The sequence below is a fragment of the Tachyglossus aculeatus genome, chromosome 1 (genome assembly GCF_015852505.1).
Source record: "Tachyglossus aculeatus isolate mTacAcu1 chromosome 1, mTacAcu1.pri, whole genome shotgun sequence".
Classification (NCBI taxonomy): domain Eukaryota; kingdom Metazoa; phylum Chordata; class Mammalia; order Monotremata; family Tachyglossidae; genus Tachyglossus; species Tachyglossus aculeatus.
The window spans coordinates 60,218,042-60,794,757 of record NC_052066.1 but is presented as its reverse complement, the minus strand read 5'-3'; the positions used below and the strand labels follow the sequence as shown (position 1 = coordinate 60,794,757).

The window sequence follows — 576,716 nt, the reverse complement described above, 5'->3', positions numbered from 1 at the left end:
ATGCCAAATACTGTTCTAAGAGCTGGGATAGATTAACACAGTCTTTGTCTGACATGGGGCCCCCTTATATTCCCTATTACTCCCCTTATCTGTAGTTTATTCAAGAGTCTGTCTCCCCTGCTAGACTGTAAGCTCCTTGAGTGCAACGATTGTGTCTTCTAACTCAGTAGGTGCTCAATATATACTATTGCAGTTAATCAATTGGCATTTAATAAGCATTTACTCTCTGTAGAGCACTGTGCTAGTTGATCAAGTTGGTCAGATAATGATACTACTACTACTACTACTACTAGTAGTAGTAGTAGCAGTAGTAGTAGTAGTAGTAGTAGTAGTAGTAGTAGTAGTAGTAGTAGTAATAATAATAATAACATACCTAGGTTCCCCATTCAAGAGAAGCAACCAGCAGAAAAGGACACAGGTTTTGTTGTTTGGCTCAGCCAACAGTTATTTGAGTGCTCTGAGATCCATTCTTGACTGAATCTCCAACACAGCACGTTATCCCAGTGAACAAACTTTCTATTGCACTGAGGTGTTTCCTGGAACTGTAATGAACAGTCTGTATTGACCATCTCTTCTATCCAAATGTTTGGTTTGGAGGGGAGAATCTTGGAGATTGGAGTTATGTGAGGTGGCCTGTGTCCAGTTCTGTAGGTCAGGCAGCTGGGGAAGCAACGTGGCTTAGCAGTCCGGGGACCTAGTTTCTAAACCCAGCCCTGCCACAGCAGTGTGGCCTCGAGCAAGTCATTTATCTATTTTTGCCTCAGTTTCTATCTGTGCTGAATCTATCTATTCACAATCTGTGCTCCCTCCTTCTTAGACTGTGTGCCCCATGTGGGACAGGGACTGTGTCTGACCTAGTTATTTTGTTTCTCCCTCAGCACTTAGTATAATGCCTGACACACTATAAGAGCTTAACAAATAAAGCATCATGACTTAGTGGATAGAGCAGGGGCTTGGGAGTAAGAAGGACCTTGGTTCTAGCCCTAGCTTCTCCACATTCATTCATTCATTCAGTTGTATTTATTGAGCACTTACTGAGAGACCTTTACTGTTGGAAAGTACAGTACAGCTAAAAAGAGAGACAATCCCTGCCCATGATGTCTGCTATGTGACCTTGGGCAAGTCACTTAACTTCTCTGGACCTCAGTTACTTCATCTATAAAATGGAGATTGAGAGTGTGATCCCATGTGGGACAGGGACTGTGTCCAACGTGATTAACTTGTGTCTACCGCAGTGCTTAGAACAGTGCTTGGCACATAGCAAGCACTTAACAAGTACCATAATTATTGCTGTTGTTATTATTATCACTATTGTTATTATTGTTGTTGCCATTATTATTATTATGGCTCTAGCCATAATGGCTAAGAGAATCGGCTCATCCAAGTAAGCTTGTCTCTAGACCCTAAGCTCTCTTACACCATAAGAGAATGTGTTTGTTTATTGTTGTAGTGTACTCTCCCAAGTGCTTAGTACAATGCTCTGCACAAAGTAAGAGCTCGATAAATATGATCGACTGATTGAAAGCACTTGGAGAGAAAGGCTGAACAAACCCAAACTACGTTTACTATTATTTCTCACACCTTCAGTAAAGTGAGGGAAACTTAAAGCAGCAAGAGCAACAGGAACGCTGTCTGCTTCTCAAGTGTTTATGATGCAATAGTGAGCAGTTTAGAAAGTTCCCTAATTATCAATAGTGGAGAGCCACTGCAATAGAGTTCATTTGCTTGTAGATGTATTTCCTCTAAAGTGGAATATGTCTTCTCACAACCTGGTGCAGGTACAATAGGCCTGGACAACCCCGCACTTTATTTGCCTACCCAGGATTTCCCGTAAAGAAGAAACTCAAGCTTTGAACATGTCAAGCAATGTGTAATTTTCACATTGCCAAGAAGATTTCATCATTATTAAACTTTCCAAAAGTCTGAATGGACTAGAGGTCATCTATGTTTATTTTGCGAAGTTTGGTCTACCAGGAAATGTGTGGGTGCAGGAGAGAGTCTATGCACCTGGGACACTAACTCATTTAGACATTTACCCAGCCTCCAATACTGTGGATGTAGCATATAATTAGACTTTGGGAGAGACAGGCGACCCATAAAGAGAGTTAGTCTTGGGTTTAGATTAACGTGCTCTGGTTTTCATACTGCGGTTTGAAGAATTAAGGAATTTTGTCCCACGTCCTTCTCATTGCTCCAGCAATGTGACTGGACTCTTTTCCTTTTCTTTAACTCCCTTCTGCATTGCCTTGACTTGTTCCCTTTATTTATTCCCTCTTCCAGCCCCACCGCACTTCTGTACATAACTGTCATTTATTTATTTATTTATATTAATGTCTGTCTCCCCCTCTAGACTGTAAGCTCATTGTGGGCAGAGAATATGTCTGCTATATCTTACTCCCCCAAGGAAACAGTACAGTGCTCTACACACAGTAAGCAATCAATAATATGATCAACTGACTGAATGACTATAACAGTTGTGGCAATTGAGTACCAAACCTTTTATGCATTCAATCGTATTTATTGAGAGCTTACTGTGTGCACAGCACTGTACTAAGCACTTGGGAGAGTATAATCTAACAATAAACAGACACTTTCTCTGCCCTCAGTGAGCTTACAGTCTAGAAGGGGAGACAGATATTAATATAAATAAAATAAATACATTACACTAAATTATAGATCTGTACATAAATGCTGAGGGACTGGGAGAGGTGGTGAATAAAGGGAGGTGAAGGGAATAGAAGTCCAGAGCAAACATGGTTATGTTATGAAAATTGTCAACTACCTCTTTGATACCGAACTGGTGGGTTAGCCCTGGAATAGGAGAACATGACTTTAATTCATGCTTCCTACAGAAGCAGGTCAATAGATGGTTCTGTGATTGCCGGACCATGTCAACCAATTGATACCCATGACTACAGTGGTCCTAATTACCGACTGAGGGCCCAGACAAAAGATACCGATTAAATTTCCATAGTGACGAGGCAGTACTTTTCCCACTAAAACTGCCCACTCTACAACTGTTCCTTTTCACCTCCTCACTGCCTGTTTGGCTTTCATCAGCATGGTCTAATGGAAAGAGCCTGGGCCTCAGAGTCAGAGGGCCGGGGTTCTAATCCTGCTGTGAGATCTTAGGCAAATCACTTTTCTGTGCCTCAGCTTCCTCATCTGTAAAATGTGGATTCAATACCTGCTCTCCTTTCTACTTAGACTGTGAGCCCCACGTGGAACAGAGACTGTGTCTGGTCTTATTGACTTGTACCAATCCCAGTGCTTAACTGTTTTTTTTTTTTTTTCATTTTTTGAAGCATGATGGGTGCTGGAAGCCAGCGTCTATAGCCTCCTGTGTCCAACGATGATTTTATAGAGATGATTTGTCAGGATTCTGTAGGATATATGCCACTAACTAGCATTGTTTTGTACATATTTTCTCTCCATATCATAATCACAATTCATCTTTGGAGTAACATTGGCAAACTTACAAGATTGTACAGGCTCATCACTGGTAACCCTCTTTAAGAGCAGAAAATAAACTTGGATCCAAAAGAAGAACCCACCAGGCCTAAAAAACTGCTCTTTTGTGGGAAATTACAGCAACCAAAAACTGTGGGATTCCACTAGACTGTAATCTCCTTGAGGACAGGGATGGCATCTACCAGCTCTATTGTTCTGGCCTGTGCACACAGTTAGTGCTCAGTAAATACCACTGATTGAGTGTTTATTGTTTCTCAGGCTAAGGGTTGAAAAGGTTACAGAATCCTTGGAGAATTCCATGAGTTGTAAATGACAGAGCTGGAGAACTCCAAATAATTATTTGCTATACTGAACTCCACTCTGGTCATGTGACTGGAGTAAATCATCTGCCAAGAGCAACTCTGCACTTTTCCAGGCTGCAGGTACAGAGTTTTTCAGGTTAGAGGAAGAGGGGAAGATTTCTGTAGAAAAAAATGAGTCAGGGTGGCAGAATGAAGTATGGACTGGAGTGGGGAGAGACAAGTGGCAGAGAGGTCAGTGAAGAGGCTGATGCAGTAATCAAAGTGGGAAAGGATAAGTGTTTGGATTAATGTGATAACAGTTCAGATGGAGAGGAAAGGGTGGATTTCAGGGATGTTGGGAAAGTTGAACCGACAGGATTTGGTGACGGATTATACATGTGGGTTCAATGAGAGAGATGAGTTGAGGATAATGCCAAGGTTACTCTAGCTTGTGAGATGGGGAGGATGGTGGTGCCATCTACAGTGGAAGGCAGGGGAAGGATGGGGTTTGGGTGGAAACCTTGGTGTCATCCTCAACTCCGCTCTCTCGTTCACCCCACGTATCAAATCCATCACCAAAACCTGTCGGTCTCACCTCCACAACATCACCAAGATACGCCCTTTCGTCTCCATCCAAACCGCTACCTTGCTGGTTCAATCTCTCATCCTATCCCGACTGGATTACTGCATCAGCCTCCTCTCTGATCTCCCATCCTCCTGTCTCTCCCCATTTCAATCTATACTTCACGCTGCTGCCCGGATCATCTTTGTGCAGAAACGGTCTGCGCATGTCACTCCCCTCCTCAAAAATCTCCAATGGCTACCAATCAACCTATACATCAGGCAAAAACTCTTCACTCTCAGCTTCAAGGCTCTCCATCACCTCGCCCCCTCCTACCTTACCTCCCTTCTTTCCTTCTACAACCCAGCCCGCACCCTCTGCTCCTCGGCCGCTAATCTCCTCACTGTGCCTCGTTCTCACCTGTCCCACCATCGACCCCTGGCCCACGTCCTCCCCCTGACCTGGAATGCCCTTCCTCTGCACATCCGCCAAGATAGCTCTCTTCCTCCCTTCAAATCTCTACTGAGAACTCACCTCCTTCAGGAGGCCTTCCCAGACTGAGCCCCCTTTTTCCTCTCCTCCTCCCCATCCCCCCTGCCCTACCACTTTCCCCTCCCCATAGCACTAGTATATATATATATATATATATATAAATATATATATTTATACAGATTTATTACTCTATTTTACTTGTACATATTTACTATTCTATTTACTTTGTTAATGATGTGCATATAGCTTTAATTCTATTCGTTCTGATGATTTTGATACCTGTCTACATGTTTTGTTCTGTTCTCTGTCTCCCCCTTCTAGACTGTGAGCCCATTGTTGGGTAGGGATAGTCTCTATTTGTTGCCGACTTGTACTTCCCAAGCGCTTAGTACAGTGCTCTGCACACAGTAAGCACTCAATAAATACGATTGAATGAATGAATGAATGAATGAATGAATGAATGATGAGTTCTGCTTTGGACATGTTAAGCCTGAGGTCTTGGCAGAACATCCAAGTGGAGATGACCTAAAGGCAGGAGGAAATGCGAGACTGCAGAGGAGAGAGATCAGTGGAGATATAGATTTGAGAGTCATCTGCATAGAGATGATACTTGAAGCGATGGGAGTGAAGGAGTTCTCCAAGAGCATAGGTGTAGATGGAGTATAGAAGGGGACCCAGAACTGAGTCTTGAGGGACTCCCACAGTTAGAGGGTGAGAGACAGAGGAGAAGTCTGCAAAAGAGACCGACAGTGAGAAGCCAGAGAGATAGAAGGAGAACCAAGAGAGGAGAATGACAGTGAAGCCCAGGTTGGATACTATTTCCAGGAGAAGTGGGGTGGCCGACAATGTAGAAGCAGCTCAGAGATTTAGGAGGTTTAGGATGGAATAGAGGCCATTGGATTTGGCAAGATGGAGATCACTCATTGCTTTTGAGAAGAAAGTTTTGGTGGAATGAAGAGGGCAGAAGCCAGATTAGAAACCAGGTCAAGAAGAGAATTAGAGATGAGGAAGTGGAGACAGCAGGGGTAGACAACTTGCTAAAGGAGTTTGGAGAAGAATGAAAGTAATCAATCAATCAATCAATCGTATCTATTGAGCGCTTACTTTGTGCAGAGCACTGTACTAAGCGCTTGGGAAGTACAAGTTGGCAACATATAGAGACAGTCTCTACCCAACTGTGGGCTCACAGTCTAGATGGGGGAGACAGAGAACAAAACCAAACATATTAACAAAATAAAATAAATAGAATAGATATGTACAAGTAAAATAAATAAATAAATAAATAAATAGAGTAATAAATATGTACAAACATATATACATATATACAGGTGCTGTGGGGAAGGGAAGGAGATAAGACCAGGGGGATGGAGAGGAGGACAAGGGGGAGAGGAAGGAGGGGGTTCAGTCTGGGAAGGCCTCCTGGAGGAGGTGAGCTCTCAGTAGGGCGTTGAAGGGAGGAAGAGAGCTAGCTTGGCGGATGTGTGGAGGGAGGGCATTACAGGCCAGGGGGATGACATGGGCCAGGGGTTGATGGCGGGACAGGTGAGAATGAGGCACGGTGAGGAGATTAGCGGCAGAGGAGTGGAGGGTGTGGGCTGGGCTGTAGAAGGAGAGAAGGGAGGTGAGGTAGGAGGGGGCAAGGTGATGGACAGCCTTGAAGCCGAGGGTGAGGAGTTTCTGCCTGATGTGCAGATTGATTGGTAGCCACTGGAGATTTTTGAGGAAGGGAGTAACATGCCCAGAGCATTTCTGGACAAAGAAAATCCGGGCAGCAGCATGAAGTATGGATTGAAGTGGGGAGAGACACGAGGATGGGAGATCGGAGAGGAGGCTGACGCAGTAGTCCAGACGGGATAGGATGAGAGCTTGAACCAGCAGGGTAGTGGTTTGGATGGAGAGGAAAGGGTAGATCTTGGCAATGTTGTGGAGCTGAGACCGGCAGGTTTTGGTGATGGCTTGGATGTGAGGGGTGAATGAGAGCAGAGTCGAGGATGACACCAAGGTTGCGGGCTTGTGAGACGGGAAGGATGGTAGTGCCATCAACAGCGATGGGAAAGTCAGGGGAGAGGGCAGGGTTTGGGAGGGAAGACAAGGAGTTCAGTCCTGGACATGTTGAGTTTTAGGTGGCGGGCAAACATCCAGATGGAGATATCCTGAAGGTAGGAGGAGATGCGAGCCTGGAGGGAGGGGGAGAGAGCAGGGGCAGAGATGTAGATTTGGGTGTCATCAGCGTAAGGAGATGGATGATAACTAGAAGGAGCCAAGGAGTCAAAGGAGGGTTTTTTTTAGGTTAGGGCAGACATGAGCATGTTTTAAAGCCGTGAGGAAGAAACCACTGGAGAGTGAATGGTTGAAGGTAGTGGTTAGGGAAGGAAGAGGCGATGGGGCAAGCGTTTTGATAAGGTGCGAAGAGATGGGGTCAGAAGTGCAGGTAGAGGGTTGGATTTTGAGAGATGGTTGGAGATCTCTTAAAATGCTGCTGGGAAAGATGGGAGCTTTGAAGGAGGAGCAGGAGGAGGGAGGGACTTGAGAGGATCAGGGGAGATTTTAGGGAGATCATGCTTGATGGTTTCAATTTTCTCAATAAAGTACATGGCCTAGTCATTAGGTGCAAGACATGGCAGAGGCAAGGCAACCCGAGATTTGAGGAGGGAGTTAAATGTCTGAATCCCCTGGTGAAGGCATTGGGCATGGGAGTTAGTAAGGATGGAGAAATAATTTTGCCTGCCAAAAGAGAGGGCAGAGTTAAAGCAGACAAGGATAGGGTTGAGGTGGTCAGGCTTGACGTGGTATTTGGATTTCCTCCAGAAGTTCTCTGGGGCTCATGCTCAGGAGCAAAGCAAGAAGAATGTGGAGGTGATCTAAAGTTGTGGGTTAATGGTATAGGATCAGGGAAGGGATAGCGTTGAGGGTGTCAATTTGGTCGTTAAGGGGAGGTAGTTTTACTGTGGAGACTAAATAGGGCACGATGAGTTGAGAAAATTGGAGGGGGTCTAAAAGGTAGAGATCTCTATGAGGGGACAAGACAGATTTTTAGGGAAGGGGTATGTAGGAGAGAAGGTAGGTGAGGAGTTTGTGGTTGGAAGGATTTCAGAGTTGGTGAGGGTAGAGATTCTACAGTGAGTAGAGATGATGAGATTGAATGTTTGTCCAAGTTGGTGAGTGGGTGAGCTGAGGTGGAGCAGGAGGTCAGTCGTGTTAAGTCATACCCGACAGACTATCACTCCCCTCACGTTCAATAATAATAATGATAATGGTGGTATTTGTTAAGCGCTCACTATGTGCAAAACACTGTTCTAAGTGCTGGGGGGATACAAGGTGATCAGGATGTACCACATGGGACTCACAGTCTTAATTCCCATTTTACAGATGAGGTAACTGAGGCACAGAGAAGTTAAGTGGCTTGCCCAAGGTCACACAGCTGACAAGTGGCTGAGCTGGGATTTGAACCCATGATGTCTGACTCCCAAGCCCGGGCTCTTTCCACTGAGCCACGGTGCCTCCTCTGATCAAAGCTTTGTTAAAAACACATCTCCTCCAAGAGTTCTTCCCTGACTAATCCCTCATTTCCTCTTCTCCCACTGCCTTCTGTGTTGCCCTTGAACTGCATCGGCATGCTTTATTCACCCCTCTCTCAGCCCCAAAGCACTTATCTACATAGTAATTTATTTATTTATAGTAATGTCTGTCTCCTGCTCAAGACTGTAAGCTAACTGTGGGCAGGGGATGTGTCTATCAACTCTTATATTGTACTCTCCCAAGCACTTAGTACAGTGCTCTACACAGTGCAAGCAGTCAATAAATACAGTTGATTGGCTTAGTGGAAAGAGCCCGGGCTTGGGAGTCAGAGGTCATGGATTCTAATCCCTGCCCTGCCACTTATCAACTGTGTGACCCTGGGCAAGTTATTTCACTTCTCTGTGCCTCAGTGGCCTCATCTGTAAAATGGAGATTAAGACAACCTGGTCACCTTGTATCGCCCCCAGGGCTTAGAACAGTGCTTCGCACATAGTAAGCACTTAACAAATACCATCATTACTATTATTACAGGCTTGGTGACCCTGAAAAATGGAGATGTGCTTTTTTTTGGTCTGTCTCCCCCTTCTAGACTGTGAGCCCATTGTTGGATAGGGACTGTCTCTATATGTTGCCAATTTGTACTTCTCAAGCGCTTAGTACAGTGCTCTGCACACAGTAAGCGTTCAATAAATACAATTGAATGAATGAATGGACAGGTTCAGTACTCCTCTTCTTCCTACCGAAACCCCGCCTTATTCCTGACTTTCCCATCACTGTAGACAGCACTACCATCCTCCATCTCACAAATCCATAACTTTGGTATTATGTTGCCAACTTGTACTACCCAAGCGCTTAGTACAGTGCTCTGCACACAGTAAGCACTCCATGAATACGATTGAATGAATTAATGAATGAATTCAACCTTTGCATCAAGGCTATCACTAAATTCTATTGGTTCAACTGTCACAACCTTGCTAAAATCCACCCTTTCATCTCCATCCAAACCGCTACTGCGCTGATCCAAGCACTTATCCTATCCCACCTAGACTAATGCATCACCTAGGCTCGCTGACCTCCCTGACTCCTGTTCCTTCCCGCTCCAGTACATAGTATTACAGTGCTCTGCACACAGTAAGTGCTCAATAAATATGATTGAATGAATGAATATTTCACTCTGCTGCCCAGATCATTTTTCTAAAAAAAAAAAAAAAGCATTCAGTCCACGTTTCCCCACTCCTCAAGAACTTCCAGCAGTTACCCATCCACCTCCACATCAAACAGAAACACCTAATTATTAGATTTAAAGCGCTCAATCAGCTCCCCCGCTTCTATCTTGAATCACTGATTTCCTACCCCATCCAAGAACATGGCACTTACCTCGCTAACACCAACCTACTCACTGTAACTCAGTCTCTTCTGTCTCACCACCAGTCCCTTGCTCACATCCTCCCTCTGGCCTGAAACTCCCTCCCACTTCGTATAAGACAGACCACCACTCTCCTCATCTTCAAAACCTTATTGAAATCATATCTCCTCCAAGAGGCCTTCCGTGACTAAGCCTTCATTTCCCCAACTCCCTCTTCCTTATGCTTTGTCTTTGCTCCCAGAGCACTGTAGAGCAGATGACCCATTGTTCCCAGAGCACTATGGAACAAAGATCCATTGCTTCCAGAGCACTACGGAGTGAAGATCCATTGCTCCCAGAATACTGTGGAGCAGATGACTCACGTGGAGCAATACTGTGGAGCAGATGACCAGAGCACTGTGTAGTGAAGATCCTCATTCCCACCTGTCCCACCATTGACCCCCAGCCCACGTCCTCCCCCTGGCCTGGAATGCCCTCTCTCCGCACATCTGCCAAGCTAGCTCTCTTCCTCCCTTCGAAGCCCTACTGAGAGCTCACCTCCTCCAGGAGGCCTTCCCAGACTGAGTCCCTTTTTTCCTCTCCTCCTCCACATCCCCCCCGCCCTACCTCCTTCCCCTCCCCACAGCACTTGCATACATTTGTACAGATTTATTACTCTATTTATTTTACTTGTACATATTTACTATTCTATTTATTTTGGTAATGATGTGCATATAGCTATTATTCTATTTGTTCTGACGATTTTGCCACCTGTCTACATGTTTTGGTTGTCTGTCTCCCCCTTCTAGACTGTGAGCCTGTTGTTGGGTAGGGACCCTCCCTATATGTTGCTGACTTGTCCTTTCCAAGCATTTAGTACAGTGCTCTGCACACAGTAAGAGCTCAATCAATACAATTGAAGGAATAAATGAATTGCTCCCAGAGCACTGTGGATCAGATGACCCATTGCTCTGAGAGTACTTTGGAGCAGATGACTCATTACCCCCAGGACACAGTGGAGCAGATGATGGATTACTGCCAGAGCACTGTGGAGCAGATGACTCATTGTCCTGTGTGAGCCTTCTGATCTGCTCCAACCCTGGGTCAGCAGCTACTACAGTTTGTAACCATAGACTTTGCCTGAAGTCCTGGTCAATGTAAGGCCTTCTCCCTCTGTGTTTAGCTCCTTCGTTTAACATTGTTATCTTGAACTGTGAGATTATTTTTTATTATTGTTGTGTATTTCATTGTAGTTGTTTTCTCTGTTTCCCCTCATTTAGATTGTGAGCCCTGTGTGGGACAGACTTTGTCTGTTCTGTTTCCCATGAAGCAGCATGGCCTAATGGATAGAGCCCGGGCTTGAAAGTCAGAAGAATCTGGTTCTAATTCTGGCTCCGCCACTTACCTGTTGCATGGCCTTGGGCAAGTCACTTAATTTCTCTGTGCCTCAGTCATCTCATCTGTAAATTGGGGATTAAGATTTTGAGCCCCATGTGAAACAGGAACAGTGTCCAACCCGATTAGTTTGTATCTACCCCAATGCTTAGTACAGTGCCTGGTACATAGTAAGTACTTAACAAATACCATCATTATTAATAGTAGTGTCATTAATATTTACCTTGAAATTACCACAGCTTTCACCTGAGTGCTTCTCACCTAGTAAATTCTTAATAAATACCACTGATGCTACTGCTGCTTCTAATAATAACAATTATGGTATTTGTTAAGTGCTTACTATGTGCCAAGCACTGTTCTAAGTGCTGGGGTAGATACAGGGTAATCAGATTGTCCCAGGTGGGGCTCACAGTCTTAATCCCCATTTTACAAATGAGGTAACCGAGGCACAGAGAAGTTAAGTGACTTGCCCAAAGTCACACAGTGGCAGAGCCGGGATTAGAACCCACAACCTCTGACTCCTAAACCCGTGCTCTTTCTACTAAGCCACGCTGCTTCTACTATTAATAACAATAATAACTGTGGTATTTGTTAAGCACTTACTACATACCAGGCACTGTACTAAGCTCTGGGGTGGATATAAGCAATCAGGTTGGACACAATCCCTGTTCCATGTGGGACTCCCAATCTCAATCCCCATTTTACAGATGAGATAACTGAGGCACAGGGAAGTGAATTGACTTGCCCGAGACCACACAGCAGAGAAGTGGTGAAGCTGAGATTAGAACCCTGGACCTTCTGACTCCCAAGCCCAAGCTCTATCCACTATGACATACTGATTCCCACTACTGCTACTACTAATAATAATAATGATAGCATTTATTAAGCGCTTACTATGTGCAAAGCACTGTTCTAAGCGCTGGGGAGGCTACAAGGTGATCAGGTTGTCCCACGGGGGGCTCACAGTCTTAATCCCCATTTTACAGATGAGGTAACTGAGGCCCAGAGAAGTTAAGTGACTTGCCCAAAGTCACACAGCTGGCTATTGGCAGAGCCGGGATTTGAACCCACAACCTCTGACTCCAAAGCCCAGGCTCTTTCCACTGAGCCACACAGTACTACTACTACTGCTACTGTTGCTGCTGCTCCTATTCCTCTACTGCACCTACTATTATTACTATTGCTACTACTTCTATTACTATGACTATTACTTTTAATACTGTTGATATAAATACTATTTCTATTATGGTATTTGTTAAACACTTACTATATGCCAGGCACAGTACTAAAAGCCGGGGTAGATAAAAGTTAATCAGGTTGGACACAGTCCATGTCCCACATGGAGCTCATGGTCTTAAACCCCATTTTACAGAAGAAGGAACAGAGGCACAGAGAAGTGAAGTGACTTGACAAAGGTCACACAGCAGAAAGGACATGGTAGGATGTGGGCCAGGGGTTGGTGGCAAGACAGGAGAGATTGAGGCACATTGAGAAGGTTAGCACTACAGGAGCCAAGTATGTAGGAGAGAAGTGAGGTGAGGTAGGAGGGGGCAAAGTGAAGGAGAGGTTTCAAGCCAATAGTGAGGAGTTTTTGCTTGATACGGAGGTTGATAGGCAACCACTGGATATTTTTGATATCAATCAGGGATATTTATTGAAAGCCTACTGTGAGCAGAGCACTGTTCTAAGCACATAGGAAAATATGATAGAATTAACAGAAACATTCCCTGTCTATAATGAGTTTAAAGTCTAGAGGAGTGGTGGAGTTAGGATTAGAACCCAGGTCTTTCTGAATTCCAGGCCCATGCTCTATCCACTGGGCCATGCTGCTTCTCACGCTGCTTCTCTCTACTTCTACAGCTACTACTAGTACTTCCACTACTACTCTACAATGACTATTACTCTACTATTCTACTGCTCTGACTTTTATTATTACTATGACTACTAGTACTACCAGGGTCAATGATGGTGCTTGGCAGTAGTCAGTCAGTCAATCATATTTATTGAGCACTTACTGTGTGCAAAGACTGTACTAAGCACTTGGGAGAGTACAGTACAATATCAAAGACACATTCCCTGCCCACAATAAGCTTACACTCTAGTGGGAGAGACAGACATTAATATTATTTAATAAATGGCAGTTGTGTACATAGGTGCTGTGGAGCTGGGATAGGGGATGAGTAAAGGGAGCAAATCAGAACGAAGCAGAAGGGAGTGGGAGAAGAGGAAAAGAGGGCTTAGTCAGGGAAGGCCTCTTGGAGGAAGTGCGCATTCAATAAGGCTTTGAAGTAGGGGAATAAGGTTTTGAAGGGGGGACAGGGGAAGAGACATTCATGACCTCACACGTTTGATGCGGTCATGCCCCGTAATGGACTAGTGTAACAGGTGCCAGTTTTGCAGAAGTACACCAAATGGGTGTTATTCTGCAGTGTTTCTCCTGCGGTGCCTGGTACCTCATTTGAGCCCCTGAACTAGGCAGCAGTAGCAGCAATGGAGGAAAGCTTGGATCAGAAACACAATTTTAATGGACATAAAAAAGACTAGCTGCAAACCAACTGTTGGAAAACTGGACAGCTGGTCAGGTGAACTACTGCTACTACTGTAGATGTCATCATTGATTCATTCAGTCATATTTATTGAGCACTTACTGTGTTCAAAACACTGTTCTAAGCACATGGAAGAGTACAACAGAATTAGCAGAAATGTTCCCTGCCCTTAATGAGCTTAAAATCTAGAGGAGTGGTGGAGTCAGGATTAGAACCCAGGGAAAGTACAATACAGTAATAGAGACAATCCCTGCCCACAATGAGCTCACAGTCTAGATGGGGGGAGACAGACATCAACACAAGTAAACCGGCATCAATATAAATAAATAAAATGACAGATATATACATAAATGCTGTTGGATGGGGAGAAGGGGGAAGAGCAAAGGGAGCAACTCAGGGCAACACAGAAAGGAGTGGGAGATGAGGAAAAGTGGGGTTTAGTCAGGGAAGGCCTCTTGGAGGAGATGGGCCTTCAGTAAGGCTTTGGAGAGGGGATTGTCTAGCAGATTTGAGGAGGTAGGGGTTCCAGGCCAGAGGTAGGACGTGGGCTAGGGGTCGGCAGTGAGACAGGAGAGATTGAGGCACAGTGAGAAAGTTAGCACTAGAGGAGCCAAGTATGTAGGAGAGAAGTGAGGTGAGGTAGGAGGGGGCAAAGTGAAGGAAGGGTTTGAAGCCAATAGTGAGGAGTTTTTGTTTGATAAGGAGGTTGATAGGCAACCATTGGAGATATTTGAGGAGGAAGGCGACGTGCCCTGAACGTTTCTGTAGAAAGATGGTTTGGGCAGTGGAGTAAAGTACAGACTGGAGTGAGGAAAGGCAGGAGGTTGGGGAGTCAGAAAGGAGTCTGATGCAGTAATCTAGGCAGGATAGGATGAGTGATTGTACTAACATTGTGGCAGTTTGGATGGAGAGGAAAGGGCAGATTTTAGCAATGATTCAGCGCAGGGCACTTTGGAATATTCAACTGCAAACAAGAGTTTTGGCAACCCTCTTCTTGCCCATCAAATTTATGAAAGGGCTAATGCTAACCTGCCAATCTTTGGTTTTAAACGGGTCAGTTTTTAAAAATGGCATGGCTCTGAGTTTTCAACTGGCACCAATCCAGGCTGGACTAGACCACAAAATAGTGAGCTAGACTGAGACTAAAGGTGTCCATTCATCCAGTTTTATTCTGGGAAGCCTGGCTTTCAGCCGTACAGTACTGACACTTGATTGAATTCTTTAAGAATTAAAGCGAAACTCAGGATTACTTGGCAAACTTGCATCTGCGACATCATCATGTGATTCTGCGTGACTGGCATAACACGCATGATGTCTCCCATGCATCCTTGTCCACATCTCAGGAGGTTCCTTAGTAGCTACTGTCCTGGGGCCTGACCTTACACGTTGTACATTTCATACAAGCAGAATGGCCTAGTCCGTCAGTCAGTCAGTCAGTCATATTTATTGAGTGCCCCCTGCACAGAGCAATCAATCAATCAATCATATTTATTGAGCACTTACTGTGTGCAGAGCACTGTACTAAGCACTTGGGAAGTACAAGTTGGCAACATATAGAGACGGTGCCTACCCAACAATGGGTTCACAGTCTAGAAGGGGAAGACAGAGAACAAAACAATCAATCAATCAATCAATCGTATTTATTGAGCGCTTACTATGTGCAGAGCACTGTACTAAGTGCTTGGGAAGTACAAATTGGCAACACATAGAGACAGTCCGTCCCCAACAGTGGGCTCACAGTTTAAAAGGGGGAGACAGAGAACAGAACCAAACATACCAACAAAATAAAATAAATAGGATAGAAATGTACAAGTAAAATAAATAAATAAATAAATAGAGTAATAAATATGTACAACCATATATACATATATACAGGTGCTGTGGGGAAGGGAAGGAGGTAAGATGGGGGGATGGAGAGGGGGACGAGGGGGAGAGGAAGGAAGGGGCTCAGTCTGGGAAGGCCTCCTGGAGGAGGTGAGCTCTCAGCAGGGCCTTGAAGGGAGGAAGAGAGCTAGCTTGGTGGAGGGGCAGAGGGAGGGCATTCCAGGCCCGGGGGATGACGTGGGCCGGGGATCGACGGCTGGACAGGCGAGAACGAGGTACGGTGAGGAGATTAGCGGTGGAGGAGCGGAGGTTGCGGGCTGGGCAGTAGAAGGAGAGAAGGGAGGTGAGGTAGGAGGGGGCGAGGTGATGGAGAGCCTTGAAGCCCAGGGTGAGGAGTTTCTGCCTGATGCGCAGATTGATTGGAAGCCACTGGAGATTTTTGAGGAGGGGAGTAATATGCCCAGAGCATTTCTGGACAAAGATAATCCGGGCAGCAGCATGAAGTATGCTCCAAAACATATTAACAAAATAAAATAAATAGAATAGATATGTACAAGTAAAAAAAATAGAGTAATAAATACGTACAAACATATATACATATATACAGGTGCTGTGGGGAAGGGAAGGAGGTAAGGCGGGGGGATGGAGAGGGGGAGGAGGGGGAGAGGAAGGAGGGGGCTCAGTCTGGGAAGGCCTCCTGGAGGAGATAAGCTCTCAGTAGGGCCTTGAAGGTAAGAGAGCACTGTACTAAGCTCTCAGGAGAGCACAATACAACAATAAATGGACACATTCCCTGCCCACAACGAGCTTAGACAGTCTAGAGAGGGAGACAGTCTAGAGGGGGAGACAGATATTAATAAAAATAAATAAATTACAGATATGGACATAAGTGCTGTGGGGCTGGGAGGGGGTATAAATAAAGGGAGCAAGTCAGGGCAATGCAGAAGGGAGTGGGAGAAGAAAAAAGGAGGGCTTAATCAGGAAAGGCCTCTTGGAAGTGATGTGCCTTCAAGATGTGCCTTTAATAAGGCCTAGTGGAAAGAGCACAGGCCTGGGAGTCTGAGGACCTAGGTCTTAATCCCTACTTTAACCATAATAACAATAACAATAACAGTGGCATTTGTTAAGCACTTACTATGTGCCAGGCACTCTACTAAGCACTGGAGTCGATTCAAGCAAATCGGGTTGGACACAGCCCCGGTCCCACGTGGGGCTCATTGTCTCAATCCCCATTTTACAGATGAGGGAACTAAGGCCCAGAGAAGTGATTTGCCCAAAGTCACCCAGCAGACAAGTGGCAGAGCTGGGATTAGAACTCATGACCTTCTGACTGCCGGGCCCATACTCTATCCACTATGCCATGCTGCTCTGCCACTCACCTTCAGTGTGGCCTTAGACAAGTCACTTAATCAATCAGTTGTATTTATTGAATGCTTACTCTGTGCAGAGCACTATACTAAGTACTTGGGAGTGTTATATAACAGAGTTGGTAGACACATTCCCTGCCCACAATGAGCTTACAGTCTAGTCTACAGCCTAGTCTTATTTAACTTCTTTGGGTCTGTTACCTTATCTACAAAATGCAAATTCAATACCTTTTCTCTCTCCTAATTACGCTGAGAGCCCCCTGTGGGACTAGAACTGTGTCCAACCTGTTTATATTCTATCAATTAATCAACTGTATTTACTGAATCATCATCATCATCATCATCAATCGTATTTATTGAGCGCTTACTATGTGCAGAGCACTGTACTAAGCGCTTGGGAAGTACAAATTGGCAACATATAGAGACAGTCCCTACCCAACAGTGGGCTCACAGTCTAAAAGGGGGAGACAGAGAACAAAACCAAACATACTAACAAAATAAAATAAATAGAATAGATATGTACAAGTAAAATAAATAAATAAGTAGAGTAATAAATATGTGCAAACATATATACATATATACAGGTGCTGTGGGGAAGGGAAGGAGGTAAGATGGGGGGGATGGAGAGGGGGACGAGGGGGAGAGGAAGGAAGGGTCTCAGTCTGGATGCTTACTATGTGCACAGCACTCTACTAAGCGCTTGGGAGAGTACAACAGAACTAGCACACATGCTCCCTGCTTATGATGAGCTCACAGTCTAGAGGGGGAGACCGGCATTAACATAAATAATTTATAATATATGAATTAAACATATAAGTGCTGTGGGGTTGAGGGTGGGGTGAATATCAAATATCTACCCCAGTGCTTAGAACCGTGCTTGGCAGATAGTAAGCACTTAACAAAGGCCACAATTATTATTATATACTTTATATTGTCATCTACAGCTTCATCAAACGAGTCAATCCCTGCATTGCTACGATGATAGGAAACTGAGACTGAGAGTTTGTTATGATAAGTGGAACTCTTCCATGAAAGACTTCCTACAATAGACCTTTAATACTATTTTCTAGCTTAATACTATTTTGAAGATACAAAGTTACGAAATGCAACAAGGACCTTTATCTTCTCTGCAGGCACATGACACAGAGGAGGAGAATTTGATGGGAAGTTTCCAATAATAAAATTCCTTAACTCTTTTCTCCACTCCGTGTCCACTTCTACATCTAGATTTAAAAGCTTCTAATGATTGTGTGTGCTACTGATGGCTTAAATCAATCTACACAAAGATTTAGATTTAGATTTTTCATGGAAAAATCTGAAATTTCAGCTATCAGTCATTTCGTAAGTGCCTCTTACATCAGACTTTAATCATGCTTCTTCCACTCCAGAGGGATGAGCTTTAACCACACAGATGAAAATAGTTTGGATCATTTTATGACTGCAGGTTTGTTTTTGACCAAAAATAAAAACAGAGGGGGAAAAGCTTAGACCTTACATAATAGTTGTAAATTCTGACTATTTTGCTAGCTCTGTGTTGATTAATCAATCAATGATTCATATTTAATTTAGAGTGTACTGAGTGCTTAGTACTGTGCCCCAGCGCTTAGTACAACGCCCCAGAGCTTAGCACATTGCCTGGCACATAGTAAGCGCTTAAAAAATACCATCATTATTATTATTATTATTAGTCAATATACTAAGTGCCTGAGAGTTTACAACAGCAGCAACTTACAAGTCATCAGCCAATAAGGAGCTTCCAATCTAATGAGAGACAAGCAAAAGATAATTATAGAGTGGATAATGCTTAATAGTATGATGATATGAATTAATTGCAATTAATACCATTGTACACTGATTCATTCATTCAGTCATATTTATTGAGCAGTTACTGTGTGCAGAGCACTGTACTAAGCACTTAGAAAGTACAATTCAGCAATAAAGATGACAAATCATCACCAATATATATTGAGCACCCTAGTGGATGCTCAATCCACTCAATCCAACGTTTCTGTAGAAAGATGGTTTGGGCAGTGGAGTAAAGTACAGACTGGAGTGGGGAAAGGCAGGAGGTTGGGGAGTCAGAAAGGAGTCTGATGCAGTAATCTAGGCAGGATAGGATGAGTGATTGTACTAACATTGTGGCAGTATGGATGGAGAGGAAAGGGCAGATTTTAGCAATGACTCAGTGCAGGGCACTTTGGAATATTCAATTGCAAACAAGAGTTTTGGCAACCCTCTTCTTGCCCATCAAATTTATGAAAGGGCTAATGCTAACCTGCTAAGTACCTATCTGTAATTTATTTATTTATATTTATGTCTACCTACCCCTCTAGACTGTGAGCTCCTTGTGGGCAAGGAATGTGTCTACCAACTCTGTTATATTGTATTCCCAAAAGTCCTTAGTATAGTGCTCTGCACACAAATAATCACTCAATAAATGCCAATGATTGATCGATTGTTTAAACAGTTAGGTCACATGGGCATAATAGTTCCCAGTTTGCATGGTTTAATGTTACCCTTATAAATTGTAGTGAACAAGAAAAATCAACCATCATCCATCCTTTCTATTGTTCTTTTCTGCCATTAAAAGACTCACCCAGTTTACAGTTCTGTCCTTCGGTCTTCTCTCAAAGAACAAAATGGCAATTTGAACTATTTGTATATGAGCACCAAGTTCTTTTCTACGGTAAATAAGGCTGTAAATTATTTCTCCCGAGTGACACAGCTTCACAGGTGGACATTCCGAGAACCAGAAACATCTGGGAGAAAGACAGCTGAAATGTTCTTAATTTTTCAAAACTCTTTTTTCAAATACCAAAATGTGGAAAAGAGTCAGGAACGGCCAAAACTTTTAACAAAAGAACCCCCTTGTGGAATGATGAAAATGTTTGGAAGAGATTCTTTCCTGGGGCTGAAAGTGTTGCTGGAATCCAGGATTGTCTGAAGTGACATGGCTCTAGCTGTGCTTCCTAGCTCATCAAATGCTTACCCTCCAGCAGCACAAAGCCTGTATTTTCCCGTTTCTGGAAAAACCTGGAATTAAATATACAGCTAATTTGAAGCAAAAATAAAAAGGATTTGTGCTAAGACTATAAAATGACTAGATTTTTGCATTTAAGTCAAAAGCTCAGTACATGTTAGAGTTAACCTATATTTTTCAGAATTCTATTAAGCCACAAATGGAGGTATGGGAATTGAAGGTATTGAGAGAAGCAGCCTGGCCTAGTGCATAGAGAAGTGGCCTGAAAGTTAGAACGACTTGGCTTCCAATCCCAGCTCTGCTACATGTCTGCTGTGTGACCTTGGACAACTCACTTCACTTCTCTGTGCCTCAGTTACCTCATCTGTAAATTGAGGATTAAGACTGTGAGCCACATGTGGTACATGGACTGTGTCCAACCTGATGAGTTTGTATCTCCCCCTGCACTTAGTACAGTGCCTGGCACATAGTAAGCACTTAACAAATACAATAAAAAGGTAGCTGCATACTATTTCTTCATTCTCTTCAGTCAGTAAAAAGGATATAGACTTCTGTAGAACAAGATTTATAAATGATTGATAAATAGTGACAAATTACAAGATTGATTTCAAAGCCAGTTATTAGGTTATCAGCTGGTATGTTCTCCTGTCATATATGAATATATGAGTGTGTTATATTCATTCATTCATTAATTCATTCAATCATATTTATTGAGCGCTTACTGTGTGCAGAGCACCGTACTAAGCGCTTGGGAAGTACAAGTTGGCAACATATAGAGACGGTCCCTACCCAACAACGGGCTCACAGTCTAGAAAGGGGAGACAGACAACAAAACAAAACATATTAACAAAATAAAATAAATAGAACAGTAAATATGTACAAGTAAAATAAATAGAGTAATAAATCTGTACAAACATATATACAGGTGTTGTGGGGAGGGGAAGGAGGTAGGGTGGGGGGGGATGGGGAGGGGGAGAGGAAGGAGGGGGCTCAGCCTGTATATATGTTTAAAACTGTGTATATGTATATGTATATTTGTACTTTCAATCATTTAATGAACGGAGAGTACATTATAATAGAGTTGGTAGACATGTTCCCTGCTCACAAGGAGTTTATAGACTAGAGCTTACAGTCTACTCTGCCAAGCAGTTAGTGCAATAATCAGCACGTAGTAATCTCCCAATAAATACCTCTGATTAATTGACTGATTGATTTGATTATTGATAGAGATTAGTAGTCTTTATCACTGATGCTGCAGGACCCTGAACAAAAAACTGTGACCAAGTTCTTCATCTTTAAATTAGGGTAACAAATGAGTCATTTTCTTGCCATTGTCTAATGTATCCCCACTAAATATTGAACTTTTTACCAGGAAGTGACACACGGACCGGAGAGAATCGAGTTGCACCTAATTTCCCATAGGTTTTATGAGAATTGTTGCTGTAACTGGGAGATGTTTTGAGATTGTTCAATTTAAACGTCTCTGGGTATGCCAAGGATTGTGTTCATAATGGGTCAGGAATTCAACCTGGGCTTCAAAATTGCCTCATTACCCACAAACTTGCCATGTATTTCTGCATTTGCAAATTATTTGGTCAATAATTTAAAATGTAGGTTGGATTTCATTTTTAAATGAAGTGTTATCAAGAATAAAACTGTGTTTCTTACTCCCCTTTACATTTACCTATGACTGAAAGTAAAGTACAATAGAAAATCTTAGGAGACATTTGGGAATAATTGCTAAATACGCATCAGATATCCATTTTATTAACATTTATCTGGTATTTAGTGGTAGAAGTAGTAGTATAGTATTAGTAGTGATAGTAGTAGTACTATCAGTACTGGTAGTAGTAGTTGTTGTTGTAGTAGTAATAGTAGTAACAACAGTGGTAATAGCAGATGTAGTAAGAAACAGCACAGCCTAGTGGGTGGAGCATTAGCCTGGGAGTCAGAAGGTCATGGATTCTAATCCTGACTCTGCCACTTGTTTGCTGTGTGACCTTGGGCAAGTCACTTAACTTCCCTATGCTTCAGTTACCTCTTCTGTAAAATGGGGATCAAGACTGTGAGCTCCAAGTGGGACAGGGACTGTGTCCAACCTGATTTGCTTGTATCCACCCCAGTGCTTAGTACAGTGCCTTGCAAATAGTAAACATTTAACAAATATCTTAATTATTATTAGTAGTAGTAGCAGCGATAGTAGTAGTCCTCTAGACTGTAAGCTCATTGTGGGTAGGGAATTTGTCTATTTGTTGTGAGTAACTACAACTGACTGTCTGACTAGTAGTAGTATCATCATCATCATCAATCGTATTTATTGAGCGCTTACTGTGTGCAGAGCACTGTACTAAGTGCTTGGGAAGTACAAGTTGGCAACATATAGAGACAGTCCCTACCCAACAGTGGGCTCACAGTCTAAAAGGGGGAGACAGAGAACAAAACCAAACATACTAACAAAATAAAATAAATAGAATAGATATGTACAAGTAAAATAAATAAATAAATAAATAGAGTAACAAATACGTACAAACATATATACATATATACAGGTGCTGTGGGGAAGGGAAGGAGGTAAGATGGGGGGATGGAGAGGGGGATGAGGGGGAGAGGAAGGAAGGGGCTCAGTCTGGGAAGGCCTCCTGGAGGAGGTGAGCTCTCAGTAGGGCCTTGAAGGGAGGAAGAGAACTAGCTTGGCAGATGGGCAGAGGGAGGGCATTCCAGGCCCGGGGGATGACGTGGGATGGGGGTCGATGGCGGGACAGGCGAGAACGAGGTACGGTGAGGTTCTTCTACTGTAGTAGTAGAAATAGTGGTGGTAGTAGTAGAAGTAGCAGGTATGGAACACCAACTTGGAGCAGGGCACTGTATTAGGCACTTAGGAAGTACAAAATAATGATGTGACGTATTTCCTGACCACAAGGAAGTTATGTGCTAAAGGAAGAGACAAATTTAAAATATATACAACTAGAGAGGTCAAAATATCTAAATAATGTGGGCATATTCATTTAATCATATTTATTAAATGCTTACTGGGTGCAGAGCAGTGAGCGCTTTCCCAAAGCGCTTGGGAAAATACAAAACAACAATAAGGTGTGACAATCCCTGCCCATAACTAGCTCACAGTCTAGACTCGGGGACATATATACCGGAGTGTTAAGGAAGGTGAAATATATTACGCCTTTGTAATTATTTACATCATAGTCATATATTTTAAATGTATACATATTATTGAAAGTAAATAGTAAGTAAAGATTTCTGTCCCTGGGTTAAGATTTGTAGAGATCAACAAATACAAGTAGTTTAAGGTTCAAATTATTCTGAGTTCAAAATTGTTTGGGGTCAGTGTTTTAATAAGCATATTACCACGGTAGAGTCATGTTAATTTTAGAATATTGTTTACACTGAGGGTAAATATAGGCATTCTTTAATGATTTCAGAATGTGTTTGGGGATTCATTCATTTCTGGCATGACAATTGCCTTATTTAATAAAAATATTTGTGTCTTCCCAGCAACATCTTTAACAATAACGCCATTGAAAGATCTAGCTACAACTCATGAGAGGACTTCAAGCCCTTTCATGGAGATGCTTTGGGAAGCATTATCTGCTTCAGATGATGAGATTTGATCTTGATTTTTTTTTTAATTGGAAGAGAGTATTTGATTTTCAAAGAAACAACGGCATAACCTTGAATATCATGTCAGAGCGACATGTCCTTCGTTTCTAGGATACAGGTTTCCAGTGAAACCTGTAACCAGGAGAATACAATGCCTTTATGGGCCCAATGTTATTTTGTAGGCCTTTGGTTAAAACTTCAACTGCTATGGGCAATTCTACTTTTCCTGTGAAGAGCCAAACCTAATACCTTTGCTTTCCAGTGTGTTAAAAAGATTTAGAGGATATTGTTGTTGTTTTCCTAATTGATCTGGCTAAATAGGGACCTCCTCCCTCATACACACACAGACACACACAGACACACACACACACGAACACCTTGAACTTGGGCAAAATCCATTTGTACCCACCTTTTCTGCTGGAATTAGTTTTGTTTCCTCCTGGAATCATTCCAGTAATTGACAACCACTTAAAAAGATATAGTGAAATTAAATCAAGTTGCAAATTTATTCTTCATTTATTATTGCATTTCTAATAATCATTAGTTTTTAGGACAGAAACCTGCCCACTTCATTTTGCAGAACTGAATGATGAAAGCTTCCAAACTCTGATTTTCAGTTTAATTTGCTTCAATAAAGTATGTAGGATTTTTCTTTCGGTTTTTTATTCATTTTCTTTACTTCTTTTCCTATAAAGTACTTCAATATGTACCAACTAGTGGGACAGTTTTATTTGGAAAGGATGAGTGTGTGTAAACATGCATGATATATAGTCATTAAGTGGGAATTCCAGAATCATAAGCAGTTATCAATGACAAACTACAAATTTTCATGAAATTGATGAATTAACTCATTTTTCTCCCTAATAATAATAATAATAATAATGGTATTTGTTAAGCACTTACTATGCACCAAGCACTGTTCCAAGCACTGGGGTAGATACAAGGTAATCAGGTTGTCCCACATGGAGTTCAAAGTCTTAATCTCCATTATGCAGATGAGGTAACTGAGGCACAGAGAAGTTAAATGATTTGCCCAAGGTCACACAGCAGACAAGGGGCAGAACCAGGATTAGAACCCATGTCCACTGACTCCCAAGCCCGTGCTCTTTCCACTAAGCCACGCTGCTTCTCCTTCACTAAGGAACACTCATGGAAATTGATGATAGCTAACAATCCATTTCCCATAAAGTCTAAATCAGGCTTAAAAACTACTTGATCCCAAGTAGAGTGGGAAAATGGTCAATTCGGGGACTCTTTTGGTAGTCCAGGTATAGAGCTTAGATTGGGAGCCCATCCCAAGGCACAGGGACCATTTCTAATTCCCACTCATGTATTCTGTCCCAACATTTAGTACAGTACTGTTCATCCAGGAAGCCCTTAATAAATATTCATTCATTCATTTATTCAATCAATCATATTTATTGAGCGCTTACTGAATGCAGAGCACTGTACTAAGCGCTTGGGAAGTACAAGTTGGCAACATATAGAGATGGTCCCTACCCAACAGTGGGCTCACAGTCTAGAAGGGGGAACTCATATTACTGCTAATTGTTTTTGAGCTGAAAGTCCAGGGTTCTGACTCAAAGTAGGATTCCATAGCTTCTAGCTTCGAAAATTTCCTGGGTTTTCCAGGTCTCAGATTCTGGTCTCCTTTTGCCCCAGAAAGTTTCCTAATTCTTCTTATTTCAGGATCTTGCTTCCCACAGTCATGTTTCTTCCCTCCCCATCGCCTTGGCCCATTTATTCTATTTCTTTCCCCCCAGCTTGGTTGGCCATTTTGATGACTTTTCGGGCAACTGATTACAGTAGTTTTCCCTCAGCTCAACCTAAGATGCTAGATCCTTAGTGGAATGAGAACGGGCTTGGGAGTCAGAGGTCATGGGTTCTAATCCCAGTTCCACCACTTGTCAGCTGTGTGACTTTGGGCAAGTTATTTAACTTCTCTGTGCCTCAGTTACCTCATCTGTAAAATGGGGATTAAGACTGTGAGCTCCACGTGGGGCAACCTGATTACCTTGTGTCTATTCCAGTGCTTAGAACAGTGCTAGTCACATAGTAAGCACTTAAAAAATACTACTATTATTATTATTATTATTATTATTATTATTATTATTCTTTAGAGTTATCCTTCACATTTGAAGGCACACCACTGATGAGGTAAATTCACCTTTGAGTGTGTGTGTAGTTGAAAAGGGCAATCCAGTCCACACTGTACACAACAAAAGGCAGTCCCTTGTGTTGTATTTAACACTTACAGAATTGGGAGCTGTTTTCTCTTTTACCTCCTTCTCTCTTCTTCCTTATGAAGGTTTTCCTCCTTTCTTAATAGCAGTATGCTATAAGAATAATAACAATCATGGTACTTGTTAAGCATTTATTATGTGTCATGCACTGAGATAGATTCAAGTTAATCAGCTTGAACACAGTCAAAGTAAGAGGGAGAACCAGTATTTAGTTCCCATTTTACAGGTAAGAAAACTAAGGCATAGGGAAATTATGTGTCTTTCCCAAGCTCCCACAGCAGACAAGTGGCAGAGTCAGGATTAGAACCCAGGTCCTCTGACTACTATGCCTGTGCTCTTTCCACTGGGCCATGCTGCATCTATCCTTGACAGTTGACTCCCAGTTTTCAACTGGAAGCAGCATTGTCTGAGACTTTGTGTTACTATGTTCCTATAACAGCTCCTCTGCCCTCCTTGCCTTTAGTTTCCCAAATCCTTTGGTTTCGTCCTTTATTCATCCCTCCCTCAACCCCACAGCACTTAGGTACATATCCATAATTTTTTATTTATATTAATGTCTCCCCCTTGAGACTCTACGCTCAATGTGGGCCAGGAATGTGTCTACTAATTATGTTGTATTCTCTCCCAACCACTTAGTGCTCTGAACATGGAAAGCACTCAATAAATATGATTGATTGATTGATCACTGACTGACTAAGTCCTCCTTTCTCTTCTCCCAATCCCTTCTGTGTCACCCTGACTTGCTCCTTTCAATCGTCCCCCTCAGCCCCACAGCACTTACGGGCATATCTGTAATTTATTTGTTAGTGTGTGTCTCCCCCTCTAGACTGTGAGCTCATTGTGGGCAGGGACTGTGTCAGTTTGTTGTTTTAGCATACTCTCCCAAGCACTTAGTACAGTGCTTTGCACACAGTAAGTGCTCAATAAATACAATTGAATGAATGAATAAACAGGATTGTCTGACTGACTGACTGAAATCCAACTCTCCACATAGCAGTTGTTTGGGTATCCTGCTGTCTCTCATTCTCCTCCTCTGTCCCAGAAAGTATAGCTGGGTTAAAGTGAGTAGGACTCCCAGCATGCTGTTGCCTAGTCTGTTGCAAATTTGTGATCAGCCAAGAGGAGCAGAATTTCCACCGAGTGGGCTGCCCTTCAGACTGTCATTACTAATCATCTAGCTTTGCTGTGCTAAGCTGAGTTCACAAGAAATGCTAATTAACTCGTAGTCACTAGATAGTAATTTAGCCCTTAGCTGGAAGAAGTACCAAAATCATACTCCCCCTGCTACTTTGGCAAAAGATGTACTGGCTTTCTTGATGCCATTTAACGATTCCAAGGAAATAGCATGATCCAGTGAATGAAGAATGGACCTGGCAGTCAGATGTTCTGACTGCTCTTTACCTTATTTCACTTTGGTAAGTCTTTTTCAGATCCCCTTTAAAGCCAATTAACTACTCTTGGTAAATAAACCTGCCAATCCAGAAAATACCAATGTGTCTTCCTTTTCTGAGTTTAGGGGTAAAGAGTCACAAAATTCCTTGGGTGCAACAAGGGAAAATTCTTTACATTTGTTATTGCCAAAAATGAAGCCAATTACTATTCCATCCAGAGCCAAACACTTGGATTCCTAAAGAAGTGAAAGTGCACATGCATTTCAGGGTTCAAAGACATCTGAGTAGAATGGAGAACTCCTTTTCGAATTCCTTTTTGTACAACTATTTCTCTCTGATCTCGTTAGCTACGTTGGCATACTTCTACAATCCTCTAGACTGTAAGCTCATTGTGGGCAGGGAATGTGTCTGTTTATTGTTATATTGTACTCTCCCAAACCCCTCTCAGGATGTCACCTGGAGAGTTTCCAGTACTTCCCTGTGCTGGGCAGCAGCAGCATGGGAGAAGGTCGAGGGCAGGGACTCAGGTTTACTGTGCAGAAGGTGGAACTGGTAAGCCACTTCTGGATTTTTACCAAGAAAACTCTCTGGATCCACTACCAGGACGATTACAGGTGGAGGTGGGACATTCTGGGAGAGCTGTGTCCATGGAGTCACTATGGGTCGGAGACGACTTGACACCACAAGACAAAGACTCTCCCAAGCTCTTAGTACAGTGCTTTGAAAAGAGTGAACACTCAATAAATATGATTGACTATTTCCCCTTCCTCCCTAGGATTCTTGCATCGCTCCACTTCTCTCTGAGGATGACACAAATCTGAATCATTTTTTTTTCTACTGTTCAATTCCATTTCTTTTTCTGCAGCAATGATGCACAGTGGTCTTCTTGGTGTGCTTACACTGAAGTTGAGTCACTGCTTTGACTACAAAGCAGTAGATTCATTTATTCATTCACTCATTTGTATTTATTGAGTGCTTAATGTGTGCAGAGCACTGTACTAAGTGCTTGGGAAGTACAAATCAACTGTACTAAGTGCTTGGGAAGTACAAATCAGCAACTTATAGAGATGGTCCCTACCCAACAATGGGCTAGGAGTCTAGAAGGGGGAGACAGACCACAGAACAGAAGTAGACAGATTTGACTATTCACCTCCCTAACTCTAGCCAAAAGAGAGTTGTGTGTGGAGCTGGAGGTACAGTTTGACTGATTTCGAGGACATGTTCTAACTAAACCACAGGGACTTTCAATTCTGTCTCGACTGGTTCTGCCTTTGCAGAGTCTGTGTCTATTCCAGGGTTTAGAACAGTGGTTGGCACATAGTAAGCACTTGACAAACCCCATTATTATTATTCCCTGCTCCCTCATTTCCCAGGGAGACTGACATAAAGTACCACATCTGAGGCCCAGCAAAGCCCCAAAGGGCCCCAGGTTAAATCAGTCCTCAAGACCTACCAAGTCAATAATAAATATATAAATAAATAGTATTTATTGAGTGCTTGCTACTTGCAGAGCACTGTACTATAACATGCCTGCATGCTCCGTCTTAGCAAATAATAATGAAAATAATTGTGAAATTTGTTGAGCACTTAAACTGTGTGTCAAGCACTAAAATTAGCAATGGGGTAGATACAGGATAATCAGGTCTGACACCACCCCCTTCCATATGAGAGTCACAGTCTATGTAGTAGAGGGAATCGGTATTTAATCTCCAGATGACGAAACTGAGGTACAGATAAGGTATGTGACCTGAGAAGCAGTGTGGCTCAATGGAAGAGCACGGTAGTCAGAGGTTCAAATCCTGGCTCTGCCGCTTGTCAGCTGTGTGACTTTGGGCAAGTCACTTAACTTCCCTGTGCCTCAGTTACCTCAACTGGAAAATGGGGATTAAGACTGTGAGCCCCACGTGGGACAACCTGATCACCTTGTATCCTCCCCAGTTCTTAGAGCAGTGCTTTGTACATAGTAAAAGCTTAACAAATGCCATTATTATAATTATTATTATTATTATTATTGTCCAAGGACACACAGCAGGCAAGTGGCAGAGCTGGGATTCAATCCTCTGACTCCCAGATCAAAGCTCTTTCCTCTAGGCCAAAGTGTTTCCCAGGTGCCCCTAAAATTTGGACTGTCTAGGGTCTGAGAAATTTGGGTTGTCCTGGGCCTACTGTGTGCCCGTTGTTGGGTAGGGATTGTCTCCATCTGTTGCCGAATCGTACTTTCCAAGCGCTTAGTACAGTGTTCTGCACACAGTAAGCACTCAGTAAATATGACTGAATGAATGAATGAACCCCCTTAGAATTCCAGCCAGGGGCAGAGGCTGTATCATTCCGCCACCTGGCCTTATCAGTTGGAATGGTCTAGAGGCTAGATCCAAACTCGCAGGGTTCGGCCTGGCCTGCACTAGATTCAAGCAGGAGGAATGGTTAGACTTGCCACTTTCTCTTCCTTTAGATCTGCCCTTCAGTGCTTAGTGGAAAGAGTTGCGATTAACAGTCTAGTAGAAAAAGCACAGGTGTTGGAGTCAGAGGACCTGGGTTCTAATCCTAGCTCTGTCATTTGCCTGCGGTTTGATGACCTTGGGCAAGTCGCTTAACTTCTCCGTACCTCAGTTTTCTCATCTGTAAAATGGGGATTCAATTCCTGTTCTCCCTCTCATGTAGACTGTGACCTGATCTTGTATTCACTCCAGCTCTTAGTACAGGGCTTGCCACAGAGTAAATTATTAACAAATACCACAATTATTATTATTTTATTATTTTTATCAGAAGTATTCCTCCTTGTTTTTCATGTGAGTCTCTTCTAGGCCACTAATTAATTTTTGGATAATAACAATGGTATTTTTATTATTGTTATCAGCAGTATTTCTCCTTTTTTTCATTTGAGTCTCTTCTAGGCCACTAATTAATTTTTGGATAATAATAATTATTATGGTATTTGTTAAGTACTGACTATGTGCCAGGCACTGTACTAAGCACTAGGGTGGATACAAGCAAATTGGGTTAGACACATCCCTAACACCACTCATGTGCCCACAAAACTAAATGAGCTGGCATACAAAATAAATGGCTGATTACCACTAGGAATGCATGTTTTCAAAAATCCAGAATGTTGGAGGAGAAGTTCATCTAGAGCATGGAAAGAGCAAAGGCTTGGGAGTCAGAGGTCATGAGTTCTAATCCTGACTCCACCACTTGTCAGCTGTGTGACTTTGGTCAAGTCACTTAAGTTCTCTGGGCCTCAGTTCCCTCATCTGTAAAATGATGAAGACTGTGAGCCCCACGTGGGACAACCTGATTACCTTGTATCTACTCCAGTGCTTAGAACAGTGCTTGGCACATAGTAAGTGCTTAACAAATACCAACATTATTATTATGATTATTACTTTCTCCAAAAGATGAGGAGTGTAGGGTTCAATTCCTTCACTGACTGCACTTGAAAGTCACTTAAGAAAAACAGTGCTTTCTAGAAAGGCAGGGAAATGTGTAGTCACATTACATGAGGTGTGCTGTAAGTGATGACTCCTCTAAATCCAGACCACTATCCTGCTCATTCAAGCTCTCATCCTATCCCATCTGGACTACTGCATCAGCCTTCTCTCTGATCTCCCATCCTCGTGTCTCTCCCCACTTCAATCCATACTTCATGCTGCTGCCCAGATTGTCTTTGTCCAGAAACGCTCTGGGCATGTTAATCCCCTCCTCAAAAATCTCCAGTGGCTACCAATCAATCTGCTCATCAGGCAGAAACTCCTCACCCTGGGCTTCAAGGCTGTCCATCACCTCGCCCCCTCCTACCTCACCTCCCTTCTCTCCTTCTACAGCCCGCCCCGCACCCTCCGCTCCTCTGCTGCTAATCTCCTCACCGTACCTTGTTCTCGCCTGTCCCGCCATCGATCCCTGGCCCACATCATCCCCCGGGCCTGGAATGCCCTCCCTCTGCCCATCCGCCAAGCTAGCTCTCTTCCTCCCTTCAAGGCCCTACTGAGAGCTCACCTCCTCCAGGAGGCCTTCCCAGACTGAGCCCCTTCCTTCCTCTCCCCCTCGTCCTCCTCTCCATCCCCCTCATCTTACCTCCTTCTCTTCCCCACAGCACCTGTGTATATGTATATATGTCTGCCCATATTTATTACTCTATTTATTTATTTATTTTACTTGTACATATCTATTCTATTTATTTTATTTTGTTAGTATGTTTGGTTTTGTTCTCTGTCTCCCCCTTCTAGACTGTGAGCCCACTGTTGGGTAGGGACTGTCTCTTTATGTTGTCAACTTGTACTTCTCAAGTGCTTAGTACAGTGCTCTGCACACAGTAAGCGCTCAATAAATACGATTGATTGATTGATTGATTGATGACCCCAGAGTCCCTGTAAAGACATGGACCTGCAATGGTTTGAGCCATTTGTTAAATAATCAGAATGATAATTATAGTATTTATTAAGAGCTTACTATGTGCCAGGCGCTGTACTAAGCCCTGGCAGGGGGATTCCTGGCAGGGATACCTCCTCACTGTACCTCGCTCTCACCTGTCCCGCCGTCGACCCCCCCGGCTGATGTCCTTCCCCTGGCCTGGAATGCCCTCCCTCCACACATCCACCAAGTTAGCTCTCTTCCTCCCTTCAAAGCCCTACTGAGCGCTCACCTCCTCCAAGAGGCCTTCCCAGACTGAGCCCCCTTTTTCCTCTCCTCCTCCCCATCCCCCCAACCCTACCTTCTTCCCCTCCCCACAGCACTTGTATATATATTTGTACAGATTTTTTACTCTATTTACTTTACTCGTACATATTTACTATTCTATTTATTTTGTTAATGATGTGCATGTAGCTTTAATTATATTTGTTCTGACAACTTTGACACCCGTCTACATGGTTTGTTGTCTGTCTCCCCTTTCTAGATTGTGAGCCCATTGTTGCGTAGGGACCGTCTCTGTATGTTGCCAAATTGTACTTCCCAAGGGCTTAGTACAGTGCTCTGCACATAGTAAGTGCTCAATAAATATGATTGAATGAATGAATGATTCAAACAAATAGGGTTGGACACAGTCCCTATCCCACACTGGGCTCAAGGATGAGGTAACTGAGGCCTAGAGAAGTAAAAAGAATTGCCCAAGGTCACACATCAGACAAATGACAGAGCTGAGAATAGAACCCAGGAACTTCTGACTCCCAGCCCTGTGCTCTGTTAGGCCAAGCTGCTTTTCTAGAAGAATTTCAAAGAATTTCTCTTTCCCCATGTGTTCCTTTAGGTCTGTCTGTATCACCTGAATGAGAAACAACTGTAAGTAAAGGCAGATGTGTCAATAGAGAATCAATCAGGGATATTTATTGAACATTTACTGTGTGCAGAGCACTATACTAAAAACTTACAGGTGGTAGACATGATCTCTGCTTTCAAGGAATTAAGAGTCTAACAGAAAAGTTAGACTGCAGGCTTTAGAAATTATACTCTTTTTCAATTTAATAGAGAAAAGCTTTCTGGTAAACCAGCAGTTCCCCTCAGGCCCTTTTCCCCAGGAAACTGCATGTTTGGTGAAATTGTTGATCATGGGCTGCTCCTAAGGAGATAGGGGGAAATGGTGAAGGTTTATGTTAGGAAATGGTGAAGGTTTATGTTATAAGCTAGGTTTCAGACAAAGCCATGAAGCAGCTTGGAGTTGTGGAAAGAGCTCGGGCTCGGGAGTCAGAGGACCTGAGTTCTAATCTCAGCTTCACCACTTGTCTGCTGTGTGACCTTAGGCAAGTCACTTTACTTCTCCGGGCTTCAGTTTCCTCACCTGAAAAATGGGGATTCAGTACTTGTTCTTCCTCCTATTTAGAATGTGAGCCCTATGAGGGACCTGATTTTCTTGTAGCTGCCCCAGCAGTTAATACAGTGCCATGCATATAGTAAGCACTTAAAAAATACTACATTTATTATTGGGAAGCAGCATGGCATAGTGGATAAAGCATGGGCCTGGCTCACATCCTACCTCTGGCCTGGAACGCCCTCCCTCCACACATCCACCGAGCTAGCTCTCTTTCTCCCTTCAAAGCCCTACTGAGAGCTCACCTCCTCTAGGAGGCCTTCCCAGACTGAGCCCCCCCTTTTCCTCTCCTCCTCCTCCTCCCCTCCCCATTGCTCCCCTCACCCTACCCCCTTCCCCTACCCACAGCACTTGTTTATATTTGTACATATTTATTACTCTATTTTATTACTGATGTATATGTAGCTATAATTCTGTTTATTCTGATGGTATTGACACTTGTCTACTTGTTTTGTTTTGTTGTCTGTCTCCCCCTTCTAGACAGTGAGCCTGTTGTTGGGTAGGGACTGACTCTATATGTTACTGATTTGTACTTCCCAAGTGCTTAGTACAGTGCTCTGCACACAGTAAACACTGAATAAATATGATTGAATGAATGAAGGAAGGAAGGAATGGGTTATAAACCTTGTTCCGCCACTTGCCTGCTGTGTGGCCTTGGGCAAGTCACTTAATGTCTATCTCCACCTCTAGACTCTATTTATTTATTTATTTATTTTACTTGTACATATCTATTTTATTTATTTTATTTTGTTAGTATGTTTGGTTTTGTTCTCTGTCTCCCCCTTTTAGACTGTGAGCCCACTGTTGGGTAGGGACTGTCTCTATATGTTGCCAACTTCCCAAGTGCTTAGTACAGTGCTCTGCACACAGTAAGCTCTCAATAAATATGATTGATTGATTCACTTTTCTATGCCTCAGTTACCTCATCTGTAAAATAAGGATTAAGACTGAGAGCCCCATGTAGGACAGGGACTGTGTCCAACTCTTGCTTAGTATTGTGCTTGGCACATAGTAAACACTTAACAAATACCATTATTATTATTATTATTTAACCCCCCCTTAAAGGAATCCTGCTTGAATGCTCGTGAGAGAACTACAGAGAAGGAAAGTGGAAGAGCTTCATGTATTAGAGTGTAATGGAATTGATTGGCCAAACTTCCCAGGAGCCATTGGAATGTTCTAGAAGTTTGCTTTCTCTGCCATAGGGAAAATGCTCCTTCTCAATCTGGGCAGAACTAAGGCGGAGTTGGGGGTTACTCAGTGATTGTCCCAGGAAGATGTTCAGTTGTTGTGCTGCTTTAGCCCCTACTGCCCCGACCAGGAACCCTGATCTTAGAAGTTTTCCATGTGCTGAGGTAATTTCTCCATTTAACCAATACCCAGGGGATAGGATTGGTCAATTTGGGATTTCTTCAGTTTAAACATTTTCCACTCTTTCCCCAAGGAAAAACCTGAGGCCCAGAGCATCCGTGTGGCCCAAAGTATGGTGAGTGACTTTTATAATTAGGCAATCAAGCTTTGCGTTTGCAACTTTAAACTACAGTAGATTTAAATATAATTCTGTAAACTGCATTCTTGTATGCTTTTGTAGGTGTTTTGTCCAATGTGTAAAGGAGCCTTGAGGTACTTTCACAGTTAGGAGGGTGGAAGGGAGAGGAGGAGCCTGTGAAGACAGTGAGACTGAGCTGCTAGAGAGACTGGAGAACCAGAAGAGGACAGTGTCAATGAAGCCAAGGTTGGATAATGTTACCAGGAGAAGAGGGGTGGTCCGCACTGTGAAAGGTAGCAGGAGGTCAAGGTGCCTGGTCACCTTAGCCCAAAATATATGTTGATCTTCATAATAAAATCTAAAATATAATGCAATCTAGTTTACTAGCAATGTATACATATAGCCCACAAAGCTTGTAGGACATGATGCATCTTTTATCAAAGACGTAAGGGTACAGAAAAAAACAACTTATTTTTGCTTTCAAGGCTCATTTGCATTTCCAATTATTTTTATTATTAGTATTGATAATAATAATAACAATGGTACTTGTTAAGTGTTTACTATGTGCCAAGTACTGTTCTAAGCATTAGGTTAGATACAAGTTAATCAGGGTGTACTGTCTCTGTCCTACATGGGGTGCATACTCTTAATTCCCATTTTACAGATGAGGTAACTGAGACCCAGAGAAGTGAAATGACTTGCCCAAGGTCACACAGCAGACATGTGGCAGAGCAGGATTAGAACCCAGGTCCTTCTGACTCCCAGGCCCATGCTCTATCCACTAAGCCACGCCGCTTTTCATTGTTATTGTTATCCTTTGGGTCTGATCATATATCTGCAGTTGCCTTTGCCCCTGATGGTTTCTCCACTACAGGAAAGTTGTTCAGTATTATCTTTCCACCCAGCCCCTGCCCTCTCCCTGACTTTCCCATAACTGTAGACAACACCACCATCCTTCCTGTCTCACAAGCCCAAAACCTTGGCATTATCCTGGACTCATCTCTCTCATTCAACCCACATATTCAATTTACCACTAAATCCTCTAGGTTCAACCTTCACTACATCACTAAAATCTGCCCTTTTCTCTCCATTTAAACTGTTACCCCATTAAGCCAAGCACTGATCCTATCCTACCTTAATTACTGTATCAGCTTTCTTGCTGACCTCTGTGCCTTCAATCTCTCCCCATTCCAGTCCATACTACTGCCCAGATCATTTTTCCACAAAAACTTTCATTCCATGTTTCCCCTCTCCTCAAGAACCTCCAGTGGTTGCCCATCCACCTCCACATCAAACAGGGTCCCTTTCCCATCCTACCTCGCCTCACTGCTCTCTTAATATAACCCAGCCCGCACACTTCACTCCTTTAATGCCAGGCTATTCACTGGACCTCGATTTCAACTATCTTGCCACTGACCTCTCGCCCACATCCTGCCTCTGGCCTGGAATGCCTTCCCTCATCATATCTGGCAGATAATCACTCTTCCCACCTTCAAAGCCTTATTGAAGGCATATTTCCTCCAAGGGGCCTTCCATGACTAAGCTCTCATTTCCTCTCTCTCATTCTCTTCTTGCATAACCCTTGCAATTAGATTTGCTCCCTTTATTCACCCCTCCCACAGCCCCACAGCACTTGTGTACATATCCATAATTACATTAACATCTGTCTCACCCTCTAGACTGCAAGTTTGTTGTGGGCAGAGAATGGGTCTGCCAATTCTCCCAAGCACTTACTGCAGTATTCTGCACACAGTAAGCACTCAATAAATACAACTGACTGATTGATTGCCTACTGGATGGCTTGTACTGGATGACTTGGTATTCACTGAGCATATGTGCAGAGCACTGTACTAAGCATTTGGGAAAGTAAAATTCAATAGAGTTGGTAGACATGATCCTTGCCTGCAAGAAGGTTAAACTGAAGCTACCTGGACATGCAAGTTATTCCCAGAGAATGATCGGTAGGCTAAGCTATTTTCAAGAGTGTCTGGGTAGGTACCAGACCACAAAAAATTTCCTGCCTGTATTTCTGGGCAGTTAGACTAAGGAGAGCGTCTGAATTCTGTATTATGATAATAATCACATGTGAACTTGCATCTTTCTTCTATGTGCCCAGTGCTTTAGAAGTACTGGGTAATTTATCTCCATTTCTCCCCTATCAGCTAATAATTCACTTTAGAAATGGTAAATCAGGGCTGGGAGCAGTTGACTTTCCGTGCGGCTTCAGTGCAGAATTGGGGCCAGAGCCTTGCGCCTTCTTCGGTATTGCATTCAGTCAGACTGACAAGCCCTCACTAACTCCACAACCGTAGCATATTATTTATTACAACAACATGATTCCTGAACAGATATTCTTTCAACATTGTTGCATAAATTTGGCATTTGAAACACGGGAGTTTATTTTCTTCAGTGATTCCTTGCCTCTCTTCCTGTGAAAATACTTTATCCCTATGCCACACTCTTCCAGGAAGCTCAAAATGTTTTTTACAGACATTACCTCATTAAGCTCCACAATCCCACAGTGCAAGAAACTGAAAAGGAGAGTTGGGCAACACAGTATCTGACTTATTCAGGGGAAAATATAAATTTCCTCTCTATTTTTCTGGGCAAATAAGACCGAAGCTGAGGGATTTGTTTGCTTGTTTTCTTTTGCTTGGGTGGTTGCCCTCCTGCAGATCTGGTTTTCTGTAAAGAGGACAATCTTTGTTGCTGTCCCTAAGGCTTTTCTGAGAAGCTTCTTGAGTTGCAGTAACATGTCTTCAAGAGCTTCCTAGGGCAGCACAGACTTATTTGTGCCACTCTCTCTTCTCTGCTCTAGCAAGCTTAAGCCTGCTTCGAGTTGCAGATGGCTATCAGTGAAAGAAGTATCCAGGGCTGTGTATTGGCCCCTAATAGTGCGGTGAACTCAGAAATGCACAGGCCTGGTGATTCCAGGGGGTTTTGTTTTTATTGTTGCTTATATTCTTTGTTAAGTGCTTACTATATGCCAGACACTGTACTAAGTGCTGGGGTAGGTCCCAGCTTCACTTGTCTGCTGTGTGACCTTGTGCAAGTCACTTCACTTCTCTATGCCTCAGTTACCTCATATGTAAAATGAGGATTGAGACTGTGAGCCCCACATGGGACAGGGACTGTGTCCTACCTTATTTGCTTATATCCACCCTAGTGCTTAGTACAGTGCCTGGTGCCTGGCACGTAGTAAGTGCTTAACAAACACCACAATTATTATTACTATTGCAAGCTAATCAGGTTGGACACAGCCCATGTCCTACATGGGGCTCTTAACCCCTATTTTCCAGATGAGGGAACTGAGGCACAGAAAAGTGAAGTGACTTGTCCAAGGTCACACAGCAGGCAAGTGGAGGAGGCAGGATTAGAACCCAGGTCCTTCTGACTGCCAGGCCATGCTCTATCCACTTAGCCATGCTGCTTCTCACTTGAACCTATGTGGCTGAGGAACAGTCAGCCTTGAAAAGCTTACTGAGGAAGCAGGTCCAGGATGGGGAAGTTCCTCTGCTGGGAACCCTCTCCCCCTAAACCTACTTTTACAGGAGAAATTTGAAGCAGGTAGCTGAGGCGGTTTTCTGGACAATTCTGGTATCAAATGAGACTGGACTTTCCTCATTTCTCTGCTTCACTTCACAAGGAGTTTACAATCCAGTAGACTGTAAGATCCTCATGCACAGAAAGCAGTGTCTACCAACTCTGTTGCATTTTATTACATCATCATTATTATTATTCTTTATTTGTTAAGTGCTTACTCTGTGTCAGGCACTGGTCTAACTGTTGGGGTAGATACAAATTAATCAGTTGGACACAGTCCCCTTCCCAAGTGGGGCTCAGAGTCTAAACGGGTGGGAGAACAGGGATACAATTCCCATTTTACAGATGAGGAAACTGATTAATCAATCAATCAATTGTATTTATTGAGTGCTTACTATGTGCAGAGTACTGTACAAAGCACTTGGGAGAGTACAATATTACAGAGTTGGTAGACATGTTCCCTGCCTGCAATGGGCTTGTAGTCTAGAGAGGAGACAGACATTAATATAAATAAATAAATCACAGATGCGTACATTAATGCTGAGGGGAGCTAGAGGCCTAGAGAATAAGTGATTTGCCCAAGGACACACAGCAGTCAAATGGGCTGGGGTGGGGTCCCCAGCGTCCCAGGCCTCTCCTCTCCTCTCTCCACTGGACTATACTACTTCACTTCCCAGAAAGTGGCTCTAGTGATGTTGAGGGTTGAAAATTTCAGCTTTAGAGCTTCTTGACTCACTTGGCCTTGTTAGGCAAGACTTGTCATGTCCCAAACAGATCTCCTAATCCTTCCACACAAATCCTGTTCTCCTTATTTTCCCATCACTGTAGACAGCAACACCTTCCTTCCTATCTCACAGGCCGTACCTAACCTTAGCATTATCCTCGAGTCATCGCTCTCATTTTTTATTTTTTTATAGTATTTGTTAAGCACTTACTATGTGCCAGGCACTGTTCTAAGAGCAGTGGTAGATATAAGGTAATCAGGTTCATTCATTCAGTCATTATTGAGGGCTTACTGTGTGCAGAGCACTGCAGTAAGCGCTTGGAAAGTACAATTCAGCAACAAATAGAGACAGTCCCTGCCCACAACGGGCTCACAATCTAGAAGGGAGGAGACAAACATCAAAACAAGTAAACAGGCATCAATAGCATCAATATCAATAAATAGAATTATAGATATATACACATCATTAATAAAATAAATAGAATTATAAATATGTACATATATACACACAAGTGCTGTAGGGCGGGGAAGGGGGTACAGCAGAGAGAGCGAGTGGAGGTGATGGGGAGGGGAGGGGGAGCAGAGGAAAAGGGGGGTTTAGTCCGGGAAGGCCTCCTGGAGGAGGTGCGCTTTCCATAGGGCTTTGAAGGGGGGAAGTGTGCTAGTTTGGTGGATGTGAGGAGGGAGGGCATTCCAGGTCAGAGGCAGGACGTGGGTCAGGGGTCGACGGTGGGACAGGCGAGAACGAGGCACAGAGAGGAGGTTAGCAGAAGTGGAGCGGAGTGTGCAGGCTGGGTTGTAGAAGGAGAGAAGGGAGGTGAGGTAGGAAGGAGAGAGGTGATGGAGAGCTTTGAAGCCAATAGTGAGGAGTTTTTGCTTGATTCGGAGGTTGTTAGGCAACCACTGGAGATTTTTGAGGAGGGGAGTGACATGCCCAGAATGTCTCTGTAGAAAGATAATCCAGGTAGCAGAGCGAAATATAGATTGAAGTGGGGAGAGACAGGACATGGGGAGTTCAGAAAGGAGGCTGATGCAGTAATCCAGGAGGGATATGATGAATGATTGTATTAACATGCTAGCCGTTTGGATGGAGAGGAAAGGGCCGATCTTGGCAATTTTATGAAGGTGAGACTGGCAGGTTTTGGTTATGTTGGGTGAATGAGAGAGGGAAGTCAGCACGGACCCTATCCCACGTGGGGCTCACAGTCTTGATCCCCATTTTACAGATGAGATAGCTGAAGATCAGAGGATTGAAGTGACTTACCCAAGGTCTCACAGCTGACAAATTGCAGAGCCGGGATTAGAACACCAGTCCTTCTGACTCCCAGGTCCATGATCTATCCACTAGGCCATGCTTCTTCTCAACTGTATATATGTATATATGTTTGTACATATATTTTACTCTATTTATTTATTGTACTTGTACATATTTATTCTATTTATTTTATTTTGTTAATATGTTTTGTTTTGTTGTCTGTCTCCCCCTTCTAGACTGTGAACTCACTATTGGGTAGGGACCGTCTCTATATGTTGCCAACTTGTACTTCCCAAGCACTTAGTACAGTGCTCTGCACACAGTAAACGCTCAATAAATACGATTGAATGAATGAATTAGTGTCTGCCTCCCTTTCTAGACTTTAAGCAGTGGGCAGGGAATGTATCTACCAATTCAGTTATATTGTAGTCAGTCAATCATATTTACTGAGCACTAACTGTGTACAGAGCACTGTGCTAATCACTTGGGAAAGTACAATATAACAATATAACAGATACACACTGTGCTAATCACTTGGGAAAGTACAATATAACAATATAACAGATACGTACTGTGCTAACCTCTTGGAAAAGTACAAGATAACAATATAGCAGATATATTCCCTGCTCACAATGAGTTTACAGACTAGAGGGGGAGACAGACATTAATATTCAGACATTGTTTTAATTAATACTCAGGCATTGTACTCAGCATAACCTAGTGGATAATAATAATAATTATGGTACTTGTTAAGCACCTACTATGTGCCGAGCACAGGCCTGAGAGTCAGAAGATCATGGGCTCTAATCCCGGCTCTGCCACCTGCCTGCTGTGTGGGCTTGGGCAAGTCACTTCACTTCTCTGTGCCTCAGTTACCTCATCTTTAAAATTGGGATTAAGACTGTGAGTCCCTTGCGGGAAAGAGGCTGTGTCCAACCTGATTTGCTTATATCCAACCCAGCGCTTAGTACATAGTAAGCACTTAATAAATACCACAGTTATTATTATTATTATTATTACTCTCCCAAGAACTTAGTACAGTGCTCGACACACAGAAAGTGCTCAATAAACATGACAATGTTCGATTGACCTGGGAATCTTGAGCTCATTCGTTCCCACAGCTTCAAGTATCATCTCTATGCTGATTACACCCAAATCTACATCTCTGCCCCTGCTCTCTCTCCCTCCCTTCAGGCTCGGGTCTCCTCCTACCTTCAGGACATCTCCATCTGGATGTCTGCCCGCCATCTAAAACTCAATATGTCCAAGACTGAACTCTTTGTCTTTCCTCCCAAACCCTGCCCTCTCCCTGACGTTCCCTTCACTGTAGACGGCACTACCATCCTTCCCATCTCACAAGCCCGCAAACTTGGTTCATCCTCGACTCTGCCGTCTCGTTCACCCCTCACATCCAATCCATCACCAAAACCTGCCGGTCTCGCCTCCACAACATCACCAATATCCGCCCTTTCCTCTCCATCCAAACCGCTACCTTGCTGGTTCAATCTCTCATCCTATCCCGACTGGATTACTGCATCAGCCTTCACTCTGATCTCCCATCCTCCTGTCTCTCCCCACTTCAGTCTACACTTCATGCTGCCCGGATCATCTTTGTGCAGAAATGCTCTGGGCATGTTACTCCCCTCCTCAAAAATCTCCAGTGGCTACCAGTCAACCTACGCATCAGGCAAACACTCCTCACTCTCGGCTTCAAGGCTGTCCATCACCTCGCCCCCTCCTACCTCACCTCCCTTCTCTCCTTCTACAGCCCAGCCTGCACCCTCTGCTCCTCTGCCACTAACCTCCTCACTGTGCCTTGTTCTCGCCTGTCCTGCCATTGACCCCCGGCCCACGTCCTCCCCCTGGCCTGGAATGCCCTCCCTCTGCCCATCCGCCAAACTAGCTCTCTTCCTCCTTTCAAAGCCCTACTGAGAGCTCACCTCCTCCAGGAGGCTTTCCCAGCCTGAGCCCCCTTTTTCCTCTCCTCCTCCCCATCCCACCAGCCCTACGGCCTTCCCCTCCCCACAGCACCTGTATATATGTTTGTACAGATTTATTACTCTATTTATTTTACTTGTACATATTTACTGTTCTATTTATTTTGTCAATAATGTGCATCTAGCTTTACTTCTATTTATTCTGATGACTTGACACCTGACCACATGTTTTGTTTTGTTGTCTGTCTCCCCCTTCTAGACTGTGAGCCCATTGTTGGGTAGGGACCATCTGTATATGTTGCCAACTTGTACTTCCCAAGCACTTAGTACAGTGCTCTGCATACAGTAAGTGCTCAATAAATATGATTGATTGAATGAATGAATGAAATGAATCTTCTTTGTGATTGGGAAATTGAGGCTTTAATGGGAAAAACGACCATGTTACCATATGCTGCCAAAACATTTGAGTGAGAAATTTTGCATTCATATAGGCCCTCCAACCACATATCCCATTTTATACGCAATACTGGGCTATCCACCAGATCACTGGATAATGCTGCAAAAAAAGTCATCTTATGATGTCTTTTCCCATAAAGGAACTTTGAAAATTAGCACTTATTCCTCTACTGAGACTTATTTTGGCATTTGGTTAATGAGTTTCAAAGATCTGGCAAAATGCTATCTTGATTTTTTAAAAAGTAAAAGGGTGATGATTGAAAAGCACAGTTTAGCCCCAGGCAGCTGAGCACCCAGACGGGGAAAGGTTGTTGAGACACTCCTTCCACAACACAGAAAAATTACGGAGCCATTTTAAATCACTTGGTGTCTGGAGAAATGAGAAGTTTTTTGAGGGCCATAGAGATAAATTTTGTGCCATCCTGGCTAAATCTCAATTCCAAGTCCTCCCTGTTAGCTATTTTTATTTCTTTTTTTGAATGAAAAGAAAAAAAAAACTAATTGAAAGTTGTAAAGAATGCTGCAGGGGAAACCCTTGGAGATTGCCACCTAATTATGAATTTCCTGAATGACAAACATGACCAAAGGGGACTGGATGAGATTCATTCAGTTGGAGTCGTCTCCAACTGTGCAGGAATACAAATCTGTTGAGCAGTCCAAAGAACATTTTCCTTTCTACCTGTTCAGGATTTAATGATGCAGAGTGTAGAATTGTGCTCTGCAGCAGATTATCTGAATAGAAATGAAAGCTTTGCAGGCAACAAACCAATCCAAAAATCATAAGGATTATATTAATTAGCAATCAATCAATTGATATCTATTGAGTGTAATACTAATAATAGCATTTATTAAGCACTTACTATGTGCAAAGCACTGTTCTAAGTGCTGGGGAGGTTACAAGGTAATCAGGTTGTCCCACAGGGGTTCACAGTCTTAATCCCCATTTTACAGATGAGGTCACTGAGGCACAAAGAAGTTAAGTGACTTGCCCAAAGTCACACAGCTGACAATTGGTGGAGCCAGGATTTGAACCTATGACCTCCATCTCCAAAGCCTGTGCTCTTTCCACTGAGCCACGCTGCTTCTCCTGTGTACTGGAGAAGTGTACTGTGTGCAGCCTCTCCAAATAGCACCTGAAGAGTTTCCAGTACTCTACCAATATTGACTAGATGAGGGAGAGTCAAGCAGAGGCCTACCCATTCCATTCCTAGCTTGGGCAGTGGCTAGCAGGTGGAAGACAATCTGCTACAAATCAACTCTTTATGCTGGCCAGCAGCATCTTGGGAAAGAGTCGAAGGCAGAGACTCGAGCTTACTGCGTGGAAAACGGCAATGGTAAACCACTTCTGTGTTTTTTACCAAGAAAACTCTATGGATACGCTCCCAGCACGATTTCAGATGGAGGTGGGGCATTCTGGGAGAGATGTGTCCTTGCCATCGCTATGGGTCAGAGATGACTCAACAGCATAAGACAAGACTGTGTGCAGAGCACTGTGCTAATCACTTGGGAGCGTACAATATAACGGAGTTAGTAGACATGTTCTCGGCCCACAGTGAGCTTACAGTCAATCAATCTATCAGTGATATTTATTCAACACTTACTATGTGCAGAATACTGCACTAAGTGCCTGGGAAAGTACAGTACAACAGAATTAGCCCTGCCCATAATGATCTTCCAGTCTGGAGGGGGAGACAGACATTAATAGGAATAAATAAGTAATTTATAATATAGACTTTAAAGATATGTATAAAAGTGCTGTGGGGTTGGGGGTGGAGAGAATATCAAGTGTCCAAAGGTCAGAGATTGAAGTGCATAGATGACACAGAAGGGAGAGGGAGCGGGGAAAAGAGGGTTTAATTGGGGAAGGCCTCTTGGAGGATATGTGACCTTAGTTATGCTTTAAAGTTGGAGAGAGTGGTGGAGGGGGAGGGAGTTCCAAGCTATGGGGAGTATGTGGGAAAGAGGTCAGTGGTGAGATGGATGAGATCTGGGCACAGTGAGTAAACTGGTGCTAGATGAATGGAGTGTGTGGGCTGCATTGTAATAGGAGATTAGTTAGGTGAGGTAGGGTATGGATAACTGATTGAGTGCTTTAAAGTCAAAGGTAAGGACTTTCTTTTTGATGCGGAGTTGGATTGGCAGCCATTGGAGGTTCTTGAGGAGTAGGGAGACATGAACTGAATATTTTTGTTGATAAACGCAGCAGAGTTTATAGATTGGAGTGGGAAGACAGGAGGCCGGGAGGTCAGCGAGGAGGGAGATGCAGTAGTCAAGGTAGGATAGGATAATTGCTTGCATCAGCATGGTAGCAGTTTGAATGGAGAGGAAAGGGTGGATTTTAGCAATGTCATGCAGGTAGAACCAACAGGATTTGGTGACAGATTGAATATGTGGGTGAAATGAGAGAGATGAGAAAAGTACTATGCCAAGGTTACAGGCTTGTGTGGTAGGGAAGATAGCGGTGTTATCTACAGTGATGGCAAAGACGGGAGGAGGACAGATTTTGGTGGGAAGATAAGAAGTTCAGTTTTGGATATGTTTAATTTGAGGAGTCAGCAGGACATTCAAGTACTTTTGTCTAGAAGGCAGGAGGAAATGCTAAAGGGGGAGACAGGCTTTGATATAAATAAATAAATTATGGATATGTACATAAATGCTGTGGGGGTTAATAGAGGTTTACATGCTTTAAAATGCTTAGGAAAATTAAAATTGCAACTAGCTATTGGTAAAGGCCGTACAAGTCAGTAGAGATGTAGGCTTGAGAGACCAACTGTGAGATCAAATTTCATTTTGGCAAAATAGTCCAAATTACTGTTTTGTGTGAGTAGTCCTTAAGTAATCCTTAGGGTAAGTTTCATTGACTGAGAGAATGTCAGTGTTCTTTGTAAAGACTTGACAAATATGAACCATTTATGTATGTGGAATGAAACAGTTTAAAAAAAATGTATTGTCCGGTTTTCCAAATTGGGTCCCAACATGAGACCACACGATTTTTGATTAAAGCAAAGAACTGCAGAGAAAAATGGCAAATATTGCCTTCTGTGATGTCTAATGAAATTTGAAGAAACAATTAGCAGAATATCCTCGCTCTTCAGTCAGTCAATTGTATTTTTTGAGTGACCACTGTATGCGGGGCACTGTACTAAGCCCTTGGGAGAAGACAATACAGTAAAAAGACACATTCCCTGCCCACATCGAGCTTACAGTCTAGAGGGGGAGACAGACATTAATATAAATAAATAAATTGTGGATATATACATAAGTGCAGTGAGGTTGGGAGGAGGGATGAATAAAAGGAGCAAGTCAGGGTAACACAGAAGGGAGTGGGAGAAGAGGAAAGGAGGACTTAATCATATTTATTGAGCACTTACTGCATGCAGAGCTCTTGTACTAAGCAGTTGGGAATATATAATATAATAATACAATAGAACAATATAATAGACACATTCTCTGCCCACAATGAGGTTACAGTCAAAATGGGGAGAAGCAGACATTAATATTTATATTTATGTAATTTATGAATAAATTTCAGTTATGTACAAAAGTGCTTTGGGGCTGGGAAGGGTTGATGAAGAAAGGGAGCAAGTCAGGGAGATGCAGAAGGAAATGGAAGAAAAGGAAAAGAGGGCTTAGTTAGGAAAGGCCTCTTGGAGGAGATGTGCCTTCAATAAGGCTTTGAAGAGGTAGAGAGTCATTGTTTGTCAGATATGAGGAGGGAGAGGCAGGATGTGGGCAGTGAGATAGATGAGATTGAGGTAGAGTGAAAAGGTTAGCATTAGAGGAGCGAAGTGTGCGGGCTGGGTTGTAGTAGGAGAGTAGTGAGGTGAAGTAAGCAGAGGACAAGGTGATTGAGTGTTTTGAAGCCAATGGTGAGGAGTTTCTGCCTGATGCAGAAATGGATGGGCAACCACTGGAGTTTCTTGAGGAGTGGGAGTGGGAAAACATGGACTGAATGTTTTTGTAGAAAAATGATCCAGTCAGCAGAGTGAAGTAGAGTGAAGTATGGACTGGAGTGAGGAGAGACAGAAGGCTGGGAGGTCAGCAAGAAGGCCGATACAGAAATCAAGGTGGGATAAGAGATTGGATTATCATGGAAGTGGTCTGGATAGAGAGGAAAGGAAGGATTTTAGCGATGTTGTAAAGGTCGAATTGACAGGATTTAGTGATGGATAGAATACATGGGTTGAATGAGAGAAAAGGAGTCAAGGATAATGTCAAAGGATCACTTACCTGCTAGAGATTTAGAACCACAAGTACCAAAGGAAGCAGGAAGGCCTCGTGGACAGAGCATGGCCCTGGGAGTCAGAGAAGGACCTGGGTTCTAATCCTGTCTCCACCACTTGTCTGTTGTGTGACCTTGGGCTAGTCACTTCACTTCTCTGTGCCTCAGTTACCTCATCTGTAAAATGGGGTTTGAGACTGTGAGTAATGTCCACATGGGACAGGGACTGTGTCCAACCTGATTTGCTTGTATCCACCCCAGCACTGACTACAGTGCCTGGCACATAGTAACTGCTTAACAAATACCACCTTAGACAAGTCACTTCACTTCTCTGTGCCTCAGTTACCTCATCTGTAAAATGGGGTTTGAGACTGTGAGTAATGTCCACATGGGACAGGGACTGTGTCCAACCTGATTTGCTTGTATCCACCCCAGCACTGACTACAGTGCCTGGCACATAGTAACTGCTTAACAAATACCACCTTAGACAAGTCACTTCACTTCTCTGTGCCTCAGTTACCTCATCTGTAAAATGGGGATTCAGACTGTCCCATGTAGAAAATGGACTATGTCCAACTTGATTATCTTGTATCTGCCCCTACCCAGCACACAGGAAGTGCTTAACAAATACCATAAAAAAGGGAAACCTTTATGCTAACTTTTGGCACTGTTCACAAATTTACTACTCTGTGCCTCAGTTACCTCATCAGCTAAATGGGGATTGAGACTGTGAGTCCCACGTGGGACAGGGACTATGTCCAACCTGATTTGCTTGTATCCACCCCAGTGCTTAGTAGAGTGACTGGCACATACTAAGCATTTAACAAACAGTATTATTATCACTATTATATTTGCCATTTTTAGAATTGTAGCAATGTTTCTAGAACTGCAATTCCCTCAGCTCCTATAGGTAGGGAAGTGCATGGCCTTAGTGACACAGCAATCCTTAAAATTCTACCAAATGCTTGGATGAGTAGAATAGAATAAGTAGACATGATCCCTGCCTTCAAGGAGCTTACAATCTCCAAAGGCTCAAGATAAAGAAGATCCTTTTATAAAAGACACTCTGAAGTACTCTAATGAGCACAGATATTAACTAATGAAAACCATCTTACGAAAATCTAGACAGTTTTCTTACCTCTGGCATCCTTTGTGTGTGTGTGAATTGTAACTGGCAACTTGAATAATGAAAAAAATACTTGGGAGTTCTACCTTGACCAGCAAATGCAATTAATATAGATATTTGAGTAAGAAAAGCAGTAATACAATATTAACAGGCTAGATTTACAAATAGTACATATGACTTTGTTGTATGTACTCTCCCAAGTGGTTAGTACAGTGTTCTTCACTTAATAAAGCGTTCAATAAATACCACTGATTGATGCCTGTATAATTAATGTGAAATAAACTAATTAAAGCAAAGACACAAATTAGAGCTAACTCACCTAATTGCATTTTCCTTGTAATTATTAAAAGAGTATTTGTACACTGAGCCACTCAAAATGAAATTAATCATATGGTGATTTATTGTTCTAATTCATGAGGAACTCACAGGTGCTAATAATGCTTCTGAAGGCTTGCCTTGGACAAGAACTCATAACCTTTAATGACTAAACGCAGTTGCATTTAGGCTAGGAAGATTTTACCTTTTTTCAATTATCTGAGTTCAAAAACACCCAGGGTGTCTAACCAAATAATTTTCTCCTTAATAACAAATTGTTTCAAAACTGTAAGTGAAACTGAATCCATATGCTATTGATTAAATTAAATTTGAACTATCAAAATATAGTATTTCTAAAAACTATCTGATGCACCAAAACCTTTGATCCTTTGTAAGCTTCAACTTTGAGGTGCTTTTTTTTTTCTCCTAGAGGAGTTTATGTTTGGAATTCTATCTTTAAGACCGAAAGGTTAGCTATAGTCTGACGGAGTGAGGTCATGAGACAAAAAAAACAACAACAACCAGCCAAAGGAAAAGTAGAGAAAATAATTTGCAACCTAGGAGAGAAACAGGCATTTATTAAGATTCTAAAGAGATTTGGTCTAAACATAAAAAAGAATAAGATAATATAATAGGAATGAGAAATGGGTCTGGGCATTGCAGAGTATAGACCAAGATTTGAGCAGCAGGCTTTTAAAATTTTGGAGGAGAGTGATAGGCTGTGCATTTGTGGGTGGGCTATGGGAGGGAAGAAAAGGGCAGAGAGATTGAGAAGCCGCATGGCCTAGTGGCTAGAGCACCTGTCTGGGAGATAGAAGGACCTGGGTTCTAATCCTGACTGTCATGTGCCTGTTGTGGACTTTGGGTTCAGTGCCTTAGTTCCCTCATCTGTAAAACAGGATTAAAACAGTAAACCCTTTGTGGGACAGGGACTGTGCCCAACAGGATTAGCTTGTATCTACTCCAGCGCTTAGCCTGGCATATAGTAAGTGCTTAGCAAATACCATTAAAAAATAACAATTCACACCAACCATCCTCTACCAGCTAACCACTCCCTCCCCCTGCATCCCCTCCATATCTATGCTCCTGGTGTGCATGCATCTCACATCCTCCTAATCTCAGTCAACCAATCAATCAATGGTATTTATTGAGCACTTACTATGTACAGAGCACTGTACTAAGCACTTAGGAAAGTACAATACAACAGAATTAACAGACATGTTCCCTGACCATAACAAGATATGATTCTATTGTACCTGCTACAGTATCTGCCACATAGTAAATACTTAACAAATAACACAGGTAGTACTTTCATAATTTTCTCACTCATGATGGGGTGAGTGAAGAGAGGGGGCAGAGAATGAAGAGAAGCATAGAGAGGAAGAGGAGGGGGAAAAGGAAGTTGAAAAAAGAAATCTTAAAGTGCTTTCACACCAATTAACTCATTTTAACCTTGAAATTCCCAAGCAGTAGGAATATTGCACATGATTGCAATCGATGGTATTTATTGAGTGCTTCCTATGTGCAGAACACTGTACTGAGAGCTTGGGAGAGCACAATACAATAGCGTTCATTCATTCATTCATTTAATCGTATTTATTGAGCGCTTACTGTGTGCAGAGCACTGTACTAAGTGCTTGGGAAGTACAAGTTGGCAACATATAAAGATGGTCCCTACCCATGTTTATTGAGCACTTACTCTGTGCAGAGCACCATACTAAGCGCTTGGAAAATACAATTCAGCAATGAAGAGAGGCAATCCCTGTCCACACTGGGCTTACAGTCTAGAAGTTAGCAAACATGTTCCCTGCCTATGAGCTTACAGTCTAGAGACAGACATTAATATGAATAAATTATTTATAATATCTAATTTAAAGATGTGTACATAAGTGCTGTGGGGTTGAGGGCAGGGCGAAAATCAAATATTCAAAGGTCACATATCTCAGGGCAAGGATGACACAGAAGGGAGAAGAGCTGGGGAAAAGAGGGTTTAATCAAGGAAGGTCTTTTGGAGGAGACAGGACCTTAATAATGCACTGAAGGTGGACAGAGTGGTGTTCCGGCATACATGGAGAGGAAGAGAGTTTCAAACTAGGAGAGGACATGGGAAAGGGGTAGGCAGAGAAATAGAAGTCTCTGCTCTGTACACAGTAAGCGCTTAATAAATACGATTGAATGAATTAATATATGTCATTGTTACACATGAACAGGGCTAGGCACACATATGGGAAGAGCATTGAACTGACTTCAGGAAAACGTGATCAATCAATCAATCAATCATACTTATTGAGCGCTTACTGTGTGCAGAGCACTGTACTAAGTGCTTGGGAAGTACAAGTTGGCAACATATAGAGACAGTCCCTACCCAACAGTGGGCTCACAGTCTAAAAGGGAGAGACAGAGAACAAAACCAAACATACTAACAAAATAAAATAAATAGAATATGTACAAGTAAAATAAATAAATAAATAAATACAGTAATAATATGTACAAACATATATACATATATACAGGTGCCGTGGGGAAGGGAAGGAGGTAAGATGAGGGGGGTGGAGAGGGACGAGGGGGAGAGGAAGGAAGGGGCTCAGTGTGGAAAGGCCTCCTGGAGGAGGTAAGCCCGAGTGTGGGAATAGTGGCATTTTTTTATTGGAATTGCTGGGAAAGGAGGTAGACTAAATGTGAACTAGTTATACTTGCCAAGCTGCAAATCAATCATTTGTATTTATTTGACACTTACTTTGTACAGAACACTGTACTAAGTGCTTGGAATAGTACTATATAATGCAGTTGGTAGACATGTTCCCTGCATACAACAAACTTACAGTCTGGAAACATGATTTTAGGAACAAAATGACATCTTTTTTCATCGATCAATCAGTGGTATTTTGTGAAGTACCATGACCTAATGGATAGAGCATGGGCCAATGAGTCAGAAGGACCTGAGTTCTAATTCCAGCTCTGCCATGTGCCTGCTGTGTGACCTTGGTCAAGTCACTTACCTTCTCTGTGCCTCGGTTACCTCATCTATTAAATGGATATTAAGACTTTGAGCCACCCCTGTGGGACATGGACTGTGTCCATTCTGATTAGCTTGCATCTAAAGGGAAAGACAGATACAAAATAATTTACAACTAGAAGAAAAGAAAGGAAAAATGGACTATATTATTAGTATTAGTATTATTAATGACTACTACTTACTACTACTATGATAATAATATGATTATTACTACCACTACTAATATAATAATAATAATAATATAATAATAGCAGTAGTGGTCTTTTTTTGCTTATGCTGTCAAGTTATCTCCTACCTATAGTGATGCCATGGACACATCTCACCCCACCTCCATCTGCAATCGTTTTGGTAGTGTATCCATAGAGTTTTCTTGGTAAAAATACAGAAAAGGTTTACCATTGCCTCCTTCCATGCCGTAAACTTGAGTCTCCACCCTTGACTCTCTCCCAAGCTGCTGCTGCCCAGCACAGGTGAGTCTTGACTCGTAGCAGATTGCCTTCCACTCACCAGCCACTGCCCAAGCTAGGACTGGGATGGATAGACCGTTGCTTGACTCTCCCTCCCATAGTCAAGACTGGTAGACTACTGGAAATTCTCCAGGTGCCACCCTGAGAGGGGAGTAGTAGTCGTAGTAGTTGTAGTAGTAGTAGTAGTAGTAGTAGTAGTAGTAGTACTTGTTAAGTACTTGCTATAGGCCAAAGAGGGTTCTAAGGACTGAGATATATCTTAGTTAATCAGGTTGGATACAGTCCAAGTAGGAGGGAGTAGGAGTAGATGAGTAGGAGCTCAACTAGGTGTGTATGTAAGCCACTAGAAGTTGATAGAAGTGCTATGAGTGAATATTAGTGCCTAAGTGTGAGTGGCCAGAAAGGCCATAGATGTAACTGGGGGAGAAGCTGTGGTCTGTTGGATATGAAACAGGGAAAGAGGTCCAGGCAGGGAAGAGGGTGTAAGCAAAGAGGTCAGTGGTGACAGAGATGAGAATGAGGTACAGTGCCTCATTGAGTTGGTAGTCATGACAGAAACAGGGTATATGAGCTGGAATGCAGTGTGACAGGAGAGTAGGGAAGAGGGAAAAGTTATTGAATGTCTTGAAGGCAGGAGTCGGGAGTTTCTGCTTGATGCAGAGAGGAATGGATAACCACTGGATGGTTTTTCAGGAAAGATGACATTTTTGCCATATGACATTTTAGAAAAATGATCTGAGCCCCCAAATTAAGTAGCTGAGAAGTCAGAAGACCTGGGTTCTCTAACCTCGGCTCTGCCATGTGTCTGTTTGGTGACTTTGGGCAAGTCACTGAACTTTATTTATTTATTTATATTAACGTCTGTTTCCCCCTCTAGACTGTTAGCTCATTGTGGGCAGGGAATGTGCCTGTCTGTTGTTGTACTGCACTCTCCCAAGTGCTTAATACAGTGCTTTGCACACAGTAAGCACTCAATAAATGATTGAATGAATGAATGAAGAAGGAGTTTGGATAGAAATGACAGAAGAGAGATGGAACAATCACTGGAGGGAACCATGAAGTGAAGAGAGGGTTGTTTTAGTTTTAGGGTAGAGGATACCTGTGCATGTTCGAAAGCAGTGGGGGAAAAGCAGTTGGAAAGTGAATGGTTGAAGATGGTGGTTAGCGAAGGAAGAAAGGAAGCAGTCAAGTGCTTTGATAAGGTACGAAGGGATGGGGTCGGAGGTGCAGGTGGAGTGGATGGATTTTGAGATGAGATGGAAGACTCTCGTCTTCAAAGCCTGCTGGGAAGTATGGGAGAACCTTAAACCCTCTTTATCCACTTATTCTTATGGGTTTATTTTTCTTATGAGTACTCAAATCATCAAATATTTTGTAGCATTTAACTTTCCTCTAGTCAGTCAGTCTGTTAGTTGTGTTTAGTGAGCTCTTATTGTGTGCAGAGCACTGTACTAAGCGCTTGAGAGATTATGATATAACAGAGTTCGTTGACAAGATCCCTGCCCTCAAGGAGCTTATGGTCTACAGAGGAAGACAGACATTAATATAAATAAATAAAATTGCAGATAATCAATTGTAATTATGGAGCACTTCCTGTGTGCAGACCACTGTACTAAGTGCTTGGGAAGTACAATGTATGTAAGTGCTGTGGGGCTGGGGGGGGGGGGGATGAATAAAGGGAGCAAGTCAGGGAGATGCAGTAGGGAGTGAAAGTAAAGGAAAAGAGGGTTTGGTCAGGGAAGGCCTCTCAGAGGAGATGTGCCTTGAATAAAGCATTGAAGGGTTGGGGGGGTAGAGTAATCGCCTCCAAACCTGGAAATATTATTTCTCTGTCTCTCTTTCTGACTCTCTATCACAAATACACACATGCACACACACGCACACAGACACAGACACACAGACACCCATGCCCATGACACACAGCTGAGAGAATCCTATGGAAACCAGCTTCCTTCCCATCACGACTCCCAGGGCCCATGCTCCCAGAATGCTGTATTGCGCATCATGCCAAGGTGAGTAAATCTGCTGCAGTGTGACCCCAGCTTCTCCCTCCATCAGGCCAGCCAGCAGATCCTCCTTAGCTGGCACCTTCCTACCTTGGCATCCATGACTGTCGGCATACTAGCCCATCGGACTGCCACGCTACTAGCCCAGGATCCCCGGTGGGCTCCCTTCCATTTTTGTTACCAACCAACCACCACCCCGACCTGATTTCCACCACCCGGTGGAGCCGAGAGAAGCAGCGTCAGCCTGGAGCCACTCCCACCAAACCTCGGGAAGACTGTGGGGGCTGCTGCTCTTGCACTCCCCATGGCTGCAGTTGTAACCGTGGGCACTGAGCCACGAGGAGCCTGAAATTCTGCTCCTCCTGCCACAGCCCCCTACCGATCTGTGTTGTTGTCTTTATGTTGCCTTAGTGATTTGTTTCCTCTCTCTTTGTGGTCAGTCCCTGTTCCCCCTTTTTATTTTTAGATTGGAAGCCCCCCTAGGGACAAGGACCAGATCTAATTTCCACCTGTGAATTTTTTCCCAGCCCTCAGTACATTGCTCTGCACACATTACCCTATTAATATATACTACTATTTAAAAAATGCTACTACTTCTGCTATTACTGTAAGTATGATTTAATGAATAATACTACTACTACTAACAATAATAATGATAATAATAATTGTGGTATTTGTTAAGCACTTACTACATGCCAGACACTGTTCTAAGCACTTAGGTAGACACAAGTCTATGTCCCACTTCTTAAACCCCATTTTACAGATGAGGTAACTGAGGCCCAGAGAAGTGAAGTGACTTGCCCAAGATCACTCAGCAGACATGTGGCAGAGGCGGAATTAGAATCCAGGTCATTATGAGTACCAGGCCTATTAACCTCTGTATCAAGCAAAAACTCCTCACTATTGGCTTCAAAGTTCTCCATCACCTTGCTCCTTCTAACCTCACCTCCCTTCTCTCCTTCTAAATCCCAGCCCACACACTCTGCTCCTCTGGTACTAGTCTTCTCACTGCACCTCCTTCTTGCATATCCCGCTGTTGACCCCTGGCCCATGTCAAACCTCTGGCCTGGAATACCTACCCTCCTCACATCTGCCAAACAATCACACTTCCCCTCTTCAAAGCCCTACTGAAAGCTCACCTCCTCCAGAAGGCCTTTGCAGACTATGGCTCCCTTTTCCTCTGCTTCCCCTCACCTTCCTATCGCCCTGACTCCCTCCCTCTGCTCTGCCCCCCCAACCCCAGAGCACTTGTGTATAGATGTAGTCATTTATTATTCTATTCACTTCTTAATGATGTGTATATATCTACAATTCTATTTATTTATATTGATGCTGTTGATGCTCGTTTACTTGTTTTGTTGCCTGTCTCCCCACTTCTAGACTGTGAGCCCGTTGTTTGGTAGGGATTGTCTCTATTTATTGCCAAATTGTACTTTCCAAGTGGTTAGTACACAGTAAGCACTCAATAAATATGATTGAATGAATGAATGAATGAATGAACAAATACCATAATAATAATAATTATTATTGTTATTATTACACCCCAGCCAGCACATTTTGCTCCTATAATGCCAACTTTCTACGTGCACCTTGATCTTCCCTATCCTGCCGCCGTCCTCTCTCCCATGCCCTGCCTCTGCCCTGAAATGCCCTCCGTCCTCATATCCAATGGACAATTACTCTCCCCGCTTCAGAGGCTCACTGAATGCACATCTCCTCCAAGAAACCTTCCCTGACTAAACCCTCTTTACCTTTTCTTCCACTTCTTTCCTCCACTTCTGCCCATCTGTGGTCATCCTGGCTTGCTCCCTTTATTCATCCCCCTCCCAGCCCCACAGAATTTATCATCATCAATCGTATTTATTGAGCACTTACTGTGTGCAGAGCACTGTACTAAGCGCTTGGGAAGTACAAGTTGGCAACATATAGAGACAGTCCCTACCCAATAGTGGGCTCACAGTCTAAAAGGGGGAGACAGAGAACAAAACCAAACATACTAACAAAATAAAATAAATAGAATAGATATGTACAAGTAAAATAAATAAATAAATAAATAAATAGAGTAATAAATATGTACAAACATATATATATATATATATATACAGGAGCTGTGGGGAAGGGAAGGAGGTAAGATGGGGGTGATGGAGAGGGGGACGAGGGGGAGAGGAAGGAAGGGGCTCAGTCTGGGAAGGCCTCCTGAAGGAGGTGAGCTCTCAGTAGGGCCTTGAAGGGAGGAAGAGAGCTAGCTTGGCGGATGGGCAGAGGGACGGCATTCCAGGCCTGGGGGATGACGTGGGCCGGGGGTTGATGGCGGGACAGGCGAGAACGAGGTACGGTGAGGAGATTAGCAGCAGAGGAGCGGAGGGTGCGGGGTGGGCTGTAGAAGAAGAGAAGGGAGGTGAGGTAGGACGGGGGCAAGGTGATGGACAGCCTTGAAGCCCAGGGTGAGGAGTTTCTGCCTGATGCACAGACTGATTGGTAGCCATTGGAGATTTTTGAGGAGGGGAGTAACATGCCCAGAGCGTTTCTGGACAAAGGCAATCTGGGCAGCAGCATGAAGTATGGATTGAAGTGGGGAGAGACACGAGGATGGGAGATCAGAGAGAAGGCTGATGCAGTAGTCCAGATGGGATAGGATGAGAGCTTGAATGAGCAGGGTAGCGGTATGGATGGATAGGAAAGGGCGGATCTTGGCAATGTTGCGGAGCTGTGACTGGCAGGTTTTGGTGACGGCTTGGATGTGAGGGGTGAATGAGAGAGCGGAGTCAAGGATGACACCAAGGTTGCGGGCTTGTGAGACGGGAAGGATGGTAGTGCTGTCAACAGAGATGGGAAAGTCAGGGAGAGGGCAGGGTTTGGGAGGGAAGACAAGGAGTTCAGTCTTGCACATGTTGAGTTTTAGGTGGCGGGCAGACATCCAGATGGAGGGCGAGGCGGAATGGGGAGAGAGCAGGGGCAGAGATGTAGATCTGGGTGTCATCAGCGTAGAGATGATAGTTGAAGCTGTGGGAGTGAATGAGGTCACCAAGGGAGTAAGTGTAGATCGAGAACAGAAAGGGACCAAGCACTGAACCTTGGGGAACCCTCACAGTAAGGGGATGGGAGGGGGAGGAGGAGCCTGCAAAAGAGACTGAGAATGAACGACTGGAGAGATAAGAGGAGAACCAGGAGAGGACGGAGTCTGTGAAGCCAACGTCGGATAGCGTGTTGAGGAGAAGGGGGTGGTCCACAGTGTCGAAGGCAGCTGAGAGGTCGAGGAGGATTAGGACACAGTATGAGCCGTTGGATTTGGAAAGCAGGAGGTCATTGGTGACCTTTGAGAGGGCAGTTTCCGTGGAATGTAGGGGACGGAAGCCAGACTGGAGGGGGTCGAGGAGAGAGTGTATGTATCTGTCATTTATTTATTTATATAAATGTCTGTCTCCCTCTCTAAACTCTCAGCTGGTTGTGGGCAGGGAATGTGTCTGTTACGTTGTTAGTTTGTACTCTCCCAAGTGCATAGTCCAGTGCCCTGCACACAGTAAGCACTCAATAAAAGACAGTGAGGCCCGGATATGTTAGGGACTGTGTCCGACCTGTGTAACTTGTATCTACCCAAGGGCTTAGAACAGTGCTTGACCCATAACAGGTACAATAAAATAAAACTAAGAGCCCCCTCCTAAGTCATCTCACTTCTCTCCTTCTACAACCCAGCCCGCACACTTTGCTCCTCTGGTGCTAACCTTCTCACTGTGCCTCCATCTCGCCTGTCTCGCCACCGACCCCTCGCCCACATCCTTCCTCTGGCCTGGAACTTCATTCATTCATTCAATTGTATTTATTGATCACTTACTGTGTGCAGAGCACTGTACTAAGTGCTTGGGAAGTACAATTCGGCAACAAATAGAGACGATCCCTGCCCACAGTAGACTCACAGTCTAGAAGGGGAGAGACAGACATCAAAACAGGTAAACAGGCATCAGAAACATCATTATAAATAAATAGAATTATAGATATATGTGCATCATTAATAAAAATAAGGGGAATTATATTTATAAATATGTACATATATACACAAGTGCTGTGGGTCAGGGAGGGGGGTAGAGCAGAGGGAGTGAGTGGGGGTGATGGGGAGGGGAGGGGGAGCAGAGGAAAAGGGGGGTTTAGTCACCCTGGAGGAGGTGAACTTTCAATAGGGCTTTGAAGGGGGAAGTGTGCTAGTTTGGCGGATGTGAGGAGGGAGGGAATTCCAGGCCAGAGATAGGATGTGGGCTAGGGGTTGACGGAGGGACAGCTGAGAACGAGGCCTAGTGAGGAGGTTAGTGGCAGAGAAGTGGAGTGTGCGGACTGGATGTAGAAGGAGAGAAGGGAGGTGAGGTAAGAAGGAGCAAGGCGATGGAGATCTTTGAAGCCAATAGTGAGGAATTTTCTTGATATGGAGTTTGATAGGCAACTACTGGAGATTTCTGAGGAGAGGGGTGACATGCCTAGAGCATTTCTGTACGAAGATAACCTGGGTAGCAGAGTGAAGTATAGATGGAAGTGGGGAGAGACAGGAGGTTGGGAGATCAGAAAGGGGGCTGATGCAGTAATCCAGTCAGGATAGGATGAATGACAGTACTAACGTGATAGCAGTTTAAATGGAGAGGAAAGGGTGGATCTTGGAGATGTTGTGAAGGTGAGACCGGCAGGTTTCACCCTCCCTTCTCAAATCCACCAAGCAACTACTCTCCCCTGCTTCAAAGCCTTACTGAAGGCACATCTCCTCCACAAGGCTTTCCCAGACTACACCCCACTTTTCCTCATCTCCCACTTACTTCTGCGTTGCCCTGTCTGTTTCCTTTGCTCTTCCCCCCTCCCAGCCCCACAGCACTTATGTCCATACCTGTAATTTTATTTATTTGTATTGATGTCTCTCCCCACCTCTAGACTGTAAGATGGTTGTGGGCAGGGATTGTCACTATATATTGTTGTATTGTATTTTCCCAAGTGCTTAGTGCAGTGCTCTGCACACAGTACGCGTTAAATAAATACGGTTGAATGAGTGAATGAAAGTTAGCCCACTCTGCTGCTGGTCTTACTGCCCCACGACCACCTTCCTATTGAGAGCCCTCTATAGCTTGTCTCCAACTCCTCTTCCACAACCCCACACCAGCTACTGCATCTTTTCCATCCCATGTGACATTCAACCCTGTCCCTGTCATCTTAGAGAGAGATAGAGGGACCAATCTACCAATCCATCGCTGGTATTTATTGAACACTTATGTTTGAGCAGCACACTAAGTGAGATGGAGACCCAATAAGTAGGTTGTTTAAGAGGAGTGAAGTGGGTGAGCTGGTTTATAGTGGGAGATGAACAAAGTTAGGAAGGATAGAGCTGATTAAGTGCCTTAAAGTTGACTATGAAAAGTTACTGTTTGATGTGGAGATGCAAGGGTGATGTTTGGAGGTTCTAAGGAGGGGGAATTCTTTGGAGCAGATGTAACTAAACATCCCTTCTAGACTTTAAGCTCGTTATGGGAAGGGAATGTGGCTGCTAATTCTGTTGCATTGTACTCTCCCAAGTGCTTAGTACAGTGTTTAGTAAGTGTTCAATATATAACATTGATTGATGGATTGACCCCACCCCCACCCCCGCCACAGACTGTAAACTCCTTGTCGGCAGGGAATATGTCTACCAACTCTGTTATACTGTACCCCCCACCCCAGCTCTGCACAAAGTAAGCACTCCATAAATACTAACGACTGATTCAAAGCCTTATTAAAATCAAATCTCCTTTAAGAGGCCTTCACTGACAAGCCCTAACTTAGACTGTGAGCCCCATGTGGAGCAGGGACCTGATTCTCTTATGTCTACCTCAGCACTTGGTGCAATGCTTGGTAAATAGTGCACACTTAATAAATACCACAAAGAAGCACTCATTTCCCCCTATTCGCTCTCCCTGCTTTGTCACCTACGCCCTTGGATCAGTATCCAGCATGGCCTAGTGGCAAGAGAAGAGGTTTGGTAATCAGAGGATGTGGGTTCTAATCCTGGCTCCTCCACTTGTCTGCTGTGTGACCTTGGGCAAGTCACTTAACTTCTCTGTGCCTCAGTTACCTCGGCTACAAAATGTGGATTAAGACTGTGAGCCCCCTGTGGGACAGAGACAAGGGTTATTTAAGTGGGGAGAGGGGGCTCAGTCTGGGAAGGCCTCCTGGAGGAGGTGAGCTCTCAGTAGGGCCTTGAAGGGAGGAAGAGAGCTAGCTTGGCGGATGTGCGGAGGGAGGGCATTCCAGGCCCGGGGGATGACGTGGGCCGGGGGTCGACGGCGGGACAGGCGAGAACGAGGCATGGTGAGGAGATTAGCGGCAGAGGAGCGGAGGGTGCGGGCTGGGCTGGAGAAGGAGTGAAGGGAGGTGAGGTAGGAGGGGGCGAGGGGATGGACAGCCTTGAAGCTGAGGGTGAGGAGTTTTTACCTGATGCGTAGGTTGATTGGTAGCCACTGGAGATTTTTAAGGAGGGGATCAATCAATCAATCAATCAATCGTATTTATTGAGTGCATACTATGTGCAGAGCACTGTACTAAGCACTTGGGAAGTACAAATTGGCAACACATAGAGACAGTCCCTACCCAACAGTGGGCTCACAGTCTAAAAGGGGGAGACAGAGAACAGAACCAAACATACCAACAAAATAAAATAAATAGGATAGAAATGTACAAGTAAAATAAATAAATAAATAAATAAATAAATAGAGTAATAAATATGTACAACCATATATACATATATACAGGTGCTGTGGGGAAGGGAAGGAGGTAAGATGGGGGGATGGAGAGGGGGACAAGAGGGAGAGGGGAGTAACATGCCCAGAGCATTTCTGGACAAAGACAATCCAGGCAGCAGCGTGAAGTAAGGATTGAAGTGGGGAGAGACAGGACGATGGGAGATCGGAGAGGAGGCTGATACAGTAATCCAGACGGGATAGGATGAGAGCTTGAACGAGCAGGGTAGCGGTTTGGATGGAGAGGAAAGTGCGGATCTTGGCAATGTTGCAGAGGTGAGACCATCAGGTTTTGGTGACGGCTTGGATGTGAGGGGTGAATGAGAGAGCGGAGTCGAGGATGACACCAAGGTTGCGGGCTTGTGAGACGGGAAAGATGGTAGTGCCGTCAACAGTGATGGGAAAGTCAGGGAGAGGGCAGGGTTTGGGAGGGAAGACAAGGAGTTCAGTCTTGGACATGTTGAGTTGGCCTAGTGCTTTGCACCTAGTAAGCACTTAATAAATGCCATTATTATTATTATTAGTGGAAAGACCACAGACCTGGGAGTCAAAGGGCTTTGGTTCTAGTCCCAGATCAGCCCCTTTCCTGCTGTGTGACCTTGGGCAAGTCACATAAGTTCTCTGTGTAGCAGCTTGCTCATCTGTAAAATGGGGACTCAATAGCATTTACCTTCCATCTTAGGCTGTCCCATATCCCTATGACTGTGTCCAAAGTGATCTATGCCAATGCTACACTAATACAATGCTTGATATTATACAGTACAGTGCCAATACAGTACTTGGCACAAAGTCATCACTTAACAAATACCACAGTTATTATAGAGATTAAGGGCAGAATTTCCTTTGAGTGGAAAAAGTGTGGCCTCCCTACCAATGCTCTAGTTGCCCTGTACCTAGAAACACTACTAACTAGCATGAATCATTTGTATTGCGTACTTCACCAAGTAAAATAACTGTTCTGAAAACATTTATGCAAAGCTTGCTACTAGTAATCAAATCAAGCAGAGTACTGTGGCCTTCTGGCAAGTCCTTACAAGCTCACAGGAAAACATGAACTGGTTGCTCTCTAGAGGAAAAAACAATGCCCAGGGGAAATTTTTTTTCTTGATTCCTTTCATGGAAAAACTTTCTAAGTAACAGTAATCCTCCTACTGCTGGCAGGTGGGCAGGGAATGTGTCTACCAACTCTGTTGCATTGTGCCTCTCCCCAGTGCTTAATACAGTGCTCTGCACACAGTAAGTACTCAGTAAATACCATTGATGATGGTGTTGATGATAATGACTGAATGGTATGCTGAATTACTGATACTGTAATCTAGCCGGAATATAAGTGCCTAGCCCAGGGTAATACCCGTTTTGATTGAAAGTAAGGGGTCAGTCAGTCAAAATCATATTTATTGAGCACTTACTGTGTGCAGAGCCCTGTACTAAGCACTTGAGAGAGTACAATATAGCAATATAACAGATACATTCCCTGCCCACAACAAGTTTACAGTCTGGAGAACTGAAAGGGGTAGATCTGAGATTGTTACAGAGGAAAAAGCAGCAGGATTTAAGACAGACCGAATGAGACATTTGAAAGAAAACAAGCAGTCAATAGTAATCCCACACACTTCGATTAATAATTTTCACAGGAAGCTGACAAGGAAGCCCAAAATATCAATCGATCAATGATGTTCATTGAATACTTATTATCTACACAACCCTGAACTAAACGACTGGGGGAATTTGATTCAGTAGAGTTGGTAGACATGAACCCTGCCCTTATGGAGCTTATCAACTGGTAGGGAAGACAGACATTAAAATCATTTTTAGGTAGGCGAGGTGGCAAGAGTGTAAAGATATAGACATAAGTGCTGCAGGCAAGGTTATTTATTTATGTTGTTGTCTGTCTCGCCCTCTAGACTGTAAGCTCATCGTGGGAGGGAAATATGTCTGCTTATTGTTATATTGTACTCACCCAGGTGCTTAGTACAGTCCTCTGCACACAGTAAGCGCTCAATAAATATGATTGAATAATAATAATAATAATAATAATAATGGCATTTATTAAGTGCTTACTATGTGCAAAGCACTGTTCTAAGCGCTGGGGAGGTTACAAGGTGATCAGGTTGTCCCACGGGGGGTTCACAGTCTTCATCCCCATTTTACAGATGAGGGAACTGAGGCCCAGAGAAGTTAAGTGACTTGCCCAAAGTCACACAGCTGACAATTGGCGGAGCTGGGATTTGAACTCAATGGATGATTGATTGAATAAATGAGTTGAAGTAGGGACTGGATAAGAATTCCCAGATGGATAAGTAGAAATTATACCTTTAGCCACATACTTGGATTTCAAGGAAGGTAATCTTAACCATCAATCTCTTGCTCGCATCCTCCCTTCTCTTTTGAACTCCCTTTACTTTCAGATCTGACTGACTACCACCTTCCCCAACTCCAACATCCAATTAAAATCATATCTCCTCCAGGAAGCTTTCCTTAACTAATCTCTCATCGCCTCATCTTATTTTCCCTTCCTACTATGTCACCCATGCATTTGAGTCCATACCCCCTAAACACTAACATTCTCACCCCTCCACTCTGTCTTCAGCGGTAATACAATCATATTTATTGAGCATTTACAGTGTGCAAAGCACTGTACAAAGCAGCGTGGCCTAGTGGATAGAGCACGGGCCTGGGAGCCAGAAGGACTTGAGTTCTATTCCTAGCTCTGCCACTTGTCTGCTTTGTGACCTTGGACAAGTCACTTCACTTCTCTGTGCCTCAGTTATCCCATCTGTAAAATGGGGATTAAGACTGTAAACCCCATGTGAGTCAGGGACTGTGTCCAACCTGATTAACTATTATCTATCCCAGTAATAATAATGAAGGTATTTGTTAAGCACTTACTATGTGCAAAACACTGTTCTAAGTGCTGGGGGAATACAAGCTGATCAGGTTGTCCCACCCGGGGCTCACAATCTTAATCCCCATTTTACAGATGAGGTAACTGAGGCACAGAGAAGTGAAGTGACTTGCCCAAAGTTCACAGAGCTGATAAATGGTGGAGCCGGGATTAGAACCCATGACCTCTGACTCCCAAGCCCGTGCTCTTTCCACTGAGCCACACTGCAGTACTTAGTACAGTGCCAGACACATAGAAAACACTTAACAAATACCATAAAAAAAGAAAAAAAATACTTGGGAGAGTATCATAGAATTGGCAGACACATTCCATTCCCTGCCCACAATGAGCTTACAGTCTAGGGGAACATACCTTTATATTAGGCTGTTTACTACAACTAATCAAGCAGTCAACCAACCAATCAATGGCATTTATTGAGCACTTATTGTGTACTGAGCGGTATCAGTATGGAGTAGTGGATAGAACACGGGCCCGGGAGTCAGAAGGTCATGGGTTCTAATCTAGGCTCTGCCACACATCTGCTGTGTGACCTTGGGTAAGTTACTTCTTGGCCTCAGTTACCTCATCTGTAAAATGGGGATAGAGATTGTGAGCCCCATGTGGGATAGGGACTGTGTCCAACCCAATTTGCTTATAGCCACCCCAGTGCTTAGTACAGCGCTTGGCACATAATGAGCACTTAACAAATACCACAATTATTTTACCAGGCACTTGAGAAAGTACGGCACACTAGAGCTGGTAAACACAATCCCTGTCCATAAAGAGTTTAGAGACTCCTTGATGATATCTAAGTTGCCACAGCCTCACCATGACCAGAGATATCACTATTCTTGGTTTGAAACATGGCTTGCACTCTAGAGAGGGAGACAGACATTAAAATAAGTTGTAGATAGGGGAAATGGCAGAGTATAAGGATACATGAGAATGAGGGAGAGGCAAATATAAAGTGCTTAAGGGGTACCGATCCAGTGCATAAGTGTTGCAGAAAGGAGGGTAGGGTGGGGGGAATATGGATTTAGGAAGGAGGAGACACGATTTTAGGAGAGTTTTGAAGGCACGGAGAGTGGTAGTCTGTCTGCTATGAAAGGGGAGGGAGTTCCGATCCAGAGGGAGAACTTGGGCAAGCGATCAGCAGTGAGGTAGACGAGATTGAAATACAAGAGTAGGTTGGTTTTAGAGGAGCCAAGTGTGTTGGGCTGGTTTGCAGTGGGAGTTGAGGAAAGTAAGGTAGGAAGGGGAGCACTGATTCAGTGTTTTAAAGCCGAAGTGTGATGGTGAGGTGGATGGGCAACCACTGGAGGTTTTTGCGGAGTGAGGAGAAATGGACCGAATGTATTTTAGAAAAATGATCCAAGCAGCAGAATGAAGCATGGACTGGAGAGTGGAAAGGCGAGAGAAAATTTTAATGTCTGTCTTCCTCACTAGATTGTAAATTCTTTAAGGATAGGCACTGTGTCTATTTATTATACACTCCCAAGGGCACAGTACCGTGCTATGTATTGCGTTAGTACTCAATAAATATTTTTGAGTCACTGATAACACTGTTCCTCTTCCAGCCATTCCTTGGTATCACTGACAGACAAAATATTGAGCTGGATGGACAACTGATCTGATTTAATATGTTCTTTTTCTAAGATTATTAGTAGAACATTGATCAGTCAAAGATAATAATAATAATGGCATTTATTAAGCACTTACTATGTGCAAAGCACTGTTCTAAGCACTGGGGAGGTTACAAGGTGATCAGGTTGTCCCCCGGGGGGCCCACAGTCTTAATCCCCATTTTACAGATGAGGTCACTGGGGCACAGAGAAGTTAAGTGACTTGCCCAAAGTCATACATCTCACGATTGGCAGAGCCGGGATTTGAACCCATGACCTTTGGCTCCACAGCCTGTGCTCATTCCACTGAGCCATGCTGCTTCTCGTTGAGATACAGAGGAGGATCAGGATGGTGTGAAGAATGTTGTTGGTGATGTTCGACAGCGCAGTATCTGTGGAGCTAAGGGCGCAAAACCAGATTGGAGGGGGCTGAGGAGAGAATTGGATGAGAGATAGTGTCAACAGTAGGTGTAGACAACTCTCTCAAGGTGTTTAGAGAAGAATGGTAGGAGGTACATGGGGTGGTAACTGGAGGGAGTCAGGAAGTCAAGGGAGGGTTTGAAAGTTATGGGGATGGATCAATCAATCGTATTTATTGAGCACTTACTGTGTGTAGAGCACTGTACTAAGCGCTTGGGAAGTACAAGTTGGCAACATATAGAGACAGTCCCTACCCAACAGTGGGCTCACAGTCTAGAAGGGGGAGACAAAGAACAAAACCAAACATATTAACAAAATAAAATAAATAGAATAGATATGTACAAGTAAAATAAATAAATAAATAAATAGAGTAATAAATATGTACAAACATATATACATATATACAGGTGCTGTGGGGAAGGGAAGGAGGTAAGATGGGGGGATGGAGAGGGGGAGGAGGGGGAGAGGAAGGAGGGGGCTAAGTCTGGGAAGGCCTCCTGGAGGAGGTGAGCTCTCAGTAGGGCCTTGAATGCTGGAGAGGTAACCGTGAGGTACAATTAGAAGGTTAGCTTGAGAGAAAAGAAGAGAGTGAGCTAGGGAGTAGTGGATAGAGTTCCTTGTGGGTAGGGAATGTGTCTGTTTACTGTTATATTGTACTCTTCTGAGCACTTAGTACAGTGTTCTGCAAACAGTAAGCACTTAGTAAATACAATTGAATGGGTGGATGAAAGCAGATGTGTAAAACGGGACAAAGCGGTTGAGAGCTTTGAAGTAGAGAGTGAGGAGTATGCTGAGTTCTGACAGAAATCTAACCCTTTTTAAAATGTATGCTGTTTTCTCAAAAATGTGAGTTCTTTATGGCATGGACCAGGGTTTTTTGTTTTACTGAATTTGGATAATGCCTGGCAGCACAGTGTATAGGAATATTCTGTAATGGCTCTCATCCTGATACAAGTTTAAGGAGAGCTACTTCTTAATTAGCAAAGCCATGAAAATCATAATAATGTCTCAGGAATGGAAGCTGAATTAAATTGACCAGATCATCATAGATCAGATCAAGAATGATAAATTTCATATGCTTACCAAACACTGTGTGAAGAAATATTTCCTCTTGTTCCTTTTGAATTCACCATTCAAATTTCAATGGGTGTTATCTTTGTGTTGGGGGATTTGGTGAAAACATTCATGTTCATCCTGTCCACCTATAGAGTTCTCCATAGGTACCTTATTTAGTTACTTGTATTCATTCATTCAATCATATTTATTGAGCGCTTACTGTGTGCAGAGCACTGTACTAAGTGCTTGGGTATATTTTTTTAGATGCTCATTAAGCACTTACTTGATGCCAAGCACTGTTATTAAGCAGTGGGGTATTCATTCAGTCATATTTATTGAGCACTTACTGTGTGCAGAGCATTGTACTAAGCACCTGGAAAGTACAATTCAGCAACAGATAGAGACAATCCCTACCCAACAATGGGCTCACAGTCTAGAAGGCACAAAATAATCAGGCTTGACACAATTCCTATCCCACATGGGGCTCACAGTGTAAGTAGCAGGGAGTGGGATTTAATCCCCATTTTCAGATGAGCAAACTGAGGCCCAGAGAAGTTAAGTGGCTTCCCCAAGATCACACAGCAGACACGTAGTAGAGCCGGGGTTAAAACCCAAGTCCTCTGACTACTGGTCCCGTGCTCTTTTCATTAGGTTATGCTGTTTCTCCATGTTACACATCTGCCAGTCACCCACCCACGTGCTTCATATGATCAAAACAATCTCCTTACCCAACCTGGAAAACCAATTTTCTGCCAATAAAACTGGGGTAATTGCTAAGCTGTTACTATGTGCTCAGCACTCTACTAAGTGCTGGGGTGGATACAATATAAGCAGATCAGACATAGTCTCTGCCCCATATAGGGGTCACAGTCCAAGGGGGAAGGAGAACAGGAATTTTATTCTCATTTTTGCAGATGAAGGAACCAAGGCACAGAGAAGCAAAGTGACATGCCCAGTGTCACATAGCAGGCAAGTAGCCAAGCCAGGATTAGAACCCCAACCTCCCGACTCCCAGGCCTGGACTCATCCCGCAAGGCCACACTGCTTCTTGATATCAGTAAGACAGTTTGGGCCGGCACATAGCAAGAGCTTATCAAATACAGTAATAATAATAATAATGATAATAATAAGGAGTGTTGTAGATTTGGGAACTGGGGCAAACTGTGGTCTGAAGTTGCAGGCTGCTGTTTGGGTGCTGATTAGTGTACATGAGCAGGGTTCTAGTTTCTTCAGCAGGGAAGCCATTTTGTACGGACAGAAAGACACATAGGAATGCCACCCTGTCTTAGCTGCCCACTCTACTGTGCTGTCCTGCCCTCCTTCCATTTATTTATTCATTCATTCAATCGTATTTATTGAGTGCTTACTGTGTGCAGAGCACTGTACTAAGTGCTTGGGAGAGTACAATACACCAATACACAGTGACATTCCCTGCCCACAATGAGCTCACAGTCTAGAGTGGGGGAGACAGACATCAACACCAATAAATAAAATTACAGATATGTTCATAAGTGCTTTGGGGGTGGGAGGGGGAAGAGGGGTGGGTACTGTAGGGAGTGGGGGAAGGGGCAAAAAGGAGAGTCACTGTGTCCCTGAAGTGAACCTAGTGGAGGAAGCATGGGTTTGGGAGTCAGAAGGACCCGGATTCTAATCCCAGTTCTGCCATTCCTCTGCTGTGTGACCTTGGTCAAGGCACTTCATTACTCCCTGGGCCTCAGTTACCTCATCTGTAAAGTGGGGTTTGAGATTGTGAGCCTCATGTGGGACATGGATTGGGTCCAACCCGATTTGCTTGTAACCACCCCAGTGCATAGTGCAGTGCGTGACACATAGTAAATGCTTAACAAATGCCACGATTATTATTGTGACTCCAGAGAGTTGTGGAGGTAGCTAGAGTGACATTTTTGGCCATTTGATTCTTCAGTGTAGTGCCCACCAATCTAATCTGCATGCAGTTCAGATGCACCTCCTGACAACACTTAACCAATCTGAGAGTCTGGCCCAGTCTAACTGTGGGTGCCCAGGTCTCCTGTCTGCACCCTTCTTTATTTTGTAGGCTTTAATTATGTTCCCTCTCAGTCCACCTCATTAAGAAGTTTTTCCACTATTTTATATGCATTTGTTTGACTTGTAGAAAAATGGAAAAAAAATATAATTCACAGTATAATATAATTTACAGTTGCTCTTTCCTCCTGAGGCTTACCGCCCCTGGATGTATACACTATAATAATAATAATAATAATAATAATAATAATGGCATTTGTTAAGTGCTTACTATGTGTGAAGCACTGTTTTAAGCGCTGGCGGGGATACAAGGTGATCAGGTTGTCCCACGTGGGGCTCACAGTCTTAATCCACATTTTACAGTTCAGGTAACTGAGGCCCAGAGAAGTTAAGTGACTTACCCAAAGTCACACAGCTGACAAATGGCAGAGGCAGGATTAGAACCCATCACCTCTGGCTCCCAAGCTCGTGCTCTTTCCACTGAGCCACACTGCTTCACTCTAGGGCTGGTGAGAGAAGAATGGGAAGGCCTGTGACAACTTTTGTGGGCAAATCTACCTAGAATCTACCTATATAGAAGGGTCATTATCAATCAATGGCATTTATTGAGTACTTACTATGTGCAGAGCACTGTACTAAGCACTTGGGAGAGTACAGAGTTGGAAGACAAGTTCCCCATCCACCGTGAGTTTACAGTCTAGAAATGCTTACATAAAAACCCACTTCTTTCTTCCATACAGTGCCTGGCACATGGTAAGTACTTAATAAATACCATAATCATTATTATTCACCCAGGAAAGATGGGAGAGTCAAAGAAGGGGCAGGAGGAGGGAAGGACTGGAGAGGAGCAGAGAAGATCTTAAGGAGATCGAGCCTGATCATTTCAATTTTTTCAATAAAGTACGTGGCCAAGTCATTGGGGCAAGAGATGTGAGGGAAAGAAGGAGGGGGGAAGGGTGCTTAAGGAGGGAGTTATATGCCTGAAACACCTGGTGAGGGCATTGGACATGGGAGTCAATAAGGATTGAGAAATAATGTTTCCGGGAGGAGGAGGGAGCAGAGTTAAAGCACGTAAGGATGAAATTACGAGGGACAAAGTCAGCCTATCTAGATTTCCACCAGCAGCACACTGTGGCTCGTGCACAGGAGCAAAGAGAAAGAGAACTGTGGACGTGATCCAGGGCTGCAGATTAGTGGTACGAGATTGGCGAAGGGGCAGGAGAGCGAGTGAGGGTGTCAATTTGGTTGCCAAGGAAAGGTAATTTGTCCTCAATTACCCCCAACTGCTTCTTCAGCACTTTTTCATCACCTAAGAACTTTGGAGACTCAAACGCCTACCTCTTTGAACTTACGTGACTATCTTTATATTCTATTACTTCCTCCTACTTGCAATTTATTTTAGTGTTTATCTTACTGGCTAGAACACAAGCTTCTTGAGGACAGACATGATGTCTACTCTGTTGTACTCTCCCAAATTTGTGGTACAGAGATCTGCACAGAGTGAGCACTCAGTAAATATTATGGATTGATAGATTTGTATTGGTTTTAATAAGTCAAATGGCCTGAAAAATCAGCCTGGGTTAGGGGGTTTGGGAGGGAGGGAAGAGGCATGGACAAAAAGGAACTTTAGAAGAGGGGGGAAAAAAGCCTTAATATTACTATGTATCGTGAAGATCAACAGTGAGCCCGTTGTTGGGTAGGGACCATCTCTATATGTTGCCGATTAGTACTTCCCAAGCCATTAGTACAGTGCTCTGCACACTGAAAGCGCTCAATAAATACGATTGAACCAACAGACCTAGACTGTGTTGAACCATGTGAAGGAGGACCAATTTGGGGGCATGTTGCCACTAGTTACTGTCAGCTAACTGTACCGTATCCTAATTGCTGCAGGGGGATAATTACGGTAAGAGAAGAGCGCTCTCCAAAGTCACAGGGTACACACAGTTTCATTAACAGTTTAAAATCAACATGATGAAGAATAAGGGAACGTTCTCCCCACAGTAAATCAATGGTATTTACTGAGTACTTACTGTGTGCAGAGCCTGTACTTTTAAGCACTTGAGAGAGTACAGTAGGAGAGAGTTCATAAACGCATTTCCTGCCCAAAAAAAGCTGGCACTCCAGAGGGGAAGACTATCAATAAAGTATCCATCTGTTCTGGGGTAACATGATCCACAAATTAGTTGAAGGTAGATTCACTGTAGGAAGAAACTTTGGTGCGCTCTCAATGTGACAACGGTAGTAGTATGTTTACTGTTATATTGTACTCTCCCAAGCTCTAAGTACAGTGCTCTGCACACAGTAATCACTCAATAAATATGATTGAATGAATGAATAAATAGTAGTAACCATAAATTCCATAAAAGTCTTTATCTAGTGCCCAGTAGGTGCCCTGCATGGTACACAAAAAGAGTTATTCCTGCTCACAAGGAGCTTACATTTAAACTGAGGAGAGGGACATGGCCATTTTTATAAACTGAGTAATCAGACCAAATAGCAGAGTGTACAGCTGATGATGCTCACAAGCATAGCTGAAGAAGAATATAGATGAATCAGTTGGTTAAGAAGTGATGATACTACTCTTATCAGTCTTTATCTCAGTCCATCAATAAGACTTTGTATTTCTTTATGACTGCTAACAAGTGAGAATAATAACAAAAATAACTATGGTATTTGTTAAGTGCTTACTCTATGCCAAGTGCTGTACTAAGTGCTGGGGTAAATACGATCAAATCGACATAGCAATAATATGGGAATTTTTTTTCCAAAACACTTTAGCCATCATGATATTTTTGAACCCAACATTCATTCATTCAATCATATTTATTGAGTGCTTACTCTGTGCTGAGCTCTGTACTAAGTACTTGGAAAGTATCATACAGCAATTAAGAGAGACAACCCCTGCCCGCAATAGGCTTACAGTCTACAGATGGGGAGACAGAAATCAATACAAGTAAACAGACATCAATATAAATAAACAGAATTATAGATATACACATATATACATAGGTGCTGTGGAATGCGGAGCCGAGGAAGAGCAAAGGGAGCGAGTTGAGGTGATGAGGAAGGGAGGGAGCTGAGGAAAAGGGGGCTTAGTATGGGAAGGCCTCTTGGAGGAAGTGTGCCTTCAGTAGGGCTTCGAAGGGAGGAAGAGTGATTGTTGGGCAGATTTGAGGAGGGAGGGCGTTCCAGGCCAAAGGTAGGATGTGGGCCAGGGGTCAGGCAGTGAGACAGGCGAGATGGAAGCACAGTGAGAAGGTTAGCACCAGAAGAGCTGAGTGTGCAGGCTGGGATGTAGAAGGAGAGAAGGGAGGTGAGGTGGGAAGGGGCAAGGTGATGGAGAGCTTTAGAGCTAATTGTGAGGAGTTTTTATTTGATACAGAGGTGGATAGGCAACCCCTGAAGATTTCTGAGGGGGGTGACACGCCCTGAACATTTCTGTTCAATTAATTGACCCCCATAACTTATTAATTCCCAGTGAATCAATAGGCATTCATTCATTCAATCATATTTATTAAGTGCTTACTGAGTGCAGAGCACTGTACTAAGTGCTTAGGAAAGTACAATACAACAATAAACAGTGACAATCCCTGCCCACAATGAGCTTACAGTGTATGGTGGAGGGGGAGACAGATATCAAGACAAATAAACACACATCAATACAAATTAATAAAATTACAGGTATATAGATAATTGCTGTGGAGCCAGGAGGGGGTGAAGAGCATAAGGAGCAGGTCACGGTTGACGCAGAAGGGAATGGCAGATGAGGAAAAGTGGGGCTTAGTCTGGGAAGGCCTCTTGGAGGAGATGTGCCTTCAATAAGGCTTTGAAGCGGGGGGGAAGAGTAATTGTCTGATGGATTAGAGGAGGGAGGACATTCCAGGCCAGAGGCAGGATGTAGGCCAGGGGTCGATGGCAAGAGGCAAGATTGAAGCACAGCAAGAAGGTTAATGTCAGAGGAGCAAAGTAGGCAGGCTGGGTTGTAGAAGGAGAGAAGCCAGGTGAGGAAGCAGGGGCAAGGTGATGGGGTGCTTTAAAGTGAATGGTGATGAGTTTTTGTTTGATATGGAGGTGGACAGGCAACTCCAGTGGTTGTTGAGGAGGGGGAGGTGACATGTCCTGAACGTTTCTGTAGAAAGATGATCTGGGCAGCGGAGTGAAGTATGGACAGGAGTGGGGAGAGGCAGGTGGTTGGGAAGTCAGCAAGGAGGCTGAGGCAGTAATCTAGGAGTGATAAGATGAGTGACTGTATTAACATGGTAGTAGATTGGTCGGAGAAGAAAGGGTGAAATTTTAGCGATGTCGTGAAGGAGGGACCAACTGGATTTGGTAACGGATTGAATATGTGGGTTGAATGAGAGAGAGGAGTCAAGGATAATGCCAAGGTAACAGGCTTGTGAGATGGGAAGGATGGTGGTGTCTACAGTGATGGGGAAGTCAAGTAGAGGACAGGGGTTGGGTGGAAAGATGAGCTCTGTTCTGGACATGCTAAGGTTGAGGTGATGAGGGGATATCCAAGTAGAGATGTTTCAAAGGCAGGAGGAGATGTGAGCCTGGAGAGAAAGAGAGAGATCAGGGGAGGAGATGTAGATTTGGGGATCATCTGCATAGGGATGGTAGTTTAAGCCATGGGAGCGAAGTGGTTCTCCAAGGGAGTGAATGTAGATGGAGAAAAGAAGAGGACCCATAACTGAACCTTGCGGGACCCCTACATTTAGGGGGTGGCAGGCAGAGGAGAAGCCCGTGAAGAAGACTGAGAATGAATGGTCAGAGAGATAAGAAGAGAACCAGGAGAGGGCAGAGTCAGTGAAGCCAAGGTTGAATAACATTTCCAGGTGAAGGGGATGGTCCACAGTGTTGAAGGCAGCTGAGAAGTCGAGGAGGATTAGGATGGAATAGAAGCCATTGGATTTGGCAAGAAGATCACTGGTGACCTTTGAGGACAGTTTCTGTGGAGTCAAGGGGACGGAAGCCTGACTGGAGGGGTCCAAGAGAGAAATGGAGGAAAGGAATTTGAGACAGCGGGTGTAGAGGACTCACTCAAGGAGTTTGGAAAGGAATGGCAGGAGGGAGATGAGATGGGGTGATAATAAAACGTTCCCTTAGCCTGAAGATCTTTGAGAACAAAACCCATCATTATAAGAGAATCTCCTTAATTTGCTACTTAAGGATTGACAGATTTAAAATAGCACCATAGCCATGTCACAGTCTACAGCAGCGTGGCCTAGTGGATAGAGCACAGGCCTGGAAGTCAGAAGGTCATGGGTTCTAATCCCAGCCCCACCACTTGTATGCTGTGTGACCCTGGGCAAGTCACTTCACTTCTCTTAACTTCCCTTATCTGTAAAAAATGGGAATTAAAAGTGTGAGCCCAATTTGGGACAGGGTCCAACCAGATTAACTTGTTTCTACCCCAGCGCTTAGAACAGTGCTTGGCACATAGTAAGCGCTTAACAAGTACCATAATTATTTGTATTAATAATTATTATCAATCAATCATATCTATTGAGAGCTTACTATGTGCAGAGCACTGAACTAAGAGCTTGGGAGAGTACAATACATCAGAATTAGCAGACATTCATTCATTCATTCAATCATATTTATTGAGTGCTTACTGTGTGCAGAGCACTGTACTAAGCACTTGGGAAATGCAAGTTGGCAACATATAGAGACGGTCCCTACCAAACAACGGGCTTGCAGTCTAGAAGGGGGAGACAGACAATAAAACAAAACATGTGGACAGGTGTCGTCATGTTCCCTGCCCACTCAGGGAACTTGTTCCAATAAGCTTACAGTCTACGAGGAAGACAGACATTAATATGAATTATTAAGTAATTTATGTTATATAAATTAAAGATATGTACATAAGTGCTTTTGAGTTTGGGGTGGAGAGAATATCAAGTGTCCAAAAGTCACAGTTCGAGGCGCATAGGTGACACAGAAGGGAGAGTGACCTGGGGAAAAGAGGGTTGAATCGGGGAAGGCCTCTTGGAGGAGATATGACCCTAATAATGCTTTGAAGGTGTAGAGAGTGGTGGTCTGGTGTATAGAGAGGGGCAGGGAGTTCCAGAGTAGGTGGAGGACAGGGGGAAAGGGTTGGCGGTGAGATAGACGAGATCAGGGTAAAGTGAGCAAATTGGTGCTAGAGGACTGGAGTATGTGTGCTGAGCTGTAGTAGGAGATTGGTGAGGTGAGGTAGGATGGGTCCAGCTGATTGCCTGCTTTAAAGCCAAAAAGGAGCTTCTGTTTGATGCAGAGGTGGATGGGCAGCACTTGGGAGGTTCTTGAGGAGTGGGAAGACATGAACTGAACATTTTATGGGTAAATGATTTGCGCATCAGAGTGAAATATGGACTGAAGTGAGGACAGACAGGAGGCCGGAAGGTCAGCGAGGAGGCAGATGCAGTGGTCAAGTCGAGACGAGGTATAAGTGAGTGCTTGGATCAGGATGATAGCTGTTTAGATGGTGAGGAAAGGGACAATTTTAGCAATGTTGTGAAGGTAGGACTGGTAACAGATTAAATATGTGGGTGGAATAAGAGATGAGTTGAGGACAACGTCAAGGTTATGGGCTTGTGAGGTAGGGAACATAGTGGTGTTGTCTATAGTGATGGGAAAGACAAGGGGAGGACAGGGTTTTGGTGGGAAGATAGGGAGTTCAAGTTTGTACATGTTTAATTTGAGGTGTCAGCGGGCCAGCCAAGTAGATATGTCTTAAAGACAGGGAGAAATGCGAGTTTGTGGTGAAAGAGAGAGTGGTCAGGGCTGGAGACATAGATTTGGGAATCATCTCTGTTCCACTAGGCCACACTGCTTCTTTGAGAGCTGCGATCATGTCCTCTAGCCCTACTGCAGCTCCCCGAAGTGCTCAGTGCATTACTCTGCACACAGTAGAAGCTCAATAAATACTATTGATTAATGATTGACTGATGAAGTGATTGATCTTCTGCCACAGCATTAGAGACTTTGGAGAAATTTAGAAAACATGGAGAAGATAGACCATGGGCCAGGGCATCAGAAGGACCTGGGTTCTAATTCTAGTTCCGCCACATGTCTGCCGTGTGACCTTGGGTAAGTCACTTCATTTCTCTGTGCTTCAGTTACCTGATTTGTGCATTCACTCAACCAGTTGTATTTACTGAGCACTTACTGTGTGCAGAGCACTGTACTAAGCTCTTGGGAGAGTACAATACACCAATAAACAGACACATTCCCTGCCCATAACGAGTTTACAATCTAGAGGTAAAATGGGGATTAAGACTGTAGGACTGTGAGTCCAATGTGGGCCATAGACTGTGTCCATCTACCCCAGTGCTTAATATAGTGTCTGGCACATGGCAAGCACTTAATACATATGAGAGAGAGAGAGAGAGAGAGAGAGAGAGAGAGAGAGAGAGAGGGAAAGAGAGGAGAGAGAAAGAGAGGAGATAGATAAAGAAGAGAGAGAGATAAAGAAAGAAAAATAAAAGAGAAGGAAAGGGGAGCGAGATAAGAAAGAGAGGAGGGATAAGAAAAGAAAGGAGAGAAAAAGAAAGAGAGAGGAGAGAGATAAAGAGAGGAGAGAGAAAGGAGATACAGAGATAAAGAGAGAGGAGAGAAGGACATAAAGAAGGAAAGGGGAGAGAGAAAGAGAAAGGAGAGAGAGAAAAAGAGAGATAAAGAAAGGAGAAAGAGAAAGGAGAGAGAGAAAGAGAGAGAGATAAAGAAAGGAGAAAGAGAAAGGAGAGAGAGAAAAAGAGAGAGATAAAGAAAGGAGAAAGAGAAAGGACAGAGAGAAAAAGAGAGAGATAAAGAAAGGAGAAAGAGGAGATAAAGAGAAAAAGAGAGGAGAGAGAAAAAGAAAGGAGAGAGGAGATAGAGAGATAAAAAGAGGAGAGAGGGACATAAAGAAGGAAAGGGGAGAGAAAAAGAGAAAGGAGAGAGAGGAGGGAGAGAAAAAGAGACAGAGATAAAGGAGAGAGAAAGAGGAGATAAAGAGAAAAAGAAAGGAGAGAGGATAGAGAGATAAAGAGGAAGAGAGGAGAGAGATAAAGGAGGGAGAAAGAGAGGAGATAGAGAGATAAAGAGAGGAGAGAGGAAGAGAGGAGAGAGATAAAGAAAGGAGAGAGAAGATAGAGATAAAGAGGAGAGAAAGGGAGGAGATAAAGAGGAGGGTGAGATAAAGGAAAGAGAGAAGATAGAGAGATAGAGGAGAGAGAGGAGATAGAGAGATAAAGAGAGGAGAGAGAGATAAAGAAAGGAGAGAGAAAGAGAGGAGATGGAGAGATAGAGAGGAGAGAGATAAAGAAAGTAGAGAGAAAGAGAGGAGATAGAGGAGAGGGAAAGAGAAGAGATAGAGAGATAAAGAGAGAGGAGAGAGATAATGGAGAGAGAAAGAGGAGATAGAGGAGAGAGAAAGAGAGGAGATAGAGAGATAAAGAGAGAGAGGAGAGAGAGATAAAGAAAGAGAGAGACGAGAGAAAGGGAGAAAGCGAAGCTCCTGTTGCCCTCTAATAACCCATCCAAGGCTAACCTCTTTTTTGCCCTCCCCGTGCGACCTTTGTCCTCGGGGTCCGTGGCCCCGCGGCCGAGGCGGCGGGCCGGGGGGCGGCTTTGGCGAGGCGGTGCTAGTCCAGGCTGTACGGTAGGCCGGGCCGGGCCGGGACCGCCCGCCCGCCCGCCCGCCCCATGTGGGCCCCGCATCACCGGTATGGCGGAGAGGGGCAGGCAATCCTCCTCCCCTTCCTCCTCCCCCTTCTCCTCCTCCTCCTCCTCCTGCTCATAGCTACTGAGCGGCGGCGGGAGAGGCAGCAGCAGCAGCAACAGGAGGAGGAGGAGGAGAGCAGCCGGCGGCGGTACGTAGTAGTAGGAGTGGTGGTGGTGGTGCCGCCGGTGGGAGCAGAGCAACCTCAGCTGTACCAGCCCGGCTTTGTCGGGGGTTTTGGGCCGTCCGGGGGAGGCGCCCCATCGCTTTGCCCCCCCCCCCCCCCGCCCCATCTCGGTTTTAGAGCCAACCAAGCGGGAAAGGAAAGAAAGGGCTGGAAGAGACGGGGCGAACCCCGGAGAGAGCCGCCGCGGGGGCCGGGGTTCGGGGCCGGGGGCTCCCCCGAAAAGTTGGGTGGGGGCGAGGGGCGGGGAGAGTTCAGGGCCGACGCGGGGGAGGGGCAGGGCCGGGCCCGGCCGGGGAGGGGTGTCTCCCCCGCTCCCCCAAGGGGGGGGGGGAGCCCAAGTCGCCCCCCTGCCCGCCCGACGCCCTTCTCTATCGGTTGCCGATTTCTACTTCCCGAGCGTTGAGCACAGCGCTCTGCACACAGTCAGCGCTCAGTAAATTCGCCGGAATGAATGAATGGATGCCGGAAGCCCCATTCATTCATTCCATCGTATTTATTGAGCGCTGACTGTGCGCGGAGCGCTGGACTAAGCGCTTGGGAAAGGGCAAGTCGGCAACAGATAGGGACGGTCCCTACCCATTCATCCATTCATTCAATCGTCTTTATTGAGCGGTGACTGTGTGCAGAGCACTGGACTAAGCGCTTGGGAAAGGGCAAGTCGGCGACAGATAGGGACGGTCCCTACCCATTCACTCATTCATTCAATCAATCGTGTTTATTGAGCTCTGACTGTGCGCAGAGCACTGGACTAAGCGCTTGGGAAAGGGAAAGTCGGCAACAGAGACGGGCCCTACCCATTCATTCAATCGTGTTTATTGCCAGCTTGTACTTCCCAAGCGCTTAGTACAGTGCTCTGCACACAGTAAGCGCTCAATAAATACGATTGATTGATTGGGCGCTTACTGTGTGCAGAGCACTGCACGAAGCGCTTGGGAAAGTGCAAGCCGGCAACGTGTAGAGACGGCCCCTATCCATTCATTCAGTTGTATTTATTGAGCTCCTATTGTGTGCAGAGCACTGGACTGAGCGCTTGGGAAGGAGAAGGCAACGTGTAGAGACGGTCCCTATCCATTCATTCATTCCATCGTATTTATTGAGCGCTTACCGTGTGCAGAGCACTGGACTGAGCGCTTGGGAAAGTGCAGGCCGGCGACAGAGACACAATCTCTACCCGTTCATTCATTCACTTCATCGTATTTATTGAGCGCTTACCGTGTACTAAGCGCTTGGGAAAGTGCAAGTCGGCAACAGATAGACAGTCCCTACCCATTCATTCAATCGTATTGAGCGTTTACCGTGTGCAGAGCACTGCACGAAGCGCTTGGGAAAGTGCAGGCGGGATTATCCCTCCCTCTTGTTGAACTCTACTTTCCAAGCGCTCAGCACAGTGCTCCGCGCCCGGCCAGCGCTCAGGAAATACGATGGAATTTATATCGATGCCTGTTTAATAATAATGTTGGTATTTGTTAAGCGCTTACTATGGGCCGAGCACTGTTCTACTTCTTTTTTGTATCAGTCCCCCTCCCCTCCCCACCACAGACTGTAAACCCGCCCAGGGCCGGGATTGTCTCTCTTTATTGCTGTATTGTACTTCCCAAACGCTTAGTACAGTGCTCTGCACACAGTAAACGCTCAATAAATACGATTGAATGAACGATTACGATTGAACGAATGAATAAATGGCACCGTCCCGCTGCGGTTGGAGGGCCGCTTAGTACAGTGCTCTGCATTCATTCAATCAATCGTATTTATTGAGCGCTTACTGTGCGGAGCGCTGAACTGAGCGCTTGGGAAGTAAAAGTTGGCAACATATAGAGACGGTCCTTACCCAGTAGCAGGCCCACAGTCTAGAAGGGGGAGACAGACAACAAAACATATAAACCAAATAAAATAAATAGAATAAATATGTACAAGTAAAATAAACAGAGTAATAAATATGTACAAGCATATATACATCCACACAGTAAGTGCTCAGTAAATACGAATGAATGAATGAGGGCCGGGTTGGGAACCGGGGACACCAGGGCCCTTTTGGGAGGGGTCGCCACCGAGGGACGGGGGTCATTCATTCATTCAATTGTATTTATTGAGCGCTTACTGTGTGCAGAGCACTGTACTAAGCGCTTGGGAAGTACATGTTGTTTTTCCCGGTCCCAGCCTCCATTGGTGCCTTTTTTTTTTTTTTTGGAAGGGGTGGACGAGTTGGGAGGGAAGCCGGAGGGCGGCTCGGAGGAGGTGGCATTCAGGTGGACAAGCGGGGGGCCCGCCCAACTCCGTCTCTGCCAACTCTGCTCCTTTCCAAAATGTCTGGATGGCAGGGAGCGGCGGGAACACTTCTGCTCCGGCTCTTCCCTGGAAAAGAAACACCCCACCAAGGGCTGGAAAACTGCTGAGTTTTTTTTCAAATCCCGTCTCCCCCTCCTTCCCTAAGCAAAACCAACCTCAACGGGACTCCTTTTTTTTTTTTCCATCCTTTTGCCCTCCCGTCCCAGACACTATTTGTTTTTAAACCTGGCGTTTGACCAGGACTTAGTTTTTTCAGACCCTCCCGAAGATCAACTCTCTTTCTCTATTTTTTTTTTTTCCTCATTTTCACTCAAGCCCTGCTTTTCTTTAGGATCTGGATTTGGGGCCAAGTACACTGATGCTCAGAGGCGAAATCAGGAAAGATTTCACTCTCTCCGCGCTGATTTTGAGTCTCTTCTATCCGAGGCTCAATCATACTTTGCAAATAACTGGGACGTTGGCTTGCCCGTTATTTTTTTTTTTAAATCTACAGTTATTTTCATTTGAATGCCCTCCTAGTTTCCAACACCCTGCTGAGGGATATTGGGTGGGAGGAGCGGGAAGTGGGAGAGGGTGATTAACCCACAGTTTTTCAGCCACTTGGAGAGAACTCTTTTCCCTACAAACGAGACCTTGTACAGCAGGAGTGAGCATCTGTCCCACTTCCACCACCCTAGATGGCTGCCAAGTGGAAAAATATTTTGGGACCACTTCAGGACATTTTGGGGGGGGCCCACTGGAAAAAGGGGAGAGGACTTGGAAGTCTAAGCAAGGTTGAATCCAGGGATGAGGACGGGTGGACGGTTGGGATATGATTCTTGGATGTCACTTTGGTTTTACATCAGATGTTAGCAACGTGACCCCGCCTCTTTCTTCCTAGCCTGACCTGCTTGCTACTTAGGAAGAAGGGATTTGAACCTCTGGTGAAATAAATCCTATTGTAAATGCTCAATGCTTTTCAAAGGGAGAAGTTTGAAAAATAATACAGTTGGGAATACAGTGACCGTGCAGTTGGGAATGCCCTCCAACAGTCCATTGATCAGCTTCACTTTTGAGTGCCTATTGTCCCTGGTTTCTGCTAGACTGGAAGCACCTCGAGGCCAGGGATCAAGTCTACATACTCTGCTCTCCCAGGTGCTTGGTACAGTTCTCTGATCAGTGCATCGTAATCAGTACATACCATTGATTGATTGACTAATAACCTAGACCACTTTGGCAATGTCGAACCTCCCGCAGCTGATCTGTTTCAAATATGGTTCCTGTTCGGCTACCACAAGTCCCATTTGGGCCAATTTTTTTCCCCCTTCCTAAGTAAAGCTAAGCTCACAGGTTCTGTTATTTCATTTGCCCCGTTCACCCAAATGTCCACTTTGACCAACGTCCCAAAATATACCACACGTAATTCATTCCTGCTTGGCACGGTTGGGGAAGGTTTTTTTTTTTTTGAAGATATAGCCTAGGGCTGCCTAGTTTTAGAAGCTGAATCATTTCCCAGTTTTGACGAGGGTGGAATCATCTGGTTTGATTTGGGGTCATTCCCAGGCCATTGGTGGGAAATTGACTGTCTTGTACTGGCCACAAGCTTTCCAATTCTGAGTGATCTAGGCTGGCTTTAGAGATAGTCTTGTTGTTTAAGTAAAGTTCCTCTTTTGATCGTGAATAATAATGACTTAATACTGTGGAGAAGAAATTGTGATCACTAATGAGCAGGATGTTCTGAAACGTCTTTCCAGAAACTCCATTTGCATTTTCCACATTTTAGTCTCCTTAGTCAAGTGGCTGATGTTTTTATTAAGCCATTTTTTAATAAACCACACTGTCTTCAAATGGACACATTAATAGTAGTGAATACCAAAAAAGCCTGTAAGGGGGAAGAGGACAAATCTTCTAGATTTTTGAAATAATTTCAGTAAGCTCACTCTCTAAATGTTATATTTTTTCTGGAAATCTTTAGTTCAGAAGGCTTTGACACAATAAGCTGACAGAAAATGGTTAGAGACAATTTTACCACCATGCAAAATTACTTTAAAAATAATTGTATTATGCTTAATAGACAAGGTATTGTGGAGGTACAGCTTTGGAAACAGCACAGATTCCTTTTTGACAAGCGTATCAGAAGTAGAGTAGTTTATGGTGCAGGTTTAGTGTCACTGTGTGATCCGTCCCTGGAGACAGAAGGTATTTGGGAAGCGGGGGAAGTTTTTCAAACTAAAGTGGAAATCAGAGACGGTAGATACACAATGGTGACCTGCCATCTACAGGCGGGAATGTTTTAAATTTGAAATGGATAAATCCTCAACATTTTTTCCAGTTGAGATGCGCTGGTTAGCATTTTATAAATCAGTCCGAAATGTGGTCTCCATATAAACAGGGAAAAAAAATTTGTTGGTAGGTGTCAGGGCATGCGTGGTGGAAAAAAAGAATCTAGCTCATTTTTTGCTACAAGATACTTTAGCAGCCTGGACAAATTAGCCTGCTTTCAGTATTTACTTCAATATGTATTTGATGTGTATTATTTGACTTGATTTTTGAACTCCTGTGTGCACTTAGATCACGCTGACCTGTCCCTTTCAAATGAAAGAAAAAAAGGGTTTTTTAGATTGCCTAGCTGAAAGTTAATGGGACATTTTAGGTGATTCTTGCAAGTGGCACATTTAGTAATTAAACTTTAATTTTAACTTTTGGAATACTTGTTGAAGAGCCCTTTTGGGGAAGTGTTAGGCTTTGGGTTAGATATTTTTATGTAATGGGTAAAGAAATTCACAATTATAATTGGGTAGTATTTTATACCGGGCATATTTGACAAAAATTAGTCTACCACCCCGTAAAAGGTATAGAAAGGAAAGCTTAGATATGGGAATTAGGCAAGAAGGCAAAGCAGAACAAAAACAAGAGGTGAAAACAAAACTAAACCCAATAGAGTAGGTAAAGCTGAAGCTCAAGGTAATTCTGATTTTAAAAATTCACTTTGATATTCAGAGTCTGCTCCATTTGCTGGTGATTGTTAGAAAAATGTGAGAACTGGAACTCTTGAACAGTTTGGCAGAAAAGCCCTTGAAAAAAGCTCCCCTCTACTTTTCTTTTTCTAGTTGGTGTGTTTACTCCTCTGCAGCTGAATGTTGACACTTATTAAGCACCTATTGTGTGTGTTTAATTTCCCCTGGTAGTTAAGAGCTGTGGGAACGTCTTCCCTATGGGAAAAAAATAAAAAGTTCTGGTAACTAGCTGTGTAAGTGATTTTTTTATTCTTTCTTTTTTTTTTTTGGATTAATGCAGATTGCCTAGTCTTCCTCTCTCTGTAGGAGTTCAGTTGTAGGGTCTTAACTGCAGAAGCTTCCCGGAGTGCCTTAACCAATAGAGCGAAAGGCAGTCAGTAAACTATTGTAGGATGTTTAGTTCATTTTCTTATATCCACCTGACAAAGTTGATTAGGCTGGAGGAGGGGAAGAAAGCCCCGTAAGTAGCGTATTTCTAACGAATGTCATTTTTAAAAAGCAAATAGATGTAAGGTAGATGTGGTTAAATGTTATATTTTTAAGGAATCATTGACAGTTTGTACTTCTCGATTTTTCTGATAGTGTTTTATGAAGTTTAAGATATTCATTTACGATTCCGATCCACCTTCAAACACTCGATACTTAATTACAGTGCAAAAGCGGCCAGCTTCTCAAAGGGTTTGGGAGAGTGAAATTTAAATCAACATTCACAACCTAAATTCAAAATTTATTTAAGCAACCTATAGCTCCCCTGTAAACTCTGTTCTCTTTGGGCAGGAATCGGTTCTACCAACTCTTTTATACCGTTCTTTCCTAAAAGCTTAGTTCAGTGTTCTGCCCTCTGGACATGCTCCTCAATAAATACCATTGATGGATTAATCATGTATATTATTGCATGACCAAAAAGTTACCTGCCAGCAAAGAACAAAGAAAGAACACTATCTCTTTCCTGTTGTTCTGTATAGTTCGTCCTGCACTCTGGTACAGCATGCAAAGAGGGGAACGGGAAAGCCAGTGACTAGGAATTGGAGAAGGCTGGGTTGATGTTGCCAAATCAGAAACCCAAACAACCACGCCCTGCTGGCCTAGAAAGAGAAGTATGAGTCTGGAAATCAGAGAACCGGGGTTCTGATCTGGGCACAATCATGTGGCTGCTGTGTGACCCTGGGCAAGTTACTTGATTTCTCTGTGCCTCAGTTCCTCATCTGTAAAATAGGGATTCAATTCTGCTCCCTCCAACTGGAAACCCACTGTGGGACAGGGACTGTCCAACCTGACAATATTGTATCTACCCCCGGTGCTTGGCACATAGTTAGCGCTTAACATGTACCAGAGAAGCAGCGTGACTTAGTGGAAAGAGCCTGGGCTTAGGAGTCAGAGGTCATGGGTTCTAATCCCGGCTTTGCTGCTTGTCAACTGTGTGACTTTGGGCAAGTCACTTCACTTCTCTGGGCCTCAGTTCCCTCATCTGTAAAATGGGGATTAAGACTGTGAGCCCCACGTTGGACAACCTGATTACCTTGTATTCCCCCCCAGAGCTTAGAAACAGTGCTTGACACATAGTAAGCGCCATTATTATTATTATCATAATTACTTAACATGTACCAAAATTTAATTGTAGAACTAAAATAGGGTTGATGATACCTTGCAGGTATACCTTTTTGTGAGGTAGGACTTTCAGGCTGCCAAATATGATTGCTAGAAAAGTCAAACAAGGTATTCATCTTCATAAATGTTTATCGCAAAGCTTCTCCCGCCCATATTTTTTTTTAACATCTGCTCCACAGTGGCAGTTGTACACTTCAATATGTGCTCCTCATTTTGCTTACAATGGCAGGGATATATTCCTCCCCCTCCCCCAGCACTTATTTATATATGTATAGAGCTATAATTGTATTTATTTATCTTGATGCCTGTTTATTTGTATTGATGTCTGTCTCCACCCCCTCTAGACTGTGAGCCAGCCCATGGTGGGCAGAGATTGTCTCTTTATTGCTGTATTGTACTTTCCAAGTGCTTAGTACAATGCTCTGCCCATAGTAAGTGCTCAATGAATATGATTGAATGAATGCTTCCATTTAGAGAAGATTGTTAAACAAAAGCAGTTATATTTATAATTATGGTATTCGTTAAGCACTAACTATGTGCCAGGCACTCTACTAAGTGCTGGGGTAGATACAAGATAATTAGGTTGGATTCAGTCCCTGTTCCACGTGGGGCTCACAGTCTCACACTCCCCATTTTACAGATGAAGGAACTGAGGCACTGAGAAGTGAAGTGACTTGCTCAAGATCACACATCAGACAAGTAGTGAAGCCAGCCCATGCCCTGTCCACTAGGCTATGCTTGAGTCCTGCCATATCACAAGATATAAGAATCAGTTTAGTTGATCTGAAGTTCTATACCTTTTTCTATGACCTCTCCTTTGCTTAAAGATTTGGAAAGAGTTTGTTCGAAACTTAGATCCATTTTTCTTAAAAATGGAGGTCATATTCGTACCCAACCCTTGGTTAGGATTCTTATGTGGTATTTGTTGTTAAGGGCTTACTACATGCTGAGGACTTTACTAAGCCCCGGGGTAGATTAGATACAAGATCATCAGGCCCCACATGGGACTCACAGTCTAAGTAGGAGGGAGGGCAGGTAATGAATCCCCATTTTGCAGATGAGGGAACTGAGGCACAGAGAAATTAAATGACTTGCCCAAGGTCACACAACAGGTATGTGGCAGAGCTGGAATTAGAACCCAGGGCCTCTGACTCCCAAGCCTGTGCTCTTTCCACTAGACCATGCTGCTTCCCAGCCTGAGCACAGACTGTTTCTTCTGACTCAGAGGTGTCCTGTACCCAAAGGCTCGTGTTGTTTGGAGAACATCCCTTAACTTCTTAGCAGTGCTGTAGTCCAAATGAGTAGTGAAAGCATGTGTTCTGGCAGAACTGGGGGAATTGTATCATGTTGTTGCTCAGTTTTCCATTATGTGATTTCTCCTATTAGGAAGAAAATGTTTCTTATTTCAAAATATCTCCTTTTATTTATTTTAGCCTTTAATTGAAAGCTTACTATCAAAAGTACAGAGCAGGCTTCTACTAATTATCACAATAATCATTGTGGGATTTCTGTAATTAATTTATATTAATGTCCGCCTCCCCTTCCAGACTGTAAACTTGTTGTGGACAGGGAATGTGTCTGTTTATTGTTATATTGTGCTCTCCCAAGTGCTCAATGCAGTGCTTTGCCCACAGTAAGCACTCAGTAAATATGATTGAATGAATTAATTTTTAAGCAGTTACTATGTGTCAAGCTCTGTTCTAAGCTCTGAGATAGGTAAGGTTCAATCAGGTGCAGTCTCTGTCCGCCTGGGGCCAACAGCCTGTATTCTGACCTCTTGTTTCTGAATTTGAAGTGACTTATTCTTCATTAGAGGGGCTGGACTACAAGTGGTTGTTGATTATTGTGATGTTTTGTTTTTCCTACTGCTTTTCTCTAGGGCCAATCAGAGGGGTAGTCACAAGAACCATGTGGCTCAAGCCTACCCAGTGCTAATGATGTTGGCAGCACATGCCAAACTACGCTTGGCATTTTTGTCAAGTCAGTGGATCTCAGTTTTTAGATAAATCTTTTTTGTTGTTGCTTTGAGATTGGTAGAGAAGCAGCACGGTGTAGTGGATAGCACACAGGCCTGGGGGTCAGAAGGTCATGGGTTCTAATCCCAGCTCTGCCACTTGTCTGCTGTGTGATCTTGGGCAAGTCACTTAACTTCTCCGAGCCTCAGTTACCTCATCTGCAAAATGGGGATTGAGACTGTGAGCCCCATGTGGGACAGGGACTGTGTCCAACCTGATTTTCTTGTATCCACCCCAGCGCTTAGAAGAGTGCACGTAGTAAGCACTATGTGCACTAGGCACATAGTAAGCGCTTAAGAGATACCATTATCATTATTATCCTCTCCCCGCCTTCTAGACCGTGAGCCCATTGTTGGGTAGGGACCGTCTCTATATGTTGCCGATTTGTACTTCCCAAGCACTTAGTATGGTGCTCTGCACACAGTAAGCGCTCAGTAAATATGAATGAATGAATAAAATACCACAATCATTATTGTTATCATCAGTAACCTTACAGTAGGAGGCTTACCTGTTTTCAGGTGTATTCTAAGTTTTTATTGTGACTGGAGGACCACAAGATATGGCAGAGGCCTTAGCATCTTTTAACCTCTACTGGTAAGGTATGTTTCATTCATTTTATGCAAAGCAAAAATAATATTTGGGAGTTTTAGAGTTTTCTACACAGAGGTCAGAGTTCAGGACCATATTTGCCCAAAGTATGAGACCACCTTCCTATCAAAATGAGAGAGAAACCTGAAAATCAAAACATTTAAAATTTCCCTACATGGGATTGCCAACTGGAAATCTCTCTCTGGATGCTAAAGCAGTTCTTCAATCCATGTCCCCTTCAGTCCAATTCAGTCCACTGCACATAGGGAGTTTTTCCATGGTAGGAATTTCCAATTGTGAAACTCTCACAATCCTTTCTCTGCTCATAGAGAGAGACTCCTGAAGTTAGAGTTGCTGTATAGAGGGTGATTCCTCCAAGCTGTTTTTCTGCCTTTGGAAGAAAGGGTTGTTTAACTGATGAGTAATGTAAAGCAATTAAACTGGAAGAGGGAAGTCCCATTTTGAATTTAGTTCAGTAGGGTAGTTCATTGTATTGAGCTCACTTAAGGTTAGAGAGAAGAAGTGACTCATCCCAGAGCACCAAGTGATTCATCTGCAGAGCTGGGAATAAAATCAAATTCCTAATTTATATGCTGATTACTTACTAAGTGTTTCTCTCTGTTTAAAACGTAATTTCTGGTTTGAGGATAGCTACTTATTTTACCCTTCTTTTCCCCTTGGAGAAAGTAAGCATCAAAGGTTATAAGTATGCTAAGTTCTTCCATAAAGTGTATTTTCTCTGTGCATTTTGGAGAGATCTCAGGAGATGCAAACCCACCCTATAGGAGAACTGTCGATACTGATATTTGATTTGCTGTTAAGCTTGTAGTTTGTAGAATCCATTAGATTCATTCATTCATCTGATCGTATTTATTGAGCGCTTAGTGTGAGTGAAGCATGGTACTAAGCGCTTGGGAGAATACAGTACAACAATAAACAGTCACATTCCCTGCCCCAAATGACCTTATAGTCTAGAGGAAGAGTTTACAGTCTAGACACAGACTGTTGACAATTCCTGAATCAAGGAAATGATCAAGTTCGCTTATTACACAATATTCCCTTAAAACAAAATTATAAAATTATGGTCCTATGTGAAGCTCAGCCATAACTTTTGAAACCCATGTCTTCCAAGAGCCCATATTTTCCAGCAAACTATACCTTTTTTATTATCCTTTTGCTTTGTGTTATATAGCTCAACTTTGCCAGGGAATTGGGAAGCGTCATTCTGACACCGTGAGTCTGTTTGGGTTCAAGATGCCATGGGCTGAAGTGAAACTTGGCTTCTCAGTGGGCACATGCCCTTGGCATCAGACATTCCCAGTAAACACTACAGCTTGGTGTTTTGAGAGACAGTGCAACTCCCACGTAGTAGGAGAATGGGTTCGATTTCCATGAGTTAGTAAATGCTTTTTTGCAGAGTACAAATTTTATCCAATACTCATAGATTCATAGAGCAGTGAAAGCCTCATAGAAATACCTTTCTCCTCACTCTTACTGACCCCAAATTGAGGGAGTGAGTAAAAATTGTAAGCCAGGAAAGTATCATGAGTGAAATAGCCCTTGCCCATCATGCACGTTTCCCAATTTTTGATCTTTTAACAGAGTTCCCTGCATGCCTGGAAACTCAAATAGTATTTGTGGGGAATGCTGACCTCAAATTATGTAATTAAGCCTCATTTTAGAACAATATTTATATTTTTGATACAGTGTACCCTGATGATTCCTAAACTAGGGGAGGAATCATTGACACTTTAAGTTAATTTTTTCCATATATTAAAATGTGTGCCCTTATGTGTTTGTTTTCCTAATCCTATAAAATATTTGCCTTTTTTGTGATTGTTAATAGTGCAGGCATATAACTTCTGATAAGAAAGAACTACTCTTGTGTATATAGGTTTAGAATGATCATTTATTGTGAGCCCCACATGGGACAACCTGATCATCTTGTAACCTCCCCAGCGCTTAGAACAGTGCTTTGCACATAGTAAGCGCTTAATAAATGCCATCATCATTATTGTTATCAACTTTAGGTTTATTGCAAGGTCAGTTTGATTCTCTTAGGTAAATAGCAGAGAAATTAATTGTTCTTACTGTCTTCTGAAATGTGTAACAGAAAAAACCTTGACTTTCAAAGCTTGAGTTTTCTCTATTTCAACTAGTGATATGATGTTTTATTAAATGTCCACTGCAACTCCAGCTAATTCAGCACTAGGGAAGAAATGCTTTCTTTCATTTCCAGATTTAATTGTGTATTATCTATTTGTCAGTGTAAATCACCTCACTTGATAGCATTTAGAGCCTTTAAAAAAGTAGTTAAAGTGTTCACTAATGCAAACTCTGTTACTTGGAATTAGAGTTAACTTTGACAGGGAAGTTCAGGTCAAGTCACTTTGTATTTTTAATCAAAAAAGTTTTGTTTTTTGGTTCTTGTGAATGATTCCAATGCTATTATCTCTGAGAATTATTGGAAACCAAAATATATTTCTGAATATTTGTCTCTGGCTGTTGAGTAGTTTTGAGAAACTTTGAGTCCTGAACATGTAAACATTTTTTGCTTAGTGTGCTGGGTGAAGTGACTTTTTTTCCTTAAGAAAAGTAGGGCTATTGATCCCAAAGCCCTTTCACGTTACCTCAGTCCGTCTACCCCCACTCTTCAAGAACCTCCACTGGTTTCCCACCCACCTCTGCAACAAATAAAAACTCCTTACCATTGGCTTTAAAATATTGAGTCAGCTTGATCCCTCCTACCTCACCTCCCTGATTTCCTACTACAGCCCAGCCCACACACTTTTTTCTTCTCCAGCTCTAGTCACTGTGCCCTGATCTCTCCTAGTTACCTGCTGAGCCCTTTCCCACAACCTTCTGGCCCAGAACTCCCTTCCCCTTCCCAAACTGCTTTCCCCACCTTAAAGCCTTATTAAGGTCACGTCTCCTCCAAGAGTCCTTCTCCAATCAAGCCCTCTTATCATTCATTCATTGTCAGTCATATTTATTGAGCGCTTACTGTGTGCCGAGCACCATACTGAGTGCTTGGAAAGTGCAATTCAGTAACAGAGTCCCTGGCTCCCTTTCCTTTCTGTGTCATCTATGCACCTGGATTTGTGCCTTCTGGGCATTTAAGTATTCAACCGCCCTCAGCCTCACAGCACTTACACATACATACCTATAAATTACGTAGTTTTATTAATGTCTGTCTCCCTCTCTAGATTGTAAACTTGTTGTAGGCAGGGAATGTCTGCCAACTCTGTTGTACTGTCCCTAGTGCTCAGTACAGTACTCTGCACATAAGGGCCCAATAAATACCACTGATTGATTAACTCACTTTTTGTTCTCCAAGTATCCCTGAAAGGGAGGGAAAGGCAGATATGTCCCATTTTACAGATGAAGACACTGAGGCATAAACAGGTTAAGTGTCTTGCTGAAGGTCGTACAGTGGCCCATGGCCAGAGCTGAGACTAGAACTTTGGTCCTCCAGTTCCAAAACCTATGCTTTTTCTACTACTTCAAACTACCTCTGATGGAGGGAGGCTATTGTGCCGATGAAGGTGAGTGAGCTTGTTCCTATTAAATTTCCCATGGGCTGTCAAGTTTTCTAAAAGTCAAATTTTCACCGAGTCATCACTTGAGATATGTCAAGTGGCATTGCTAGACTGTAAGCTTGTAGGCAGGGAATGTGTCTGTCGTTATATTGTATTCTCCCAAATGCTGGTACAGTGCTCTGCACACAGTAAGCACTCAATAAATACAATTGAATGAATCCTGCTGTCACATATTCTATTTTGTCAGATTGAGAGCCTATAAAATTCCTCATCAGAACTGTATATTCCTACTGCATATTTTTATTATATATGGTATCTCTAGAAATGATTTTTTCAACTTCTTAAATATTGAAGCAAAAGTGCTAATTTAAAAGAAGCAAGTTTTGTAATGAGTACTCTTTTGTAAATAGTTATTTTGTCCCTTGGTTTCAGGTAATACGAGTCCTCTCGTATGGATCTGATAGCTGTGCATAGTTCTTGGGAGCATAGAAGAATCATGAAAAAGTCGTCTTATTAAATATAATTACCTAACAATATGTATGGACTTGAGTGTTGGATATGCTTCTTAAACGAGTGCTCCTACTTTAACTTCTGTTCGTGCTTTTTATTGATTTGGCCACTTCCTTTTTACCATCCTACGGATTATTTTTCTATTTTAAAGCAAATTTATGACACTTGTGTTTCATGTGAGATCAAAGAAAAACTCTGGAGTTTCTTCTCAGCATATTCCCCTTTAGTGTAGTGTGGGTGTGCTGTTTTCAATATCTTTGCAGAAATCAGACCCTAACTGAGGGGCTCCATGGGAAAGAGCCTTTTAACTCTAGGTTGATGCGTCAGATAATGGTAATGGTATTTATTTGGTACGTACTATGTGCAGAGCACTATACTAAGCCCTGGGAAAAAGTATACAAGTGAGAATAAGACATGGACCTGGTCCCTCAAAGAGTAATCAGTCCAAGGCTTAGTTTCAAAATTAAACCAAAAAAATGGCCGTCTCCTGGTTGTGTTTTTTGTGTAATATCCTGATACCTTGCTGTAGGTGAACAATGTTTCCATAACTCATTACAGTTGATTCTCTTGGAGTTTTTCTGAAAGCTTAAGTGGTATTTTGGCAGAAGGATAGTAGAACTAGTCACGTCCTAGTTTTTTTTTCTCCCCCACCCCCACCCCCATTGTATTAAGTGCTTACTCTGTGCCAAGCACTGTTCTAAGTGCTGGGGTAAATATAAGTTAATCAGGTTGAATACAGTCCATGTCCCACATGGGGCTCACAGTCTTAATCTCCATTTTACAGATGAGGTAACTGAGGCACAAGAGGAGGTGAAATGACTTTCCCAAGGTCACACAGTGGGCAAGTGACAGAGCAGGGATTAGAAACCCAGGTTCTTCTAACCCCCGTGCCCTATCCAATAGTCCACCGTTTTCTCTTCTTGTCTAGTTGCTCAACTCAAGTGGATGGAAAGGGGAAGAAATCCAAGAAGTGGCTTTATAAAGGCCTTAGGAAAGAGAAACTTACTAGCCTGAAGGAAGCACTTTATTAGTAATTTATATTAATGTCTGTCTCCCCCTATAGACTGTGAGCTTGTTGTGGGCATGGAATGTGCTTATGTACTATTATATTGTACTCTACCAAGTGCTTAATACAGTGCTTTGTGCACAGTAAGCGCTCAATAAATATGATTAAATGAAAGAATGAATGAGAAACCTACTCGTTAGTGGAAGCTCAAGGTGATGGAAAGAATAGCAAAAGGTGAAATCTCCGTAGCTGCTCGGGAATCAACTTGAGATCAAGATGAACATCAACATCAAGATGATGTTCGTCCTGATGTAGTGCTTTACTTGTCAGGACCTGACTTTAGAAAGAGGGAGTAAAATTACCTTTTTACCATTCTCAGTACAAGTGGGCCAAATGTCAGTACATTCTACGCCCCCCCCCCCCCCCCCACCCTTTGTATATTGCCTTAGAATGTATTGTATAATAGAAGTTCCATTATTCCCTTCTGGTAGTCAGGAAACGCTCTCTTGAGTGGCCCTTGGCTAAGCACAGAGAAAACTTAATTTTGCGATTTAGTAGGAGGGGGGAAAAAGGTATAATTTCATACAGGTTGATTCTTCTTGGTCTCCAGTTGTAGCAGTCAAGTTCACTGTGCCCAGACTTCTTGATCTAGATTAGAGACGGTTTAGCCAGTATCAATTATCGCTGAATTAGACTCTACCACAGAGATGGCTCAGTGGAAAGAGCATGGGTTTTGGAGCCAGAGATCATGGGTTCTAATCCCGGATCCGCCACTTGTCAGCTGGGTGACTTTGGGCAAGTCACGTAACTTCTCTGTGCCTCAGTTACCTCATCTGTAAAATGGGGATGAAGACTGTGAGCCCCACGTGGGACAACTTGATCACCTTGTATCCCCCCCAGCGGTTAGAACAGTGCTTTGCACATAGTAGGTGCTTAACAAATGCCATCATCATCATTATTATTATATTATGAACGGATATGTGCAGTGCAATTTTGTGGATACCCTTGCTAAACACTGTCAGACGATTTCTACCTAGGCTGTACACATCAAGCTGAATAGCCGTTAACATGTTAGCTACTCTTCCCGCCCCTCCTCCGCACCATCGTTGGGCCTTTTTCATGAGTAGAACAGAAAAATATATTCTTTTCCAGATTTATTGAAAAAGATAACTTTGCTTTACAAAAACAAAGATCTGCTTCTAAGCATCCATTTCTTTTCTTTAATATTACCAATTGTAGTTTAATTTGGAAGGGAATGTCATGTGGAGCTGCTGGGTTCCTTATCGTGACTGGATTCTGAAAATTTTATAGACCTGTTGACATTTTATGTTATTTAAGAATCAGAAATACTGCTTTCTTACAACCCTAGGCACTATTTTCTTATACCTTGGGGTTTATGTAAATAGTTTTAGCAGTATGTGCAGAAACGCGTCAGGTGTTGTACATATTTACTATTCTATTTATTTTATTTTGTTAATATGTTTTGTTGTCTGTCTCCCCCTTCTAGACTGTGAGCCCGCTGTTGGGTAGGGTCCATCTCTATATGTTGCCAACTTGTACTTCCCAAGCGCTTAGTACAGTGCTCTGCACACAGCGCTCAATAAATACGATTGAATGAATGAATGAATGTCGGGGTTTTTTTGTTTTTTTGTTTTTTCCCCTTTCCCCCTTAGCCTAGTAGAGAGAGCACAGTCCTGAGAGTCAGAGGATCTGGGTTCTAATCCTGACTTTATAAGTTTCCTGCTGTTTGACCTTGGGCATGTTACTTAACTTCTCTACCTCAGTTTCCTCAGCAGTAAAATGGAGAGCCAGTCATATGGAGTCAATACCTGTTCTCCCTTTTACTTGGACGGTGAGCCCCATGTGGGGCAGGGACTGTGTCCAACCTGAATAACTTGTGTCTACCTCAGCTCTTAACCATAATGATGGTGATTACTATTATTATCATCTTGCTTAAAGAATTACATTTCTTGGATATGAGGGGCCATTAGGCTTCACTGCTGTATCAGCCATCTCACTAATTTCCCTCCTTCCAGTCTCTCTCCTCCAGTCTTTACTTCACTCTACTCCTCGGATCATTTTTCTAAAGTTTCTTTCTGTCTCCCCATTCCTCAAAAGCCTCTCATGGTTGCTCACTACTCTCCACATCAAACAGAAACTCCTGAACTTTGGCTTTAAAACACGCAATCAGCTCTAACTTTGGCTTTAAAGCACACAATCAGCTCTCTCCCACCTACATACCTACTCTGTTCTTCCACCATTCCTGAGTTTGCTCTCCTTATTTCTTATTGCTACTCACTGCACCATGGCCTCATCTCTTGCACTGTCGACCTCTTGTTCATGTCTTTCCTCTTGCCTGGAATGCCATCTGGCTTCAAATCTGGAAGCTCTTCCTGTCTTCAAAACTTTGCTTTAATCACATATCCTAAAAGAGGCTTTCCCTGATCTAATATTTAATTTCCCCAAGTTATATTGCCTCCCTCTCCCCCCACCCCCAACACACTTCTGTGCCACCTCACCATTAGTGTATTGTGAACCTTCTGTAACATTTACGATATTGATTGAGCGCTTATTCTTTGAAAGGAAAGTGCTTGGGAAAGTACATTAGTGGGTAGGCCCGATCTCTGACTGCAGGAAGTTTAAAATCTTGTAGGGAAGACAGATATCAAAATAAAATATAGGTAGCGTAAGTAAGAAACAGAGTATAAAGTGTGTAAGGGGTAAGGATTCAGTGCATCAGAGACATAGTAGGTTGGGAAGATGTCATAGAAGGTTTCCTGGAGGAGTTGTGATTTTATTAGGGGTGTGATGATTGGGAGAGTAGTGACTTGCTGCATATGAAGGAAGGAGTTTCAGGCAGGAGGACAGGTGCGAGCAAAAGATAGGTTGTGAGAGAGGTGAAAACAAGGTGTTGGGAATAAATTGGCACTGGAGGAGCGAAGTGTGTGTGTTGGGTGGTTAAGGAGAGCGAGAGCTGATTAAATACTTCCAAGCCAATGATGAGTGATGTGGAGGTGGTTGGGCAACTATTGGAGGTTTCTGAGGAGTGGGAAGATGTATATAGAATGAATTTTTTAATTTTTTTAAAAAATTAGCCGAAGTGGAGGGAAGCAGCATGGCAGAGTGGAAGGAGCACACAGCCCTGTGACCCAGAGGATCTAGGTTCTAATTCCGTGTATGATACCTGCTCTGTGACCTTGGACACGTCATTTGACTTCTGTGCCATAGTTCCCTCATCTGCAAAATGAGAATTCAGTATACTTTTCTCCCTCCTGCTTAGATTGTGGGCAGGGAATGTGCCTGTTGTATTGTACTCTCCCAAGCACATAGTACAGTGCTCTGTACACAGTGAGCTCTTAATAAATACTGTTGCCTGACTGACTGATTATCTTGTATCTAACCCAGCACTTAGTACGGTGCTTGGCACATAGTAAGCGCTTAATAAATGCCACAAATATTATAATTATTGGCAGTCAACAAGAAGGCTGATGCAGTAGTCAAGAAAAAAAGTGTGTAGCCTAGCCTGGTAGCCATTTGGATAGAAAAGGTTGATTCTGTAGATGGTAGAATAGATAGAACCAACAGCATTTAACGCCTGGGTTTACTGGGTGAAGGAGAGAGCTGAGCCAAGGATAATAATAATAACAATAATAATTGTGGTATTTAAGTGCTTACTACGTGCTAAGCACTGTTCTAAGCACTGGAGTAGATACAAGGAATTCAGGTTGTCCCACGTGAGGCTCACACTTTTTAATCCCCATTTTACAGATGAAGTAACTGAGGCACAGTGAAGTTAAGTGACTTGCCCAAGGTCACACATCAGACATGTGGCAGAGCCAGGATTAGAACCCAGGTCCTCTGACTCCCAATCCCGGGCTCTTTCCACTGAGCCATGCTCCTTCCACTAGCCATGTTCCTTCTACTAGCCACGCTCTGATAATGCCAAGTTTGTGGGCTCATGAGACTAGGAGAATGGTGGTGTCATCATCAGTGATTGGAAAGTTGTGGGGAGAAGAGGGTTTGGGTGGGAAGCTGAGTTCTGTTTTGGATATGTTGAATGTGAGATGTTAGTGGGACAACCAAACAGAGATGTCCTGGAAGCAGGAGGAAGGTGGAAGAGGAGAGCGGTTGGGCTTGAGAAGTAGATTTCGGAGTCATCTGTGTACAACTGGGAAGCATTGTGGCCTAGTGGAAAGAGCATGGGCCTGGGAATCAGAGGACCTGGGTTCTGATCCTGGTTCCACCACTTGCCTGCTGTAACCTTGGTCAAGTTACTTAACTTCTCTGTGCCTGTTTCCTCAACTGTAAAATGGGGATCCAATACCTGTTCTCCTTTGTGGGACAGGGACTGTGTCTGAGTCGATTGACTGGTGTCTACTTCAGTGCTTAGAGTAGTGCTTGCCACATAGTGAGCAAAAAATAAATACCATTAAAAAGGTGGTAGTTGAAGCTGTGGAAACAGGTAAGCTCCCTACATGAATGTAGATTGAGAATATGAAGGACCCCAGAATTGTGCCTTCAGGGACCCTTTTCTCTCCTTGCCTCTCCTGCCCCCTGCCCCCATTGTGGAGAAGGGGAGGCAGGAAGAACCAGCAAAAAACAGGAGTAATAATAATAATTTTGGAATTCAAGTGCTTACTATGTGCAAAGCACTGTTCTAAGCACTGGAGAGGATACAAGGTAATCAGGTTGTACCATGTGGGGCTCACAGTCTTAATCCCCATTATACAGATGAGGTAATTGAGGTGCATAGAAGTTAAGTGACTTGCCCCAAGTCACATAGCTGACAAGCGGCGGAGCTGGGATTTGCATCCATGTCCTCTGACTCCCAAGCCACGCTGCTTGAGTAGCTCAAGAAGTAACAGAAGAACCAGGAGAAGGCTAGTGCCAGAGAAACCAAGGTTAGATCATGTTTCCAGGAGATTGGATGGTCCACAGTGTCAAAAAAAAGGGTGCGGTCCAGGAGGATTAAGATGAAATAGAGGCCATTTAATTTGGTGAAGCGGAGGTCGTTGGAGAGAGCAGTTTCAGTGGAGTGGCAAGAGGTAGAATGCAGGAAGACTAGCAAGGAAATAGATACAATAGTCTTATCCTATGACAAGAGCTTGGACATGGTATTGGAAGTCAGGGTGGAGAGGAAGGTGCAGATCCAGTAAATATGGAAGGAAGAACTGGCAGGATTTAGCAGTGGATTGAATATGAGTGCTGAAAGACACTGACTGGGATATCTGTGTTGATTAGTTTTGTGGCAGTTTCAATAAGATTTAAAGGGGAAGTGTATTATCTTGGTTCCAGTTGTCTGAGATTTGTTCAGAAGAAAATAACTTTCAGGGTATGTCATTTCCTCTCCTTTTCTGAGAAGAGGAGATAAACTATGTTATAGGTGGGACTGACCATTCAGAAAAATAATTATTTTTCTCCCTATTGGCTTTCTCTTTTAAAATGGAATTAGACTCTGGCTAGCTAAGTTACTTCTCCTAGATGATTCTCTGGAGCAGTACCCAGTACATTAACTCCCTTTGAACAATGGACAGGAAACAGTTATGCGTATGTCTAAATTTATTCAAAGGGAAAAGAACATTTGGGTAAAATAATCAGAGTTGGGTGATGTAATTTTTTTTAATTCTTTTCTAGAAAAGGGTACTCCAGGGCTGTGTGGTAGCGCAAGCTGTATCAATCAGTCAGTGGTATATATTGATTGATATGAGTCGAGACACTTCTGCAAACATCACCTATTTAACGTGTGGCAGAGGCTGCAAAGCTTAGGGATGGTCAGTCAGTGGTATTTATTGAGCGCTCACTTTGTGCAGAGCACTGTACTAAGCACTTGGGAAAGTAAAGTACAGCAGAGTTGGTTGACACATTTCCTGCCCACGAGGAGCTTACAGTCTAGAGAGGTTATTGAGTTTCATCTGCTCCAAAAACGTACACTGATGTGTAGTGCTAGGAGGTGGTCTGTGTTGTTTTACTTCCTTTTACTAGTTTCTTTTACTTGCAATAAAGGAGATGTCCTGAGGCTCTAGCACTGCTGGCTAACTGTTAAGTTGTCAGTCACACAGTTTGCAGGCTTCATTGTATTTTTTTATTTTTCAGGGGTTGGCAGACTCCCTCTTTCTTCCTACCCTCCTTTTTGTTTGTTTACTCTCTGGCCTGTTTTGGTTTACTCTTTAGTGCCTATATTACTCTTCTTCCTTCCTGAAAGTGTTTGGGCTTCTCTACCCACCTAGAGATGGTTCCTGCTCTAAGTATATTTAAAGCGTGAGCTTGTTTCCGGTATTCTGAACACTTTAAAAGTCCTAGTGAGCCTTAGAAAAGCTGTTCATTCTAATGGGAGGGGAACACAGAAATGAAGAATGGCAAGGAAGTGTGAAAACCGAAGAGTTGTGTGACTAATGGAAGCAGAAGAAAAAAGGAAGTGTTTGCTTGAAATGGGAGTAAACCATCTGTGGGACAAATGCACATTGGGAATCCATTGCTAACACGCTGATCCAAGTATTTATCTTATCCTGCTTTGACAACTGCATCAGCATCCTTGTTGACCACCCTGCCTCCCATCTCTCCCCTTTCCAGTCAATCAGTTGGTCGGTGGTACTTACTGAGCACTTACTGTGTACAGAGCACTGTACTAAGTGCTTTGGAAAGTACAGTACAACAAAGTTGGTAGATGCGATCCCTGCTTACAGTCTACAGCTGGGGGCAGGCATTCAAGGAGAGTAGGAGTAGGGGAAGTAGTAGTAATAATAATCATGATGATGGTATCTGTTAAACGCTTACTATGTGCCAAGCACTATTCTAAGCGCTGGGGTAGATACAGAGTAGTCAGGTTGCCCCACGTGGGGCTCACAGTCTTAATCCCCATTTTACAGATGAGGTAACTGAGGAACAGAGAAGTGAAATGTCTTGCCCAAGGTCACACGGCAGGTGAGTTTCGGAGCCGGGATTAGAACCCACGTCCTCTGGCTCCCAAGCCCGTGCTCTTTCTGCTTAGCCACACTGCTTCTCTACTTATAGAACTTACAGTAGACTATAATAATTCTTTTTTGGATGGTATTTGTTAAGCGTTTATTATGTGCCAGGCATAGTACTAAGCACTGAGATAGATACAAGATCATCAGATTGGACAGTCCCCATCACACAATGGGCTCACAGTCTTAATCCCCATTTTACAGATGAGGTAATTGAGGCACAGAGTAGTTAACTTGCCCTAAATCGCACAGCAGACAGTTGGCAGAGTCAAGATTAGAACCCAGGTCCTCCGACTCCCAGGCCTGTGCTTTTTCTACTAGGTTTCGCTGCTTCTCATATTTATGTAAGTATTGTGTCTGTACTTAACTCTGCTGCCTGGCTCACTTTTCTAAAGTCAGTTGTCATCATCCCACTCGTCAGAAACCTTCAATCGTTGCTCACCCATCTCCAGATTAAACAGAAACTCCTCACCATCAGCTTTAAGACACTCAATCAATTCTCCCTCCTCCTAGCTAACCTCAGTGATCACCTACTACAACGCAGCCCACAGACCTTGCTCTAACACCCACCTACTCTTTGTACCTCGATCGTGTTTATCTTGCCCCAGACCTCTTTCCCACGTCCTCCCTTTGGCCTGGAACTCCCTTTCCCAATCTTCCCCTACAACTCTGCTGCATTGTACTTTCCCAGGCGCTTGTCAAGCTGGGTGCTCTCAAAAGTAACCAATGAGAGAAAAGACAGGTTGAGGACAAATTAGGAGTTATGCCTAACTAGACTGCATTTGAGGTGGATGTGCAATATGGCTTGGAGAGAAAACTGATTGAACACCTACTGTGTGTAGAGCACTATACTCAACACTTGAGGAAGTACATGAAATTAGAAGTCACAATACCTACTCTCAAGGAGCTTATAGTTTAGCAGGGGGTACAAACACAAAATAATTTAGAAAAAGAAAAGAAAGGAAAAATGGATGTATATGCGAGTGAGTGCATAGAGTGTATGTGTAAGTGCTGTGGGTTACAGCAATTGGCACAGAATTGCTGGTAGTTTTGGGGAAAATGACTTTGTAAAGAAAAATGATTATGGAAGATCTCCTGGAGCATAGGCAGGCAGTCCCTGTAGGGGTTGTGACTTGATGAAGGGCCTTGAAGTTGAGGAGGGCTAGCTTCACATTCAGTAGGTGCTCAGTTGAGTGATTGAAGGTAATACTATCCAAATGATGAAATGGATGGGCTAGTCACTTTTTTGAAGAAAGGTGTATTTTTACATGGCACATATTTTGACCAGGAAATCCCTATTTCTTGCCTCTTAACCACAAAAATAATGATTTAAGGGCAAAATATTCTTTTGAAAATTAGAATAAAATAATTTAATTTTTCATAATTGTACCTGCTATAGCTACCTTTGACCATTATTTTATGCACTATTTAATGCAACACGAGGTCCAACAAAAATGCAACCCCTGTGTTAAGGGGGAGCTGAAGGTATTCTTCTGTAGTTTGTGTTCCACTTTATATTTTTTAACCAAATCTTCTTGACTTCCTTTGTTCCACAGGGGAAAAAACCCCCCTGCTTCTCCCGTTTTCCTTCATTTTACACTTTTTTACCCCTTCTTTTTAACGACTCTCCTTCTTCTCTTGACTGTGAACCTCTCTCACCTAAGGACTCTTTTTCTCTAACACCTCTGGGAAATCTCTTCCTTTTTCACGGCTTGAGTACCTTTGACAACTGAGGATTCTCAAGTATACTTTTTGCTTTGAATACAAAGGTTTTCCAAATCTTATTCAGCTTTTCTCTCCAAGCCACATCATACATCCACTTCAAATGCAGTCTAGTTAGGTGTAACTCCCAGTTTGTCCTCAACCTATCTGTTCTCTTGTTGGTTACTTTTGAGGGCACCGTTTTGACAAGCTCCCACTCTGGGGTCATCACTGACTCTTCCCACTTCAGCTTTCCTCCATGCAAATATCCCATTTTGTTTGCAAAGGCACCTTGATGAAGAATCCCTGCCCTGCCCCTTGTCTGCTGTGTGACCTTGGGCAAGTCACATCACTTCTCTGTGACTCAACTACCTCATCTGTAAAATGGGGCTTGAGATTGTGAGCCCCACATGGGACAGGGACTGTCCAACCTAATTTGCTTGTATCCTCCCCAATGCTTAGTACAGTGTCTCACACATAGTAAGTACTTAACAAATACCGTTATTATTATTATCATTATTTTTATTAGTAACCTAAGGAGCTGAACAATCTGGTGTGCTTCCAGACACCATGCCTTTTTGGAGGCTACTAATGCCAACTCACAAATAACCGCCCTCACCGGCTTCATTCTACCTTGGAGGTGGCTATTCCCCCACAAGCAGTGATCTTCGAGGAGTTCAGTGTCCCAGCTCGTGAAATAGGATCATAGTCAATAAACCTGTTTCATCTATGACTACTCTTGGCTGTGTTCACAACTGACCTGATCAGTATTCTTGCACAGGCTAGATTTAGTTGGAAACACTTTGTTTTTACTGCATCTGTAAAACTCCAGGGAGCTCTGAAGAGGATACGAGCTGCTCCCTTTTGGCTGTGAGCGTTAGCAACGTGGCAGGTACTTTTTTGAAAAAGAATTACAAACTTTTGGCCTAGTGCCTGGAACAGCTCCAGATGGTCAGAAAGGAGTTCTGCACTGGAGGCAGAACTGTCTTGCGATGACAGAACTAGGACAGTCCTATTTTTGTTGAAGTATGAGCTGCCTCATCTGTCCCTCTGTGTTCATATTTTCTTTTCACAGAAGGGAAAAAAATAATAATAATTGTGGTATTTAAGTGCTTACCATGTGCCAGGCACTGTACTAAGCACTGAGTACTGTACTAAAGAAAACAATACCTTGGTCCATCACTCTCAGACATCAAGCAGAGTCTCAATGGCCATGGGAGGGATTTCAACAGGTAGTCAGTATGTTGCGTAAAACACTTAAACGTGGAGGCAGTTGCTATATTTATGCTCTAGCCTGAAGACCAAAGGGTTCTGCAGTTCCTGGAGCTCAAAATTCCCTTCTCTCCTATGACCCTGGGCAGATGGCTAAACCCCAGGTGCAGCTTGTTTCAGCTGTAATTACAGTGCCTTAAAAAACTTGCAGCGAGCCTTGGCTAGTACTCTCCTTCCCTCCTCTTGCTTTCCCAACATCATGTCTCTTTAAGACCTGCACCCAGGATGTAGCATGGAATCTCTCTCTAAAGGTATCTAGTGGGTAGGGTTGGAGGGCAAGAAACCAAAAGATCGGGAGGGCTGATAGCATGAAAGTCAGTTAGCATGCCTAACTGGATAGCACAAAATTTTTTCACCTGGAGGGGGACAACAGGTCCACCCGGTTTACAGTATTTAGGGAGGCGGAATCATGGATTGCCCGACTTGGAAATGGAATGGTCACGAGTCAGCAACTTCAATTCGAGGTAACTTGAAATCGAGTCAGTTCAGCAGTGTGGGAATGATACTGAGCAAGCAATAAGGTCACCAGAAGTCCTGATTTGGCCAAGACTTCTTGGAGTTCTGTTCCACCCTTCTTTGGGCCCAAGGAAGAACTCTGTAAGGACTGTAATAGTTGTGGGCAAGGAATATGTCTGTTATATCGTACTTTCCAAAGAGCTTATTACAGTGCTATGCACAGTAAGTGCTCAATAAATACAGTTGACTAAGTGATTGACAAAACTCATTAGTCGTGGAGGTGGTGGTGACTGCTCTTAGTTGCCAGTGAAGATGAGGAGAAAGATAAGTTTCTTCCTACTGCCAACCATACTCTCTTCTCCTTTTGTGTCGTGTCAGCTTCCATCTCTAGACAGGCTTGAAAGCCCCAAATTCTGGTCACCTTTTGTAATCTTAAAAATGGGAGTGTGTCCAAAGGATCCCTGACAAGCCATTTGGTTTTGAGGTTGATGAAGGGATTCAGGTTCACACTCTATATCATATTGAGTCTGCTGTCTGGGGTTTTTTGGATTTTTGTTTTTTTTTTGAGGGCTTTGTTCCTTGTACTTTCCAAGCACTTAATACAGTGCTGTGCACACAAGTGCTCAATAAATACGACTGAATGAATGAATGAATGAACCACCCCAGTTGTGACTCTCTGCGCTGGAATTCAGTGTGATTGATCTGGACTAGGGCAAACCTGTTCTTGCATTGGGTTGTGAGGACAAAGGGTCTAGGGGGAGATGTGGGGGCAAGGCTATATCAACAGTATTCGGCACCTGTTGTGGGCTGAACACCATACTAGATGTTTGAATACGGATCTGACTGTTGGGATTTGGATTCGAATCCTGATTCTGCCACTTGGATGCTGTGTGGCCATGGGCAAGTCCCAACTCAATGCCTCAGTTTCTTATCAGTAAAAGTGGGGATTCAGTACCAGTTCTCCCCCCTTCTTGGACTGTGCGACCTATGCAGGGACAGTCACCGTATCCAACAGATTATTTTGTGTCTTCCCCAGCATTTAGTGCAGTGCAAGGAATATAACCTTCTCTATATGTTGCCGACTTGTACTTCCCAAGTGCTTAGTACAGTGCTCTGCACACAGCAAGTGCTCAATAAATACGATTAAATGAATAACCAGTAGCACTATTACTACATATAAACCACTCCCCCAAGGAGCTGGATCTTTGCAGCAAAAGTAGTCGATGTCATCCTGGTATTTATTGAGTGCCTCCTGAGGCAATGCACGGTCATGGCTTTGTGGATATAACACAGGCCCGGGAGTCAGGAGAACATGGGTTCTAATCCCAGTTCTGCGACGTGTCTGCTGTGTGACCTTGGGTGAATCTCTTCACTTCTCTGGGCTTCAGTTCCCTCATCTGTAAAATGGGGATAAGAGTGTGAGCCCCATGTGAGACAGGGACTGTGTCCAACTTGATTAACTTGTGTCTACACCCCAGTGCTTAGAACAGTGCTTGGCATGTAGTAAGCACTTCCCAAATACCACAAGTATTATTATTATTACATGCAACAGAAATAACAGTTGGGGTCACCGGCTCAAAGACCTCATGCTTGGTGGCAGGGTTAATGCCCGTAGAGTCACTTGGCTGGCTCTTGGCACCCCCAGTTTCTTGTCCCTCTCGGTGATCAAAATTCCCATCAGGTGCACTTGTGTCGGGAAGCAGAAGTGAGGAGCGTGAGGGATTCAGATGGATGACTTTCCATCCTCCCCTTGTTATGGCAAGAGACGGCAGACATCTTATGTGGGGAGGCCCCCAAGGCTTAGTGGGTAACTCATCATTCAGTGGTATTTGATTACTTACTGTGTGCAGAGCACTGTATGAAGCACTTGGGAGAGTTCAGTACAACAGAGTTGTTAATGGCATTTGTTAAGGACTTACTATGTGCAAAGCACTGTTCTAAGTGCTGGGGAGGATACAAAGTGATCAGATTGTTCCACATGGGGCTCACAGTCTTCATCTCCATTTTACAGATGAGTTAACTGAGGCACAGAGAAGTTAAGTGACTTGACCAAAGTCACAGAGTTGACAATTGGCGGTGCCAGGACTTGAACCCATGACCTCTGACTCCCAAGCCCATGCTGTTTCCATTGATCCACGCTGCTTCTCTGACACTGTTCTCTGACACACTGACTCTGACACAGTATAGACACTGTTCTCTGCCCATGTGATACCAAAACCTGTTTTACACCTGTTCTTGAGGTCTTGGACGGCAGGAATATGTAAGCGTCTAAATTTAGGAGGAAGCATTGCACTAGAAATTATTTCAAAAAATTATGTCAGGTAAATTTTAAGTCTCTTGAGAAAGTTAATAAAATTCTGTTTTTATTTCCACTTAATCCTTTCTTTTACCCCAAGTCGGTGGTGGGGTAGGGAGGAGGTAGGGAAGTGGGGAGAGAATTTTGGATAATAAACATATTTTTTTTTACTGTCTTTGGGAACTATTGCAAGCACAAATCATTTTCCCTTGGGAAAACTTTGAACCGGTCAAAATTAAGCATTTAATGTGGTCACAAGGTTCAGATGAAGTCTGGACTTAAATAGTGAATGTTTGCTAACTCCTTTCAATTACAATCATTATTGAGAAGCTTTGTTAATGTTTTTCCAAATTTCCCAAGTTTTTATGTTTTCATAGAAAATGTTGTGCCTTGGGAAAATGACATGACAATCCACATCATAAAAAAGCTATTTTTATTAATCTATGTAAGTTTTTTGGCTTGTGATACTAAGCAGAAACCATTAAAAAAAATCACTAATTCTTGTAAGAAAAGTTATAGGTTTGCATTTTTGTCACACAGGTGCTATATGAATTTTCAAAACACTATCACTGACGAACATGAAGTTTTCTGTAAATAGTTGGGCGTGGGTTGCCATTTTGGTTAAGCTTGTCCTATGTTTGCAGAGAAAAATGCATTCTCAAGAGGGAATTCTTTCTAATAGAAAAATGGGGAAATGTAATACTGGTTGAGTAATAATGTTAATTTTCTTATCTAGAGGGGACTGAAATACTGCAGAGTTGATACCACCGTTTTTGAAGGTGGGAGGGTCTGAGAGTTGTATACATGGTTGTTTTAAAAGCAAGGGAAAAATTTACTTTCACGTTGAATGTGATTCTTGTTACTCAGGATTGTGGTGATTGTATTCCTTTAATCTTTTGGGTTGCAAATAACAAAAAATAAAAAAAAAATGGCTTTCCCATAATGATAGCTTTCCTAAGGTTTTCCTGGAAATAGCAACGTGAACTCTGTTGTTGTTTTTATTTATTATTATTACTATTATTATTATTATTATTATTACTACTACTACTACTACTACTACTATTATTATTATTATGGTACATGCACTTGGAAATAGCAAAAAAGCAAAAACAGCTTTTTTTTTCTTTCTTTCTGCAGGAAGCACCAGAATTCTATGCTGGTTTTTCTGTAACTGGGGAAGGTGGAAAAACCCAGAAGGTACTTTATGACGTCACCTCTGCTCAGGGAAACTAGGAACTTGGATTAGGGACTGATAAATTGGAGGGAGGATTAAAAAACCCCTTTCGCCACAGAACACCATTTTCAGAGCCTTCCCATCTCTAGACCTGGAACCACCATTATTGAGGAATCCTCTAGACTGTAAGCTCGTTGTGGGCAGGGAACACAACTCTGTTGTATGGTACTCTTCCACGCACTTGGTACAGAGCTCTGCACACTGTAAGCACTCATTAAATACCATTGATGATAATCCTAACTACTGGGCTTGGGCATAGAAGTTGAGATTCATTCCATTCCCCCTCCCCACCCCACAAACCTATAAAAAGGTACTGAGAACTCATTTGTTGTTATTATTATTATTATTATTATTATTATATATAATAATAATATTATTTGTTAAGCGCTTTTCTAAGCGCTTGGGTAGATACAGGTTAATCAAACCTGGACACAGCCCTTGTCCCACATGGGGCTCCCAGTTTCAATCCCCATTTTATAGATGAGGTAATGGAGGCCCACAGAAGTTATGTAACATGCCCAAGGTCACACAGCAGACAGATGGAGCCAGGATTAGAACCCATGACCTCTAACTCCCAAGCCTGTGCTCTTGCCGCTAGGCCATGCTGCTTCACCAAATTCATTGCCAAATTTGGGATTGTTCTAAGTGATTATTCTAGATTGAAATTTAAGAATTTTACACAATGATTGCCCAGAGGAGGGAAACTAAGCTCTACCTCTAGCTGGGTATATCTTTCTTTAGTTCCTGTAGCGCATTGCCAGAGGCCACCAGGAGATTTTTGTTCCTGGTCTCAGCGTCTTATTCTCCTTTAGGCTAGTGTGTCCTCTCTGAGCTTCCTCTACATGGAAGTTCAACTGGCCCTTTTCCCACCCAAAGGGAGAGCTCCCCCTTCTTCCTAGGTTCCCCTGCCCATAAAGAAGGGTAGAATCAAAATGATCACTTTACTGTATTTGCTTCACAGCAAATATTATTCTGTATTTTTAATATGGAAATAAACAAGGGATGGCATTGTCACATTTCTTACAAAATTCAAATTAAAAATGACAAAGCAGTGGAATTTTCCATGTTTTTTTGGGTGACACTTGTATAGGAAATATGTTTAATTTGTTGTAGTGTTGAGGTCAAAATATTTCAAACTCAGAATTAACTTCAAGAGTAAAACATGCTGCTTCTGAAAGACTAGGTCGTTGCTGCTTATGTGTTTTGTTATTTTGTTACTTATTAAATATGAAGCTGAAACATGCCACCAGAAACACAGGGTCCTGTTGTGACTTCCTGAGGTCAGGTCAATGTGCGTAAAGGCTCTGATGCTGGGTCCACTAAATTTTCCACTTGATTCCCAATTTGTCCAATGTATTTATTTTTTAACAAAATAAAACAGAACTGCATTTTCTCAGATGATTTATACGCACAAAATAAACAGCCTGCCACCATGAATCATGAAGTTAAAATTCCATCAGGGGTTTCATAAAACATGAAAGAGAACAATCTTCAGTGCATTTTATGTGGCCATTATAGCCACTCAGTGTAGTGGAATGATGCCCTCATCCATGAAGAAGTTCCTTTCAAAAATCTATTCATTGGGCAACCAGGGTTTGGGGGTTGTGCATGCTATCTTTTCAAATGAATTAGGAATGAAGCATCATAGTCTAAGTCCCACCAGATCCGTGGGATACTTGGGACCTTCATCTCTTTTCCCTATTCCCTTTAACTATTTCTTCTTCTTTCCATTCTGAATACACGGAACATGGAAGATTTGCCTTTTCTTTATTAATTTGGGCAGAAATTCTATTTGGTAGGTTTGGGTACCAGAAACTGTTTTCGCTGGGACACTGAAGTGGTTCTGTGCTGGGCTCCTCTCACTTACTACCTGAGGGGACTTTCTCTGTGGAAAGCATTGGTCAAAATGAGTGGAAAATGACACAGAAGGGAACCAGCAGGTTAGTGAATTTGGGCTCCTTGCGGGTAGAAAACATGTCTGCCAATGCTGGTGTATTGTATTCTCTCAAGTGCTTTGTACAGTGCTCTGCCCACAGTAAATGCTCAATAAATACAATCAGTTAAGTCTCTGTGGTGGAAATGCAGAGGAAGTAGTAATCTAGAAATGTATTTTGGCATCTGTAGATGGTAAGATCCTCAAGGGCAGGGTTGCTGGCCACTTAGTCTATCATATCCTCCCAAGTGCTTAATACAGCGCTTTGTATAGAGTAAGCACTCAATAAATACAGTTGAATTGAATCCCAAGTGCCTACTACAGTGCTCTCCATGAATACCATAGATTAACCTCCACGATGGAGGGTGTTTTCAGTGAATGTGGGTGCTGTGTACAAATTCCGTAGCACTCTCGATTCTTACTGCTTTCAGAAGTTGGTTATGTGGTATCAGTATTCTCTGGTCACACCAAAGGCCATTGCTGAGGGACTGGCCTTTTTCATCTGCAGCAAGGTCCTTTCACCCCACCCTCCAGAGTAGGGATGCACCTTTGGCGGGGGTGGTGAGGGGGCAGGATTGGCCTGCTCTGGCCCTGCCTCAGTCATGCCCCGAGAATTGGTGGCACTGAAGCTGAGAGCAGGGAGCAAAGTCGTTAATAGGAAACAGTTGTGTGGTACCCTTAATGAGGATAGTAACTGGAATGCCACTATTGAATTGATTTCTAAACTCTGCAGAAGTGCCTTTCAGTAAAGCAATTGCCCCATGAAGCAGCTATCACACGAGTCTTCTTTCCGTCATTGTGAGTTCAGTGTTTCAGTTTGAGCACCCTTTGGATCAATGCAAGGTGGCTTATAAAAAAAACTTTGCATTCCATGAGCAGTGTGGCCTAGTGGAAAGAGTGTGGGCCTGGGAGTCTGAGTACCTGAGTTCTAATCCTGGCTCTGCTTTGCCTGCAATGTGACCTTGGGCAAGTCACTTAACCACTCTGTGCCTCAGTTTCCTCAACTGTAAAATGGGAAGTCAATACTCCTTTCTCTTCCTACTTAGACTGTGAGCTCCATCTGGGACAAGGACTGTGTCTGACCTGATTGATATGACTCTACCTCAGCTCTTAGAACAGTCCTTGACACATAGTAAGTGCTTAACTAGCACAAAAAAGGTGCATTATATATTTGGGACTGTTTTATAATAGAGAAGTTTCTCTACTTAATTGGAAGACAGCTTCTAAAATTACAAAGACCTATTCATTTTAACACCTACATTCTATTATGTAAACTCTCAATGAATACCATTGGTGATGACTGATGATTTGTATGGCAAGTTATGTCATATTTTAACAACTGTTTCCTCCCCTCCAAAAAATGGGAAAAGAGGAAAGAAGCATTAGCTGAAACCAGGCATTCTTAGGAGCTTTGAGTAAATAATTGGACCAGACAACTGGATTCAGCCCTTTTGAAAAGACAGTCTAAAAGATAAATTCTTAAAAACCTCATATGAATCGTGATAAATATATTCCTCATTCTTTTTGTAAAGGTTGAGTAATTTGTTGATTCATATTGTGAAATCACTGAAGTGAGGAACAACCCAAGTCACAAGGAAGCACTAACATCATTTCTGTGAGTTAAGTGAGTAATCTAGCAAGTACTGTACTCTCATGAAGTTGAAGAAAAATCACACAAAACTCTGGATTTGTGGTCATTGGCTACAGAATTGTTTTATGCCTATTGACTAATAAGTATCATTTTGCCCTTTGTTTAAAACTGGCTCATACTCGCCAGTGTTCTTTGTAGGAGATAATTTACAACTTTTTCTTTAAAAAGTCTTTCCAGTTGAAATCACTAAACTTTTATATTAGTCAGCATTATGCAATCTGCTAATCAGCACTTTTAAGTTAACCACATCTTGGCTTCTAAGATTTGAAAATCTAGCTAGATGGGTACTTGGAAAACAAGTTTTATCATCCTTCACATTAACCACAGAAATAAAATGTTGCTGCCTCTTTGAAATTACAGAAGTGAGCAGTTAATATTTCTGTGTGATGCCTCAAATAGATTGAATACATTCTTGCAGTCTGGTGTATTCCCAATTTTCCAACCAGTTCCAAAGTGTCTGGAATATTGTGTGTAGTTAAGCATACGTACATATTTCTAGATATAGACTCTATGTAAAAGTGCCTAGTACAGTGCTCTGCACACAGTAAACACTCAGTAAATGTGATTGATATGCGTATATGGCCCTATATATTTATCTTAGGGTTAGCATACTAATCTGAGTACACAAAACAATTTCCATCTGCTTGGTTTTTCACTCACTTGGTATATGTTCTGCTCTAGAGAGTTTGTGTTCTGGCAAAAGATCACTGATGGGCTTTTAGGTTAAATAATATGATAGTTCTGTGTTTTTGTGTGCTAAGAAATCGCCAGGAAAGAGATCCTAATGCAGTTCTTTCCACTGGTTTTTTTTGCAACACACACGAAAAGTCCCTTGTTCCTAGAGCTTTTATTCCTGAAAGGAATAAAAGGACAATTCATTAATTTAAAAAGAAGCCTGGCTTCATTATTAGTCCACATGTGTTAGAGCAAACCATTGCCACTGAGAATAATAATTGTGACAGTTGTTAAGCACTTATCACATGCTGAGCACTGTACTAAGCACTGGGATAGATACAAGATAATCAAGTCAGTTAAAATCTCAGTCCCCCAAGGGGCTCATGGTCTAAGGGGACTCTGTCGGATGATGCTCCAGCCCAGTAAGGGAGAAGAAACTCCTGGAGCTTGAGCCCGATACGTAACTCTGGCCTCCTAACATCAGAATACTGTCAGGGCCTGCAGGGAGGCTTCTCAATGCCTCCCATCAGCCTCTACTCTAACCAGGTTGAGGGAGGAAGCACCTGCAGTCCTGAGGCCATCTCATTGTGGGGAATGTTGGAAAGCTCATGGCTGTAGGGGCTGCTGGAATGAGCTGTGAGGAGCTTGGATTTCTATAATAATAGCTATAATTGTGGTACTTGTTCCCCCCGGACTTTATTCCAAGCCCTGTCCTAAGCGCTGGGGTAAATACAAACTAATCAGATTGGACACAGTCCCTGTCCCACATGGGGCTCAAAGTCTTAATCCCTATTTTGCAGGTGAGGTAACTGAGGCACAGAGAAGTGAAGTGGCTTGCCCAAGGTCACACAGCAAACGTATGGTGGAGCTGGTATCAGAACCCAGTCCTTCTGACTCCTAGGCCCATGCTGTATCCACTATGTCACACTGCTTCTATAGTAGTATAAACATTTATCGAGTGATCACTTGATTCATTCATTCAATTGTATTTATTGAGCGCTTACTGTGTGCAGAGCACTGTACTAAGCGCTTGGGAAGTACAAGTCAGCAGCATTTAGAGATGGTCCCTACCCAACAACGGGCTCACAGTCTAGAAGGGGAAGAAAAAACAAAACTTGATGCGGTGCATAGTACTAGCTTCTTGGGAGATAGAATATCAACCACTCTAGTTGTAAACATTTTTATGTTTGTTGTCCCCTGTTAGAGTGTAAGCTCTTTGTGGGAACAGTGTCCTTACTTCTCTGGTATTCTTGTTGTTCTCTCACATTTTTGTGTTTCGTAGCTTTGTCTTATGTGATTGTTGCCACCCTCCCTATTGCATCCTTAGTTTGTGAGCTCCTTTGGCAGCAGGGTCTATGTCTAATTGTGCAGGATTTTAGTTCCCAATACAGTGCTTTCCACACAATAAATGCTCAATAAATAAAACTATTACCGCTGCTATAGTTTAGTGCTTAGTGCTTACACATAGTAAGCAAAGTAAACATGTCCATGACAGAACATGGCATAGTGGATAGAGCACGGACCTGGGCGTCAGAAGGGTTCTAATTTCCGGATCTGCCATTGTCTGCTGTGTGACCTTGGGCAAGTCACTTCACTTCTCTAGGCCTTAGTTACCTCTCTGTAAAATGGGGGTTGAGACTGTGAGTCCTCCATGGGACAGGAACTGTGCTCAACCTGATTTTCTCATATCCCCCCCCGTGCTTAGTACAGTGCCTGGCACACAGTAAGTGCTTAACAAATACCACAACTATTATTGTTTTTACTGTCACCACCACCCAAGTCCTGTCCTCCCTGTCTTTCCATCACTGTAGACAGCACCATTCCTATCTCACAAGCTCATAACCATGGCATTATCCTCGACTCTTCTCTCTCATTCCATCTGTCACTAAATCCTGTCAGTTCTACCTCCACAGTGTAACAAAAACCCACCCTTTCTGCTCTATACAAACTATTACTCTACTGATCCAAGCCCATATCATATCCTGCCTTGACTTCTGCATCAGCCTCCTCGCTGACCTCTCACCTCCTCCTTCCCCACTCCAGTCTGACATAGTTTCACCTGGATGCCTGGATCACTTTAAAAAAAAAAAAATTCACTACGCATCCAGGTGTCCATCTCATGTCAGTATTCTACCCTCTTGGCAATTAATCATCTCTAACTTGGCAATTAATCATCTCTTTAACTTCCCACTCCTTCAGAACCTTCACATCAAATGGAAACTTATTCATAATTTATTTTAAGGTCTGTCTCCCCCCAGACTGTATTCTTATAGGCAGGAATGTTTTTATCAACTCTGTTTTGTTGTACTCTCCCAAGTGCTTAGTACAGTGCTCTACACACAGTGTTTAGTGAATACCATTGATTATAAATAAAGGATGGGTTTCTGAACCAAGGCAATTTTTTTTAACCAAATTTACGTGGATGGGCATATTTCTAGATGAGTTGGATTGTGACAATGCGTTTATGTTGACCCGAAGAGGTTACACAGTTAGTCAGTTTTTACTTAATTAGAAGTAAAGTTGATATGGTGACTCTACCTGGTGATTAAACAACTTCTTCCACACCCCGTCTCCGTTACTTCATGCCACTGCCTTCTTTAAATTCCAGTCCTTCATTGTAGCTTTTTAATTTGTTTCCCCATTTCCCTGAGGCACCCTCCTTCTCCCACCTTCATCCCTTGAGCTCATGCCCAGAAGGAGGCTAGTGCTGTTTTGTCAAAATCATTGTGTTGTAAAGCTGGGACCGAGTGTAAATGTAGAAACCTGAGGACCGTCTGTCATTACTCAGAACATTGAGGACTGCCTGTTATGCACCTTAAGAATTCTTAGATGGAAACGTTCTTTACAAAGAAGCCTAAAATCAGAACACCAAAATATTTGGTTTTTCCAACTTCGTAATTGCATTTTTTTAAAAAAAGTAGTGCAATTAGCACTTTTAAGAAGGTCAGTTATTAAACCTAAAGAGGTGATGAATCGCCAAGAGGCTAGAATACTGGCAGAAGATTGAGACTTGGATTCTTTTCTTTGTTATATGATCTCCCAAGGCTTGACATTGCCCGACATGCTAAATATGGCTGAGGCTTGCCTTTTATGGGAGGTTGGACAGATAAAGTACCTCAACGTCTTAAAAAGAAAGTGACACTATGTAAAAGACACCACCAAATCATAGGGATTATCATTTATCCACGTAAAGGTGTTCCTGACAGTGACATTTTCCCCCAGTGGCCTGGCCAGTATACTTTCAGAATTATTGAATAGTGATTTATTTTTGCCCCTTTCTTGTACTGCTGAAAACTCAGTGAACCAGGGAGCCAAACCAGGGCTGGTAACATTTGTTATAGGGAAGTCTGAACACTAGATATTGGATCTGTAGCACTGATTTTTTTTTGGTCAGCCTTCAGGCCTTCCCCATAGACGGTGAACCCCACTGTGTCTTTTCTGAATTTACTCCAATCACCACAGCACTCAGTATAGTGCTTGGTATATAGTAAATGCTCAAAAAATACCATTAGCAGCATGGCATAGTGGATAGAGCATGGGCCTGGGAGTCAGAAGGTCATGGGTTTTAATCCTGGCCCTGCCACTTGTATGCTGTGACCTTGGGCAAGTCATTTCACTTCCCTGTGCCTCAGTTACCTCACCTGTAAAATGGGGATTGGGACTGAGCACCCCAGATGGGGACAGGGACTCTGCTCAACCCAATTTGCTTGTATCCACCCCAGCACTTAGAACAGTGCTTGGCACATAGTAAGCGCTTAACAAGTACCATAATTATGGATGAATGAATATTATTATTATTATTAGTAGTAGTAATAGTAGCAGTAGTAGACTTGCCCATCAGGCACAGAAAATGGGATTTTGCCGGCTTGTTTCCCAATCAGGGTTTCCCCAATTAAGCCCTCCTTTTTCATTCATTCATTGAATCGTGTCTATTGAGTGCTTACTGTGTGCAGAGCAGTGTACTAAGTGCTTGGAAAGTACAGTTCAGCAAGAGAGACAATCCCTACCCAACAACGGGCTCAGTCTACCTTTTTCGTTGCCTGTGCAGTTGGATCTGTACCCTTTAAGTACCTGATATTCATTGCACCCTCAGCCTCACAACCCGTATGTACATAGTTGTAATTTATCATTTATATTAATGTTTGTCTTCACCTCTAGACTATAAACTGCTTTGTGGGCAGGGAACATGTCTTCCAACTCTGTTGTACTTTCCCAAGCACTCAGTACAATGGCTCTCAATACAGTTGAGAAGCAGCTTGGCTCAGGGGAAAGAGCCTGGGTTTGGGAGTCATTGCTCATGGGCTCTAATCCCAGGTCCGCCACTTGTCAGCTGTGTGACTTTGGGCAAATCACTTAACTTCTTTGGGCCTCAGTTCCCTCATCTATAAAACGGGGATGAAGACTGTGAGCCCCACGTGTGACAACCTGATTACCTTTTATCCCCTCCGAGCGCTTAGAACAGTGCTGGGTCCATAGTAAGTGCTTAACAAATACCATCATTATTATTATTATTACAATGCTCTACACTCCGTAAGCACTCAGTAAATACCACTGATTGCCCCCCACCTACAAATTTGTGGTATTATTGTTTGCACGAATTGTTTGAATGAAAAACATTTCTAAAGATGTTTTAATTTCACACCCTTGCATACGTGTAACTTAGCTCGCAATAAGTGAAGCTTACTGTTTGTGACCGGACTCATAGAGAAACCAAGAAAAAGCATCCTTGGTGGAATTTTGCTGGACGTACTTAGTTACTGAGCTTGTCCTGGGTGGATCCCTGATTCCATTGCTCCTGAAGTCTTGTATCCATTTCCCCTGCCGCCCCCTCTCCCAAGCCTTGAAACTCAAATGCTGCTTTTGCATCATGGAAGAGCTTAGAACAGTGCTTTGCTTAATGAATGCCATAAAAAAGGGATGGTGGACGATGATCTGAAGTGAACTTTAAATTACCCAAGAGCTCTCCCATCATGTCAGGAACAGGAAAAGAATACATCGCATTTCAGCCTATTGGAAAACATATCCCACAAGACACCCACATTTCCAGGAAAATATTAAGGTGGAATCCTACACTTCATACCCCTAGCCTTCTCTTTTCTAGTCTAGATCATTCATTTCCTTTTGTGATCATCTTTGTCTCTATGGGCCCTTGCCAGTTCCTTTGACATGCATTTTAAAGTGGGGTGATCAAAATCGGCCACAATGTTGTCATGACTGGCTGGTAGCAGAAAATACAAGCTCCAGACTGTGAGCTCATTGTGGCAGGGATTGTCTCTCTTTTGCTGTATTGTACTTTCCCAAGTGCTTAGTACAGTGCTCTGCACACAGTAAGCACTCAATAAATACGATTGAATGAGTGAATGGAAGATTTCTTATCTGGTTGCCACATGGTCCAGATAAATCATGGCCTAACATTGCCAAATCATGTTCAGGCTGTGGTTCACGACAACTCCCAGATCTTTTTCTCCTTTTCTTAAAATTGTTTCCCCATCGTGTGATTATGTGGGCTTCCCTTTGCCTATACCCTTATTGAATTCCATTCTGTGTAGTAGGGGTATTTTTCCAACTTGCTAAGTCGGTTTGAATTCTCTTCCTTTTTTCCCCAACAGTTAGCACCTGGCTCAATTTAGTGTTGATAAGGTGGTTTTATCAAAACAAGTTATTAGTTCTGGTGCCAGTAGTAACCAGAGCTTAGAACAGTGTTCAGCACTTAAAATAGTGCTTGGCACATAGTAAGCACTTAACAAATACCATCATTATTATTATTATTATTAACCCTTTTCAGGAAGTAATTGATAAATAGACTCGCTGGGTTGAAATTGAGCCATTGATGACTTCTTTTGGAGGGCAACACTCATACGACACGGGCAAAAGCTAACAATATTGTGGACAACCTAGCTGTTGTGCGACTGTTAACTGGTTAACAAAAACCGTACTAGCTAGGTTATATCAAATTGCTCCTTTTGGCTTTTTTTCCCCCCTTATACAAGGTCTGCCACTAACTTGGAAGGAAGCCAGTTGTTTCTTTCTAAAGAACCTTCCTAGTATCTTTTGCTCTTCTAGTCAGCTGCAAATTGTTTTTTAAATACTGTGTCCTGAAGTACTGATGATACCATACTGCCTGGATTTTTTAGGATCTGTCTTTGAAGATGGGTATGGCTTTGGCCCTTTTTCAGTTTTTGGGGACTGTTCCTTGTGACCTTGCAGTAACATCCATTATAGTCTTTCCAGTTTGCTTAGTTGATTGTAAGGTTTAAATATCTAGTTTTTTTTAAAAATACCCATGCATTGGTTTTTTTCCCCTTTCAAGTTTGGCTTTTCAAAGAGGACCTGGCCTCAGTCACTTTTAATCTTCTTTGTTTTTTTAAAAAATTGAATGTTAAAAGACTCTGATCATCTGTTATCAGTTAATCCTTTATGCTATCCTGCCTTGCTTAATATCATTGAATAATTTTGTTGTCACATTTTATGTCTTTTGCTAGTTGCATCCTCCCCTCCTAACCCCTCCCAATTTTCATTCATTTTTCATCCTGTCTCTCCATAGTTGTGGTATTTCAGTGTTTTTTAATGGTCTGGTCTAATTTCTACCTTTTTGTAACCTTTCCCACATTCCCTTTTAAGTCCCTGAAAAGCGCTGGGTTCAAACAGCTGACATCGTGTTTCCCTTTGTAGTCATTCCAGTGAGTTGATCTGGCTGGTTCCTGGGCTGCACAACTTCTTCGACTTGAAGAAAGCTGGCTGTTCAATTACCTGTTTTGTTGGTTTTTTTTTCTTCCCCATTGGATTCTTCCCAATTTCTTAAAACTGTTATCATTTGCTCTTCTCAAGGTCATTTTCCTCTATCTTGCTGAATAATAGCATAGATAAAATAGAGACCAGGAGTAAGCAATTTTATAGTCAGATTAAAATAATGGTAAATAGCTGTCCTTTGTATCTGAAGAAGACCTGTCACAGATGGTGAGGTTCATGTATTAGTGCATGACTGACTGAAAGGCCAGTGTGAGACCCAGAGTCCTGGCCAGGTTGTGTACCCAAAAAGGCCTCCACGTTTGTGTTACGGTGTTTAATATTAGTGTGCTGTACCTGATGTTGTTTTTTCTTTTGCCTCCTTGTGTCTCCTTCTTCACAAGGCTTTTTCTCAAAAAGCCATTCCCTTGATAGCAATCCCCCCCATACAGGTTTATCTTTAGCAGTTAACTCCCAGTTTTCAGCTGGGATAAAGCATGGTCTGAGGATTTGTTTTACTCTTGTCCCTAAAATATTCTCTAAGCTCTTCTTACTTTCAGTTTTGCAGTTTTAGCTTCCCATGCAGCAGTGTGACTTAGTGGAAAGAGCACAGGCCTGGGAGGCAGAATTCATTCAGTTGTATTTATTGAGCGCTTACTGTGTGCAGAGAAAGTGCAATTCGGCAACAGAGACAATCCCTACTCAACAACGGGCTCACAGTCTAGAAGAAATAATCAGGTTGTCCCACGTGGGGCTCACAGTCTTAATCCCCATTTTACAGATGAGGTAACTGAGGCACAGAGAAGTTAAGTGACTTGCCCAACATCACACAGCTGACAAGTGGTGGAGTGGGGATTAGAACCCATGACCTCTGACTCCCAAGCCCGTGCTCTTTCCACTAAGCAAAAACCTGACTTCTAATCCCATCTCCACTTTTTGCCTGCTGGAAGACCTTGGGCCTGTCACTTCACTTGTTAATGCCTTGGTTTCCTTGTGGGGACTCAGTTTCCATTCTCTGCCCTTTTTAGACCGAGATCCCCTTGAGGGTCAGGGACTGTGTCCTTTCTGATGATCTTCTAGACTGTGAGCCCACTGTTGGGTAGGGACCATCTCTATATGTTGCCAACTTGTACTTCTCAAGTGCTTAGTACAGTGCTCTGCACACAGTAAGCGCTCAATAAATATGATTGAATGAATGAATGAATCTTATATTTACCCAGGGCTGCTTATAGTGCTTGGCACATGGCAACCACTTAACAAATCCTGCAGTTGTTATCATTACCCTGCTGTCATTCCCTTTCTGTGTTCCACCCCGCATAGCTGTGATAAGGTGAACATATCTCTGATAGTTGGAGACTGACCACTTTCCAGAATTTCATGGTTTGTGATCTTGTCTTGCCTGGCATAGTGGATAGACCACGGGCGTGGGAGTCAGAGGTCATCTGTTCTAATCCCGGCTCTGTCACTTGTCTGCTGTGTGACCTTGGGCAAGTCACTTAACTTCCCTGTGCCTGTTACCTCATCTGTAAAATCAGAATCGATACTGTGTGACAGGGACTGTGTCCAACCCGTTTGGTTGTATCCACCCCAGTGTTTAGTACAGTACCTGGCACGTAGTAAATGCTTAACAAATACTATAATAATAATAATTTGATCTCGTGTGCCCTGTAAATAACACTGAAGGAACTACTTGAGGAGCTGATTGTGGTCCAGGCCTTCCAGCTGAAGGATAGGTTGGACACCACCACAGTCCTGTACACCTTTAGTTGCATCTGAAGTCTGATGCCATTTGCTGCCACCATACTCCTTTTGATAATTTCCCAAAGCAGCCAGACCTTCTCGATTCTATTTTCAAATTCCTCGTCCTGTCATCATGTTGTCTAGCTAACAGAATGCGATTGCATCTTTCACTGTATTGCCAATAGGAATTTTTGGTTGTCAGTACAGTGCTCTGCACAGAGTAAGCGCTCGATAAATAGGATTGATTACATGACTTCCCTGGGCAGGCTGATTCATTCATTCAGTCGTATTTATTGAGTGCTTACCTTGTGCAGAGCACTGCACTGAGTGCTTGGGGTTATAGGACCTAAGCTTTCTGATGACTAAATCATCAGCTCAATAAATGCAATTGACAATGGAACCAGGGGAGAGAAGAGTAGGAGACTTTTTATTTTTTAAAGAGGTGAAAAGAAGATAGCAAAGCTTGAGAATTTAGGTGAAAAAATCTCTTGCAAGATAGCTGGGTTGGGTAAAGATGGCCTCTAGGTAGGTTGAGCATAGATTCTATCTTATCAAGAGACTTATCAGGGTCTTCAGGGGTTAGAGAGGGAGGAGCTGAAAAGGCTGCAGACTTTTGGGGGAAGGTAAAGATCTTGAAAAATTGGAGTGTAAGGTCCTTCGGGGTAGGGATTGGGTCTCTTGTTATACTCTTAAATGTGCATAGTGCAGCAATGCCCTACACACTATCGGCACTCCAAAAATGCTGATTGCCTGGTGAAGAAACAAATGAGGATCAACCAGTGATAAATGATGGTATATGTTAAACATTTACTGTGTGTTGGGCACTGTGTGCAAAGCACTTACTAAATGCTTGTAAAATTACAATTCAATAGAGTTAGTAGACACATTCCCAAGGATGGAATAGAATTGTTGATGTGCAGAAAAAAGAATTATTGAGCACCCACTGTGTGCAGAGAATCTCTCCAAACCCATGGGAGAGTATAATAAAAGACATGATCTCTGCCCACAGGTAGCTCACAGTTTAGTGGAAGCATATTTAAGAGCAGAGTTGTTATAACAGTAATAATAGTAATAATAATAATGGTGTTATTTAAGTGCTTACTTTGTCACAGTCACTGTATTTAGCATAGGTTAGGTTGGACACAGTTCCTGTCCCATGTGGAGTTCATAGTCTTCATCCCCATTTTCCAGATGAGGTAACTGAAGCCCAGTGAAATGACTTGCCCAGGGACACAGAGCAGACAAGTGGGGATTAGAACCCTTGCCCCTGCTCTATCTACTAGGATGTGCTGCTTCTCATCTAGCTTATAGCATGAGAGGGTAACTTTGGGCAGAGTGCAGCATGTTTTTTTGGATTTCCACCTAGACTACTTCACCAAGTCTGCTCTGCTCACCCATTTTACTTTTAAAAGTAGTTTAAAATACGAAATGTACTTGAATTAACCACACTATATTTTTAAAATTTTTTCATTAAATTTTTTTATGCGTTGTGCTATGCATACATTTTTATAATTTCTAATGTTTTCTCACTGTCTCATGTATTGAATCATTTTTTTTAAAGTGGGTAACAGTGAATCTCTTTGTAAAGGATTATTCACTCTTTGCTACATCATGGTTTCTGTCATAGGTCTAAGTGGATGTTAAAATGGAAGCAAAAAGGAGGTGGAATGAGTTGCCCAGGGTCAGTCATTCCATCTGGGATCGAGCTAAAATTAGTCAGTTGTATTTATTGAGCATTTACTGTGTGCAGAGCACTTCACTAAGCTCTTGGGAGAGTAAAAGGTAACGGATAGATTTCCTTCCCACAAGGAGCTTACAGACATTAATATAAATAAATTACAGAAAAGTACATAAGTGCTGGGGGAATGAATAAAGGGAGATCAGTTTGCCACATCTCCATCTGGAAACAAGATCATTCACTCATTCAGTCGTATTTATTGAGTGCTTACTGTGTGCAGAGCACTGTTAAGCACTTGGGAAGTACAAGTTGGCAACATATAGAGATGGTCCCTACCCAACAATGGGCTCGCAGTCTAGAAGGGGGAGACAGACAACAAAACATGTAGACAGGTTTCAAACTAGTCAGAACAAATAGAATTGTAGCTATATGCACATCATTAACAAAATAAATAGAATAGTAAATATGTACAAGTAAAATAAATAGAGTAATAAATCTGTAAAAATATATACAAGGCTGTCGGGAGGGGAAGGAGTTAGGGCAGGGGGAATGGGGAGGAGGAGAGGAAAAAGGGGGCTCAGTCTGGGAAGGCCTCCTGGAGGAGATCATCATCATCAATCGTATTTATTGAGCGCTTACTGTGTGCAGAGCACTGTACTAAGCACTTGGGAAGTACAAGTTGGCAACATATAGAGACAGTCCCTACCCAACAGTGGGCTCACAGTCTAAAAGGGGGAGACAGAGAACAAAACCAAACATACTAACAAAATAAAATAAATAGAATAGATATGTACAAGTAAAATAAATAGAGTAACAAATATGTACAATCATATATACATATATACAGGTGCTGTGGGGAAGGGAAGGAGGTAAGATGGGGGGGATGGAGAGGGGGATGAGGGGGAGAGGAAGGAAGGGGCTCAGTCTGGGAAGGCCTCCTGGAGGAGGTGAGCTCTCAGGGCTTTGAAGGGAAGAAGAGAGCTAGCTTGGTGGATGTGTGGAGGGAGGGCATTCCAGGCTAGAGGAAGGACGTGGGCCTGGGGTCAATGGCGGGACAGGTGAGAACGAGGCACAGTGAGGAGGTAAGTGGCAGAGGAGTGGCGGGTGCGGACTGGGCTGTAGAAGGAGAGAAGGGAGGTGAGGTAGGAGGGGGCGAGGTGATGGAGAGCCCTGAAGCCGAGAGTGAGGAGTTTTTGCTTGATCCGTAGGTTGACAGGCAGCCATTGGAGATTTTTGAGGAGGGGAGTAACGTGCCCAGAGTGTTTTTGTACAAAGATGATCTGGGCAGCAGAGTGAAGTATAGACTGAAGTGGGGACAGACAGGAGGCTGGGAGATCAGAGAGGAGGCTGATGCAGTAGTCCATTCGGGATAGGCTGAGAGATTGAACCAGCAAGGTAGCGGTTTGGATGGAGAGGAAAGGGTGGATCTTGGCGATGTTGTGGAATTGAGACCGGCAGGTTTTGGTGATGGATTTGATGTGTGAGGTGAACGAGAGAGCGGAGTCAAGGATGACACCAAGGTTTTTTATGTTATTTAAAATTATTTAATTTTATTTAATGTTATTTAAATTATTTTAAAAATAATTGTTATTTAATGGCACATATTAAGAGCCTACTATGTGCCAAGCAGTGTGCTAAAGTCTATTCTCTTTTGTCTTTAAGGTGCTTCCCCAGTAGTAGGCAAGGGTGTTTGAGAAGTGTATTGTCAGTGGGCCACCTGACCCCAGTGATTATGGGATCCATCCAGAGACCTCAGGGAGACTCTTAAACTCTTTAGTTCCTGTAGAATTCCAGGCATTGTGGGAACTCTTGTGGCCCTGGAGCATTTCCAGCATTTCAGTCACCTTGCTCCCTTCTACCTCTACTCACCTATGTGCTCCAGCACCTCAGCATACTCACTCTGCTCCTCTAATTCCAATGTACTTACTGTTCTTGATCTCATCTGTCTCACCACTGACCCCTCACCCATGAGGCATAAGGCCTTAAATGCCCTCCCCCCCACTTCATATCTGCCAGATAATTACTCTCCCCACCTTCAAACCCTTAACACAAATCTCCAAGAGGCCTTCCCTGCTTCAGTGTTGCCTTTACACTTGGATTTGTACCCTTTATTCAGCCCATCCTCAGCTCCACAGCAGTGATGATGATGATGATGATGGCATTTATTAAGTGCTTACTATGTACAAAGCACTGTTCTAAGCGCTGGGGGGATACAAAGTGATGAGGTTGTCCCACGTGGGGCTCACAGTCTTCATCCCCATTTTACGGACGAGGGAACTGAGGCCCAGAGAAGTGAAGTGACTTGCCCAAAGTCACACAGCTGACAAGTGGCGGGGCCGGGATTTGAACCCATGACCTCTGCCTCCAAAGCCCGTGCTCTTTCCCAATGAGCCACACTGCTTCTCTAATCTAATCTGATCTGCAAAATGCTGAAAGTTCTAATTCTGGTTTCAATACCTGGTGGAATAATCCCTGGGCAACTCATTCTACCTTCCTTTGCTTCAATTTTAACATCATCTCGGACCTACGATAGCTAACAGTCAATAATCTTTTACACAGAGATTCACTGTTACCCACTATTTAAAAAAAATGATTCAGGCATAGGGAACAGTGCAGAAACATTTCAAATTATGAACTCTGTGTAGTATAGGTATGAAAAAAAATGATTTACTGAAACATTTAAAAAAATACAGAGTGTGGTTAATTAGATGTCTCTCTCCCTCTGAACTGTAAGCTCCTTATGAGCAGGGAACATGTCTACAAATCTGTTAAACCAATTGTTTAGTACAAAGTTCTTCATACAGTAAGCAATGTTGCCCAGTGGAAAGAGCACAGGTCTGGGAGTCAGAGAACTTGGGTTCTAATCCTGGCTCTACCCTTGCCTTCTCTGTGATCTTGGGCAAGTCATTTAACTTCTTTCTGCCTCAGTTCCCTCATCTGCAGAATGGGGATTCAATACCTGTTCTCCCTCCTACTTAGACTGTGAGGCCCATTTGGCAACTGATTATCTTGTTTCTACCCCAGTGCTTAATACATTGTTTGGCACTTAATAAGTACTTAAGGTACAGTTAGTAAGCACTCAATAAATGTAATCTATTGGTAGGATTGGGTTTTAAGGGAACATGAGCATTGGGATCCAGGGTATTGCTCAGGCCCCCTGTCATAGAACTATGTGCCCCAAGATGAATATATTCAGACCTGGCAATTTTGTGACATCAGCACAATAGGAGATGGGAAAGCCCAAAACTAAATTCTGCTACAGAGTTCGTGGTTGGTGCATTCACAATTTAAGTCGAGACCTGGTTCTCTCATGATCTGAAGGAGTTAATGTATTGCCCTAAGTTCACTGAATACTGGGGAGTGACTTTAAGTATGAGGAAGAATCTAGCTTGGTGTATCTGACTTGATAAGTTTGAACAAGTCTGCTGGAATATAAATGTGGTTTGGTGGGCGCTGGGTTATCCAAGCTTGGTGTTCTGATCATATTAAAGGTGTTTTTTCCAAAATAATTTGGCTGCAAGATCCCAGAATAAGACACTTTAAAAGATCTGATTAAATCGCTGATGTCGGCTTTTGAAAAATGATTAAACCAGGCCTCCCTATGTAGATGTGTGTGTTTAAAAAATTGGAAGCTCGACTCATGCAGTGAAAAACAAGGAAAGCAAATCTTAGAAATGACATTATTCAGGAAAAATGGGTTTGATCTAGGATGTGGAAATCATTATAGCATTCAGCTTTAACACAAGGCCTCTTTCTCTACTTTATTCAGAACTACATAAACACCAGTTAAAGCATTCTAGTCGGTTAACAGATGGTGATTTATGGTAGAGTTATAAACAAAGCCCCAGAACATTACTACACCTAATTGATGAATGCTCTCTCCTCTCCCCAAACAAAGATTTTGGCCACCAATGTGGTTGCCTAAGAGAGAATTAATGAATGCTTTTTTGTGATCTAATGCAAGGCTACAATATAGGAGTTGTCTTTTTTGCTTGCCGAGTTCCTTAAAAAAATTGCACTAATGGGATAGGAAGTTAATGAAACAATTAGAGCTTCAGCGATCTGACTAAAATACACATTGTTGGTTTAATGTGAGAGAGTAGCCGAAGAAATAAATAGGCTAGAAAAATATGGCCAAAAATGTCTATGTATTTCATTAATTGGTCGTGAGTAAGATTAAACTGAGTGCTCTACTTTGAATTTCTACTAATCACTTTTCTAGATGAGAAAAAGGTGATACAGACTGATACTGTGTTTTGTTCATTTAGATGGTGGTGTGAGCTCTTTTCCTTTTCTGCCGTTCATCATCCAAATGTTTTTATGCAAAGTTTTAAGACAAGTCAAAGAAAAGGAAGCTAATTGAAATAGCACATCACAATACATGGCTGGCCCATTTGAAAGCTCTTTTGCTCTTTCAGTTTATGAACTCTGTCAACTCTCCTTCCTTAGAAATGAGCTGAAGTCACTTGGGATAGACTTTTTAGAGATGAGAACACTTTTAGGATAATGCAAAAGAGGATGGGAACAGTTACGTGAAGACTACCCGGAACTCCTTTGCCTTGTAGAAAGCTTACCGCCAACTCAGCAACTGCTGTTTTTGTTGGCTGTGCCTTAAAACTGGAGACTATCCCTGAAAAGGCAACAGAGGATGCTGGGGGGAACACTTTGATTGGTTATTCCCCATTACATCCATTCTTACAGTTAGGGATGCAACCTTTACCACCCCCAACTTTTCCCTCCTACTAACCTTTTGTGGACCTCTGGCCCCTGAATCTTTATACATTTGTTTTTCAGCCTCCTGACATTTCCCAGTTTCATTCAATTTAGACCTCTCACCTGTGATTGCTTATCCAAACATTTCAGGAGCCAATCTGTATTTCCTTCCTGAACTACCTCCTGTGGTAACAAATTTCATTTTTTGAACACTTACTTTGTAAAAGGGTTTTCTTAAGTTCGGTTTAAACCTCTCCCTATTATTTTTCATTTATGACTGTGGTAGTTTATTTACGCATGTGATCCAAAACAATACACTATTGAGTCTTTCATTCTACCTCTTTTTGCTTCCCCATTGTCCTGTTCCTCCCCTGAGCCAGCAGTTTCCCACCACTTTTCTTGTTACTCCTGTTTCATCAGCTCCGACCTTTGCGTGGGGATAGGGATGATTTGGTGAGTTTTCTTTCTCAGAGTGTTTGAAGTGCAAAATCATTGCATTTGGTCTATTCTATTTTGTAGAACTGGCAAGCTTTTGAAAAGTCCTAGGAATATATACTGTAAGTTTAAACACAGATATTGTATATTGTGTCTTGCCCCAAGTCACACAGCTGTCAAGTGGCAGAGCCTGGATTGGAACCCCAGTCCTCTGATTCCTGAGCCGTGCTCTTTCCACTATGGTGGGATCAAAAGAAGTGTTAGTTTTCCTCTGGGTAGAAAGTGAAAAGGTCATCTATTTTGTAACATTCTTGTTTTGTCTTATGCTGTTGAGTTGTCTCCGACCCATAGCGATGCCATGGACACATCTCTCCCAGAACGCCCCATCTCCATTTGCAATCCTTCTGGTAGTGTATCCTTAGAGTTTTCTTAGTAAAAATATGGAAATGATTTACCATTGCTACCTTCTGTCCCATGCTGCTCCTGTCCAGCTCAGGTGAGTTTTGACTTGAAGCAGATTGCCTTCCACTCGCTAGCCACTGCCCAAACTAGGAATGGAATGTGTATGCCTCTGCTTGACTCTCCCTCCCATAGTCGAGACTGGTAGAGAACTGGAATTCTCCAGGTGCAACCCGAGAGGGGATTGTGTAACATTAGGGAAGCTAATTTAGAGTGAGGTCTATGTAGACCGTAAGTCCCATGGGAGACAGGGGCTGGGTCCAACCTGATTATCTTGTGCCTGTTCTAGAGCTCAGTATAGTACTTGGTACATAGTAAATACTTGACAAGTACCACTATTATTTTTCTTAATAATAAGTCTGGAACATAGCAATGATGCATTCTGGCAATTAATGGGCCAAGTATAGTGTTTAAATATTTCTGGGATGCAAATTGATTGACTGATCATTTACTGTGTCTTAAAATAATATTTTTTACACTGTCTGGCACAATTGCTTGGTGAAATTTACTTGAAACACGTTTCTTTCGTGAGTATTTGAATACAGTGTGCATTGTACATTGGACATTTTGATGCTTTGTTTTGGTGTATGTTCATAGATCCATAGGACATATACAAGTTTAAAGCTTTACAAAACTACTTTTTATGCTGCTTTCTTTGCAGTAAACGTGTTACTAGCTTCCAACAGCTGTAAAATTTGATAAGGATATTGAAAAAATAATGAATTAAATTCATGTTTGCAAACAAGTACAAAAAGTTACCAGCCTCTTTCCCCAGGAAATACACAGAAAATTAATGATACCAAAATTCTTTACTACTATTCCGCCAAAAAATGTTATTTGTCTTCAGGAAGTAGCGTTTTCCCTGGTAAAACCCCTCTGTTTAGGGATTTAGAAGTAGTAGTAGCGGAGCATTTCTTTATTCATTCAATCATATTTATTGAGCACTTACTGTGTACAAAGCACAGAACTCAACTCTTGGGTGAGTATAACAACAGATGCATTCGTGCCAACAACGAGCTCACAGTCCAGTGACTTTATGAAGCACCTCTTATACTAAATCCTAGGAATAAATACACAGTGAGAATTAGATGTGGTCCCTGGCTCCGAAGGAGTTCAGCAATGTATGAATAAGCAGGGCGAAAGGGAGTTGGTGAGACAAATATATAGAAAGATGAAATTATGTTGCCAACTTGTACTTCCCAAGCGCTCAATAAATACGATTGAATGAATAATACCAAGGTGCCATAAAAGACCAGGGCAAAGATAACCGTTCCTCATTGCTCAGAGTCTAACAATCACAGTAGTCATAGCTGCAGCTCTTGCCAAGGCCTTCTCAACATTCTCTACTGATTTCTCATTCATCCTTGTGGGCGCAGGGGCTTTATGGGAAGGCCTGGTGAAGTGGGGGCGGGACACCTTTTCTTCTCATGCCATAGATGTCCAGTTCCATGGTGAGGGAGTGGCTGGGACCTAATTCAATCAATCAATCAATCAATCAATCGTATTTATTGAGCGCTTACTATGTGCAGAGCACTGTACTAAGCGCTTGGGAAGTACAAATTGGCAACACATAGAGACAGTCCCTACCCAACAGTGGGCTCACAGTCTAAAAGGGGGAGACAGAGAACAGAACCAAACATACCAACAAAATAAAATAAATAGGATAGAAATGTACAAGTAAAATAAATAAATAAATAGAGTAATAAATATGTACAACCATATATACATATATACAGGTGCTGTGGGGAAGGGAAGGAGGTAAGATGGGGGGATGGAGAGGGGGACGAGGGGGAGAGGAAGGAAGGGGCTCAGTCTGGGAAGGCCTCCTGGAGGAGGTGAGCTCTCAGCAGGGCCTTGAAGGGAGGAAGAGAGCTAGCTTGGCGGAGGGGCAGAGGGAGGGCATTCCAGGCCCGGGGGATGACGTGGGCCGGGGGTCGACGGCGGGACAGGCGAGAACGAGGTACAGTGAGGAGATTAGCGGTGGAGGAGCGGAGGTTGCGGGCTGGGCAGTAGAAGGAGAGAAGGGAGGTGAGGTAGGAGGGGGCGAGGTGATGGAGAGCCTTGAAGCCCAGGGTGAGGAGTTTCTGCCTGATGCGCAGATTGATTGGTAGCCACTGGAGATTTTTGAGGAGGGGAGTAATATGCCCAGAGTGTTTCTGGACAAAGATAATCCGGGCAGCAGCATGAAGTATGGATTGAAGTGGAGAGAGACACGAGGATGGGAGATCAGAGAGAAGGCTGGTGCAGTAGTCCAGACGGGATAGGATGAGAGCTTGAATGAGCAGGGTAGCAGTTTGGATGGAGAGGAAAGGGCGGATCTTGGCAATGTTGCGGAGCTGAGATCGGCAGGTTTTGGTGATGGCTTGGATGTGATTCTGCTGCCAAAGGTCTGTGAAGATTTGTTTGTTTTACTAGCAACATGACATTGTGCAAAGAGTGCTGGACTGGGAATCCAGAGACCTGAGTTCCAATCCCTGTTCTGCCACGTTCCTGCTTTGTGACCTATGACAAGCCACCTAACTTCTGTGTGCCTCATGGTGTTGAAACATCTGGTCTCCTCCCTCTTAGACTGAGCCTAGTGTGGGACAGGGATTGTTTCTGATCTGTTTTTCATGTATCGTACTCCAGTGGTTAGTACAATGCTTGACCCCCTAGGTATTATCATTAGTAGTATTATTATTTTACACAAAAGTCACACTTAATGATATTTAAATGTTCACTGTGTACCAGACACTGTTCTACGCACAGGTGTAGATACAAGCTAATCAGGTTGGACACAGTCCCTGTCCCACATGGGGCTCACAATCTTAATCCCCATTTTTCAGAGAAGGTAACTGAGACACAGAGAAGTGAAGCTCATTGTGGGCAGGGAATGTGTCTGTTTATTGTTATCACTGTACCAAGTGCTTAGTACAGTGCTTTGCACATAGTAAGTGCTCAGTAAATACAATTGAATGAATTGAATGTGAAGGTCACACACAGCAGACAAGTGGCGGAACCAGGACTAGAATCCAGGTTATTCTGACTCTCAGGCCTGTGCTCTATCCACTAGGCCATGGTGCTTCTCAGTTACCTTGTCTCGTTTTATGCCATTGAACCGTCTTCGGCCCATATTGATGCTATGGACACATCTCTCCCAGAACGCCCAACTTCCATATGCAATCGTCCTGGTAGTGTATACATGGAGTTTTCTTGGTCAAAATATGGAAATGGTTTACCATTGCCTCCTTCCACATAGTAAACTTGAGTCTCCGCCCTCTACTCTCTCCCATGCTGCTGCTGCCCGGCACAGGGGAGTTTTGACTTGTTGCAGATTGCCTTCCACCCGCTAGCCACTGCCCAAGCTAGGAATGGAATGGATAGGCCTCTGCTTGACTCTCCGTCCTGTAGCCGAGACTGGTAGAGTATTGGGAACTCTCTCGGTGTGATCCTGAGAGGGGTTCCAGTTACCTACAGATAGTAAATTCTAGATCCAGCCATGTAGGAGGAGCCAATGGGGCAGGCTGGAGTAGGGTGTCTGGTGTCCAGTTTTGGGTTCCTGCTTGTGCTGGCTCCCCAGTCTTTGGGGACAGACTAAGAGGATAGAGGTGGTAAGGCCAGTGTGTAGCACAGTGCCTGGCACATAGTGTGCACTGAACAAATACCACTTAAAGAAAAAAAACACAAAACAAACGGGAAAAAACGGGTTGATGCAGTAACCTCCATCTCATCTATCTTGCCACTGACTCTGCCCATTTCGTGCCTCTGGCCTGGAACAGCCTCCCACCTCATATCCAACAGACAATTATTGTTACTCCCTTTAAAGCCTTATTGGAGGCACATCCCTTGCAAGAGGGCTGCCCTGATTAAGCCCTTTTTTCCTCTTCTCCCACTCCCTTTTGAATAACCCTGTCTCCTTTTTATTCATCTCCCCACACCCAACCCCACAGCGCTTAAATACATATCTGTAATTTATTTATATTAATGTCAGCCCCCCCCCCCCCCACTGTAAGCTTGTTGTGGGCAGGAAATGTGTCTGTTTATTGTTGTACTCTCCCAAGCGCTTAGCACAGTGCTCTGCATACAATAAGTGCTCAGTAAATACAGTTTATTGACTGTGGCAACTGGGTGGGGGGGAGTGGGACCAGAAAAAGACCCCTCTTTGGGAGCACTTCTGGGCTGCAACTACAGAGAAGCAGCGTGGCTCAGTGGAAAGAGCATGGACTTGGGAGTCAGAAGTCATGGGTTCGAATCCAGGCTCCACCACTTGTCAGCTCTGTGATCTTGGGCAAGCCATTTAACTTCTCTGTGCCTCAGGTACCTCACCTGTAAAATGGGGATTAAGACTGTGAGCTCCATGTGGGACAGCCTGATCACCTTATATCCCCCCAGCGCTTAGAACAGTGCTTTGCACATAGTAAGCGCTTAGCAAATACCAGCATTATTATTATTATAGTTCTGGCGATTGTTAAGCGCTTACTATGTGCCAAGCACCATACTAAGTGCTGGGATAGATTCAAGATCATTAGTTGCCACATGGGACTGACAGTCTGAGTAGGAGGGAGCGCAGGTACTGAATCCCCATTAAGCAGATGAGGAAACTGAGGCTCAGAGAAGTAAAGTTACTGGCCCAAGGTCACACAGCAGACAGTTGGCAAAGATGGGTTGAGAATCCAGTTCCTCTGACTCACAGGCTGGTGTTATGCTGTGTGTGCGACTCCAGGACCATAGGCCCAGGTCTGTCCAGCCCAGCCCCCTTTGCCCCACAGGGATTGATGAACCTGAGTCCCCTCAAACCCACTTCCAAATGGTGGTGAGCTCTTAGCCCTGGACCCGGCCAGCATTGGCTGTTGGCAAAGAGTGCCGCATTTTCCCTTCTAAGACAGTGGGTATGGGGAGCCATTTTTCCCAGACCCTTTGAGCGGAGAATTAATGTATTGGAAGCAAATCTTTCCAGGACAATTCCGAGTACTTATTTTTTTTTTTTCCTTTCTGTTTCTGTTTCTGGTGAGATACTACCGTAATTTGCAAATTTATCTTTCTCTAAGTGTATGACTAAGTAATCTTTCTTTGGAAAGATAAGCAGTTTCCATTAAAGGCCCATTATGAACTCACTGGAAAATTAAAGACATTGAGAGGACCCAGATTTTTACCCGCCCTCCGTCAAAACTGAACTCCACCCAGAACTGAAGAGGCTGAGGGATTTCCCTTACATGGATTTAACTCTCTTTAGTGCATTTAGTCAGATAGGTGGATGGGATGGGTGGAAAGGTAGGAATCCAGACCAGATGACAGGGAAACTGTTGTTTTTTTTTAACTCTCTAGTTATAAAAGAGTTTTTCTTTATTTAGAAATCAGAAATCTGTTTTTCATCTAAATAGGGTAATTTAATGCCTTTGCTAAGTATTACCGACTGCTCTCTTGTTGAAATGCTTGGTGTTAGGTGCTTGGGAAGCATATGGTAAATAAATGACATGTTTCCTGCCCACAAGGAACGTACACTTGAGTTGGGGAGATAAGCCAAAATGTCACTTAGCTTGTGCCTCAGTTTCCGTACCTGGAAAATGGGAATTTAAATACCTATTTTCCTCTTCCTTAAACTGTGAGCCCCTTGTGAGACTGTAACTTGTATTTACCTCAGTTCTTAGAATGGTGTTTGACTTGTAGTAAGCGCTTAAATGCTGTTTTATTATTATTGTTGTTAACACTGTTATTGCCTAGTCACTGTCTCTTTCTTTTCTTGGCTTATATGTTTCTTTTAGTTGGCTATTTTTTTCTTAAAACTGCTATACTTACTGCCTTTACCCATTTATTAGTTCCAGATAGGATTTAAAAGGTCGCCTTCTCCGTCATTTCATGTTTTTCACTGGTCACTGAGAGTAGACCAGTATATTTATGATCCCTGATGAACAGTGATATTTTATTACATAACATGAAAGCAAAAGAAATTTGATTCTGGGACTATCCTTATTAGGAATGTAATGAAAATTCAGAGGGAAGCACATACAGTAGAAAGTGTTTTGGGGAATAGATTATTTCAGACCCAACAACCAGTTGTTTGTTAGGCCATGTAAATAAGCTCACCCTAGATGATAAAATCATATTTGTAATTATCAATAATCATAGAACACAGTACATATTCTTCTACTGACTTTATTTTTTCCCCCTGCCTTTCAAATTACATTTAAATAAGCTGGTAGTTGAAAGCCAATTAAAACTAGATTGGTGACAAGTTAATGTATCAGAATAAATTTGGTATTGGTTAATAGTCTTCTCAAGAGTAAGTAGCCAGATCAAGACATAGGGTGGTGGGAATGATTACTGAGATGATTGGGTATTTTTTTAGTTTTTGGGGGGCGTGCTACCTGGGTGTACACACCCTTTATCCAGTTCTGATACTGTTGAAAACTACTACAGTTGCCCTACTCCAGATGCCCTAATCTCACTTCAGTAGACTTCCTTACAACACCTGTCCTTCTCAGGAGGCCACTTGAAGACAGGAGGGTAACTAACGGGTGGTGTGCCAAGGGAGACAATATGGATGCCCTGGATGCTGTCACTCAGTGATTCAATCAATGATACTTATTGAGCGTTTACTGCGTGCAGAGCACAGTACTGAGTGCTTGGGAAAGTACAGTGCAGTAGAGTTAGTAGACAAGTTCCCTGCCATCAAGGAGCTTATGTCTGGGACAGGGTGGGAGATAGGGAAAGAGTTTGTAGCCTAGAGAGAGAAGTGGGAGGTTTTCCTTCCTGTATTTTCTAATCTGCAAGCTTGTGGGCAGGGAATGCCACCACCATGGCTGTTGTATTCCACACAGAAAGCCCTCAATAAATATAGTTGATTGATTTATCAGATGAGAAGCTGATGAGCAGAGAGAACAGAGTGACCAGTGATGAGCAGAAAATGTATGTTATCTTTAGTGCCTTAGAGTTGGAAATTTGGGAAGAACTTCTGAAGAATTGGAAATCAGGTTTTTTTCTCTTCCTTTCCTTCCCATCCCACCCTGCCTTCCCACAGTGACTCTGTGTCTGATAGTTCCATGAAGAAAAGTGGAGGGAGGAGGGAAGGAAGGAAGGGAGGAAGGGAAAAGTAGGGAGGGAGGAAGTGAATAGATTTGGCATTGTTTGAACATTTGAAAATCACAGTTCTTTCCTGACTCTTTCCCTGACTGGAAATTGCTTGAAGGCCCCTGATAATTGTAAATAGCTGGCATATGGCAGTTGAAAACTTGTAGTGGTTATCATTTTGAGTTTGTTGCTCTTTGATGTGACTAGAATTTCCTCCGTGTGTGTGTGTGTGTGTGTGTGTGTGTGTGTGTGTGTGAGAGAGAGAGAGAGAGAGAGAGAGAGATGCAGGGTACAAAGGGAATGGAGAGGCAAAGAAATGTGTTGTAATTCTTTTTAAATTTTAATAGTACTTGTTAAGTGCTTACTATGTGCTGTAGTAAGTACTGGGGTAGAAACAAGATAATCAGGTAGGACACAGCTCCTGTCCCTCATGGGACTCACAACCTAAGTAGGAGGGAAAGGATTTAATCCCCATTTTAAAGATAACTGAAGCACAGAGAAGTGATTTGCTGGGGGTCACAGAGCAGAAAAGTGGCAGAGCTGGGATTAGAACCCAGGTCTTCAGAATCCCAAACCTGTGCTCTTTCCACCAGGCCATGCTGTTTTCACCTGTCATCATGATAATGGTAGTTTGCATTGAGGGGGTAGCAATTTCCAAGAATCTTTGAACTGATAGTGTCTTATGGAGCTTAATCAGAAGAAATTTTCCTTAGGTCATGGCTAAGAAATCTTTCCTGTTGAAAGTTTTAAGGCAGATACAAGGAGGTCCTGCAGCATTATAAACTTGACCTGATCTTTGAATATTCAAAAGCATATTTTGAACAATAATCTGGAGACCTGAATGTTAAAAATGTGCCCAGTTGGATTTGTCCAAGACATAGTATTCATTCATTCATTCAATCGTATTTTGTGAGCATTTACTGGGTGCAGAGCACTGTACTAAGTGCTTGGGAAAGTACAGTACAACAATAAACAGTGACATTCCTTGCACATAGTGAGCTTACAGTTTAATTCACTTACTGAAGTTTACTCACATTATAGTTGCATACTTCTGGAGTCAGTGCCTGAGGTGTGTCCATGAAGTAGTTGAAACTTGCTGTAATGGACATAGTTTATGAATCATGTGTTTCCCTACCTAACATGAAACAAACCTGAATTTTAGGTGGTCTTATGTCTGTTGAGAAAAAACACATTTCTAGCTAAGGTTCATTTCCCATAGCAAATTCCAATAGCAGATTTTAATTGTATTCATTTGACTTTATCTTATCAACTGAATTTCAGAAGGAGAGCCAACCATATCCATGGCCTAGCGTTATTGTGCATTATTTAAATATTTTTGCCTAGCCTGAAACTCAGTGGAACCAAGTTAATGTCGTTTCAAGATACTTAAGAAATGGTCAGTAATTAATACATCATGTTTCCCTTTCTACTATCCAGTTTATTATAAAAATGTAGATCTTTTTAAAAGTGAGTTTACAAGTAAGCTGCTTAGTACAGGGCAAAGAAACTTCAGCAGTTAATTTTATTTGTTCCTCTATGAAAAATGTTTTTTAACTTACAATGCTGAAGTTGCGCTGTTAAATCTGTGTAGGTTGTAACATGCTAAGAGAAAAATCCAATATTGATGGAAACGTTAATGCTGATGTGAAAATATGATTTGGAATCTTTGGTATTTGCCAGGGGCTAGAGGAGTTGAATCCTTCTGTACATTTGGTCTTCAGTTACAGCACGAATGACTTTGGAACTCTTTGCCACACTTTGTTTAAAGCCTAGCCCAGCTGTACTTGAGGGAAAAATTTCAGTTTTAATAAAAACTTCTTAACCACTGCAAACCTCTAAAGATATCCAAGCACTTTACATGAAACAGTTAATATTAATTTCGCCTTTCAGCAAAATGGGCACAGCAGTGTTAGAACCAAGGGTTTTTTTTTTTTGCCAACTCTAATCCCCTCCAAAGAACACTGTCAGCAGCTTTTTGCTGTTTTAGCAATTCCTATCATGTATCCCACTACTATAAAGTGATGAGAATGAAATTTGGCACATCTGGAGCTTTACTGAAGTCTGATTAGCTTGAGGAAATTACTTTTCTGGTAAACAGTTAAGCAACCAAGGGTCACCATGACAGTGCCAATTCCAAATTAAACAAATCTACTTTGCTACAGAATAATGTCCTGCTTTACCAACTCCCATTTTTTTAAAAAGTCACAAAGTCTGGATTCTGAAATGTAGTATATAGTGAAATAACCTTTTATTAGGAAACCGGAAAAGAAACTGTTATAGGAATGAATACTGTACTATTATTGCTTGTCTAATTTTTTTCAAGAAATGTGGTGACCTAAAAGTCTTAATATGCTTAGAATTGAAAACAGGAAAGTAAGCTTTTTTTTTTTTTAAGAGCAGGAATTTAAGTTCATCAATGGCATTTGAATGCTTACTGTATGCTGAGCACTGTACTTAGTGCTAGGGAGAGTACAATACAACAATTAGTAAGCAAGTTCCTTGCCCACAAGGAGTTTACAGTGTATTCAATCCATCAATCAGTCATACAGTGCACTATACTAAGCGCTTGGGAGTACAGTACAACAGAATTAGCAGACATGTTCCCTTCTCATAAGGGACCGGCTCTATATGTCGCTGACTTGTACTTCCCAAGCACTTAGTACAGTACTCTGCACACAGTAAGCACTCAATAAATACGATTGAATGAATGCATGGTTAAATACAATGTAGGATTCTATTTTGAATGATAGAGAAAACAACTGTTTTCTTCACAGTGCACTCTGCGGGAAAAAAGTTAGTTGCCCAGGCATTGAGTTTCACTTTTCTTCATAGTGCTTTGTGGGGGAAAAAGTTGGTTGCCGTGGCACTGAATTTCTATGGCATAAATAGGATTTTTCAATGTGTTAGATGCTTTAAAGTTAGTGAACAAGGCAGTGCTTTGGAAAGGCTTGCAGAATTTAGTGAACTGAACAAATCAGCTTAGAAGTATTGCTGTATTGATAAAATATTCTTGTCTGAAAATATTAGGATAAGAAAGTAAGTAGTGGCATTTAGGACATACATTACTGGATTTTGATTAAAGGGCTGTTGGGAGCATAATGGTCAATTTAGATGTAAAACTTTTAACCACAGGGATTTTCTCAGGCTGTAGAAAAGAAGTCTGAATTCATTAGAGATGAGGGAATTTCCTTAGTGAACATTATGAGCAGGGTGAGCTGCCCTATAGCTTCCTGCAGAGGTTTGGAGGGTTTCCCTGGAACCCAAGGCAATTTTTGTAGTCATCAGTTGACTTGTAAAGGGGGGAAAAAAAGGTAGCTACAGGATAGGATGCAGAAAAGCTGCTTTTTGTCTACTCGACAAATAGGAAAAATTAATTTCTATGTTAGGACCTCTGAATTGAACTCTCTAGGGCAGTTATTGAACGTCTACTGCCTGTAAAACCCCGTACTTAATCTAAGTTCTTGACTTGCTTAACATGAAACAGCGATACCTGGTGAATAATAATAATGATGGCATTTAAGCGCTTACTATGTACAAAGCACTGTTCTAAGCGCTGGGGGGATACCAGGTGATCAGGTTGTCCCACTTGGAGCTCACAGTCTTAATCGCCATTTTACAGATGAGTTAACTAAGGCTCAGAGAAGTTAAGTGACCTGCCCAAGGTCACACAGCAGACGTGGCAGAGCCACGCTGCTTCTCACCCATGCTGCTTCTCAGCACCAATTGCTAATTGGTGAAGCAATCAAATAGCGAACATTATATTCATATTTGTAATAAATGTTTTTCATTTTAATATGTGTCTATGTTTGATTCCCGTTAGGTTGTGAGAACCTTGAGGGCAGGGATCATATCTGTCAATTTCTTGTATTCATTGAGCGCTTACTGTGTACTGAGCATTAAGCACTTGGGAGAGTATAAGAAGTCCTCTAGACTGTAAGCTCACCGTGGGCAGGGAATGTGTCTGTTTTTATATCGTACTCTCGTAAGCGCTTAGTACATTGCTGTGCACACAGTAAGCCTAAACTGCGCACACAGTAAATACAACTCACTGACTACAATATGAGCTGGCAGACATGTTCCCTGCCCACGAGTTCTACTAAATCTTGCATTCTCCAAAGTGTTATCCTCTGTTCTGTACATTGGTCATTAATAAGTGCTGTTGATTGACCTTTCTTATACTAATCCAAATGAATTCTGCGAATAAGTTGAGACAGTGCAAGCTTTCATTTCACCTGTACTTCACTCCCCTGCCATTCCAAGGTCTTCTGAAACATCAGCTGCTTTGGGAGTCTTCCTTGACGAAGAGGAAATATAGTAGCAATTCCCTTCTTCCATAACAGTTGAACACAGGAGGCGTATTTTGTGCATAATGCAAGTATTCTTTAAGTTATTCATATAGAATAAGTTTGTGCCAAGGGATGCCTGTTTTGATGGCTGTCTGTTTTGAAGGTAAGCATGTCAATCAGTGGTATTTGTTGGGTACTTACTGCAAGGCACTGAACTAAGTGTTTGGGAGAGTAACAGAATTGGTAGTCATGTTCCCTGCCCGCAGCAAGCTTATATTATACAGCATTAATATAAATAAATAGTTTATAGATATGAACATAAGTGCGGTGGAACTGAGGGTTGGATGAATAGCAAAAGTCAAAGGGAACAGATCCAAGTGCATAGATAGTGCAGAAGGGAGAGGAAGTCCTCCAAAAAGAGGACTTAATGAGGGAAGGCCTTTTGGAGGAGATGAGTCAACGGTATTGAGTGTTTACTGTGTGCTGAATATTGTATTAAGCGCTTGGGAGAGTACAGTACAACAGGGTTGGTAGGTATGTTCCCTGTCCTCAAGGAGTTTATGGTCTACAGCGGGAGAGTCAGAGGTTGGGAGGCAGAGGAGGAGCCTGTGAAAGAGATTGGGGCAGGAGCAGTCAGAGAGGAGGAGAATCAAGGGATGACAGTGTCATTGAAGGCAAGGTTGGATAAATTTCCAAGAGAAGGGGTTGCTCCACAGTGACTAAGACAGCTGAGAGGTCGAAGATGGTTAGGGTGGAGTAGAGGCTGTTGGATTTGGCAAGGTCATTGGTTACTTTAGAGAGGGCTGTTTCCATGGAGTGAAGGGGGCTGAATCCAGATTGGAGAGGATTGAGGAGACGGAGTGCAAGCAGTGGGTGTAAACAACTCCCTCAGGTTTAGAGAGGAATGGTAGGAAGGAGGTGGGGCAATAACTGGAGGGGGAACCATGGGGTCGAGGGAGAGCATAGAAGGGAAGGTCCATTTCTCCTTAACGTCCTTGGTATAGTGCCAGTTGAGAACATAAGCTTAGATGCCCGTCCTTGTTGATTCTCCAGATAAACTATGACTTGCCACCTTAAGCACCCTGCTACTCCAAAACCAACCTACCCTAGCCCTAATTAAATTGAAGTACCTCGATGTTGTCCGTCCTTTCACCGACCCCTTGCCCACATCCTCCCTTGGGCCTGGAATTCCTTCCCCCTTCATATCCAACAGACAATCACTCTCCCCAAAACCCTCCTGAAATCGTATTTCCACTGAGAGGCCTTCCTGACTAAGCTTTCATTTCCCCTATCTACCCTCCCCTCTGCATTGATTGTATACTTGGCTTTATAAGCACTTTGATATGCACTGTTCCCCATTGCATGTATATGTCTACTATCCGAATCTATTTTAATGGCCCTTTCCCATGTAGACTGTAAACTCCTTGCGGGCAAGTAGTGTGTCTATCAACTCTGTTCATTCATTCAATCATATTTATTGAGCGCTTACTGTGTGCTCACAAGTACCTAGTACAGTGCTCTGCGCAAATAAGCGTTCAATAAATACCATTAGTCAGAAGGTCGTGGGTTCTAATCCCCACTCTGCTACTTGTCTGCTTTGTGACCTTGGGCAAGTCACTTCACTTAGCTGGGCCTCAGTTCCCTCATCTGTAGAATGCGGATTGAAACTCTGAGCTCCGTGTGGGACATGGGCCGTGTCCCACCTGATAAGCTTGTTTCTACCAGCAGCATGTTGAAGCAGCGGAAAGAGCACGGGCTTTGGAGTCAGAGGTCGTGGGTTCAAATCCTGGCTCCACCAGTTGTCAGCTGTGTGACTTTGGGCAATCACTTAACTTCTCTAGGCCTCAGTTCCCTCATCTGTAAAATGGGGATTGACTGTGAGCCCCCCGTGGGACAACCTGATCACCTTGTAACCTCTGCAGCGTTTAGAATAGTGCTTTGTACATAGTAAGCACTTAATAAATGCTATCATTATTATTGTTACCCCTGCATTTAGTACAGTGTCTGGCACATAGAAAGCACTTAACAAATAACACAATTATTATTATTCATTTTTTATGCCCATCTCCAACATTTTTGCGTGTGTATTCAATTGAACAATAGTAGAAACAGTACTTTTTGAGCTCCTATTGGGTACAGCACGGGCATGCACTGCCCACAGAGAGTTTACACCAAAGCTGGTAGTTATTTGTTCTGAGTACTTTATTTGTGAGTATTTTTGTACATCAGATTCCCTTTCGTAGTGCAACTGTTTTGTGAACAGGGAGCCTGTTTTGTATTTCTGCTATATTTTTAGTTCTGTTTTAAAATTTCTATAGATAACTCTTTAAAATGTTAGATGTGCTGTGGATTTAGAGCCACCTTAATGTTTGTCTACTAAAGTACTTGTTTTCAAATTATTAAAGGTTGACCAAAGTGGTGTTATTTTTTCCCTCATTTCAATCTGTTATGATGTTAATATTTGCATTAGTTGGTGGAAATATGAGGGGTGTGAACCTCGCTCTAGGGAGTGGATGCAACAATTATCAGCCAGTGCAGGCAATTTGAAATTGATTAGCAGGAAATATCTCAGGATAATAAGATAATAGCATACATTTTTATGTGTAACATGCTTTCTATATTCATCTGATAAAATTGGTCCCTAAAGGGCTGTTTTTTGAAGTCGTATATTGGGTGGAGCCACCAAAATGATGTCAGCACTTTGAGATTACACTGCTTAATAATTAGCTTGGCAAACACACAGAAAAACCACCAGCCTTCCCATCACAGCTCTTTTTTTTTTTTTCCATCCATTGCCTCCAGGGTTATATGCAGGTGGTTAAAGAAATGAAATCAACATTATTTGCTCTTTAACTGGCTTGGTCTGTGGAAGGAGCATTGGCCCGCTAGTCAGAGGACTTGGTTTCTAATTCCAAATATGCCACTTGGCTATGTGACGTTAGTCAAGTCACTCAACTTAATAATGATAATTAATAATTATGGTAATTGTTAAATGCTTACTATGTGCCAGTCACTGTACTAAGCACTGGAACACAAAGAAGCAAATCGGGTTGGACACAGTCCCTGCCCCACATGCGGCTCACAGTCTCGATACCCATTTTATAGATGAGGGAACTGAGGCACAGAGAAGTAAAGTGACTTGCCCCAGGTCACATAGGAGACAAGTGGTGGAGCTGGGATTAGAACCCATGACCTTCTGACTCCTAGGCCCATGCTCTTTCCACTGTGCCATGCTGCTTCTCTAGGTTCCTTAGATTCTGTATCTGTAAAAGGAGGATTAAATACTCTTTGTCCCTACTACAACTGAGCCCTATGTGAGACAGGGACTCTGGCTGACCTGAGGATTGTTTTATCCACCCCAGCCTTTAGTAGTGCTTGGCACATAGTGAGCACAAAAGAAATAACACAGTTATTTTAGAACACTCCTTGAGCCAGGTGTCTTGGTAAGAGCAAGTTGCATAGCTGATTTTTTGCAGAAACCAATTCGCTATTGTGCGCATTCAAGGCGAATGTGCTGTCAGTGTATCAATGCTCAGACATGTTGTGGGACCTTCAGACCCACGTTAGCCAGAGGCCAGAGGATGGACCATGGTGGAGTCCTGGCCTGATTTAATAATAATAATTATTATTATTAGTTGTGGTATTTAAGTGTTTACTTAACTTGAGGAGCCGCGTGGCTTAGTGGAAAGAGCCTGGGCTTCGGAGTCAGAGGTCGTGGGTTCTGATTCGGCTCTGCCACTTGTCTGACCTTGGGCAAGTCACTTCACTTCTCTGTGCCTCAGTTTTCTCATCTGTAAAATGGGGATTAAGATTGTGAGCCCCATGTGGGACAACCTGATAACCTTGTATCTACCCCAGTGCTTAGAACAGTGCTTGGCACATAGTAAGCAGCTTAACAGATATCATCATTATCATTATTTAATATGTGCCAAACAACTGTACTGAGTCCTGGGGTAGATACAAGATAATCAGGTTGGACACATAGGGGCCACAGTCTCAATCCTCATTTTACATATTTGGGAATTGAGGCACAGAGAAGCAAGTCAACTTTCCCTGGGTCACAGAACAGAGAAATGGCAGAGCTAGGATTAGAACCAAGGTCTCTGACACACAGGCCTATGCTCTATCCACTGGGCCACACTGCTTCAGGCACCCCAAAAGGGGTGGATGGGGTGGTGGCGGTGGCAGCTCTCTCGTCCTTCCATTCCTCACCTCTCCAGCTGAACTCCTCCACATCTGACCCGAGCCCACATCCGCTCCCTTTCTGGTTGGACTCACCATCATGTTGCGGCCTCCATGCTCTGGTCAGGTCAAAAATATGTGCTCCTTCCTACTTATTTGGTAAGGCTGATGTAGGACAGGAACTGTGTACAAACAGATTATCTTGCATCTGTGCTCAGTACAGTTCTTGGTCCATAGAAGCAGCATGGCTCAGTGGAAAGAGCCCGGGCTATGGAGGCACAGGTCATGGGTTCTAACTCCGGCTCTGCCAGTTGTCAGCTGTGTGACTTTGGGCAAGTCACTTTTCTTCTCTGTGGCTCAGTTACTGCATCTGTAAAATGGGGATTGACTGTGAGCCCCCTGTGGGTCAACCTGATCACCTTGTAACCTCCCCAGCGCTTAGAACCGTGCTTTGCACATAGTGCTTAATAAATGCCATTATTATTATTCATTCATTCATTCAGTCATTTTACTGAGCACTTACTATGTGCAGAGGACTGTACTAAGCGCTTGGGAAGTACAAGTTGGCAACATATAGAGACGGTCCCTACCCAACAGCGGGTTCACAGTCTAGAAGGGGGAGACAAACAACAAAACAAAACATATTAACAAAATAAAATAAATAGAATAAATATGTACAAGTAAATAAACAGAGTAATAAATATGTACAAACATATACATATATACAGGTGCTGTGGGGAGGGGAAGGAGGTAAGGCGGGGGAAGGGGGAGGAGGGGGAGAGGATGGAGGGGGCTCAGTCTGGGAAGGCCTCCTGGAGGGGGTGAGCTCTCTGTAGGGCTTTGAAGGGAGGAAGAGAGCTAGCTTGGCGCATGTGGGGAGGGAGGGCATTCCACGTCAGGGGGAGGATGTGGGCCGGGGGTCGATGGCGGGACAGGCGAGAACAAGGCACAGTGAGAAGGTTAGTGGCCGAGGAGCGGAGGGTGCGGGCTGGGCTGTAGAAGGAAAGAAGGGAGGTGGGGTAGGAGGGGGCGAGGTGATGGACAGCCTTGAAGCCCAGGGTGAGGAGTTTTTGCCTTATGTGTAGGTTGATTGGTAGCCATTGGAGATTGTCCCCATCTCCATCCCCCCCATCTTACCTCCTTCCCTTCCCCACAGCACCTGTATATATGTATATATGTTTATACATATTTATTACTCTATTTATTTTACTTGTACATATCTATTCTATTTATTTTATTTTGTTAGTATGTTAGGTTTTGTTCTCTGTCTCCCCCTTTTAGACTGTGAGCCCACTATTGGGTAGGGGCTGTCTCTATATGTTGCCAACTTGTACTTCCCAAGCGCTTAGTACAGTGCTCTGCACACAGTAAGCGCTCAATAAATACAATTGATTGATGATGATGATTTTTGAGGAGGGGAGTGACATGCCCAGAGTGTTTCTACACAAAGATGATCCGGGCAGCAGCGTGAAGTATGGATTGAAATGGGGAGAGACAGGAGGATGGGAGATCAGAGAGGAGGCTGATGCAGTAATCCAGTCGGGATAGGATGAGAGATTGAACCAGCAGGGTAGCAGTTTGGATGGAAAGGAAAGGGCGGATCTTGGTTATGTTGCGGAGGTGAGACCAGCAGGTTTTGGTGATGGATTGGATGTGAGGGGTGAACGAGAGAGCAGAGTCAAGGATGACACCAAGGTTGTGGGCTTGTGAGGCGGGAAGGATGGTAGTGCTGTCAACAGTGATGGGAAAGTCAGGGAGAGGGCAGGGTTTGGGAGGGAAGATGAGTTCAATCTTGGACATATTGAGTTTTAGATGGCAGGCAGACATCTATTATTATTATTATTATTAATAGTAGTAGTAGTAGTAGTAGTAGTAAGTGCTTAAAAAACACCCTCTAGATCAGTCTATCAATCAATGGTATTTATTGGGAGCTTCCTATAGGCAGGACACTGTACTAAGGACTTGGGAGAGTACAATGCAGCAGAATTAGCAGACATGTTTCCTGTAACTAGCATACAGTCTTGAAGGAGACAGACATATATTATAAACAAGTGATTTATAATATATAATTTAAATACAATTTATTTAAATATTTTATGGTTAAAGATGTATAGAAGTGCTGTGATCGTAAGATCACTAGAAGAAAATGTAGAGGGTTGCTCTTAATTGATGTTACATTTATGATTTCAGAATTGCAAATCTGCATCCTTCAGTGAATTTTCAAGCCTGCTAGTACACTTTTTTGGTCAAATATATATAGTGATAGATCTTTTTGTTTCTTATGTTTTGTTTTTTTACCCTTGTGATTGGAAGTTTTCTTGAAGAGCAACAGAATTAGATCTGCCAAGTTTGGTGCTGTAATTGCATAAATGACTTTACTAATAACCAAAAGAATAAGGCTTGCAATGAATAACCAAAGAAAATAATCCATTCTTTCCTGGAAGTCCTTTAAAATGAAATAATTGTCATAATTTGGAGATGTTGAAATTGGGTACTTTGACTACTGTCCAGGTACTGGATGAACTCTAAATTTTTCAGCCTCATGATAAATGATGTTAGCTGTCCTACAAGTGAAAACAGATCACTTGGTTTCCTGTCCACCTGCAGGAGGATGTTGAAAATAGAAGAAGAAACACCCCATCCTTCTCTTGTGTAAATTTTGAAATATATGGATCCTGCAGCAAGCCTCAACTTGTGTCCCTCAACTGAGCCATGCGAGCAATGTATTTCGTGTACGAGGAAGAAGACTTTGGCATGCTTATCAGTTAACACTTCCTCCCTTTTGCTAGATGCAGCAGTATTGCTTTGAAAATCCAAACGTGAATTTTGTACAGTGCTTCAACGATTAACCTGATTAAGCATTTTCTAAAACTTGAAGTTAAAAGAATAACAAGAGTGTGGAGTTTTTTCCTGATGTGTAGGTTGATTGGTAGCCATTGGAGATTTTTGAGGAGGGGAGTGACATGCCCAGAGCATTTCTATTTATTCATGTTGTCATGGTCATTGTACTTAGCTTAATTCAGGGCACTTTGTGATTGATCTTAAAATTGCCAGAAACAGTTCCATTGACTGTTTTCTTGTCTCAGTGTCTCCATCTAAATCATAGGGATCCACCTACCTATAGAATCATTTCTAAAAGAACCACAAGAAATATTTCATAATAATAATAATAATTATAACTATTGTATTTGTTAAACACTTAGGATGGGCCAGGCACTATACTAAGCTCTGGGGTGGATATAAGTGAATAATAATGATGGTATTTGTTAAGTGCTTACTATGTGCCAAGCACTGTTCTAAGTACTGGGGTAGATACAGAGTAATCAGGTTATCCCACATGGGGCTCACAGTTTTAATCCCCATTTTACAGATGAGGTAACTGAGGCACAGAGAAGTTTAGTGACTTGCCCAAGGTCACACAGCCAATAAGTGGCAGAGGTAGGATTAGTAGTGCTTAATAAATGGCATTATTATTATTATCAGAACACATGACGTCTGACTCCCAAGCCTGTGCTCTTTCCACTGAGCCATACTGCTTCTTGATAATAATAATGGCATTTATTAAGTGCTTACTACATGCAAAGCACTGTTCTAAGCACTGGGGAGGTTACAAGGTGATCAGGTTGACCCATGGGGGCTCACAGTCTTAATCCCCATTTTACAGGTGAGGTAAATGAAGCACAGAGAAGTTAAGTGACTTGCCCAAAGTCACACAGCTGACAGTTGGCGGAGCCGGAATTTGAACCCATGACCTCTGAATCCAAAGCCCGGGCTCTTTCCACTGAGCCACGCACAGTCCCTGTCCAACAAAGGAACACACAGTCCCAATCCCCATTTTACCATGAGGCGACTAAGGCACCGAGAAGTGAAGTGACTTGCCCAAGGTCACACAGCTGACAAATGGCGGAGCTGGAATTTGAACCTCTGACCTTCCTACTCCCAGGCCCGTACTCTGTCCGCTACACCATGCTGCTTCTCTAAACACTCTTTAGAAGCAGCATGGCTCAATGGAAAGAGCACGGTCTTTAAAGTCAGAGGCCATAGGTTCAAATCCAGGCTCTGCCAATTGTCAGCTGTGTGACTTTGGGCAAGTCACTTAACTTCTCTGTGCCTGTTACCTCTTCTATAAAATGGGGATTAAAACTGTGAGCCCCCCGTGGAACGTCATTACCTTGTAACCTCCCCAGTGCTTAGAACAGTGCTTTGCACATAGTAAGCACTTAACAAATACCATCATTATCATTATTATTATGTAAAAGTACTGAGTCTTAATATACGTGCACACTAATCATACTCATGAGTTACAATAGGTCATGCTATATGTATACATTTTAAACTCCCCAATCATTATTTTAATTTAGTTTAATGTCTTTTATCTTAAAGGCTCAGCCGGTAAGCCATTTTTATGTGAAGTGGCTTTTAACTTGATTGCTCATGCATACGTTCTCCCTACAGGATAGATTTTCAAAGCTGTGAGGAAAATAATGCTGCTCCAGTGACTTGAATCCCAAGAATGTGAGCATTGACCCTTGGTTTTTTAACCTTGGCAGGCGATAGAGTGAGCAGTTCAGACCAGGTTTCACCTTTAAGAACACCAGTGATACAAACAGTTTAGTGCTTTTGTTATTTCATTCGTTCATTCAATCACATTTATTGAGTGCTTACTGTGTGCAGAGCACTGTACTAAGTGCTTGGGAAGTCCAAGTTGGCAACATATAGAGACGGTCCCTACCCAACAGCGGGCTCACAGTCTAAGCTTGTTTCCCGGAGAGCTATTAAGTCTGACTGCCAAATGGTGATCATAGCAAAAATGGGTAAAAGGAAATGTTGATGTTCATTCATTCATTCAGTTGTATTTGAGTGCTTCCATGTGCAGAGCACTGTATTAAGCACTTGGGATAGTACAGTACAACGATAAACAGACACATTCTATCAATTGTTATCTATCAATACACTTAGTCTGGGCAACCTATGTGATAGAGGGATTGTGTCCAATCTGATTTTCTAGACTGTGAGAGCCCACTGTTGGGTAGGGACCGTCTCTGTGTTGCCAACTTGTGCTTCCCAAGCGCTTAGTACAGTGCTCTGCACACAGTAAGCGCTCAATAAATACGACTGATTGATTACTTGATTATCTTGTATCTACCCCAGAATTAGAACCCAAGTCCTCTGACTCCCGGGCCCATTCTCTTTCCATTAGGCTACGCTGCTTCTCATGTATTACCGATACCTTCCCTATATTAGAGATGGTATTTTCTGTTCATATGCTGACAATTGCAGTGGGAAAGGTATCTGTTCCCTCTGGCTTTTAGCCACTTAGTTCCTGTATCGAAAGGGTTGTAGCATTTTGGTTTGCTTCTTTGAAGTTTAGTGTGCTAAAGTTGGTTTCCAATTGAGTATTCAAACATGCCAAAAAGGGAGGAAAAAAAACTGATCAGAAGAATGATCCAATTTCACAATAAAGGGTGAAGGATCAAAGCAAACAGCATATGAGCCACATGGGGAGCAGGGGCTGCCTGACCTGATTATCTGGTATCCATACCAACGCTTAGTACAGTGCTTGACAAATAGTAAGTGCTTAACAAATCCCTTGAATCATCCAGTTATTCTTTGATTAGAACTCCGGTGAATAGCCTGGTTATTCATTCATTCATTGGATTGTATTTATTAAGTGCTTACTGTGTGCCAAGCACTGTACTAAGATCTTGGGAAAGTACAGTACAACAGTAAACAATAAACAGTGACATTCCCTGCCCATAACGAGTTCAAAAGCCTCTCTTGAAGCTGAACTTTGCCGGTGAGTTGGTCTAGCAGCCTTTGCCCGACATGGTATTTTTCTCCCCTTTACAAGCCATATTAGTTTACCTGTGTTAATCCATTGATTGACAGTGAGTAACTCCACCTGTAGGCCGTGATTTATTTTGGCCACAGGGAAGGAGTGGGTGGCAAGTTTTCCTATGAGTCAGTGTATCTTGTGAGTTGGTTGGAGTTGTGTCTCTTGGATTCATAGCCTCCGGCCTGGAGTTTTACAGACAGGCATGGCTTAGTGGAGCTAGAGCTACTGCGGTTACAGCAAAACCCTGTCGTCTTTGCAGGGATTGTGGGGAATCACCTTTGCGTGATTGCAGATAAGTGGGTTGCAGTTAATTTAGAATGATAAGCAGTGTGGTATGATGGATAGAGCATGAGCGTCAGGATAATGATAATAATAATAATAATAATGATGGCATTTGTCAAGCGCTTACTATGTGCAAAGCACTGTTCTAAGTGCTGGGGGGTGTAGAAGGTGATCAGGTTGTCCAATGTGAGGCTCACAGTCTTAATCCCTATTTTTACAGATGAGGTAGCTGAGGCACAGAGAAGTTGAGTGACTTGCCCAAAGTCACACAACTGACAAGTGGCGGAGCCGAGATTAGAACCCATGACCTCTGGCTCTCAAGCCCATGCTCTTTCCACTGAGCCATGCTGCTTCTCTGAGCCACGCTTCTTCCTGTGGCATTTAAGCACTATGTGCCAAGCACTTTTCTGGGGTATATACAGGGTAATCAGGTTGCCCCACGTGGAGCTCACACTCTTAATCCCCATTTTACAGATGAGGTAATTGAGGCCCAGAGAAGTTAAGTGACTTGCCCAAAGTCACACAGCAGACAAGCAGTGGAGCTGGGATTAGAACCCACGTCCTCCGACTCCCAAACCCGGGCTCTTTCCACTAAGCCATGCTGCTTCTCTAGGACCTGGTTCTAATCCTAGCTTTGCCACTTGTCGGCTGAGTGACTTTAGGCCTCAGTTACCTCATCTGTAAAATGGGGAATAAGGCTGTGAGCCCCATGTGAGACACGGACTGTGTCCAACCTGATAAGCTTGTACCTACCCCAACACTTAGTACAGTGCTTGGCACTTAGTAAGTGCTCCTTTTTTTGGTTTACTGCACTTGAAGCTAACTGCTTAAATATATGCATATAATAATAATTGCGGTGTTTAAGTGCTAAGCACTGAACTAAGCACTGGGGTAGGTACAGGATAATCAGGTCCCATATGGGGCTCAGAGTCTATGTGGGAGAACAGGTTTAGAATCCACATTTTGCAGATGAGGGAACTGAGGCACAGAAAAATTAAGTGACATGCCCAAGGTCACACAGTCGGTAAATGGCAAAAAAGGGATTAGAATCCAGGTCCTCATACTCCCAAGCCTAAACTCTTTCCACTAGGACTTGCTGCTTCCCAGAATTTATTGTAATGTCTGTTTGTGCCTCAGGATTGTAAGCCTTTGGTGGGCAGGGATTGTGTCTGTCAACTCTATGTTGCAGTGTCCCCAAAACATAATAATTTACTCTGCGCAGAGTGCTCAATAAATACTATTTATTGATTGATAATAATAATAATGGTATTTGTTAAGTGCTTACTATGTGTAAAGCACTGTTCTAAGCACTGGGGGGATACAAGGTGATCAGATTGTCTCACTTGGGGCTCACAATCTTAATCCCCATTTTACAGATGAGGTAACTAAGGCACAGAGAAGTGACTTGCCCAAAGTCACACAGCCGACAAGTGGCGGAGCTGGGATTAGAACCCATGACCTCTGACTCCCAAGCCCATGCTCTTTCCACCGAGCCATGGATATGTACATATTTATTATTCTATTTATTTTATTAATAATTTGTATTGATCTATAATTATATTTATATTGATGCTATTGATGCCCATTTACTTGTTTTGTTTCATTGTCTCCCCCCTTCTAGACTGTAAGCCCTTTGTTAGGTAGGGATTGATATGCATATAATAGTTGTCCTTTTCACTGGAAGAGGACATCACAGATGGTAAATTCACCTTTTGATGGTAAATTCACTTTTATATGCACATTTGTGTGAAAAGACCATTGTCCTAGTAATAAATCTGTTTTTGTTTTATTATAGTATTTGTTAAGTGCTTATTATGTGCCAAGCACTATAAGTGCTTGGGGAGATGCAAGGTTATCAGGTTGTCCCGGGTGCTCACAGTCTTAATCCCCATTTTGCAGATGAGGTAACTGAGGCAGAGAGAAGTTAAATGACTTGCCCCAAATCACACAGCAGACAAGTGGCAGAGCCAGGATTAAAACCCACGACCTCTGATTCCCAAGCCCTTGCTCTTTCCACTGAGCCACAATGTTTCTAAGTGCTTGTATTTAAGCACTTAGTTTGTGTCAAGCACCATACCCAGTGAATGGGATACTTAAAAGATAATCAGATCAGACACAGGCCCTGTCTCATACTGGTCCCTCATTCTAAGAGGGAGGGAAGGCAGGTATTGAATTCCTACTTTATGGCTGAGGAAACTGAGACAATGAGAAGTTAAGTGATTTGCCCTCAAATTGCCCAGGCCACCAAGAGGTGGATCTGGAATCAGAATCCAGGTTTCCTGACTGCTAGACTGCACTAGGTACACTGCTACTTCCTAAGCCGTGCAGCTGTACACTGGCCGCATTGAGTATATTGTGCTTAACTGTATTTTCCTGACTCCTACATCTCTGGAAGCTTGAGTTACATTCTACTCACTAGGTGTTAATGCTTGTACTTAAAATGAATAATAACACTTGTGATTTTCCAGTCATGTAGGAAAAAAAAAAACGGCCTCCTTTTCAAGACCCAGTTTTTAAAGAATAAAGTTTTTTAATGGTCAGATAACAGAACTGGCTTGCCATGGTATCCAACATATGTTTATGATTTTTAATTGTTTTGAAAAAAACCCCACACCACTCCAGGTTCTTGTTTTAAAATTTTCTCCAGGAATTAATTATATCTCTTGTGAGGGAACCGCTGTAGTTTTAAGCACAGTGGTACTTAAGGAAACAGTTCAGAAAGTTAAGCCCCCTGTTAGACCGTTCTCTTCACTTGTATCGAGCTAGGGAAGCATGAAGTGTGTATCAAGAAGCAGCATGGCTCAGTGGAAAGAGCATGGGCTTTGGAATCAGAGGTCATGGGTTCAAATTCCAGCTCCGCCAATTGTCAGCTGTGTGACTTTGGGCAAGTCACTTCACTTATATGGGCCTCAGTTACCTCATCTGTAAAATGGGGATTAAGACTGTGAGCCCCCTGTGGGACAACCTGATCACCTTGTAACCTCCCCAGTGCTTAGAACAGTGCTTTGCACATAGTAAGTGCTTAATAAATGCCATCATTACTATGAAGGGGGTTTCTAGCCTGTTCACAGTGACATTTCACACTTTTTCCATCTTGAAGTTAGGGCAGTTGGAGTCTATGAACATGGCATTTACTGGTGTTCAACATCTCCACTGTGTCAGAAATTCCTTAGCTGAAGCTATTCTTGGGCTGATTGCTTCCATCTTGAATACCTATTGTAGGGTGAATGGGAGATGTTGGAATGTGGTTTCCCACAATGTAGGGCTCTAACAACTGTCAATACGGTTCTAACCTGGAGGTCAGGTTCACAGTAAATGGCTAAAGTCTTGGGGCATAAAAGTGAGTTGAAGCCAAACTATTAATGGAGCAGATCCTATTTACTTCTAACAGCTGCTGGGAAACAAATATGATTAGATTTAACTTTCAGAAGTCAAGTGAAATTCCCTGCAGATGTGCCTGGTTACCACCGCAAATGAGCTCAGTGTGGCAAAAATCTGCTTTTTCCTTGGGACTAATTACAGAAATCTGTGATTGGGAAATCCAAATGAATCTCATAGATGATTGTGAGATACTCTGCCACCAAAGAAGAACTTAATGTTTCTCAGAACTTTTCCTGACTCCTAGGTCTCTGAAAGGCTGGGTTACAGGCTGCTGTCTAGGTATCAATCAATCAGTCAATCAATCGTATTTATTGAGCGCTTACTATGTGCAGAGCACTGTACTAAGCGCTTGGGAAGTACAAATTGGCATCACATAGAGACAGTCCCTACCCAACAGTGGGCTCACAGTCTAAAAGGGGGAGACAGAGAACAGAACCAAACATACCAACAAAATAAAATAAGTAGGATAGAAATGTACAAGTAAAATAAATAAATAAATAAATAAATAGAGTAATAAATATGTACAACCATATATACATATATACAGGTGCTGTGGGGAAGGGAAGGAGATAAGACGGGGGGATGGAGAGGGGGACGAGGGGGAGAGGAAAGAAGGGGCTCAGTCTGGGAAGGCCTCCTGGAGGAGGTGAGCTCTCAGCAGGGCCTTGAAGGGAGGAAGAGAGCTAGCTTGGCGGATGGGCAGAGGGAGGGCGTTCCAGGCCCGGGGGATGACGTGGGCCGGGGGTCGATGGCGGGACAGGCGAGAGCGAGGTACAGTGAGGAGATTAGTGGTGGAGGAGCGGAGGGTGCGGGCTGGGCAGTAGAAGGAGAGAAGGGAGGTGAGGTAGGAGGGGGCGAGGTGATGGAGAGCCTTGAAGCCCAGGGTGAGGAGTTTCTGCTTGATGCGCAGATTGATCGGTAGCCATTGGAGGTTTTTGAGGAGGGGAGTAATATGTCCAGAGCGTTTCTGGACAAAGATAATCCGGGCAGCAGCATGAAGTATGGATTGAAGTGGAGAGAGACACGAGGATGGGAGATCAGAGAGAAGGCTAGTGCAGTAGTCCAGACGGGATAGGATGAGAGCTTGAATTAGCAGGGTAGCGGTTTGGATGGAGAGGAAAGGGCGGATCTTGGCAATGTTGCGGAGCTGAGACCGGCAGGTTTTGGTCACGGCTTGGATGTGAGGGGTGAATGAGAGAGCAGAGTCGAGGATGACACCAAGGTTGCGGGCTTGTGAGACGGGAAGGATGGTAGTGCCGTCAACAGAGATGGGAAAGTCAGGGAGAGGACAAGGTTTGGGAGGGAAGACAAGGAGCTCAGTCTTTGACATGTTGAGCTTTAGGTGGCGGGCGGACATCCAGATGGAGATGTCCTGAAGGCAGGAGGAGATGCGAGCCTGGAGGGAGGGGGCCATCAGCCCATCTGCTCAGTGCTCTTTCTTAGAATTAATAGCAACACTTCTGATTTTGCAGCCTGGAATGGGGCAGTTTACCTGGTATTGCCACTGGTGGCTCCAAATGTGTGGGTATTTCCTGAGTAGCTAGAAGCTCACAGTTCTAGAAATTCATAAGCCTGAAATTCCTGTTTGGTGTTTATTTGTTTTATGGTACTTGTTAAGCATGTGTCAAACACTGTTCTAAGCACTGGGGTAGGTACAAGTCAATTAGGTCCCTGTCCCCCATAGGGCTCACAGTCTTAAATAGGAGGGAGAACAGGTATTTAATCCCCATATTTCAGTTGAGGAAACTGAGGTACAGAGTGGTTAACTGACTTGTTCAAGGTCACACAGCAAGCAATTGGCAGAGCTGGGATTAGAATCCAGGTCCTCTGACTCCTAGCCCCATGCTTTTTTCTCTAGGCCATGCTGGTGTCAGGATGGACCAGTTCAATGCCACAGGGCTGGTGGTAGCAATAATAATTGTGGTACTTGTTAAGCGCTTGCTATGTGCCAAGCACTGTTCTAAGCACTGAGGTAGGTACAAGGTAATCAGGTTGTCCCACGTAGGGCTCACAGTCTTAATCCCCATTTTACAGATGAGGTAACTGAGGCACAGAGAAGTTAAGTGATTTGCCCAAAGTTGCACAGTTGACAAGTCGCAGAGCTGGGATTAGAACCCACAACCTCTGACTCCCAAGCCTTTGCTCTTTCCACTAAGCCACACTATATCAGCTGTACCTGCCACCGAAGAAAAGGAAGATGAAGAGGCAGCTGGATACCTCCCTCTTTCTTCTCCTCTTTCCCTTCCTCCTTTCAGTACTCTTTGCTTCCCTCCCTGTTGCTACTGCCTTGCCACTATATCTGCAGTTGTAGAACCGTAATCCATCAGTGGTATTGAGCACTTAATATGTGCAGAGCACTGTATTAAGCATTTTGGGAGAGTACAATACAACAGAATTAGCTGGTATGTTCCCTACCGATAATTTAATGGAACTTATCTGAAACCTTGTGGTTGGTGGTTTGGAATCCTGAAAACTGAGTACCTAACCTGTTTCTTACGTCTGGTAACGTTAAATGGAAGTGATTCTTCATCCAGAAGACCATGAAGTCCAAAATATTGATATGTGGTAGAATTCTAGTTTTAATTTATTTCAAGTGCAGGGTTTGACAAATGGTGTCATAGATCAATCAATCAATAGTATTTATTGAGTGCTTACGGTGTGCAGTGCACTATACTAAGCGCTTGGGAGAGTACAATATAACAGAGTTGGTAGATACTTTCCTTCACCACAACGAGCTTACAGTCTTGATGGGGAGACAGTGTGGCTCAAAGGAAAGAGCATGGGCTTTGGAGTCCGGTCATGGGTTCAAATCCCAGCCCTGCCAATTGTCAGCTCTGTGACTTTGGGCAAGTCACTTAACTTCTCTGTGCCTGTTACTTCATCTGTAAAATGGGGATTAAGACTGTGAGCCCCCCATGGGACAAACTGATCACCTTGCAACCTCCCCAGTACTTAGAACAGTGCTTTGCACATAGTAAGTGCTTAAAAAATGCCATTATTATTATTATTATTATTATATTAATACAAATAAATAATGTCTATAATGTGAATACGATGGAAGTGCAATCTTCCCACTTCAACTTTGGTGAATGTTTGAAGTTTTTAACACCTCAGTCCTGTTGCCTTCCAAATTAAAAAAAAAAAATTGTACTGAAGCAGTTATCAGAGCACCCTCTGCTTTTCAGAGTACTCTTACACTTACCTTACCTCTTACCCAGCTTTCTGGAGCACAAGATGTGGCGTAGCCTTGTATCTGAGAATTTCAAATACGTTATTATCTTGGATGAAGCTTCTAATGGCTCCTTCCCTCTCCATCCTCAAAAGATATAAAGAAATGGTTTCTTAAACCTATTTCCTGAAGCCAGAGAGCTGGATTTCTCTTGACTCACAGTGGACTTTTCAGTTACCCTATTTTTGTTATGACAAAGTACGTGGCAAACTTAGCTTGGGTATGTGTGAGGTTAGTGTCTCATAACTCTGGAATGCTCGATTTTTATATGCCAGACTACCATCCTCCCGAGATGAAAGTCGCCTGTGTCTTACTTGATTTTCTGTTATGTTTTCATGCAAACAACTTGAATACTAGCCTCTGCTATCTTATCTATCAGGGTTTGAATGCTTATTTTGGGTCCATCTAAATAATAATATTAGGCCGAGTAGTAAAGTTTGCAAACTGCATTTTTTTACATTACGCCTTTTATCCCTTTTTAGTTAATCTTTGTAAAATAAGACTCATTATGTGAGGTTGTGGGAGAGGATTATTATTTTTTGGTTGGGGGGTGCGTGGGAGGGGTGGCGGTAATTATGGGGCAATAGTGCGTATCTATCTCACCCATGTATTTTCTCCTGTACTTAGTGTAGCCCTTTGCACAAAGTAAGAACTCTGTGGCCTAGTGGGTAGAACACGGGCCTGGGTGTCAGAAGGACCTGGGTTCTAATTCCAGCTCTGCCACTCGTCTGCTTTGTGACCTTGGGCAAGTAACTTCACTTCTCTGTGCCTGTTACCTCATCTGTAAAATGGGGATTGAGACTGTTAGCCTGATTTGGAACAAGGGACTGTGCCCAATCTGATTTGCTTGAATCTACCCCAGTGCTTAGTACAGTGTCTGGCACTTTGTAAGTGCTTAAATATTATTATTGTTGTTATTTAATGCTTAATGTTACTACTGCTGTCAGTCTGATTACCCTATGCATAGCCTTGGTCCTTGGCAGTAAGTTAGTGCTTAATAAGCACCATAACTCTCTAAGTGGAATTTGCTAGCTTTCAAGGTGGGTATGTCCTTTACATTTATATATTGTCTAGTTACTAGTGGTGTTTTCAACAAGAATTAGAATAAACATCTGAAATCTGATGTTTCTTTTCTGTGTTTCAGTTGCTCTGCATTATTTAGCAAAAATAGCACTGATTTAATAAAAACAATTTTTAATTCAGTTTTTTAAAAAATAACACTTTCCTAAACCTGGGTTAGTCAGTATTACTAACCTTGTTTTGGGGTTTCCAAATTAATTTTCCATGTTGGTTATTGGTCATAAGTAAAACTGTCCTCAAGGGTAAGAACTTTCAGACACTGTGATTTAGCTACCCTAATGAACACCTATCAGACAAGACAAATTCCAGACTTATTTGTGCTTTGACCAGCCAGCTGAGTACATACCTACAGGTACTGCTCATGTCTCAAGAGGCTTTTCTGCATGAACAATTATCACCACTCCTTTTCCATTTAAGTGGCAAGCCTTGGCAAGAGTTATTCGTGCATGCAGCTCTGTGGCACTCAGTTGCAAAGTTAAAAGTATACTAAGATAAAAAAAGAAATACATCCACATAGTCACTCGTCAGTTGTTTCATTTTATCAGTATTCAGTATTTTTCCATCTGCGTATGTTTTGGGGCTTTTCAGGAAAATGTGTGTGACCATATTTTGAAAATAGTTGTAGTATTAATATTTATTGAGCACCGACTGGATTCAGGGTACTGTGCTAGGAATTCAGAATCAAGTGACATGCTTACACTAACGGGAGAGACAGACATAATATTTACAACCAGACTAGTCAAATTAAATCTATTGTACAATTGGGAAGCAGTGTGTCCTAGTAGATAGAGCTGGGGCCTGGGATTCAGAAAGGCCAGGTTTCTAATCTTGGATCCACCTCTTGTCTGTTGTGAGGCCTTAGACAAGTCACTTCACTTCTCTGTGCCTCAGTTTCCTTACCTGAAAATGGGGATTCAGACCGTGAGCCCGATGTGGTACAGGGACTGTGTCCAACTCGATTAACTTGTGTCTACCCCAGCACTTAGTATAGTGCCTGGAACACAGGAAGTGCTTAATAAGTAGCATTAAAAAAATTGACTGTACAATATACAGTTCTCCCCCTGTAGATATAATAATAATAATAATGATGGTATTTGTTAAGCACTTACTACGTGCCAAGCACTGTTTTAAGTGCTGGGGTAGATACAATCAATCAATCAATCAATGAATCGTATTTATTGAGCGCTTACTATGTGCAGAGCACTGTACTAAGTGCTTGGGAAGTACAAATTGGCATCACATAGAGACAGTCCCTACCCAACAGTGGGCTCACAGTCTAAAAGGGGGAGACAGAGAACAGAACCAAACATACCAACAAAATAAAATAAGTAGGATAGAAATGTACAAGTAAAATAAATAAATAAATAAATAGAGTAATAAATATGTACAACCATATATACATATATACAGGTGCTGTGGGGAAGGGAAGGAGGTAAGACGGGGGGATGGAGAGGGGGACGAGGGGGAGAGGAAAGAAGGGGCTCAGTCTGGGAAGGCCTCCTGGAGGAGGTGAGCTCTCAGCAGGGCCTTGAAGGGAGGAAGAGAGCTAGCTTGGCGGATGGGCAGAGGGAGGGCATTCCAGGCCCGGGGGATGACGTGGCCCGGGGGTCGATGGTGGGACAGGCGAGAGCGAGGCACAGTGAGGAGATTAGTGGTGGAGGAGCGGAGTGTGCGGGCTGGGCAGTAGAAGGAGAGAAGGGAGGTGAGGTAGGAGGGGGCGAGGTGATGGACAGCCTTGAAGCCCAGGGTGAGGAGTTTCTGCCTGATGCGCAGATTGATCGGTAGCCATTGGAGGTTTTTGAGGAGGGGAGTAATATGTCCAGAGCGTTTCTGGACAAAGATAATCCGGGCAGCTGCATGAAGTATGGATTGAAGTGGAGAGAGACACGAGGATGGGAGATCAGAGAGAAGGCTAGTGCAGTAGTCCAGATGGGATAGGATGAGAGCTTGAATGAGCAGGGTAGCAGTTTGGATGGAGAGGAAAGGGCGGATCTTGGCAATGTTGCGGAGCTGAGACCGGCAGGTTTTGGTCACGGCTTGGATGTGAGGGGTGAATGAGAGAGCAGAGTCGAGGATGACACCAAGGTTGCGGGCTTGTGATCAGGTAATCAGGTTGCCCCACATGGGGCTCACAATTCTTAATCCCCATTTTACACATGAGGGAACTGAGGCACAGAGAAGTGAAGTGACCTGCCCAGGGTCACACAGCAGACAAGTGGCAGAGCCAGGATTAGAACCCCTGACTCCCAAGCCCGGGCTCTTTCCACTAAGCCATGCTGCTTCTCACAATAAGTTCCTTGTGGGCAGGGATCACATATATCAACTTTGTTGTACCTTCTCAATAATAATAATAATAATAATGATGGCATTTATTAAGCACTTACTATGTGCAAAACACTGTTCTAAGTGCTGGGGAAGTTACAAGGTGATCAGGTTGTCCCACAGAGGGCTCACAATCTTAATCCCCATTTTACAGATGAGGTAACTGAGGCCCAGAGAAGTTAAGTGAATTGCCCAAAGTCACACAGCTGACTATTGGCGGAGCTGGGATTTGAACCCATGATCAATCAATCAATCAATCAATCGTATTAGTGAGCATTTACTGTGTGCAGAGCACTGTACTAAGCACTTGGGAAGTACAAGTCGCCTTCTCAAGCAATTAGTACAGTACAGTTAGAGAAGCAGCATGGTTCAGTGGAAAGAGCACGGGCTTGGGAGTCAGAGGTCATAGGTTCTAATTCTGGCTCCACTGCTTGTCAGCTCTGTGACTTTGGGCAAGTCATTTAACTTCCCTGTGCCTCAGTTACCTCATCTGTAAAATGAGGATTAAAACTGTCAACCCCATGTGGGGCAACCTGATCACCTTGTAACGGTGCTTTGCACATAGTAAGCGCTTAACAAATACCATCATTATTACTCTGCACATAGTAAGCGCAATACTGTTGAAATACCATTGATTTAATTAAATACCTTTTATTTAAGTACCATTGATACCAAATGGTACATACCATTGATTTAATTAACCAAGTAAATATATGAGCAGTAAGGAAGGATAAAAATTCATTCATTCATTCAATCGTATTTATTGAGCTCTTAGTGTGCAGAGCACTGTACTAAGTGCTTGGGAAGTACAAATATGTTCAAAGTGCTAGAGATGGTTAATGGGTTCATATGGCTTGTGGTGCTGGGGAATAATTGGAGAAGGCATATGGAGGAGTGGATTTTAATGGGCTTTGAATGTGGGGATTGCTGAGAGTACCAAGTGTGGGGAAGGAGGGTGTTCAAAGCCGGGGCAAGCAGCATGAGGGAGAGGATGGAGATGGGAGAGTGCAGGGCTAGGTAAGGCAATGAGACTGGCTTGGGAGCAAGATAACAAGTTGGGGGGATTAACAGGTAAAGAGAGAAGAACCATGGCCTAGCGGAAAGAGCACTTGCCCCGGAGTCAGAAGGATCTGAGTTCTAATCCCTGTTCCCCCACTTGTCTTCTGTGTGACCTTGGACAAGTCGCTTCACTTCTCTATGCCTCATCTGTAAAATGGGGATTTAGACTCTGGCACACTGTAAGTGCTTAAATACCATTAAAAAAAAAGCATACAGGTGGGCCAGTTGGTGGGAAACATTGAAGTGGATTATGAGTTTTTGTTTGATGTGTAGAAACCGTGGAAGTCAATGGAGGGTTTTCTGGAGATGTGGGGTGAGCAGGGCTTCAGGAACCATGATCTGTGCAATAGTGTGTAGTATGGATGAAGTTCACTGAGGATGGGGAGTGTGTCTACCAACCCTGTATTGTACTCTCCCATGTACTTAGTACAGAGCTCTGCACACAGTAAGTGCTCAAAAAATACCATTGATTATTGATGACATGGAATTTGTGAGCTTTTGAGCCAGGGAGGTTAGGGGTGTCAATGATTGTGATATTTAAGGCTTATTATTTCTCAAGCACTGGGGTTGATACAATTAACAATCTTTGTCCCACATTGTGATCATGATGTAAAAGAGAGAGAGAGAGAGAACAGGTATTTTATCCCCATTCTGCAGAGCACGGAACCACCTCAGTCTGAGGTTGGGACTTTTCCAAGGTCACACAGCTGGCAAGTCACAGATCCAGGATTAAAACCCAGGCCTCTTGACTCCCAGGACTATGGTCTTTCTCCTAGGCTGGGTTGCTCTTTTGTTGGCTAAAATGAGGTTAGGAGGAGGAGTGTATTGAAGATGGAAAGATGAAGAGTTCTCTTTTTAGACAGGTTGAGCTGGAGGTGTTAGTGTGGCATCCAAGTGGGAGGTCCTGGATTCAAGGAGAGATACAGAAGGCTGTGGCTAGGGAGATAGATTTGAGATCTATCCATATAGTGGAGGTCATATGAGGGGTGAGCTCTCCCAGAGAGTGAATGGAGACCAGAAATAGAGTGTGTAGGACCCAGCCCAGGAGGATGAGAGGAGGAGGAGTCAGTGAATGAAATTGAGATGTAGTGATCGCCATCAGATGTAGGAAGTGAGGTCAGGCCCAAATCAGCAAGACCAGGGCCTGATGAAGCTGATGTTTCAACTAGGAGGAAGCTCAACTGTCAGAAGCAGTCGAGAGATCAAGGAGTATCAAGATGTTGAAGTTCAATATGAGGGGTAATAATAATAATAATGATTTGTTAACTGCTTACTCTAACTGGCATTTGTTAACTGCTTACTCTTCATTCATTCAGTCGTATTTATTGAGTGCTTACTGTGTGAGAGCACTGTGCTAAGCACTTGGGAAGTACAAGTTGGCAACATATAGAGACGGTCCCTACCCAACAACGGGTTCACAGTCTACTATGTGCCAAGCACTGTTCTAAGCGCTGGAATAGACACAAGGTAATCAGGGGGTCCCATGTGGGGCTCACAGTCTTAATCCCGATTTTACAGATGAGGTGACCGAGGCACAGAGAAGTTAAATGACTTGCCCAAAGCCACACAGCTGACAAGTGGTAGAGGCAGGATTAGAACCCACGACCCCTCTGAAGAACCCTCTGACTCCCAAGCCCATGCTCTTTCCGCTATTCCACACTGCTTCACTAGGAAGTGTAGAGTAGTGACCTTAGAGAGTACAGTCTCAGTAGAGTGATGGTGTTGAAAGCCAGGCTGTGGGTGGAGAAAAAGTTAAAGGCAGTGGGTGTATATGACCCATTTGGGGAGTTTTAATAACAACTGGGAGTGGGGAGATGGACCTGTAGCATGGAGGAGTTGTGGGGTGATGAGAGAGAGGGCTCTTTTAGAAAGCAGGAGATTTGAGCATGTTTGAAAGTACAGGGGAAGGAGAGGTTGAGGGTGATGGTGAGGGAGGGGAAGAGAGTAAGGGTAAGTACTTTTATGAGGTGTGAGAGTGTAGGTCAGGTGTGCAGGAAGCAGATCTCTGAAGTAGTCATTTGGAGTTTACTACTCTCAGTACTACTCTCATTTTATGTCTACCTGATGTACTTTAAGCATAATTCCTGTAAAAGGAAGTCTGACATCTCTTTTGGGTTGTATTCTTCCTGTTCAGAAGAAAGCACAATTGAATGAGAAGTGCTCCAGGATTTATTTGGTTTTCCCTTTGATTGCCCATTGTTCAAGGAATTACCATAGGATCACTTTTATCCAATGTGAGTCACCCACAGAGTTCCTAAATGGCCCAGGTGCTGATTCCCACTGTTGGGTAGGGACTGTCTGTATATATTGCCAACTTGTACTTCCTAAGCACTTAGTACAGTGCTCTGCACACAGTAAGCGCTCAATAAATACGATTGATTGATTCCATAACGTATGAAGAAGTGCCCTTGTTGCATGTCATAGTGAATAATAATTATGGTGTAATTGTGGTATATGTCAAGCTCTTAAATGTGCCATGCACAGTATTAAGAATTGGGGTAGATACGAACAAATCAGATTGGACACAGTCCGTGTCCCAAATGGGGCTCAAAATCTTAATTCCATTTTACAGGTGAGGTAATTAAGGGCCAGAGAAGTGAAATGACTTGCCATAAAGCTGAGAAGTAATGGAGCACGGATTAATCAATCATATTTATTGAGCGTTTACTGTGTGCAGAAACACTGTACTAAGCACGAGGGAGAGTACAATATAACAAACAGGTACATTCCCTGTCCAAAATGAGCTTACAGTCTAGAGGGGGAGACAGACATTAATAGAAATAAATTACAGATATGTACATAAGTGCTTTGGGGCTGGGGGGTGGTGGATCAAGGAAGCAAGTCAGGGTGATGCAGAAGGGCGTGGTAGAAGAGGAAAGGAGGGCTGTCAGGGGGCCTCTTGGAACTGATGTGCCTTCAGTAAGACTTTGAAGCTGGGGAGAGTAATTGCCAGATATGAGGAGGGAGGACAAGGTAGGGTTAGCCCACTGTTGGGTAGGGACTGTCTCTATATATTGCCAATTTGTACTTCCCAAGCGCTTAGTACAGTGCTCTGCACATAGTAAGCGCTCAGTAAATACGATTGATGATGATGATGATGATGATGATGACTTTCCAGGCCAAAGGCAGGATATGGGTGAGAGTTCAGCAGTGACAGACTGTCTCTAAATGTTGCCAACTTGTACTTCCCAAGCGCTTAGTACAGTGCTCTGCACACAGTAAGCGCTCAATAAATACGATTGATGATGATGATGATGATGATGATGATGATGATAAGATTGAGGTACAGTGAGGTTAGCATTGGAGGAGTGAAGTGTGTGGGCTGGGTTGCAGTAGGAGAGTAGTGAGGTGAGATAGGAGGGGACAAGGTTATTGAGTGAGAGCTTTAAAGCCAGTGGTGAGAAGTTTTTTGCTTGATGCGAAGGTGGATGGGCAACCACTGGAGTTTTCTTGAGGAGTGGGAAAACATGGCCCAGGTCCTCTGGCTCCCAGGCCCCGGGCGCTTTCCACTAGTCTGCTTCCTATGGAAATGGAAAGGAAAGTGACACTTTCTATGAGATAGTTGGCCAAAAGCAATCCTGATTCATCGTTGGGCTGTTTCTCCCGCTGTTTATGGAAGTGTATTGTCCTGTTTTATTCTAATTGTTACCCTCATTTTGGTATTTCAGTGGATATTATCAAAAGGCTATTTCTAGCATCACTGGGTGGGTCTGAAGTTGCAGCTGTTTTCAGAGTTTCCAGGTCTAAAAAGATGAGTCAAGAGGATTACCTTTAAGGGCCAATTCAAAGTTGGAAGGAAATCTTTTTTTTTTTGGAGAGGGGAAAATCAGATGTCATTTTGATATTTCTTTTTAGTGCAGCCTACACAATAGTCTTCTGTGCCCTTGCTAACAGTGCTCACTAGGAGAACGGCACAAGGTGGACCAAGATGGCAAACTTGGGAAAATGGAAGGTACTTTCAACTAATGGCATATAGTCACATAGGACATGTGATTCCAGCATTTCTGTATGGCCTCCTTACCAACTTTGGGGTTGTATGAGGGTGCACAGGAGATATGGGAAATTGAAAAATGATTTTTTAAAAGAGCAATGGGATGGGGAAGGGGGAAGAAACCTCAGAGAGGGAATGTTGTGGGGAAAGAAGATGAGTTGGACACAAGAAACCCAAAGATTCCCCAAAAGTATATTTGCTACAGGATTTTGTGGTTGTCAAACTTATTTGAGAGGAAATTATTTTTCATGTCTTTCACTTCTTCCACTATCTTTCCTTCACCCTCTTCTCCCTTCCCACCTCTCCCATCCCCCTCTCAATAAACCAGGCACATTAAGAAGTATAAATACTAAACCCTTTCTGAATGGTTTTATTTCAAAGATTTTTGTCAAAGCAAATTGAGGTCTGATTTGGTTTGTCATAAACATTTACTAGAGCCAAGGCAATCTAGCTAGCCCCATGTCTCAACTAATTCTGCTCTTCCAATTTGTTCTCCCAGGTAGTGAAAGCCTTGTTCTCTTAGGAGAGAGGGAAGTTAACAACAAATTCTCACATGGCATTTTCTTTGTTAACCAAAAGAATAGAACTGGCCAAGCATGAAGCCATCGTGGTTCACGGGGTTAAAGTGTGTAGTTACAGTCCTCTAGACTGTAAGCTCACTGTGAGCAGGGAACTTGTCTACCAAGTCTATATTTTATTCTCCCAAGTGCATAGTACAGTGTTTAAGCAGTCAATAAATACCATTGATTGGCTCAGTGGAAAGAGTACAGGCTTGGTCGTCAGAGGTCATGGGTTCTAATCCTGTCTCCACCATTCATTCATTCATGCCATCGTATTGAGCACTTACTGTGTGCTGAGCACTCTACTAAGCACTTGGGAAGTACAAGTTGGCAACATATAGAGACGGTCCCTACCCAACAATGGGCACACAGTCTGCTTTGTGACTTTGGGCAAGTTACTTAAATTCTCTGTGCCTCAGTTACCTCATCTGTAAAATGGGGATGAAGACAACCATGTATCCCCTCAGTGTGAGACAACCTTGTATCCCCCCAGTGCTTAGAACAGTGCTTTGCACATAGTAAGTGCTTAACAAATGCCATTATTATTATTAGTAGTAGTAGTAATATTATTATTGTTATTATTATTGATTATGAGGGAAAATAATATGAAACAGGTGATTGTTACAAACTTGGAAAGAACTTGTTCTTTTGAAATGGGAAACAGGTCTAAAATCCAAGAAGGGATGAAGATTGGTGTTGAAACTGAAGCTTAGCGCATCATGAGGGCTAAATAAATATTGTTAATATTGAATATTACTGTTAAATATTTTGTGTCCTGAGTTTACAGATACAGAGGCTGCAGAAGCTACTATAATCTGCTGAGTAGTTTAAATCACAGCCAAAGCTAGCATGTGAATGACTGATTAATCCTCCCACTGTACCTCTTAAACTTTTACAAGATTTGTATTTTCTTTTGAAGTTTATTGCTAATGCAGAGAAATGCCATCTTGCAGTGGAAGCATGCATCCCAGTGATTCTTGGGACATTTGAAGCTTGAAGCAAAATATGTAGTGGCATACAGTATTCTGAGGTGTTTTTTAGAGTAAATTATTTTGCCATATTGCGACAAGTGTTTTAGAATGGTATTTCCAGATTCAGATGATATCACCTATTAGCTATTTCTCAACACATTTATGATGGCTCTTGTCAATCTTGCAACTCCTTAAGTCTTGTCAGGGAAGTGCCATATGAGCCAGGAATGAATTGAGGACACGTGTGCTTTTTGTCTGGATTAACAGTCAAAGCCGAGAAGGCTCAGTTTAGGGAAGCTGTCATCTTTGAATGATTGATGAGCACACACGGAAAATGTTGCCTGAATTAACCTGCTTTTACTGTCAACAGTTTGGAAGTGTGTTATTCCAGTTTACAGTTTGAACAACCTACCTTCTGTTAGTGTAGAAAACCTCCTTTCTTCAACCAAGAAAACCTCCTCAACCTAATGGTGTAAAAAACCAAATTTATTATAAAAGTATCCATATATTCCTGATTAAAGGAAATAGACAATCCTTAGTGGGTTATATTGCAACTTCCAATTTGCCTCATAATCTTTAGTCAATAGATCAGTCAGTGGTACTTGAGTGCTTCTTTTGAGCAGAGTACTTTAAATGCTTGGAACACAGTTCCTGCCCTATTTACATTAATTTCTAGACTAAGCTCATTGTAAGCGGGGAATGTGTCTATTGTAGTCTCCCAAGTGCTTAGTACAGTGCTCTGCACACAGTAAGCACTCAATAAGTATGATTGAATAAAGGAGCTTACACCTTTCTTCCCCTTTCCAGCACCTAGTATGGTGTTTGGCACATTGTAAGAGGTTAAATATCACAATTTTTATAATGTTTTGGCAAGTTTGGCATTCGTGGAATAATAGGACCCCTTGGAGCCGACTGGACATTAATTCATTCAATAGTAGTTACTGAGCACATACTGTGTGCAGAGCACTGTACTAAGCACTTTGGGGAGTAGAGTATTCACTGGACTGTCCAGTGTGTTCCAACAATGTGAGAAATGTCATTTCCAGCAAAATGAAAGACTCAAATCCTTCCTTGTGATACAGAACACATTAATAGACATGCCTGGAAGTTTGGGGGCCTTTTTAAAAATTTGGACGAATTTGCCTTGCTGCTAATTAGGCTTTGGAAAACTTAATAAAACACCCTCAGCTTTGCGTAAAGCTATTGTATAAGGTAAGAGGGCTTAAAAAGTTCTTGATCATGAATAAATGGAATGCTCTTAATATACTTAACTCCGAATCTATTCTCTTAGCATTATTATTATAATATAGAATAGATATGCATTTTTCCAATCAAGAGTAACTTCTTAGTTAATATTCTATGGGTGGTTGAATTGTGAAATTAACAATAGTAGTGGTTTTTATGGTATTTGTTGAGTGCTTACAATACGCCAAGTATTGTACTAAGCATTGGGGTAGATATAAGATAATAAGGTCCTACCTGGGGCTTCTGGTCTAAGTAGGAGGAAGGACAGCTTTTGAATCCTCATTTTGCAAATGAGGAAACTCAAGCTCAGAGAAATTAAGAGACTTGACCAAGGTACAGCAGCAAGTGGCAGAACTGGGATTAGACCCAGCTTCTTAGACTTACTGGCTAATGCTCTTTCCACTAGGCCAGGCTGACTCCCTTTTTGCCTTTTGTGGGGAACATAATACGGGTGTGATTATTTTCAATCAATCAATCAATCAATCGTATTGAGTGCTTACTGTGTGCAGAGCACTGTACTAAGCGCTTGGGAAGTACAAGTTTGCAACATATAGAGACGGTCCCTACCCAACAGTGGGCTCACAGTCTAGAAGGGGGAGACAGAGAACAAAACAAAACATATTAACAAAATAAAATAAATAGAATAGATATGTACAAGTAAAATAAATAAATAGAGTAATAAATACGTACAAACATATATACATATATACAGGTGCTGTGGGGAAGGGAAGGAGGTAAGGTGGGGAGGATGGAGAGGGCGAGGAGGGGGAGAGGAAGGAGGGGGCTCAGTCTGGGAAGGCCTCCTGGAGGAGGTAAGCTCTCAGTAGGGCCTTGAAGGGAGGAAGAGAGCTAGCTTGGCGGATGTGGGGAGGGAGGGCATTCCAGGCCAGGGGGATGACGTGGGCCGGGGGTCGACGGTGGGACAGGCGAGAGCGAGGCATGGTGAGGAGATTAGCGGCAGAGGAGCAGAGGGTGCAGGCTGGGCTGTAGAAGGAGAGAAGGGAGGTGAGGTAGGAGAGGGTGTGGTGATGGAGAGCCTTGAAGCCGAGGTTGAGGAGTTTCTGCTTGATGTGTAGGTTGATTGGTAGCCACTGGAGATTTTTGAGGAGGGGAGTAACATGCCCATAGCGTTTCTGGACAGAGACAATCTGGGCAGCAGCGTGAAGTATGGATTGAAGTGGGGAGAGACAAGAGGATGGGAGATTGGAGAGGAGGCTGATACAGTAGTCCAGACGGGATAGGATAAGAGCTTGAACGAGCAGGGTAGCGGTTTGGATGGAGAGGAAAGGGCGGATCTTGGCAAGGGTTGCGGAGCTGAGACTGGCAGGTTTTGGTGATGGCTTGGATGTGAGGGGTGAACAAGAGAGTGGAGTCGAGGATGACACCAAGGTTGCGGGCTTGTGAGATGGGAAGGATGGTAGTGCCGTCAACAGTGATGGGAAAGTGAGGGAGAGGGCAGGGTTTGGGAGGGAAGACAAGGAGTTCAGTCTTGGACATGTTGAGTTTTAGGTGGCGGGCAGACATCCAGATCGAGATGTCCTGAAGGCATTAGGAGATGGGAGCCTGGAGGGAGGGGGAGAGAGCAGGCGCAGAGATGTAGATTTGGGTGTCATCAGCGTAGAGATGATAGATGAAGCCGTGGGAGCAAATGAGGTCACCAAGGGAGTGAGTGTAGATCGAGAACAGAAGGGGACCAAGCACTGAACCTTGGGGAACCCCCACAGTAAGGTGATGGGAGGGGGAGGAGGAGCCTGCAAAAGAGACTGAGAATGAACGACCGGAGAGATAAGAGGAGAACCAGGAGAGGACGGAGTCTGTGAAGCCAAGGTTGGATAGCGTGTTAAGGAGAAGGGGGTAGTCCACCGGGTTGAAGGCAGCTGAGAGGTCGAGGAGGATTAGGATAGAGTATGAGCCGTTGGATTTGGCAAGCAGGAGGTCATTGGTGACCTTATGAGAGGGCAGTTTCTGTGGAATGTAGGGGACGGAAGCCAGACTGGAGGGGGTCGAGGAGAGAGTTGGTGTTGAGGAATTCGAGGCAGCTCGTGTAGACGACTCGTTCAAGGAGTTTGGAAAGGAATGGTAGGAGGGAGATGGGGCGATAACTAGAAGGTGAGGTGGGGTCAAGAGAGGGTTTTTTTATGATGGGAGAGACGTGGGCATGTTTGAAGGCAGAGGGGAAGGAACCAGTGGAGAGTGAGCGGTTGAAGATGGAAGTTGAGGGGAGAAGGGACAGAGCGAGAGATTTCATGAGATGAGGGGGAATGGGGTCAGAAGCACAGGTGGCTGGAGCAACGTTTTCTCTTGTTGTTTGTTGTAATCAGTGAAGAACAATTAATAATTCAGCCATCTGGAAGATTCACACCATACCATTGTTCACAGGGATTTCATATCTAAAGGAAATAGGCCATGCCTCCCTAGGTACCAGAAAGGAACTAAACCCATTGCTTCTAGAGCCATTTTCTCTGAACTTGAAGAGCATTTCCACTATAAGCTGCAGAGCTCTATATGCAGTGATAGGCAAGTTTAGCCTGTCCCATGTGGTCATGAAAAGGGGAGAGGGCAGCATATGAATGTGGAAAGTCCTAAGTGGGGCTTCTATCTCAAGAGATAGAAGTGGAGAAATGGAAGTCAAGAGTAGAAAAATCATCTTGATAATGTTTCACCAACCAGTGGTGTGTTTAAAAACTAATTTTTAACTGAGAATGTGTTTCTTTCTCTGGGATAAGCTTATTAATCTTTGGGATTTTAGGTTTCCAATATTATTCATTAGGAAACTCCGTTATTGCTGCATAAAACAGCAGGATGATACAGTTAACAGTGAATTATAAGATTTGCTGTTACAGAATGTACTTACCCTAGTCATAAAAGACTTCCCTGTGTAGCACTTAAAATAATTAGCTTCCTAAAATGGGGATATAGTAAAGATAGTGTAAAAATTCTTAGTAAAGTACCCCCCCCCCTTCTTGTGGCCCATTTGGATTGTTCTTGGCTTTGCATCATCAAAAGGAGAGACCTAAAGCAACCTAACAATACTCTCAATTTCTAAATTCCCCTTTTCTGAAGAGCAAACCAAAACGGAATCATTTAAGAAACTTGAAACCATAGGTTGGTTATTCTAATTTAGATGTCATGGATAAAATTGCTTTCTAGTAGCCTTTGAGTGTCAAATTTAGCAGTTTCCATTGTAAATGGATTGTAAATTGGATTGTAAATGGATTCCATTGTAAACTGGAAGCAGCTGGCCTAGTAGAAAGATAATTGGCCTGGGAGTCAGAGGATGTGGATTCTCATTCCAGCTCTGCTGTGCAGATCATGTAACTTCTCTGTTCTTCAGTTACCCTATCTGTAAAATGGGGATTAAACACTGTGAGCTGCATGTGGGACAGGGGCTCTGTTCAACCTGATTACCTTGTATCTATCCCAGTGCTTAGATCTGTGCTTGGCACATAGTAAACACTTAACAAACACCACAGTTATTATTACAATCATTATTTTCATTATTATATAAATATGCAACCCTGCTTATTTCCTGAACAGCATTAGATGGTGGAGATGGCTGAGTGAGTTTAGGTAATAGTTGTAGTTGCATTTATTCAATATCCATTTGGTGCGGTACTCTAGCACCAAGAGTAGAAAAATCAGAATTAAGAAATGACACATTCCATGCCCACAACGAGCTTACTCTTTAATGGGGGGAGACAAACATAAAAAACATTGATAATGAAAGCGAGTATCATTGTGGTATGTCTGCTGTCCACATTGTTACTATTCGTGGGTTAACATACTTCCCTGACTGGGGATTTGAGAGAGAGAAATCTGAAATTTCTAATGGAAAGCTGACATTCTTTTCTGGATGGAGAAATGAAATATGTGCTTGAAATTTCTGGGGAAAATCATTGGTAAAGAAGACAGGATCTGCCTTGCACTGGACCTTTAGTGGAGCATTGGTTTGATACCCTCAAGTACTTGGGATACTCACCTCATCCCCACTCAACTTGGGGATACTACTATTTTCCCTTATCTGCATGGGTTGTGTCTGTTAACTCTTGTATTTTCCCAAATGCCTAGTCCTCTGCACACAGTAAATACTCAATAAACACATTGATTGGTATCCTGGGAGTACTAAATTGCTTGTTAAAACAGCTCACAAAGTCCTGTAAACTGACTGTGGCTTTTTTTTTTTTTGATCACTATGTGAAGGGATTAATATTCATGACTAAAAAGTTTTATTTCTAACCTGTGCTGTTAACATCAAGAATTCCATTCTTCAGGGAGATTAGTTTGTAGTTGGATTCCTTGAGGAAAAATAATCCCAGGGTGTCAGTAGTAATGATGTATTCTTGAATAAAACTACTTCCATTTCAGTTATCCTTTTAAACTGGGATCACTGGTACGTGCCACTGTGGGGGAATTGACGAACCTTGTATGATTTTTCTTTAATAAACAACCCACAGAACTAATTAAAGTCTTCTGTTTTACCTGTAGGAAGTCAGTTGAGGAAAATTCTCCATGAATGTACGTCACAATGATGATGACCGACCAAATTCCTCTGGAACTGCCACCGTTGCTGAATGGGGAGGTAGCCATGATGCCACATTTAGTGAATGGAGATGGATCGCAGCAGGTCAGTGAATGTTTTGAAAAGAAACATTTTTAATGGCAAGATTTGTATTGCTCAGTATCTTTCTAGCTGTGGAATGTTCTCCTGAGGGAGGAATACTAACTTGGTCATTTTCCATATAAAGATCCTTTGGCCATGTTGTGGACAAGTCACAATCCAAGTGTAAAAGATTTTAAAATCCAGATATCTAATTACGAAGATGCTGACTTGTGTTTCAGATTTTTTCATGCACAGTTTATAAAAGTGGTATGTATCAATGTTGTCCAAGCAACTGATGCTCTATTCTTTGAGAACACCCATATTTTTATTAAGTTGGGAGGCCACAAGGTGATCACTAAAAGATGAGTTTCCTCTCAGTCCTACTTCAGATCTGTCTTAGCCTCTTTATAGGTCAGTGAGAAAGGGAACTGACTGTCAATGTAGATGAGAGCCATTTCTGCCAGGCTTTCAAAGTGGCCTATATAGTCAAGATCCACTTTCCCATTTGTGCTGATTAATAGTAATAATAATAATGCTGATGATTAATAAGTATTGAGTCCACATTTTACAAATGAGGAAACTGGCACTGAGAAGGTAAGTGACTTGCCCAAGGTCATACAACAGGGAATGGCAAATCACTTCTCTTCTGTATGCCTCAATTTCCTCTCCTGTAAAATGGGGATTAAAACTGTGAGCCCCATGTGGAATAAGAAATGTGTCTATCCCGATTTGCTTGTATTCACCCCAGCGCTTAGTACAGTGCCTGGCACACAGTAGAGACTTAAATACCAAAATTATTATTATCATTATTATGTGTATTCCAGTGCTTAGAAGAGTACTTGGCACATAGTAAGTGCTTAACAAATATGATAAAAAAAATTTTGTCTGATCTGTCCTCTGGATCTGGGTGGGGGTCAATAGTAGAGACAAGTTGGTGGCTTTGTGTTTTGCCCTTTTTTGGTGGCCCTGGGAGGCCAGACGCCATACCCGAAGGGTTTTTGGTGTTCTCAAGCCAGCCTGGGGGCCATCTTATCCCTGACCCCACCAGGCTGCCTGGGGAGGGGTCAAGGTGAGGTGGAAATCTGAGCAGGGTGTTCGTTCTGGCTTGGGAATGGGGCTGCAGGGTACTGCAGAGCCAAAGTGCCCAATTGGCTCCAATTGCTTTACTTATTTGTCCTCCCTTTTGTGTACGGAAAAAGAACCCAAAACACCCACAGTGCTTCCCAGAGAATCCAATGAGTAAGTGGCAGAACTGTCATAGCAACTTGGACATCTTAGCTTCCAGTACTACACTTTGACTCAGTAAATTTGTGACTATTCTTCTGATATGAAATTTGCTTTGTATTTTAAGAAGCTTATTCCTTCTTTGTAAGATATTCAGATTTATTGGCTACCTAGTCCATATCCCTTTGCTTACTCAGTTGTCCTCCTCAGGACATGAGTCAGGTCTACATTGTCCAAAGGGAAGTGGGAATTAGGCAACTACTCAGTTTTTGTTCCAGCAGATGGTTATTCTGGATATTTTAGTTCCCCTAAATAGATTTTTTTTTCTGTGAATTAGTGAATTGGACTGTTTCCTTGGATCAAATCAATCAGATAAATGTCCATTACATTTAGGGGTAGTTGAAAATTGATTAAAAGGTCCTTCAATTTGTCCTCTTCCTTCTAGCAAGATTGCAGTTAAATAACCCTAGATGATATTTGTATACTCTTAAACTCTAGAACCCCTTTTTAGTGATGCTTTTTAGTTGGCTTGGTCAGATAATTTACTCTAGGGATTTCCATTAGCATCAGCCGACCCACATTTGGGCAGTTTTATTGCATATTTTCTATTCATAGTAGTTCTGAAATCTCTCATAGGGGAGTGTTAATCAGGTGCACAAATTCTATTTCTGACCATCAGTTGCATAAGCTATATTTCTTTCTTGACCTGCCTGAAAATGAGTATGACAGATAAGGATGGTGAAATGACATAGTGCGTGTTATATGACAGATAAGGATGGTGAAATGACGTAGTGCATATTGACAAAATTCTGAACCATAGTCACCCATCAAATATACAGACATTATGAAAAAGTAACTTCAGTTTTAAGAAAACCCTTGATGTCCAACATTTTGGTCTTCTCTTTTCTGTCTTGAATTCAAAACTCTTCTTGTTAAGGTGCTGTTATGGCTCTTAACCAAGAGGACCCCATTGAATTTTCCTCATCCAAAAATGTTGAATTTGCAGTTTCAAGCTTTAATTTTCAACAGTAACAAAATATAAAGGGTCAGGGGGAGGTGAGTGCATTATATTTGCCCCAGTTCTTAGCATATAGTTAGTGCTTATCAAATGCCATTGCCCTCACTATCACTTTAATGATTCCTATTTTTCATTTATGAACAAAGGTTATTTCTGTTTCTACAAGCACTGGACTTTAGTAGTATTTGGAGAGGCAAAACAAAGCCCTTAAGCCAAATCCTATGAGCTCTGCATTTTCTAGGCACTCAGTATTGGTTGTTCATTCATTCAGTTGTATTTATTGAGCGCTTACTATGTGCAGAGCACTTTACTAAGCCCTTGGAAAGTACAATTCAGTTTTTGAAGATGATGTATGGCATTTGTATGTACTTTTGTGTCATTCCCCAACAATTCATTCTTCCTGCCTGCTGACAAAAATCCTCCTTGGTTCCATGGGGTTTGTCTATTTTGGGGATGGTTTAATTATAAAGCGATTTACTAGTAATAGGCTATTGCTTGAATTTTTTTAAGATATGCCGCTTTCACTACACACTTATATTCCCAAGCATTCCTTCCTTTAAGATTCTAAATTAGTTGTTGGGGAACATAGAGGATCATGGGGTTAAAAGCAGAAGTTTTTCTCTAAAACAATGGAAAGAAGTTTTTGCTAGTACAGGGTTATGGGCCTGTTGACTGTAAATTGACTTGGGAGCACTTCCCATCTATCAGCTTCTCCACCTTCTCGCATCACACCTGTTGTGTGATATTTAGGATGCCCTACCAAGTTGTCATAGAAGTGTGGTTTTTTAAGTTTTGTTGGGGTTTATTAAATAAACTTTTTGTTTCTCCTGGATTTAGTTCATATAAAATTTTTTGTGAAGTTCACAAGTCAAGTAGGGGCCCTTGAATTGCAAAATATTCCAATTTTCTGTGTTCATATTATGATCACCAGCTGTATTTTTTTAAATGAAAATATCCCAACTGTAAGCCAGTGACTCGGCCTGTTAGAGTTGATGTCGTAATAACTTGTGGCATTTCATTTCCCTAATGGATTCCTTTCTGGAGTTCCAGATTTTATAACACAGTAGAGCACAGACTCAGTAATGCTAAACCTGTTTGTATTTTCCTATCTGTACATTGGTGGATTTATTTTAAATATTGTACAGCACCTCTCTGATGTTTTGAAGGGCTACCAGGAAGTAATTGGTACAATTTGGAAGGCTGACAGATGACAGAGCTGGGAATTGGTCATTTTTATTAAATAAAAATAATAACAATGAAACATCTAGAAGAAATAGGAGGAAAAGGGTTGGTGGTTAAAAGTTAAAGGAATTCAGATGCGTAAATGTACCCAGATGCAGTGAGTTCTGTATAACATGTATTCTCACCAAGTGTGTTGTGTAGAATGTGATGGTAGAATTAGGGACATCCTTTCAACCACACACAACTTTCTAGATACGGTGATGGTAGAAATGGTTGTGCTTTGGAGTCAGAGGTCATAGGTTCAAATCCCTGCTCCGCCAGTTGTCAGCTGTGTGACTTTGGGCAAGTCACTTAACTTCTCTGTGCCTCAATTACCTCATCTGTAAAATGGGGATTAAGACTGTGAGCCCCTTCGTGGGACAATGTGATCACCTTGTAACCTCCCCAGCACTTAGAACAGTGCTTTGCACGTAGTAAGCACTTAATAAATGCCATTATTATTATTATTATCATGCAGTGTTGGGCACAGGGGAATTGCATAATGCAAGATTTCTTTACTTTGGTGTTCTTTACACAGTAAAGTTCTGCGCAGAGTAAGTGCTCAATAAATATGATTGAATGAATGAACTAAAAGACCATGATGGCTGTCGTGGTCAGTGGAAGAACACTGGTCTGGAATAATAGTGTTGACAAAAATTGTTATTTTTTAAGTGCTTACTATGCAACAAGCACTGCTGTAAGCTCTGGGGTAGATACAAGTTAATCAGGTCGGACACAGTCCCTGTCCCAGAATGTGGCTCTTAGCCTCATTTTACAGATGAAGTAACTGTAGAAGTTAGAGAGTTACAGAGAAGTTAAGTGACTTGCTCTAGGTCACACAGCAAATATGCGATGGAGCTAGGATTAGAACCCAGGTCCTTTGACTCCCAGGCCTGTGTTCTATCCACTAAGCCACACTGTTTCTCTGGAAGCCAAAGGACCTGGGTTCGAGTGCGAGCTCTACAACCGGCTTGTTGGCAAGTCACTTGACTGCACTGTGCCTCAGTTTCCTCAGCTGCAAAATGGGGTTAATACTTGTCTTTCCAACTGGCTCATTTTTTTAAAAATGGTATTTGTTGAATGCTTACCATGTGCCAGATGCTGTTCTAAGTGCTGGGGTAGATACAAACTAGTCAGGATGGACACAGTCCATGTCCCACATGGGGCTCACAGTCTTAATCCCCATTTTACAGGTGAGGTAACTGAGGCACAGAGAAGTAAAATGACTTGCCGAAGGTCACACAGCAGATAAGTGGCAGAGCCAGGACTAGAACGCAGGTCCTTCTGACTCCCAGGCCCATGCTCTAGCCACTTGGCCACGCTGCTTCTCATTAGGTTGTGAGGTGGTGAAAATGATATAAGGAATGTGTGGAATGGGAATAAAAGTGTCATATTATTAGATGACACTAATACTATTATTTAGATGTATAAATGGCTGAAAATCCATACCCTCCCCTCTAGTCCTTTCCATATACGAACATGGAAGTATTTGACATCTGCCATCTGCAGCAATTCTTTGCAGGGTGCACCGTGGGTAGGGGCTCCGATCTTTTACTTTACAATACTTTGTAATACCTGTATTGGATTTGTTTGTCTCTTCACTTGCCCCATGTCAGGTTGGGTGATCTGCTACTGTTACATCTCAGTATTCAGGGTCTGTGCTTTTCTGTGAAATTCTTTAGCGAGTCTGGATATCCCATTTCTTTCAAATGCCTGCCCATAACTCTCGCACTTTTAGCTTACAGCACCATAGTTGATGAGTTGTTTAACCCATTACAGAAATTGTGTGTCGTATACAGAGTTGGCTGAAGTGTCTCAGAATAGAGGCAAGTATTTTAAATGGCTGCTGTTGAGTATGAAGCCCCAGAACATCTATAATTATGACTGAATGAATCTCAGCTGCCTAGGCTGAGAGTACTTCAGAACTTAATCCACTGAAGAAAGTCAGTCATAATCAAACACGGGTTGCAAAGTCAGAATCTTTCAAAGAGCAGGAATGCATTCAAATGCATAGAAAGGGAAAATAACCAAGTTTTTATTGGTAGACTTGATAATGGTTAGAATCCATAGCCATCTTGTGCTTCTGATGTTATACTTGTTTTCTTATCTCTTTTGGTTTTGATTGTTTCGTCTTAAGTGGGTGCTGTCTCTTTCATCTTGGAAATTGGACACCCTTGCACCCAGACTCCTACTAAATAGGGTTTCTTTTCCATTTGCATTTTTAATGGTGATAGATACAGAAAATTATTGTATATTCATGACAGTTACAGTTTTTTTTAGCTTTGTGAGGGTTTACTGCATACTCTCTTCCAAAAAGTCGCACACATTCAAGTGTCATTCATATTAAAAGCTTTTCATATTTAATAGAGTCCCAGATGAGAAGTCAGCTAAAATTGGTCTGGTTCAACCTGGGTTTCAGGAGGAGGAAGATAAGACCCAGCACTTAGAACAGTGCTTTGCACATAGTAAGCACTTAACAAATGCCATTATTATTATTATTATAAGTCAATTAGTTGTATTTACCAAATGCTTACCATGTGCAGAGTACTGTACTAAGTGCTTGGGGAGAGTACAGTACAACAGAGTTGGTAGACACTTAGCATGTCCACAATGAGCTCACAGTCTAGAGGGGGAGACAGACATTAATTTAAGTAAATAAATTATGGTTATGAACATAAGTGCTATGGGGATGAGGGTAGGGGTGAATGAAGGGTGATAATCCAAGTGCCAGAGTTACATGGTAAGAAGTGGGAGAAGAGGAAATAAGGGCTTCTTTGGGGAAGGCCTCTTGGATGAGATGTGCTTTTAATAAGGTTTTTCAGGTTGAGGATAGTGACCTCATATCTTCATAAGATATGAAGAATGAGGATGTTCCATGTCAGAGGCAGGATGTGGGTGAGAAGAGATACCTGCGCTATAGTTTTCATTGTAGAATTGGGGGTCCATTCCCTGTTTCATGCCTGGAATAGACTGGCACCTGGGCATCTTCTGTCTGCTAGTAATATATATTTTTTATGGTATATGTTAAGTGCTTACTATGTGCTGGGTGTCATACTAAGCACTGAGTAGATACAAGCTAATTGGGTTGGACATGGTCTATGGCCCACATAGGGCTCACAGTCTTATTACCCATTTTAAGGGTGAGGTAACTGAGGCACAGAGAAGTGAAGTGTCCAAGGTCACACAACAGACAAGTGACAGAGCTGGAATTAGAACCCAGGTTCATCCGACTCCCAGGCCTGCATTCTTTCCAGTAAGCCTCACTGCTTCCCAGAGTTAGGGACCCCAGTTGGAGAGAAGATAGTGCTTTTGTATTTGGGTGTGCTTATGTGTGTACATGTTCTGTCTCTCTCTCTCCCTCTCCCTCTCCCTCTCCCTCTCCCTCTCCCCCTCCCCCCCCCTTAGAGCTTGCCAAGGCGCAAGTTACTAGCTGAGGCTGACACCCATTCTCAGATCAAGGCACTGACTAGGTAATGCTCATTCCTGGCTCCAGGTCGGGGTCATCTTCCCTTAGGGTTGGCACCTTTGATTATAATTTGGGAGTGAAGCACGTTTTCAGGCTGGTAAAAGTTTTTAGAGATAAAGTGACTAATGTGGCTCCCTTAAAAAAATAGTCTGTTTTAAATGTAATTATCTTTTAAAATCTCATCTCTTCTAGATAGTGTCAATGAAGAAAGCAGAAACAATATTATTTTGGTTTCCAAAAGATGCTGAGACAAATTTTTATTATTATTTGGTGGCAATTATTAGATTATCATTCAGTAATAGTATTAAACGTTTACTGTGTGCAGAGCACTGTACTAATGTCTGGGAGAGAATACACAGGTGGGAATTTAACCCAGTCCCTGTTCCTTGGGGCGGGCAGTGGGCGGGGTGGTTCAGTGTTAAGCATATTTTTCAGTCTTATTGAGGGTAGACTTACATGTCAGATATTCAAAACCAGATGTTTAGTTTTTCTTTTAGGTATCCAAAATAGATGAATTGAATGTTACAAAATGTGCACACGTGCATCATGAATGTACCCCGAATAGGTGGCAACTTGTCATGTCCTCTTTATCTTTTCCAGCCATTTTCAGAGGTAGTCAGTTTTTTTTCTTGTTTTATAAGATAGGTTTTAGAGACTTGATTCAATTAATTGTATTTATTGAGTGCTTACCATGTGCAGGCTACTGTACTAAGCGCTCTGGAGAGTACAACACAACAATATGAAAGACACATTCCCTGTCCAAAACGAGCTTACAATCTAGAGGATTGATTGTATAAAATATATGAATACAAAATAGTACAAACTTGTCAGGAATGAGCCACCTTTATAAAATGAAAAAATGTGAAAAATAAAGTTGCTGTCAAGGAACAATTTGCTCGGATAGCATAGTGTCACCTAAAAGAGCTTTCAGTATTTTAGGATTAGACTTGGTTCAGAGAACATTGGCTTGCTCAGTGGTACGAATACTGGTCAAAAATAGCACTGCCTTATTATAATGAGTTCTTACGAACGTCCTGTACCTAAAACCGAAAATAGTGGGCAGAAGGGTGATGCAGGTTTATTATAAGCATTTCAGTGGTTGTCATTTCCCTCTCCTGCCCATTTCCCTCAGCCTCTCCTTTACAGGAGAACATCTGACCGTCTCTAGAGTGAAGAGGTTGTGATGGGATATCTGTGGAAAAGTTATGTGCTATTTGACCCTACTTATCCTCTCCAATTTCCCTATTTTCTGTTCCTGTAGACTAGGTATTGGACAGCCAGTTCCAGAAGATAATGCTGTCATTTGTGCTCTTTCCTGCTTAACAAATTGTCCAGTCAGCTAGCTGTCAAAGAGAGGAGGGTTATGGCTGGGGGGTGAAAGGAGGGAACATTTAGAACTCCAGCTGAAGCAGCTGACCAAATCATCTTAATAATTGTGGCACTGCACTTAATAAACACTGTCATGAGAGTGATGGAATCAGTAAAGGCTAAAATTCCCCTTGAGCCTGAAATCTGGCATAAGAAGAAAATGGATCGTGTCGCGTTATGTATATGTTCTGCTTAACTTTTCATTTTCACAGATATTTTGAAATGTTAATACATTGGCATACTTTTCCAGAGGTTGCAGTGCTGGTTTTGAATAAAGAAAATGAAATTGTATACATGCCGCATACGCTTTTTGTGGTGTCTTGCAGTTGGTAATCAAACTATTACAATGGAATCTCTAGTGCGGTGGCAGTACAAGGATAGATTGGGACTGTAGGGACACAAGGAAGGAGAATAAGGTGGTGGTGAGTCCATGGTAGGATGAATGAGAATATGGAGGGGTAAAATGAGTTTGGTGGGTTTCCAGGTGGTGTAGTGAGTGAGCTGAGTGAAGATGTAATTGGATGATACTTCTAAATGATATTTGTTAAGCACTTTCTATGTCCCAGGTACTGTACTAAGCTCTGAGGTAGATACAAGTGAGAAGCAGCGTGGCTTAGTGGAAAGAGCACGGACTTGGGAGTCAGAGGTCATGGGTTTTAATCCCGGCTCGGCCACTTGTCAGCTGTGTGACCTTGGGCAAGTCACTTAACTTCTCTGTGCCTCAGTTTCCTCATCTGTAAAATGGGGATTGAGACTGTGAGCCCCACGTGGGACAACCTGATTACCCTGTATCTACCCCAGTGCTTAGAACAGTGCTCGGCACATAGTAAACGCTTAACAAATACCAACATTATTATACAAGTTAATCAGGCCAGACACCATTCCTGTCCCACATGGGGCTTGCAGCCTAAGAGGGAGAACCCCCATTTTACAGTTGAGGGAACTGACGTGCAAAGAAGTTAAGTAACTTTCCCGAGGTCACACAGCAGGCAAGTGGAAGAACTGGGATTAGAACCCAGGCCCTGCTCTTTCCACTAGGCTGTGCTGCTTCTGGTTCTCCCGCTCAGTACTCCAGACAAACATCTGAATACAGGGCACCGATGTTATTGAAGGACCAGTATTTGCATAATGAGCTTTGAAAGAAAAATCCTTGCATGAGGGTGCCCTCCCCTTTTGCTAGGCAACATTGCAGTGTCTTCATTTTACATTGGTTGAGTGCCACTTGGATTTTGACCGCTGTACTTAGTTGTTAATTATAAGTTTCAAATTCATGTGCTCCATTAAGTCACATGTAGTCTTGGAAAGAATTGGAGGCGAGGAGAAGCTTCAGGGTACATAATAAGGGAGCCCTTGGGAAAGAAACCTTGGAGTAGTTCACCACCACCAAGATGTATTTAGTCACTGTATATAAACAAAAGAAGTCACAGTGTGCCTGGACATTATTTGTCCCAGATGGAGTTCTATACTTGGCTCATTATACTGCACTGATGTCATGGTGCAGAAATGGGCACTGAATTAAAGGCGTGCATAGAATCTGTGTGTGCTTGTGTGTGGTAAGGGGGTGAGAGGAGGAGGGGAAGCACTAGTTGGAAAATCTTTGTCAAGTTTTCCTTTGCTGTCTGCAGAGAATACTGTCAGTTCTGAAACTGAAAGAGGAGCAGAGATAGGGAAGAGTTGGAATGGTTTCTCCAGTGGATATTGGTAGCTTGAAAATCATTATCAGGTAAAAAGAACCAAGGGAGCACCATTAGATTGTAAGACACATGTCCTGTACTTTCATTGTGTGCTTCCAAGCACTTAGTATGGGGTTCTGAACATACAGCAGGTGCTCGGTAGATGGTGAGGGTAACATGCAGGTAGTAGGCATGTTAACAAGACGGGTACAGGCATGTCCCAGGTTCCAGCCACTTCATGATACAAGTCTCGGGTACAGCTGTTATCCCTTGTCCCGAGTTGCAGTCATCTCAGCCGTTCTTTGAGTCATTACCCCAAGCAAAAGCTCTAATGTTCCAGCCAAGCACGAATGCCAAGTAAAGCCCGCCTCACCTTTTCCTCACCTGACTCACCTGAGCTGAGTTTAAGTAATCAACAACGGCTTGATCTTGGAGGAGGCTCTGCCCACAGTTTATCATATTTTCGAGGCGTAGAAGAGACCCCCTGCCCCGATCAGATGACCAAAGGGATGTTGACCTGGGAGAGGTAGCTTTGTTCAGAAATGGATGATGGAAAAAATGTGTGAGTTGCATCTCCTTTGGAAGAATCATTGTCCAGTGGCTATCTCATTGAACTTTGACAACTAGTGGTATTTATGGCACACTTAACTGGGTACAGAGCACTGTACTAAGTACTTGGGAGAATACAATATAACTATAAGCAGATACATTCCCTGCCTTCAAGGAATTCTCAGTTCAGTGCCTCATTGCAAGAGATTGAAGCAGCAGTTACCGTCTTGCAACCACCAGTTAATATTTGGGGATTCAGAAGCCTTACTCAATCAGTTGTATTTATTGAACACTTAGGTGTGCAGAGCACTGTACTATACACTTGGGAGAGTACAGTACAATAGAGTTGGTAGACACATTCCCTTCCCAAAAAGAGTTTACAGTCTGGAAGGAGACAGGCATTAATATAAGTAAATTAAGGATAGGTACATAAGTGCTGTGGGGTTGAGGGAGGGGTGAATAAATTGACATCCATTTTCAAGAAAGTAGGTGAACGTATGTATGAAAGCTTTTGAGCGGAGTTCAGAGGTGCTAAGAAAGAGTTAATCTGAGAAGGTACTTTGTGAAGAAAAGAAGGTGGTTGGGTTTCAAGTAGTTGGAAAAGTTCATTCATTCATTCATTCAATCATATTTATTGAGTGTTTACTGTGTGCAGAGCACTGTACTAAGCACTTGGGAAGTACAAGTTGGCAACATATAGAGATGGTCCCTACCCAACAGCGGGCTCACAGTCTAGAAGGGGGAGTTCTTTGCTGAAGTTGAAAACCCACTTCCAGTCAGCACTGTGCAACCTCTTGCAAAGACTCGCCATCAGAGAACAGCTGCTCAGTTAATTAATGGCATGATGTTTGGCTCTGAATTACTTTAACCAAGATTAAACAGTAGTTTGGTGCTATTTAGAGTTACAGTATATATAGCATGTAAAAGAATTTCTGGATTGGGTCGTAACTTATAACATGTAAGTCTCTGGCAAAACATACCTCACGATCTAACCATTCATGATTCAGCCATGTTTTCAGGGCCCCTAAGCCCACTGACATTTGAAGGTATTCATTCATTCAGTTGTATTTATTTAACGCTACCATGCGCAGAGCACTGTACTAAGTGCTTGGAAAGTACAATTCAGCAACAGAGTTAATCCTTGCCTACAACAGGCTCACAGTCTAGATGCTTGGATTCATTGCTGGTAATGGTAAGGGCAGGATTTCCCTGGGTACAAAATTACTTTGGCTGCATTTTTGCGGTTATTTCATTTTTATAAAAGAACCCAGAAGTGGCATAATGGGCAATAGATGGAGGGAGTCGGCATAGGAGGGGAAGCCAGGGGCTGAAGAGGAGGGAGCCATTTTTGATTAAAGTGTTTTATACCCCCGTTCAGAGTATTGTTTAAAAATGAACCTAACTTGCTTAAGGAACCTGATCACTGAAGCATTTGAGTAATTCAGGGGGGTATGATGGCAACCCAGATGCCCAGAAAACATCCAAAGGTACCCTCTCTTGCACATAAATACCAGTAAAGGTTTAGAAGGATTTTGTTGACTTTAACTACTGATTTTAAGACTTGGAACCAAGTACCCCTTTGCTTGTTTTTTGGTGGAAGAAATCTAATTGAAGTTTTGGGATTGGGTGTTTATGGTTAGCCTGAAAAGCAGTTGTTGCCTCCCTGTGAAGATAATATATATTATGCTCAGCAATTTTTTTTCACTTAAAAGTTGAACTGTATTTCCATACTTAGTAGATGGCAGCTCTTCTTGTAATTTAATCTTTTTCAGTATATAATTTAGAGGGAAAAGTTGAACTTCACACACTTGGCTAATACATTTTACAAAGCACATAGGAGTTTTTTGTTTTGGATGTGTTTGTAAAACTCCTTTTTTCTGAAGTAATGGTGATTATTTGGATGTTTTATTAAATGGAGAGGTGGGGATGAGCTAAATGGCCCTGAGTGTATTATGTAAATTGGAGCTCCTTAATGAAGGACATTGAACATATTGTATATAATTTACAACTATAATAACTTAACCCTCCAGGATTTCCTGTTGCTAGGGGCAATCCCTCACCCCAGTTATTTAATATCTATACCATGTCCTAACTTGTGTATCTCAATCAGTAACACCACCACACTCCCAGTCCCAAGTGCATGTTATGTGCTCACCTCCTCCAAGAGGTCTTCCCAGACTGAGCCCCCTTTTCCCTCTTCTCCTTCCCATCCCCCTCGCCCTACATCCTTACCCTCCCCACAGCACCTATATATATGTTTGTACATATTTATTACTCTATTTTACTTGTACATATTTACTATTCTATTTATTTTGTTAATGATGTGCATATAGCTTTAATTCTATTTGTTCGGACTGTTCTGACACCTGTCTACATGTTTTGTTTTGTTGTATGTCTCCCCCTTCTAGACTGTGAGCTAGTTGGGTAGGGACTGTTTTTATATGTTGCCAACTTGTACTTCCCAAGTGCTTAGTACAGTGCTCTGCACACAGTAAGCACTCAGTAAATACTATTGAATGAATGAATTAATGTGGGACTATTCTCTGTCTTTCAGTTCTCACATTCAGCGCACTGCCACATGCAGCCAGCGTTTCCTACCCAACATTTCTCCGATCACTCATTTCGTACATACTGTGATACAAGCTCTAGACAATCATATTGGCCTCCTTGCTGATCTCCCTGGCTCCAGGGTCTCCCTATTCTATCACATGTATCTGCAAGATTCACCTTCCTGAAGCTCTGCTTGACAAGTATTTCTCCACTAGCTCCCCATGTCCCGCCGCATCAAGCAAAAAGTACACTCTCTTTTGATTGTAAGCTAGCTTTTTACCTGTAGCTTGCTCTCCTGTCTCCTATCACCATCTCCTCCCTCATACCCTACCTTGGTATGGAACTTCCTTCTCTTCTAATAGAACCAGTCAGAGTCCTCTCCTCATATTCAGAGCACTCCTGAGAGCTCACCTCCTCCATTCACCCTTCCACAACTAATTCTCAGCATCCCAAGTCATTTAGACTGATTAGTTGACTCTAGCATGTAGTGGTGGCATTTGTTAAGCACCTACCATGTGCAAGGCACTGTTCTGGGATAGATATAAGGCAGTCCGGTTGGACACAGTCAGTGTCCCACATCAGGCTCACAGTCTTAATCCCCATTTTGCAGATGAGGTAACTGAGGCCCAGGGAAGTGAAGTGACTTGCCCAAGGTCACACAGCAGACAAGTAGCGGAGCTGGGATTAGAACCCCCAACATATATTCTGTACATTCCATTATTTTGAATACTCAATAAATACCTTTATGTCCATCTCCCCATTAGATTGGTAGCGTCTTATGTCCTGTGATTGTCATTTCTCTGTTTTGTACTTTCCAAGTTCTTATGGTGCTCAATTGCTATGGCTGTTTGGTGAGGAGCAGTGTGGCCTAGTGGATAAAGCACGGGTCTGGGAGTCAGAAGGACCTGGGTTCTAATCCCGGCTCTGCCACTTGTCTACTGTGTGATCTTGGACACGTTGCTTCACTTCTCTGCGCCTCAGTTCCCTCATTCATTCATTCATTCATATATATTGAGTGCCAACTCTGTGCAAAGCACGGTACTAAACCCGTGGGAGAGTACAGTTTAACAACAGATACATTCTTGCCCACAACGAGCTCAAAGACTAGAGGGGGAGACAGACTTTAATATAAATATATACATAAATTACAGATATATGCATATGTGCTGTGGGGATGGGAAGGAGGATGAATGAAGGACCAAGTCAGAGTGACACAGGAGGGAGTGGGAGAAGAGGAGAGGAGGGCTTAATCAGGGAAGGCTTTTTGGAGATGTGCCTTCATCTGTAAAATGGAGATTAAGACTGTGAGCCTTATGTGGAGTAGAGACTGTGTCCAAACTGATTAGGTTGTATCTACCCCTGTGCTTGGAACAGTGCTTGGCACATAGTAAGAGCTTAACAAATACCACAGTTGTTACTATTATTATTAAGGAACAAAGATTTCTCATGCTTTTGCAGCTTGGATCACTTTGCTGTGACTCCTTATCGTTAATGGCAGCTGTCAGGCCAAGGCATTTCATCATTGGTCTAATGACAAGAGCATGGACTTGGGAGTCAGAGGACATGGGTTGTAATTCTGGCTCCCTCACTTGTCTGCTGTGTGACCTTGGGCAAGTCACTTCACTTCCTGGGGCCCCAGTTACCTCATCTGTAAAATGGGGATTAAGACTGTGAGCCCCATGTAGAACGGGGGGACTGACTACATCCAACCTGATTACCTTGTATCTTCCCCAGCACTTAAAACAGTGCTTGGTACATAGTAAGTGCAAAACAGTATCATAATAATTATTATTATCATTAGGTGGAAATGAATTAAGAGTCTAGGTAGGGATTAGAGGATATGTTGGCAAGGAATGGATGGGCCCCATGGATTTTTTGTTTTTCCCCTTAAATTCAAAGCTGATTAATGGTGACTTTTCTTAGGATCTACTTCCTCTGGAGAAGATCCTAAGATAAATTTAAAATTTAGGCCCTTTAGTCCTATCTTCTCTACCACTCCCCGGGTAAGGATTTGTCATGGAGCTGGCTGCGTGCTGGATTCCTAAGGCAGACACTAGGATTTGATCACAGATGGTGAACTTCCGGAAGGTGAGTACCTCCCCAGAGTTCACCAGTTCCTTTTTTTAAAAAAAAAAAACTTTGCCATGTCCTAATAAAAGGCCAGGGTTTTGCATGAAACGTGATGTATACAAGAGCAGCCTAGTCAGCTCCCAAATTCAGGGTTGGGTTTCAGTGGCTTTCATTGATGTTTAAAGTCTGTAAGAGAGTCTTAAAAAGTTGGCTGAGGATGAGAGGATAAACTTTGTTGGTTACCAGCTGCAGAAACCCAGTAAGAGGACTGATTGAGGAGGACCTGGTCTCCAGGCCTGGCCTTGCCTTTCATTCGCTTTGCGATTTTGAGTAATACACTTCATTTCTCTGAATCTTCATTTCTCCATCTTCAGGAAAGGGGAGATTCCTTGCCTCAGAGGGAAACTGAGCGGCCAACCAATTTTCTGTATAGGGAGGTAAGAGGGGGAGATCCTGATTGTTCAGACTTGAGAGGTCCCTTATCATTATCATCATCATCATTGATATTTATTGAGCATGTACTGTGTGCAGAGCACTATGCTAAACCCTCAGTGCTTAGAACAGTGCTTTGCACATAGTAAGCGCTTAACAAATACCATCATCATCATCATCACTTGGGACAACACAATACAACAGAGTTGGTAGACACATTTCTGCTCACAACAACTTGTCTGCTGTGTAACTTCGAGCAATCACCTCACTTCTCTCTGCCTCAGTTGCTTCCTCTGTTAAATGGGGATTAAGAATATGAGACCTATGTGGGACATGGACTGTGTTCCAACCTTGTATCAGTGCTTAGTACGGTGTCTGGCACATAGTAAGCACTTAACAAATACCATAAACAACCAACAAAAACCAAGCTTATATGATGAAGACTCTAGCAGTGTCTGGATTTAGGCCTAAGACTAGGCCTTGGAGATAGCTGGTGGTTCTGATGTAGAAATTGTAATTTTTTTATGGTATTAAGCACTTGCTGTGTGCCAGGCATTGTTCTAAGCACTGGGGTAGATACAAAGTATTCAGGTTGGACACAGTCCCTGCCCTGCACGGGGCTAACGGTCTTAACCCCCCATTTCACAGATGAGGTAACTGAGGTCCAGAGAAGTGAAGCAACTTGCTCAAGGTCACACGGTAGACAAGTGGCAGAGCTGGAATTAGAACCCAGCTCCTTCTGACTCCTGGGCCCATGTTCTGTCTACTAGGCCACACTCCTTCTGGGAGGTGAGAAAACTTCATTTCTGGAGTTTCCCTGAGGCCCATGCATCACTAGCTATGCTTCTGCTATTCAGGATCACATCGTGGAGAGGTCTTGATCGGGCCAGGACCTCTTGATTGGCATGCTAATGAGGGCCTATGATTTTGTACATGCCTGGACTGTCTGTTGCATGCTGCCTGTATTGTCCTTCTTGCTCCAGGGAATTATGGTCCAGTCAGCTAGTCCCTCGTGCTTGGCTGTGAGCATAGGCAAAGGGAAAGTACAGAAGATCTCTGGAGCAGTTCATGTAGCCATGGAGGGTGGGTTCCCAGTTGCAGTCCATTTGGAATTGGCTACATTTGCGTCCAGATCCTCTCTGGTGTATGATTTCTGTTGCCTCCAATCCATATGCCACAGTGAAAGAATAAAGTATTTGGTTTTTCTGGGAATGTCATGCAAAGTTTTCTGTTTGGGAAACTGAAAGCACGGACAGAGGAAATGTTTTCAAGTCCTTAGAGCGTGCTGCATCTCATCTGATTATGAAGAGTCAGTGGTTGCCTAGACTAGTATGGCGTGCCACTATCGAGAAATGAACAGGTTTTTTGGAGCAGAAGCCACTAAAGGATCGAGATGAGGATGCGAAAGAAAAACACCACCAGTGCTGCAAACATCAAACATGACAGCAGGATGGGCAGTCTCTATATGTCCTCCCTTTTATAGACTGTAAGCTCATTGTGGGCGTGGAATGTGTCCAAACAGTACAGTGCTCTGCACACAGTAAACTCTCAATACCATGCCATGAATGAATGTATGTTTATGAAACACGGCTGGGATTGTGACTCCCTAATTGACAGTTTTTAGACTGTGAGTGCACTGTTGGGTAGGGACTGTTTCTATATGTTGCCAACTTGTACTTCCCAAGCGCTTAGTACAGTGTTCTGCACACAGTAAGTGCTCAATAAATACGATTGATTGATTGATTGACCCACTCTGTTCCAAATGTACTCATAGGTAAAATTCATCACCATTGGCATCTTCAAGGACATAGGACAAGTATTTATTATCACAAGGTAGAACTATAGAATATATAGAGAGTGCATGTAAACCAGTACAGCTACAAGTGGGACCTGTTTTCATTTTAATGATTTTGAGTATTAGACCCATGACTTTATTAAACTCACTGACCAGGGTGATTCGAGTGTGGCATGCTATAACTCCTGTTTTTCACTTCAGTGCTTGAAATGAGCAGGTGCCATGCTTAAGTTATTTAGTGCTCCTTTTTTTGGGCTTTCTTTCTTGTGCTTTATCTGTCTGCTAATGAACTCCCTCTTTTTGCCACCTTTAGCTTCCTCTATACTGAAGGACAGGTGAGCAAACTTTCACTGCTGTTAAATGCCAGTAGAAAACATTTTCTGCTTTGTGTAGCAATGCCTCTTGTTTCTCCGCACCCTCCACCCCTTCCTGTTTCCTAGAGTGACTTGCCCAGGGCCACACAGCAGACAAGTGGCCAAGCAGGATTAGAACCCATGACCTTCTGACTCCCAAGCCTGTGCTCTATCCATTATGCCATGCTGCTTCCCAATATAGTCAGATCAGATCCAGTCGCTGTCTAGCATGGTCACGGCCCAGAATGAACATGTGCAGGTAAACCAGACTATGCAAAGGGACCCTCTTCTATAGAGGGAGCCAGATAATAAGTGGGCACAGGCAGCGACATAGCTGGGAAAATGGAGAAGGTAGAAGTAAGGGAAAGACATCTGGAGTTCTTAAAAGATGGAAAGCACTGTGAGCAATGATCCTCAGTTTTTTTGAAAATTAAATATCGACTAAGGAACCAAAGGGATTTCGATTTTTGATTCTACTAAATTTAATGTAGATTCTCCTCTTCAGCAGTACCCTACTGCTGAGTGTCAGTGTATATAGCCCCAGAATATAATAGCAATCCTAGACCTGGGCTTCACAAGTGCAAAGCTTAATGCTCTTCCTTTAAATGAAATCTCAATCAAAAACTAGGTTTCTTAAACCAAGATTTAATTGGTGACATTTATTGAGCATTTTCTGTGTTTACAGCACTGTACTACGTGCTTGGGAGAATACAATATGAAAGTCAGTAGACACGATCCCTACCCAAAGGTGCTTAAAGTCTGTCCGGGGAGGCAGACTTTAAAATAATTTTTGACCATAGGTTCATTCATCCACGTGGCCTGTTATGGCTGAGGTATCCATTCAGCACCAGTACATTTACACAGATTTCATAGAAAAATATGATTCCATCAGATCTTGGCTCTTGTGTCGGGGTGGGTATTTATTAAGCACTTACTATGTGCCAGGCATTGAACTAAGTGCTGGGGTAGGCATAAACTAATCAGGTTGGATACAGTCCCTGTATCAAATGGGACTCATAGTCTTAATCCCCATTTTATAGTTGAGGTAGTGGAGGCACAGAGAAGTGAAGTGATTTGCTCCAGATCACACATCAGACAACTGGCAGAGGCAGGATTAGAACTCAGGTCCTTCTGTCTCCCAGGCTTGTGCTCTATCCACTAGGCCATACTGCTCTGGAAATTAATAGGCAAATTTGGTTGTCCTGAAACGTTCATCCAGGTTCTGAAACTGCTACTTTGGCTGGCCTTGTGGGAGCTGAGGGTTGATCCATTTCCCATTGCCAGTGAAGTAAAATGGGATTTGAGGTGGGCCAGGTAGTGTTCAACTTATTCTCTGCAGCCCTGCTGGAAGAGATATGGATGGAATTGCTAGAATATGCTTCTGCACCTCTGGAAGACTGTTCCAACTGAACAGATTGTGTGTGTCATCTAAAGTCCTTGAAACAGTCATTCAAGCAGAATTTCATGCAGGTGACTGCGTTCTAGAGGCATGCACCCAAGAAGACATGCAAATGATTGTAAAATGCAAATGATTGTAAACCGCTTCACTGAATCAGCGAGGTTCGTGGGCTTATAATAAATGTGTAAGTGCCAGGGAGAATCTTTGGTGCTCAAAATCCCTTGGGTGGAAATGAATTGAATTTAGAGTGTGACTTGGATGGACATGTGATGTCAGGACATTGCATGGGTCGTGTGCACTCCAGTAAAGAGTTGTTGACTCCGCTGCTTAGCTGAAGAAGACACTCCTGATCCAAAAAAAGGCTTACAGCTGTGGGAGAATCCTCCAAAGAAGGTGTTTGCATGGCAACCGTAGTGGCTCAGAGCTAATAGGCACATTTCTACTTCACAACTTCCAGAAAAACATTGCTTCATGAACTGCCATCCCATTGCTGGTCACTCAGGCCCAAGTTGTGCTGTTGCTACTACCCATGCTTAGAAGCAGTGTGGCCTAGTGGAAAGAGCACAGGCTGGAAAGTGAGGGGACCTGAGTTCTCTCTGAGAGAGGACCTGCTCTGCTACAAGCAGCGTGGCTCAGTGGAAAGAGCACGAGTTTGGGAGTCTGAAGTCATGGGTTCTAGAGAAGCAGCGTGGTTTATGGAAACATAATGGGCTTAGGAGTCAGAGGTCGTGGGTTCTAATTCCAACTCCACCACTTGTCAGCTGTGTGACTTTGGGCAAGTCACTTAACTTCTCGGTGCCTCAGTTACCTCATCTGTAAAATGGGGATTGAGACTGTGAGCCCTATATGGGACAACCTGATTACCCTGGATCTATCCCAGTGCTTAGAACAGTGCTTGATACATAGTAAGCACTTAACAAATACCAACATTATTATTATTCTAATCCCGGCTCCGCCACTTATCAGCTGTGTGACTTTGGGCAAGTCACTTAACTTCCCTGTGCCTCAGTTACCTCATCTGTAAAATGGGGATTAAGATTGTGAGCCGCACGTGGGACATGATCACCTTGTATCCCCCAGTGCTCAGAACAGTGCTTTGCACATAGTAAGTATTTAACAAATACCATTGTTATTATTTATTTGTTATGTGTGCCCTGGGTAAATCCCTTCACTTCTCAGTAATTCAGTTCCCTCATCTGTAAAATGGTGATTCAATAACTGTTCTCCTTCCTACTCAGCTTTGTCTGCTGTGTGACTTTGGGCAAGTCACTTAACTTAGAAGCAGCATGGTATAGTGGATAGAACATGGGCCTGGGAGTCAGAAGGTCATGGGTTCTAATCTCGGCTCCACCACTTGTGTGGTGCGTGTCCGATAAGTCACTTAACTTCTTTGTGCCTCAGTTACCTCATCTGTAAAAAATGAGGATTAAGAATGTAAGCCCAATGGGGCAGGGACTGTGTCCAACCTGGTTGAATTGTATCTACCCCAGTGCTGAGAACAGTGATTGGCACATAGTAAGCACTTAACAAGTACCATAATTATTATTATTATTATTATTAACTTCTCTGTGCCTCAGTTCCCTCATCTCTAAAATGGGGAATAAGACTGTGAGTCTTATGTTGGACAGGTGCTGTGTCCAACCCAATTTGCTTGTATCGACCTCGACACTTAGAACAGTGCCTGACACATAATAAGTGCTTGACAAATACCACTATTATTATTATTATTGTTATTACTGTTATTATTCTTAGATTATGAGCCCCAGGTGGGACAGGGACTGTATTCCATCTGATTATCTCCTATCTACCCCAGCGGTTAGTATAGTGCCTGGCACAAAGTGATTAACAGCGCTCTTAAAAAAAACAACAACCCTCCCGGCCTCTGGGCTGGACTTTGGGGGCAGCACAGACGTCTTTCTCTGGTGTCCCAATGCCTCCTCAGACTCCCCAGTCTGGTGGAGGTCACTTGTGTGATGGAACCCGTAGCCTTTTCCACCCTTGCCTAAATGACCTCTGACGTTGGTTTGCTCAGTCGACTCTGAGAAGTTTTTGTTGGCTTTATGGTAGCCATGGTTTTTAATATGTTCGGAGGTTTATCTCTCTGTCCTTCCCGGATGCCAGTCTATAAATCTTTGGTTTCTGAGTAATTCCCGTAAATCCTAAGAGGGCCTAAAGTTAAAACTGTCATTTCCTTTTCATCAGCAAGTGCTTCCTTCCAAAAGGGTTATGTGTGACGTCTGTATGGCTGACAGGTAGGACTGTGATAGCTGATGCCAAGTTGTCATGATTCATCCATCCACAGTCAGTAAGACCGGTTATCTTCCTTTAATGGACTGGGGCAGTAGAAACGCTGCAGTTAATGAGACCAAAATGGAAGTAATGAAATTACAGCTTTCCTTTTCCTCCAAGGGTGACAGACCCTGGACTTTCATATTTAAGGAAAATGATTCACTCTCAAAACCCATCTGGATGGATAGACTATTATTAAAAAAATAAGTGCCCTTTGTCCTTCCATTTTTAATTCTCTGTATTTTCTTTTGCCTTTTTTCTTTGGCAGACTGATCATTAGTTTTGTTTTTATTTTGTCTTTGGATATGGTTATTGTTTTTATTACCAATATCCCAATACAGGCCTCTTAGTTCTTAGGTTCTAACAGGTTTGGGGTATAGATCAATACACCTTCCCAATGTGCTTGATCGCTTTGAGTTACACTTCTATGACTTGATTAGCCTGACATTTTCTTTTTTCTTTCCATTATCCTTTGGAACTGGAAAAAATGTGACAGTGACCCTTCTCTTTCTCTTTCAATAAATCTTTTTCCTCTAAATAAATACCTGGCTGGCAGTATGGAGAGAGGAGGAATGGTAGTGTCCACTCATGAAGTGAGCAAAAAGTTTTAGGATTTGGAAATTAGAAACTGTATTTATGTTTTTGTGTGTGTGTGTGTGTGTGTGTGTGTGTGTGTGTGAGAGAGAGAGAGAGAGAGAGAGAGAGAGAGAGAGAGAAAGAGAGAGAGAGAGAACTTTGAACATTCATTTCTGTTTGTAGACAAAAAAAGAAACAAACCCAGGGCTTCTGTGATACAAAAGGTTAAGTGCCACAGAGTCTGCCAGTGAGTGACTCACCAATTTCACCAAGTCTGTGTGATCTAAGACCTGTTTCTGTTTCATTCATGTCTGTTGTCAGGGAGAGTCATCAGTCTGCTGGGTCCTGTTTTGGATTTTGTGTTTGTTTCCTTTAAAGATTTAAATTGTGACCGAAGTTACAAGAAAGGAATCTTTCCCCAAGACAGTATGTTAAAGACATCTTGTTGATACCAAAATGTACCAGGCTCTTCTATAGGACTAATAAATTTTGTCATCATTGTTTAAGAAAGATTAAATATTAGGATTCAGAAGCTTGAATGGTATCTGAGGTAACTTAATAGACTACAATCTGGTTACTACAGCAACCCAGCAGCATTGAATAGCAGGGACTTAGAGCTTCAAATGAGCTATTGTATTGGAATGCTGAAAAGCATCTCATTCAGTCATTCATCTTCCTGAAGAATGGCAGCTAACTCTAGAGGACAGTCACCTGTAGACGTCTGGAATTCCAAGGGCTTCTCACTGAGAGAGTGGATCAGGCTTGCCTTTAATGATAGCTAAGGAAATTGTTGATCCTTGTCTTGTAATTTCATGGTAAGCTGGTTAATCTAAAATGAGGAGAAACACATGAACTCTAAAAGCCTCCTTTTTTTCTATAACGTGCCTTCATAGTGAAGCCCAGAGTATTACTTTAAGACTCATAGACTCTAAGTTCCTTGTGAGCAGGAATTGTGTCTACCAATTATTTTGTATTGTACTTTCCCAAGTGTCTGGGTTAGTGCTCTGCACACAATAAGTGTTCAATAAATACCATTCATTGATTGACATTGATAATTTTACTTGGAAAAACAAGTACATTAAGGGTAATAATGATAATGGTTTTTTGTTAAGCACTTACTATGTGCCAGGCCCCTACTGAGCGCTGGGGTGGTTACAAACAAATGTAGTTGGACACAGTCCCTATCCCTTATGGGGCTCACAGTCTCTTCCCATTTTACAGATGAGGTAACTGAGGCACAGAGAAGTGAAGTGGTAACACTCTAAGGTCGAAGGTCACACAGCAGACAAGGGGTGGAGCTGGGACCCAGGACCTTCTGATTCCCTGGCCTATGCTCTACCCACTACACCATGCTGCTTCTTGTGGCAGTAGCCAAGATTATTTTAAGTAATAGTAGTGATTATGGTATTTATTAAACACTTACTTTGTCCCAGGCACTGTACTAAGCACTGGGGTGGATACAAGCAAATCAGGTTGGACGCAGTCCCTGTCCCGCACAGGGCTCACAATGTTAGTCCCCATTTTACAGATGAGGTAACTGAGGCACAGAGAAGTGAAGTGACTTGCCCAAGGCCACACAGCAGACAAGTGGCGGAGCTGGGATTAAAACCCATGACCTTCTGATTCCCAGGCCCGTGCTTGCCCATAGGATGGTCTCCGTTGTCTGGATTCCATCCAGTCGCCGAAGTAGCTCAGGTTAGACTGTTAGCTGCTGGGGGTGGCCATAAGACAGCAGAAAAGAAAAGGCTTTCTCACTCTCTCCATTTCTTTCCTTTCTCTCCTTTTCCTGATTCCTTTTTTACTCCCTTTCTGTTCTGTGGTCATGACCATAGCTCCTGCCTAGCCTCCATCCTGTCCATATCAGAAATTTATTTATTGATATTAATGTCTGTCTCCCCCTCTGGACTCTAAGCTCGTTGTAGTCAGGGAATGTGTCTTTATTGTTATATTGAACTCTCCCAAGTGCATAGTACAGTGCTCTGCATACAGTGAGCACTCATTAAATGCGATTGACTGGCTGACTGGATAACTACTGTATTAAAGGCCCTGGTACAGGATAGCTGGTTTGCTTAGGTCATAGTGTGCTTTCATCACAGTTAGCCAGCACATCCTGTCCTGTTCCTTTTTCTCTGCTGCTTCTCCCTGATGACTCTTATTTTTCCCCTCTGCTGCACTCCCATCTAACCCCCTCCCCACATCCTCTAAACTCTCTAACCGTAATCTGAAATCTGGTCACTTTAATGGCCCTTTATTCGGGGTGTTATCAAGTGCTCTAGTCTTTATTTGGATAATAAATGTTCATCCAAGATTTCAATCTGATTCCATCTTTAAAAGGTTTTAGGAGAAGCAGCATGGCTTAGTGGATAGAGCACAGGCCTACGAGTCAGATGGACCTGGGTTCTAATCCTGCCATGTGTCTGCTGCATGATCTTGAGCAAGTCACTTTCCTTCCACAGATCTTTTAGTTGACTGACAGTAGTCTAGCGGAAAGAACACAGGGCTGGAATTTAGGAGACCTGGGTTCTAATCCCAGCTCTGCCACTTACCTAATGCGTGACTGTGCATCAGTTACTTGATCTGTAAAATAATAATGGTGGTATTTAATGCTTACTATGTGCCAGGCACTGTACCAAGAGCTGGGGTGGTTACAAGCAAATCAGGATGGAAACAGTCCGTGTCCCACATAGGGCTCACAGTCTCAATCCCCATTTTACAGATGAGGGACCTGGAGAAGTGAAGTGACTTGCCCTAGATCACACAGGGGATAGGCGAAGGAGTCAGAATTAGAACCCATAACCTTCTGACTCTCAGGGCCATCATGCTCTATCCACTGCACCTGTTCTCCCTTCCCCTTGGACTTCGAGCCCATTCCAGGACAAGGACTGAATCTGGTCTGATAGCCACTCAGTTCTTAGTACTGTGCTTGGCACCTAGTAAGCACTTAAGAAACACCTCAGTTAATATTATTACTATCACAGAGTCTTGAGATTCTGGTAATTCATGGTCTGGCACATGAGCGTTCTGGCGTGCTGCACCACTTCTGCATGAGCAATTGTTTCTAAATGTGGAAGTGACAGGAGAGAGACTCCCTTAGCTGCCCTGTCCTCCTGAGAGACACTAACTTCCCCTTTCACTTGCTGCCCGTTTTTTTAACACAATAATCTAGTGCATTCCACCCCATCTCCTCCTCTCCCAACTTCGTGAATTATTCATGAGGGAGAGATGTCAGTTTCTAGTCGTTTATGGCAGAAGTGAAAGATGGAATGGCTTTTATCTTGTTTTTTTTATCTCTTTAGACCCTCTTTGCAGTAAGTATGTAAGGAGGAAAATGGGATTTTTCTCCTCATTCTGGGAAACTAACATTGAAAAACTAAAATTATGGTTCTATATTTAAAATAATTTAACAAGTTGCATTTCAAACTTCACATGAGACAATGGGCTCCTGTTTTATCATTTTCAGAATCACATAGTAATCATTTTATGGCTTTGCAGACTTTTCTGGCCACTTGGCCAAAACTATGCCATTGCAGCTTGGATTGTGATCTTGAATTTTTTTCAAATATTAATAAAGTACCTATTCTTTTGAGATGTCTATGAATAGGAAGTTAAATACTATTTAACCTGTAATGTGTAATGTACCATCATATGGAAAATGGGATTCATTGAAGGTCAGAACTGTGAAGATGAGTTCTTTAGTGTTGTGACAGTTGGCCACGAGTATTTTTAATATGAGACATTAACCAGACAAATGTCAAGGCAATTTGGAAAATGCATCTTTAATTTGAATGTGTTAACTACGGCCTATTTATGGTATTATGGTGTTTAGTAAGTAGAAGCCTTATGAAAACTAGCTTCGTGGGGATTTAATTGGAGTGTTTAGAGTAGTATACATAAATATTTCTCACTTAGACCAATAAAACCCCAAAACACTTACATTGTTTTCTGTTGTTATTGTTGTAGCGATGGAATCCCATAAATTAGGTCAATAGAGTGCATATGAAAACAAAATTTAGAGTTGAGAGGCCTCCACATGTTTATTAGAGGGCTGCAAGACCAGCATGGTCTTTTCATTCAACATTTTCACTTCCCTTTTTAATGAAGAACTTTAATGAGCCCTCTCCAAAGAGCATAAATGGACTGTTCTTAGATTTGAAGTTTTGCCACTGTTTTGGCAGCCCTGAAGAATATATTTGTGCTAATTTAATGACTTAAAGTTTTTCATGTTTTTACGAATTATAGAACTCCATTAGTATGTAAACTTTATAGTAACCAAGCTACTTTTTGCTTACCTCATTCATTCATTCATTCAATCGTATTTATTGAGCACTTACTGTGCAGAGCACTGTACCAAGCGCTTGGGAAGTACAAGTTTGTAACATATAGAGGTGGTCCCTACGCAACAGCAGGCTCACAGGCTAGAAGGGGGAGACAGACCACAAAACAAAACATATAAACCAAATAAAATAAATAGAATAAACATGTAATAGTAAAATAAATAGAGTAATAAATATGTACAAACATATATACATATATACAGGTGCTGTGGGGAGGGGAAGGAGGTAAGGCAGGGGGATGGAGATGGGGAGTAGGGGGAGAGGAAGAAGGGGGCTCAGTCTGGGAAGGCCTCCTGGAGGAGGTGAGCTGTCTGGGGCATGTATTTCAGTATAATCAGACTTTTGAAATGGACAAACCAGATGTTTCAGCATTAAATTAAAATCAATGTGTTATTTTGGCAGGTCATTCTAGTTCAAGTTAATCCAGGTGAAACTTTTACAATAAGGGCTGAGGATGGCACTCTTCAATGCATTCAAGGTAAGGAAGATTTTTGCATTGTTTCAAGATTTCTAATGCATGGTTTATTCTCTTGAGGAATTGACATGTAGTCTGTGTTTGTGCTTTTATAGAAGTAAACTGCGTGAATGTGGGGGTTTGGCAAGTGGAGCCATCATAATTCCCTTGAGGGACCCTGACAGACTGTAGAAGGGAACGAGCTCATTAACTAACTCAGTAGCCATGGTTTGTGGGACTTGGTTTTCGTAGAGCGATTGTGACGGGAAATTCCAGCTTTGAAACCTCTGTCTCCATCCTGGATTTATCTTCAGGAATGTAGAGTGCTTGCTTAAACATTGCTGAAACAGCCCAAATTGCAGGGAATTCCATAAGACCTAACCGTAACAGTCTTGCAGAGTTCTGAAAGCGGGAGTAGATTTGTCCTAAATCTACTAAGATCCTAATTTCGGTTGTTTCATCTAAGATCCTGATTTCTCTATTAAGATGTTCTCATGTGGAATGAAACTGTCTCAGAATAGCTATTCTCACTCCACAGTGAACTCTGCAAAGAAAAACTAATTAGGACAACTCAACCCTGTAGTTAGTTTCTACATGCTGCTGTGCTGGAGGGTTGGCATTTCTTCAAGCTGTTTCTAGCAGCCTTCTAACTGTGGTGTAAATAAACTTGACCTGGGGCTGTATTAGTGCTGGAGTGTAGACTACCAGACTGCAGGCCACGTTTGACACCTGTGAATTAGCCCAACAATAAATAAATAATCTTGGGGAAATGTCCTCAATTTCTCATAATGAACTCAATAGAAATGCAGCTTCCTGAAACTTAGTGAACAATTAACAAACATGGTAGAAGTGTTCAATCCCACCAGTTCAATTGTATAGAAAAGTAGGAAAGAAACACTCATAGATTTTGTACTGAATGACCATTTCCCTAGAAGCAAGGGTGCCACCTCCATGGGGGGGTAAAGGGTAAAGGGATGTGGGGGCGGCACTGGTGGCTCTCCCCACTCCTAGACGAGGAGGTAGTGTGACTCCACACGCATTACTCCCGCCACGCAGGGCACCGTGATGACAGCATAGTGGCCATTTTGTGGAAGAATTTACAGCCTTGGAGGATTTTTAAGTCCTTCCACTGGCCCCCAAGCATTTTGCATCCCCTTCCTAGTTCCAGCTCTGTCAGAGCCATGGAACTCGGTGACAAGAACCTCACCACAAGGAAGCTTGGTGCCCCACAGTTATACAAACCCAAAACATCCACGATTCGAAGTGTCCGGTACCGTATTGGAACCAGATGGGGACAGGTCAGGTGAAAGGCAGACTGTCATCAGAAAAAAAGACAACTGGCCACCCTAACTTCAAGTAGGCAAATGTGGCCTTGGCCCCCATGGGATTTGCGTTGTTGGAGGCGGGTGACACTGGTGACTTTATTTCCACAGCTTTTTAGGCAGGGAAGGCAAATAAACCATAATAAGGTGGTCTGCCTCGTGGACCCACATGGGCACCTAAAAGTGGATCTGGGGGGTCGCTTCAGTAGATTGCACCTTTGACAGCTGATGATGGCTCCCTCACTTATCTGGGAACCCTGGGAGATTCCTCTGGGTTCCAAGGCTGGGTCAGTGTCCTTTTGACTGCACTGGGGCCTCTTCCTCTTTTTTACTTTCCTCCCTCTTTTCTGTTTCCTCTTTTGTCAGTCAGTCGTATTTATTGAGAGCTTACTGTGTGTGGAACACTGTACTAAGTGCTTGGGAGAATACAGAGAAGCAGCATCACAGTGGATGGAGCACAGGCCTGGGAGTCAGAAGGTCATGGGTTCTAATCCTGGCTCCACCACTTGTCCACTGTATGACCTTGGGCAAGTCACTTCACTTCTCTGGGCCTCAGTTACCTCATCTATAAAATGGGGATTGAGATTGTGAGCCCCACATGGGACAAGGGACTGTCCCTTGTTGCCAACTTGTACTTCCCAAGCACAGTAAGTGCTCAATAAATATGATTGATTGATTGATTGTGTCCAACCTGAATTGCTTGTATACATCCCAGGGCTTAGTATAGTGCCTGGCACATAAGCGCTTAACAAATACCATAATACTAGTAATTCCTGTTTATTGTTATTAATTATTAACAGTATAACAGAAACTTTACCTCTTTCTCAGACCATTTTCTTTTCTCACCTTTGTGAGGTTCTAGCCCACCTAAGGTGATGCTCAAAATCCCCCCCACCTTTTTTTAATTGTATGTTAAGCACTGTATGTTAAACACTGTTCTGAGTGTTGGGTTAGATACAAGTGAGTTAGGTTGGACACAGTCCTTTCCTGCATGGGGCTCACAGTCTAAGTAGGAGGGAGAACAGAAGAACTGAGGCACAGAGAAGTGAAGTGACTTGCCTAAAGTCACACAGCAAGCAGTTGGCAGAGCTGGGATTAGAACCCAGGTCTTCTGACTCCCAGGCCTGTACTCTTTCCTGTAGGCCAGGCTGCTTCTCCACAACGTTTGCATTTCATGCTTTGCCTAATGCAGATTGATTATGAAATCTGTCTGGAGTCAAACAGGTATTTTGATGACAACAGAAATTATTATTGCTTGACCATTCTCCCGACTATTCACAGTGCTCCTCTAACTGGATTATATTAAGAAAAAAGCCTTGCTCTTTGTTAATAAATAATATGGAGGAACTTCATGCCTTGGAAGCTCCATAAATATTTAATAATATTGCATATGGTTGCTATCGAGGTGCAGCACTGTAGTTAACCTCTGCAGATGTCTTTACTTTATGTCATATTAAAACCGTAAACCTGAAACTAGTAAAACAAAACAGAAACTAGATTAAATGTTTTAGTACAAATGTTGTAGGTTCACTCAATTCCAAAAGTAAACAAGTAAATTTCCATATCTAATCATAATGGCAGGGAAGCAGTCCCCAAATTGGTGAAACTCTGAACCAACCTTTTTTTTTAAAAAAAAAAAAAATAGAGATCTCATCTTCATTCTTTGAAGGGCATGTAAACTCAGGGGCAAAGGAGAGAGGATGTGATAATAAAATATTAGTGGAGCTTCTACTGTGTGTAAGGTGCTGTTCTATCACTCCGTTTAAAAACACTTTCATCATGTTGGTATTGAATTTTAACGCCTCTGTTATTTAGAGAAAACAGCTGCATTGTTGGTTTAAGTACTTCTCTCTCCCTTTGAAGTATTTTGATTGGCTTGATAGACCGATTCAAGTGCTTAATTCAAGAGAAGCAGCATGACCTAATGGAGCGATCATGGGCCTGGGAGTCCGAGGACCCGGGTTCTAATCCTGATACGTCACTTGTCTGCTGTGTGACCTTGGGCCAGTCACTTCACTTCTGTGTGTTTCAGTTTCCTCATCTGCAAAATGGGAATTCAGTACTTGTTCTCCCTACTTAGACTGAGAGCCCCATGTGGGACAAGGGGCTATGTGTCCCGTTCCCCCCATCCCCAACGCTTATGTTTGACACATTGTAAGGGCTTAACACCCCTCTCAGGATCACACCTGCAGAGTTTTCAGTACTCTACCAGTCTTGGCTGTGGGAGAGAGAGTCAAGCAGAGGCCTTCCCATTCCATTTCTAGCTTGAGCAGTGGCAATATGCTACAAGTCAAAACTCAACGTGCTGGGCATCAGCGACATGGGAGAGAGACGAGGGCAGAGATTCGAGTTGACTTCATGGAAGAAGGCAATGGCAAACCACTTTTGTATTTTGACCAAGAAAACTCCATGGATCCGCTACCAAGAGCGATTGCGGATGGAGAGTGGGATGTTCTGGGAGAGATGTATCCATGGAGTCGCTATGGGTTGGAGATGACTCGACAGTGTAAGACAAGTGCTTAACAAATACCATTATTATCATTATTATTGTTATTAGTGTGCATACAGTAGTCTAAGCTCATTGTGGGCTGGGAATGGCTTTTTATTGTTGTATAAGTACTCTCCCAAGAGCTTAGTACAATGTTCTGCACATAGGAAATACTCAATAAATACGATTGACTGACTGACCGACTAACTACAGTAAGTGCTCAATAGATACTATTGATTGATTCAAGATTATTTTAATGTAGCAGATGACAGTAGACATATTTAGTGTACATAATGGAAGGTGTTTTTATATGCGTATCTCTGTATGCATGTGTGTGTGTGTATGCACACACAGATACACACACACACACACACACACAATTATTTTGGATTTTGGGAACACACTGTTATGCTTTACCTGACTTACCAAGGTAAGTAATGTTTTTTGGGGGGGCACTTTAACTAACACCCTATTTTCATGGAACTAATTGAGTGCTAAGCAATTAAGGGTTAAACATTACACTCCTGGAAGTATCAGGAGAGGAAAAGCATCCTAAGCACCTTGGCCTAGTGGAGAGAGCCTGGAATCAGATTAGACCTGCCGTCTAATCCTGTCTTCCCTACTTGTCTGCTGTGTGACTTTGGACAAATCACTTAACATCTCTGTGCCTCAGTTTCCTCATCTTTAAAATGGGATAAGACTGTGAGCCCCATGAGGAACTAGGGCTGTGCCTCACCTGATTATCTTTTATCTACCTTAGCGCATAGTACACTGCCTGGCCTATAGTAAGTGCTTAATTTAACTTAGAGAAGCACCGTGGCTCAGTGGAAAGAGCATGGGCTTGGGAGTCAGAGGTCATGGGTTCTAATCCCGACTCTGCCACTTGTCAGCTGTGTGACTTTGGAAGTCACACTTCACTTCTCTGAACCTGTTACCTCATCTGTAAAATGGGGATTAAGACTGTGAGCCCCACGTGGGACAATCTGATCACCTTGTATCCCCCCCCAACACTTAGAACAGTGCTTCACACATAGTAAGTGCTTAACAAATACCATTGTTATTATTATTATTTTCATCAACAAATACCATCAAAAAAGGACTGAGTCCCTGCTGTCAAGAAACTTAGTCTAATGACAGAGAACAGCCAACATATTATTACAGTCAAATAATTCATTAGACCCAAACACAGTGAAAATTTACATATGTATATATTTCTTTGGCCAGTACAACTCCATAAAACTGGATTTCAAAACCAGCCATAATAGAGGACAATAAAATCAATCTTTTTATATGATATAATTGTTAATCTTCATATAAATCTTGTAATGTTACCTTAATAGAATGGATCTAGTTTCAGAGTTAAATTACTTTTTGTTCTGGGTATATCCATGTCAACTGCTTTACAGAATAGATGCCCACTGGAATTTTCGTATTTTTATTTTTAAACTAGCTCCTCATTCATGTCTCTACTGTAGTGTCATGCTCAGAGTGAGTGTAATTCACCCAACCGCCAACTTCACAGTACATATGTACATATTTAAATTATATATCATGAAGTATTTATATTAACGTCTGTCTCCCACTCTATGCTGTAAACCTGTTAAGGGCAGAAAGCGTATCTGGTATTTCTGTTGTATCGTAGACTCCCAAGGGCTTAGTACAGTACTCTGCTCATAGTAATGCTCAATAAATACCATTGATTGAATGTTGAGTGTATTTAATATTTTTCAAAATGTGATCTGTTAAAATATATACAATTATGCACTCTCAAACAAAATATTAAAATTGAACTGTACGTTTAAAACATATTTGGGGGCATAAGGTGAGTTTTCAGTTGGTAATATTTGTCAATAGTGAAGGTGAGGTTTTAGTAAAATGTGAAATCACTAAATAACAGAATGCAAGTTGCATTCTCACATAGTCTCATTTTAATTTCAGATTTCAGTTGTAAGATTATTCAACCTAAAACTGCTATTATACATAGAAAGGAAATTATGGAATAAACAGCTGAACCCTTTGGGAATCTTTTTATTTTTTCCTTGCCCAAGTCCTTGGTAATAGGGGGGAAAAAACAGAGGAAATATCCAGTGTGTAGGGGAAGTAGAATCATTCTTAGTCAAAAATTTCTCAATATATTCCATGACACATCAATCACAGGTCTGAAAGGGGCAGTAGGAGGTTATGTTCCTTCTTCTGACTCTAGGCAGTTTGGAATAGAAATCCAGACAAAGGGTTTTTTTTTGTTGTTTGTTTTTTTCCTTTCCTAGAGTGAATTGCTTCGAGTAAGATATTTGTAGAAATGGAAAATTCCTGTCATGACTTGTCCTGGCTGGCATGGGTGTTGATGTGGTAGAAGAAGGATCCTGGCCTTCCATTTAGACTCTAAGCTTATCCTGGTCAGGGAACCTGTGTGCTAATTCTGTTATATTGTACTCTGTCAAGGGCTTAGAACAGTGCCCTGCACATAGTTCCCCTTCTGTTCTCTGTCTACACTCACTCCCTTGGTGAACTCATTCACTCCCATGGCTTCAGCTATCGTCTCTATGCTGATGACACCCAAATCTACATCTCTGCCCCTGCTCTCTCTTCTTCCCTTCATGCTCGTGTCTCCTTCAGAACATCTCCATCTGGATGTTTGCTTGCCATCTAAAACTCAATATGTCCAACACTGAACTCCTTATCTTCCCTCCCAAACCCTGCCCTCTCCCTGACTTTCCTGTGACTGTAAAGGCACTACCATCCTTCCCGTCTCACAAGCCCTCAACCATGGTGTCATCGTTGACTCCGCTCTCTCGTTTACCCCACACATCCAATCCGTCACCAAAACCTGCCCGTCTCACCTCCACAACATTGCCAAGATCTGCCCTTTTCTCTCCATCCAAACTACTACCTTGCTGGTTCAATCTCTCATCCTATCCCAACTGGATTACTGCATCAGCCTCCTCTCTGATCTCCTATCCTCTTGTCTCTCCCTACTTCAGTCTATACTTCACCCTGCTGCCCGGATCATATTTGTGCAGAAACACTCTGGGCATGTTACTCCCCTCCTCAGAAATCTCCAGTGGCTGCCCGTCAACCTACACATCAAGGAAAACTCCTCACTCTCACTTCAAGGCTTTCCATCACCTCGCCCCCTCTACCTCACCTCCTTTCTCTCCTTCTACAGTCCAGCCCGCACCCTCTGCTCCTCTGCCGCTAACCTCCTCACTGTGCCTTGTTCTCGCCTTTCCCGCCATGAACCCCCAGCCACGTCCTCCCCCTGGCCTGGAATGCCCTCCCTCTGCACATCTGCCAAGCTAGCTCTCTAGCTCTCTTCCTCCCTTCAAAGCCTTACTGAGAGCTCACCTCCTCCAGGAGGCTTTCCCAGACTGAGCCCCCTCTTTCCTTTCCCCCTTCCCATCCCCCCGCCTTACCTCCTTCCCCTCCCCACAGCACTTGTATATATATTTGTACAGATTTATTACTCTATTTTACTTGTACATATTTACTATTCTATTTATTTTGTTAATGATGTGCATCCAGCTTTAATTCTATTTGTTCTGACGACTTTGACACCTGTCTACATGTTTTGTTTTGTTGTCTGTCTCCCCCTTCTAGACTGTGAGCCTGTTGTTGGGTAGGGACCGTCTCTATATGCTGGTGACTTGTACTTCCCAAGCGCTTAGTACAGCACACAGTAAGCGCTCAATAAATATGGTTGAATGAATGGTTAGCACTCAATAAATACATTGACTGATTGTTTGATTCACTGGCTACTGTGAATAGGTGGCTGGATATAGAGAGAAGCAGTGTGACCCAGTGAATAAAGTACTGTTGCAGGAGTCAGAAGGAGCTGGGCTCTAATCCTGGTTCTGTCACATGATGCTGTGTGACCTTGGGCAAGTCAGTTAACTTCTCTGTGCCTCAGTTACCTCATCTGTAAGATTGGGATTGAGACTGGGAGCCCAGTGTGGGCCAGGGACTGTGTCCAACCTGATCAGCTTACCTAGCACCTACCCTGGCACTTAACAAATGCCACAATTATTATTAATTATTATTAATATTATTATTATTATTATTATTATGAATTATTATTAATTCATTCAATCAATCATATTTATTGAGTGCTTACTGTGTGCAGAGCACTGTACTAAGTGCTTGGGAAGTACAAGTATTATAGGCCATACATGAGCCAAAATCCTTTCCAAACTCTTCATCATCTTTCACTGAAATGCAGGACTGTATCGATGGCTAATAATAATAATGATGGCATTTTTTAAGCGCTTACTATGTGCCAAGCACTGTTCTAAGCACTGGAGGGATACAAGGTAATCAGGTTGTCCCACATGGGGCTCACAGTCTTAATCCCTGTTTTACAGATGAGGTAACTGAAGCACAGAGAAGTTAAGTGACTTGCCCAAAGTCACACAGCTGACAAGTGGCAGAGCCGGGATTAGAACCCTTGACCTCTGACTCCCAAGCCTGTGCTCTTTCCTTTGAGCCATGCTGCTTCTCAGATGGCTAGCAGATTAGACACACACGAAACGAGCCAACAAAAATATATGCTGGAGACTTTCAAGGCGGTGGAAGTGGGGATAGCACATATATGCTTGTCTTGTCGCGTTGTCTCCAACCCATAGTGACATCATTGACACATCTCTCCCAGAACGCCCCACCTCCACCTGCAATCGTTCTGATAGTTTATACATAGGTAAATAACCATTCAAACCTTCATGTGTAAAGAACACTCCCCATGATCCAATATTGCATGAGCGTGGACTTCCGTTTGAACTTGGCACAGGGAGGTTCAAGTGATTTTGGCGATTCAAATGTGAAATAAAATTATTCAAGTGGTCAGCAGAGTAATGGAGATATTTGCATGCAGGGTTTATTCAAGTAGTCACCAGAGTAATGGGAATGATGCATGCAAATGATTAAATTGCATGCCCTGGATACATTTTTATTGTCCAGTATAGCAGTTTTGGCTGTCACTGAAATTTTGGGTGGAGGAAATTAATTCTGTTAACAGCCATGACAGCTATTTCAAATGTTTTCATAAGGCACTTTACACAGAACAGTGCTTTACACATAGTAAGTGCTTAACAGATACCATCATTATTATTATTATAGGCTGTTGTGAAGAAATTAGGAAACATTCTTTCCATAGCATGCATCTGTCTGGGTATGACATTAGGTGGTGTGGGTAGAAACAGTTTTCTCTGCATTGCTTCTACAGTGTAAGTTTTCTGTAATGCACGGTCACACAAACTTGCATTTTAGGAATTCTTGCTATTTAATAATGAGCTGCTATTATCTTTGTTATGTAACAGATATTGAATAAGATGGCACCATTTGTGGACAGTGATGGCATATGGTATTTTCCAGCTTCTCTGCACTTGATCGTATTATTTTGTTGGGTGTCTAGGTTGTAGATTTTACAATTTTAATTGTAAATTTTTCTTCGGTAGAATTTTTTTTTCAGGGTCAATAATTTCATTTCAATCAATGTCATTTGTTGAGCACTTGCTGTGTGCAAGTATTGGATACATTGTATTGGCCCCATTGTACTGGACTCCCTTTCAGTTCCACAGCACTTATGTACACGTCTGTAATTTTATTTACTTATATTAAAGTTTGTCTCCCCCTCTAGCCTTAAGATCACTGTGGGCAGGGAATATGTTATTTTGTTATATTGTACTCTCCCAAACGATTTGTACAGTGCTCTGCACACAGTAGGTGCAAGCACACAATAAATATGATTGACTGATTGACTAAGCACTTGGGAATGTACAAAACAATGGAGTTGGAAGACATGATCCATGCATACCAGGCCTTTACAGTCTAGAGGGCAGGATGTGGGGAGAGATAGGTATTAAGGCAGCATGGCCTAGTGGCAAGAACACATGCTTGGGAGTCAGAGGATGTGGGTTCTAATCCTACTCCTCTACTTGTCTGTTGTGTGTGATTTTTAGACTGTGAGCCCACTGTTGGGTAGGGACTGTCTCTATATGTTGCCAACTTGTACTTTCCAAGCGCTTAGTACAGTGCTTTGCACACAGTAAGCGCTCAATAAATACGATTGATTGTGTGACCTTGGGCAAGTCACCTAAATTCTCTGTGTCTCAGTTTCTCCATCTGTTAAATGGGGATTAAGACTATGAGCTCCATGTGGGACAACCTGATTACCTTGTATCTACCCCAGTGTTAGAACTGAACTTGGCACATAGTATTCGCTTAACAAATACCATAATTATCATTATTATTGTTCATAATAAAATAAATTACAGATAGGGGAAATGGCATAGTGTAAGATTTTGCACATCAGTGTGGTTGGGGTGGGGGTGAATATCAAGTACTTGAGTACAGATCTGAAAGTCATAGCAACGAGAATAGACAAGATTGAGTTAACTGAGTAGGTTGACATGGGAGGAACAAAGTGTGCAAGCTGGGTTGTAATAGATCAGCTAGGTCAGGCACGGTGAGTTGAGTTCATTGACTGCTTTAAAGCTGATGGTAAGGAGCTTTTGTTTGCAGAAGTGGATGGACAGCCACTAAAAGGTTTTTGAGGAGTGGGGAGAAGGAATGAACCCTTTATTTTTTTTTTAGAAAAATGATCAGAGTAACCCAGTGAAGTAAGGACTGGCATGGGAAAAGACAGGAGGTAGGGAGGTCAGCGAGGAGGATGATGTGGTAATCAGGGTGGATATGCTAAGTGCTTGGTTCATTGTGGTAACCATTTGGATGGAGAGGAAAAGCTAGAGTCTAGAGATGTGACGGTAGAGCTGACAGGATTCTGTGACAGATTGAATGTTTGGGTTGAATGAGAGAGATGAGTTGAGGATAATGCAAATGTTATGGGCTTGTAAGACAGGGAAGATGATGATGCTTTCTACAGGGATAGAAAAGTCAGGGGGAGGGAGGGTTTGGGTGGCGAAGATGATTTCCGGTTTGATACAAGATAATTGTGCTGCTCTTATTCCAAATGAAAATGAGATATTTAACAAGTTTAATTCATAAATCTAGATAAGTATGCCAATGGTAGTAAGATGATATTGGGGCACAGACAGGTCTGAGTCTGAAGTTCGAAGATAAATGCAGGAAAAATTGGCCACTATTAGGATTTTGGGAAAGAAGTAACATGATTTGCTGCAGTGAGCAAAAGGAAAATAAAACAATTGGATGGAGTAGAGTGGGGGGAAAGGGCCAATGCCCTCAAACAACCCATTACCTTCCAGAGCCCTGATTGCCTCACAGACAGGGCTACTGTTAGAATGGTCATACAGGTAAGGAAAGAGGCCATCACTGCCACTTCGGCTCCTTTCCTTACTGCATGTCCGATTGGTCATCATTGCAATCACAGCCTCATTTTCAGCAAGAGCAGGGCCCTGGGCTAAGTCCTGGGGAAAGGCATCCAGTTATCAGCCATCTCCCTCCTTCCACCCAACCTTTTGGCCACCATTACCAGCTAACAGGTGCTTAATCCACATGAGCCAGCAATGGGAATTGGGTGACAGTGACAAGGCTCCTTGTACAGCAAACTGGAATTGGTAGGAAACAGTAACAAAACCTTGTCCAACCCATTGAACTGTTCAGGTTGCCCTCTTCAATGGCTTCTTTGAGCTGTGCACCGTACAGCCAGTAACTGTAGTCCCTTTTGGGGTGTGTGTGTCAGTCGTCAGTTAGTTGTATTTATTGAGCGTTTACTGTGTGCAGACCACTGTACTAACTGCTTGGGAAAGTACAGTACAAGCTCTTAGTACAGTATTCTGCACACAGTAAGCACTCAATAAATACGACTGAATGAATATAACAAGAAACTGACACATTCTCTGCCCACAATGAGCTCACAGTCTAAAGGGGGAGACAGACATTAATATAAATAAATTACAGATGTGTACGTAAGTGCTGTGTGTTTTGGGGGCGGTAGCTGGGGAGAAGTTGTAGGTGATGGAGATGGAATGATCGGGGAATTTGAATTTGTAGATTCGACAGTGGATCGGCATTGTGGATTCTCCTCCCTGGGCAATCAATCTTTCGATCATATTCATTGAAAACTTACTGTGTGCAGAGCACTGTACTATAAGTGCTTGGGACGGCACAGTACCATAGAATTGGTAGGCACATTCCTTGCCCACAACAAATTTACAGTTTAGAGAGTGATGACGGATTTTGTGGCCGCTAACTCAGATCATTGACTGCATTCCTTGCCCACAACAAATTTACAGTTTAGAGAGTGATGACGGATTTTGTGGCCGCTAACTCAGATCATTGACTGCACCCCAACGCCATTTCCTCCTTTACTACACCGCTGTTTGTAGTGATGTACAGTGTCTATCCCAGAAGTTCTAACACAAATAACCACCCTCCTGTAATAGTAGAAGGGGGAATGAGATGGGGAGATGAGAGATTAGTTGGGAAGATGTCCAGATTTGAGGTGGTGTGATTTCTTTTTTTTTTAGGAAGGTTTTGAAGATAGGAAGAGCAGTTGTGTTGGATGTGAAAGGGAGTTGGAGGCAAGAGAGTACGTGTGAGCAAGAGGTCAATGATGAGAGAGACAAGAATGAGGCCCAGTGAGTAGGTTGGCATAACAGGAGTGAAGTGTGTGGGTTGGTGGTAGTGGGAAAGGAGCAAGGATAAGTAGGTAGGAGAGAATGGTGAGTAACTTAGAGGCCATGTACCATTTAACTAAGTCAGTATCATTTTGGTAGCACAATGTACAGAGTGTCTTACAAAATAAACTACAGTGAGACTTAAAAATGAAAAAAAGCTATATTTTACTCACTTTGAAGGCTTTTACCTTGATTGAGGAAGTGTGTTTATCTGGACTTTATTCATCCTTTGGCTCAGTGTGGAGATTTTTTTAGTATTTTTTTTAGCCTTTTACAGAAGTGATTTTTCATGATGAAAGTCTTGTTAAAACATAGGTGTCATATTATCACCTTTTAAACAGGAGTTATTATAACAGTTGTCCAGGTTTGAGCAAGTTGGAGGTTCTGAAGCTTGTCAAGTTCAGCATCTGTTCAGTGTTTTTATGCTGGGAGCCAATATTGTCAAATTGCTGTTCGCAGTATATAAATAATATGGATAAAATGATTACTTTGGAACTGTCAGAACCTGTAGTCCTCAGGATGAGTTTGCGTGTGTTCAAAAACTCCCATTGCAGCCAGTGTAATACTTTCTATCCATCACTCATCATGCAAAATAGCTCAGTTTTTTCAAAAATTACCTTCATGATTTTATATGGCTAATGTAAACCCAAGTTTTTTCCTGTCAGGAGACAGTAAATATCTTGTTTCATAGTATTGCGGGAAAACTCATAGATGTCATTTTAGTGTAGTCAGTGAAATCCACATAACTAATATTGGGCCCACCATTCCCTATTTTGAAAGACATATAAGTTGAAGTGCCAGTGAGACTTCAACAAAAGTAGACAACTATATTTTGTTGACTCACATTACATGGAGGTGACACTGGTGATAAACGATTTAAGGAAACTCACAGTATAGTTTGCACATCTTGATCAGTGTTACCTACATAATTGAGATTGTTGCCTCTCTTCCCCCTCCAGACTGTAAGCTTGTTCTGGGCATGGAGTGTGTCTACCAACTCTGTGCTATAAAATTTTTACTGCATCAGCCTTCTCTCTGATCTCCCAACCTCGTGTCTCTCCCCACTTCAATCCATACTTCATGCTGCTGCCCGGATTGTCTTTGTCCAGAAACGCTTTGGGCATGTTACTCCCCTCCTCAAAAATCTCCAGTGGCTACCAATCAATCTACGCATCAGGCAGAAACTCTTCACCCTGGGCTTCAAAGCTCTCCATCACCTCACCCCCTCCTACCTCACCTCCCTTTTCTCCTTCTACAGCCCACCCCGCACCCTCCACTCCTCTGCTGCTACTCTCCTCACCATACCTCGTTCTCGCCTGTCCCGCCATTGACCCCCGGCCCACGTCATCCCCCGGGCCTGGAATGCCCTCCCTCTGCCAAGCTCGCTCTCTTCCTCCCTTCAAGGCCCTACTGAGCGCTCACCTCCTCCAGGAGGCATTCCCAGACTGAGTCCCTTCCTCTCCCCCACATCCCCTTCTCCATCCCCCCCATCTTACCTTCTTCCCTTCCCCACAGCACCTGTATATATGTTTGTTCATATTTATTACTCTATTTATTTTACCTGTATATACCTATTCTATTTATTTTATTTTGTTAGTATGTTTGGTTTTGTTCTCTGTCTCCCCCTTTTAGACTGTGAGCCCACTGTTGGGTAGGGACTGTCTCTATATGTTGCCAACTTGTACTTCCCAAGCGCTTAGTACAGTACTCTGCACACAGTAAGCGCTCAATAAATATGATTGATTGATTCCCAAGTACTTAGTTCAGTGCTCTGCACAAAGAATGTACTCAGTAAATACTATTGATTGATCAAAACAAAACCTAGTCTGTTTCTGCATCGCCTTCTGTTCAGGAATTATGTGTTAGAAGAATGTTCCCTAATTCCCTCCTATCAGTGTTTCATCCAAAATACATAGTGAAATCATACATTATGGAAGAACTAGTTGTACATTCTCTGACAGTAAAGGGCTTTGAAGCTCAACCCATTCGGTCAACATGATATTCCTCTAAGTATACCTTTTGTTGATCTGTTCTGAACCATCATTATGGGTCATCAGATATGGAACACTAAGTTTCTGCTTGTTCCAGGACCTTTTTGTCAGCAATTTGTTTCTACCTTGGATTCGAAAACCAAAGGTATGAGATAGTTCGACATAATAATAATAATAGTATTTGTTAAGCGCTTAATATGTGTCAAGCACTGTTCTAAGCGCTGAAGTAGATACAAGGTAATCAGTGTCACACATGCGGCTCACAGTCTTAATCCCCATTTAACAGATGGAGCGACTGAGGCACAGAGAAGTTACGTAACTTTCCCAAGGTCACACAGTAGACAAGTAGAGGAGCGGAATTAGAACCCGCATCCTCCAACTCCCAAGCCCATGCTCTTTCTACTAAGCCATGCTTCTTCTCTATAATAATGATGGTATTTATTAAGCGCTTACTATGTGTCAAGCACTGTTCTAATCACTGGATTAGATAGAAGGTAATCAGGTTGTCCCACGTGGGGCTCACACTCTTCATCCCCATTTTACATTTGAGGTAACTGAGGCACAGAGATGTGAAGTGGCTTGCCCAAGGTCACACAGCAGACAAGTGGCAGAGCCAGGATTAGTACCCATGTACTCTAACTCCCAAGCCCGGGCTCTTGCCACTATGCCACGCTCCTCCTCGGCATGATTGGCATGCTGGTAGGAACTGGAGCAAAATACTCAGACTAAAATCTATTTCTTGCGAAATGCAGATTATTGCCCGTGGAACTCAGGAAAGTCCATACTTTTAAATTGGTTTCCTACTGCTATTCTTGGTATAAGGAAAATTTTGCTGGTGCTTTACTTCATTGGGATAATCTCTTGTACCATTCATTCAATTGTATTTATTGAGTGTTTACTGTGTGCAAAGCACTGTACTAAGTGCTTGGACCAGAATGGAGTCTTGGCAGGAACCTGCACATTTATTTGACACACAATGTCCTAAGTGTAAGGGTAATAATAATAATAATAATAACTGTGGTATTTAAGCGCTTACTGGGTGCCAGGCACTGTACTAAGCACTGAGGTGCATACAGCAGAGAAGCAGTGGGGCTCAGTGGAAAGGGCCCCGGGCTTGAGAGTCAGTTACCCCAGTTACCTCATCTGGAAAATGTGGATTAAGACTGTGAGCCCCATGTGGTACAACCTGATTACCTTGTATCCCCCCAGCGCTTAGAACAATGCTTGGCACATAGTAAGCATTTAACAAATCCCATCATCATCATCATTATTATTATTGTACAAGCAAATCAAGTTGGACAAAGTCCATTCCCTCATAGGGTTTATAGTCTTAATCCCCATTTTACAAATGAGGCCACTGAGGCACAGAGAAGTGCAGTGACTTGCCCATGGTCACACAGCAGACAGACAAGCAGACAAGTTGGCAGGATTAGAACCCATGACCTTCTGGACTCCCAGGCCTGTGTTCTATCCATTACGCTCATGCTGCTTCACAAAACATTCATATAAATTCCAGTCCCTGTCTCACATGATCATGGTCCCAAATGGATATGCGCAGGTAAACCAGACTGTGCAAAGGGACTGTCTTTTATAGAGGGAGCCAGATAATATGTGGGCACAGGCACTGACATAGCTGGGAAAATGGAGAGGGTAGAAGTAAGGGAAAGACATCTGGAATACTTAAAAGGTGGAAAGCAATGTGAGCACTGATCCTCAGTTTTTTTGAAAATTAAGTATCGACTAAGGAACCAAAGGGATTTTGATTTTTGATTCTACTAAATTTAATGTTGATTCTCCTCTTCAGCTGTCCCCTACTGCTGAGTGTTGGTGTATATAGCCCCAGAATAGAATAACAATCCTAGACCTGGGCTTCACAAGTGCAAGGCTTATTGCATGGCTTCACGAAGTGCCTTGAGATCTTTGGATGAAAGGTCTTCTGTGGACTTCAGTGCCGGCAATACCCTTTGTTGCTGTAGTTGACAGAGAGCTAGTGCCACTTCTGTGCTTTCAACTTAATCTCAACTTTAAAATATGCAAATTCCTTCTCTGTGAGAACCCTCAGGGGCTTTGCCTCTTGCTTGTTAGAGAGAGGAAAGCAGGGAAGGCAGAGGTGAATGTGGCCATGGGGACATAATATCATTTTCTATCCTAAGGGGACCAGGAAGGTCATGAATCACGACATGGGTAAAGAGTGGGTAACTCAGAGTAGATGGAACATTATCGAATCGAATGACCAAGCACTCAGGAACATTGCTGGCAAGAGAAGAGATAAAGGGCTAAGTTCTGAAGAGCAGTTGGCAGAGAATAAGGTGAATGTAGTCAGAAAACAACGTGTACAAGCTCACAAGAAAGGCTGGAGAGACAGTGCTTTAAGTTCCCTCTCCAAGTACTTTATTAGTTTCCCCTGGGGGTGCAATGGAAATTTCTGCAATTTAAATCCAGACACATGATTCTTTATACGGAATATTGCAAATATTCTTTTTTCCTGTTTTGACCCATTTTTACCCTCGTGAGGATTGTTCTTGTAAATCAACTGCATCAGGGGTCATCAAAGACCCAAAGAGTCGGGAAGTCTAGTAATCATAATACTTGAGGTATTTGTTTAGCACTTACTATGTGCAAGCACTGTACTGAGCGCCAGGGTCAGTACGAGATAATCTGGTCAGATGCAGTCTATGTCCCACATGGGGTCCGTGGGCTGAAATCCATGTGTTCCCAGGCAAATACTGGTCTTGGACCACTTTCCCGCCAACCTCTTGATTGCACCTGCCTGGTTGTCACTGCCCATTTACATTCCACTGTGGAAGTGGAATGCGGGCTTCACCCGAGATTATTTTCCAGCACAACAACAATCTCATTCTACTTCAGCAGCCAGTTAACCATGAAGGAAAATGAACCTCTTTTAGAACTGGGTTTTGGGTGCTGAAATGTGACTTTGGACAAGATATTTTGAAAACGCAGGCAACCGATAAGTAGCCGGATTTAAGTCGCATAAGAAACTCAGCCCCTTTTACATTTATTTCAAGTTCCTTTCCCTCCTTGGTGAGATGATATTCTTCAACTTTTCATTTTTCTGTCCCCAGGACAGCAGTGTAAACTGGAACTGGCTGAAATTCGGCTCCGGTCAATCAGTCATTGATATTTATTGAGAGCTTACTGTGTGCAGGGTACTGTACTAAGCGCTTGTGAGAGAGAACAATACAACATAGTAGGCACATTCCCTGTCCACGTGGAACTTTGTGTAGAGAGGTATCAGAAAACGTCCATAAGCAGGAATTCTGAGATGATGGTGGAGTTGATAGGGAGGGGAGGCTGTGGGTAGGACTGATTGGGAGTCCTATCACTCTGCTTCTCTACTCTTCACACCCCTGAGATGTTATTCTCCAAAGTCACCAATAATTGTTTTGCCAGGTTTAACGGGCTTTAATAATAGTAATAATAATAATTATGGTATTTAAGTGCTTATTACAGGCCAATCACTGTACTAAGTGCTGGATGGATGTAAGCAAAGCCCCTGTCCCACATGGGGCTCACGGTCTCAATCCCCATTTTGTTATTGTTGTCTTATGCTGTTGAGTCGCGTCCGACCCATAGCGACGCCATGGACACAGCTCTCTCAGAATGCCCCACTTCCATCTGCAGTCGTTCTGGTAGAGTATCTATTGAGTTTTCTTGGTCAAAATACGGAAGTGGTTTTTCGTTTCCTCCCTCCGCACAGTAAACCTGAGTCTCTGCCCTCGACTCTCTCCTGTGCCGCTGCTGCCCAGCACAGTCGAGTTTTGACTTGTAGCAGATTGCCTTCCACTCGCTAGCCACTGGCCAAGCTAAGAATGGAATGGGCAGGCCTCTGCTTGACTCTCCCTCCTGTAGTTGAGACTGGTAGAGTACTGGAAACTCTCCAGGTGCGATGCTGAGAGGGTCAGTCCCCATTTTACAGATGAGGGAACTGAGGCAGAGAGCAGTGAAGTGACTTAACAAAGGTCACACAGCAGACAAGAGGTGGAGCCGGGATTAGAACCTATGACCTTCTGATTCCCAGACCCATGCTCTAGCCGTTATGCCAAGCTGCATCTATTAAGCATTTATGTGCTGGGCAGCAGCGCCACGGGAGAGTCCAGGGTGAAGACTTGAGTTGAGTGCGCGAAAGGAGGCAATGGTAAACCACTTCTGTATTTTTACCAAGAAAACTCTATGGATCCACTACCAGTACGATTGCAGATGGAGGTGGGGCATTCTGGGAGAGATGTGTCCATGGAGTTGCTATGGGTAGGAGACTGCTCGACAATATCTGGGTATACCTGCTTCTCACCAAACATCTTTAGCCACAGTGTTTGCGGATGGCTAGTGTCAGCCAGATACCTGTCCATTAGAATGTGAGCTCCATTGTACACTCCCAAGTGATCAGTATTCAGCAGTTGCACAATGAATCCTATTGATGGATTGATTCAGATTCACTGGAAAAAAATGTAACTCAGAATCCAGCCTCTCACATCCTTGTAACACCCATTTGTAATATAGTTAGCTATCTTTACTTAATTTTTGCCTTTTCACTTTTGCTACAGTGTTAAAAAGAAAAGCTGTTTTACCTTTTGGATCAAAATAGTTTGTCTCCAGGTTCGTCCCTCCCACAGTAATTGACCTAAAAATACTCTTGGTATTGCAGTCAAGGTGCTGAGATCTTAAAGGTGCTGAGATCTGCTACTTTCTGTGTTATTTTGGGAGATGATTTCTTTTAAAGACTACTGCTGCTCCCCAGGTGCTCCTGGTTTCCCATGCAAAGTGAAGTGCATTTTGAATACGACTGATTCCGAAACCTGTGCTGTTGATGCAGAACTGTTAGGTCAAATTAGAATAATTATATTTGTACCTCATTTTCAGTGAAAGGCTGGCATGATAGGTAGTATAAATCCTTATAGAAGGGCACTAAGGGCAGCTAAGGGGATTCTGTCAAATGCCATTTGTGCTTTGTTTTTTCCTCTTTAAATACGTGATCCTGCTGGTGGATGAGGCTAGCTTTGCTTCTAACTGCTGGAGCGCCGTGTAATAGGAGAGAGGTTCTGCTTAATAGGTGTATCACAGAGGGATTATTCATTGACCCTTCTGCCAGAATCATTCAGTGCACTATTGTGATACTTTGAGGGCCCTGTCTCTGCCCGTCTCAGCAGAGAACTGAACTTTGCTGTAACGTAGGACTTTCTACCACTCTCTTCCAAAATCAAGCATTCCATTTTGAATCAAGGGTGAGAGTTTCTGCAGACACTGTGCTTGTGCAAAGGCTACTAAACCAGACTGGCTAAGCGGGTGGGGAGAACCACCATGAAGTTTGATTTGGCATGAAGCGATCTTTTCCAAATATCCTAGTTTGGATGCAATACAGTAAGTCTTCTAAGAAAAGGGGAAAAAAAAAAGGAAACCAGCAACCCTATAACTGAAAATATTTGGGGACCGTCTTTAAAGATGGAAAATTTAAACAGTGTGGAGTGAATGTGTGTCCCCAAAGTTCAAATTGATGTGTGGACTCAGAGACCAGGAATTTTTTTTTCCAGTCTCCGAGCTCCCTTCAGTTGTGAAAAGCCAATGAAATGGACTCTGTGCTGCTTTTTGCTGCACACTGACTGCTCCAGACAGTCATGAATGCGACCTGGCAGGCAGTGCTGTTTCCTGCTGACGTGGCCTCCCATAACAGGAGCTGAACAGAGCAGCTTCAGTGTAATGTGGACGAGAAAGGCACAGAGAGGATGAATCACCAGCAGGATGGGAAACAAAGACGCACAAAAAAACTTGACTGTTCGTGTCCAAGTATTCTACATCTGTAGAACATATATATTTATACGTACGTATATATTTTAAATGTATATTATTTCTGGGCAAGAAGGGCATAAGAAGGATTGGCCGTATTTATTTACTCAGGGTTTAAGCGGTGGTTCCCCTGGCTAAATGAAGAATTTATTCACAGCAGGAGTGAACTTCTGGGGTGAGAAATGTATAGCACCCAGCCTGCTTGATTCTTCTGAGGACAAAAGAGCTTCATCGTGCATCCCCTGCCCATGCAAAGTTCTCTTTGTTGGTGGAGGAGAGGAAAGGCTGCCCCATCACTTCCAACAGTGAATGTCCAGACAGTACGTTTTAGAGAGCATTTACAGTTGGATTCCAGTAAAAAAAAAAAAAAGTTCACTTGGCTCTGTAGCAACGGAAGAATGGAATCCGTTCATATGCAAAAACAAACGCTGCCCAAGTCTTCCAAAACCCTGACCAGAGAAGGATCGCGCCAAAAGGGACCTCTCAAAATCAGTTTGTCCATCCCCCTGGTGCCATGCTGGGGAATTACTAAACCACCCAAGAAGGACGTCTGGCTGTGCCGTACTTAGGTTATTTCTAGGAATGAAGACTTGACCGTCTCCTTGGGCAGCAATGGGAAGGAGTGAGGCATAGTGGAAAGGGCCCATCCTGGGAGTCAGAGGACCTGGGTTCTAATCCCGCTCTGCTGTGTGACCCTGGGCAAGTCACTTCACTTCTTTTTGCCTCAGTTTCCTCATCCATAAAATGAAGATTCAATACCTGTTCTCCCTCCTAGGTAGACTGTGAGCCCCATGTGGGAGAGGAATGGTGTCTGACCTGATTAACTTAAATCTACCCCAGCACTTAGCTTGACACTTAGTCAACACTTAAATATAAACATAGGGCTTTTGTACAACACGGAGTTTCTTTTGTCCAATCAGGAACTCTGACGCTCATCATATCCATTGCCCTGAGGGCTGGCATGATGAATTACAGGATTTGAGTCATAGTCTAATCAATCAAAAGCATTTATTGAGTACTTACCCTGTGCAGGGCACTGTGCTAATTGCTTGGGAGCATGCAATAACGTTAGTATCTCTGCCCTAGAGGAGCTTACAAGCTAGCAAGGGAGACAGACACTAGAATAATTTACAGTTAGAGAGAAGGAAAGTGGATATTTAGGTGAGTGCCTAAATAGTAGTGGTATATTCACTGGTATATACCACTAAATAGTAGTAGTATAGAGAAGCAGCGTGGCTCAGTGGAAAGAGCATGGGTTTTGGAGTCAGAGGTCATGGGTACAAATCCCAGCTCTGCCACATGTCTGCTGTGTGACCTTGGGCAAGTCACTTAACTTCTGGGAGCCTCAGTTACATCATCTGTAAAATGGAGATTAAGACTGTGAGCCCCATGTGGGACAACCTGATCACCTTGTATCCCCCCAGCACTTAGAACAGTGCTTTGCACATAGTAAGCGCTTAACAAATGCCATCATTATTATTCAATTGCACTTCATTCAATCGTATTAATTGAGCGCTAACTGTGGGCCAAGCACTGTACTAAGTGCTTGGGAGAGTACGATATAACAAAGTTCTAAACACGTTCCCTTCCTACATGAGCTTACAATCTAGAGAGAGAGATGGCATTAAGAGAAATAAATTTTGGATGTGTATATAAGTTCTGTGGGGCTGAGGAAGGGGTGAATAAAGGGTTCAAGTCAAAGATAATGCCAAGATTGTGTTCTACAGCAACAGGATGGTGGTATGTGGTTCACTCTGATGGGACAGTTAGAGAAGAGGATTTGGAAGGGAAGATGAGGAGTTCTATTTGTGATAATTGAGCTTGAAGTGTTGGTTGGCCATCCACTTAGGGCTGTCCTGGAGGCAGAATCGTAATGGAGATGAGAGGAAAGCCTTCAAGTTAGATTGGGTAGACAGCTGCATAGAAGTGGTAGCAAAGGCATGGGAGTGGAAAGCAGCATGGCCTAGTGGACATACCATCACTTGCCTGGTGTGTGACTTTGGGAGCATCCCTTAACTTCTCCATGCTTTGGTTACCTCATCCGTAAAATGGGGATTAAGACTGTAGGCCCCGTGTGGGACATGGACTTTGTCTAACCTGATTACCTTGTATCTACCCCATTGTAGGATATCTTCTATGCCTGGCACACAGTAAATGCTTCATAAATTCCAGGAAAAAAATAAAGTCTAATAATAAAGTTTAATAATAATAGTAATTATGGTATTTGTTAAGTGCTTACTACGTGCCAAGCACTGTTCCAAGCACTGGGGTAAATACAAGGTAGTCAGGTTGTACTGCTTGGGGCTCAGAGTCTCAGTCTCCATTTTGCAGATGAGGTAACTGGGGCACAGAGAAGTTAAGTGACTTGCCCAAGGTCACACAGCAGACAATCAATCAATCAATCAATCAATCGTATTTATTGAGCGCTTACTATGTGCAGAGCACTGTACTAAGCGCTTGGGAAGTACAAATTGGCATCACATAGAGACAGTCCCTACCCAACAGTGGGCTCACAGTCTAAAAGGGGGAGACAGAGAACAGAACCAAACATACCAACAAAATAAAATAAGTAGGATAGAAATGTACAAGTAAAATAAATAAATAAATAGATAAATAGAGTAATAAATATGTACAACCATATATACATATATACAGGTGCTGTGGGGAAGGGAAGGAGGTAAGACGGGAGGATGGAGAGGGGGACGAGGGGGAGAGGAAAGAAGGGGCTCAGTCTGGGAAGGCCTCCTGGAGGAGGTGAGCTCTCAGCAGGGCCTTGAAGGGAGGAAGAGAGCTAGCTTGGCGGATGGGCAGAGGGAGGGCATTCCAGGCCCGGGGGATGACGTGGGCCGGGGGTCGATGGTGGGACAGGTGAGAGCGAGGTACAGACAAGTGGCATAACTGGGATTAGAACCCATAACCTCCGACTCCCAAGCCCGTGCTCTTTCCACTAAACCATGCTGTTTCTAGTAGCTTCCCATTTTGAAGAAACCCTTCATGTAGTTGATAGAAGTTACCTCTTAGCCTTCCCCAGACTAAGCCTTCCAGTTGTTTTGATCCTTCCTCCTAAGAAGGTCTGTTCCCTTTGGAAGTTTTGCCTCATTCCTCTGATTCTTGGAGGTTCCAAAGTTGCCACTTGTTTTGATGTGCGGGGCGGTTAACTTCACAGCTAAGTGACACTAGTGGCAGCCTGCAGGGAATCACTCCTTGTTGCAGCTCAAAGAATGACAGTGGGAGGTGTAACTTCTGCTCCCTTCACTGTTCTTCTGACTGAGTTTGGTACTTCATTCTTCAGACTAGGGAAATCCAACTCCATGGACTGAGGCGCAGTCATTTAGAGAATCAAAACTAATTGCTCAGGTCACTCTCTAGACTGTAAGCTCCTTGTGGTAGGGAGTGTACCTATTACATTGTTCTATTGTACTCTCCACCCTCTGAGGATCACATCTGGAGAATTTCTAGTACTCTACCAGGCTCAGCTACACGAGGGAGAGTCAAGCAGAGGCATTTCCATTCCTAGCTTGGGCAGTAGCTAGGGAGTGGAAGACAATCTGCTACAAGTCAGAGCTCCCCTGTGCTGGGCAGCAGCAGCATGAAGAGTTGAAGGTGGAGACTCAAGTTGACTGCACAGAGGGAGGCAGTGGTAAACCACTTCCATATTTTGATCAAGAAAGCTCTATGGATACACTACTAAAATGATTGCAGATGGAGGTGGGTCATTTTGGGAGAGATGTGTCCCTAGAGCCACTATGGGTCAGAAATGACCCGACAGCATAAGACAAAGGTGTACCCTTCCAAGCGTTTAGTACAGTGCTCTGCGCACAGTTAAGTGCTCAATAAGTATGATTGACTGGCTCTCTCAGAAGTGGGGTTTAGTGGCAATTTCACAGAAGCAAAAATGCCTAAACATCAGTTACCCTTCCAATGCCAATTCGAGTGGTGGCATACACCGTGAGTTCCATAGCCGTGCAGAAGATAGCGTGAATTGGTTTTAATTTCCATGGTTTTGTGACTGTACTGAGGATAGAGTTGCTACAGTTTTTAAAAAGGGATCTGTGTGTTTGCCAGGCTAAACTTCTTCTGGGGCTGGATGTGGTGTGGACCCATGTGTTGAATAGCCCCGGGCTGGGTGCTTGATGGGTTTTTTTCTCATTCATTCATTCATTCATACATACATATTTATTGAGCGCTTACTGTGTGCAGAGCACTGTACTAAGCGCTTGGGAAGTATAAGTCAGCAACAGCTCTGACCTTAGGACCTTCTCCAGTTCTGACCTTAGGAAAATCTATAAAACTCCATGAAAACAGGAGCACACTGATTTTCAGCATCCCAACACATCTGCAGTGGGGATGTCATTCTTCAGGTTTTAAGCAGAGTGAGGGTGAGTACTGTTGAGGGGATAAGCAGCTTGGTCTCTGTGAATACAGAATCTGATTACAAAATCAGATGTTAGGAGCACAACGTGGACAAAATGTAACAAATCCTTGAGATTTGGCAAGTATCCTGTTATTATTAACAATAATAATAATAACAATACTGGTGTTATTAAGCATACTATTAAGCATATTAAGTGTAAGCATACTGTTAAGCGTCTACTATGTGCCAGACACTGTACTAAATGCTGGGATGGACACAAGCAAATCGGGTTAGACACAGTCCCTGTCCCACATGGCAGTCCCAGTCTTAATCCCCACTTTACAGATGAGGTAACTGAGGCACAGGGAAGTTAAGTGACTTGTTCAAGGTCACACAGCACACGTGTGATGGAGCCGGGATTAGAACCTAGGTCTTTCTGACTCCCAGGCCCATGCTCTATCCAGTAGGCCATACTGCTTCTCATTAGTACACTGGAAATGCAGTCAATCAGTAGTACTTATTGAGCACTTAATATGTGCAGAGAACTGTACTAAACACTTGGGAGAGTACAAGTACAAAAGAGTTAGCAGACATGTTCTTTGCCCATATTGAGTTTGTGCAAAAAGTGTTCCCACCCCAAATCTGTAAGAACAATTGTGCTGCCTTAGTTAGGAAACTTTGCCTGACTTCCCTGAGTTGCGGTGGATGGAAAGATTTAGCAAAAATGTTAAAAACCACCATGTTTCTCAAAGCCACCTCTGTCCCTTCTAACCCACTTCTGCTTCCTTACACAGCTCTTGTACCTTTAGATTAAGGAAGTACCAGAATCTCTGTGGCAGATAGGCTAAGCTCCTCTTCCCAACTAATTTCCAGGAAAAATAAACATAGAGGGAAGAAAGAATCAGAGTTATAATTCTTCAGACGCGCTCTACCACTTGACCATTGTGCATCCTTGGGCAAGTCACCTCAGTTACCTATTCTGTAAAATGGGGAATAAGACTGTGAATCCTATGTGGGACAGGGACCGTGTCCCACCTTTTATCAATCCCCACGCTAAAGGTAGTGCCTAGCACAGAGTTAAGCGCTTAAGAAGTGCCATTTTAAAATAAAGTTGATTAATTTGTAGTGGATGAGGGACATCTTCATAGGACCCAATAAGATAGGTAAATTCTTCACACTGAGAAGAAATAAGTAACTCATTAAAAAAAAAAACCTGGGCGTACTTCTAATGGCTGGTTTTATCGGATGTAGACATTTCAGCCTAGAAAGTGTTGTTTCTTGATCCTATCTTTTCCCACATCACACTGCCTTCTGAAAACTATTTCTCCAAATTACCCTGGCACATGCATTCTCCAAATACAACAGTCTGGGAATGGGGAACCATTGCCTTCAGAGAGATCATTCTTTTGTGCAGTGGTAATGAGATGATTTCTGCAGTTTAACATTTTCAAGGAGCCCTTTGTATAAGTGAAACTTTAGAGACCATGCAATGCCGTATTCATACATTCTCTCAGCTTTGTTTCCTATTAATTTCAGATGTTTAGCTGTTAGCTATTTATGAAACAATTATATGAAATAATATTTTGTTTCAAATAAAAGGACATGGGCATGCATTTCCTCCATGTTTTCCATTCCCCTTTTCCCCCCTCCACTTCCAAGTTAGGATTTGAAGTGGTGAGTGTTCCTTATGTTCCCTGTAATGCCAGCCTGAAGCAGTAGAGAACTTTACTGGGACTTTACTGGCTGCAAGTGTACAGCAGGGAATGGTGAAGGAATTTCAGCCAGCGTACCCGAGAACCAGAGAGAGGGGAAGGGTATGAGGATACTAATCACGATTGTGCCGAGGGCATAATTAATAATCAGAACCCTCTAGACTGGTGGGCAAGGAATGTATCTATTATGTTGTATTCTCTGAAGCGCTTGGTACAGTGCTCTGCAGGCCCCCCCCCCCCCCCCCCCTCCACTTCTCTATCTGCTTACTACCACACTTTGCTCCTGTAATATTAACCTTTTCACTGTACCTCCATCTCGTCTCTCTTGCTGCCAGCCTCTCGCCTATGTCCTGTCTGTGGCCTGGGGCACCCTCCCTCTTCATATCTGACAGACAATGACTCTCCCCAGCTTCAGAGCCTCATTGAAGGCACACCTCCTCCAAGAGGCCTTCCCTGACTAAACTCTCCTTTCTTCTTCCACTCCCTTCTGTGGCACCCTGACTTGTTTCCTTTATTCATCCTCCCTCCACCCCAGGCTTACAGCATTTATGTACATATCTGTAATCTGTTTATTTAAATTAATGCCTGTCTCTCCATCTAGACTATAAGCCTGTTGTGGGCAGGGAATGTGTCTGTTTATTGTTGTATTTTCCCAAGCACTTAGTTCAGTGCTCTGTACACGATAAGTGCTCAATAAATGTGACTGACTGGCCGACAGTGCTCAATAAATATAATTGATTGAATATTTTTCCATTCATTTATCATTGACAGTTTACTAGAATAAAAGCATCTTTTTCTGGAAGTTTTGAGTTGTTAATACTTTTTTCAACAAGTTCCAATATATCTTAATATGCACACAATCTGGTGAATCTATTAAAATGAACTATATCAAATTTTGGGAGAACTACTTAATCTCTTGTCTCCTTTGTCACCCGCTGCTCTCTACACCATTATGTGATTATCATCTGGAATTGTAATGGTCTCTCTGGATTGCCATTTTATTTGTCTTATAAAATGTGGACCAAGTAGTTCGGATAAGTAAGGAAAAAAGACTTATCATAAGGATCTGAAATCTTTTCACCATAATGAGAGACTGCTAACTTGGGCAGGTTCTACCTTATATGGCAGTGTTTTAGAAAAATACTAACATCCTCCTTCCAGATAAGCTACCAATACTTTTTTTTTAAGTGAAATATCAAAATGCTAAAGAACCCTAGCCATATACACCCAAGTGTCCTTGAAGCATTCTCTAGCCAGTAAGCTCCTTGTGGGCAGGGAACTTGTCTACCAACTCTGTTGTACTCTCAGCGTGGCTCAGTGGAAAGTGGCTCAGTGGCTCAGCTCTCATCCTGTCCTGTCTGGACTACTGTATCAGCCTCCTGTCTGATCTCCCATCCTCTTGTCTCTCCCCATTTCAATCCATACTTCAAGCAGCTGCCCGGATTGTCTTTGTCCAGAAACGCCCTGGGCATGCTACTCCCCTCCTCAAAAATCTCCAGTGGCTACCAATCAACCTACTCATCAGGCAGAAACTCCTCACCCTCGGCTTCAAGGCTGTCCATCACCTCGCCCCCTCCTACCTCACCTCCCTTCTGTCCTTCTACAGCCCAGCCCGCATCCTCCACTCCTCTTCCGCAAACCTCCTCACCGTGCCTCGTTCTCGCCTGTCCCACCGTTCAACCCCCGGCCCATGTCATCCCCCTGGCCTGGAATGTCCTCCCTCCGCACATCTGCCAAGCTAGCCCTCCCTTCAAGGCCCTACTGAGAGCTCACCTCCTCCAGGAGGCCTTCCCAGACTGAGCCCCCTCCTTCCTCTCCCCCTCGTCCCCCCTCCACCCCCCCGCCTTACCTCTTTCCCTTCCCCACAACACCTGTATATATGTTTGTATGTATTTATTACTCTTTATTTATTTATTTTACTTGTACATATCTATTCTATTTATTTTATTTTGTTAATATGTTTTGTTTTGTTCTCTGTCTCCCCCTTCTAGACTGTGAATCCACTGTTGGGTAGGGACCGTCTCTATACGTTGCCAACTTGTACTTCCCAAGCGCTTAGTACAGTGCTCTGCACACAGTAAGCGCTCAATAAATACGATTGATTGATTGATTGAAAGAGCACGGGCTTTAGTTAGAGTTAGAGTTAACTCCCCAGTTAACCTCCCCAGTGCTTAGAACAGTGTTTGCACATAGTAAGCGCTTAATAAATGCCATCATTATTATCATTATTATTATTTGTTATTACTATCCCAAGTGCTTAGGAGAATGCACAGCACACAGTAGGTGCTCAAAAACACAAACTGATTAAAGGGACACTTAATAATAATCCGGGAGTTTTGATTTAATCTTGAATCAACAGTGTCCTGAGCAAAGGGATCAACAGGAAAACCACAAGGAAGTTCCAGAAAAGTTGGTAAATGTCAAACGATATTCTGTGCAAAGACTAATTCAGAAGCCATGCAGCTGCCACTGAGGTCAGCGTGAGCTTTGACTGTGGATTGATTGGGAAACCTTTTTGGTCTATTTTGGCACTAAACAACAGCTGCAGGAGGTTGCAAATGAATCTGAACCAAAGCTCTTTTTATCTCTTTTTATCTTCTTCACTTGCAGTTTCATTTTCAAAATGCACTTGAAAACGTTGCAAGACCATCCTGATGGGCCTTTAAATACAGAGCCCAACTGTATTGATGCTTCCTGGCATCATCATCAGTTAAATGACTGCCCCGTAATCGATAAACTAGGCTTTGGTAGTACGTTAGTTGAAAAGCAGCGTGGCCTAGTGGATAAAGCCTGGGCTTGGGAGTCCGAAGCACCTGGGTTCTAGTTCCAACTCTGCCACTTGTCTGCTGTGTGAACTTGGGCAAGTAACTTCACTTCTGTATCTCAGTTGCCTTATCTGTAAAATGGATATTAAGATCAAGAGCCTTTTTTTTTAAGTCACTTAAGGCAGTGCCCTGAACAGATTTTTGCAATCAGGATTAGATTTTTGCATTCTGCAGCCAGAATTCATACAGAGAATCAGCGAGATATACGTTTCTACTGAACTGGGACCTTAGGCACTTTAGAAAAATGTGTTTTCATTGAATTGTAAGTGTGACCCTATAGTGATGGTGCTTAAATAGGACTTTCAGCATTTGTATGTATGGGCAGAATTTTGTACATCAAAATTAACCTTTAGCATATGTCCTTGTATAATAAATGTGCACTTCATAGAAAATGTATTGGTTTCAGATGGGTTCCTGTTTGTAATCTGAAGAGATATCAAGCAGTGCTGGTTGTGATTAGATGTGGTTAGAGAAGCAGTGTGGCTCAGTGGAAAGAGCCTGGGCTTGGGAGTCAGAGTTTGTGGGTTCAAATCCCAGCTCCGCCAATTGTCAGCTGTGTGACTTTGGGCAAGTCACTTAACTTCTCTGGGTCTCAGTTACCGCATCTGTAAAATGGGGATTAAGACTGTGAGCCCCATGTGGGACAACCTGATTACCTTATATTCCCCCAGCGCTTAGAACAGGGCTTGGCACATAATAAGTGCTTAATAAATGCCATTATTATTATTATTATTGTGATTACATTTAATACCTGATCAAAATCAACCCTTCAGAATCAGGGTCTCTTAAATATTGCATACCACTGATTCAGAATTTATTATTCTTATTGTTGTTGTTATTGTTGTTGTATTGAACATTTACTATGTTTTTAGACTGTGAGCCCACTGTTGGGTAGGCACTGTCTCTATATGTTGCCAACTTGTACTTCCCAAGCGCTTAGTATAGTGCTCTGCACACAGTAAGTGCTCAATAAATACAGTTGATTGATTGATTGATTGATGTGTCAAGCACCATTCCAAACTCTGGATTGATTTAAGTTATCTGGTCAGATATGGTCCCTGTCCCTGTTGGGGCTCACAATCTAAGCAGGAGGGAGAAAAGGCTTGGAATTCCCATTTTATGGATGAGCTAACTGAAACACAAAGAAGTTAAATGACTTGTCCAAAGTCAAAGAGCAAGCAACTGGCAGAGCTGTGATTAGAACCCTATATGAACCCTATATAGAACCCCAACGTCTCTATATGTTACCTACTTGTACTTCCCAAGCGCTTAATACAGCGTTCTGTAGACAGTAAGTGCTCAATAAATACAATTGAATGAATGAATGAACCCAGGTCCTCTGACTCCGAGGCCTGTGCTCTTTCCACTAGGCCACATTGCTTTTAAGTAGTCAAGAAATGTGTTGTTAAACTGCTATATTTACTGAGAGCTGTGTGTTTTCAAAACATCCAGAGGTCCTATTGACATTTAGAAAGGGAATTACAGAGTTCCACAGTAGCTATATAAATATTCCTATAAACTAATAGTAAGAATGGTACTTAAGTGCTTACTTCGTGCCTGACACCATTCTACTAGTCCCTATCCCTAATCTACTTTGTCTGTCTCCCCTGTAGACTTTAAACTCCTTGTCCCAGGATTCATGTTCATCTCTGTTATATTGTACCTTCCTCAGTGCTTACTACAGCGCTGTGCACGTAGTAAGCACTCGATAAATACCATTAATTGATTGAGAAGCTACATTTCACAGGAAGTAAAATGGCAGACTTTCTGCATTACAGTAAGTGGTGGTCAATCAATCAATCAATCATATTTATTGACCGCTTACTGTGTGCAGAGCACTGTACTAAGCGCTTGGGAAGTACAAGTCGGCAACATATAGAGACAGTCCCTACCCAAGTGGGCTCACAGTCCTATACAGAACTTAAATCACAGAGTTTTCTTGGTGAAGGTGGAGATGAAATATTTTTTTTTCTCCTGGTGTTGGTGGACTGACAAAGTTCTTCATCCATCTCTTTCTTCGTCATCCATCCCTGCAGAGCAGGCTCCATGCAGGTAAGAAGTTCCAATCCCTTAATTAGGCTGATGGAAGGGTAAATCAGGGAAGTGGGGTTTGATGATCCATTTTTTAGTTTTCTAGTGTAAATCATAGTTTTTTCTTTAAAATCTTTCTTGCATCATTTTCAATATCTCCAATTAATATTTATTAGCAAACAGGAGTAGTCAGCGTGGCTCAGTGGAAAGAGCCTGGGCTTGGGAGCCAGAGGTCCTGGGTTCTAATCCCGGCTCCACCACTTGTCATCTGTGTGACTATGGACCAGTCACTTAACTTCTCTGGGTCTCAGTTACTTAATCTGTAAAATGGGGATTAAGACTGTGAGCCCCACATGGGACAACCTGATCACCTTGTATCCCCCCAGCGCTTAGAACAGTGCTTAGCACATAGTAAGTGCTTAACCAATGCCATTATTATTATTATTCAGAGCTTTACAGTTCTTAAAAGGAACCATGCAGCATTCTCTTGGATTCTGGCCAGATTTCACAGATTTCTGGTTTGATGAAGTGCTCTGTTGACTTCTGTTGGTAAGTATTTTAGCAAGTTGGCCTGTACCTCACAAAACATGTCAGTTTAAAACCTAAGCAAAATTGTAAACTGAGACTATTTTATTGACAGTGTTGCATTGGAGTTAAAACATCAATTAAATCAGTCCCCATCAAACCATATTAAGTTTAAGTTTTAGGGTTAAGGTTAAGGCTCATTGGACTGTTTGTCTTTTTATGACGAAAGATATGTTGCATGACAGCGTTACCCAGTTGATGGAATATTGCACTGGGAGTTTGAGACCAGAGTTCAAATCCCAGCCATACCTCGGGTATGGTTTGTGATCTTTTGGGGCAAGTTGTTTAACCTCTCTGGGTCTCAGTTTCTCCATCTCTCAAGTGGAGAGAAAGGTACCTTGTGAGACCTACATGGGAAAGGAACTGTGTCCGATTTCATAACCTTGTTTGTACCCCAGTGCTTAGCTCAGTCAGTACTTAATAAATACTGTAATAATACAACTATTAGTTGTGTATGATGCCTGGTGAATTGGTGCCAGCCCCAGAGACAGTCTTTAAGAGTTATAATTATGATTTAAATGTTTGCTTTTATTGATGTTAGAACAAAATGGGCCCATTCTCTGAGTCTTATAACAGACTTGAGGGTGTTGATGCAGGAAAAAAATGAGAGAGAATGGAAATCGTCAGTGTGAGCATTAATAGGTACCAAAATGGAATTTTGGGGCAATTTTGCCAATAGTTAATTTAGTTTTTTGTAATTTACAAAGCGTAGTTCCCCATCTACACATCCTAAAACCTGTCCATGGAATTGATGCTTTAAACTATTTTATTTGGATCTGGTTAGTTTCTCTCCAAGGGACTGAGATTATTAATTAATCATTCATATTTATTGAGTGCTTATTGTGTGCAGGTCACTGTACTAAGCGATTGGGAGAGTACAAAATAACAGAAACATACCTTGCCCACAACGAGCCTACAGTCTAGAGGGGAAGAGAGACATTACAGAAATTATGCATGTGTACCCAAAGTGGGCATTTAACACATTATTTTCAAAACCTTCATTCAGATAGTATGTTATGAATTATTTTCAACTACGCTTCTCTAGTACTCTCATTTTTCTGCCTTGAAGTCAAGAGTGTAACCTTTCCCAACACATGTCATTTCGTTATGGTAAAATATCCAGTTGTAAAATTCAAAATAAGCAAATCGGCTTTTGGTCATTATACCTAGGAAGTTCTTGGGTTATTACTGTTTTCCAGTGGTTCTTGTTGAGCTGTTTTTGTGCCGAGCACTGTACAAAGCACTGGGGTAGATTCATTCATTCATTGTCAGTCAGTCAATCATTCAGTCGTATTTATTGAGCGCTTACTGTGTGCAGAACACTGTACAAAGCACTTGGGAAGTACAATGCAGCAACAGAAACAATCCCTGCCCACAATGGGCTCACAGTCTAGAAGAGGGGAGACAGATATCAAAACATAAGCGTCATTATAAATAGATTATAGATATCTATTATATTATAGATAATCTATAAATAAATAAATCTATTATAGATAATCTATAAATAGATTATAGATATATACACATCATGACAAGGTAACCAGGTCACACACAATCCTTGTCCCACAGGGGACTCACAGCCGAGGTAAGAGGGAGGAACAGGAATTGAATTCCCATTTTGCAGATGAGTAAACTGAGGCCCAGAGAAGTCAGATGACATGCCCAGGCTTACACTGCAGACAAGTCATAAATAGAGCCCAGGTCTTCTGACTCCCAGGCCTGTGCTCTTTCCTCAAAGGCATGCTGCTTCTCAGCATGGGTGGGCAATCATTTTTACCACCAGCGTATCAGTAATAATAATAATAATTGTGGTATTAAGTGCTTACTATGTGCCATGCACTGGATCATTTACATCTCCTCCAAGAGGCCCTCCATAACAAAGCCTACATTTCCTCTTTTCCCACTCCCTTCCGCGTTGCCCTGACTTTCCCCCTTTTTTCTACCATCCAACCCTCCACACCCCACAGCACTTATGTAGATTCCCATAATTTATTTATATTAATGTGTTGTTTCCCCTTCCAGAACTGTAAGCTCATGTTGGGCAGGGAGTGTCCCTGCTCTATTGTTGTGTTATACTGTCCCAAGAGCTTAGTACAGTGCTCTGCACACATTAGGCACTCAATATAAATATGATTGATTAAACAATGAAAGTCCAGCTAATTGTACCAGCTGTGACTCCTAACACAATTCTAGACAGCTCCATGGATGGTATTGTCTTGTGGTACGTGGTGTGTCAGGAGATCTCTGCCTGCATCTCTGCCAGACCGTCTCTATATGTTGCTAACTTGTACTTCCCAAGCACTTAGTACAGTGCTCTGTGCACAGTAAGTGCTCAATAAATACGGTTGAATGAGTGAATGAGAGTCAGTGGCGGATCTTGCCTTTAGCCTGTATTTTCGTTGCCTCCTTTTTTTGTAGTATTTTGTTTTTCCTTTTTTACGCAATTCTGTTGTTCCAGGAGTTGCCTAAGCAAGTGCAGAATAGACTACCAGTAATTGGAGCAGCCTCCCTTCTGTAGTTGATGTTATGACACTTTTTCCTGTTGTGGTTTTGCTAGGATATTTCTAGCCTATAAAAAAATGAAACCTGGCCAGAAGTTTGGAGAGTCGAGTTGCTATCCAGATCGAAAATGATCATCATATTTCCAAAGACCGCCCCAGTAGAAACCAAATTGGATACCCACAGGCTTGATGAGCTCCAGTAACCACGCTGAAGGGTTTGCTTTCATGAGCTGCCGAATGGTAATCTCTTCAGGAATGTCTTAGGAAGAATTTCTTAATTATTGGTACTCATGAATGGTGCCTTATGATGTATTGGACACTTTATTACAATTCCATAAGTTAGCTGAATGAGTGAATACATGCTTCTGTCCTGCATTCCTTGAATTAGAATGTATCATCAGCCTCATTATTAGTATTTGAGTGTCCTCTGTTTGCAATGCACTTAGCATTACATGGAATCTTTGCATGCCCTGCCATTGCTTAAAAGTGTCAGCTGACTTCTTTCTTAACATCCTCATTTTCGTTAAGTCCTCGCTATGTGCCAGGCACTCTGTTAAGCACTGGGGTGGATACAGGATAATCAGATTGGACACCGTCTTTGTCCCACATGGAGCTCACTGTCTTAATCCCCATTTTACTTCTGAGGTAACTGAGGCACAGAGAAGTTGAATGACTTACCTGAAGTCATAAAACAGACAAGTGGCAAAGCCAGGATTACAGTGCAGGCCCCCTATATCCCAGGTCTATAGTTTTTATGCTAGGCCATGCTGCTTCTCCTGAGCATCAACATCTTTGCTTTTTCCTTGTCTCCTTATGCTCCTAACTTTGGAGTAATAGTTAAGTCTTCACTCTTCTTTGCCTCCCAAATTGTAAGTCATGCCCATTTTTCATTTGCAGCTTTTTAGTAATAATGATTGCATTTATTAAGTGCTTACTATGTGCAAAGCACTGGGGAGGTTACAAGGTGATCAGGTTGTCCCATGGGGGGCTCACAGTCTTAATCCCCATTTTACAGATGAGGTAACTGAGGCACAGAGAAGTTAAGTGACATGCCCAAAGTCACACAGCTGACAATTGGTGGAGCTGGGATTTGAACCCATGACCACTGACTCCAAAGCCCATGCTGTTTCCACTGAGCCACGCTGCTTCTCTTTCCCCAACACCCCTTCTCCGATTCCCTAATAACAGTGCTGGGGTTGCCAACTTTCTGCCTTCCCTCTTAGACTCTATGAGGTAGTCCTCCCAAACTTCCAATTCATCTACATGCTGAAACTTGGATCCTCTCATTTACTTCCTTGGAAATGTACAGTCCCCTCTAGACTAAGCTCATTGTGGTCAGGGAACATGTCTACCAACCCTGTTATGTAGTACTCTCCCAAGCACGTAGTACAGTACTCTGACACAGTAAGCACTCAGTAAACATGACTAATGGATTGGGTCTCACCAGTGGTTCTCATACTCTCCCAAGCGCTTAGTACAGTGTTTTGCACACAGCACTCAGTAAGTACAATTGAATGAATGAATGAAATGAGAATGCGTGATGGAGGCTTTAGGCCCTCTCCAGCTGGTGTTCCCCATCATAATTCCTAAGCACTTAGTACAGTGCTCTGCACACAGTAAGCGCTCAATATATACGATTGAATGAATGAATAATTGCACTCCTCTCCTGGTATGTCCCAGGCTTGCACTCTGTTGTCATCCATCCCCTGAATTCCTGGAATCAATCAATCAGTCAATCAATCAATCAATCGTATTTATTGAGTGCTTACTGTGTGCAGACCACTGTACTAACCGCTTGGGAAGCACAAGTTGGCAACATATAGAGACGGTCCCTACCCAACAGTGGGCTCACAGTCTAGAAAGGGGAGACAGAGTACAAAACAAAACATATTAACAAAATAAAATAAATAGAATAGATATGTACAAGTAAAATAAATAAATTAGAGTAATAAATACGTAGAAACATATTTACATATATACAGGTGCTGTGGGGAAGGGAAGGAGGTTAGGCGGTGGGGTGGGGAGGGGGAGAGGAAGGTTGGGGCTCAGTCTGGGAAGGCCTCCTGGAGGAGTTGAGCTCTCAGTAGGGCCTTGAAGGGAGGAAGAGAGCTAGCTTGGCGGATGTGGGGTGGGAGGGTATTCCAGGCCAGGGGGATGACGTGGGCCGGGGGTCGATGGCGGGACAGGTGAGAACGAGGCACGGTGAGAAGATTAGCAGCAGAGGAGTGGAGGGTGCGGGCTGGGCTGTAGAAGGAGAGAAGGGAGGTGAGGTAGGAGGGGACGAGGTGATGGAGAGCCTTGAAGCTGAGGGTGAGGAGTTTCTGCCTGATTGGCAGGTTGATTGGTAGCCACTGGAGATTTTTGAGGAGGGGAGTAACATGCCCAGGGTGTTTCTGGACAAAGACAATCCGGGCAGCGGCGTGAAGTATGGATTGAAGTGGGGAGAGACAAGAGGATGGGGGATCGGAGGGGAGGCTGATACAGTAGTCCAGACGGGATAGGATGAGAGCTTGAACGAGCAGGGTAGTGGATTGGATGGAGAGGAAAGAGCGGATCTTGGCAATGTTGCGGAGGTGAGACTGGCAGGTTTTGGTGACGGCTTGGATGTGAGGGGTGATGTCCCCTCCTCTCTTCTGAAATGCTGCAATCTCAAGTCCTTATCAAAGCATTTCCCTTTTCAAAAGTTCTTTATAATAATAATAATAATAATAATGATGGCATTTATTAAGAGCTTACTATGTGCAAAGCCCTGGGGAGGTTACAAGGAGATCAGGTTGTCCCACGGGGGGCTCACAGTCTTAATCCCCATTTTATAGATGAGGTAACTGAGGCCCAGAGAAGTGAAGTGACTTGCCCCAAGTCATACAGCTGACAATTGGTGGAGCTGGGATTTGAACCATGACCTCTGACTCCAAAGCCCATGCTCTTTCCACTGAGCCACGCTGCTTCTTCCATTCAGCTTTCTGATATTAATCCACATGGCTCCGGTCAGGGCATTCATTCACTGTCGTACTTATTGAGCACTTTCTGCATGCAGAGCACCAGACTACGCGCTTGGGAGAGGACAATATAACAAGCAGACACATTCCCTGCCCACAGTGAGCTTACAGTCTTGAGGGGGAGACTGACCTTAATATAAATAAATAACAGATATGTACTAAAGTGCTGTGGGGCTGAGGTCAGCCACTAAATGATTTTTAGCACAAATTTCTATGTATAATGAATTGCTTGTGAGTTTTATCACTTTTGGGGTATACGCTTTTGCCGCTCTGGCTATATATGTCTCCATTTTGTGTATATTTTTGGGTGCTTTCAGTTTTGTCCATTACAACATAAATGATTTGTGCCCGGATATTGTCTTGTGCTTTCTCTTGGTGTCTAGTACTTTGCACACAGTGGACAGTTGATAAATTTTACTGGAGAAATCCGATAAGTCTGAGGGGTAAATGATGTCTGAATATTCTGATAGTAGAGGAAAGACTTCCTGTAGACTCATTGGTGGTTGGGGTTTTACAGGTCCTGTTACTATTGCAAATATGCATCTTGGTCTACCGTCACTGAATGGCTTTCCTGTCTAAAGTTTCTTTCACCTCCCATCAGAGACTGGCTGTTGCATGCCACTTAGACTCTATGCTCGTTATGGGCAGGGATCATGTCTACTAATTCAGTCTGTTGTGCTCTCCCAAGCACTTAGTAGAGTGCTCTGCACATAGCACTCAATTAATGCCATTGATTGATTAAAGGTGATGATTTTGATACTAGAGTTGAGGGAGATTCAAAACATAATTAGAAATACTACTGTTTTTTACCTTTTTCCTTTTGAAATTAGAGCTCCTCATCTCTGACAAAAAACTATGTATGCCCTTTGTTTCAAAGATAATGACTCTGGAAAAACCATTAATCCCAAAAGGCTTGTTCCCTTTTCATTTTGGAATAATGGATTTAGCTGCCTAAATTGGTGGTTGTCATTGGCAACCATAAAATCCGACCTAATTTTTTGCCAAAGCCAGGCACAGAGTGATTTTTGAATCTGTCTTGAATTTTTGCGTAGCTAGCATGTGACCGATCCAGGGAGCTGAGCACTTGTTTCAGAAATTTCATCCTCTCTTCGGACTACAGATCCAGAACACCGACTTGGGTTCCAGCACCATGGCTTCAGATCAGTTATTGTCCATCTTCTCTGTTCATTTCCTACATCTCCTTAGTTATTCCTGCATTTCTGACTTCCTGGGTTTCATGGAGGTTCTGGAAGACTATTGATGGAAAATCTGGGTTGGCTGGAAACAGATCTTAATAGTCAGGACTCACACATTTTATGGAATGGGTGAAACAAGAAAGTAGTACGTAATTGGCCCCATTACTCGGTTCTGTTCTGCTGAGAGGCAATACATTGGATGAAATTTCATCATCAAGGCAGAATTGGGTCTTGACAAATGTGTGTGGTAGTTCCAAAGTGATTTCCTTCCCTATGTAAGTCAGAGAGCCCCTATTCCCAAATGATTCCCTCAGGCTTTTTGCATTACTGTCTAGATCAGGCATTGCAGATTTTTTTCTTCCTTGTGTTCCTCTGAGGCGGGGTACAGTAGGAATTAGTTTTAGATTTCTTGAATCTAAAACTGGGAAGCAGCATGGCGTAGTGGATAGAGTAAGGGCCTGGGAGGTCAGAAGGTCATGGGTCTAATCTCTGCTCTGCCACTTGTTTTCTGTGTGACCTTCAGCAAGTCACTTGTTTTCTCAGTGCCTCAGTTACCTCATCTGGAAAGTGGAGATTGAGACTGTGAGCCCCACATGGGACAGGGACTGTGTCCAACTGGATTTGCTATATATCCATTCCAGCTCTTATTACAGTGTCTGGCACATAGCGCTTAATACCACAGTTATTACTAATACCCCAATTCAGTGCACCATCACCATGCCTGTCCCTCTGCGGCCCTAGACTCGGCACTGTGCTGCTTATTGATTCTTATTGTCATGGGATTTAATGAAGTGGCTGTCCCAATGCCTGCGCTGAGCTGCAGACTGGATTCTGCTGGCCAAAAGAGCAGAAGTAACAGGACCGCAGATGAGCTTCCCCTATCCCCCAGCCCTGAATGGTCCCTGTACCTTACCAGTGGGTGGGGGACACTAATAATAATAATACTAGTATTTGTTAAGCGTTTACTTTGAGCCAAGCCCTGTTCTAAGTGCTGGGGTAATTACAAGTTTATCAGGTTCGTTCATTCATTCAGTCATATTTATTGAGCGCTTACTGTGTGCAGAGCACTGAACTAAGCACTTGGGAGAGTATAACAGAAAACAGATGCATTCCCCACCCACAACAAGCTTAAGGTCTTGAGCCCAAGACTCACTTGCAAAGCCAACCTATATTCAATCGTATTTATTGAGCACTTACTGTGTGCAGAGCCTGTACTAAGCGCTTGGGAAGTACAAGTTGGCAACATATAGAGACGGTCCCTACCCAACAGCGGGCTCACAGTCTAGAAGGGGGACACAGACAACAAAACATATTAACAAAATAAATAGAATATGTACAAATAAAATAAATAAATAAATTGGGTAATAAATATGTACAAACATATACGTATATACAGGTGCTGTGGGGGGGAAGGAGGTAAGGCGGGGGGGATGGGGAGGGGGACGAGGGGGAGAGGAAAGAGGGGGCACAGTCTGGGAAGGCCTTCTGGAGGAGGTGAGCTCTCAGTAGGGCTTTGAAGGGAGGAAGACAGCTACCTTGGCAGATGTGAGAAGGGAGGGCATTCCAGGCCAGGCACTATACTAAGAACAGCTATATATGCATGCCTGGTTGAATTTTGCCATTGGTGGTGTCATTGCATCCTACTGTCTTCTTGGATCTCCCAGTCACTGGTGAAAGTTATGAGTTGCTCCTCCTGAGAGCAGTTGGAAAACTGAGAGAGACTGGAAAACATCCTTCTGTTCTCTTGTGTGTCTGGAAAGAGGCATCCTGGAAATTGACACCATGGGGCAGGAGGTTATAATTTTCATCCATTCTGAGGAAGAAGTAAGAGTAGTCTTGCACCACGGTGTGCGAGTGGCAGGCGAAGTATCCCAGGCCGGTGAGGTTGAGGCGGGAGCCGGCGGGCACCTCCAGCATGCTGCCCAGGCCTGGTCGCACAGCATCTCGACCTCGGCCGAGTAGAAGAGGCCGCGGGGATCGTGGTGGGCGGGCCGGGCAGGCCAGGGCAGCTGGTTGTAGAGGCCGGACAGCTCCGGGTGCAGCGCCAGCACGCGCGCGTACACGATGATCTCGGCCAGCTCCGCCCGGCAGCTCTCGCTCAGGGACCGCCAGTCAGACGGCAGCTGGCAGCCCAGGCCCGGGCCCGCACCGGGGCCGAGGCTCAGCAGGGCGGCCAGCAATCAATCAATCAATCAGTCGTATTTATTGAGCGCTTACTATGTGCAGAGCACTGTACTAAGCGCTTGGGAAGTACAAATTGGCAACACATAGAGACAGTCCCTACCCAACAGTGGGCTCACAGTCTAAAAGGGGGAGACAGAGAACAGAACCAAACATACCAACAAAATAAAATAAATAGGATAGAAATGTACAAGTAAAATAAATAAATAAATAAATAAATAGAGTAATAAATATGTACAACCATATATACATATATACAGGTGCTGTGGGGAAGGGAAGGAGGTAAGATGGGGGGGGATGGAGAGGGGGACGAGGGGGAGAGGAAGGAAGGGGCTCAGTCTGGGACAGCCGGGAGGACAGCAGCAGCGCGGACAGCCGGGAGGGCAGCATGGTGGAGGCGGCGCTAGCCCCGGCGCATCGCGCGCGTGCCCCCTCCTCTCCTCTCCGTCAGCCGGGACCGCCCCGGCTGATTGCCCTATATGGAGGTGAGCAGCGTGGCTTAGTGGCAAGAGCACGGGCTTGGGAATCAGAGGACATGGGTTCTAATCCCGCATCCTCCACTTGTCTGCTGTGTGACTGTGGGCGAGCTGCTGTACTTCCCTGTGCCTGTTACCGTAACTGTGAAATGGGGATTAATACTGTGAGCCCCACATGGGACAACCTAACTTACCTTGTATCTACCCCAGTGCTTAGAACAGTGCCTGGCACATAGTAAGCACATAGCAAATACCATCATTGTCATAATAATAATAATGATGGTATTTGTTGAGTGCCTACTGTGTGCAAAGCACTGTTCTAAGCACTGGGAAGGTTACAAGGTGATCAGGTTGTCCCACGGCGGGCTCACAGTCTTAATCCCCATTTTACAGATGAGGTAGCTGAGGCACAGAGAAGTTAAGTGACTTGCCCAAAGTCACACAGCTGACAGTTGGTGGAGCCGGGATTTGAACCCATGACCTCTGACTCCAAAGCCTGTGCTCTTTCCACTGAGCCACGCTGCTTCTCCCAGTAGGAGCCTTCTCCTCCGGACGCTGCCCAGACCTGTGCTCTATTCACTTTGCCATGCTGCTTCTTGATTAATCAATCAATTGTATTTGAACTGGGGTCCCCTGATTCCTAATTCTATGCTCCTTAAACAAGAGCATGCAGCTGCTGTTGGAATGTCAATCCGGCATTAAGTGAAATTAACAAAGCAATAAAGAAAGCCAAAATATTTTAAAATCGGATTGACTAATCAACAGTATTCATTGAGCCCCTGCGAAAATATTTTACAGATAGGAAACAGCTCTGAACTAGTGGTCAGAGTCCAAATTTTATTCAAACTGCTATCTAGAAGAATCTAGGAATAAAGTGAAATAGATGAAGTATCTACAGGAGGATTTTCCACACTAACACAAAAACTTGGTACAGTGATGTTTTATTATCTTAGTAATTAGTTAGGACCTGAGATCCTAGTTAATTCAAAAATTTTCTTTCCCGTGAAATTGAAGACAGTGAATTGTAATATATTTCCAAACATTCTTGAGAAAAGTGGTCTCTAACATAATTATTGATGATGCTTGTAGTGTTCATAAGAAAATGAGATGTAGGAATTTTAAACATAGATAAAATTCAAAAACTTCAAAAGTCAAGCAAGACCATTCTTTCTTTCATGCAATAAAAATAAAGCACTGTAATGCGAAACCAAGGAGGATAGTGTACTCTCCAGAGAGCCTAGTACAGTTCTTTGCACACAGTAAGCGCTCAGTAAATGATTGAATGAATGATCCATTATAACTAAAATTTATTTATTGTTCATTTTTAAGGCTAGAATTGAGTGGTCTACTCTGTGGATAATACTGTAGTAGTTCTTTGGACTATGCAGATTAAGACTGGGGATTAAGACTATGAGCCCCCAGGGGACAACCTGATCACCTTGTAACCTCCCCAGCACTTAGAACAGTGCTTTGCACATAGTAAGCGCTTAATAAATGCCATCATTATTATTATGCAGAGAAGATACAAATGGAAAACAGTCCTACCTACCTAAACTCAACACTGGACAATTAACCAACCAAGATATTGTTTGGAAATAGCAACTTGATCTCTCCAAATTGTCTTCTCTTCTCCCTTCTACTTCCCTCACCCCTGGTCTGGAAGACAGAAACACCCCTTTCCCCCCAAAAAAATTTCAAATATTTATGAAGGGCCATGCTTCCTATTTCACCTTCCCCCCTGTTCTAATGGGAAGCAGCATGGCATAGTGAATAGAGCACAGGCCTGGGAATCAGAAGGTCATGGGTTCACATCCCAGCTCCACCACTTGTCTGCTGTGTGACCTTGGGAAGGTCACTTCTCTTTTCTGTACCTCCGTTCCCTCATCTGTAAAATGGGGATTGACACTGTGAGCCCCACGTGGGACAGGGATTGTGTTCAACCCGATTTGCTTGTATCTACCCCTGCGTGTAGTACAGTGCCTGTCACATAATAAGGACTTAACAAATATCATTATTATATTATTATTATTCTTAATGATTGTTGGCCCTTGGGTGGTATGTATATCAACTCTGCTCTGTGATCCACTTCTCTCATGTTTGTTAGTATGAATGACACTTGTTGAGTTTATGTTGAATGCCATGCACTGTCCTAAGTGCTTGGGACAGTAGAAGGGAAGCAGTTATCCTGATTTTTTTCTCTTCAGAGTCAATACTTCTTCCTCCAAGGTACCGTGGAAACTTCAGCTCCAGTGGTGACTGTGACATTGGGGTTCCTCCAGCTTTCTTCTCAGCCCAGAGAACCCCAAAGTCACTAGAAAGAGAGCTATCAGACACCTAGCGGTCACCAGGATCTCAGACCTCTGGGTTTTTTCCCTTACCGGGGCAGAATAGTAGAATAGTGTGAGTAGTACCTCTACCCCAAACTTAGCCCCAATTTCATGGCCACCACTGCCTTGAATTTTCAGTTGAGCATCCCACAGGGCAAGGGGATCTTTTGGGTTCATGCAATAAACTCTTACTTCCAGGGGGTTGTTACTTATAAATCAGAAAGGTACAACTCCCTCCTACCCCCTTTATAATCATTCAATCATATTTATTGAGCGCTTATTGTGTACAGAGCACTGTGCTAAGCGCTTGGGAGAGTACGCTATAACAGAGTTGGTAGACCCAGTGAGTTTATAAATTACACCTGAGCTTTATACTCAGACGTATTCCCACTGTAACTTCTCTCCCAGCAAGCTTTAGATTCTTTTCTTATCATTGCCCCGAAACTCTCACACACCTGCTTGGCTGAGATAATAAAACTGCTTTAATATATAATGCTCACGAAACACGGTTCATTCTTTAAGTGGAAGAGAACCAGTCTACCAACTCTGTTATGTTGTACTCCCCTAAGCATATACTACAGTGCTTTGCACACAATAAATTTTCAAGTACTACTGATTACTCAGAACCTCCCAGCCTTATCCTTTGCTGTTTCTTGAAGGGGTTTCAGGCCAGGAATCTTAGCTACCAACTTTGTTGTACTGTATTCCCCCAAGTACTTAGTACAGTGCTCTGCTCATAGTAAGTGCTCAGTAAATAGCCTTGCTTTCAGATCCTGTCTTTACCAAGCCTCACTTCTGTCCTTCTGTAAAAAGCCAGGGATTGGTCAACTTAGGTCAGCACATTTAAAAAAAAAAATTTTCTCTGAGTCTTTATGGTTGCACTTACGACCTTTCCATCTGAAGGACCAAAGGAGGTCAGACTCCAAAACATAAATATTCCACTTAAATGTTTCCATTTTTAGACCATAGTTCCGTCTTCTTCTCATCTCTTTTCCCAGTGATATTCATAATAATAATTGTGGCATTTGTTTTGCACTTACTAAGACTTCCAAGTTTTCCTCTCATTGGTTCTCTCCTGATAGTCTAAGGAAAGCTTGACACCTCTTGTAGATTCCTTTCTCTTGTAAATTGTTTTACCTAACACCTGTCTCTGTATGTTTAAGAGCTTTTCTTTGAACACATTTTCCCAGGTGCTTGGCTTTTGTGTCTTACATAATAGCCCCTTTTCAGACCATCCCATTTCCTGGGATGTACATCTTCCTGTCTCTATCCTTTGGTTGTGGGAAACAGATTTCACATCCTACTTCTAATCACTTCTCTATTAATACCTGATTTCCTGTTCCCAGAGAATTCGTAACTCAGTTTTCCAGTGTTGGTAGGCTTTCTTCCTTTCCCCTACCACCCCCCTGACCAATGGCACATATGTGTGAAATTGAACTGGAATGTCACACTGCACAGTAGCAGAGGGAATCTTACCACCAGGTCCTGGAGTGAGGAGACGAGTGTGAAACTTGCACTAGATGAGTGTTCTTTTTTCTTTTAATGGTATTTAAGTGTATATTATGTGTAGGCACTGTTCTAAGCACTGGGATAGATAACAGGGTAATTAGGTCAGACCCAGTCCATGTCCCATGTGAGGCTCAAAGCCTTAATTCCCATATTGCAGATGAAGGAACTGAGGTACAGGGAAGTTAAGACACTCAGCAGACAAGTGGCAGACCCGGGATTAGAACCTAGGTCCTTCTGACTCCTAGGCCCCTGCTCTATCCACTAAGCCATGTTCCTTCTTTTGCAATTACAGCCTCGGGAATATTGTTATTATTAGTAGTAACAATAATCGGTATTAAACATGTACTGTGTGCCAAGCGCTAATCGCCCGGGTAGATTCAAGATAATCAGGTTGGACACAGTCCATGTCCCACATGGGGCTCACCATCTAAGTAGGAGGGAAAACAAGGATCTAATTCCCATTTTATAGATGAGGAAACTGAGGCCCAGAAAAGTGAAGTGACTTGTCCGAAGTCCCACGGTAGATAAGTGGTTGAGCTGATTGCGGAGGGCATTATCTGGGTCTTTTCCAACCTGTGAGCAGGGGTAGTCCCATAACTCCTGGGGAGGCTGAGCAGAGCACAAATATGTGGAGAATTTTTTTGTTCCACCTCATGGTTTTTATGTTTGTGTCTGGGCATCGACCCCCACCCCTGGATTCTGTGCAGGCATCGGTTGCTTCTGCTCGTCTTTAGGTGCTGGGGTATTGCATGCTTTACTGTTCTCCTGTGGTAATTTCACTTTCTGGCTGCAGTCCCCACTGACAAAGATTTCATGTTCCAAGAATGCATGTTCTGTTTATCATAGAATCTCAAGAATCCAGACACGTGGATTCTGTTCCCTCCCTACCACTGCCTGCCCACATGCTTTTGAGCACATCATTTAACCTCTCTACCACAGCAGATTCTTCATCTTTGAAGCAGAGTATTGCACATAAAACACGAAGGAATGCTTTTGTAGTTAAAAGCTTTAAAGCAATTTGAGAAACCTGTTCTCAGAGTTCAGTGTGCTTTTCAAATTCAAAGGGCAGTGTGACACTTAGGGGATTTAACAGGCTTGAAATTCAGGATTGCCCCTATGCAAATGTTTAGAGGATGTCCCAAAATAAGTTTACATAGTTTTACTAAAAAGAAGCTGAAGCATAGCAAAAATATAGGTGATGCTAGCCTGACTTACACATATTTGCAGTGAAAGGAATTAATGCAGTTTTAAGTTGCCGAACACAGGTTTCTCCAGGTATGCCAAACTGTCAGCATAAATCAGTTTTGACCAAAGGGCTCCTCTGTTTGTAGTATTTGTCATACTACGCGTCAGGCACTGTCCTAAGCACTGGGGTAGAATAGATGTGATATATTCAGGCTGGATATAGTCCCTGTCCCACAAGGGGCAGAGCCAGGATTAGTAGCTGGGTCCTCTGGTTCCCAGGCCTGTGATCTTTCCCATTAGGCCATAGTTGCTTCCCACACTGCTGTGCCCTTTGTCGATAAATAGTAGAGAGTCAATATTTGAGTTTTCTACAAGTCCCTGACACTTTACTGCTTGTTTATGTCCAAGTCTACAATGAATCTCCAAAGTAAAGTGAACAGAGAGACACAGTCTAGAGAAGCTCAATGGTGAAGATCAGATGCCTCTATTATTATTATTTTTATTACAGTTCAAATGACTCCACAACAGACTGAAAACTTGGTGGCTACAAATGGTCACATTTTTATGCCAGACACTTGAAGTGTCCAGCTTATGACTTAATTACCTCTTTTTGAGACAGAAATCATCAAAGTAACCCTTTTCTATTAAACAAAAAACAGCATCCGGTACCAAAGCTGTCTCGAAGAATTTTCCTCAGAGATCATCCCACCCTTCAGAAAAAAGGTTATTTAAACTTTCTGATGGAATGCCTTCCTTAAACCTCCCCATACAAGGAATCTTGGCTTAGGAACTGCTTTAATGAAATGGGTGCGGTCTTTACTACCATTGGAAGGACGTTTGCTTTCCCACCCAGGGAACATTCTGATGACTTTGCTTACTGAGGGAGCTTCTTGAGAAAGGTCCTTTAATATGGTAGTTAACAAGCACACATCTGAGTCATTATTCACATTAGTGTTTTCTGCTGTGCAAACTGCTATTTTTCCATGGTGAGAATGAGGGAAATACCCACCTCTCTTCTCCTTGCCTCTGGGCTTTTTCCTTGTTTGTTTTTTTAATAATAATAATAATGATGGCATTTATTAAGCGCTTACTCTGTGCAAAGCACTGTTCTAAGCGCAGGGGAGGTTACAAGGTGATCAGGTTGTCTCATGGGGGGCTCACAGTCTTAATCCCTATTTTACAGATAACTGTAAAATACAGTTACAGATGAGGTAACTGAGGCACAGAGAAGTTAAGTGACTTGCCCAAAGTCACACTGCTGACAATTGGTGGAGTTGGGATTTGAACCCATGACCTCTAACTCCAAAGCCCGTGCTCTTTCCACTGAGCCAAGCTATGTGTTAAGCACTTACTGTGTGTCAAACACTGTTCCAAGCACTGGGGTAGGTACAAGTAAATTAGGTTGGACACAGTGCCTGTTCCACAAGGGGCACACAGTCTAAATAGGAAGAAGAAAGGTATTTAATCTCCATTTTACAGTGAGGAAACTGAGGCACAAATAAAATAAGTTACTTGCCCAAGGTGACACAGCAAGCTATTAGCAGAGCTGGGATTAGAACCCAGGTCCTCTGATTCCCAGGCTTGTGCTCTTTCCACTAGGCCATGCTGTTTCTCTAATTTGGGGATAGATTGCTTGTCCATAGATTTCTTGTCCAGCAATATTCATTTAATCACATTTCATTCAATTGTATTCATTGCGCATGTACTGTGCTTAGAGCAGTTTACTAAGTGCTTGGGAGAGTACAATACAACAATAAAGACACATTCCCCACCTACAATGAGTTTACAGTCTAGAAGCAGGGAGACAGACATCAATACAAATAAATGAGTTATAGATATACCCACACACCACCATCCTTATTATTTCTTAACTTTATGTTCCACAGACAACAGAGCACTTGAAATCGCCCTTTCCGGCACTTATATTTATATGCAGAAATAGAGATAGCAGGGCAGGGATGGTCCAGGCAGGTAGAGGATGAAGAAATATGACCTTGGTGGAGAAACACATACTCTGAGAGTTGATTTCCGTAATGCCACCTCCCCCTGCCAATGCCCCCTCCACAAGAATCCCAAAGCATTTTTTCTCTGCCCTTTCATTGTAAGGACTGCCCGAGAGGTTACCAGGAGTTGGTGTCAAAAAGAGAGCTGAATGATCATTTTGGAAAGTAATAGTCGCCAAAAGGAACAGCGTGGCTTTAGTACAGTGCTTGACCCATAGTAAGCATTTAGCAGATACCACTATCATTATTATTATTATATTTGAAATCCTTATGGGATTATTTCATCTTCCCTATATTCCAGAGCAGCCAACTTTGGAATATGGTTTGTGCAAGAGCTCTGTTGCCTTTGTGACAGTAAGTATTAAGAATTCGGTTTTTAAAAGATTTTGTTCTCGGCAATTTCCAGTTGAGTAATTGCCACTTATACATATTCCGGCAGTTCCTTTAGGAGACACTCTACCAACTTTGAAAGACTGTCAGAAAATGAAAATCTGTTTTCATTTTCTTGATCCAGGTCCCTGCTCACGACAAGCAAAGACTCAGCTACAGTTTCCTTGAATTAGACCTCAGCAAAAATGTCTGATATTTGAGGCTCTTCACCACCAATCCCGGTCTTGTGCTTCGAAGCGTTTGAGTTTCATGGGGCTCCCTCAGACTCTTGGAACACTGAAGTCTGTGTTGTTGCTGCCAACCAGAGGTGCACAACAGAGCCTTAGTAGCTAGCCCGCTGGGTTGCCTGAGAAGTTCTCTGGAATGTACTGCCTTAGAACGAATGTGTTACTGAGGGATCGCTGACAGTCAAAAGAATGAATGTGGGTTGGAGCATTTGGGGTCAATTTAGTGATACGTTATTGAATATTAAAGTAAAACACAAGGGTTAAACGTTTTAGAAAGGAATGTTCCTTTAAGCAGGCCAGTTTTGTTTACAACAGGGACTTGTGTGACATGGTTGGAGCTCAGCTTGGAAGAGCAAAGAAAATGAGTCACAGATTTCCTGGCTGCTTAGCCAAGACAAAATAATTAAAAACAATTTCATGGATCATCCAGTTGGGCCAGAAAAATCGTTTTCGGGATCTTACCTCATGACACCCATTCTATTAAAAAGGGAGAACTAGATGGTTGTATTCCCATAGGAATATTACCAATTTCAGATGGTGAAAACAACATGTTCTCTTGACCCCACAGCTCCATCCAGTTATTATCCCATCTCCCTCCTACTGTTCCTCTCTGGATTCCTGGAGCGAGTTGTCCACGTTGCCTCCACTTTCTCTCCTTGACCCCTTCCAATTTGACTCTCTCCCCCTTCTCTCCACAGAAACTGACTTCTCAAAGGTCACCAACGATCTCCTTCTCGCCAAATCCAACAGCCACTACTTCATCTTAATTCTCCTCAAACTCTCAGCTGTCTCAGCTGAGAAATGTTATCTTCTCCTTCACCTGGAAATATTATCCAACCTTGCCTTCACTGACACCGTCCTCTCCTTGTTTTCCTACTATCTCTCTGGCTGGTCCTTTTCAGTCTCTTTCCACAGGGCTCCTCTTTCCCTCCCTCCCTCTGACTGTGGAAGTCCTTCAAGGCTCAGTTCTGGGTCCCCTTCTTTTCTCCATGTACTCCCCTTCCCTTGGAGATTTCCTTCCATCCTGAGCTTCAGTTGCCATCTTTTTGCAGATGATTCCCATATGTCTACATCTCCAGCCCTGATCTCTCATGTCTTGCACTTCCTCCTGCCCTCAGGACATCTCTACTTAGATGTTTCCTCCAACACCTCAAACTTAACACGTCCAAAATGGAACTCCTCATATTTCCGCCCAAACCCTGTCCTCCCCGTGGCTTTTCTATCATTGTAGGAAACACCACCATTCTGTGTCTCCCAAGCTTGTAACGTTGCTATTATCTTTGACCCATCTCTCTTCTTTGACCCACATGTTCAGTGTCACCAAATTCCATCATTTCTATCATCACCATACTGCTAAAATCCACCCTCTTCTTTCCATCCAAACTACTCTTCCATCTTGATTACAGCATCAGCCTCCTTGCTGACCTCCCCGACTCCTATCTCTCCCCTTTCCAGTCCATACTTCACTCATTTTCCTACAGAAACATTCAATCCATGATTCCCCACTCTTCAAGAAAGTCCACTGGTTGCCCATCCGCCTCTGCATCAAACAGAAACTCCTTTCATCGGTCTTAAGGCACTCAATCCCCTTACTCCAGTGAGCTCAGTTTGCTCTTCTAGTGCCAGCCTAATCATTGTACGTTGATCTCATCCGTCTCCCCTTGGGAGCCCTCACCTACATCCTGCCTCTGGCCTGGAACTCCCTACCCCTTTATATCTGACAGAACATCACTGTTCCCAACTTCACAATTCTAAACTTTCCCATAATTCATTTATATTAATGTCTGATTACCCCTCTAGACTGTAAGTATATGGGCAGGAAAAGTGTCTACCAAATCTGTTATATTGCAATGATGATGATGATGGCATTTGTTAAGCACTTACTATGTGCAAAGCACTGTTATAAGCACTGGGAAGGATACAAGGTGATCAGTTTGTCCCAGGTGGGGCTCACAGTCTTAATCCCCATTTTACAGATGAGGTAACTGAGGCCCAGAGAAGTGAAGTGATTTGCCCAAAGTCACACAGCTGACAATTGGCAGAGCCAGGATTTGAACCCATGACCTCTGACTCCCAAGCCAGTGCTCTCTCCACTGAGCCACAGTTTCTCCCATCATCATGAACAAACCATGATGAAATTGTGCAACAAAGTTGAGTTACTTTAAAAAGTTCTGAGAATCCATAATTAGTTAGCCCTAACACATTACTCTAAATTTGGGGTCCTTGGGTGTGAATTGATTCATTTCTTTGTCTCTAGCTATTAGTCATGCTATAGCTCTAGAATGATTTGCATTATTTTTGTAAGTGATGTAGTAAGCCCACCAGGAAAATCATAAGAACAAATTGGGACATGGAGAGAGGAAATAATTTGTTTGGGTTCACCAGGAGATACTAGATTTAGGACTCCCATTGAGTTATTTAGGGTACTGAGTTATAATGATAATAATAATAATAATAATAATGGTATTTGTTAAGCGCCATAATATGTGCCAAGCACTGTTCTAAGCGCTGGGGTAGATACAAGGTAATCAGCTTGTCCCACATAGGGCTCACAGTCTTCATCCCCATTTTACAGATGAGGGAACTGAGGCACAGAGAAGTTGTGACTTGCCCAAGGTCACACAGCAGACAAGTAGTGGAGTTGGGATTAGAACTCACGACCTCTGACTCCCAAGCCCAGACTCTTTCCACTCTTCCCATTTAAAACTATGGTCCATCTATACCTTCCTTCTTATTCTTTCAAAATACCCACCCATCTCGGTTGACCACCCAACTGCAGATCATTACAGCGAACAACAGGCCTTGAAATTTAGTAGTAGGAGCATTTATTAAATGCTCACTTCATGTGATGCATTATTCTTAGGGCTCAGAAATGACCGAATTTACAAATGAAGTGCTCCCTGCCCACAAGGAGCTTATGCTCCAGAAAGAGAGACAAACATGAAAATATTGACATCTAGCCTGGTGGAAATATATTTTGCACTGTATCTCCTGCACAGATTTAGATGTGGGCTTTTGTCATTTGTATACCAAGTCTTCACTTTTGCTTAGTGAGGCTGAGATCCAGTGGTTTTGAATGAAAGCAGCTTGGGGTTTTTGATGTGTCGACAAAGCCACACATGTGTAAATTCTTCAGTTGCAGTTCAGGGTTTGGTAGACGAGCCAGCTTATATCTTTTCTAGCTGCTTCCCAAGCTAAAGACTAGCAGAAACTTCCCGTAACTGCCTCTGCAGCCTCGTTTCAGGAGGCTGCTTCTTAGGCCTGCCCAAGCAGCAGCCTGACTGACTGCATTTACGGGAGAACTGCTGAAATGCCGGGGGCAGCATGGCTTAGTGGATAGAGCACGAGCATGGGAGTCGGAAGGTCATGGGTTCTAATCCCGGCCCTGCCACATGTCTGTTGTGTGACCTTGGACAAGTCACTTCACTTCTCTGGGCCTCGGTTACCTCATCTGTAAAATGGGGATTAAGAATGTGAGCCCCATGTGGGACAGGGACTGTGTCTAACCTAACTTGAATCAACTCCAGTGCTTTGAAGGGTGCTTGGCACATAATAGGTGTTTAACAAGTACCATAATTATTATTGCTTCTGCCCCCTTCTCCCTCCTGAACTTCAGAGGGGGAGCTGAAGTGCTTAATTGGGGTCCCAGGTTGCTCCTTTTGGGTCTGAGTAGATTGAACAGAGCTGTATGCACATGCTGTTGACTGAAGCGGGGAGCTCCTGAGAGGCTCCCTTTCCTAAATCCATTAACATCCTGGAGATGTTAATCAACCATTATCTATTGAGCGCTTACTGTCTGTAGAGCATTGTACTAAGCTCTTGGGAGAGTACAATATCATCAGTCATATTTATTGAGTGCTTATTGTGTGCAGACTGCTGTATTAAGTGCTGGGGAGAGTACACTGCCACAGAATTAGCAGACATGTTCCCTGCCCATAACGAGCTTACAGTCGAAAGTTGGTAGATATGTTTCCTGGTCACAGTGAGCTTACAGTCTAGAGACAAGCTTTCCTGCAATAGGCAAGCTCTTGGTGTTGCCATTTTTTTCTTTGTAAAGTTAATTCAATCATTTATTGAGTGCTTACTGAATGCGGAACACTATAAAAAGTGATTGCTTTCTGTGAACACTGAGGTGTTTGATACACAGTGATGATGACAGTTAAGATTTGATTGGATTATATATTTTAACTAGTAGACTGTTCCTTTTCAGTCACTACTGAATCACAAGGGATAGAGACCGTGTTTAATTCCTACCTGTGTGTTTTCTCCCAGTATGTAGTATGGTGTTCAGCACACAGTTAGTGCTTAATGCCATTACTACTACTCAACTCACTCTCAAAAACCTTTCTTGATAACATTTGTGGGCTATATGCTTTTAGTTAATATATCCAATTTTAATGGGAGCCATTTTCCTGGGAAGCTGTTGCATCAAGCGCTTAATACAGTGCTCTGCACACAGTAAGCGCTCAATAAATATGATTGAATGAATGAATTGAGCGTTCATTTTCTCTGAAGAAGATTAACTGTATCCTAGGATCTAGCATTGGTGTCAGAATTAGGAGTATTTAGTGGACTCCTACTGTAGGAGTAAGTCCTTGAGGAAATCATACAAAAAAAAAAATAAATACCTGCCTTTGAGAAGCTTATGATTCTGTGGAGAATACAGAAATCCAAAGTGATTAGATATGTTGAAGTAAATAACAAATAGTTGACAAATGGTCAATGGAATGGCATAGCTTGTAAAGTGGCGGATGAATCAGGGAAAGCCAAAGAGGAGCTGACTTGAAAAAAGAAACTCGAGGGAGGACTTTCCAGATAGGGATGACTCCATTAGCAGTGGGTCATAGAGGGAGAATCAAGAGTGAGGCACAATTAGTACTTCAGTTTGGGAGGATCGTAGAATGTAGCCTTTGTGCCGTACGTTAACTATAGTGAGAGAAGAGAGCAGCTCAATTGAAAACCAATATTTGGGAGTTTTTGTTTTTTATGAGGACCAATTGAGATGGATTAGAGTTTTGAAGGGAACTATGTGCTCTGAACGGCCTTTTAAAAGGATCATAGGTGCAGCTGTGTGTTTCATAGACTGAAAAGAAGAGAGGCAGGAAACAGAGAGTCCAGTTAGTGCAAAACAATGTACTCCTTACTGAGCACTTCAGAGAAGGTGGTTGTTCGTCAAAAATCCCAAATCTAAAAGTGGAAGGCTGGGGAAGGGGATGAAATAGGTATAAAAGGGAAACAAATAATAGGCTACTTTGAAACAAAATAAATGGAAAAATTCCAGTTCATTTCTGGTAAGAGTTGTAAACCCAGTTTCTGTCTGTAGGCGGAGAGGAGGATGGACTGGAAAAGTGGGATAGAACAACCAACATCATTAAGAAACAGATTTGAGCTGGGAGGTAAATAGAAGAGAAATTAAAGATGATGCCATGGACTTTTTGAGTTTGTGGTTCAGCAGAATCCTGATGTAGTCAATACCATTGGGAACGAGAAGAGTTTAGAAGGCAAAATAAGTTCGGTTCTTTTTCATTTTAAGTTTGTGTCAGCCGGTCCCTCAGATGGAGATGCTGGCAAAGGGAGAGGTGGAGATGTGGGAAATCCTCATCCGAAAATGTGGATTTTAAACTTCATTCTACTTGGACCCATGTGGGACAGGGATGATGTCCAACCTGATTAACTTGTATCTTCCCCCGTGGCTAGAACAGTACTTCATACATTGTAAGCACTCAACAAATCTTGTTTTATGCTGTCGAGTCATCTCCGACCCATAGCGACACCATGGACAGGTCTCTCCCAGAATGCCTCACCTCTGTCTGCAGTCGTTCTGGTAGTGGATCCGTAGAGTTTTCTCGGTAAAAATGTGGAAGCGGTTTATCTCCTTCCATGCAGTAAACTTGAATCTTCACCCTCAACTCTCTCCCATGCTGCTGCTGCCCAGCACAGGTGAGTTTTGACTTGTAGTAGATTACCTTCCATTCGCTAGCCACTGCCCAAGCTAGGAATAAGTAGGCCTCTGCTTGACTCTCCCTCCCGTAGTCAAGACTGGTAGAGTAATGGAAACTCTCCAGGTGTGACCCTGAGGGGAAACTTAACAAATACCATACTGATATTGTCATCTACTTAGAGGTAGTTGAGACCATGAGAGCAGTGAAGCGTCTTCTGAGGAAAAGTATAATTGATGTTAAGTGCAATTCACAGTTGTCAGTGATGAAACCACACAGGAGGTCTAGTCTGAGAAGCAGCGAGGCCTAGTGGATAGAGCATGAGCCTGGTAATCAGAAAGACTTGGGTTCTGATCTCCACTTTGCCACTTGTCTGTTCTGTGACTTCGGTCAAGTCACTTCTCTGTGCCTAAATTACCTCATTTGTAAAACGGGGAATGGGACTGTGAGCCCTATGTGGGACATTCATTCATTCAATCGTATTTATTGAGCGCTTACTGTGTGCAGAGCACTGTACTAAGCGCTTGGGAAGTACAAGTTGGCAACATATAGAGACGGTCCCTACCCAACAGTGGGTTCACAGTCTAGAAGGGGGAGACAGAGAACAAAACAAAACATTAACAAAATAAAATAAAGAAGATAACTATGTACAAATAAAATAAATAGAGTAATAAATACATACATATATACATATATACAGGTGCTGTGGGGAGGGGAAGGAGGTAAGGCAGGGGGGATGGAGAGGGGATGGTGACCAACGTGATTATCTTGTATATACCCCAGCTCTTAGTGCTTTCATTTAATCATATTTATTGAGCGCTTACTGTGTGCAGAGCACTGTACTAAGCACTTAGGAAGTGCAAATTGGCAACATATAGAGATGGTCCCTACCCATCAATGGGCTCAGTCTAGAAGGGTGAGACAGACAACAAAGCAAAACAAGTAGACAGGTGTCAATACCATCAGAATAAATAGAATTATAGCTATATACACAGTGACTGGCACTTAGTAGGCACTTAACAGATACCATGGAGAGAAAAAAAAAGTGCTTAACAAATACCCGGGGGAGAGGGTAGATGGCCCTCTGGTACTGTAACCAGAGACAGCCACGGCTCTGTGTTTTACATTTCGAAAACATTTGAGCATGTGGGATGTGGATTGCGTGAATGTTTACAGCACAGATGATGGAAGAAAAGGAGTTGTAATCAATGGAATCTATGGAATTGTATGATTTCCCATGTCTAGACTGTGAGCCTGTTGTTGGGTAGGGATTGTGTCTATCTGTTGCCGAATTGTACTTTCCAAGTGTTTAGTACAGTGCTCTGCACACAGTAAGTGCTCAATAAATACCACTGAATGAACGAATGAAGCACTTAACAAATACCACAATTATTATTGTTATTATTGTTCTATAGAGAAACAGCATGGCTTAGTGGAAAGAACATGGGCCTGGGAGTTGGAACCTGGATTCTAATCCTTGCTCAGTCACATGTCTGCTATGTGACCTTGGGCAAATCACATCATTCTTTGGGCCTCAGTTACCTCATCTGTAAAATGGGAAATTAAATCCTGTGCCCTCTTAGACTGTGAGCCCCAGGTGGAATCTGGTCTATGTCCTCCCTGATTAACTTGTATCTACCCCTGTACTTAGAACAGTGCTTGGCACATAGTAAGCACTTAACAAGTAGCCCAGTTACTATTATTGTTGTACATTCATGGAAAAATTATTTTCAGGAGGAAATTTTTGAAGTCAATCAATGGTATTTATTGGTTACTCTGTGTAGAGCACTGTACTACATGCTTGAGAGAGTGCAATGAAATAAAGTTGGTAGACAGGTTCCCTGCCAACAGGATAGCAGTCTAAAGGGGGAGACAGGCAATAAATTACAGATAGGGGGACTCGGGTATAGAGATAGGACATAAGTCCTGAGTATGTGGTGAATCTTTAGTGCTTAAAGGGTGCATATCCAAATACATAATTGGCAGAGAAGAAAGAGTGTGTAGGGGAAATAAGGGCTATTGAATGAGATATGGTTTTAGGATGGCTTTGAAAGTTAGGAGAGTGATGGTCTGTCGGCTATAAGGGGGAGGGAGTTCTAGGCCAGAAGGAGGATATGGGCAAGGGTTCGACCATAAGAGAGATGAAAGGTACGGGGAGTAGGTTGGCATTAATATTTAATTAATATTCTGTTAATGTCTGTCTCCCCAACTAGACTGTAAGCTCATTGTGGGCAAGGACTGTATCTACCAACTCTGTTATGTTGTACTTGCTCAAGAGCTTAGTATAGTTCTCTGCACACAAGTGCTCAATAAACATGACTGATTGATTGATTGGATGAGATGTGATCTCAGGAGGGCCCAGAACATGAGGACAGCAGTGATATGCTGGATAATTCATTCAATCATATTTATTGAGTGCTCACTGTGTGCAAAGCACTGTTCTAAATGCTGAATGTGAAGTGGAAAGGAATTTCAGGCAGTGAGGAATCAGCAAGAGATTGGTAGTGGGGGGAGGCAGAAATGAGATCCAGTGCATAAATTGTCTTAGTGCGAAGTGTGGGAACTGGGTTGCAGTGAGAGAAAAGAGTGGGTACGTAGGAAGTAAGTGAGTAAGCACTCACACTTAATTTCCTTGCTTCCTCCTATCTTACCTTAGTGATTTCCTGTTACAATCCAGAAGTTGCCCGTGTAACGCCAACCTACTCACTCTACTTTGATCCCTAGACTCTAAGCTCCTTTTAGGAGGGAGCATGTCTATCAACTGTGTTACATCATACTTTCCCAAGCTTTTAGTACAGTGCTCTGCACATAGTAAGAGCTCAGTAAATACAATTGATGGATTGATTGGTAGGAGGGAGGGAGCTGATTGAGTTGCTTAAAGCCGGTGGCACAGAGTTTCTGTTTGATGTGGAGATGGATGATGATGATGATGATGGCATTTGTTAAGCGCTTACTATGTGCAAAGCACTGTTCTAAGCGCTGGGTGATACAAAGGTGATCAGGTTGCCCCATGCAGGGCTCACAGTCTTAATCCCCATTTTACAGATGAGGGAACTGAGGCTCAGAGAAGTGAAGTGACTTGCCCAAGGTCACACAGCAGGTGTGTGGCGGAGGGGCAACATAGGAAGTTTTTGAGGAATGGGGAGACATGGACTGAACTTTCTTTAGCACAAGGATTCTGTTATGCGAAAGAGAAAAGAGTGGGTACATAGGAAGTAATTGAGTAAGCACTTGCACTTAATTTCCTTGCTTCCTCTTATCTTACCTTAGTGATTTCCTATTACAATCCAGAAGTTGCACAACGCCAACCTACTCACACTACTTTGATCCCTAGACTCTAAACTCCTTGTATGAGGGAGCATGTCTATCAACTGTGTTACATCATACTTTCCCAAGCTTTTAGTACAGTGCTCTGCACATAGTAAGGACTTAGTAAATACAGTTGATCGATTGATTGGTAGGAGGGAGGGAGCTGATTGAGTTCCTTAAAGCTGATGGCACAGAGTTTCTGTTTGATGTGGAGATGAATGGGCAACTTTGGAAGTTTTTGAGGAATGGGGAGACATGGACTGAACTTTCTTTAGTGCAAGGATTTTGTTATGCAAAAGCTTGAACAACTTTTAATGGAATTGGGGCAGAGTTGTACTGACCACGTATCTTATTTTGTCTACTGTAAGATAAAACCCTGGTTGTATTCAATTATGAAAGAAAGAGGCTCCTTGGAGGGTTATACCAGTGGCAGGAGGATGATATCCACTTGGGATATGTGTACAAAGGGCTTCATTGCTTGATTGGCATTGTGGTACAAAGGTTGTAAACTGAGTTCAGGGAAGTATACAAAAATTGCAAGCTAGAGTTCTAACTACTGCTTTACCAAAAAGTACCAGTGCTTTGCCTTCATGTTCATAAGCACTCACACACATACATCATATAATTAACTTGAAAATAATCTCGGTATTTGCCAATGGGAAAACCTGTATTTATCTTCACTTAAGAGCCCACTGCCATTTTGTGCCGATACAGTCCTGTGTCTGTAGTGGAATGTCCTGCATTATTTTTCAGCATTGCAGATCTTGATTGGGACAAAAGAACGAGCAAAATCAATTCCTAGTTTGATTTCATTTTCTTTTGTAACACGAGTGGAAAAACACCTTAGGGACATAAAAAACAGTCATTGGTGGACCAAACATAGGGATAGGTCGTGGAGGGAAAGGAAATCTCATTCTTTTGACATTGATGGAAGCGAAACATCTGAAATGACCCTGCTTCTCTTTCCCCCCTCCAAAAAAAAAGGGAAAAAAAAGTTTGGTGGCATCTCCCCTAACACTTGCAATTACAGCTGAGCATGATCAGCATAGTATAGTTTATCCAGTCACATTTCTTATTTGAGTGTAGCAATGTTGATTATTAACCAACACAAAACAGCTGTGTGCATTGCTAATAGAAGCTCTTGGCCAAAAAAATTAATACTGTTTTTCTCACAAGCAACAGATGTGTACTGCGCTTTTCAGCCACCCCTGCGAAACTCACATAATTCGCCTTCTGTGTTATCTACATTTGCAGTAGCGTCAAAATCAGAAGCAGAATTTTGTGGAGTGCATACCACTCTCTGAAAGGGAACATGGCTGTAGCAGAATAACTTCACTGTGATTTACTTGAAAATTCTAGGACTTCTTTTTAAAGTGGATAGTTGATCTTAGTCATCAGCCTCTTCTTAAAGAAGAAGCCCTTTCATGTCTGCGTGCTAGTTTGTCTAGATAATGCAAGGGCATATAGACACCAAACACATTTAAATCATTTAGTACATTTTACTGTTGCCCATGGGAAAACTGTTGATTAAGCTTACAGTTGTTTGTATTTACTGTGGGCAGAAATGCAACCTTTTCTCTGATAGTATGGTCCACGGAAAATGCTTTATTCTTTTTCAGTTCTTCATACAATCCAGCCAAAACATAGCCAACTAAAAGTTTCCATGTTTAATTTTTTTAAGCAACGAGTAATGAATGTCTAAGATTAGAATGAAGTACTTGCAATAAATATGGAGTCTACTAAAAGATGCCTATCAGCATGTATTTAGAAGGGACATTTTGTTGGGGGTTCAGGCATGCTTACAGTTGAGATGTTTATTCAGGAAGTAGAGAAGGAAAGAGAAACTGGTATTATAGGGACACCTAGGAGCACAACTGAATGCTTGTTACTACAACTTACGTGTTTCTTTTTTTCAGTTAGTATAGAGCTTGGTTGAATAAAAGTAAGCTCGATGTGGCGAGTGAATGTACATTTTTATTGTTGTATTGTACTCTCCCAAGTGCTTTTCATAATGCTCTGCACACAGTAAGCACTCAATACAATTGAATGAGTGAATGGAAAGTAGATTAATAAACATAACATTTGAAGATGAGCGATGCCCGCTGTTGGGTAGGGACTGTCTCTATATGTTGCCAACTTGTACTTCCCAAGCACTTAGTACAGTGCTTTGCACACAGTAAGCGCTCAATAAATATGATTGAATGAATGAATGATTGGAAAGAGCCCAGGCCTGGGAGTCAGAGGACCTGGGTTCTAATCCCTGCTCTGCCACTTGTCTGCTGCATGACCTTTGAGAAGTCACTTAACTTCACTGTGCCTTAGATACCTCACCTGTAAAATGAGGATTAAGACTGCGAGCCCTTTGTGGGACAGGAACTGCATCCAACTCGATTATCTTGTTTCTACCTACCCCTGTGCTTAGTATAGTGCCTGGCACACAGTAAGTGCTTAACAAATGCCTTTTTTTTTTTAAAGGCAGCAGAAGAGCAACTGGCTGTTTTGGGTGTTTTTCAATTGGCTTTGGTTTGGTGTCACCACCTATTTTATCAGGTCATTGTTTTTTTTTGGGGGGGGAATTACATGACTTACTGTCCAGTAGTACATAGTCTGAGAGAGAAAACCCAAAGCTGAGAATCCATAGGTCATCTTTTCTCTCTCTGCCTAGGTGAATTTTTTTTTAATGGTATTTATTAAAGCACTTACTATGAGTCAGGCCCTCTACTAGGTACTGGGGTAGATACAAGCTATCAGTTAGGACATAGTCCAGGTCCCACATGGGGCTCACAGTCCCCATATTACAGATGAGATAACTGAGACACAGAGAAATTAGAGTGACAACCAAGATCACACAGCAGACAAGTGGCGGATCCAAGATTAGAATATTTGGTAGATCATTCTGATAGCATCAACAGCTTTATTTGTAAAAGGATTGCAACATCCTTACCCTGCTGTTAGCAAAAATGCCAACAAGCATTGAACAGTCAGAATTTTTCATGTTAAATGGTAACATTTCCTTGGTAATGATACTTACTGCAGCCTTATTGAGGTTAGAAGAAGAGCAGCAGCATGGCCTATTGGAAAGGGCATGGGCCTGGGCATCAGAGAACTTGGGTTCTAATCTCAGTTCCACTGCTTGCCTGCCGTGTAACCATGGACAAGCCACTTAACTTCTCTGTTTCCTCATCTGTAAAATGGAGATGAAATATTAGGAAGAGACCACCTACTATTTCTGCCCAAGCTGATTATCTTTTATCTACCCCCAGCATTTCACCAGTTACTATCTTAGCAGCGCAGTGGACTTAGCACAAGGCCAAAACAGGATAGTTTGAAACAGGTCTAGGTATTGAGGAGGGTGGTGGACTATTCTGCCTTTTCTTAGGTCTGTAAAAGCAGGATAGAGTTTTTTCCAAAGTCAATCCTTTCTGAAGATGGATGTAACCGGACCTTCCTAATCAATCAACCAACCAATGTCATTTATTAAGTGCTTACTTTGTGCAGAACATCGAACTAAGCACCTGGGAAGATACAGTACAGTAGAGTTGGTAAACACAATCCATACTTTCAAGGATCTTATAGTCTAATGAAGGAGACAGGCGTTAAAAGAAATTGCAGGTTAAGGGAGCCAGTCTAAAATGTGTTTCAAAATCTTTGACATCCTTTTCCTGTCTTGCTAAATAATGATCTTCAAGTAACATATATGGAAAAAAATATCTCTACATCCAGTTATGAAGGCAGGACTACCTTTTTTTAAATGCCATGTTCAGGGAAACTTGAATTATAGGACTTGCCCGTTCCCACTTGCTCATATATGAGCAGAAGCCCGCCCATCCAATACCAAGGCAAGCTGTAGCCAAATGGTGAACACTATGTCCAGAAAAGCCTTATTGAACCCTTACCAGTGATCTAACCAAAACGTTTGTGAAAGTAGGCATTTAGGCAGAGCAACACTTATGAGATAAAATCTCAAGTTATTTTATCTTCCTAATTTCACTGTGTATGAATAAAGAATGTTTATGTAACTTATAGAATACAGCATGAGTACTTGAATTTAAATTCCTGCTGAAAAGATTTGGAAATGGGCTCTGGAAAAAGTTAAGAGAAAAGCGTTTCAATTTGGTAGTTAGCAAAATTTCTCCTATGTTTAGGACTAGTGTAAATCTCTGATGTTTGGAGGGAACCAATCAGCCAGTCACAGGGTAACTAGAATGGCTTCATTCATAGACCAAGCAAGGGTATCCATTGGGAATGCCCTTCTGACACACTTTTGGCTGACACTTGGACCAAGGAATGTATGATTTCTTGGAGTAGGTGCCCTGAAAAGTGTCTCTTTAAAATCCATCTGTGGAATGGAATTATTTTTCTCTTCTTCACTCTAAAGCCGGCTAATGTAATTACGTATCACAAATCTAAAGCGCTTAAACAGGTTTGGATCGATTCTAGTCTCAGGGAGAAAAACCCATAAGCTCGTAATGTTATCAGAATTAATTTTATTTACATTTACATTTGACCCCTTCCATACATTGTTCTTTTCTGTGCATGGACAGATAGTAAAACAGAAGTGGTAACATTTATTAAACTCTGATAATGGGCTTTTTAAAAAATGTTGAGCCAAAGATGCAAATAATTCAGTTTGGGGAAGGAAAAAGGAAATCATATGCATTTCATTGAATTAATCAATAATATTTATTCAGCACTTCAAATGTGCAGAGCACTGTACTTAGCACTTGGGAGAGTAAAATACAACAGAGTTGGCAGAAATGTTTTCTGACCACATCGAGCTTGCAGTCTAGAGGGAGAGACATGATTTAAGATAGGTAGATTTAAAAGGACAAAACTTGAAAAGTAATCCTACCCTGTTTATATTTTGTCTTAGTACTATCCAAACCAATGAAAAGAAAATATAAACAATTTGTTTATTGCAGCAGCTGTTACCCGAACATATCTTCAGGTTAATGTCGTGACTGTGGATTTAGTATACTTTTAAGAGCATCTGGATTAGATTTTTTCTTTTTCAAACGCAACTCATGAAAAATAGGATCAGCTCAAGAAAAAATCCACAGGGATTTAGAGTACGTTTGCAACTCTGACTCTGTTTTAGGACATTGTCAATCATGTTATTCAGCACTTGCAGTGCACAGGGCACTGTACTAAGTATTTGGTAGAGTACAGTATAAGAGTTAGTAGACACGATCCCTGCCCACAGCGAGCTTACAGTCTAGAGGAGGAGGCAGGCATTAATACATTATCTTGGTGCCAAGATAGATACAATCAAAATGGCTAAATGGCTCGATTAACAATTTCATATTTAATGCAGCAGACTTTAATCTTCTATGTCAAATGAAGCAAAGATCATGATATATATATATATACCCAATATATATATATATATATATATATATACCCAAATCCAACAGACCAAAGCCCTCCTGAAATTTCACCTTCTTCAGCAAGCCTTCCCTGATTAATTCCCAGCATCCTAAGTCATATAAACCCATCCTCCTTCTCTAGCACGTATGATACTTATCCATGCCCAGTCTCAGCACTTTATGTTATATATATTTCTTCAGTTGTTTTAATTGGTCTGTAAATATTTTTGTCTCTCACGTATTACAGACTGGAAGCTCTTTCTGGGAAGGGAATGTTTCACTTCTGTTTTATACTTCCCATACACTAGCACCAGTTTTGCTCAATAAATATGGTTGTTAGTTCTTATAAAACTGAATCATCATCATCAATCGTATTTATTGAGCGCTTACTGTGTGCAGAGCACTGTACTAAGCGCTTGGGAAGTACAATTTGGCAACATATAGAGTCAGTCCCTACCCGACAGTGGGCTCACAGTCTAAAAGGGGGAGACAGAGAACAAAACGAAACATACTAACAAAATAAAATAAATAGAATAGATATGTACAAGTAAAATAAGTAGATAAATAAATAGAGTAATAAATATATACACATATACAGATGCTGTGGGGAAGGGAAGGAGGTAAGATGAGGGGGATGGAGGGGGGACAAGGGGGAGAGGAAGGAAGGGGCTCAGTCTGGGAAGGCCTCCTGGAGGAGGTGAGCTCTCAGTAGGGCCTTGAAGGGAGGAAGAGAGCTATCTTGGCGGATGGGCAGAGGGAGGGCATTCCAGGCCCGGGGGATGACGTGGGCCGGGGGTCGATGGTGGGACAGGCGAGAACGAGGTACGGTGAGGATATAAACTGAATACCATTCTACATCAAATGCCGGTTTCCACAGAGCATTTTGGGCAGAATGTCTTTTGTTTTATCCAATTTGTTAAGCAATTACTGTCTGCCAGGCACTGTACTAAGTGCTGGGATAGATATAAGCTCATCAGGTTGATTATAATCCATACTCCTCATGGGGCTCACAGTCTTTTAATCCCCATTATAAAGGTGAAATAACTGGGCCCAGAGAAATGAAATGACTTGCCCAGTGTTATGCAGCAGACATGTGGCAGAGCTGGGATTAGAACCCAGGCCCTCTGATTCCCAGGCCCATGCTCTTTATCTGTATATCGTTAGCAATCAGTCCGCCATAACCCCACAGCACTTACGTACATATCTGTAATTTATTTACTTAATGTCTGTCTCCCCCTCTAGACTGTGAGCTCATTGTGGGCAGGGAATGTGTCTGTTTATTGTTATATTGTACACTTCTCAAGTCCTTAGTAAAATGCATTGCACACAGTAAGCACTCAATAAATGCGATAGAATGAATGAATGATTGAACGAATGAACTTTCTTCAACAGTTATAATCTGACCACTGAGTTGCATTTCTGGGACCTATCTTTAGCCTCTTTCTAAACTCCTAAATTAGAAAGGTAGCCATTATTGCTATCTACCTCAATTGGCAGTGTGAGGCTTAATGATATATGTTAAAGACTTTGAGATTTACCGTTGTGAAGTAGATATATAGATCCTTGCGTGATACAAATTTGCTGTCGATGGAATACATAAAATTATGGAAAAGTATTGTCCATGTTCATTCATTCAGTCATATTTATTGAGCACTTACTGTGTGCAGAGCACTGTACTAAGTGCTTGGGAAGTATGTTGTTCAGTGCTTATGATTAATCAGTCAGGTTTAACTGTATATTATAAGCTTTCTACATTTTGAATAGATAGTAGGAATACTTTTTTTCCCATAGTGATTTTATTTTTCCAAAGGACTTTACAAGTCAATTATAATAATAATAATTATGGTATTTGCTAAGCACTTACTGTGTGCCAGGCACTGTTCTAAGCTCTGGTGTGGATACATGCAAATAGGGTTGGGCACAGTCCCTGTCCCACTTGGGTCTCTCAGTCTCAGAGCAGTAGTAATAATCAAATCAGTGACATTTATCGAGCAGTTATTGTGTACAGAGCACTGTACTAAGCACAAAGGAGGGTACAATTCAACAGAGTCAGTAAACCCGTTCCCTGCTCACAAGGAATTTACAGTCTGAAGGGGATAGTAATAGCAATTATTGAGCACCCGCTTATATAATGCACCATTCTGAGCCTTTGGGAAATACAGTGTGTCTGTTTATTGTTATATTGTTATACATGCAAATAGGGTTGGGCACAGTCCCTGTCCCACTTGGGTCTCAGTCTCAGAGCAGTAGTAATAATCAAATCAGTGGCATTTATCAAGCAGTTATTGTGTACAGAGCACTGTACTAAGCACAAAGGAGGGTACAATTAAACAGAGTCAGTAAACCCGTTCCCTGCTCACAAGGAATTTACAGTCTAAAGGGGATAGTAATAGCAATTATTGAGCACCCGCTCAATAATGCACCATTCTGAGCCTTTGGGAAATACAGTGTGTCTGTTTATTGTTATACTGTACTCTCCCAAGTGCTTTCTACAGTGCCATGCACACAGTAAGTGCTCAATAAATCTGATAGAATAAATGAATGAAAACAAGTATGACAATGTTGCCTAGTGGAAAGAACGTGAGATTGGGAGTCAGGAGACCTGGGTTCTAGGCTTGATCTTGCCACTTGTCTGATGTGTGGCTTTGGGCAGGTCACTTAAACTTACCGGCCACATAAGCTTAGCTGGGCTTCCATTTTCTCTTCTGTAAAATGGGGATAAAATATCTGCTCTTCCTCTCCCTTAGACTGTGAACCCCTTGCGGGATTGTGTCAGACCTGATTATCTTCTGTTTATCCTAGTGCTTGGCACATAGTGAACTCTATAAATGCCACTGTCATTCCCTGCCCACAAGGAGCTTCCACTCTAGCAAGGGAGATGAGCATAAAAGTATTCATAAACAGTAATCAAAAGAAATAATTGGATGTATCATTGAATAAGTATGTATTCACAAGGGCTGAGGATGTGAACAAGCACATAAATGCTAAAAGTAGCTGTTGGGCTTATCTGAATTGAAATACTGGCTGTTAAGCAGGTTAGGAAGAGGTAGACTTTCAGGAGGATGTTGAATATGAACCCCCTGATAGTTCAGGAAAGGAGAGAATTGTATGGAACAGAACCTTTCAGGACACCCGCAGTTTGGTTTTTTTTGGATGTTGTTGTTGTTTTTTAATGGTATTTAAGCGCTTACTATGGCCCAGGCACTGTACTGAGTGCTGGAGTAGGTACAATACAGACAGGTTGGACACAGTTTAGTTCTTGTCCCACATGGAGCTCACAGTCTTAATCCCCATTTTACTGATTAGGGAACTGAGGCACAGAGAAGTGAAGTGACTTTCCCAAGGTCACACAGCAGAAAAGTGGCGGAGCTGGCATTAGAATGCAGGTCTTCCGACTCCCAGGCCTGTGCTCTATCCATTAGGTCACACTGCTTCTCATTAAAGGATTAGGTGTGGATGAAAAGTCAGCAAAGAAGCAGGAGTGGTCAGAGAGGTAGGAGCAAAACCAGATTAGAACCGGTCACCAAAACTGAGACCCGAGGGTGTTTCAATAATGTTTTGGTTAAGGGCTTACTGTGTGCCAAGCACTGTATTAAGCACTGGGGTAAATACAAGATAATAAGGTTAGACACAATCCCTGTCCTACATGGGGCCCAGTTTAGGTAGGAGACAGTGGAATTTAGTCCTCATTTCAGAGATGAGGAAATTGAGGCACAGAGATGTGAAGTGACAATCTCCCAAGGTCATTGAACAGATAAGTGGCAGAGCTGGGATTTGAACCCAGATCTTCTGATTCCCAGGACCATGCCCTTTCCACTAGGTCATACTGCTCCTCAGCATGAGTGGGCACTTGTTTTTCAAAGAGGCAGAAGGGATTCGGTGTGTCAGTGGTAGCTAGCTGAGAGATCAGGGATTTAGACACAGTAGAGCCCATTGGATTGTGGTATAAGGATATTATTGGTGGTCTGAGAGCACATTCTCAAGGGAACAAAGTATGATAATGTGGGTGTCAAGAAGAAAGTTGTAGGGATGAAATGCAGACAGCAGGTGTATATGACCAGTACTGGGGGTGTGCCTAGAAATGAGAGCAAGAGATAGGACACTAGTCAGATGGGGCTGTAGAAATTTCGTTTTGGGGAGACTTGCCAAAGGACAGAAGCCATCAGAGAGTGAGATTGAAAAGCACAGTGAAGGAGGGGAGAAGAATTAGGGCAAGTACCTTTAGAAGGTGAGAGGGATTAGTAATAATAGTAATAATGGCATTTATTAAGCCCTTAGAATGTTCCAAGTACTATACTATGCACAAGGGTAGATCAAAAATAATCAGGCGGGACACAGTCCCTGTCCCTTTTGGGGCTCATGATCAAAGTAGAAGGGGGTAGCATGGCTCAGTGGAAAGAGTGCGGGCTTGGACGTCAGAGGTCATGGGTTCTAATACGGGCTCCACCACTTGTCAGCTGTGTGACTTTGGGCAAGTCACTTAACTTCTCTGTGCCTCAGTTCCCTCATCTATAAAATGGGGATTAAGACTGTGAGCCCCACGTGGGACAACCTGATTACCTTGTATCTCCCCTAGTGCTTAGAACAGTGTTTGGCACATAGTAAGCACTTAACAAATCCCAAAATTATCATTACGTAATCCCCATTTTACGGATCAAGAAATCGAGGTGAGAAAATAATAATAATAGCATTTATTAAGTGTTTATTACCCCCATCCCCACAGCACATATGTCCATATCTGTAATTTATTTATATTAATTTGTCTCCCTCTCAAGACTGTAAGCTTGTTGTGGACAGGGAATGTGTCTGTTATATTGTGGTGTTGTGCTCTCCCAAGAATGTAGTACAGTGCATTGCATACAGTAAGCACTCAATAAATATGATTGATTGATTGATTGACTGAGGGACATTAAAATTAATTACAGGTAGGAGAAGGAACAGAGTATAAGGATATGTACGCAGGTGCTGGGGATGTGGCAGAAGGAGAATACCTCAGTGGTTAGTGGCTTAAGCATATAGGTGACTAAAACAGGAGGAAAAAGTAGAGCAGGAAGATGGGAGATTAATCAGGGAAGGCTTCCTGAAGGAGATATTATTTTAATATGGCTTTGAAGATGGGGAAAGTAGTGACCTGTCAGCTAAGAAGGGCGATGGAGTTCCTGAGGGAGGGAAGACATGAGCAAAACATTATTGAATCATCATCAATCGTATTTATTGAGCACTTACTATGTGCAGAGCACTGTACTAAGCGCTTGGGAAGTACAGATTGGCAACATATAGAGACAGTCCCTATGCATGCACAAGATAAAAGGAATAGAATCTGTTGGAGATCTTCTGTAATCCATGAGCATTTTGGATACTGTAAGTCTGGTTGCATTTGAAAATATCTGATGATCTTTATGTTTCTTCTTATTTGCACACTCCATTCTTGAGATTGCTTTGGCATCAAGTTCTCTTTCCAATAACACTGGGCACATGGAGAGAAGAGAGGAACATTAATCAGCCATTAAATGATTGAAGTTCTAATCTGAAACCTTTGAATCTGTTTACTGATGGTTTAGGCAGTGATTTAGGGCCTGGGCACTAATTACAAATGAGTGCGCCTTTGAGAACAGTTCTCATTTAATTTATGAGTTTTGCCTTTGAAGATTTCCTTGATTCACTTTCCTCCATTCATTTCTTAGCACAACCTCGTATTTAGCCTCATCCTGGCTCCCATTTGCCTGCTGTTTTACTTTGGATAAGTTGTTTAGCTCCACTACCTCAGTTTCCTTATCTTTAAATACCTCTTCTTTGTCCCAATTAGACTGTGAGCCCTGTGCGGGGCAGAGACTGTGCCTTTTCTGATCTCACTGTAGTTTTTTCTATCTCAGTGCTTAGTACAGTACACAGTAAGGCCCCAAATTAGTGCTTAACAAATACCACAATTAGTAATTATGGCTAGTATCTTTATATAGTCAACCCAATTGGTACTATGTTAGTGTTTTAATTTTTAAGGAAGTCAAAAATTCAGAAGAAGGGTTAAAGCTAGGGGTAGCAATATCTGGGCTCCATCAATCAATCAATCAATGGTATTTATTGAGCGCTTTCTGTGTGCAGAGCACTGTACTAAGCGTTTGGGAAGTACAAGTTGGCAACATATAGAGACAGTCCCTACCCAACAGTGGGCTCACAGTCAATCAATCAGTGGTATTTTTTGAGCACTTATTGTGTGCAGAACACTGTACTAAGCACATGAGAGCATGCAATAAAGAAGAGTTGATAAACACATTCCCCAGCCACAATGAGTGTACTGTCTTGAGGGGGAGACTGACATTAATATAAATTGTGGATATCGACAGAAGTACTGTGGGGCTGAGGAAGGGAGGCAGTGTGGCAAAATGGCAAAACACCGGGCTAGGAGCTGGAGTACCTGGATTGAGACCAAGCGGTGCCGCTAAACTGCCACATGACCATGGGCGAGTCACTTAACTTCTCTGTTCCTCAGTTTCCTCATCTGTAAAATGGTGATAATAATACCTTCCTCACCCATCTACCTCACAGGGTTGTTGTGAGGGCTGAATGAACTTATTAATGAGAGAGCACTTTGGGAATAAAGTCTCTGTAGAAAACTAGGTTAATCAGGTTGTCCCACATGGGGATCACAGTCTCAATCCCCATTTTACAGAAGAGGTAACTGAGACACAGAGAAGTTAAGTGACTTTCCCAAGGTCACACAGCAGACAAATGTTGGAGCTGGAATTAAAACCCATTCCCTCTGACTCCCAAGCCCGTGCTTATGCCATTAATAATAATAATGATAATAATAATAATCATAATCATGGCATTTATTAAGAGCTTACTATGTGCAAAGCAGTGTTCTAAACACTGGGGAGGTTACAAGGTGATCAGGTTGTCCCACGGGGGGCTCACAGTCTTAATCCCCATTTTGCAGATGAGGTAACTGAGGCCCAGAGAAGCTAAGTGACTTGCCCAAAGTCACACAGCTGACAATTGGCGGAGCTGGGATTTGAACCCATGACCTCCGACTCCAAAGCCCGTGCTCTATCCACTGAGCCACGCTGCTTCCCCAGTTAATCAATCAATCAATTAATTAATTAATTAATTAAACCATGGTGCTTCTCTACAGTGCTCTGCACACAGTAAGCACTCAATAAATGTAAGCACTCAGTGAATAAGATTGAATGAATACTTGAATGAAATAGATAAGACTGGGGCACCGTGAGCAAGGTGGCACTAGAGGAGCCAATTTGTGCGAGCTGTACCTTAGTAATCAGTGAGGTCAGGTGGGGTGGTGGGGGAGAGGTGATTGAGGGCTTTAAAGCTGATGGCAAGGAGTTTTTGTTTGATGCAAAAGTGGATAGGCAACCACTGGAGGTTCTTGAGGATTGGGGAGACATAGGCTGAACAGTGTTCTTTTGTTTTGTGGGTTTTTTTTTTTAAGAAAAATGATCCAGGCAACAGAATAAAATGTGGGCTGGAGTGGGGAGAGATGAGGCAGGGAGGCGAGCAAATCTGTCCTAACTTTAGTCCATTCTGAGAATTTCCAGTCTGCGTAATAGGAGTGAAGTAATATGAGGCGGTACTTTTTGATGTTACAGTAAAACCCAGTCCGATGCTGCTGCGTCAGCAGCGTGCTGACAGAGCCTGGGAGCTGAGCCTGTTTCCTCAGTCCGGCTCCTTTCGGGCCATGTGTTCAGAGCCCCCAACACATGGGGATAAAATCACCAGTCATCAGGTCTTTGGTTGCGATCTGGCAGCCGACATCCCGGGACTATGTGGTACACATACAGAAGCATGTACATACACACAGGCGTACGTGTGCAAGCCCACGGTTAATTTCTGACAAGATTGGCTCAAGCCATTCTGGGAAGCGATGGATGCAAAAAGCAGCTGACCCAGGAGGTAAGAGGCAGAAGTCAGAAGGAGAAAAGGGGAGTCTGTAACTAAGTGCATTAGGCAGTCGCCTTGTTTGGCTTTGTTGTAGCTCTGGCCCTGAGTTCTGAGAATACTGAATCCAAGAAGGAAAGTAGCTGGTTATACATTTTAAAAAAGTTTCTTTGCCTAAGTGGTTTCACTCCCTTCCAAGCCTAGAGATAAAAGGGTCACCAGGGCCAAAAACGTGGTCCCGGCAGCTATTCTCTCTCCATATTTATTAACAGGAGTCATCGTAATATGAATTCTCCAAAGTTCCCTGAGGTCTCCACAAACTGTTTGGTTACCAGTTGGCTATCAAGTATTTGTCATTTTTACAGAAAGAAAATTCACTTAATACTAGGAATCCTGCTGAATAGAAAATAGGCTAAATTATCCAGTGAAAAAATGTTAAGCCATCATTTCCCCTTGTATTTGCAAAGAGCCTGTTGTTGGGTGGGGACTGTCTCTATATGTTGCCAACTTGTACTTCCCAAGCAAGCGCTTAGTACAATGCTCTGCACACAGTAAGCACTCAATAAGTACGATTGAATGAATGAATGGTGCTTTTCCCTCCACTTCACAGCCCTTAGGGGCATATCTGTACTTTATATTAATGCCTGTCTCCCTGTCCAGACTGCAATCTCCTTGTGGGAAGGGAATGGATCTGCTAATTCTGTTGTATTGTACTCTCCCAAGTGCTTAGAAGACCATTCTGCACAATAGGGAGTGCTCAGTAAATACCATCGATTGATTATCGATCAACTCGTACTTCCAGAAGTACTTTGTATAGTACCCTGCACACAGTAAGTGCTCAATAGATACCACTGATTACCAGCAAATTTCAAGTCAACCTGGAAACTGGAAGTCTGGGCTACTGTATATTTTCCAGAGTTGAAACACCATCAAGGGGAAAATTCCAAGAAGGGTCAGGAGAACATGCATTCCATCCAGTTTGACCTTAGAATTCCAGACATTCAGTTAACACTTGTGGGATTTTTTTTTCGTATCTTCAGGGTTTTATTTTATTTTTTTGATTTTTCAATTTTCCCTGCAGGAAGCTTGCTACATTCTCAAAAGTCTTACAGCTGTATGGCAACAAATACCTTCTAGTGGAGACTGATCAAAAGTGTCAAAGCCATAGACTGACCGGTAATTGAGCAACAGCTAATTGGAAGAAAGCTATCATTTATCTCTTTCTAGTCATCCAAAAATAAGATTTCGTGGGTTTAGAAACAGGGAAGCAAAAAGGTCCAGCACTGATTTCAGTCCTAGAGCAAGGTGTGGATCTGCATTTAGAAGTGAACTGTTGTAGCTTAGCCTTTGGGTATTTTTAAATCATATATGACTTCATAGTACAGTCTGTTAAGCAGGTCAGTGTTTGGAATACAGATTATGGATGAGGAAGACTCAAGTATGAAGATGATTATCAATTTGACCCATTAGAAAATGTCAGTGGCAGACCTCGAGATTCTCTAGATCTGTGATTTTTTTCAGCTTGATCACTAACAATTTTTTTTTTGAGTATTTTTTTCTCCCAGGTGGGTGTCCATGAGCAAAACTACAAAGAAGTCAGCATTTAGAGCCTAGGTTTCTTGTATGAATCAAAATAATATTAAGCTCTCTTCATGACGGTAACAACAGATGTGTTATTCAGGACCTGGTACTATCCTGGAAACATGGTTTAATATTTCATTAAATGTCCTTAGATGGACAAATAGTTCCCAATTTTCCTTTGCGCCAGGGTGATCAAAATTATATTTTTTAGCAATTCCACTTCCTGAAGCCTTCCAGTTATGCTACTGACCATCCCATGTTGCAGTTTTTTCCCATTAATAAACTGCTTTGGTTCAGATTTCCCATCTTGCCCACTGCGGTGGTTTGAGAATTGCTTAGAGGTGAGGTCTTAGAGCAGGATTAAAGAAATACATATTGATGAAGTAAAAAGGAGTAAAATTGTTTCAAGTACTTTATCATAAAAATGGGTAGGATGTTGTTCAAATAATAATAATTATGGTGTCTGTTAGGGGCTTACTATGGTCAAGCATTGCTCTAAGCACTGAGATCTTGTTTTCAAATGCTGTTGAGTCATTTCCAACCCTTGGCGACTCAATGGACAAACCCTCTTCAGAACATCTCATCTTCTGTCATAAAGTCCTTTTAGTATTTGTATCCATAGAGTTATTTAGGTAAAGATGTGCAAGTGGTTTACCACTGTCTTCTTCCATCCCTGCCTTTGTCTGAAGTATTGAGGAAGGTAAAAGTTAATTAGGTTAGTTACAGCCCCTGTCCCACACGGAGCTCACAGTCTAAATAGGAAGGAGAATGGGTTTTGAATCCCCATTCTACAGTTGAGGAAACTGGTACACATCAAGCAAAAACTCCTCACTCTCGGCTTCACGGCTCTCCTTCACACCACCCCCTCCTACCTCACCTCCCTTCTCTACTTCTACAGCCCAGCCCGTACCCTCCGCTCCTCTGCTGCTAACCTCATCACCGTGCCTCGTTCTCACCTGTCCCGCCATTGACCCCCGGCCCACGTCCTCCCCCTGGCCTGGAATGCCCTCCCTCTGCACATCTGCCAAGCTAGCTCTCTTCCTCCCTTCAAAGCCCTATTGAGAGCTCACCTTCTCCAGGAGGCCTTCCCAGACCGAGCCCCCTTTTTCCTCTCCCCCTACCCGTCCCCTCCCGCCCTACCTCCTTCCCCTCCCCAAAGCATATATATATATGTTTGTACAGATTTATTACTCTATTTTACTTGTACATATTTACTATTCTATTTAATTTGTTACTGATGTGCATCTACCTTTACTTCTGTTTATTCTGACGACTTGATACCTGTCCACATGTTTTGTTCTGTTGCCTGTCTCCCCCTTTTAGACAGTGAGCCTGTTGTTGGGTAGGGACCGTCTCTATATGTTACCAACTTGTACTTCCCAAGTGCTTAGTACAGTGCTCTGCACACATTAAGTGCTCAATAAATACGATTGAATGAATGAATGAATGGTACACGGTGAAGTTAAGGAACTTGCCCTAGGTCACACAGCACGTGGCTTGGTGGAAAGAGCACAGGACTAGGAGTCAGAGGACCTGGTTCCTAATCTCAGCTCTGCCAGTTGCTTTCTATGTGACCTTGGACAAGTCACTTAACTTCTATGTGCCTCAGTTCCCTCAACTGTTTTATGAGGATTAAGTACCCATTCTCTCTCCTGTTTAGACTGTGAACCCCATGCAGGACAGGGACTGTGCCTGACCTAACTAACTTGTATTTACCCCAGTGCATAGAACAGTGACACATAGGAAGCCCTTAAATATTAAAAAAAAAAAAATGTTACAGAGGCAAGATTAGAACCCAGGCCTTCTGACTCCCAGGCCAGTGTTCTTTCCACTAGGCTGTACTGCTTTGTTGGAACTTGGGGTATTGGGGCTGCTTCCCCAAATACATAAATATTAGCAGGAAGTACTCCTGCCAACACAGACATATGTAGTGAGTTAGTAGCCCTGTCCTCATCTTCCTTTCTGAGAAATAATTCTTAAAGAAGGTTTAAGACTTGTATTATTGTGATACTCCATTTATTCATTCAGTCATATCTATTGAATGCTTACTGTGTGCAGAGCACTGTACTAAGCACTTGGGAAAATACAATGCAACAATAAACAGTGACTGTCCCTGCCCACTACGAGCTCACAGTCTTGCGGGGAGGAGGGGAGATTCTTTTCAACTCTTCACCTTCCTGCTAAATTGCCCATGAAGAAAAAGGAAGTGACATAGAAAATACATACACATATGTTCATTTATCTGGCTGCTTGTTCTGCGATGAGCCAAACAGGTGGCTGTCTTACACAGTGAAACCACGATAGAGAAGCAAAAGGATAAACTCCTTATGTGAATTTTTAATGAATTTTGTCCTGCATTAAATTTGTGGTTTGAAAGGATTTAGAAATATTAGAAGTCAACTTATTATATGCTATTTACCATTCATTCATTCATTCAATCATATTTATTGAGTGCTTACTGTGTGCAGAGCACTGTACTAAGTGCTTGGGAAGTACAAGTTGGCAACATATAGAGACGGTCCCTACCCAACAGTGAGTTTACAGTCTAGAAGGGGGAGAGGGACAGACAGGAGGATGGGAGGTCAGAAAGGAGGCCGATGCAATAATCCAGTCAGGATAGGATGAGAGATTGAACCAACACGGTAGTGGTTTGGATGGAGTGGAAAGGGCGGATGGTGATTGTGGTTGGCGATGTTGTGGAGGTGAGACCGACAGGTTTTGGTGATGGATTGGATATGTGGGGTGAAGGAGAGAGTGGAGTCCAGGATGACACCAAGGTTGCGGGCTTGTGAGACAGGGAATTTAGTTTAATGCTTTTCTCCCTCACTAGATTGTAAGCTCCTTGAAGGCAAGGATTGTGTCTACCAACTCTCCCAAGAATTTAGTACAGCACTCTGCATTTAGTAAATATCACTGATTGAATATGAATTCTAGGAAAGTGAGATATATCTTTGGCAGTTTAATGAAAAGCAATGTGATCAAACCCTTTGTTTTCAATTAATATTTGGTCCTATTGAACACATTTAATTTGCTATAATTTGCCCATTCTTTTGACCATGATTCCCACTATAAGCATCTACAACTCATTTATTTCTTTCAAAGTACCTCTTTTCTTGAAACTGCTAAAAATTTTCTTCCCTCAGTTCCCACCCACCACTCCCACCACTGTATTTGAAGGCATGCTGAGATAGTTCATTGCTCTTGTGAAAAACCGACTAAGATTAAATGCAGGTCTTGGGCTGACTGCAAGCAGATACAATTTATTTGTAATTGGATGATGGAGTTTTAAACGAACGGTTTGGATCCCAAGTGCATTCCTCCAGCCCATCCCCAAATGATAACATTTGAAGTCCAAATTTGGGATTTCAGCAACTAGATGATGTTCCCCCAAAGGCATCAGGAAGTGGTTTCCTGTCTCTGTTCAATCAAGGGTTTGAAGATTAATGAGGAGGACTGGTGAAAGGCCAGGCTTGCAGTGTGTTGAGCACCAGCCAGTAGGGATAATTTCTCCAGCCTCTGCTGGCTTTGGGAGGAGAAATTGGACACTAACTTTACCACTTAGAAAAGTATCACTGCACTGCTCTGCCAGGTCTGAAATGCACATCAGTTCCTTCCTGAAGAGGCATGTAAAAAAAAAAAAAACCAAGGGGTCAGTGACTCATTGGTATTTATTGAGTACTTACGTTTGCAGAGCACTGTACTCAGTGACTGGGAGAGTACAATACAGCAGAATTGGTAGACAGGATCCCTGCCCACAAAGAGCTTACAGGAAGGGAGGGGGAAAGAGTGTTGAAATCAGGGCAGTGAATCAATTTAACAAGTTCTACAGTGTACCCAAAGTTTATCTTTGATTAGTAATGAGGGGTTTTTTGTAAGCTTTTTTTTTTTTTATCCCCTCCTCACCCCTGTGATGTTACTAGGTGCTCTCAGCCCTAAATTCCAACTGAGGGAGATCCTGGACTCACTTTAGGAGCACCCAGACCACAGTTAGCATCCTCTGGGGCCTAAAGCCCTCCGGTTTTTAATAATTATAATAATAATTATGGTATCTGCTAAGCATTTACTATGTGCCAGGCACTGTACTAAGCGCTGGGTTGAATACAAGCAAATCAAGTTGGGCACAGTCTCAGTCCCCATTTTACAGTTGAGGTAACTGAGGCCCAGATAAGTGAAGTGACTTGCCCAAGGTCACCCAGCAGACAAGTGGCAGAGTCAGGATTAGAACCCCTGACCTTCTGCCTCCTACGCCCATGCTCTCCCCACTGCGCCATGCTGCTTGTCTCACTCAGTTTGGGGGACAGCCTCACTGCTCCCCAAGTCTCTGCACCCCTATTGCTGCCAGCACTCTGTGACTGAAGCCTGAGTGTCTCCCCAAAGATGTAGAGGTCATTAGGGCCTAGCCTACCATCCTGGGGCTGGTCGTAGGATGCTCACTGTCAAGGTGCTCCAGCCCACGGCCCCCCAGATCACATGCCCCCCGGCACCTGGAGTTTCTTCCTCAGCCCCTACCGCAGGCAGGCCCCTAGATCTGGGATCTTCATCAATGTTTAATAAATTCTTAGCCAAGTTGCATGAAAACAAATTCAGTTCATACCACCTTTCCCTGAAACTAACAATAATAGTTGTGGTATTTGTTAAACGCTTACTATGTGCCAAGCACTAAACTAAGTGCTGGGTGGATACAAGCAAATCAGGTTGGACACAGGCCCTGTCCTACATGGGGCAGGCTCATAGTCTTAATCCCCATTTTGCAGATGAGGTAACAAAAGTACAGAGAAGTCATGTGATTTGCCCAAGGCCACACAATCCTGCCTGGATTACTGCATAAGAATAATAATAATAATAATAATGATAACAATGATGGTATTTGTTAAGTGCTTACTGTGTGCCAAGCACTGTTTTAAGTGCTGGGGTAGATACAAGGTCATTAGGTTGTTCCACGTTTACTTTTAATGCCGATTTTACAGATGAGGTAACTGAGGCACAGAGAAATTAAGTGGCTAGCCCAAGGTCAAACAGCAGACAAATGGCGGAGCTGGGATTAAAACCCACGTCCTCTGGCTCCCAAGCCCTTGCTCTTTCCACTAAGCCACGCTGTTTCAGCCTCCTTGCCAGCCTCGCAGCCTTCTGTCTCTCCCTACTCCAGTCCATACTACACTCTGCTGCCCAGATCATTTTTCTACAGAAACGTTCAGGACAGGTCACCCTGCTCCTCAAAAAAACTCCAGGGGTTGCCCATCCACTTTCGCATCAAACAAAAATTCCTCGCCTTTGGCTTTAATGCAGTACTCCACTTTGCCCCCTCTTACCTCACCCCTCTTCTCTCCTTTTACGATCCAGCCCACTTTGCTCCTCTAGTGCTAACCTCCTTACTGTGCCTTGATCACACCTGTCTCACTGCCGATCCTCAAATCCGACAACTGCTCTCCCCCACTTCAAAGCCTTATTGAAGGCACATCTCGTCCAAGAGGCCTTCCCAGACTAAGCCCCACCTTTCCTCATCTCCCACTCCCTTCTGTCACTTTGACTTGTTCTCTGTAGTCTTCCCTGCTCCCAGCCCCACAGCACTTATGTACATATCTGTAATTTTATTTATTTTTCTTATGTCTGTCTCCCTGCCTTTAGACCGTAAGCTCGTTGTGGGCAGGAAATGTCCCTGTTTATTGTTGTATTCTGCTCTCCCAAGCACTTAGTACAGTGCTCTGCACAGAATAAGCACTCAATAAATGATGGAATGAATGAATGAATGAAAAGTGGCAGAGCTGGGATTGGAACCCATGACCTTCTGATTCCCAGGCCTGTACTCTATCCACTACACATGCTGCTTCCCATGATCTATCTACTAGGACCCTCTGTAGTTCTCTGTTGGCATGTTCTTCTGCCCATCAGAGATAGGAGCCTCGCTCCTCTAGAGTACTGTCTGATTCCAAACCTTCAGGAATCCTTTCCGATCCCTCCCCGGGCCCTTTGTCCATCCAGGATCCCTAGCATGAGCTCTCCTCATGTCCTGCTCTCTCAGGCACTCGGGTCCTCTGCTTCCCTGAGCCTGACCTCTCTGCTTCCTTCCCTACCTATCCTTTTCTCTGATAGGTTCAGCTACATGTTTACAGTTCTGTCTCAAAAGAGCATTATGGAGTGAGTCTCCTGGCTCCTCCACCCTCTAACTGTGGGGGCTGGGGAAATTTGTGAGAAGCAGTGTGACCTGGGATAGAGCACAGGCCTTGGGAGTCAGAAGAACCCGGGTTCTGACCCTGGCTCTCCTACATGTCTGCTGTGTGACCTTGGGAAAGTCACTTCAATTAATCAATTAGTCCTCCTGGCTCCACCACTTGTCTGCTGGGTGACTTTGGGCAAGTCATTTCACTTATCTGTGCCTCAGTTACCTCATGTATAAAATGGGAATTAAGACTGTGAGCCCCACGTGGGACATGGACGGTGTCCAAGCAGTGTGGCTCAGTGGAAAGACCACGGGCTCGGGAGTCAGAGGTTATGGGTTCTAATGCCGGCTCTGCCACATGTCTGCTCTGTGACCTTGGGCAAGTCACTTAACTTCTCTGAGCCTCAGTTAACTCATCTGTAAAATGGGGATTAAGATTGTGAGCCCCACGTGGGACATCCTGATCACCTTCTATCCCCCCAGCGCTTAGAACAGTGCTTTGCACATAGTAAGTGCTTAATAAATGCCATTATTATTATTAGCTTTTATCTACCCCAGCATTCAGTACAGTGCCTAGCATATAGTATGTGATTAACAGTGAAAAAGCTGTTTTACTTTAGTATGTTTGTGTGGACTTAGATGAGAGAATCGGGAATGCATCTATTTATTGGTACATTGTAGTCCCTCAAGTACTTAGTACTGTTCTCTACACATGGTAAGTGCTCAATAATACGATTGACTGACTGATCTAGCATCCATTTCATCATCAAGGACATTTATGTCCCCTTTTTGTATATACCATGTTTTAAGGTAATGTAGGAACATTTGACATATCTTTGAGAATAGTGACGCCCAACTGGATGTAAAGTCGTTTTTGGTCATCGCTGAGAGGAAGAAGCAGAAATCGAAATTCAGGTTGCTTTACTGGCTGACTCAAAATCAGTCTAAAAAAGGCTTGCTCTTTTTTTAGTCACTAATGTATATCTTTCTCTGTTTACTCTGTATCCTTTTATTAGGGAAAGTTAGTTTTTCAGACAGTGCTTAGTTTTTCAAAATATTGATAGTTGGGATTTGACTGAGGTGTTAGGGCATGACAAAAAAGGGAAGGGTTGTGTGTAGAGTTTTTTCTGTGTTCTTTTATAATTAAGTTCACCCCTCATATCAAGTGACTGAGAGCTTTTAATATGATATCTCTTGGCTGGCCTGGGGCAGTGCTTGCCTACTTAAAAATGTTTACACAGTTTTCCCTTCACTTTAGTCCTTCTTTCATCATCTCTAGAGCTTTATTTTGAAGATGGAATGATACTGTTTTATGCAAAGTTATTGCTCTTTCCATCTCCAACCCTCACTCCCAATAGCACTTAGGGACATATCTTTATGCTTTCCTTTTTTAAAAATGTTATTCGTTAAGCGATTAGTATATTCCAGGCACTGTACTAAACTCTGGGTTAGAGCCAAGATAAACATTTGTTTTTTAATGGTATTTGTTAAGCCCTTTTGTGCCAGAAACTGAACTAAGTGCTGGGTTAGCTACCTGCTAAAAAGGTTGGACACAGTCCTTCAAGCGCTTAGTACAGTGCTCTGCGCACAGTAAGCTCTCAATAAATATGATTGAATGAATGTAGGACTCCATTCATTCAATCATATTTATTGAGCGCTTACTGAGTGCAGAGCACTGTACTAAGCACTTGGGAAGTACAAGTTGGCAACATATAGAGACAGTCCCTACCCAACAGTGGGCTCACAGTCTAGCAGGGGGAGGCAGACAACAAAACAAAACATTTAGGACTCCATCTTAATCCCCATTCTATAGATGAGATTTACTGAGGCACAGAGAAGTGAAATCATTTACCCGAGGTCACACAGTAGACAAGTGGTGGAGCAGAGATTAGAACTCTGGTTCTTTGACTCCCAACCCCGTGCTCTTTCCGTTAGACCACACTGCGTCTCTCTTACCTTTTCCTGTTTGTCATTTATTTTAGTATCTCCCTGCCGTGCTATCTTGTAAGGGCCTTGGGAATGGTGATATTTTTCTATCAATAATCAATCAATGGTATTGAGCACTTACTATATGCAGAGCACTGTTCTAAGCACTTGGGAGAGTAATATACAACAGAAGTCCCTGCCCATTCTCCATTCTCTGTTGTACTCTCCTAAATGTTTAGTACAGTTTTCTGCACACACTAAATATCATTATGGATGGGAATAAGTGAATTATCTTGGGCCTGTAGTGAGATGAGATCATGCTGCTTTTTCACTGGGGTATTCTGTAAATTTATGCTAATTCCCTAGCAAATAGTTTCTGTAGCTTCTGAGTTGCTAAGAAACATGTTACTTCATTTTAACGAGTTGCCTTGGTGAAGTAATGGCTTCTCGGAACCTACTGAGAAGTCGCTGTCAGTGCCATAAGGATAGATCTGTGGTAAGGCCAGAAATTTCCCCAGTATCCAGAAGCAAGTTTATGTCTTTTCCCACTGAATCCTTAAAGCTGATAACTTTAAAAGTCAATTGTTTCCCACCAGAACAGATCATTTATGCAGATTAGTCCATTTTAAATTATAGCCCTGAGGAAAAAATAAATAAATTATATTTAATTATTTTTTTCTAGCTATATTATTTAAATGGTCCACATGAGCACTTTTTCGGGGTGGGACGTGCTCATTTGTAATATAAGTAATTTTGAAGCTTGACATTGGGAAATGAGAAACTATAAAATCACTTGATGTACAACATCTTATGTATTTGAAAAGTACTAAATTCTTCAGACCTGTGATCAAAGCATAATTTTCAGTATTACCTTTTCAACACACTGAGATGACACACAGTCAGTGTTTTCTTGCTCTTAAAGCAGGTTCTTTCTCATTAGGAATATTTTATACTCTGTAACCTGACTGGGTGCAGAGAATTGTGCTAAGCACTTGAGAGTACAGTACAGTTAAGAGAAGTGATCCCTGCTCTTGAGAAACAACGTGTCGTAGTGGAGAGTATGGACTTTGTGACCTTGCCTCAGTTTCCTCAGCTGTAAAGAGTAGCCTCATTTGGGACAGAGAACGTTCCTGACCTAAGTAACTTAAGTTTAGCTTAGAACATTGTAAGAGCTCGACAATTGCCATAATTATCATTATTATCAAGGAGCTTAGTGTAGGAGGGGAGATACTAAAATAAAATATAGGTAAAGTGAAGTATTAGAGTAAATAAGTTTGTACAAAAATACTAAGGGGGTGTGTTGGAGTGTGTATCTACCCAAGTGCTTAGGAGACAGAAAAGTGTTCAATTGGTCATGGGGAGATGAGATGTTAATCAGAGAAAGTCTGCTCAATCAGGGAAAACCTGCTGGTTAAGTTGTGATTTCAGAAGGGCTTTGAAGTGGGGAAAGGATTTTTTTTTATGGTATTTAAGCACTTACTGTGTGCCTGGACTAAGCCCCAGGATAGATACAAGGTAATCAGGTTGGATAACAGTCCCTGTCACTCATTCATTCAATCATATTTTTTGAGCACTTACTGTGTGCAGAGCACTGTACTAAGCGCTTGGGAAGTACAAATCGGCAACATGTGGAGACGGTCCCTACCCAACAATGGGCTCACAGTCTAGCAGGGGGAGAACAGTCTAGAAGGGGGAGGCTCACTTGGGGCTCACAGTCTTAATCCCCCTTTTACAGATGAGATAACTCAGGCCCAGAGAAGTGAAGTGACTTACCCAAGGTCACACAACAGACAAGTAATGGGGATGGGATTAGAACCCAAGACCTCTGACTCCCAGGCCCTTGCTGTATTCACTAGGCCATGCTGTTGTTTGTGGAGGGGAGGAAGATCCAGTCCGAAGGGAAGGTGGGACCAAAGAGTTGGCTGCTAGAGAGGCAGGCTAGCTCCATTTCCCCCAAGCCCTGAATAAGGTGGACACCAGGGCTTTAAATCTGTCCTGGAAGGAAACAAGAGGTAGTGGATAGAGTATATGCCTGAGAGTCAGTAGGACTTGGGTTCTACTCCTGGATCTGCCACTTGTCTGCTCTGTGACCTTGGGCACATCACTTCACTTTTCTGTGCCTCAGTTCCCCCTTCTGAATAATGGGGATTAAGACTAAGCCTCATGTGGGACGTGGACTGTGTCCAGCCTGATTAACGGTGCCTGGCACATAGTAAGTTCTTAACAAATATCATTAAAAAAAATAAGTTTACCTTTGACCTCACCTGTGGCCCCTATGCAGTCTAAGTTCAGTGTTCTTTATCTGTTTGACCAAACAGGATCAAAGTGAATTCTCTAGGAGTCTTTTTGTTGGACTAGGGTAAGACCTGTTCCTACCCACACTAGGACCAAGAAATGCTTAGGCGGGTGAGGAGAGAAAGGATACCTTTCTTCATCTCGAATTTTCCTCATTTGTTAATTGTACTACTACTATAGTATTTGGTAATCAATTAATGGTATTTATTGAGTACTATACTAGGCACTTGGGAGAGTACAGTACAACAGAATTAGCAGAAATGTTCCCTGCCCATACTGAACCTAACAAAAGCACATACTATGTGTCAAGCAGTGTTCTAAGCCCTGGGATAGAGACAGGTTAATCAGGTCAGACCCAATCCCTGTGCCACAGGGGGTTCACGGTCTAAGTGACCATTATATTCCACCCACCCAAGTGATGATGATAATGATGATTACAGTATTGGTAAAGTGCTTACTATGTGCCGGACACTGTACTAAGAGCTGGGGTACAGCCAAATTAATCAAGTCTGGTCCAGTCCCTGTCCCATGTGGGATGCACAGTCTTAACACCCATTTTACAGATAAGGTAACACACATACAGAGAAGGTAAGTGACTTACCCAAGGTCACACAGACAAATGGTGAATCTGGGATTAGAACCCAGGTCCTTCGACTCTCAGATTCATGGACTTTCCACTAGGCCATGCTGCTTCTGTGGTCCTAAACTTGGGATAACTCTGGATTTGGGTGAGCAGGTTTTGGGGTAAGGAAAGTCTCATGAGGCAGGAAGGAGCTGCTATAATGATAATGAGATTATTCAATGGTGCGTTTAAGTCCTAAGAGCCTGCTTGGGTGAATGCACTTGGAGCAGAAGAGAGTGGAGAGAGGGCTCTTTAATAATAAAAACTGTGGTATTTACTAGGCACTTACTGTGTCCTTATCAGGGTGCTAGTGCAAAATAATCAGATTAGACACCTTTCCTATCCCACATGGGGCTCACAGTGAAAGGGAGAGGGGAAACAGGTAATTAAATTCCCATTTTTTACAGAGACATTAAGTGAAATGCTTCAGGTCACACAGCAGACAAGAGGCAGAGCTAGAATAAGATTCTAGATTTCTTCCAGTCCCGTGCTCTGTAGATTAGGTGAGGCTGCTTTTCATTCACCCAGAGGCAGAAGGAGAAAGTAAAATGAAGCCTCCTATTAAAAAGTTAATAGTGGTATTAATATTTACATTTCTAGGTCTGATAAAGGCATAATTCCCACTCCCTTCTTCATCACCCTGACACTGATACTTGGTTTTTTTTTTTGACCTATGATTGAAGATAAATGATTTCCTGCTGCATCCCTGGCCACTTTCCTAGGGTTGTGGACCACAATGATCTCCTCAGTGTCTAGATTCTCTGTGTATTAATGTAGGTGATCTGAAGAAATCCATCCACAACTTTAATTCAAACTGCACTTTGCAAGATTCTAAAATAACTTGACTATTGATATCGTGCAGGGATATGTAAATCAGGTGCTAAGAAGGATTGAATTTGTCGAGATTGGAAAGTCGTGAACATTTCTATTGTAATAACAATTATGGTATTTGTTAAGCACTTACTATGTGCCAAGCACTATTCTAAGCACTGGGGTAGATGCAGGATAATCAGGTTGTCCCATGTGGGGCTTAATCCCCATTTTACAGGTGAGGCAGCTGAGGCAAGGAGAAGTTAAGTGACTTGCCCAAGCTCACACAGCAGACAGGTGGTGGAGGTGGGATTAGAACCCATGTCCTCTGACTCCCAAGCCCATGCTCTTTCCACTAAGCCATGCTGCTTCTCTCAGTGACATTCACAATGAATTCCATTAATGGTGTAGTGGCAAGAAAGGCTAAAATTCAATCTTCAGCCTCAGCAAGGTGTTGCATTTATTTGGAGACAAAAAAGTCTTGGTTTTGGTCTCAAGAGTTTATCTGCAGCCTACGATAGTGGGGTAGCTGATGAGTCAGTCAGTCAATAATTGAACTGAATCATAATTGAAAAGAGCTTTCTCACCATGTATAATCTTGATATCCCTTGATTCTGTGACTCTTCAACCACTTGTAGCAATTTATAATTTAGGGCATATTTTTATGAAGTTGCTGATGTGTTGGGGAAATGTGTGTGACTTGGTAAAGAATATCACCGAGAGCCATTTTCTGAGTTAAGAACCATCAAATATCAAATATTGAATGAGAGAAGTTGTAGTGGGCAAAAAAATAAATTGGAATTTTGTAAATCATTTGTAACTAATGATTGCCGTTAGAGGCTTGATGCCACAGAGGGTGTGGATTACTTTTGTTGCAGGTGTTATTTTTTTCCAGTCCAAAAGACAAAAATCTAGTAGATTTATGCACCACTAAATACACTGGGAAAACCAGTGTATATCGCGAGGCAGATTTCTGTTCCACGGAGGCAAAAAGGAGAGAACGACAGAGGTTTCTCGTTTACTTTGCCAAGCTTGAACTGCCACATCATCAGCAGGGGATAGAAGAGTAAGGGGTTCTAGCCATAGCCCACCTTGGAAATAAGCAGTTGCATTTTTAGTAAGCATTATGAGCCAAATTAATGGGTCGGGAAAAGACCACCAAGATGTTGTTTTCATGTCTGCCTCTCAGACAAACATAACAATCCGACTTTCCAAAACACACACACACTCTCTCTCTCTCACTCACTCTCTCTCTCTCTCTCTCTCTCTCTCTCTCTCTCTCTCTCTGAACTATTGCCCATTTGAGCTATATCTGTTTTTCTCCCTTTGAAAGATGGTTAGTTGGTCCTTTTTCAATCGGCAACTGATAAACACCCTTGCTAAAATGAGTAGTAACGTAGCTTATTATATACTGTCTTTTCCCCATCGTCATTTCCACAGACTTCTAGTAGTTCAGGGTATAATGAAAAGGCATAGCGGGCAGGATGTTTCCCAACATTTTTCTTAGACTTTTTGAAGCATTTTGTGAAGCCAGACATAATTGGGAGCCGACAGGCATGGCTTCTTAGAAAGCTGTTGGGACCTACTGAATTGTGACTATCAGACAAAGGCGTTTTTGTTGCAGAGGCCTTAACCCAACGTGTTGCTGGAAGCTGAGAGAGGGCTGGCAGTGTCTGTTCTCCTTGCCTGGACTAATAGGAATGCTGATGTTTGCTGAATAGATGGCTGTACTTACTGTCCAAACAGATCTCTGTTTGCCAACTGTGAGCATATTGCCTTCTCTGTGAGGCACTCCATCATGGCCTGAATGAGTCGTCTTGTGTTCAGATTTTTTGGACTCCAAGAGGAGGAGAGAAATATTTCTTTCAGCTTTCACTGTAGCATCTACAATCTCATCAAGCCTTCAGCAACTAAAGGAAACATGTGTGCCTTGAACGGAGAGAGGGCTAGACAGAAATTAAAGGCCACCATTTATAATGCCTTGACTCATTTTACTTTGGGCTCTTTTTTATAAAACCAGCTTGCAACTGGAAGAAATTGAGAGTTAAATTTATAATACGTGGCATACTTTGTTGAGAAAAATTCCATGTTCATGATGTCTAGATGAGAGATCCAGGTATTCATTCCATGAGAATAATTTTACTTTGAAAACTTTGAACTGAGGTGTAAAAGTACATCAGGTTTTTTAGAATGCATATGGCATACTTAGCTTGATTCAACATGCAATATAAATGTGACAGCGACATGAGGGTTTTATAATGTCAGACAAAGAAATCCCTAACAAGTGTTAGTGCTTGAGAGTTTAACTTTGATCTTTCAACATCTTGTTTGTGATTGCACAGTAATTTTTAAACTGTGACTTATGTACCTAAATGATTGACAAATCAGTAAGGTTGTTACCAGAAAAGCCTAGAGCAAGGCCTGGGGACTTTGGAGATGAATTGGAGTCGCACACTAGAGGCCTGAGCTACTTCTGGAGCCCTGCGGAGGTGGTGGTGGGTAGTGGTAGCAAGGTATTTTATTCCTAATGATATTAAATAAGCACTTAGAGCGTGCAAGACACTGTACTAATCACTAAGGTAGATACAAGGCAATGAGATTGGACATGGTTCCTGTCCCACATTGGCTCACAATCTTAATCCCTATTTTACCTCACTGCCCTCCAGCCCATGTCCTGCCTCTGGCCTGGAACACCCCCTCTGTTCATTTCCAACAGACAATTATTCTCCCCACTTTCTAAGTCTTAGTGAAGGCAAAGCTCTTCCAAGAGGCCTTCCCTGACTGAGCTTTCCTTTCTTCTTCTCCCACTCCCTTCTGCATCACCCTGATTTGCTGTCTTTCTTCACCCCCAAAAGAACATATGTACCTATCCTTAATTTATTTTTATTTCCGACTGTGTCCTTTCCAAAGTCTAAGTTTGTTGTGGGCCAGGGTGTGTGTGTACCAACTCTATTATATTGTTACATCGAACTCACCTAGACAGTGTAGTGCTCTGAACACAGTGAGCACTCAATAAATACGATTGATTGATTTTGCAGATGAGGTAACTGAGGCACAGAGAAGTGAAGTGACTTGCCCAGGTCACACAGCCTCTGGGATGCAATAAGTAATAAATACACGTGCATGAGCAGAAAGTGGCTTAAGAGCTGCTGTTTGGCCATCTCGATGCTACCTGAATTCATTCCCGGAGGCTGCTGTGTCATGAAGTATTGTCAGTTAATTCACCGTAGCCCATTTTAATGATATATACCTGCTGGATATGCAATTATGTTTCTGTTATTTCTTCGGAGAAATTATCTGAAGAAACAGTGTCGTGGCTGTGCACTTTATTTTGGTGGGAAGGGAAGCTTTGTATGCTTGGCTATGTGGGCTCCCATTGACACACACAGTTGTAAATATTTCTAGATTTGTCTTCTCCCTTAGAGTATAAGCTCCCAGTGGGCAGAGAATTTGCCACTTCATTATGGTGCACTCCTCAGGCTCCCAGTACAGAGCAGAGCACTAAGTGGGTGCGCAAGACACTCTCCCCCCACCTTCAAAGCCTTATTGAAGGCACATCTCCTCCAAGAGGCCTTCCCTCACCAAGCCCTCCTTTCCAATTCTCCCACTACCTCCTCCATCACCTTGACATTGTCCCTTTATTCATCCCCACCCCCCAGCCCCACAGAACTTATGTCCACATTTGTAATTTATTTATATTAATGCATGTTTCCCCCTTTAGACTGTAAGTTCATTTTGGGCACGGAATGTATCTGTTATATTGTTGTCTTTCTAAGCATTTAGTACAGTGGTCTGCACCACACAGCAAGTACTCAATAAGTGCAAGTGACTGACTTAAAGATTATCAATTACTCCGCCACTTTTTGCATTGTGTGCCAAGCACTGCACTAAGTGCTTGGGAGAGTACAGTACAACAGAGTTGGTAGACATGTTCCTTGCCCAACAACGAGTGTAACTAAATCAATCAATTGTATTGAGTGCCTGCTTTGTGCAGAGCACTACTAAGGATTTGGGAGAGTACTATGTAACAGGGTTGGTTGACATGTTACAAGCCTACATTACTATTACATAGTTAAGGCAGCTATGAATCTAAGAGGCTTAGCATAGTTGAGCACAACTATGACTCAGTGAATCAGATTTGAAAACATTGCTTGTTCATTTTACCTGTAATTTGGCAACAAGGATCAAAAGTTCAGATTCAAAGGGAGTTGAAGAGGGAATAGTACTTCTCACCCTGATATGCGCTGCTGCTTCTTAGATAGAAAGTAAATAGGTTTTGCTGACCTGCGTTATTAAAACTGGAAGACAGTGTAGAAATTGCTTGGCAAGTGAAATATTTAGTCTTAATATTCTCTACTTCATTTGTTTTCCAAGCATATTGATAATGCAATCTGGATGTGATTACTTCTGTCCCAGAGCTAATTAGAAATCAGGGAGCATTCTGTGCAAATGAAGTCTTATGGTAAAAGGTAGAAAGGAAAAATAAGTGCTTCTAATGAGGAATCCAAATTTATTTGCATTGGAGTTATAGCAAGTTGGGTGAGCAAAAACTAGGGTCAAGTGGTTAATTCAAGAACCAGGGTAGTGAGTTTTCTTTCAAGCTTGTTCAGTCACATGCATTGAGACCTTTGGCAGTTTAGTTCCAGGAAGTTAACTGTGAATCAGTGAAGTGTACGTGAAAATCACATGTACACATTGCCCAGCCTGATTATGTTGGTGAAAATGGAGGTCTTAAAAATACATTTTAACCTACACTATTGTGTTCTCCCAAGCACTCAGTAAATACAATTGATTGTTATTCTGTTAATGTAATGATATATTGCTTTTGGCAAGCATAATTTGTTGTACTCTAAAGGACATGTAGGGTTTATTTGTGGATTAATCTTTTTGTAACTTCTTGCTTGCTTGGAGATGCTGTCAGAAATATACTCAGCTTTGCAACAAATTTAGTGGAGAATATACTGCCTCTGCCTGATAAATCTATGCCCTAAAATAGCCCATCTTTTGAGTTTGTGCATGTAAATTGGCTGATTTTGTCAGCTGTTCCTGGGAGATAGTTAAATGCTTGGCTCTTTATTTGAGACTCATTACCTTATTCTGTAGATTAAGGTGAAGGAATGACCCAAAGAAATTTGCATTTTACCAGCTCATTTTGGTTCTGCTTCCTGCCCCTCCTAGACCTACCCCTCTGGACTGTAAGGTCATTGTGAGCAGGAATTGTGTCTGTTTATTGTAATATTGTACTTTCCCAAGTGCTTAGTACAGTGCTCTGCTCACAGTAAGAACTTAATCAGTCGTATTTATTGAGCGCTTACTGTGTGCAGAGCACTGTACTAAGCACTTGGGAAGTACTGAATGAATGCTCTTCACACAGTAAATGCTTAATAAATATAATTGACTGACTACTGCTTCAAGGTCATTGGATCACAACAGCATGGCTTAGTGGAAAGATCACAGGCTGGGAATCAGAAGTCATGGGTTCTAATGCCGGTTCTGCCACATATCAGCTGTGTCACTTAACTTCTCTGTGCCTCAGTTACCTCATCTGTAAAACGGGTATTAAGACTGTGAGCCCCACATAGGACAACCTGATTCCCTTGTGTCTACCCTAGTGCTTAGAACGGTGCTTGGCACATAGTAAGCGGTTAACAAATATTATTATTAGTAGTAGAAGTATTATTATTATTATTATTGTTATGAGCAGTCAGGATTTGTAACTCAGAGCTCAACTCTGAATGTATTTACCAAAAACCCTGCCAACCCCAAATCTAAGTGACAGTTTCTTCAGATATTTTATGATCTGAGGCCATGGAACAGATCTCCAGTGGTCACCCATCCACCTACACAGAAACTGTTTAACATTGAACTGAAAGGAACTCAGCTCACCCCATTCGGCTTAAACTTGCTGATTTCCTGCTACAACCCAATCTGTACATTTTACTGCTCTAATGCCAGCCTAACTCATTGTACCTTGGTCTCATCTATCAAGCTGCTGACCCTTTGCCCACATCCTGCCCTGAGCCTGGACCTCCCTTCCAGTTTATATCAGACAGACCACTACTCTTCCCACCTTCAAAGCCTTACTAAAATCTCCCATCTTCTCCAAGAGGGAATAATAATAACTATTATTATTATTACAGTGATGGTATTTGTTAGCGCTTACTATGTATCAGGCACTGCACTAAGCGCCTCCTCCGATTAAGCCCTCATTTCCTGTCTTATATTGCTGTACTAGGTGCTTCTGGTGAGAGTTTCTTCATGAGATTTCCACCTTTTATGTGTGTTTTTTTCCTTCCACTTTGGTTGATTCTTTGAAAAAAGTAAAACAGTTCCACCATTACAAGTTTTCACGATCTTGTTCTTCCTGATGCTCCAACTATTTGTCTATACTTTTCTTTCTCCTGTTCATCACATTGTGGGCAGGAAATGTGTCTGTTTATTGTTGTACTTTCCCAAGTTCTACACACAGTAAGCTCTCAATAAATACGATTGAATGAATTAATTAAATTGTAAGTTACTGGAGGGCAGTGATAGTGTTTTTCTACCGTGGATTCTACCAAGTGCTTAGGACTAATCAATGAATTTAATCAATTATTCATCCCCCACCTCCAAAGCACTCCTAAATTCACGTGTCCTCCAAGAGGTCTTCCAAGACTAACCCTTTTATTTCTCCTATCTGCCCTCGCCTCTGCTTCCACTATGCTCTCATTAAGCACTTTGATACTCATCCCAGCCCCACAATAATTACACAAAAATTCCTATGCTCTTCTTTTTTTCCTATCCCTAATATATTTTACTATCTGCCTCCCCTGTAGACTGTAAGCTCACTGTGGGCAGGGATCACATCTACCAACTCCGTTGTATTGTTTGTTCCCAGGTGCTTATATAGTTCTCTCCACCCAGTAAGGGCTCAGTAAATATCAATATATCCAATTATTAAATGAGTTATTCATCCCAGTAAGTATGTGCTATTTTTTATTATATGTCTTTGTTCAGCCTATTCTGGTTTTTGGTACATATCCATAAATTATTTATATTGACTACTGTCTCCCCTTTAGACTCTAAGCTCATTGTGGGCAGAGAATGTGTCTCCCAATTCTGTTGTGTTAAACTTTCCCAAGCACTTAGTAGCATGCTCTGCACACAGTAAGCGCTCAATAAATGCCATTTGTTCCTTCATTCAATCGTATTTATTGAGTACTCACTGTGTGCAGAGCACTGTAGTAAGTGCTTGGGAAGTACAATTCAGCAACATATAGAGATGTTCCCTACCCAACAACAGGTTCACAGTCTACAAGAGGGAGACAGACAACAAAACTGAACAAGCAGACAGGTGAAAAGCAAAGCATGACCATTTGAAATCAGCGACGGCCGAGAAAGGTGTATGCCCAAGCCAGTTAAAACTGCTCTTCCCTGACGGGGAATCGAACCCGGGCCGCGGCAGTGAGAGCACTGAATCCTAACCACTAGACCCCGGGGAAAGCCTGATTGGTTACTTCTGTAATTTAGCTGCAGCCTTTCCCCATGAATGCACTCCAGTTTCTTTCCCAACTGCTATTCTGTCACCTGTCTGTCATCTCTGAGGGATGCTGCTGCTCCTAGCTCTAATCTGACTGGTAAATTTCCTCGGAAATAGGGATACAGAATTAGGGTTTCTGTCCAGAGCAAAGGACAGTGCTACCCACAAGGATCCTGATTTCCTTGTTCTCAAATCTCTTCAGGCTAAACAGCAGGAGACAGGCTTACCTATCTTACTTGAGAGCTGGAAAGCTCTTGCTGAAAACAGTGGCCTTGTTTTATTCCCATCTTCTGTGTATTTGACCTCCCACCGAGTTGGCTTAAATTTGGTGCCTTCGAGTGTGTTTTAAAATAAGCTGCCATTTCTCCTGGCCAATTAGAGCCTTGCATAGCATTGTACTGGTCTTTTTGGGAAATGTATACTCTGCATGCTTTAAACCCAAAGAGCCATCCTAAGAACGTAATAAGGCATTTGTTACCCTGTGCAAAGCATTGTACTGAGCTCTGGGATAGATTCCAGATAATCGGGTTGGACACAGCCCCTGTCTCACTTGGGCTCACAGTGTAAATAAACACTCAAGTAGCGGACAGGGATTGTGTCTGTTTATTGTTGTACTCTCCCAAGCGCTTAGTACAGTGCTCTGCACCCAGTAAGTGCTCAATAAATATGATTGAATTAATGAATGAAATAGGACTCCATTGCTGATGATGTACCACAGAAGCAGACCATTCAGTATCATTTATTGAACGTCTACTGTATATGGAGCAATGAACTAGGAGTTTTTGGGAGAAAGCAGATTAGAAGACATGGTTTTTATCTTCAAGAAGTTTCCAGTCTGAGTGAGAGGCATTTAAATATCAAATCAGAATATAGTGTATTAAGAAGCATACGTAAGTGCTAGGGAGGTTTTTTTAATTGAAATGCTTAGGTGAAGCACAAGGGCTGGTTTGTGGGAGATAGGGGGAATGTAGTGTGGAAATTAGAAATTACTTGGGGAAGACCTCCTAGAGGAGATGTGATCTCAGAGGATAAGGGAAGTTGTGTTTTGTAGAGAAGCAGCGTGGCTCAGTGGAAAGAGCACAGGCTTTGGAGTCAGTGGTCATGGGTTCATATCCCGGCTCTGCCAATTGTCAGCTGTGTGACCTTGGGCAAGTCACTTAACTTCTCTGGGCCTCAGTTACCTCATCTGTAAAATGGGGGTTGACTGTGAGCCCCCCCGTGGGACAACCTGATCACCTTGTATCCCCCCAGCACTTAGAACAGTGCTTTGCACATAGTAAGTGCTTAATAAATGCCATTATTATTATTATTATTATTATGAAGGGGAAGGATGTGAGCAAGGGGTCAGTACGAGGTGGGAGAGATCATCATCATCATCATCAATCGTATTTATTGAGCGCTTACTATGTGCAGAGCACTGTACTAAGCGCTTGGGAAGTACAAATTGGCAACATATAGAGACAGTCCCTACCCAACAGTGGGCTCACAGTCTAAAAGGGGGAGACAGAGAACAAAACCAAACATACTAACCAAATAAAATAAATAAATAAATAAATAAATAGAGTGATAAATATGTACAAACATATATACATATATACAGGTGCTGTGGGGAAGGGAAGGAGGTAAGATGGGGGAGATGGAGAGGGGGACGAGGGGGAGAGGAAGGAAGGGGCTCAGTCTGGGAAGGCCTCCTGGAGGAGGTGATCTTTCCTGGTTTCCCTCTCCCTTGCCCCGACGCTGCCGCGACCCCTCCCAACGCGCGGAGCGAGGGGAAGAGAAGGGGGGTGGGGAAGGGAGGAGAGAAGAACGTGGCGACTGAAGCCCCCCGTTGGGGAAAACCCAGCGGCGCAACGTGGTCGGGGCGCACTGAGGACAGTCCGCCCCGGTTCGGGACAACAGAAAGGAGAGATGAAAACTAGGTGCAGTGAGTAAGGTAGCTTGAGAGGAACAAAGATTGCATAGGTTTGGGGTAGTGGGAGAACAGTAGGCTAGTAGCTGGGAGAGAGCTGCTGAGTTAGGGCTTTAAATAATAATAATGATGATGGCATTTTTTAAGCGCTTAGTATGAGTAAAGCACTGTTCTAAGTGCTGGAGAGGGTACAAGGTGATCAGGTTGTCCCATGGGGGGCTCACAGTCTTAATCCCCATTTTACAGATGAGGTAACTGAGGCCCAGAGAAGTGAAGTGACTTGCCCAAAGTCACACAGCTGACAATTGGCGGAGCCGGGATTTGAACCCATGACCTCTGACTCCAAAGCCTGTGCTCTTACCACTGAGCCATGCTCCTTCTCATTTAAAGCCACTGATCAGGAGTTTCTCTTTGATGCTGGGGGACATCTGCCGAAGCAGCAATCCCAGCCCAGTGGGACATGGATAGAAAAGATGTAGAAAACCACATCTAGAAGCAGTGTGTTCCAGTGGATAGAGCACGGGCCTGGGAGTCAGAAGGACCTCGGTCCTAATTCTGGCTCCTCCACTAGTCTGCTGTATGCAGCGTGGCTCAATGGAAAGAGCCCGGGCTTTGGAGTCAGAGGTCATGAGTTCAAATCCCGGCTCCATCAATTGTCAGCTGTGTGACTTTGGGCAAATCACTTCACTTCTCTGGGCCTCAGTTACCTCATCTGTAGAATGGGGATTAAGACTGTGAGCCCCCTGTGGGACAACCTGATCACCTTGTGACCTCCCCAGCGCTTAGAACAGTGCTTTGCACATAATAAGCGCTTAATAAATGCCATTATTATTATTATTATTATTGGGCAAGTCATTTCACTTCTCTGTGCCTCAGTTCTCTCATCTGTAAAATGGGGATTAAGCCCGTGAACCCCATGTGGGACATGGACTGTGTCCAACCTGATTAGCTTGTATCTACCCCTGCACTTAGAACAGTGCCTAGCACATAGTTAGTGAAGCAGCGTGGCTTAGTGGAAAGAGCCCGGGCTTTGGAGTCAAAGGTTGTGGGTTCTAATTTCAGCTCTGCCACTGAGCAGCTGTGTGACTTTAGGCAAGTTACTTAACTAATCAATCAATCAATCGTATTTATTGAGTGCTTACTGTGTGCAGAGCACTGTACTAAGTGCTTGGGAAGTACATGTTGGCAACATGTAGAGACAGTCCCTACCCAACAGTGGGCTCACAGTCTAAAAGGGGGAGACAGAGAACAAAACCAAACATACTAACAAAATAAAATAAATAGAATAGGTATGTACAGGTAAAATAAATAAATAAATAAGTACAAACATATATACATACATACAGGTGCTATGGGGAAGGGAAGGAGGTAAGATGGGGGATGGAGAGGGGGACGAAGGGGAGAGGAAGGAAGGGGCTCAGTCTGGGAAGGCCTCCTGGAGGAGGTGAGCTCTCAGTAGGGCCTTGAAGGGAGGAAGAGAGCTAGCTTGGCGGATGGGCAGAGGGAGGGCATTCCAGGCCCGGGGGATGACATGGGCGGGGGGTCGACTGCAGTCTTTTAGACTGTGAGCCCACTGTTGGGTAGGGACTGTCTCTATGTGATGCCAATTTGTACTTCCCAAGCGCTTAGTACAGTGCTCTGCACATAGTAAGCGCTCAATAAATACGATTGATTGATTGATTGATTGCAGGACAGGCGAGAACGAGGTACGGTGAGGAGATTAGCGGCGGAGGAGCGGAGGGTGCGGGCTGGGCTGGAGAAGGAGAGAAGGGAGGTGAGGTAGGAGGGGGCGAGGTGATGGAGAGCCTTGAAGCCCAGGGTGAGGAGTTTCTGCCTGATGCACAGATTGATTGGTAGCCACTGGAGATTTTTGAGGAGGGGAGCAACATGCCCAGAGCGTTTCTGGACAAAGACAATCCGGGCATTAGCATGAAGTATGGATTGAAGTGGGGAGAGACACGAGGATGGAAGATCAGAGAGAAGGCTGATGCAGTAGTCCAGATGGGATAGGATGAGAGCTTGAACGAGCAGGGTAGTGGTATGGATGGAGAGGAAAGGGCGGATCTTGGCAATGTTGCGGAGCTGAGACCGGCAGGTTTTGGTGACGGCTTGGATGTGAGGGGTGAATGAGAGAGCGGAGTCGAGGATGACACCAAGGTTGCGGGCTTGTGAGACGGGAAGGATGGTAGTGCCGTCAACAGAGATGGGAAAGTCAGGGAGAGGGCAGGGTTTGGGAGGGAAGGCAAGGAGTTCAGTCTTGGACATGTTGAGCTTTAGGTGGCGGGCAGACATCCAGATGGAGATGTCCTGAAGACAGGAGGAGATGCGAGCTGGGAGGGAGGGGGAGAGAGCAGGGGCAGAGATGTAGATCTGGGTGTCATCAGCATAGAGGTGATAGTTGAAGCCGTGGGAGCAAATGAGGTCACCAAGGGAGTGCATGTAGATTGAGAACAGAAGGGGACCAAGCACTGAACCTTGGGGAACCCCCACAGTAAGGGGATGGGAGGGGGAGGAGGAGCCTGCAAAAGAGACTGAGAATGAATGACCGGAGAGATAAGAGGAGAACCAGGAGAGGACGGAGTCTGTGAAGCCAAGGTCAGATAGTGTGTTGAGGAGAAGGGGGTGGTCCACAGTATCGAAGGCAGCTGAGAGGTTGAGGAGGATTAGGACGGAGTATGAGCTGTTCGATTTGGCAGGCAGGAGGTCATTGCTTTGGTCAATGCCTTGGTTACCTCATCTGTAAAATGGGGATTAAGTCTGTGAGCCCCACGTGGGACAATCTGATTACCTTGTATGCACCCTATTGCTTGGCACATAGTAAGCGCTTAACAAACACCCTTATCATCATCATCATCATTAACAAATACCATAAAAATGCTATATGTCCTCAAAGAGAATGATGGTGTTCTGCTGACCTGGCAGCAACATTTAATTAAGTGTAAGTCTGCAGGGTAATTATAGTACCCATGTGCCCATGGCTGTAAGACCTGGCTTTACTACATCCAACTTCTAGAGGAGTTCCTCCGTTAGTACCTCCACATCAGGCGTAAACCCTGGCAAGATAAGAGAACAAATAATAAGGCCCTGGAATGTAGCCAGTCCAGCAGTAAAGCAGTGCCTGTCACATCACATGGGAGGGATTGTACTTCCCCAACTTGTACTTCCCAAGCGCTTAGTACAGTGCTCTGCACACAGCACTCAATAAATATGATTGAATGAATGAGTGAATGATTGAGAAATTCCGTAAGGACTGTTGTATGGTGATTTGAAATGGTGAAACTCCAAGGAAAGGGAACAGAGAAAATGCTTTTAAACATAAAGCAGTTCTCTAATGCTCTCACGTGGCCATGGATGAGGGGAAAACAGCAGCCCAAACAGATCAGCTTAAGTAATGGAGGAGAAACATTGTTAGTAAAGACTTACCTTGTGCTGGGTGCTGAATAGAGCACCAGGTTTTACAGGGAAAAGCAATGAAGACATACTATAACAAAATCAAAGTAAAGCACAAATAATAGGGGCACGTTTAAAAGTTCAACCATTCAAGTTGACAACATGCAAACAATAGAGTTGAGTTGTGGGGAGGGGAAGGGCATTTTCAAGATCTTCCCAATTCCAGGCAGGTAGTCCTTAGTTCAGTAATAATAATGATAATAATAACAGCTTGGCCTAGTGGATAGAGCACGGTCCTGGGAGACAGAAGGTCATCAATCAATCAATCAATCAATCGTATTTATTGAGCGCTTACCGTGTGCAGAGTACTGTACTAAGCACTTGGGAAGTACAAGCTGGCAACATATAGAGACAGTCCCTACCCAACAGTGGGCTCACAGTCTAGAAGGGGGAGATAGAGAAAAAAACCAAACATACTAACAAAATAAATAGAATAGATAGGTACAAGTAAAATAAATAAATAAATAAAGTAATAAATATGTACAAACATATATACATATATACAGGTGCTGTGGGGAAGGGAAGGAGGTAAGTTGCGGGGGATGGAGAGGGGGACGAGGGGGAGAGGAAGGAAGGGGCTCAGTCTGGGAAGGCCTCCTGGAGGAAGTGAGCTCTCAGTAGGGCCTTGAAGGGAGGAAGAGAGCTAGCTTGGCGGAGGAGCAGAGGGAGGGCATTCTAATCCTGTCTCTTCCACTTGTCTGCTGTGTGACCTTGGACAAGTCACTTAATTTATCTGTGCCTCAGTTTCCTCATCTGTAAAGCAGGGATTAAGATTGTGAGCCCCATGTGGGACAGGGGCTGTATCCACCCTGATTATTTTATATCTACCCCAGTGCTTAATACAATGCCTGGCACATAGTAAGCACTTAACAAATACCATAATAATAATTGTTACTATTATTAGTAGTAGTAGTAATAATAATGGTACTTGCAAAGCTCTGTTCTAAACCCTGGGGTAGATACAAGGTAATCAGGTCAGGCACAGTCTCTGTCCCACATGGGGCTCACAGTCTTAATCCCACACAGGGCTTGTTTTCTCTGTTCCCTTGGCTTAGAGTTTCCCCATTTCAAATCACCATACAACAGTCCTTAGGGAATTTCTCAATTCCTCCCATGTGATATTACAAATGAGGTAACTGAGGCACAGAGAATTGAAATGATTTGCCCAAGGTTACACAGCAGACAAGTGGCAGAGCTGAGATTAGAACCCAGGTCCTTTGAGTCGCAGAACCATGCTTTAGTTACAGTGTGTCACAACTGCTTCAGTGTTCCAAAGATGTTTCCAGGCTCTCCTCCCTCCTGCCCCAGCCATCCAGGCAGACCCCAGAAAAAGAGCATTCGTTCATTCATTCAGTCAGTTGTATTTATTGAGCTCTGTACTAAACTCTTGGGAAGTACAAGTTGGCAGCATATAGAGACGGTCCCTACCCAACAATGGGCTCACAGTCTAGAAGGGGGAGGCAGACAAAACAAAGCTTGTAGACAGGTGTCAATTCATCAGAACAAATAGAATTAAAGCTAAATGAACATCATTAATAAAATAAATAGAATAGTAAATATTTACAAGTAAAATAAATAGAGTAATAAATCTGTACAAACGTATATACAGGTGCTGTGGGGAGGGGAAGGACGTAGGGTGGGGGGATGGGGAGGAGGAGAGGAAAAAGTGGGCTCAGTCTGGGAAGGCCTTTTGGAGGAGGTGAGCTCTCAATAGGGCTTTGGAGGGAGGAAGAGAGCTAGCTTGGCGGATGTGTGGAGGGAGGGCATTCCAGGCCAGGGGGAGGATGTGGGCCGGGGGTCGATGGCGGGACAGGTGAGAACGAGGTACTGTGAGGTACTGTGAGTGGCAGAGGAACGGAGGGTGCAGGCCGGGCTGTAGAAAGACAGACGGGAGGTGATGTAGGAGGGGGCGAGGTGATGGAGAGCCTTGAAGCCGAGAGTGAGTAGTTTTTGCTAGATACTTGACCCCTGGGAAGGTTGTTAATTTTACCCCCCAGAACTGGTGGAGCGTATTAATTTTAATCACCCTCATAAAGGTAGGACACATTACCATTAGAAGAGACATCCCTCAATCAGTCAGTCGTATTTGAGTGCTTACTGTGTGCAGAGCATTTATTCATTCATTCAGTCATATTTATTGAGTGCTTACTGTGTGCAGAGCACTGTACTAAGCACTTGGGAAGTACAGTTCAGGAGCAGAGACAGTCCTTGCCCACAATGGGCTCACAGTCTAGAAGAGCACTGTAGTAAGCATTTAGGAGAGTACAATGTGGCTCAGTGGAAAGAGCAGGGGCTTGGGAGTCAGAGGTCATGGGTTCTAATACCGGCTCCACCATTTGTCAGCTGTGTGACTTTGGGCAAGTCACTTAACTTCTCTGTGCCTTAGTTACCTCATCTGTAAAATGGGGATTAAGACTGAGCGCCGCATGTGGGACAAACTGATTACCTTTTACCCCCCCAGCGCTTAGAACAGTGCTTTGCACATAGCAAGTGCTTAACAAATGCCGTCATTATTATTACAATATAACAGTTGGTAGATGGGCCGATAGACATGGACTGTGTCCAACTGGATTAGTTTCTATCTCTCCCCCTGCACTTAGTACAGTGTCTGGCACATAGTGCTAGGCTGTAAGCTTGTCCTCTAGACTGTAAGCTCGCTAGGGGTAGGAAATGTGTCTTGTAATTCTGTTGTATTGTACTCTTCTAAGCACTTAGTACAGTGCTCTTTACATAGTAAGTGCTCAATAAATACCATGAACAAATACCATTTAAAAAAAAGGTTACCTGCTCACAGGGAGCTTATAGTCTGGACATCATTTAATAGGAAAGACAAACCAACCGGCAACAATTTTATAATGGAAAAGTCTCTGCTGTTATTTCCAGTGAGTCAATTCCTTGAATTATGAATGCTTCAAAAAACAGCAACAGTGGAACATTTAAAGCATGTTATGAACCAACTTATATCCCCTGACTCCCATTACCTCTGTTGATGAATGTGTGTAATCAAGAGTCAACAGTGAGCAACCAATGGTATTTGAGAACACACTGTGCAGAGCACTGTAGGAAAGCACTTGGGAGGTTGAAGAAATGAAACATCTGAGCCCACGTTGGGGGAGGATGTTCCTGGCCTAACCCAGCCCACTTGAACAGTTCTTACTTCTGGTACTTGGTATCACTGAGCAGTCTTTCCTGTATCCTGACATACTGCTAGGCTCACACCTGGAATTCGCCTCCTCCCTCCTTTTCTCCTTCTAAAGGATCACTGCATTATTATTAAATTGGAAAACTGTTTTAGAGAAACTGTTTAAGAGGAGTAATGTGTCTTAGTGGATAGAGCACTGGGCCTGGGAGTCTGAAGGACCTGGGTTCTGATTCCAGCTCCGCTACAGGTCTGCTGTGTGACCTTGGGCAACTCACTTACTTTCTCTGGGCCTGAGTTACTACATTTGTAAAATGGGATTAATAGTGTGAGCCCCTTGTGGGACTGGGCCTGTGTCCAACCTTATTAACTTGTATCTACCCCAGCGCTTAGAACAGTGCTCAGCATATTCATTCATTCATTCAATTGTCTTTACTGAGCATTTACTGTGTGCAGAGCACTGTACTAAGCGTTTGGGAAGTACAAATCGGTAACATATAGAGACGGTCCCTACCCAACAGTGGGCTCACTTAGCAAGTACCATAGTTATTTTAGGGAGAAATATTGTATTGAATTTTAATACCATAATGAAAAGCAACACTATCCTCAGGGAGAATGTACTGAAATGTTTTCTTCAGATCAATCAATCAATCAATCATATTTATTGAGTGCTTACTGTGTGCAGAGCACTGTACCAAGCGCTTGGGAAGTACGAGTTGGCAACATATAGAGACAGTCCCTACCCAACAGTGGGCTCACAGTCTAAAAGGGGGAAACAGAGAACAAAACCAAACATACTAACAAAATAAAATAAATAGAATAGATATATACAAGTAAAATAAATAAATAAATAGAGTAATAAATATGTACAAACATATATACATATATACAGGTGCTGTGGGGAAGGGAAGGAGGTAAGATGGGGATGGAGGGGGGATGAGGGGGAAAGAAAGGAAGGGGCTTAGTCTGGGAAGGCCTCCTGGAGAAGGTGAGCTCTCAGTAGGGCCTTGAAAGGAGGAAGAGAGCTAGCTTGGCGGTTGGGCAGAGGGAGGGCATTCCAGGCCCGGGGGATGACGTGGGCTGGGGGTCGATGGCGGGACAGGCGAGAATGAGGTACGGTGAGGAGATTAGTGGCAGAGGAGCGGAGGGTGCGGGGTGGGTTGTAGAAAGAGAGAAGGGAGGTGAGGTAGGAGGGGGCGAGGTGAGGGAGAGCCTTGAAGCCCAGGGTGAGGAGTTTCTGCCTGATGCGCAGATTGGTAGCCACTGAAGATTTTTGAGGAGGGGAGTAACATGCCCAGAGCGTTTCTGGACAAAGACAATTGGGTAGCAGCATGAAGTATGGATTGAAGTGGGGAGAGACACAAGGATGGGAGATCAGAGAGAAGTTTTTCAGAGATCAGTTTTTCACCAGCCTAGGAACTGCCTTAGAACATAGATTTCTGACATCATGACTGCAGCTGAGAGAGGATTATGTTCAATGTGAATGTGAAAGTGAATGCTGTTTCTGAAGCAGCAGTCTGAGAAGTCCATGACCCACATGAGGCTCACAGACTTAATCCCCAAGAGACAGAGCTGGGATTAGAACCTGGATCCTTCTGACTCCCAGGCCGTGCTCTATCCACTAGACCATACCTCTTCTCAATAGCCACAAATCTTCTCAGGTTCCATGACCTGTCTCCAAATCACCCAGCAGGCAAGTCAGCTTACAACAAGCTTTAAGTCTAGAGGGGGAGAGATACAACTAGCCCCCAAATCCGGCCCCATGTTCTTTACCAAAAAACTGTTCTTTACCAAACTGTTCTTCAAAAAACATGTTCTTTACCAAAAACCTGCTCTGCTTCCTCAGACATTTTGTTTGAAGTATGGGGAGTTTAAATTAAAAAGGACATCATGATCTAATAGCCTCTCTTTTCCCTCCCCAGGTTTGGAATATTTTTTTAGTGGACGTGATGAGTCTGAGGTAGTAACTGGGGCCTTGGCTGGTATCCCTTTAAAAACACTGTACAGGAAAACTCATAATGAGACTTTTTTTCTTTTCCATCTGTTTTGTGTCAGAAGTGCTAGATTTTAGACACCAAATAATGGTAGATGAGTTCTCATATTTAAAGTTAGTTATTCTTTTTGAGGCGCTCATTAGTGAGGGGAGGTAATATGATTTTACGATGTTAATCATGGCAGTGAAAAATCTGCAGTTGCGCATAAACACATACTTTTTCTCAGCCCCTAATAAACGCTAAAGCCTCAAACTATTGTTCTTACACATTTCCCGAGCATTGTCCACAACCATCCTGACCCTTTCTTTTTCCATTAGGAAAGGCACTGAATCCATAGAAAGGGCTCCTAAATTTTCTTCTGAAATAACTGTCTCATTACAGAGCTGGCCAGATTATAAACTAGTAATAAAAATTATTTTTCTCTGGAGGATAAAGAGTGTCAGGTCTATTGAACCAGTAAGTGATAAATGTTTTAGGAGAATAAACACACTTTACAGTCAGTGTCTAATTCCTCAACAAGCACACAACTGATGGAAGCAAGGTGACATACTATATATAGTTTTCCCCCTCAGTGTAAACTCCTTGTGGGCAGGGAATGTGTCACTTCTTTATTGATAGCAATAATAAGAATTGTGGTATGTGTTAATTGCTTTGTTCAGTGGCAGTTGGGGTGAGACGACAGTGTAAGACAAGTCATTTTTCTTAATGTGTAGATAGCTCTTACGTTATCAACAAAATGCCAACTTTTTTTATATTCTCAAGAAATTAGCTTCCTAATGATGATATTGAGAAGCAGCGTAGGCTTGTGGAAAAAGCATGAGACTGGGAGCCAGAAGAGCTGGGTTCTAGTCCCCCTTCTAGACTGTGAGCCCGTTGTTGGGTATGGACTGTCTCTATATTTGTGACTTGTACGTCCTAAGCTCTTAGTACAGTGCTCTGCACACAGTAAGCGCTCAATAAATATGATTAAATGAATGAATGAATGAATGTATAATCCAGGCTCCGTCACTTGCCTGCTGTGTGAGCCTGGGCAATCGCCTTCTCTGTGGCTCAGTTTCCTCATATGTAAAGTGTTGATTTAATACCTGTGCTCCCTCCCCCAAAGACTGTGAGTCCTGTGGGCAACAGGGACTATGTCTAATTGCATTTAACCAGGCGTTTAACACAGTGCTCATATCTACTCCACCACTCATAACAGGGTCTGGCACATAGTAAGTGCTTAACGAATACTCTGTTTTCGATACTTATTGGAGGCAGTCTGAATAGCCCTGTATTTATCCTAACTTTTCTATAAAAGTAAAGTAGTGAGCTGTCTAATTGATAAAGGTTAAGCTCGTATTACTGTTTCAGACCTTTTAGAGCATCTCAGGCAGGTTTGGATAACAGCCCTGTTTGAATCTGTTCTGGGAGTTTAGTTTAGTTTTTCCTGATTTTCCCAGCCACCTCTTTTTTGTTGCTGAGAAAATTGATCTTTGTGACACTTTTGGGCCCTGTTTTGCTTTCTCCCCACTGGGTTACCCAACTTGAGCAAAATTCCAGCTGCTAAGAATGGCCAGTGGCTGTTTCCTCAGTTTCATCAAATAATAATAATAATAATAATAATAATAATAATAATAATAATAATAATAATACCTCAACTGCTTGCTATGTGCCAAGCACTGTTCTAAGCGCTGGGGTAGATACAAGGTGATCAGGTTGGACACAGTTCCTGTTCTTTGTGGAGCTCACAATCTTAATCTCCATTTTCAAGATGAGGTAACTGAGGCCTGGAGAAGTAAAGTGAGGTGCTCAAGCTCACACAGCAGACATGTGATGGAATTGGGATTAGAACCCAGGTCCTTCCGACTCCCAAGCCCGTGCCCTGTCCCCTAAGCCACGCTGCTTCTCAATCAATCCAACAAGCCCTGACCACCGTGCGCAGGGGAAGCAGCTTTCCAGCTACTAGAAAATGATCTGAGAACTCCAGTGTTCAATGTCCAGCCCAATAACAACAACAATAATAATAATCATCATCATAATAGTATTTAAGGGCTTTTTTGTGGCATTGGTTAAGGGCTTACTATGTGCCAGGCACTGTAATAACCCCTGGGGTAGATACAAGCTAATTATATGCCATGCACTGTGGTAGATATAGGATAATTAGGCCAGACTCAATCCCTGTCCCACATGGGGGTCATAGTCCAAGTAAGAGGGAGAACAGACACTGAATCCCTATTTTATATATGAGGAAACTGAGGCTCAGAGAAGTTATGTGACTTATACAAAGTCACACACCAGGCAAATGGCAGAGCCAGGATTAGAACCCAGGTCCTCTAACCCCCAGCCCCTGCTCTTTCCACCTGACTACGCTGTTGTCCATTGTAGAGGTGAGCATCAAGTCCCCTTTTGAGAAAAGCTTTATTTCTGTACTGCACTTTTCCAAGCTGTTAGTACAGTGCCCTGCACACAGTAAGCACTCAATAAATGTGATTAAATGAATGGATCCCTTGGTACGTTTCAGTTCCTGAAAGGCAAATGTTGAATTTTCAGTTGACCATCCTTGTCAGTAAATTTCCAGGGTAGGAGGAAAATATGAAGCCTATGGTGAATGAACTGCAGATACCTGAGTTATAGCCATTAGTAACTACAGGTCCACTGAGAAAAGTAAGAATTAAAATTGTGGTTTAGGTCATTTTGGCTCCTCCCATTCTCTCTTACCACTCACTTCAAAATCACAGCATTTATGCCAATTGGGAAAGCCTTACATATTTTTGATAGCCATATTTTCTGTTAGTAGTTAACAAACAACTTTGCTTTTCAGAAAAACAAGGATTTAGATTGTCAGCATAGCCTTATTAAAGCACTCGTTGGAAAAATGTGGTGCAGTGCACTGCCTCTAAAATCTTAAATTTCCTAAAACTTAATCAGAGCAATTTTAGTTGAAAAGTCAGTTTTCAGCAATTAGTGACATGTTTTGAACCAGTGAGTTAGTTGCTCATTTTTTAAGGAGATCAATGAGAATGAGTGGGTAATGTGTAGTTCATGGAAAATGATACCTTCTGAGTGCTCATCTCAGCACTTGGTAGAGAAGAGCAGATCAACTCCAATTTTAAAATAATTTTCCACTTTGCCCTTTTTTAAACCATTGAGCTATTTCATGCATCTCCGATTTCTTCATTTCAAATTCCAGACTTTACCCATCTGATCAACTGCTATCATTATAATTATAAAAAATTGGATGCATATACATAAGTGTATATATATATATATATCGGAATCCCTTATCTTCCCTCTCAGATTCTGTCATCCAACTAACTTTACCATCACAGTTGAAAAAATTCCATCATCCTTCTCTCAAATCTGCAACCTTGATTTTATCCATGAATCTCCCCTTTCTTTCAACTCTCATATTCAGGCTGCCACCAATCTTGTCATTCTTTTTCCTCCACAAAATTTCCAGATTCCGCCCTGTTATCTCCATCCTTGTAGCAACTTGCTGGTTTAGTCATTTGTCATAACCAGGCTTATATTTTTTATGGTCTATGTTAAGCATTTACCGTGTGCCAGGCATTCTACTAAACTCTTTGCTTGTATCCACTCCAGCGCTTAGTAGTGTGCTTGACACATAGTAAGCACTTAAATACTATTATTATTATTATTATTATTATTATTATTATTATTATTATTATTAGATTCCTTGAGGGCAGGTATCCTCTTTAGTATTGTACTCTCCCAAATGCTTGGTATACAGTAAGTGCTCAATAAATACCATTGATTAATTGGAGGGGAGTTGCAAGCAAGCAGTACCCTCCTTTTCTCTCTCTGCTTGAGGTCAAGGGAGGGAAGGAGAAGAGGTGCATGGAAAAATTTAGGAAAGTAGAAAAAATGCAAGAATGAGCTAATCATGAAAATCTGGTTGTGAGAAGTTAAAAATAATTGTCTATGATTTATTTGTGTATATATTGGAAACACAAAATAACTGGTTGCACTAAGATGTAAAATGTCAGTAAAGCTATAAAAAATGCCTCTTTTTATGCATTATTTTTGGCCTGCTAGTGCTATGCTTTTAATAGTCTTCCATATGAATAGAATAAATGAAATGAAATATAGAGTTTAGGAAGAATGATTAGACAGCCTTGATAACATTTGGACATCTATTTAATCAATCACTCAACCAGTAGAAATACCCATTGATCACTCAGTCTTTGAGCAGTTACTGTGTGCAGAGCACTGTATTAAATGCTTGGAACAGTGCAGTATAACAGAAATGGTAGATATGTTCCCTGCCCACAATAAGCTTACTGATCAATTAATTTACAATTTCTAGACTACTCATCATCATCAGTGGTATTTACTGAGTGCTAACTATGAACAGAGCACTACACTAAGCACTTGGGAGAGTACAATACAAGAGTCAGCAGGCACATTCCCTGTCCACAATGAACTTACAGTCTAGAGGGCAAGTTAACTGACTTTTCCAATTCTCCAGGATTGTTCCAATGAAGAGGGATTGTGAAAATGTGCATTAAGGCAGAACTGAGTACAGTTCTGTAAGTGCTTACTACAATGCTTTGCATACAATAAGCACTCAGTAAATACCATTGATTGATAAATGTGTGTTTATGCTTTCCTGAATTGCAGACACTGCTCTGTGTCCTTATCCAGTTAATACACTATGGTTGAGAAAAACAAGTTGCAAATTAAGTGGGTCGTCATTCAAAACTACATTCCAATAGTATCTCTGTGTGCCCTTTTCATTCATTTAATCATATTGATTGAGCACTTACCGTGTGCAGAGCATTGTGCTAAGCGCTTGGAAGAGTTCAGTATAACAATAAACAGACACATTCCCTGCCCACAACTTTTCATTAAAGACGTGCAGTTGTCCAGTTTCTCCACAGCTCTGAGACTCATATCAACTCATACCTTTTTCCCTTTCTTCCACTCCCTTCTGCAAGTCATCCTGTCTTGCTCCCTTTATTCATTGCCCCTCCCAGCCCCACAGCACTTATGAACACATCTTTAATTTTACTTTAATTAATCTCTGTCCCCCCTTCTATATTGTAAGCTCATTGTGGGCAGGGAAGATTTCTGTTGTACTCTCCCAAGTGCTTTGTACAGTGTTCTGCACTCAGTAAGCACTCCATAAATATGATTGACTGACCAAGTAAATGGTTGGGGTCCTCCTCAGAGGTCGCTCCGTGGTTGGGAATAAAGAAGTGAAAATTAAAGTACTGTAAGAATAAGGTGAAAACTCTGGAGGAGTATCTAGCACCTTCTGAACAACAAACAAAATGTATAGGATGAAAGGAGATGGTGGCAGTTAGTTTCTTGAGGGTGTTTAAATAAGATTTCATTCTGGTCTAGTTCTGGCTTGCTTCAACCCAAATGACAAAGAGGTATGGTCATTAGAAAACATGTTGTTGTGCATACTTGCTATGAAGAAATGGTTTTAAGAGTGGCTGCCAGGCTAGACTGCAAATGTTTGTAAAGCAGGCAAGAGAGAGCTGAGAGAGAGGTCATGTGAGTCAAACCTGCCTAAAGGTAGTCTGAGAACACTTCAGTTTCCAGGATTTCTTAGAAATTTTTAAAAAGGTAGCCAGATAGTTCAGGGTTTGAGGACACGAGAAAAGAAAACTAGTCCATTTCCTTCATTTTGCCTCATTTGGCTAGTTTTGAGGAACCTAATTCCCATACATCTGGAAAGATACATTGCTTTTGTGAAAGAGAAAGCAATTGTAATTATAGGATGAATGAAGAAATGAGGACAGTGTAATTAGAGGATGAAACAACTCACTACTTTTTATGTTTTGTTTTTGATGGACTGGCAGAGGGTCAGGTAAGGAGGAGATTTTATACAGCTTCAAGCCCCAAGAGCTCCAGGCATCAAGCACTGAGTATTGTACACATAGATAGTACTCAATAAATACTGTTGATTGATAGTGGCTATTTAACTTTCTTATGGCAGAGGATTCTAACTGAACCTGTTTGTTAACTGTTGTACTCTCCCAAGTGCTTAGTACATGGCTCTGCACATAGTAAGCATTCAATTAATACCACTGATTGGTTGTCATGGAAGATTTTAACAGTAGAGTTGGGATACTAAATCACCTGTTTGATATTTTTGTCCACAGTCAAAGAATACTTTAACCCCAGACAACTGTCACTTTCAAAGTGGTGTTTTCTGCTTATAATAACTTCAGGAGCCCTTAGTGATGCTTATTTTTCTTCCTCTAAGAATGTACCCACCAACCTTTCAATCACTCGTTCATTTATTGGGCACTTACTGTGTGCAGAGCACTATACCAAGCACTTGGGAGAGTACAAAATAAGAGAATTGGTAGACACATTCCCTTCCCACAACGATCTTAAAGTCTAGAGGATCACAGAATTGACAGGCCTCTGGGATGTGTACTTTCTGCCACTCACAGGAACCTTTGCTTCTTTGCAGTTCCACCCAGTTCCCAAAGACCCTAAGATGGTCATTGCATTGAGTCCACTGGCAGTCCAGACTTGACTGGGTTTGTGAGCGCCACGTGGGGCAACCCGATTACCTTGTATACACCCCAGGACTTAGAATTCATTCATTCATTCAATCGCATTTATTGAGTACTTACTGTGTGCAGAGCACTGTACTAATCACTTGGGAAGTACAAGTTGGCAACATATAGAGACAGTCCCTACCCAACCATGGGCTCACAGTGCTTGGCACATAGTGAGCGCTTAACATATGCCATTATTATCATTATTATAATTATTATTGCATGGCCCAGGACCCATGAACTGATTCACGGCTACATAGGGCCCTTCATGGCTTATTTCAGAAAGCATGGTCCTGGGAGTCAGAAGGACCTGGTCAGAAGGACCAGTTCAGCTCCACCACATGTATGCTGCATGACCTTGAGCAAGTCGCTTAACTTCTCTGGGCCTCGGTTACCTCATCTGTAAAATGACTGTGAGTCTCAGGTGGGACAGGGACTGTGTCTAACCTGATTAACTTGTATCTCCCCCAGTGCTTAGAACAGTGCTTGGTGCATAGTAAGCGCTTAACAAGTACCATGATTATTATTATATTCAACTACCCCAGCCATCAAGGATAGGATTAGATTGGCCTAGTGCAACCTGCAAGTATCCACTCGGCCTACAACATGTGACAATCTGCTACTATTAAAGAAGGCTGCTAGAGAAGCAAATTGACTTCATGGAAATCGGAGGATCTGAGTTCTCATCTCAACTCCACCACTTAACAGCTGTGTTACTTTGGGCAAGTCTTTTAATTTCTCTGTGCCTGAGATTGCACTGTTATAAAATGTGGAGTAAATGCCTGTTCTCTCCCTCTTAGACTGGGAGCCCCAAATAGAACAGGGACTGTTTCTGGCCTGATTATAGTATGCCTGGCCCAGTGTTTAGCATAGTCTTTGCCATTTAGTAAGGCACCACAAATATCACGATATTATTATTTTATTTGTCTACTAGATCTTTGTTGCCTGGGGGCAGAAGATATGGAGGCCAGAAGGAAATGAATTGTCGGTTGTTTTGATTTTTGCATGTATTTTCAAGTCTAGTTGAAAAGGTCACATTCCTTTGGGAATCCTGCTGTAGAGTTTTAGAAATCATTGGTTCTCCAGCTCTACAAGCTGGAAGTAGGTGAAGACTTACTCATTTTTGAAAAGAAAAGGGGAAAGAAAAGAAAAGGCTCTAGACTGTGAGCCCGTTGTTGGCTAGGGACTGTCTCTATGTGTTGCCAACTTCTACTTCCCAAGCGCTTAGTACAGTGCTCTGCACACAGTAAGCGCTCAATAAATATGATTGAATGAATGAAAAGAAGAAAACATGACATAATGGATAAAGCATGAACCTGGGAGCCAGAAAGTCATGGATTCTAATCCCGGCTCTACCACTTGTCTGCTGTGACCTTGGACAAATCATTTTACTACTCTGTGCCTGTTACCTCATATCATCATCAATCATATTTATTGAGCACTTACTGTGTGCAGAGCACTGTACTAAATGCTTGGGAAGTACAAGTTGGCAACACATAGAGACAGTCCCTACCCAACAGTGGGCTCACAGTCTAAAAGGGGGAGACAGAGAACAAGACCAAACATATTAACAAAATAAATAGAATAGATATATACAAGTAAAATAAATAAATAAATACAAAATGGGGATTGAGACTGTGAGCCCCACATGGGACAGGGACTGTGTCCAACTTGATTTGCTTGTATGCACCCCAGCGCTTAGTACAGTGGCTGACACATAGTAAGCGCATAACAGATACCATAATTGAGAAGAGATAAGCAGGGGTTGTGAGAGAGTTAAGTGGGCTGATGTGAAAAAGACCAGAGGTAAGCCTGGGTCACACTCATCTTAGTTAGAGAGTCTCTGGTAAGAAAGAAAGAATACCAGGGTAAAATAATAATCATAGTAATGATGGTATTTGTTAAGTGCTTACTGTGTGCCAAGCACTGTTCTAAGTGCTGGGGTACACACAAGGTAATCAGGTTGTCCCACATGGGGCTCACAGTCTTCATCCCCATTTTACAGATGAGGTAACTGAGGCACCGAGCAGTGAAGTGACTTGCCCAAGGTCACACAGCTGACATGTGGCGGTGGCGGGATTAGAACCCACGACCTCTGACTCCCAAGCTTGTGCTCTTTCTTCTAGGCCTCACTGCTTCTCTGCAAAGACAGATAGCAAAGATGAATCTTTAGGAAGGTTGCTGTGGACTTGTGTGGGTTTTAGGAGTCCCTTTGTGAATCTCAATTTATTTTAAATGGTGATAAACAACATTTCAGGATCATTGTGTGAATTAATAGTGTGTTTAGTAGGTGTGAAGTGAACATAGGAATTTGCAGGTGCAGTTTACAGACTTTAAAATGAAAAACTACTCATCATCTGTAGTACTTGCTGGTACTTGTATCTTGTTAGATAACTAAAAGAAATTCCAGGATGTGAGAATTCATTGCCTCAAACAGTGCAACGGATGACATTTTTTGTTGCACCCCTCTGTTTCTTGAGATTTAAGCCATTCAGTTTTTGAAACTATGTAGGCAACTTTTCTCATCTGCCTAAGTGGACACGAGTGGCTTGGTGAAAAGTAAACAGGCTGTGAGTCAGAAGACATGCGTTCTAATTCTGATTCTTCTGCTTGCCTGCTGAGTAACCTTGGGCAATCACTTAAGTTTTCTGTGCTTCAGTTTCCTTTGTGTCTCAAGGAAAAGAAGAATTGATGTGAAATGGGGATTCAGTTAGGTGGCAACTTAACCCTGGAGTTGGAGAGAGATATATTTACTATTATCATCCTCAGCTTTGTCAGAGCTTACATAATGTGAAGTATTTGTGATTTGATAACAGTTTATTTTGGATATCAGATAAAATCTCTTTTTGAACTAACTAGCATTGTTGAATATAATTTTGTTTAGTCTTAAGTAGACATTCAGAGTTAGAATGTGGAGAAACTTGTTTCAAAGAGTGAATAACAATAATAATAATAATTGTGGTATTAAGCACATACTTACATACTATGTGTCAAACACTGTACTAAATGCTGGGGTTGATATAGATACAAGATGATCAGGTCCCACATGAGGCTCGCCATCTAAATTGGAGGTAGAACAGGTACCAAATTCCCATTTTGCTGACGAGAGAACTGAGGCACAGAGAAGTTAAGTGACTTGCCCATGGTCACACAGCAGCCAAGTGTTAGAGCTAGGATTAGAACTCAGATGCATGCTCTGACTGTCAGGCCCATGCTTTATCCTCTAGGCCATGGTGCTAAAATTAGAAGTACAGTGTTTGGTACACAGTAAGCCGTAACAAATGCGATTATTATTATTTTCCAAGGATCTGTTTAGTGATTTAAGAAATAGTAATTGTATATTAGACAATGCCCCCACATTCCAAGCTGTTAGTACAGTTTTTTGCACATAGTAAGTGCTCAATAAATACAACTGACTGAGGAGTAGACTCTCTGGGGTACCCTGGGTCATCTGCCCCTGGCTTCTTGGATGGCGTGTGTGGTGGAGCGGAATTTATCCACCCTATCCTTTCACTGCCTACAAGTGTCACTTTCATATTGTATCCCCTGGGTCTGGGGTGCTGTGTGATCATGGGAATTTACCTCCTAGAAAGTATGACATCCTTTGCAGCACATGGCCTGACTTGACCGGGTATGGAATTGCTACCCCAGTTCTACCAAGGCTTACAAAGGTGGGGTCTTATTTGTGTATTGCTTTTACATAGGTTTTTGCAATAAAGTCAAAAAGTAGCATGGCACAGTTAATAGAGCACACACCTGGGAGTCAGAAGGTCATAGGTTCTAATTCCAGCTCCGACACTTGTCTGCTGGGTGGACTTGGCCAAGTCAGTTCACTTCTCTTTGCTTCAGTGACCTCATCTGGAAAATGGGGATTGAGACTGTGAGCCCCACGTGGGACAAAGGACTGTGTCCAACCCAATTTCCTTGCATCCATCCCAGCGCTTAGTACAGTGCCTGGCACATAGTAAGTGTTTAACAAATACCATCATTATTAAAATGGAGTCTGGGCAGAGTGGCCGAAAACTGGAAGAGCAGCCAAACAGAGCGAAGAGAGAGGAGGCAGCGGTTTTACAACAAACTGTCTCCCCACTGTTTGGACCAAGGAGGGAGCTGGTCCCTAGAAACAGGGCACCAGTGCAGAGTCTTGAGATAAGAGGCTCACACCTCTGGTTTTGCAAGTTCTTCATTCATTCATTCATTCATTTGTTCAATCGTATTTGAGCGCTTACTGTGTGCAGAGTAGTGTACTAAGTGCTTGGAAAATACATTACAGCAATAGAGACAATCCCTGCCCACATCCAAACAAATAAACAGGTGTCAATTTAAATAGAACTGTAGATATATACATATATAAATAAGTGCTATAGAGGGGGTAGGAGTGGAAGAGCAAAGGGAGTGAGTCGAGGTGATGTGGAAGGGAGGGGGAGCCGAGGAAAAGGGGCTTAGTCTGGGAAGGCCTCTTGGAGGAAGTGTTCCTTGAATAGGGCTTTCAAGGGGAGAAGTGTGATTGTTTAGTGGATTTGAGGAGGGAGGGCATTCCAGGCCAGAGGTACGACTTGGGCCAGGGGTCATTGCGGGACAGGTGAGACTGAGGCACAGTGAGAAGGTTAGCATCAGAGAAGTGGAGTCTGCCGAGTTCTTGATGTTTCCAATGGGGGAATTCAAAAAGGTGGCACTGGTGGCCCGGAGAATACAGGACTTCAAGGCACACAAGATGTCAACCCATCAGTGGTATTTACTGTGGGCAGAGCCTGGACTAAGTGCTTGGAAGAGTCTAATATAAGAGACGTGGTAGACAGGCACACGAACATGTCTACTGTGGCCTCGTGGAGCACAGGCCTGGGAGTCAGAAGGACCTGGGTTCTAATCCCAGCTCCACCACTTATCAGCTGTGTGACCTTGGGCAAGTCACTTCACTTCTCTGGGCCTTAGTTACCTCATCTGTAAAATCCAGCATCATAATAGTTGTGATATTTGTTAAGTGCTTACTATGTGCCAAGCACCATTCTAAGCACTAGGGTAGATACCAGATAACCAGGCTGGACACAGTCCCTGTCCCACAGGAGGCTCACAGTCTTAATCCCCATTTTACAGATAAGGGAACTGAGCCACAGAGAAGTGAAGTGACTTGCCCAAGGTCACCCAGCAGACAAATTGTCCCAAATAAAAAGCTTAAAGACTAGTCCAACCAGATGTCTGGATTCACGCTGGGCAGTCCAGTTTTAGCTGGTGTGGCTCCTGTCCAGTATAGATATGTCCCCAGGTGCCTTTCTGTCCTGGGTCTTTAGTTTCAGGGGCTGACATCCCCCTCACACTCTTTCACTCTCGTTACCACAGCTTCTGTAGCTCAAACGTGTTCGGAAGGAGTCAGTGGCTCTGGACCAGGAGCCGTCCCGTGGAAAAACATGCCTCGTTCGGGGGGGACTCTGCATGTCTGTATAGTGGTCTATATGACGTCATTATACTATGTGGTGCCTGCCCTAATAACTGTAACATCTAGACTATAAGCCAGTTGTGGGCATGGACTAATGATGATAATAATAATAATAAAAATGATAATAATAATGGTGTTTGTTAAGCGCTTACTATGTCCAGGCACTGTACTAAGCGCTGGGGTGGATATAAGCAAATCGGGTTAGACACAGTCCCTGTCCCACGCGGGGCTCACAGTCTCAGCCCCCATTTTACAGATGAGATAACTGAGACCCAGGGAAGTGAAGTGACTTGCCCAAGGGCACCCAGCAGATAAGTGGCGGAGCCAGGATTAGAGCCCATGACCTTCTTCTAGACTGTGAGCCCACTGTTGGGTAGGGACCGTCTCTATATGTTGCCAACTTGTACTTCCCAAGTGCTTAGTACAGTGCTGTGCACAAAGTAAGGGATCAATAAGTACGATTGATTGATTGATCCTGACTCTCAGGTCCGGGCTGTGTCCACTACGCCATGCATTCTCTCAGCTGTCCTGCCTCCTCCCTTCTACTTCCTCCCTTTATGCTGCTGCTCCTGTCCCTAGAGCTCCAGATCGTGGGCCTGTCAGTGGAGACATTCCCGTATTCCGTTTTGGGGGCTTCCAGTCAGTAGCCTTGGATAGCTGTGGTTGTATTGGCTCTTGAGACTGTGCCCATCACAGGTCTCCATGGTGCTTTTCCTGCTCTATTTGAATCAGACCCCAGGATCAGAATCTGGGTTCCCTTTAGGGAATCTGGAATCCCTCCAGGGATTGATGGAGATAACTGTGAGTGTGCATGTGTCTGAGGGAGGGAGGTGTACATGGAGGGGGTGACAGGAGGATTGGGAAGGGGAAGGGAATTCAGCTAGGGAATGGTGACAAGGAGACAACCGGATCAAACTGAGTCGGGTCCCTGCTCCTTGGTATTAGGAGAGGGATTGAGGTCCACACAGGGAAGATGCTAACCACGACTCTTGCTTGCATATTCCTGCCCCTCGTCACTTGGTAGCAACCTGTGACTTGACTGGGCCCCCAAATGTGGTTATTTTTTTAAAGAAATTATTATCATTATTAATAATAACAGTAATTGCAGTATTTAAGCCCTTATTCTGTGGGGATAAATTTTTGTATCATAGGAAACTTTCTGGAATATTATATTTTGGATATGATACTCATTAAGATAGTATGGTGATTTAACCTGTCTGGATTCCTAGTACTAGGACAAATGGTAGAGTTTGTGTATCTACAAAGCACTCTGAGGTCTTCTAGAAAATGAATGTTCTATGATTACTAGGTCAGCGGGGCAAATAATATCTCGTGGCCATTGAGGCCCCATAAATGCTGAAATCTTGGGGTAGATATAAGGTAATAGAGAAGCAGTGTGGCTCAGTGGAAAGAGCACGGGCTTTGGAGTCAGAAGTCATGGGTTCAATTGTCAACTGTGTGACTTTGGGCAAGTCACTTAACTTCCCTGTGCCTCAGTTACCTCATCTGTAAAATGGGGATTAAGACTGTGAGCCCCCATGGGACAACCTGATCACCTTGTAACCTCCCCAGCACTTAGAACAGTGCTTTGCACATAGTAAGCACATAATAAATGCCAAATGCCATTATTATTATTAATATTATTGTTATTATTATTAATAGGGATGGACACAGTCCCTGTCCCACATGGGGATCAATCTTAGTCTCCATTTTACAGATGAGGAAACTGAGGCACTGTGAAGTGACTTGCCTAAGGTCACCCAGCAGACAAGTGGCACAGCCAGAATTAGAATCCAGATCCTCTGGCTCCCAGGCCCATGCTCTTCTCCACTAGGTCAAGCTGCTTCTCATGGTGGTTGATTGGGGTTGGGGGCACCGGGGAGGGGCGGGACGGAACTGAGAGGCAAGAGGTGGGGAAGGAGGGAGGGAAGCAGTGTGGCGCAGTGGAAAAGAGCCCGGGCTTTGGAGTCAGAGGTCATGGGTTCAAATCCCACCTCCGCCAATTAATGATGGTATTTGTTAAGTGCTTACTTTGTGCAAAGCATTGTTCTAAGCACTGGGGAGGTTACAAGGTGATCAGCTTGTCCCACGGGGGGTTCACAGTCTTAATCCCCATTTTACTGAGGAGGTAACTGAGGCCCTGAGAAGTTAAGTGACTTGCCCAAGTTCACACAGCTGACAGTTGGCAGAGCCGGGATTGGAGCCCATGGCCTCTGACTCCAAAGCCCGTGCTCTTTCCACTGAGCCACGCTGCTTTGGAGCAGCTGCTTTGTCAGCTGTGACTTTGGGCAAGTCACTTAACTTCTCTGCGCCTCAGTTCCCTCATCTGTAAAATGGGGATTGACTGTGAGCCCCCCCATGGGAAAACCTGATCACCTTGTAACCTCCCCAGTGCTTAGAACAGTACTTTGCACATAGTAAGCGCTTAATAAATGCCATTATTAGGGAGGGAGGAGGGAACTGATTTACCAACTGCAATTTAATGTCAGGTGCCTCCACCACTTCAACAATTAGTGCCCCCATGTCTCTGAATTTTATGTGTTGTGGGCTGTAAGAAACCCAGGATACACCTGTATTGGAAATGTACTGAATGGTCCTTTTGTCCCAACACTGAAAGAGTTCATGTTCCTCCCTAGCTCATTATTAGGGTGGAACTTTAGGAATTGGGACAATCAGGAAGCAGCGTGACTCAGTGGAAAAGAGCACGAGCTTTGTAATCAGAGGTCATGTGTTCAAATTCCGGCTCCGCCAATTGTCAGCTGTGTGACTTTGGGCAAGTCACTTAGCTTCTCTGTGCCTCAGTTACCTCATCTGTAAAATGGGAATGAAGACTGTGAACCCCCCCTGGGACAACCTGATAACCTTGTAAGTTCCCCAGAGCCCAGAGCAGTGCTTTGCACATAGTAAGTGCTTAATAAATGCCATTATTATTATTACTATTTCAAGGGCTTCTGCACCTGAAATAGAGGCTTCCTGTGGCCTCTTTCCACTAGGTCACACCGCTTCCTGTGATTTGAAGCAGCCTGGCCTAATGGAAAGACCACGGGCCAGGGAGTGGAGTTCTAATCCCAGCTCCACCACTTGCTGCCATGACTTTAGGCAGGTCAGTTAACTTCTCTGTGCTCCAGTTTCCTCATCTGTAAAATGGGATTAAACCTTACTCCCTCCTACTTAGACTGTGAGCCCATGTGGGACAGGGACTATGTCCAACCTGATTATCGGGTATCTACACCGGTTTTTAATACAGTGCTTGGCACATAGTAAGCGCTTAAGCAGTACCATATCTATCACAAGGAGAGGAGGTACCTTTGGGGCACTCAGGATGGTGATCCCAGGCCCTCCGATGACTTCTGGGAGAGCAGTTCTCGGTAGCCAACTTATATGTTGGTATATGTTGCCAACTTATACTTCCCAAGCGCTTAGTACAGTGCTCTGCACACAGTAAGCGCTCAATAAATACGATTGATTGATTAGCCCCAGGACTGCAATAGGGATTTCCTTCTTCTCCACCCTGCTTTCCTCTTCATTTCCCCCGCAAGTTCTGCTAAGAACAGTGCTTGGCACATAGTAAGCACTTAACACACCATTAAAAAAATTTGTGCTTGGTCATGTGATGACTATAAGTTGTGACTCTAGACCATAAACTCACATTATGGGCAGGGAACGTATGTGCTAATTCTGTTATATTGTACTCTCCCAAGAACATAGTACATTGCTCTGTACGCAGTAGGTGCTAAATACCACTGATTGACCAATGTGACACCATTATGCTACAAAGGGAAGCTGCGGAGACCCTGGATCTTGCACTAGTGTCCACAGAGGACTTGTTTTATTTCCGAACATGAACTAATTAACTGATGGTGGTTTCATTCCAAGTGACTGCTGTTTCCCAGGTGGCTGGGTACCCTATTTTCTGATTCAGGCATTGGCATAATTTAACACAATTGACTTTTATTGGGAACACCACAGAACACTCAAAGCAAGACATCTTTAGGACATTATTTATTTGTAGGAATTATAGGAGGGGGTTTCGGTTTCTGAGTTTATTTTGGTGGTCAGAAATCTGACAGGTTTGTTTTAGCTGGTTCATTCTAAAAATCCCATTCTGTGCAGAGTAAACCCAACTTTATTTTGTCTTGTCCTGGTTAGGATTTGGCAAACAAAATATTAAGCAGATACATAAAATGTTTAAAACTCTTAAATTGTCTAAGCTGCTCCAAATCGTAGTTTTTTCTTTGTCGATAGTAAAACGTCTCTTCTCTCTCAGGACCTGCCGAGGTTCCCATGATGTCACCCAATGGATCCATTCCACCTATTCATGTGCCTCCAGGTTATATATCACAGGTAATTTTCTGATCTTTGGAATTACTTTTTATCCATATTGCCCAAGTTCTGTTAAATGCATTGTAGATCATGTTAACTTTAAAACTATAGCTCTTCCCTTGTTACTATTATGATTTGCCATAAAGTTTCAAATGTACACTGTGTGGGGATAAATTTTTCTGTTATAAGAAACTTTCTGGTATATAATATTGGCTGCGAGGACACTCATTAAAACAGTATGGTGTTTTGACCTGTATGGACTCCTAGAACTAGGACAAATGGTAGACTTTATGTATCTATAAAGCAATCTGAGGTCCTCTAGAAAATGAATGTTCTGTGACTGTACTAGGTCAGCTGAGCTAATAATATCTCATGGACATTGAAGCCCCATAAATGCTGAAGAAAATGTATTGGAAAAATATTTAATGGTGCACTTAAACTTTATAAACGGCTTTCACTGCTTTTAAACATGCCCATGTAGCCCCTGTCCTCAAAAAAAAACCTTCCTTGACCTCATGATACCCAATCATTCAATCAAACCAAAAATTTCTGTTTATTAATTGTGGTATTTGTGAAGTACTTACTCTGTTCCAGGCACTGTTCTAAGCACTGGGGTAGATGCAAGATAATCAGGTTGGACACAATCCCTGTCTTAATCCCCATTTTACAGATGAGGGAACTGGGGCAAAGAGAAGTGAAGTGACTTACCCAAGGTCACACAGCAGACAAGTGGCAGAGCTGGGATTAGAACCCACATGCTTCTGACTCCCAGGCCCCTGCTTTTTCCCCTAGGCCATGCTGCATCTTGAGGATTTACTGTATGCAGAGCACTGTACTAAGCACTTGGAAGGACACAATATAATACAGTTGGTAGACAGTGCCTGCCCACAAAGAGTGTACAGTCCAGAGGGGGAATCAGGCATTAAAATTACAGATAGGGGAAATAGCAATGTGTAGGGGATATGTACATAAGTGCTTTGGGGCAAGTATGGGGTGAATATCAAGTACATAAGAGGTACCATAGAGAAGCATCGTGGCTCAGTGGAAAGAGCACAGGCTTTGGAGTCACTGGTCATGGGTTCAATTCCCAGCTCCGCTAATTGTCAGCTGTGTGACTTTGGGCAACTCACTTAACTTCTCTGTGCCTCAGTTACCTCATCTGTAAAATGGGGATGAGGACTGTAAGCCCTCTGTGGGACAACCTGATCACCTTGTAACCTCCCCAGTGCTTAGAACAGTGTTTTGTACATAGTAGGCACTTAATAAATGCCATCATTATTGTCATTATTATTATTATTACCAATCCAAATGCATAAGTGACACAGTATGGATGGTGAATAAGGGAAATGAGGGCTTAGGGAAGGCCTTGTGGAGGAAATGAGATTTTAGTATGCCTTTAAAGGTGGGAAGAGAGGTGGTCTGCTGGATGTGAATGATGAGGAAGTTTCAGGTCAGAGGGATGATGTGTACACGGGGGCAGGGGTGAGAGACAAGATCGAGGTATAGTGAGTAAATTGGCTTTGGAGTGAAGTGCACAACTGGGTTGTAGTAAAGGATCAGTGAGATAAGGTAGGAGGGGGAGAACTGATCAAGTGAAAGGCAATACCAAGGTGTTTCTCTTTGATACGGAGCTGGATGGGTAACCTTTAGAGGTTTTTGAGTTGTGGGGAGATTTGGACTGAATGTTTTTTATAGAAAAGTGAACCAGGGAGCAGAGTCAGGTATGGACTGGAGAGAAAGGGAGAAAGAGAGGGAGGAGGCAGGAAGATCAGTGAGGAACCTGACGGATTATCACCCCATCTCCCACCTTTCCTTTCTAAAGTCTTTCCTAGTTGTTACATGAGCCTGCCTCCATTTCCTCTACTCCAATTCTCTTTCTTTGAATCCCTGCCATATGGCTCCTGCCCTTTCTAAGGTCATCAAGGACCACCTTTTTGCCAAGTCCAATGACCTGTACCTCACCCTAATCTTCTTCACCTTTCAGGTGCCTTTGATGCTGTAGATTATTGTCTAACCTCAGCTTCACTGACACCATCCTCTCCTTACTGCTTCTTCTGAGTATCTTTCACCAGCTCCTCTGTCTCCCACCCTTTAACTCTGAGAGCCCCTCAAGGCTCTGTTCTAAGCCCTTTTTTATTCATCTATACCCACTAACTTGGAGAAGTAATTTGCTTCCTTGTCTTCAAATACCATCTCTATGCAGATGACACCCATTCTACTTCTCCAGCCCTGACCTCTCCTCTGCAGTGTCACATGTCTGCCTGAATTCAGGACATCTTTTCTTGGTTGTCCTGACATTACCTCAGAGTTAACATGTCCAAAGCGGAGCTCCTCATCTTCCCACTCAAATCTTGTCCTCCTCCAGACTTTCCCATAACTGAGAAACACTATTATTCTCCCTGTCTCACAAGCTCGTAAACATGGCATTATCCCCCTCTCTCGCTCATTCAGCCCATATAGTCAGTCTGTTACCAAATCCTGATGGTTCTACTTTCACATCTTTAGAAACTGTCCTTTCCCATGCAAACTGCAGCTATACTGATCCAAGCACTTATTCTGTCCTTCCTTGACATCAGCCTCCTCATTGACCTCCCTGCCTTCTCTCTTCCCTCTCTAGTCCATACTTTGCTGCCCAGATCATTTTTCTTAAAAAAAAAACAAAAAACCCTCAAAATCTCAGTCCACACGTCACCATTCCTCAAGAATGTCCGGTGATTGCCCATCCATCTCCACATCAAACATAAGCTCCTTAAATACCATCTTTAAAGCACTCAATCAGCTCCCCCTGTCCTACTTTACATCACTGATTTTATACTTCACCTCAGCCTGCACACATCACTCTCCTAAATCCTACCTACTCATGGTATCACAATCTTGTGCATCTTGCCACTAACCCCAGTTGCACATCCTCCCTTTGTTCTGGAACCCCTTTCCAATTCACAGGTGACAGATAATCACTTCCCTTGTCTTCAAAGCCCTCCTTCCAGAAGCCCTCCCAACTAAGCCCTTGCTTTCTCCCATTGACCCTCCCTTCTTCATCACCTATGCACTTGGGTATGTAACCCTTAAACACTATTATCTTCACCTCACCCCTGCAGCAATTATGTATGTACCTCTCTGTAATTTATTCTACTGTCTGTCTTCTCCTGTAGTCTTTAAGTTCTGAATAGGCAGAGATCATGTCTACCTACTCTATTGTATTGTACTCTTCCAAACACTTGTACACTGCTCTGCACTTAATAATTGTACTTTGACTTATGCAGCACCTTTAATTTTTAGACAGACAATAATAATGGGAATGTAAAAAGAAATGAGGATGGTTCTATGTGAACATAATTCTTATTTCCAATTTATTAAATATAAAAGATAAACATTGGTTTTTATTAGTTTTAAAATTCAGATATACTATTCTGTTGGTAAAGCAAAAATAGAGAACATCTTCAGGGTAAAAGAAACATAGCGCAGAATTTCAGCAAGGTATAGAATAAGGAACGAAATGACTGCTTCTGTGGCATCTCTATTGTGAAATTGGCTCCTCCTAACACACTTACTCAGTGACCTAAATCTTGTCTATTTTGCAGCTGATCCCTTGCCCATGACCCTGCCCACCCCACCCCTGGCCACCGTCTGGAACTCCTGCCCTCTTCATATCTAACAGGCCACCACCACTCTTCCCACCTTCAAATCCCTACTAAAATCATGCCTCACTCGACTCAGTCCTCATTTCCCTTACTCCCTCTCCCTTCCGTGTCGCCCTTGTATGTTCATTCATTCATTCATTTATTCATTCAATCATATTTATTAAGCGCTTACTGTGTGCAGAGCACTGTACTAAGCACTTGGGAAAATACAACAATAACCAATGACATTCCTTGTCCACAATGAGCTCACAGTAGTGTGGGGAGGACAGACATCAATACAAATAAATGAAATGGCAGATATACACATAGGTGCTGTTGGGGGACAAGCAAAGGAAGCAAGACAGGATGATGTAGAAGGGCGTGGGAGATGAGGAAAAGTGGGGCTTAGTCAGGAAAGGCCCCTTGGAGGAGATGTGCCTTCAATAGGGCTTTGAAAAGGGTAGAGTAATTGTGGGATTTGAGGAATCACCCCCTTTAAATACTTGATATTCACCCCACCCTCGGCCCCACAGCACTTCCGTACATATATGCAATTTCTTTTATATCTATTTCCACTCTACACTGTAAGCTCCATGTGGGCAGTGAACATGTCTACCAACTCTGTTATACCCTCCCTAGCACTTAGTACAGTGTTTTGAACACAGTAAGCACTCAATCAAAACTGATTGATGGATTGATTGAGCCTTGTCAGTTGGACTAATTCAGATCTTAGAGAAGCCCAGAGTGTTTGTAATCCCTCATTATACTGCTAGATAAACAGAAATAATAGGGCTGTTTTACATCTAGTTAAAACAAACGTAAGAACTGGCTTGAATTGAAGCTGTCTTATTAATAATAATAATGATAATGATAATAATAATGTTGGTATTTGTTAAGTGCTTACTATGTGCCAAGCACTATTCTAAGCTCTGAGGGAGATACAGGTTATCAGGTTGTCCCATATGGGGCTCACAGTCTTTATCCCCATTTTACATATGAGGTAACTGAAGCATAGAGAAGTTAAGTGACTTTCCCACAAGTCACACAGCTGACAAGTGGCGGAGCTGGGATTAGAACCCACGACTTCTGACTCTCAAGCCAATGCTCTTTCCACTAAGCCACGCTGCCTTGACCCCACAGTTCCCTCCAATTATCACCCTATCTCCCTCCTACCATTCCTTTCCAGACTCCTTTAGTGATTTGTTAAACCTGCCATCTAAAGTTCTTCTCCCCCAGTTCTCTCCTTGACCCCCTTCAATCTTGCTTCTGTCCCCTTCACTCCACAGAAACTGCCCCCTCGAAGGCCGTTATTGATCTTCTTCTTGCCAAATCCAATAGCCTTTACTCCATCCTAATCCTCCTTGACCTCTCAGCTGCCTTCAACACTGTCAACCACCCTCTTCTCCTGGGAACATTATCCAACTCGGCTTCACTGACACTGTCCTCTCCTGCTTCTCCTTCTGTCTCTCTGGCTGCTCATTCTCAGTTTCTTTTGCAGACTCCTCCTCTGCCTCCCACCCCCTAACTTTGGGGGTCCCTCAAGGTTCAGTTCTGAATCCCCTTTTATTCTCCACCTACACCCGCTCCCTTGGAGAACTCATTCACTCCCATGGCTTCAACTACCAGCTACAGAGGATTCCCAAATCTGTATCTCCAGCCGTGATCTCTCTTCCTCTCTTCAGTCTCGCATTCCCTCTTGCCTTCAAGACGTATATACTTGGATGTCTTACTGTCACCTCAAACTTATTCTGTCCAATACAGAGCTCCTTATTTTCTGACCCAAACCCTGTCCTCCCCCTGACCTCTCACCCAAATCTAGCCCCTGGCCTGGAATGTCCCCCCTCTTCATACCCGACAGACAATTACTCTCCCCACCTTCAAAGCCTTATTGAAGGCACATCTCCAAGAGGCTTTCCATGTCTAAGTCCTCATTTCCTCTTTTCCCACTCCTTTTTGCATCATCCTGACTTGGTACACGTCGGTAGTTTGTTTATATTAATGTTCACCTCTCTGGACTGTAAGCTCGTTGTGGGCAGGGACTATGTCTGTTATATTGTTGTGTTGTATTCTTCCAAGCATTTAGTACAGTGCCCTGCACACAGTAAGTGCTCAGTAAACACATAAAACAGATCATGTTCCTTGCCACCATCTCATGACTTCAAAGGAAGCTGTTGACAATTAAACATTTTTATAACATACCCAAAAATCCAGATACTGTGTAATAAACTCTCATGAGTACTCAGTCATGAAAGTTCCCACTTCTTGCAAATTTCTTCGCAAAATGTGTTTTCACCAAAAAAAAAAATTGTGATTAAACTTATGGTATCAAGTGCATTGCTCTAAAGGTCTTGTTGAGGGCTTCTTGAATAGTAATAATATTAATTCTGATACTTCTTAAGTGCTTATTATGTGCCATGCAGTATTTTAAGCATTGGGGTAGATTCAAGATAATTAGGTTGGACAGTCCATGTTCTAAATGGGAAACACAGTCTCAAGTAGGAGGGAGTAGGATTTAATCCCCATTTTACAAATGAGGAAACAGACAAAAAGTAGTTAAATGGAGGGGGAGGGAGTTCCAGGCCAGAGAGAGGATGTGAGAAAGGGGTTGGCAGAGCAAGCTGGCATTAGAATAGCCAAGTGGGCTGGCAGAGTTGTAGTAGGAGATCAGGGAGGTAAGTGGCAAGCTGATTGAGTGCTTTAAAGCCGATGGTAAGGAGTTTCTGTTTAGTGTGGAGGTGGATGGGCAGCCACTGGAGGTTCTTGAGGAGTGGTGAAACATGGACTCAGTGGTTTTGTAAAAAATTGATCCAGGTAGCAGAGTGAAGTGTGCTTGTTGTTGTATTGTACTCTCCCTAGCACTTAGTACAGTGCTTTGCACACATTAAACACTCAATAAATACGATTGAATAACTATGGAATGTAGTGGGGAGAGACAGGAGGCCGGAAAGTCAGCGAGGAGACAGACGCAGTAGTCAAGGCTGGATAGAATAAATGCTCAGATTAGTGTAGTAGCAGTTTGGATGGAGAGGAAAGGGAGAATTTTAGCAGTGTCACAAAGGTAAAACTAACAGGATTTGGTGACATTGAATATGTGGTTGATTGGTATTGGGTAGGGAGTGTTTCTATTTGTTACCGAATTGTGCTTTCTAAGTGCTTAGTACAGTGCTCTGCACACAGTAGGTGCTCAATAAATACGATTGGATGAATGAATGAATGAATGAATGAGAGCATGTCAAGTTCTAAGTGCTTTCTTTGTGTATTCTTTTAGCTGCGTATATGCTTTCGCACACATATATGTATGCATTGGAGCACTCACAAATGCATAGGCATTTTCTTCTTTCCACCTGGGGTCCCTGACTGGGAAGCAGCATATCCTAGTGGAAAGAGCGTGGGCCTGAGTTCTAATCCTGCCTCTGCCACTTGCTGCCGTGTGGCCGTATGCAAGTTTAGAGAGGTTTGCAGAAGAACTTTGTTATGGTCTGAAGGTATAAGATGGGAAAGAGGTCCTGAAGGACCCCCAGGCCCAGATGGAGGCGTTTTCACTTGCCCTAGTTATGACCCCTGTATTCTGTACAGTGGCACCCCACTTGATCAGACAGAACCAGCACATTCCTGGGAGGAAAGCCCTGATAAAGAGGAAACACATCTCTGCACCAGGTGTAGAACAGCCAACTTGAGGGATGTAGTTCTTATCTCACCAAAAGAGGGGTTTATGCATCACAGAGTAATAACAAGCCCAAACATCTGGACTTGGTCAGGAGGATATTTTACAAGGCGATAGCGTGTGCATAGCCCGGTCGTATTGTCGTGCTTGCAAAGCTCACGCCTGAGCCACTCTTTAGAGTAAACTGGGGTGGTTTATAAAAATGTGCTGCTTACCGTTTGCTATTGAGATTCCCTTGATTCCCACAGCCGCTTCACAGAGCCTTTGGGTCTCCCTCTGCTGATTGGAGCCATGCACATCTTCCTACCTCTGAATAAAGAAGCCAAGTACCTCTCTGTTATCGGCTTGGTGTGGTTGCTCTAGCCCTCCATATCACTCTTAAAACCTGTTACAGCAAGTCACTTAAATTCTCTGTGCCTGTTACCTCATCTGTAAACTAGGGATTAAGACAGGGAGACATGAACCATGCCCAACCAGATTAGCTTGTTTCTACCCCAGCGCTTAGTACATACAGTGTGTGGCACATTGCGCATTACAAATACTGTAGAAAAGAAACAGAGAACCAAGAGAGGGCAGTGCTAGTGAAGCCCATTGTCGTGTTGCTCTTACACCCAAAGTGAAAAGTTGGCAACTCTACCTGAAAAAATACGGAAAGGGCGTGGACTAACAACGAGCTGTGCAGGCAAGTATCAAAGCCATCGTGAGTTTCACTATTGTCTTAGCAATTTTATTTCATTTTCCCTTACTTGGTTTCTGATGTACATTCACATCATTCCAGTGGAACAGTTTAAGGAAGAAATCTCCGTACCTTTTACCCAGACTAGGGCTATTCTTGTTTTCCCCCACAAAACCACCCTCCTGCATATCTGTGGGAGCATTTGTGATGCCCAGATAATAATTTACATAATAATTTCCATATACGAAATTCTTAAGCATATTCCCTTAATTATGTTTTCCATTACGGCAAGCCAATTTATAAAGCATAGTGTTTTAGGGAAACCTTTATGTGGGCTACACGGTGGAAATAAAAACAAAAAAAATTGAAACGTCCAAGTGAAAGTTCCACAACTGTGAAATAAACGTTCTATTTTGCAGATGGTTGGACACTGAATACCTTTTTTTTAAAAAAGTGCCTTTCATATTAAGTATTTTCAGTGTTTCTTTATTGTACTAATTGGTTTTATCTGCGTTGAATCCCATCCTGTGTTTTGTTGCTTTGGCAATTTACAGGTTATTTCTTGAAGACTGGATTTGGGCTGTATTTCTTTTGGCCCAGAAAGACAGTGATTGAAAGCGAAGGGCTATGTTGAAAGGCATGAAGGAAAATGCATTTGAATCTTGGTTTGGTCAGGCACCAAAATTCACAGCACTCTGCAGAGTTAGGCAGAAAGCAGATGTCTCTGTGGAGAAATAACAGTAGTATTTGTGAAAGTCCATGAAATCCTTTTTTTCCATTTTTCTATGCCAAGCCTTCTACAGTAGGAGTGTTAGCCTTGACTGTGCAGTGATTACAACCTGGGATTGAAATGATGCTCTCTTTCACCTTCAGCTGAATGAAAATCATAAGAGGAAAGGAAACTGACGGCAGGTTGCTTGGTGCCCTCCCTGTGAGCTAGACTAAATCAGTTTTCGCTGGCAATAGGGAGTAAGCCAGTTGGAGTCTATTTTGAGACTTCAAGGATGTTGTGAGTGCCCTGTGGAAGCTGTTCTTTGGGAAGTCAGGAAACCCTTCTACATTGTGAGACTAGAAAAGAAAACAAAAATAGAACATGAGCTAAATTTCATAGCTTTTCACTCTTCCATTATAATCCCACAGACAATTTGCCATTGTAATGACCAGCATTAGTAGTAGAAATAATGTTATTTGCCAGTGTTTGGTGATGTGTCCTCTCAGGAGTAACAAAAGAAAATACCTCCGTAGTCAGCTAAATTTAGGAATACCAGTGTCTCAGTTCGAATTCCTTTCTTGGTAAAAAAATGTTTCTTTTCCACTATGTGCCAGATTCCCCACTCATCTGTCGCTCTAGCTCTCCTATACCTTGGCTTGGATCTACCACAGCATTCCTTCCTTCCTGGACTCTTTGCCTCTTGTAAACTGTCTTAAAAGGGAAGCCAAGTGAAATCTTAAGCAAAAGTCCTGTGCCAAATCAGTCCGGAAAGACTATCAGGGTAAAGCAAATATCATTTCTTTGCCCTCTTTTGAGATCTCTCAGAATTACAAATCAAAATAAAGTAACCTGAGGGAATAACGATTACTGGAAGCTCGGTGTGGGCAGGGAATAATGTCTGCCAACTCAGTATTGTAATACTGTCTTAAAGACTTAGTACAGTACTCTGCACACAATAAGTGCTCAATAAATACCATTGATGATAAATTATCCTACCTTGGAGATAGATATATTTTGGGTAGCACTGCATATAGCACGATATTTTGAAAACCTAAGTAGTTCTCGTTGGGAATGCCCTCCCTTCACACATCTGCCAAGCTAGCTCTCTTCCTCCCTTCAAGGCCACTCACCTCCTCCAAGAGGCCTCCTAGACTGAGCCCCCTTTTTCCTCTCCTCCTCCCTATCCCCCCGTCCTACCTCCTTTCCCTCCCCACAGCACCCGTATATATGTTTGTATAGATTTATTACTCTATTTTACTTGTACGTATTTACTATTCTATTTATTTTGTTAGTGATGTGCATCCAGCTTTAATTCTATTTGTTCTGACAACTTGACACCTGTCCACATGTATTGTTTTGCTGTCTGTCTCCCCCTTCTAGACTGTGAGCCCCTTGTTGGGTAGGGACCGTCTCTACATGTTGCTAATTTGTACTTCCCAAGCGCTTAGTACAGTGCTGCACACAGTAAGTGCTCAATAAATACGGTTGAATGAATGAATGAATGTCTTGACAAAGATATAGTCACTTCTACAGCCTATGCTCACTTCAATTTGGAGAGGCAGGACAAGAGGCCTCTTAGGGAGCCCCCGTGCCACATTGGACTACTGGTTAGCAGGAGTGGGTTGTCATGAAGGGAGACAAGCATAGCATTGAGAATTTGTCCAACGCTGTCTCTGTATGCCTCACTCTAAAGAGCTAGAATTCCAAGGCCAGCTCTATGAGTTTGTGCCTACAGTAGTTTGAGGAGGCCTTGTGTAAGCTGGCCTCAGAATATCTGGCCTGGCATCAGAACATACCGAAGGACCTGTGGAGGAAGCACAGTGGCCCACTGGGCAAGACCATATTGATCCAGAAGTATTTGAAACCATCACTAAATCAGGGCTGATGAATGTAGCAGTCTGCGCAAGTAAAACTAACTGTGCTTCTCATCCTGTTGGTGCTTATTTGCTCATCAGCATCATTTATTAACCTCTATTATGTTCACTGAACCTGGCATTTGGGAATATTAAAGCCCCTGCCTTCCAGGAGCGTACGATGTAGCTGAAAACCTACAGTCTATTTTTTCCCATGTTGCTGTGCTAGATTTCCAACTACAGTATTACATGAGTCCCTTATATCGCAAAGAATGGGAGGAAAACTTAGGCAGGAGGTATGTGGAGCTGTGAGAATATTGGTAATAGTATATATTAAGCACTTAAGATATGCAGGGCACTGTTCTAAGAACAGGAAGAAAATGCACAGATGAGAATAGATGGTATTGATGCCTGTCTACTTGCTTTGTTCTGTTGTCTGTCTCCCCATTCTAGACTGTGAGCCATTGTTGGGTAGGGACTGTCTCTATATGTTGATGATTTGTACTTCCCAAGCATTTAGTTCAGTGCTGTGCACACAGTAAGCGCTCAATAAATACGATTGAATGAGTGAATGATGATGTTGGTATTTGTTAAGCGCTTACTATGTGCAAAGCACTGTTCTAAGCGCTGGGGGGAACACAAGGAGATGAGGTTGTCCCGTGTGGGGCTCACAGTCTTAATCCCCATTTTACAGATGAGGGAACTGAGGCACAGAGAAGTGAACTGACTTGCCCAAGGTCACACAGCAGACATGTGGGGAGGTGGGATTCGAACCCATGACCTCTGCCTTCCAAGCCCGCGCTCTTTGCACTGAGCCACGCTGCTTCTCATTCACTTCTGAGTGAATGAGAATGAGCCATTCCCTCCTATAGACTGTAAGCTTGTTGTGGGCAGGGTATGTTTCTGTTATATTGTACTCTCTCCAGCATTTAGTTCAGTGCTCTGCATATAGGAAGTGCTTAATAAATACGACTGACTGACTGACCTCATCCCTGTCCCTCAAGGGGCTCACAATCTAAGAGTGTAAATGGGGAGAAGGGATTGGGGACAGACATCCAAAATGATGCAACACTAAGACACAATAAAAACAAATACACAAAATAAAAACAGAAATCAGTATGGTGCTGTGACTTGAAGAAAGAATTTCAGTTCCTTGGGGCTCAGAGTTCATAATGTGCCCACAGTCACAAAAAACACTACAGCAGTCCCCAATCTTCCTGGGATTTGTGGAGCCCCATCCTGTGGCTCTTTGTTTTTCCTTTTTTTTTTTTTTTTTTTTTAACTCCCAAGACAGTGGAAGGCATGGTGGGATGCAGTCTCCTTGGTGTTACGGAGGAGAGCGGGCCGGGAGAAACAAACGATGGAAGACTTAGTGATTTCCTTCCAGGAAATCAGAAGTAATATTGTTCCTTACAAGTGGGTTGTTCCCCTTATTCCTAATAATTGCTAACTGGATATTTTTATAATAAAAGGGCCCAGGAATAAAGATACTTTTTCTTCAGGGTTCTGATAATAATGATGGTATTTATTAAGTGCCTGCTATGTACTAGTACTATGTGTCAGGGACTGTACTAAATGCTGGAGTGGATACAAATTGAGTTGGACACAGTCCCTGTTACATGTGGGGCTCTTGGTCTCAATCCCCATTTTACAGATGAGGTAACTAAGGCACAGAGAAGTGAAATGACATGCCCAGAGTCACACAGCAGGCAAGTGGCAGAGCCGGAATTAGAACCCATGTCCTTCTGACTCCCAGGCTCATGCTGTATGCACTACACCACACTGCTTCTCAGCAGCATGTTTTCTATTATGCAGTATTAATCTATAGTTAATAAAAGCATAGTTAATGAGTGAATTTCCTCCCAATGATATTCATTCTATCACATTGTTGATTCATTCATATTCAGTTGATATCCACAGCGTCCTCCAAATCATGCCTCTTAATGAGTAATATAATTAATAATGGTGGTATTTCTTAAGTGTTTGCTATGTACCAAGCACTAAGCAGCGTGGCTTATTAATAATAATAATAATAATGGCATTTATTAAGCACTTACTATGTACAAAGCACCGTTCTGAGTGCTGGGGAGGTTACAAGGTGATGAGGTTGTCCCACGGGGGGCTCGAAGTCTTAATCCCCAGTTTACAGATGAGGTAACTGAGGCACAGAGAAATTGTGACTTGCCCAAAGTCACACAGCTGACAATTGGTGGAGCTGGGATTTGAACCCATGACCTCTGACTCCAAAGCCCACTCTCTTTCCACTGAGCCAAGAGCCCGGGCTTGGGAGTCAGAGGTCATGAGTTCTAATCCAGACTCTGCCACTTACCAGCTGGGTGACTTTGGGCAAGTCACATAACTTCTCTGTGCCTCAGTTCCCTCATCTGTAAAATGGGGATTAAAACTAAGCCCCATGTGGGACAACCTGATTACCTTGCGCCAACTCCAGTGCTTAAAACAGTGCTTTGCACATAGGAAGTGCTTAACAAATACCATAATTATTATTATTATTTTAAGTGTTGATGTAGGTACAAGATGATCAGTCTAGGAGCAAGAACAGTTATTGAGTCTCAGTTTTGGAGATGAAGAGCTGAGGCATAGGTAAGATAGTAATAATAACAATGGTATTTGTCAAGCACTTACAATGTTCCAAGCACTGTTCCAAGCACTGGGAAAAATATAACATAATCATGCCTGACAAATCATAATTATGGTAATTGCTAAGTGCTTACTATGTTCTAGGCACTGAACTAAGTGCTGGGGCAAATATGAGAAAATCAGGATGGACACAAGTCCTTGTCCCACGTGGGGCTTACAGTCTCAGTCTTCATTTTTAGGTGAGGTAAATGAAGCACAAAGAAGTGAAGTGACTTGCCCAAGCTCACCCAGCAATCAAATGGGGGAACCAAGATTTAGAACCCAATATCTCTGATTTGCAAGCCTATGGTCTTTCCACTGGACCATACTCTTCTCTGAGGAATGAGCGTGAATAAGGGATTTTGGCAATAGGAAATCATTAATCCTTCAGTCATTGGTAGTTATTCATTCATTCATTCAGTCGTATTTATTGAGCACTTACTGTGTGCAGAGCACTGTACTAAGCGCTTGAGAAGTACAAGTTGGTGACATACAGAGACGGTCCCTACCCAACAACGGGCTCACAGTCTAGTAGGGGGAGACTGACAACTAAACAAAACATGTGGACAGGTGTCGTCATCAGAATAAATAGAATTAAAGCTAAATGTCCATCATTAACAAAATAAATAGAATAGTGAATAGTAAATATGTTCAAGTAAAATAGAGTAATAAATCTGTACAAACTTATATATAGGTGCTGTGGGGAGGGGAGGGAGGTAGGGCGGGGGGGGATGGGGAGGAGGATGTCCTGTGTGCAGAGCACTGTACTAAGTGCTTGGGAAAGTACAATACAACAAAATTGTATTGTGTTGTACAAGTTGTATCGTACGACAGCTGTGCTCTTCTCATCCTTGCCTCATTAGGGGAAATGCAGCCTTCCATGGTGGCTTTTGCCATTAATTTCCCATGGTAATGGAGTACCTCTGTAATCAATTTCTATCTGAAATAGCTTTGTGTGGCCTTGGGTCCATTTGCCTGAAGCAAACTATTTATAACTGGGCAAATGAAAAACAATGCTGGTTCAATGTATTTTATTAACTGTCTGCCTCCTGAGTTCAGATGACTCGGTGGGGAATAAGGAGGGAAGAGCTGGTGAATTTTTATCCTTTGTGTATAATATCCACTCTGCAAAGGGAAATCTGGTCAGGTTGCTCTAGAGAAAAATCCTCCCTTATTAAGGAAAGCACTTCAAAGAACCCAAAATTAGCATCAGTTACATACAAAGGACCAATAGGTAATTGCATTTTGAAACCCACCACATTTCTCTAGCTTTAGTTTAGAAAAAGTGGAAGTTTCAGGGCTGAATATTGTTTTAGAGGCTACGAGCTCCATTGCCTAGTGTTGTGCATATTTTTGCGGACAGTTTTCATTGATCAGTCATTGAAACACATGCCCACGTATCACCCTTTTGTCATCAGAATTGTGGAAAGAGCATTGCTCTGGAATCAGTAGGCCTTAGTTCTAGAACCGGTTGTTCCAGTAGCTGACCGACATGGGCTCCATGCTGCGTCCCCGATTGCTTTCTCTCTTGTTGCCTTCGGTGCCTCAGCAGGAGCACAACTGAGCCCCAGACTGAGCCCCCTTTTTCCTCTCCTACTCCCAATCCTGCCCACCCTACCTCCTTCCCCTCCCCACAGCACCTGTATATATGTTTGTGCAGATTTATTACTCTATTTTACTTGTACATTTTTACTGTTCTGTTTATTTTGTTAATGCTGTGCATCTATTTATTCTGATGACTTGACACCTGTCCACATGTTTTGTTTTGTTGTCCGTCTCCCCCTTCTAGACTGTGAGCCTGTTGTTGGGTAGGGACCGTCTCTATATGTTGCCAACTTGTGCTTCCCAAGCGCTTAGTACAGTGCTCTGCACACAGTAAGCACTCAATAAGTACGATTGAATGAATGAAACGAACTGGCTGGGATGGGAGAATGCCAGCCATGCCCCACAAGCCTCCTGTGTGCTAATCAGTTCCTCTGTGCAGGCTCTTATCCATCAATCTTGGAGGGAGTCATGATCACTGTCAGCTTATTTCAATCAATCAATCAATCGTAGTTATTGAGCGCTTACTATGTGCAGAGCACTGTACTAAGCGCTTGGGAAGTACAAATTGGCATCACATAGAGACAGTCCCTACCCAACAGTGGGCTCACAGTCTAAAAGGGGGAGACAGAGAACAGAACCAAACATACCAACAAAATAAAATAAGTAGGATAGAAATGTACAAGTAAAATAAATAAATAAATAAATAAATAGAGTAATAAATATGTACAACCATATATACATATATACAGGTGCTGTGGGGAAGGGAAGGAGGTAAGACAGGGGGATGGAGAGGGGGACGAGGGGGAGAGGAAAGAAGGGGCTCAGTCTGGGAAGGCCTCCTGGAGGAGGTGAGCTCTCAGCAGGGCCTTGAAGGGAGGAAGAGAGCTAGCTTGGCGGATGGGCAGAGGGAGGGCATTCCAGGCCCGGGGGATGACGTGGGCCGGGGGTCGATGGCGGGACAGGCGAGAGCAAGGTACGGTGAGGAGATCAGCGGTGGAGGAGCGGAGGGTGCGGGCTGGGCAGTAGAAGGAGAGAAGGGAGGTGAGGTAGGAGGGGGCGAGGTGATGGACAGCCTTGAAGCCCAGGGTGAGGAGTTTCTGCCTGATGCGCAGATTGATCGGTAGCCATTGGAGGTTTTTGAGGAGGGGAGTAATATGTCCAGAGCGTTTCTGGACAAAGATAATCCGGGCAGCAGCATGAAGTATGGATTGAAGTGGAGAGAGACACGAGGATGGGAGATCAGAGAGAAGGCTAGTGCAGTAGTCCAGACGGGATAGGATGAGAGCTTGAATTAGTAGGGTAGCGGTTTGGATGGAGAGGAAAGGGCGGATCTTGGCAATGTTATTTGAAGAATAGTTTTTCTATACTTGTTTCTACCTATGAAATGCCACTTTGGGTGGTGTCCTCTGATTGACTTGTGTTGACCCACATATTCTAGGATGTACTGAGGTCTTGGGGTCTCCTCCAACTTTTAAAGTTTGGCCCATTACTACCCAGAGGCCGAAGGTTGAAGATGCTCTGGAGTAGCATTGTGGAGCCACTGACAGTAGTAGTGATCTCCTGGAAGTAGTGACTCTCCGGGGAGCAGAACTCTTCCAGAACCTGAAGTGCTTCCCCCGCTTCACCACCCCCACCCCGCCACATCCTCTGCTGTGTTGTACTAGAATGCATAAACATCACCAATGCCTAATCAGTCAGTTGTAATTATTAAGTGCCTACTGTGTGCAGAGCCTCTACTAAGCACTTGGAAGAGTACGCTATGACAATAAACAGACACATTCCCTGCCCATGAGTTTACGGTCTAGAGTTTACAATCTAAATCAATAAGAAGCCAAAAGAACAAAAGCTGCAGTTGCATTTCTGACATTATTCTTGCTGCTGATCCCTGATTTCCTTTGTTTCTGAGAATGGAATGATGTTATGAATAAAATTTGTTATTCATATTCCATAATCTAAAGAACTAGGAAAGCAACATGGCTTAATGGAAAGAGCATGGGCTTGGGAATCAGAGATTGTGGGTTTGAATCCTGGCTCTGCAGCTTGTCAGCTGTGTGACTTTGGGCAAGTCACTTAACTTCTCTGTGCCTCAGTTATCTCATCTGTAAGATTGTGAGCCCCATGTGGGACAACCCGATTCCCTTGTATCTATCCCAGTGCTTAGAACAGTGCTTGGCACATAGTAAGCACTTAACAAATAGCATCATTATTGTCATTATTGTTAACTAAAAGCCATTCTATTTTCTATAACAAATTACATTTAATGGACCCATAGAGGTTAGTTATAATGTAATAATTCTGTTATTTAAGTTCTTACTCTATACCAACCATTGTAGTAAGCACTGGGGTAGATACAAAATACCCTCTCAAGACTGCACCTGGAGAGTTTCTAGTACTCTACCAGTCCTGGCTACAGGAGGGAGAATCAAACAGAGACATTTTCATTCCTAGCTTGGGCAGTGGCTAGCAAATGGAAGGTAATCTGCTGCAAGTCAAAACTCACCTGGGCTGGGCAACAGCAGCATGGGAAAGAGTCGAGGGTGAAGACTCAAGTTTACTGTGCAGAAGGAGGCAATACTTCCATATTTTCACCAAGAAAACTCTATGGATACACTACTGGAATGATTGCAGCTGAAGATGGGGTGTTCTGGGAGAGATGTGTCCATGGAGCCACTGTTCATTCATTCAATCGTATTTATTGAGCACTTATTGTGTGTAGAGCACTGTACCAATCGCTTTGTGGATTGGAAATGACTCGACAGTTTATGACAAGAGACAAGATAATCAGGTCAGACATGGTTTGTGTCCCACATGGGGCTCCCAATCTAAGTAGGAGGGAGTAGTATTTGATTCCCATTGTATAGATGAGGAAATTGAGACACAGATAAGTTACTTGCCCAAGGTCATGCATTGAGCAAGTGGCTGAACTGGGAATAATTCAGGTTCCTTGATTCCCAGGTCCATGCTCATTCCACTCGGTCACACTGCCTTCTGTGGTGGAGCATGATTTAAACTGAGGAAACTAAACTCAGCTAACCAATCAATCAATTGTATTTACTGAGCATACTATTCATTCATTCAATCGTATTTTTTGAGTGCTTACTGTGTGCAGATCATTGTACTAAGCGCTTGGGAAGTACAAGGTGGCAACATATAGAGATGGTCCCTATGCAACAACGGGCTCACAGTCTATCATCATCATCATCATCATAAATCGTATTTATTGAGCGCTTACTGTGTGCAGAGCACTGTACTAAGTGCTTGGGAAGTACAAGTTGGCAACATATAGAGACAGTCCCTACCCAACAGTGGGCTCACAGTCTAAAAGGGGGAACAGAGAACAAAACCAAACATACTAACAAAATAAAATAAATAGAATAGATAAGTACAAGTAAAATAAATAAATAAATAGAGTGATAAATATGTACAAACATGTATACATATATACAGGTGCTATGGGGAAGGGAAGGAGGTAAGATGGGGGGGATGAAGAGGGGGATGAGGGGGAGAGGAAAGAAGGGGCTCAGTCTGGGAAGGCCTCCTGGAGGAGGCGAGCTCTCAGTAGGGCCTTGAAGGGAGGAAGAGAGCTAGCTTGGCGGATGGGCAGAGGGAGGGCATTCCAGGCCCGGGGGATGACGTGGGCTGGGGGTCGATGGCGGTACAGGCGAGAACGAGGTATGGTGAGGAGAGTAGCGGCAGAGGAGCGGAGGGTGAGGGGTGGGCCGTAGAAGGAGAGAAGGGAGGTGAGGTAGGAGGGGGTGAGGTGATGGACAGCCTTGAAGCCCAGGGTGAGGAGTTTCTGCCTGATGCGCAGATTGATTGGTAGCCACTGGAGATTTTTGAGGAGGGGAGTAACATGCCCAGAGCGTTTCTGGACAAAGACAATCTGGGCAGCAGCATGAAGTATGGATTGAAGTGGGGAGAGACACGAGGATGGGAGATCAGAGAGAAGGCTGATGCAGTAGTCCAGACGGGATAGGATGAGTGCTTGAATGAGCAGGGTAGTGGTATGGATGGAGAGGAAAGGGCGGATCTTGGCAATGTTGCGGAGCTGAGGCCGGCAGGTTTTGGTGACGGCTTGGATGTGAGAGGTGAATGAGAGAGCAGAGTCAAGGATGACTCCAAGGTTGCAGGCTTGTGAGATGGGAAGGATGGTAGTGCCGTCAACAGAGAGAAGTCTCTAGAAGTCTCTACTATGCACAGAGCACTGTTCTAAGTTCCTGAGGGAGTCCAACACAACAATTTATCAGACATATTCCCTGCCCACAAGGACCTTACAGTCTTATCTTTCTCAAGTATTTTCTTTAATAACTGGGCAGATTAGAAATTCCCTGATGCCTTTGGAAATGGCATCAGTGAGACCTGAGAGATGGATTTGGAACTCTAATACTGGGAATATTGTGAAACCTGAAGAAAGGAATGAAGGAAAATTGTTTATCCTTAATGAAGTGCTTTGGTTTTGTTTTTAAAAGATGATGATAAAATTAGTGTTTTTTTGCAAGCGAAGCAAAACTTTACAGCTTTCAGAAGAGTTCACTCAATAGAGCGCAGGAAGATTAGCCCAAAAAGCCACGCTTGAAGAATGTGTTTTTCCGTAGGTGAAGCTAGTCTAGTCAGTATATCAATGAAGAAATTGCTTCAGGTAGCTCCTAAGGATACAATCAATCATATTTATTAGGCAATTACTATGTGCGGAGCACTTTACTAAGCACTTGGGAGAGTACAGCGCTTGGGAGAGTACAGTACAACAGAATTAGCAGACATGTTCCCTGCCCATTATGAACTTAGAGTCTAGACACAAAACTGTAAAAGCTTTGGGGCTGATCTTCCACGATACCCTCCCCTTTGGGACAGAGCAGAATTTTTTTTTGTGGGTCAAGTAGTAGTATCTGTCTTAGGATGGGGACGTGCTGGGTTCTTTAAAATGCTTCAAAAAGGGGCATTAAAATGCTGTTTCTTTGTTCTTCTGTTGAATAAGGGCCTTAGATGACTGTGGGTATTTGATACACAAACAGAATAATTCTGTTCTGCTCCCAGTAATTAGTGCCTCTAACTGCCCCTCACATCAGAAGCAGCATTACCACAAGAATGTGGTGTAATTGGTTTAAATCTTAGAAGTGTTCATTTGCATCTCTTGAATGTGCAGGTCCACAGTGAAACACTTTTCAGCCAAACAAAAGCCTGTGGAGTGCCTGGAAAAAGTCTTCAGAATTTGAACTGTTTAGTAACACAGAAGACTGGGGTCAGATCTTCTGTCTGAGAAGAGAACACTAGGAAATGGGTTTAAATTGCAGCAGGAATGATTTAGATAAGGCGTGAACCATCCCTTGCTGGGCAGTGAGATATTGGATTGCTTTCTTGACTAATGATTTGCACTTGCCTTCTCTGGAGACTAACCATGTAGGATGAATAACCATTTGTCTGGGGCCACTGAGATTCAGTTCTTCGTCTAGAAGGTGAGGGTATGAGCTTGATGCTTCAATCAGCCCTGTTCATTAGGTGCTTACTATGTGCAGAGCACTGTTCTAAGCGCTTGGGAGAGTACAATATAACCGAGATGGTAAACACATTCTCTGCCCACAAGGAACCTACAGTCTAGAGGGAGACACACGTATTAATGATGAAGCTTGGCAATGCTTTCCTTTTTTTTTTAAATGGCATTTGTTAAGCACTTTGTGCTGGGCTTGGGTAGGTACAAGCTAATCAGGTTGGACAGAGTCGATGTCCCACATGGGATTCCCCATCTTAATCCCATTTTACAGATGAGGTAACTGAGGCACAGAGAAGTTAAATGACTTGGCCAGGGTCACATAACAGGCAAGTGGCAAGCCTGAGATTGGAACCCAAATCCTGCTGTTTCCACGAGGCCATGCTGCTTTTCATTAGGTTACACTGTTTTCCTATGCCAAGGTCCAATATTTCTATCCCCCAAAGTGAACAGATATATTTTTAAAATGAAATTTAAATATGTATGCAGACACATTCTGTATATGTGTATATGCGTAAGCCTTTCTCAGTTAATTCCCAGTAATAATAATAATAGTAATGGCATTTATTAAGTTCCTACTATGTGCAAAGCACTGTTGTAAGTGCTTTGGAGGATACAAGGTGATCAGATTGTCCCACGAGGGGCTCACAGTCTTAATCCCCATTTTGCAGATGAGGTAACTGAGGCACAGAGAAGTTAAGTGACTTGCCCAAAGTCACCCAGCTGACAGTTGGCGGAGCCGGGATTTGAACCCATGACTTCTGACTCCAAAGCCTATGCTCTTTCCACTGAGCCATGCTGCTTCTCAGTACCCCAAGTCCTATCACACAACAGCTATGTCTAGCATATATCGTACTAAAAAATGTGGTATTTCATTCATTCATTCATTCAGTCGTATTTATTGAGCACTTACTGTATGCAGAGCACTGTCCTAAGCACTTGGAAAGTATAATTCAGCAACAGAGACAATCCCTACCCAACAATGGGCTCACAGTCAGGAATGGGGCAGACAGACATCAAAACAAGTAAAGAAGTACGGGAATCAATAGCATTAATATAAGTAAATAGAATTATAGATATAGACACTATTAACAAAATAAATAGAATAATATGTACATATATACAAAAGTGCTGTGGGATGGGGAGGGGGGTAGAGCAGAGGGAGGGAGTAGGGGCGTTGGGAGGGGAGGAGGAGCTGAGGAATATGCGTTATGTGCCAAGCACTGAACTAAATTTTATATATATATATGTAGATAGATGAATATTCTTCTTCTTCGTCCATAGGTTTTAGAAGACAACACAGGAGTACGGCGAGTGGTAGTGACTCCGCAATCTCCAGAGTGTTACACTCCAAGTTATCCCTCGGCTATTTCCCCGACTCATCATTTGTCTCCGTATCTTCCTCACCACCCCCATTTTCTTCATAATTCACACACGGCCTTCTACCCCCCTGTCACTGGACCCGGAGATATGCCGCCCCAGTTTTTCCCACATCATCTTCCTCCCACATTATACGGAGAACAAGGTGAGCAGCAGACATCCTTCATTCGCAGGCTTCACAGTCCGCCGTGCTCCCAAGATCCATTTAATTCCATATTTTCCCTTTCTTGAATATAGTAGACACCTGGGGAAAAACAGTTTTGTTCTTTATTTCAAGGTTATTTTTCTCACGTGCATGTGGGATGATTCAGTGTTGTGACAAGGATTATTTGTTTTATACTTGAATGTGTCAGACGTATGACCACAAAGGTAAGGGGGATTATAAGAAATTTGCCCTTAATTTGCAGTGGTAAAGCTGATGGCATGCTCCTTAGAATTGGATTATCTTGCACCTGCCCGAGCACTTAGTGCAGTGCAAGGCGCACATAGTAAACACTTAACGCAGTTATTATTTTTATAAATGTGTTGGTGATCAGCTAAACTTTGTATGTCTCCTTCTGGATTTGTGAGTCCCCTGTGGGCAGAGAGACCATGTTCAAATTCATGGAAGCAGCTTGGAGTAGTGGATGGAGCACGGGCTTGGGAGTCAGAATGTCATGGGTTCCAATCCCAGCTCTGCCACTCTTCTGCTGTGTGACCGTGGGCAAGTCACTTTACTTCTCTGTACCCCAGTTACCTCATCTATACAGTGGAGATTGAGGCTGTGAGCCCCACATGGGACAGGGACTGTGTCCAACTCAATTTGCTTGTATCCACCCCAGCACTCAGTACAGTGCTTAGCACATAGTGCTTAACAAATATCCTCATTATTATTATGTCTGGGTGCTTTTCCCAATGTTCTGCAAAATGTTTGACTCAGTGGAATCACCTTATAAATATTCCTGATCTGTTGATTGATGATTGATTGACTCATTCATAACAGTTTCTACTGAAGAAATTTTCAAATTAATAATTATACTTAGATCAGTTTTGAATTGAGGTGTTTTTCTGCTTCTGGTACACTCCAAAAGGAAAGATTGATGTCATTCAGGGACCAATTATATTGAACTTCCTTGCTGTTGTAAGTTAATATAATCTTCATCAGTGGCTAAGACAGTATTCTTTTCTCAAACACTTTGCCTCAGGTATTTTGAAATTCTGAAACTAGTAAGAAAAGTTGGTGGTTCATTTGACAGTTACATTACTTGTTAGAAATGTACCATGTTTGTTAGAAGGCAAAAGGCATCATTTTATAGTTAATAGTTTATAGCATAGTTTATAGGTGAATCAAAGCAGAAGGTTGGGAAACAAGCTTTGCAAACTGTTTTCCAAAAGCACAAATTATGTTCCTCTAGGGCAAGCAGTTTCATTTAATAATAAAGCTCATGCAAAAATCTCCGTATGTAGAATCAGACTGCCAATTTTTTATGTGGTAGGTGGTTGTGCAACCTTATATTACTAGTCTGGAGTGGATGTTGAATGTATACAATGTAGTATGGAAGCCTGAATTGTGTGAGTAGCGTCAGATATATGTGCCAAATTCAGTTGGTCTGGAGTGGTATTTTATATTATTCACCCATTGTTCTCAAAGTATAGTGTTCTAAAAATTACCTTATATATTGTTCCTTCATACAGTGGTTTTTATCAATGTCTGTCTCCCCACTCTAGTCTGTAAGCTGCTTGTGGGAACAGAACATGTCTCCCAGCTCTGTTGTACTGTATTCTCCCAAGTGCTTAGTATAATGCTCTACACGCAGTAATCACTCAGTAAATGCCATTGATGTATTACAGGCCTTCTTTAAAAATGTTTCTGTTTTAATCCTTTAATCCACCCACAAAAATAGCAATTTTCTTGGATGCCCTCAAGGTTTCAATATTTCGATATGAGTATGGAAAGGAAGCTGAATGTAAATACAAGGTGTTTCCATTTTCCTGGTTAGTTTTGTGTGTATCTTTTTTAAAAAAATATGTATCCAGTGTGTAAGGAAAATGTAACTGGAACTTTTAGAATTTCAGCATTAAGCAATTTATTCTTTTAAAGGCAAATATTGCATTCGTTGAGCCTTTGAGGCACCGTATAAATACCATTATAATTATTATTATTATTATCAGTGTACTATATTTATGTGCTTACTATATGCCAAGCACTGTACTAAGTGCTGGGGTAAATGTAAGATAATAATCAGGTCCCAACACCAGTCCTTGTCCCACATGGGGCTCAGATTCTAAGTGGGAAGATACTGAGTCCTTATTTTAAAGATGAGTGAACTGAGACACAGAGAAGTTAAGTGACTTTCCCAAGGTCACACTGGAAGCAAGTGTCAGAGCTGGGACTGGAACCCAAGTCCTATGACTCCCAGGCCGTTGCTCTTTTCAGTAGACCACGCTTCTTCCTTATTGAAGGCCCCAACATCTCCCTTCCTCATCACCACCACCACCACCTTGCCCCTCTGCCATCACAGCCTGAAATTCTGTTTCCCCCTATGCCCACCATGATTATGAAAAGGAATAGCAAGCTCTTCTCACCAACTAGAGTGTTCCAGGAGGCTGTTTTACTTCCTGGTGTGTCATAGAAGCAGCGTGGCTCAGTGGAAAAGAGCACGGGCTTTGGAGTCAGAGGTCATGTGTTCAAATCCCGGCTCCGTCAATTGTCAGCTGTGTGACTTCGGGCAAGTCACTTAACTTCTCTGTGCGTCAGTTGCCTCATCTGTAAAATGGGGATTAAGACTGTGAGCCCCCGTGGGACAACCTGATCACCTTGTAACCTCCCCAGTGCTTAGAACAGTGCTTTGCACATAGTAAGTGCTTAATAAATGCTATTATTATTATTATTATTATTGTTGAGTGTTTGTGGATCGGAGCGGTGATGGGCGCTGTCTTGTTTTTCATTTCAGAAATTATACCACTATATGGAATGTCCAGTTATATTACCAGAGAAGACCAGTACAGCAAACCACACCCCAAAAAGGTGAAAGAACGGCAGATTGACCGGCAGAACCGTCTCAACAGCCCTCCTTCCTCCATCTACAAAGGCCACCTGGGTAGCTGCGCAACAGTGTACAATGGCTATGGGAAGGGTCACAATGGTGGAAGCAGTGGAGGAGGTGGCGGGGGGCCAGGAATTAAAAAAGCAGAGCGGCGTGCAAGAAGCAGTCCAAAGTCAAATGAGCCGGATTTGCAAGGTAAATGCACATGGTTATAGAAAAAAAAGTTTTTCAGTTGAACATGCCCCACACTACACACACACTCTCTCTCTCTCTTTCTTCATGAATACTGTTTATAGCATGGTGAATTTCTTGAACGTTAATTGTGCCCAGTTGAATTAGCTTCCTAAGGCCTATTTCTTAAGAAAGAGATAATAACAGTAATAATGGTTGTGGTGTTTTATGCTTAGCTATGTACTGAATGCTGGGATAGATAACAGAATATGCATGTTGGACACAGTTCCTCTCCCCCTTTTCAAAGCTTTATTGAAGGCTCCTCTTCTCCAAGAGTCCTTCCGTGAGCAACCCCTTTCCTCTTCTCCCACTCCCTTAATAATAATAATAATAATGATGGCATTTGTTAAGCGCTTACTATGTCCAAAGCACTGTTCTAAGCACTGGGGAGGATACAGGGAGATCAGGTTATCCCACGTGGAGCTCGTCTTCATCCCCATTTTACAGATGAGGTAACTGAGGCACAGAGAAGTTAAGTGACTTGCCTGACTTGCTCCCTTTATTGCTCCCCACTCCCAGCCCCACAGCCTTTATGTACATCACTGCAGTTTATTTGTATTCATTCATTCAGTCATATTTATTGAGTGCTTACTGTGTGTAGAGCACTGTACTAAGTGCTTGGGAAGTACAAGTTGGCAACATATAGAGACAGTCCCTACCCAACAGTGGGCTCACAGTCTAGAAATGTCTGTCTACCCCGCTAGACTGTGAACTCGTGGGCAGGGGATGTGTCTCTTTATTGTTATTTTGTACTCTCCCAAGTGCTTAGTACAGTGCTCTGCACACAGTAAGCACTCAATAAATACAATTGAATGATTGAATGAATGAATGAATGAATGATTCCTGTCTCACATGTCATCCCAGTCTAAGCGGGAAGGGTACAGGTTCTGAATCCCATTTAACAAAGAAAACCGAGGCACAGAAAAGTTAAATGACTTGCCCAAGGTCAACAGCGGGCAGGTAGGAGAGCCAGGATTCCAACCCAGGTCTTCTAACTCAAAGGCCCATATTCTTTCCACTAGCGCACTCTGCTTCTCCAATTCAGTTCTCTTAAATTAGTCTTAATATTTTTTCATAGAGCAATTATCTTTATCTCCAGTTTCTCCAAATGATTTGTACAGTATAAATCAGCTAATGTCAGAAAAGAGTTTCTACGTTAACAAACATGCTTTTGGCCAACTGTTATTTACCAAACTGTCAGATGTGGAAGTAATCCAGGACAACTCAATTAATATTAAACAGAAGCTGGGATAAGGAGGATTCTCAAAATAATTGTGTCTCTTAAAACCAGATGCAATTATTCCCCACAATATGTAAAACCTATTATTTTGGAGAAGAATTTATTTAAAGTTCATTTCAAGGATAATTTATCTTTTAATAGTTTCCCTGGCAGGATGAGTGAAATAGAGCAAGAGCAAAATAGCCATGTAAGAACAAAATTGAGAAGAGATCAGCAAAATTGGTCCAGACAGGACAAGGCCATAGACTATTACTCAAGAAAAGAAAACTTGAAATTGAGACAAGTAAGCATTTTAGTTTCAGTGAACGAAAAATTGAAAAATGTCTGAAAATGAGGAAAAATGAGTAGTTTGTAATTTACTGATATGCAAGTGAGTAATTAAATGAGGCTTGCAAGTTGATTAGAGAAAAGGAGGAGAAAAGGCTTGTAGTTAAATTAAAGATGGGGCAAACAGAGACAAGGTGTTTCAACAGAGACAAGGCAAATTGCCAGGAATTTGGACACATCGAAGATTCAGGGCAGTGAGGGAAATACTGAAGGTCATAAATTAACAACTGGATAAACATTACCTGTTTGCCTGCTTCCAGATGCACTGTTTGTGTGCCTGCATGTGACTCATTGCATTGGCCTATGGAGGTAGAATATTTGACTATCAACTGAAACATCTACTCTTTCCTCTTAGCAGCTGTGCTATCTTAGTGGGGGCTTTGGGGGATGGTGTTAATGGTATTTTTTAAAGCACTTATTATGTGTCAGGAACTGTACTAAGAGCTCAAGTAAATGTAAGCTAATCAGGATGGATACACTCCATGTCCCACATGGGGTTCACAATCTGTATGCTATTTTACAGATGGGGCAACTGAGGCACAGAGAAGTTAAAAGACTTGCCCAAATCACAGAGCAGACAAATGGCAGAGCCAGGATTAAAACCCATGACTTTTTGACTCTCAGACCCATGGACTGTCCATTAGGCTGTGCTACCTTGGGGTGTATGAAAGAATAAGGAAAGTGTTCTGGTCCTCTCCCTGCATTCTGGGATGTTCATGTTAGAGTCCTCGATTGTCAGGAGACCCAAACCGAGCATGTACTGAGCGTTCTTCAGTCTGGGCAGATGGTGTGAATATTTAAAATGCCTGCAAGCAGTGAGGAGTGTAGAGATCCCTTGAGCAATAAACTCCTTGTGAGCAGAGAACTTATCTTCCAACCTAGTTGTGTTGTAAGTGGTCCATAAATACCATTGATTAGTATGGCAAATTAACCGTACAATTCTGGCTTGTTTGAATCTGTGAAAGATTGTCCATGGCGCTCTTAGAATTGAAACTAAACTAAGCTCATTGTGGGCAAGGCACAGAGAAGTTAAGTGGCTTGCCCAAGGTCACACAACAGAAAAAGGGTGGAACCAGCATTAGAACCCACGTCCTCTGACTCCCAAGCTCATGGTGTTTCGACTAAGCTATGATGCTTCTCCATGATTGATTGTGCCTCAGTTACCTCATCTGTAAAATGGGGATTAAGACTGTGAGCCCCTCATGGGACAACCTGATTACCCTGTATCTACTCCAGTGCTTAGAACAGTGCTTGGCACATAGTAAGTGCTTACAAATAATAATAATTATTATTATTATTCCCATTGATTCAACTATTCTGGCTTAACTGGGCCTTTTGGTCAGTCTACCTGCATCTGTGGTTTCACCAACTCAATTAAATATTCACAACAAATCACGCAAGGGGATGTCCCTGGTTTTCAACAAGAATGACATAGGTATTTTAGCTATTTATTTAACCAAAAAAAATGTGTGCCCATGCTTCCCTTCTTTTTACTCCTGAGAGAGTTTTAGTAGTAGGAGTAATAATTTTTCTTTCCACTTTCCGGTTAATGAATCAGTCACAGAAAAGCATTATCTTACTGGGAATAGTACTAGTAGCAGCATTTATTGAATGTTCACCTGGTGCGTCCGTGAGATTGGGATGGTTGGGTTCCAACCCCTGCTTCACAACTTGTCAGCTGTCTGACCGTGGACAAATTACTTAACTTCTCAGTACCTCAGTTACTCAATATGAAAAATGGGGATTAAGTCTGTGAATTATAATAATGATGGCATTTGTTAAGCGCTAACTATGTGCAGAGCACTGATCTAAGCACTGAATTCCTTGTGGAGCATGGACTGAGTCCAACCTGATTAGCTTGTATCTACCACAGAGCTTAGTACAGTGCCTGGCACATAATAAGTGCTTAACAAATACCATTTAAAAAAAAATGAAGGATATAAGTTCCTAGAGGGCAGAGATCATATCCACGAACTCTATCATGCCCTCTCCAGCGCTTATCGCTGTCCTCGGCACAGAGTAAATGCACAGTAAATGCTATTGATTGATACTTAGTGTGATGAATAATAATAATAATAATAATAGTAATGATGGTATTTGTTAAGCGCTTACTATGTGCCAAGTGTTGTTCTAAGTGCTGGGGTAGACACAAGGTGATTAGGTAGTCCCACGTGGGGCTCACAGTCTTAATCCCCATTTTCCAGATGAGGTAACTGAGGCACAGAGAAGTTAAGTGACTTGCCCAAAGTCACACAGCTGATAAATGGCGGAGCTGGGATTAGAACCCAAGACCTCTGACTCTCAAGCCCAGGCTCTTTCCACTAAGCCACACTGCTTCTCTTAGTGAGTTGATGTGGATGGAATAGAGATGTACCATTAGTGTCGGACGCAGATTTCCTGTTGGAAGGAATTATTATCTCTCAAAGCTTTTGAATGAAGTTGAGCATTTATTCTCTGTGTATGTGTATCTCTTTATGGATAGGTGTTTGTTCAGTCACTGAGATTGTGTGCTGTCAGGGCTGGAGTTCAATGTTGTTTTGTGGCTGGGCGTAGGCCCACTTGCTCTCCTCTGTGCTTTTGGTTTTGAGTTTCTTCTATAGGGAAATGGCCCAACATGCCCTAAAGTCACGATGACTTCCCTGACATGAGAGAATGGAAGAACCAGACACAGACCACATAGGCCTGCCACAGTGCTCATGTTACTTGAGGGAGAAGCTTGAACTTTGGTTCATTGTTGGGTCTCAGACATTTGGAGCAATGTGAGAAAAGGCATTTAGAATATAAAGAGGGGAAAAGTGGATGACAACAATCACTTGGAAATTCCTGCATGTGTCTCAGTAGAACATTTTGTATTCGAATTCTAAGTTTTTAACCATTCAGATGCTATATGAAATCTCTGCCTTTTCCTGTGCTTTTTATGACCTCGATCATCATATTTTAAGATTATTTAGGGAATTAAGGTATGCTGCGGGGATGTTTTTGCCCTCTGAGAATTCTTCTATAAGTGACTGTAGTTCTAGGTCCTGAAGGTTTAGCAAAATTTTCTCACCACCCCCTCAATACAGGAAATACTACAAACCTATTCCACCTGTGCATACCTGACAGTGTTTTCCTTTGTTTTTGATAATTGTAACAAATGTTAATAGGGTTTGGAATGTCAGGGCTAAAGCCAATCGCTCTCTTTTATGAAAGTTTTTGGAATGGCAGAAGTCTGCAACAAATTATTTCAGTCACTTTTGGTGTAAATTAGTTTTCTGAAGTTGCTGTCATCTGTAATCCTGCCTGTTAATGTACCCATCACCCTCTCCATCCGTATCCACATGCTGGATAATGAAGGGATCCTGATGAATTAATAACTCAGTGATATTTATTAAGCTCTTTCTGTGGGCAAGGCACTGAGCTAAGCACTTGGAAAGTACAATGCAACATAGTTGGCAGTTGAGATACGTGCTCATAGGAGCTTGCAGTGTTCAAAGCGAAGTAGATATCAGAATAGGTTAGGGATCAGGAAATAGAGTTTAAGAATATTTAAGTTAATATTGTGAGGTTGGGGTGAGTATTAAGGGTAGGTAGCCAAGTTCATAGCCTATGCAGAGCAGAGAGGGGTAAATAAAGGGGTTAGCTTGGGAAGCCATCATGGAGGAGCTATCATTTTAGGAGGGTTTTGAATGTTGGGAGAGTGGTGAATTGTCTGATACAAAGAGGGATATGAAATAGATAGGACCCAGTGAAATAGTGCCTGAAACCAAGTAGCAGAACAGGTGACAGTTGGGAGACAGTAGCAAGTGGTAGAGGATCTGGCAAATAGAAATCAGAAACGGGGTGAGCATCCCAGAACAGAGGCTTTTGGGAAAGCCATAGCACCAAGGACTGTGGCATCATGGAAGACCAACAAAACACAGCCTTCCTTAAATACAAGGAGGACAAAATTGTGGCTGCAAGGCTAATATGGGATCAGCAATCACGCACCAATAAAATCTCACTGATAGTAACAGTGTCTTCAAACCCGAAGTTACATATTGGAGCATTAGCCTTAAGTGATTGGGAATTGGATTTATTCTTTCCAACGTAATTATTTTCCTCTCATTTTGTAAACAATTTTTGGGACTAGTGTTGAGAGTCATGACACTTGATTGGGCCCGGGACACTGTTTATTAAACATTTATGTCTGTGGTGGATAAGTGCTTGGAGGCCTTCATTGATCCACAGATGTGGATCTGGAGCATTGCTAAAAGGCCAAGAAAAAAGAAAAGTGAGCTCACAACGATGGAACGCACATGTCCGACTGCTGAAGCGCAGTCTGTAAAGTCAAAACGGACCAAACGGGCCAGAAAGATCACCAAGGAGGGGGGAAGTCCTGTGCAGATCCGTCATCCAGATGGGGAAAAACATTCTTCTTGGCAGCAGGCTGGGTTATTAACACCCTTCCTTGAGTATGGAATTGGTACTGCCAAGGCTGCCCCCAAATTAGAGCGGCGTTAAGTGTGGCCCTATTTACAGACCCAAGTTGACTTCACAACCCCAAAACTACTCGCCTGTCTGCCTGAGGGAAAGGATGGTGAGGGTTTTAGGCACAGGAAGAAGCTTCTCTAGACAAACGTTGCTTGAGAACATGTGGTTCTTGACCTGGGGGTATTGCTGTCTCGGAATCCCATATACGACAAATTCAAACTAGAAGGGGGTTGTTTTCTATAGCTCTTCTGTGCACCAAACCAATTTTTCATTGTGTTTTTTTTCCAGTTAATAATTTCATTCCTGATTAGAACGTCCCACTCACTGTTAAAATCACTTGTATCGGTGGCAGAGCTGGGAATGGAACCAGCCACTCTGTTGCCCCAGCTTAGAAACCAAAAGTTATTTCTTTTATGGTATCTGCTAAGCACTTACTATATGCCAGCCTCTTTACTAAATGCAGGAGTAGATACAAGGTAATCAGGTTGGATACATTCCAAGTCCCACAAGGGACTCACATTCTTAATCCCCCTTTTGAGATGCAGTAACTGAGGCACAGAGAAGTGAAGTGACTTGCCCAAGTTTCACTCAGCAGACAAGTGGCAGAGCTGGGATTAGAACCCAGATGTTTCGTGCTCCGTCTACTAGGCCATGCTGCTTCTCAGTTATCGATGTCCCAAACCATGGTTTTGGATAACCTTTGCAGATCTGGGGAGGAGTTGTGTTTCATAAATACAGTTTGGTTAATTTATATTTGAAATGGTATCTTTGGCAAGCCCTTTGGGGCTGGGGAGTTTCAAGCAATTTGTTAAATTGGCATCTGTGATGGAATTTTGGCAGCCTTTCTGCTGTCATTTCAACAGCAACAGCCCCTGTCTCTACATTTACTACCAAGGAATGGTGCTTTAGGATCCCTCTAATAACTGGTGCAAAAAAAAATCAGGTGATGAATTCTCTCGGTGGCATGCCGTTGGATCCTTGTTTAGTAAAGTGACAGTTTGCAGTAAATGTGTTATAATTGACATTCACAAGCTTTCTTTTCCATGGCTGATTTTGATTCTCACATTTTATTTTGTTGACAGGCTTTTTAGCATGTGTGCAATGAATTGCATTACATCCAGTACAGTATTTTCAAGCAATATTAAAATGTCTACCCTATTGATAAACTTCATTGTAATGTCCACCTGCCTTTTCCAGTTATTAATTGTTTAGATTTTAGATATCTTTTAAATTTACTGCCTAATGTCCTCCTTTCCCTGGAGTGCTGAATGTGCAACTGGGAGAAATGGGGCTTTCTGTGAGGCTGATTGTCTAGAAAAGGGGAAGACGGCCAAGTGATTTTGCTGATAAATATAGAAAAGTAGTAAAAAAAAAAGATTGGAAAGGAGATAATTGCAAGGGTGGGAAAATGTAGGTAAGGGGGAATCTGAAAATTTCGTAGCAAATTTGGCTGTTCCAGAAAGCTCTTGAAGGTTCTGAGGTTACTTTATCATCACCCAGCTGGCCGGAAGAAGCCAAGGTGACTTGTCTGATCCATTGCCAAGGGAGTGAAGCAGGGATGTGTAGTAGGACCGATTCTGAACAATGCATCAAGAAACCGAGATGCAGGTGTTATACGTTTCTGCACTTCTGAGAAACGTTTCCTACTTAACTGACTAGATATCACCCAAAGTGCTAGAGACAATCATTCAAGAATCACTGCATGCAAATGCATGCTCCCTAGAGGCCCACAACCATGGAAACCTATAAATGTTTATAAATCACTACCCCCAGTTGGTAGATGTTACAGATTGAGGATAAGGCTAAAGAAAACTGGGGTGATATATCAGTCTGACCGAGAGAAGCCATACGTGATACCAAATGTTACGTCTGCAGCACAGAAGATGGAAAAAAGTAGAAAACATTATCTAACCCTGGCTTCACTGACACTCTCCTCTCCTGGTTCTCCTATCTCTCTAGCTGCTCCTTTCGGTCTCTTGCCGGCTCTTCTTCTGCTTCCCACCCCCTAATTGTGGGGTTCCCTCAAGGTTCAGTTCTGGGTTCCCTTTTATTCTCCATCTACAACCACTCCCTTGGAGAACTCATTCGCTCCCATGGCTTCACTTCTCACCTCTATACGGATGATTCCCAAACCTTCATCTCCAGCCCTGATCTCTCCTTTTCTGCAGTCTCACGTTTCCTCCTGCCTTCAAGACATCTCTACTTGTTTGTCCCACCATCACCTCTAACTTAAAATGTCTAAAACAGAACTCCTTATCTTCCCACCCAAATCCTGCCTTACCCCTGACTTTTCTGACACTGTAGGGAGCACCACCATCCTTCCTGTCTCACAAGTCCATACCTGACATTATCCTTGACTCATCTCTCTCATTCAGCCCACAGAATTTGGCAGCAAATTCTGACAGTTCTACCTTCACAACATTGCTAAAATATTCCTTTCTTCTCCATCCTTTCTGCTTTTAGAGAAGCAGTGTGGCTCAGTGGAAAGAGCACAGGCTTTGGAGTCAAAGGTCATGGGTTCAAATCCCAGCTCCGCCAAGTGTCAGCTGTGTGACTTTGGGCGAGTCACTTAACTTCTCTGTGCCTCAGTTACCTCATCTGTAAAATAGGGATTAAGACTGTGAGCGCCACATGGGACAACCTGATAACCTTGTATCTATCCCAGTGCTTAGAGCAGTGCTTGCCTCATAGTAAGTAGTTAACAAATACCATCATTAATAATGTCAAATGCCCAAAGGGCACAGATCAAAGTGCATAGTTGACACAGATCTATACTCTTTAAGCCCCTGATATTCATCCTACCTTCAGCCCCACAGCACTTATATCTGTAAATACCCATCATTAATTTAATGTCTGTCTCCCTCATTTAGACTATAAGCCCTTTTGAGCAGGGAACATGCCTACCAAGTCTGTCGCATTGTAGTCTCCCAAGCAGTTAGTACAGACATCTGCATAAGGTCAGTACTCAATAAATACCATTGATTTATTGAAAACCAAAACAAGGAGGTCTGCATGCTTGTCTCAAGCAGTGTGTGGTGACAACATATTAAGCTCCAGACCAAACTAGAAGTCTGCAGAGCCGTGGTGCTGTCTCACCTTCCCTATGGTGGTGAGACCGGATTCATTCATTCATTCAATTGTATTTATTGAGCACTTACTGTGTGCAGAGCACTGTACTAAGCGCTTGGGAAGTACAAGTCAGCAACATATAGAGACAGTCCCTACCCAACAATGGGCTCACAGTCTAGATTCCTTTATCGGCTATATTCAACGTCAGATGGGAAGAGAAGTTCACAAATGATGAGTTTCCAGAAAGATGTCCTCCATCTCCTAGCTTTGAAGTTGTGTCTCAACACAGTTGGGACCCGAGAGGAAAGTTGAATGACAGCAGGATCCCCAAACGGTTATTACGTGATGAGATGTAGCTGGTAAAGCTAAAGTGAGGAAGACAGAGGAAACGTTTTAGGGATATTATGAAAATCAAGCCACTGAAAATTTTGCCCTCTCCACTTGAAACTGGAAACCAATTGCCATCACAGTTCAGTCATTTGGCAGTGTTTATTGAGCGCTTATTGTACTAAGCACTTAGAATGCAGTTTAATTAAGTCAGTAGGCACAACCCCTGCCCATAAAAGCTTTACATTTTACATGTGGTGGTAGACATTAAAATACATTACAGAGAGTGGAAATGAGGGAGAATTAGTATATGTGTGTGTAAGTACTGTGGGGCTGAGGGCAGGGTCAATATAAAGGGCTTTCAGGATGCAGATCCAAGTGCGTAGTTGATGAAGAAGAAAGGTTGAAGAAGGAAATGAAATTATGATTAAGTCACTCAAGAGGGATGCCTCTTTTCAAGCCAAGATTCATTAGGAACAGGAGATAAGGGGGCGGAAGCAAAAATAGTGCCAGGTACTGCAAACATCCAACTTGACTGCCTTACCAGAGCCAGCCATTGCATGTGCCCCATGAATTTCGGACAGCAGGTCTGGCATTGGCCTTTTCTGGCACTCAAATACTCATTGAATTTCATTGTCAGTAGTAGTGTTTTGTGGTACGAAGGACGTAATCCATAAAAGGGGAATGGAACATAAAAATAAATACTTTTCTGGTGACAGACATTGTCCTTTTTATGGGGTGATGCATTTTCAGCTATATTGTAAGCTTCTTGAGTGCAGGTATCATGTCTACTTACTCTGTCATGCTCTCTCAAGTGATTATTACAGTGGTCTGCACACAGTGCTCAGTAAATACTATTGATTGAAGGTTGCTTTCATCCATCCATCCTAACGGAGATTCTCCTAAGATAAGCAGCATGGCCTGGTGGAAAGAACACGTCCCTGGGAGTCTAATCCCTCGTCTGCCACTTACCTGTTGTGTGACCTTGGGCAAGTCACTTCACTCCTCTGTGCCTCAGTTCCGTCATCTATAAAATGGGGATTCAATACCTGTTCTCCCTCCTACTTACACCATGAACCCCAGATGGGACCTGATCTTGTATCTAACACTGAGCTTAGAACAGAGCTTGATGCATAGTAAGCACTTAATAAGTATCATTATTATTATTGGTTAGAGATGTACCATCTAGCACACCTCACTTGGGGCTGCTTGTGTATTAATTCAGACTCTTTAAATCTAATGATATTTTTAGCTTGCACAGCTGTGTGAATGAATTCCATATGCTTACCGCCCTCGGCAAAGAAGTGTTTCCTTATCCTTTGGGGAAAAAGAGAAGCAGAGAAATGAAAGGGTGTCACAGGCTCCTCTGGTCCCTTTTCACATGTTCCAATCCTCCCACTAGATGAAAATTTTCCAAAGGGGATCATAAAGGGAAGAAAAACTCTTTAGTAGTTTTAGCCTTTTTCAAGTCAATGGGCCATTTACTAGATGTTAACATTTGAATAAATCTCTGTTGGAATAATCCCCCCCATTCATTTCCTATTTGGGTTTCATGACACTTGTGTATCCCTGACCTTAGCCTATTCAGGCAAAAAGCCCTATATTGTAGACATGGTTTTTACAAGTGAATAGAAACAAGTGAAGATAGTCTTTGAATAACACTTTAATGTTTAAATGTCATAATGGGATTTTGAGGCAATAAGAACATAAGGAATGTCATTATAGAGATATCCAGAATAAAGGGCTCTGCACACATCAAATGCTTAATTAAATACCACTGATTCCATTTAGCTGAAGTGGTAGTTTCTGACCATCACAATGGATTGTGTGAAAGTCACTATCTCCTGGCTTTTCACCCATCCTAATAGTTTAGATCCAGCAACTCTCACTTTTCTCCTCTGCATCCCTAACATCCCCTCTGCCATAATCTGACAGACAATGACTCTCCCCCTCACTTCAAATCCTTACTGAAGACACATCTCCAAGAGGCCTTCCCTAACTCATCCCTCCTTTCCTCTTCTCCTACTCCCTTCTGTGTCGCCCTGACTTGCTCCCTTGATTCATCCTCCCAGCCCCACAGCATTTATGTACATACCTGTAATTTTATGTATTTCTATTAATATCTGGCTTCCTGCCCCTCGAGATTGTAAACTCAAGATGGGCAGTGTCTGTTTACTGCTGTATTGAACACTCCCAAGCTTCTAGTACAGTGCTTTGCACACAGTAAGTGCTCAATAAATGCAATTGACCGACTGACCATAATTGTATCCAAACTCCTAATTCCTGCTTTGGCCTGCACAATGTCCTGTGCTAACACACCCCTTAAGCGCTGTAGCACATAGCAAGCACTTGATAAATACCACAATTATTATATAACAGCACAGCCTAAGTATATAAAGCTGTGTTATAATCCTAAAGGCAGAGGGCTAATGAGTTTTTGCAGGTCCCCAAAGAATGTGTGGTATAATTACATTGTGCTGCATATGACTGCATTGGAACCATTTCTCAATCAGGCAATCAGCCATATTTATTGAGGTCTTACTCTGTGCAGAGCTTTTCCAACTTAGCTCATTAGTGCCTGGAGAAGAGTTATCTCTCTGGTCATTCTGGTTGCCCCGCATACATCCCTGCCTTGCAGTAGCTGATCTCTGACATCACTCCCATTTATCACCACTCATCGTCCTTTGGTCATTGATGTCGCTGTGAGCACTTTTGGCTGCTGGGAGCTTTATTGGAGCCACTGATGGTACAGCCCCTCCCATATCAGCTCCTAATAATAATAATAATAATAATAATTTTGGTTTTTATTGAGTGCTCACTAGGTGCACATACTTTACTCAGTGCTGGAGTAGATGTAAGATGTTCAGGTCTCATAATGGGCTTACAGTCTAATTAAAGGAGAACAGGTATCAAATCCCCATTTTGCAGATGAGACGACCAAAGCCCAGAGCCGTTAAGTGACTTGCCCAAGGAAAAACAGCATACAAGTGGCGGAGCTAAGATGATAACCCAAGTCCTCTGACTCCCAGGCCTGTGTTCATTCCACTAGGCCTTGCTGCGTCCCTTTTCATCCAGGGATTTTGGGGCAGGAGGGGGAGATACTCAGACCAGCCTCATAGCACTTCTTTACATGTCCTTATACTTAATCAGTCAATTAGTGTTATTTATTTAGTACCTACTGTATTGCCTCTGATATCACTCTCAGCAGTCTGGGTTGTTCCTGAGGCAAATCCACATATTTCGGAATGTACTCCAGTTGGGTGTCTCCTCAGTCCTTGTAAAGAGGTCAGCTAGTATGACTTGTGTTTTGGGAGAACTTATACCTCTTAACTCACTCCATTATCAGCAGTCTTCCTGGTGATGGTAGAATCATCTATTCCTGTTGTAGCCCCATTGTCGTATCCCTACTGCGTGGCCTAGTAGATAGAGCACGGGCATGGGAGTCAGAAGGATCTGGGTTCTAATCCTGGCCCTGTCACTTGCCTGCTGTGTGACCTTGGGCAAGTCACTTCACTTCCTTGTGCTGTAGTTACTTCATCTATAAAATGGGGATTAAGACTGTGAGCCCTATGTGGGACAAGGACTGTGTCCAACCTGATTAACGTGTATCCAACCCAGCACTTAATACAGTGCCTGGCACATAATAAGCACTTAACAAATGCCATTTAAAAAAAAAAACCTGACCTGATTCCATCATCCTTTTGTGGTATGTTTACCATTGTGGGGTTCCTTGTACCTGCCCACATCTCAGGTGCCACGGAACTTCCTGCCCCATCCCATTTTCTTGCTTCTTCCAGTATGCCACTGTTCAAGCATACAGTTTGAGTACCCCAAAATCAGCCCTGGGACCTCTCAACCTCAGTGCCAGGTCAACCCAGGGGAAATCCTCTCTCTCATCTGGCACCTTACAGGTCTGGGTAATGTTTCCTCTTCCTGGCTCACTGAAGCCGAGCCACATGCATCCTGCGTGGTAGCCCTGGCAAGAGGACAGAGCTGCAGTAAGGGGAGGGAAATCTGCCTCATGAGGGGCCGTGATTGGGGAGAAGCATGCACCACCTGACTTTGCTGGTGGCTTTAAATAGGGTGGGGGCAGAGGGGGATGGAGAAGTGGTGTGAGCTTGCACACCCGGGGCTGCATTGTGGGGTCCTGTTTGCAAACTTCTTGTGGGCAAGAATCATGTATCTACTGTTCTTTTCCGAGTGCTTAGTACAGTTCTCTTCCCAAGGTAAGCACTCAGTAAATCAAATTTATTTATATTGATGTCCAACTCCCCCTCTAGACTGTAAGGTCGTTGTGGGAAGGGAATGTGTGTCTTTATTCTATCATAGATTCCCAAGCGCTTAGTATAGTGCTTTGCACATAGCAAACACTTAAATATGATTGAATTGAATTGAAAGGAATCAGTCAGTGGTATTTGAGGGCTTACTGTGTACAGAGCCCTGTACTAAATGCTTGGGAAAGTACAACATACAGCAGACTCGGTAGATCCAATCCCTGCCCACAAAGAGCTTATAGACTTCAAGTTGATTTGGGTCTCCCTCTTAACCTGAACTTCAGCCTCAACAGCTATACTTTAATCTGGTCCTGCACACACCAATCGTATTTATTTAATTCATTCAATTGTATTTATAGGGCACTGTACTAAGTGCTTAGGAAGTAGAAGTCAGCAACATATAGAGATGGACCCTACCCAACAACGGGCTCACAGTCTAGAAGGGGGCTGTGTACAGAGCAGCAATACAGTGGAGTTGTTAGACGTGTTTCTTGCCCACAATGAGCTTATAGTCTAGAGGGGAAACAAGGTATTAATATGAAGTACATAGACATACACATATGACCTATGTATAAGTCCCCAATAGTAAAATATTTTGCCCCACAAAAAATAGTTATTCTATAGTTCAGGTGATCATGTCTTTAGTCTTTATTAGGTTAAATTTGAATGACATTTCTTCCTTTGTATTTTGAACTCTATGCATTCCCTTGATTTGCTAAAGACTGAGCTACCTTTTAAAGGTGTACCTGACATTTTGCATACTTCCAAAATGGCTTTTATCAATATCCTCTTTAGTTGTAGCAATTTTTTCAGCATTCTCATTAATGCGAACTTCGCTTCCTGCTGGTTGTCAGTCAGAGTGCTGAACATCATTGGTTTCCAGAGTGCAGAGAGCTACAAAAGGTTCAATTGCTCACCCCTTTCCCCTTTCTACTTTATAACCCATCCAAGCTGACATCGAAGTAGTCAAGCAAGATGGGCACATATTCTCTTCATCTTTCAAAATTTGTCCTAGTAGAATATTTTTTATCAAACTTACTCATGAGGTAAAAAAATGCTGAAATTTTATTATAAAAAGTAATAGCAGCTTGTGTCAATTCTTTGATGGCATTGTGATTTTGCTGTGTACCTCTCTGTGGCAAATGACTCAGATTTTGTCATAAGTAGAGTTCAAGTTGATAGCTATGCATATGTGTCAATGTAGATTTCCAAATGACTAAGTTGAGGTTTTACCCAGTGTCATTTCTCCTTGGGTTTGAGTCTTAGAACCCATTTGCATCTCATCGCTATTAGAAAACAGGTTCAAACCTTAAATGTGGCTTATTAGATCATGAATACTTGTATTCATAAGTAACCCAGGGCCACTATCTTCACAACACAGAGATAGTTCTGCAGAATTGATGTTAAAAATGATGAATTAATTGGGAAAGGCACCCATTGAAAATTCATTTTCATTGCACCTGGTATCATGGAAGCTTCCCAAAAGTGAAATTTGAGCACCCCCGTATCTGTCACCTGTGCTTCTGAGAAAACTCCATTATCTTCATTTGACATGAATAATTCTCACCACAAGTTCCAACCCCATCTTAATTCTAGATCTTTTGTTCCTTCTTTTTCATTTTCTGTAGCTCATCTCTTTCCCAGAAACTGGGCTTATGCCAATGAGCATAACATCAAATGGGGTTTGTCCTGAAGTGAAGTCATGAGGAAACATGAGAACACAGAGAAGGGAAGAGACCAGGACTGGAGCCATAGATTTGGGAATCACTTGTGTAGAGGTGGTAGTTGAAGCCATGGGAATCAATGAGATCTCCAAGGGAGAGGGTATAGATGGAGAATAGAACGGGACCTAGACATGAGCCTTTAGGGATTCCCACAGAGGGTTAGAGGCAGAGGAGGAGCCTGCAAAAAGAGACCAAGAAGGAGCAGCCAGAGAGTTAGGAGAACCAGGAGGAGGACAGTGTCAGTGAAGCCAAGGTTAGATAAATGTTTCCAAGAGAAGAGAGTGGTACACTCTGTTGAAGGCAGCTGAGAGGTACAAGAGGATTAAGATAGAGTTAGATTTGGCAGGAAGGAGATCATTAGTGAGAGCGCAGTTTCTATGGAGTGAAGGGGGCGGAAGCCAGATCAGAGGGGTCAAGGAGAGAATTGGAGGTGAGGAAGTGGAGGCAGTGGTTGTAGACAACTTGCTCAGGGTGTTTGGAGAGGAAAGGTAGGAGGGAGCTGTAGGGTCAGAGAGGGCATTTTTTTTTTGATAGGAAATACATGAGCATGTTTGACAGCAGTAAGGAAAAAGCCAGTGGTGAAACAAACATGCAGTCTCTTCCATTTTAAATCCCCAAAATTAAATTATCAACTAGTTAAGACATTTTTTTAAAAGTCAGTGAGTGAAATATAATCCAGTGTTAGATTAAATATCCACACTTCATAAATGTATAATCCCTAAGTCTGTTTTTCCATAGTATGTTGCTTAATTTTCCAAGAGATCACTAAAATAAGACAAATCAAGCTTGTAACTTGTATTCTTTCTTATTAGTTCCTTCCTGCATTTGTCTTTATGTGCCCTACCCCATCATAAAGATAATGAAATTTGCTGGATTTTGAAGGGGATTTAAAAGGACGCTTCTAGATGAATAATAAATGAGATCAGCAGTTCACTGGATTCAGGTGTAACACTTAACATTTTTGTGGTTTTAATGAAATATTGGGCTCTTTAAAACCTGGATATCTGTTTAATTTAAATTCTTAAGATTAATTCATAGGAACAGTTCCATCAGGCTTTGACATTGAATATTTTTCCCTTTCTGTATAGTGGCACGCCTGGCTGCTGCCCTTAGCTTTATTTGGTTTTATATGTGACAAAGCAAGGGTGGCTCTAAGAAAAAAGAATGCTCGAATATTTCCCTGGATATTTTACATTTTTAACAGCCCTCTTACAGGATAAAGAAATTAATTCCTTTGCTTATTGGCTTCTGTAGTTTGGTATAAAATGAAATTTTTTCTTACCTAAGAAAAAAAGGAAGACTAATTTTGAAATGTTCTTAATATAGAAGGTAGCTTAACCAAAGCTGTTTGATCATTCACTTCTGTAGGTCTCTAACCCCTGCTTTAATTTAAGAAAAAAATTGTCCTGCTCACACAATTGAAATCCTTGACCAATACTGTAATGAAACTGAAACTCAGTCTTACTGCCTAGTTTAAACTGTTTGGCTAGCGTCGTTTTATTTCAGCTTTTTGCCATCTCTAACGTGACTTTGTCCTCGCGGCATCACTCTGAAGTAATAATAATCATAATAATAATTATGGTATTTAAGTGCCTACTCAGTGCCAGGCACTGTACTAAGCACTGGGGTGGATACAAGCAAATTGGGTTGGACAGAGTCCCTGTCCTATGTGGGGCTCACGGTCTCCATCCCCATTTTACAAATGAGATAATGGAGGCCCAGTGAAGTGAAGTGACTTGTCCAAGGTCACCCAGCAGACAGGTGGTGGGGACAGGATTAGAATCCATGACCTTCTAACTCCCAGGCCCATGCTGTAGCCACTACACCAAAGTAGGCAGGGCCGTCAACCTGTGGTGCCGGTTTCCAATCTTTTATATGTTTTTAAATGTGGATCCCTAAGGTGCAGTCATCAATCAGTATTTGTGGAGCACTTATTATGTGCAGAGTGCTGTACTAAGCACTTGGGAGAGTACAAGACAACAGAATTAGTGGACACAATTTTTTTATTTTATTAATACGTTCTGTTTTGTTCTCTGTCTCCCACTTCTAGACTGTGAGCCCACTGTTGGGTAGGGACCGTCTCTATACGTTGCCAACTTGTACTTCCCAAGCGCTTAGTACAGTGCTCTGCACACAGTAAGCGCTCAATAAATACGATTGAATGAATGAATCCCTGCCCCCAATGAGCTGAGAGTCTAGGGGGGAGGCAGAAATTAACAAGAATCAATAAGTAATTCATAATATATAATTTAAAGATTTGTACATAAATCATCTGTTCATAACAGTTCTGAATTATTGTCTCTAAGACTTTGGATGATGCATCAAGTCTATCCAAGTCCTCCTTCAGAGGAGCGGAAGTAGATTCCATCACCTAGATTCAGGTCAAATCCCCTCTGGCCCCCTCGCCTTTCTGCATCGTGTATGCACCTGAATCTGAGACCTTTGGACACATTTGATATTTGCCCCACGCTCAGCCCCACAACACTTTTCTTTTTAATTGTATTTAAGTGCTTGCTGTGTGCACAGACACTTTAGTAAGTAGCACTGACACAGATACAAGCCAAGTTGGACACAGGCCACGGCCCATGTGAGGCTCACAGTCTGAATCCCCATTTTACAGATGTGATAACGGAGGCACAGAGAAGTTAAGAGTTTTACCCAAGGTCACACGGCAGACATGTGGCAGAGCTGAGTTCAGAAGCCAGGGTCTCTGATTCTGTCCTGTGTTCTTTATACTAGGCCATGCTGTGTTTCACTTGTATACTTACGTACATACCTGTAAATTAGAAATTAGAAATTATTTATATTAATGTCTTTCTCCCCCTATAGACTCATCGTTAGTAGCTCATTGTGCAACTCAATGTAAGTAGGGAATGTCTGCTAACTCTGTTGTATGGTGCTCTTCCAAGCATTTTGTGCAATGTTTTGTTCACAGTAAGTGCTCAATAAGTGCTGTTGAGGATGATGATGACCTGGGTTCAGATGTCTCGTTGCAGGATGGCAGCATATAAAATAAATTGAACACGGACAACTACGGTACACATCCCTACTTACTTCTCAGTGGGGAATAACCCTGATCCTGCCAGGCCTGCTGTGGAAAAGTATCTTGAGGAATTTCTCAGCAGCCAGATTGTTCCCAGAGTCCCAATCTACTGATGCTGTCAGATGCTTTTATGAGCTCTGTGTAAACCATGTAGAGTTCTTGTTGCTCTTTCACTTTTCTTCAGGTGCACTGCAAAGGTCATTTTTTCTTTTTTTATAATGGTATTTTGTAAAGCACGTACTCTGTGTCAGGGACTGTACTAAGTGCTGGGGTAGATCAATCAATCAATCAATCGCATTTATTGAGTGCTTACTGTGTACACAGCACTGTACTAAGCGCTTGGGAAGTACAAGTTGGCAACATATAGAGACGGTCCCTACCCAACAGTGGGCTCACAGTCTAGAAGGGGGAGACAGAGAACAAAACAAAACATATTAACAAAATAAAATAAATAGAATAGATATGTACAAGTAAAATAAATAAATAGAGTAATAAATATGTACAAACATATATACAGGTGCTGTGGGGAAGGGAAGGAGGTAAGGCGGGGGGATGGAGAGGGGGAGGAGGGGGAGAGGAAGGAGAGGGCTCAGTATGGGAAGGCCTCCTGGAGGAGGTGAGCTCTCAGTAGGGCCTTGAAGGGAGGAAGAGAGCTAGCTTGGCGGATGGGCAGAGGGAGAGCATTCCAGGCCAGGGGGATGATGTGGGCCGGGGGTCGACGGCGGGACAGGCGAGAACGAGGCCCAGAGAGGAGATTAGCGGCTGAGGAGCGGAGGGTGCGGGCTGGGCTGTAGAAGGAGAGAAGGGAGGTGAGGTAGGAGGGGGCGAGGTGATGGACAGCCTTGAAGCCGAGGGTGAGGAGTTTCTGCTCGATGCGTAGGTTGATTGGTTCTCAGTCTTAATCCCCATTTTACAGATGAGATAATTGGGACACAGAGAAATTAAGTGACTTGCCTAAGGTCACACAGCAGACAAGTGGCAGAGCTGAGATTAGAATGCAGGTCCTTCTGACTCCCAGGCCCTTGCTCTATCCACCAGACCATGATTTCTGTTCAGCCAAACAATGGTATTTATTGAAAGCTTAATATGTGCAGAGCAGTGTACTGTTTGGTTCAGTGCAGTCCACAAGAAATTTACAGACTGGAGAGAGAGAGACAGACATTAAAATACCTGCAGAAGTAGCATGACCTAGTGAATACAGCATAGGCCTGGGAGCCAGAAGGACTTAGGTTCTAATTCCGGCTCTGCCACTCTTCTGCTTTGTGACCTTGGGCAAGTCACTTCACTTCTCTGTTACCTCATCTGCAAAATGGGGATTAAGATTGTGAGATGAGACCTACGCGGGTCAGGAACTGCATCCAACCTGATAACCTTGTATCTACCCCAGTGCTTAGAACAGGTGCTTAGAACAGTGCTGGGTACATAATAAGCACTTAACAAGTACCATCATCATCATCATTATTATTATTATTACAGATGGATATGTACAAATATGTTGTGGGGCTGGGGGAGGACTGAATATCAAAGTGCTTAAAGGGAACAGATCCAAGTGATTCTGAAGGGAGAGTTTAGTCTGGGAAGGTCTCTTGGGGGAGATATGATATTAGTATGGATTTGAAATTGGGGAGAGAGGTGGTCTGTCAGCTTTAAAGGGAGAGCAAGTTCCAAGCCAGAGGGAGGATTTGGGCAAAGGGGTAGATGACAAAATAGAGCAATCAATCCGGCAAAGGTATTTACTGAACACTTACTCTGTGTAGAGCACTGTACTAAGTGCTTGGGAGAGTACAATACAACAGATTTGCTAGACACACCATGAATTTACTTAGAGGGGGGTCATTCCAGGCATTGTAGTAAGTGCTGGGATAGGTAGAAGATAATGAGGTTGGGGCTCAGGGTTTTAATCCTCACTTTACAGATGAAGTAACTGGGGCATGTTAGAGGTTATGACTTGCCAAAGGTCACACAGAGGACAAGTGGTGTACCTGGGATTAGAATCCAGGTGCTCTGATTCCCAGGCCTATTCTTTTTCCATTAGAGTCAGTAAACATGATCCCTGCCCACAAGGAGTTTATAATTGGGAGACACTAAATACCCACCAGAGCAGCAACGTGTTTGCTAGTAATTCTCCTCCAAGTCAAAAAATGTCTGAAATTCCCTGTTTTCACTCTCTTGTCAATTATCAGTAACTTAAATCGCCTAAACATTCCCAACGGGCCTGTATTTGCCAATCAGTAGTCCTGGGGAGGAAGTTGCCTTACTCTTGCATGCAGATCTGTTGGCTGAACTCAGCAAGACAAGACTGAAGAGTTCCAGTTGCATGTATACTCGTCCCAGTAGCAGCCAATGCTCATTTGAATTTCACTGGGTTACAGTTCCAGGTTCAGCAGTAAATTCATTGTGGGCAGGGAATGTGCCCATTTCTTGTTGTTTTAGGAGACATCGCATAGCTTCGTGGATAGAGTGCGGGCCTCGGAGTCAGAAGGACCTGGGTTCTAATTCCTACTCCACCACATGTCTGCTCTATGACCTTGTGCAAGTCACTTAACTTCTCTGGACCTCATTTACCTCATCTGTAAAATGGGGATTCAGACTGTGAGCCCCATGTGGGACAGGGACTGTCCAACCAGATTTGCTAGTATCCACTCAGCTCTTAGAACAGTTTCCTGGCACATGGTAAGTGCTTAACAAACACTATTATTATTATTATTGAGAAGCAGTGTGGCTTAATGGAAAGAGCATGGGCTTGGGCATCAGAGGTCATGGGTTCTAATCCCAGCCCCGCCACTTATCAGCTGAGTGACTTTAGGCAAGTCACTTAACTTCTCTGTGCCTGTTACCTCATCTGAAAAATGAGGTTTAAGACTTTGAGCCTCATGTGGGACAACCTGATGATGTTGTATCTATCCCAGTGCTTAGAACAGTGTTTGCACATAGTAAGTGCTTAGCAAATACCATTATCATTATTATTTATTAAGTCACTTCACTTCTCTGGGCCTCAATTACCTTATCTGTAAAATGGGGATAAGAATGTGAACCCCATGAGGGACAGGGACTGAGTCCAACCTGATTAACTTGTACCTACCCCAGTGCTTAGAGCAGTGCTTGGCATGTAATCAGCACTTAACAAGTACCATAATTGTTATTATTGTTGTAGTATAGTGTCCCAAGTGTTTAGTACAGTGCTCTGCACACAGTAAGCGCTCGATAAATATGATTGACTGAATGACTGACCACATCATTGTTGTAGACACCCAAGAGACAATAGTGCTTTTACAATGTAGAAGATAGGAGGGTGGGCTGGTGGTTTAGGGGGCGGGTCTATCTTCCTTATGTCTTGTTGTCTTGGACTCAGCCCCAAGCCCAGGGCCTTCATTGCTGGGGCCTTTCCTCTCCTTAAATGCTGGAGGGAAAGCAGAGCTGAACTTTTAGACTCATTCATTGTCGCATGTAATGAGCATTTACAGTGTGCAGAGCACTGTATTAAACTCTTGGGAGAGTACAGTGTAACAATAAACAGACATAACAATAAACAGACACATTCCCTCCCACAATGAGCTTACAGTCAAGAGGATGAGTTTATAATCTAGGTCAGGGTTTACCGCTGACACTGTCATCATGTGTGTGCTGTTAGCTCTGTCGAGGTGGGGATTGTTTCCGTTAAAATCTTCACAGAATTTCACCTCATCCTTAGTTGTGTGCTCTAGTACACTTAGTAATGGTGATTGAAAAAAACAAGTTGAATTTTGTTTAATCAGCTCAGCTGATTCCCTTGTTCCACATTCAGCTGGGGAGAAATTCTTGGAATTCCATATGATCATCTAGTAAGGCACCAGTAAGCTCCACATTTCAAATCAACATTTTTATTCACTGTACTGCTGAGGATAAGCAAGCCCCCATAAAGTATAAACATGATGATTCCAGTAACTGCAGAACTGTTTTCTCCACCCCTTTTCACTGGAAAATTAACACCTGCCAGTAAAATCTCTTTATCCCATTTTTCACTGGAGACTAATGTCTAAAAATCAATTCTGGCAGCCCACATGTAGCTTGGAAGAGTTCTAGTTTCTCATGGAACAGCACAAGCTCAAGTTATTAGAGAGGATTAGGGGACACAGCTGGTGCACAGATGGAATGTTTGTCATTTTAAAGCTGAAGGTAGCCGTAAACTAAAAATGGTCCAAAACCTATTTGCGTCTTCATTAGCTCATTTCATCTGCTCTTAGTGGCACTAGTCAGGTTAAATGAGCCATCCTTAAGAGAATACTATTTGAGGCTGAAATTTAAATCATATCAGTAACTCTCCCCAAGAATATGTTTTGTGATTTTTTTTGCTAATTATGTTGCAACAATTGTACAATAGAAAAGGCAAATTAACACTTCATTGTCCAAAATGGGGGAAATATAGGTGTTTCACACATAATCGAGAAATGGCGTGGTAAGATCGGCATAACCATTTTTTTCCATTAATGAATTTCTGACTCCCTATTCCCCATCACACCTTCCACGTGTCCTTCATGTCCTCCTCCCATCATCTTTCCCATGTGCCGTTCATTAATTCATTCAACCACATATTTTGATTGGTTACTGTGTGCAGAACACTATACTAAGCACTTGGGAGAGTACAATACAACAATATACAGACACATTCCCTGTTCATACAAATTTACAGTCTAGAGGGGTGGAGACAGATTTCAATATCAATAAATAAATTACAGATATATACATAAGTGCTGTTGGGCTGGGAGGGGGGAAGAACAAAGGGAGCAAGTCAGGATGATGCAGAATGGAGTGGGAGAAGAGGAAAGGGGTTCTTAGGGAAGACCTCTTGGAAGAGATGTGTCTTCAATAAGCCTTTTAAGGATGGGAGAGTAATTGTCTCTCAGATTTGAGGAAGGAGGACATTCCAGGCCAGAGGCAGGACATGGGCTAGGGGTCAGTGGTGGGCTAGTCGAGATTGAGGTACAGTGAGAAGGTTAGCGCTAGAGGAGTGAAGTGTATGGGATGGGTTGTAGTAAGAGAGTAGTGAGGTAGGAGGGGGCAAGTGCTTTAAAGACAATAGTGAGGAGTTTTTGTTTGATGCATAGGTCAACCACTGGAGTTTCTTGAGGAGTGGAAAAACATGTCCTGAATGTTTTTGTAGAAAAATAATCTGGGCAGCAGAGTGAAGTATTGGCTGGAATGAGGAGAAACAGGAGGCTGGGAGGTCAGCAAGGAGGCTGAATCAGTAATCCAAGCAGGATGAGTGATTGTATTAACATGGTAGCAGTTTGGATGGAGAGGACAGGGTGGATTTTAACAATATGAAGCAGTGAGTGTAGTGCCTATAGGTACTATAGGGGAGTCTTGAGACTGCACACTCCTGACCGGAACACTCCTAGCCCCCACGGGGGTGGGGTGTGTGTTTGTGGGGGGGTGCTTCTTTGCTTACAGGGGTGACCTTCCCATTCTCTGGGGACGTCTATAAGAGAGTTCCTTCCCCTTTAAGGGCCACGCTCTCCCTTATAGGAGACCCTCCCTGCCCCCCCCACCCTTTGACCCCCACACCCCCTTTCTGCAGCAGGGGACTGTTTCTTTACAAATGATGTCCCTGCCCCCACCCTCCCTGAGGTGGTCCTTATATCTGAATTGTATTTCTCAAGTGCTTAGTACAGTTCTCTGCAAACAGAAAGCCCTCAATAAATACGATTGAATGAATGAATGAATGAAGGTGGGATTGACAGGATTTAGTGATGGATTGAATATGTGGGTTGAATGAGAGAGAGAGAGTCGAGGGTAACGCCAATGTTATGGGCTTGTGAGACAGGAAGTATGGTGTTGCTGTCTACAGTGATGGGAAAGTCTGGGGGAAGGCAGGGTTTGGGTGGGAAGATGAGGAGTTTGGGACATGGTAAGCTTGAGGTGACAGGAGGACATCCAAGTAGAGATGCCTTAAAGGCAGGAGGAAAGGGTGCGAGATCAGGTCTGTAGATGTAGATTTGTGTAGCATCTGCATAGAGGTGATAGTTGAAGCTATGAGAGTGAATGCCTTCTTGTCTTAACTCTGTACCCTCATCCCTTCACCCTTCTGCTCCTTTCCTCCCCATCCCTTCTTCTCTCTATCTTATTACCTATCCTGTACTATCTTCAACCTTGCTTTTGTGTCCTGGCATGCCCTCTATATAACTACTCTTCCATTCTCCTCAGGTGTAAATTCGGTGTCACTTGGGCTGAAAGGGAACCTTATTATTTAGAATGATTGTTAGAACTGAAACATGTCCAGAGTCGCTTCTGATGTAATGTGTAAAATGTCAATATTGTAATCTCTATCTTCTCTCCAGCTACTGTTAGTACATTAGATTTTTATTCATCTACTGAAGGATGCTTTAGCGAATAACAGTGGCTTTAGAGAGCAGCATGGCCTAATGGATAGAATATGGGTCTGGGAGTCAGAAGGACCTGGGTTCTAATCCCAACTCTGCCACATTTCTGGTGTGTGACCATGGGCAAGTCACTTAACCTCTCTGTGCCTGTTACCATATCTGTAAAATGGGGATGGAAACTGTGAGCCCTGTGTGGGACAGGGGCTTTGTCCAACCAAATTAGCTTGTATCTTCCCTAGCACTTAGTGTGGTGTTTGATGCATAGTAAGCACTTAAACACCACAATTATTATTGTTATTATTATTCATTGCTTGGTCATTAGATGCATCCACATTTTACCAGACCTTTTGGATAGAGCACCATTAGGGAAATAGGGAATAGTCTTCCAATAAATGTGTCTGTTAGCATAGAAAACAGTTATGGTATCAGAAGAAAAGAGTTGGGCACATAGTGCTAGCCAAGTCATCACACCATCACACAACTTTTATTTCATGCAGGGTTATTAAGGAATGACTGTGACTCCTGCAGTGTAGGGGAACTAACTGGTCAGCAATAGCCTAGTCTCTAATTGTTACCGAATTGTTACTGAACTAATATTAAATGATGGCCATGGAATTCTTTGGGTCACCCAAGCAGACAGCTTCACAGAGGATCAAAAATCAAATTAGAGCAATCAGAACCAAAGATATGTCATATACCTGCTCCCCGGAGAGTCTGAAAAATATTGTTCAGGTGGCGGAATACTGCAAACAGCTGACGTTAATGCTCCAGTATGGTCCCCCTTCTGTTGAAACCACAACAAATCTTTACACTAAAGCCAGAGTCAGGTGCAAAAATGTTTTCACATGTGTTTGGGCAGAAATTAATGCACAACACATACTATTCCAGCCTTGGAACTTCTACAATCTTGTAGATGGTGAGGGGGAATGAGAATAGTATTTTGAAAGCTACAGAGAATAAATCCACCAGGTTTTAGAATGACTAACGAATTGTATTTGCTACATTTGTCAGCCAATTCTTTAATAGAACATTTGCTAAGAGGCTTTTTTTTTGCTTCAATCAATTAACCCTTCCCCACCCCCTAGCTTTCACATCTTAGTCAACAGCACTACCATCCTCTGTGTCATAGAAGCCCATAATCAATCAGTCATTGGTATTTATTAACACTTAGTGTGTGCAGAGTGCTTGGAGAGTATTATAATAATAATTATAATAATAATAATGGCATTTATTAAGTGCTTACTGTGTGCCAAGCACTGTTCTAAGCACTGGGGGATACAAGGTGATTAGGTTGTCCCACTTAGGGCTCTTAGTCTTAATCCCCATTTTACAGATGAAATAACTGAGGCACAGAGAAGTTAAGTGACTTGCCCAAAGTCACACAGCAGACAAGTGGTGGAGCGGGATTGGAACCCATGATCTCTAACTCCCAAGACCAAGACTGTGCTCTTTCCACTGAGCCACGCTTTTTCTCTAGTACAGTAAAGTTGGTAGGCATGACTCCTACCAAGAAGGAGTTTAGAGAGTAGAGCCAGGGATAGACATTAAAATCAGTTTTAGGTAGGGAAATAGCAGAGTGTATGGATATGTGTGTAAGTGCTGTAGGGTGGTGTGATTATCCCAGACTGAGCCCCCTTTTTCCTCTCCTCCTCCCCATCCCCCGTCTCTACCTCCTTCCCCTCCCCACAGCACTTCTATATATATTTGTACAGATTTATTACTCTATTTTACTTGTACATATTTACTATTCTATTTATTTTGTTAATGATGTGCATTTAGCTTTAATTCTATTTGTTCTGATGACTTTGACACCTGTCTACATGTTTTTTGTTGTCTGTCTTCCCCTTCTAATAATAATAATAATAATAAATAATAATAATGGCATTTGTTAAGCACTTACTATGTGCAAAGCACTGTTCTAAATGCTGGGGGGATATAAGATGATCAGGTTGTCCCACATGGGACTTACAGTCTTCATCCCCATTTTACAGATGAGGTAACGGAGGCTCAGAGAAGTTAAGTGGCTTGCCCAAGGTCACAAAGCAGGCATGTGGGGAAGCTGGGATTAGAACCCAAGACCTTTGACTCCCAAGCCCAGGCTCTGTCCACTGAGCCATGCTTCTTCTAGACTGTGAGCCCGTTGTTGGGTAGGGACTGTCTCTATATGTTGCCAACTTGTACTTCCTAAGCGCTTAATAAAGTGCTCTGCACACAGTAAGCACTCAATAAATATGATTGAATGAATTATCAAGGGTGCCTAGGCAGCGCTAAAGGAATGGCGAGAAGGAGAAATGAGAGCTTAATCAAGGAAGACCTCTTGGAGGTAATGTGATTTTTGGAGGCCTTTGAAAAGGGGGAGAGTGATAGTTTGTAGAATTTGAAGGGAGATGGAGTTCCAGACCAGAGGCAAAATGTGGGAGAGGGGTTGGCGGCAAGATAGAGGAGTTTGAGGTACAGTGAATAGGTTGGCATTGAAGGAACAAAGTCTGTTAGCTGGGCTTTAGTATCAAACAGTAGTATTTATTGAGTAACTACACTGTGCAGAGCACTGATTTAAACATTTGAGATAGTACAGTAGAGTCATAAGACTTGATCCCTGCCCTCTCTCATAAGCTGGCAACATAAGTACATGGATAGAAAAATGAAGGGTAAGATGATCTGTGGGTGAAGTATTTTCCCTAGCAAACTTCTCCTCTCTGACTTCTTTTAAGTCCACAACTTGCCTTTAAAAAGCTGGATCACAATGTCCTGTAGGATAAAGCCTGGCTAAATTCTCTTAACTAAATCTGTGAAACGTGTTCTTACTGGGCCAGATCGGTTGTCCATTGCTGTTTCCAGTGGCAACTGGATAATTGGAGATAAGGTGCTAAAAGGTGCCCATCTCATATCTGTCCAAACAGTGCACATTGTACAACCCAACGTCCCTAATTTATCTTCTGTATCTGTAACTTTCCCTGTGGTGGGTGTTGGTGGCTTAGTGGATAAAGCACAGACCTGGGAGTCAGGACTGGGTTCTACTGTGTGACCTTGGGCAAGTCATTTAACTTCTCTTTATCTCTGTTCCCTCATCTGTAAAAAAATGGGGATTAAGACTGTGGGACGTGGACTGTCCAACCTCATTACCTTTTATCTACCCCAGCACTTAAAACAGTGTCTGGCACATAGTAAGCGCCTAACAAATGCCATTAAACCCCCCCCCCAAAAAAAAAACTATAGTGTCTTATATATCCAACTCCTACTTTGTCCCTCTAAAATAGTGAGCCACTTCAGGGCCTTGGAACATGGCCTAATGCTCATCCAAGTATTTTTCCCAGTGTTTTGCACATGGTAGCTAAACAAATGCCATTTTTTCTACTCCTGCCATCAGAGTAACTGTCTGCCCAGATCACAGCCCTGTGCACAGTATAGGTGCTCTGCTGCAAACACTTCAGCTATAAATGGGTCCTACATCTAAAAAGCTTTTGCGTTTCCTTCAAGGTGCTGCACCCCTGCCTAACTTCTTGCCGTTACTCTCCTTGCGCCAATGAAAACATGAATGGTGGAGATTCATTCATTTATTAATTCATTGTCATATTTATTGAGTGCTTACTGTGTGCAGAGCACTACTAAGTGCTTGGGAAGTACAAGTTGGCAATTATAGAGATGGTCCCTACCCAACAACGGACTCACAATCTAGAAGGGGGAGACAGACAAAACAAAACATGTGGAGATAAAGTGCTTGCCAAGTAGCGCCATCCAAACTACTAGTTATAGGTGTAGTAATGGCATCTATTAAGGACTTACTGTGTCCAGAATATGCTGGGGGAAAAAAGCCACACAAAATTGAACACCAGATGCATCCCTGGCCTTTAAGGGAATCACAATCTGAGAATAAGAGAAGGGAGAGGGGATGGGCAACAAGCAGTTAATAATATTGATTGAGTGCTTACTCTGTGTCGGGCACTGTACTAAGCACCAGGGATAGTGCTATAATCTATCACTGTAATTATTTCCTCCCCCGGGTTCTTGGCCCTGAAGTCTCAGAACCAAGACTTTATCTGACAATCATAATGGGTGATGCCACCCATTCATTTAGGAACCCATTAGGGGCCTTCAGCCCAGTGGATCAATTCAAATCCCTCTTGGAAGTTTCTATGATAAAGCATTCTATCTATACCTATTATCCCTCCTATGTAGACTGTGAGCCCCATGTGGGACAAGGATTCTGTCCAACCTGATTACCACATATCTACCCCAGTGCCTTTTTAGAAAAGTGCTTGACACATAGTAAGCACTTAATAAAAACCACTAGTATTATTATTTTTCAGTCAATCAATTGTATTGAGTGTTCGCTGTATGCAGGACATTGTAATAATAATAATGATGGCATTTGTTAAGCGCTTACTATGTGCAAAGCACTGTTCTAAGCGCTGGGGAGGATACAAGGTGATCAGGTTGTCCCACATGGGGCTCACAGTCTTAATCCCTGTTTTACAGATGAGGTAACTGAGGCACAGAGAAGTTAAGTGACTTGCCCATGGTCACACAACTGACAGTTGGCGGAGCCGGGATTTGAACCCATGAACTCTGACTCCCAAGCCCGTGTTCTTTCCATTGAGCCATGCTGCTTCTCACTAAGTCCACCCCTTGCTGGGTAAAGCAGTACATTCTTTTGTATTTCTTTGAAGAGATCACCTTCAAGTTTCATCGGATGGTTCATTTTCCAGGTGCAGAGGGATTTGTTTCTTGCCTTTTAGGCTGTTTTGTGGTCGTTTTTTTAACCATCCTCTTGCCCACAATTCTGTAATTTCCCTTGCACATTGCTTCTGAATTCTTGGATAATCACCATCTGGTTCTGGTGATTGTCACAGAGCTAGCGTGCCCCACTAGTGGATAGAGCACGGGCCTGGGAGTCAGAAGGACCTGGGTTCTAATCCAAGTTCTTGCCACTTTTCTTCTGTGTGACCTTGGGCAAGTCACTTTACTTCTCTGTGCCTGTTATCTCATCTGTAAAATGGGTATTAAGACTGTGAGCCCCATGTGGGACAGGGACTGTGTTCAACTTATTTAGCTTGTATCCACCCCTGGGCTTAGAATAAGTACTTGACACGTAGTAAGCACTTAACAAATACTATTATCATTATTATAGTTCCAGCAAAATCTCAATGGGCTACTCCCTAACTGGGCCAATCCGTGTCCTCTTGAGCTCCAAGTAAACCTTGCTTGATCAGCGTTAGGGGAAAACAGGACTCAGAAGTGATGGTGAGGAGCAAAGACAGAAAGTGATTCGAAGACGATCTCCCTACTCCACATGCTGAGTCCTGCAGAGAATGAAAGGCTGGATGTGTCGTCAAATGTTCTCCTTAGGGTTGGTGTCCACAATTAAAACATGTCTTATTACAGCTTTTGGAATAGTCCTGATCCTGACCTAACTAGTGACTCAGTCATTCTCAGTCTCATTCTCAGCCATTCATTCTCAGTCTCCTTTGCAAGCTCCTCCTCCCCCTTCCAGCCCCTTACTGTAGGGGTTCCTCAAGGTTCCGTTCTTGGTCCCCTTCTGTTCTCGATCTACATTCACTCCCTTGGTGACCTAATTCGCTCCCACAGCTTCAACTATCATCTCTACGCTGATGACACCCAAATCTACATCTCTGCCCCTGCTCTCTCTCCCTCCCTCCAGGCTCGCATCTCCTCCTGCCTTCAGGACATCTCCATCTGGATGTCTGCCCGCCACCTAAAACTCAACATGTCCAAGACTGAACTCCTTGTGTTCCCTCCCATACCCTGCCCTCTACCTGACTTTCCCATCACTGTTGACGGCACTACCATCTTTCCCGTCTCACAAGCCCACAGCCTTGGTGTCTTCCTCGACTCCGCTCTCTTGTTCACCCCTCACATCCAAGCCATCACCAAAACCTGCTGGTCTCAGCTCCGCAACATTGCCAAGATCCACTCTTTCCTCTCCTTCCAAACCACTACCCTGCTAATTCAAGCTCTCATCCTATCCCGTCTGGATTACTGTATCAGCCTCCTCTCTGATCTCCCATCCTCCTGTCTCTCCCCACTTCAATCCATACTTCACGCCACTGCCTGGATAGTCTTTGTCCAGAAATGCTGTGGGCATGTTACTCCCCTCCTCAAAAATCTCCAGTGGCTACCAATCAACCTACGCTTCAGGCAAAAACTCACCCTCAGCTTCAAGACTCTTCATCACCTCACCCTCTCCTACCTCATCTCCCTTCTCTCCTTCTACAGCCCAGCCTGCACCCTCCGCTCTTCTGCCGCTAATCTCCTCACTGTGCCTTGTTCTCGCCTGTCCCGCCATTGACCCTTGGCCCACGTCATCCCCCTGGCCTGGAATGCCTTCCCTCCGCACATCTGCCAAGCTAGCTCTCTTCCTCCCTTCAAGGCCCTTCTGAGAGCTCACCTCCTCCAGGAGGCCTTCCCAGACCGAGCCCCCTCCTTCCTCCCCCTCCCCATCCCCCCGCCTTACCTCCTTCCCCTCCCCACAGCACCTGTATATATGTATATATGTTTGTACGTATTTAATACTCTATTTATTTATTTTATTTGTACATATTTATTCTATTTATTTTATTTTGTTAATATGTTGTTTTGTTTTCTGTCTCCCCCTTCTAGACTGTGAGCCCACTGTTGGGTAGGGACCGTCTCTATATGTTGCCAACTTGTACTTCCCAAGCACTTAGTACAGTGCTCTGCACACAGTAAGTGCTCAATAAATACGATTGAATGAATATTCATTCATTCACTCTGTAATAGTAGTTAGTTGAAGGAAGGAAATAAAGATATGGAAGATGTTAGAAGAACTGGATCAAATTACATAAATTCCTTAAGAGCAAGGATCTTGTCTTCTATATCTTTAAATTCCCCTATCCCCCATAAAGTGCTTTGTGCTAAGTGGGCCTAATGTAAATATTGTTGTTGGAGATAGTAAGTCTCTACCAGAGTGTCTGGGGAAATTGCCCCTAGGGGGGTGTTTGCACAACCCATTATGTTTCACTTTGTTCAGTTATTTAAATTAGCCTAGGAATTATTGGCTTAATTAAATTGTTGGCCAGTGAAGGGTTGTGCCTTCCAGGGATGCATATCTTCCTCGGAAATGTCCTGCTTCCAGTTTCTCAAGATTGAAATTTTTGGAAGAGTCATTTCCAAAATAGTGTTGTCCTTAGTCCAAGATGACACTGCTGTTGATGAGAATGAAGATATGGTTTGGAGAGAGAATTTCACACATGCTTGGTCCATAAAAATAGACGTGTATCCTTTGTGGACATTGCCATTCAGAAGAAAGTCGCTCAATCAATCAGTGGTATTTATTGAGTTCTTTTGGTGTGCAGAGCCCTGAATTAAGCACTTGGGAGAATACACTACAGCAGAGTTGCCCTGACACAAAGTAGAATTGTTCAGACACTACTGCCAGCAGACCATGGGCTTGTGTTGTTTTTCCAGTAGTGGTGTTAGCTTGTGCTGAGTCATTCACATTTTCTCAGTGGGTCCTTCGTGCCCGGGAGAACGGCTATAGTCTGTGATCACAAAACAGTAGGAAGGGGGAAGGATTTAGTCCCCATTTTACAGTTGAGGAAATAGGCGGAGAGAAGTTAAGTGTTTCTCATGATTTCCCAGAAGCTCCCTCTTATTTGTCTCACAATTGGAAGGGACACAAACGCACATGTGCGCACACACTTACTCTGAAATGTTTTGTCATTTTAAAGCCCATCTACTTCTTGGATCCAATACGTGTAGTATTTTTGAGCTAGGTTCCCATTTCCAGTGCTGAAAATGTTGACCCTTAAAGGGGAGCCAGTTTTGGAAGAGTCAATTTTAGACAGTGAAGGAGCTGAAGCAAAACATGTATGTATACAGTTTGTGCAGCTTCACATTTCTACTCCATGGTATCCAAGGTAGGAGAGCCTCAATTCCTTCCTCCTTTCCTAGGCTAAGCCAATGGAGGAATCTGGAAGCCAGTGTCTAGGGTAAAATATTTTCTCAAGCTTAGGGTGTGAGAGACAGAGGCATTTACAAAAATCAGCATGGACCGGATGCAATGGTGCTGATGGATCTAGCAGCTATAATTACTAGAATAACTAACTGGTCAGAGACACAGTGTAAAAGCACCCTAAACCGTTTTCTAACACTGTAGCCATCATGTTCATGAGAAAAGTCTTTGATAATCAGAAACTATAAGGTTGTTTTTGTTTGAAAATGCCATAGCACTTTGTGTCCTGTGTCACTTAAAGTCCTCTAGATGGTAAGCTTGTTGTGGGCAGGGAATGTACCTGTTATATTGTACTCTCCCAAGTGTTTAGTACAGTGCTCTGCACCCCATAAGCTCTCAATAAATATGATTGACTGACTGACTTAAAGGTTTTCAGTAGGTTTAGGTGTTTCCAGATGAAATTTTACCCGACAAGATCAGTTAGCAGCTGGTTTAATGTTTGCCCCCAGTAGATATGTGCTCCCGTTTTCTTCATTCGAAAGCTTTTCCAGCGTGAAGTTAAAGGATTCTCTATTTGAAGGGTAAAAGTGACTCATGCTTGCTTTTTCATTGGCAGTGTATGCTCAGGTGCCTTTCCTATGGCTGTAGCAAACTCAGTTGCTCTACAGGCTTTCTTGCAAAGAGGATTGTTAGCTTTGGCAGCCTGAATATTTTTAATATGGAGCAAATTTAGGGCTCCTGTAGTCCTCATTTAAGCTTCCTGTATCTAAAACAGAGCTCCTTATCTTCCCACCCAAACCCTGCCCTCCCCCGGACTTTCCCATCACTGTAGGCGGCACCATCCTTCCTGTCTCACAAGCCCATAGGCTTGGCATTATCCTTGACTCCTCTCTCCCATGCAACCCCCCTATTCAGCCCATTACCAAATCCTATCAATTTGATCTTCATGACATCGCTAAAATCTGCCCTTTCCTTTCCATCCAAACTGCTGCGACATTAGTCCAAACATTTATTCTATCCTGCCTTGATTACTGTCACCCTTCTTGTGACCTCATAGCCTCCAGCATCTCCCCACTCCAGTCCATACTTCACTCTGCTGCCCAGATCATTTTTCTACAAAAATGCTCAGTGTATGTTTTTTCACTCCTCAAGAATGTCCAGTGGTTGTCCACCCACCTCCGCATCAAACCCCCCTCCTTCCTCTTCCCCTCCTCCCCCTCTCCATCCCCCCGCCCCTACCTCCTTCCCCTCCCCACAGCATCTTTATATATGTTTGTACATATTTATTACTCTATTTTACTTGTACATATTTACTATTCTGTTTATTTTATTTTGTTAATATGTTTTATTTCATTGTCTGTCTCCCCCTTCTAGACTGTGAGCCCGCTTTTGGGTAGGGACCTTCTCTATATGTTGCCGACTTGTGCTTCCAACAGCACTTAGTACAGTGCTCTGCACACAGTAAGTGCTCAATAAATACGATTGAATAAATGAATTAATCAATCAAAGAGAAACTCCTTACCACTGGCTTTAAAACACTCAATCACCTTGCCCCCTCCTACCTCACCTCATTACTCTCTTACTACAGGCCAGCCTGCGTACTTCATTCCTCTAATGCTAACATACTCACTGTACCTTGATCTCCTACCTCTGGCCTGGAAGACCCTCCCTCTTCATATCTGACAGACAAGTACTCTCCCTCTCCAAAAGTCTCATCTCCTCCAAGAGGCCTTTCCTGACCAAGCCCTCCATTCCTTTTTTCCCCACTCCTTTCTATGTTGCCCTGACTTGCTCCCTTTATTCATCCCCACTCCCAACCCCATAGCACTTATAATAATAATAATAATAATAATGGCATTTGTTAAGCACTTACTGTGTGCAAAGCACTGTTCTAAGCACTGGGGGGATACAAAGTGATCAGGTTGTCCCGTGGGGCTCACAATCATCCTCATTTTACAGATGAGGTAACTGAGGCTCCGAGAAGTTAAGTGACTTGCCCAAGGTCACACAGCAGGCATGTGGCGGAGCCGGGATTCACACCCGTGACCTCTGACTCCAAAGCCCTTGCTCTTTCCACTGAGCCACTTATGTAAATTTATGTAATTTATTTATTTACATTAACGCTGACTTCCCTCTAGACTGTAAGCTTGTTGTGGGCAGTGAATGTGTCCGATATACTTTGGTCTCCCAAGCAGTTAATACACTGCTCTGCATACAGTAAGCTCTCAATAAACACCATTGATTGGTTAATTGACTGATTGAAAATCCTCCAAAATTCTACCTCTTCCAACGAGTTTTCCGCAGTTGATTTCCCACCATTTTGAGCCTCACCGTCACCTCACCTCAGCCAAATTCTACCAACTATGAACTTATTTTCACCCTCTTATTTCTGCTCTGTTCATTTTAACAATGTTGCAGATATTTTTAGGTTTGACGCCTCCATTAGAAGGTAAGCTTCTTTTGGGCAGAAAATGTGTCGCTTCTTTAATCTGTACTTCTCAAGCAACTAATAGAGTACATTGCACCAGGGGAGTTCAATAAACTTTACTACTACTACTAGTGTAAGAGGTCTTCCCTGACTAAGCCCTCCTTTCCTCTTCTCCCACTCCCTTCTCTTTCACTCTGACTAGCTGTCTTTAGTCATCACCCTGCTCCCAGCCCCACAGCATTTCTGTATGTATCTGTACTTTATTTATTCATATTAATGTCTAGCTCTCCTTCTGTCATTGTGAACAGGGCTTGTGTGTGTTTATTGTTACATTGTAGTCTTCCAAGAGCTTAGTACAGTGCTCTGCACATAGTTAATGCTCAATAATTGCAATTGACTAGACTGACTGACTTCTATTACTAAGTGTAGAAGAGACTGTGGGTCAAAACATTAGATCTTTGAGCCTTACGTGGACCTATGGATAATATTGTTTTCACAAACCTCTTCAAATGTGATCAGTGCCTCCTATTTTCATTTTGTCTTTCTCTTTACTGTTTTTTCTTCACTGAGCAGCAATCCATTGACTGAAACAACAAACTCATCCATTGTTTTTTTCCCAAGCCTTCTAGTAAAATGGGAAAAAAACCTCAAATTCAAAAATGTTATTCAAAGAAGAAAATGTGGGAAATGGTTTTCTATATTTTGCTTTCTTAAAGTTTGTGGCGGGAGTTCAAATAAACTTACGCTCAGAGAGCTGTAATTTTCTAGGCAAAAAGATATATGATTTGTTTTTCGTTTTTATGTCGAGATCTCAGAGCTTCTTTCTCCTTGAATCATACTCATTAAAGGGTGGCAGTATTTGGGTTTGGCCTGAAGTATAGAACAGACATTCTGTGAATATAGTTTACACAGGTATCTTCTAAAAAGGGTGAATGCAAATGGTACATGAGCAATCCGCTGTCACTATAATGAATTCCTCTGTGCACATTCTCAGGCCGAAGCCCCAGATCTGAGCCTCTAGATACTTCATCCTCATCATTGCAGTGTGAGTTTGTTCACTGTAAAGTGAAGCCAGCTGAAATGAGGCTGAGTGCCAGACCCAAAATGAGTAGCTTATTCGTACAGCCGAAGCCGAAGTAGGATTCTCATTGTTGCAAGGCAATCTAGGATAAAGGTCAGGAAGAAAAAGTTGAGCTTCCAGCCCTAAAATGTCTATAGACTACTCTTTCCGGAAGACATATTGAGAGGTCATTGTTTTCTCTGAGTGGCTGAGCCCTTGAAGTATCCAGTCAACTAAGCACTTCATCATTGTCATCAATGGTATTTACTGAGTTCTGAGTTCTTACTATCCAAAGTGCTTGGGAGAGTACAGTATAAGAGAGTTGATAGACGAGTTCCCTGCCTACAAGAAGCTTACAGTGTATAGCTCTAGAGTGCAGGGGTTGTGTTCTTAAAGAACCTGGCATTAAGGAGATTTTGTATTGTAGTTTGTACATCTTGGCTGACACCACACACATGCACTAGGTCATTTCTGTTATTACCACATGGATAATTGTTGGGAGGGAGTTCCCAGATTCTACAGTGATCACAGAGTGTCCTGACAAAAACAGTCATTGAGTCTTTATCTAAGACTTCAGGACCAGAAACTTGCCCAGATGAATTATTGTGAGCCCCATGTGGGAAAGGGGATGTGTCAGATCTCCTTATGTTCAATCTGCTCCTGTGCTTGGTACAGTGCTTGGCAAATGATGAGAGTTTATGCACTCTGCTAGTAGCTTGGGAAGTACAGATTAATGAAGTGACACGCTTTCTGCCCACAAGGAGCTTACTCTCTAATGGAGGAGTCAAACCTAAAAATATTTGAATATTTGCAACATTGTCAAAATGAATGGAGCAGAAATAAGAGGATGAAAATAAGCTTGTATGTGCTAAAATTTGGCTGGGGTGAGGTTGATGGTTAGGCTCAAAGTAGTGGGAAATGTTTTGTACAATTCTTGGCACATAATGAGAGCTTATAAAATGCCACTTCTATCATTTTAGTGATAGTGATAATGATGTTATTTGAAGATGGATTTGTTAAGTGTTTACTACACGTCAAGCATTATTCTAAGAAATTGGGTTGGACACAGTCCCTGTTCCACATGGGGCTCACGTTCTCAATCCCCATTTTACAGATGAGGTAACTGAGGCACAGAGAAGTGGAGTGAGGTTAATCAAGATTATTCAGCAGTGGCGGAGCCAGGATTAGAATCTAGGTCCTTCTGACTCTCAGGTCCTTGCTCTATCCATTATGCCACGCACAATATTCATTCATTCAATCATATTTATTGAGCGCTTACTGTGTGCAGAGCACTGTACTAAGCGCTTGGGAGATACAAGTTGGCAACATATAGAGACGGTCCCTATCCAACAACAGGCTCACAGTCTAGAAGGGGGAGACAGGCAACAAAACAAAACATGTGTACAGGTGTCAAGTCATCAGAATAAATAGAAGTAAAGCTAGATGCACATCATTAACAAAATAAATAGAATAGTAAATATGTACAAGTAAAATAGAGTAACAAATCTGTACAAACAAATATACAGGTGCTATGGGGAGGGGAAGGAGGTAGGGTGGGCGGAGGGGGAGAGGAAAGAGGGGGCTTAGTCTGGGAAGGCCTCCTGGAGGAGGTGAGCTCTCAGTAGGGCTTTGAAGGGAGGAAGAGAACTAGCTTGGCAGATGTGCGGAGGAAGGGCATTCCAGGCCAGGGGGAGGATGTGGGCTGGGGGTCGACGGTGGGACAGGCAAGAACGAGGCACAGTGAGGAGGTTAGCGGCAGAGGAGCGGAGGGTGCGGGCTGGGCTGGAGAAAGAAAGAAGGGAGGTGAGGTAGGAGGGGGCGAGGTGATGGAGAGCCTTGAAGCTGAGAGTGAGGAGTTTTTGCCTGGTGCGTAGGTTGACTGGTAGCCACTGGAGATTTTTGAGGAGGGGAGTAACATGCCCAGAGCGTTTCTGCACAAAGATGATCCGAGCAGCATATGCTCAACCTCTCAATTATGTGTTCATTGGGACAGCTACATGCAGAGCTGGGATTAAAACCCATGGCTCCTGATTTTCAGAGCTCTGCTCTTTCAACTACCCAGCAATTGGATACTGGCAGGGATATTTTCAAAATAGCATTTGTCCTAAAAGTACAAACAAAAGCAGATTTTAGTACAGATTAAATGTAGGAGGGCTCTGCACCTTACAATAGGTAGAATATGTTCTGAGAAAAAGTGCATTTTTTTTCTTTTTATAGGATACTTATGTAAAAATATGCTAATGAAATAACTTGCCCAGGAAAAGTTGTGTTAGTTTCTGGGGCGAAGGATGAGACAGTAGGAGCAATTGGTTGGCAGAGAGATATTAATGTGATCTAGTGTAAAAATACCCAATGTATGGAAAGAAATGCTGGAGTTTGTGAAATTCTATGCCTAAAATGTCTCCCGACCTATCTCTTTGATCGTAACTTAATGAGTTTAGCTGCCTTGTGTATGTTAGACTCATGGACAGCATCTCCTATCATTGCTTTTCCAATTTCATTAGAAAACAGATACAGCTATAACCTTGTTGCAGCTTTTAATAATGATTCCTTAAATAGAGTGTTACGCAAAGAAGTGCTAAACCAAGTTAGGTTTCCTGTAGGAAATAATGTAGTAATATGTCCTAGTAGCCAGTAAATGTGACTAGAGCATATAAATATATTTAAAACAGCAAGAATAGTACAGTAAATATGGTTACATGAGCAAAACTGTTGAAACTGTTGCCATTAATATTTTTAATTTGATTTGAAGCAGTTTGGCCTCGTGGAAAGAACACGGGCCTGGAAGTCAGAGGTCATGGGTTCAAATCCCATTTCCGCCAACTGTCAGCTGTGTGACTTTGGGCAAGTCACTTAACTTCTCTGTGCCTCAGTTACCTCATCTGTAAAATGGGGATTAAAACTGTGAGCCCCCTGTGGGACAATCTGATCACCTTGTAACCTCCCCAGTGCTTAGAACAGTGCTCTGCAAATAGTAAGCACTTAACAAATACCATCATCATCATTATTATTATTATTACTCCATTCTGCATCACCTAGACTTGCTCCCTTTATTCATCCCCCCGTCCCACATGGAGCTCACAATCTTAATGCCCATTTTATAGATTAGGTAACTGAGGCACAGGGAAGTGAAGTGACTTTCCCAAGGCTACACAGCAGACAAGTAATCGAGCTGGCCTTATTAGTTCTTCCTTCCCAACATCTGCTCTGATCTCCCAATCTCCTGTCTCTCCCCGATCTCCCAATCTCCTGTCTCTCCCCAGTTCAGTCTATGCTTCACTCTGCTGCCCGGATTATATTTCCACAGAAATGCCCCGGGCATGTCACCCCCCTATCAACGTTCACAGGAAGCAAAAACTCCTCACTGTTGGCTTCAAAGCTCTCCACCACTTTGCCCCCTCCTACCTCACCTTCCTTCTCTCCTTCTACAACCCAGCCCACACACTCCACTCCACTGCCGCTAACCTCCTCTCTGTGCCTCATTCTCTACTCCCTCTGTCTGCTCTACCCCCCCACTCCACAGCACTTGTATATACATGCACATATTTATTATTCTAGTTATTTTTTTAATGATGGGTATATGTCTATAATTCTATGTGTTTATATTGAAGCTATTGATGCCTGTCTACTTGTTTTGTTTTGTTGTATGTCTCCCTGCTTCTAGACTGTGAGCCCATTGTCGGGTAGGGATTGTCTCTATTGCTGAATTGTACTTTCCAAGTGCTTAGTACAGTGTTCTGTACACAGTAAGCACTCATTAAATACAATTGAATGAGTGAATCAGTAAATGAACCCATGACTTTCTGACCCCCAGGCCCATGCTCTCCCCACAACACCTTGTTTCTGAGATTTTTCTCTCTGGTGTGATGTTCCTGCAGGAGTATGGAGGGCACTGAGTTAGCTGGCAGGCAGGGCTGTGGCATGTCGCAGATTGCAAGCAAAGGTTTCTAACATGCCGGACCCAACTACGGCCACAGTGACTTAATGTGGTGTCAGTGGTTGCCTAGGTGGCCATTGGGGCCTTTCTAGCTTATGTTAGCTAGCTGTTTTCTGGGTTCCTAAAGTTCCAGTCCTCCTCTCAGAATGGCCAGTGTTTTTCTTTGGTCTAAAACCATCATCATTGCTAGTATCGCTTAAGCACTTGAGGGCCCACAACCACCACAACACTTATGGCCATATCTTATATACTCTGAGTCAGTCAGTTATACTTATTGAGTGCTTACTCTGTGCAGGGCACTATACTAAGCTCTTGGAAGAATACAGTGTAACAATAAAAAGACACATTCTCTGCCCACAGTGAGTTTACAGTCTGTGGAGAGACAGGCATTAATATAAATACATTACAGATGTGTACATAAGTGCTGCGGGCCTGGGGACATGGATGAATTAAGGCTGACACAGAAGGGAGTGGGAGAAGAGGAAAGGAGGGCTTAATCAGGGATGGCCTCTTGGAGGAGATGTGCCTTCAATAAAGCTTTGGAAGTGGGGAAAGTAATTGTGTGTCTGATATGAGGATGGATGATGTTCCTGGCTAAACTCCTTTGAAGGCAGGGATCAAGTCTTCTTCCCCATCTAGACTGTATGCTCATTGTGGGAAGGGAATGTGTCTACCAACTTTGTTGTATTGTACTCCTCCAAGCACTTAGTACAGTGCTCTGCACATGGTAAGCTCTCAATAAATATCACTGATAATTGATTCTAACACTCTGGTACCCTGCCAAGGCCTCTGCACACAGTAGACAGCCAGTAAATGCCATTGATTGGTAGCCTAGCAGACACTCCTTGATTAGCACTTAATACAGTGCTCTGCACACTGAGGGTGCTCAATAAAATGCCAGTTATTGATTTGTGTAGCCCAAACTGGAACTCAAGTCTTCTGATGCTGAAACTAACAGCTGGGTAATGTGGCATAGAACTGTTAGAACTGTTATGGTAATTATTTCTCTCTCAGCTTTGACACATGACACTGTAACAGTCAGTCATTGCCACTTATTTAGCATTTACCGTGTGCAGAGGAGTGGACTAAGTGCTCAGGGGACTACAGTGCAGTAGAGTTAGTGGACACACTCCCTATCCTCAGAGAGCTTAGCTTCTACTGGTACTGAAGTGAACTGAAAATCATTAATTGTAGATTGTAGTTGCCTTGAAATATTTAGAAATTTAGGACAGTCTGTTACAGGTTTAAACAGCAAGAGGTTTGTAGTGGCAAACGTACAATCCATTCAGCAAGCGGAGTACACACAAGAGAAATACCAAACGGTTACTGAGCAAAGTACTTGTGGGCGGCTACCAAGCAAATTAGAAAATGCCTGTGACAGAAAATTGGAGTAATGTAGTATCAAAAGAACGGGAAAGAAACTGATTGGACAGAGATTCAAAAGTGATTTTTATGACTTCAGAGACAGCTGACTGGAGGAGGGCGGAGGAAAAAGTAACTGAAAATTAAAGCAGCTCAGAATAACTATGTTCCTGATCCACAAACGGAACCTTGCTGATCTAATTTCAGGGGCTACAGTGCATGCAAGTCCCAGGGTGGGGAGTTTTGGGGAAGGGTAGAAAACTCGATGGCTACATTACCAGAACGATTGCAGATGGATTTGGGCCATTCTGGGAGAGCTGTGTCCATGGAGTCTGTTATGGGTCAGAAATGACTTGATGGCATGAGACAAGACAAATGATTTTGAATTGGTTCAACTGGAAAAGTCATGTAAGATAAGGGGAAGGGGTTAAGTTAATATGTGCGAGGAGTATCCTTGTTTGGGAGGTATTTTTCATTAGAGGCTACCTCTGCTTTCTCAATACTGAAACCAGGTGTATTTGGAATAGCAGGGAGGGGAGAAGATATAATTTGCAATAGGATACTTCAAGTAAGACTTGAGAACCAGGATCTCTGATGGTGGTTCCTTCTGGAATTTTTTTAATGGTATTTGTAAATCGCCTACTATATATCCAGCACTATACTAGGAATCAGGGTACATATGAGCTTCTCTGGTTGAACAAAGTCCCTGTCCCCTCATGGGTTTCACAGTCTTTATCCCCATTTTACCAATGAGGCACAGATAAGTGCAGTGATTTGCCCAAGGTCACACAACAGACAAGTGGCGGTGCCGGTATTTAAACTTGGGTCTTTCTGACTCCCAGTTGTTGTCCTCAAGCATGTGTGTGTGTGTATACAGAATATAACCCTTCCTTCTCAAAAATTTTTGTTTATGTTTCTTGTCCACTTTTTTGTAAGCCCACCTGGAGGTTCATTCTTTTGGCTACCTAATCATGGTAGAAAGACTCAGAAATCAGAGCTATACTTGGCATTTAGGAGGGCTGAGCCAGCCAGTATAAAAGTTCAAACGTGCTGAGAAGGAGGATGGGTGTGTGATTTGTCTGCCAAACTAGTATATCTAACTTCTACTTCAACCATTTCTGTGGGTTTTCTGTCCCTGTTCATTTGGCGTTCCTGAAAAAACCACCAGATTCTCTCTCATGGTTCTGGGCATTTTTGATTTTGCCTCAGGGGTAGAAGACATTCATTCATTCAGTCGTATTTATTGAATGCTTACTATGTGCAGGCACACGGCGCTTACTGTGCAGGCAAGCAGGATTTCTGGGCATCACAGGTTGAAAGCCGTTTTTAGTGGTGGGGCATGGGGGAGGATGAAACAGGAAGAAGGAGGAAGGGAATGCCTGTGGAAGGAACTCTCCAGTGTAAGCCAAGGACTTGGCTGGAAGGATAAAGAGACATATGTATTTCTCCCTTCTCCATTAAAGCTCTGATGAAAGATCTTCTTTACTGTGCTTCCCATACCTCGGGTTTTGAAAAGTTGTTTACCGAGAAGTCCTTTTTGTCGACAGATAGAATGACTGCCTGCTTGCAGCAGGAATTTCCTCAAAAGATTCATTTACAAAGTAAGGGCAGTTCTAACTGCTGTGGTCCCACAACAAAGCATGGAAAAGAAGGATCCCATTAGTGCACTTTATAAACTCCGGTTGTCCCTTGCATCCAGCAACACGGTCCACTGTAAATTGAATCCAGTCCTTGTTTTGGTACTTTCTTAATACCTGAGAATGTGTACAGAATCTAAAACTATTTTTCATTAAAAAGGAGCATCCAGAATGATTTTTCTCCGTGCAGTGTCCCACACAGACACATGTTGACCTATCAAAGACTTCGAGTAAAATTTTCTCCTTCAGGCAGTCTGGTATTCATCATGAAGTTGGCCAGTGCTGTACTTAAATAAATTTCAATATTTGAAATTCTTTGTCGTTGACCAGTTAAGCTGCCCAGTCTTTTTCTGGGCACTTTTAGCAGTGGATCAATTCTAACTAATATTTCTGGAATGCTTATATAGTCAGCATTATCTACATTTTCCTTTCAGTAAACACTTTTCCCCTAATTCTTTATACAGCAGGCATCATTAATATGTTTATTAAAAACACTGTCGTAATTATGAAGTGGACATTCTTGGCAGATACTTAATTTTTATATCCATCTTTTGTTCTTTTGCTTTAAAAGACAAATTCTCTCCTGCTGAGCTTCATTTTGTTCTTTTTTTCCACATAACTATAGTCTTCCCTTTTTTTCCCTAGGAGTTGCTGACAAAACAGCAGCCATATTTGTTCATCGCGGATTATGTAAATATTTCCTATGACTCTTAATGCTTTTCCTAATCTTGGAAATTAGCAGAGCAAAAAATTTCAGGCTTTTTTCTAGCTGAAGGACATGTGATTGTGTAAAAAGAAAGATCTTTTTTATGTTAGCTACTCATCTCCCTGGCAAATCAGGAAAGAAAAATCCAAAAAAAAAAAGCTTTCTGTGTTTTGACTGGCATATTTGCAAGTGTAGCACTGTGCTTGAGAACTAGACATAAGGTTTGCAAAGAATTAGTGTTGATGTCATTCCATTGGAATGGAGGGTCTTTTGAAACAGTAAATACATTCTATAGCCAAAAGCTAAGTGTCTACTTGGACTCCTTCCTTTTCTAAGAAGGAAAAATGCAGAACAAACCAAGGCACACTAAATGTATTTATGAAAGGGGCTACCTTAATTAGTTTAGGGTTTACTATGCTTTCAAACAATCTGAACCTGTAGCTCATTTTGGAGTGAAGTTATTTGGACAAAGTTAAACTTTTTCACTGTATGTGAATAGTTCGTTCTGCAAGGGTGCAACTTTGTGTTCTGTGTTTGACCTTTTCTTTGTTACAAAAGCAATGTCTTAACAGTGGGTGCAGGAAGAGAAACAGGCTACTAATCAGGAGCCCCGTATATTTTATTCTCCCTCGCCTTATGACATTACTAATGAAGAGGAATTGCTTCTAGGGAAGTGTCACTATTTAGCAGCTGCAAAATGAAATTTTCAAGTGCTGTTCAGGCAAATTAATTTATATCAAGGCTCATTCAAATAATGTAAATATTTGGTCTAGGAATGCAATCGAGTTTGACTCTGAAGGATAGTTGTGTCCCAATTTTATTTAATTAAACTTATTACAATTATGAAAATTAATAGTCATGTGGATAATCAATCAGTGATATCTGTTGAGCACTTACTCTGTGCAGAACACTATACTAAGTACTTGGGAGAGTAGGTAAGCATGTTGCTGCCCCATAAGGAGTTAACAATCTAGAGGGATAATGATCATTTGATTAATGAACATCTGGATAAGTGCTTTTCTGTTTTGGTAGGTACATTGTGATAGACCACTTCTCTCTCACATCTTCAAAGCTGTACTAAATTCACACCTCCAGGAAGCCTTTCATGACTAAACTTTCCTCTCTCCACCTTCTTTTCCTCCCTACTTCCTCACCTATTCACTTACTTCCCCCCTATTCATTTATTGTTGTATTGTACTTTCCTGAGTACAATACAGTACAATTCAGTACAATACAAGTACTGAATACAACAGTACTGAGTCCTTAGTACAGTACTTTTATCATTGCTACTGTTTTATTGCTTCTGCATCTCAATTGTTAACCCCCCCCCCCCCCGCGGTACTGTCACTCGCCCTGCTGACCTCACCATGAACTTTCAGTTCCCTTGCTCCCAACTGCCATTCCCATTCCTCACCTTCCCCTTCCCCTCTCCCACCCAGCTGTTTCCCTTCCTCTCACCCACCAAGACCGCTCCCCCTCAACCCCTACCAAGGATTCCTCTGTACCAGCGCAGGTCCTCCGCTTCTCCCTCCCGGGCCCCCCCCCCCCTTCTCCCTGCCCCCACCCCATCCCAGTTCTCCTTTCCCATCGCCACCCCCCTTCCCACTCTCCCCGCCCAGGCCCCCGCCAACTCATCCCAATCCAAACCCTCCCCACCCCTCGCACCCTTCCCCCTCCCTCGACAGCTGATGCCAAGTGTGGCCTCTGGAACCCCCGCTCCGTTTTAAGTAAGATCCCTTTCATCCTGGACCTTTTCCTTTCCAGTTCTCTACTCCTCCTCGCCCTAACTGAAACATGGCTGTCGCCGGACGACACGGTCTCTTCTGCTGCTCTCTGCAGTGCAGGCCTCTTCTTCTCCCACTCCCCCAGACTCACTGGAAAAGGAGGAGGTGTCGGTTTCCTTCTCGCCCCCCAATGTCGCTTTCGCACTATCCCTCCTCCCCCTTCCCTTTCCTTCCCTTCCTTTGAAGCCCACATTATTCGCCTCTACCACCCCCTCCAGATTCTTGTAGCCGTCATCTACTGCCCTCCGGGCCCCACTTCCAACTTTTTTAACGACTTTGACCCCTTCCTCACATTCCTTCTCTCCTTCTCCATGCCCACTCTGATCCTCGGAGACTTCAATATCCACATGGATATCCCTAACGACTCCTCTGCCGCCCGCCTTCTATCTCTCCTTGACGCTGCCAACCTCTTCCTCCACCCCACCTCACCCACTCACCAACTTGGTCATACCCTCGACCTCATCATCTCCTACCGCTGCACTGTGTCCACCCTCACCAACTCTGTGATCCCTCTCTCTGATCATAATCTTCTCACCTGCCTCCTCACTCACACTCCTTTCCCCTGTAAATCCATATTACTCCCTTACAGAGATCTCCGCTCTCTGGACCCCACCCATCTTTCGGAGCGCCTCACACCCCACCTTGCCGCCCTCTCCTCTCTACCCAGTCTTGATGATCAGATTACTGCTCTCAACTCTACCCTTTCTACTCAGCTAGACTCGCTCGCTCCCCTTTCCCTTCGCCGCTCTCGCACCACTAACCCACAGCCCTGGATCACTGCCACTGTCCACCTCCTTCGCTCTTATGCTCGAGCTGCCGAACGCTGCTGGTGAAAGTCTAAACACCATGCCAACCTCGTTCACTTCAAGTTTATCCTTTCCTGCCTTAACTCAGCCCTCTCTTCTGCCAGACAAAACTATTTCTCCTCCCTTATTGACACCCATGCCCATCACCCCCGCCAGCTCTTCCGTACACTCAGCTCCCTTCTCAGGCCCCCGGTTCCTCCCCCTCCTCCTTCCCTCACCCCCAACGATCTGGCCTCCTACTTCATTAACAAAATTAAATCCATCAGGTCCGACCTCCCCAAAGTCTCTTCCCCCCTTTCTCCAACCCCCCGGCTCTCAACACTCTCTGCTACTCTCCCATCCTTCCCAGCGGTATCCTCAGAGGAACTCTCCTCCCTCCTCTCAAGTGCTACTCCGGCCACCTGTGCTTCTGACCCCATTCCCTCTCATCTTATGAAATCTCTCGCTCCATCCCTTCTCCCCTCCTTAACTTCCATCTTCAACCGCTCACTCTCCACTGGTTCCTTCCCCTCTGCCTTCAAACATGCCCATGTCTCTCCCATCCTAAAAAAACCCTCTCTTGACCCCACCTCACCTTCTAGTTATCGTCCCATATCCCTCTTACCATTCCTTTCCAAACTCCTTGAACGAGTTGTCTACACGCGCTGCCTAGAATTCCTTAACAACAACTCTCTCCTCGACCCCCTCCAGTCTGGCTTCCGTCCCCTTCATTCCACGGAAACTGCGCTCTCAAAGGTCACCAATGACCTCCTGCTTGCCAAATCCAATGGCTCATACTCTGTCCTAATCCTCCTCGACCTCTCAGCTGCCTTTGACACTGTGGACCACCCCCTTCTCCTCAACACGTTATCTGACCTTGGCTTCACAGACTCCGTCCTCTCCTGGTTCTCCTCTTATCTCTCCGGTCGTTCTTTCTCAGTCTCTTTTGCAGGCTCCTCCTCCCCCTCCCATCCTCTTACTGTGGGGGTTCCCCAAGGTTCAGTGCTTGGTCCCCTTCTGTTCTCAATCTACACTCACTCCCTTGGTGACCTCATTCGCTCCCACGGCTTCAACTATCATCTCTACGCTGATGACACCCAGATCTCCATCTCTGCCCCTGCTCTCTCCCCCTCCCTCCAGGCTCGCATCTCCTCCTGCCTTCAGGACATCTCCATCTGGATGTTCGCCCGCCACCTAAAGTTCAACATGTCGAAGACTGAGCTCCTTGTCTTCCCTCCCAAACCTTGTCCTCTCCCTGACTTTCCCATCTCTGTTGACGGCACTACCATCCTTCCCGTCTCACAAGCCCGCAACCTTGGTGTCATCCTCGACTCCGCTCTCTCATTCACCCCTCACATCCAAGCCGTCACCAAAACCTGCCAGTCTCAGCTCCGCAACATTGCCAAGATCCGCCCTTTCCTCTCCATCCAAACCGCTACCCTGCCAATTCAAGCTCTCATCCTATCCCGTCTGGACTACTGCACTAGCCTTCTCTCTGATCTCCCATCCTCGTGTCTCTCTCCACTTCAATCCATACTTCATGCTGCTGCCCGGATTATCTTTGTCCAGAAACGCTCTGGACATATTGCTCCCCTCCTCAAAAACCTCCAATGGCTACTGATCAATCTGCGCATCAGGCAGAAACTCCTCACCCTGGGCTTCAAGGCTCTCCATCACCTCGCCCCCTCCTACCTCACCTCCCTTCTCTCCTTCTCCAGCCCAGCCCGCACCCTCCGCTCCTCCCCCACTAATCTCCTCACTGTACCTCGCTCTCGCCTGTCCCACCATCGACCCCCGGCCCACGTCATCCCCCGGGCCTGGAATGCCCTCCCTCTGCCCATCCGCCAAGCTAGCTCTCTTCCTCCCTTCAAGGCCCTGCTGAGAGCTCACCTCCTCCAGGAGGCCTTCCCAGACTGAGCCCGTTCTTTCCTCTCCCCCTCGTCCCCCTCTCCATCCCCCGTCTTACCTCCTTCCCTTCCCCACAGCACCTGTATATATGTATATATGGTTGTACATATTTATTACTCTATTTATTTATTTATTTATTTATTTATTTTGCTTGTACATTTCTATCCTACTCATTTTATTTTGTTGGTATGTTTGGTTCTGTTCTCTGTCTCCCCCTTTTAGACTGTGAGCCCACTGTTGGGTAGGGACTGCCTCTATGTGATGCCAATTTGTACTTCCCAAGCGCTTAGTACAGTGCTCTGCACATAGTAAGTGCTCAATAAATACGATTGATTGATTGATTGATTAAAAAATGATTGAAGTATTTTACAGTGCTCTGCACACAGCAAGCGCTTAAAAAATATGATTGAATGAATGAAAGAAGTCTTTTAACACCTTCCTCAACTTCTCTTTCCCCACAGCACTTACAGACATATCTTTATGCTGGCCTGCTTCCCCCTACCCTGTATTTAATTTGGGGATCATGTCTACCCAAGCACCAAGTGCAGGGCTCACAAAGGCTGAACCCTCAATAACTTTTATTGTTTGATCAGTAGTAGTAGGTTCTCTGAGGAGGCTTTCTAAAACTGGGTACCATTTGGATTTTCTAGAGTGAAGTTCAGAGGATTCTACTGACCAAGGAATTGGAGTTTCCCCTTGATCTGGTTATCATTTTCGGATTATGAGTTCTGGCATTATTTCCAAGAGACATTTCAAGTGCCTCAGCACAGAGTTGAGAGAGGCTGTTTCTTGCTTACCCAATTAACCCATACACTGTGAAATATGAGATAGCCAGGAAGATCATTGATGTGAAAGTTCACTGGAATAATTCAAGTGTTCCATGGATTCAAAGTATTACTATTATTTTTCTTATTAGGTCATGTCTCCCTGGATCAGGGATACTTTCAGAAAGTGTTTTACATGTGGAAAATTATATTTTGGGTCTGAATCTGAAAGGGTCCAACCTAATGTTACCAACTAAAGTAATATCAGTAGGGTATTATGACATAGGTATAAGCCTGGCATTTTGGGCTCATGTGCCCACAGTTATTTTAGTCCCTGAGCCAGTCTCAGAGAAACTGGCATTAGCACACCCACCTGATGGACCAAGTGTATTTTGGACTTTCCCATCCTCCATCCCCTGCTGGTCTGAAGGGGAACTAAATTCATTCATTCAGTCAGTCGTATTTATTGAGTGCTTATATGATAATAATAATAATTGTGATATTTGTTAAGTACTGGCGTAGTGGATAGAGCATGGGCCTTTGAGTCAGAAGGACATGGGTTTTAATCCCAACTTGGCTGCTGTGTGAGCTGAGACAAGTCACTTCACTTCTCTGTTCCTCTGTTACAGATTGAAACTGTGAGCCCCATGTGAAACATGGACTGTGTCCAACCCCATTAGCTTGTGTCTACCCCAGCACTTAGTACAGTGCCTGACACATAGTAAGTGCTTAACAAATATCACAATTATCATTATTATTATTAGTTTCAAGGGAAGATACATGATAATCAGTGCTTAGAACAGTGCTTTGCACATAAGCACTTAATAAATGCCATTATTATTATTATCAGCCCAGAGACAGTCCCTGTCTCACATAGGGCTCACAGTCTAAGTAGGAGGGAGAGTGGGTATTGAATCCCCATTCTGCAGATGAGGGAACTGAGCCATAGAGAAGTGAAGTGACTTGCCCAAGGTGACACAGCAGACAAGTGGCAGAGCCGGGATTAGAACCCAGGTCCTCTGACTCTGAGGCCCATGCACTTTCTACTGGGCCATGCTGCTGGTACTGGGCTGGGTAAAGTAGTCCCAGTCCACCCGCTCCTTAACGGCAACTTCCAATTGAGCGTTAATATGAGGGTGGAGGGGAATACCAAGTGCCCAGAAGTGCAGAATGAAGTGTTGTGGCTTAGTGGCAAGGAGCACAGGCCTTGGAGTCAGAGGACCTGGGTTCTAATCTTGGCCCCACCACTTGTCTGCCCTCATCTGTAAAATGTGGACATGGACTGTGTCAATTGTAATTATGTTGTATCTAACCCAACTCTTAGAACAGAGCCTGACACATAGTAAATGCTTAATAAGTACCATTTTTTACAAAAAAAAAATCCAAGTGCTTAGATAACACAGAAGGGAGAGGTTTGTTAAAGGGCTGGGAATTCTTGTGAAACAGTTATGTCCTAGTTGTGGAGAAAACCATTCCTGACAATAAAAGGGTAATTTCATTACTTTTCGCATTGTCTTAGCCCTCTGCTGCCAAGAGAGACATCATACAATATTGTTATTAATGTACCAGATGTTTGCATGTGCCTGTCATTGCAATGCTATGTTGTCTTTGCAGTTGATAATGGAAACTGCTGAAATTAAAGCCTTATTTTGAAATTGGCATGAAAGTTGGTGCGTGAAGAGACAGATTGTCATATGTGCTTCCAGACAATTACACTAAGCCAAACTTAATTAATCAATCGATTGCATTTACTGAACACTTACCATTGGCAGAGCATTGTACTAAGCACTTGGGAGAGTACAATGACAGAATTGGTAGAAAGCTCCAAAGTCTTCTTTCACGAGTAAAGTATTGTTGGAACTCAATTTTTGTGTACCAACTGTGGAAGTTGGGTAGATTCTGAACTTGAATTCTTGGCCCTATTATATATCTGATTCAAGTTCCAGGCCTTCCGTGCTCAACGTCACAGACCCATCGGTTTCCAGCGACACCTGTAGTTTCCATTGGTCTTTGTGAAGATGAGCAATTAATAAACCAGGATTAAGATTTAGGTAGAAGATTTCTGTTTAGTCCATTCTGTGTGATTTAAGTCCACATTTTGGATAACGAAAACTGTGGTGGTTGCTAAACGCTTACTATGTGCCAAACTCTGTCCTAAACCCCAGGGTAGATACCAGATAGTCAACTCATACATCATCCCTCTACAACTTGGAACTCACAGTCTAAAGAGGCTTGAAATTTAATCCCCTTTTGCAGATGAGGCAAAAAGAGGTGAAGTAACCTGCCCAAGGTCACTCAGTGGGAAAGTAGCAGAGGTGGGATTGGAACCCAATAAGGAGAAGAGTAATAATTGTGGTATTTGTTATGCACTTGCTATATGCCAAGCACAGGAGTAGATAAAAGATAATCAGGTCCCAATTGTGCCTCACAGTCTAAGTAAGAGGGAGAATGGGTATTGGGAATTCCCTTTTGCAAATGAGGGAACTGAGGCACAAAGAAGTTAAGTGACTTGCCTGAGGTCACACAGCAGGTAACTGGTAGAGCCAGGATTAGAATCCAGTGACTCTGAGGCCCATGCCCTTTCCACTAGACCATGCTGCTTCTTTAACAGTAGAATTAGGGAATGTTTTTCTGAGAGTGCACATATCCAAATGATACGAGATCTGATATCATGAAAGCATTGTGCATGGATGTGCAGCATAGAGAGGGTGGGATGGGTGTAAGATAGGAGGTTCCTTTAACTAGGGCTTCATCAAGAATGTTATCTCTGCATTTTAGGAGAATTATCTGTTAATTGTACTGAACACTGTACTGAGCATCTTGGGAAAATGCAGTATAACAGAGTTGGTAGACACATACCCTCCCCACAATGAGCTTACAGTCTAGATGGGAGACAGACATTAATATAAATAAATCACAGATATGTACATAAGTGTTGTGGGATGAACAAAGGGTGCAAATCCAATTTGTAAGGGCAGTGAAGAAGGGAATGGGAGAAAGGGAAATGAGGACTTAGGGAAGGCTTCTTGGAGGAGATGTGGCTTTGAGGTTGGAAAGAGTGATCATCTGTCAGATATGAAGAAGAGAGTTCCAGGCTAGTGCTAGGATGTGGCCAAGGGGTCGGAAGGGGGATGAGAAATGAACTCATTAAATTAGCACTTGTAATCCAAGGAAAACACTGAGATGATTTTGCATAGTGCTTTCATTTTGCACAAGGGAGAACCAAATTTGATTAAGCTTTGAAGTTTATTTCTATCTTTTATTCTGGCACTGGCACAATGCTTACTAAACAGTGGCTAGAGAAGAAAATTCAACATTTTAGGTATTCTGAGTCATGAGTAATTCAAACACTGCTTCTGGAGACAATATTCAGAGTGATATAATCATTCTAAAGCCATGTCTAGTGGCATAGTATTATGTTGTCACTCAATGGCAGTTTCAGAATATGCCTGTTAGTAACTTGGAGAAAAGAGTTTTATTTGATTTGTTGAAAACAGAATTACATCTTCCTCACGTTCAACCAGTTGTTGCTATAGCTCGGGAATAAAGAGGCATCCTGTACTTTGGCATTCATGTGGCATTTTTCACTTTTTGAATGATCAAAACTCCAAGACTTCTCAGACTCAGAGACTTCATTGATATGAAACTGTTATCCCTTCAGTAGAGATCAGATAGATTTTGGAGGGAGCCGTTGCTCACTGGAGTTTTTGTGGGGTTTTATCCAGCTGTTATGGGCTGTAAAAGAGAAATAAGTAAGCACAGAATTCTGGCATGATCCAGGAAAATATAAGAGAATTGTGAGGAAAAGTCCAGTCAACTATTGGAAAGGTCAGGTCAGGAATTTAATTTCTGAAGGTCATGCTTTTCAAAATGAGCTTAATCAGACTTTTGTTTCCAGAGATGTATTTTCTGATCAAGGTTTGGGATTTATTGAGGGTGCGTGACTTTACAGATTTTTTTATATTTTTTATCATCTTATCTAGTATATATATATATGATTAAAAGTATTGTTTAATGGGCCTCTGTTTTTTTCCAAAAGAAAACTCTATCTGTTCTATCAAACAGGGGAAGGTTAACTTCCCCTAACGTGCTCTGGGATAGTGCTTGTTTGGAATCCTTCTTGTTGTTCCAGTAGACTTTTATCTTTTCTAGACGGATTTCTCTAATTTTGCGTATCCACGAGTGGGATATTCATTATGTTTGTCAAGGAAGAATACCAGCAAGGCATTGACCAGTAAACTGAGTGCTTTTATAATCTTCTACTTGCTGCATTTAGTGCCTTGGTGTTTAACTGCAGATCCAAAAATTCTGAGGTTTCTACCAACTATGGACAAGTTATTAATGTGACCTTGATAATCATTTTACCCAATTATGACCAATCTTTTTTTTCCCCTTCAGAAACTCTTTTTAATTCAAACACGTGGCAAATCTCCCTCCACTCGGTAATATGTACGTAGCCTCTTTCTGTAGCCGTAGCTTTGCAACATTGCAGAAAGACAGAAGGCCAACCTCACTGAATGAGGTGGAAAAGTTATTTCAGTTCTAACCCTGGATTAGGCTACAGCAGGCAAGTGGTGAAAAACAATGGCGCCTCTGGCATAGTAGATTCTTAGAACTCTGACATCTAGCCAGTGATTCTAGTTAGCAGGTGGCTACCAGTTGTGTAGCTGCAGTTCATGTGTTCCTCAATTGCTTCAGTCTCCCTTTCTTTTCCTCCATATTGTATTACTCCATCCTAGACTGAATATGTTATTTGGGGTTTTCGATTCAGAATAATAAACTGGTTTACAGGTTGTCTACTCTGTTGTTGGAAAAGAAGTGCCATGGTCTTCTCAATAAATGTCATGAGAGGAAATGAGGAATTTGAGGACATGATTGCCATCTAATGGTAATAAATCACTTTTTCTCTTTTGTTCTGCAGAATATGACTCAGAGGCAAAAAGGGTTCAAGACATTCTTTCAGGAATAGAGAAACCACAGGTATGCCTTCCGGATTTCTCTGCACAAATGGCATTGTCATAAATATTTCAAGGGCATCTGTTTTTTCCATAAGAGGAGGTTATCTGAGTTGGTGCAGGTTATTCGTGAAATGTGGAAAAGTGGTAACTTTTAATAAAGCACGAACATCTTGAGTCACAGGTTTTGGTTTCAACATGGCACCTTTAAGTGATCTCTTACAGTTTGGTAAATGGATGGCAGGTAAGCAATCCTCTTACCTTCCAGGCATGAGGAGTTGATTTTATGGGTTCTTTCAGATTAATGTAACAGGTTTTACTGAATTCTCTTTATGGCAGGCTTCCTTGACTGTGTAATGTCATCAAAACAGTTTTTCTAAATATATGACATGGGTGAATTCTACATTAATATATGCATATTAGAAAAAATTATGCTAAAAAATGATGGGATGGATGATTTGCTGCAATACTCCAACTATCTATCACCCCATCTCCATCCTACCATTTCTTTCCAAAATTCTTGATTGAGTGTACTCCCACTGCCTCTACTTCCTCTCTGACTCCCTCCTCCACCCCCTGTAATCAGGTATCCATCCCTTCCACTCCACTGAGACTGCTCTCTCCAAAGTCAACTGTGACCTCCACCTTGCCAAATCTAATGGCATCTACTCCGTCATAATCCTCCTAGACCTCGCAGCTGCCTTCGACACTATGAATGTCCATTTTCTCTTGGAGACATTTTCCAGCCTTGGCTTCACTGACACTGTCTTCTTCTAGCTCTCCTCCCATCGCTCTGCCTGTTCGTTCTCAGACTTTTCTTCTAACCTGGGGGTTCCCCATGGTTCAGTTCTGGATACTCTTCTAGTCCCCATTACTTCAGCTGGGGAATTGATCCACTTCTACAGCTTCAGCTACCACCTCCACACTGATAACTCACAGATCTCTCCAGACTGATTCAAATGCATCACTCATGCACTTGATTCTGAACTCCTTAAGTGCTAAGGTACGTTCCCCACTCCCTGGAGCTTTTTTGTACACATCTTTTCCCTGAGTTCCTTCCCCTAGCCATAACTTAATATCTGACTCCCCTGCTAGTTGATAAACTCCTTGAGGATAGGGATAATGTCTGCTCTGTCTCTTATATGCTTCCAAGCACTTTGATCCATTAGTTTTGTCTGGGCACAGGGTTCTTTGTGGGACTTAACGATAAGATTAACAGTTATCGGTAAGTAAATACAATTGCCTGACTAAGGAAGCCACCCAAGAAGTAACTTTAATCTTACTTGAGGGATTTTTTGGTTTTTGTGGATGAAAATAACCTTGAAAATGTAAATCAATTGAAAACGCTGACCTTACAGTTTGGAAAAGAGGCAGAAGGTAAACAGAAATAGCATGCGTCCATTTATAAATCCATCATTATTACTTTGATCTCCTACTGCGTGCAGAGCGCCATACTAAGTGCTTGAGGGAGAGCTCCAAGAGCCTAATAGTATAAGAATAAAGTGGGAAGAAGTGGTTGGTGATCTCCTGTAAGGAAAGACTAAACAATAATAACAATATAGCAACATAAAAAATCAAAGACAGCATTAAATAATAATAGTGATAATAGCACTTGTTAAGAGCTTACTATGTGCCAAGCACTGTTCTAAGTACCGGGGTAGATACAAGGTAATCAGGTTGGACACAGTCCCTGTCCCACATGGGGCTCACACTCTTAATCCTCGTTATACAGTGAAGTAACTGAGGCCCAGAAAAGTGAAGTGACTCACCCAAGATCACATAGCAGACAAGGGGTGGAGCTGGCTTTAGAACCCAGGTATTTCCGACTCCAAGGCCCCAGCTTTATCCACTAAGCCACACTGCTTCATAGCGTAATAGAGTAAAAGCAGCAGGGATCTGGGCTAGAGGAGCAGTTTTGTCAGGCTCATGGCCATTCAGTGACCAGTAGTCATAGGCTTCACCTTTTCAGTATTTTATACATTAAGGAAGCATAATGTTGGTAACTCTTCATTTTCCCCAAGCTGGAGCAGAGACTTTGAGATATCTTTGAGACCATTTTTGTGATCTTTGAGAACCTCATTTGAGATGATTTGAGATCAAATCAATCAGTGGTATTTATTGAGCACCTCCTGTGTGCAGAGCACTGTATTAAGCCCTTGGGAGAGTACAGTAAAGATTAGTCAACATATTGGATTTCAAGAATTTTGCAGTATAGCACTAGAGACACTATAAAATAATTTCTAGATAGGAAGGGCATGAACTTGTTCTTAAGTAATAGGGTGTTTAAGGCATGTATTCAGTGTACAGGAGGTTGCAAGTATACAAGTGTTTAGGTAGTGGAGAAGTGTAGATATGACATGGGATAAAACCAGGGGGATTAAAAATTAATCAAGGAAAATCTACTGTTGGGAGAAACGAGATTGAAGCACAGTTAGGCAGGAATGGCTGCCATAATGCAAGATCTACAGTGGACTGTCCTGTGCAGGTGACATACTTCACTGCACTGCCCAGATCAGCTTTCTACAAAAATGTTCAGGACATGTCACCCCCCTCCTCAGAAAACTCCAGTGGTTGCCCATCCACATCCATATCAAACAAAAACTTCTTACCATTGGTTTTAAAGCACCTTACACTCTCCTACCTCATCTCGCTTAGCAGCGTGGCTCAGTGGAAAAAGAGCATGGGCTTGGGAGTCAGAGGTCATGGGTTCTAATCCCGGCTTTGCTACGTGTCTGCTGTTTGACCTTGGGCAAGTCACTTAACTTCTCTGAGCCTATTACCTCATCTGTAAAATGGGGATTGACTGTGAGCCTCATGTGGGACAACCTGATTACCCCCAGGTATCCCCCCCAGCACTTAGAACAGTGCTCTGCACATAGTAAGCGCTTAACAAATGCCATTATTGTTATTATTATTATTATTATTATTATTATTATTATTATTATTATTATTATTATACAACACAGCCCTCATACTTCACTCCTCTAGTGCTAACCTTCTCACTGTGTCCTGATCTCACCTGTCTCACCACTGACCCCCGGCCAGTGTCCTGCCTTAGGCATGGGACACCCTCCGTCCTCAATTCCTACAGACAATTACTCTACCCAGTGCTTAGAACAGTGCTTGGCACATAGTAAGTGCTTAACCATCATTATTATTACCCCCTTCAGAGCGTTATTGAAGACACATCTCCTCCAAGAGGCCTTCCCAGGCTAAGCCCCACTTTTCCTCATTTCCCACTCTCTTCTGCGTCACCCTAACTCACTCCCTTTACTCTTCCTTCCCGCCCCCCCCCCCCCACTCAGTCCCATGCATTTATGTATATATATCTGTAATTTCATTTATTTGTATTGATGTCTGTGAGCTGGTTGTGGGTAGGGAATATCACTGTTTATTGTTGTAGCATACTTTCCCAAATGCTTAGTACAGTGCTCTGCACACAGTAAGTGCTTAATAAATATAACTGAGTGAATCTGACCTGTCTTGCCCCTAGAGGGGCAGCAAACAGGTTGGGGAATGCAGCAGTGAACTCGGTGGAGTAGCACCAAGAAAAGGAAGCAAAGTCAAACACCACAGGATTGAGTCTTCCGCCAGTCCCATTGTATCCCTTCACCACCTTCCTTGAGCAAACTCTCTCACTGCTAACTCTCTCTCCCCAGCTCATCCCCACTCTTTCCCCCTCACTCTTGGAACCTTAGTATAGTGCTTGGCACATAGTAAGCACTTAGCAAATATTTTTATTATTATTATTATGTATCACTGGTAGAGTAGAGTAAGTAGACCTGCTCTCTTTCCTCAGAGAGCGTAGGTTGTAAGCTTCTTTAGGTAAGAGATTAGGTGTAACACTGTTGTAACTCCGCTGCTTGTCTGCTGTATGACCTTGGGCAAGTTGCATAACTTCTCTGTGCCTCAGTTACCTCGTCTGTAAAATGAAGATGAAGACTGTGAGTCCTATGTGGGACAGGAACCATGTCTGACCCAATTATCTTGTATCTACTCAAAACCTAGTACAGTGCTTGGCACATAGTAAGCGCTTAATAAGTGCCATAATTATTATTGTACTCTCCCAAAGTGGTTAATGCATCGCTTGGCATAGAATAAGCAATCAGATACTGTTGAGTGAGTGATTACTCTTTTAAAAGGTGGTATTTGTTAAGCGCTTACTATTTGTCAAGCACTGTTGTAAGAACTGCAAGTTCTGATTACATGCAAGTTAATCAGGGTGGACACAGTTCCAACTGTCCCAAATGGGGCTCACAGTCTAAGATTAGTCTTCATGCCTCACAGTGTTCTTAACTGAGACGTAGTGTGAGGAGAGAGCAGTGTTGTTAGATTTTACTTTCTTCGTATATCTTGCATCCTGATTCTGCACCACAGAACCTGAGCAATGTCACGCTGCATTTTGTGATATGTGGTTAATCGTGGTTACTGGGGGATGACTTTGGTAAAATTCTTGGTTGATCATGACATCAAAAATAACTTTCAGATAAAATAAAACACAGCAAATACATAGCATATGCGCAAAGGGGATAAAAAGCTAAATCCAGAATTTTTCACATCAATAACTTCTTTTTCAATAGTTACATAAAATTTCATCAGATGCTTGGACTTAAATACTTTAATGTTTCAGCCATGTGGAAGAGGCAGAGTAGCACATAAGGGGTAAGGGAGGGCCTGGAAAGGTCCTCATATCCTCTACTCTCTTTCCCATCCACATTACCTATGAGCTTGAAACTATACCCTTTAAGCACTTTGCCCTTCACCCTACCCTGACTCACAGCATTTGTGTACATATCCATAATTTATTTTAATGTTCATCTTCCCCTCTATACTGTAAACTCCTTGTGGAGCTCTAATGTGTTTGCCAATTCTGTTCTATTGTACTACCACAAGGACTTAGTGCAGTCCTGCACACAGTAAATGCTCGATAAATACCAGTGATTGATTAATTGATTGATTGAGAGACCAGGAGGTGGGGCAAGTGGAATTAGAAGTTGGAATAGTATCTTCCAACTATATTGTATCACACTCTTCCAAGCACTTAATACAGTGCTCCACACACAGAAAGCTCTCATTAAATATCATTGATCTGCATATGGTCTGCTGATAAGGATCAAATTTTTCAGTCTCCTTTTGGCTAAAACCTACCTCCTAAAAGAAGATTCTATTCTCCCAGCGGGATTGGGGAAACACCACCCTTCTTGATTTGGGGAGGTATAGTTCCCAGGAAGGAGAGAATAGGTTTCCTTTTCATTAAGGGAATATATTCACCATCAAGTTCTGGCAACAGAGATGACTAACTAATTGCCCTCTGCTTGTGGCACCTCTGGATGGATCAAAATGCTGATTTCAGACTTTGCACTAAGTAATAATAGTAATAATTGTGGTGTTTGTTAAGCGCTTACTATGTGCCAGGAACCGTACTAAGCTCTGGAGTGGATACAAGCAAATCGGGTAGGACACAATCCCTATCCCATGTGGTGCTCACAGTCTCAATCCCCATTTCACAAATGAGGGAATTGAGACTCAGAGAAGTGAAGTGACTTCCCCAAGGTCACACAGCAGACAAGTAAAAGAGCCGGGAATAAAACCCATGACCTTCTGACTCCCAGGCCCATGCTTTATCCACTATACCAAACTGCTTCTTGCACTCAATAAATGTCATTCATTAATTGATAATAATAATTGCGGTGTTTAAGTCTTACTACATGTAAGCCAGATACAACATAATTAGGTCCCACATGGGGCTGACAGTAGAAGTAGGAGAGAACAGGTATGGAGCCCCCATTTTGCAAATGAAGGAACTGAGACACAGAGAAATTAATTGACGTGCTCAATGTTACATAGTAGGTAAGTGGCAAAGCTGGGATTAAAACTCAGGTCCTCTGGTTGCCAGGTCCGTGCTCTATCCACTTGGCCACTCCTCCTGATAACATACTAGAAATGCCTCAATGTCTCATGTCTAGGATCTTTCAGATGATGTGGGGCCTGCTCAGGGATTTACCAACTCCAGGGTCTCTCTGTACTGTGGTCAGGGCAGTTGGTCCTCAAAACACTAGTTTGTGTCTCGCGATACCAACTCACTTTTATTTTATTTCCTAGGTCTCAAACATTCAGGCAAGAACTGTTCTTCTTACCTGGTCTCCTCCAGCTGGCCTTTCAAGTGGAGAGAGACCCAGCAATGGCTCACCATACACCTACAGTTATGAGGTTGGCTTGTCAGACAAAGGAAGAGATGGAAAGTACAAGATCATTTACAGGTAACAGCTCATTTATACTTATTGATGAGATGTGTTCTTGATGTTTGTATCTTTATGAGAACCCTGATCTTCAAGGAGATTGAAAAAGGATATACCGTCATGAACAAACTAATAAGAATGTAACTGTTAATGGATTGTTTTAAAGAGTGCTATTCAAACAGTAATATTAGGAAGGTCAACAAATATGAGATCATTTGCGAATCAAAGTCATTTTTGTAGAGCTGTCAGTCCAGTTGACATCTAGTTACCTTTGAATATGCTTACACAGGAAAAGCATAAAATTAGCAGTCTCACATTTCCTCCTGCCTTCAGGACATCTCTACTTGGTTGTCTCTCCGACACCTCAAATTTAACATTGTTCAAAACAGAACTCCTTATCTTCTAACCCAAACCCTGCGCTCCCCATGACTTTCCCATCACTATAGACAGCACCACCATCCTTCCTGTCTCACAAGCCTGTAACCTCGGTGTTAACTTCGACTCACCTCTCTCATTCAACGCACATACTCAATCTGTCAATATATCTTGTTTATTCAACCTTCACAACATGGCTAAAATCCCGCTTTTCCGATCCATCTAAATCGCTATCACGTTAATCCAAGCACTTATCTGATGCCACCTTGATTACTGCACCAGCCTCCTTGCTTACATCTCTGCCTCCTGTCTCTCCCCACTCCATTCCATACTTAATTCTTCTGCCCAGATCATTTTTCTACAAAAATGTTTAGGCCATATTTCCCAACTCCTGAAGAACCTCCAGTGGTTGCCCATCCATCTCTGCATCAAACAGAAACTCCTTACTGTTGGCTTTAAAACGCTCAATCACCTTGCCCCTTTACCTCCCTACTCTCCTACTACAGTCCAACCTGGACACTTCACTCCTGTAATGCTAACCTGTACCTCAACCTCATCTATCTCACTGCCGTCCTACCCACATCCTGGCCTATGTCCTACCTCTGTCCTGGAATATCATATCTTCATATCTGACCAACGAACATATCTGACCACTCCCCACCTTCAAATCCATATTGAAGGCACATCTGCTTCAGTAGGCCTTCCCCAATTAGGCCCTCATTTCCTCATCTGTGTCACCCATGCACTTGGATTTGCACCCTTTATCCATCCCTCCCTCAGCCCCACAGCGCTTACATTCATATTAATTTATTTTAATGTTTGTTTCCGCTCTAAACCATAATCTTTTTGCTGTCCACCAATTCTGGTATATTCTACCGTACCAAGTGCTTAGTACAGTGCTCTGTACACAGTAAACATGCAATAAGATCGATTAACCCTCTCATTGTCAATTTTCCATTAAATGAGCAGATTTAGTAGTCGTAACTGGTCCTCGTATGAATTCTGTATTCTTTGATATGAGTACAGCCTGCACAGTTTGTCCTTCTGGTGCCAGCTTGCTCACTGTCGCCCAGTCACATCTGTCTTGTCATTGACCCCTTTCCCACGTCCACCCTCTCGCCTAAAACTTCCTCCCATTCCATATGTGCCAGATCACAAGTCTTTCCACCTTCAAAGCCTTATTATGGTCATATGTCCTCTAAGAGGCCTTTCTGGATTAAGCCCTCTTTTCCCAGACTCCCTTTCTATTCTGCGTCATCTGTGCAGTTGAATCTGTACCCTTTAAGCACTTGATATTTACCTCATCCTCAACCCCACAGCACATATGTACATATCCATAATTCATTCCTTTATATTAACGGCTGCTTCCCCTTCTAGACTGAAAGCTAGTTGTGGGCTGGGAACATGTTTACCAACTGTATTGGATTGGTATTCTCTTCCAGTGTAGTGCTGTGCACACAGTAATCACTCAGTGAATACCACTGGTTGATTATGACTTTTCTTCCTTTGGCAAAGTCTCTCCATTTGTCCCTGACTGGACCTTCTTGATAGCTATCGTTAATGTGTTTTAGGAAAAATTTTTTTATCTGTGATTTTTGGTGCCTTTTCATGTCTCCCAGTGTTTCTCCTCCAAATGGAATGGCCAACATGAATTTCTAGGGTCTGTCTATATAGATATTTGAAAAAGATTTTTCTTCCATCTCAACTTTAAGGGGAAAATAGCTCTTGTGAAGGGAAAAGATTAAATAATAATAATAATGATGGTATTTGTTAAGCGCTTACTATGTGCCAAGCACTGTTCTAAGTGCTGGAGTAGATACAAGGTAATCAAGTTGTCCCACTTCCAGGAGGGTGGGATTTGTCATAATGGTCACATGCCCGTAGGATCACTCAGTGAATTTTAATTGAACTGAATCATTTATATCCCTGTTTTTTTATTTTCCATGTGCTATAATAATAAAAGAATTGGATGCAAACACATTTATCCAGAAGAGTTTTTAACAGTTAATTCCTTTTTAGTTTAATATCTTTCCAATTTCTTGGCATTTACTTTTGTGATTTTTTAAAAAGTGTCTAAATAAAGAAAAAACTTTATTTTGCAGTCATGTAAACTGAAAGCCCAATCCTACCAATATTGGTTGAGTGCTGGCAGAGGGAGGTGAATTCATTACCATTTGTACTACCATTTAGTTAAGTTTGTTCTTCCATTTCATCTAAGGGCCTGACCATAATAGGCATCTCCAAAAAGAAAATGGTTCATTCCTGATTTACTACTAGAGCAGGCCTCATCTCTACTTCATTTTAAACACCAAAATCCAATATCTAAGAATTATCAAGAAACTTTATGGCTTAAGGATGATTTCTTTTTGCAGTGGAGAAGAATTAGAGTGCATCCTGAAAGACCTAAGGCCCGCAACAGATTATCACGTCAGGTGAGTTATGATGCCAAAACTCTATTTTAATAGAAAAGGCTTGAACTGGTGAATAAAAGTATTTTTTAATATATTTTTGCCTAGATGAACATGTGTGGGTCAAAAACTTCATTATGATAATATAGTTCTTCAGTAGTCTCTTGACATCCAATATCTTACAAGTTGTCCATCATTTGCCGAATCTGTCTCAACATAGCATTGTAGAACACAAAAAAGTAGAAGTCGTGGTTGAATGACATCGGTAATGACACTGAATTTCTTCTTGCTGATTAAAATCAGATGAAATCCATCCACTCAGTATTTGTCTTTGGAGAAAGGTCATAATGTGCTTAGAGAAAAGCAATCAAAATAATCAGAAGGATGGAGCAGATCCTATATGTGGATAGCCTGAAAAGATTAGGTTTCTTCTGTATGGACAGATGAAATTGGAGAGGGGATGTAATTGTTTCAAAATCTAGAAGATGTTGACTGCACAAATTCAGAAGTGCACCAAAACCCACAGCACCAGGAAATGGGAGCAAAGAAACAAAGAAACACTTTTTCATACAGCAAATGGATTTATTTTCTTCGGGAAGTTGTGCAGGGTAGGCCATCATGAGCTCAAGAGGATTTTGATTAGATTCCTTTATCACAATTAAAAATAATAATAATAATGATATTTGTTAAGTACTTACTCTGTGCCATGCTCTGAACTAAGTGCTGGGATAGATAAAAATAATCAATCATATTTATTGAGTGCTTACTATGTGCAGAGCACTATACTAAGTGCTTGGGAGAGTACAGTACAGCAGAATTAGCAGACATATTCCGTGCCAATAATGAGCTTATAGTCTAGTGGGGGAGACAATGATTAATATGAATAAGTAATTTGTAGTATATAATTTAAAGATAGGTACTGAAGTGCTAAGGGGTTGGGCCACATATGAAGTGCATAAATGACACAAAAGAGAGAGTGAAACTGGGGAAAAGAGAGCTTAATCAGGGAAGACCTCATGGAAGAGATATGACCTTAAGATAATCAAATAACACAGCCCCTAAGCCATATGGGGTTCACAGTCTGAATGGGAGAGAGGATAAAGGTATTGATTCCCCATTTTACAGATGAGGAATCTGAGGCACAGAAAGGGTAAATGACTTGCATATGGTCACACAGCAGGCATGTAGCAGAGTTGGGATTAGAACCCACGTCCTCTGATGCCCAGGCTTTTTTCAGTAGGCCATGTTGTTCCTCATTCATGGATGATTTCCCCATAACAGATTTTTAGAGAAGTTAGAGAAATTTTCAAGAATATCCCTACAAGTGGATGTCAAGAAGAACAGCCATCATGCAATAGGTTAGTTTTACCCTACTGATGTTGTTGCCATAGTAATCCTACCTAGTACAGAAGGAACTGCGGGTTCATACATTTGATATCTCAACAGCGTGTCTTTGTGGAAAGAGAACAGGATTGGGAATGAGAAGACCTTTCTTCAAGTCCCAGCTCCATCTCTGGCTTTCTGGGGGTGACCTTTGCAAAGTCACTTCTCTTGGCCTCAGTTTTGTCATCTGTAAACTAGTAATGAGAGAGGGAGATAAATTACTTGTGCAGTTACTGCTACTTGTGGCCATTAAATATCTTAGTTCTCACAGTACTGGCCCCACTACTCTAGCCAAATACCAGTTGGAAATGATGTACAGGATTCCAAAGTAGTTTCAGTTGGATATGGTTTTCTTTTGCATCTCCTGTTGTGAATACTTACATGCCATTGCCATGCAGCTGTTAAGTACACAGTTACCCTGTTGGGTCCTACAGATTGAATTTGTTAATTGGTCTGTGAAGTACTGTATTTTCACTCTTAGGCAGTTGATTAATTGAAATTTCTCCACTGATTTGATCCAGAGAGTCAGCTAGTAGGACTTTTAAAAGTGATAACTTCATCATCATTATTGTACTCTTCCAAGCGCATAGTACAGTGCTCTGCACACAATAAGTGCTCAGTAAATACAACTCAATGAATGAATTATCAAAACGATTTAACACTCTATGTGAACATGTAGCTGTTTGAAACCAAGCAAAGCATAGTGCTTTCTTCCATGAGCTTTTCTTGTCAATAAATGAGTTAATACAAAGCGTATTCATTTGCACATAATTTCTTGATAAAGGTGTTTTTTTTTCCTTTTGCAAAAATCATAAATGTTGAATGCTGCTACTGAGTTAGGATTCAGAGGTAAAGAAAATAATAATAGTAATTATGGTATTTGTAAAGCGCTTACTATGTGCCAGGCACTGTATTGAGTGCTGGGACATTACTTTGCTAATACTTCACTACAACATTTAGTGAGGCAGGAAATGTTTTCTCCTAGCTTGTTAGAGCAGATATTTTTTGTTACCACATCCCCTATCCCAAGTAGGCTTAGAATAAAAAAATTCCCTGTTATGTGATCTCCTAGATAGCATGTCCTTGGCCAATTAACACATGATGTGCTTGCCATATGTGACTAGCAAATTGCAGTCACCAAGCTGCTGCATGTGACAAGATGATGTGACTCTATCATATTACAGACATACTGGGGAAATTGGGGACCGTGTTTCTCATGAAACCTTTTTCCTTATCGCCAGTGAGACAACCGAATGGAGTGTCCCACAAACAGAATGACTCAAGCATTGTTAAAACAAGGGGCTTGCCTCCCTTTCCTGGACTTAGACAAACCAAGCTGGAGAAGTATTGGTTTCCAGATTGGGTTTGCAGAGATGGTTGTCCACTTAACACTCTCATTTCTGAAAGAGAACCAGGGCAATTTTTCACAGCTGTTCAGACAGGAGTGGCTGTCCGCAAATCCGTTATTCCTGCAATTTGTCATTCTAATTTCACTGATTGATTGATATTGACTGGAGATACTTAAATAGGCTGGCACTATAATTCAGGCAGGTATTTCACTACTCTTTGATTAAGGTCACATCATTGAACTGAGCTTGGCACTATAATTCAGGAAGGTATTTCACTACTTTTTGATTAAGGCCACATAATTGAACTGCAGTCACCAGTATTAAAACCAGATTCTCAAGGCTATTCAGATTTCTTATTCCTTGAAGGTAACACTTTCATTCATTCATTCATTCAATCGTATTTATTGAGCGCTTACTGTGTGCAGAGCACTGTACTAAGCGCTTGGGAAGTACAAATCAGCAACAAATAGAGATGGTCCCTACCCAACAGTGGGCTTACAGTGTTTAATGTCATTGTAAGGACTAACATCTGTTGGTCAATTAACACTGTACTTTTCACTGTAAGGCCAGGACAAGTAATATTTTGGCCTGGAGAAAATAATTTTAATTCATAAAACTTTGGAAAATAAATTCTTTGGCCTCTAAATTTTTAGGAATGGTCATTTTTCCTTTTTCAAAGGAAAAGTCTCGTTACAGCTTAAATAGGAAGCAGTGGTTTCTAACATCTTGTGGCCTTATACATCAATGGCTTGTTGGAAAGGGCATGGCACTGGAAGTCAAGGGATTTGTTTATCATCCCAACTCTACTTCCGCTCTGCTCTGTGACCTTGGGCAAATCATTTAATCTCTCTGGAGCTAGGTTTCCTCATCTGTAAAATGGGGTAAAACACCTGCTCTGCCCACCTAGATTACAAGCCCAGGGTGTCCATTCTAGCACTTCATATGCTCTAAATAAATACCAAATTAGAGGACAGAGGAGGAAGTATATATATATATGTGTGCATTTCAGAGAAACCTCATGGTAATGTGGTGAAAAACCATTAAGATTTGAGAACGCTGGGACATTCCCCTTCTCCTAAAGACGGAAGAAGGGAAATCAGAGAAGGGCCTAGAATGGTAAGAGCAAAGATGAATGTTTTTACTTATTTCTCAGCTTTGCTGGTGAAATCGGACACATGTTAAAACTGAGCCAAGAATCTTAGCTAGCATGACCTGTACTTAGCGTCAGCAGATGATCTTTGGTGCCTTCATCCTTGGAAACATTTGCAAGGTTTACATTTTCACAAGGATAAAGTGTACATGCCTGATTTTTCTGCTGCGTTCGGCAGAAGTATATTTGGCATCAATAGCTAGCAAGTGTATAGCTACATGAAACTCAATGTATTTTTCTTCAACACATATTTATATGGAGAAATTTAGGACTGATATCCTTTTTGTTTGAATTTCTACAGGTCTATCACTGATTTTAGTAGAACACAGCTGTTGTCATTCACTTCCTCTCTTTTAACTTCACCCAAGAGAGAATAGTAGAATAGGATTTTTCCTCTTATTTCACTCTTTACATTTTTGGGGTGCACATGAGAGTTCTGAAATTCATTTACATTTTTCAGAATATTGTTTTTCTAATCATCTAAGTCATTTTCCCCATCTTGTAAACATCAACACAAGCATTGACAGTCCAAAAATAAGAGGAGGCAAAAACTCCTCACTCTCGGCTTCAAGGCTCTCCATCACCTCGCCCCCTCCTACCTCACCTCCCTTCTTTTCTTCTACAGCCCAGCCCGCACCCTCCGCTCCTCTGCTGCTATCCTCCTCACTGTGCCTCGTTCTTGCCTGTCCCGCTGTCGACCCCCTGGCCTGGAAAGCCCTCCCTCCCCACATCCGCCAAGCTAGCTCTCTTCCTCCCTTCAAGGCCCTACTGAGAGCTCACCTCCTCCAGGAGGCCTTCCCAGACTGAGCCCCCTCTTCCTCTCCCCCTCCTCCCCTTCCCCATCCCCCCCACCTTACCTCCTTCCCCTCCCCACAGCACCTGTATATATGTTTGTACATATTTATTACTCTATTCATTTTATTTGTACATATTTATTCTATTTATTTTATTTTGTTAATATGTTTTGTTTTGTTCTCTGTCTCCCCCTTCTAGACTGTGAGCCCGCTGTTGGGTAGGGACCGTCTCTATATGTTGCCAACTTGTACTTCCCAAGTGCTTAGTACAGTGCTCTGCACACAGTAAGCACTCAATAAATATGATAGAATGAATGAATGAATGAATAATTTAGGCATTTGACCGTAAAATATCCCCCTACAGAGACTGGGTTGATCATTGTATTGTTTTCCTTAGCTAGGGAAATTCCTCATTTAGGAACACAAACGTCTTAGGGGAGAACAAGAGTTATGCTGTGGTACGAAAAACATTCAGTCCATATTTCCCCACTCCTCAAGAACTTCCAGTGATTGCCCATCCATCTCCACGTCAAAGAAAAACTCCTTACCATCGGATTTAAAGCACTCAATCACCTGGCACCCTCCTACCTTACCTCCCTGATTTCTTCATGTAACCCAGCCCACACACTTCACTCCTCTAATGCCAACCTGCTCACTTCATCTCAGTCTCATCTATCTCACCGCAGACCTCTCCCCCGTGTCCTGCCTCTGGCCTAGAACACCTACCCTCTTCATATCTGACAGTCACTCTCCCCTCTTTCTGCTGTGTGACCTTGGGCAAGTCATTTCTCTGTGCCTCAGTTACCTCATCTGTAAAATGGGGAATGAGACTGTGCACCCTATGCGGTACATGGACTGTGTCCAACCCGACTAGCTTGTATCTACCCAGTGCTTAGTATGACACCTGGCACATAATAAGCACTTTAGAAATACCATTAAAAAATAAATAACTAGCAGGCAGAAGATGCCCAGGTCCCATTCCAATCAAGGGATGAAAAAGGGAATGGATCCCCAATTCTACAATGAAAAATACAGCATAGGTGTTTCTTCCTGCCCACATCCTGCCTCTGGCATGGAATTTCCTCATTCTTCATATCTTGTTGGTGATCATTCTCCCCACCTTCAAAACACATCTCCAAGAGGTCTTCCCCAACTAAGCCCTCATTTCCTCTTTCCTACTCTCTTCTGCATCAACCTTGCACTTGGAATTGCACTCTTTATTCACCCCTCCATCAGCCCCACAGCACTTATGTGCATATCCATAAAAGCTGTCACCAAAACCTGCTGGTCTCAGCTCCGCAACATTGCCAAGATCCGCCCTTTCCTCTCCATCCATACCGTAGCTAACCTGCTCATTCAAGCTCTCATCCTATCCCGTCTGGACTACTGCATCAGCCTCCTCTCTGATCTCCCATCCTCGTGTCTCTCCCCACTTCAATCCATACTTCATGCTACTGCCCGGATTATTTTTGTCCAGAAACGCTCTGGGCATATTAGTCCCCTCCTCAAAAATCTCCAGTGGCTACCAATCAATCTGCGCATCAGGCAGAAACTCCTCACCCTGGGCTTCAAGGCTGTCCATCACCTTGCCCCCTCCTACCTCACCTCCCTTCTCTCCTTCTACAGCCCAGCCCGCACCCTCCGCTCCTGTGCCGCAAATCTCCTCACCGTACCTCATTCTCGCCTGTCCCGCCATCGACCCCCAGCCCACGTCATCCCCCGGGTCTGGAATGCCCTCCCTCTGCCCATCCGCCAAGCTAGCTATCTTCCTCCCTTCAAGGCCCTACTGAGAGCTCACCTCCTCCAGGAGGCCTTCCCAGACTGAGCCCCTTCCTTCCTCTCCCCTTCGTCCCCCCTCCATCCCCCCATCTTACCTTCTTCCCTTCCCCACAGCTCCTGTATATATATATATGTTTGTACATATTTATTTTTCTTGTACATATCTATTCTATTTATTTTATTTTGTTAGTATGTTTGGTTTTGTTCTCTGTCTCCCCCTTTTAGACTGTGAGCCCACTGTTGGGTAGGGACTGTCTCTACGTGTTGCCAGTTTGTACTTCCCAAGCGCTTAGTACAGTGCTCTGCACACAGTAAGCGCTCAATAAATATGATTGATGATGATGATGATGATATCCGTAATTCATTTATATTATTGTCTATCTCCCCATTGAAGACTGTAAGTTCATTGTGGGCAGGGAACCTGCCTACAAATTCTGTTATATTGTACTCTCTCAAGCTCTTAGTATTGGATTTTATTGATTGATTACTAATAGAAGCATGTTGTAGAAAATCCAAGGCAGTGATTACGGTCTTTGATTATGTTTTTTGGTCATTGCAGCTGAGTATGTTTGTGTGATGGGTTTTTGTTTTTTCTTTTCTCAGAATATATGCAATGTATAATTCAGTAAAGGGATCCTGTTCTGAGCCAGTTAGCTTCACCACTCATAGTTGTGCTCCAGACTGTCCCTTCCCACCGAAGATGACACACAAGACTAAAAGTTCACTCACCCTACAGTGGAAGGTAGGTGAATCCAAAAGCCTAGATACAATATGAGTAAGCATTTTCCACCACCTGTTATTCCGTGCTTTATGGGTCCTTAATAGTTTTACAAGCAGCTTTCTGATCTCTGATCGTGTTGATAATTCTGAACAACAAACTTGCGCAATAAATTTGAGGACTATTGTACTAGTGAATCATCATGATATGGGAAACAGAAGCAGAAGCTCACAATCTGGATTTTAAAGGTACCTTTAGGGTTGCTGCCAAAAGATGTAGGTCCAGCTACTTCTAGGGTTGGTGCCAAATAAATGTAGGCTCAGCACTTATTAAAAAATTCAAATCCCTGAAGATCTGATTTGGTATGGTGCTGTCAAAGTTAGAAGCATTTAATAAATGATAATTGGGATGGTTACAATGATGCTTACACCGCTTAGCCATACTGGTCTTGCTCAAATGAAAATGAATAGAAATCTCTCTGGATAAAGAAAGAACAGTTCATTCATTCATTCATTCATTCAATCTTATTTATTGAGAGCTTACTGTGTGCAAAGCAGTGTACTAAGTGCTTGGGAGAATACAATATAACAACAAGTGAACACATTCCTGCCCACAACGAGCTCACAGTCTAGAGGGGTAGACTGTCATTAATATAAATAAATGGATAAATAAATAAATAAATTACAGATATATACTGATATAATAATAATGATGGTGATGATATTCTTTAAGCATTTACTATGTGCCAAGCCCTGTTCTTAGCACTGGGGTAATCAGGTAAGGTAATCAGATTACCCCACGTGGGACTCACAGTCTTAATCCCCACTTTGCAGTTGAGGTAACTGAGGCACAGAGAAATTAAGTGGCTTGCCCAAGGTCACACAGTAGACAAGTGGCGGAGACGAGATTAGAACCCACATCCTCTTGACTTCCAAGCCCATGCTCTTTCCACTAAACCAAGCTACTTCTCGTATACATATCTCTCTCTCTCTCTCTCTCTCTCTCTCTCTCTCTCTCTCTCTCTCTATGTGCTGGGGGATGGGAGGGAGGATGAATGAAGGAGCAAGTAAGAGCAGCACAGAAGGGAGTGGGAGAATAGGAGAGGAGGGCTTAGTCAGAGAAGGCTTCTTGGAGGAGATGTGCCTTCAATATGTTTTTTACGTGGGGAGGAACAATTATCTGCCTGATGTGAGGAGGGAAAGCATTCCATTCATTCATTCATATTTATTGAGTGCTTACTGTGTGCAGAGCACTGTACTAAGTGCTTGGGAAGTACAAGTTGGCAACATATAGAGACGGTCCCTACCCAACAGTGGGCTCACAGTCTAGAAGGGGGAGACAGAGAACAAAACAAAACATATTAACAAAATAAAATAGATAGAATAAATATGTATAAATAAAATAGAGTAATAAATATGTACAAACATATATACATATATACAGGTGCTGTGGGGAGGGGAAGGAGGTAAGGGTGATGGGGAAGGGGAGGAGGTGCAGAGGAAGGAGGGGGCTCAATCTGGGAAGGCGTCCTGGAGGAGTTGAGCTCTCAGTAGGGCTTTTTAAGGGAGGAAGAGAGCTAGCTTGGCAGATGTGTGGAGGGAGGGCATTCCAGGCCAGGGGCAGGATGTATGCCAAGGGTCGACGATGGGACAGGCGAGACCGAGGCACAGTGAGGAGATTAGCGGCAGAGGAGCGGAAGGTGCGGGCTGGGCTGTAGAAGGAGAGAAGGGAGGTGAGATAGGAGGGGGCGAGGTGATGGAGAACCTTGAAGCTGAGGGTGAGGAATTTTTGCCTGATGCGTAGTTCCAGTTACATTGAGGTGATAACTTCATCAGAAAGCATATATTATGATGATGATGATGATAATAATAATAATAATAATAGTGGCATTTGTTAAGCCTGTGTGCCAGATACTGTACCAAAGACTGGGGTAGTTACAAGCTAATTAGATTGGACACAGACCATGTCCCACTTGGGGCTCATGGTCTTAACTCCTTTTTTATAGATGAGGGAATTTAGGTACAGAAAAGTTAAGTGACTTGCGCAAGGTCACACAGCAGACAAGTGGCAGAGGTGGGATTAAAACCCACATTCTTCTGACTCCCAGGCCCATGCTTTATCCTCTAGGCCACCCTTCTTCATTTTAATAACTCAGAAGAATGCTCGGTACTCAAACTGTTTTGAAAAGAAAATATTGTAGGGAATCTCGCTAGCTGGGAAGACCAATAAATCATGAGACTATGAACGTCTCATTTTTCAGATATAAGGTCAAAAGTAGCCAGTTGATGTGGTGAAGAAAAGTTTCAGCCAGGAGTTACCTGTGAAATTTAAAGACTGTGTATCATCTGGCTCAGTTGCAGAAATTAAAACCACCTTTTGTGGCAGTTCTACCCAAAAGCCCCAAACCACAGTTGACTTAGAGACTCACCCATTCTCTAGCCTTTCCTTCACTTTAATTGAAACTATCGCAGTTCAAAACTTGAAATATTTCAAATTGGAAGAAAATGTTCCTGCCTGTGTTGGATTATTGCTCCTTACATAACAAAGTCTTGACACACATTTTTCAGTTATGTCCAATATATAAACCCTTGTTTCAGAGTCAGTGTGAATAGCATTTTGCAGATTGAATGGGGATTGAGTTTGTCATCTTACTTTGTTCTTTTTTTTCCACAGGCACCAATTGATAATGGCTCAAAAATCACCAGCTATCTTTTAGAGTGGGATGAGGTATGTAGGTTTGTCTATCCCCCTAACTAAAGTGCTATCAGTTTAAAAGGAGAAACCATTCATTAACTGTCTTCCTATATTGATAAACCTACTGTGCCCCCTAAATCTGAAATAGTCAAAAGAGAAAGTGAAGTTCTAAATTTAATTTCGAAAGTAAAATAAAAAATGAAGTTTTCACCGAAAATAGAGAAGTGCAACTAAGATGAGAGAGACATTGGACTCATCCTTTTTAATCAACTGGGGTTTGGTTTTTGGCCTGAGTGTGGTGTCTAGCCATCTGTTAATTTGCGATTAATAATTACCCCATGTTATCTTACCCTGTGATTGTGTCCACAGGCCACAGAGATGGAAATAACATTTCAAAGGAAACAAAATACGTTCTTGCAAAGGGCTAGGTTTTTACTGTGGTATTTATATATATTTTTGGCTTAGTAGACTTGAAATCATTTCCTGTGGTGGTGGTGTAGTAATAGTAAAATGAATTTATTCATGATCCTTAAAATAGGAGTAAAACAACAGCTTTCAGATAGTTTCAGTGTTTGAGTAAAGTCTTTCATTTTCTAGAACTTCCATCTTAGCAGCATTTAATCATTTGTTGTTTTTTCCTGTGTGATTATGTTTTTCTGTCACTCTAATGGAATATCTGAGATTGAACAAGGCAGGCTGCATATTCCAAACACTGTAGAATATTCAATATACAGAAAAGTATGGTTTTCCAATTGCAAGGTAATTAATATGCCCAGATTAAAGATTTTAGGAGATGAAAAATACTGTAAGGTAACCAACTAAATGGTATTTTAAACCAAATGTCAAATGGCTAGTGAATAAGATTTGATGAGTAAGAAGCCCTTCATCACTTTTGGCAGAAGCATACCTTTCCATCTGGATTAAATCTGAGGAGCTTTGTTTTCATGATGGTTGAGACAATGATCCATTGTTCCTCGGAACTCTAAGTCTGCATACACTGTGTTGAAAAGTTTGGATTTGATCACTGTACTTTCCCGATCAGGTGGATTTATTTCATTTAAGGTGGCTTAGTAGAAAACTGAAACCTACTATTCAGACAACGTTGAGAGATTGTTACAAAGCCAGAGAGAGTTGGAAATGAGCTTTCCTGGGTGGTGAACAACTAACTGTTAGCATGTCAAAATGTCTTGACTCTTCTGTTGTTCAGGCTCTGTGGGATTGTACTGAAGATAAGCATAGATTTGTTGCATCGAGCATGGCAGACCATCTTATCCTGGGAGTTGTTCACCTAAGCTGCAGGATTCGATCAGAGTTAGTTCCTTGATGTTATTTTAGGTGACTGCTGCCCCTTGTGTTTGTGTACATCTCCTTCTGGAAGTGTGTCGATGTAGAGGGGGATGTGTGTGTGCATGGTTCTTTTGTTTTCATTCCATGATAGACTGTGATCTCATAAGTTAATCAAGGTCAGAGCAGTTGAGTACATCATGGGACACCTCCAAGGAAACCCAGGTGCTACAGGAAATGCTGCTGTTAATGACTCAGAATTTGGCCATGCTGTTTGCATTGGAGAGTGTGCTGGCATAACATTGGGAGGAAGTGGTCAGCTAGAGACCCTGGATATCACAAAAATGTAAAGCAATGGCTCCTGACCATTTATAGTAAGAAGGGAGTTAGTTTTTGCTAGATCAGTTGGAAAAGTGTCCGAAGTAAAGCAGCTTGGCTTCCTTTAAATCCCTCACCTAAAGTATTCAGCTCTCCTCTGTGGGTTCGTAGTAAGAATTTCAGTGTCAGCCTGACCCTGACAGCCCCTTTCAGATACCAGATTTGGAACCTAACTATCCACCATATTCTCCAGACTTGTGGTGGAAAAAAAAAACCCTATGCAAGTGAAATAAATAGAGTTTGTGAAACACGAGGATATTCCATATGGAACACAATCATCAGGAAGAAGGGATGGCCCAGCTGGAGCAGCAAACAGCTTTAATAACTTCCTGGTACAGTAGTCTATCACTCCTCTTATTGCTACTATTTCTATATTTTTGCTACATTTATCTCATTATTTCATTCCTTATGTAGCAGACTCCAGTATCCCTACACCAACACTGCAGTCTCTCCCCACTATTTGATGAACTTTCTATGAGTCAGAGACTGTGTGAATTATTTTCCTTGACCTTCCCCAGTGCTCTGTGTAGTGCTTCGCACAAAGCCAGTGTTCAACTAAAACAACAATCATTCTCAAGGATCATGGTAATTTTGAAAAAGTTTAATAGAACAAATACTTTTGCCAGACTTCAAGAAGATCTTTGCCAGCTCTCAGCAAGAATATTATTCATTAGCTGCAGGAGTTAGGTGGAAATGTAAACATGGGGGTTTGGTGATCAGAAAGAAATTAAAATGTGATTATGATTCAGCCAACCAGTCAAGTTCGGAACTGCCCTGAATCTGGCATCCTGCCTTCAATCTTGGCACCCTTCACAAGGAACAAATTGTGGCCATGACAAGAAATGTCCCAGGGCCTGAAAACGACTCCTAATGTCCCAAGATGTGAAGGTCGTTCCAACAGGTCCACTGTTCAAGGCACACAGAAGCTTCCCTGTCATTGCACAGGTGGGAGAAGCAGAGAGGAATGAAGCTGGCCAAGACCCACTGCCAACTGGCTTAGATGTGGTGAGCACTTTATCCAGTGTCCTGCGCACAGTAAGCACTCAATAAATACCAATGGTCGATTGATGTGGTGGAAACTGGAACCAGTGGAACCAGCCGCCCCCAGTCAAATCAACAGTCTATCAATGCCACAGTGATTCAGTTTCACAGTCCCCAGTACTTCATTGTCACCAGTGCTCCCATTCCTTCTACCATCCAGGTTGTAAATTTTAGTTGATAATAATAATAATAGTAATGATGGCATTTGTTAAGCGCTTAGTATGTGCCAAGCACTTTTCTAAACACTGGGGTAGATACAAGGTAATCAGGTTGTCCCATGTGGGTCTCACAGTCTTAATCCTCATTTTCCAGATGAGGTAACTGAGGCAGAGAGAAGTTAAGTGACATGTCCAAAGTCACACAGCTGATAAATGGCAGAGCTGGGATTAGAACCCACGACCTCTGACTCCCAAGCCCGTGCTCTTTCCACTAAGCCACACTGCTTCTCTATGTTATGCCGTGACCTAACTTTAAATGGCGAAGATACAAGGTGACTTCGGACAGAGTAGCTGATAGAGTTATAGGAATGGGAATTTGTGATCTACAACTCCTTCTTTAAGGTGTAGGTAATGCTACAGCATCAGTCTAAAATAAATTTGCCTGATTTTGCATATTTCCTATAATAGATTTGCCTCTTTTTAACATGTAACATATCAAGTATGAAATTTTATGGTGCAATGAAATGTGAACTATCTTAGCATCTGGCCCTGTGTTGCTTTGGCAAACAAGCAAAGGCAAGGCTTTCCTCAAATTAGGAGATTATTGCCAGAAAAAATATTCTTACTGTCCAGCTATCTATCATAGCTGACTGAACTTCTTAGGTAATAACTCTTCATTTTGCTGATTCTTTTCTGGACTTGGAAAAAGTCTTCTTTACAAAACAGACTGGATTTTGTGCCTCATTCTTACCCTTCATTTTCACTTTTTGAAACATTCCGTCATTGAAGATTTTCAAAGTAATATCTTGAATGTTATCTACATCTATTTTCCAGCTCTAGTGTGTCAAGTCAGCTTATTTAGAATGTGGCAAACCCAAGGGATGAGGAAAGGTTGCTAACCCTTCACTCACGACCAGCCACGGGCCTGGAAGTCCCTTTCCCTTCACATCCAAAAGATGATCACATTCCCCACCTTCAAACCCTTCTTAAATCACATCTCTTTTAATAGAATTAGTTAAGCACTTACTGTGTGCTAGGCACTATACTGAGTCCTGGGATAGATACAAACTAATCAGCTTGAAAAAAATCCGTGTCCCACATGGTGGTCAACATCTTAATCCCCATTTTACAATTGAGACAACTGAAGCACAGATGTTAAGTGACTTCCTACGGTTGAGCAGCAGACAAGTGATGGAGTGAGGATTAGAACCCAGGTCCTTGTGACTTCTGGGCCTGTGCTCTATCCAGGAATCCATGCTGCTTCAAGTCCAAGCCCTCATTTCCCCTACTCCCTCTCCCTTCTGGATCACCCTTGCTTCATTCAGTCGTATTTATCGAGCACTTACTGTGTGCAGAGCAGTGTATGAAGCGCTTGGGAAGTATAAGTCGATTCACTCTGACCTCAGCGCCATAGCACTTTAATAACAATAATAATAATAATAGTATTAAGCTCTTACTATGTGCCAGGCAATGTACTAAGTGTTGGGGCGGCACAAGAAAATCAGGTTAGTTATAGTCCCTGTCCCATATGGGACTCACAGCCTCAATTCCCAGTTTATGTATGAGGTAACTGAGGCTCAGAGAAGTAAAGTGACTTGCCCAAGGTTACACAGCAGACAAGTGGCAGAGCCGGGATTAGAACTCATGAGCTTCCGACTCTCAGTCCCAAGCTCTACCACTACACCACATCCATAGTTTATTTTAATGTCTGTCTAGGCTGTGAGTTCCTCGGGCAAGGGGCATGTCTATCACCTCTATTATGGCATATTCTCCCAAGTGTTTAGTGCAGTGCTCATCACACCAGAAGCGCTCAATAAATACGATACAATAAATACAGAGAAAGTCATGCAAATCCTCAGAGTAGTCACCAACCATTCCTATTTTGTCTGTGATTCTACTTGACTGTGCAGCAATGGGAAAAAACCACTGTTATGAATATCCAAGTGGAGGAGGGGTTTCCCAGAGCTGAGATTGGCTGAGCAGTAGTTCAAAAAAACAAAGTTGGGGACGTTACCAGTGTGTAGTACTGTGATACACAACCAAGAAAAACCCTAAACCCGCTGACATAATAATAATAATAACTGTGGTATTTGTTAAGCACTTCCTATGTGCCCAGCATTATACTAAGTGCTGGGGTGGATAATGACCCCAAAGCCCTACTGAGAGCTCACCTCCTCCAGGAGGCTTTCCCAGACTGAGCCCCCCGTTTTTCCTCTCCTCCTCCCCATCCCCCCACCCTACCTCCTTCCCCTCCCCACAGCACCTGTATATATATTTGTACAGATTTATTACTCTATTTTATTTGTACATATTTACTATTTATTTTTGTTAATGATGTGCATAGAGGTTTAATTCTATTTGTTCTGACGATTTTGACACCCATCTACATGTTTTGTATTGTTCTCTGTCTCCCCCTTCTAGACTGTGAGTCCGTTGTTGGGTAGGGACCGTCGCTATAGGTTGCTGACTTGTACTTCCCAAGTGCTTAGTACAGTGCTCTGCACACAGTAAGCGCTCAATAAATACAATTGAAGGAATGAACGAATAATGAGCAAATTGGGTTGGGCATAGTCCCTGTCCCACATTATTCATTCATTCATTCAGTCGTATTTATTGAGCGCTTACTGTGTGCAGAGCACTGTACTAAGCGCTTGGGAAGTACAAGTCAGCAACATATAGAGACGGTCCCCACCCAACAACGGGCTCACAGTCTAGAAGGGGGAGACAGACAACAAAACAAAACATGTAAACAGGTGTCAAGTCATCAGAACAAACAGAATTAAAGCTAGATGCACATCATTAACACAATAAATAGAATAGCAAATATGTACAAGTAAAATAGAGTAATAAATCTGTACAAGCATACGGGTGCCGTGGGGAGGGGAAGGAGGTAGGGTGGGGGGATGGGGAGGAGGAGAGGAAAAAGGGGGCTCAGTCTGGAAAGGCCTCCTGGAGGAGATGAGCTCTCAGTAGGGCTTTGAAGGGAGGAAGAGAGCTAGCTTGGCAGATGTGTGGAGGGAGGGCATTCCCAACAAGAACTACTTAGGTTTTCAAAATATCATGCTGTATGCAGTACTACCCAAAATATATCTATCTCCAAGGAAGGATAATTTATCATCAGTGATATTTATTGAGCACTTACTGTGTGCAGAGTATGGGACTCACAGTCTTAATCCCCATTTTACAGATGAGGTAACTGAGGCCCTTGGAAGTGAAGTCATTTGTCTAAAGCCACACAGCAGACGAGTAGTGGAGTCATGACCTACCCCAGGCATGCTCTATCTACTAGGTTATGCTGCTTTGCAATATAAATTAAAATCCAAGCTGTTCCAGCTACTACTATATTAGCAATGGATGACATACAGGGAATAGTGCTGGAAGAGATGTAGATGTGACAATTTCTGGTTTAAATTGTGCATCTTTACCTGCTAAGTCTATTTTTAGACTTCTGAATTGACAAAGATCTGTTTTGGAGATGACTATCTCTTATACTTGGGAAGTCTCTTCTTTAGGAATCATCCTTCCTGCTCCAATCAATCAGTCAGTGCTATTTATTGAGCACTTACTGTGTGCAGGGCACTGTACTAAGCCTTTGGGAGAGTACAACACAACCGTCTAACAGACACATTCCCTCCGATGGATCTTTCCCCCCTCAGAATTCTTAAAAAAAAAAGTTTACTTCGCCCTCAGAACTTCCATGAACTGCCTGCTGCACATACTCTTAAACTGTTTTTGAACTTTAGCTTGTGCTTTTTTTCCATTTGGTTTAACTTTCCATGTTCTTGAAAGGAAAATGTATCTGTTCTGACACCTCTAGTTGTGAAATACTAACTGGTCCTGCTAAACCTGACTAAAAGGACTACATTATTTCTCAGGAACGCTTTCTCAATTTCTGTTTTTAAAGGGTATATGTTGGAACATATGAAACACTTTTTATTGGAAGTATTACTGGTCTGTAAAGAATTGGCAGCTTGGTTTTTCATTTCAGAGGGTTAAAGTGAGAGTCTATTAGAACAGATGTTGAGATTTTTGGGTCCATAGAAGTGTGATGTGGCAGGGTTTAGGCAGTGTTCAAAACAGGAACAAAGAAGGAATGTTTATGGCGCAGGCAATGAAATCTCTATATGTGTTCTACCTGAATTGTGCATTGCTTTTAACATCATCAGGCAATCAGTCAGTCAGTAGCATTTGAACACTTACTATGTGCAGAGCTCGGTAATAAGCAGTAGGGAGAATACACTATAACGGAGTTGGTAGACAGCTTCCCTGCCCATAAGAAGCTTGCAGTCTAGAGGTGGAACTAGACAGAAAAGTAAATTACGTACATAACTGATGAGAGTAGGGTGAATAAAGGGTACAAATCAAAGTGCATGAGTGATACAGAAGGGCAAGTGAGTAATGGAAATGAGTGATGGCCTCTTGGAGGAGATAATAATAATAATGATGGCATTTGTTAAGTGCTTACTATGTGCAAAGCACTGTTCTAAGCGCTGGGGAGGATACAAGGTGATCAGGTTGTCCCACGTGGGGCTCACAGTCTTCGTCCCCATTTTACAGATGAGGGAACTGAGGCACAGAGAGGTTAAGTGACTTGCCCAAAGTCACACAGCTGACAACTGGTGGAGTCGGGATTTGAATCCATGACCTCTGACTCCCGAGCCCGGGCTCTTTCCACTGAGCCATGCTGCTTCTGTAATGGCAGGGATGAGGAGAGATAGGCCCCTTCGAAGGCAGAGAGCGACGAGAAGGATGAGGTTAATTCTCCCTCTGAGTAAAGTCAGAGATGGGAAGGGTCCCCTCTTTCCCAATCTTTGGGGTTGGGGGTAGGCCCACGATAGGGCAGGCGTTTGAAGATGGGAGACAAAGGAAGTTCTAGGCCGGAGGCAGTTTGTGGGTGAGGGGCCAGTGGTGAGAGAGACAAGATAGAGAGACAGAGAGTCTGTCGGTGAGGCAAGGTAAGAGAGGGCAAGTAGTGCTTTAAACCCAATGATAAGGAGTTTTCTGTTTGATGTGAAGGTAAATGGACAACCATTGGAGGTTCTTGAGTGCTGAGGAAACATTCACTCATTCATTCATTCAATCATATTTATTGAGCGCTTACTGTGTGCAGAGCACTGTACTAAGCACTTGGAAAGTACAATTCGGCAACATATAGAGACAGTCCCTACGCAACAATGGGCTCACAATCTAGAAGGGGGAGACAGGTGTCCAAACCATCACAATAAATAGAATTATAGATATATACACATAATAAAATGGAGTAATAAATATGTACAAATATAAACAATTGCTCTGGGGGCAGGGCAGAGGGAGGGAATGGGGGCGATGAGGAGGGGAGGAGGAGCAGAGGATGGGGGCTCAGTTTGGGAGGGCCTCCTGGAGGAGGTGAGCTCTCAGTAGGGCTTTGAAGGGAGGAAGAGAGCTAGTTTAGCAGATGTGTGGAGGGAGGGCATTCCAGGCCAGAGGTAGGACGTGGGACAGGCATGAATGGGGCACAATGAGGAGGTTATTGGCAGCAGAGAAGCAGAGTGTGTGGGCTGGGCTGTAGAAGGAGAGAAGGGAGGTGAGGTAGAAGGGGGCGAGGTAATGGAGAGCTTTGAAGCTGAGAGAGGAGTTTTTGCTTGATTTGGAGGTTTTTAGGCAACCACTGAAGATTTTTGAGGAGGGGAGTGACATTCCCAGAGTGTTTCTGTAGAAAGATAATCTGGGCAGCGGAGTGAAGCACAGACTGAAGTGGGGAAGAGACAGGAGGATGGGAGATCAGAAAGGAGGCTGATGCAGTAATCTATTTGGGATAGGATGAGAGATTGGATGAGCAAGGTAGCGGTTTGAATGGAGAGGAAAAGGCGGATCTTGGCGATGTTGAGGAGGTGAGACTGGCAGGTTTTGATGATGGATTGGATGTGTGGAGTGAATGAGAGAGAGGAGTCAAGGATGACACCAAGATTGCAGGCTTGTGAGACGGGAAGGATGGTAGTGCCGTCCTCAGTGACGGGAAAGTCAGGAAGAGGACAGGAATCATGAACTGAACATTTTTATTTTCCAGAGAAATGGTCCACGTAAGAGAGTGAAGTGTGTTTAGACTAGAGTGGGGAAGAGACAGGAGGCAGGGAGGTCTGCAAGGAGACTGATGCAAGACTAAATAGGATAAGTGCTCATATCAACGTGACAGCAGTTTGGTTAGAGAGGAAAAGCCATTACTCAATATTGTAAGGAAGAATGTAAGTAGTATATAACCCACAACCCACAGAGGAAATTCAATTAGCTTAAAGAAGGAAATTTGTATCCTTTCTTTAGGTTTGCTAATTTTCCCTGATTTTGAATTCCTCATCCAGAAGGAACCCCTGGTGTATCTGTGGGCTGACTCCAATAACCCAAGGGTTCCTTTGATCCTGAGGACACTATCAATTCTCAAATGTGTGCACTACAATGGAGAAAGTACTCCTGCTAGGGGCTGAGGAAGAGAGAATTAAAACTAAGGTACACCAGGCCCTTGTTCTCAAGGAGCACATCAAAAGATATATTCTCAAGAAAAACATCTAGAGAATTGCAGGAATTTCCAAACAAAACAAAGGTAAAAGTAAAATTTACCCTTCAAACCTCGTAAAAGGTTTAGTCCAGTCCTGGGTCTCTGAATTGCAAATGTCAATTGCAAATATCAAATACGTCTGTAATTCATTTATGTATCTGTAATTCATTTATATTAATGTCTGTCTCCCCACCCCTCCAGAGCTTTATGCTTATTGTGGGCAGGGAATGTGTCTGTTTATTGTTATATTGTACTCTCCCAAATGCTTAATACAGTGCTGTACACACAGTGAGCATTAAATAAATATGATTGATTGACTGACAATCACCTGAAGCAATGTGGCCTAGTGAACAGTGCCTGAGCCTGGGAGTCAGGGTCCCTGGGTTCTAATCCTGGCCCTGCCACGTGTCTTCTGTGCGACTGGACAAGTCACTTAACTTCTGTGTGCTTCCTATTTAAACTGTGAGCTCCACGGGGGACAGGGACTGTGTCTAACCCAATTAACTTGTATCTGTCCCAGAGCTTAGAACAGGGCTTGGCACATAGTAAGCGCTTAACTAGTACCATCATCATCAGTTACTAGACTTATTTGCCCCAGTAGTTATGGGAGAGATCTTGGGCCTCTTGGAATGGCTTTCCTTATCGTCCCCGTGGCTGAGTGTCAGCATCTACTCTTCATGGGTGGCAAAGGGAGGTGATGGAGGAAGGATTGCAGTCATCAGTCCTCTTCTCCTTGGAGAGAGAATCTGTGCCCCGGCCAGCGTAAACTTCAGAGAGGTATCCATCTGCCATATACAAACCCTTCCTCATTTCCAAGCCACTCCCTATGTTATGTTGAGAAGCAGCGTGGCTCAGTGGAAAAGAGCACGGGCTTTGGAGTCAGAGGTCATGGGTTCAAATCCTGCTCCGCCAATTGTCAGCTGTGTGACTTTGGGCAAGTCACTTAACTTCTCTGGGCCTCAGTTCCCTCATCTGTAAAATGGGGATTAAGACTGTGAGCACCCCGTGGGACAACCTGATCACCTTGTAACCTCCCCAGCACTTAGAAGAGTGCTTTGCACATAGTAAGCGCTTAATAAATGCCATCATTATTATCATTATTATTAGCCATCACCTACTATAAATTGGCATCCTATCTTGGCCACTGTGGCATCCTGTTTTCATTTATCAATCAGAAGTATTTATTGAGTACCTCGTATTCTCAGTCCCCTCTCAGGGTCGCACCTGGAGCATTTCCACTACTCTACCACTCTCTGCTATGGGAAGGAGAGTCAAGCAGAGGCATTTCCATTCCTAGCCGGGTTGGCTAGAAGCCAGTCGGGTTGGACACAGTCCTTGTCCCACTTGGGGCTCACAGTCTCAATCCTTATTTTATGGATGAGGTAGCTGAGGCACAGAGAAGTGAAATGAATTGCCCAAGGTCACCCAGCAGACTAGTGGCAGAGCCGGGGTTAGAACCCCTGCCTATTCTATTTATTTTGTTATACTTATACATTTATTTATATTATACTATTCTATTTATTTTGTTAAAGATGTGCATTTAGCTTTAATTCTGTTTGTTCTGACAACTTGACACCTGTCCATATGTTTTGTTTTGTTGTCTGTCTCCCCATTCTAGACTGAGCCCGTTGTTGGGTAGGGACTGTCTCTATATGTTGCCAACTTGTACTTCCCAAGCGCTTAGTACAGTGCTCTGCACACAGTAAGGGCTCAATAAATGAGTGAATGAATGAATGAATGAATGTTCTGGGAGAGATGCATCCATGGCGTCGCTATGGGTCAGAAATTACTCGACGGCATAAGACAAGTGTGCTCAAAGCACTGAACTAAGTAAGTGGGAGAGTTGAAATAGGATTAGTGCTCATGAGCCCTGCCTTTGATGATTTTACAATCTAGCCAGGTAGGCTGGCCCTAAAAGAAATTATTCTAGGAAGAAGTAACGAAGTGTATAAGAGCAGGTACATATGTGATTTGATATGGGAGTGTGAGTAGTGCCAAAGTGGCAGTCTTGTTTTATGTTGTCATCTCTGACCCCAAGCGATGCCTTGGACACATCTCTTCCATAACACCCCATCTCTATCTGCAGTCATACTGGTAGTGATCCATAAAGTTTTCTTAGTAAAAATACAGAAGTGGTTTACCATTGCCTCCTTCCACACAGTAAACTTGAGTCTCCATCCATGACTCTCTCCCATGCTTCTGCTGCCCAGCACAGGTGAGTTTTGATTTGTAGCAGGTTGCCTTCCACTGGCTAGCCACTGCCTACTCAGAATGGAATGGGTAAGCCTCTGTTTGACTCTCCCTCCCGTAGTCAAGACTGGTGCAACCGTGAGAGGGGAAAAGTTGGGGTGTTCATTGGAGAGATTAGAAACTTGTGAAATGCTTCCCGGCAGAGTTGTGATTTCAGAAAGAGTTTTGAAGATGGAGAGGGCAGTGGGCTGAGGGGAGACAGAGTTTCAGGGAGGGGGGAGGTTGTGAACAAGAGGTGAGATGAGAACAAGGTACAGTGAATAGGTTAGCTTGAGAGGAACCAATAGTGCAGGATGGGGTATTGTGAGAGAGAGGAGCCAAGGATGAGGAGGAGAGAGAAAGCCAGTTAACTGCCTTGAAATCAGTTGAATTTATTGAGTGTTACTGTGTGCCTTAAAACAAATTGTCAAAATTTTGTGTTTGATATGAAGAGAAATGGGTGAGCATTATGGGTGTGAGAAGCAGCATGGCTTAGCGGAAAGAGCATGGATCTGGGAATCAGAGGACCTGGGTTCCAATTCCAACTCTGCCATTTATTTGCCATGTGACTTTGGGCAATTTACTCGCTGTGCCTCACTTATCTATTTTATAAAATGGGGATTAAATTATCCTCCTTCTGACTTAGACTGAACCTGCTATGTGGACAGGGACTGTGTCTGAACTGATTGTCTTGTATTTATCCCAGTGCTTAGAACAGTGTTTGACACACAGTAAGTGCTTAACAAATACTGTAGAAAGAAAAAACAGTGGGGGGATGAGTAAAGGAGTGGCATTTTAGAAGAATGAACTGGGCAATAGTGTGAAGTGTGGACTGAGAATTGGAAAAGGGAAAGACTGGAGGTGGGAGATCAGCAAGGAATCTGATAATCAGTAAATCAGTGGTATTATTGGGTGCTTACTGTGGGCAGGCCACTGTTCTAAGCATTTGAGTGAGTACAGTATAGCAGAGTTTGTAGGTTTGTTCCTTCCATAACCGCACCAAGCTCACAGTCTAGAAGGGGAGACAGACATTAAAAAAATAAATTATGGATATTTAAATAATTGCTGGCAGAAGAAAGCAATGGTAAACCACTTCTGTATCTTTACCAAGAAAACTCTGTAGATACGCAAACCAGAATGGCTTGATGACAGAAGATGGGGTGTTCTGAAGAGGGTGTGTCCATGGAATCACTGTGGGTCAGAAACAACTTGACGGCATTTGAAGAAGATGACATAATTGCTGAGAGGGTGAGGGTGGGGTGAATCAAGGGTACAAATCCAAGTGCAAGGGTGATGCAGAGGGGAGAGGAAGTAGGGAAAATGAGGGCTTAGTTGGGGAAAGCCTCTTGGAGGAGATGTATTTTCAATCAGGCTAGACAAGCGGGGATATAACAGCTGCCTGGACCAGCGAGGCGGCTGTTTGGAATGGTGCGGAAAGGATGGATTCTGAAAATGTAGACATTGTAGACAGAGCAGACAGGCTTTTGCAACAAATTGTATATGGAGGTTGAAAGAGAGGTAAGAGACGAGGATAATGCCAAGATTACAACTCTGTTGAATTTTACTCTCTCAAGTCACGTAGTACAGTTCTGAACTCAGTAAGCGCTCAGTAAATACCATTGATAGATTGATTGATTGCTAGCTTGAGAAACGGGGAGATGACATTGTTCGATGTGAAGGGGAAGGAAGCTGGAGGAGAGGATTTTGCAGGGCGGATGAGGAGGCCAGTTTTGGATAAAATGATTTTGAGGTACCAGGCAGGCTATCTATGTAGGGGTACCCTAGAAGCAGAAGAAAATGAGAGATTGCTGAAAAGGAGAGCCATCAGGGATAGTGAAATGGATTTGGACATCACCTTCAGGGAGGTGGTGATTAATACCATGGAACCAGATGAACTCCCCAAATAAGGGAGGGTCAACTGAGTAGAAAAGGGATTCCAGAACAGAGCTCTGAGGGAGTGGAGGAGGAGGACCCATTAGAGAGTGAGTAGTTGAAGATGGTGGTCAGGGAGGGACCAAGAATAGGCTTGAGTGTTTTGAGAAGCTGAGTGGGAATATAGTAGGCAATATGGGTGGAAGTGGGTAGATTTTGAAAGCAGCCAGGAGATCCCCTCTTGAGAGATAGCCAAGGATGAACAAGCTGGAGATGGAATCAATCAATCAATCAATCAATCGTATTTATTGAGCGCTTACTATGTGCAGAGCACTGTACTAAGCGCTTGGGAAGTACAAATTGGCAACACATAGAGACAGTCCCTACCCAACAGTGGGCTCACACTCTAAAAGGGGGAGACAGAGAACAGAACCAAACATACCAACAAAATAAAATAAATAGGATAGAAATGTACAAGTAAAATAAATAAATAAATAAATAGAGTAATAAATATGTACAACCATATATACATATATACAGGTGCTGTGGGGAAGGGAAGGAGGTAAGATGGGGGGATGGAGAGGGGGACGAGGGGGAGAGGAAGGAAGGGGCTCAGTCTGGGAAGGCCTCCTGGAGGAGGTGAGCTCTCAGCAGTGCCTTGAAGGGAGGAAGAGAGCTAGCTTGGCGGAGGGGCAGAGGGAGGGCATTCCAGGCCCGGGGGATGACGTGGGCCGGGGGTCGACGGCGGGACAGGCGAGAACGAGGCACAGTGAGGAGATTAGCAGTGGAGGAGCGGAGGTTGCGGGCTGGGCAGTAGAAGGAGAGAAGGGAGGTGAGGTAGGAGGGGGCGAGGTGATGGAGAGCCTTGAAGCCCAGGGTGAGGAGTTTCTGCCTGATGCGCAGATTGATTGGTAGCCACTGGAGATTTTTGAGGAGGGGAGTAATATGCCCAGAGCGTTTCTGAACAAAGATAATCCGGGAGGGAGCTGGAAAGGAGAGGAGAGACTTTGCCAGGCTGCTGGTTTCGGTTTTGTGTGAAAGCAGGGGCAGGCTGGCTCCACCCCTTTCCTTATGAGTCAAAGGAAGAGGGAAATGTTGAGTCTTTTCTCAGGAAAAAGCAGCAGTGGAGAGAGTGTCATATGGAGTGAGCCAAGGAGGCGAGGAGGAGCAATGACTGGGTTAGGAACAAACTAAGGATGAAAGAAATCCATCGATTGAAGGTGTTTAAAACTATGTGTAGCTCTGAAGAGCCTGGAAAAAGTCATGAAATGTGCTGATGTAACAATTGCCACAAAAATACGAGTTGTCAACTCTGTGGAGTTTCCAGTGACAGAATTAGGATCTGAAAGCTGGACAGTGAAAAAACAGGAAAGAACGAACTTAGATTCTTTTGAAATGCCGTGTGGGAGAAGGCTTTTGCAAATACCATGGACTGCCTCAAAAGCAAACAAATGGATTTTGGAGCAAATTAAACCAAAGTGGCCCTTGGAAGTCCAAATGATTTGACTTAGATTAGCATATTTTAGACAATTAATCCGAAGGACTAATTTTCTGGAGAAGACACTAAAGCTAGGAAAAGTCCAGGATAAACATGGAAGAGGCAGACCAGCAGCTAGATGGATAGAGACCACAACAACGATAACAGAAAAAACATTAGAAAGTTTGTGGATTATGGCAGAGGACAGGACATTCTGGAGAAATTATATCCATGGAGTCGCTATCAATCGGAGATGACTCGACGACACTTAATAATAACTATGTGTAGAGCACTGTACTATGTGCTTGGGCAAGTACAAGACTATAGAGTTGGCAGATATGATTCCTGCCCTCAAGAAACTTACAGTGTAGTCGGGGAGACAGACACAAAAATAAATTACAGATAGGGGGAGAAACAGAGTCTGAGTTTATGTACCTAAGTGCTCTGGGGCTGGGGGGGTGAGGTGAGTGGGACAGTGTGTAAGGGGTTAGGGTGACTACAACTTGCAGCTGCTCTGTCTGTGGTTCTGAGTGACCACAACATTCTAGGTGCTGGTGCAAAGATGGGAATCACACCACGTGGCTTTTGGGGGTCGGCAGGACATGTCTGGCATGCCCATGTGGATCTGTGGTTGGTTTTGGAATTCACGAACAAAAAACCTTAATCCAGGAAAAAACTTTAAAAAAGGAATCTTGCTCACAGAAGTGCTTTGAATGGTAGCTTAAAAATTAAATATTCCTTATCAATGCAATATAGAATTTAGATTCTCCTAAAATTCTAAAGTATAGAAGAAATAAATCTGGAATGTTTGTAGCGTTCAGTTAATGGGAAAATCCAGTTCATTTGATTCTCTTTTTCTTCTCTTTTTTAAACTTTCTCTTCAGCATTTAATAATTGTTTTATAATAATGGCATTTATTAAGTACTTACTATGTGCAAAGCACGGTTCTAAGCACTGGGGAGGTTATAAGGTGATCAGGTTGTCCCACGGGGGGCTCACAGTCCTAATCCTCATTTTACAGATGAGGTAGCTGAGGCCCAGAGAAGGTAAGTGACGTGCCCAAAGTCACACAGCTGACAATTGGCGGAGCTGGGATTTGAACCCATGACCTCTGACTCCACAGCCCGTGCTCTTTCCACTGAGCCACGCTGCTTGTGGCTTGTGTTACGTGCTTACTATATGCCAAGCACTGTAGTAACCACTGGGCTAGATAGAAGATCATCAAGGAAAGCGTGGGATGAACAGTCTAAGTAGGAGATAGAATACTCTTTTCAGAAGGCCACTACTGCTTCTTACTTGTGAGGGAGAGTAGTGAAACAGTGCTAAATTTAAGCTATTTATTTTAGAGAAGCAGTGTGGCCTAGTGGACGGAGCATGGGTCTGGGAGACAGAAGAACCTTTGTTCTAATCTAGGATCTGCCACTTGTCTGTTATGTGACCTTAGGCAAGGCACTTCACTTCTCTGTGCCTCACTTCACTTCTCTGGGCCTCAGTTATCTCATCTGTAAAATGGGGGTTAGTACTGTGAGCACCATGTGGGACAGGGATTGTGTCCAACCTGATTACCTTGTATCTACCCCAGCACTTAGAACAGTGCCTGGCACATAGTAAGCACTTAAAAAATGCCATAAAAAATTCTGAGTTTCTTTATCCAGGTTGCACCTGGCTCCAAACATTAAAGAATTAAGATCTGGCACTCATTCCACATCCTCCTCTGACTACAGAAATTTGTGGAAGCCCTCAGGGAAAAGTAATTGGCAATATTCAGTGGAGTCTCCATACATTTTTTTTCATTACTGAGAATATATTAATATGATTTGAGCCCCAGTTTGAAAACTCTCAAGTGGCACACAAATCTGAGAATAGCAATGAGGCAGGGTGGGTGGTACCCATTGTTGACATCTATTTCCTTGAACAGATGAGGGTCAAGTAATTAAGACCAAATGTTCTCAGGGTTAGAGGACAGGTAATATCTCTTTGAGAGGTAGAAAGTTGCCTATCCACCTCCATATCAAACAAAAACTCCTCGTCATTGGCTTTAAGCACTCCATCACCCTGCCCCCTCTTACCTCACCTCGCTTCTCTCCTTCTACATCGCATCCCACACACTCTGCTCCTCTGGTGTTAACTTTCTCACTGTGCCTCCTCCTTGCCTGTCTCGCTGCTGACCCCTGGCCAACATCCTACCTCTGGCCTGGAACGCCCTCCCTCCGCAAATCTCCCTCCGCAGACAGTTACTCTCCCCTGTCTCCCCCTGCTTCAAAACCTTACTGAAGACACATCTCCTCCACGAGGCCTTCCCAGACTAAGCCCCACTTTTCCTCACCTCCCACTCCCTTCTGCATCACCATGACCTGCTCACTCTGCTCTTCCCCCCTCAGCCCCATAGCACTTATGTATATATCTGCCATTTTATTTATTCGTAGTGATGTCTGTTTATTTTGTGTTGATGTCTTTGCCCCCCCCCCCCTTCTAGACTGGTTGCTCATTGTGAGACTAGTAACTCTTTATTGTTGTATCATACTTTCCCAAGTGCTTAGTGCAGTATGCTGCGCACAGTTAGTGCCTAATAAATAGGATTGTATGAATGAATGAAAGAATGAAAGATGGTTGAATCCATCAATCAGTGGTAGACTGTAAGCTCCCTCTAGACTGTGAGCTTGTTGTGGGCAGGGAAATTGTCCGTTTGTTGTTATATTTACTCTCCCAGGAGCTTAATACAGTACTCTGCACAAAGAGCTCAATAAATACAATTGAATGAATGAATGAATTTATTGAGTGCTTACTAGGTGGAGAACACTCTGCTAAGGGCTTGGGAGAGTACACACAGTTTGTGGACATGTTCCCTGCCCATAGTGAGTTTACAGACTAGAGCATGAGCGTACAGTTGAAGGGTAGGATTTGGTCATTTACTAGTATCTGCTCCTGGCTCAATAGAAAATGTCCATTTATCAAAAAATTTAGAAAAAGCTAGCCCTTGGCTAAATCACTTTACCGAAAAGTTAGCATGCCTGCGGGATATTTATTGCTTTTATCAAGGTCAGGCTTTCTATTAATATGTCAATTTAGATTGTCAGATGGGTGTCATAGGAAATTTTGAAGTTAGTGTGTGTGAGTATATATGCATCTACTTTCCCCTAAACTCTCACAGCCTGTATCATAAGATTGGAAGACTTCCCTGAGCTCCTGGCAGTATCAGATGGTTCAAATAAGAATTTATTTAAAAAAGAGAGCGTTCTCTATGACAATGAAAACAGGATTTTTAGTGTGCCACTGTTTTAGAAGTTAACACCCAGCATGTCCTAGATACAAGATAAATAATTCAGAAAGAACAAAATTAAGGCTTATTTGATTCATCTAACTCCTTCCTCTTGGAGAAGTTTGGATTTAAATTTTACATTTTATTTTGATTGTTCATATTATACAAATAACTGTACTTATAATCATGAAAATGGCACTATTCCCCAGTGCAGCATTCATTCATTCATTCAATCATATTTATTGAGCACTTACAGTATGCAGAGCACTGTACTAAGCGCTTGGGAAGTACAAGTTGGCAACATATAGAGACAGTCCCTACCCAACAGTGGGCTCAGTCTAAAAGAGGGGATTGTAGATTCTAGAAGAGACTAGAGGGGATGTGCCTTCATTAAGGTAATCATTCATCCATTCATTCAATCGTATTTATTGAGCGCTTACTGTGTGCAGAGCACTGTATCAAGTTGGACACGGTCCCTATCCCACATGGGGCTCTAGGCCTTAATTCCCATTTTACAGATGAGATAACTGAGACACAGAGAAGTTAAATGACTTACCCAAGATCACACAATAATAATAATAATTATGGTATTTGTTAAGTGCTTACTATGTGCCAAGCACTAGAAGTGATGGAACCAGGATTAGAACCCTGGTCGTCTGACTCCCAAGCCCATGGTCTTTGATTCAGATCGTATTTTTTTAAGTTAAAATAAATCCTAAAAGCTAAGCAAGATTCTCTAAACTTTGGTATGAGAATGCCTGAACTTCAGTCAAAGATGATCAGTTTGAGTATTTGGCTAGCTGACTAGTATTTCCTAACCACTTTACCCATGTTTGACAAACAGGAAAAGGGAAAATCACCGGGAGATTTTGAAGCTTCCGAAAGCATTGGGTTAACCCAGAAGTTAATTTTTAATCCGTAGCAGCCACACTAATTTCTACAGCTTTAGAGCGTATAGGAATTGGGCTGCTCTCAAATTAGATCAGTCAGCAGGCAAATAAGACTTAATAAAAATGGAAACTATGGTTTGTGGGAAGAGTGAGTAAAGAATGTTCAGACTGTAAACATTCTGGGGCACTGAAGATTATACTGAGGGAAGCCCCAGTGGTTTAGCAGGCCAGTTCCACTGCTGGAGGCCCAAGTGTTTGGCTCTGGGTCCAATCAAAATCCAATTATTTCAAAACTCAACCTCTTTACATTGCCTTCTTTTGAAACCGAGGCTTGTAATTCACAGTCTCCTGTCCTTTCTCCATTAAGAACCCTGGGGAATAGAGAGTATTTTGGAAATGCAGATGCTTCTGGTACCACACCACATTAATAAGACAAACTTCAGCTTCTTTTTTTTTTTGCATTATTCGAACCCGCTTTAGCAGTGATATGTGGCAGGGCAGTAGGCTGCTCGGAGATTACATCTGCCCTGTTGCACAATAATCTGTTTCTTCTAAAGACAAAGAAATTATGGCTGAAAACATCTGCAGAGTCAAATACAGCTGTTGCCAGGTCATAAGGAGGGTTAGGTTGCAGTAGGAGGCAAGCTGGGTCAAATAAAAACATGAGAAATACTGAAACGGTCCACAGATGGCAGTGACATAGTTGGGTTTGAAGTAGTCCTCCCAAATCGGCGGATGAAAATCTCAAGGCCAGACATTCCTACCTCTAGAATAATTTTTTCCTCTGCATTTTCCCACTGGGATCTGTGCCGCAGGAAGGGAAGAATGCTCAGGAAGTCAGCTTTGTAGGGTATTTTAAGTTGGAACCAAATTACACTCACCCATTACCGTGTCTGCTGCTTAGATTTAAGGATTTTTTTTAATGGTATTTGTTCAGTGCTTAATTTGTGTTGAATTTAACCAGGTCAGTTAGAGTCCCTGTCCCACATGGGGCTCACAGTCTAACAGGGAAAAAAAATGTATTAACTCCCCATTTTGCAGTTGAGGGACCTGAGGCACAGAGAAGTTAGGTAACTCGGATTTGTGGGTTTAGTGTTCTTGCCACTAGTCTGACTTGCTGTTGCACCAATGCCATTGTCTAGGGCATTTGTAATACAACACACCTTGACTCGGTCTAACATGATTCTTTTTTGCATGGGTATTTATTCGACTTCTGTAATTTGGACAATTAACACGTCTCTTCGCTCTCTGGTTTGGTCCAATGCCCTTCCTTTCCCTCAAACCTTAGAATATGTTTTGTGAACCACCGAGAAGCAGCATGGCCTAGTGGCAAGTCATGGGCTTGGGGGTCAGAGGACCTGAGTTCTAATCCCAGCTCTACCAGTTACTTGCTGTGTGACCTTGGGCATCACTTCACTTCTCTGTGCCTGTTTCTTCAACTGTAAAATGGGGATTAAATACCTGTTCTCCTTCCTACTTAGACTTGAGCCCTATGAAGGACAGGGACTGTGTCTGACTTGAGTAACTTGTATCTACCCCAGCACTTAAAATAGTGCTTGATGCTTAATAAGCACCTAATAAATGCCATTTAAAAAAAAGGATGCCTTAGTATCAAGTCACCATTTTACAGATGAGGAAAATGAGGCACAGTGAAGTGCTGTGATGTCCAATGTCACACGAAGGAGGTGAGTGGAAGAGCTTGGATTAGAACCCAGGCCCTATGATTCCCAAGCCTTTGCTCCTTCCACTTTAGGCCACACTGCTTCCCTGTGTATTATCATGGCTGCCCCTGTACTCCTCTTATATATAGCTATAATCAATCAGTCAATCAGTGGTATGTAGTGAGCGCTTACTGTTTGCAGAGCACTGTTCTAAGCACTTTGGGAAAGTGAAATACAAAAGACTTGGTAGATATGTTCTCTGCCCACCTGGTGCTAGAGCAGGTATACTGAGCAAGTGCTTCAAAAATCAACATATATTGTTGATCCCTTAGTTTTGAGTGACTACTAAATATAGATGTGGTAGTATACTAAATCTTTGAGCTCTGTGGAACGCAATCAATGGTATTTGGCTGCTTACTTTATACAAACGACTGTACTAAGCGCTTGGGAGAGTACAGTATGACAGAGTTGGTAGACACGTTCCCTGCTTACATTTTAGATGGGGAGACAGACATTAATGTAACTAAGTTATGGCTATGTATATAAGGGTTGTGGGACTGAGGACTGGATGACTATCCAGTGCCCAAAAGGTGTAGATCCAACCGCAACTCAGTACGGCTGTTTTTTAAATGGTATTTTCTTTCATTTTGAAACTTATGAGAGGTGACTTGTGACCTTCACATAACCATGGAAAAGCCTGCAAGTTGCTCTCCCAGAAATTCAGCATTGAGTTAGATTAGGAATTCTGTGGCAGATCCATAAAAGGTGAACAAAATAGAGGTTGTTCCATATTTCATTCCTTTATGTGCAGCGTGGTGGTTCATAGAGGCAAATGGAGCATAAGAACACAGTTCAGGAAATATGGTGTGTTGTTACTAAAGCTATTGGTTCAACCTTCACGACATGGCTAAAATCCACCCTTTCCTCTCTACCCAAACTGTTACCATCTTAATACTAGCACTGATTGTACCCTCCCTTGTTTGCTGTGTCAGCCTCCTTCCTGGCCTCCCAGCCTCCTGTCTTTACCTACTTCAGTCCATACTTCATTTTGCTGCCCAGATCATTTTTCTACAAAAAACATTCAGGCCATGCTTCCCAACTCCTCAAGGAACTCCAGTATTTGCCCATCCACTTCCATATCAAACAGAAACTCCTCACCATTGGCTTTAAAGCCCTCAATCACCTTGCCCCTTCCTACCTCACCTTGCTACTCTCCTGCTACAGTCCAGCTCACCCACTTCACTCCTATAATGCTAACCTTCTGACTATACCTCAATCTTGTCTATCTTGCCACCGATCTCTCTCCCACATCCTGCCTCTTGCCTGGAACGCCCTCCCGCTTCTTATCCGATAGACAACTTCCCCCCCATTCAAAGCCTTATTGAAGGCACATCTCTTCCAAGAGGCCTTCCCTGACTAAGCCCCCCTTTTCCTCATCTCCCACTGCCATCTGCATCGCCCTGACTTGCCCCTTTTGCTCTTCCTACATCCTAGCCTCACAGCACTTATGTACACATCTGTAATTCTATTTATTTGTTTTGATGTCTGTTCCCCCCCAGCCTGCAGACTGTTAGCTCATTGTGGGCAGGGATTGTCAGTCTTTATTGTTATATTGTACGTTCCCACGTGCATAGTACAGTGCTCGGCACACAGTAAGCACTCAATAAATAAGATTGACTGTATAACTATTGGAAGGACAAATTTAATAGGGGCAAGAGGATAGTCAAAAAAGACAAAAGGTCAAAAAAGAAGAAAACAACTGAATTATTCCAGAACAGCAGCCATTGCCAGACTGCCAGTTGTTTCTTCCCATTTTTTGGTGCCAGAACTGACATGCTTAAAAATGAGAAAACAGAATCATTCCCAAACCATGAATGCCAGGGCAGTTACAAATATCAGCCAGCTCCTTGCATCAGTGCCAGTGGCATCTGATATACTGGCCATTCCCATATAGTCGAGTGCCAGACTAATTTAAAATGCCAGTCAGTTGCACAGGGACCCTGATCATTAGGGGTATCTCATGGATGTCAAAACTGTGGCTAGAAAAAAGGTTTAGTGTATGTAAATGTATGTGTATTTAAGATGATAATGGTATCTTTTCCCCAACATTCCTTTCTGCCTCGGGGAACACCAACACCTCTTGGCTTATATCCAGCTGTCATTCCTAACAAGTACCATTCCTGATAGTCAATGTTGGCACCAACCAGGAAGAAAGTCTTCAAGGTGTCCCCAAGGCCCTTGCCCTCAAGCCTCAGGGATGGCTCACAGAACACGAGCTAGAACAGAATTAGTGGGATCTACAACTAAATCCATTCTAGAAGGGCTCTGATGGGCCAGTTCTGGAGGTCTAGGTTTTCAGTGACAGTCACCACTTGCATGAGCTCTTCCCTAAAGTCCCATCTTGAAGCAAGCCAAAAACCTTACAGGACCCTGCAATCAACTCACATTAGTTCTGGATCCCTACCCCGCAACCCGTGAACTTTTGCATTTCTGCTTGTGTTATTTTATGGTTTTTGTTCAGTGCTCACTGTGTGCCAGGTACTGTTCTTATAAGTGCTGGGAAGATAATTTGGTCAGACACAGTCCCTGTCCAAAATGGGGCTCACAGTCCAAGTAGGAAGGAGAGTAGGTTTTGAATACCCATTTTACAGTTGATGAAACTGAGGCACAGAGAAGTCAAGTGACTTGCCCAGGTTGGCTTGGGTCACACATTTTCACAGTCTTCCCAGGGAGCACCTATAATGATAAGACATTCTGGCTTAGCACAGGGAGAACGGTAGGCTATATGAATAACAATCCCACCTCTCTGTCTCTGTAGAGCATTTTCCTTTTCCCCAAGCAGTTGGAGTTCTCATTTTGTCTCTACAATAGTCTTATTATGTAGAGGGGCATTTTTGTCCCCATTTTACAGACCACACAGACCACATACTTCTCCACAAAATTACTTTTTTATGGTATTTAAGTACTTAGTCCGTGCCAGGCACAGTTCTAAGTCCTGGGGTAGATACAAGCGAATCAGGTTGGCACAGTCCATGTCCCACATGGGGCTCACAATCTTAATCCCCATTTTAACTGAGGCCCAGAGAAGTTAAGTCACTTACCCAAGATCACACATCAGACAACTGGCAGAGTCTGGACTAGAACCCAGGTTCTTCGATTCCCAGGTCCATGCTCTATCCATTAGGCCACCTTACCGCTCTCCCTTTAGACAAAAACAACAAAAAATATATGAATAATAATAATAGTTGAACTATGTGCCAAGCACTATACCAAGCACTGGGGTAGAGCCAAATAATCAGGTTAGGCAGTCCTTGTCCCACATGAGGCTCACAGTCTTAATCTCTATTTTCAGTTGAGGGAATCAAAGCACAGAGGAGCAGCATGGCCTTATGAAATCACCGACCCATTAATCGATCGATCGGAAATATTTATTAATAATAATAATGGCATTTATTAAGATCTTACTATGTGCAAAGCACTGTTCTAAGCACTGAGCTTAGAGCATTTATTGAGCACTTACTATATGCAGAGCACTGTACTAAGCACTTAGGGGAGTATGATATAAAAATAATAGAAGAATAATAACAAGAATGATAATAGAACAGGTACATTCACTGCCCACAACAAGCTTACAGTCTAGAGGGGGACACAGACATTAATATGAATAAATAACGGATATGTACATAAGTGCTGTGGGGCTGGGAGAGGGGAAGAGCAAAATGAGCAAGTCAGGGTGAAGCAGAAGGGAGTGGAAGAAAGGAAAAAAGGGCATAATCAGGGAAGGCCTCTTGGAGGAGATGTGCCTTCAATAAGGCGTTGAAGTGGGGGGAGAGTCATTGGCCGTCAGATATGAAGAGGGAGGGCATTCCAGGCCAGTGGGAGGACGTGAGCGAGAGGTCACCTGTTTGAGAGAAGGGATCGAAATACATTAGGTTGACATTAGAGGAATAAAGTGTGCCGGCTGGGCTATAGAAGGTGAGCAATGAGGTGAGGTAAGAGGGGGCAAGGTTATTGATCGCTTTACAGCTGATCATAAGGAGTTTCTGTTTGATGCAGAGATGGATGAGTAGCCACTGGAAGTTCTTGGGGAGGGAAACATGAACTGAGCGTTTTTGAAGAACAAAGATCTGTTGCCAATTTGTACTTCCGAAGCGCTTAGTACAGTGCTCTGCACATAGTAAGCGCTCAATAAATACGATTGATGATGATGATGATGAAAGATCTGGGCAGCAGAGTGAAGTAAGGGCTGGAGTAGGGGAGCCTGTTGTTGGGTAGGGACTGTCACTATCTGTTGCCAAATTGTACTTTCCAAGTGCTGAGTACTGTGCTCTGCACACAGTAAGCACTCAATAAATACGAATGAATGAATGCGTTAAGGAGGTCAGCAAGAAGACTGATTCAGTAATCAAGTTGGGGTAAAATAAGTGATCGGATTTAAGTGGTAGCAGTTTGTATGGAGAGGAAAGGGTGGATTAGACCCCCTTTACACGTAGGGATGTTTACCCATTCCTCTTATTCATTTTCATTTCCTTTTGTTATTTCCATGCTAATGTTCTCATTGCATTATCAGGCAGAAACTCCTCACCCTTTACCTCACCTGTAAAGGGGCTTCAAGGCTGTCCATCCCCTCGCCCCCTCCTACCTCACCTCCCTTCTCTCCTTCTACAGCCCAGCCCGCACCCTCCGCTCCTCCACCGCTAATCTCCTCACCGTACCTCGTTCTCGCCTGTCCCGCCATCGACCCCCGGCCCACGTCATCCCCTGGGCCTGGAATGCCCTCCTTCTGCCCATCCGCCAAGCTAGCTCTCTTCCTCCCTTCAAGGCCCTACTGAGAGCTCACCTCCTCCAGGAGGCCTTCCCAGACTGAGCCCCTTCCTTCCTCTCCCCCTTGTCCCCCTCTCCATCCCCCCATCTTACCTCCTTCCCTTCCCCACAGCACCTGTATATATGTATATATGTTTGTACATATTTATTACTGCATTTATTTATTTATTTATTTTACTTGTACATATCGATTCTATTTATTTTATTTTGTTAGTATGTTTGGTTTTGTCTCCCCCTTTTAGACTGTGAGCCCACTGTTGGGTAGGGACTGTCTCTATATGTTGCCAATTTGTACTTCCCAAGCGCTTAGTACAGTGCTCTGCACACAGTAAGCGCTCAATAAATATGATTGATGATGATGATGATGAGCAGTCAGTTCTTCCCTAATAAAACACACCTTTTGGATAGAACAGTACTAAGGAATAAGAGAACGTTCTTTCCACAGTGGGTAAAAGGCATTATAATATTGGAATACACGGTTTTTGCTTATTCTTGTGGTGTTGATCAAGGCACTTGTACTCTTTTGGAACACCCTACCCTTGTTATAGAAGAACTGATGGTATATTATCTATGTAAGCTCTGGGCAGGAAATGTGTCTGTCTTGTTTCATTGTACTCCACCAAGCGTGTAGTACAGTGCTTTGCACACAGTAAATGCTCAGTAAATACGATTGAATGAATGAACAAATGTGTATTTTACTAGATTTTAAGGTCCTTGTGGGCAGAGACCATGTCTTCTAGTTTTATATGTTTCTAAGTAATGAATCAACCAATGATATTTATTGAGCACTTACTGTGTGCAGAGTACTGTACTAAGTGCTTGGGAGAATATAATGCTCTGCTCAATAACTTTTCCCATGTTTAAAAATACTGATGGTGATGATCACTACCGATCCCCAGAAATCCCTAATAAAATGAAATGTCTACACTTGGGGTCCCTTTCCCTCCCCAGCTCTGCCCAAAACTGGCTGCCCATCTTTAAATCTGGAAAAGAATACTTTTTTTTTCTTTTTACTGGCAATAGTTCTAAGTGGCAGGAGACACAACAGAAAACGGAACAGGAAATTCGGGTAAAGAGGTTCCAGAAGAGAATCTGGAAAGAATCTGGATAACTACAGAATATATCTTTCTTAGTTTATTCTGCCTGAGTTCAGGACTAGAAATAGAAGGGCAGTTGGGTATGCAGCAATGTGGAATGGATACACATACCCAATATCTGCTACAGTGTAATCATATACTACATGAATTATGCAAATTCAGTAAATAAACATTTTTTAGGAAAAATTGGGTGTCATTAACGTAACACTCAAGTTTAACAGGCAACATATTTGTGTGAGATTGTAAAGCACCGTTACTTCCCTCAGGTGACAAAGTACTTTATCACTTTCTAACATAACAATTGGGTTCAGTTGAAAAAAGTGGTACAGTCATTTCTGCTATAATGTGATAATTATATTCTTGGAGAATCTCCGTTATAAAAAAAAATTTCACTTTAGTGACAGTTGGTGTAAGGGGAATTAAATTTAGTCAGAGAGTCAGAACCTGGCTTTTGGGAGATCTCTGCACATTCAGAGAGATTCTGTCGATGCTGTGAGCATTACAGAAGTCTGTCTGTTGTCCAAGAGTGTTTAACAGGGTGGGAGGCTGATGACATATTTCAGAGCAAGGATTGGTGGTCCCAGGGGTGATCACCTCAGAATTTTGATTGGTACTTTCCTACTGTGTACAACAGTAAAGTAAAATAAAGGGGCTTACTGAGTGGGAAGGGGTGAAGCTAACACATAGTGTTAGCACTTTTCTTGCACACTGAAGGCCGGGCCGGACCTCAACACCATCCTGTGGAAGGAAAGTGGTAAGCCCCATGTGGTACAGGGCCTGGGTCTGGTCTGAATTTCTTATGTCTCCCCATATAAGGCCAGTGCTTAATAAATACCCTAATTATCACTATTATCAGAAACGGACAGCGTAGTAAGCAGCGTGGCATAGTGGATCGAGCATGGGCCTGAGAGTCAGAAGTTCATGGGTTTTGATCCCAGCTCTGCCACCTATCTGCTGTGTGACCTTGGGCAAGTTATTTCACTTTGCTGTGCATCAATTACCTCACCTGTAAAATGGGGATGAAAACTGTGAGCCATTATTATTTACCGTTTCACTGATAGGTCTTGAGCCCCATGTGTGTCAGGAACTGTGTCTGACCATTGCTTAATAGAGTGTTTGATACACAGTAAGTGCTTAACAAATATTATTACTATTATCGTTACTTCACTGAGGATCTGGGTCAATTTTTCTTTCGTGCATTTTGCCAGTCTGCTCAACTGAGGTTTAAAAATCTTTTGATTCTTGCTTCGTATGTGTTGAATCAGATATTCTATTGCAGAAATATTGGGTGAGCTATTAAGTTGACTTCAGTAAACCACACATGAGTGTTTCTGGTAACCCCTCAGAATCTGGAGATTTTTTGAAAGCAAAGATTATTTTAATACTGCTAAGTAAATTCCAGTAATAATGATTATTATTATAATGATAGTATTCATTGAACACTTACTTTTTACCTGAACAAAGCTCTGGTGTCGATACAAGATAATGACATTGGACGCAGCCTTTTCCACTTGAGGCTCACAGTGTAAGTGGGAGGGAGAACAGGAATTGAATTCTCATTTCACAGATGAGGAAACTGAAGCACAGAGAAGTTAAGTGACTTACCCAAGGTCACACTGCAGACAAGTGGCAGAGCCAGGATTAGAATCCAGTTCTTCTGAGTCCAAGGTCCGTGCTCTTTCCACTCTTTTGGTTATAGAAAAATTGCATTGTAGTTACCGTTGATGTAAGGGGAATTAAATTTAGATAGCAAGTCAAAACGTGTCTTTGTGGGTTTTTCTGCACATTCAGCTCTGGATTCTGGGCGATTCTGTTTGTTCTGATGACTTTGACACCTGTCTACATGTTTTGTTGTCTCTCCTTTCTAGACTGTGAGCCCATTGTTGGGTAGGGACGTCTCTATACGTTGCCAACTTGTACTTCCCAAGCACTTAGTACAGTGCTCTGCACACAGTAAGTGCTCAGTAAATACGATAGAATGAATGAATGATTCTGCCATGAGGTTCGACGATGCTGTGAACATTACAGAAGTGTGTTGTCCAGGAGTATTTAACTGGTTGGGATCCTATTAGGATGAGAGATTGGTCATTTAATAATAATTGCGGTTTTTGTTAGTACTTACTATGTTCCAAGGACCGTTCTAAGTACTGGGTTAAATACAAGGTAATCAAATCAGACAGCCCTTGTTCCCCCATGGGGCTCACAGTCTTCACCCCCATTTTACAGATAAGGTGACTGTAGCACAGAGAAGTGAAGTGACTTGCTCAAGATCACACAGCAGACACATGGTGGAGCCAGGATTAGAACCCATGTCCTCTGACTCCCTAGCCCAAGCTCTTTCCACTAGGCCATGCTGCTTCTACTTGTTAAAGGTACACATCTTCACCAGTCTTTTCAGAAATTATTTAAGATGAATTCCCACTCAGTAATAGCTCAAAGCTAGGTAGAGGCTGTAGGTGCCCACTGGGGAGGCTGCAATCTGAGCAGGAGGGACAGTGAGGCAGATCTTTCAGAGGCTAGTAGTTCAGCAGTATTAAATTGAACGTTATTTAAGGGATAAGTTTTGCCAAGGCCTTACGATTCAACACCCTAGTGGCTTCAATTTTGTGCATGAAAACAGCCAATTTAAAGAGCTTAAGTGATAAATGAGAGCCAAAGAGGATAGCTTTGGAAAACTTGTCCTGTAAAAGCTGTCTTTGCCCCGTGACTACTAGTGCCATCCTCCTCTGCCTCCCAACCCTTAACTGTGGGAGGCCCTCCAGGTTCAATTCTGGGTCCCTTTCTATTCTCCATCTACATCCACTCCCTTGGAGAACTGATTCATTCCCATGGCTTCAACTTTCACCTCTATGATGATACCAAAGTCTAAATCTCCAGCTCTGATCTCTCTCCTTCTCTGCAGTCTCATATTTCCTCCTGCCTCCAGGACATGTCTACTTGGATGTCCCACTGAAATCCAAACTTAAGATGTCCAAAACAGAACTCTTTATCTTCCCACTCAAACCCTGTCCTTCCCCCTGACTTTCCCATTACTTCCCAGCACTATCATCCTCCCTCTCACAAGTCTGTAACTTTGGCATTTTCCTTGACTCCTTTCACATTCAACTCACGTTTTCAAAGTCACCAAATCCTCTTAGTTCAACCTTCGCAACATCGCTAAAATCCCCCCTTTCTTCTACATCTGAACTGCTACCATGACAATCCAAGCATTTATCCTATTCCATCTTGATTACAGCATCAGCCTCCTTGCTGGCCTCCCTGCCTCCTATCTCTCCCCATTCCAGCTAATATTTCATTCAGCTACCCTGGTCATTTATGTACAAAACCATTCAGTCCATGTTTCCCCACTCCTTAAGAACCTCCATAGGTTGCCCATCTGCCAACACACCAAACAGAAACACCTTAGTGTCAGCTTTAAATCACTCAATTGCTCCCTCATACCTTGCCTCACTGCTCTCCTACTACAATCCAGTCCACACACTTTGCTCTTCAAGTGAGCCCGCTGTTGGGTAGGGACCATCTCTATATGTTGCCAACTTGTACTTCCCAAGTGCTTAGTACAGTGCTCTGCACACAGTAAGTGCTCAATAAATACGATAAAAAAGTGCCACCCTACTTACTGTACCTCAGTCTCATGTATATCGCTTCCAGCCTCTCACCCACGTCCTGCCTCTGCCCTGGAACACCCTCCCTCTTCAGATCTGACAGACAATCACTCTCCCCACCTTCAAAACCTTATTAAAGAATATCTTCTCCAAGAGGCCTTTCTTGTCAGAATTTTCTCTTCTTCCACTCCCTTCTTTGTCACTCTTACACTTAGATTCACATCACCCTTTATTCACCCCTCCGTCAGCTCCACATCTCCCAAACATTTAGTACAGTCCTCTGCACCTAGTAAGTACTCAATAAATATCATTGATTGTTTGATATCCAAAATGTATTTATTCCTGTAAATGTCTGTTTGCCCCACTAGACTGCAAGCGTGTTGTGGGCAGGGACTGTGTCTACCAACTCTGTTATACTTTCAGACAGATGCTGCGTTTGAGGCCCTGTTGTTTTCAGCAAGAGTGTCACTCCTTGGGTTTCCTTTCTCCTCACGAGACCAAGAAATCGAGCCAGTTCAGAACTCTTCTTCCGAATCTCTTGGCCGTCATGAAAGAATGACACATGTGTATTATTCATTTTCTAGGGAAAAAGAAACAGTGGTTTCAGAGAATGTTATTTCGGGAGCCAGAAGCACTGCAAGTTGACTAAGCTTTGTCCCGCAATGGTATATACTTTCAGGCTGGCCGCGCGCAATGACATAGGCACAAGGTAAGTCTTTCTCCTAGCTTCTCTTCCTCTAGCATTTCACCTGGAATTGGGGAAGTTCTATTCCATCCTCTGCGGGCCTGAGCAGCATTGCTTACCTCACCCTGAGCTAATTTGAGAATGTTCAGATTGAGGAGATTAAGCTGAAGAGATGTCAGATTCCCTTCTGAAGTGTTAAATGCTGTCGTGGGGCCTCTTCCTAACATAACAGGAATACATCTGTTATGTGAAGGCCCCACCAGGGAACTCTGTGAACCAAGAAAAACAAGACAGCAACAGTCCAGATTTGAAAAGAAATCCAAGTTGTTGGGTGTTTTTTTTTCAAGTGATGTGTCTAAGCCTCCTTTCATCGCTTTAGCAGTTTTCATTCTGTTTCCTTTTTCAGTTAGCTGTAGGTGTTTCAAAAGAGAAAGGCAGTGGCGGGGGAGGAGGAGGAGGGGTCACAGTAATGAAGCCACCAGTAGTAAATTCAACGGAAAACCCAAGTCCAGATGGTTCTGGACACAGTACTTTGGGAGGGAAGGAGCAGCTGCGTGTCTGAACCTGGTCCTGGGTGATGCAGATTACCATCCTTGGGGACCCTGAGGCAGAATTCTGGCTTTGAGAACTTTCCTCTCCAGCGGTAACAGGAAATTGTATTCCCAGAACTTTTAAACCATCCACAGTGGAAGACAACACTGATAAGCATATTCTGAAGCCAAAAGCCAAGCCCTGTCCTGTTGCCGCTCCCTGTGATTACCCATATTCCCTCCTGCCCCAACCTCCATGGCAATCAATCAGTCAGTCATATTTATTGAGCACTTTCTGTGTACAGGGAAGAAGCAGTGCGGCTTAGTGGATAAAGCACTAGCCTGGGAGTCAGAAGGACCTCGGATCTAATTCTTCCTCTGCCACGTGTTTTCAGTGTGACCTTGGGCAAGTCACGTAACTTCTCTGGGCCTCAGTTATCTCATTTCTAAAATAGGGATTAAGAGTGTGCGCCCCATGTGGGAAGGGGACTGTGTCCAACCTGATTAACTTGTACCCCAGCACTTAGAACAGTGCTTGGCAAATATATTATTAAGCGCTTCACAAGTACCACCCATTGTTGGGTAGGGATTGTTTCTATTGCCGAATCGTACGTTCCAGGCTCTCGGTACATTCATTCATCCATTCAATCGTATTTATTGAGCGCTTACTATGTGCAGAGCACTGTACTAAGTGCTTGGAAGTTGGCAACATATAGAGACAGTCCCTACCCAACAGTGGGCTCACAATCTAGAAGAGCACTTAGGAGGGTACAGTTTCACAGAGTTGGTAGACAAGTTTCCTGCCCACAACAAGCTTACAGTCAAGAAGTGTCTGTGGGGTCATTAACTGCAGGGAATGCAGGTGGTCCCACTCTATCCTCCAGCTCCCCAACTTGATTAGCTTACATCAACTCCAGTGCTTAGAACAGTGCTTGGCACATAGTAAGCACTTAAGAAATACCCCCAAATATTATTATCTCGGGCCAGAACCCAAGTTGTCCCAAAACGATTTTTTAGGTGATCCCAGTTTCTTGCCTCTTCCATTTCCCACAAAAAGATAGTTCTTTTCCAGCTGCCACCACACCATCTGAGGTCACACAATTCATCCTCTGATTCTCCTCTCCTCATACACTGTGACTGTTTTGGGTTTTTTTTTTGCCCTTAGGTGAATCTCTTTTAGGGCTCTTGGGCAGGGGCGGGGCGTGGTATCTTCTGGAATCCATGGGTAGCGGGGATGTGATTCCTTATACATGTTGTCGGGTGTTTAGTCCTGACATGGAACAATAATAGTAATAAAAATAATGATTGTGGTATTTGTTAAGCACTTATTATGTACCGGGCACTGTACTATATGCTGGGGTGGATACAAGCAAATAAGGTTGGGATGAATCCCTGCGCCACATGGGCCTCAGTCTTAATCCCCTTTATACATATGAGACATCTGAGGCACAGAGAAGTCACACAGCAGACAAAGGGCAGAGCCAGGATTAGAACCCAGGTCCTTCTGACTCCCCGGCCCGTGTTCTATCCCTGGGCCATGATCCTTCTCAAGTCGGGCAAAGAGGGGAGACTAGAATTCTAAATTCTAAATTAAATTCAAATTTGTCTATCATTAAAATTAAGCTAAGGATAAAAATGGCTGAAATAAATTCAAGTTAGACCCCTGAAATAGCTCTGGGCAACCTATGTTCACCAAATATTTTGGGGCTCTACTATATCCTAGTGGTGTTTCAAGCAAAACAATTAGTATTCTTCCCTTACCTCCCTGGGATTTTGCAAGGGTGAATTAGATTCTTCTTGTTGAACTTTGAGTTTTAGGGAGATGTTGTAATATTACCACAGTAATATTATTCAGATGATTTCATTACGGAGAAGCCATTACAAAATATTTCAGTTGACTTATTCATGGCTGAATGTAGAATCTAGGGCATATGTAGAAAGGGGAATATTACATATATGTGTGTGTATATGTACCCATAGGAAGTTTATAAAGCAACATTTGTTTAGTTTAAAGCATTCCGCTTACCCAACTACTTGTCATTTCTAAAATAAGGCATTGATGGCTACTATCCCACATCAACCACATTAAAAACAAAATCAACTCTGTAATAGGGGTTGTTAATTGGGAATATAAAGCCCTAAACTCTTGTCTCAATCTCTTCCCTTGTAGTGGGTATAGCCAAGAAGTAGTGTGCTACACATCAGGAAACATTCCTCAAATCCCCGCCGCACCAAGACTTGTTCGAGCCGGAGTCACATGGATCACGTTGCAGTGGAATAAGCCAGAAAGCTGTTCGCCTGAGGAGGGAATTACATACACATTGGAAATTCAGGAGGAAGATAATGTAAGTCTTCTGGCTCTAATGTCCATGAATGTTTCCCTGAGCCAATCAACACTCACGTATCTTGGGGCCTCATCTCGGGTTTGCTACTAAAGACAAGCACTTTAATAAATGTTACTTTAATAAAGTAAAGTAGAAGCGCTGCTTCCTGCTCTCTAAATCAGTGGTATTTATTGAGCTCTTACTGTGTGCAGAGCTCTGTACTAAGCATTTGGGAGAGTACAACCCACCAGAGTTGGCAGACACATTCCCTGCCCACAAAGAGCGTACGGTCTAGAGAGGGGGATAAACATTGACAGATAATTTACGGATCTGTACATAAGTGCTGTGGGGCTGAGGGTGAGGTGAATATCAAGTGCCCAAAGTCTCCCATCTGACTGTCCATACTTATATCCGTCTATTCTGAAGAGAAAAGGACTACGACTTGTATTTTTCTCTCCTTGCTAATAGTTGACCGTGTATATTTAGGAAACTCAACAGAGGGCGTATTACATAGCACACTCTGTGCCCCATGATATCCTCACGATCGAGCAATTCAGATTTGAAATATTTTCATAGGGTCCCACTTAGTCACAGGATGCTGTTTTGTGATTTATATATCCATATCAGAGAAGGGTAATAATAATAATAATAATAATAATTGTTAAATGCTTACTATGTGACAAGAACTGCCCTGAATGCTGGGGTAGATAGGTACAAGACAATCAGGCAGGACCTAGTCCCCATTTCACATGGAGGTCTCAGTCTAACTGGGAGGGAGAACAGATATTGAATCCCCATTTTGCAGATGATGAGAGGTGACTTGTCCAAGGTCTCATAGCAGGTATGTGACATAGCCAGGATGAAACCATAGGTCTTCTGCCTCCCGGGTTCGTCCTGCTGTCCCTGCAATAGCTTTTTCAATAGCCTATAAAGTCAGTCTTTTTGTTTTTAAAAATCTATACTATTTCCCCAAGCGTGTCGTGTAACTTGCCGCTCCCATTCCAGTTACTATAATTTAAAAAAATAATAATAATGATAATGTATAGAGACCCTTCAAATTAGCACAGCCAGGGCTTAAAAGAAAGTATGCTTAGCCTAAAAGATTTGAACTGGGGACATATAAAAGCCCACCTAAATTTGGAGGATAAAAATGGATAAAGAGAATATGCCTGTTTATTGTTATAGTGAACTCTCCCTAGTGCTTAGTACAGTGTGTTGCACACAATAAGTGCTTAATAAATATGATTGAATGAATGAATGAATATATACCATCACTGTCAATTTTAGATTTTAGACTACAGAAGGTCAGGAAGTATTACATGCAGAGCACTTATGCCCAGCTTAACCGGGGAAGACCAAATGGTGAAGATCGCTAGACATGGGGATTTTTTTACCTTATCTGTAAAGGTGACATTTAGCCACATTTCAAGATCTTGATATTTACTTCTGATTTTACCCTTCAGGATAACCTTTTTCATCCAAAATACACTGGAGAAGATGTAACCTGTACTGTGAAAAATCTCAAAAGAAGCACACAGTATAAATTTAGAGTAAGTTATTTGTATTCTTTGCAAGATGGGTGAGCAGTTTTAAAAAGAAGCCATTTTATCCATTTACCAGTGGAAAATGGTATGTTGGAACAAAAAGAATTGCCTGTAATTTTCACATCAGGGCATGTTTAACTTTTTCTACTTTAGTGTACTCTTTCAAAATATTTCATCGCATTGATACTTTGGATTTAGAAATTGGGCTTACTGAGAAGGAATGAAGGTCAGTGACCAATAAAAAAAATATACTATTTTTCATAAATACACTTTTGTAGTCATGAACACTATACAAAAAAACCAAAACTGTTACCAAGAAATTGCAAAAGGTCTTTATTAAAAATAGAGCCACTATTGCCGTCATTATCAATTAAGCATTTATAGTGAGCAGAACACTGTAATGCTTTCAAAGCATCTAAAACATTTAAATGTAAAATGAAATCATGTTTCCATTGTCTTATTGTTTTCCCTCTTAGTCGTGGTAATGTGTGTGGTTATTGTTTGGTATGGGTTTGCTGATGTTTTCAGAAGGTAAACAGGTATGTAATCGTCAAAGAAGTAATATCCAGTTTCTGATTCTCACCAGTTTAATCAATATTTCTTGGTGAAACAGTGATTGAATATTGACATAGGACCGTAAAAATAGTTAGCTGTGTATGTGTATTTTGAACATTTCCCCACAAGGTGGCATTGCTTCATTCATTTTCACTAAGTCAGATATTATCATCTCTGATATTCTTATCCGGTGTTGTCCATTTGTGTCATTTTTAACTAAGGTTTGGCAGTGCTGTAGTATTGTAGTCTTGTGTGTCCCTTTAAAAGCTTTTCTTTCAAGTCTAGCAATATTTCAGCTGAAAACCTGGTAGCATGTCTTCGTGTTAACATTTAGAAGCTGAATGAATCAATCAGACTTATTGGAGCTCTTACTGTGTGTGAGACACTGTACTGAGTTCTTGAGAGTACAATACAATCGAGTGCTCTAGGGTCTCGAAGATCGGCTGGCCTGGGGCCGTGGGGCCGCTCTCATAATTGTTCCCCAAACCACCATCTCCCTCTCCCCTGGCAGGCCTGTCTGAATCAATCAATCAGTGGTATTTATTGAGCGCTTTGTGTGCAGAGCACTGTACTGAGTGCTTGGGTGAGTACAGTTTAACAGTATAACAGACACAGTGACTGCCCACAGTGAGCTTACAATCTAGAGGGTGGCAGATGGCAGGCCCCAGCCGTGAGTCAGACCCTGCACTGCTCAGAGGGCATTTCCCAGAAGGGTTTAGGGTCCAACTGGGAAGTAATAACCAGACAACCTTTCTTGGTGGGTCCTGGTCAAGCCGGGTCTCTGCCCGACTCCCAACACCGGGGGTGTTCTGGGCCAGTGATGATACTCCAGAAGAATGGAGTTGAGGACAAGAGACCGGGAAATTGGATTGGAGCCTGGTGCTCCCAGTCAGCAGCTAATTGTATTTATTGAGCACTTACTGTGTGCAGAGCACTGTACTAAGCGGTCGCAGAGTACAATATTACAATAAACAGTGTCTGGCCCGGGGCACTGAAGAAACATCATTTTAGAATGAAGAAAAACCAATTAGTCTTTGCTCTTCTGAGGCCATGCAATACTCTCTGGGGCAGAAAATAAATGCTATCTATGGACCCATGTCTAATTTCCACTGCTGTCATATTGAGAGATATCAAGGTTATAGTGTGGATTGAAAAGGTGAAGTTACCACCTCTTTTCCTTTGGGATCTCTCCACTCATTTAATTTGGGATATGATTCAGGCAACATTTATCTGACTGCCTCTCAGTTTATGTTCAGAATCTCTGACCCTGTGGGACCTTGGCGAATCTGCAACTCTAGCAACAGGGAGGGTGAAAAAGACTTGCCCGAGAAGGTCAGCATTGAGCCTCCACGTTCAGAAATCCAAACTCTCAAATTTTCAAAGTTCCAGTTTTGTACGAAAACTGCTTTTGAAGTGGAAATTGGTCGGCACCTCAACTCCGAGGACCTCCTTTCTTCAAGCCTTCTTTGGAGCAAAATTGGTCTGAAAAGAGATAGTAGTCCCTGAAATGGATTAAACGTGTAGGGCTTTGTGTCTTTCTAATGTGTGTTTTTTTCCTCTGTCAGTTAACCTTAAGTTATTCAAGCAGCCAGTTGATATTAATCCCTGAAAGTTTCAAGATTCACATATAAATATGTGCCTATTTTGTGATACTGTTCTAGCTGATTGCTTCTAATGTCGAAGGAAAAAGCTGTCCAAGTGATGTTTTGGTTTGTACAACAAGTCCTGACAGACCGGGTCCTCCAACGAGGCCCCTTATCAAAGGGCCCATTACATCTCATGGCTTTAGCGTTAAATGGGGTATGTTTGCTTTTTTTTTTTTAATTTATTGCGGCATTATTGATTCGTAGAACCATTTCAGTTCATTGCAGGCAAAAATTCAATTCACATTTCACTGTTGGGTGTTCCATGCGTGCATTGATCATTGTCATAATCCGCAGGTTGGATATGAGAACTATCTTTAGTGATAGTCAAAGTTAAATGAAATTAGGATATAAATAACAAAGCTCCCTATTGTATATTGCTTGTTGTGTGTGTGGATGGATACTTAATTTTCTGTGGCTGTCAGATTATTCTGTACCTTCCTTTTTTATCTCTCAATCGGTGGTGTTTATTGAGTGCTTAGTGTAGTAAGTGTAGTAATAATAAATGTTATTATCATGAACCCACAGTGCAATGCACTGTGTAATATGCACTTGGTAAGTACAAAGCAATCGATTGGCAGATTCCATCTCTTCAAGGAGTTTACATTAGTTGGGGAGTCAGACATAAAATGTATAGCCGAATGAATGATTATCCACTAGGGTTAAGGATGAGTACAAATAAGCCCATAGGTACTAGAAATTTGGGAAAGGCTATTGGTCTGTCTGATTTAGGGGAGGGAGGGTATTCCAAAACTGGGGGGCAGTATGAGTCACTAGCGTGGTATAGTTAGGTTAGTGTAGGAGGAAAGAATCAGCAGGTGAAGGAGAGCAGATGTGTGACGTAGAGTGTATTGTTGGAGAGAGCCTTGAAACCAGTTATGAGGAGGTTCTGCCTGATTCAGATAGACACTAGGTGCCATTGAACCATGGCTTAGTGGATAGAGCACGAGCCTGGGAGTCAAAAAGTCATGGGTTCTAAACCTGGCTCCACCATTTGTCTACTGTGGGACCTTGAGCAAGTCTATTCACTTCTCTAGGCCTCAGTTACCTCCTCTGTAAAATGGGGACTGAGACTGTGAGCCCCACATGGGCCAGAGACTGTGTCCTACCCGATTTGCTCATATCCACCCCAGCGTTTAGTACGGTGCCTGGCACACTGTAAATTCTTAACAAATACTACACTTATTATTATTATTGGGGGGTTTTGAGGAGCAGAGAGGTGTGCACTGAGCACCTGTGAAACACTTGGAAGAGTGGCACAGGAGCAAAAGATGTGTTAATGCCTTCAATCATATTTAGTGAGTGCTCACTGTGTGCAGAGTACTAAGGACTTGGGAGAGTACAAGATAAAAGAGTTGGTAGGCACATTCCCTGCCCACAGTGAGCTTACTCCCTAAATAAACTAGCGATTTACAAATAACAGGAGCAGGATGTGGAGGAAGGCTACGAATATTAGCAACAGTATGGAAAGTTGAGACAGATTTATAAGTAGCACCTGTAGATGAATATAAACACAAATATATGCACATGTAATTAATAAGGCTGAATGCATATGTACTGAGGATCGTGGGTATAAACACATAAGAGATGGGGGCAGCTGAAAGAAGCAGCGTGGCCTAGTGGATGGAAGACAGGCTTGGGAGTCAGAAGGATCTGGGTTCTAATTCCACTCTACCACATGTCTGCCATGTGACCTTGGGCAAGTCACTGAACTTCTCTGGGCTTCAGTTACCTCAGCTGTAAAATGGGCATTAAGATTGTGAGCCCCCATGTGGGATATGGACAGAGTCTAGCATGATTAGCTTATATCTACCCTAGTGCTTAGTACGGTGCCTGGCACATTGTAAGGACTTAAGCAAATACCATAAAAAAGTGTCGACATGATTTGGGTTAAAGGGAATGAAATGGATCAGGCTACTTAGAGCATTTCAGTAGGGTTCTGAAGGTGACAGAAACTGATTGGTGGGTTTGAAGAGGGAGAAAGCTATTGCCAGCCAGGAAAATGGTGTGAGCTTAGGATCAGAAGCCCAAGAACCAAGAGCAGGATGTAGTTAGAATGGGAGGAAGGAGCAGCGGGAACTGGGGAGTAGCAGTTGAAGGAAGCCGATACGTAAGATGGAGAGAGCTGGGCTTGCTTCTTAGCCAACTGTAAGGGACTTCTGCTTGTTTGAGGAGGAAAATGGGTGGTGTTAAGTGATGAAGTTAGAGACTCTGCAGTGTGGCTCAGTGGAAAGAGCCCGGGCTTTGGAGTCAGGGGTCATGGGTTCAAATTCCGACTCCGCCAACTGTCAGCTGTGTGACTTTGGGCACTCAACTTCTCCGGGCCTCAGTTCCCTCATCTGTAAAATGGGGATGAAAACTGTGAGCACTCCTGTGGGACAACCTGATCACCTTGTAACCTCCCCAGTGCTTAGAACAGTGCTTTGCACATAGTAAGCACTTAACAAATACCATCATTGTTATTATAGATCATCAAAAACTGGGTCAGCGTGTAATCAGTCTTAGGGAGTAGTTTAAAAAATTCTTCTAAACTTTATTCATCTTGAAGAAATGTTCATTAGCCATTGCCACTTTAGTGGGTCAAGGGCCAACTCAGGTTCAGTGATGAGAAGGGCAAATAATAGCATACAGTATCTAAGGCCTCCTGTTGTAAAAGCCAACAAGTATTACCAACCAGACTCCCAAAACTCAGCGAGAAAACTACATTAACAACAGTGCAAGAAAACCTAATTAAAATATGCAAGTCTGTTGCTTCTCCCTCTCCTTACTGTTGTATTTGTTAGGCGCTTACTATATGCTGGGGTGGAAACAAGCAAATTGTGTTGGACAACAGTACCTGTCCCACAAGGGGCTCACGGACTTAATGCCCATTTTACAGATGAGGTATCTGAGGCATAGAGAAGTGAAGTGACTTACAGTGTCAATGTGTGAAGTGTCACACAGCAGACAAGTGGTGGAGCTGGGATTAGAACCAAGGTCCTTCTATACACTAGGCTGCACTGCTTCTCTCCTTGCCCTCACTGGCCACAGGAGCAAGGAGGACATGGTGTGTGCACATGCACTATTATCACTACTTTTTTTTAACTAAGCACTGGTGTAGGTTCAAGATAATTATGTTGGACACAGTCCATGTCCCACATGGGGCTCACAGTCTTAATCCCCATTTTACAGATGCGGTAACTGAGGCTTAGTGATGTGAAATGACTTGCCTACGGTCACACAAAGCTGACAAGTGGCGGAGCTGGGACTATAAGGTCCTTCTGACTCCCAGGGCCGGGCTCTATCACTAGATCTTGCTGCCTCTGCGTCTGTGGAAAGAGCAGGTTGGGACAGTCAAATAGATGGGATATTAAAAGTCAGGCTTATCAGCCATGTGATTGTGGTTTGGAGGGTACATTGCTGGAGGCCAGGGAGTTACCAAGCTAACAGAAATGGAAGATTGGCAGATACTGGTGCCCTCTTCAGGGGCTAAGGGCTTGTCCAGGTTTGTGTTCCAAACCACAACTACTTGTGGGAGTCATGAGGATTGCATTGACTCCCTCAGAACAGAAAAATCAGACAGTCTTTTTGTTGTCACTTCTGATTAATTTGTGTTCCAAGGCTTTTGGAGGTTGTTTTTTCCTACATTTTTTACCTGTACAAAGGAATTTTGCCGCCAGGACAATTCAGATATTTGGTGCTTCTGTGACTTCTTCGAAGTGAATTATTAACAAGGCGGTAGCACTGTTCTCTTAGAAGCAGAGATGTAGTAGTTAAGCCCTCCCATTTCTTGCTTTGCAATTGCCCTCCCATTGGAACAAATGCTTTGCTCGTCTTGAAACCTGCAAATTAAGGAGAGTACTGATTTCATAAAGGGTTAGAGAAATAGCACGTTTAAATAGCAACAATGATTTTAATTATAAAATCTGGAATCTGACTCTTTAAAAAGACACATTCGTGTTTTTTTCAGATCCTCCACAGGACAATGGTGGTTCTGAAATCCTGAAATACTTATTGGAGATTTCTGAAGGGACTTCTGAAGGTAAGGTTGATGAGAGAGTTTCATTTTAACCAATACGTTTCACCTTTTGTTCCAGTAAGTCACTGATCAGAGCCACTCTCAAGGAAAAAACATTCACTGATTTTAGTTTTACTTTCTTTCTCTTCCCCCGATCAACCTCTGGTGTTTGAGCTAATGAATAGAGAAATGTCAAAAAGAGGAAATTATCAATGACCCAGAAATTGATGAATTAATCAAGCCTTGAATCAACCCGAATGAGAATGCACAATGTATTGATCTCCTTAAATATATTAAGGAGAAGCAGCGTGGCTCAGTGGAAAGAGCATGGGCTTTGGAGTCAGAGGTCATGGGTTCAAATCCTGACTCCGCCAATTGTCAACTGTGTGACTTTGGGCAAGTCACTTAACTTCTCTGTGCCTCAGTTACCTCATCTGTAAGATGGGGATTAAGACTGTGAGCCCCCCCACCCCCACCCGGTGGGACACCCTGACACCTTGTAACCTCCCCAGCACTTAGAACAGTGCTTCACATATAGTAAGCGCTTAATAAGTGCCATTATTGTTATTATTATTATTATTATTATTATTATTATCATTGTATTAGTGGGTGTAAAGTATTTCTTTTTTTACCTGAGAATGACACAGATTAAGGAGTCATAGAATTATACTCTACATAAATATTTAGCAATGACTATTGGTAATCAACTGGTATTGCTTTGTTTTTAAGAGTTTCATTGATTGATTTAATGGAACATTAGGATAAGGGTTGTAATTCACAGTCTAGCTATAAAGGAAACTTCACTTCTGCAATTAAAACACCTTGATAGGTCCTGGACATTTTTAGGACAAGTGAAATTAAATTTATGTAATTGTTCTCTCATTGACATATATTTAATGAGAATTTATTGGAATTCAATGCAGTTGAAATTAAAATGGCAAACTCTTCAAAGCATATTTAACTTGGTTAATGAGAAAATATCTAACTCTCTTGACATACTACCTTTAGAATTAGGTAATTCATGCTACATGTACTTGGTTAAACATGGGCATGGTTGAATTTTTATCCAGGAGTAGATATTTAATAGGTCCTTTTACAAAGCACCAATATCAATCATTCATTCATTCAGTCATATTTATTGCACACTTACTGTGCACAGCACTGTACTAAGCACTTGGAAGGTACAATTAAGCAATAGAGACAATCCCTGCCCACACTGGGCTTACAGTCTAGAAGGGGGGAGATAAGCATCAAAACAAGTAAAGAGTCATCATTATAAATATACAGAGTTATCGTAGTACCTAAATCTTCTTTTCCTCAATAGTTGTTTTGGCCTGGCTATTCAGATGATTACGTTCTGAATGTAGCAGGGCTGAAATTAGAACCCAGGCCTCAGTTCTGGCTCCCAGGCCTGTGCTTTATTCACTAGGCCATGCTACTTCCATGCTGCTGCCTTTGGTTATACATCCTAAATGTAAAACTAATCAGTGACTGTGGAAGGAAGAGATTGAAGGCTAGGCTAGGCAATCATTTATGCAGAATAGTTAATGGTGCAATCAGCACCTTCCAACATTGTCCTCCATTCTGTCTCCATTCTCTGCTTCATGGACCACTAGCGCCCTTGGGGAGGATGACTAATGTAATTTCCTGGATTGCTTTCCCTCCTCCTCCCCAGGCCCATCTTCACTTCCCAGCACCTCAGCAAGGAGGCTACAGTCAGTAATAATAATAATGCTAATAATAATAATAATAATAATTCATTCAGTTGTATTTATTGAGCACTTACTGTGTACAAAGCCCTGTACTAAGCGCTTGGGAGAGTACAATGCAACAGACATATTCCCTGCCCACAACGAGCTCACAGTCTGGGGACAGACATTAATGTACATAAATAAACAAATAAATTACAGATATATACTTGTGTTCTATGGGTTTTAATTCATTCAGTCGTATTCATTCAGTGCTTACTGTGTGCAGAACAGTGTACTAAGCGCTTGGAAAGTACAGTTCGGCAACAGAAAAACAATCCCTACCCAACAAACAGGCTCACAGTCTAGAAGGGGGGAGATAGCCAATAAAATAAAACAAGTAGACAGGCATCAATAGCATCAAAATAAATAAATAAAATTATAGATTTATATACATCATGAATAAAATAAATAGAATAATAAATATGTACAAATATACACAAGTGTTGTCGGGCGGGGAACTCCACCACTTAATTTATACCACTTTAATCACAGCTCTGCCACTTTCCTCTCTGTGGCCCTGGGCAAATCACTTAACTTCTCTGTGCCTCAGTTTCCTCACTCACACAATCAATCAGTGGTGCTTATTGAGCACTTACTATGTGCTAAGCACTTGTAAGAGTACAACACAACATAATTAGTAGACGTGTTCCCATACCCTACCAAGTTTACAGTCTAGACGGGGAGGCAGACATGAGGATTTGATGCCTGTTCTAGACTGTGAGCTCCCATGTGGGATAGGGACTGTGTCCACCCCCTGATGACCTTACATAATAATAATAATTATGGTATTTAGTAAGCACTTACTATGCGCCCGGCACTGTATTAAGCACTGGGGTAGATATAAGCAAATCGGGTTCGGCACAGTCCCTGTCCCACATGGGGCTCACAGTCTCGATCCCCATTTTACAGATGAGGTACTGAGGCCCAGAGAAGTGAAGTGACTTGCCCAAAGTCACACAGCAGATGAGTGGCAGAGCTGAAGTTAGAACTCATGGTCTTCTAACTTCCAGGCCCGTGCTCTATCCACCATGCCGTACTCCTTCTCAGTAGCTTTCCTGAGGCCACTTCTCCTTCTCCCAGGCATCCCCAGGCCATATTTCGTATCAGGCCATTTGGAGGAAGAGAGCAGAGAATATGATGAATACCGAAAGTCCTCAAGTTAAAGCAAAGCACATAGCACTTACTGCATCTCTAAATCCACATCTTTTTACTTTTAATGTTTTAACTCTTCGTTTGGACTTCCAACACTTATCTCCTTTATGGCAGTCTGTCCAGGGGCATGAACAGTAGTGGGGAATGGGAACACAATGAAATGTGGAAATAAGAATTAAAATTTATTAAAAGATCCTTTAGGGCTGAGGATATTAAACCTTTCCTAATAACAAACTTCACTGAATAAATATTTTTGTGTTTTTTTTTTTCAGCCAATCAGTGGGAAGTGGCATACAGTGGCTCTGCTACAGAATATACTTGTACTCACTTGAAACCAGGCACTTTGTATAAACTACGGGCATGCTGCATCAGTACTGGTGGGCACAGTCAGGTAGGAATTGTTTTCCTCTAGAGCATAATATGTTTTAGGTAGTATTGCACTCTGGAGATGGGCAGTGAAGTTGTTAAAAGTCAACTTTTTATTTCAGAGGGCTCAAAAGCACGGGCAATAATGGAGCCCTTCAGTAGAGGAAAAATCATTCACTGTGCATTTGTTCTTGTATAGTCCTAGGATGATGATGGCTCTAATCAGATTTTTTTAATGTTATTTGTTAAGTGCTTCCTATGTGCTGTACTAAGCGCTGGAGTAGATACAAATAATCAGGTTGGACACATTCCACGTCCCATATGAGGCTCACAGTCAATCACCATTTTTACAGATGAGGTAACTGAGGCAGAGAGAAGTTATTTAAGTTATTTTAGGGGTGAAACCACCAAGAACATCAGCATAATCCTCATTTACTAAATTATTTGCAGAAATTTTTTGTGGGGGTTTTATATATGCCCCAGTTTAATTCCCAAATTATAAATGGGTTGCCCTGCAGCTTTTGCTCATTGAAAATCTCGTAATAATTGCATAAAAAGTGTATAGGTTTCATCTATCAAAATATTCCTCCTCTTCAAAATAAATATGTTAAGGGTTTGTAATTGCTTATTGTGCCTATATAATGAGGATACCACAATTAAGAAAAGGGCTGTCTCCCAGATACAGCAAATGGTTCATTTATTCTTTTCTGTTCTCTTTTAGTGTTCTGAAAGTCTACCTGTCCGTACATTAAGTGTTGCACCAGGTCAATGTCGGCCACCCAGGATCTTGGGGAAACCAAAGCACAAAGAAGTTCATTTACAATGGAGTAAGTGTACAGTTTTTAACTAATTTGTGTGTTAAAGCCTTGATTTTATAGCAGTTGCTTATAATGAAATTTAAAGGATCATTAGCATTTATTTCATGGACATTACTTAGGATAATTGTGTTTGATGGGGGGGGGGTTTCCCTGAAAAATCTAAAAATTTAGAAAAAGCATCCAACCTAAACCCTGAATTGTCATGAAGGGGTTGTGTCTTAAAATTTCAATTTGAAAAGGAAATTTCAAATTTCTTTCCAGTCTGGTTTTATGGACCGTCTTGCCTTTTGGAACGAGACTTTCTTCAGCTTCAGATCACTTCCCATGGATGATTCTTTGCCCCTCTTGATATTTCCATTAATTTCACCAGATGTTTATTTGATTTCTTTTCCTAGCCCCTAAACACTGAGGGCACCTTATGGCAGATAATGTGTCTACCAACTCTTTTGTACCTTGCTGTACTTTTGTATTTTACTTTCCCAAGTGCTTAGTACAGTGCTGTATACACAGTAAAAATAAATACCATTGCGTGTTTGAGGTAAAATCAAATGGTCTCAGTGTCTTGAGACAGAGGCCACCCTGCAAGATAACACTCAAGATACCCTTTACTCACAGAACTGGGCTGCAGCCAACCCTGAGGTTCTCTTCCCTTGCCAGGAGCAGTACCCACAGTGCACTGGGATTAATCCTAATGTTTTTGTGTGCTCAGTTTTAAAAATTGGATCCCAAGGGCAAATCCCAACTTTCCACAGAAACCTCAGTGATTGACTCCAGGCAGCAATGCTTATGGGCAGGAGAAGGTTTCACTTCTCTTCCAGAGCTTTTGAGTCACAATGGTGATTCCTCATTGTTATACCATGGCCATCTCCTAAGAGCCTGCATTTCACATAGCTGATAACTTTCTTTCTGGTATCCATGCAATTTGGTTTTCTTTCTACCCTGTGCTTCAATTAGTCAATTGTTGCTCACTTATTAAAAGTCTCACTAGCACTATAAGTGCTTGGGAGAGTACCACAGACCCCAAATACCCATTCCCTGGCCTTAAGAAGCTTACAGCCTAATGGGACAGATAAAAGTGGATTACAAATAGTGCAAGCAAGAGGAAGAACAAGGATAATACAGGTCGTTGTAAAGTATATCAACATGAAATCATCATCATCATCATCAATTGTATTTATTGAGCGCTTACTATGTGCAGAGCACTGTACTAAGCGCTTGGGAAGTACAAATTGGCAACATATAGAGACAGTCCCTACCCAACAGTGGGCTCACAGTCTAAAAGGGGGAGACAGAGAACAAAACCAAACATACTAACAAAATAAAATAAATAGAATAGATATGTACAAATAGAATAAATAAATAAATAAGTAGAGTAATGAAATATCAGTGGTATTCATTAAGAGTTTACTGTACACCAGTAGCAGAATTGAATGTGCATATATACATAAGTGCTAAAGATGAACATATGTAACATAAATTCTAAGAATAGCTGAAGGTGGGACATGGTATGGAATGATGTGAATTAATTGGGGAAAGCTTCCTAAAGAAGGTGGCATTTGAAGATAGGGAGAGCTATGGTCTGGTAGACTGAAGGGGAGAGGAGCAAGCAGCATGGCCTAGTGGATAGAGCATGGCCCTGGGAGTTAGAGGTCATGGGTTCTAATCCCAGCTTTGCCACTTGTCTGCTATGTGACCTTGGTCTAGTCACTTCACTTATTTGGGCCTCCATTACCTCATATGTAAAATGGGCATTGAGACTGTGAGCCCCACATGGGACAATTTGCTTGTATCCTCCCCAGTGCTTAATACAGTGCCTGGCACATAGTGAGCGCTTAACAAGTACCATCATCATTATTATTATTATTAGGAGGGAGGGAATGCCAGGGCAGCTGAATAATGTGAGCAAAGTGAAATACAGGTAGAAGGGTCTAGGAAGAGAACTGTGCAAGTTGGAAAAATTTGGAAATCATAAATTGCAAGCTTAAGAAGAGGGCTTGTGTCTACTGTTTTTCCTCTTCCCATCGCTTAGTACAGTTATCAACACAGAGTAATGCTGAAGAAGCACTACTGATTGATCCTCAGCCCCACAGCACTTATGTACATATCTGTCAAGTTTATGTTATACATTATTTCTATTAAAGTCCGTCTTCCCTTCTAGACTGTAAGCTCATTGTGGGCAGGGAATACGTCTGCCAACTCTGTTATCATATACTTCCCCACATAGTAAGCTCTGCACATAGTAAGCGCTCAATACGAACCGTTGATGATGATGATCCGCATAGAAGCAAAATCACTGTGGTATTTATTAGGGCCGTAATGTATGCCAAGCACTGTACAATTCTCTGGGGCAGATATATGTTAATCAGGTCCCTGTCACACATGGGGCTCACAGCCTTAGTAGGAAGGGGAATAAATATTCCCCATTTTACAGATGAGGAAATGGAGTCACAGGGAAGTTCAGTGACTTGCCCAAGGTCACATAGCAGGCAGGTAATAGAGCTGAGATTAGAACCCAGATTGTCTCGCCATCAGACTCATCCTCTTTTCAGCAGGCCACACTACTTCCCAAGCTGAAACAATATGAGTAAACAAGCTTTCTGTGTGATTGAAGACTAGAGACCCTAGAGCCTATCAGAGCACCCAGTGTTTGGGGTGAAAAGCAAAAGAGGGGTCACTGGCTTGTTGTAAGATCTTGGACTAGTCAGTTAGCTTCTCTGGATCTCAGTTTTCTCTCCTACCTCTTAGATTATGAGCCTCATGTGTGATAGGGACTGTGTCCAACCTGAATATCTAGTAGTGTCTCCTCCCTTATCACCATTGCTTGGCACACAGTGAACTCTGAGTGTGTATTCTCAGTAGTAGTAGGAGCAGTGAAAGGTTGGGGAGAAACAAGAGTTCACTCTTCTGCACCTCCTCACTGGCCTGTGGCAGTGTTAAAACAATAATAATAAAGATTGTATTAAGCACTGACTATTTATCAAGTACTGTTTTGCTTCTACAGGGTACTAAAAATAATCTTTTATTTCCTTCTCAAAAATTGAGGTGGGGCAATTATGCCTTGGAGATCATTTGTCCAGTAAAATACAATATACTTTATAATATAGGAGAGAAAGAAAGAGAATTTGTTTGCGATGTTAGAGTATAACCAAGCAAGACATTCTTTTGTAGTTTTCACATATTTTGTAAGACGCATCTAACAGCATGAAATCCACAATCTCTTCCACAGTTCTAATTCACGAAGAGTTGGGAGAGGTAGTCCATCATGAAATTGAATATTGTACTTCCAAATCCATTTTGGTTAGCCTCATTTTTGCTGTCAAGTTCCTCTAAATAATCCATCGATCAATTGTATTAATTGAGCCCTTTCTGTGTACAGAGAAATATACTAGGCTCTTGTGAAAGTGCAGTATAACAGAGTTGGTAGACACATTCCTTGCCCACCATGAGCTTAGTAACTAAAGCCTGGATGATGGTCTTTCATGACATTAAATGACAAAAATAAGATTCAGCCGTCAAGTTCTGGATTTCAAATGATATCTTTTCCTTCTTCCTCTAAGTATTTTCATTGGCTACAAAACATTCCCTGAAATGCCTAAAAATCCATTGAATACTTTGAAATTATTTCTGGATAATCTGTTTAGTCTCCTCAGATGTTTAAATTTATGAAGAAAATTTGCATTTTCCAAGGACCTCGTTTCAGTCTAGGAAAAGTCCTTGTTACTATATAGTTCAACATTGCCCTTTCTTTCCTTCCACAAATTCATTCATTCAATCGTGTTTATTGAGCGCTTACTGTGTGCAGAGCGCACTGTACTAAACGCTTGGGAAGTACAAGTTGGCAACATATAGAGACGGTCCCTACCCAACAGCCAGCTCACAGTCTAGAAGGCTCACAGCCTAGAAGATATCTGAAGACAGATCAATCTGCTTATGATCATCAGGGTGTATGAAGAACACTGAGGCACTGGGGAAGACACAAATGTAAACCAAGAGGTCCTTGATCTCAAAATGTTCTGCTCTAACAATTAAGGAGATCTAACATGAGAAATAGCGTGGCCTAGTGAATAGTGCACTGTCCTGGGTGTCAGAAGGACCTGGGTTCTAATCCCTGGTCCACCACTTGTCTGCTGATGAGCAAGAGGGAAAAGGCAGGAGTTTTGACAGAGTTGGACTGATTTTAAGTAGAGGATATTTGGAAGTGTAAAAGTGATCTCAAAAAATGGTAATGCCTTTTCCTAGATGTCCCATCCTCAGAGAGTGGTTGTCAGGTCTCAGAATACAGCGTGGAGATGACCGAACCTGAAGCAGTTGCTTCTGAGGTGTACCATGGACCTGATCTAGAGTGCACAGTCAGCAACCTCCTTCCTGGAACTCTGTATCATTTCAGAGTGAGGGCCTTGAATGATGGAGGGGTAAGTTGGGTTATGATTTTTAAATGCCTCAAATATAATAATGCTTTAAACCTTTATAAATAAATGTACATGAGAAATCCAAAATGAAGCATCTTACGATTATAACTCTTTCAACTTGCACTGAGGGAACCGAGAGGACAGAGATATGGGGGAGTTTGCCCTATGTTGGAAAGAGGACCTGGGTTCTAATTCCAGTTGTAATAGTAATAACAATAATGGTATTTGTTAAGCGCTTACTATGTGCCAAGCACTGTTCTAAGCATTGGGGTAGTTACAGGGTAATCAGGTTGTCCCACATGGGGCTCACAGTCTTAATCCCCACTTTACAGATGAGGGAACTGAGGTACAGAGAAGTTAAGTGGCTTCCCCAAGGTCACACAGCAGACAAGTGGCAGAGCTGGGATTAGAACTCATGTTGTCTGACTCCCAACCCCGTGTCTTTCCACAAAGTCATGCAGTTCTATCGAATGCTTGCTGTGTGACCTTGGTCAAGTCACTTAACGTCTCTGGTCCTCACTTCCCTCAACTGTAAAATGGAGATTGAATACCTGATCTCCCTCCTACTAAAACTGTGAGCCCCATGTGCGATTGGGACTGTGTCTGACCTAATTAACTTGTATCTAATGCATAGAACAGTGTTTGACACATAGTAAGCACTTAACAAATACCAGAAAGGTGGGGCGGGGAGAGAGAGAGGGAGGGAGAGATGGAGGGGGGAAAGAAAGGAAGATAGGGAGGGAGAGAACAAATATTATGACTTTCGGAACTGTTTCTACAACGGGCATTCATTTGGTCGGCAAACTCTTAATTCAAATGGAAGTGGTCAAAAGAAGTTTTCCTATGAAGCCAAGGGTTGGTTTGGATCGTAGGAACATGCAACAATTTAAAACTACATGGAATCAGCAGTCTGATAACTAAGGAAGTATGCATGGGAAACAAAGCTGTAATGCCACAGAGGGTTGGATGCTTCACATTTCAGAGTATTTTGGAAAGGGAAGGTGAATATTGATAGAGTATATTGTTGAGAATAAAACAAATGAGGCAGTAAAACAAAATGAAATGAAAATGATTATTAACTTTAAACCTAAAAGATGAGAGTGCTTCAGAGAAAGGCCCAGTTTTGTCCACCTAAGTCTGAATTTTCTGTCCTTCAGTTCACTACTATAGTCACTATTGGTAAGCACTTAATTATTAAAATGAGGGTCAGCATTGTAGGTAACAATTTGATAAAATCAGAGGTCTACAGCAAGAGCCCTTAAATTCCATTGCAGGAAAAGGGAATTCCAGACAAGCCAGAAATGCTTAAAAAAAAATTCCTTCCAAAATTCAACTAATGATACATGCATCCCATTTATACAGGCATTTTACAAATTCTGAACATTAAAGCTGATTATTACAAAGGGCACAGTAAGATGAACTGTTGAAATATTTCAAAAGAGAGACATATTGTCACAGTAGTCAAAAATGCCCAGAATCTGCAGATTTGGCAACAACAGTGCTTAGAACAATGCTCAGCGCTTAGAATAGTGCTTTGCATGTAGTAAGCACTTAATAAATGCCATCATGATTATTATTATTATTACCAGTGCTTTCGTATGCATTAGAAATTAAACATCTTTGTGTCAGTTTCATTAGTTCTCTCTGAGGAAAAAAGAAAAGTAAGATTCCCCTCCGAGTTTATTTAAGTTGTTGAGTTCACAGTAAACAACACTTTCTTATTAAGCATGATTCTTCATATTATTCATCGAAGTGAGGGAAGTAAGTGTCAGAAATATGAATTTTAACCCCTAGAAAAAGTTCAGGAAATCGATTTTTGTTTTAGAGAGATTGTCATCCAGGAATAAATTCTAGAAATGTTCAAACCCAGTTTCCTTTGATGTCATTTAGACCTTAATAATTGGATGATACACAAGTATGTGGTGAGAAGGGCGTAGACCAACACATTAACAGCTAGGTAATCGTATCGGGGTACAGGTGTACGTATGTGTCATTACAATTCAAAGTATGTGTGTTTGTGTCCATTTTATTTTTAGTATGGTCCATATTCAGATGCTTCAGAAATCACCACAGCAGCGGGGCCACCTGGGCAATGCAGAGCACCTTGTCTTTCTTTTGTGTCTGATGCTTGTGTTCTAGTAAGCTGGGAGGTAAGTCCAACTATGCCTCTACATAATACTGAAATTCTAATATGTATCTTACCCCCAAATAAGTGAAAAATATTGTACGAATAGAGAGATGCAACATGGCTAATTAGTAAGATCAGGGACACTGGAGTCTGAGAACCTGGGTTCCAATTGATCGATCAATCAATGGTATTTGAGTGCTTACTAATCACCCCCTTCTCTTAGAAATATTATCTAACCCTCGCTTCACTGTCACTGTCCACTCCATGTTCTCCTCTTGTCTCTGTGACCACTCCTTCTCAGGCTTCTCCTTTAGCTCCCTTCGTCTAACAGTGGGAGTCCCTTTTTTATTCTCTGTTTACACCCACTCTCTTTGAGAACACATTCGATCCCATGGCTTCAACCACCATCTCTATGTGGATGGTCCCAAAATCTACCTCTCCAGCCCCAGCCTCTCTCCTTCTTTGCAGTCTTGCATTTCCTCTGCCTTCAGGACATCTCTACCTGGATGTCTCATCGACACCTTAGGCTAAACCTGTCCAAAACAGAACTCCTCATCTTGCCACCCAAAACCTGCCCTACCCTTGTATTTCCCATCACTGCAGATAACGTAATAATAATAACTATGATATTTGTTAAGCGCTTATTATGTGCTAAGCACAGTTCTAAGCGCTGGGGTAGATAGATACAAGATAATCAGGTTGTCCCACGTGGGGCCCACAGTCTTACTCCCCATTTTACAGATGAGGTAGCTGAGGCACAGAGAAGTTAAGTGACTTGCCCAAGGTCACACAAGTGACGGAGCTGGGATTATAACCCACGACCTCTGGCTCCCAAGCCTGTGCTCTTGCCACTAGGCTGTGGTGCTTCTTGACATAACTATCATGACTATCTATCATAACATAACTATCCTCCCTATCTCACAAGCCCATAGCCTTGACATTATCCTGATTCATCTCTCATTCAACCTATATTCTCATTCAACCAGCCTGTCACCAAATTGTTCACATCATCGATAAAATCCTGCCTTTTCTCCCCACCCAAACTGCTACTACACTGATCGAAGCACTTATTCATTTCATTCATTCATTCAGTCGTATTTATTGAGTGCTTACCATGTGCAGAGCACTGTACTAAGCGCTTGAGAAGTACAAGTCGGCAACATATAGAGATGGTCCCCACCCAACAGCGGGCTCACAGTCTAGAAGGAGACAGACAACAAAACAAAATATGTAGGCAGGTGTCAAAACCATCAGAATAAATAGAATTACAGCTATATACATATCATTAACAAAATAGAGTAGTAAATATGTACAAGTAAAATAGAGTAATAAATATATACAAATATATAGAAGTGCTGTGGGGAGGGGAAGGAGGTGTCGGGGGGGATGATGGGGAGGAGGAGAGGAAAAAGGGTGCTCAGTCCGGGAAGGCCTCTTGGAGGAGGTGACCTCTCAGTAGAGCTTTGAAGGGAGGAAGAGAGCTAGTTTGGCGGATGTGTGGAGGGAGGGCATTCCAGGCCAGGGGAAGGATGTGGGCCAGGGGTCGATGGTGGGACAGGAAAGAACAAGGCACATTGAGGTGGTTAGCGGCAGAGGAGCAGAGGGTGCGGGCTGGGCCGTAGAAGGACAGAAGAGAGGTGAGGTAGGAGGGGGCGAGGAGATGGAGAGCCTTGAAGCCAAGAGTGAGGAGTTGTCCTATCCTGTCCATCCTATCCCACCTCGACGACTACTACTTCAGCCTCCCTGCTGACCTCTCTGCCTACAGTCTCTCCTCACTCCCTGTACTTCAGCTTGCTTCTCGGATCATTTTTCTAAAAAGTTCGGTCCATGTCAACCCACTCCTCAAAAACCTTCAGTGGTTGCCCATCCACCTCCACATGAAACAGAAACTCTTTACCGTCAGCCTTAAATCACTCAAACATCTCACCACCTCCTTTCTTACCTTGCAGTTTACATCCTGTAGCCCTGTCTGCCCTTGTCGTTCCTCTGATCCCAACTTCCCCACTTCCCCTCCATCTTCTCTGTTTCACTGGCAACCCCTCACCATGTCCTCCCTCTGGCATGGAACTCGCTCCACCTCCATATATGACAGATGAACACTCTCCCCACTTTCAAAGCCTTATTAAAATCACGTCTCCTCTAAGAGGCCTTTCTCGACTAAGCCCCCACCTCTCCTGCTCCCTCTCCATTCTGCATCGCCTATTCACTTGGATCTGTACCCTTAAGTACTTAATATTCACCCTATTCTCAGCCCCACAGCACTTACAAGTATATCTGAATTTTACTTTAATGTCTGTCTCATCTCTGGACTGTAAGCCCCTACTGGGCAGGGATTATGCTTACCAACTCTGTTCTACTCAAACACTTAGTACAGTACTCTGCATATAAGTGCTCAATAAATGCCATTTATTAATTGATCTGTACCTTTTAAACACTTGATATTCACCCCACCCTCAGCCCCTCAGCACTTGTGTTCATACCTGTAATTTATTCATTTTTATATCTGTCACTCTCTCTAGACTGTGAGCTCTTTATGGGCAGGGAAAATGTCTGTCAGCTTGTATTGTACTCTTCTCAAGTGCATAATCCAGTGCTCTGCACCCAGTAAGTGCTCAATAAATATCATTGATTACTGTGTGCAGAGCACTCTAATAAATGCTTGGGAGACTGCAGTACAACAGAGTTAATAGACATGTTCCATGCCCACTCTGCTACTTCCCTGCTATGTGACCTCGGCCCAGTCACTTCTCTGTACCTTAGTTTCCTTGTCTGTAAAACTGAGATTGGATATTCATTCTTCTTCCCACTTATGTAGAGCCCCATATAGTACAGGGACTCTGTCTGACCTAATTGCATCACACCTAACCCTGTGCTTAGCACAGTGCTGTTCACATAGTAAGCATTAAGGAAAAACTACCACTACTGCCTCAAATTCCTACCCTCCAACTCTCTCATGGAGTCCCTCCAATCTGGCTTCCACTCCCTTCTGTCCACTGAAACTGCCCTCACAGGTCACCAATGATCTCCTTCTTGCGAAATCCAATGGCTCCTACTCCACCCTACTCCTCCTCAACCTCTCTGCTGCCTTTGACACTGTGGAACATCCCCTTCTCCTCGATATGTTGTCCAAGCTTGGCTTCACTGACTCTGTCCTCTCCTGGTTCTCATCTTACTTCTCTGGCCCTTCATTCTCAGTCTCCTTCACGAGCTCCTCCTCCTCCTCCTCCCATCCCCTAACTGTAGGGGTCCCTCATGTTCAGTTCTTGGTTCCCTTCTTTTCTCCATCTATATCACTCCCTTGGAGAACTCATTCGCTCCCGTGGCTTTAACTACCATCTCTATGCAGAGGACGCCGAAATCTACATCTCTTTCCCTGTTCTTTCTCCTTCCCTCCAGGCTCGCATCTCCTTCTGCCTCCAGGACATCGCTATTTGAATGTCCTCCCACCACCTTAGACTCAACATATCCAAGATAGTGGTCCTTATCTTCCCTCCCAAACCCTATCCTCTCCCAAACTTTCCCGTCACTGGAGACGGCACAACCATCCTTCCTGTCTCACAAGCCCCTAACCTTGGTGTCAACCTTGACTCCGTTGTCTCATTCAACCCAAGTATCCAGTCTGTCAGCAAATCCTGTCATTCTTACCTTCACAACATCACCAAGATCTACCCTTTCCTGTCCATCCAAACTGCTACCACAATAGTACAATCAGTTATCCTGACTTGACTGAATTACTGCATCAGCCTCCTTTCTGACCTCCTAACCTCCTGCCTCTCCCCACTTCAATCCATACTTCACTCCGCTGCCCAGATTATCTTTCTACAGAAACGTTCAGGATATGTCAGCCCCCTCCTTAAAATTCTCCAGTGGTTGCCAATACACCTCTATATCAAACAAATGCCCTCCCTCTGCCCATCCGCCAAGCTAGCCCTCTTCCTCCCTTCAAGGCCCTGCTGAGAGCTCACCTCCTACAGGAGGCCTTCCCATACTGAGCCCCTTCCTTCCTCTCCCCCTCGTCCCCCTCTCCATCCCCCCATCTTACCTCCCTCCCTTCCCCACAGCACCTGTATATATGTATATATGTTTGTACATATTTTTTTACTCTATTTATTTAATTTATTTGTACATATCTATTCTATTTATTTTATTTTGTTAGTATGTTTGGTCTCCGTCTCCCCCTTTTAGACTGTGAGCCCACTGTTGGGTAGGGACTGTCTCTATATGTTGCCAATTTGTACTTCCCAAGCGCTTAGTACAGTGCTCTGCACATAGTAAGCGCTCAATAAATACGATTGATGATGATGATACTCCTCACTGTTGGTTTTAAAGCTCTCCATTACCTTACCCCCTCCTACCTCACCTCCCTTCTCTCCTTCTGCAACCCAGCCCGCACACTCTGCTCCTCTGGTGCTAACCTTCTCACTGTACCTCCATCTCACCTGTCTCGCCATCGACCCCTGGCCCACATCCTGCCTCTGGCCTGTCTCTCCCCACTTCAATCTATACTTCATGCCGCTGCCCAGATCATCTTTGTGTAGAAACACTCTGGGCATGTTACTCCCCTCCTCAAAAATCTCCAGTGGCTACCAGTCAACCTACGCATCAGGCAAAAACTCCTCACTCTCGGCTTCAAGGCCCTCCATCACCTCGCCCCCTCCTACCTCACCTCCCTTCTTTCTTTCTACAGCCCAGCCCACACCCTCCACTCCTCTGCCGCTAGCCTGCTCACTGTGCCTCATTCTCGCCTGTCCCTCCATCGACCCCCGGCCCACGTCCTCCCCCTGGCCTGCAATGCTCTCCCTCCACACATCCGCCAAGCTAGCTCTCTTCCTCCCTTCAAAGCCCTACTGAGAGCTCACCTCCTCCAGGACACCTTCCCTGACTGAGCCCCCTCCTTCCTCTCCCCCTTCCCATCCCCCCACCCTACCTCCTTCCCCTCCCCACAGCACCTGTATATACATTTGTACAGATTTATTACTCTATGTATTTTACTTGTACATATTTACTATTCCATTTATCTTATTTTGCTAATATATTTTGTTTTGTTGTCTGTCTCCCCCTTCTAGACTGTGAGCCCGTTGTTAGGTAGGGACCGTGTCTATATGTTGCCAACTTGTACTTTCCAAGTGCTTAGTACAATGCTCTGCACACAGTAAGTGCTCAATAAATACGATTGAATGAATGAATGGAATGCCCTCCCTCCTCAGATCCAGCAGACAATCACTCTTCCCCCTTTCAAAGCCCTACTGAAGGCGCACCTCCTCCAAGAGGCCTTCCCATAACTAAGCCCCACTTTTCCTCTTCTCCTGCTCCCTTCCATGTCTCCATAACTCGCTCACTTTGCTCTTCCCCCCACCCACAGCACTTATGTATATATGTATATATCTTCAATTCTACTCATATCTAGGCCTGCTTGCTCCTATTGATGTCTGTTTCTCCCCTCTAGACTGTGAATTCCTTGTGGGCAGGTATTGTTTCTCTTTATTGCTGGATTGTACTTTCCAAGCACTTACTACAGTGCTCTGCACACAGTAAAGACTCAATAAATGCGATTGAATGAATAAATAAATGAGTATTATACCTGGCAATTTTTGCCCACAGTTTGTTGTATCCTAAAGCCTGCAAACAAACACTGTACTTCTAAAAATATCTGGAGTCCTGAAAGCCACTGGCTGGTCGAAGTCTGAACATAAATTGAGAAATACATTTTTTTTATATAAAATCATGCCTTTGCCCAGTTTTGATTTTAACATCTGTGAATATTGTTGGAATTATTCTACTTCTGTTGAAAAGCTGGTTCATCTGGACCATCCAGAATAAATTAGGCATGCTTATCATCTATTCCAAAACATCCCAGAAATAAATCAAATACACAGATTCCACAGGTGATACTGAATCTGCATCACTTCTCTTTAGGTGTTTCATTTAAAGGAAGCCAAAGCCAGAAAACAAATCGCAAATTCCCACAAATGAGGAGGTGTCTCTCCCCAGAAATGAAGTCACCGTGAATGTTAATTCACCTCCTGACTTGATCAATGCAACACGAAAAGAATAATTACTAACCTATTAAATATCTACCTTACAGTGTCCTGAAAGCTCTGGAACTGATGTCTCAGAGTACAGGCTGGAGTGGGGAGAAGAAGAAGAATCCCTAGAACTTGTATATAATGGAACAGATACTTGCTTTGAAATAAAAGATCTGTTGTCAGCAGCACAATATTGCTGTAGGCTCCAGGTAAAGGATTCTAATTTATCTTTATAGATCACATCCTGGGGAATAAGTAGTGATGACAGTTCATTGTATTTTCCTAGTATCCTAATTAATCTCCCATCTGTCTACAATTGGTGTGTAATCAAGAAATTATTAAAGTTTCAACAGGTCAAATAAATCAGATCTTGCTATGATTCTGTGCTACTCCAAATGGGATTTTTTAACCAATTCCTTAAATTCTGTTGATAATACAGTAGACAAGCCATTGTTCTGCTATTTTCACTATCTCCGCTCTAAAAATACTTGAGTATGCCCCAGAAATACCATTACTATTTCAAAGCAAAAATGCCCAAATGATATTTTCCAAATAGATGTCTCTTTTCAGCACTTAGAACAGTGCTTGGCACGTAGTAAGTGCTTAACAAATACCATAATTATTATTTACCTAAATGTTAGTCTTAAACATAAACCTTATTTTCAGAGTTTCTTTCTAGAAACTCTAAATGTCTTGGACTCTCTATCCCCAAATGTTTCTAAACTCAGGCATCTCAGCAATCAGTTGGAGGTTTGTGACATAAAAGGAGCAGTGATGCAAAAGAAACGAAACCACAGAGATTGGTATCTTAAAAAAGCTTGTTAGAGTTTCAAGGAGGGTTCAGTGGAAGTAACAGGTCATGTACCTATAATGTGGGGAAATGGTCCCTTAGACTTATCTGGCTTCTTACCAATAACTTCGAGCATTGTAGCCCATGATAAATTTTCTCAGCAGACATAGCAAAATCCCAGTCGACCCGGTGAACTTCCACATTGTATTTCCACATTTTCTTTTATGTGCGGAACAGATGCTGTGTCCCCGCTTTTCTTGTTTGTGTACACATTGATTTCCTTAGAATGAAAATGTTTCTTAAAGATGGAATAGACCAATTCTTTCTGCTCTCCCCTCAGTTCTACATCCCCAGATATAAAATTGAAAGGTCATAATGAGTTAGAAGCATAGCATCATGGGGAGAAAGCCTTATGGAACTAATAACTCCCCTGCTGATGTAGATTTTAATGGAAACCCAATTTTAGACCAAATACTATCAGTAAATCTGGCTAATTATTAAAAGCCAGCTGGCCAAAGGAAGGGAAATTTTCCCCAGCACATTTTCAAAATTGAAAGGACTTCTTCAGATTGCAGAAAAATAGACCTCAGAGCTAGTAAAAGGATGAAAGCGAAAAGAATGATAATACAAACTAAGTGAATAACAGTTATCTCTTCTTCAAGCCTCACTTTCTATAACTGAATTTTGAGTGTTTTTATAGGATTGGGTTGATCTTGTGAAAGAGGCAGTGTGGTCAAGTGTGAAAAACGTAATGGAAGTCAGAGGACTCAAGATTTGGTCTCTGCTCTGACGCTGCTCCCCCTCCTCCCCCCGAGTTATTACATGCGAGCCATTTATCCTCTTCATGCCTGTTTCATATCTAAATAAAGGCTAATAATGTTTGCCTTTTGTGATGGCAGAATGAAGTGGTAGAGGCATTTTGTTGTTACAAGGTGCTTTACAAATTAAATTACGTACAGGCGTTCCATTTCTTCATTAAACACTAGAAGGCATCATCTTTGAACCTAGTACTGGATGTCTAGATCCACTTGAGTAGAGCCTAAATAGGGCTTTGTTTGGCTAAGAGCTCACAAGCTAGCCTAGGTGCTATATTCATTTTTATATCATGAATCTTTTTCGAACAAAGTCCAAGAAAGACTACTGAGACATTCCATTTCCTCTTCTGGAAAAGGGAATCCAGTACTTTTTACTTTTAGGGGAAGCTGTGTGGCATTGTGGAAAGAGCACAGGTATCTGACTCTTAGTCCTGGCTCCACCACATATCCCCTTAGTGACCTGGGGCAAGTCATTTAACTTCTTTGGGCCTCAGTTTCCTAATCTGCAAAATGGGAATTCAAAACCTGTTTTTCCTTCCTACTTAATCTGTGAGCCCCAGATAGGACCTGATTATCTTTTCTGTACCCCAGAGCTTAGTGCAGTCCTTGGCACTAAGGTACTTAATACCACAATTATTTATTATTAATAATTACCATCATTATTACTGTTTCACCCTGAACACAGCCCCTCCCCAACGTTGTGGGAGATCAGTGCCATGAGAACATAAAAGGTGGATTTCTGGAACACCTCTATCCAGAACATAGATGTAGGCTGTCATATGCATTTCATGTGCCTAAGAATCATTTATACAGTCAACTCTGTGTATCCACAATGATGGTTTTTTCTCAGTGTTGTTGACTAATATGTATAAGTGAGAAACCTTACCTGTCAAGTAAATGAGAAGAATGTGAAGACTTGTAACTCCTGTTGACTGATATTTTGAAATATGTGTATTTAAAAATGTTATAATCAAGGTGGTAGCATTAAACAGTCTCTGCACATGGAACAATGTTAATTTTATTAGATGAAAGCCAAATGTAATAGTTTCTTTCTTTAGGTGACAGGGCAGAAAGAAACTTGACTTTATAACAATAATAGAGACTCTGCCAAATTGAAGAACTATTTAATCTAATTGATTTGACCAGTTATTAGTAATAATGGGGGTGTTCTGAAAACATAAATTGTTTCAGGGTGCTTTCATCATTTCCTTCCCCTCCAAAAAGGCAGCTGTTGGAAAAAGAATCATTTATTCTCTTGTGAAAGTGGTATTTCCTTAAAAGTATCAATTCTGTAGAGGCAAGTCAGACAGATTTCACTATATCATTGAGTTCTGAGCTTGTCAGATAGTGACAAATTCTCATGATTCTGAGCTCCAAAATATTTTTAGTCTGCAGGCATATATAATTAGACCTAACACCATGACATGACAGTGGGAAACCTTATTATTATTTGATGATGGATAATATTTATTTCTTTGTTTCTTTCCTCAGGCTATCAATCAAGCAGGAGCAGGGCCATACAGTGATCTTGTCACTTGTAAGACCCCAGCATCTGTACCCGATGCCATCTCTACCCTCTATATCCTAGAAGATGAAACCGTAGATGCCTATCCAACATCATCCACCGTGTGCCTTGTACTCCATTGGGAAGAACCCTGCAGTAACGGTTCTGAAATCATTGCTTACAATATAGATCTTGGAGAGATTAGTATTGCCGTGGGCAATGCTACCAGTTACGTTATTAAGGATCTGCTTCCAGAAACTTCCTACAGGTGAGTGTGATCCGAAGTGTGAACCATTCATTCATTCAGTCAGTGTTTATCAAGCGCTTACTGTGTGAGAAGCACTGTACTAAAGGCTCGGTAGAATACAATAAAACAATAAACCCACACATTCCCTGCCAACAACGAGCATACAGTCTAGAGAACCAAATGAAAGTGTATTTGAAGATCTACCCATTACCCGGCTGAGTTTGATGTTGATCTTCTTGCATCAGAGACCAGAGCTGCTGGTGGGCCAGGAACATCTTCAGTGGCCTAAGATGGGGGAAGGGGTTGCCAAGGCTGTGGAGCCCCATCCCACATCCCAATGGGAGTAGCAGTTAGTAACCTGACGGAGAGCGATGTGAGGGAAGTATCTGGCTCAAAGACAAATCCCCAGCAATAACTTCCAGCATAATAGCCAATGATAAATTTTCTCAGCAGACGTATTAAAATCTCAGTCGACCAGTTGAACTTCCATGTTGTATTTCAGCAGAACAGATGCTTTTGTGTCCCTGCTTTTCTTCTGCTCTGTTTACACGTTGATTTCCTTAGAATTAAAACATATCTTAAAGATAAAATGAGACCAATTCTTGAGGCAAAGAGGCAACACCCGGGACCAGGCTCTGGGTTATCTGGAAGAACCCAGCCATTATTCTCCTGCTAACCATATGTTTAGTACAGTGCTCTGCACACAGTCAGAGCTCAGTAAATATGATTGACTGACTGACGTGCATGACTGGAGCAGAACACCTTGCATGTCAATGTCTTTTCAAACAGAAGATGCCTGGAAGGGGAGGGCTGAGTGAAGCGGGGAATGTGGGACAGTGGGAGGGGGCCAGAGGGAGGAGCTTGGAGATGTGGAGAATGGGAAATCAGTGGGCAGCTTTTGGGGGAAGGCTTACAGATCATGGGGTAAATCAGCACTTAAAGGATGATGTATCTCCAGGTTGTGGGTGCTTTTGTTTGGCCTGTAACCTTTTCGGTCTCTGATTTTGGGCCAGTATTCTTGGAACAAGCTCAGCTGAAACCAAACTAACAATTTTCACAGCAATGATAAGACCTTATTTTCATCCATCCCTATTCTATAAGGAGAGGCAGGTGGAATCCCCAGTTTGCAGATGAGGAAACTAAGTTCATGTGCCGAGAGCTGGGACTAGAATCCAGATGTCCTGACTACCTAAACCAATGAGGTTTCCATGAGACAACACTACCTTCCTGGAAGATTTTAAAGAGCTGTTATAAAGAGAGAACTCAATTTAATGGTGCTGAGGAAGATAGTGAATATTTTAGGCACTGAGGAGGTCTTAAAACCTCAATGAAGCCTAAGGAACATTTGGTGAAAGTTGTACAAACAATAATTTAGCTCATAAATTTGCTAAGGAGTGGGAAATTTATGTTAACTATATAGCACAGAGGTCACACTGGAGTATCCATTCACCCTCAAAACAGAGAGCCACTGGAATATATTTGAGGCCGTGATATTGGTTCCAATCTTGTTTAGCGATGGGGAGAATTCAGAGTGAAAAATATATTTTTATTTCACACCTCTCAAAACTCTAGTGGTTGCCCGTCCACCTCCGCATCAAACAAAAACTTTTCACCATTGGCTTTAAACACTCCACCACCTTGCCTCCTCCTACCTCACCTCGCTACGCTCCTACTACAACCCAGCCCATACAATTCACTCCTGTAATGCTAGCCTTCTCCCTGTGCCTCGATCTATTCTATCTCTCCTCTGATCCCTCACCAACATCCTGCCTCTGGCCTGGGACACACAGCCGTCTCAAGCCCAATAGACAGTTACTCTCTCCCGCATTCAAAGCCTCATTGAAGGCACATCTCCTCCAGGAAGCCTTCCCTGATTAACCTCAAAAATCTCCAGTGGCTACCAATCAACCTATGCATCAGGCAGAAACTCCTCACCCTCGGCTTCAAGGCTCTCCATCACCTCGCCCCCTCCTACCTCACCTCCCTTCTCTCCTTCTACAGCCCAGCCCACACGCTCCGCTCCTGTGCCGCTAATCTCCTCACCGTGCCTCGTTCTCACCTGTCCCGCCATCGACCCCTGGCCCACGTCATCCCCCTGGCCTGGAATGCCCTCCCTCGGCACATCTGCCAAGCTAGCTCTCTTCCTCCCTTCAAGGCCCTACTGAGAACTCACTTCCTCCAGGAGGCCTTCCCAGACTGAGCCCCCCCTCCTTCCTGTCCCCCTCCTCCCACTCTGCATCCCTCCCGCCTTACCTCCTTCCCCTCCCCACAGCACCTGTATATATGTATATATGTTTGTATGTATTTATTACTCTATTTTATTTTGTACATATTTATTCTATTTATTTTATTTTGTTAATATGTTTTGTTCTCTGTCTCCCCTTTCTAGACTGTGAGCCCACTGTTGGGTAGGGACCATCTCTATATGTTGCCAACTTGTACTTCCCAAGCACTTAATACAGTGCTCTGCACACAGTAAGCGCTCAATAAATGCATTTGAAAGAATGAATGAATGAAAAGCTCTTCCTTTCCTCCTCTCCCACTCTCTTCTGTGTCACCCCAACATGATCCCTCTATTCTTCCCCGGCCCAGCCCCATATCTGTATTTTTTTTTATATTAATGTCTGTCTCCCCCACCTCTCGACTGAAGCTCATTGTGGGCAGGTAACGTGTCTGCTTAATGTTTTATTGTACTCTCCAAGCACTTAGTACAGTGCTGTGCACACAGTAAGCACTCAATAAATATGTTTGAATGAATTAATATTTCAAATCAATCAGTAATATTTATTGAGCACTTACTGTGTGTATAGCACTATATTAAGTGCCTGGGAGAGTACAGTCTTGTCTTGTCTTATGCTGTTGAATTGTCTCTGACTCATAGCAACACCATGGACACCTCTCTCCCAGAACACCCCACTTCCTCCTTCTGATAGTGTATCCTTAGAGTTTTCTGGGTAAGAATCCAGAAGTTGTTTACCATTGCCTCTTTCCACGCAGTCAACTTGAGTCTCTGCCTTTGACTCTCTCCCATGCCGCTGCTGCTCAGCAGAGGGGAGTTTTGACTTGTAGCAGATTGCCTTCCACTCACTAGCCACTGGTCCAGCTAGGTATGGAAGGAAATGGGTATGCCTCTGCCTAGCTCTCCCTTCCATTGTCAAGACTGGTAGAAGACTGGAAACTCTCCAGGTGCAACCCTGAGAGGGGAGAAGAGTAATAATAATGATTGCATTTATTTAGCACTTACTATGTGCAAAGCACTGTTCTAAGTGCTGGGGAGGTTACAAGGTGATGAGGTTGTCCCACGGGGGGGGCTCACAGTCTTCATCCCCATTTTACAGATGAGGGAACTGAGGCCCAGAGAAGTGAAGTCACAAAGCTGACAAGTGGTGGAGCCTGGATTTGAACCCATGACCTCTGACTCCAAAGCCCGTGCTCTTTCCACTGAGCCACGCTGCTTCTCTTATACAACATGCATATTCAAGCCAAGGTTGGGAAGTCTGTCCCTATAGCTCTCCCCATATTTAAATCCTACCTCCTCCAGCAAGCTTTTCTTAATTAAATTCCCAGCATAATTAGCCAAGCACTTAGTACATTGCAACCCACCACTATTATTGAAGGTGTAGTTTTGTAACACAAATTATACAGTTAATGTGCTAGGTAGGCTTAGTCCAAGAAAAGAGGAAATGAAATTGCAGGAGGAAAAAAAGTGAACATTTGATCCCTCACCATGCTGATTAGATTATCTTGTCCTTTAGTCAAGGAAAAATGCGTCTCTCAGTCATTATTGGCTAGTCAATAACTAATTGGGCATTTCATATTCAATGGCAACCTTTGTGGAGTTGATAGGGTAGCTTGTCTTTGTACTAGAACACCCCTTTTAGATGATGCCTGTACCTTTCTGAAAATAGTTGCAATTGTGATAATTGTGTCATCAGGAGCACTATTTCTAGACGATGAAGATGTAATTTTTGTCGAATGACCTTTAACTTTATTTTTCCAAGGAGGTGAAAATGTAAGTGACTGAATAGATCATGATGTTCCAAGTAGAACTGAGAAGGAAAAACATTTAAAACAAGTTATGCTTTTGGGGGATTTTTTTTTCCTTCAGCAGTTACATATTGGTCTGACTTCATTTCTTCCTTTTACTGCCATGAATGGAATTGGTCTTCTTGCTAGCAGCACCAAAGATTTAAAGAAACATTTTTGTGAGTGGATTGATCTCCTGAGTGCATTATATACTTTCTAGGGTTGATAGTAAAACAGTTTCGAGCTTTGATTACAGTTCTTTCTTTAAAAAAAATCAAATCAAGATTTATAATCACAGAAATTCTCTTGGCTTGTGTACATCAATATAAAATTTAGATTCATCCTACTAATTTTTAAGGGCAGAATTACAAACTCAGAGCCAAATTCCAATAAGTTTTGTTTTGCTTCCAACAGGACTTAAAATTCTGAACTTTGCACAGATAGCTGTGCAGCTTGCCTGGAATTCTAATTAATTTAAATACATTATTACAGTATTTCCTAGTACTCTTTAGTTTTAAATAAAGAAGAGGTATGCAGTAAATATAATTGCTATCATTTTCATAATTGCACTTCTAATTAGAATATGGGCACTCATGCTTCAGAGGATAAGAATTTAATCCAGGGTAAATTTTATTTTGTATTCTCAAAAATATTTTTCATGGATCTATATTTTCTTTCCCCTTGAGTAACCCATAATTGCTATCCTTCCTCAAGGTAGGTTAAATAGTCTTTCAGTTATAACAGTAAGGGGGAGATACTTTTTAGGATGAATATAATCTATTGAAGATATTAAAAAGCAGGATATACTTATAAGTGATTCCTGAATGTGTTAATTATTATGTTCATATCAAATTCTCATGTCAGAATGATTATTTCTTAAGAAATTCTATCATATATACAGGTCATTCCCCCTCTATACTGTAAGCTCATTGTGGGCAGGGAATGTCTGTTTATTATTGTACTCTCCCAAGCATTTAGTACAGTGCTTTGCATAGAGTAAGCCTCAATAAATGTGATTGAATGAATGCTGTAGTAAGATTAAAATAGCACGTGGACAAAGCTTATATTCATGAATAGAGTTTTTTTGTGTTTCAGTTTTTCTCATTATTGTAGATTCATCTGCCTGAGCCATTTGTGACATTTCATATGTTTGTATTTTGAATATAATGTTTAAAACAATAGCAAAAAGCAAGAATGGGCATAATAGCTGTCATCACTAACAAGATGAAGCTATGAGTATTATCCCACAGCATTTTGAGCAAGGGGGACAACCGTAATGAGCCCAACCAGCCCCTTGGAGGAGAAAAGGGAACAGAAGTGGAGACAAGATGAAGGCTGCATTTTGTGCCCATTGAAGGCAGCGGGTGGAAGATAAAAGAGATGTGGGAAATAATAGGGATTCACCAGGAGCAGAACAGGGATAGGAGGTCTGGAGACTCTTTGGTAGTGGTGTGGTTGTGTGTGGGAGCTGCTGTTGGATCAGGGGCCACGGTCACTGTAGTGTGAGGTGCCAACAGTCATGGCTAGAATTGGCAGGTCCTGACCCAAGAGCAATGGTGATCATGTAGTTTGGGGTGAGGGGCATGGGTCCTCCTTTCAGGCTGTGTGGCCCCAGCCACATGGGGCCTGCGGAGCTCAATTAAGATAGTGAGAAGCAGCATGGCATAGTGAATAGAGCACAGGCCTGAGAGTCATGGGTTCTAATCCTGACTCCATCACTTGTCTGCTCTGCGACCTTAGGCAAGTCACTTTCCTTCTCTGGTTCTCAGTTACTTCATCTGTAAAATGGGGATTGAGACTCTGAGCCCCACATGGGACAGGGACTGTGTCCAACCCTATTCGCTTATGTCCACCCCAGCACTTATTAAAGTGCCTGGCACATAGTAATCACTTAACAAATGCCATCATTATTATTATTATTAATCTCTATTAAGAAATATCAAGAGACTATTGTTGAAACGTACCTGGGGGCTAAGGCTCACCTTTATCATGAACCAGGACAGAAAGGGAAAGTATGATGAAATGAAAAGGAAATTGAAAGGAGTTAAGGACTTTTAGAAAAAGCAGTTGTCGATTCTTGAAAGACTTTCTTCATTAATTCAAATATTGTCCTGTTTTGTACTGTAGAAAATGCCTTCAATCAGACACAGATTTAGTTTGGGCACTGCTGACTGTTTATTTCACAAATGATCATCTGACAAGTGGGCATAGTGGAATGTGTTGTGTGCAATGATTAAATCTTAGGATTTACTGAAGAATGAAAATGTCATTTGTTGAGGCATTTCGAGATGATTAAATTCTAACTTTATTTACTTTCATAATTCTTTTGTAGTGGGTTACATTCTTACTGCAATAGGCTTAAATAAGAGTGTGAGATTTTTTTTCATGACAAACCTGATCATATATGTAGGATGACTCTTCATTTGCATCAAAATTCAAAGTTATGATTAAAGGCAGGATTTTTAACAATGTAAATATAATTCTCATTTTCACACTGACATCTTCACATAGTTAAAGTATCAATTTTTCTAATGTGAAAACATATTAGAGAAATGGGAAACTTGAGAACTTGCATATAGGTCTACACAGGTTTTTTTTTAAGATGTTGACATTTGGACATATATTTATATTGCAGTGTTCCTATGGCTTGTCTGGTGCACTGCACATTCTGCAAATGAAAAAAGAAGTATTTTCATTTTTTTTGTCAGGGTAGCTATTATTAATCTATCAGCCAGCCGTATTTATTGAGCGCTTTTTGGGTGGAGAGCATTCTGCTAAGCACTTGAGATAGTTCAGTGTAATAGAGTTGGTAGAAACATTCCTGTTATTGTGGTTTTAACAATTGAAACTATATACCAGAAGTTGAGGACCCCATCCCATTTCTTCTTGGTTTATGGCCTGATCATAAGACATTGTTCCTTCAATCCTGTTTAAGCTTTGTTTTGAATTGGTTCTTCAAAGATAGTTAATTTTATAGTCAGATATGCAGATGCGGAGTCTAATTTCTAAAGCATTTAAAGGTCTTTTTCCAACCCCCAAATTGCTTTGTGATTCAGAAGAGCACTGAAACCTGCTGCTCTTTGTTGGTTCTCTTTTGTCCTAAAGAAGAGACTAGGTTAAATAAAATTAATTAAACAAGATATAGTACAAACTTGACTATTCTGGAGGACTTGTCTTTAGAGAAGCAGCGTGGCTTAGTGGAAAGGGTACGGGCTTGGGAGTCAGAGGTTGTGGGTTCTAATCCTGACTCCGCCACATATCAGCTGAGTGAATTTGGACAAATCACTTAACTTCTCTGTGCCTCAGTTACCTCATCTATAAAATGGGGATTAAGACTGTGAGCCCCACATGGGACAACCTAATTATCTCGTACCTAACACAGCACTTAGAACAGTACTTGGCACATACTAAGCACTTAACAAATACCATTATTATTATTATGATTATTATTATTATTACTATGCTTCATTTCCACCTAATTCAGATAGCTCTCTGACTGACTTCAAATGTTCTTATTGTAAACGTCCAAATGTCAACATCTTAAAGAAAATTTAAAGTAAGGAGTAGATGAAAGTGCAATGCTCAAGTTTCCCATCTCTCAAATTCTACTTTATCTGAAGATGTCAGTGTGAAAGTGAGAACTATATTTTTTAAAATTCTGCCTTTAATCACTGAAGAATAAATTACATCTGGGAGGCTCGGTCATTTTTTCAGTTGACAAATTTTACCAACTCTGTGCCACCTCCTTCCCTTCACCCCTTCTCCTGCTTAAGCAAAAGTTCCTCCAGGGCTTAGAACACACAAAAACACCCAAAACTCAAACACAGCAAAACCATGAGAGCAATTAAAATTGGGCTTGTACATTTAGATTAAATTTGCTATTAACATATTAAATATTTTAGGATCCTAAGGCTAACGGCTTCAGGGATCATTACTAAAACCAAACTAACTCTAGGTCTGTATAGATGTGATTCTAAATGAGGTAGAAGTTGGTTAAATTAAAATGGGCTCAAGAGCTTTGTCCAATCCTTTTTTTTTTTGGTATTTGTTAAGTTCTAACTATGTTGAAAGTACTTAGTAAGTTTTGGGGTACATAAAAGATAATTAGGGTGGACAAAATTCCTGTCCCACAAGGAGCTCAAAGTCTAAGTAGGGGGGAATGCGATTTAATCCCCATTTTACAGATGAGGTAACTGAGGCACAGAGACATTATGTGACTTGCCCAAGGTTACACAGTGAGTGCCAAGCCAGGATTAGGACCCAAGTCATCTGACTTCCGGACCCATACTCTTTCCACTAAAGCTACACTGCTTCCCTTGTATCTGGAATTATTCATTCATTCAATTGTATTTGTTAAGTGCTTACTGTATGCAGACCACTCTACTAAGCGCTTGGGAAATACAAATCAGCAACATATAGAGACAGTCCCTACCAATAATTAGCAAAATTCTGGTTTAGTTTATATTACAGGATATGGACTGCCTCCTCATGCAACGAGTGATAACCAAGAAAACAAGAATTTAAATAGCATTTTGTTTTCTGAAGTATTTTTAATTACTTTCTTACTTTGTTCCTATAACAGTCCTGTGAGGTTGGAGGTAGTGGGTATATTGTTCCCATTTTGTGGATGAGTAAATGGAAACACAAAAGTAAGTGACTTGCCCAAGGCCATACCCCAGACTCCTGGCAGACCTATGGGTAGAACTCCCATCTCTTGGTTCTTAGATCCGTGCTCTTCCCAGAAGATGATACAAGCCTTCCCAGAACCACCCAAAGCCCCAGAAAAACCACAGGGCCATCAGTCCTTAAAGACTAAACTAGAGATGATTGTCGTCATTGACTTACTAAAAAAAAAGTACCTCTGTTATTTTTTATTATTATGATGGTATTTGTCAAGTGATTACTGTATGTAAATCACTGTTTTAAGCGCTGGGGCAGGTAAAAGTTACTCAGGTCGGAAACAGTCCCTGCCACACATGAAGCTCACAGTCTATTACTGTTGAGGAAACTGAGTCATAGAGAAGTAAAATGACTTGCCCAAACTCACACAACCAGCAATTGACAGAGTCAAGATTAGAACCCCAGTTCCCTAGTGAAAGTTCGCCTCCTCCCGGAGGCCTTCCCAGACGGAGCCCCCCTTTTCCTCCTCCTCCCCTCCCCATCACCCTGACTCCCTCCCTCTGCTCTACCCCTCTCCCCACCCCACAGCACTTGTGTATATTTATACATATTTATCATTCTAGTTTTTTTAATGATGTGTATATATCTATAATTCTGTTAATTTAATTTGGTGCTATTGATGCTTGTCTACTTGTTTTGTTTTGTTGTCTCTCTTCCCCTAGACTGTGAGCCTGTTGTTGGGTAGGGATTGTCTCTGTTGCCAAATTGTATTTTCCAAGCGCTTACTACAGTGGTCTACACACAGTAAGCGCTTAATAAATGATTGAATGAATGAATGACTCCTGGGCCCATGCTCTTTCCACTAGACCATGCTGCTCTGTAAAGTTAGAATGAGTCCTTCAGATTCATAATGGAATTGAGTACAGTGCTCTACATACAGTAAGCGCTCAATAAATACATTGAATGAATGAATGAATTTCCATGCGTGTCTCTTTTAATGGCATGCGGTTTGTTTGTTCTTCAGGATCAGAATCCAGGCTGTAAATGAAATTGGAGCTGGACCATTTAGTCATGTCATTAAGGCCAAAACCAGGCCATTACCCCCCTTACCTCCCCGTTTGGAGTGTGCTGCAGCTGGTCCCCAGAGCCTGAAGCTAAAGTGGGGAGACAGCAGCTCCAAGATGCATGTCACCGATGACGTCATCTACATGCTTCAGGTGGAGGACAGAAACAAGAGGTAAGTTGCAGATTCAAATGTTCCATCCTATCAGAATATGAAAAACGGTCGTTGTGTTTTCCTAACTAAAAATTACTCTCCTGATTAGGCAAAAGTCTGTTAAATTTGATTTCTTCTTTATATAGAAATGTACCTATCGTGTGAATCGTGTTTTCTTCTGTGTTAAATATTCTGATTCTCCTAGGTGGAAACCAATGTGTAGAGAGAAATTCCAATCACATCTTCATCCTTTAGTCATGCCGGGAAATTGCCCAAAGGAAAGATGCTCCATCGGAGTATATCCCGGCTACTAGTTTGATGTTAATTAGTCATAAGCATAAAGGTTAAAAATAGAGTAGCAAACTAAAGGACTGGAGAAACCCTCTTTAAATATTCGGTGATCATTTTTGCAGAATGTGTACATGAATCGAAAACAGCTCGAGGTGCTATATGTCTAGAGATAGCATCCTGAAACAGGGTAAGGAAAACAAAATAAACCAGAGAAATGTAATGCCTTCAAAAAATGTAATACCCAGAAACAGTCTTGGCTGGAAAGAAAAAAACAAACCGGGTCTTAATGTAATGTCTTTCAACATAACCTCATTTCTTCTGAACATGATCTGTCAGACCAATAGGAGGAAAAAAATTGTTTTAAGATGCCAGGCTTGGTACACAAGATAATGCTGACTGAATGTTCTGTCAGTAAAAGCCAACCAAGTTGTAGACAGAAAAGTCCTTACACACAGGAAAGACTACTGCTGCTCTTCCTTGAGATCATTCCTCCTAAAGCACCCAGTGCCTGATAATTCTGAATTATTTATAATTCATTCATTCAATTGTATTTATTGAGTGCTTACTGTGTGCAGAGCACTGTACTAAGTGCTTGGGAAGTACAAGTCGGCAACATAGAGAGACGGTCCCTACCCAACAACGGACTCACAATCTAGAAGGGGGAGAATTTATAGTGCTTCCTCTGTATTTAATTAAACCTGCTTTCTTAACATGATCAAAGAATACATCAATCCATCAGGCAGTGATAATTTATTAAATGCCTACTATTTGCAGGTCACTCTACTAAGCATTTGGAGGGTAGAGTAGTTCCTAGGCAAAGTTGCCTACCTAAAGGAGTTTATAATCTAGCTGGCGAGAGAGAGACACTTAAATGAATTACAGAGACACCCTCCCTCCTCAAATCCAACAGACAATTACTCTCCCTGCCTCCAAAGCCTTATTGAAGGCACAGTTCCTTCAGGAGGCCTTCCTTGACTAAGCGCCCCCCCATACACACACACACCTTCCTCTTCTCCTACACTCTGTTCTGCATCACCCGGACATGCTCCCTTTGTCTTCCTCCCTCCCAGCCCAACAGCAGTTATGTACAGATCTGTAATTTATGGTAATGTCTGTCTCACCTCCTCACCCTCTCTCAGTGACTAAGCTCACTGTGTCTGTTTATTGTTGTATTCTCCCAAGTACTTAGTACAATGCTTGGCACACAGTAAGCACTCAATAAATGCAGTTGAATGAAATTACAGATGGGAGGAAAGGAGAGTGTGCACATGATTTAGTGCTTAACTGATAAGGTGTGTGTTATGGCAAGTTGTGAGTACTTAAATACTTTGGTGGTGCAGAAATGCAGAAGGGGTGATTAGGGGATGTAGAATCGTGAAACTGGAAATTTATCAGGAAAAGCCTTCTGGAGGAGATGTGATTTCAGAAGGGCTTTGAAGATGGGGAGAGCTGTGGCCTGTCAAGTATGTTCTTTGGGAGCAAGCTGTACACTGTACTCTACAGGGATCTTTCTGCCAGAGGAAGGATTCAATAATTTGAAGAAGAAAATGCCCCTCTTGATGACTCATTTATAAAATGATTTAAGTCCTTTTCATTTATACATCAACTTGGATATGTTCAATCGATAAATCGTATTTATTAAATGCTTACATATTAAGCTTGGGAGACATGTTCCCTGCCCACAAAGAGTTTATAGTCTAGACGGGAAGACAGACAGAAATATAAATAAATAAGTTACAGAAACATACATAAATTCCATGGGCTGAGAGAGAGGTGAATAAAGGGCTCAAGTCCAAGCGCAATACGTTTCTCTTGTTTGAGGCATATACAGATTAGCATGTTTCTCTCTTTGTAGTCTTTTTTCTATGCCTTTACACACAGTGCTCTTCTCAGTTGCTAGTGAGTGAATGAAGGCATTGTAGTTCAGAGTGGCTTGTCCAAAGTCAGTAGTGGGAAAAAAAATTTGAATCTGGTAATTTCTATCCCATAGTTCATACCATTTTAGCATATTGGCACAGAATTCATTTCACGTAGGTCAGGGTATTTAGAGCCAATTCATTGCAAGGCAGACAAACTTGGGTTTAATTATCTGTATTGCATATGTGCCCTGAAATCATATTTTTTGATGCCCATGTGTTTTTGAGAGAAAGAACTAGAAATAATAATAATAACAATAATAATGTGGTATTTAGTGTTTTCTATGTGTCGAGCATTGTTCTAAGCACTGGGGAAAATATGGGATAATCAGGTTCAGACATAGTCCCTGTCTCACACAGTGCTCACAGCCTAAGTAGGAAGGAGAATAGGTATTGAATCCCTATTTTATATTTAAGCTAACATTGGCACGGAGAACTTAAGCGACTTGCCCCAGGTCACACAGTAGGCCCGTGGCAGAGTCAGGATTAGAACCCGATTCCTCTGATTCCCTGGCCCGAGCTCTCTCCCCAGGCCAATGCTTCTTCTCTAATTAACTGGTCATTTGAAATTTTTAATTCTAGTAGCTCCCAGGATCTCTTTCCTTGGGTGGTTCTCACAGCTTGGTGAGTCAGAAGGAAATGGGAAGAGTCAAAGGGTTGGGAGAGAGCTCAACCTGCTCTCTCCCAAAAGCCAGTCTAGTTCCATGCCAGGAATCGGATGTAAGCCACCATGTCTGGCCTGACCCTTGGCCATCCCAGTCTCTGGGGCAGTGCTTGGGACAGTTCTAAGAATCCCCCCTCCGCAAAGGCCCCCCAGTAATCATAATCCTGATCCTGGCTCTCCAGGAAGAACTCAAAGCTGGACTAGGCCGGAAGTCCAAAATCTTGGAAAATGAGATGATATGGGCCTCAGCCATCTTAGTTTTCTTTCATATTATCCCACTACTCACAGCACTTCAAGAGAGCTTAATCCAAATGGTTTTTAGTATGCTTACAGGCATATGGAAAAACAGAAATGGCATATTTATTTCCCCAAATCAAATTTAATAGGTCAAGCAATTGTCATCTCACAGAGGGTATTCTTCAAGTGTTTCAAAATGATACTTTGAATAACAGGATGAAACTGAAAATGCTCAGGGCCTCGTGGTGGCAATTGATGGTTCTTGGAACCTGGTACAAGCTGAGAATCTGTCATCCGGAAGCAGTGTATGATTGGCTCAGAAATATCATATTTATTCACAAAATGTCCTCCTCATCATCTCTTTCCTAATTTCTGAAGAGGAAATATTTCTTTTTCTAATGCCACGTAATAGTTGTAAACAGTGAGAGCTGTATGTTCTGGGGAAAAAAAGAGAAGGGTCAGAACACCACAACCAGTACGTCAATTATATTTATTGAGCACTTACTCTGTGCAGAGCACTGTATTAAGCGCTTGGGAGAGTACAATATAACAATAAACAGACACATTCCCTGCCTACAATGAGCTTACAGTCAGGAGGGCAAAGAGACAGGCTTCTAACTTAGAAGGCAAGTTGCTTTTTTAAAACTGTCACTCTCTGAAATAGGAAGAGAAGAAGGGAGTGGAGGCTTCCAGTAATTCCTAGAGTGTCTAGAATGTAAGCTCATTGTGGGCAGAGAACGTATCTACCAACTCTTTTGTATTGTGATATTGTACTCCCCCAAGTGCTTAGTAGAGTGCTCTAAACACAGGAAGTTTTCAAGAAATTCAGTTGATTGATTGAGAGAGTCTCAAATGTGCAGTACTTGGGAGAGTTCAATAAAAGGTGCAATCTCAAGTGCCATCTTACCTTTATCTTCCTTCTCCCCTCCTTTTCCTCCTCATTTTTCTGCTCCCCGGTATTTCTTTTGCTCCCACAATTTCTATACGTAATTCCACATGTAGCAACCCTTGCCCTTTTCTGTGGTTGCAGAAATTATTCCAAAAAATGGTGCAATTATGAATGCAAATACAGTGGAAATTTTCCATCTATTTCCCCTTGTGCCTTTAAACTGGATTGGCAACAACAACAGAAATGGATATGATCTTAGAAGTTGCTTCTTTTTTCTTCTAAGGAAAGGTGATGTGACATGGGTTGGGGGCAAAAAAAATGACTGTAGATCCCAGTTTTGTTGCTTGGACTAACTTTGTGTCAGTTTCCTTGTTCAATTTCCCTGTTAACTGGGCACATATAAATCAAGATGATCTGTTGCAAGTAAATAATGTTGTGTTAAACACTCCATACATTAATAAAAAAAGGCAGTAGGATCCTCTGACATCCAATCATGTAGATTGTACCACCCAACTACTGATAAACCATTTGCCATCTGCTCCACTAATGGCACAAAATGCTAAATTATAATAGTAAGAAAGTATATCAGCATCAGAAATGAGAGAAAAAAGGAACATCTTAGAACTAAAAAAAAATCACCATATGAATTAATGCCATTTGATGGGCTTTTAGATTTTATTGCATAATAGGGTTTACAAGAATAGTTTCCAGGAGCAGATTTTAGCAAAATGTGTAGTTTGCAAAGCAAGCCCCAATATTCACGAGCCAAAGGACTATTATGTGTAGTAAGTCATAGAATCAATAAACCAGCGCTTTTGTGATAACCATGTTACTGTAAGATTTGTGATGCAATTAACTTGTCTGACATTTGCACCAGGACACCAGCTTGCATCAGTATGATATAATAATAAAAAGAATACCCAAAATTTGTAAAAAGCCTTTCTTCCGGCACTGCTGAAAAAAGCCCAATAGGTTTTCTCAGTAATCTCACCACTTCCTTGAGAAGGAAAGTAGCTGAGTCTAGGGTCCAAGTCTCTGAATCTCCATTTTAGCTCCCTGACTTGTCTGCTGTGTGACTGTGGGCAAGTCACTTCACTTCTCTGTGCCTCAGTTACCTCATCTGTAAATTGGGGATTGAGACCATGAGCTCCATGTGGGACAGGGACGGTGTCCAGTCCAATTTGCTTGTATCCACCCCAGTGCTGAGTACAGTGCCTGGCACATAATAAGTGCTTAACAAATATCACAATTATTACGAGAAGCAGCATGGCTCAGTGGAAAGAGCCCGGGCTTTGGAGTCAGAGGTCAGGGGTTCAAATACTGGCTCCGCCAACTGTTAGCTGTGTGACTTTGGGCAATTCACTTAACTTCTCTGTGCCTCAGTGACCTCATCTGTAAAATGGGGATTAAGACTGTGAGCCCCCCCATGGGACAACCTGATCACCTTGTAACCTCCCCAGCGCTTAGAAAAGTGTTTTGCACATAGTAAGCGCTTAATAAATGCCATGATTATTATTATTACCAAAGTGTAATACTGTTCACTCATTCCTGCATTTTCCTTTTTTACTAATATTTACACCATCCTTGGCACTGGACAGTACCAAAAATTGATCAGTTGAAAATAATTTGTGCTCCAGGGGAGGTTGCCATCGAAGAGGTTTCTGGTGGAGATATAAATATCAGATATAACAAATCGAAGCTGCATTCTGATGCTTCTGCTACTTCTTTTCTGGAATGGGGGTCTGCAATGGTCTTAGAGAGGTAGGGGCAGCTGAGCCCTGACTTTCTTAAATGGCTCGTTATCAGTGACAGCAGGCTCAGGCTGCACTCCTTACTTCAATAATCAATCGTATTCATTGGTCACTTTCTATGTGCAGATCACTGTACTAAGCGCTTTGGAGAGTACTGAGTACAATAGAATTAGCAGACATGTTCCCTACCCATAATGAGCAGTAAACCTCAGATATTCATTTGACTTGTTTTTCTCTAGCTGAACAGCACACTGTACCATTTTTTTGTGCTAACCTCAATTGGCAACTGATAAAATCCATCCATCATCTTTATTGAGTGTTTACTGTGTGCAGAGCACTTGGTCTGGTGGATAGAGCACGGGCCTGGGATTCAGAAGGACCTGGGTTCTAGGCCCGGCTCCCCCACTTGTGTGCTATGTGACCTTGGACAAGTCACTTCACTTCTCCGTGCCTCAGTTACCTCATCTGTAAAGTGGCGATTAAGACTCTGAGCCCCATGTGGGACAGGGACCGTGTCCAACCTGATTAGCTTGTATCTACCCCAGCACTTAGAACGGTGCCTAGCATATAGTAAGAGCTTAACAAATACCATAAAAAAGCCCTTGAAAGAGTACAGTATAACAGTCAGTATATGTATTCCTTGTCTACAAGAAACTTACAGCCTAGAGGGGGAAACAAACATCAATATACATCAATAAATTATGGATATAATAATAATAATGATATTTGTTAAGTGCTTACTATGTGCAAAGCACTGTTCTAAGCACTGGGGTGATCAGGTTGTCCCATGTGGGGCTCATAGTCTTAATCCCTATTTTACAGATGAGGGAACTGAGGCTCAGAGAAGTGAAGTGACTTGTCCAAAGTCACACAGCTGACAAGTGGCGGAGCTGGGATTAGAACCCATGACCTCTGACTCCCAAGCCCAGGCTCTTTCCACTGAGCCACACTGCCCTCCTATGTACATATGTACTTATGCACACATATGTACATAAGTGCAGGGGGGCTGACTGTAGGATGAGTAAAGGGTGCAAATCCAAGTGCAAGGGTGACAAAGAAGGAAGTGGGGAAAAGAGGGAGACCTCTTAAAGGAGATGTGATTTCAGTAAAGCTTTGAAAGTGTAGAAAGTGGTCATATCTTGGCTACCAAGGAGGAGGGAGTTCCAGGCCAGAGACAGGATGTGGGTGAGGAGTTGTTGACGAGTTAGACACGATCGAGGTCCAGTGAGCAGATTGTGGGTTGGGTTGTAGTAGGAAATCAGAGAGGTAAAGCAGAAGGGGACAAGGTGACTGAGTGTTCTAAAACCATTGAAAGTGAGTTTCTGTTTGATGGAAAGGTTCTTGAGGAATAGTGGGAGACATGGTCTGAATGGTTTTGAAGAAAAGTGATCCAGGCAGCGGAGTGACGTATGGACTGGAGTTGAGAAAGACAGGAGGCAGGGAGTTCAGCAAGAAGGCTGATACAGAAGTCAAGGCACGATAGGATAAGTGCTTGGATTAACGTGGTAGCAGTATGGAAGGGGAGGAAAGGGAGGATGATAGCCATGCTGTGAAGGTTGAACACAGAATTTGGAGGCCAGTTGGATATAGGGGTTGAATGAGAAGGATGAGTCGAGGATAATGCCAAAGTTACAGGCTTATGAAACAGGGAGAATGGTGGGTGCTGTCGACAGTGATGTGAAAGTCAGGGGAAGGATAGAGTTTGGGTGGAAAGATGAGAAGTTCTATTTTGGACCAAGGAGGAACTCTAAAATTTCCCCAAATATTAGAAATTTTAATGATCCAAGTCATCTCTGTTGCTAAAGGAAACAATGAAAAGTCTCAAAGCAGTGAATGCCCTGCACAAGAAAAGCGTGAGAATAGTCTCCTTAGAATTGAAATAAATTTCTTGCTAAAAGGAAACCTTAGTAAATCCACCATATAAATGAATTTTTATGAGCCAGAGACCAGAACATTTTGTTAATTAACAGTCTAAGATACATGTTAGATAAAGTTTTGAAGAAAATAACTATTAACTGGGTTGTTTTTATTTTGTATTACTATGGTCTCTTTATCCCAAGGGCTTCTAGTTTGGCTTCTGGCCTAGTGAGAAAGTGCCTGGGACTGACATCAAAACTGTGGTATTTGTTAAACATTTACTCTGTGTCAAACACTGTGCTAAGCTCTGAGGAAGATACAGGATGATCAGGTTACACACAGTGGCTGTCCCACACAGGGCTTCCAGTCTAAGGTACAAAGGAGAATAGGTATTGAAACCCCATTTTAAAGATGAGCTGAGACACAGAGAAGTTGTGATGTGCCCAAGGTCACACAGCAGACACATGGTGGAGTCAGAATTAGAACCCTGGTCCTCTGACTCCCAAGCCTGTGCCCTTTCCACTGAGCCACTCTTCTCCATGCTGGGATTCAAGAAACCTGGGTTCTTAACCTGACTCTTCTCCTTTCCTGCTGAATGATCTTGGGCACGGCATTTAACTTTGCTTTGCTGTGCTTCAATTTCCTCATCTATAAAATGGGGTTAAAATTCAGTTCTCTCAACCTCTTAGACTGGTATTCCCATTTGTGAAAGGAACTGGCCCCAATCTGAGTAGCACCGTGCTTAGTATTATTATTATCAAACTGGTGTCTTGGAGGATGCCATTTCAGTGCCTAGAATTATATTTTAGTAGTGTAAAAAATAAGGTCTCTCCCAGAAGGAAGCACCACCCTACCAGTAAATCTGTATAGATGCATTATTTCTGTAACCTCCACCACTGCACAATATGCTGATGTCACTCTCTTTTGGTCAGTGCTGGAACCAGAAGTAAAATACCTGCCTCTTGTTTGAATTTAAATTTCCCACACCAGACCAAACTACCTCTCAACAGTCTGTTGTCCTTTAAAAGCACACCATGGCATCTCATTTGAATGAAACATCAAAAAAAAAAATGCAGTCTTTACCAAAAGGGTAGTGTAACAGAGAGATGTGTAGGTCAAATTCACAGTCTATGCCTTTACGCCAATGGCCTTCCAACATGGCACTTGAAAAATATGTCCTGGAGAAAGCCAAATAAAAATTAATGGCCCTGCACCATCTAATTGCCAGGTAGTGCAGCTGAGGAGATCACAGCCATTAACTATTATTCTCACTTGTTTTTCTAAGGAGCACTAAATCATTACAGATAATTTGTTGTGAACTAAATGCATCATTGATTGGAAAAAACAATGTAAGAAAAAAAAGAGTTGGAAGTCTCTGGCAGGAAGTAATGAAAAGGTCTGAGAAGATGTGCCTCGTAAATGGCAGCAGCATGCTTCATTTACTTTTGATGATGCTTCTTTTATTTAATTCTATTTCCTCCACTTAAAGATATGGGAACATAGAGACTCACTGGCCATAGATGTGGCTACTCTGTCCTAGCTTTAGTGGTGCAGTGCCACATTTTGTAAGAGCTTGAATTTTGATCCTGGAGGCCCCATTAAAAGAAAACATTGAAAGAGTTGAGAGCCTAGAAAATCATCATAGAGCAAATATTGTCAGTTGAATTTTGACCTCATTTCAGGTCAAACTCTGAGTGTCCTAGAGGCTTGCCTCCAGAACAAGAACTATTTTCTCTGTTTGCTTTTTCTCACCTGACCAGGAAAGCCACAGGCATTATAGTAATAATAACAGTTTTGGTATTTGTTAAGCACTTGCTATGTGCCAAGCACTTTACTAAGTGCTGGGGTGGATACAAGCAAATCAGGTTGGACACAGTCCCTGTCCCGCACAGGGCTCACAGTCTTCATCCCCATTTACAGGTGAGATAACTGAGGCACAGAGAAGTGAAGTGACTTGAGGCCACACAGTAGACAAGTGGCAGAGCCAGGAGAAGAACCCAAAACTTTCTGACTTGCAGGCCCGTGCACTTTCCACTATGCCATGCTGCTCCAGAGAAGTCTTAATCAATCAATAGCATTGATTAAGTGTTTTCTTTATGCAAAATATTGCACCAAGCAGTGGGAAAGTATACTAGAGATAGTTCAGTCAGTCAATCAGTGGTATTTACTGAATGCTTTCAGTGTGGACAGACCCTTTATTAAGTGCTTGAGAGAGTACAATACAGTAGAAATGGTAGACATGATCCCTACCCTCAAGGAGCTAACAATCTATCAGAGAATACAAACACCAAAATAAATTGTAGGGCAGAAGAAGCAATAGAATGTAAGAAATATACATAAATTTTATAATTGTAAATTTACGGAGTAATATGAGGAAAAAAAATCTTTATTCTGTCCATGTTAACTTTGGCTCTACACTTTGAGTAGACTGAGAATGACTATAGTCATCGTATAACTATGAAAAGCTGATTGTTTCTCCATCTGTCAAAGCAAACCTTGCTTCTCACCAAACAAAGTGGGCTGGGAGTGTGATCAATGGCAGATTATCTTTTGTTAATATGACTTCGGTGTTAAATATTCCCTCAGTTGAATGGGCTTTGGCTTAATTTGGAAAGAGACTAGATGTTATAACTTACCCCTTGTCCACCCAAGCAAGAGTTTGCCTTTTTAAGGTGAGCCAGGTGTCTATTCAGTCAGCACTTGGGTTTTTTGGAAGCTTGAATTAGACTTCTTTTCTTTCAGTAACTATTCCCTAGAACAATAACTGGTAACAGGATTAATGCAGCTGTCCCTGCCTGGGTTTTTAACCAGGATCTTGGTTACTCTTCCCCAGGAGGAAGTGTACATAGCATTGTATGGTGCTTAATAATGATAGTTATTGTGGTATTTAATCGGTTACTGTGCGTCAAACTCTGTACTACATGTTGGGGTAGATACAAAATAATCAAGTCATATACATTTCCTATCCCACATGAGGCTCACAGTCTTAGCCCACAGTGAAAGTTCAGTCACATAAGAGTGCTGCGGCCAATACAAGAACTGTGGACTGCACCATCATCAGTTATCGTTATTGATATATTTTTTTCATGGACTGAATCCTTGTCACTAAAAATGGAAAGGTTCCATTTTGAACATAGAAAACTGATGATCAGAGATGATTTTCAGTAATTCCAAGGCTAGGGCAGAATTTATTTGTTAAGACATATGTTAGTGAGCTGCGTGGCTTAGTGGATGGAGCACAGACCTTGGTTCTAATCAGGACTTTACTACTTGTCTGCAGTGTGACCTTGGGCAAGTCACTTCACTTCTGTGTGCCTCAGTTACCTCATCTGCAAAGTGGGGGATTAAGACTGTGAGCTCCATGTGGAACAAGAACTCTGTCCAACTGGATTAACAGAAGTTCTTAAAGGAAGGAAACCTTATTAGTTAAGACTGAAAGTGCAAACTAATTAAGCGGGCTATGGTTACACTAAAAGCAAGATGAATAACATTGATAGCATTGTTGAGGTATTTGGATGTGCCAAGTGCTGTACTAAGCACTGAGGAAGATACAAGATAATCAAATCAGATACAGTCCCTTCTCTATATGGGGTTCACAATCTAAGTAAGTGTGTGAACAGGTATAGAATCCCCATTTTACAGACGAGGTAACTGAGTCACAGAGAAATTAAGTGACTTGCCCAAGGTCCCAAAGCAGACGAATAGTGGAACCAGGATTAGAATCCAAGTCCTCTGACTCCTGGGCCCATGCTTGCTCCATTGTGTCCAACCTGTTCAGCTTCTCTACCCTTGCACTTAGTTCAGTGCCTGAAACATACTAAGTACTTAACAAATACCATTAAAAGAAGAAAACATAAAGTAAAAAGTTTCCATAAGGGATTGAGGGTGGGTGACAAAGGGAGGAGAGGACAAGGATAAAATCAGCCGATTGTGAACGAGCATCCTCTGCATACAGTAAGCACCCAGAAAATGGCATTGATTGATTCATGGAAGGGAAGGCCTGGCTGGCTGAAATGAGCATGTTGAAATAGCCAGATAGCTCAAACCTTGCAGGTGTGGAGGTTGGCAGGGGGCGTGTAATTAGAGAATAGTCGGTCACTCCCCTAGTGTGGGAATAGAAGAGGAGGTGGATGAGGAGGAGGGCCCAGAGAAGGGATAGGCAGCCAAGAGGAATAATAATAACAATAATAATAATAATAATGCTATTTGTTAAGCACTTACTATGTGCCAAGCACTGTTCTAGGTGCTAGGGTAGATACAAGGTAATCAGGTTGTCCCACGTGGGGCTCACAGTCTTAATCCCCATTTTTCAGATGACATAACTGAGGCACAGAGAAGTTAAGTGACTTGCCCAATGTCACACAGCTGACAAGTGGCGAAGCCGGGGTTAGAACCCACGACCTCTGACTCCCAAACCTGTGCTCTTTCTACTGAGCCACGCTGAATAAAAAGGCATAATCTATTTGTGGGCGGGGAACAAGTCTACCAACCCTGTTATATTGTACTGTTATTTTGAGAAGCAGCATGACCTAAAGGAAAGAGTGCAATCCCAGCTCTTCCACTTGCTGTGTGACCTTGGGCAAGTCACTTCATTTCTCTGTGCTTCAGTTTCCTCATCTGTGAAGTGGAGATTAAGTACCTGTTCTCCCTCCTCCTTAGACTCTGAGCCCCATGTGTGACAGGAGCTGTGCCCAAACTAATGATATTGGCATTTAGAAAGTGCTTAATATTGTCATCATCATCACCATCACTACCACTCTCCCAAACACTTACTGCACACAGAAAGCACTCAATGAATACTATTGATTGATAAGACCAGGAAGCCAACCTGAAGGTGATATTGCTGTTCATATTGGCATGAGTTAATGTGATCTACTGGATAAGACTGCTGAATCAGGATCCTGAGTTAGGCTTTACCACCGATTCACTGTATTATCTTGTACAAATCACTTAGCTTCCTTGTCCCACATGTTTCCTAACCCAGTGGGTTTAAGTTTTTGGTTTTGCTCTGTAAATTATTTTGAGCTACACAATAGAGTTTAAAGGGAAACACCTTTCATACCATTGAGAGATGTTAGCGGCCCTAACATATTTGTGTGTTCACAATCAAGCCCACAATCTTGAATATCTTTTCCATAACATGGTAATTTTTTTCTTGATATCAGGGTGAAAAATATCTGCTGTTTCTTTTGTCACCCCTTCATTTTCTCCAATTAAAAATAAAGCCTCAAATTAGTTATCCACAAAGCTAGTTTATACTTTCTGCAAAAAAAAAAAAGAAATTCTTTCTGAATTAATTGCTTTGTTCGAAACTGAAGTTCAGAAAAAAATATTTGGGAAAGGAGAATGAAGAAGTCATCTTAGACTCAAACAAATGAGCGTTGGATTTGCAAATGGTAACTATTTTGGCAAGTTAAATGATATGAAATTACAACAGTAATAGACTTATAGAACCAACATTTGTTATTGTAGGGAAATGACTGCCTCCAGAGACAGATGAAACTGAAAAACATTCATACTGAAATGTGGTGTTGCCAAGTTTTGGTATAAAACATAAAGAAAAAAATTGTCCTGGATTTGAATCTAAACTTGGGTTGTATTGCACTGGCTAGCTTTTATAGTCACATACCATGTACTCCTGAAATGTAAAGATTCTGGAACTAACGCATCTAATGAGTACAATTTTGCCCACATTTAATTTTTCACTAGAATGATTTGGGCAGTTATCCTTAGCAGATATAGCAACAAAGGATTAAATTATTTTGTGTTCTACTTTGTCATAAGAAAGTAAAAGCAAAATAAATATTTTCATATTTCTTTGTTAGCCTAATATGGGGATTAAAATAGCCCTAGTAGATCATATCATGCCCTTTTAAATTGAAAAACCGTACAGCCTATTCTGGAGAAACATATATTTGGATTATTGAAATGAGATTGTTATATTGAAGTAACAGAATTTGAGTTGGTTAGTTCCCAGTTGAACTGGAATAATATGTTCTTTAATGATTGTATGTAACATTGATGCCAGAGCTATTTAAATTCCAGAAAAAGCTTTATAGTTCATCAGTTCTTATTTTTAGACAATAACCTTACGGATTGGGAAGGCAGTAGCTAATTATTGTTTTCCAACCCCAGAAGCTGTGGCATTTTCACTACCGCTAGCTGAAGTGGGAGAATTGTAATTACAGCGTTATCTCTACTCTTCTGTTTTGAAGATAGTGTAGACTCAGATTAAAAGAGTTACGTGAAGCAAAGATGAACTAGACTACGAATTGTGCATGTATATGCTCCCAGTATCTTTGGGTGGAGGGAGGTGGGTTCTGGAGGCTGTTAAATGTTTGTTTCAATGCTTGCCTCTTCTTCCTATTGCTCAACATTTAGCCTCCTGTGAGCAAAGACTGTCCCTAATTCACTTTAGGCTATCCCAAGAGTGCTGTGGCTATGTAGAAACTCACTAAATATTAGTGATGATGAGCATAGTGATGGAAAATAAAAATATAGTAATAATAATAGTAACTGTGGTATTTGTTAACCCTATACTATTTGCCAAACACTGTACAAAGCGCTGGGATAGATACAAGATAATCAGGTTGGACACAGTCCTTGTCCCATGTGGGACTTGCAGTCTCGATCCCCATTTTACAGATGAGGGAACTGAGGCCCAGAGAACTGAAGTGACTTGCCCAAGGCCACACAGCAGTTCCCTCAGTTCCCTTGTGATCTTTCATCCAGGCCTGCATTCTATCCACTATACCACGCTGCTTCTCATTTTCTCCTCAGGCCTGAAGGGAGAGTGTTGAATAAATGAAATCTGTCCATTTGGTTACTTGCTTAACTTAAATTATTATAGGCTTTCTGCATGAAATCTGCAGACCTAGATGAGGTCACCTGCCTCAAAATCAGTGTGGCAGATGGACCTTCCCCTGCTTTAGGGGTCAGCAATGATGCCTTCTGCTTCCCTCTGCTCTTACGGGGAAGCACTAGAACTCTGCCTTCTGTTATTTGTCAGGATATACTATACATCCTTATTTTGAAGCACCCTGCCTTCCCAGAACATGGTGAACAATTTATAGAAAAATTTTGTAAACAAAATACAACTTTGCCACAGTATATTCTGTAAATTGTCTGAGTGAAACTAACGATCAGAGAAAATTGTGCTAAAATTAAAATATTTTATCATTAACAATATGGCTTTATTAGGTTAACAGATGTTGAGTCATACAGTTATGAAACATGTTTTTGAGCTCCATGGTTTGCCTGTATTCTAAAGAAAGCTGCCTTGGGTCACCAGGTTATATCATTTCTAGGAGTTAATATGAATGTGTTCCCATAGTTTATAACAGGATTAGAAATATTCAACTGGAAGCAAGGCCTAAATCTTTACTATTTAGTATTTCTCCACTTCTTTGAAAGACTGCTCTTTCACCAAGCCACATACCCCAAAATGTTTTTTTCTTTCAAAGGAAAAGTACTGCAAAGACAAAATTACATTGCTAAGTGAACTGATGAAAATAGTCTAAAGTTTAAAGTCCTTGTGATCCATGTCACCATCCTGCTAAAGTGGCGAGAACCTGAAATCAGTTTAACAGAGGAAAAATTATACCGTGAAAATCAAGCCTTGCCTTTTCCCTGCCTCAATAGAATTCTGCCAGAGAGCTGTTTTTATCCCTCTTGTTAAGGACAAAAGGTGCTTTAAAACAACAGCCTCCTCTGTGTACCCAGAAGCCCCACATTATATGTTCCTCAGTCCCCTCTCTCTCTGGGGCCTCAGGAGATGGCAATAAAGGTCTGGGGGCTGATGTGGTCTGTGTCACCTACCTGATATCCCTCTGCTGAGCGTTTTGAATATTTTGTTAAAGGGTTTGGATTACTCTCAACTCTGTGGTTAAGCTACTAGAAAATATCCCACAAATGCCTTAGGTGTGTTTTTAATCCTTCCCAGAAGAGATATTAACTTTAAAAAGACTGATCAATATACAGTGAGCTGTAAATGCTAGCTTCAAAAATAAAGTGAATCTTTGGGAGCATAGGAAGGAACGAACTTTCTCAGCAGTCCTCTCCCTGAACTCCATCTTCAACTGTTTATTCTCCAGTGGCTTCTTCCCCATGGCTTTCCAACATTGTCACATCTCCCCTATCCTACAAAAACCCCTCCCTTGACTCCATTGCCCCCTCCAGTTATCGCTCCATCTCCCTCCTACCATTCCTCTCAAAACTCCTTGAGCAAGTTATTTACACCCACTGTCTCCAGTTTCTCTCCTCTCCAGTTCTCTCCTTGACCCCTTCCAATTTGGTTTCCACCCCCTTCACTCTGCAGAATCTGCCCTCTCATCGGTCACCAATGATCTCTCTCTTGTCAAAGCCAACCCATCCTAATCCTTCTCAATAACTCAGCTGCCTTCAACAGTGTCAACTACCCCCTTCTGGAAGCATTTTCTAGTCTTGTCTTCACTGACACTGTCCTTCTGGTTCTCCTCTTATCTCTCTGCCCCCTCCTTCAAACTCTCTTTCATGTGCTCCTTCTCTACCTCCCACTCCCTAAATATGGGAGTCCCTCAAGGCTCAGTTCTGGATGCCCTTCTATTATCTATCTATACCGACTTCCTTTGGAGAATTAATTCACTCCCATAGTTTCAACTACATCCCAAATTTACATCTTGATCTCTCTCCTTTTCTGAAGTCTCACATTTCCTCCTATCTTCAGTACATCTCTACTCGGATGTCCTCCTGTCGCCTCAAGCTTAACATGTCCAAAACAGAACTCCTTACCTACCCACCCAAACTCTGTCATCCTCCTGACTGTACCATCACTTGTTGACAGCACCAATATCCTCCCTGTCTCCAGCCTGTAACCTTGGTGTTATCCTTGACTCGTCTCTCTCATTCAACCCATATATTCATTCTGTCACCAAATCCTGTCAGTTCCACCGTCACACCATCTCTAAAATCCACCCTTTCCTCTCCATCCAACCCATTACCAAGTTAATCCAAGCACTTATCATACCTTGATTATTGGATCAGCCTCCTTGCTGACCTCCTTGCCTCCTGTCTCTCCCTACTCCAGTCCATGCTTTACTCTGCTGCCCTGATCATTTTTCTACAAAACCATTCCATGCTTCCCCACTCCTTAAGAATTTCCAGGGGTGACCCAGCCACCTCCATGTCAAATAAAAACTCCTTACTATTGGCTTTGACACCCTCAAACACCATGTCACCATCTACTGCTTTCCTTCTACAGCTCAGCGCCCACACTTTGCTCCTCTAATGCTAGCTTACTCACTGTACCTACTCACTGTCTATCTCAGCACTTAGCTCTCGCCCATGTCATGCCTCTGGCCTGCCACACCCTCTCTTTTCATATACAGCTTATGATCACTCTCCCCATCTTCAAAACCTTATCAAAAGCACATCTCCTCCAAGAAGTCTTTCCCCACTGAGCCCTCACTTCATCTTCTGCCACTCCTTCCCACATTGCTTTTGCACTTGGATTTGAGACGTTAATTCACCCCTCTTCAGTCCCACAGCACATCTACATGTCCATATTTTATATTAATGTCTGTCTCCCCCTCTAAACTGTAAACTTGTTGTGGACAGGGATTTTGCCTGTCAACTCTGTTATATTGTATTCATTCATTCAATCATATTTATTGAGTGCTTACTGTGTGCAGAGCACTGTACTAAGCGCTTGGGAAGTACAAGTTGGCAACATATAGAGACGGTCCCTACCCAAAAAGTGGCTTACAATCTAGAAGGGGGAGAAAGACAAAAACTCCTCACTCTCGGCTTCAAGGCTCGCCATCACCTTGCCCCCTCCTACCTCACGTCCCTTTTCTCCTTCTACAGCCCAGCCCACACCCTCCACTCCTCTGTCACTAACCTCCTCACTGTACCTCGTTCTCGCCTGTCCCGCCGTCAACCCCCGGCCCATGTCCTCCCCCTGGCCTGGAATGCCCTCCCTCCGCACATCCGCCAAGCTAGCTCTCTTCCTCCCTTCAAAGCCCTACTGAGAGCTCACCTCCTCCAGGAGGCCTTCCCAGGCTGACCCCCCTCCTTCCTCTCCCCTTCCCCATCCCCCCCGCCCTACCTCCTTCCCCTCCCCACAGCACCTGTATATATGTTTGTACAGATTTATTACTCTATTTATTTTACTTGTGCATATTCACTATTCTATTTATTTTGTCAATGATGTGCATCTAGCTTTACTTCTATTTATTCTGATGACTTGACACCTGCCCACACGTTTTGTTTCATTGTCTATCTCCCCCTTCTAGACTATGAGCCCGTTGTTGGGTAGGGACCGTCTCTATATGTTGCCAACTTGTACTTCCCAAGCGCTTAGTACAGTGCTCTGCACACAGTAAGCACTCAATAAATATGATTGAATGAATGAATGAACAAAACAAAACATGTGGACAGGTGTCAAGTCATCAGAATAAATAGAAATAAAGCTAGATGCACATCATTAACAAAATAAATAGAATAGTAAATATGTACAAGTGAAAGAAATAGAGTAATAAAGCTGTACAAACATATATACAGGTGCTGTGGGGAGGGGAAGGAGGTAGGGTGGGGGGGATGGGGAGGAGGAGAGGAGAAAGGGGGCACAGTCTGGGAAGGCCTCCTGGAGGAGGTGAGCTCTCAATAGGGCTTTGAAGGGAGGAAGAGAGCTAGCTTGGCAGATGTGTGGAGGGAGGGCATTCCAGGACAGAGGGCGGACGTAGGCCGGGGGTCGCCGGCGGGACAGGTGAGAACAAGGTACAGTGAGGAGGTTAGCAGCAGAGGAGCGGAAGGTGCGGGCTGGGCTGTAGAAGGAGAGAAGAGAGGTGAGTTAGGAGGGGGCAAGGTGATGGAGAGCCTTGAAGCCGAGAGTGAGGAGTTTTTGCTTGATGCGTTGGTTGACTGGTGACCACTGGAGATTTTTGAGGAGGGGAGTAACATGCCCAGAGCATTTCTGACAAAGATGATCCGGGCAGCAGGGTGAAGTATAGACTGAAGTGGGGAGAGACAGAAGGATGGGAGATCAGAGAGGAGGCTGATGCAGTAATCCAGTCGGAATAGGATGAGAGATTGAACCAGCAAGGTAGCGGTTTGGATGGAGAGGAAAGGGCAGATCTTGGTGATGTTGTGGAGGTGAGACTGGCAGGTTTTGGTGACGGATTGAATGTGGCGGGTGAACGAGAGAGCAGAGTCGAAGATGATGCCAAGGTTGCAGGCTTGTGAGATGGGAAGGATGGTAGTGCCATCTACAGTGACAAGAAAGTCAGGGAGAGGGCAGGGTTTGGGAGGGAAGATAAGGAGTTCAGTCTTGGACATATTGAGTTTTAGATGGTGGGCAGACATCCAGATGGAGATGTTCTGAAGGCAGGAGGAGACCCGAGCCTGAAGGGAGGGAGAGAGAGCAGGGGCAGAAATGTAAATTTGGGTGTCATTAGCGTAGAGATGATAGTTGAAGCTGTGGGAGCGAATAAGTTCACCAAGGGAGTGAGTGTAGATGGAGAACAGAAGGGGACCAAGAACTGACCCTTGAGGAACCCCTACAGTAAGGGGATGGGAGGGGGAGGAGGAGCCCGCAAAGGAGACTGAACATGAGTGGCCAGAGAGATAAGAGGAGAACCAGGAGAGGACAGAGTCTATGAAGCCAAGGTTGGATAGTGTGTTGAGGAGAAGGGGGTGATTCACAGTGTCGAAAACAGCTGAGAGGTCGAGGAGGATTAGGATGGAGTAGGAGCCGTTGTATTTGGCAAGAAGGAGATCATTGGTGACCTTTGAGAGGGCTGTTTCGGTGGAGTGTAAGGGACAGAAACCAGATTGGAGGGGGTCGAGGAGAGAGTTGCCATTGAGGAATTCGAGGCAGTGGGTGTAGACGACTCATCAAGGAGTTTTGAAAGGAATGGTAGGAGGGAGATAGGGTGATAACTAGAAGGGGAGCTGGGGTCAAGAGAGGGTTTTTTTAGGATGGGGGAGACGTGGGCATGTTTGAAGGCAGAGGGGAAGAGTGGTTGAAGATGGAAGTTAAGGAGGGGAGGAGGAAAAGGGCGAGAGATTTCATAAGATGAGAGGGAATGGGGTCAGAAGCACAGGCGGCTGGAGTAGCACTTGAGAGGAGGGAAGAGATCTCATCTGAAGATACTGCTGGGAAGGATGGGATAGTAGCGGAGAGGGTTGAGAGCAGGGGGATTGGAGAAGGCGGAGGATTGACTTTGGGGAGCCCAGGCCTGATGGAGTTAATTTTACTAATGAAGTAGGAGGCCAGATCGTTGGGGGTGAGGGATGGAGGAGGGGGAGGAACAGGGGGCCTGAGAAGGGAGTTAAATGTACGGAAGAGCTGACAGGGATGATGGGCATGGGTGTCAATAAGGGAGGAGAAATAGTTTTGTCTGGCAGAGGAGAGGGCAGAGTTAAGGCAGGAAAGGATAAACTTGAAGTGAACGAAGTTGGCTTGGTGTTTAGACTTTCGCCGGCAGCGTTCAACAGCTCGAGCGTAAGAGCAAAGGAGGCGGACAGTGATGGTGATCCAGGGTTGTGGGTTAGAGAGCAGCGAAGGGAAAGGGGAGCGAGCAGTACAGTGCTCTACACACAGTAAGTGCTCACTAAATAAGATTGATAAGTGCATTTTAGATTGAGAATTAAAAGAAAGAACAATTGAAATGATCAGAGCAATTAAATATGTTTTGTAAGAGAAAGAGGGACCAAACCCATTTTGGTTGACTATTAGTACATTTTGCATCTCTCTGAAGATTTAAAGGAATTAAGGTTAGATTTATTTTTTGATAAAGCTGTAGTAGAACTATTAATACAACTATAAACTTTACTGAAATAAGAGCTTACATGTGTCCTAGGGGAAGGGTCCCTATTATTTGTTCTCCTTGCAAGCACAACCTACTAGACCACATTTAGCAGAAGTCACCAGCTGGTAAGGGAATAAGTAACTAGTGGGAAGAGAACCTTTCTTTTACTAGAGTGCTAAATGAAGTAAGTGTTCAATGAAGTATCATGGTTTAGTGGATAGAGCACGGGCCTGGAAGTCAGAAGGTTGTGCATTCTAATCCCGGCTCTGCCACTTGTCTGCTGTGTGACCTTGGGCAAGTTACGTCACTTCTCTGGACCTCAGTTACCTCATCTGTAAAATGGGGATTAAACCTGTGAGCCCCACATGGGACAAGGACTGTGTCCAACCTGATTTGTTTGTATCCACCCTAGCGCTTTGTACAGTGCCCGCCACACAGTAAGTGCGTAACATGTACCATCATTATTGTTATTATTATTAATAATAAATTCCACTGGTTGATTGATTCCCTAGAGGTGACTTTAGTAGGCCCTCACACCATAGAAAACGGACCCCAGTGATGATCTTACACAAATGTCTCCAAAGGGCCTTCCCTGATTACGCTCTGTTTTCCCTGGCTCTCTTCCTTCTGCGTCAATATATACATTTAGGTCTGTGATCTTTGGGCATTTGATATTCACTTTACCCTTAGTCCCACAGCACTCATGTACACATCTCTATATATTATAAATTAGTTATTTATGGTAATGTCTGTATCCCACTCTAGACTCTAAGCTTGTTGTGAGCAGGGAACATATCTATCAAATCTGATTTTCCCTAGAGCTTAGTACAGTCCTGTACACCCAGTAAGCACTCAGTAAATACCACTGATAGATTGAAGTGCCTCTGTACTCTTTAGACAAAATATTGCCGGAAGTCACAATTCTGAGCAATATTGCATTCTCTTTGGTGGATTTATAGTGTGCTCAGGAAAAACTCAGCCTGTTTGATCATGAGTTTCCTTTAAAATGGTGGCCACTATTTTCACCCCCTGCCTATGCAGAGGTCATGAGAAGGTTAAAGAAACATTCATTTTGTGAAACCCTTGAATCTCTCAGAAGAATGAAGACATCGGCTTCTTTCGCTTTAGGTTATTTTCCACTAGAAATTAATCTAGAGTCCTTTCTTGACATTGTGATGCACATAGGAGAAAAAACAATCTCATATAAAACTGAGTAAAATTAATAAAAATAGCTTCCCTCTTCAAAGAGAAAATGGATGTTATCAATACTAAGTACTTTAATGTACAATCTTTTTTTAAATCTTTAATAATTCCTAGGGATTGACCTTTGATTTACACAGTGGGGTTTCAATAAAAACCATCTAGGGACCTTATTAAAACTAATTTGTCCCCATAGTATATTTTAGTGATCCGGCTTTCCAAGATAATTTGTTTTTTTTTTTCCAAGGATTTCTCACCTCTCTCTTATGGCTCATACAGTTAAACTCACATTTACTTAGTGGGGGTAGTGGGAAAGATTTATGTGGATAACACAAAAACCTCAGGTAATCAGTGGGTTACAAACTGGATACCAATTCTGAACACATTAATAATTCTGATTGAAATTCAAATTGTCCAAAATAAAAATAGAGATCTTTTCTAAAATTGCCAATTCAATATAAAACATAGGATTTATGGCAGAATCAAAGCAAAAACTAGCAAAATTAATCCTCTGAGTAGTGTAGGAGAGTTCCCAAGTTATTTAGGATGCACATGTGATTTTTGCGTGATACAGAGGTGGATGAATTTGTCTTTCACCTCTTCTGCCTTCTTGTCTGCCCATTTCTCTAAATTGCTCTGGTTCCCTGTTATGAAGTCATTTACCACTATTTTTCAGGAAAAATTTAAATATCAAATGAAATACAAATTGCACACAATATTCAATCAGTTGAGTAATCTTCTACAGGGGTAAGGCAGGTGTTTCCCCACTGCTGTGTAAGATGTGTGTCTTCCGGTAGGCCTTGTGTAAGCCATGTGGGCTTCTTGATCACAAGAAAAGACATATGGTCTGACTTCTATTCTGAAGATGCCAAATGGATTGGTGAAAATTTTGTCCACAAAAAAGGAAGCTGGGTATAAATCGAGGTTTTCAAGTGTATTAAATTTCCCTGTCAGAAAGAAAACTGCTATGACTCACCCCTTCTCTTGTTCTCATCATGTAGGTTTATTCCAATTTACAGAGGACCAAGTCACACCTATAAGGTACAGCGATTGGCTGAATTCACGTGCTACTCCTTCAGAATCCAGGCTGTGAACGATGCTGGGGAAGGACCTTTCTCAGACATATATACCTTCAGCACAACCAAATTGGTTCCACCTCCCATCAAAGGTATCTTTGGCAGCTCTAGGGAAAATGACTGTGGAGGATAGGGTGGGGGTAGGGGTGGCAGGTGACATTAAGAACTAAGGATTCAAGTGACTCAAGGAGAAATTTGTTATTTGAAACTTTGGACATTTGGAAATATGGACATTTGATATTTGCTCCAGCCCCGCAGCACTTATGTACATATCTTTAAATTATATATTGTAAATTATTTACTTAAAGGCTGTCTCCCCCTCTATACTGTAAGCTTATTATGGACATAGAACGTGCCAGCCAGTTCTGTTATATTGCACTCTTCCAGGTGCTTAGTACAGTGCTCTGCACATAGTAAGCACTCATTAAATACCATTGATTGATTGATTGAAATGACTGCTAAAATTAATCATGGGTTGGTTCTGGAGAGAGCATGGCAGATGATCACAGGGTTAAAAAACAGAATTGGTGAGAAGGAAAATCTGGAGAACAGAAGACTGCGTACTGATGATATATGAAGGGTGATATCATGAAGTTTTGGTACCACTGAGGATAGAAGAAAAGAACCAGAGTAAATTTGACAAAACTTTAGTTTTAAGTCTAGGAGAGGATCGGTCAGTGATGGGCAGATTGTGTGCAGAGTACTGGACTAAGTGTCTGGGAGAGAGTGTAGTACAACAGAAATAGAAGACACGTTCCCTGCCCATAATAGGCGTACAGTCTAGAGGGGGTTGCAGACATTAATATGCATAAATAGAATGAATAGACTCAATCTTTGCCCTTAAGGAGCTTACGGTCTAGTTGAGAGGGGAGGTTCCCAGCATAGGATGAAGAAATCTTTTCTAAGGAAAGATTTTGGAGTCTTTTATTTCTGAAGTTCCTTGCGATAGGTGCAGTTTAAGTGCAGACCCCAGGTAAGGTCTCTTCTAGGCCCAGGTTTCTCTCATTCTTAATAGAATGATATAAGTACAATTTTGAATATTATTCTCATGTACGTAACTGTTTTTCAGCACCTCGAGTGACCCAGTTGGAAGGGAATGCATGTGAAATCTCATGGGAGGTGGTCCCGGCTATGAAAGGAGATCCCATTAATTACATTCTGCAAGTCTTGGTTGGACGAGAATCTGAATACAAACAGGTAAGAAGGAGCATGTTATTTATACGTCTTTTTAATTCATACACTTGTACTTTGTAATATGCGACTTCATCGGAGTATTAAGATTAAATGCCTTCGTATCAAGTTGGCGTATCTCACCGGTATTCAAACACTTGCTCTGTAACATCTAGCTGCATGTATTGTTGCACATTTTCCAGAGAAAAAGTAATAGCTGCAGTACTCTACAGGAAGGGGAAGCTGCATGGCTTAATGGAAAGAAAACAGTCCTGCGAGTCAGAAGTCCTCAGTTCTAATCCTGGCTCTGCCATCTACCAGCAGTGTGACTTTGGGCAAGTCACATAATAACAACAATAATAATAGTAATAATATTTGTTAAGCACTTTCTAAGTTCCAGGTACAATTTTAAGTGCTGGGGTAATACAAGATAATTGGGTTGTACACAGTCCCTGTCTCCTGTGAGACTCACTTAACCTCTCTATGCCCCAGTTCCCTCAACTGTAAATTAGGAATTCAATACCCATCCTCCTCCTTACAGTGCATAACACACAGTAAACTCTTAACCAATACCAGTATTTTAGCTGTCTTGTTGAACCTTCTATCTTGCTTTATGGATTTTAATAAATATTAGCTGATGATGATGATAATCACATGAGAAAAAAGATTCCCATCTAGATAAGAGATGATAGTGATTTAGCTTCTACCATATCACCTGCCTCCAGATGGTACTGTTTATCCAATTTGAAAATAAATTGGAAATATTCTAGCTGTAATTCTGCTTCTGGAATGGCCCAATCTTTCAAGGAAATTAATAGGATTTATTGTTGGAACTTCTATTAAGAGTTTAGTGACAAATTTTATGCACGTCCCTTTTTTAGCATTGATTTTTGACAAGATTTAGACAGCTGGAGCTATTATCTGTTTATTCAGCAGTAGCATTTGTACTTTCCATAGTAATGCAAAAGTATTAAAAGATGAGATGATAGGAAACCTACATTATATCATTTGATATTTGAAAATTACACATTTCTAAATGGAATTCTGCATACATGTTCATAAGCCTTACCTTCGCATCTATTGTATATGTCCCTGCTCTGAGTTGCATGCTTTTCACGTTTCCTGGAAAATGTTTTGCATTTCGAAGAATCGATATTGTTTTTGTGCAATGAATAGGCCGCGTTATTTGCTCAACGTCTGTGCTGTATTATTGAAAAATGAAGGTGCATTATTGTAGGCATTCAGAATGTATAGATGATTTCATTATTGGGTCATCAACAGTTGATTTTCATTGGGTATTCTTAGCCATATACATAGTTAAGTTCCTATTTACAAATTTATTTTCCGGTGGGACATTTTGTTTTGTTTTTTGTTTTGTTTTTTTTGCTGGAAACACAAGGGAAAGAGAAGTACCACAATTTGTGCTCCCTACCTGGGGATCATCAACATTCTCTGTATTTCCTTAAGTGGTCGAACATTCAGTTATCGTGCCATTTCCCAAGAAATAATTAAAGCCAATAGTGGTACGTGGAAAAACAGCATTTAAGTCAGGTACAACTTGTTCTGCTGTTCCTTGCCTTTATCAGGAAGCTGTAACTTGGCACTTGGTGTTTTGAGGGGCTTCTGCTTGTTCAGGATGCAGGCTATAAAATCTAATTAACGACTTGTCCGGTTTGGAAAGTGATGGTTAAAATAATTGCAGTCACCACAACAGAAATCATTGTATGTGGTCTCCTTGGTATTTTGCTTTATGCTTCTCATCATTTATTACCTATAAGCCGTGGTACTTCTCTTTGTGGAGCTTGAAGGTCCTTTATAAGTCTTGAAACATTTCAGTAAGATAGGATATTATGATTAGCCATATTTGTTTGCCCTGTGATTATATTGGGTGATTTTTGTTATGTAGAAAACTTAATATAAATACGGGGAAAATATGCTGAGATTCTTCCAGTTCTTAACCTGGAATAACCTACCAGTGTGTTTTCCAAGAACTCTGAATCAAAAATATTGCAGATGAAAGGGAGGTCAATAACCCAGAGCCAAATGAGTTTTATTGCTTGTTGACAGTTTAATAAATATATCAAATCACTAAATTCCTGTTTGCCCATCATACCATTTTTTTCTTCTAAATGGTAGTAGTTGAAATATTGAAAAATATGAAGAGGGTTCCTGCTTTTCACATTGTTGTTTCCTGACCATTCATTCATTCAATCGTATTTATTGAGCACTTACTGTGTGCAGACCTTGACATTAAGAAGGGGGCAATCGTAGGTAGATTTGTTTATTCTTCCTGTGCACTTCCTAGTGTGTCCCACCTTGCTCTATTAAGCCATTTCCCAGGGTAAGACTGTAGAGAAGCAGCCTGGCGTAGAGGATAGAGCACGGCCCTGGGAGTCTAAAGGTCATGGGTTCTAATCCTAGCTCTGCTACTTGTCTGCTGTGTGACCTTGGGCAAGTCACTTAATTTCTCTGTGCCGCAGTGACCTCATCTGCAAAATGGGGATTGAGACTGCAAACCCCACATGGGACAAGGACTGTGTTCAACCCTATTTGTTTGTATCTACCCTGGTGCTTAGTACAGTGTCTGGCACATAGTAAGTGATTAACAAATACTGTAATTATTATTACAGTGCCTGGAACATTGTAAGCACTTGACAAATACCGTAATTACTATTACAGTGTCTGGCACATTGTAAGCACTTGACAAATACTGTAATTACTATTACAGTGCTTGGCACATTGTAAGCATGTGACAAATACCATAATTATTATCACAGTGCCTGGCAAATTGTAAGTACTTAACAAATACCATTACGATTATTATTATTATTTTGGTTCCTTCCCGACCACAGTGATTTTTCTAAAGTGCCTGAGCCCTGGGCCCTCCAATGTAACCGTTACTACATTTCCTCCTGCACAGCACTGCAGGAAGGAAGTAGTGCCCGCCCCAGCTTCGGCAATGCCAGGATGCCAAGCCACAGCCTGCCAGACACCCAAAGCCCCACCCTGCTTGAAGCCCCAGACGAGTTGTGTAATCTCCGTAACAAGCAGCGTTGGCAGATTTTTCCTTCATATTTGACTAATTTGTGGCTTTTTCCTGTAGCATTTCTCCCCCCTCTCATTCTAAATAGAACCCAGTTTCTTTGCATTTGCAATCTCTGGTTAAACTGGACTCCATAATCTGGAAATTTGGGGGATTCTATATTCTAGATCTTGGGTCGGGGCATGTCAGTCCCTTAAAACGATGTATTAAAATGTGTTCATTGCTCACAGTGTGATGTGTAGAGTACAGATGCCTGCTTTCGAAGATTTTAGCATGAGCTTTGGCAGTGAGCCTCTCTCACACTGTTTGATGCTTTCTGGAAGATATCAAATGTCCGAAGGTTTATTCTGGTTTTAGACTTGCAGACAAGCTATTCGTTTAAATTAGTGAGGTTCTTTTAGATTAACCTACTTTAAAATGAGTATGTCAAAGTTCTTAAAAACTATTCTCCATCAAATCGAGAACAGAAGGGGCTTTGGTTGGAATAAGGTTAGAAATATTCTTATTGCTTCCGTCTGATTTATTACTTCAATAAAGCGAGTCTCGAATGTTGCAGTGCCTGGCTGGAGGGGTAAAAAGGAAAATCCAGTAAAAGTGGTCAGTCAGAATAAATAGCAGTAAGCAGATGCCTGGGTTAATAGCCTACTGAGCCAATATAGAAAGCTCCATAGGACCTTGAGATGATTATAATCACTTAGTCTTTGCATGTGACTCGATTGTGACCGAGTGACTCTGATGGATGAGGAATCAAGAAATCCTATGCGGGCACAGTACGTGCACACAGTCAGCTTTGCCATAACACCTTTTAATTGTGCATGTGGGATAGAACACTTGCTACTCCCTTCTGCCTAGACGGTGAGCCCCTTGTGGGACTGGGTCAAACAATCACACTTCCCCCCTTCAAAACCTACCGAAGGCTCACTCCTCCAAGAGGCCTTCCCAGATTAAGCCCCCCTATTCCTCAGCTCCGCCTCCCCTCCCCATCACCCCGACTCACTCCCTTTGCTCTACCTACCCTCCCTGCCCCGCAGCACTTGTGTATATATGTACATATGTATAATTCTACTTATTTATAAGTAGAATTTATTTGTTTACTTGTTCTGATGTGTATCTCTCTCTCTCTCTAGAGATAATTATGTTTATATTGATGCTATTGATGCCTGATTATTTCTTTTGATATCTGTCTCCCCCATTCTAGACTGTAAGCCCGTTGTGGGCAGGGATCGTCTCTATTGCTGAATTGTACTTTCCAAGTGCTTAGTACAGTGCTGTGCACACAGCCAGCGCTCAATAAATACAATTGAATGAATGAACCTGATTATCTTGTGTCTACCCCAGTGCTTAGAACAGAACATACTAAGTGCTTAACAGATATAATAATAATTACTGATTATTATTATTATGTACATAGACATTTTCATGTCTGTCTCTCTCTCTCAACTGGAAGCTCCTTGTGGGCAGGGACTGTGTCTACCAACTCTGTTGTATTGTATTTCTCCAAGTGCTTAAAACACTGCTCTGCACCCAGTAAGTGCTCAATGATTGAACACTTTAGGAATTAGCAAATGTTCTTTCCACCATGCATTTCTGACTGGAGACAATATGGTATCGGAAGAAACCATTGTGCACATGGCAACAGTGAAGAGGGGTGAGTCCTGTAACTGGTGTTTCCTGTGATACAGGGTGCTTCAGGAAAACAACCCCCATGCTACCGGAGGACTGTCAGGAAAACCCACCTTTTGGGGCGTGGCTGGGTGTCTGTAAGAAGGTTCTGTTCTTATCCTTAGCAAAATTTGATGTTGCAAGAGTGGGTGCAGACTGGAGAAGGTAGGGCTGAAGGTAGTGGAATTGAAAGCCTGAAATTGATGACAAGGTAAGAGAAAAAGTAAAAAAAAATAAAAAGTGAAAATGTGCAGACTTAAGTCCTTGGGCAGCTCAAGCACCAGTCGCATGTAGAACAAGGATTCAGGTCTGTTGTCTCCTAGGCAGACAAGATATAGGAAGAAACCTAGAGGGATGATCTTAGCGGACTCCAGAAATAGTCACATTCAGTTCATTCATTAGTCCTTGTTGTGATGGAGGGTAGATAACGTACCACAAAAGGGAGGTCCCTTAAAAAAAATATGATAGCAGAAAGTCATATGAAATCTCAAATTCATTAAAATAATAATAACAATTGTATTGGTCAAGCACTTACTATACGTCAAGCATTCTGCTAGGCAGTGGAGTAGAAATAAGATAGGTCAGGCACAGTCCCTATCCCACATGGTGCTGCCAGTCTAAGAAGAAATCCCCAGCTTTCAGATGAGGGAATCGAGGCACAGAAAAGTTGAGACTTGCCCACAGTCACACAGCAGGCAGGTGTCAGAGCCAGGATTAAAATCCAGGTCCTCTGTCTCCCAGGCCTCTGCTCTTTCCACTAGGCCAAGCTCCTTCTCATATAATTTTATGATTGGAATGAGAAATGGAAGCCCTTGAGATTTTTGTCAGTGTCTTGGGTTTTGTTTTTCCGTGTTTGGTGGTAGTGAAAGTCCATAGAAAAGGGATTTCCCCACCCTGCCATTGAAGTTAGTCTTCATCATTCAGTAATATAGTTATGTCCTCTTATAGAAGGGGACCCACAGTATGGTGATTCAGCCTATATTTTAATATTGAGCCATGGGTCAATACTGCAGCCAGAGTAAATGCAAGGTTTCAGAGAAGGTTATTGGTCAAGTGGACTAGTGAGGTACATTTGGGACCAAGTAGTTATATATTACAAGTAGGGAGGCCATCTACTAGAACGATTGCAGATGGAGGTAGGGCATTCTGGGAGATATGTGGGAACAACTCGACAACATAAAACAAGACAGTGGAGGCCGTTTGACTGTTTTCCAGGTGGACTATCCCTTGTTCGGTTTAGATGCGGGCCCAGATGCCTTTATGTCCAGGTTTGAGGAAGACCTGTGGAGGTGTAATTTCTCAAAGCCTTTGAAGATGGGGAGAGCTGTGGTCTGGTAGATTAGAAAGGGAGGGTGATGAAGAACATGAGCAAGGGGTCAAATGCGAGAGGAACAAAAAGAAAGAGTTGGGCTGTAAAGGGAAGGGACCCGATGGAGTTCCTCGAAGCCGATGGTAAGGAATTTCTTTGTGATGTGGAGAAGAGTAGGTGTTGGTTGAAGGTTTTTGAGTAGAGGGTTTAGGTGTGAAGAGTGACGTTTAGAGAAGCAGTATGGCTTAATGGTTAGAACGCAGACTTGGGAGTAATATGAACCTGCGTTTTAATCCCAGCTCTGCCACCTGACTGCTGTGTGACCTCGGGCGAGTCACTTCACTTCTCTGTGCCTCAGTTACTTCATCTGTAAAATGGGGTTTGAGACTGTGAGCCCCAGATGGGACACAAACTTTGTCCAACCTGATTAGCCTGTACCCACCCCAGCACTTAACAGTGCTTGCTACAGAGTAAGCGCTTAACTAGTACCATTAGGATTATTGTGATGAGTCCGTTTGATGCTGTCATTGCTGCTGACTGTGTCATAATCTCACCCTGCAGCCTTCTGCCCCTTTCACCAGGGCAGTGTCAGGACAGTCAGGAAATGCTGCTCAGCCATGGGAAGAATGTAGTGCCCAAACCTTCTCCTCCTTTCCCCCTTGGCCCAGCATGCTGTCCTTACCCTGCATCACACCTCGCATTTGGAAGACTTGCATGGTTCATGCCATGGGTCACTAGTGAAACCAGAAGAAATGCAAGGCTGCAGAAGAGGTAATTAATTGATCAGGGGCTAGTGGAGGTACATTTAGGACCAAGTAGTTATATATCTCTCCTCCTTATAGACTGTAAGCTCGTTGTGGGCAGGGAATGTCTCTCTTTATTGCTAAATTGTACTTTCCAAGTGCTTAGTACAATGCTCTGCACACAGTAAGCTCTCAATAAATATGTTTGAATGAATGAATGAATATTACAAGTAGAGAGGCCATTTGTCTGGTTTCCAGATGAACCGTCCCTTGTCCGATTTAGATGCGGGTCCAGCTGCCATAATATCGAGATTTGTCCTAGCTGTATTGGGAGCAGCATGGCCTAGTGGAGAGAGCAAAGGTCCAGGAGTCAGAAGGACCTGGACTATAAATCCAGCTCTGCCAGTTGCTTGCTGCGAGACCTTGGGCAAGTCACTTGACTACTCAGTTTCCTCAACTGTAAAATGGAGATACCTGTAGCCCTCCTACTTAGACTATGAGCCCTGTGCTGGACTCCGTCCAGCCTAATTAACTTTTATGTACCCCAGTGCTTTGAACAATATTTGACTCCCTTTGCTTATCCCTCTCCCAGCCCTACAGCACTTCTGTACATATCTGTAATTTACTTATTTATATTAATGTCTGTCTCCCCCTCCTCTACACTGTAAACTCATTGTGGGCAGGCAATGTGTCTGTTTATTGTTGCATTGTACTCTCCCATATGCTTAGTACAATGCTCTGCACCCAGTAAGCGCTCAATCAGTATGATTGAATGAATGAATATAATAATTGCTTAACAAGTACCATTGTATTTGTGTTGGCCCCAGACCCAAGTTGGGGGAGTCCTGAATCAGTGAGGGTTGGTGATACGACATAGTGACATCTTAGTGTTGCGTGGCCTAACGCTCATGTACTACTTTGGGGATGTATGCTACATAAATAGCAGATAACATAAATGGAGATAGCAGTGTGGCTTAGTTGAAAGAGCACAGGCTTGGGAGTGAGAGGATGTGGGTTCTAATCCTGGCTCCGCGACCTGTCTGCTTTGTGACCTTGGGCAAGCCACTTTATTTCTCTGTGCCTGTTACCTCATCTGTAAAATGGGGATTAAGACTATAAGCCGCACGTGGGACAACCTGATTACCTTGTATGTACCCCTAGAACAGTGCTTGGCACATAATAAGCGCTTAACAAATATTATTATTATTATTATTATTATTATTATTATTATTATTATAAATGACCAGTGGGTAGCAGGGAGGAGTTTGCTCTACAGTTGGCAGAGCAGTTGTCCTCCTCATAAAAACTTTGCCACTGGTGGCATGATGCCCAGCAGGCAGGACTAGAAGCAGCACAGTACAGTGGATAGAACATGGGTTCTATTCCTGGCTCCACCACTTGTCTGCTCTGTGGCCTTGGGCAAGTCACTTCACTTCTCTGGGCCTCAGTTACCTCATCTGAAAAATGGAGATTAAGATTGTGAGCCCCAGGCAGGGCAGGACGGTGTCCAACCTGATTTGCTTGTATCCACCCCAGCCCTCAGTCCAGTGCCTGGCACATAGTAAGCACTTAACAATTACCTCAATAAGTATTATTATAACCCAGGCCTCCTCGTTCCCCACTGTGTGTTATTTCTACTGAACCTACCGCAGGGAGTAGATAATGAAGCAGTGTGGCTCAGTGGAAAGAGCACAGTCTTGGGAGTCAGAGGTCATAGGTTCTAATCCCGGCTCCACCACTTGTCAGCTGTGTGACTTTGGGCAAGTCATTTAACTTCTCTGGGCCTCAGTTACCTCATCTGTAAAATGGGGATTAAGACTGTGAGCCCATGTAGGACAACCTGATGACCTTGTATCTACCCCAGTGCTTAGAACAGTGCTTAGCACATAGTAAGTGCTTAACAAATACCAACATTATTATTATTATTATAGAATGGAGGCTTCCTGCTACTCCACAAGGTACGAATAGGGAAATCCCAATGGTCAAGGGAGATAGAGAAGCATCCTATGGAGGTTAGACTGGGGAAGAGACTACAAATAATAATAATTGTGGGATCTGCTATGCGCTCACTATGTGCCAAGCACTGTTCTAAACGCTGGGATAGATACAAGGTAATCAGATCAAACATAATCCCTGTCCCACATGGGGCTCACAGTCTTAACCCCCATTTTACAGATGAGGTAACCGAATCACAGGGAAATTAAGTGACTTGCCCAAGCTCACACAGCAGACGTGTGGCAGAGCCGGGATTAGAACCCATACCCTCTTATTTCCAGGCCCGAGCTCTTTCCCCTAGGCCACGCTGCTTCTCATGAACTGCCCAGCGGAAGCCAGGACAGTCTGCCGACCAGATGTTGTCGCACTGTCAGGACTGGCTGTGCCACTGTAATGCGGAACATATGGAAGCTGAGAGTTCCTTGCCACAGTTATGCCTCCGTTTAAACCCTGCCTTTCATATCTGTCAGCTTTCTCTTCTTTGGATCTTGTGCAGTCTGCCTAGACCTGTCTTTCCCCACAACCCCCGGGCCACCATTGGTACATTGAAATGACAGTAAGCTCCTCATGGGCAGGAAATATATCTACAATGGTGTAGTATTTTACTCTCCCAAGTGCTTAGTATTGTGCCCTGCATACAGTAAGCACTCAATTAATACCACTGGGCTTCAAGGCTGTCCATCACCTCGCCCCCTCCTACCTCACCTCCCTTCTCTCCTTCTACAGCCCACTCCGCACCCTCCGCTCCTCCGCCGCTAATCTCCTCACCGTACCTCGTTCTCGCCTGTCCCGCCATCGACCCCTGGCCCACGTCATCCCCCGGGCCTGGAATGCCCTCCCTCCGCCCATCCGCCAAGCTAGCTCTCTTCCTCCCTTCAAGGCCCTATTGAGAGCTCACCTCCTCCAGGAGGCCTTCCCAGACTGAGCCCCTTCCTTCCTCTCCCCCTCCTCCCCCTCTCCATCCCCCCATCTTACCTCCTTCCCTTCCCCACAGCACCTGTATATATGTATATATGTTTGTACATATTTATTACTCTATTTATTTATTTATTTTACTTGTACATATCTATTCTATTTATTTTGTTAGTATGTTTGGTTTTGTTCTCTGTCTCCCCCTTTTAGACTGTGAGCCCACTGTTGGGTAGGGACTGTCTCTGTATGTTGCCAATTTGTACTTCCCAAGCGCTTAGTACAGTGCTCTGCACATAGTAAGCGCTCAATAAATATGATTGATGATGATGATGATGATGATGATGATTGGTATTGCATGGCTTTGAAGTACCCTCAAGTGCTTAAATACCATTATATAATAGTTTTCAGGCTTAGTAGAATTCTGTACTAAGAGTGCCGCAATTCTGGGTATAACGTCTAGGTTTGGGATAGTTATTCAGATCTTCTATTATTATTATTATTATTAAGTGCTGTCAAGTCATTTCCAATTCATAGAGACTCCATGGATCGACTTTCTCCAGACAGTCCTCTGTCTTCTACCATAGTCTGCAACCTTTCTAATGGTTCTTTCATTATTGTTATGGCCTCTATCCATAATAATAATAATTATTATTATTATGGTATTTGTTAAGCGCTTACTACATGCCAAGCACTGTTCTAAGAGCTGGGGAAAATCAAGGTAATCAGGTTGTCCCACTTGAGGCTCACAGCCTCAATCCCCATTTTACAAATGAGGTAACTGAGGCACAGAGAAGTTAAGTGACTTGCCCATGGTCACACAGCAGACAAGTGGCAGAACTGGGATTAGAACCCATGACCTCAACCCATGACCTCTGACTCCCAAGCCCGTGCTCTTTCCACTATGTCATGCAACTGCTGGTCTGCCTCTTCTGTGTTTTCCCTGGACTTTTCCTAGCATTAGTGTCTTCTCCAGAGATTTAGTCCTCCTGATTATATGTCCAAAATATGCTAATCTAAGTCGAGTTATTTGGCCTTCCAAAGACCACTGTGGTTTTATTTGCTCCAAAATCAATTTATTTGTTTTTTGACAGTCCACGGTAATCGCAAAAGCCTTCTCCAACACCACATTTCAAAAGAATCAATGTTCTTTCTATCCTCTTTTTTCACTGTCCAGCTTTCAGATCCATACAGTATCACTGGAAACACCACAGAGTTGACAATTTGTATTTTTGTGGCAATTGTTTCATCAGCACATTTCATAAATTTTTCCAGGCTCTGCATAGCAAGTCTTCCTAACATTAATCTTTGGAGTATTTCTTGGCTACTATCTCCTTCATTATTGATTATTGATTCCAGGAGAGAAAAATTGTCAACTCTATTAGGATTTTTAAGTATTCAAGAAACCCCAATATCTCATCCACCTAATAGTGGATGGGTATTGATTTTATTTGAACATTGATGGATTTGAAGCCCACTTATCTCATTTGGTTGAGATCATAGTTGGAGTGGATCCATCCTTAGTCTCGGTAAGCACTCGAAAAGATGAAAAATCTCCCAATCAGCAGCAGCTTAAACTGAGAAATTTGCATTGATGTCCTTTAAATTTTTTGTTTGGATTTTGGGGAGGACGAGCCCAAGAAATTGGTTTGGCTGGTAGTTTTCCCTTCCACTGTTCATAAGCATTCCAGTAAGATCCAATTCCCTAATCAATCAATCAATCATATTTATTGAGCGCTTACTGTGTGCAGAGCACTGTACTAAGCGCTTAGGAAGTACAAATTGGCAACATATAGAGACAGTCCCTACCCAACAGTGGGCTCACAGTCTAAAAGGGGGAGACAGAGAACAAAACCAAACATACTAAGAAAATAAAATAAATAGAATAGATATGTACAAGTAAAATAAGTAAATAAATAAATAGAATAATAAATATGTACAAACATATATACATATATACAGGTGCTGTGGGGAAGGGAAGGAGGTAAGATGGGGGGGATGGAGACGGGGACGAGGGGGAGAGGAAGGAAGGGGCTCAGTCTGGGAAGGCCTCCTGGAGGAGGTGAGCTCTCAGTAGGGCCTTGAAGGGAGGAAGAGAGCTAGCTTGGCAGATGGGCAGAGGGAGGGCATTCCATCATCATCATCATCATCAATTGTATTTATTGAGCACTTACTGTGTGCAGAGCACTGTACTAAGCGCTTGGGAAGTACAAGTTGGCAACATATAGAGACAGTCCCTATCCAACAGTGGGCTCACAGTCTAAAAGGGGGAGACAGAGAACAAAACCAAACATACTAACAAAATAAAATAAATAGAATAGATATGTACAAGTAAAATAAATAAATAAATAAATACAGTAATAAATAAATATGTACAAACATATATACAGGTGCTGTGGGGAAGGGAAGGAGGTAAGATGGGGGGGATGGAGACGGGGACGAGGGGGAGAGGAAGGAAGGGGCTCAGTCTGGGAAGGCCTCCTGGAGGAGGGGAGCTCTCAGTAGGGCCTTGAAGGGAGGAAGAGAGCTAGCTTGGCGGATGGGCAGAGGGAGGGAATTCCAGGCCCGGGGGATGACGTGGGCCAGGGATCGATGGCGGGACAGGCGAGAACGAGGTACGGCGAGGAGATTAGCGGCGGAGGAGCGGAGGGTGCGGGCTGGGCTGTAGAAGGAGAGAAGGTAGGTGAGGTAGGAGGGAGCGAGGTGATGGACAGCCTTGAAGCCCAGGGTGAGGAGTTTCTGCCTGATGCGCAGATTGATTGGTAGGCACTGGAGATTTTTGAGGAGGGGAGTAATATGTCCAGAGCATTTCTGGACAAAGATAATCCGGGCAGCAGCATGAACTATGGATTGAAGTGGGAAGAGACACGAGGATGGGAGATCAGAGAGAAGGCTGATGCAGTAGTCCAGATGGGATAGGATGAGAGCTTGAACGAGCAGGGTAGTGGTATGGATGGAGAGGAAAGGGCGGATCCTGGCAATGTTTTGGAGCTGAGACCGGCAGGTTTTGGTGGCGGCTTGGATGTGAGGGGTGAATGAGAGAGCAGAGTCGAGGAGGACACCAAGGTTGTGGGCTTGTGAGACAGGAAGGATGGTAGTGCCGTCAACAGAGATGGGAAAGTCAGGGAGAGGGCAGGGTTTGGGAGGGAAGACAAGGAGTTCAGTCTTGGACATGATTCCCTAGGGAATCATCTTGGCCTTCTTACTGATTATAATCTATCAAAAATTGAGTGTGGTGTATAAGGGTTGTCATTGCTCAGTTTTATTTGTTTGTATTTCTAAGAGGCCATTCTCCCCATATTTGTGCTCTATAGGCATAATCATCTGCTCTTGGGTTTAGGAAGTAGAAGTACAATCAATCAATTGTATTTATTGAGCATTTATTGCATGCAGAGCACTGTACTAAGCTCTAGGAAGAGTATAATACAGCAGAGTTGGTAGGCATTTCCCTTGCCCACAAAGGGGTTAGATTCTACAGCAATAATAATAATAATATTGGTATTTGTTAAGCACTTACTATGTGCCAAGCACTGTTCTAAGCCCTGGGAGGGATACAAGGTAATCAGGTTGTCCCACATGGGGCTCACAGTTTTAATCTCCATTTTACAGATGAGGTAACTGAGTCACAGAGATGTTAAATGACTTGCCCAAAGTCACACAACTGATAAGTGGCAAAGCTGGGATTAGAACCCATGTCCTCTGACTCCCAAGCCTGGACTCTTTTCACTAAGCCATGCTGCTTCCCCGCTGCGATAAAGAGTTAGGGGAAGACTGGGAGTAGAGTTCTGCCCAATCCAGAGATAACAATTGTTATTAGCATAATTACACCCCCTTACAATTTATACTAAGTTCCCATTGAAGGTATGGACTGGGCTGTCTATTCTGAGGGTTCAGATAGTCACTAGCTCTATTAAGGTTCACGTTCCTTCAGAGCTTCTAGCCAAGTCTCTCAATCAATTAGTCAGTTATATTTATTGAGTATATACTGTGTACATAGCACTTGTGTACTAAGTGCTTGGGAGAGTACAGTATAATAGAGTAGGCAGACACATTCCCTGCCCACAAAAGTCTATGCGCCTTAACTTGCTATAGGCAGGGAATGTGTCTACAAACTCTACTATACTGTACACTCAAACCTTAGTACACTGCTCTGCACATAGTAAGTGCTCAGTAAATACAGTCGATTGATTGATTACCCCAAGAACCAACAGAAAAATAAGATGAGTAGAAGGTGACAGGTATATTGATGTCTGTTTACTTGTTCTGATGTCTGTCTCCCCCGACCCCCAGACTGTAAGCATGTTATGAGCAGGGATTGTCTCTCTTTATTGCTGAATTGTACTTTCCAAGCGCTTACTACAGTGCTCTGCATACAATAAGTACTCAATAAATATGATTGAATGAATGAAGGTAAAGGAATTTCAGCATGTAATTGTAATGCAAGACTTTGGAATCAGTGATATTGGAGTGCTTACTCTGTGCAGAGCACTGTGCTAAGTGCTGGGGTAGATATGAGATACTCAAGTCACACATGGGGCTCACATTCTAAGTAGGAGGGAGAACAGGTATTGAACCCCCATTTTGCAGACGAAAGAACTGAGGCACAGAGAAGTGAAGTGACTTGCCTGAAGTTACACAGCAGATAGGTGGTGAAGCTGGGTTTAGAAGCCAAGTCCTTTGACGCCCAGGCTCTTTCTCCTAGGCCACGCTGCTGTTCTCTCACTAAAACATTACACTGGGCGTTGCTAGATACCTCTGTCATTTGAAGAAATCAGTTCTAGGAAAAACTTTCAAATTGAAAGGTCCAGTCTTAAATAGTCACATGAGGGATATTTATATCACCCATATTCGAGAAAAATTGTTCGTTCATTCATTCAGTAGTACTTATTGAGCGCTTAGTGTGTGCAGTGCACTGTACTAAGAGCTTGGAAAGTACAATTCTGCAGTAAAGAGAGACAATCCCTGCCCACAATGGGCTTATAGTCTGGGGGGCGGCCGGAGAGACAGACATGAAAACAAGTAAACAGGCATCAATATAAATAGAATTACAGATATGTATATATATACACAAGTGCTGTGGGGCACGGAGAAGGGGGCTTTTTATGGGGGAAGTCACAGATAGGGGTCACTTATGACATTGTGTGTGTGTGTATACTGAGTATTTTCAGGGTAATAATATCATCAGTTCAGCAAACTATTTTTGCTATTTCTATGAAAACAAAAGATCAAATAACTGAAGTAGTACTATCCTGCAAAAGAAGTCAATTTACGAGGCAGCAGAGTGTTTTCTTGTAGATTTCACTGTGGCTAGGGCTCCAACCAGCTGCGTTTGTGAACTTTCTAATTCCAATTGCAAGGTAAATGTCAACAGCTATCAGACTGAGAACTCATCGCTCAGGAGAAATGATGACTTGCCTGGAAAAAATGTGAAGAGAATCTTATAGAAGGAACAACAAAAGGGATAATAAATCTGGATAAGTCTAGACAACAAGTTCCTGGAGCATTCTGGGGTGAACTGGATGGAAGAGTACCATAAATAACGTATTTTGCCACAAAAAAAGTCAAATTTCAAAAACAGAAAAGAGAGCAGCATTAGGCTGTCTGAATTCTAATAGTCCTTTCCCTTGATGAAATGTTGCAACTACATTCCAACTAAGTATTGCTGCCAGTTAATGATCAATGTCCTGGTTTTTGACATTTCTTTATAGAGTTTTGACCCAGGATTTTGGTATTCATCTGTTTCAGTGAGAATTCTGGAGAAGGATTCTTAGGAACACTGCAGAAGTTGGTTTGAGGTTCTAAAGTAGTGGAGCTGCTGTGTAACAGACTTAAAAGAGAAGCATCATTTGAGATGTTCCTCTTTCCTGTGTAGATTCCCAACTACAATTTTGACAAGATCCAGAACAAGGGTGGCAAGTCAATCAATCAATCAATCAATCAATCAATCAATAGTGTAGTAGAGCACTGGCCTGGAAGTCTGAAGGTCATGGGTTCTAATCCCCGACTCCGCCACTTGTCTGCTGTGACCTTGGGCAAGTCACTTTACTTCTCAGTTACCTCATCTGTAAAATGGGGATTAAGACTGTGAGCCCCACGTGGGACAAGGACTCTGTCCAACCCGATGTACTTGTATCTACCCAGCGCCTGGTACAGTGCCTGGCACATAGCAAGCGCTTAACTAATACCATTAGTATTATTATTACTATTATTGAGTGATTTGGGGTTTGGAAACAGCTCACCTATTCTCAGTGCCATAAAGAGGGAATCTTACTCTCTCCTCACCCTGTCTCTCTCCCCATAACCTTCTCAATTTTGAGCCGAAGCGGAAACCAAAGGATAAGCCCTCTGTATTCATCCTACCCTCAGCCCCATAAGGCTTTAAAAAAAATGGTATTTAAGTGCTTACTGTTTGCCAGACACTTTACTAAGCCCTGGTGTAGATACAAGATAATCAAGTTGTACACAATCCATGACCCACATGGGGCTCATGGTCTTAATCCCCATTTTACAAATGATGTAACAGAGGCACAGAGTAGTTAATTTACTTGCCCAAAGTCACACAGCTCTCCCTTTCCCCTTTTTCAATCAATCAGTGGTATTTAATGAGTACTAACTGTGTGCAGAGCACTGTACTAAGCGCTTGGTACAATAAACCAATACATCAGACACATTCCCTGCCCACAGGGAATTAACATTACAGGTTAATGTCTGTCTCCCCCTGTAGACTGTAAACTCCAGATTATGTCTACCAGTTCTGTCATATTATACATTCTCACTAAAGCATTATACTGGAGGTATACTGGAGGTACTGGAGGCCCTACTGAGAGCTCACCTCCTCCAGGAGGCCTTCCCAGACTGAGCCCCCTCCTTCCTCTCCCCCTCCTCCCCCTCCCATCCCCCCGCCTTACCTCCTTCCCCTCCCCACAGCACCTGTATATATGTATATATGTTTGTACGTATTTATTACTCTATTTTATTTGTACATATTTATTCTATTTATTTTATTTTGTTAATATGTCTTGTTTTGTTGTCTGTCTCCCTCTTCTAGACTGTGAGCCCACTGTTGTGTAGGGACCGTCTCTATATGTTGCCAACTTGTACTTCCCAAGCGCTTAGTACAGTGCTGTGCACACAATAAGTGCTCAATAAATATGATTGAATAAATGAATGGAGGTTGCTATACTAATTTTGCGATTTGTTAAGCACTTACTGTGTGCCAGGCACTGTACTAAGTGCTGGAGTAGGTAAAAGCAAATCAAGTTGGACACAGTTCCTGTCCCACATGGGGTTCACAGTCTTAATCCCCATTTTACAGTTGAGGTAACTGAGGTACAGAAAAGGGAAGTGATTTGCCCAAGGTAACACAGCAGACAAGTGGAAGGGCCAGAATTAGAACTCAGATCCTTCCGACTCCCTTTATACCTCTGTCATTTGAAGAAACCAGTTGTATGAAAAGGTTTCAAATCAAGGGGTCCTGTCTTAAAGATCCACATCAGGGATATTTATATCACCCACGATATCACCTACCCATCTGCGATATTTATATCATCGAGAAAAATCACAGATTGAGTTCACTTGTGACATAGTGTCTCCCTTCTCTCCCACCCCTGCCCCGAGGTGACTGAGAACGCCGTCCTCGTTTAAGCGTTCAGCAGCAGATTGTAGAGTAGTTGCTCCAATACGCTAATTGTGAATTTGCCTCTTTCGATTTCTCCAGGTGTACAAGGGTGAGGAGGCAGCCTTTCATATCTCAGGCCTTCAGACCAACACGGATTACAGGTTCCGGGTGTGTGTGTGCCGGCGCTGTCTAGAGACCTCCCAGGAACTGAGCGGTGCTTTCAGCCCCTCCTCTGCCTTTATGCTCCAAGGAAGTGAGGTCGTGCTTCCGGGGAAAATGGGCAGCCTAGATGATCCCAAAATGAAGTGCACCATGCCTACGGATGAACAGTTCGCAGCCCTCATTGTTGTAGGCTTTGCGACTCTGTCCATTTTATTTGCCTTTATATTACAATACTTCTTGATGAAGTAAAGAAAAAGCCCACCAAATTCGAGGTATGAATTTATGTAATGCTACGCATTATACTACACACATTTATTCAGCTCGTCCTTTTGGAAACCCTTTTTTGTTGTTGTTGTTCTTTGATATATTTCTCTTGTTTTACAGTTCTAGCTAGGAATCCAATGTCCGTGTTTTGGTGCACCTTTTTGAAATGCAAAACTAGGAAGAAGTCAAACTGGATCAATAAGCAAACCAGATACCAAAAGCAAGCCTTGTTATGTTTTCTTATAAATTTTTGGATTTGCCTTTTTACTGTTTCCACAGACATCTTTATCAGCTTTTGATTTATGTTACCAGTTTAGTAAATTATAATCACCAGTCACTTCTTTTGTCTTTATCACCTATATCGGAAAACATTAATCACGTCGTGCATAGTAAGTAGGGCTAGAATTTCAGTGTTGGTGAATAGTGCAAGGTTTTCAGAGTATTTTCAACGACATTGAGTAGAATTTATTCACTACATTGCAACCGCCCTAATGATAGCTACCATTTTGTCACTCAGTTATCTACCTATGTTTAGCTCATTTAAACCCAATCATGTACTACAATCTAAGATGTTTTTATAATCTGTTATTCTTATGATTTTAACACTATGAACTGCCTGTATAAGAAATCAAGTAACCAAATTGCATATAAATTATGGAGCATTATAGATTTTACCGTGTTGGGTCATAGCAGTAACTTTAAGAGGGCATTGTGCAATAGATAGTTATACCCTTGTTCAGCTGTTGAAAAGCTGCTTTAACTTGTTTGTCTGTCCCTGTATATAACAACTCCTAATCTAATCACTAGTTTGTTGGGTTTTTTTCTCTTCTGTCCTACCTGACCTGAACTGTATGTCTAGAACTGGTGACAGGTTAGTGCCTTTTGCTGATTACACTAACTGTGAGCAGTCTTCACGAGTCAGCTGATCACTTTTGGAGGTTTCACTTTAGAGTGTTCTTTGAGGTATCCAAAAATGGAATGATATGAATTGAAGTACCTGAATTCAGTGCATACCTTATGAGTATAACAGAGTGGGAGCAAATTGGACAAATCCAAAGGCGATTCATCTAAATTGGGCCGGCCGGACACGGAGAGGGAAGATTTGTCTAGACGTTAGCCCAGGATGTCGGGAGTAAGAAAGAGTCTTAGAGTCTGTCCCTGGTTCTGTCACTGACTTGCTGCATGACCTTGAATAAGTCACTTTACCTCTCTGTGCCTCAGTTTCCCCACTTCAAAATGGGGATTCCAATTCTTGTCTGTAAAGTGCTTTGAGATCCTTGGACAACAGGTGCTATAGGAGGGCAAAGTAGAACTCTTACGTGTTTCTTTTGATTCACAAGTTAATAGATTTTATCCCCAAGTCATTGGATTATTTATATGAAGACAGTAATGATGTAGTACCTCAGGGACATAAGAGTTGGAGGTGCAAATATATTCCAAAAGGGTGCAACAGACACAGTGTATATCCCAGCTTTTGTTTTTGTATATTTTTGCTACTTGGTTCTGCTTTGTGATAGTTACTTTGTGCTTGGTCTATGTCATCTAAGAAACAGTGTCCTATACTAGCATACTTATTCCCATAACCAAAGTAATGGGGAAACAAACATTATTTTTGTTTTTGGTTTATTTATACTATATACTGCATACAGTACTTTAAATGCCAATTACAGTGCAATCTTTTATTTATTGTGAAAATAAGAAGTGTACTTATGTACTAATTTTCCTTTGTAGCATGTTATATTTTTTTGTTTGTTTTAAACTGTTGTAATTTTAGGTCAGTCTTTCTCCCCAGCAGCATTCCTAGTATTATTAACCTTCTTACATTTTCTTGTGTTTTTGAAGATGAGTGTCTAGTGCATTAAATGCCAAAAAAAAACCATTATCAGTGATTGAAAAGTTTACATGTATCCAAAACCATAATCATCTCTTGAAAGTGCTAAGATCAATGAATTATTCTGTGTGCCTCTATAGATGTAGTAAATATTAGAAAGTTTTGTATTTTGTTATTGACTATAATTAGTTGAATTTAGTCTTGCAAGTGAATGGCAGCAAGGTAAAATATATTTTTGCCAAAGTCCCGGCAGTCCAAAAAAACTTCCCTCTTTATTTAAATTTATAAACCATTGTGACATTGCACCGGCATTTTGTGAACAGTGATAATGCAGATATTCCGAGAAAGGTGTCAGTTTTTTTTAAGGCATGAAAATTCAAGCCTGAGTTTGAAAACCTTACCATTATGATTTTTTTTTGTTTTTTAGAAACACTTCAGAAGTTGCTGCTATTAAAAAAATCCTCAAATCAATTGTTTTTTTAAAAGTGTAATACTTAATGCCATATTTTCTTTGGGTATATAACCCTTTTGGGAGTTTGAAAAGATTGGTTTGCCAGCAAAAGCTTCAGTGTAAGAAATAAAAAATTGCAGCCCTTTATTTTACTGGTATCCGTTGGTATTCATTGCAAGTCCACCAGTAAGAAAATGATTTCTGTACTTGGCATCATCATTGATCATGTAGGAATTCCTTTGAACATGAACCGATAAAATAAAGTGTTACACATTCCACAATTTGTCCTTTTATTAACATGCGGATACGAAGTGGTTTATTTCTGAGGCTCTTGATACTGTTCTACATGTCAGACTCATTCCCTGCCTCAAGTAGGAACTTTCATGTGAAACATAAACCCTATGTCTTCTAAGAGGTTGTTTAAAAAAAATAAAAATTAAAAAAATTTTCATATTATCTGCCATGTTCTGATCAACTTGAGATGTTGGAGTTTTCTAATTCTGCTTTGTTGGCTACAGTAATTCAGTATTCATTTCAAAATTGAAAAGTGCCCTAACTGAATGTGTTTGAATGTTATCCTTGCACAATTCTTTAAATTGAGAGACAAAAATGTTTTACCTCAATGTTGGACATACATTCCAAGCTTTTCACCTTTAGGAGAAAAATAATCATAAGTTTTCCTGTATTGTAAATTTTAGACTATTTCAATGCATTAAAACTGCCATACCAATTTTAATGTATAGATTTTTCAAATACTATGCTATGTATGTAATACCTAACTGTATCTGTAGTGTATATGTAATATATTTATGCCCAATAAATGTTTTAATTCTTTGACTTTAGCAAGAAGTTTTTGCTCGACATCTTGTTTATTGACTGAATGCATTTTCATTGCCTTTTCTCTATCAGTAGTAGGAGGGCAAATAATCCTTATCTCTTCTTTGTTGTTGTCAGCATCCTCTTTATCATGATGACTCCATTTGTGCCAAGCCACCATTTATGCCCTCTCGCCTCCTCCCACATTCTCCATTAGGTCCCTAAAGTGGAGCATCCGAAGTCTTGGCAGCTGGCTACTCCGTGGGGTTTTTCATTTGGATTTGGGGTACCCAGTTTCCTAAAATTTAAACTTATTCATCCTGGGCTATGTGGTGTGACATACTGCCACTCTGATTGCCCTTGGAAGGAGGAACCAAGGAACTAAAGGGAAGGGGAATTTGGACAGAGATCACATTTCCCAGAAGGTAAGGGGATATTTTCTTAGGCAGGAAGCAGAAATAGCAAACCCTCTCAAAAGGCCTTTCTCTGCACATCCAGGAGCAGAGGCCTTAAATCTAGGTGATCTCAGCCATTTTGGTCCCTTGCCTCTTGGCTTGGTTATTGCACTTTGCTGGCTGCTCTCTGCTGCCCTTCCTCTGCTGGGGAAAGCTACTCTTACCTCTGGAAAGTGATCTTCCCAACATGGTGAGCATTTATTCCCTTGGTTTAATTGGTAATGTTTTGTGGGAGAAGTTCTAGGCTAGGCAAACAAATGTTTGAATTTCCCCTTTTCTTTCAAGTCTTCCTCTGATTAAACTATTGATTGCCAATGTTTTGCTGGTGAATATAGTCTTTTATGATGCATACTAATGCATGTATTGGTCCTTCCAACCAACTCCCATGCCTTTAAAGAATTTAACACTTGCATCGTATCTGTCTGTATATGTCTATGCAGCGGAGGAATTTGTATACTCATTCAAGACAAAATTACAGAATAATCTATCCCCAACAAAATGGCATCTCATTTATATATGTTAGGGTGATATTCAGCCTCATTTGAAGGTGTGGACTTTAAAAAAAATGATAATGCATTATTTTGAATGTGTGGTGTCCATTCTAAAATAATTCATAAGATATGTAAACCTGGTACAGTTCACAAACATTTATCCAACAGGATTTTTAATTGTGACTTCATTTAAATGTGTAAGGTTCAAACTGTTTTAAAGGACTTAGACTGTGAGTCCCCATGTGAGACAGAGACTATGTCCAACTTGATTATCATGTATCTACCCCAGCACTTAATACAGTGCCTGGAACTGTATGTGCTTAAAAAGTACTATTAACAAAAGAAAAAGAGATTATCAAGTTAATTGGAAGAATACACCATTTGTGAAATTTGTAAGTTTGTTGAAACTTTATATTGTCATCAATAATCAAAAATAGTACCACTGATGGCACTGAATGAGAAATGTTGACACTCATTTCTTATGAATGTAACATGAGAAACAGCATGGCTTAGTGGATAGAGCATGGGCCTGGGAGTCAGAAGGTCATGGGTTCTAATCCTGACTCCACCATCTGTCTGTTGGGTGACCTTGGGCAAGTCACTTCATTTCTCCGGGCTTCAGTTCCCTCATCTGTAAAATGGGAATTTAAGACTGTGATCCCCATGGGGGACAGGAACTGTCCAACACGATTTTCTTGTATCCACCCCAGTGCTTAATACAGTGCCTGACACATTAGTGCTTAAGAAATACCATAATTATTATTACTGTTATTTTTATTTATACTAAGGTAAAATCTGCATATGTTTGGATAATTGAATAAAAATATGTTTAAAGTGCCTTCCCCATATGTTCCAAGTGAAGTGTTTTAGGGATCCAGAGCACATGTACAATCTAGGTTTTGGATTAAAAAAAAACTTGACAATTTAATCTCTTCCCCAGAGACCTTAGGCTTTAAGAAGGCAGTGCCGCATAGAAGAAGAAGCATGGGTCTGCTCTCACCCCTGCCTCTCGTCTGCTATGTGACATTGAAAAAGTCAAGTACCTCTTTGGGTTTCAACATCCTCATCTGTGAAATGGAGATAAGACTAGTCTCTCCTTCCCTTAGAGGGTTAGTGAGATGATTAAATGACCTCTTGCTCACATCCTCCCTCCTGCCACTTTGTATTTGACAGACTACCATTCTCCCCATCTTCAAAGTCCCACCAAAATTATATCTCTGACAGGGAAGCAGTTGAACTAGTAGACAGAGCACAGGCCTGAGAGTCAGAGGACCTGTGTTTCTGTCTCAGTTCTGCCATTTGCTTGCTGTGATCTTCAGCAAATCACTTAATTTCTCTTTGCCTGTTTCCTCATCTCTAAAATCAGGATTCAATACCTCCAGAGGCAGACTATCTGACATGATTATCGTGTATCTATCCCGATGTTTAGTACAATGCTTGACACACAGTAAACAGTTAACAAATACCACTGTTATGATTATTATTATCATAATAATAATGACGATGGTATTTGTTAAGTAGTTACTATGTGCCAAGCACTGTTCCAAGCACTGGGTTAGATACAAGATTATCAGTTTGTCCCATGTGAGGCTCAGTCTTAATCCCCATTTTACAGATGAGATAACTGAGGCACAGAAAGGTTAAGTGACTTGCCCAAAGTCACACAGCTGACAAGTGGCAGAGCAGGGATTAGAACCCATGACCTCTGACATCCATGTCCTTGCTCTTTCCACTAAGCCATGCTGCTTCTCTAACAGGCCTTCCCTGACTAATCTCTCACTTCCCTATCCTATTTGCCCACACTTCTGCATCATCTGTACCTTTTAAACATGTTGACACTCATCCCAGCCCCCAGCACTTAAGTACAGATCACTCTGCTCTGTCCCTTTCTGCCAGTAATTCATTTTAATGTCTGTCTCCCCAGCTAAATTGTAAACTACTTGAGGGTAGGAAATGTCTACCAACTCTGTTCTATCATATTCCACAATCTCTAGAATCGGCCCTTTCCTCTCCATCCAAATTGCTACCATACTGATCCAAGCACTTATATTCCATTTTGACTACAGCAGTTGCCTCTTCACTGACCTCTCTGCCTCCAGTCTGTACTTCACTCCTCTGCCCAGATCATTTTTCTGAAAAAAAATTCAGTCCACATCTCCCCACTCCTCAAAAACCTCCAATAGTTGCTCATGCCCTCCCCACATCAAATAGAAACTGTCATCGGTTTTGAGGCACTCAATCATCTCTCTCTCTCTCCCACCTCGCCTTGCAAAGATACTACAAACCAGCTAACACACTTCACTCCTCTAACTCCTATCTACTTACTCTATGTCAATCTCATCTGTCTCGGCACCGACTCCTTGCTCTTGTCCTCCCTCTGGGCTGGAACTCCCACTCCCTTAATATGTCAGAGACCACTACTCTCCCCACCTTCAAAGCCTTTAAAAATCACATCTCCAAGAGACCATCCCCGACTAAGCCCTCATTTCCCGTACTCCCTCTCCCTCCTCCACCACCTGTGCATTTGAATCTGTACTCTGTAAGCATTTGATATTCATCCCACCCTGTCACATAATTTATGTATATAGATTTATAACTCCACTATTTCGCCTGTTGGCAATTTATTTTAATGTCTACTCCACTGGATTGTCAGCTGCTTGTGGACTAGGATAGTGTCTACTAGCTATATCACATTGTAGTCTTTCAAATGCCTAATAGAGTGCTCAGCATACAGTAGACACTCAGTAAATAATAGTAAAAATAATCACAGTATTTGAAAAGCATTTACTATGTGCCAAGCAATGTTCTAAGCGCTGGAGTAGATACAAGGTGATCAGGTGGACAAAGTCCCTGTCCCACTTGGGATCACAGTTTTAATCCCCATTTTACAGATTAGGTAACTGAGGCACAGAGAAATTAAGTGACTTGCCCAAGGTCACATAGCAGACAAGTGGCATAGCTGGTATTAGAACCCATGTCCTTTGACTCCCAAGCCTGTGCTCTTGCCACCAGGCCATGCTGCTTCTCCAAATACTATTGTTGGAATGGTCGATTCGAAAGGCTTGGGAAAAATTAACTACAAGTTCAAGCTTTTATCTTAGTAGTAGTTGTGGTAACTACTGAGCAGCTACTGAAAGCGGTACATTAGACAAAGTCTTGGGAATGTACAACAGAAGCCTGAGATCCATTCCCTTGCTCTCAAGGAGCTTACATTTGAACAGGGATAAGTGACCTAAAAATGTTCATGAACACTGAAATTACAATTAAGTGGGTATTCATTTCAAACATAAATGCTGAGGATGGTTATACATACAAAAGTGCAAGAAGTAACTTGGGTGGATGTGACTCAGGGTATGGATATTTAGTATGGGACTGGGATTTTAGAAGATTTGACATTATCCCAAATGAGGACCAAAATTAGCCATCCTGTATATACAGTGCTTTAAAGGAGATTCCTTAAACTTAACGAACACCTCATGCTTAACATATCCAAAACAGAACTCCTCAAACTTAACACATTGAAAACACAACTCCTCATCTTCCCACTCAAACCCTGTCCTTCCTGACTTTCCTGACACTGTAGACAGCACCACCACCCTCCCTGTCTCACAAGCCCAGAACTTGATGTTATCCTCGACTCACCTTTCTCATTCAGCCCATATATTCACTGTCATCAAATCCTGTTGGTTCAACCTTCACAACATCACTAAATTCAGCCAATTCCTCTCCATCCAAACTGCTACCGTGTTGATCCAAGCATTTACCGCCTTGATTACAGCATCAGCCTTCTGGATGACCTCCCTGCCTCCTGTCTTTCCCCACTCCAGTTGGTACATTTTTCTACATTTTCATTTTTCTACAAAAGCGTTCAGCCATGATTCCCCACTCCTCAAGAACCTCCAATAGCTGCCCATCCATCTCCACATAAAACAGAAACTCCTTATTATCAATTATTAATGCCGTCGAGTTGTTCCTGATTCATAGAGACTGTACGGTTATATTTTCTCCAGAACGTCCTGTCTTCTGCCATAATCCATAACCTTTCTACTGGTTCTTCCATTATCATCATAGTCTCTATCCATCTAGTTGCTTGTCTGACTCTTCCCCATTTTCTCTGGACTTTTCCTAACATTAGTGTCTTTTCCAGAGAATTAGTCCTTCTGATTATTTGTCCAAAATATGCTAATCTAAGTCAAGTCATTTGGTCTTCCAAAGACCACTTTGGCTTAATTTGCTCCAAAATCCATTTATTTGTTTTTCGGGCAGTCCATGGTATTCACAAAAGCCTTTTTCAACACCACATTTCAAAAGAATTGATGCTCTTTCTATCCTGATTTTTCACTGTCCAGCTTTTGGGTCCATACGTTGTCACTGGAACACCATAGAATTGACAATTAGTATTTCTGTGGCAATTGTTACATCAACACGTTTCATGATTTTTTTTTCATAGCAATCTTCGGATAATTTCTTGACTACTACTTCCTTTATTATTGATTATCGATCCCAGGAGAGAAAAATTGTCAACCATTTTAGAGAAGCAGCGTGGCTCAGTGGAAAAGAGCACGGGCTTTGGAGTCAGAGGTCATGGGTTCAAATCCCAGCTCCACCACTTGTCACCTGTGTGACTTTGGGCAAGTCACTTAACTTCTCTGGGCCTCAGTTTCCTCATCTGTAAAATGGGGATTAAGACTGTGAGCTCCCCAGTGGGACAACCTGATCACCTTGTAACCTCCCCAGCGCTTAGAACAGTGTGTTGCACATAGTAAGTACTTAATAAATGCCATTATTATTATTATTATTATTATCTTCTCTCCATCCACTCCTTACTTTATGTTACCTTACCATGGCAAGAAACTCCCCACCATCGGCTTTAAAGCACTTAATCCCCTTATCCCCTCCTACCTTACTTCCTTGAGTTGTAACTACAGCCTAGCCTGCACACTTCACTTCCCTAATGTGAAACTACTCACTGTACCTTGATCTTGTCTACCTCTCCACCAACCTCTTGTCCATTTTATGTCTCTGGCCTGGAATGTGCTCCCTCTTCGTTTCCGACAGACAATTACTCTCCCCGCTATCAAAGCCTTATTGACGGCACACCTCCTCCAAGAGGCCTTCCCTAACTAGGACCTCATTACCTCTTCTCCCACTACCATATTTGCCCTTGCACTTGGATTTGTATCATCATCATCATCATCATCAATCGTATTTATTGAGCGCTTACTATGTGCAGAGCACTGTACTAAGCGCTTGGGAAGTACAAATTGGCAACATATAGAGACAGTCCCTACCCAACATTGGGCTCACAGTCTAAAAGGGGGAGACAGAGAACAAAACCAAACATACTAACAAAAAATAAATAGAATAGATATGTACAAGTAAAATAAATAAATTTATAAATTAAAAAAAATCCTTTATTCACCCCTCCCAGCTCCACAACACTCATGTTTATATCCATAAACACATGTTTACATACAAATATATATACATACATAGATCTACTTACATATATATACATATATACACATACATATACGTATATACATTTCCACTTATGTTTATATCCAAATATATGGACACATGGAAGCAGCATGGCATAGTGGATATAGCATGGGCCTGGGAGTCAAGAAGGTCATGGGTTCTAATCATGGCTCCACCACTTGTCTGCTGTATGACCTTGGGCAAGTCACTTCACTTGCCTCAGTGACCTCATCTGCAAAATGGGGATTGAGACTGTGAGCCCCACATGGGAGAGGGACTGTGTCCAACCCGATTCGCTTGTATCTACCCCAGCACTTAGAACAGTGCTTGGTACATAGTAAGTGCTTAATCAATCAATCATATTTATTGAGTGCTTACTATGTGCAGAGCACTGTACTAAGAAATACCATAATTATTATTATCCATAAATTATTTATATCAACGCCTGTCTCCCCCTCTAGACTGTAAGCTCATTTAGGCCAGGGAACACGTCTACCAACTCTGTCATAATGTACTCTCCTAATTGGTTAGTACCATGTTCTGCACATTGTGAGCACTAAATAAATATGATTGATTGGTTGAATGGAATTAGAAACTCCAGCCAGGGCCCATTGAGACTGCAATGGAAGTGCCAGGAATCATAGCCAACCCAGATTCCCAAACAAGAAAACGACCAAAGTTAGGATGTAATTGATATCAATCTATCATATTTATTGAGCACTTATGGTATGCAGAGTACTATAGCAAGAACTGGGGAGAATACTGGATAAATAGCAAAATAAAAATTCAAAGTAAAGATTTATAAAATGAAATTTAAAGCCACTGAGCTTCAAAGCTGCAAGGGCCAAACTTAATGATCTGATTGCCAGAAACTAGACACCAAGACTCTAACCCAGTGGTAAATACCTAAATGCTTAATAAATTCCATAATAATTATTTTAAGACTCTGAGTTATTTCCAGTCCTCCAAGTCCTTGAACAAGTGACTCTGTGGTCATTTTGGCTGGGAAAAAGAAGGGATCTCAGCCATGACATCTGGCCTATTTATTTTATCCTCAGCAATGTCTCAGATGGGCTATCTGTGGTTGATTATGACCAGAAAGATTTATTGCTATAAAGACAAAATTTTCAAAGAGGGGAAATTGGTTCAGCATTCTCAATTTGTGTTTCCATCACTTCTCCATCTATGAATACTAAATATTCACATCTATTTAGGAGTCAATGTCGGAGCAAAGATACCCAACAAAATGTTCAGCTCCAGACTATAGACTAGATAATTGATGTTCTATTGCTCCTCTTTCAGAGAAAGGGGAAAATCTTTGTGATTTCTTGGAGGATTGAAGACATACGGTTCTTATTTTCTGTTCCAGGAAGCCACAAGACAAATACCCGTTTACTCTAAGTGTGTTAAATTGCCTACGCATTAGAACCCAGACTCTCTGACTCCCTAACCAATTTCCTTCTCTGAAGTCATGCACTTCCTCCTGCCTCCAGGACATTTCACCTGGATACCCTAACATTCCCTAAGTCCAGAAGAGAACTTCTCATTTACCTTCCCTAAATCACCTCCTCCACCTAAATTTTTCCATCACAGTTGACAAAGCAACTGTGCTTCCCATAGCTCAAGCCCATAGCATTGAGGTATCTGCTTGGCCTAGTGTAAAGAGAGCATGGGCTCTGGAATCATGTGACTGAGGTTCTAATCCTGGCTCTGCCACTTCCCATATCTCAAGCCCATAACCTAGAGGAACCAGCATGGAGTAGTGGGTGTGCCTGAGAATCAGAAGGTCGTGGGTTCTAATCCTGTGTCCACCACTTGTCTGCGTGTGACCCTGGTCAATTCATTTCATTTCTCTTGGCCTCAGTTACCTCATCTGTAAAATGAGGATTGAGACTGTGAGCCCCACATGGGACAGGGACTGTATCCAACTGCTTGTATCCACCCCAGTGCTTAGGTACAGTGCCTCGCACATAGTAAGTGCTTAACAAAAATCATCAGCAGCAGCAGCATAGCCTGCTGTGACCTAGGGCAAGTCATTTAACTTCTCTGTGCCTCAGTCTCCTCATCTGCAAAATGAGGATTCAATACCATTCTCCCTCTTCCTTAGGACCTGATCTCCATAGGGACAAGGATTGTGTCCAACCTGAATTTCTTGTATCTGCCCCTGCCCTTAGTACAGTGCTCGACACACAGTGAGTACTTACCAAATGTCATAATTGTTATTGTTGTTATCATATTTGATTGTGTCTGTTTATTGGTGTATTGAACTCTCCCAGGTGCTTAGTGTAGTGCTGTACACACAGTAAGTGCTCAATAAATATAGTTACATGGCTCATCTCTCCCTTTCAACTCTCCAATTCAGTCTGTCACCAGATCTTGTTGGTCCCACTTTCACCACATTTCCCATCCATCCAGTCCTTCCTGTCCGTCCAAATGCCCACCGCAGGCTAGTCCCAAAACTTGTCATATCTGGGTCTGGTTACTACATCAGCCGCCTTGCTGACCACCTTCCACACCAAACAGAAACTCCTTCTCATCGGCTTTAAAAACACCAAATCAGTTCTCCCCCTTCTACCTTACTCACTGATCTCGTAGTACAACCTACCCCGCACACTCTTCCTCCAGCAGTAGCTTACTCACAGTGCCCTCATCTCGTCTATCTTGCTGCTGACCCCTTTCCCATGTCCTCCTCCTGATCTGGAACTCCCTCCCTTTCCATCTACACCAGACCACAACTCTCCCTATCTTCAAAGTCTTTTTAAGGTCACATCTCCTCCAGGAGGCCTTCCCTAATTAAGACATCTTTCTCCAGCTCACTCTCCCTTCTGCATCATCTCTGCACTTAGACCTGTGACCTATGGACATTTGATATTCGCTCCACCCTCAACCCCACAGCACTTATCTATACATCTTTAAATTATATATTTTAAGTTACTCGTTTATTTATATTAGTATCTGTCTCTAATCTATAAACTCGTTATGTTCAGGAAATCTGCTAGTTCTTTTGTGTTATACTCTCCCAAGCACTTAGTACAGTGCTCTGCATATAGTAAGTGTTCAATAAGTACCATTGATTGATTGGATGATTCAGTCTCTCCCCGTTCAAGTCCATACTCCACCCTGCTGCCCGGATCATTTTTCTATAGAGTCATTCTGCCCAAATATGCCCATCCGCAAAATTCTCCAAATGGTTTCCCACTCCTCTCTGCATCAAGTAGAAATTTCTGACAGTTGGTCTTAAGATAATGAGCTCGTTGTGGGTGGGGAATGTGTCTGTTACATTGTTAGAGAAGCAGCATGTCTCATTGGTAAGAGTGTGGGCTTGGGAGTCAGAGATCATGGGTTCTAATCCCTGCTCCACCACTTATCAGCTGTGTGACATTGGGCAAGTCACTTAACTTCTTTGTGCCTCAGTTACCTCATCTGGAATATGGGGATTAAGACTGTGAGCCCCATGTGGACAACCTGCTTACCTTGTATCTCCCCCAACACTTACAACAGTGCTTGGCACATAGTAAGAGCTTAACAAATACCAAAATTACTATTATTATTATTGTTAAGTTGTACTCTCCCAAACACTTAGTACAGGGCTCTGAATACAGTAAGCGCTCAACAAATATGGCTGACTGACTGACTGAATTAGCTCTCTCTGACCTTTTCTCTAAGCCCCAGCTCACAATTTTAAATACTTTTCAAAGTAACCTACTCATTGGAAGCAGTGTCGCTTAGTGAAAAGAACCCAGGCTTGGGAGTAAGAGATCATGGGTTCAAATCCCAGCTCTGCCACTTGTCAGCTATGTGACCTTGGGCAAATCACTTAACTTCTCCGGGCCTCAGGTCCCTCATCTGTAAAATGGGGATTAAGATGGTGAGCCCCATGTGGGACAACCTGTTAACCTTGTATCTACCCCAGTGCTTCGAGCAGTGCTCAGCACATAGTAAGCACTTAACAAAAACCATTATTATTATTATTGTGCATCATTTTTGTCACTTCTTGCCCTCCCAATTGCTGGAACTCCCTTTCCCGTAAATTTTCAATCACAGCTCTCCCATTCTTCACAGCTCTTCTGAGATCACATCTCCAGGAGGTCATCTCCAATTAATTCCTAGCCTTCCCATCCCCCATTTTTTGTATGGTATTTGTTAAGCATTTTCTATGTGCCACAAACTTAGCATTGGGATAGATACAAGATAATCATTTGGACAGAGTCCCTGTCCTACACAGGTTTTACAGTCTTAATCCCCATTTTACAGATGTGGTGAGTGAGGTGACCTGCCCAGGGTCATATGGCAGACTATTCTATTTATTTTGTTAATGATGTGCATCTAGCTTCATTTCTATTTATTCTGATGACTTGACACCTGTCCACGTTTTGTTTTGTCGTCTGTCTCCCCCTTCCAAACTGTGAGCCCATTGTTGGGTAGGGACCGTCTCTATATGTTGCCACCTTGTACTTCCCAAGCGCTTAGTACAGTGCTCTGCACACAGTAAGTGCTCAATAAATTCGATTGAATGAATTGAATGAATGAACAAGTGGCAGAGCCGGGATTAAAATCCAGGTTCTCTGACTCCTAGGTCTGTGTTCTTTCCTCTAGGCCATGCTGCTTCCATATTAACATCTCCTAAGTACTTTATTGCTAATCACTTTAATTCATTCATTCAATTGTATTTATTGAGCACTTACTGTGTGCAGAGCACTGTACTAAGGATTTTTGAAGAGTACAATATAACAATAAACGGACGTTTTCCCTGCCCACGATGAGCCTCCCTTGCATTTATTTATTTAGCTTATATACTCTATTACTGCCTCCTATCTGAATTTTCCTTTAGTGTTGGCCTCCCCTGTTGGACTGTAAACTTGTGACCATTTTATTATACTCTCCCAAATGCTTAGTATAGCTCCCTGCACACAGGCCCTAAAGAAATGCTATTGGTTGATTGATTGAGGGCTTGGACACTTTTGCAGAGTAACCCTCTCTCCCTGGATTTATTCTTTCTGCAGGAGGAATCACATTGCAATCAGAAAATCCTTCAGGTGAATTTCAGAAGAAGATTCTACTTCAAGGGAAATCCAACCCTTCTAGCTGGGCTGAGGTAGGGGAACATGATTGTCCCCACTAGTGGATGTTGTACCCACCCAGATGGTCAAGTTGTGCACTCAATCCCTCCCATTGGGCCCTTGCAGTTTGGGGAAGATGGGGTGCTTATACTCTAGTCCCCCCTCTAGACTGTAAGCTCATTGTGGGCAGGGAATGTTCTTTTCACTGTTACATTGTACTCTCCCAAGCGCTCTATAAATATGATTGAATGAATGAATGGATGAATAAACTCCCACCAGTCTCCCAAAACAGGACCAAGAGACCCTCTCTGAGTGGCTCTTTTCAAGGTTCCCTCCTACCCCTCTCCACCAGGGAGCACATTGTTGACGAGACATCGACTGTCTGTGTCCCAGCTTAGATCCCTCTCTACCCTGCAAATTGCAAGTCTTTTACAGAGTGTAATTCAGATGAAACAGTTGACTTTCCTCCACTGGTTATCACAGATAAAGACAGGAGAAAAGCCATTTAAAATAAGCCTCATTTAGTACCTTAAATAAAGTCCACTTTTAGCCATTGCCCTGTGTAGTTCAGTCTTAAATTGGTATCTGTCATCATCCTAGGCTGCTCTGTGACTTTGTCGTCACCTGAGAGGCAGCTTCATTTCAGGCATGGGTGAAGAGACTATGATTTATAGAACAAGTTGTGTTTCCTAATGAAAGACATGGTTCACAGGGATATGCTATAATTATTTCCTCCTTGCCAATTCTCCTAGAAGAACCCAATCTCTTTAATCACATTATACCTGCTATGGCAAATGAGTCACACTCTGAGGTTTTACATAATTCTAAGACTCCACCTTCTCATCCAGGGCTGGTAAATTAGTCCAGCATGAGAGGATCACAGTTTTACAGACCACCAGTGAACTAAGTGTTTATCAACTACTTTTACAGAGCATCTGCAATGTGGATGGAATGTATTAAGGATACCATACCTAGGACATAGTTATTGTTTCTGTTAGTTTTCAATAGCTAAAACCACATAACCATTTTTGTCTACCACATTATATTTTAATCAATCGATCAACAGTATTTATTGAGTGCTTACTATGTGCAGAGCACTGTGCTGAACGCTTTGGAAAGTAGGCACGTTTCTGCTCTCAAGGGGTTTACAGTCTAGTGCAGGGAGACAGACATTAAAATTAATTAGAGATACTATAAAGATGTGTTCATTAGTGTGGTTGGGGTGTGTTGATTACCTAAATGCTTAAGGAGCATGGACCCAAGCATCAAGGTGATTCAGGAAAGAGGGAAATAGGATGGGGAAATGAGAAATTAATCTGGGAAGGCTTCCTGGAGATGTCACTTTAGTCATTTTAAACATTTAAGAAGTTTACAAACTTACATGCCAGAAGGTGAAACAAAATAGAAAAGGAACTGAAACTAAGAAAAATATTTTTAAAGATGGTATGAACCAGGCTCACTACCTCTCGTGCCCAACCTACTTTCTGTCTTGGGAAGCCTGCAATCTACATCTCCAGCCCTGATCACTCTCTTCTCTAAAGTTTAGCATTTCCCCCTACCTTCAAGACATCTCTACATGGACGTCCCACCATGTCCTGAAAGGTAACATGTCTAAAATAGATCTCTTTATCTTCCACCCAAATCCTGTCCTTCCCCTGACTTTCTCATCACTGCAGATAACACCACTATCTTTCCTGGTTCACAGCCCTTAACCTTAGTGTTATCCTTGACTCCTCTTTCAATCCACATCTTCAATCCATCACTAAATCCTGTTGGTTCAACCTTCACAACATCACTAAAACCCGCCCTTTCTTCTCCATCCAAACTGCTGCTACGTTAATCCAAGCACTTATCATATCCCACCTTGATTACTATATCAGCCTCCTTGCTGTCTTCCCTGGTCCCTCTTTCTTCCCACTCCAGTCCATATTTCAATCTGCTGCCTGGACCATTTTTCTGCACAAATGTTCAGGACATGTTTCCCTCTCCTCAAGAACGTCCATCCTTTCATTCATTCATTCATTCATTCATACATCCAGTGGTTTCCCCTCCACCTATGCGTCAAACAAACTCCTTACCAGTGATTTTAAAGCACTCAATCACCTTGCTCCTCCTACCTCACCTCACTACTCTCCTACTACAACTCAGCCCACACACTTTGGTCCTCTAATATTAACCTTCTCACTGTACCTCAATTTTGTCTCTCTCCACCAACCTCTCACCCATGACCTGCCTCTGGCCTGGAATGCCCTCCCTCTTATATCTGACAATTACTCTCCCCTCCTTCAAAGCCTTATTGAAGGCACATCTCCAAGAGGCCTTCCCTAAGTCTTCCTTTCATCTTCCCCCACTATCTTCTGCTTTGCCCTCTCCCAGATACACAGCATTTATGTACATATCTGTAATTTTATTTATTTATATTAATGTCTACCTCCCCTCCAGACTGTAAACTCGTTGTGGGCAGGAAATGTGTCTGTTATATTGTTATATTATATTCCTCCAAATGCTTAGTACAGTGTTTTGCACACAGTAAGCACTAAATAGATATGATTGATTAACTGACTCATTGCTCCCAACCTACTTCACTGTCTCAGGCAGTTTGCTACCTCTCATTCCCAACCTACCTCACTGTAATAATAATAATATTAATTATAATGACTGTGGTATTTGTTAAGGTATTTGTCTAAGGAAGCCTTCAACTTTTTGCTCCCCACCTACCTCACTGTTTAACTCAATCTACTACCTTTCATTCCCAAACCCTTCTATGGAAATACTACATCTCTCTCTCTATCCCTCTTTCCATGTCCTTCCATCTCTTCCCCTCCCTCTCTGTTTCTCTCACCATCTCTTCTCCATCTTCTCTCTCCCTCTTTCTTTCTTCATTTCCCTCCCCTCCCTCTAAAAAATGAGATATCTTTTCAGGAGAGGATGTTCTTGCAGAAACCTTCTACTCCTCCTTTGATTTCCACTCTTCAAAAATCAACATGAGGTCATTAAATCTTTTGTGCTTCCTGGGTGCATTATTGGATAACTGAAGGATTTGCTAGTTGTTTTTTAAAACAAAAAATAAAACACAACCCTATGAGATTTTCTTTTCAATTTAGTCCCCTTGGGTTTTTCTGTAAGTTAATGACTGAAGAGTCCTGGGGAGCACTGTCCTATATGAAGTTAAGAACCTGGGGGGAAAATTAGTTTTTTTCCTCACAGAAGGTAAAAATCAACACAGGACTTAATTAAAGGAATATGGTCTAAAGGTAATGGAGAAACATCAGACATAATTGGATCACTGTTAGAATCAAATCAGTCAAGTCCTCAGAGTTGGGGAGGGAGGAAAGAAGAGGGCCAGAAGAGGGAAAGGAATGGAAGGAGAAAGAAAAACTGAAATGGGAATTGGGAAAAGATAAAGAGTTGCTGAGAACACTTATAATGAATATATATAGGTTTTCCAAGGAAATTTTACTTCCAAAGCTGGTATTTAATTAACCAATGGTATTTTTTGAGCGCTTCCACTAGACTGTAAGTGCCTTGTGGGCTGGGATCGTGTCTACCAAATGAATTGTACTCTAAAATGCACTGTAAAGTGTTCTGCACACTATAAGTGCACAACAAATACCAATGATAATTACCATGTGCAGAACACACTACTCTGTGCCTCGGAGAATTCAACGGAGTAAGCCTTGGTGTTATCCTTGACTCCTCTCTCTCATTCAACCCACATATTCAATCCATCACCAAATCCTGTCTTCCCACATTCACAACAGCATTAAAATCTGCTCATTCCTCTGCATCCAAACTGCTACCACGTTAATACAATCACTCATCTTATCCCGCCTAGATTACTGCTTCAGCCTCCTTGCTGACCTCCCAGCCTCCCGTCTCTCCCCACTCCTGTCCATACTTCACTCTGCAGTCCGGATCATTTTTCTACAAAAATGTTTGACATGTCTCCCCACTCCTCAGAAAACTCCAGTGGTTACCCATCCACCTCTGCATCAAACAAAAACTCCTCACCATTGGCTTTAAAGGGCTCCATCACCTTGCCCCCTCCTGTCTCACCGTGCTACTCTCCTATTACAACCCAGCCCACATGCTTCACTCCTCTAGGGATGACCTTCTCAATGTGTCTTGATCTCTTCTATCTCGACCCCGACCCCTCACCCACATCCTGCCTCTGGCCTGGAACACCCTCTCTCCTCAAATCTGACAGACAATTACTCTCCCCTCCTTCAAAGCCTTATTGAAGGCACATCTCCTCCAAGAGACCTTCACTTACTAAGTCCTCTCTAAATCTTCTCCCACTCCCTTCTACATCTGCCTGACTTGTTCCCTTTGTTCTTCCCTTCTCCCAGCCCTACGACACTTATGTACATAGCTGTAATTTAATTGTATTGATATCTGTCTCCCCCACCTAGACAGTAAGTTTGTTGTAGGAAGAGAATGTGTCTGTTTATTGTTATTGTATCTCCTAAGTAGTATACAGTAAATGCTTAATGAATGAGTCCAGCCCCCAAGGAGCTTACAATCTAGCAGGGGAATCAACATTAATAAAAATTTCAGGCAGTGGGAAGCAACACATTATAAGGATATGTACATAAGTGCATAAGTGACCTCCTTTCCTGTTCTCCCACTCCCTTCTGTGTCACTCTGACTTGCTCCCTTTATTCATCCCCCCGGCCCATGTCATCCCCCGGGCCTGGAATGCCCTCCCTCTGCCCATCCACCAAGCTAGCTCTCTTCCTCCCTTCAAGGCCCTACTGAGAGCTCACCTCCTCCAGGAGGCCTTCCCAGACTGAGTCCCTTCCTTCCTCTCCCCCTCGTCCCCCTCTCCATCCCCCCATCTTACCTCCTTCCCTTCCCCACAGCACCTGTATATATGTTTGTACATATTTATTACTCTATTTATTTTACTTGTACATATCTATTCTATTAATTTTATTTTGTTAATATGTTTGGTTTTGTTCACCGTCTCCCCCTTTTAGACAGTGAGCCCACTGTTGGGTAGGGACTGTCTCTATATGTTGCCAGCTTGTACTTCCCAAGCACTTAGTACAGTGCTCTGCACACAGTAAGTGCTCTATAAATATGATTAATTGATTGATTGATCCAAGCCTCACAGCACTTATCTGTCATTCACTTATTTATATTAATGTCTGTTTCCTCCTCTATACTGTAAGCTTATTGTGGGCAGGGGATCTGTCTATTATTATAGTGTACTTTCCCAAGTGCTTAGTCCATCACTCTGCACACAGTAAGTGCTCAATAAATATGATTGACTGACTGCCTAACTGACTGGAAAACAAGGTTGGGAGATGAGGAGTTAGTCAGGGGGAGTTTGGCATAGTGAATAGAGCACAGGCCTGGGAGTCAGAAGGTCATGGGTTCTAACCCTGGCTGTGCCATTTTCCAGCTGTGTGGCCTTGGGCAAGTCAATTCACTTCTCTGAGCCTCAGTTCCTTGATCTGTAAAATGGGGATTAACAATAATAATAATAATGGGATTTATTAAGCACTATGTTCAAAGCACTGTTCTAAGCACTGGGAAGGTTACAAGGTGATCAGGTTGTCCCATGGGGGTCTCACAGTCTTAATCCCCATTTTACAGATGAGGGAACTGAGGCACAGTGAAGTTAAGTGACTTGCCCAAAGTCACACAGCTGACAATTGGCAGAGCTGGGATTTGAACCCATGACCTCTGACTCCAAAGCCCGTGCTTTTTTTACTGAGCCATGCTGCTTCTCTAAGATTAAAACTGTGAGCCCCATTCAGGACAGGGACTATGTCCAACCCAATTTGCATGTATCCACCCCAGTGCTTAGTAGAGTGCCAGGCACAAAGTAAGTGCTTAAAAAATACCACAATTATTATACAACTTTAGTAGAGCTTTGAAGACAAACAGAGTGGTGTTCTGTTGACTATGAACAGGGAGGAAGATCCAGGCAGGAGGAAGAGCGTGAGCAAGGGCTCATAATGAGAAAGACAGGATCGCAGCACAATGAGTAGGATGGTGCTAGAGGAGTGAAGTGTTGGGCTGGATTGTAGTGGGATCTGAGTGAGGCTAGGTAGGAGGTGGTAGCAGTTTGAATGCCTTTCTTAGGCAATCACTTCAGCTTCCCAAGGCAGGGTGTGTGTGTGAATATACTCCGTTTGCCCTCCAACTTACACTTTGAGCCCCATGTAAGGCAGGAACTGTGTCTGACCTGATTGTCTTGTATCGATTCCAAGCCTTAGTACAGTACTTGGCATACAGTAAGTGCTTAAAATACTATTATTATTATTATTATGAGTAGAGAGGGAGAGAGTACGGGTTTAGTGATGATACAAGAGTCAAATAATTGTGTTGGGTGTTTTTAGTTTTGTTTTTCTTCCAAAGAAATAGCAAAATAAAGTCAAATTTTTGACTCACAGGGTAGGATGCCAAAGCACCTCCATCCTTCAACAGTCTTCAGTACAGCCCTTCAAAAGCATTCAGTTCTTCCTCTTGCAGTCAAGTGACTGAACTTCTGTGTTAGGAGTAGAGTTATGAACAATTTACCCCTTTTCTCCTTCCCAGTTGGTAATCTCAGAGGACAGCATGGAGGGAATGGGTGAGGAGGAGGTTGCAAAGGAGGAGACAGTTTGGGGAGAGCACCTTAAACTAAGGAGGAGCAGAAAAGATGCTGGAGGTAGTCTTCACCTGGAGTCCGGTAGCAAAATCATGTAATTGATAATCAGATGCAGCCAGGTTCTTGCTGCAGGGAGTTAGTGATCACAGCCTTTGCAGTTTCCCATTGGCGAAATCCAGGTCAAATGAGTAGCATGCCAAAAGAGATAACTCCTCTGAGGGAGGAAGAGAAAGGGGACAAGAGATGTAAGGAGTAGAAATGTAGGTGGATGGGGGAGGAGAAAAGAATTGGATGTCAGCCAAGTGACTTTTGTTACAGTAGTAGATCAACCAGGAAAGAGGAGAAAGAATACAGTGAAGAAGAAAGTGTCTGCTGTGTTGGTGATCAGAAGCAGGAGGGTAATGGCTCAGAGACTTTTGAAGAAGATTTATGGCCAGAGAAACTCACACAGGGGGAGTCCCTGGTTGAAGGGATGCAATGTGCTGCCAGAGGCTGGTGGTGGAAGAGATGAGAATGAGACACAGGGAATTAATTGGCTTGAGAGGAATGAAACATGTGAGGTAAAGTGTACCAAGAGAGCAAAGGTAAATAATGGGGAACAACTGAACTGAGTGCCTTAAACAAAATGGTCAGAGGTTTTGGCTTGATATGGAGAAGAATGGGCAGCCATTGGAGGTTTTGAAGAAGTGGGCAGGTGGGGGTGGGAGTAGGATGTGTTTTAGAATGATGTTTAATAATAATAATGATGGTATTTGTTCATTCATTCATTCAATCAATCGTATTTATTGAGTGCTTACTGTGTGCAGAGCACTGTACTAAGCACTTGAGAAGTACAAATTGGCAACATATAGAGATGGTCCCTACCCAACAGTGGGCTCACAGTCTAGAAGGGGGAGACAGACAACAAAACAAAACATGTGGACAGGTATCAAGTCATCAGAATAAATAGAAGTAAAGCTAGATGCACATCATGAACAAAATAAATAGAATAGTAAATATGTGCAAGTAAAATAAATACAGTAATAAATCTGTACAAACATATACAGGTGCTGTTGGGAGGGGAAGGAGGTAGGACAGGGGGATGAGGAGGGTGAGAGGAAAGAGGGGGCTCAGTCTCAGAAGGCCTCCTGGAGGAGGTGAGGTCTCAGTAGGACTTTGAAGGGAGGAGGAGAGCCAGCTTGGCAGATGTGGGGAGGGAGGGCATTCCAGGCCAGGGGGAGTATGTGGGCCAGGGTCGATGGTGGGACAGGTGAGAACGAGGCACAGTGAAGAGGTTAGCAGCAGAGGAGTGGAGGGTGAGGGCTGGGCTGTAGAAGGAGAGAAGGGAGGTGGGGTAGGAGGGGGCAAAGTGATGGAGAGCCTTGAAACCAAGAGTGAGGAGTTTTTGCTTGATGCGTAGGTTGACTGGTAGCCATTGGAGATTTTTGAGGAGGGGAGTAACATGCCCAGAACGTTTCTGCACAGAGATGATCCGGGCAGCAGGGGGAAGTATAGACTGAAGTGGGGAGAGACAGGAGGATGGGAGGGAAGATAAGGAGTTCAGTCTCAACATATTGAATTTTAGATGGTGGGCAGACATCTAGATGGAGATGTCCTGAAGGCAGGAGGAGACCCGAGCCTGAAGGGAGGGAGAGAGAGCAGGGGCAGAGGTGGAGATTTGGGTGTCATCAGCATAGAGATGATAGTTGAAGCTGTGGGAGTGAATGAGTTCATCAAGGGAGTGAGTGTAGATAGAGAACAGAAGGGGACCAAGAACTCACCCTTGAGGAACCCCTATGTAAGGGGATGGGAGGGGGAGGAGGAGCGCTTACCATGTGCAAAGTACTGTTCTAAGCGCTGGGGAGATTACCAGTTGATCAAGTTGTTCCATGGGGAGCTCACAGTTTTCATCCCCATTTTACAGATGAGGTAACTGAGGCCCAGAGAAGTTAAGTGACTTGCCCAAAGTCACACAGCTGACAGTTGGCAGAGCCGGGATTTGAACCCATGACCTCTGACTCCAAAGCCCGTGCTCTTTCCACTGACCCACGCTGCTTCTCTACAGAAGATAATAGGGGCAGCAGAGTGAAGTGGGGACTTGAGAAATGGGAGACTGCCAGATTAGGATGGGGTAGAGTCAGTTTGGCAAGAAGGAGGTCATTGGGGGGCCTTGGAGACAGTAGAGTTGGTCGGCAAGAAGGAGGTCATTGGTGGCCTTGGAGAGAACTATCCTAGTAGAATGAATAGAGCCAAATGGACTGTAGAGGGACATGGAGGGAGTTGGAAGAGAAGTGGGGCTGTAGAAGTAGCAGCATTTATTGAGTGCCCTCTTGGTGAAGTGCTTTGAATAAAGAAGTGAAACATTCCCTGCCCATAATGAGTTACACAGGAAGCAGCATGGCCTAATGGAAAGAGCCTGGGCATGGGAGTCAGAGGAACTGGGTTCTAAACCTGGCCCCATCGTTTGTCTGCTGAGTGACTTCGGGCAAGTCACTTAACTTTTCTGTGCCTCTGGTCCCTCATCAGCAAAATGGGGATTTCCTATTTGTCCTCCCTCCTACTTAAAATGTGAGCCCCATGTGGGATGTGATTTTTTTTTATTTACCCCCTGTGCTTATGACAGTGCTTGACACATAGTAAGTGCTTAGAAAATATCAAAATTATTATTATTATTATTATTATTACACTCTAGTGGAGTAGACAAACATAAAACATTCACAACTGTAATAGTCAAAATAAACAATGGGTACACATAGATGCATGAATGCGGAGAAGTGCATAAATAAAATGATAAGGACAAGAGTTGGCTGAAGAGATGTTATGGTGAGAGGTGCTGGAAGACTCATGTAAAACTTGGAGATGGTTAGATTCTAGGAGGGATTTGAATGTGGGGGAGCTGTGGTGTCGGATGTGAGGAGGGAGGAAATTCCAAGTCGAGGGAGCCCTGTGAGCAATGGAATCAGAAGATTCAAGACTGAGGGGAAAAACAAAGACAATGAGTTGGGGAATAGCAGATGAAGAGAGCAGATCTGTAAGGTGAAGCCAGACATGTGAGAGAATATTCCACCAAATATTCTAGAATATGCCAGAAATAGGAAGGAAGAAAGGTGATGGAAGGAGTTAACAAGGATGGAGATCATCATCAATCGTATTTATTGAGCGCTTACTATGTGCAGAGCACTGTACTAAGCGCTTGGGAAGTACAAATTGGCAACATATAGAGACAGTCCCTACCCAGCAGTGGGCTCACAGTCTAAAAGGGGGAGATATTGTTATTATTACTATTAATTACAATAATAAAAAGAAGAAAAAGAATTGAGATACTTATTACTATATGGCAAGTATGTGTTGAAGAATGACAAGGAGGAAGTACTAGGTGCAACTGATGATTGCAGCATTTTACAAAAGTTTATGTAGGAGTTGGTATTCAAATACAGCTCCAAGATGAATATGTGACAGTAAGGGAAAGGAATGAATGGAGAGATTATGAAGGGGAAGTAATTATTTAGAGAAGAAGGGCTGAGAATAGGTAGTTTATTAGTACCAATAATGATAAGAATTATTATGATGGTGTTTGTTAAAGGCTTACTCTGTGTCAAGCACTATTCTAAACACTAGGTTGGATACTATTTAATCAGATCAGAACTAGTCCCTGTCCCACATAGGGCTCACAGTCTAAATCGAAGGGACAATATACACAAATTAAATCCCCATTTTACAGATGATTGTAATTGTGGTATTTGTTAAGCACAGCTGAGCATTATGCTAAGTACTGGGGTAGATATAATATAAGCAGGTTAGACACAGTCCCTGTCTCATACAGGGTTCACAGTCTAAGCAGGAGTAAGAACAGGTATTTTATCCCTATTTTTACAAATGAGGAAACTGAAGCTCAAGGAAGTTAAATGAGTTGCCCAAGATCACATAGCAGGCAAGTGGCAGAGCTAGGATTAGAAAAATTCTTAAGCAGCATGGACCAGTGAATAGAGCACAGGCCTGGGAATCAGAAGGACCTGGATTCTACTCCAGGCTCTGCCACTGGTCTGCTGTGTGTCCTTGGGCATGTCACTAAACTCCTCTGTGTCTGTTACCTCACCTATAAAATGAGGATTAAGACTGTGTGCCCCATGTGAGACATGGACTATTTCCAACCTGGTTAGCTTGTCTCTACCCCAGCACTAAGTACAGTGCCTGGCACATAGTAAGCACTTAACCAATACTATAAAAAAACCCAAGTCTATTGACTCCCAATCTTGTATTCTTTCCACTAGACCACACTGTTCTCAGAGGACTGAATTTTATTAAGAATAAATTGACATGCCAGTGGCTAGTGTTTTAAATAGATACCTGGAAGCAGAGAAGGAGGGAGGCTGGTCAAGACAATGAGGCAAAGTATCATCACTCTACTACATGGGAGACAAAAAAAGAGGTCCCTTAGTGATTGGAGGCTTTTCACTGTTGAATACTAATTATAGTATGAGGGTGAATTTGTCATGTGTTATTCATAAACAAGCATTCTCACAGTGATTGGAGGCTTTTCACTGTTGAATATTAATTATAGTATGAGGGTGAATTTGTCGTGTTGTGTTATTCATAAACAAGCATTCTCACAGTGATCGGAGGCTTTTCACTGTTGAATACTAATTATAGTATGAGGGTGAATTTGTCGTGTTGTGTTATTCATAAACAAGCATTCTCACACTTCTAGAAGACAGGTGCTGAAAGGAAGAGGAATCTGGAGTGGAGAAAGGCTTCTGGGGGAAAGTTCATTTCCTGAAAGTAGGAGTGTCTTCTCCCAGAAATCATTTCCTGTCATTTACTGCATATCCAGGTAACCAGGGTGTGGGATCTTTACAGTCTGAGGCGAGCCATTCAGGAGGCTCTCTCTAGAGGTACCTTTGATGTGTGCCAGAAACCAAGCTGTTTGGGGAAGAGGACTTTCCATGCACAAGAGTAAATACCTTTAGCTGCTTGATAAACTGGTAAGCCTGGTATTTGCTTTCTTGGTGAGTTTATATAAGGTGGTAGGGATTTTAGTATTTAGTGTGGAGTCTGTGGTTTGGAACTCTCCGTTAGTCTTCCCTTCTGCTGTTACGAAGAATCAAACCCCTGGGTGTGTGAGTAATAATTACAAGTAATGATTCTGAGTCTGGATGTATGTAAGGGGAATTTTTGCACTTGTGAAGAAAAGCTTTGAAAGAGGATCTCTCAGGTAAGCCCCAAACAGGTGAAGACTTTAGACTTTATGTATTCTTGACTACTCCCACTCTTTCAGCTCCCATCATTCAGTCTCTCACCAAATCCTATTTGACTTCCTCCCCAATATTTCCAGAATCCATCCATTCCCTGCCAATCAAGGTCATTACTCTGGTCAGGGAAATTGTCATACCCTGATTTAACTACTTCCTCAACCTTCTCACTGATTTCTCAAACTCCATTCTCTCTCCAGTTCAATCCATATTTCACTGCTGCCTGGATCAGTTTTCTAAAACGTCATTCCACACAAGTCTTCCAACTCTTCAAAGGCTTCCCCCAGGGGTAGCCCATTCCTTTCTGCATTAGGCAGAAACTCCTGACTCTTGGCTCCAAGGGAGTCAATCAGTTTTCTTCCTCCCACCTATCTACACTATTCTCTTGTTCTATGCCAGCTCATACACTTTGTTCCTCTCAAGCTATCCTGCTTACCATGCCTCACTCTCCTCTCTCTTGCCATCACCTCCTTGCTTGCACCCTCCCTCCTGCCTGGGAATCCCCTCCTCTTCACATCTGGCCATCCACTAATCTCCCCATTTTACAAGTCTTTCTGAAATCAAATCTCCTCAAGGAAGCCTTCCCTGATTAATCTCTCACTTCTCCATTCTATACCTCCCAACTGCCTAATTCAATACTCTCGTGCCACATATCCACTTGGGTTCTCACACTCCATACTTTATACTCTACTTTTTAATGATATTTGTTAAGTGCTTAACTTGTGCCGGGCACTGTAGGTAGGTACAAGTTAATTAGGTAAGATACAGTCCATGTCACGCATGGGCTGTACAGTCTTAATCACCATTTTAGAGATGAGAGAACTGAGGCACAGAGAAGTGAAGTGACTTGCCCCAGGTCACACAGCAGACAAGTGGCAGAGCAGAATTAGAACCCAGGTCCTTCTGACTTCCAGACCCATGCTGTGCCCAATAGCCTATTGTCTCCTTCTGTTTGAATTTTTGTTTTATTCATTCATTTATTCAATTAAATTTGAGAGCTTACTGTGTGCAGAGCACTTTACTAAGTGCTTAGAGTCAGTCTTCCTACCCTAGATTGTAAGCAAATTGAGAGCATGGATCCTTGCCTACTAATTCTATTGTACTCTTCCAAATGTTTAGCACAGCACTCTGCCACAGTAGGTTATCAATAACTATTATTGATTGTATAAGGGAACACATTAATTCAGAATTAAAACTATGGAGAATATCACTTGTCTTCATTTTTTTACCCACTACGTGGTCACTATTTTCAATTTACAGATTTCCTACAGCATATCTGTGGGTACTTTTTCTTGCATCGACTGCTTAAACCAAGGGTGGAGGTGTTATTTCTCATTTTCATTCTTTTTCTAACTGTAGTTTCTGGCCGATAGAGATGATTAAATTAATTCTACTTTTGGGATCCTCAAATGAAGAAATGGCATCGTTAATATTGCTGAAAATTTTAATGCCAGACAATGATCATGTGGGCCATTTTGCTGAAGCATTTGAGTGATACTGAAGGTAGTTGGGGGAAGCAGTGTGGCTCAGTGGAAAGAGCACGGGCTTTGGAGTCAGAGTTCATGGGTTCGAATCCCGGCTCTGCCAGTTGTCAGCTGTGTGACTTTGGGCAAGTCACTTAACTTCTCTGTGCCTCAGTTACCTCATCTGTAAAATGGGGATTATTCATTCATTCATTCAATAGTATTTATTGAGCACTTACTGTGTGCAGAGCACTGTACTAAGCGCTTGGGAAGTACAAGTTGGCAACATATAGAGACGGTCCCTACCCAACAGCGGGCTCAGATTGTGAGCCCCCCGTGGGACAACCTGATCACCTTGTAACCTCCCCAGCACTTAGAACAGTGCTTTGCAAATAGTAAGCGCTTAATAAATGCCATCATTATTATTTTATTATAGTTATTAAGAATTCATTCATTTGTATTGAGTCCTTACTGTGTGTAGAGTACTGTACTCAATGCTTGGGAAAGTATAATACTACAACAAACAGTGACATTCCCTGACCACAGTGAGCTTTTGCCCCACCCCCTCCCAGGTGGCTGAGAGGCAGTATGAGGCCGGGGCACCCTGCACTCCTGCACCCCTGCCCATTGATGTGGAACCCGGGAGAAGCAGCGTGGCTCAGTGGCAAGAGCCCAGGCTTTACAGTCAGAGGTCATGGGTTCAAATCCCAGCTCCGCCAACTGTCAGCTGTGTGACTTTGGGCAAGTCACTTAACTTCTCTGGGCCTCAGTGACCTCATCTGTAAAATGGGGATTAAAATTGTGAGCCCCCCATGGGACAACCTGATCACCTTGTAACCTCCCCAGTGCTTAGAAAGCACTTAGTAAGTGCTCAACAAATACTATTATTATTATTATTATTATTATTTTATTATTAACCCAGGCTGGGCCCAGGCTCCCCCCGAGGAGCTGGCCTCTCCCGCTGCCCAGGGCCTTCTCTCTGGGTCAGCCTTGGAATGGTCGTCCAGGAGAGTCCACAACCCCCAGTGGGCACTCAGTAGAGCCCGGGACTGTAGTAGGGGGGGAGCGGAGGGAGGCTGAGGCTGGGTCAATCACCATCTAGCAGGGAGGCCTTCCCAGACTGAGCCCCTCCCTTCCTCTCCTCCTCTTCCCCCTCCCCTTCCCCCCCCACCTTACCTCCTTCCCCTCCCCACAGCACCTGTACATATGTATATATGTTTATACATATTTATTACTCTATTTGTACATATTTATTCTATTTATTTTATTTTGTTAATATGTTTTGTTTTGTTGTCTGTCTCCCCCTTCTAGACTGTGAGCCCGCTGTTGGGTAGGGACCATCTCTATACGTTGCCAACTTGTACTTCCCAAGTGCTTAGTATAGTGCTCTGCACACAGTAAGCACTCAATAAATACGATTGAATGAATGAATGAATAGGGTGCGGGGGGGGGGGAGACAGACATCAATACAAATAAATAAAATTACAGATATGTACATAAGTGACGTGGGGCTGGGGTAGGAGGCAGAGTAGGGGGAGCAAGTCAGTACAATGCAGAAGGGAGGGGGAGATGAGGAAAAGTAGGGCTTAGTCTGTGAAGGCCTCTTGGAAGAGATGTACCTTCAATATGGCTTTGAAGTGGGGCGCAGAGTAATTGTTTATTCTCTCTTGGAGAACTTATTCACTCCCATGGTTTCAGCTACCACCTCTTTGCAGATGATACCCAAATTTACATCTCCAGCCCTGATCTCTCTCCCTCTCTCCAGGCTTGCATTGCCTCCTATCTTCAAGACACCTCTACTTGGATGTCCTCCTGTCACTTGAAGCTTAACATGTTGAAAACAGAGTTCCTTATCTTCCCACCCAAACCTTATCCTCTCCCTGACTTTTCCATCACTGTAGTTGGCACTACTGTCACTAAAATCCACCCTTTCCTCTTTATCCAAACTGCTTCCATGTTACTCATCCTATCCCACCTAGATTACTGCATCAGCCTCCTAGCTGACCTCCCAACCTCCTGCTCTCCCCACTCCAGTCCATACTTTACTCCACTGCCTGGATCATCTTTCTACAGAAACGTTCAGGACATGTCACCTGTCTCCTCAAAAATCTCCACCTATCCACTATCCACCTCTGTATCAAACAAAAATTCCTCACCATTGGCTATAAAGCATTCCATCACCTTGCTTCCTCCTACCGTCTCTCCTTCTACAACCCACCTTGCACACTTCGTTCCTGTAGTGCTGACCTTCTCACTGTGCCTCAATTTCACCTATCTCACCACTGACTCCGGTCCACATCCTGTCTTAGGCCTGGAATGCCCTCCCTTCTCATATCCAACAGACAACTACTCTCCTCCCCCTTCAAAGCCTTATTGAAGGCCCATCTCCTTCAAGAGGCCTTCCCAGACTAAGGCCAACTTTTCCTCATCTCCCCTCCCTTCTGCATTGCCCCAATTTGCTCCCTTTGCTCTTCCCCCCAACCCACCAGCCCCACAGCACTTATGTATATATCTGTAATTTTATTTGTTTGTATTGATGTCTGTCTCCCCCCACCCCCTCACCCCCAAGTCTGTGAGCTCATTGTGTGCAGGGAATGTCAGTTTATTGTTGTATTGTATTTTCCCAAGTGCTTAGTACAGTGCTCTACACACAGTAAGTGCTTAATAAATATGATTGAATGAATGAATGAATAAATTTGAAGGGGGAAAGCGTCCCAGTCCAGAGGCAGGATATGGGTTAGGGGTTGGCGGTGAGACAGGCAAGATCAAGACTCAGTGAGAAGGTCAGCAGTAGAGGAACCAAGTATGCAGGCTGGGTTGTAGAAGGAGAGAAGTGAGGTAGGAGGGGGCAAGGTGATTGAGTGCTTTGAAGCCAATGGTGAAGAGTTTTTGTTTGATATGGAGTGGATAGACAACCACTGGAGATTTCTGAGGAGGTGGGTGGCATGTCCTGAACATTTTTGTAGAAAAATGCTCTGGGCAGCAGAGCGAAGTATGAACTGGAGTGGGGAGAGACAGGAAGTTGGGAGCTCAGCAAGGAGGCTGGTGCAGTAATCTAGGTGGGATAGGATAGCCTGGAAGGGGAGGGCCGAGTGAAGCGGGGAATGTAGGACAGTGGGAGGGGGCCAGAGGGAGGAGCTTGGAGATGTGGAGAATGGGAAATCAGTGGGCAGCTTTTGGGGGAAGGCTTACAGATTATGGGGTAAATCAGCACTTAAAGGATGATGTATCTCCAGGTTGTGGGTACTTTTGTTTGGCCTGTAACCTTTTCAGTCTCTGATTTTGGGCCAGTATTCTTGGAACAAGCTCAGCTGAAACCAAACTAACAATTTTCACAGCAATGATAAGACCTTATTTTCACCCATCCCTATTCTATAAGGAGAGGCAGGTGGAATCCCCAGTTTGCAGATGAGGAAACTAAGTTCATGTGCCAAGAGCTGGGACTAGAATCCAGATGTCCTGACTACCTAAACTGATGAGGTTTCCATGAGACAACACTACCTTCCTGGAAGATTTTAAAGAGCCGTTATAAAGAGAGAGCTCAATTTAATGGTGCTGAGGAAGATAGTGAATATTTTAGGCACTGAGGAGGTCTTAAAACCTCAATGAAAGGAACATTTGGTGAAAGTTGTACAAACAATAATTCAGCTCATAAATTTGCTAAGGAATAGGAAATTTATGTTAACTATAGCACAGAGGTCACACTGGAGTATCCATTCACCCTCAAAACAGAGAGCCACTGGAATATCATTTGAGGCCGTGATATTGGTTCCATTCTTGTTTAGTGATGGGGAGAATTGAGTGAAAAATGTATTTTTATTTCACACCTCTAAGAACTCTAGTGGTTGCCCGTCCACCTCTGCATCAAACAAAAACTTTTCACCATTGGCTTTAAACATTCCACCACCTTGCTTCCTCCTACCTCACCTCGCTACGCTCCTACTACAACCCAGCCTGTACACTTCACTCCTGTAATGCTAGCCTTCTCACTGTGCCTCGATCTCTTCTATCTCTCCTCTGATCCCTCGCCAACGTCCTGCCTCTGGCCTGGGACACACACCCATCTCAAACCCAATAGACAGTTACTCTCTCCCCCATTCACAGCCACATTGAAGGCACATCTCCTCCAAGAAGCCTTCCCTGATTAACCTCAAAAATCTCCAGTGGCTACCAATCAACCTATGCATCAGGCAGAAACTCCTGAGGCTGAAGCTCTCGGCTTCAAGGCTCTCCATCACCTCGCCCCCTCCTACCTCACCTCCCTTCTCTCCTTCTACAGCCCAGCCCGCACCCTCCGCTCCTCTGCCGCTAATCTCCTCACCGTGCCTCGTTCTCACCTGTCCCATCATCGACCCCCGGACCACGTCATCCCCCTGGCCTGGAATGCCCTCCCTCCGCACATCCGCCAAGCTAGCTCTCTTCCTCCCTTCAAGGCCCTACTGAGAGCTCACCTCCTCCAGAAGGCCTTCCCAGACTGAGCCCCCTCCTTCCTCCCTCCCTCCTCCCCCTCTCCATGTATGTATTTATTACTCTATTTATTAATTTAATTTGTACATATTTGTTCTATTTATTTCATTTTGTTAATATGTTTTGTTTTGTTCTCTGTCTCCCCCTTCTAGACTGTGAGCCCACTGTTGGGTAGGGACCATCTCTATATGTTGCCAACTTGTACTTCCCAAGCGCTTAGTACAGTGCTCTGCACACAGTAAGCGCTCAATAAATACGATTGAATGAATGAATGATTGACTATATTAACATGATAACAGTTTGGATGGGGAAGGAAGGGAGAATTTTAGCAATCTTGTGAAGGGGGGACTGACAGAATTCAGTGATGGGTTGAATATACGGGTTGAATGAGAGAGAGGAGTCAAGGATAACCTCAAGGTCAAGGGTTTATGAGACAGGAAGTATGATGGTTCCATCTACAGTGATGGGAAAGTCAGGGGGAGGACAGGGTTTGGGTGGAAAGATAAGCTCTCATTAGTCTTAGATATAGTTTAGCACCATATGATGGAACAGACAGGCTCAGTAGCATATATTTATTTTAATGCCTATCTCCTCTAGACTGTAATCTCTTGAGATCAGAGATCATGTCTAATAATTCTCTTGCATTGCACTCACCCAAGTGCTTAATACATTGCTCTGCGCATAGAAGGTGTTCAATAAATACTATTGATTGATTGATCCAAAGGAGGCCAAGCTCTGTTAGATCCCTAAGTTTTTCTAGGCTTTTGGCCTTACCACTCTGATCTAGGAGGACATTTTATATATTTCCCTATATGTCTATATAGCTACATATATATATTTACTTGTCCTGCATATTAGATGAAGACATTACTGATGATGAAATTCACCTTGGACTGTGTGTGTGGCTGAAAAGGCCAATGCGGCACCCACACTCCTGGCCACATAGTGCTCACGAAAAGACTGTCCTGGTGTGCTGTCATGTTTCATGTTTGTGGTGCCTAGTGCTGTATTCTCTTTTGTCCCATTCAATTCTCATTCCTTAAACATTTGGGCATGTTTATGCGGTGACAGACTTCACCTAGGGGAAGCAGCCTGTCATAGTGGCTAGAGATGGGCCTAGGAGTAAGAAGAACCTGGGTTTTCTAATCCCAGGTCCACCACTTGTCTCCTGTGTGACCTTGGGCAAGTCACTTCACTTTTCAGGGCCTCAGTTACCTCATCTGTAACTGTCTACATGTTTTGTTGTCTGTCTCCCCCTTCTGGATGGTGAGCCCATTGTTGGGTAGGGACCGTCTCTATATGTTACCGACTTGTACGTCCCAAGCGCTTAGTACAGTGCTCTGCACACAGTAAGCACTCAATAAATATGATTGAATGAATGAATGAATCTGTAAAATGGGGATTAAGACTGAGCTCCTTGTGGGACAGGAACTGTGTCCAATCTGATTAGCTTGTATTTACTCCAGCACTTAAACAGTGCTTGACACATAATAAGCGCTTAACAAATACCATCATCATCATCATTATTATTATTACCTATGACACTCCCAACTTCATCCTCAAGTAGTATAAGGAGGGATGACAATATCAGAAAGGATCTCAATATCAGGAGACATATTTTGAGGAAAACCCATAATGTAAGAAGCATGTTTTTCGAGTAATTTTGAATTTTATAATTAAAAAAACCCTAAGAACAGCAATAAATTTAGTGTCCGTGGGTGGCAACATGACTTATCTGCCTCCTGGAACTGAAGAACACACTGGTCCCCGGACCTTGTTTATCAGATCGTAAATATCAGAGATCAGTGAGCTGTGACCATGAGCCCCTTTTATCTACCCCAGCACTTAGTACAGTGGTTGGCACAGAGTAAGTGCTTAACAAATATTATCATATCCCCTTGAATTTTCTTTTAGAAGCTCCACAAAATGATATGGTGTTACTGCAATTTACCCAACTCTCTAGGGTGAAACAAGCTAACTCTGCATACACTCTGACCTCAAAGGTTAGATGAAAAGCAGTGTGGGCTTGTGGAAAGAGCACAGGCCTGGGGTCCAGAGGACCTGGCTTCTAATCCTGACTCTACCAATTGCTTGATGTGTGAAATTGGGCGAGTCACTTGACTTTTCTGTTCTTCAGTCTCCTCATCTGTAAAATGGGGATTAAACTCTCTCCTACATTGATTGTGAGCCCCATGTGGGAGAGGGACTTTGTCCTACCTGATTAAGTACCTCAGCACTTAGAACAGCGCTTTACACATAATAAGCACCTAATCCATACCATTATTACAGGGAGCATTGTATTGCCTAGATTGATGGAATATTACATCTACGAGACTGAAGAAAAGGTTCATTTGGCTATTCCTGGGATCATTTACACTTCTATTCATAAATTTAATGTGGTACACTAAGAACTGGGCAATGAAGTCCTGTTGAATGTTTTAATACCCATTCTCAGAGTGAACAGTCAATAATAATAATAATAATGTGGGAATTATGATATTTGTTTAGTGCTTACTATTCGTTCATTCATTCAATCGTATTCATTGAGCGCTTACTGTGTGCAGAGCTTTGTACTAAGCGCTTAGGAAGTACAAGTTGGCAACATATAGAGACAGTCCCTACCCAACAGTGGGATCACAGTCTAGAACAGGGAGACAGAGAACAAAACAAAACATATCAACAAAATAAAATAAATAGAATAAACATGTACAAATAAAATAAATGAATAAATAGGGTAATAAATACATATAAACATATATACATATTTATTTATTTATTTAGTTTGCTTGTACATAGCTATTCTACTTATTTTATTTTGTTAGTATGGTTTTGTTCTCTGTCTACCCCTTTTAGACTGTGAGCCCACTGTTGGGTAGGGACTGTCTCTATATGTTGCCAACTTGTACTTCCCAAGTGCTTAGTACAGTGCTCTGCACACAGTAAGCGCTCAATAAATATGACTGATTGATTGATTGATTGATATACAGGTGCTGTGGGGAGGGGAAGGAGGTAAGGCAGGGGGGAGGAGGGGGAGGAGGGGGAGAGAAAGGAGGGGGCTAAGTCTGGGAAGGCCTCCTGGAGGAGGTGAGCTCTCAGTAGGGCCTTGAAGGGAGGAAGAGAGCTAGCTTGGCACATGTGCGGAGGGTGGGCATTCCAGGCCAGGGGGATGACGTGGGCCGGGGGTCCATGGCGGGACAGGCGAGAAGGAGGCACGAGCATCTCCCAAGCTGCGCTAGATACAATCGGATCAGATTCAGTCCCTGTCCCACAGAGTACTCACAGTCTGTGGGGTAGGAAAATGGGTATTTAATCCCCATTTTACAGACGAGGAAACTAAGGCACAGAGAAGTTGACTCACCCAAGCTTACAAAGAGGGCAAATGGCAAAGATTAGAACCCAGGTCTCCAGACAGCCAGTCCTGTGCTCTTTCCACTAGGCCAAGCTGCTTCCCATGGTCAGGACTATTAAACTATGTAATCAGCAAAACATGGCTAAATTTTCCAAAGTAGTTCTGGAGAACGATTTCAAGCAAATTAGATTTAAGCTTGCAACACAAGAATCAGAAGCTAAGGCCTTGACATCATAAGAGGGCCAACATTTAGAATGGTATGATGATTCATTCAACTTTACTGGCCAATATTCAGCTTCAGATTGAGCCTTGGATCGGGTCCTTATTGCACCATTTCTATTTTTTTAATGGTCCATGGAAACTTAAGTTTAAGAACAATAGAAGTCTTTATGTTTCTATAGATTCTCTTTTAAACTGAAGACATTTCTGCTGCTATCTTTGGATGTAAAGATCACTGCCAAATGTAATTAATAGCCATCATAGAAATGCTGGTTTCAGCTGCATCAACTCATATGAAGGGTCATGAAACCAATTAAATATAAGAAAGGAGTGTAGAAAAAACCTACGTTTCATTTTCAGCATCTATTGAAGCCACGAATACCCTATGAGTAACATGTAATTACATTTGAGACACTTGAACAACAAGATGATAACGTAACCTGTTAACTGACCTCAATCTATCCAAATCTTTTAATATTAGTTAGTGCTAATACTTACCTAATAATTGGCTAATGTCTCTTTTTATTTTCAGAACATGTCTAAGTTTTCACTATTTCCTCTTTCTTCTCATCTCCCTGGTTCAACAGGATGATCAATTTCATTGCAGGTTGGAATTGTAGAAGTGGATTGCTAGATCTGTGTTTTTACCTGCATTCCAAGATAGAATCCATTTCATTATGTACTCTTTTTCTTCATATTTCCAGGAAATATCCTTGTCCTCAGGGAATAATAATAATGGCACTTGTTAAGATCTTACTATATGCCAGACACTGTTCTAAGCACTAGATAACTGGGGTGGACACAATCCCTGTTCCATATAGGGCTGATAGTCTTAATTCCCATTTTACAGATGAGGGAACTGAGGCACAGAGAAGTTAAGTGACTTTCCCAATGGAAGAAGGAAGGGAGTGGTGAGAGGAAGGAAGGGAAAGGAAAGGAAAGGAAGGGAAAGGGAAAGGAAAAGGGGTGGGAGGGGGGAAGGAAGGAATAATTGAGCCACAAAAATCAGAGATTTGGGAATTGCCTGATCTCAAACCACTCCAAGTTCTTCCAGCCTCTCCAAACTCTATCCTTCACTGTTCTCACTACTATCAGCTTACTGGGTATGGTCCAGGGCATGGCTGATACCATCTATATTTAAGGCTATTTTATTTTTTATATTTTTTAATCTCACAAATTAATTTGTTTTTTACCCAACATAGCTGTTTATGTATTGGATAACTTAGGATCAGCAGTTTTGGGGATAAAACTTACTGTTTGGGTAACAGGTGTGCAGATATACTTCTTTCCAAATTGTTGCCAGGAAGCCGTGAAACCCCAGTTCTTATAGACATGTTTAATGGATTTGGTATTTCTAAGTAATAATAGTAATAATAATTGTGGTATTTGTTAAGTGCCTACTATGTGCCAAGCAGTGTGGGGGTAGATACAAGGTAATCAGGTTGTCCCATGTGGAGTTCACAGTCTTAATCCCCATTTTACAGATGAGGTAACTGAGACCCAGAGAATTGAAGTGGCTTGCCTAAGGTTGCACAGAAGACAAGTGGAGGAGCTGGGATTAGAATCCACATCCTCTGACTCCCAAGCCCCTGTTCTTTTATTGAGCACTTACTATGTTCAGAGAACTGTACTAAGCACTTGGGAGAGTGTAATATGACAGGGTTGGTAGATACATTTCCTGACCATAATGAGCGATATCATTTCCCTTTTAAGGACTACACCCTTGGATCTACAAAATAAATAAAATTAATCTCCTTCCTGGATCATGTCCCCAGTTCAGACTAGTACTTACCATTGGAATGATGAATTTGCACTGCAATTATAGCTCAATAAGATAATTTTCCCAAAACTACAGGTGAACATGGCCAGAATTCACCATTCCAGCTCAAAAATTGTAGCAACAGGATCCAAACATTTGCATGAGTAAAAATAATAGTATAGTTTCTATTGGCTTGGCCTAATGGAAAGAGCACAGACCTGCTACTTGCCTGCTGTGGACCTTGATCAAGTCACTGAACTCTTCTGGGCCTCAGTTTCCTCAAATGTAAAATGGGGATTCAATATCTGTACTCCTTCCTACTTAGATTGTGAGCCCCATGTAGGACAGGGACTGTGCCCGACCTGAGTTACTTGTATCTGCCCCAGTACTTAAATCAGTGCCTGACACTTAGTGCTTAACAGATATAATAATAATAATTGTTTATTATTGTTGTTGTTATTAAGAAGAAGAGGAAGCATGTAACTAAGCAACTTCCTAAGAACTGTCCGGCAAGGTCAGCTCCCAGAAAGGAGTAGGAACTTGAATTGGTTAGGTCACTGAGCTCTGCAGAGCAACTGATTTAATCAGGTTTCAAGGGCAGTTTGAAATAGCGGTGATGATAACTCTACAAATCACCTCCATAGAACTATCGGATGACTTTGCAAACGCGTGTTTAATTTGGAAGGAGAGTTTCTCAAACTGCTGCTAGGCATGAGCAGAATTTCATCAGCGACCCCTTCAAGGATCAGTTCCTTAGCTCTATAAAAGCCAGTTAAGTTATCTTATGGCCCTTGCCCTGGGCACTACATCACAAGTGTTCCCGTTCTTTGCTGCCTGTAATAGAAAAACCCCACCATGTTCTGCTATTACTTTCAACCTAATGCTATGCCAGGAATGGTTTTTATATTAGGTATTGTTGGTCCACTATTGCTGAATCTTGAAACTCTTAACACTACTCACATTGTAGTCACATTAATTCCAAGTCTTACCAAATTATCCTGCTTGAATATAAATATGAATTCAAGATCTATTTGACTGAGTTTGCCTTATACATTTGTCTTAGAGGAGCCTAGTGGGAAGACCAACACCCCTGGGAGTCAGAAGACCTGATATCTAATTCCATCTCTGCCACTTGCCTGCTGAGTGACTTGGATGAGTCACTTCACTTCTCTGTGCCTCAATTTCCTCAATTGTAAAATGAGGATTCAATATCTGTTCTCCTTACTTAGACTGTGGGCCCCATGTGGAAGAGGGTCTGTGTCTGACCTCATCATCATCAATTGTATTTATTGAGCGCTTACTATGTGCAGAGCACTGTACTAAGCGCTTGGGAAGTACAAATTGGCAACATATAGAGACAGTCCCTACCCAACAGTGGGCTCACAGTCTAAAAGGGGAAGACAGAGAACAAAACCAAACATACTAACAAAATAAAATAAATAGAATAGATATGTACAAGTAAAATAAATAAATAAATAGAGTAGTAAATATGTACAAACATATATACATATATATAGGTGCTGTGGGGAAGGGAAGGAGGTAAGAAGAGGGGATGGAGGGGGGACGAGGGGGAGAGGAAGGAAGGGGCTCAGTCTGGGAAGGCCTCCTGGAGGAGGTGAGCTCTCAGTAGGGCCTTGAAGGGAGGAAGAGAGTTAGCTTGGCGGATGGGCAGAGGGAGGGCATTCCAGGCCTGGGGGATGACGTGGGCCGGGGGTCGATGGCGGGACAGGCGAGAACAAGGTACGGTGAGGAGATTAGTGGTGGAGGAGCGGAGGGTGCGGGCTGGGCTGTAGAAGGAGAGAAGGGAGGTGAGGTAGGAGGGGGCGAGGGGATGGAGAGCCTTGAAGCCCAGGGTGAGGAGTTTCTGCCTGATGTGCAGATTGATTGGTAGCCACTGGAGATTTCTGAGGAGGGGAGTGATATGCCCAGAGCATTTCTGGACAAAGGTAATCCGGGCAGCAGCATGAAGTATGGATTGAAGTGGAGAGAGACATGAGGATGGGAGATCAGAGAGAAGGCTGATGCAGTAGTCCAGATGGCACAGGATGAGAGCTTGAATGAGCAGGGTAGCGGTATGGATGGAGAGGAAAGGGCGGATCTTGGCAATGTTGTGGAGCTGAGACCGGCAGGTTTTGGTGACGGCTTGGATGTGAGGGGTGAATGAGAGAGCGGAGTCGAGGATGACACCAAGTTTGCAGGCTTGTGAGATGGGAAGGATGGTAGTGCCGTCAACAGAGATGGGAAAGTCAGGGAGAGGGCAAGGTTTGGGAGGGAAGACAAGGAGTTCAGTCTTCGACATGTTGAGCTTTAGGTGGTGGGCAGACATCCAGATGGAGATGTCCTGAAGGCAGGAGGAGATGCGAGCCTGGAGAGAGGGGGAGAGAGCAGGGGCAGAGATGTAGATCTGGGTGTCATCAGCGTAGAGATGATAGTTGAAGCCGTGGGAGCGAATGAGGTCACCAAGGGAGTGCGTGTAGATCGAGAACAGACCTGATTTATTCATATTTATCCCTGCACTTAGAACAGCCCTCAACACGTAGTAAGCGCTTGGTATACTCATGCTCGTATTATTAAATACTGTTATTATTTTCACCCCTCAGGGTCGCATCTGGAGACTTTCCAGTACCCCACCAGTCTCGACTATGGGAGGGAGAGTCAAGCAGAGGCCTACCCATTCCATTCCTAGCTTGGGCAGTGGCTAGTGAGTGGAAGGCAATCTGCTACAAGTCAAAACTCACCTGTGCTGGGCAGCAGCAGCATGGGAGAGAATCGAGGGTTGGAGAACTCAGGTTTACTGCACAGAATAATAATAATAATAATAATGGCATTTATTAAGTGCTTACTATGTGCAGAGCACTGTTCTAAGCTCTGGGGGGATACAAGTGATCAGGTTGTCCCACGGGGGGCTCACAGTCAATCCCCATTTTACAGATGAGGTAACAGGCACAGAGAAGTTAAGTGACTTGCCTAAAGTCACACAGCTGACAAGCAGTTGAGGGAGATTTGAACCCATGACCACTGACTCCAAAGCCCGTGCTTCCGTAATTTTACCAAGAAAACTCTGTGGACCCACTACCAGAACGATTGCAGATGAAGGTGGGGTGTTCTGGCAGAGATGTGTCCATGGCGTCGTTATGGGTCGGACACAACTCGACAACATAAAACAAGAAGACAACAATTATAATTTTGGTAAGAAAATTCTTCCTTCTTAATATGAAATTTAACTATCCAACATTAGAAGTGCATCATTCTTTCCTTTCATCTTGAGACGGTAATAAAGCAAAGGGAGGTAGCATTGTGTAATGGATAGAGCATGGGCCTGGGTGTCAGACGGTCATAGGTTTTAATACCGGCTCCACCACTTGTCTGCTGTGTGGACTTGGGTAAAATTATGAGCCCTACATGGGACAACCTGATTTCCCTGTATCTACCTCAGCTCTCAGAACACTGCTTGGCATGAAGTAAGCACTTGACAAATACCATAGTAATTATTGTTGTTATTATTATTATTAGGTCCTTCTGATTTCCAAGCCCATGCTTTTATCCACTAGGCCACACTGCTTCTCAATCAATCAGTGGTATTTATTGAGCACATACTGTGTGCAGAGCACTGTATTAAGGGCTTCCAACTTCTCAGTTTCTTACTGTTGGCCACCCTCAAGGCTCTTTTCTATGTCTCCTACTCTTCTCATTTTACATTTGCTCTCTCAGGGAGCTCCTCCTGTTCCTGTGACTTCAGCTACCACCTCTGTGTGGATGACTCCCAAATCTATCTTTCCATCTCTGTCCTTTTTTCTAACCTGCAGTCCCACATCTCCTCTCCCTTCCAGGATATCGCCACTGGGATGTCCTACCACACCACTAATTTAACTTATTTAAAACAGAACTCCTCAGATTTCCCTCTCATCCCACTCCTCTCCCTAACTTCCACTTTGTAATCAACAACACTACCATCCTTCTTGTCCTAGGAGCCCATAATCAATCAACCAATTAGTGGTATTTATTGAGCATTTACTGTGTGCAGAGCACAGTACTAAGCGTTTGACAGAGTACAATACAACAAAGTTGTAATATAATAATAATAATAACAATAATGGTATTTGTTAAGTGCTTACTAAGTGCCAGGCACTGTTCTAAGCACTGGAATAGATACAAGATAATTGGGTTGGACACAGTCCCTGTCCCACTTGGGGCTCACAGTCTTAATTCCCATTTTACAAATGAGGGAACTGAGGCAAAGAGAAGTGAAGTGACTTCCCCAAGGTCACACAGCAGATAAGTGTCAGAGCCGGGCTTAGAACCCATGACCTTTTGATTCTCACGCCCGAGCTCTATTCACTAGTCCACGCTGCTTCACTCCCTGCCTACATCTTGATGTCATCCTCAACTCTTCACTATTGTTCATCTCTCACAACCATCTACTTCCAATCTTCCCAGCTCTTAATGGTAATATTATTGTTAATAAAATTATTAATTATAATTATAAAATTATTATACTTGTGAACCAATTATTGTGTTCCAAGCAATGTTCTAAGCACTGAGGTGGATACAAGTTAATCAGGTTGGACACAGTCCCTGTCCCACATGGGGCTCTCCTGCTTATCCCCATTTTATAGATGAGGTAACTGAGGCACAGATAAGATAACTGACTTGCCCAAGGTCATACAGCAGACATTCATTCAATCATATTTGAGTGCTTACTGCGTGCAGAGCACTGTACTAAGCACAGACATGTGGTGGAGCGAGGATTAGAACCCAGGTCCTTCTGACTCCTTAAGCCCATGCCCAGAGTCTACCGACTCTGTTATAGTGTACTCTCCCAAGTGCTTAATTCAATGCTTTGCACACAGTACACACTCCATAAATACCACTGATTGATTGAACCTAGAACAAGCTCTCATCCTGTCATGGCTAACCCAGTGGATTACCCTCCTCAAGTGTTTCCCAGCCTCCCACCTCTCCCGCCACCAATCTATGCTGTGTGCTGCTTCATGGATCACATTTCGGTTTTCCTCAAAACCCTCCAATAGTTTCCTGTATCTCTCTCCATCAAACAATGGTGGAGAACCTTCTGATCCCACTTTATCTGCTCTCCTTCTCTACTACCCCTCTACTTCAATCAATCAATCAATCGTATTTATTGAGCGCTTACTATGTGCAGAGCACTGTACTAAGCGCTTGGGAAGTACAAATTGGCATCACATAGAGACAGTCCCTACCCAACAGTGGGCTCACAGTCTAAAAGGGGGAGACAGAGAACAGAACCAAACATACCAACAAAATAAAATAAGTAGGATAGAAATGTACAAGTAAAATAAATAAATAAATAAATAAATAGAGTAACAAATATGTACAACCATATACACATATATACAGGTGCTGTGGGGAAGGGAAGGAGGTAAGACGGGGGGATGGAGAGGGGGGCGAGGGGGAGAGGAAAGAAGGGGCTCAGTCTGGGAAGGCCTCCTGGAGGAGGTGAGCTCTCAGCAGGGCCTTGAAGGGAGGAAGAGAGCTAGCTTGGCGGATGGGCAGAGGGAGGGCATTCCAGGCCCGGGGGATGACGTGGGCCGGGGGTCGATGGCGGGACAGGCGAGAGCGAGGTACAGTGAGGAGATTAGTGGTGGAGGAGCGGAGGGTGTGGGCTGGGCAGTAGAAGGAGAGAAGGGAGGTGAGGTAGGAGGGGGCGAGGTGATGGACAGCCTTGAAGCCCAGGGTGAGGAGTTTCTGCTTGATGCGCAGATTGATCGGTAGCCATTGGAGGTTTTTGAGGAGGGGAGTAATATGTCCAGAGCGTTTCTGGACAAAGATAATCCGGGCAGCAGCATGAAGTATGGATTGAAGTGGAGAGAGACACGAGGATGGGAGATCAGAGAGAAGGCTAGTGCAGTAGTCCAGACGGGATAGGATGAGAGCTTGAATTAGCAGGGTAGCGGTTTAGATGGAGAGGAAAGGGCGGATCTTGGCAATGTTGCGGAGCTGAGACCGGCAGGTTTTGGTGACGGCTTGGATGTGAGGGGTAAATGAGAGAGCGGAGTCGAGGATGACACCAAGGTTGTGGGCTTGTGAGACGGGAAGGATGGTAGTGCCGTCAACAGAGATGGGAAAGTCAGGGAGAGGACAAGGTTTGGGAGGGAAGACAAGGAGCTCAGTCTTTGACATGTTGAGCTTTAGGTGGCGGGCGGACATCCAGATGGAGATGTCCTGAAGGCAGGAGGAGATGCGAGCCTGGAGGGAGGGGGAGAGAGCAGGGGCAGAGATGTAGATCTGGGTGTCATCAGCGTAGAGATGATAGTTGAAGCCGTGGGAGCGAATGAGGTCACCAAGGGAGTGAGTGTATATTGAGAACAGAAGGGGACCAAGCACTGAACCTTGGGGAACCCCCACAGTAAGAGGATGGGAGGGGGAGGAGGAGCCTGCAAAAGAGACTGAGAAAACTTGCTCTCCTCACTGCTTCCAAGGTAACCTTCTGGCTGTATCTAGCCGCATTTCTCCTGCGTTTGTTTATTCACTCATGATGTTCTCCAGGCTTAAAATAATAATAGCGATAATTGTGGCATTTGTTAAATGCCAGCTATATGCCAAGCACTGTACTAAAACCTGGGTTGAATAAAATTTAATTAGGTCGGACACAGTCCCTTCCCCACGTGGAGCTCACAGTCTTAGGGTTGGGGGGAGAACAGGTATCTAAGATACATTTTACCCATGAGGAAACTGAGACACAGAAAAGTTAAGGGGCTTGCTTAAGATCACACAGCAGACAAGTCGAGGAGTCTGTATTAGAAACCCGATCCTCTGATGCCCACTTGCCCCATATCAAACTCATTATAGCTCTTCCCATTTTCAAAGCCCTCCTAAAATATCACCTCCTCCCTAATGATTTCCCGGGACCCTGGGCCACATCACTCCCTCAGCCAATCTAGGATTTTTGAATTTATTTATACTTTCTTTATTACTCATGCATATGAGAAGCAGCGTGGCTCAGTGGAAAGAGCATGGACTTTGGAGTCAGAGGTCATGGGTTCAAATCTGGACTCCACCAACTGTCAGCTGTGTGACTTAACTTCTCTGTGCCTCAGTTACCTCATCTGTAAAATGAGGATTAAAACTGTGAGCCCCCCGTGGGACAACATGATCCCCTTGTAACCTCCCCAGTGCTTTAGAACAGTGCTTTGCACATAATAAGCGCTTAACAAATACCATTATTATTATTATTATATGTTTCTGGTCATTTTATTTATTTTGACCATTCTTGTTGCAAATATTTTTGTGTGCCTCCCTCCATGGAGGATAAACTCCTTGTGAACAGAATATGTCCCTTTGTTACTGTTATTTCTCAATGAAGCCTGCTACTACTATTTTTTATGGTATTTACTAAGTGCTTATTATGTGCCAGGCACTGTACTAAGCACTGGGGTGGATACAAGCAAACTGGATTGGACACAGTCCCTGTCCCGACATAGTGCTATGCTGACAGTCTCAATCCCCATTTTACGGAGGAGGTAACTGAGGTACAGAGAAGTGAAGTGACTTGCCCAAGGCCACACAGCAGACAAATAGTGGAGCTAGAATTAGAACCCATGACCTTCTGACTCCCAAGCCAGTGCTCTATCCACTACACCATACTGCTTCTCTACTACTAGTACTAGTACTACTATTAGGGATCCAATCTGATTGTATTGTATCTGCACCCATACTTAGCAAAGAGCTTGGCAAAGGATAGCACTTAAAAAATACCATAAAAATAAGAGGTTATAGAGTGAGACTATCCTGGAGTAAAAGATCCTCTGATGTAGGAAAAAATTGGAAGGAAAGCCGATTTGCTACTGTTAAGGATTTTAAAAATCTGAAACAGGTGACCAAAAATGGTAATCCAGAATTGGCTGGATTGAATGTTCACTGGTTATCAGCATGGTTTCATGGAAAGAGCACGGGCTTGGGAGTCAGAGGTGGTGGGTTCTAATTCGGACTCCACCACTTGTCAGCCATGTGGCTTTGGGCAAGTCACTTAACTGCTCTGTGCCTCAGTTCCCTCATCTGTAAAATGGAGATTAAGACTGTGAGCCCCACGTGGGACAATCTGATAACCTTGTGTCTACCCCAGCGTTTAGAACAGTACTTGGCGCATAGTAAGCACTTAACAAATACCATTATCATTATTATTATTATTATTATTACTAGTTCAAGGGGGCATTTCAAAGGATCAGGAATAGATCCGAGAGAGCTGTGTGAAATGGCTACCATTCTGATTCCTGGGAGTTGTCCCATATGTGATGGGGACACTGAAAAGGCCCTTGCTCAATGCTTCACTTGAATAAATACAATTGATTGATTGATCAATTGTATTTATTCAATGTTTACAGTGTGCAAAGCACTGTACTAACCATTTGAAATAGCACTCCCATTTTTCTTTTACCCCCTCTTTTGAGGCACACTTGTCTCCATTCACAAGGGAAAAGGGGAAAGCTGGTGGTTCCATTTTTACAGGCTCTGGGGTTTCCATACAGTAAGATTCTCCCAAGTGTTTAGTAGTGCTGTGCACCCGGTATGTGCTCAGAACAAACCATTGATTGATGCAGAGTATAAGGCTTGACTTTGAAGGTGATAGAGGAAAAAAAACCCCTCTTTTCTTTAAAGTTTAGGTTAGCCACACGGAGTAAACAGATGAAGCAATCTCCTTTGCCTGTTTCCATATTCAGCACACTCTCACAGAGCTCCAACAAGGCAATGATGGATAGGAAATGATGGTAGATAAACTGCCTTTTAAAGATACACACTCTTTGTTTACTAACGTACAGTTCAATTTCAAAAACCTAATATGTTCTGTTTCCTCACCATCAAATGAAATTAACTCCTGAACAGCCCATCACAGTATAACCCAAGTATTCTTTTCTTGTTGCCTGTCCTTTGATAACGCACATTATTTCCTGTCACAATTATCTCAGATTTTTCTTTCTTGAACGCTATTAGGGATAATATTGGTGTGTAATAAGATAATTGTCCCTTAATGACACGATCCCAAGTCTCCAAAGATGAGTCTTCTTACAGGATCAGCTTATCATACCATGTTGCATAAATAGATATTACAGAGCATTGGAACAAAGAAAGTTGCCGCCGCGGTGTTTGCCTTTAAAGGAGAGTAGATACAAAGCATTTTAAAAGCCGTAGTGCTTTCAAGCAAGAGCAGGCTCACAGGCACGTCAATTTAAAAGGGAAAGAAGAAGGACATCTGTTGCTGCCCGAGTTCTGGGCAAATAAATAATGATTCCTAATGACGGCCATATCTTCTTGCAGAAAGATATCACCAGGACCTAGTTCTTCCTCTCGAGTTAGTCATGCATTACCTAGGTTTTCCTCAGAGTTTTAATCATAATCTCTTCAAGTAATGTTTTCTATAAACCATCCTCTAATCTGGAGATTAGAGCAAGACGTAGGGAAAAACAATTCTCAAACAACTTATTTCCTCCCTCGAGCCAAAGCTCTTCCATTAGAGATACCATCGAGGCACAGTTACTTTTTTTCATGAAAATATCTGAAAATAATCATTTTATAGGTTCTAAGGCTTCAGGTGTCAAAAACATGATTGACTGAACCTCTATTATTTGAAGAGGTCATTGTGGGCAGGGTGATTCTTGATTCAGGATTTTTTGAAATATATCCCAAAGTCTCTGGTACAGTGATACATGAATTGTAGGCTCTCAAGTAATAATTTTAAAGATGATATTGATGAAAAGGTATTTGTTGACTGGTGGTACCATCAATGAAATACTGTTAGAAATCACTGAAAGAGCATCATTTGGCAACGATGTCTTTGAGAGAAATGTCTCCTAGTAAGATTCTTGTATTTAGGAATGTGGCCACTTGAATGTTGTTTATTTCTTCAGTCTTAGGGGTCAAAATGTAATGATAATAATTGTGATATTTGTTAAGTGCTTACTATGTTCCAGGCATTGTACTAAGGGTTGGGGTAGATACAAGTTAATCAGATCAGACACAGTCTTGGTCCCACATGATAGTAATAATAATGATAATAGTAATAATAATAATAATTCTTGTTAAGTGCTTACAATGTGTCAAAATGTGTACTAAGCACTAGAGTAGATACAAGTTAATCAGGTTGGATACAACCTGGACCCTTATCCCACAGGGGAAGGCTCACAGTCTCAATCTCCATTTTACAGATGAGGTAACTGAGACTCAGAGAAGTTAAGTAACTTGCCCGAGGTCACACAGCAGAGAAGTGGCAGAGCCAGGATTAGAACTCAAGTCCTTCTGACTCCCAGGTCCATGCTCTATCCACTAAGCCACATTGCTTCTTACTTGAGACTCAAATGAGGGAGAACAGATATTTAAGGTCCATTTTTTAAATGAGGAAAGTGAGGCACAAAGAAGTCAAGTGACTTGCCTTAGGTGACACAGCAGACAATAAGTACAGTCAAATGTGCACTGTACTTTGATTAGCCTATTATGCCTTTGTTGTAAACAAATTTGAGAATATTATTTAGCACTCTAATAAAAGCAGTGTGGCTTATTGGAAAGAGCACAGGCTTGGGAGTCAGAGGTTATGGTTCTAATTCCGGCTCTGCCACTTGTCTGCTGTGTGACCTTGGGCAAGCCACTTAACTTCCCTGTGCTTCAGTTACCTGATCTGTAAAAAGGAAATTAAAACTGTGAGCCCCACGTGGGACAACCTGATTATCCTGTATCTACCTCTAGCACTTAGAACAGTGCTTGGCACAAAGTAAGTGCTTAACAAATACCATTATTATTATTATTTTTAAAAATGCAAAATCTCCAATAGACCATAAATATGCACCCTATAGGTAGAAATGTTCTCCTTATAAGAGTATGATTCAAAAGTAAGGTACAACTAAACAATGTTTTATAGTAAACGTACTAGGATTTTTTTTCAAAAAGGCTTGAATGTACCGTACTTCTACAAAGAAAATAACCACTGTATTCTCAGAACCAGAGATAACAACTTACAATCATATTAAGATCAATCTTATTGTGTTCCTGTCATGTTGGAATACATGCTGTGAAAACCGCTCAAGTAGGATTTGAGGAAGAGAAGGAGTTTGGTATAAACTAAAAAAAAAAAAATAGGTTTTTTTTTCTTTTCCTTTAAGGTAAATGTCATGCTGAACAGTCTAAGGGACTAAAGACTGCTATTGATTCACAGAATAACAGCAGCAGGAAGACTTTCCGTGCTAGAATTACCATCAAGGGAAACTTTACCTAAAGCAGTGTCTTATGGATTAGTTCACACATATTTCCCTTCAAACCACAAAGATAGTGAGTGATTAGAGGTTTATGAGGAGTTACTCTAAGTGATCGGTGAGACCAGAAAAAGGAAATTCAGATTTTGTGTACACCAGCTAGACCTGGGACTAGGTAGCGAAAATTTTCCGGGGTTATCTTAATGTCACTAATCATATTTAACTTGTTTACCAGTGATAATGGTTAGATGTTAGTATGTTTCTCACAGTTCAGCCCAGAAAGGCAACCAATATGGGCAGAATTTTTTTTTTTTAATGAAAACTGCATATACTATAAATTTATGTTCATTTATAGCTCCTAACTGTCCAGAAATGGATTAATTCTGTGCTATGCAGGTTGCTTGGTCTCCCTCATTGATAAATAGTATTTATTGAGCACCTAAACTGTGTACAGAGCACTATCTTAAGAGCTGGGAGTGTGCAAAAGAATTAGTTGGCATGATCCCTCCCTTCAAGAAGCTCATGATCTATCAGGGAAAACAGACACTAAAATATATTCCTGGTCAGAGGAAGCAATAGAGCATAAGGATATGTATATAAGTGTTGCGGGTGGGAGATACCTAAGTGATTAGATGATGTAGAAGCAGCATGGCCTAGGGGATAGATTTCGGGCCTGGGAGTCAGAAAGACATGGGTTCTAATCCCAGCTCTGCCATTTGCCTGATGTGTGACCTTGGGCAAGTCACGTCATGGCTCTGAACCTCAGTGACCTCAACTGTAAATTGGAGATGCAATCCCTGTTCACCCTCCTACTTAGACTGTGAACCCCATGTGGGACAGGGATTGCTACTCACCTGATTAACTTGTACCTACCCCAATGCTTAGAACAGGGTTTGACACAGAGTAGGTGCTTAACAAATACCATAATTATTATTCTGATTATTACATAGAAGTGCCGTAGTGGCAGTTGGAGGAGATTTAGGGTGGGAAGATGAGAAATTAGTCATAGAAGGCTTCCAGGAGGAAATGTGATCTCAGAAGGGCTATGAAGATGGTCTACTAAATGTGAAAGTATATATGTATATATGTTTGTACATATTTATTACTCTATTTTACTTGTACATATTTATTCTATTTATTTTATTTTGTTAATATGTTTTGTTTTGTTGTCTGTCTCCCCCTTCTAGACTGTGAGCCCGCTATTGGGTAGGGACCGTCTCTATATGTTGCCAACTTGTACTTCCCAAGTGCTTAGTACAGTGCTCTGCACACAGTAAGTGCTCAATAAATATGATTGAATGAATGAATGAAAGTGAAAGGGGAGGGAGCTCCAGGAGGAACAGAGGGCATGAGTAAGAGCATGAGGTGAGGAGGAGGGAGAGATGAGAATGCAGTCAAGTAAGAAGGCTCTAGACTGTAAACTTGTTATGGGTGGGGAATGATACGAGTATTATTGTATCATTCTCCCAAGCACTTAGTACAGTGCTCTGCACAGAGTAAGCACTCCATAAATACATTGAATGAATTAATGATTGAATGAAAAGCTGACCTGAGTGAGAATGAGGCACAGTCAGGAAGTTCACTTGAGAAGAACAAAGCCTATAACTGGTGTTTAGTGGGAGAAGAGCAGGGGTAAGTAGGGGGGAAAGAACTGAGTGCACAAGTCAATCAGTCAATCAATGGTATTTTTCATTTTTTGTTCAATGGTATTTAAGTGCTTACTATGTGTCAGACACTGTACTAATCAGTGGGGTAGCTACAAGCTAATCATATTGGACACAGTATATGTCCTATATAGGGTTCACAGTCTTAATCTCCTTTTTGCAGATAAGATAACTGAAGCCCAGAGAAGTTAAG

At 42.7% G+C, this 576,716-nt stretch overlaps 1 protein-coding gene, 4 non-coding genes and 1 pseudogene across 6 annotated transcripts; 3 read left to right on the top strand and 3 right to left on the bottom strand.

The window, feature by feature from the left end:
* Positions 1-105,362: 105,362 nt before the first annotated feature.
* Positions 105,363-529,091, top strand: FNDC3B (fibronectin type III domain containing 3B). 2 transcript variants are annotated; one of them, XM_038748752.1, is made up of 27 exons: positions 105,363-105,424; positions 169,428-169,566; positions 196,262-196,337; positions 315,131-315,207; positions 336,663-336,903; positions 339,692-339,979; positions 394,056-394,114; positions 400,192-400,349; positions 403,076-403,135; positions 410,170-410,308; positions 412,958-413,011; positions 443,867-443,991; positions 446,668-446,842; positions 448,285-448,371; positions 450,582-450,720; positions 454,513-454,584; positions 457,736-457,854; positions 458,551-458,656; positions 462,887-463,059; positions 465,093-465,206; positions 471,270-471,419; positions 474,307-474,587; positions 484,237-484,449; positions 507,023-507,189; positions 508,167-508,294; positions 525,646-525,980; positions 526,093-529,091. In XM_038748752.1, exons 2-26 carry the CDS (start codon positions 169,456-169,458, stop codon positions 525,955-525,957), a joined length of 3,624 nt encoding a protein of 1,207 aa, XP_038604680.1. In that variant the 5' UTR covers positions 105,363-105,424; positions 169,428-169,455; the 3' UTR covers positions 525,958-525,980; positions 526,093-529,091. The 2 variants fall into 2 exon arrangements, with proteins under 2 accessions (XP_038604680.1, XP_038604042.1); XM_038748114.1 differs by having other exon boundaries at positions 525,646-529,091.
* LOC119935066 lies at positions 128,774-128,911 on the bottom strand. Its single transcript, XR_005453071.1, has one exon. It is a non-coding gene; the product is annotated as a small nucleolar RNA SNORA7 (small nucleolar RNA).
* LOC119936344 lies at positions 214,485-214,622 on the bottom strand. Its single transcript, XR_005453708.1, has one exon. It is a non-coding gene; the product is annotated as a small nucleolar RNA SNORA7 (small nucleolar RNA).
* Positions 219,928-220,060, top strand: LOC119938616. The gene has a single exon (XR_005454473.1). It is a non-coding gene; the product is annotated as a small nucleolar RNA SNORA7 (small nucleolar RNA).
* Positions 236,335-236,884, bottom strand: LOC119930905 (annotated as a pseudogene).
* A 37,142-nt stretch (positions 529,092-566,233) lies between the features above and the next one.
* On the top strand, positions 566,234-566,371 carry LOC119937719. Its single transcript, XR_005454190.1, has one exon. It is a non-coding gene; the product is annotated as a small nucleolar RNA SNORA7 (small nucleolar RNA).
* Positions 566,372-576,716: the final 10,345 nt, after the last annotated feature.

What these genes read in the sequence shown, in the direction of transcription:
- FNDC3B (XM_038748752.1), top strand. Translation starts at nt 169,456, where the DNA reads ATGTACGTCACAATGATGATGACCGACCAAATTCCTCTGGAACTGCCA. An exon ending in CAGGAATAGAGAAACCACAG is followed by an intron (nt 394,115 to 400,191) that starts GTATGCCTTCCG and finishes TTTATTTCCTAG; the next exon opens with GTCTCAAACATTCAGGCAAG. An exon ending in CGCAATGACATAGGCACAAG is followed by an intron (nt 443,992 to 446,667) that starts GTAAGTCTTTCT and finishes CTTCCCTTGTAG; the next exon opens with TGGGTATAGCCAAGAAGTAG.